Raw genomic sequence first — 521,676 nt, 5'->3', positions numbered from 1 at the left:
ACATTTTGTAGCCCGCACAAAAATAAATATAAATTCACAATAAACAATTGGGTTATTTTTATTTTACGAAACGCCGTTACAACTAAAGAATTTATAAAGCTGTGAGCACTCAACAATCCGCTTTCTATGCGCATATTCAATTTGAATTGATTAAAATTCGATTATTTCCAATAAAATACATGTAACACATGTAACACTTGCGTTATTTTTGGGATTTATGAGGCTATCGACGAGGTTGGGTAATTGTATTTATTTTTGTCTTTTTATGAAATTAAACATGCTGTGAAATCACTCATACGCAGCGTATGCGTAATACGAATAACTGCCTTTGCATAAATCAAAACTTCAAGGGCAGCAAGAACAGCGTGTTGCCAATTGTCGAACGACGAACAGGAATTCATTTGCATAAATATAAGTATTTATTAGCAAACCTATTGACATTCCGCTGCGCAGGCTTTGATGTTTTTTAAAAAGGCAACCAAGTTGGAATGTGTGGGCGGCGGGGGGCAAATATATAAATTCTGAGCGCAATTAACACGCAGATGGCAGTGCTTTCACTTTAGTCCACATTTGCTGGGGGTCTCTATGAAAATTCATATGGAAAACAAAAAAGAAATAATCATCAACGAAGGCGGAAACAAAGGGACAACAACCACAACAGCAGTAGCAGCATATTTTAGGCGACTCTGCAATGACATCAAAACACCAATTGCCAAATTGGCGGCTCATTAAATGCCACAGAAGTAAAAGTATTTGGATTCATTCCAGCTCATACACAAAACCCCGCCCTCAGCCTAAAACATTTGTCGCATTCCTCTGTGGGCTGTTTGTTGTGTGCTGTGGGCTTGGCTTACCCTCTGGCCCTACCATTATATTTCCGTTAGACGAATCAAACATATATCAAATTTATGAAGAATTAAAGAAATCGTCAATGAGCAACAACGACAGTAACAACAACGTGAGCTAGAGGCGACATTTCCATACCCTATAAACACTCAAAGCAGAAGCGGTGCTTGAGACTGTGTGTAAAATTAGAATTAGATAAGAATTTCTGTATAAGCAATAGATAGATTTTCATAGCAATTTCATTAGTTGGAAAATTGATGCTTCGAGTGCTTGCGATACGAATAGAGAGAGAGAGAGAGCGTTTTGCTGTAGACACTTGGCAAGTTTTTGGAAATAAATGCTGAGCATTAATTTAATATGTAAATATGCAGTGTGGGCGTATGATGAATTGATTACACAACATCAGATTCCTGACTGATAGTTAAGGGAAGGAATTATGGAAAATGTGAATGAAAATAAAAGAGTTTTATACGGCTTCCCCAAAATATGTTTTCGTTACGCTTCAAATGAGAGTTTAATGCCGGATTTAAATATTAAATATCAATCTGTCTTTTTTTGCACATTTTAAAAGTATATAAGTAATCTCTAAAAATGTGGCAACCCTTTTCAAAGGGCAAGCGAACTCTTTATTAAGCTGTAGTATTCCCATCAAAATGTTTTTATGTGGTACGCCTACAATGTGCATTTGATTGGCTTTACAACAAGTGGCCAGCCATCTGGTAATGCATCGTGTCAGCGTTAAAGATACGGCTACAATCAAGTTGTCCACTCGTATAGTATTCTAATTGAGTTGCAAGGCACGCACATCGATTGGTAGCTCAGCTCCGTTCGTTTTACGACACCATCGAACCGTAGAAGCCATAAAATAACTTTCAATTATGTGCGGCATGATATATTGTGAGTATAATGCGCCCAGAAGCGCATGATTAAGCCACGGAACAGACCGACACAACCATCCATAGGCGGAGTCGTGCCCATAAAGCCCACAGATGAACCCATAGACCCAATTAGGAATCCGTAGAACCCAATCGACGAGGCCAGTGTCAGACACAGGTGAAACTTGCGAGCAACTTGCGCTTTCCATGACTTTGACGTAAAAAGCGCAAAGCGCAATTGCCGCTAAATCTGGGAGCCAAAGCGAAACGAGCAATGAGACGCGCGTTCGCCGCATACGCAATTCAATTAACAAAGTACTGACGTATAAAAACCAAGCGTTGCCCGGCCGACATTTGCATAACCCATTGAGTCGCCAACGCTTGCGCACCGTGCACCAGCAACTGGGATTTAAATAAATCGACAATCGCCAAACACCTCACTCAGGAGAAAGTGCAAGGATGCAGTGCTACTTCTGGTTAACCGTCGCTTTGACGACGCTGGTCGCCGCTCATGGCGCACCCACCCAATCCCAGGTGGCCACTCAGTCGGCCACACAGCTGGCCTTGGACTTGTACAATGGCTGCCTCAAGGATCTGAGCATCTCGTGTGTGCGTCCCAAGGCGCTGCAATGGTTCAACGCCGCCATGCAGCAGCCCGAAGTGAAGCTCACAGAACGTTTGTCCATTGTGCGCACCTCGGAGACGGGCGCTTCTCGTTCCCTCAATGCCGAGCAGCAGATGTTCGACAACATTGATAACTACTTAGGCAGCCATGCTCTGAGGATTCAGGCACCTGAATACTTCCGTAGCTCCGAGGCGCGCTCATTGGTGCCCGATTTCCTTATGGAGAATCCCCTCACTCAGGGCGGCATTGTGCCACTTGCCCCAGCAAACGAAGGTGAGTAATGAATAAGAGTGTATCATTTGATTACAAATATTAATCTGTTTACCTTAACTTTAGCTCGTGGCATGATCCGCAAGGCTGTGCTGCCTTTCCTGCTCGGTCTGAAGTTGAAGACCACCGTCCTGATGCCATTGGCTCTTGGTTTGATCGCTCTCAAGACCTGGAAGGCAATGACTTTGGGTCTGCTCTCGCTGGTGCTCTCCGGTGCTCTGGTCATCTTCAAGATTGCCAAGCCCAAGATTGTCAACTACGAAGTGGTGCACTATCCCCATCATGTCGATCATGTGGTGCCACATCACATCGAACATGTTGTGCCCCATCACATTGAACACATTGTGCCACATCACATTGACCACCATCTGGAGCATCATTTGGACCATCATGTCGATCTGCCCGTGGAGCATATCGAGCACTTGGAAAACCCAGCGCCAGCTTGGGATCCTCATGCCTGGGCTCGTTCCTCTCAGGAGCCACAAGACGCTCAGGACATCGCTTATGCGGGTCAGAAGAGACGTTAAGTCAACGGACCCTGAAAGATCCCTAATCAAAATTGCAAAATTGATGAACATGCTGCGACTTTATTTATTTTGTTCTATTTTATAAGTAGTTGGTACGCGTGCAGTGCGTGTTTGTTTTATGTATTTATTATTTATTTATTTATTTATGAGAATTGTACAAAACAAAAAACTCAAAAAAAAACGTGAAAGCATAAGAAAAATGAAAGTATACCACAAATTAAAAAAAAAGAAAAATGGCAATATGTGTATTGAAGACCATCTCGACTTTTGTGTCGTTTCTGTAAATATTTATGCAATAAAAGTATGCTAAAGTCATTTGGCTAATTGAAGGTATTGCGAGCAAAGTTTTGGGTCTGAGAAATGGTGGAACGGAAAAAGGCAGAAGTCATTTGCAAATGTAACAAGCTCCTAATTAGGGTTCTTTGGCAACTTGCTAATGCACTGATTAGCCTTGACCTCACGCTCTCTTAAGGACCTCTGTGTTAAGTTGGCCATAAGAAGCTCTGAGTTGCAAACTGTAAATTACAGCAAGCTTGGGCTCCACGCACCCCAAACAGACAGCTGATTTTATGCAGGTTTTGTTTGTTTACGTACTTTGATGGTAGCATAAAAAACTCCAGAGCAAAAGCTGAAATAAATTTCGAACATTTTATTAAATTAAAGAGTTCTTTAATTAATCTCAATTAATTTATAAAAGACCACAAAAGAGAAGTCTCCCAAAAATCAACCCGAAAACTCACAAACCACAACACTTCTGCACTGTGAAAGTGGCATGAAATCAATTTGATTGTTTTTTATTTGGTCCGGTGCTGAAAACCTTTTTCGCGGTGTCTCTTGCGCTTTTTCAATATCAATGTCCATGGCAACTTTGTAGCCACCCCGTTCGGCCAATTGGGAAAGTTTCCACCGCTGACAACTGCCACGTGCAACAATGCAAAATGGCGCTGGCGCCAATAATAAAACTGCACAGTGACAACAATGACAGCAGGCAACATGGCCAGCACTTCATTGATATTTAACGGCATGCACTTGGCATGATGCGATATCGATGCCGATGTCGATGTCGATACCGTTGGCGTTTCTACGCAACAATTTTAAAATGTTAAAAAAAAAAAATACAAAACTTTTCCAATTTCATTGGCAAAGCTGGTGTGGCAAATGCGGTTGGGGGCTTCAACAAACCCATCAAATGCGCCCGGAATCGCAAATGAAGCGCCAATGTGTGTGGAGAAACTTTGCTTTTATTCGTCTCAAAAAAAAGTGTTAACAAAAAATAACCACTCTGATATCAATTGAATTTTCGAGGCAAGCCAAAAGCGTAATCAATATACGAAATTCATAATTCACATGTTGCATGGCGGATATTTCGAAATTCAGCTCATGTTTTTCGCCACATCGAGCAGAGACAAGGTTGGAGGCGGTGGTTGGCGATGGTGGCCAAAGGGAAGCTTCCGTTTCACTTTCGCTTTCGGTGCAGAAGGAAAAAACACTTTCTATACCATTTGCATGACAATGGCGTCGCGAATGTTGCTCAATTTGGCAGCTGTGCAATTTCGATTTATTTTCTTCTTATTTATTGATATCAATATTAATTATGATTTTGCAGTTTTCTTTACTAATTGCTTGTGCAACTTGACGTGTGATGGTTGTATAAAATTTTGCGTTGCGATTGCTTAATGACTAGTTGGCAGAAATCATTGAACGGATTATGAGCTGTTAAAGTGTTGCCTATATTTTGGGTTGCCTGCAACCTAAAAGCAGCTTACAAGGAACGCTAATTTAAATGTCTTGTACTCTCTCTCTTTGCATTTGCACATCATTTTCTTATACAGGTACTCAAATGCTTATGTTTTCGAGGTAAAACATTGACTTAGATGTCATTAGAGGGCATTCAAATGGGAATACGTATACATATATAAGTAGCTTGGGGCTTTTGAAATTGTAGAAGGGAAATGCATTTGAGAGCTAAATAAGTTCCCTAATGAAACGCAACACACACAAACACATTACGGCAAATCAACTCGGATGGCCAGACGAAGCCGGCACGCGTTTGAAATAAAACCGCATTAAGTATACGACACGTGGTAACTAGGCACGCACACGCGCTACGCCAAATGCCGCTAAGCGCCGTATGCCAACAGCCAACAGCAAGAGCTACAAAAGCCAGTCAATAAGCAACAACAATGCATTCACTGCCAATGCTGAGCTGCCTCTTTATTTTTTCGTTGTCTGCTTCATTTATGTCTTCTTCCGCCATTTTTTTACTTTATTTTCTTTTGGCATTTCTTTTGCGTCGCGTACAACACCCGAACCGAGGCCCGGCATGTAAGCCGAGCGGCATTCGCGGCACTCGCGACGCACTCGCGACTGCTGCAGACGCTAAAACATTGAGAAGTATAAAAATCGTGAACAATAGAAAAACAATTATTAAACTCAATTGTGCCAGCATTGAGGCGAGTTGTGTGCAGTCCAGTCCAAAGTAAAAACACAAGACACAAAACAAAAATGGCCAAACTGCTCCTTCTGGTTGTTGTGGGTGTTGCAGCCCTTGCATTGGCACATGGCGCCTCAACGCCTCAGCAGCAACAGCAGCTTCAACGCTTGATTGCCGAGGAGCAGAACAAGTGCGCCAGCGGCCAAGATTCGATGGCGTGCATCAAAGAGCGTGCCATGCGCTTTGTGGACAATGTGCTGAGCAAAGATAGCTACACGGTAAGAGCCAATAGCAAAGCTATTCTAAATAGTTGATCTTACTAACTGCTCTTTCATAGCTTTCCAACTTGGAGGTGCACTCAAATGGCCAGCAGGTTGCTCCCGTTAGCGAGGCACGCGCCAACAGCGCTGATGGTTTCCTCGATGCCATCGAGAACTACATGAAGGGACACGATGTTAGCGTTAACTTGCCCGTGGCCGATGCCAAGATCACCGTCTCGGCACGCAATCTGGCCAACGACGAGATGAGCTTGAATCTGCAATTGAACAATGACGATGGTGCCGAGACCGAAGCCAGGGGTAAGAAGGGCAACATCTTCAAGAAGGGTGGGTTTCTTGCAAGTCACTTCTATCACACACACATATTTAACTCAACATTTGCACCTCATAACAAAAACAGGAAAGAAGAACCGTCTCCGCAAGTTGGCCATGCCCATTCTGGTGCTCATTCTGCTGAAATCGATCACCGTCATCCCCATGGCCATCGGTATTCTGAAGATTAAGGCATTCAATGCTCTCGCTTTGGGCTTCTTCTCCTTCATTGTCTCGGTTGGTTTGGCCATTTTCCAATTGTGCAAAAAGGTAAGCACAATTTGATTATTAAAACGCATCTTTCTATTGTTTTTAGGCATTCGCGGGATGTGGTAATAGATAGGAGGGCGTTAGTGAGTTGCATGAGTTGAATGAGTTGAAATGAGGGCGACGGGTAAAAATAGAAACAAAATCAAATCAATTCCTTTTAATTACAAACACACGTATGTATTCAGTCCCAGAGGTCGGTCGCTGGGTAAGTCGAGTTAAAACCCTGCGTCCAACAAACAAATACTCTCCCAACAACACTCACCTCCCCGCCAACAACAACCACCACCAACCGCTGCCATTCAATTATATAATATTCCACAGAAAAATAACATTCACAATTTAATCCTCTTCAACTTTTTCTTTCCCTGCCCACAGATTGCCCATGATCATCATCACACCGCACACATCACCGCCCATGGACCATGGGACGGTCGCAGCTTCGGCGCTGTTCCCGTTGTGCCCGTTGTGGAGCAACCCCAGCAATCGGCCCAGAACTTGGCCTATCAGGCCTACGCCTAAATGTCCTAACAAAAACAACATTCGAGAGCAAAGCACAAAATGATTTGTTAATTGTTAAAAGATTTTTGTGACTTTGTGCACCTTTTTTAATGGAGCATCCCAAATGGCGGACAACAATTGACAAACAAAACAACAAAAATGAAAATGAGAGCGAGGCTGTCCTGCATTCTTTTAGACCCTATTTATAATAACTTATTATTTATTATTTATTGAAAAAGAAAACAAAAAAAAACACAATGCATAGAAAACAAAATCAAATAAAATGAAATGCAAAGAATACACAAATCAATTTGCATAATGAAAGCCTTTTAAATAATAATTAAGTCAATTAATTAATGTTATTCACCAGAATTCATTAATACTACTCATATACTTAGACAACGTCGCTCTGCACACCTGACTTTACGTGAGTCGATTTCCTGGCATACGCGTCGTATAATTAACTTTGCCTTATGAAAAAAAAAACATGGCAGCCAGCAGCACAACAGCAACAACACTGTACGGCAATTGGATGCCATTGGATAGACTTACTTAATGGTGGGGAAGAGAGAACATTTTCACTAGGGCCTAAAATATTTATAAGCCATCACTTGGCCGTCCTAATTAGCCAAAATTTAAGCGCCTCAAATTCTTTAGCTGGCAATCTAATTAATTATTCCAGTCAAATGCGAAACAACCGAGTCTGGGCCCCACGCTTTGGCCACTCGATTAAAATGATGAACTGTGTACAATTTTAATTTTGAAGCTTCTGGTTTTCACTTGCGCGAAAGTTTCAACGATACGATACCCACGCGGTTGTCACAGCCCAGCCGGAGAGTGAAAGTCTTTAAGCATTCTTATCGAGGGCGTGAACTACGAAATGAGGAGTTTATCTACTCTGCTTGCCAGCGACATGCACTGAACCTTAAGCAAAATGGCCAAGCACACAGTTTAAATAGCAAATCCCTAGATCCCTCCATACACAAACTTTAAATGTGCTCGAATACCTTAAATTCTGAGACGCATCTGACCGCATCTGAATTTCATTTAAAAGGCAATCAAACTGTGTCTTTAGACCATGGCCAACAACGCAGATGGTCAGTCCCTCAGTAAGTAAATACTTACTTAAATATTTGCTGCAAACGCATTCCACTGGCCAATAAGACATACATATTCCTTCTTCTCCACGTGCGGAAACAGCAATGTCTCCTAGAGAGTGGGGGCAGGCGTATCAAACTCGTGGATGACTGACTCGCTTTCATAACAATTTGGCATTCAGGAGGACGATGCAAAGACACGCAGACACACACACACATACACATACAAAAGCATCTGAAAATTTATTATATAGTATGTACATACAACATATGTTGTCGGTTTCGTTTTACTTATTTTTATTTTTCTCGTTTGTGTGTTGTTACATGGCGGGTTTTTATATTCGACATTTTTATTTTGGCACGATTGGAGCAAAGTGTGGCGCTTGTGAAATAAACATGAAGACGTTGAAAATTTCTTTTATTGGGTGATAACAGATCGTGTGACGCCAACAACGACTACGCCGACGACACCTGTTGCATTATTCACAGTAGCTGTATCCATATCAGTTAGGTAATCTATTCGGACTTGTTAACAATTATGCATTTGGCAACCATTTGTATGAAAATCACTTTATCCGTTTCGGCAACATGAAAAAGGATTGACACGTGTCATCGGATGACAATTAGTCCATTAATATAACTACGATTGCACCTAATGAATTTAAAGGATTTTCATGTCACATTTAAAATTTATTAAAGTGTAGAATTAGGAACATCTTTCTTTAAAATGTTTAATTGTTGTTAAAAATAAACAATATTAAAATGAAATGGTTTGCATCTTATAAATTTTAATTTAATTAGTATCTATGAAAGCATATTACGGAGACTAATAAAACATTCTACAACATTTGAATGTAGATGTCAATTACATTTTCATATTTATTATATAGAGTCAAATAAAATAATTACATTCCATGATGTTTGAATATATAAGAATTTAATTGAGCTTATCTACTGAACATATTAACTAATGATTTTAATGATTTAAAATGAAAGTATATTTTAAAAAGAATTGTATATACTTAATTTTAAGAAATATATTTTCTTTAATTAATTTCTTAAATGAAGTGTAGTATTGCAAAAATTAAAATTTTCTTTTAAAAGGTAGCTCTGGCGTCGAGGACTACGTTAAAATCATTATTTGGTGAAGCTTGAATTTCAGAGAAATCCTTTTTATAACCAGGCAGACACAAAAATATTTGTAAAGGCAAAAAATGTTGCTGGTAGTATGGTTTCAGCATGCTGATTTATAGCTCAACGGCTTTCGGTCTTCAAAGTGGATGATATGTAGTACATTAACTCTGCGGTTATTTATTATTAATGAAGGCATACGTAGCTTTCAGTAAATGAAATTCAGAAATGGAAGAGATGCCCTTTTAATGTGTAATAATTACTGCAACTTTAATAAATTGATGTTCTTTTCAACTACCCTTGCTCGATCTTTAGAGAAGGCTTTATAATTTACTTTAAAATATAACTTTCGCTTTTCGTTATTGTTCTCATTTGTAATATTTATAGTGCGCAGCTAACATATTTATATAATTGAATTCTCTCATTAGGTGACCTACTTAGGAAGTCGGCAAACTTCAGGCCTGGCATAACATTAGCAAAATCGTGTCGAACAAAATATATGTCACAAAATAACAGCAAAAATCTGTTTCGTAATCCAAATGAAACAAGGCAAATAATATTAAGTGAGTCCAGTGAGTGGAATTGAACCTAAGAGTTCCGCATACGAGTAGACAAAACAAATGGCCTAATCCAAAAGCAATGGCCAATACCAAAGCGTAGACAAGTTCCGTACTGATTTCTTGTATCGAAATTTGACACAATACGTTGAAAAATGTACGTGCCCTGGACCTGAGTCTCTGTCGTCTTGGTGTGTGCTGAGGGCAGTCTTGGTTTGCTTTCTTGTGTTCGCGTAAGAGATGAGGGGCTGCATACTAATTGGAAACAAAAGTTAAAGTTATTTTCATTCGGACGTCGAAGTGTCGATAATGCAACTCGCAACTCGCAGCTCGCAGCAAAAATCCAGGGACGGGGGTGCCGCCGATATGGAAAGCGAGAAAGCTTAAGCAGCGACAAGCGACAAAAGTTAGGGAGCCCGAGCAACCCAGATATCAAAACACCGACGCAAGAGTTCGTTTTTATTTTGTTGGTGAAAAACTTTGGACACTCTTTTCGTCACTCAATTCGTAGCTGTCCAAAACCAAATACAAAAACAAAAGCAACAACAAAAATGTGTGTGCGCTCCAAAACTTGGAATGCATTGGTCAGTGCCGCGTGGTGTCTCTTGGGAGTCTTGCGAGGAGCGGCAGTATAAAATCGTCGGTACTCGCACAATTGAACAACATTGTCGTCGCATCGACATCGCAGTGAACAACACTACGCGCTCTGAGTAGTGTCATCAATCAAGTGGATAGATCACAAATCAATAGCAGTATCAATATCAATATAAACATCAAAATGGCATTCCGTTTCACGTCCTTAATCGCGTTCGGTTGTTTGCTGCTGCTGTCAGCGTCGTCGGCTGTTCAGGGAGCTGCCATCGATAATGCGGTCACGCCCCGCATTCACAGCTCCGATGAGCTTATCTCAACCATTGTGGATAAGTGCTTCCATGCCAATGCCATGCATTGCCTCAAGGAGAAAGTGTTGACCTATCTGGACACCGTTGCCAATGTCGAGGAGGAGGTCAGCGGTCGTGCCTTCGATGATGATGTCATCGACAAGGTCATCGTCGATCGTCTCGCTCGTATTCTCCGCACCAACGAGGTGCGCGTCCAGCTGCCTGAGACATTCTTTGCCAGCTCCGTGATGACCTATCGCTCTGATCGCGGTTTCGACTTGGAGCTGCCCAAAGAGGAAGGTGTGTTCGCTAGTCACAAAAATATTATGGCAAATTTTTAGCACATCAATAAAATCATTTATTTGCAGGCCGTGCTGAGAAGAAGAACAAGGACAAACTCTTCCTGCCTCTGCTGCTGCTCATGAAGCTCAAGCTGAAGGTTGTCATGCCCATTCTGCTCGCTCTCGTCAGTCTGAAGGCCACCAAGGCTCTGATCTTGTCCAAGATTGCCATTAAGCTGGTGCTCGGCTTCCTCATCTACAACCTCATCCAGAAGTTGGGTGGCATGAAGATGAACATGGTCCCAATGCCAGCTCCCATGCCAGCTGCCGAATACGGTGTGCCCAGCACCACGGCCTCGTCGTACGATCCCAGCAGCTGGGAGCCAATGAGCGGTGGCCCATATGCCCGTTGGGACTCACAGAACTTGGCCTATAGCTCATACCACCCAAGCAGCTCATCCTCTTACACCTCCTCGTCCCCCTCGTCGAGCAGCTCGTCCAGCTACAGCTCCTCGTCTTAAGTCGGGACAACTTTCAAAATGCCGTTGTTAACGTATGTAAATACCAAGGAACTGAGTGTCGCCAGTCGACACTCGAAGTAAGCAGACCAAAATGGAACCGGAACATGCCTAGGCCATATATTTAGTTGTTAAGTTTAAGCTGCGCGACTTTTAGCCATTCTTCCTTCTCTTTCCACTCTGAGCTATTCTCTAACGACTTTTCTGCCTTAGCCTTCAATCTATTCGCATTTCTCCAGCTAACGCCTTTTTTTCTACAGAAATCGACCAAAAACAAAACAAAAGCTATTTAATTGAATTTATTTATTTAATTTATTAAAAATTGCACAAAAAATTTAAATTAAATTGAAATTAATAATAGTGTTTTCATTGCTACTCGTGCTGAACGTTCTCCAGTCCATTTAATAATAGTGCTGTTACACTTGACATAATCACGGTCAAAAGCTAAAAAGAATGCAAAGTGTCAAGCACTTGACTAAATACTCTACTAATTACAACAGGTTTTATATTCCACTAATTATATATAAAGTATTTTACTAACCGTTGTTGCCTAAATTATCTTCATTAATTATTCAAAACAAAACTTTCTAGCAAAAGTTGCTTTGAAAGATTCTTTAATAATCTTTACTTTAAACTTTCCACAACTTAACCCTTAACTAATTAATACTTTAACTAATTTTGTTTTGTACATCTTATCATTGATATTATCGAGCGACTCAGCACATTACAAATCGCAGTAAGTATTAATAAATTAAGTTGAGTGGGCGTGCTTTTGATTTGCATGTTGCCAACAAAGCGATAATTTCCTACACAATTTTTTATTTTACTTTGTTGTTTTTTTGTACCTAAACGAGCTACTAAGTGCCCGATGTCCGCCCCTAAGTCACGCAAAGTTCCGACGTACAAATTGAGCTGACACACGAAAAGTACTTTTTTACGGTATGCTAATTGAAATTAAAAAATAATAGTAATAAATGAGGGCTTAATGATGCAATGCTGCAGCGAGTGAAAGGGTAACAGCAGCAGTCTTCTAATCAACGCAAAACTTTTCAAGCCATGGCTTAAAAGCAACAGCCAACAGCTGTTTCAACAATGCAAACTGGCCACCAGACCTAGACCCAGACAGCCGGTTTTTCGTTTCTTTCTTTGTGGTCGAGTCTGGTTTAGTCTTGTCTGCGGAGAGCTGGGCTACTTAAGAGACTGTCAGAGCCAAGCGCTTGCCAGTTGGATGCTTAAATCGAAATGTGGATCAAGTGCATAAGTTTACTCGCCGTGTGCTTGTGCGTTGCAGCGCACTTGGATCATCAGGCGGAAACGGAAATATCCCGATTTCTGCGTCACTTGGATATTATACCTGATGTCTTAGAGACTGGACCTCAAGAGTTTCTCAACGTAAGCAGCAGCTCATCAGCTAGCTACGCATTGTGTAACTCTCTCCTCTCATCTCACGGATACCATTCTGTTTAGGTCACTTACAATGGCAACATTCCCGCCGATCGTGGCATCGAACTGCAGCCCATGCAAGTCCGAGATGTGCCCTCGGTCAAATGGACTGCCAACAAGGACACGTACTACACACTGCTGATGGTCGACCCCGATGTGCCCAGTCGCAAGGTGCCCAAGTTCAAGGAGTATCTGCACTGGCTGGTCGTCAATATACCCGGCAATCAGCTGCAGCTGGGCGATGAGCGAGCCGCCTATGTGGGTGCCATGCCTCTGCAGGACACTGGACTGCATCGCTACGTGCTGCTGTTATACAAACAGCCGGAGCACACCAAATTCGATGTGGCCAAGTTGGCGCAACAGAATGACGAAGGTCGCATCAAGTTTAGCACCAAGGAGTTTGCGGAACGTTACAAGTTGGGCAATCCGTTGGCCGGCAATTTCTTTACAAGCGTCTGGAGCACAGATGTGCCAGCTCTGCACAAGACCAAGCTTTAGGGCCGTGTTAAATAATTGGCATTTTGGGCAATCGCGAAAGGTGAATGGGCCGGTTTTTTCATTTTCGATTTTTTTGGCCCGTTGGATTGCCAAAGAAATGCATAAATTAAGCAACGATTCCGGCTTAATCGCCACACACAAAAAAAAGAAAAAACAAAGCTACACTGTAAGCAATTTTTGTACACTAAGTTAGCCTTTAGTTAAATGTCAAGCTTACTAAAAAAGTTTAATATCGGTTTACACAATTTTACCTTGCAATTTAATAATTCCAACTTATAGCTTCTAATCATGGCTGATCCGTCTGATCTCTTTGCCAAGCACAAGATTGTGCCAGATATTTTGGATGCGGCACCAAAGTCGCTGCTCAAGGTAGGCCCATCTTTAATGTTTAGCGGATTGCTTTTTATCTGCGTCTGCCTGGCTAGGTGACCTACTCCGGTGGCCAGGAGGTGAATGGAGGCAACGAGCTGACACCCACGCAGGTCAAGAATGTGCCACAACTTGAATGGGCAGCCGAGCAAGATGCGCTCTACACAATATTGCTAACGGATCCAGATGCGCCCAGTCGCAAGGAACCAAAGTTTCGTGAGTGGCATCATTGGCTGGTCGTCAACGTGCCCGGCACCCAAATCGATAAAGGCGACGTGTTGAGTGCCTATGTGGGCTCCGGGCCACCGCAGGGGAACTGGCCTCCATCGCTATGTGTTTCTGCTGTTCAAGCAGCCGCAAAAGTTGTCCTGCAACGAGCCGCGCATACCGAAGACGAGTGGGGATAAGCGTGGCAAGTTCAGCACCGCCAAGTTTGTGGCCAAGTACAAGCTGGGCAACTGTGTGGCTGGGAACTTCTTCCAGGCGCAATACGATGATTACGTGCCCAAATTGTATAAGCAGTTATCTGGCAAATAACATAATCTGGCCTAAAACATTTTGTATCAATTTCACGCTGTTCTTGTCGACAATTAAAAATGAAAAAATCTCGTGCATTGGAAAAACGTTGCAGTTGCAGCTGCTGTTGCGCATTTTCCCCACAGTTTCGATAGCTGACGAAGCGTAGTCGGTGTTTTTTTATAAAGCATAGCGTCATGGCAAACTGGTTTCAGTTGTGAACAGACCTCGCTAGAGAAAAGGTCTCTTTGTTTATCTTTCAAGTTATACCGAGTTACGTCAGCATCGCCTTTTCACCTCCAATTAATTGCTTAACAATGTGGTTTCCTTTGTTATTGTTGGTCAGCATCGGGGCTGCTGTGCAGTCGGATTCAGTCGAGGATGTCTTCAAGGCACACAACGTGGTGCCCGATGTGATTCCTGTAGCACCAAACCAGTTACTCAAGGTGAAAGCAACATTAAAAATTTAAAACTAAAACAATAAATAAACAACTCTCGGCTCAAAGGTCACCTACAACAATGGACTTGTGGCTGAGAACGGTGTGGAGCTGACGCCCACCCAGGTCAAAGACCAACCTGTTGTTGAATGGTCAGCCGATCCCACTGACTTCTATACACTAGTCATGACCGATCCCGATGCACCCAGTCGAGCTGACCCCAAGTTCCGTGAGTTCAAGCACTGGGTGCTCGTCAATATTGCTGGCAATGATGTGTCTACTGGTGAAGCATTGGCCGAGTATATTGGCTCTGGTCCACCGAAGGACACAGGACTGCATCGTTACGTTTTCCTGCTCTACAAGCAACCCGGCAAGCTGCAATTCGATGGAGCTCGTGTAAGCAACAGATCCCGACGTAATCGTCCCAAGTTCCATGTTGCCCGCTTTGCTGAGCATCACCAGCTAGGCAATCCCGTGGCTGGAACATTCTATCAGGCGCAGTATGATGACTATGTGCCAAAATTGCATCAACAATTGGCCGAGGAGAACTAAAGCTACTATTTAAATATTTTCATGAATTATAAAAACTTACAATTTGGTTTTATTTTGTTTTGAATGTATTATTTGGGATTCTATTCTATTTGCCGGCTGCAGTCGCCAGCGGATTGCGCAGAACCAGGATAACGGAATCGCCGCGCAGAAACATTTTCGAGATAAAGCGGTCCTTGTTGACGGGTTTCACCTTCTTCTTTCCCTTGCCGGTACGTGGTAGCTCCGTCCACATCTCCTTCACGTTCTCCAGCACCATGTTGCAATGGCGGTCGAAGGCTTTGACTCGCCCCAACAGCTTTTTGTTGTTGCGGCAGTTAATCAAAACTTGTGTGTTGTTTTTCACCGACTGTGTGAGCACCGACAGCGGTCCAGTGTTGAACTCCTCTTCCTCCTGGCGCGCCAATTCCTCTGGTGTCAATTCGGATTTAGGTTTTACAAGAGCCCTAAAATACGATGGAGCGGCATTAGAAAATGGAGGGCAATAATTGCAATTGGAGCATTATTAAAGAACTACTTACATATTGCTGTCGTTATGTATACAGTCTTCAATATAAATACAGGTATTATTTATATATAGGAAGGTTTTATTTATTATTTATTTATTTATTAGCCAAAAACGTTTGCGCCTCGCGGCTTTTTTCGCTTAGAGTTGTATTGGTTTGTTTGGAACGTGTTCACTTGAACCGCTCCACTTATTGAACTGCATTTCTGGAACTAGTTCAGTGCAATTTGAGCTGGACATTTTACTTTATTAACTTCTTAGTTTCTTAAACTTTCAAAAATTAAATTTAATTTCCTTTTTAGGTAATTTTTTACACCATTTTAAACTGCATCCCTTGTTTTAAACCAAATTAAATAACTGCTTTTTGAACCAGTTGCAAACTATCGCTAAAATCGCGACAACTATCGAACGCGAACGCAAATTTTGACTCGTTGCAGAAAGGCTGCGCAGTGTGACCATTAACGGCAAACCGATATTTAATTCAACAGTCGATTTAAGTAAATTTACTTTCTTGTTAAAATTTAATTTGCAAATACTGATGCTTTAGAACATAATTAGTTAGCTAATAAATAATTTATATAAATAACATGATATTCGGGCACAATTTCAAATATGGCCAATATCGATAGTGCCATCAATGTGTCAATCTCCCCATCTCTACCGCGTACCGCTTTGTGCACGAGATTTTGGGTTAAAGGAAAATAACAAAAATAAACAAACATCACGTGTGCATGGCTGATGCCAGTCCAGCCAAGAAAGCCAAGATGACCACAGACGTCGAAGCTGCTGCGCCTGCGGCTGCAGCTGCATCTGAAAACTGTGCTCACTGGGTGCATCGCAAGAAACGCTACTGCAAAATGTCTCCAAACAAGGGCAGTTTATTTTGTGGAGCACACGAGCCGCCCTCAGAGGAATGCCAGGAGAACTCGGATGCTGAACGCATTCCCTGCCCACTGGATCCCAAGCACACAGTCTTTAAGCGCAAACTCGCCAAACACTTGTCTATTTGCAATGCCAGAGATCAGGTTAGCACTGTTCCCTATATTGTGAAAAACATTAATGCTGGCGAGGAGTTGGAAGTAAGTAAGCAACAAGAACTGGACATCTATGAGAAGCTGAAGCTACATGAACTCGATGATGCAGAATTCTATGGCGTGATAGAGAAAGTTAAGAAGCTGTTTGACACTCATATCGCCGACAAAATCGACGAAATTCATCTACAGCATGCTTCACTTGAAGAGCCTCTTAGCCACGATGAGTATGGTCAGGAGACGCGCAAGCATCTGGTTCAAACCTCCGCCTTGCTTGGAATACTAGAAAATCATCAACAACTTATTAACAACACAAGCTACATTGAATTCGGCGCTGGAAAGGGACAACTTGCCTTTTATCTGGCCACAGCTTTGGATTCGCAGCAGCTGCTAAACTCGCAGGTGGTGCTCGTGGATCGTCTGTCGCTGCGCCACAAGAAGGACAACAAACTGAGCAATAAGCAGCTGGTGCAACGCATTCGTGCCGACATCGCTGATCTTCGGATGTCGCAACTGCCGGAGTTGCAACGCACTCAGCGCAATGTTGCGCTATCTAAGCATCTGTGTGGCGCTGCAACAGATCTGACACTGCGCTGCATACTCCAAGATGCTGCTTGCTCCACGGACTATATTCTGATTGCCTTGTGCTGCCATCATCGCTGCTCTTGGCGCTCCTACGTGGGCAAGACGTGGCTGCTGGACGCCGGCTTCACGCCTCGTGAGTTTGTCATCATCACCAAGATGGTAAGCTGGGCTGTCTGTGGCTCTGGATTAAGTCGCGAGCGTCGCAAGGCCATGGCGGAGGCTGAGGCGGATCCCCACAAGGAAGCACAGCCGGAGGTGTCGCAAAGATTGAGCCGCGAGGAACGCGAATTAATTGGCTATCAGTGCAAACGTGTGCTTGACTTTGGGCGTCTGGAGCACCTGAAAGCGAATGGATACGAAGCCTCACTGAAGTTCTATGTGCCACGCGATGTCACCTTAGAGAATGTAATTCTATTGGCAAGACGCGCCAAGTGCAATAAAAATGACAGTTGATTTAATATTGAATATTTGAATTTGTATTTCGTTAATTTATTTCATATTAATTTAACGCGATCGATAACATCATTGGAAATACCAATACTATAAGATTCTTGGTGAAACCCCAAGATAACAGCTGATAATCTGCATCACTCGGGAGTTTGTCTCTTAATTTACTCTTAGGTTTGTTTGGAGTTCTCTCAGTCTCTCTCTAAATAAGACAACACTTCAGCTGTAGCGAAAACATTCATTTGCGACCTATCTATGAAAAATATCAATCTATGAGCTTGTGGCTAGGTATCTTATATATTGACAATAACACTTTTCTAAATGTTTAACTTGCAGTAGTCGATAAGAGTCGATAAGGCGCGTTTGGCACAAAAAACTATAGAACGAGACATTTATAGACTCAAAATTCGAATGATGTATTCCTCCCTACCTCTACCCCTCATAACAATGACTTGCTCCTTCTCTTCCTCTTAATAATCGGGTCTAGCTGTTGACCAGGTATATATACAAAAGCTAAATGAGAGTGTGAACTTATGACGCAATCGAGTCAAAGAGCGTTCGCAAGAGCGTGACGATGGAAGCGTTATCAGAAGAATACCTCTTTAGATAATTATAGTCGATTACTCTTTCGCACGCACAAACTTTGTTTGCCCATTTATGGAAGTTTGTTTGGGACTCTTCGTGCATTGCCGAAACAATATAAAAGCAACAACCGGTCTCTTGGCTGTCGTTAGTTGGTGCTTTACACTTGGACACATTAAGAGTCGCTAAAATGGATCGTTGGCAGAATCGCGTTGCTGTTGTTACTGGTGCGAGTTCAGGCATTGGAGCAGCTTGCTGCAAAGATCTGGTGGTCAAGGGCATGATTGTGGTGGGTTTGGCGCGACGCGAACAACGTCTGCAGCAACTCAAGGATTCACTGCCCGCGAATCAAGCAGCTAGCTTCCATTTCCGCGCCTGTGATGTGAGCGTGGAGCAGCAAGTCATCGATGCCTTCAAGTGGGTGGATCAGACGCTAGGTGGTGCCGATGTGCTCATCAACAATGCGGGCATTGTGCGGCTGCCACACATCACGGATGCGGGCAACTCGGATGATCTGCGCGCCACACTGGACACCAATGTGCTCGCCGTGTCGTGGTGCACTCGTGAGGCATTTCAATCGCTGCAGCGTCGCAAGGTTAATGATGGCCATGTGATCATCATCAACAGTGTGGTGGGTCACAAAGTGCCCATGTATGGCCTGAGCATGTATGCGCCTTCTAAGTATGCTGTTACCGCTTTGACGGACGTGCTGCGCTGGGAGTTCCTCAAGAAGGGCACGAAGACCAAGATTACGGTAGGTCAACAGTATATGAGATTATATAGTATCTGAATTAGTATAAATAGGCGTCTGTCCGCATGAACACCTACATACATATGTACATTTCAGCTACTTACACTTGATAGCGACTATAGACATATATGTACATACATCCATATGTATGTACGTACATATATAAATGTATGTAGCTTAGCAGGCGTCTAAAGTATGTAATTTTATATGAATTAATACTATCAGCCAAAAAGTTTGCATTTCAACGAAATATGTAATTAGCACATATGTATCTAACATATCGCTTACCTTGCAGAGCATCAGTCCTGGTGGCGTTGATACGGAAATCCATGCGAACAATTCAATGGCTGGAGCGCCAATGCTGCGTGCTGAGGATTTGGCGGATGCGGTGACTTACTGCATCCAAACGCCGCCCCATGTACAAATTCATGAGCTCACTATCAAACCGGTGGGCGAGCAATTTTAAATAAATAACATAATAAATACATACAATTTTGCAAACACTTCTGAGTCTACTTTGTCTCTCTTTGTTTTGATTACGTTCGCTCGCACCCGCTCTAGCACTCACACTAGCTAAACACTAAACAGCTGATTGCGCTTCCAAGACAACTGTTCCAGTGTATACACTGAATATTGGTTTCCTGCCTCCCTCGAACAGGGCTGCGCATACACTGCGAACAGCTGTTTGTCGATTGTGTGAGTCAGTGTAGTTATAAAAACTTGAATTTCGCGTGATAAACATTTAGTTGCAAATCGTTTGTAAATGCACAATTTGTGCTGCGTAAAATGGCAAGTGAAATGGTGCATCGAATGAGGGTCATCAAATGCCCATCGGACGAGCAATCGCTGACGAACAAGGCGATTGTTAACAGCGCTGATTTCACCGAGGAAGTCAAGTTAGTTTTCCCTTTCCCTCCTCCCACAAATCTCTTTTTCGCTTGTTTCTGTGGGCGTCCCACAATTATGACTAATTATTGTGAATTTCATCAGATATGTGGACATTTCACCGGGTCCCGGACAGCATTACAAATTCGCGCTGGAGAAGATCTCGGATCTACCACGTAGCCATGTGGGCTTTTCGTTGGTGCAGCGCAAGTGGGCAACCTTGTCCATCAACCAGGAGATCCATGTGCGACCCTACCGCTTCGATGCCAGCGCTGACATTATCACACTAGTCTCCTTCGAGACGGATTTCCTGCAAAGGAAAACCATCACCCAGGAGCCTTACGACTCTGATGAAATGGCTAAGGAATTCATCATGCAATTTTCGGGTATGGCCTTGACAGTTGGACAAACCCTCGTCTTCCATTTCAAGGACAAAAAGCTCCTGGGACTCACTGTCAAGACCCTGGAAGCCATCGATCCGCGCACTGTGGGCGATGGCAAAGAGGCAAAGACACGTAATGTGCGCTTTGGACGCATTCTGGGCAATACTGTAGTGCAGTTCGAGAAGGCCGAGAACTCGGTGCTGAATCTCCAGGGACGCTTCACTTGATAGCAACTATAGACATATATACATACAAATGTACGTATGTAAATGTAACTTAGCAGGCGTCTAAAGTATGTAATTTTATATGAATTAATCAGCCAAAAAGGTTGCATTTAAACGAAATGATTAGCACATATCTAACATATCGCTTACCTTGCAGAGTATCAGTCCTGGTGGCGTTGATACGGAAATCCATGCGAACAATTCAATGGCTGGAGCGCCAATGCTGCGTGCTGAGGATTTGGCGGATGCGGTGACTTACTGCATCCAGACGCCGCCCCATGTACAAATTCATGAGCTCACTATGAAACCGGTGGGCGAGCAATTTTAAATGCACAAAAAATAAAAACCCACAACAATTTGGCAAAAAAAAAAAGAAATTGCGTTTACTTTGGCTCTTTGTTTTGATTACGTTCGCTCGCACTCGCTCTAGCACTCACTCACACTCGCTAAACACTAAACAGCTGATTGCGCTTCCAAGACAACTGTTCCAGTGTATACACTGAATATTGGTTTCTTGCCTCCCTCGAACAGGGCTGCGCAACCACTGCGAACAGCTGTTTGTCGATTGTGTGAGTCAGTGTATTTAGAAAAACTTGAATTTTGCGTGATAAACATTTAATTGCAATTTGTTTGTAAATACACAATTTGTGCTGCATAAAATGGCAAGTGAAATGGCGCATAAAATGAAGGCCATCAAATGCCCAACGGACGAACAATCGCTGACGAACAAGGCGATTGTTAACAGCGCTGATTTCACCGAGGAAGTCAAGTTAGTTTTCCCTTTCCCTCCTCCCACAAATCTCTTTTTCGCTTGTTTCTGTGGGCGTCCCACAATTATGACTAATTATTGTGAATTTCATCAGATATGTGGACATTTCACCGGGTCCCGGACAGCATTACATATTCGCGCTGGAGAAGATCTCGGATCTGCCACGTGGCCATGTGGGCTTTTCGCTGGTGCAGCGCAAGTGGGCAACCTTGTCCATCAACCAGGAGATCGATGTGCGACCCTACCGCTTCGATGCCAGCGCTGACATCATCACACTAGTCTCCTTCGAGACGGATTTCCTGCAAAAGAAAACCATTACCCAGGAGCCTTACGACTCTGATGAAATGGCCAAGGAATTCATCATGCAATTCTCGGGTATGGCCTTGACAGTTGGACAAACCCTAGTCTTCCATTTCAAGGACAAAAAGCTCCTGGGACTCGCTGTCAAGACCCTGGAAGCCATCGATCCGCGCACTGTGGGCGATGGCAAAGAGGCAAAGACACGTAATGTGCGCTTTGGACGCATTCTGGGCAATACTGTAGTGCAGTTTGAGAAGGCCGAAAACTCGGTGCTGAATCTCCAGGGACGCTCTAAGGGCAAGATTGTGAGGCAATCCATCATCAATCCCGACTGGGACTTTGGCAAGATGGGTATTGGTGGCCTGGACAACGAGTTCAATGCCATCTTTCGACGTGCCTTTGCCTCACGTGTCTTTCCTCCTGAGCTCGTTGAGCAATTGGGCATTAAGCACGTGAAAGGTATACTGCTCTATGGGCCTCCAGGAACGGGTAAAACTTTGATGGCGCGACAGATTGGCACGATGCTCAATGCACGAGAACCCAAGATTGTGAATGGTCCGCAAATTCTTGACAAATACGTTGGCGAATCGGAGGCCAATATCCGACGTCTATTCGCCGAGGCGGAGGAGGAAGAAAAGCGACTGGGACCTAATAGTGGACTGCACATCATTATCTTCGATGAGATCGATGCCATTTGCAAGGCACGTGGCTCAGTTGCAGGAAATAGTGGTGTTCACGATACGGTCGTTAATCAACTGCTTGCCAAGATCGACGGCGTGGAGCAGCTGAACAATATTTTAGTGATTGGTATGACAAATCGTCGGGACATGATTGATGAGGCGCTGCTGCGTCCCGGACGTCTTGAGGTGCAAATGGAGATCAGTCTGCCCAATGAGCAGGGACGTGTGCAGATCCTCAACATACACACGAAGCGCATGCGCGAGTTCAACAAGATTGCAGGCGATGTTGACAACACAGAGATTGCAGCGCGCACGAAGAATTTCAGCGGCGCTGAGCTTGAGGGTTTGGTGCGCGCTGCTCAATCGACGGCCATGAATCGTTTGATCAAGGCCGACGCCAAAGTGCATGTGGATCCCGAGGCCATGGAGAAGCTAAAAGTGACACGTTCTGATTTCATGCATGCGCTGGAGAACGACATCAAGCCCGCCTTTGGTGCAGCACAAGAGATGCTGGAGAATATGTTGGCGCGAGGCGTCATTAACTGGGGTCAACCCGTGACCAGTTTGCTTGAGGATGGTATGTTGTATGTGCAGCAAGCAAAGGCGTCAGAGAGCTCGGGACTCGTCTCCGTGCTCATCGAGGGTGCTCCCAATTCGGGCAAATCGGCGCTGGCCGCCAATCTGGCCAAGATGAGCGACTTTCCCTTTGTCAAGGTATGTTCGCCCGAAGACATGGTCGGCTTCACCGAATCCGCCAAGTGTCTGCACATACGCAAGATCTTCGATGACGCGTATCGGTCCACGCTCAGCTGCATCGTCGTAGACAATGTGGAGCGACTGCTCGACTATGGCCCCATTGGACCGCGTTACTCCAACCTCACGTTGCAAGCGTTGCTGGTGCTGCTCAAGAAACAACCACCTAAGGGTCGCAAGCTGCTTATCTTGTGCACTTCGAGTCGACGCGAGGTGCTCGATGAAATGGAAATGCTTTCGGCCTTTACATCCGTCCTCCATGTGTCCAATTTATCAAGTCCTGAGCATGTGCTGACCGTACTGGAGGATTCCAAGCTCTTTGGGCACGAGGAGCTGCAGAATATTGCCAGAAATATGGCAGGGAAGCGTGTGTGCATTGGCATTAAGAAGCTATTGGCGCTCATCGATATGGCTCGGCAATCGGAACCGAATTATCGTGTCACCAAGTTCCTCACGAAGATGGAGGAGGAGGGCGGCTTGGATATGGTGGCGAGAACGCAGTAGCTACCGCCTGTTCTGGAACTGCGAATGTCAGTTGTGGAGCTTGACGATGCTTTCTGAATGATGCAGAAAACCAAGCAGCAGGTCCAAAAGTGAAATGCACCATTGAATTAGCTCAAAAAGAAAAAGAACATAGATATATATAACTATATATAAATAATATTATACAAATGTTTAACCGACCAATTGAATCACGTTTATAGAGACACACTCACATTCCACACGAATCCCAGCGACGTCGACACCTCCTGAGCCTTGTCGAATGATTGTCAAAAGTGTTCTTGACATATATTCGTAACTATATTAGATAGAGACAAATAGTTACCACCTACATATAGATTTATATATCTATGTATAACCTTGTAGTTGTATTGATTTATCCGAAATGCCACTTACAATTTATATTCATGTGTATTTTTGTTGTGTATTAAATGTGTTCGAATTTGTAAGCACAAAACGCAAACGCAATTGTAACTGATTGTATTCAGTATCTATGGATATATAAATACCTCGCTTTTCAGTCAAATTGTGACGAAATTTTATAATTGTCTACTACTACAAAATATGCTAATGTTTTATATAGATGTTAAGTGTCTATTTTGACTACACTTTTGCGATTTGTATTTTTCCCCCAATGAACGATCTTTTTTGATAAAGCGCTGAAGTTCACACTAGCGCCATTTTGCATAGTTGCGGCTCATGTCGCAAACTAAATATGTCGCCGCACAAAAGTAGACTATAAAAAAAGTAGGAACAACGCACAAAGGCGCAAAAAAGAGGCGTGGCAAGTTCGAATTGTACTTTTCGAACTCGCAATTGTTAAAACATATTTTAAATGTAATTGATGTGCATTTGATAAATGTTTACAAGCAGAGAGTGAAAAAAAAAAAAAACAAAAAATTGCATACTTTTATGGGCAACGAATAGAAAAGAAAAGTGAAAATTAGCCAACGCATTTTTCTTTGAAATAAATAAAAGCAACTCAGAGTTTCAGAAAATTTAAATTTAAGGAAAAAACACTTTCCGTTCAAAGAATTATTTTTTGGAAAAATTAAATATGCAAAATTATGCAAATTAAATGTTTATAGAAATTTACAATATTTGGGCATATTATGTATGTTAAATGTTACACAAACAAAACTAATCAATTGAATATGATGACTATGCATTTTTGTGTATGTAACAAGAATATGTACATCAATAAATATGAATGAATAGAAACGCAGTTCTTTAGTTAAACTACTTTGTTACAGTTTAATGGGCTGGCGCCAATGGAGATCAGCAATGTGATCAGTCGTGGTATTCCCTATAATCAGAGCTCGACTTCGATCAGCTGTTGGAGACGCCGCGCCGTCATGGGGCGACAAGCAGACCCGCCAACTTGGCCACACACTGGACATATTCGAAATCCAGTTGGCAATCAGAGCAACCAGAGCCAGAGCTTAATAATTTTGTAATTTGAATAAATGATTTATAATGTAAACACTTTAACGTTAACGGCTAGCGCGCGTCTCACAATTCAACGTAACATGCATATAATATATATAGTAGAGTAGTAGATATTTATGTGCTGTAATTGATATATGGCGCTAATTGCGTCCGACACTCGTCTACTACATATGTATATATGTATGATATGTATATAGTATAGTGTAGTATAGTAACGTTTGTTGTCTTAGGAATCCTCCAGCTGCAAATCGAATGTCGTTTATTATTAACTAATTAAAACTGCATATTTCTTCAGATGCAAAATTGATTCGAGAGCAAAAGCTGAGCTTAAGCAACTGTAACATATCATTAATTAGTAGCAGCTGCCCTCTAATCTCTGGCGTCAGTCTTCGACACACACACACACACACCCAAAAAACGTATTTGAGGCACCCAACAAGTGGCAGGTCGCGTCATCGAAGCACCTCATGCCGTATGCAAATTTTCATGACGAAAGTCCACACAGTCGGACAAAAGTTCAGTGACCGGCTGCCCAAAAAAAAAAAAAAAAAAAAAGGTGTTGTGGAACGCAATGCGAGAAACGAGACCCAAAATGAAATTTTCATTCAGTCGCCTCTTTAAAAATAAAATGCGAAACTTTTACAAAAGTTAAAGTTGTGTGCATTTCTGCTGTTGTTAATCCCATGGTCAAGGCAGAGAAAGGGGTGGGAGGGTATGTAGTATATTGTTGTTGTTGTTGTTGTTGCTGCTGCTTCGTGGTCGCACTTGTCAGCAGCAGCAATAGCAGCAGCTAAAGGCAAAGGCAACAAACGGCAACAGCAAAGCCAAAACCAAAGCCAAAAGCCGCCCCACTCGCAGTCGCGCCCCTCGCAATGCTTTGAAACCGGCTGCGTTTATTGCTGTTTTTCTTGTTGTTGTTGTTGTTGTTTGTAACTTACTGTTGTTGTTGTTGCTGCTGTTACTCTTGTTGTTGTTGCTGCTGCTGTTGTTGTTGTTGTCAAAAGCGCAAACGCCGGCAGCAAAGGTTCGATTTCACTTTCGCACGCTGTCGCTGACGTCGAACGTTGCTGGCGCTCCAAAGGGGGTTGCTTGGGTGGGGGACGGAGGAGCAACAGGGGAGCAACTGTCATGTGTTCAGGTTTGTGATGCTGTTGTTGCTGTGGTTGTTTCTTTTGTTGCTCTTTCTCTCTCTCTCTCTCTCTCTGCTTTCTTCCACATGATCTGTGGCTCGCTCACCGGATCTACATGAAGAGTTTCCTCAGCTTAGCTTGAGCTTGGCTTTTCCACAACAAATCCGGAGAAATTTTGCACGCATTCTTGGGTTATAAATAACTATTTTTTTTTAAATTTATTTAAGCTTAACTGAAACATTGCAATTAAATATGTATTCATTAATTTTAGAAAAAAAAATTTTAAGTATCTTGTATTTCTTTAAATTAAATAGTTAAGAGCGTCAATAAATTAAAAATTATTAATTAAAATTAAGGAATATTTGTATTTTTTATTATTAAATATTAGTTACAGTATGAATATTCACAAGGATATGTGTAAATATACATTACTTTTAATTTTATATATTCAAGAAGCGGAGTTTAAGAATTCATTTCATTTATTTTGTTTATTTTTCATAGACAATTCTAAATATAACTTCTTTATGGTGCCGATTTGTATTATAGCTTACTTTATATGTACATTTTTAACATATGGTATATGTATGTTTAATTAAATTAGCTTGCATTTATTTTATTTAAAATTTATCCATTTCAGATAGATTTGTAAAATGTTGCTATAAAAACTTTTTGATCAAAACTAGCGATGCTTATGCTCAGATTTTCATGATGAAATTTCGTCAGCTACTTACATATCATATGTGTAGTATTATTATGCTATATGAATAAATGTAAATGTATGTACATATGTGACCATATGTATGTATTCGAATGTATGTAGGTATTAAGTACACAGCAAAGCAGACATCATGCAAAATCTTCCTGCATTACACAAACGCGGAAGATTTGTGTGCTTTAATACTTGTACTCGCACATTTCATGGATTTTCCAGTGCTGACTGCATTTTCATTTTCATGGCATTTTCATTGAGGTTTGCATGTGTTCAAATGTATATATGTGTGTGCATGTGTGTGTGTGTGGCATGCATGTGAAACTAACAGTTAAATTAGCAGTTTTTGTTTCATATGGCGCTTCACGGCACTGACTCTACAATTTTACTCTGTAGCTGAAACTTTTGGGGTTTTTTTTTTGTTTTGAAATGCCCTTTGCTCGAGAGGGTATTTGCGTTTTGTAATTAAGTATGTGACATATATCAAAATAAGTAGGAACGCTACAGTTGAGTCTGTTCGATTGTGAGATATCCGCTTCCCATTTTGAATGAAAGCTAAACAGTGCAGTAATAATTATAAAATATGCTAAACTAAATATACCGCCAATTTCTCTAATATACCATATATATATTATTATATACATATATAATGCTATATTGATGTGCATTCAAAATATACTTTGGAGTGCAAAATATACCAGATTGTCAGACAATGCAACAAAGACCCGAAGTAAGTAGGTGTTTTTTTTATAGAAAGAATTTCCTAAATATATTCTACAATTTTTATATGATCGCAACCAAACAACGTGATCTGATACATATTTGATCTGCGTGCAAAGATAACAAAAAAAATATATCTCTATATCTTTGAGATCTAGGTGTTCATATGGGTGGACAGACAGACTGACGGACAAACTATTTTGTCTCGGCTGTTGACTCTGATCAAAAATATATATACTATATATGGTCCGAAAAGTTTTAATATTCTTCTACCCTAAAAATGGCTTATTGCTGAAATTCAATTTTGTAAATATAATTTCATATTATGTAACCTATTTGACGAATCTCATTTTAAGGGTATTCAATTTTCGTCTACCGAAGTTCGGCTGTTCTTTCGTGTTATTTTTTGCAATTTATAATTAAGTTGCAATTTGGCATGCGGGCCAAGAAGCTGATGGCGCTCGATGCCTGGGCCCCAAAACTATTCGTGGTATGTCTGCAATTTTCTTGGAACTTGCATGCGTATTAGTCATCAGATTGTTATGGGAAAAGGCACAAATTAAATTTATGATTGCAATACGTTCAATTAAACTGCTTATAGAAAAAACATTATTAATAGATTAACCCTTGCATTTCCATGGCGATAACAAAAAATAAACAAAAACGAAACAAATTAATTTTCACTAAGTATTTATTTATTAAATGCAATTTTATTATCGCTTTTAAGTTTGTGCAAATATTTAAAATTGTCAAACGTGGGTTAAACATATTGCGGAACGACTTTAAAGATTACAAAAAAAAATATATTTAAGCTCAAGATTCTTACTTGGCCAAGACAAAAAAAAAAAAAGCGGTGCGGCATCTGCAATCCGTAGAAATGTTTGCCGCACGCGATCGAAACATTCGCATTCATATTCGTTCGTATTCGCATTCGCATTCGCATTTCGATTCATTGATACACTCCGCACATAAACGAATCAAAACACAAAAAAAAAAAAACCTGGACACAGTGCCAAATTAAATAATACGCGTTCCCCCCTGCTGCCTGCTTCTGTTCCTTGTTATTATCATATTGTATTCCACCCTTTTTTTGTGTGTAGTTTTTTTGCGTGATGTGCGTCGCTTTTTGTGTGTGTTTGTGCCATATTCTTAGGAATTCCTTTGGCACAAGATCCAATCCAGTCGCAAGATCAATCAATATGCCATCAGCTCTGTTTATCTCGCTCTCCCTCTCCCTCTCTATTATTACGTCTCGCTCTGTCGCCAATTAACTTATGGCCTCGTGTCGCGTAGTTCACTTTCATTTTGAATCCTCGACAGCTGTTTGGACAGCGGCACGTGCCTAGCTCAGGCTTTCTTCACTTTCCTGCGCTGTCGCTTCTCGAGTTACCTTGATGTTACCCCTTTCTGAAAAGGGTAGGCAACCACGCCTACAAGTCATTAGGGCGCACACTTGAACAAGGCGGATATTGATTTCGATTGCGCAGATCTGTCAGCGCGCAATTTGTCGTCACCGGATTCGATTTTCCTGGTGATGACTCCTGGACAACAACATCTGCGTTTCACTTTTCATCAAACTTATTAATTTGTTCGAACGTAATTAAAGCGAATTTGATATTTCCGGCTGCCTGTTATATGTACATATGTATATATAAATATATATTTATTTCTTTTGTTGGTCAACCATTTGGTTCAATGAACCCATCACAGAATCCTTGAACTTTGCGTCGCAGACGAAATAAATATTTGATACATATGTATCTCTTCTTCATATTTGGCAATAATCTATTTCAAACACAAAGACCAACGATGCGATCCAATGCGCCTGCCCTTTTTGGCGGCACCCTCACAAAATTATTGACCAGCGTTCCATCCAGCCAAAAGAAATGAAAGGCCAACAAAAATACTACAAAAAAAAAAAGGAAAAATAAAAGAAATATGTATAAAGAAAAAAATAAAACAGCAGTCAGTCCGATTTGAAGTTGTCTGTCTCCTTAAATGCTACCTAAATATTTCTGTTAGAAAGAAAAAGGACTTTTTTATGTTGTTGTTGTTGTTTTTTTTTTGTGGCTGCTGCTGCTGCTGCTGATGATGTTCCCCATCATCCACATAACATATTTCATTCTAATCAACGTGCTGCAAAACATATAATTCCATTTGATATTTTTGCCTGAACGCTTCGTTTTGCCCAGAAAATTGCATTTAAACGCTTATTATGCGCTTTTTATTTGCAACCCATACTTTTCTGCCCCAATGCTCATTCGCTCTCAGTCAGTCATGCAAAAATAGGTATATCATAAAATAAGTATATCATAATGATTATATACACACATATGGATATGTATGTCTACTGCCTCCATCTTGTGTGTTGTGGATGAGTCATCATTTGGTCTATGGCTTCCTGCTTTAAATGCTTTAATTAAATTAAATCGTAATATCGTTAGCAAATAAAATAAATTGTTTTCAATTACATAAATGACACGACAAGGCGCTGGTGGTTGACCTCTTTCAATGTGACATTCTTGCGGCTGACGCTGATTCTGTTGAACTTCAACGACAACAGCGAAGTCGCCGTCGACGACAACAGCAAAAGGGCAACACAACAACAACACAACAGTTGCCCAGATAATGGGACTTACATCGGTGCGAGTATAAGTTTATATATACATCAACTTATACCGGCTATGCGCCCGTTGCACTTAATCAAAAAATACGACAAAATCAAAAGTAAACAAAACTGCAACGCACAACTGACTTAATCGCAACAACAACAGCTACAACACAACAGCAACAACAACAACAAACAGAACATCGAGTGCAATGAACACATGAGCAGAAAACAAAACAGAATTGTAAATCCGATGCGTATATATGTCTGTATATAAAGTACATACTTATTTATCATATAAGCAATGCACTGCAAAATAGTTGCCAACAGCTGTAAATGTTTTTAAAATAAAACAGCATTAAGAAACAAGCGAAAAGAATACGTTTTCCGAATATATATGAAATTTATTTTATCAATAATTTAAACTGTTTTTAAAGGTAAAATAATTACCAATCACTATAGACATAAATAAAAGTTACATTATTTTTTAAACTATGTATTATTAAAATTAAAACTAATTAACGGTGATGATTTAAAGAAAAACAAAATACTAATCAGATTTGAAAAAAGTACGATTAAGAAATATACAAATATTTAAAACGTTCTGCTTTTTCTAATTATATGTTGAAATAATAAAAATCATTTTTAAAATAGATCATTGATAGAATATTTAAGACTTTTCAGCCTAGATTAAAATAAAGCAGCATTAAAAAACAAGCTTTCAATTCTATAATTTATAAATTATTTAAATTTAAACTTATTTTTTATGTAGGTCATTTGAATCAAATTTATAACAGTTAATTATCGATTTATGAGATAACAAGTTATTTATTTTATGTACTACCTAAAACTGAAACAAGCTTTTTAAAGTCTAAGTTCTTTAATTCAGCTGGGCTTTAAAATGTCCATCATATTGTATTAGCGTACACAGTTTTCTACGTAAAAATATTATTGCCTCTAATAATTCTTTAGAAATCGCCAAAGCAGCATTAGCATTAAGAATGCGGTTTCCAACTAAGATATGCATTTGATTGTGTTAAATCAAATATCTAAAAATAAATCTAATAATTTTCAAATTAACAATTCCATTAATATTGAACGCTTTCTCCCCGAATCTCTGGCAATATAGATCTCTTTTAAGGGGTGGGGGATCTGGGTGCTTCGTTCTGTCTGAGCTTTTGAGTTCTGAGTATTTATTAGGCAGATGCACAAACAACGCATTAGCATCATAAAATTTTAATTTTAAAACCAAATTAAGAATTAAATAATCGTCTGAAGCAGCAGCAGCAGCAGCGGCCCACAAAAATATCGACCGCCTGTTGTCACTGACTTTTTTCTTATTTTTCTTTTAAATATTTTTTTTTTTTTTTGTTAACTCGACTCATCTAATGCGAGTGGTTGACCTTGATGTATTGTTTAAAGTTTATTGTCCTTTCAATAGAACACGCTAAATACACACAGAGATACATTTAGCGCGCAAGTACATATTCGCACATATGCATATATGCATACGATACTATACTATACTATACTATATAGTATACATATCTCTCTCTCTACCATAAGCGTGCATATTTAATTTTATTTTTTTTTTATTTACTGCACTAAATATTGTGTGGCTGCGAACTAGTTTCGCCACAGATTCCCGAAGTTGAAACAAAGTGCATATAAAAAAATAAGTGTTTATATAGACTACTATATAGATCTGTATATACAGCTGATGCTGTGCTCCCAACTGCTGTTATCCCAGCATCTGCGTCAGCTGACGACAATTTCGTGTTGCTTCTGGAGCTGTTGTTGTTGCTGTTGTTGTTGCTGTTGTTGCTGACGTTGATTCGATTCGATCTGCATCTTTTGGGTGGTTTGCGCAGCTGTGTTGCTGCTGCTGCTGATGCTGTTGCTGCTGCTGTGGTTGCTGCTGTTGTGGTTATTGCTGTTGCTGCTGCTGCTGATGCTGTGGCGGGGGTGTTCAAGGAGGGGGGCATTATGCAAATTAAACAAGTTCGCGTTGCCAAAATAATAGCCGACGCAAAAAACACCGAATGCCCGCAGAATGCTGCTTTGATTATTTTTTGTTTTGTTTTTGCTTTTAATTATTTATTTGCAGCTATCTCCAATAATTTATTAATTACATAGATTTCGCTGTAGTTCGCCATTGTCTCAATACACTACTGCAAACATGTTTTATGTTTTCACAATAGCGAAGCGAAGCGAAGTGTTAAAAATGAGGGAGGGAGAGAGTTTTGTTTAGGCTGCCAGCTTTGATTAGCTAAATTGTTGTTAATTTGTTTGACTTTGAACTTGATTTAGAGCTTGTTTGGGTTCTACTAAAACGGCAATGCATAGTCGGCACCCATAAATCTAAGGAATGACTTCTATATAGCCAGTCTAGTAGTACTAAAAGCCAAAACAAATTGTATAAACTCCAAAAGTATGTGTGCTTCCCTCCCAAAAAACTTAAACTTAAGTAATACATCATAATAAACAATAACCTTGAGTACTCCTATGGAGATGATTGATTGGAGCTGAGGATGCTGAGAGTCAATAACTAAATATTTCTTTTCTTTTTTAGTATATATATTATTATCACTCTCTGTCTGTATCTGTGATACAGACTGTGACTGGCACAGTCTATCCCCCCATTGATAGCTCGAAGTGGCCCCTAAATAGAGCACTTCATGATCATGACTAAGGTCAGATTCATAAAAACCGCATAAACTAGACCCAATTTAGCTGGAAAAAAGTGCTACGAGTCAAATTGGTGCACGGGCAAATTTCGTAATTCGTTGAATGAAATTCGCCAAAAGAAATGATGAAATGGAAATGGAATCATTTGTCGCAACGTGTGTAACAACGAGGCCGTCTCTATGTGGTTTTGGGTGTCCAACGATCATTGTTGCAGTTGCAGTGGCAGCTGCAGTTGCAGTTGCTGTTTGCCTCGATGACAATTCGAGTGCAAGGCGCTTCCATTTTCAAGGGTTTGCCTTGTCTGGCGTCTCGCATTTGCAGTTTCGCATTGAACTTGAGCAGCTCGGGCGGGGCTGGAGTTAAGTAAGAATGGTGATGGGAAGAGGGAGCGGGAGCGGGAGCGGGTGAGGAGGGCGCGTGCAATCAGGTGCAGCCAATTGTTGCCGGATCTGTAGTAAATCAAGCGATGCCAATGATATCACGTGTTTATAATTAGAACGATGCATTTTCACTTTTCACCTGATCTATTTATCGAAGCTAAGATCCCAAACAACATCCGTCTAACCGGTCTCCGGTTGACAGCTGAAAATCGTGATATTTCGATGTTTACACTCAAGTAGAGTATCTTTTTTTCTTGTTTTGTTTTGTTTTGTTTTGTTTTTGCAAAAGCATTGGGGAATGGCGAGAGCCATCATGCTGCTATTGGTCTTTGGAACGCCCGTAAAGTGTCGTTGATTATGACCAACATTGCTTACATTGTAATCGCTGGCGACTCTTTAAAATATGCACCGATCGAAACTGTCCGAGCACTTCAATCGCAAGCAATCTAACATACATATAGTATGTGTATATATATAGAGACACATATTTACACTTTGTGGACTTCAATTTGTGCACTGACCACGGCGCAGCTTTAGCAGGTTGACCATGAGAACATGTTATTAAATTACTATAATAATGTATTAAGTATGTAAGAATGTTACAAATGTTAATATGTAGTAATAATTGTAATAGGTTCTTTGCTTTTACACATTGTGGTCGCTGCTACATAAATTACTCGGCCACTACTTAAAATCACTCGATCCGATCTCAACATCAATATGTGATCTTAACTTCCGCTCCGATTCATTACGCACTATATATCGAATGAGTAATATATATAGAAAAAAAATATGTAACAAAGCTCACCATTTGACATTTTCCAGTGCACCAATTCAACGTAAAAAGTGTGCGAAGATTGACGTACTGAGCAACAAGTACGTCATGTTGGAGCGATATCAATTGTAACTCTCGGAGTAATATTCACTTCAACCAAACCGAATCGAGATTACTTAGCAAGTAGCCTCAGGGGAGGGAGTTCCACTTACGTCAGTCTCTGGGGCTTGGCCTGCTACTAATTTACTTAAGAACAGGTCTCGCAGTCTCCCTCCCAAAATTAATAAGTGTGCCGAATTAACTTCGAATGTACGTACTGAGACACTGATCCAAGTACTTAATCCGTTGAAAGACAAAGTGAGTAAAAGTTTATTTTAGATGTGCATTTATTTATAGCAATACAATAATTTAGCACAATTAAAGTCTCTTTCTTGTGCAACACTTTACGATATATTCGAAATCTGTTGACATCCTTTTATGGCAAGTACCAAAACAAAACAAAACCAAAATAAAACAAATCGATATGATAATTATTATTTGATAATAATTTTATTTATTTTTTGTTGCCTACATACATATATACAATCGATGTGTTATGCAATAAGCTCGTTAATTTAAACAAATGCTTAGTTAATATGCTTTGTTATTCACTTGCACACAAACCGAGATGATTCCAGTTTTTTTCCCCGCATCTTCTTCATCGTCATTGTGACTACGTAGAAATATTCCCCCAAAAAAAAATCATATTCGTACTTATTTGAGGCATTCGCAACAAGTTAAACATGTAAATAAAATGTTATCATCAAGTTCACTCTATAAATTATACAATTTTTTTATAATTAATTGCTAGCCATTGGTTTTTGACATTAAGTATTTCAATTTATAGCCAGACAGGCCACAGACTTTAAGTTGCCGAATCAACGCCTCTTACATTCGCGTCAAGTACTTTGACTTTGATACACGTATCTAAATTAGCATTTGGCTTTTGTGGCTGATCTCTTGTTTATTTGCTTGCACAAATGTTTTACAAAAAGCACCCAGCGAGTGTGCAGCCTATGAAGATACTCTTTACTTTTGATAATTTATGAAAATTCTTTAAAAATAGAACAAAAAAGTATTTAGTAGAGTATATTAGAAATTTTGCATTAATTTGATTCTTTTTATATTAATTTTCAAGTTTTAAAAATTAACTTGAAAGAAATATGCTAAAATAAAAATGTTAATATTAAATTTAAATATTAAATTATTATATTAGAAATTTTATATGTTTTAAGTTTTATAAATTTTAACTTGAAAGAAATAATATTTGTATAAAATTGGTACACACATTTATTATAAAATCAACTTTAACTTCAACTTGGCACTTAAGTGATCTAATAAAAAAAAATGCATTCAATGAATGTTCATACCACATTCCTAAATAAAAGATTACAGTAAAACATTAATATTATTCTTACATCTAAAATATCCATATTATCATTCAATTAATTCATTTTTAAAATTTTATTATTGCATGATGAAATCTGTTGACTGGTTTTTGGGTCACCTGAGCATTGAAATCATTTAAAATCATTCGTATGAAATCATACTTTCTTTTAAATTTGATCTAGAAATTAAACATTAAACTAATATTACGTATACGTAAGCAGAATATGACTTTTTACCTTGAATTAACTATTATGGTAATTATAATATTAGCCAAACGTCAAGAATGCATTTTAAATTGTTCAACCGAAAGAAATCGTATTGAAATAAATACTTACTTTTAATGAAGAGTTCATATAACACAATTAGCTATGGCAAGCACGTATCACATCTACATGGCTGGAGGTTTAATATACCCGCTAATGGAGTGTGAAGGGGGTATGGCAATGTACATATGTTAACTACACATGTCTACGCTGTCAGAGGCGTTGTTTAATTTGCGTCAAGACTTTGGATATTTTCATTAAACATTTATAGGCAAATTATGTCAATTTAAAGGTAAACACAAACCCAAGTCAGATTCATTTAAAGCCAAGCGTGTCGGTGTCGTTCGTCGTACGAGTGCGAATCATTTTTTTTTTTACTGTTAACTCGTATGTTTGTCAGTTCGGAACCAAAGAATTTCTAGTATGAAACCTATGGCATATGGAGGGTAGTCTATATAAATTATAAGCGGAACAATGAAAGTAGTTTGTACAACTATTTAGCAACAAAATATTTATTGTTCTGAGAATAGTTTTTCGAAAAATACAAATTAGAATACTGGATTTGTAGACGTCATTAGCCAATTTCAAAATTCTATTCGAACTGCAGTTGCGCGTGCATTTCTTAATTATTGATTGCGTTACAATTACAATATTCAGCTAAGGAAGCTGTTAGCACTAATCGTAAATATTTATTATGCTGTTTGTGCTTTTGGCATCAGGTCTCAGCATGAGATCGACACAAGTTGGCCAAAAGGGCGTGTTAGCCACAAACTGCCAAAGTTATAAGCAATATTTTTTTTCTTTTTTTGATTTATTGCAATGACGCGTTAATCTTCGTAATGCTTCCTGTTCTTTTTACTGTGCGAATGTGTGTGTGACAAGCCCCAGTTGATCTCATTCATTTGATATTGAACTTGGTTCTGGGCCAAGTTCTGGGCCTGGCTGTGGCAACTCGCTCTTAAGTATTACATATTATGTGTACTTGTATTCTAATTGAACGATTATTTATTCATTTATTTATGTTGTCAGCGAGTTTCCAAGTTGTGGGCGTTTTGCGAGAGACATTGGCGCGCATTTTGTGCATTAAACGTGTTTTTAGCAATTTGTATGCAATATTTTTAGTAGTAGTAATAATCCAATAAAAAAGAATATATCTTATCTCTAAATGTGAAGCATGAGCTAATGCCGTGGTTTGTTATTATGCGAATAGAAAGTCATGGTCAAATGTCTTCTTTCTTCTTTTGTTTTTTCGTTTTTTTTGTTTTAGTTTATATTTATACCAACCAATTATGATGGCGTTTCAAGTCTTTAATGCGCTGCAATTGCCGAGTAATATATATTGGCTTATTGGCGTCGAAAATACTTGTTTATATCTTAAAATACGATAATGAAATTCATTTCGTTCTACTCGTAATCCATGCAACAAAGGAACACCTCTGTGAGTGGCAGCTTTGACCGAAGACGTCGCGGAGTTCGGAGCGAAGAGCGTGACTTAAAGTGAGAAAAAAAAAAAAAAAACGCAACACCAAAAATAAAACAAAAACAACAACAACAAAAACAATGTGTGTGTATATCAATTTAAATAAAAAAGAATTAATTAAATGCATTTCTGTTTAGCAACAAGCAGCAGGCGAGTTTAGTCGACTTTTGTTTTGACGTACATGCAAAAATGTTTATTTTGTTTGAAGACGTTCAGGTTTGCTTTTGCCTGTGTTGTTGGGGATAATTTCAATAATAAAATCGTATCATCTGCCAAATATTTAATTGAATTTCGCCTGCGTTAGTGTGCAAGTGTGCGTGTGTGTGTGTGTGCATAAACTTGATTGTGTTTGTGTGTGGATTTATCACTTGCTAATCTCAAGGTCGCCTCAGCTTCGTTGTGTGTCTTATTGTAATTGAAACGATCGTCTAGACAGGTTTAAACAGCAGATTTATTTCGGGGCTGTTAGTACACGTGGAATACTCTGGGACACACTTAAATGCATGTATGCATATTAATTTAGAAATGCATTCTTTTCGGGATTTTGTCTACGCTAATGACTTGCATATTTTTAAAAGCCAAATGATCGCAGCTTTCCATAGATACTCATAGAATTGGTGTCATAGAATTGGACTCTATCAATTTTAATTTCATGATAAAAGTTTACCATTACACACAGCAAACGTTGAAAAGAAGAACCCCGAAAAAAAACCTCGGCGAACACATGACACCTCAAAACCTTTTGAAGAAGTAGCTATGTGTAAATGTTTGTCTATGTCTGCACATACATTAAGTATATATATACTATCCCATATGGTTTATGTATACTACGATATATACATATGTGCCTGGGCTATGATACCATAATCCACGAATAAAACTAAAGAAACCACAGCAAACACAAAATACAACACACAAAAAAAGCTCACAAATAGTAGTTCAATGAACTGTTTTTTTTTTTTTGTGTATGTCTTCTATATGTTGCTATGCTGTTCGCTCTCTTCCTCTCTCTGTCCCTCTCTCTAGTACTCTGCCACTCTCAGTGGCTCTCTTTTACTCCCTTCGCACAATGTATATCACTCTCTGTCTGTCTCCCATCGCTCTCCGTTGTTGTTTCTATTTATGTTTATTTATTTTTTTTTTGTATTTTGTATTTGAATTCATTTTTGGTAGCTGCTTAGTTTGAGGTTTATTAATTTGAAATGCATCGAAAGCTTCGATTTCAGAGAAGACTTTGGGCCTAAAAATAGTAGTTTATGGATCGCTTGACTCTTCAAAATATCTTCGTATCTGTATCTACAAACTCTTAATCTGTTTTATTTATTTTGGTTTTTTGTCGAATTTTTATTTCTGTGTTGCCGTTGGGTTTGGTTTTAGATTTTGTCACGTAGCCAGAAGAGCCAGCAAAGACGATGAGTAGTTTTGAATGAATTTTGATAGCAGACTTGCAACTCATCTTCTTCACTCTGGAAGCTTTTTTGCTTTTCAGTTTTCACATGCCTCCAATCAAGTGTGAATAATGCCAATTTTGGGGGCAGCAATAAGCCAGGCATTTAGGCTTAATTGTTATGCTGATAGAGGCGCTAGATGGATTGGTTTCAGAGCTTCAGACCATAGTCTCACCTGACAGGTGTACAAACACACACACTCTGAGCTGACTCCGACACTCTGTGTGAGTGTGTTTGCGAGTGTGTGAGTGCCGGCTCACGTTTCATGCTTTTGTCTGGGGGTCTCCAAACTTTAGAGCTCTTTTTGGTTAAGTATTATGGTTTATTACAAATGATAACTAACAAGAAACCCGAAGTTTAAACACACTGAATATATATATATTCTTCTCTTTCTTTTATTATTACTGTTATTATTAATATTATTATTATTATTATTATTATTATTATTATTATTATTATTATTATTATTATTATTATTATTATTATTATTATTATTATTATTATTATTATTATTATTATTATTATTATTATTATTATTATTATTATTATTATTATTATTATTATTATTATTATTATCATTATTATTATTTTTTACATTTAACATTTCTAACACATTTCTTTATTCTCTCTATTTTGTTGTGTTCTACATTATTACTTCAATGTTTAAATTTTTGCTTCGTAAGTGATATTCTTAACTCGTATTTTTATATTTCTTATTAATTTTTTATCATATGCATAATTTTATTTTACAATTTTCATAATTATTTTGAATCTTATAATTTCCATACATTACAAACCAGTTTACAATTCTTATTAACCTCTTTTCGCTGCAGAGTATTACAATTATAATAATAATGTAGTAATAGTTTTTTAATTGAATTGTTGCAAAAAAATAAAAATATGCGAGCATTGTTTGTTATTTTTGTGCTTGTTTGGCTTTGTTGTCATTGTGGGCGTGTGTATAATTGATTGGTATTACACAATAATAATAATAATAATAAATATAAATATCTATGAGTCGATATCTCGAATACTCCAGGTACGAATTGAGGCTGCTCTGCTTACGCAACGCGATCAGCAGAAAAATATTGACAGGTGTAGGTATTTTTCTGTAACTCATTTTTGGCCAAAAGGCGTTTGCCACTGACGTCACTGATAGTGGCTACAATCTCTTTGGATGCCATACTCGTATTTGTATTTGGCCAACGAACATGGACTGGGTGCAATTTGTTCACTTGGACTTGGCCAACAAGCTTAAAGTCAGTGCCAAGTAATGAAAATTGCAACGTGTTTTGGCATTAGACGTGAAAGTGCGAGTTACACTCGAGACTCAAGACTCAAGACTCGAGAGACGTGGGCGCATAAGACTGTAAAGCGAACTCGAGAGGGGGCGGAGGGGGAGTGAATTCGAACTTCGAAGCCCACATAAAATGAACGTCAGTCACTTGGCTTTTTATGGCACGTAATTTGCAATTGCCAAGCCACAAGTGACCACCACAAATGTCCACTAGACCAAGAGACACACAAACAACAGACGGTGACAGCGACTGCTGGCAACTTTTCACTTTTCATTTTGCGCTTTTCCATCGCATAAAACTTCGATTGTTGTTGTTGTTGTTGTTATTGCCTCGATTGCATATTTTGGCCTGTTGGCCTATTAAGTCTTCTGTGGTTCTAATGTCTTGGCAATTGGCCAAATTGGAGGGGGGAAAAACCCAAACACTTTGCAACGACCCATTTAAGCTGCATATTGCGCATACGCCCTGTTGTGATTCAATGCGAGACGAGAAGACATTCCATCCAATAACTCTATTATGACTAATTCAGAGTTCGCCGGAATTGTAACGTACGTCACGTGAGTTTTGCCACAAAACTATGCGAATACAATACAAGAAAAAAATAAATAAGCAGCTGTCAAAAATGTAAGCAAATTTCTTGTTTATTTGCAAATTAGGAGAAACTTTTTTGTGGGGTGGAGAATATGAAGATGGAACTTCAACTTCAACTGAAACCGAAACTGAAACCCGAAGAGACTGTGCGAGAGTGAAACATACTACAAAAGGCACTTGTCTGGGTGAAATTTTCACTAGATATTCAAATGAACAACAAAAGCGCCAAAGACCAAAAAAAAACTTGGCTGCTGATGGCTGAACAAATAAAACAGTCGATACACAAAAAAACGGAAACCGTTAAACTCAAATAACAACAACTGTCGGTGGCAGGCGACGGCGGCAACAGCAGCGACAGCAGCAGCAGCAGCAGCAACAACAAAAGTTAGTTTTCAAATCGCTTTCAAATTGTACAAGTTGTTGCCTGCCTGCTTCTTGTTGTTGTTGCCTGTTGTTGTTGCTGCTCTTCGTCCCGCCGCCTTTGTTAATGAGGCGTGCTCCGTTGTTTTTCGTTTTTTTTTTCTTTGCCCCCCACTCGAAAGCGAAGATCAATGCGGCTATCGTTGGATTTTTGCTGCCCAGCCAAACTCGAGACCAACTTGTTGTTAGTGTTGTTGTTGTTGTTGTTGACTACCACTTTCGTTGTTACTGTTGTTGATTTTTGTAGCCACGCTCAAAAAGCTTTGAGCGATTTTTCATTGGAATAGAAAGTGAATTGAATTTGTTTTCAATGGAGCGCCAGTTGTTGTTGTTGTTGATGTTGTTGTTTCATTGCTCGAAAATTGGACCATGTCATTGACCTTTCTCTGCCCCAGAGCAGTGAGAGTGTTGTTTCTCAGTCTGTCTGTCTGTCTGTCTGTTTTTGTTTATTTTTGGTTATTTTCCTTTTGAGGGGAAAAGCGAATTAGAGAAGCTTTCGTGCTTTGTCGCTTTGCAACGAATAATGGATTTTTCTCGAATACTGCAAGTGAAAATAAATGACAAATATGTGACAAAGTGTTCGCAGTAAAAGTAAATATTTTATTATTTTTTTTTTTAATTTTTGTAGACACATTGAAATGTATGAAAATAAATAACAGAAAAATCGTAATAGTATAAAGAAAGTCATTAATTTATTAAAAACAAGTTACACATTTTATTTCGATATATAAAATTTCCACAAAATAACAAAAACATTTGTTTTGAATATTTTTCTAAACACTTAATTAAAAAAATTATATAAATTTGTCAAGTGAAGTGAATTATTTAATTAACTAGAAATCGTGCTCTAAAAAATTCAAATCGAATCCATTAAACAAGTAGCTTTATTTAATTAAAAGAAAACTCAGAAATAAAACCCCAAAAAAAAGTAAAAATTAATGCATTCTCAACGATCTCTTGCAGTAATCGCATAATCCTAAAATTTACTTGCTACCCAATTTTTTCTATAAATATTAAATACTCTATCCTTTTCTGGATAATGCCAGAATATTTTAGAAGATGTACTCGAATTTGCATTTCTTTCCAGTTGGTTAATTGGAGCAACACTCTACTCGATTCGACTCGATTTCTTTTACAAAATGTGTAAATTAAAACTTCCCACCAGCTCGTGCCAAAAAATTAAAAAAAGAGTAACAACAATAACTACAATAACTTCCAGTTAGTCGTGTTGAGTTTGTTCACCTTTCGCCTAATTATCAAAATACATAAACGAAACGTACCAGCAGCAGCAACAACAACAACAACCGTAGCAACAAAATCGAAGAGAAACAAAAACAAAAACAACATTGAGCTACAAGACGCGTGCAAAGGCAACGTCGACTGCGACGTCGCTGCGACGCAGACTCAGAGTCGACAACTTCAATGAAATCAATTTTACGATAATAATTTTTTGAAAGCACAGCAACAACAACAACAACAACTACAACTACGGCTTCGCATACGCACACACACACACACATACGTATGTACTGTGAAGCCCTGCCGTTTTATACACATTGAATCAGCGCCAGGCCCCAGTTCGGTACCGTTGGAAATGTCTTGCTTTTTCTTTTCTCAAAGTATATACTCACTCAGTCACACACACACACACTCACACATATACACGCACGTGTATATGAAATGTTGTATTTGTATTTTTTATTTTCGTTGTTATTGTCTTGCAAAAATGTAGGTCAAGTTATATGGTGAGTATCTCTCTTTCTCTCTCTCTCTCTCTCTCTCTCTCTCTCTGTGTGTGAGTGTGGGACGTTGGAAGTTGGTACACAACAAAGTTCCAGAGTCGGTCAGACAGTCAAGTCAGTTAGTCAGTTAGCCAGTTAGTCATTTAGTCAGTTGCAGCGCAGACTTTTCTAGTCGCTTCATCCCAGGCCAGGCCAACTTTCACTTAGAAAGTTCTGCTTGCGGTTATGCCCGTTGTTTATGTTGATTTTTTTTTTTTGGTTTCTGTTTTTTTTTTCGTTTTTTGCTTTGAGGGTGCCATAAATGACGAGTTAATATCACAAGTCAGTGGTTGTGTTTCAGCTTAACTGGGTCAATACGTGGGCCTGGGAAATGTTTTTCTGCCCGATCGCATCAGATAAACAAGTGATCAAACGCTCAAGCAAGCGATCAAGCAATCAACCGATCAAGCGATCAAACTCATCAAGTAATCACAATATGCATGTACTTCATGTGCTCGTATTAATTGCATTTTCAATGTAAAACGCGAGAGCTTTCCGTTAGACGGCGGGCGGCATCGCAGCCAACCTTGGCAAAACAGCTGCTTTTGCCACTTGCGCTCTCTTTCTCTCTCTCGCGCTCTCTCTGGCTGTCTGTCGATCACTCTCTTGGTTGTGGGGGGACGCTCTCAGTAGATTTCCCTGAACTTCATACAGAAAAGCTAACGCGTCTATTTATAGCGCTAGCTGCACGACACATCCGCGTCGTCGTCGTCGTCGTCATATTGCGCTTGAGCATGTGTGTGCATGTGTTTGTGTGTGAACTTCCTGTTACTGCAGCTTGATGAGAGCTTGCGGTGAGTGAGCTTTTGAACTGATGTTGTGCTCTCGCTCGCTCCGCTCTCAGAATGCAATTCTCAGTTGTTGTTATTGCGTTTGCGTTTGCTTTTGCTCTTGTTGTTCGTGTTGTTTTCGTTGTTGTTGTTGTTATTATTGACCTAATCACTTGTGGAGCACAAACGAACATTGAACTTTTACTTCCGCATGCAATTTAATGCACTCGTGTTGTTGTTGCTGCTCGTGTTCATATTCTATTGATCATTTTTGTTTGCCATTTTCGCCGGCAGCAGCAGCGGCGACCGCCCAGTGACATTAATTAATGCACACAGATTCATCAAATATGCGCTGCCCGTTTGAAAATTCATATTTTATGGCCCCAGCGGCAATTTGTCTGCGACGAGCCCTAGGACAACCTGTAACTCACTGAGCCACCACATCTCTCGCTCTTTCTCTCTATCTCTCTCACTCTCTCTTTCTCTGTCTCTCGCACTCTGTGTGTGTGCTGTGACGTGCCTGGAAAATTGTGTAATTAAATGCGACAATTTCATACGCCTCAGGGCGGCCAAGAAAAGAAAAAAAGCATCTTGAGGATTATGTTTTTTTTTTAAATATGTTTTTCTTTTAATATTATATTTGATGTGGTTGTTTTTTGTGTGGGTTTTGTAATATTTGTCATATATAAATAGCGTAATATACTTAAGTGCTACAAAATGTTTGTTTTTTGTTTTTTTTTCTTTTGTTTATGTAATAATTATTCGTTCTCATTCTCTCACAAATTAACATATATATAATAATAATAAAAAAAAAGCAAAACGATAAACACGTTGCGAAAAATTGAATTACATGTGTAAATGTTTAAAATTTTCGAAAGAAAGTTCTCAACAAAAAAAAGGAAGTTTTGCTTTAGTCAAAAAAATGATTGGCGCATAAATATGACACTAAATTTAATACTTTTCAAAACCGATAAAAATGTATATGTTGTATATAGTAAATAGATAGGATATCGCTGAACGGTTTCAATCTTGTGAACAATAATTCTTGAATTCAATTAATCATAATAGGTAATAATGATAGTAATAATAATAATAATAAATAATTTATGTAGTAGTCATAGGTTTTTAGGCATAGTAAAAAAAAACACTAAATACAAAAGTTTCAATCACGACAGTCAGCTGATTGATGGATTGAGGCCGCTCACTCTACTTTCTTCGACGCCGGCAGCTGGAAGTCTCCTCACGGCCACGCAGGCGCAACCAACGCGCGCCCCCAATCATGTCCAGAATTTATTTGGATAAGGCAAAGGCGGTGTGCTGTGTTGGTTGATGATTTGTTTTTCTCTTTTACCTAGTACTGTCCGGTAGGATCCAGTGCCAGCCTCTGCTTGTCGCGCGTGTCACGCGTGTCACGTGGACGACGATAGGTGCCCGTTGGATCGAGATCGAGCATGTTGATATATTTTTTGTTTTTGTGTTGTTGCTTCTTGAATTTGGTTAATGAATTTGGCTGCCTTTGTTGGCTGCTGTTGACTTTTGCTATACACTTGGTGGGTGGTGCCTTAGTAGGTGCCAGTGGGATCCAAAGCGAGCGACATTTTGAGACTTTTCTTGTTTCGAAGTATGACAAATTTTGTGAAATTTGATGAATAGAGCAACGATTGCTTGCTTAGTATTGGCCAGTGGGGTCCAGATAGGCTGCCATTGTGTGGGAATTAATTAAATGTGCTTAGGCTCCAGAGAAATGTTAAAACGTTGGGGTCTTTGGGTCTTTAGTATTGGCCAGTGGGATCCAGGTAGGCTGCCATTTGTATGCCGTGTAATTAGCCAAAAATACTTGAATGATTTCAGCACGATTTCAGCTGCTCCTTTGTTTTGTATTGTTTTAAATCAACTTTACGTTGTCATATATACTCTGTATAATATGTTGAACTTTATACTGGTTCTCTCTTGTCAGTGACGATGTCGATGTCGAGTCAGTGTTGTTGCTGTTGTTGTAAGTTCTTTTATTATCACCAGTTGTTATTGACTGATTATACAGCAGGGCGCGTGTGTTTGTATGTTTATATTTAGCTTTTTTTTTTGAGTGTGTAGTTGCTGCTGCTGCTGCTTGCTGCTTCTTGCTGCCGTTGTTGTCAATAGTTTTTTTTTTCTTTTGGAAGTTTTTCGAGTCACTGACACTTAAATTCCATTAAATACTTTTGTTGTACGAAACTTTATTGTTTATTAATTTAAGCGGCTGCTTGTCGGCCTGTCTATTGTTCTTAGTTTTGTTTGCGTTTTGCTTATGAGAAACCGAGCAAAATGAGATATTTTCTTCACGACGAAAAAAAAACTAAAAAGTTCACAAGTTTTTTTTTTTGTGTTTCTTCTTTTACATCAAAATTTTGTGTTTAGCGTTGAGAGTTCGCTGATATTTGTATTATTTTTTGACTTTGATCTGCACTGTGATCTTTACTCGTCGAACGTTGTCGATCTTGTGATTCAAGACATTGCCCATACGGCGTTATTTATATGGATCTGAATGTGCACAGAGGCGAGCGAGAGCGAGAGAGCGTCAAGAGAGCGACGCGCACATCGGAAGCTTGAGCTGCTGAGAGTGCATGGCTAGCGTGTGTGAGTGTGTTGGTGCAAAAGAGAACGATAGATGGCAGGTGTGTGTGTTGCTCTTAACAGTGTTGCTCTTGAAAATGGGAGAGCGAGTGCGAGAGCTTCAGTATTTTCATTCATGTGAACAGCGTTGGCTCTCGCTCGCTCTCTTTTCTGCTCGCTGGCCTAAAGGTGTGAGGGCATACACGCACACACACACGAGCGCAGGCCCAAACACATACACACACACACGAAGACACACGCACACATGTCCGCCTCCACCTGGGTTTCATTCAAGAAACAGCTGTTTTTTGTCAAACTGCGACACGATCGAGTGCCCTCGTTATGCCGCTGTCGCTGTCGGTAAGCGTGTGAGAGTGTGCGAGTGTGTTGTATGTGTGTGTGTGAGTGTGCGTATCCCAGGTCTCTAGTCAGGTAGAACCGTTCGCCTATTGGTGCATTGCGTTCTGATCCTGCGGCGAGGCTCCACCTACATTTTGTAAGCCGCAGCTAATTTTGATCTTTATCACTCGGCCTCGAATGACTTGGCTAAAAATTAATGCGTTTTCGTTTTGGTTTTGGTCAAGAACAAGTAGTCAAAGACAAATACGCAAATACACATGTTAAGCGTTTTTGTCGCCAATGCTAAACATAATGTCTTCATGTGGCATAAGTCCCAAATTAATGATCTTTTAGCTGACATCGCCCACTTTGCGTGACATTTGCAGTGGCCTAATCCGTCGCCAAAGACCGACAGAAGGAAGGCTTAAGCCAGACATCTCGTAAAAAAGGATAAACACACACATTTGCCATGAGTCAGCAGCAAAATTATCGACGGGTGCTTCCGCGAAATGCGATACACCAGCAGCCCAGCAACCAAAATGACAAAAAAAAAGAGTCGGCAAAAAAAATAACAAAGATATTGCAGAATTCTCATTTTATTTTCGACAGTTTCAACCCAAAAAAGAAAAGAATAAGAAAAGATAAAAAAGGATAAGTCAGCTGGCGCACAAGATTACAAGATATGCAATTTACGGCACAATAGGAAATATAAATCCTTTCGTTTTATTACAACGAAGCTGGAGTTGTCACCATCAAGATCATAAAGGGACTTCCGGCGACATCGGAGATCGGAGCTCGGAGCTCGCGTTGGGAGCGGCACGAGCTGGCAATCTGCAACCCTTTGGCACGAGTGCTCAACACACACCCTTTTGGTTGGCACGAGTTGGCTGCAGTCACCTTAAACTTCAGATGCGTGGATCTTTAAGGAGGCGTTGCCCCATCGACAGCCTGCAAGCTGTTAGATCGACGTTGGCTAATCGAATATCGGTGTGATCCGCAGCCTCCTTTGTCCGTTATTGTGTTTGTCCAGTGCCCCATTTGGATCTTCAGCTGATGTTGCCCCGGATATGCGGCAGCCGCGTTGCATTTGTGGCGCTTCCGTTTTGAATGCATTTCACTTTTCAAATGCCTTTCCTTTTCCTCTCGTTTTGTTTTTTAGCTATCAAATTCGTTATGCATCATTTCGGTTTTCCTTTTCGTTTTGCACCTTTTGTGGACACGTGCCACAGGCATAGGCAAAGGTAAAGGTAAAAAAAAATATATCTGAAAATGAATGTTGGCACAACTGCTGTCTATCAATTCCCCCCCTCCCTGACGCATTTGTATTGTAATTCGATCGAATTTGCTTTTGGGGTCCCCGCGAGCAGATTCACTTTTAACGGCGGCTGTATTTCGGAACTCTCTTATGCAATCTTTGCACAATTCCAGCAAACACCTTAAAAACCAAAAAACAAGAAGACGAAGAAGAAACCTACTGAAGTGATCTTGAGATTTTGGGTTTGAGCGACATTTCTCAGGGCAATTTGCAGAATGTGGGTCAATGTTTTGTTTTTAATTCTATTTCTGCATGCATAACAGTATTTTGTTTTTTTTTTCTTCTTTTTTTCGGTTTGTTTGTTTGTTTCTTGTAGTCGACTTTTTGCTTATGGCCAAGTTTAGTTGCTCTTGGACTTGGCCATGCAAATGCTGCAGTTTATCATCAAGATTTTTAACAGTTAGCTCTTTTTTTCTAAATGCAGAAACCCGTTGGAGATAAAACGTTAATGCAGCGTTGACAATTTAAGCGCTCATGCATTTGGCTTTTAACCAAGTTGCAAAGCGACTCTTTAACTATCTTCCCAATCAAAGTTGCCGCATTTAACTGTAAGTAAATGACCCAATTATGAGAAACTCGCTTTGGTGCATCGCACAAGAGTTATAAATTCTGTTGGAAATTCTTTTACTTAAATCTAATTCTCAACCGTTCATATCAGTCTATGCCTTTCTTTTGAAAGCTTAATAAGAAAAGAAATTTCAAAGAAATTTTAAGTTATATTTTCTTAGAATTTGATTAATGTTCATTTGACATGCTGGTATGGAAACGACTGCAATTAAAAATTCATTATAAATAACTTTTATTGGGTCAAAGCAAATTTATATATGGGTAATTCCATGGTGAAATTTGTGAAAATAACATAAACTGAAAATATTTTAAAAATAAGTGAATGTTATTCTTAAAGCTCTAGATAATCACTATATTTAGAGCTAAGATTGATCTGTTTTCCGATAAAATATATAATTTCGTTCACTTTTTGGTTTTGCGTACGAATTGGGTAATTTTTGCAATTATCACAACAGAAAACAAAACAGAAAGAAAATTCCAAAACGATTCTTAGCTCTAATTAAAATACTTATCTAGAGCTATAAAAATAAACTTTTCTTATTTTCAAAATTGTTTCAGTTTATGTTATTTTCAATGTAAAGAGTCTCGCACGGGACAAATTCCGCCATGGAATTACCCATATGTAAATTACTATATACCAAAGATTTACCCACAAAAAAAAACCCAATTGTTGTTTCAAAACAGATGTGAATCGATAATTTCCATGCCTACACAGGGAGATATAGATTGTAAATTTTAATTTAGTAACTTTTCGATCTTAACAACAAAAAATCTTGAAAGGAAACTTTTAGGTAGGAAAAATGTTAAATCAAGACTTTGTTATTTTATTATTTATTAAAAAACCTTGTTTTAAGATAGAAAAGTTCTCAAATTCAAGAAATTTGTTCTTGTTTCTTAAAACTTTTGTTGTGGAATGGTTCTAGGCTCAAAATTGGTTCGTACAATATATAAATTTGATCTGGGATTTTTCTTGATTTTCATGAAATTTGATTCATGATTTCAATAGAGTTGATTTTAGAATGTCCCTTGGAAATGTATTTCTTTAAATTTATTTGTGAATTGAATAAATTTCAATCTACAATAAGTTGTTAAATGGTTTTCACTTTTATATTACTTTGCTATTTCAATTTTGGTTTTATAAAGAAAATAAAACTGAAATAGATAAAATTCTAACTAGAATTTTAAATTCTACCATAATTATTTATAATAATTATTATACACTTAATTTTTCATAAGCTTATTTAGTTGCAATTAATGTATAATTTGAATACATTGAATAAACTTCTTCATACTTATAATAAAAAGAATGAGTTAAGATCACTTTATATTGTATATTGTAATCAGGGAATATTTCTAATTACTTTTAATAAATAAGTAATTGTGAAGTGAATAAATGACAATGCAAATAAGTCATGATCACAAAGATGAAATGCTCATAAGTATATATAATTTATAGAAGAAAGAAAAACTGTAAAACTTTTCTAATATAATATTTTTCGAAACTATCAATAGATGAAAGACAATTCAGCTTAAAATAAAATGAAGTTGCCTAAAGAGTATACGAATGAGTCAAGGCAACAAACAAAAGATAAACCTCATATCTTGATTCTTGGTAAATGTTTCTGAGTTGTGCGGGTCTGACTAACGATCAGCAGATGACGTTTGAAATCTGAGTGGTCGATGTGAGTTTGGCGATACACGTGCTCGCTAATTTCCCAAAGCCAAGTATAAATTACATTGTGAACTTTTACTCTAGATTTGCGAGTTAAGGAATTAAATCAAATAAAACGTGATAGCGCGCCTTGTTGTTGATGATGGAACTTTTCCTCGATTTCCACACCATAACATCAACTATCAAAAAAAAAAAAGCGACAGAAACTATCAGCAATCAGCAGCAATGGGACAGTGACAGTCTGAGAGCTGTGTGTAATGACAGCAGGCTGGCAAATATGTTAAATGGCCGACAATTGAATATGCTAAATCAATCAAAATCTCGAATTCCCTTCGTAACAGGCGCAACGCAAAGTTGACGCAAAATGCAAATCGGAGAGGAGAAAAGAAAAAAACAATTTTGATGCCGTTTTGTTTGTCACGCTTAGCGGCAATTGCCGAAAACTCAATGAAAGGAAATTAGATAAGCAGCGAATGCTTTGTGGGTGGACATAACTTGACTGTCAAGAAATCTAGATGCCGTTAATGACATCAATATGAAGCGCTTTGAATTGCGCGTAACAACAAACAAAATCTGCATATGGCCAAAGTACGAGATACGAGATACGAAGGCAGTCAATGATTGCGAATCCACCAGAGAGATCATTACACAGCGGTCAAACGGTCATTGGCCTGCTTCTGCCTCAGCCTCAGCCTCAGCTTTAGCTTCAGTTTGCGCATCGCGTCGAGCGTCTCTCAGTCATCACGTCGCGCGTATCTTTCAGCTACATGTAAGTGTAAGTATCTGTATCTGTCGAGCTGTATTTGTATCTGTTGCGAATGCTGCTTTTGCTGCTGCTGCTGCTGCTGCTCTGACTGTTGCTCACTGACTGGCACGTAAGCAGCAGAGGGCAGCAGCAACAGCAACAGCAGCAACAACAGCAGCCTCGGCATCTTTGAGCATGTGTTGGCGCAGCTTACGCAAAATTATTTATGAAAACAGCAACGACTTTGATTCTGCTATCAATCAAGTCTATGGAAATCGTTTTGGGATGCCACCGTCGTCGTCGTCGTCGTCGACGACGTCGTGAAAATTCCGCATCCATTTGCATATGCGACAAAGCAGTTTCGCCTCACTCCTCCTCCTCCTCCTCCTCATCTAATTATTTGTGCAGAGGAGCGAAATAGAACAGCAAAATAAATGGAGTTAGTGGAAGTCGTTGTTGCTGTTGCATTGCAAACTATGAACCTTGTCGACGAACTATTACAGCTTTTGTTATTGATTTCATCATTTGCCCAGTCAATGGCCATTAGATGAATGCAATGCACAAAAGAGAAAGATACGCACACGCTTGCATAGAATCTAATGCATAACAAACGCGCCGCGTCGCATTTTGCATAAACTCGAGTTGCATGGCGATCATGGCAAATTGCTAACAAATGACAAATCAATCTGTTGGCAATCAAAAACTGACTTCCCTGTGGAGCTAGCTCTCTTTGCAGCAGCAGCAGCAGCGGCAGCAGCATCGGCGATTTTCACCCAATAAGGAAGCAAAACAAGCAACAGCAACAACAACAACCAGAAACTGCAGCCAAGCAAAACAAAAAGAAAGAAAAAAAAGCCAGCAAAGTGAGACGAAGATTGAGACTAAGTAAGATTGCCACTGAGACTAAGTCAGCGACTGCGATTTAAAGAGTCAAGCGACTAGAGAACAGAGACTCAGAGACAAGCGACAAGAGACCACAGAAGACTGAGCTCTCTTTTTCTGTGGACTCTTCGGCTGCTGGCCCAGACCAGACCGGGCCAGACCAGTCAGTCAGCTAGCCAGCGAACTAGTTGGTGCTCTGGTGGAGGAGAAGCGGTAGCAGGAGGAGGAGGTGGAGAGAGGGGCACAAAACATTTCTTGCTTTGGAAGTAAAAATAACCTCAGCTAAGTTCACTGGGGCGAGGTTGAATGAACTCAACATGGAGCAATGTGTTTGTTGTTTGTTTGTTGGAGGGGGAAAATGCTAAAAAAAAAAAAAGAGGAGAAAAAAAATTGTAACATTTTGTTGCCGTGTGTCGCGTTGGTTGCAACTTGTTGCAGCTCGTGGGCAGAGCGGATATATCAATGAAGTGCCCTTTACTAATTCAATTCAGCTCGGGACTGCAAGTTTCCATTTCCATTTCCACATTTCGCCTCAATTAAAAGACATGCGCAAAAAAATTGTCGTGGCAGACGTTGCAACGTTGCGCGTTGAAACAAACAATTAACTTATCGCGAAAAAACTGTTTCCGGAAACTGTGCTGCCCACACACAAGATTTCGCTTACAGCGGGTGAGGGGGAGGCGTGAAGAGGGGCAGGCATATAATATGTTTGTTGACATCCAATTAGAGCGATTTCCTTCCTCATTAACAACGACAGACAGCAGACGAGACTCGCAGACGTTTTGAAATTTAACTCAAGCGTCAACAAAATTATAGGAAACACACACTCACATACACACACACTGGCACACACACACATACAGTGCAAAATCTGAGCTGCACGACAAACAATTAAAGCTGAGCTACTGCTGTGGACATTGTTTGTGATGGATGCATTTTCATAGACTTAGAGAGACATCATGCCATCATTTGAGTTAAAGCTTGGCGCACTAGACGCCAGCTCACACACACACACACTCACACTCTCTTTCTCTGTACACTCTTTTACAATTAGAGTACAATAAACTCAGTTGGCAACACAATAAATATAATCGCAGCGAGGCAGTCGTGGGGTTTTTGAACTTAGGGTCTTTGCCACGCTTGCCGCTTGTCTTTGACTTTGATTGTGCCACAGTCAAACATTTAGCGCAACGTTTAGCAGCAGCGGCAGCAGCAGCAGCCAAATGGCTTCATTCAGTGCAGAAAAGTGAAAGTTGCCTGTTCTAAAGGCAACACTCATGCTCTGGTTTTTTTGTGGCAAGTGGCAAGTGGCAAGTGCACCTGCTGGGCGCCTCAACGATGTTTATGTAATCACACATTGTATAGCAATAGCTGGTGTTTAGTATATAAGTGGCCAGCGATTAGAGTGCCGAGTATCATCGTGCTGCTGCTGTTGCTGTTGCTTGTGGCACATAATGTCAAATCTAAACATATGTATTACTTGCCACATATACACACTAGCAGCAAGAGCGAGAAGGAGAACGAGTGTCGACTCTCAACTCTCGACTCTCGAGTGCCGAGTGAATACCCCTGACTGTCTGTGGGGATTGTCCACAAAACGAAAAAAAAAAATATAAAAAATATAGCAAGTAGAATATAGGCGAAGCGAAGGGGGCAGCTAGACACATGTTGGGGCACATGCCACACACACACACACAGATACAGATATAAATACAGATACAGATACAGCTACAGACAGCAGGCTCGTTTGGCACGTAGAACAATGTTACACAACAACAACAACAACCCCCAGCTAATCCCCCAGACTTACCCCCTGTGCAGAATGGGGCAGAGAGTGTGTGTTGCTGTTGCTGTTGCCACACTGATGATGATGTTGATAATACGTGTAGGACATATAAAAGCTCTGCGACTTGCGCGCATATCCTGTGAACCTATTCGCATTTCATATACTTACATCATTGCGCTGGTGTTTGTTAGCTGCCCCTCATATGCTGCATGCTACCGCTGTGCTCGTGTGTGTGCGTATGTGTGTGTTGGGGGCAAGTGAGCGAGAGCGAGTGAGGCGACGGCACAAAAGAATTACATTTAAATACATTAAATTGTGTAAATAATATGCTACACATGTTGCCAGTTCATTAAATACATGCCACACATACACTCGAAGCGATACATGCCACACCCCCGGCCCAAGTGTATGTGCCATACACATATATGTGTATTTATTTGCCGTGTTTACATGTGCAACAACAACCTTGGTCCGCTCCTGTGGCGCTGTTCATTTGACCAGCGATTTATTTATAGTATTTGCTGCTTCTTTTTTTTTTGTTGTTTCGTTTGTTTCTCTTTTTTTTTTTGTTGTCCACTTTTTTGTCGTGTGTGCTTAGCCGGGGATTTGCTGCCACTCGTCTGCTGTTCGCCTGCTGGCGTATCCTTTAAATACAACTTGTGCGACATTTTTGTGTGGACACCCAGCAAGGATATGCGGCTCCGGGCGCCTTTGATCCTCTTAAGCTAATTAATTGGCAACGTTGAGACGCAGCGCAAACTCAACATCAAAGCCCCACTTAAGTGAGTTTGTAATCTTCAAAGCTCCAGAAATTCATATGTACCAGGATCTCAGCCAGCTGCAGCAGCACGTTGCATACTTTTAGGCGTGCTGAGGTGTCCTTCTGTTTTGTTTTTGTTTTTTTTTTTTATTTCATGTTTTTTCATATTTTAATTTAGTTTTGTTTCGCCCGCTTGAATTTCATTTAACGTTCGGGTCACAGAATCTGACGATTGGTCGCACATCAAGTCACCCCCAAAACGCATTATATTTGGTGTATGTGTGTGTGTGTTTGTGTGTGTGTTATGCTTATGGGTGTCATGCGCATAACTGAGCTGCCAGCGAGCACTGTGCTAATGCATACCAGAGCTTGCTCTGGCATTATGTTCGCCTGTTTACTTCTAATATTCAAATTCTCGGCACGCGCAAAATGATTAGAAATTTCTAACACGTGTGCTGAAAGAGAGTGTCTGTCTGTGTGTGTGTGTGTGTGGCAAGGTATTAGAATGTTTTAGGTGTGCTTTACCTTTTTGTGTGACAGGTGGAAAAACCTGCGGGAATTTGAGGCCACAAAAGCGCGCTATGCTTTTTGCTGATTGCCGGTTGAGCACAGGTAAATTATGCAATCCTTGCCATGTAGCACGGCAATGCCAACAGCGACAGGTGAGGCAATACCGTAAATACCTTTGAGAGAGAGAGAGCGCAAAGAGTGAGACAGACTGTCAGACAGACAGATGACTTAACTTGGCGCTCATAATGGATTTTTCATATATTACAACAAGGCGCACAGCATTTGTGTTGTTGCCTAACTAACTTTGCCCATCCCCCCGCAGCAGTGTAATATATATGAGGTTTTTATTTGCTATTATGGCGCCTAGTTCAACTACCCCCCACGCACACATGTGTGTGTTTACTGTTATAACTAAAACTATGAAACTATAGTGTTTCAAAACTAACAGTATTACCATACCAGCCTAACAGGTGCCCAGCTTGCGAGTAGAGCACGACAAACTATCTCTCTAGCTGCCCGGCAGACACACAAAATAGTTACGCTCTCTCTCTCCACATATGAAAAGGAAAGTGTCCTGCGCGCTTGGCACACAAAAACTACACATGTGAGGCAACTAAGATGCCCCAAGAAGTTGCAATAGAGAGAGAGAGAGAGAGAGAGAGAGAGAGAGAGAAACAGCTGCAAAGATGCTACCAGCTGTCTAAGCAAAACTTCCTCCCACACAAAAAATGTGAATACTTTTTTCTATAGCATACTTTTGTGCGAAAAAACTACCCCCCAAGCTGGAGTCGCATTTCAATGTGTGTGTGTGTGCGAGTGAAAGTAACCCTCGGCGTGTCAGAGAGTTGGGCGCATAGAATGTATCAATAGGCAACACAGCGGCAACACACATATTTTTGTGGTCAAAGAATTTTTGGAGCCAGCAGCGAAATACCGTCATTAGGCCAGCAGCCGAATGCAGACAGCCAACGCCGCATTCCGATGTGATGACGTGTTTGCTGGGCCACAAAAAAAAAGGCACAGACGATCCATTACAGCAACCAAAAAAAAGCAACTAAATAAATACAGGAAAAATGGGAAACTGGAGCCCAATGGCGCTCGACCCCATGGCAACATTCGCCAAGGCGAAAGTTTAGAACGCGCAAGGCATAGGCAAACAGTGGCTGCAGCAACACTTCGCACACATTTCGTTTCGCTATGGCAAACGTGTCCGGAAGTGAGCAAAGGAATTTACTTCCGGTTAAGCGGTTGCTGCCGCAGCTGATCGCCTGGTAAGTGAAAATGCAGCAGTTCCGCATGTGCGGCAAGTTTTTGGCGACACATTTCGAGTCAGCGCGCGATTGAGATTGAAGTTAACGGGCGTGGCCCGCCAACTATTGATCCGTTGCATGTGCGTCACGCGGCCACCAGCAACACATGCAACAGACGCAGCAGCACAACATAGCAACAAAGCAGGAAAAAAAAATTGCGCATACGCAGCGCATCGCATCTTAAACTGTGGAGTTAACGTAAAATTTTCAAAATGGCGCTTCTTAAAGTGCCAACTTGTGGCTTTAATCGAACAGGCTGCCAGCATCGCCCAGCCAACATTTATGTTTTATAGGTATAACAAGCAGCAACAAAAAATAAATAAAAAATCCGAGATAAAGGGGGTAAACAATGCAAGGTGCTTGGCCACAGTGTCGCCATACATATGACACTTTTGTTAAGTGATACTAAAAAAATACTTTCGAGCTGCTTCGAGCAGGCCAACAGCTTTGCTCGCAAGCAAAAGAAATCACACATGAAAACGAAAAAAAAATTGTACGAAAAAGTAAAGAAAAAGATAATAGCACATAGCATAGCAATAAAAAGTTTTGTCGAAAATGTGGCAATTGTCAGTGACTTTTATGGGCACATTTAGCACATCATTAAAACGTCAAGTCATCAATCTTCTTACACATTCGAACAGGCTCGCAGGGAAAGCGGCTCATGGGCGGCGGGCCGAAAAAACTGTTCCCACTAAAGGAAATACTCGCCGCCTTTGGCCTCATAGCACGAACACACACACACACATTCATTCCGGGAGCAGGCTAGAAGGCAAAATGCTGCCGGCTTTTGGCCTAAACAGCCATTAGAAAATTTCCATTTTCGTCACACGGTGTCAGGGAAACAGGCGATGCAAAAAAGTTCATGCGGGGCAAGCACTTCAGTTTCAGTTTGAGTTTGGCCGCCGCATTCCAATCTCAGTCTGTGGCATGCTTGGCGCCTGTGCCGCAGATATTTGCATTTGAAATGTTAGAAAAAGGAAATGCTCGCATTCGAGTGCGATGCTTAGAAATTGCTTAGAAATGCTCCCGCTGTCGTCTCTCTCTCGCTGTCATTGACGTGGGCCATAAATTTCAGAATTTAATGCGAAAACAGTCAACTTAGCGACGTCGATTCGCAGCAGGCGAACAGCAATCGGCAGGCCAGCGACAGGACTCGCTTGCTCGCTCGGAGAAAGGACATGCGCAGTGCAAACTTTATTGCGTTGGCGTTGCCAACATTAACTCGACACCCACGCTGAACATTCTCCTGCATTACTCGGGCCATTTGTCTTGACTGTCGGACCCGACTTACTGCCCAACTTTGGGTGCCTATTACCCCTACGATAATGATAAGAAATATTTCGATTCGCTCACGTGGCGCACACAACTACAATAGCACAAGGAACATTAGATACATATACATATCTCTATTTGTACCACATTTCCACTATGTGTATAAATTATCAATGTGAAGTTTGCGTAGCATTTTGCCGCCAAAAATTTGCAGTGCATCTCGGTTGCGTGGGCGTTGCGTGTCAACGTAGAAAAAGAAATGTTGTAGATTCTGCTACCAGGCGAACAGAAATCGTTAGTAAAGTGTCCTGTGAGATGGAAATTTACATATGTATATGCAAGGACTCCATCTGCGCAGCTGCAAAGAGAGATAGAGGGAAAGCCCTAGCTTTCTCTCAGCTGCACAAAGCGCAAACAGTGAGGCAAGAGTTGATAAATAAAAAGATATAAAGATATAATTTAGAAACTGATATTCGTATCATTTTTTTGTAATGTAGTGAATTGTAAATTGCTAAATTGGCTTTTTAATAATGCATATAATTTATTTCTAATACAATGAAAACATAGTTTTCGATTACTGCTTTATAAAATAAATTATAATTTAAAAGTTTCAATATTTCTTTCTATTCCTCGGTACAATTTTCTTAATTTTGACTTTAAACTTTGCTTGGATTTGATATAAATACATACATAATTTGATAGTCTTTTTCAACTGCACGTATTCTTTTTTAGTCCTGTCAAGTTCATAAAACTTTTTATTAAAAATATAGTCTTTAAAAACCTCAGCCTCATAGCTTGAACTATGCGTTAATAGTTCAGTCAATCGTGACAGACAGTTTTTATTTTTATATATTTACATAATAATATTTTTGAGTAATATGATTTTCGTGCTCTCTCTTCTTGCACCACTGTGCAGTTAATGTTGCTTGGTGGTAGTAAGGAACTTATTCCAGGAGCGACCCTCAGGCTGAGCTCCAACTTTGTAAAGCGTCGCGTCGCCTGTAATCTCGCTACACATTGTTGCACTGACTTTGCGTCCCTGCAAGCCTAATACCTTTTACAGGAATTTGTGCTACGAATACACCAAAGTTTACATGCCACGCACACATTCGACTGGGGGGTCGCAACCCTTACAACAGCACCCCAACGTGCTTAGCTAATATATGTTCATATATCTATGTATGTCTGGGTGTGTAAGAGTAGCATGTAAGTTGTAAGCACGTGCTCGCCTCGTATGTGGTGCACATTGTGCGCGTAATTGCTTTGACGCTGAGGAATGTGGCAGAGAAGCCACATGGCTTCCACGGTTCGCTGTGTGCCTAGTACAAGTTTGCATATTTCTAAATTCTAAGCGCATCTGTTGAGCAGCGAGCCACCTTCCAAGGGGTGCGAGCTAAAAACGAGAGTAAAAGACGCTGCAGACGACGCACCCTCAACATTTACGATGTTTAGCATAAGGGCAGAGAGAGAGCACGCTTGCAATGTGCGACTACAAAATACCCTGTAGTGGAAAATCTTACATAATCTATAAATGTGCTTCACTGCGCAGAACAAAACTACCCCACAATCGAAATGAACTCGCTGCTCTCTTGTTGCCGTGGCTCAAACCAATCATAAAAAAACGCAGCACAAAATCATTTCCTCACAATCTCATCGTAGACAATCGGCACCCCGAAAAGGATCTTTTCACTTTTTTTTTCCCTTCATTCTTTCTTCTATTTTTTATTCGCGGCTGCCACACTTCCTGGCCACAAGATGCTGCAATTTGAGGGTGCCCCTTACCATCTTTCACTTTCAATGAGAGACGCACAACAAAGGCAAAAAAAAAAAACCACAACAAAAAACACAATGAAATTGTTGAAAAAAATGTCTATAGAAAATGAATAAAAAAAACCTGAGAGGCTCATATTTTTTTTGTGTTTTGTGTTGTATGCAAAAGACACGAGAGGAGACGACAGCAACGTCGTCATCTGAGGGCGCCATGTGGCAGGAGCATTTGTTTTTTGTATTTTTTATGCCAAACGGATATGCGATATAGGCTTGGGCGTAACGAGGCAGCAATCTTTCGTATCGTTTTATTTTCATTTCTTTTTTTATATTCCATATCAAGTCAATGGCTTTTGTGGTCTACGCTTAGCACGCGTCCTAGACGCTGTGGCAGCTGTTGGCCAGCCGCATGCCCCGTGCCCCTTTTTGCATACACTCGTAGTCTGTGTTGCAGCTGCCAGGATGGATTTATCTGTGGCCCCACCTCCAACTGCAATAGAAGCAGCAGCTTCTGGCCAGGACAGAATTCAATCAGTTGTCCACTTGAATCGCAATTGATGTGTTCACCAGGTCAGTTGCCTACCTGCTTTTCACCTTTCGCACACACACTCACACACCTTTATAGCACAATTGAAATGTTAATTGTTGTCAACGCATTCGTCACACTTTTGCCTCGCTTGCTGGACAATGGCCAGGACATGGTCCGAGCAGGATCTGCCTGCCTCTGGCTGCGTTAATAATGCGATTTGCATTTCCCTTTCCCTTGTCCTTGGCCTGTGTCCTTGTTTAGCCTGCTGTTTGATTGAGTTGTGTCCATTATTCAGCTTAATCTGCACCTTTCCTTTGAGGTGAAAGGCATTTGCTGTGCCGGCTTAGTTCAATTTGCTGTGCATCTTCTTTGATTGACAGCCAAATGCCTCTGCAGGACAGAGGCCAGATTCTGGACAACTGCAAAGAATTGCTATCAAATTGCAGCCTTGCAGATAAATAACTAAATTGTTTATTTATTTTATTAAATGTAAGAATTTCAGACCAAAACTTGAATGTTTAAAGAAAATCTTATTATACTGAAGCATTAATAAAATAACATTCATATCATTTTTACCCATTTCATTTTTATCGCAGGAAAAATTAAAATTTAATTTATTTTCCTTCAAAATTAATAGGAAACAGGAAACTTATCATTATCATTCTTTTTATTCAATCCGAAACCATTAGAAAACACATTATTTTGATTTGATTTATTAACTTTTTTTATATTAAAATACAAACAAACACAAAGAAAACCGAGAACTAGACTTTTCTAACATTAAAAAGTAGAAAATATAAATTTTAAATGTAGTAGGCGGTACAAAATATATAAAAATAAAAATCTATTAAGCATAGAATTTAAAAATGCAAAAAAAGTTGTATGCCGAAACCCGGGGATTGAACCGGGGACCTTTAGATCTTCAGTCTAACGCTCTCCCAACTGAGCTATTTCGGCGCTATGTTCGACGTGGTTCTATATATCCACTAGAATTCAGCCCGTTGTAGTTGAGGCAGCTAAGTTGTGTGAGCTTATCTAATCGCCTGCATAAATACAAATAAAATAATTATAAATAGAATAGGTCGAGCGTGGACCACATGGGTTCCTCTGTTCCTCTGTTTCTCTGTCTCTCTGATAGATAGCAAGCAAACAATTGCGAGTGCACATGCAAAAGACTAAGCACACGATCATACCGTGTATACAATATATATAAATATATGTATATGTATCTAGTAAAAGTCGCGGCAGTTCAGTTCAGTGTTGGTCAGAAAAAATAAAAGACGCTTTGGTCTTAGCCTTAGTCTCAGTGTCAGGCTCAGTGTGCTGCCAAATCATGTTTGTTCCGCCATGATAGCACATGGCATCTAATGAACTGTTGGGGGGCGGGGAAGGCTGGCTGTGTGTTGTGCTGTGCTGTGCTGTGCTGTGGTTACACCAAGAGGTGGGGCGGCAAGCCGGTGGTGTTGTATGTGGTGTGTCGCACACACAGCTTTGCTGGGCAACAAATCAGCCAGCGACCAAACCAGAAATGTAGCTGAGACTGAGACTGAAGCTGAAGCTGAAGCTGAGACAGAGGCTAAGGCTTTAGCTTCAGTTCAGTTCAGTTCAGCTTCGGCTTCGTGTTGTCGTTGTAAAAATGTTTGCTTGCACGCTTTCCAATGGTTGCTGCTGTTGCTGCTGCTGCTGTTGTTGTTGCTGGTCGTGCTTTGAGGTCGTTGCCCTGCTGTGACGTCACCGGTTCAATGGCAAAATGTGACCCAGATTGTCTGAGCTGCACAACTAAGCTTCGGCTCGTAGCACCTTTCGTTGCTATGCTTGAGTGTGTGTCTGTGTGCGTTTGAGCTGGTGTGCTCTTCAGAACAAAGAGTAAGAGAGAGTTAAAGGAAAAGAGAATGCCAAGCTAAGAGTTGTTTGGCTTAGCTGCCTTGTAAGCTATGAACCTCCAGACTACAGTCTTTTGCCCTTGGCTGTAACCCTTTTGTGATATTTGGACAGCAACAATGCTTGCGCTCTCTCTCTCTCTCCGTCTCTCGTTGTCTTCTCTCTCCGCCTGCTTTCTGCGAAATGGGGCCACACGATTGTACAGCTCCCCCTTCCTACAAAAGCGGCAGCAGCAGCAACAGCAGCGACGTCGGCGTCGGCGGCTGTTCAATTGTTTTTGTGTTGCCGTGTCTGTGTAATTATCGGACAGCGTGCATGCCCATGCATGCCCTGTGTGTAGAGTGTGGAGACTGTGGAGACAGCGACAGGGGAGTCAGAGTCAGAGTCGGAGTTGGAGACAGAACCAAAGCCGGGCCCAGGCGGCAGTGTTGCGTGTAATTTGTTATTTTATTTTATTGTTATTATTACCGCATGCGACGTGCACTTTATTTTCATTACCAGTTTGGATTCTTTTCATGCATACTCACTCACACTTGCATAAACACCCAAGTGTAACTTTGTTGCAGTTGTGTGTAAGCGCATCTAATGCATGCATCGGTATCGCTTGATAGCGAGTAACTTTCCTGCTGGATATTGCACGTGTGAATGTGCCTGGGAATGGGGCTGGAATTGGAACTGGGAATGGGAATGGGAATGGGAATGGCAATGCGAGTGGAAGTGGGGAATGGGAATGAGCACCTTCAAGTCTAATTGGAAATGCATAAATGCAAATGATGATAACTATAAATAATAATCATATAAATATCCACGTTCAATCCAGTTCCCACTTTAAAATAAAACTTTTTAACGAATAGAAAATCCCCCTTTTAAACAATGAATCATTACTTGATAAATCGCGATTCAATTGCGAATAATCCAATATCAAAATTGTAGCTTGGAATTTCCTGCGTTTTAATCCCACAATATTTCCCGCAGTCGCCGCAAAAGAAACATTAAAGTCAACCAAGTGTCCAAATGTAAATTGAGTCTCATAATGTTCGCGACTTATAGTAAATGATGCGCGGCAATCTGAGCAATTTTCTGCAATTCATTAAAACGATTTTGATTCTGATTTGATATTGTTACTGAGCAGTTAATTGCGCTTTTAACGATCGAGCGCCGCTCTTTCAATTTACTGCTCTCTTCCCCCACTCACACACACAGACACACACACACTCGCAGTCGTATTAACTTGTAATATTCATGACACCAGGCGAACGAGAGAGCAAAACGTAAAGAGAAACTGTCGCTGTCGCCGGCAAGGAGCCTTAAATGCTTGCTGTGCTGAGTGGCGGCCACATACAAAATTAACAATATTTATATAAACAAGTTATAAACAATGTTTGTCTAAACAGTGACAAACACACACACACATATACATATATATACATGTAAGCATACGCACTTCCACTATAGCTGGGGAAACCAGTTCGCGGCTGGCGCTCAGTTTTGTTTGCTCCCACAAAGTCACATGGCTGGCGCTGGCTCCAAATGCATTACATGAACGTCGCTGTCGCTGTCACCGCTGACGTCGCAGTTGACGTCAGCAGCAACATCGCCATACTTCCGCATTATTGCAGCCTGTTGTGTTTGCTTACGCGCTCTCTCTCTCACTCTGTCTTGTGCTCTCGCGCAAACAGCTTGCGCTCTCTTCGTGTGTGTGTGAAGCTCGCTCTCTCGCTCTTTGAGTGTGGCTCTCTCGCACAGTCAGCTGATTTTGTTTTGCTTGAACTTTTGCCGGGTGCGCTTGGGCAGTCGTAATTGCACTCCCTCTCTGCCCACGTCCCTTGGGCCACTTACACACTTGAGTTGTTTGTTTTGTAGCTGAAATCCGTATCTTGAAACTCTTTACACATTAGCATGTCAGTCGACGTCGTAGCCTGCAACGCCGACGGCGACAGCGACGACGACGGCGACGGCAACGACGACCCTGCCCAATGTCAATCACAACTCTGGCCCTGGCCCGCAGAGCACGAGTTTTGTGGCTTACAAAGAAGCAGGCCAAAAAGCAGGAGGAACGTGTTTCCAAAGCCATTACAACAAGCTCTTCATTGTTGCTGTCTGCCCGAGTGTGTGTTTGAGTGTGTGTGTGTGTGTGTGTGAGCTTATGAGTGAGCTTTACTGCGGCAGCATTCTTGTTGCATGCCTTACACTGACAATGAAACCCAAATACATATAAATATAATACGCACACACAAGAAAGCCGCCAAAAAAAAACGAAAAGAAAAGCAAAGTACGCACATAGAATCGAAACGCATTAAATGTGTGTGCATGTATGAGTGTGTATATGTGTGTGTGCTTGGGGCCTGGCCTCCAACTAGCGACCGCAACTTGGTTACAGCAAGTTGGTATTGTGTCTGTTACACGCTGCATAAATATGTATGTATGTACATCACACACACACACACAATGACCACTCATATGGTTTTTTGTATTTTTTTTGGGAGGTGAATGGCCGCAACTGTCGTTGCCACTTTGGTAACACCGTGGCGCATTAAACGTAGCAGCCGCGGCGGCCAAAAGCCGAAAAAGCCAAAGAAGCCACAGCGTCGTCTCATCAGTTGAGGCTTTTTGGCAAAGGGTAAGACAAAGAGCGAGGCGAACACACTGGACAACGAGAGGGGGGAGTGGTGGGAGAAGGGGCAGCAGCTGAGCGGGGCTGGGCCAATGTTTAATTTACTTTGCATTTGTTTGGCCAAACTCCAGCAGAGCTCTTCTTTTTGTATTTTGGCTTATGATGATGACGCTCACCGGGAATGTCTAACTGACTGACTGACTGACTGAATGACTGAATGATGGACTGTTCTCTGCCTGGCTGACTGACTGACTGGAAGAGCGCAGAGTTAGACGGCACTGAAGAGACGTAACTCACGCGTTTTTATGGCCACACAAAAGTCGGGTTGCTGTTTTTAGGGTTTTTCTTTTGCTTCCCACACTCTGATTCCCACTGATCCTCGGCCAAAACTTATTGTGCGTGTGTGTTAATGTGTGTGTGTGTGTGTTGAATATCCAAAATGTATTGCCACACATACAAAGTATCTTGGCGTGTTTGATATGCAGTTGCATTGCCAAGAACCAATATTCAAATTGCAATAAATCACATTTACAATACAGCTCCAGAAAGTCTACACTTGCTTTGGAGAGATATTCAAGCTCAGCGATCTTTTAAGATTTATATGTAACTCAAAAATTAAAAGATGCAGAAAGGATATTTAAATTGTAATAAATCACTTTTGCAATACAACTCCAGACATTCTTTATTTACTTTAGAGAAGATCTTGAAAGATATAAAAACTCTCCTTAAAGCTTAAGAATTTCTACACTTTCTTCGAAGAAGATCTTTCATATCATTAGACAAGTTTCCAGATTTTTGGTTATTGCGATACTTAAAGATAGGGAAAGTATTTTGGAATATTCGAAAAGTATTTTTGTGATCTTTTTATATTATTTATTACATAAAATTGCATTGCCAAAAATATATATTTAAAATTGCCATAAATCAAAGACACAATATCAAAGAACCAGTAATGAAACTTTCCACTTTTTTCTACTACAGATTTTTCCACTCATTAATCAACTTTAGTCATTTATTTGTAACTGACAAATTGAAAGATACAAAAAGTATCTTTGTAGTCTGCTCTTATTATTAAAATGCAGTTGCTTGCCAAAAGAATATTTAAATTGCTATAAATCAAATTTCTTTTTCACTTCTTTTCCACTTTCTTCAGTGAAGACTTTTCGATTCTCAACCGAATTGATAGATTTTGCTGTAACCGAAAAAATTGAAGCTGCATAAAGTATCTTTGATATTGAATTGCAGTTTTACATTGCCCATTAATCAAAATTGTGAATACTAAGCAACAACAAAAGAATTTCTCCACTTTCTTTAAAGATTTCTACACTTACACAAAATTACTTGATCTTAGGAGGAGATATGTATCTGCTGGGCAGCAGAGTTACATTCCATCTCATTAGCCAACTTTACAGATTCATATGAATCGGACAAATTAAGATACACACATAGATACAGATACAGATACAAAGACAGAGACAGAGAGGCAGTAAGAGATACACTTACAGAGACACTCAGATACAGATACAAATGCAGAGATACAACAAATACTTATGTATGTATACAGAGCGTGTAAAGTAAAACTAATTTTGTTTTAATTTCTCCTTTCAACACATGTTCTCTGTTCGCGTGTAATTTTTAGCTCGCCTAGAGGTATTTGACCCTTTGGCTCACAGCTGATTTATGGGAATTCATACGTGTCCATGACTCTCCATCTCGCATCTCCAGCTCAACTACTGACTATATATCTGTTCTGTATGTCTGTATGTCTATTTGCCACTCCCGGGTTCTGACTTCTCAGTTCTGAGTTCTGAGTTCTGGACTCTGGATTTCGCTTCTGGCTTCCTCCACATTGCCAACAACCTGGAATCGGAGTTGAATGTACGTTTTGCGTGAAAGTTTGTAAGTTTCATGTTGGTTTTTTTTTTCGTTTTTCGTTTTTTTTTTGTGTGTGATTTGTGCTTATAGCCAAGCTCTCTAGCTCTCCTCTGTTTGTTTGTTGCTTTGTGGCCCACAGACCGAGCAGCGAGCAGCTGTCGAGCTACCGAGCTACCGAAATGCCAAATACCAAAAACCCAAAAATAAAAGAAAGAAAGACTGTTGGCCAGAAGCGCAGCCAGGCAGCCAGAGCTATTGAAGAAACCTAATTCATGACATGCTGACCATATTAATTTATCTTCTTTGTGCAAAATTTCGTGCATGATTTGGCCATTACCAACTTGAACCATAGCTCAAGCTATTGGTATATCACACTGTGATCAGTTGGCCATATCTTTTCTAAATGTGTGTGTGTCGTAGTTGAATGAACCCGCGCGATGCGTGAAATGTTTCAACTTTTGTTAACGAGATCATTGACACTTTAACGCGAAATGCAATAAGTTTGTTACCATGCCAAGCATTTTCCCCAGTTCCCAGTTCCCGATTCCCAGTTTCATTCTCGCTCTGATTCCCACTCCCATTCCCGAATCCGTATCCAATTCCAGCTACGCTTTTATTGGCATGATCGTGCACTTTTCGTTGATAACAAAATTCGTAGAAAGATAGAAAAAGAGTCATGTCGCAAAGAAGAAGAAGAAGAAGCTAGCGGGATGCCTCCATGTCTCCATGTCTCCATGTCTCTCCATCTGATCAAGATGGTCAGCTCTTTATCATATTACAGATGGGGTAATTGATGTACTGTGTTGAAATCATAACAATGTCACTGTACTCAAAGCTTGCTCTTCACTTTGTTGCACAAGAAAAGTGCGAAAGATGTGCAACAATTAATGGACATTTTTTCTGTACTAGAAGAATAATTTATTAAGAATAAGAATAATTTATCTTAAAAATAAAGTGTTAATAAATATAAAAATATGTATACTAAATTGATTTATTAGTTAAAGTCTAAATAAACTAAATCATCAAAGAATTTAAGATATAAATACGTCATTTATTTAATTTTATACAACCTCAAGGATAAAATATTTCCAATATTAAGAAATAATGGATGCAAAATTAAGCATTTAAATTTTTATGAGATTTTACATTTTGATAATACATTTCAATCTTTATATAAGACAATTTCATTAAAATAAATTAATTTAGAATTGATCAGACAAATAAAAAGAAATGCAGCCACAGTTTAAAAGATATTAGAGATGCATATGAGATAAAAATAATATTGAATATTTTAATAATAATTAATTTTATTAAAAGTAATTTTAAGATTCAAATAAAAGTAAAGTAAAAATGAATTTAAAGTCATAGAAAATGTTTAAAACATTAGAAATTTATTCAGAGCGATTTAACAATGTTAAATTTATACTTAAAATTACAAAAATTAACCAAAGTTATTTCAAGTTTACAACAAACATAAATAAATTAATAACCATCTATTTGTAGCTCTATATTATAAACGTTGTGTTATTAATAAAATTGTATGTCTATATTATTTTCTTATTTTATTATTATTATTTTATTAATAATTTCTTTCTTTATCTCTTATTTATTTATTGGCATTGATTATTGAATTCATAAAACGTGATTCACACATTGCATGATAGCAAATGTAAATTGAAATGTTTTAAACGCTCTCTTTTGTGGCATGTTAAAATATACTAAATTCCCTGCTTTAAGAACTTTATACGGATTGGCAAAGAAAAGCAAAGTTAAACGTTTATGTGTTTTATAGAGCATCATTTGAATAATTTTCACGTTCTTAAGACTCTCATAGAAAATTAGCATCAATAATGATATGGCAAAATGAAATAGCAAAACAAACATTTTAATCAGTTCTGTTGGGTTCAGTGACATCTTATCAAATGAGAAGTATGTATGATATATGGTATAGTATTGTGTATAGGAAAGATAGAGTAGCAAATCAGTCCAGAAAGAATTCTTCACAAGGAGCGAAAGAGAGAGCGTAATTACTTCATTATAATGGCGGCAAGAACTGAGTTGGAGACGGCGAGAGAAGATGTGAGTTGCTGCAGAAGAGTACAAAGTGAGTTAATGATAATGGTTTCAATTACTTGGAGGGGCGGCAACCGAAGAGGGGGAAGAACACATGTGGAAGCAAACAGAACAAACGAACGAACGAACGAACGGCCCACAACAAAAGAGTAAACAAACATTTTTTGACTTTTTAGTGGTGTAAAATATGCGGAAATGCATTTCTATGGTCTTACTCTCCACACACACACACACACATAAACAAACACACACACACACATACACACAAGTCATGGCAACTTCAGCCGGTAAACTTGCATGTGAACAGCTCTCTCTGTGTGTTTGTGTGAGTGTGGCCCGAAGATGACGATATTAATGTGGCTGCAGAGGTAATGATGATCATGATAATCACGTGAAAACCAAACCAAACCAAACCAAGCAAAGCTAAGGCAAGAAAGAGAGAGACAAACAAAGAGGGAGAGAGAGAGAGAGTAGAAGAGAGACCTGTTTGAAGGCATATAATAAGAACACATTGGCAATGCAATGCAGCTGCTGCACTGCAGCGGGTTGAAGGCGTGATGGGAGATGGGAGATGGGAGGGGAGAGGCACAAAAGTGGGTGCTGGCTGTTTGGTTGCCTGACTCTTGGCTGCAAGCAATGCAATTCAACCAAAATGGCAATAACAACAACAAAACTGGGCTAGGGCTGGATGAAGAGGGGGATGAGAGGCAGGCAGAAGGAGGAGGAGGGGCAGCAGCAGCAGGATGCATAAACGAGACGAGATGCTGACGATCAACCCATAGCCCAAGTAAATTACGACTGCAAGTCAACCAGTCAAGTTAGTCAAGACAACAACAAGTCGCTCTCGCTCTCGCTCGCGCTCTCTTGCTATCTCTGTCTTGCTGAGAAATGGCTAAGAAAGAAAGCAAGCAGCAGCAAGCAAGCAAGCAGCATCCTCCGCTGTGCTTTTCTTCTCTTTACGTTGCTTTTTTTTTGTTGTATTTACAAACGGGCGAAAGGTTCGTTGACCGTACAAATAGTGACCCACTAACATCTGCGAGGTACGTTCACCCTAGTGACGTATTACTTCCATGATCGAAACCGAAGCAACAGCGACAGCCGAAGCCAAAGCCGAAGCCGAAGCTTAGACAACGAAGCGAATGAAACCGAAGCGAACCTGGCTCGAAGCGCTTTGGGCCCGGCTCGATGGTCGATTTGTTGGTTTGTTGGTTTGAAGCGAACCAAAAACAAAAAGCTGTTACTGTTGCTGTTGCTGTCGCTGTTGCCGCCTAAGAGCGCGTCTCACTGTTAAAGAGTCGCCACTTGAGCGCGATGCGGAAATGTTGCATGTTACACATTTCCATGCAACACTCTGAGAGCAAGCGAGTGTGAATGTGTGTGTGTATGGTGTCTGTGTGTGTTTATTTGTCAATTTTTGCTATCTAAGCAGACATCTTTATCAGCGCCGTTTAGCAGCATATTTAAGCCCAAACAAGCAAACTCAGCTGGATCTTATCTGGTCAAGACCAAGACCAAGAGACCACACCTAACCTTTGGGCAGCCTTGGCAATCGGCAAAAAGATTTGCCGCCAGCTCAAGTTCAAATTCAGGCGAAAACCTGAAAAACACAAATGCCATGCCACATGCGGTGAAAGTAAAAATTCATATTTTTTTTTTCTCTGCCTTCGTTTCGGGCGCACAGCGGCACGTTGCAGTCGGCTGTTGCAAGCGCCTTCCTTACCACTTCATTAGAGGCCAAGGCAATGCCTGTATCTTTCTTTTATTTTCGTTTGCTGTTTTCCAAATAATTTTGCCACAAAATAAAAATGGAAAAAAAAAACATTTTCACAACATGCCGCATGCCGCACACAGAGGCAGAGGCATGATCATGAACATGACACAATATTATGGATTATGAGCCGATGTGTGTGTGTTGGTTGCAAGGAAAATTGGTGTGGCAAATACATGTTCATATCAGTTATCTCGTTTTTCGGTTCATAATTCACAGTTTATTTATGAGTTGTCAAGGCAAGAGACGCTCTTTGTCAAGTTCAAGGTGATTGCGACCTCGACTTCGACTGTGGCGCCTGGCGCTGCTGCGTTTAGATCACACTTTGATATTTATGAGTTTATGCAGAAAATTGTCTCGTCGCTGCCCACACACACACTAACACACACACACACAGGGAAAAGGGACTTTCACACGTTATGAATGGAAGGAAGGAAGAAAGAAGCAATTGCATGGAGGACATTCAATACTCACTGCAGCATCCTTGAACCTTGAATTGAGGGCAACGAGAGTGCCACACACACACACACACAATGTGGCACATAGTGTGGCATCTTCCGGCTGATTGGGCACATGAGAATTCGACTTGCTTGAATTTCGGCTAAGCTTGCAGGATTCTACCAAATTGGCTATCAAATAACTTTCCAGCAGCAGCTGCTGCTGTTGCTGTTGCTGCTGTTGTTGCTGCTGCTGCGGATTCACACGCTCGGCTTAGGAGGCGCATCCCGCATAGCCATTTGGTTGGCCATTTGAGGCGTTGCAGCCCAGCTTCAGCTTCAGCTTCCAAATTGGCCAACAATTTTTTGCCACTTTTTGCAAGTGGCAGCAGCAGCGGCAGCGACTGCTGCAATCATTGGATTAATTTTAATATGTCCATGGCTATAAAGCGTTCACATCGGACTCAATCTCTGAGAGGCTCGAGACTTGCTGCATCTATGATTATGGACTCACGGCAATCGACTCGACGTTGCACACACACACACACTACATACATACATAAATACATAGATATATAAATGTAGCAACGTTTGGTTGCCAGCTTGGCTGCGACTGTTGCTGCTTGCCACTGGAATTGCGACCTCTTTGGGAGCGTTTGTTGCTGCTGCTGCTGCTGATGTTGTTGTTGTTGTTGTTGTTGTTGGTGCTGCCATGTAGCTGGTTACGAAACCCCAAGAAAAACTTCCGCATTCATTTAAGATCATTTCTGTCGTTGGTGCTCCAAGTGTTGTTGTTATTGTTGCTGTTGTTGTTGCTGTTGCTGTTGCACCGGCAGCAGATTTGCAACAGTCCCCCCTCATTTGGTGTTGCCTGTGTGTGTTGTTTGCTATTATTAATGCCGCCGTCGCCGTCGCCACCGCCGTCTCGTTGTCTCGTCGTTGTTATTTTGTTTTGCTTTTGCAGTTGCGTTGTTGTTTTTGTTGTTGCTGCTGCTGCCATGCGAAGCGCGTCGCTGGTTTTGTAAATTTATGGATCAACGTTGCATACCGCACGACAAGGAGTCAAACAGCTCGCAGCTCACAGCTCTCAGCTCCCAACTGTGGCTGCCAACTCGTCTGCCAAGTGACAAGCTCCAAAAGTGACAAGGTGCTGCACAAGTCCACTGACAATTCAACTGATTCCACTCTGCGGGATCACAGATGTCCAGACGTGGGAGTATCGGACAATTGCGAGCAACTCAGCCATCAAAATTACTAGAAATAGTCTGTGTTTTTGTAATCTTATTTTAGTCGCAAACATGAAAGTCTCTCAACTTTTAATACCTATTCCAAATAAATCTCTTGTCTTAACTAATTTTTTAAACACAAAAATACAAGTTATATTCAATTTTATTTTATTATGTTAAAAATGCAAAAATTATCAATTATGTTATTAAAATGAAACGAACCATATAAAAGTTGAAAAATATGATCGCCAAGAATGTAAATTATTGAAAAGTTGATGTAGATTTAAAAAAAAATACACAAATAAAAAGAGTTTCTTATATTGAATGCTTTTAGGTGAAGAAATGTATATATATGGAAATTAAGAGTCAAGTAAATAATTAAATGCTTAGGAATTGTAGAAATTCAATAATTTTAAGAAAGCTGCAATTTTAACTTATGAATTTCAATCCAACAATTGATTCCCTCCATTCAAACTCTATTTTAACATACACCTTCAAATTTAAAGTAAACAAGTTTTACGATTGTTTTTTCTAATATTTCATTTCGTTATTATTATTTTAAATAATGGGTTATAAGAAATTTGAAAAATCGACTAATTCAATAGTTTAGTTGTAAAGATTCTTCGCCTATTCATTACAGTTCTCGTGTTTTGTTCTTCATATCCTCTAAAGATGAGAGAAGCTCCAACCCGAAGAGCAGTCGGAAGGCGAGAGCATTATCTTGGCATCTTAACAAATCGTTGGTCATCTGCTTGGAGCTGTGCTCCGACTAAACCAGTCCTGCCATAATCAGGTCATGCCTTGCCTTCTGGCTGCTTAACGGTTGCGGAAAGAACGTTTCCAGGCAACAAAAAACTAAACGAAAAAAAAACAAGAAGAGATGCAACTGTTTTGGACTGGTCCATCTTACCAATAAATTCACACTAATGGCTAAATAAAAAGAAAAGACAGCGAAAGAGGAAAATGTTTTACGTTTGCTCATCAATAATGAATACCGTTAGCTGCCGCATCGCATGCAACGCCATGGGGAGGCGTCTCCCCCTCTTTCTCTCGCTCTCTCTCTCTATCGCTCAGGCATCATGACCATATGCAACTGGTTGTCATTGTCAAATGTGGAGGCATGCGTCAATAAATTACCTAGAAGCGCACCCAAGACCAAGAAGAGCAACAGCAACAGCAACAAAAAAGTGCAACCACGGACGACGCGGACAATGGGAATGGGAATGGCCAATGGACGACTAAACTGGCAACAGGCAACGGACAACGCGCAACTGGCAACTTGCAACGCAACGGTACATTATGCAATCACGGCATGAATGAGACACTCTTGACCGAGTTTCCAAAGCCAGGCAATAACGGTAACGCTACGTAAGCGACAGCTGACAAGTGGCCAAGAAGAGAAGACGCCGCAACTGCGACTGCGACCGCGACTTTAACTAACGGGTTCTCAACGCTCTCTGGCAGAAAACGAAAGAACCGCCAACAGATTCAAGAACTTAAAATGCAGGGCAACTGCCACTTATGCAAAAAAAAAAGCAAAAAATGCATATAAAGAAAGAGAAAGAAAAGAAAATAAATGATTTATAGTACGAGAAAAGTAAATAGGGAAATTATGCTGTAGTAATTACCGACGTGATAGAAAATGCTTATAAGGTAGATGTATAAACGCTATATTATAACGCGTAAAACAGTACGATGTATACATAAATCATAAAATTAAAGTGTGTATCTGATGTCGTATACTTAATTTTTTTAAATACGGAAATTATGAATAAAACTTGCAACTACTAAAAGATAATGTTTAAGCTTGCGTCTGTTTTTCAACACTTCAAGAGAAATGAAGAATATTTTATAATGATAATTTGTAAAGGCGTATACTTAATATTTATATGTATACTTTCTTTAATCGTATATTGAACTCTTTTCGATAATGTACCTCTTTTTATTCAATTTTCCAGAGTTCCTTATCTGATAAGAAACTATATACACATTATTATTAGATAGTATGAGAGCTGAATATTCTGATTTATATAAAATTAGTGGGAAGCGTCCCAATTCAATGGGAAAAAATAGAAGAAGCATAGTCCCATAAAATTTGATTATTTATATATTGGATAACTTGACTAAAAAGTAATCGAAGTAATCAAAAATCATATTTCAATACAAGAGACATTAGTTTATTCACAGTGATATTAAGAACGTGATGCATACATTGGATAATTTGTGATAAAGTTGAATAAGTACAACCCGTGGACGGGGATTCTATAACTGGATCTAATCGATCAAATGGGTCTTGACCAAGGCAACAATAGGCGCTGCTGTCGGCATATCGGGCATCTCACCAGCACTGCCAGCGATATCCAGATGCGTATATCTGATGGGCTTGCGCGAGTCCAAGCCGTGCTTGTCCAGACCCGTGGCCTGGATCATAAATGCCGCAGGCACTTGATGACCACGTTGAGTGCGACCCGATGGCAAGTTGTTGCACTGCACAACGTCTTCGCCCAGCGCTTTGCCAGCATTGAAGTCGAAGTCGCATTGACGCAACACGGAAACCTCAAAGGGTTCGCCGTAGACTTGACCAGCTGCCTGCAGTTTGCGGGCATGATCCGCCTGGGCGGCCACGCTGTTGTCCACAATGATCGATTGGCCCTGGCCGGCGGAGATGAAGGCGTGTCCCGTCAGCGTGGCAATGCTGAAGATGTGGGGATTCTGAATGTCCTCCTCCACCACCAGCTCCTTCATGCGGCACAGCGCATCCGCCATGCACATGCGTCCCTCGGCATCCGTGTTGCCAACACGCACACGCACGCCAGCGCGTGAGGTGATGATCTCATCAGCCACATAGCACTCCTCGCCGACAGAGTTGCGCACTAGACAGAGGGCGCCAATAACGCGAATATCCTTGGGCTGCTGCTCGGCAACCACCTGCATGAAGCCAGCAACGGCAGCAGCACCGCATTTGTCGCGCGACATGCCAGCCATAACACCGCCAGCCTTGATGTCGGCGCCACCAGTGTCATAGGTGACACCCTTGCCCACCAGCATGAGGGTTTTGCGCGCCGGATTGGGTGGCGTGTACTCTAGATAGATGATGCGACCCTGATGACGCTCCACCTTGTTGGCCGCACGATTGACGGCGCCAAAGAGCGGATACTCGCGATTGATCTCGTTGACATCGTCGATCACCTTGATCTTCAGTTTATCGAACAGAGGTTTAACATAAGCTTCCACTCGGGGAGGCGCCATGCGCTCGGGATCTCCGACGCCAATGTCGCGGGCAATAAAGCGACCGGACTCCAACACCAAAGCTTCCTTGACGATGTCCTCGGCATTGGGGCTATCGATCATCAGCGAAAGCGAAGAGATACGTTGCTTCTTGTTGGGCACATCTTCGCGCAATTGAATCGGCTGTAAGGGAAGACAGGTTTTAGAGATTGATAGCTTCAATTAGATTCATTTACTTACCACATAGAGTTCCTCGAGTGCGCCCAGCACGGTGCAGAGCTCGGCGTGGCTGAAACGCTTGCTTTGTGGCACCAGCAGCATGGGAGATTTGAAACCGGACTGTAGATAATAAAGAGAGATCAGTTAAATAGTAAAGGAAAGTCTGTTATATCCATTCCCTACCTTAATCGCGCGCTCCAGCGATTGCTTAGCTGCCTTTTGATAGCAACGCACATCAGCGTAATCGGTTAATTCCGACACGGGAGCATAGATCACTGGCAGATTGAGGTGTGGCGACTTGAAGCAAGAGATAACTTTATCGAACTGCTTGTCGAAGCTGCGATGCTCCTCAAAGGTATCGGCCAGCTCTGGTGGCACACAGCGATCAATAACGCAGAGTACATCATGAGCACCAGATTGAGCGAGAATCTTGGACAACCTGACCGAGCAAGGCAGTAATCTAGAAATACAAAAAAAAATAGATTAAATTAATTTATAGGGTTTATAAGGTTGTAAGTACTTTTTCTTCTAACAAATCCTGTGTATTCCTCACATTAATTTTCTTTAAAGAATAATATTATATTATATATGTCTATTGATAATGTATTCTTTAAAAAGCCTAATATTTGTTCTCGTTTAAATTAATCTGATTAGATAGAAAATAAGTTGTCAATGCCTTTGATATTGTTCTAATAAAACGTTCTATTATTAAAAAAAATAATAATATTAAAATTTGTACAATTTTTTTTGAACAACTGACGCGGTTGGCAATTGTTAATTATTGAAATGCAGTTGGGTCACGCCTTGATTACCAGTTATTTTTATTGTTCCGTTTCTCAATCAGCTATTGTTTAAACGAATTCATGATACGCCCACCGACTATCTTATACTCTGCCCCTTGGCAACGCTTGTTGATAAGCGCGATTATCTAAAGTGCGGTAAATAACCTCGATTGTGATAAGCTTAAAGTAATGAAGTGCTAATAAAAGTTGTTAAACTTTCAGATATTTGAACAATCTTCATGCGCAAAGACATAAATAAAGGCAAATACTTATAAAAGGATTACAGTGGGAACAGTACTAGGTTATAAACTGTACGCAGTGATAATGAACGGAGTAAAGAAGAGTGAGAACAGAACTGGGGTGCTAAGTGTTCCCAATGATCTGTTCCCATCCGTGCAAATGCAAACTTACTTATCGAGTCGACTCATGTCGTTGGAGAGCTTCTTGATGAACACAAAGGCGAAAGGCAATCAGCAGGCGGAGAGAGCGAGAACTGCAGCGAACGGCAAACGAAGCGTCACTGATTCAAATTGGAATAGCACAATGGAGTGAGCGCACTGGAACTGGAAGCTGTAAATGGAATTGGAATTGAAATTCGCGATAAGGTGCTGCCGATTGTGGTATTTTTTTTATTTTGTTGTTGCTGTCTGTTTTAATCGCGATACGTCGCGACTCGCGACGGGGAACGTTGATGAATTTGTTGTGTTACGTTTGCGTTGCGCACAAGCCGCTTTTATAGCGCGAACTGCTTTTTGTTTATGCACACAAGTAGCAAACAAACAAGCTATGAATAATCGTGGGTATATGTTATAATTGAAATTGTAGCATGGGTGTGCACAACAACAACAACAACAACCCCAATAATATTGCAATCGACATCTACTCACGTTGCGCTAAACACTCGTCAATCGGATGGTTTTTCTCTTGCTAGTCACGTTCACCGCTTGTGCTGTGCTGAGTTCGAGCGGCGGCAAAAGGCGAAAGCAGCTGACTGTCCTAAAATGCCGGCCAGCTGTTTTAGTGGTAGCGTTGCCAATCATAAAAAATATACACTAATAAACAAGTTTCGGGTAAATAAGAAATCTTTTGAATTTTACTATTTTTATGTGAATTATGATTCAATTTAATTTTCAACGTATATTTGTTTATTTTTAACTCTCCCTGCAATGCATGCATGAATCATTTATTTATCAGCAGTAATTCTGCACCTACAGCACAACATTGTATCTAACAGAGACAAAGTGCTCAATATCTTGTATCTCTTGTTGGCGCTTCAACTTTGTACTTAACGAATAGAGCAGTCACATACAATTCATTATTTTTTTGTGTATCTGTTTTCGACTTTCAAATTTTGTATCTGATTTATGCAGCCCATTAAAAATGAGTTCAACACACTTTTATATCATTAATTGTAGCTGCCGGTAAATTTTCAGGGCTCCAATTTTCTATCTTTCGGATACATGGATAGATAAGATAATATTCAGTACCATTTTGCATTATTATAAAAAAACGAGCCCTTCGTCTTCAACAATTTATTCTCCATTGATATAGCTTTGTACATCCTTAATTAACTGCGGCAATTTATTGGCATCCAGTGCCACAAGCTTTCTATACGGCGTCATCACGGCATCGCCTTCCAGCCAATCGCCTGACATGCCAGAATCGCATTCGGAAGCCACCGAATACTCAAAACTAAATTTAGCACGCTCCGACAGCAGCTCGTCCTCGGCATTCGTATAATGATCCTCGGCTGGTTTGCCCTTTTTGGCTTCCTTGCGATACAATTTCACCAGCAACAACAACGTGCCAAAGTTAAACTTCATTTTCTTAGCCTTCGCTGCATCGATTTCCTGTTGCAGATTCTGCAAGAGCGGCACCGAGATCTGTGCTGGGATGTTGATGAATCGTTCGTTGATCAGCAGTCCAACATCACGCTGCTCGTTGTCCAGCAGCTCGCTCAGCTGTTGCTGCACTTGCTCTGTGGCATGCGCCTTGGAGCGTTCCAGCAAATAGGTGCGCAACTGTTTGATGCTCGGTTGATCCTTTTTAGCCGAAAGATTTAGCACTGATGTGATGCCAAAGATTGTGCCATCCTCGACCATGTTGTCGTCGTCTGTTTCGCTTTCGGCGCCATCATCCTCACACTGGCAAATCACGCTGCCAACATAGTTTTGAGCTGCCAACAACAAAAGAAGTTCAGTTGAAAGAAGTTGAATTTGAAATCATTATTTACCTATTAGTAAATCCGCCATCTGGTTGCAATTGATGTGTGCACGCAGGAAAAGTCGCTGTAGCAGCTGTGAGATGCCCTGGGAATCAGGATCAACTGGCGCACGTCCTTCGAAATCGATTTGCACCTCCTGTAAGCCGCATAGAATTAGTCAGAATTTAATCTACACTTTGTTTTGTTTACCTCGTTGCCTCTGTAGGCATCTGGATGCTGTTCGCCATCATCATCATCGTCACTCGAGCTGGAGTCTTCGTCATTTGGATCTACTTCCATAGTGTTCAGGTTCTTGCGCTTATTGGCCGACATTTTATAATTATTTAATAAAATTAATTCACCAAACAAACGCCGCTTGGCTGTATATAAAGCAAACAGCTGTTTGTGCAGCACACGTGTTGCATCGCGTTGCCAACCAAAAGAAAACAGGGCTGCTTTAATAGAACCATTGTTGGTATAAAAATACTGCAAAGTAATCGCAATGCCCTTTCAGTATTTTTTTAACGCAGCTATAGAAATGCCGTTACTTGTTTGCTGCGCATTGGAAATTTTAGGCAGAAGTCGGTTTTATTTTTACAATAAGCACAAATAAAAAGCTTTTCGAAATGTTAAATTTTATCGTTCGATGTTTATTTATTTTTTTTTTTTGTGAACATAAAGTTAAACATTAACAAAGAGTTGCGCGAGGGTTGATTCTATGTCTCTGTCTTCACCTCGGATTTGACATTCAAGAGTTCCTCATATTGCTCCTGTGTCAACAAACTTGCCTTAATGCCATCACAATTGTCTATCTTGGGCAGCAAGATGCCAAAGTAACCAGCTCCCTCGGCAACTCGTTCCAGCAGCTTGGGATCCGCTACGAGAGCTGTGTTCACCTCCACCAACTTGCCGCGTATGCAGCTGGGTATCTTGTAAGTATTCCCCGCATTTGTCTTGAGCAGCGCTAGCGTTGTCTCTGCTTGTAAAATCATTCCACCTTTTTTTGGCCTTGCCCTTAACTACATTTTGGCTACGATCTACGTTGCCTACATCGTAGCTAACCGATTCAATGCCCTCGGAGTATGCAGGATGTGAGGGAGCCAAGCAAACGAGGCAAATGCGATTGGAGTGGTAAAGCACTTGATAAGCGGCACCCCCTTTCATATAGTAATAACGTGTAAAAAAGCGATCCACCACGCTGGGATAGTTCTCGTCATAGTTATCAGTAATCGGTTTCACAAATTCACCACAGATCTTCTGCTCTTCGTGTTGAAAATAGTAGGGCTCTAAGGGATCCTCTTGCGCTGTGGTGGGCAACATTTGTGCATCTATTGTTGCCATTATTGTGCTTAGTTGGCTTCTTCTTGTAATAATTTCTCTTTATATCTGGACTGACGCTCTCGAGCCTTGGCACGATTCGCAGCTGAGCGAGCCACACGTTCCGCTTTTAAGCACTTTATGACTTGATCGTCGATTGAGTTACAAATGCCGATGAACTTGCCGAAACCGTGCTGCGAATGAAATCGAGAAAAATTGATAAATTATTCATATTCATTAAACTATTTGAATTACTTACATTGTCGTGGCAGGCTTTCAGTTCTTCAATTAGTTTGTTGCACTCCACGCTATGCAAATGAGCCGACAAATCGGTGTGCATCTTCAAAGCAAATAAATTATTTATTTACTTTTCGTTCCTCTTACGCAAATGTTTTTTTGTTGTGTGTTTATCGTTATCGATAAAAACGTCAGTCAGCTGTTCTGTACTTCAAACAAACACTATTTAACGTCAGAAATTATACCAAAAATATACCGCCTTCACATGGGATAAAATTTTTACAAAGATAGATTTTTTATTATTTTGAATTTTATTTTCTTTTTAAAATGTCTTTACCAATAGCATATCCAAGCCAATAATTATATAAAATATTATGGTTATATATAAAAATACAAAATGTGTATACCAAAAATGTTAACCAAAATATAAGGTGACCGTTGGCATTTGAATATAACGACAAATTGAAATATAAAACAATACACGATTTTTTTTGGTTTTTCTGTTTTTATTTACCCGCTCTCACAATTGATTTTACAAATGTTCTCAGTTTGTAAAGGATATTATACATATGATTATCAATTTCATTAACATATTTTATATCTCTCACATGCCTTTATATCATTGATGATTAATTAGATTAGAAAATTGGTTTAACGTCTTCACTGTTTACTTTTTAGCAAAAAAGTCTTATCAACTACGACATCGAAAATGGGGTTCCTCCAAAAAAATTGTAACTTGTGTTTGCTCAAATATTATTACAAAAAAAAAACTGCTGAACTCTCAAAATAGTGCGCTGTTGTAACAACTAGTGAAAAAAGATGGGAATTGCCGGAAGTAGCCAATATAAAAAAGAACTTATGTGAAATGAGGGGGAGGGGTTATGTTAGATATCGTCAATAGTTCGTTTTGAATTCAATTTGTCTCTGTGATCGTTAAGTGAAGTTATCTACTCTCAGTTATCTATAGTATAATAATAAAAGGTTGATTTACTCTTCAGAAAGGCTCAATGTTACCTCTCTTCTACTTTACTAAAGATGTTTCGTGTATGTGTGTTTATGCTCTCATTTGTGCATTAGTTTTCTCTCATAAAGCTCTCAGTTCGGTTATAAAGTATAATAAGTATTCAAAATAAAATTGCAGCTAAGATGAAAAAATAAAAAAGTAAAAGAATTGTGAATATATAGGCATTAGCGCTATATATCAAATAAGAAAACACTCTCCAAAATTAATTATCGCTCTCTCTCTCTCTTTCTATTTTGTCTTACGCTGTTGTTGTTGTTCTCTGTTTGTTTTGTTGCTGTTATTGTTTGTAGTTTGTTGTCATCATCGTCATTAAGTACGTTAACAATTTTTATTTGCTCTCATTTGTTTGGCTCTAGGTGGATGTGTCTCTCTCTCACTCTCTCCATAAAAATATGATGCAGTTAATTGTCCCTAGACGGTTAACGAAGCCGATGTCACATTCTATCTATCTCTCTTTAAAACAAACTAAATGGCAGGTTTCTCCTTAACGGAGCCAACACCTCATCTCGTCTTTTTCGGATCCGCATTTGCCTCGGCTGCCTCAGACTCGGCTTTCTCGGCCTGTGCCTCAATGGTGGCCAAAGCGGCATCGGACATTTTCTTGTATTTGCCCGCCAATTCGGGCAGCTCGTAAGCAATAGCCAAGTCCAGTTTGGTAATGGGACAGCCGCGGAAGTAGGTGCAAGTCTCGGTGAGTTTCTTGAACTCGTACAGCGGATTCAGACGGAAGAAGTCGCGATAGACCTCGGGATCGGGTAAATCGTAACGTGAGATGTTGGTCAGGGTCGAGAGACCCTCGTAGATGTGATAGTGTTGTGGATGATCGATGATGTCATCCGAGATGCGTTTCTTGTTGCCAAACAGCGTCTTGTGGTTATAGTAGGTGTTCAAATAGCAGTCAACCATCTTGGCATGATTACGCACACGCACCTGCAAGAAATAAGGACAAACATTAAGTATACGTAACCACATAAATAATAACAAAAGACTTACAGCAAAGCGACGAGCACTGGCAATCTTGTGCTCGATACGCTTATCGATGGCAGTACGTAAATCACGCAAGAACGCACGCTCCTGGGCCAAGAGCAGACGGGCTGGTGCTCCATCCTGATAGGGATGCGTCCACAACGAGGTGGTATACATAAGTGGCGGTTGCGCCGACGACATCAGCGGCGAGATGTTCCAAATGAGGGCGCCCTGCACACGCAACAGCTCTTCGGGCTTCACAGTGTCCGCCTTGTTAAGAATGATGCGCGTCTGATACTCGCGCCCCTTCAGCTGATCGAGTATGGCCTCGGTCTCTGGGCCGACATCCAACTTGGCTGGGTCGTAGACCAGAAAGATGATGTCGGCACGATCGATAAACCACTGGCAGGCATCGTTGAAGGGGAAGACGCGCGAGACTTGTTTGCGTACCTCAAGAATGCCGGGTATCTCAACAATGTTGACCTGAAAAATTCATGTATTGTACGTTTTTGTTGTAGTTATGCTGCTGCTGATGCTGCCGCTGCTTATTGCATTAATTTATTTCGCTATTGTCTTGCTATTTTCAACATTGCTTTCTTAATAACCAAAATACTATAAATTAATACGGGCAAATTGCCAGCTGAATTTTAGACAGATAAATATCATAAAAACAGTTTCCCAATCGAGCAAGCTGTCGACCTGACGAGCTGCCTTGCCAAAAGCTATTTAGGAGTCAAGTTAATGCACTTAATAACCGGGTACATATATTTATTTTTTATTTTTATGCGAAAATGAGGTCTTATAATCCCTAGACTTACCTTTTCGAGTATTTTGCTCTTAATTTTCAGGCCACGCAGACGTTCCTCAAGCCCCTGACCAAACTTCTGCAGACCCGCGAAGGTGTAATCAGCTGCCAGTTGAGTGCCATCCAAAACCTCGGTCTCATTGCCCCACATCAGTATGTTGAAGTATGCCGGAGATGGTTCCGCTCCTAAAAAAAGATCATTCCCCATATTATTTTTCTATTTTCATGTATTTACGCCTTCACTTACCGGTTCTCAACGAGTTGGGTGTGTATTCGTTGTCGGTCAAATAATTGAGAATGGACGACTTGCCACCAGACCATGGACCCATAAATAGAATCAAAGGTTTTGAGAAGATTTCGGGATCGCTAAAGTGGCGATTGCTCAAGTCACGGTATTTGTACAGCGTCTCCAGGGGTTTGACGGCATTCTCGTAGATCTTCTTGATATCGCGCAGAATAATCTCGGCCACATTATCGGTAGCCTTCTCACGAGCGTTGAACTCTTCATCCAACTGCAAAAGCTCAGAGATGTGTTGACGGCTACGACGGTTCTGGGGGATTTCTCCTTCCTAAAAATAAGAGAACACTTTCTTAAATTCCCTGAAGATAGTGTTAACGTTTCTCATACTTACCCAGAGCAGTTCGTCTTCAGGCTTGGTGTCATCTTCTTCAACTTCATCTTCAGCGGCAACTGCGGTTTCCGCTGGTTGAGGCTCTTCTTCAGCTACAGCTTCGTCTTCAGCTGAAGTTGCGGCTTCAACGGGCTCAGCAACCTGCTCTGCGCTTTCTTCGGCAGCCTTGGGCTCCTCCTCAGCAGCTTCCTCGACGGACTTGTCCTCTTCGACCTCCTTCTCAGCGGAATTCTCATCCTCAGCAACTGGTTCTGGCTCTTCTTTTACTTCCTCTTCTTTCTCTTCCTCCACACTGACGGCAGGCTCTGCTTCCGCTTCAACTTCAGGTTCAGCCTCAGCTTCAGCAGCGACTTCAGCCTCTACAGCTTCCTCCTCAGCGGGCTCTTCCTCAACGGGGAATTCTTCAGCGGGGCTAGCGGGTTCCTCAACATCCAAAATAGGAGCAGCATCAACTTCACGCTTGCTGCGCTTCTTTACTTCCTCCTCCTCGTCGTCTTCGCCGCTATCCTCGTGCGCGTTGGGAATGCCATCGCCATCCACGTCATTGTCGTGTTCATTCAAGATGCCATCACCGTCCATGTCCTCGTCCTTCTCGTTCTTCTTGTTGTCTCCATCGATGTCGTCATCCAAATGATTTGGCACGCCATCTCCGTCGATGTCGGCACTTTGAGGCTCCTCAGAGTTGGTTAAGCCATCGCCATCGACGTCACGGTCCTCATCATTGTGGACGCCATCGCCATCGATGTCGCTGTCCTCTGTAAACGATTATTTACGCAATAGAAAAGTAATTTTATGAAAATATTACGCATACGCACCATGATTCAAGGTACCATCTCCATCGATGTCTTCGTCCTCTGCAAGAAGCGCATTAGAAATCTGAAGAATTGCAGAACAAATAAACTTACCATGGTTTGCTTTGCCATCTCCATCCAGATCCTCATCCTTCTCGTTGGGCAAACCATCGCCATCCAAGTCGCCATCCTCTAAAGTTGGGGATAAATTGTAAATTTAGTTTATATTCCATTGATTTGGGACTGGGTTAGAAAGCGTGCGAGGTTAACTAACAAGGAGAGATTTAAGGAGACTGCACATACCGTGATTCACCGTACCGTCCCCATCGATATCTTCATCCTCTACATTAGTGGAACAAGCTTGTACAATTGCCAAATGCAATCCATAAGTTACTCACCATGATTTACGGTACCATCACCATCCAAATCATCGTCTTTCTCGTTCGGCAAACCATCACCATCCAAGTCGTTGTCCTCTATAAGATGCCCTCCGTTAATTGACTGTTAAGTGATAAGTTTTGAAACTTACCATGATTCAGAATACCATCGCCATCGAGGTCTTTATCCTTCTCGTTGGGAATACCATCGCCATCGATGTCCTCGTCATCCTCATTAGGAATACCATCGCCATCGATGTCATCATCCTCATCGTTGGGAATGCCATCACCATCGATGTCATCGTCCTTGTCATTCGGTATGCCATCGCCATCGATATCATCGTCCTTGTCATTAGGGATGCCATCGCCATCGATGTCGTCGTCATCCTCATTCGGTATGCCATCGCCATCTATGTCGTCATCCTTGTCATTGGGTATTCCGTCGCCATCAATGTCGTCGTCCTCATCATTTGGTATGCCATCGCCATCAATGTCGTCGTCCTCATCGTCTGGTATGCCGTCGCCGTCAATGTCGTTGGCGCTTTTCGCGTCCTCTGTGGAATCCACATCAGTAATTTCAACAGTTTCTTTTTTCATCAAGCCCACCATCATCGTCGTCATCATCATCCCTACTTGGCTGATCGGATTGTAATTCTCCAGAACCATCTTTACTCGTGACACCATCTGCAAATTAATATTCAGTTTCTAGATCGTAAAGATCCGTTTTATGGCCAGCGGTCTTACCTGTTTTCAGTTCATTTATAGCCTTCTCAATGTAGGGTCGACATTCTGATTCGCTTGGTCCGACCTCGGCATTGGCAAACCCAACTGCGATCCATGGAAAACAAGTTAAGTTTTATAAAAATTGTAAAAAAAAAAATGTACCAAATGAGCCTTGCTTGCACTTTCTGTTGAATTTTTAGAACGCCTCCGTGTTTGATGTCATTTCAGCGCCGAGGTCATTTAATCTTTTCAAACTTGACATTATTTATTGAATGTACGCGCGCACACATGGATACAAACAAAAAAAAAAAAACATTCATATTCATGCAGTGAAATATATTCGGCAATTTATGAATTTTATTTTTAAAAGATGAGAACTCAGCACACATTCTGCTAGTCTGTGTTTCTGTTTCTGCTTGTGCTAATGTGAATGGATGTATAATTTTGTTGGCCGCTCGCCCACTAAATCTTTCTTCGTTCTTTTTTTTTTGTGTGACTTTTTCCATCAGTATTTTTTTAGGACTAGCTGTTTAGTGACGTGAGTGCAAACATATACGCCCCACGAGTACTAGTTTCAAAGTATATGTATATATTGTTATATTGCTTTTTTTTTTTAATAATGTAAGGTCGTGGTTTATGAGTGACAGGCTCGTTTAAGGTCGTTCGCTAATTACTTTCGCCATTGCGGAGACAATTGTGACAGCTTCAAGGAAGCAGCAGCCGAAGAATATCTTTTAGGAAGAAGACATCTAACGCATGATGATACCAAATCCAATTAGGAAATTGATGAATATCTTCTGCTTACACAGATTGAATTGGATCTTAAGTGCGATTCACGATATGCCATGTAGCTGTCAACGGGTTATTCACATGATTTATTTCAAATACGCCAGTGAGTGGGAGGAAGGGATGCTATTTAAAATATTTCTAATTTCATTCCTTGCGATATTCTCGCATAAACACGAATTATTTATACAAACAAAATCAAAATCGTATCTGAGGCCTGGCTGCATATTGTGTTTATGTTGCATAGACTGCCCATCTATCTACTTATATTATAGTCGAGTAGTAGTCGTTGATCATTTGCGCCAATTTATCTTTTTTTTTTTTGCAATCTTTTGCAAGCCAAACAAATAGACCCGAGCGCAGAGAAACAGATACAGATACAAATACAGAGACGAATGTGAGATACAGATACAGATACTTGCTCAATACATAAAATAATTTAAAAAGTCTAAATTTAAAAATATTACAAACGATGACAACGAAGAGCGACCAAGCTGGCGATCGTTTTGCGGCGTTTTCAGCGAACAAATTTTGAAAGGCAACAACAACAACAACAACAACGACAACAACAAGAGAAAATTGACCAACAAACGCGATTGTGTGTGTATTTGCGTAGTTGTATTTGTATTTGTATTATCCAACGAGAATACTAAGCAACAACATTTTAGATAGAATTTTCAAAGTGTCGTCGCTGACGTTTGCACACAGATACAAACACACTCAAACACACACACACACACTCCTCACACACGTACGCACAGCTCAGCCAAATATTTTTAAATATATGCTTAGATATATACATATTTATTTTTTCACATTTTGTTGGCTTTTTTGTTATAAAAATTGCATAATGCCGAACGTACGCGATATGATCGGAATGGGGAATTGAGACAAGGGGCAGCTGTCACTATATCTGTATCTCTGTATTTCTATCTCTATCTGTATCTGTAACTATAGTCGATTATATAATAGGCCCTTGGGTAACACACACACTCACCATTATTGGAAACGGCGATTAACGTAAGTCCCAAGAGGAACCAAATTGTTAGCCGCCCCATAATAATCAAATCAACAAAGTATCCTTGAGTTTCCCAGTGTGGTTAGTACGTTAGCCACGTCATAAATTTTCCTTTTATTCTTTCGGTCTTTTCCGTAATTATGAATAATTAGGAAAATGTATGTATATAAATCACTTGCTCGTATTCCGCATATATTATCCACAATATATGCGCTCGTTTAAATGCACTGCGTGAAAGGTAAAAATTTAATGCTATAGATTATTCTTTTTGGCTTTAAAATATGCTGCATATATTAGCTCTATACTATATAATTATTATATATATAGATATGCATATATATAAAAATATATCAAAATTAGGCTCGTACAAATTTGTCACAATTTTTGTGGGTTTCGAATTTTGCACTTGTTCGTTTTGTTCACTTTGCAGCTCGTTTAATTAATTTTTTTTTTAATAATTTTAAAATAATTTATTCTGGTTCGCGTTTTATTTGAGTTTTGGGGTTTTTTTTTTTTAAATATTTTTGTTGTTGCTAGCCGTTTGCAAATTTAACCAACAATCGTCGGCTGGGTAATCCTTTGTGTCCCTTTCGACGATTGTCAGCTAAATAATTTGCTTATTTTTGGCTCGTCGTCTGTGCACGCCGTGTGCGATTCGTTTTTTGAACACAGCACAGCGAATTGTGCTATATCTATTTTCTGGTTTTCTAGTTTTTCTATGTTAAAAAGTCTGAAGCAAAAGCAGCAAAAAAAGAAATTCTACAATTCTGAAATGTTGCGTACACGAGTATACGAGACGATCTCTCCCGGTCCAAAACCAATTCGTAACTCAACATGCATATACCATGAATTTACCTTGTGACCGCGAAAATTATTTCATTTTGATATTTTTGTAGCAAAAATTTTTGTCAAAAGCACCACGCTGAGTACATTTTCATCTCATTTCTTTGCCGCTCTGAGCAAAGCGAAAGTATTGGGGAAAATTCATTTGAAAAGCCGGAGAAAGATTTTACCGCCAATTGTAGAGCGAAGAGAGCACGAGCAGCCAAAAAAAACATCGAAGAATTTAGTGCAGCTTTTTATGTCGACCCATTTACATAAATTTCATATTGGGATTTGTAATTCCTTGATATCTCTTAATAAAAATCTATACTCGCTTTTGATGTCCTCCAGTTTTCCAATTGCTTGCGTTTTGGAATATGGTTAATTTTAGATCAATTTTGCTCAATTTCAAAATAAAGCTGCAACAGCTCACTCAGCTCTTTGCTCAAGAGAAAAATAAACAAGATAGTGCAGCTGTATTAAAAAAGCCTTTAGTTGAATACCCTCAGTTAGATAAGACAAGTAAGAAATCTAAAGTCGAGTGTTCTCGACTGTGAGATACCCGTTACCTATTTTCAAGAATATCAAAACAGTATTATATTTAAACTATACTAAATTAATATACCAAAAATACTATAATATACTATACGCTTTATTTGGTATATCGGTATATTGATACATTCAAAATATACTATGGAGTACCATAGAGTAAAAAATATACCAGACTTTTAACCCAAACAACTAATAGTAGAAGAAGTTATTTATATAGAGTCCTATAGCTAAACCTACAATACCTTTCTACCATTTGTGTAGCGGGTATGAAAATATAAAAATTTAATAAAAACAAAAATCTCGTTATTCGTCATCCTTTTGAAATATGTTTATTGTGATCGGAGACGAATTATGACAAAGTTTGACCAATCGCCATACATAATTAGAGTATCCCTCTTGGCTAGGGTATAAATAGAAAAGAAAGCAGTCACATCCACACAAAATGTGTGAGCACATGCTGAGCTGTGCGATTTGTTTTATGTCACAAATGATTTAATTTGATTCTATCTCTGCTCGGCCAGCGTTTGAATTTGAATGTAAAATATGAAAATAAAATTTCATGTTGCATTTATCACCGTTCATTAGTATGCTTGATTGCACGAACAGCTGTTGCAAGTTGCGCTGCACAGTGCCTCCAAGGCAACCAGATGCCGCAGCACCGACAAGTGTAGAACGAATCTGCTAAGCTAAATATTATATATATTGCATAACCAAATCATATCATGGAACATCCTGATACCCAGCTGAAAGTCTAAGAGAATTTATTTTATTTGAATGGAACGCTTCGTTAAATGCAAATTTTATGTTATTTCAGTTTATGTAGTTTGTTTTTATTGCTTTCGTCTGGCAAACTAATATCATTTTCTTTATGATACTTTCGTGTTGATAAATTAAATTATGTACTTGGGAAAAGCTAAGACTATAAGCTATTACTCACGCTGATACCTAAAAATAGATGCCTTAACTTAAGACGTGTGTATTAAATTAGTTTTTAAATATTTGGAAATCATTTCGATTCAATATGTTTGTTTTCTTATTGCTGTTATTTCCCGTTTTCTAATGGGCCTCGTTTCCACGCTCTTTGTTCTTCATGCGAGTGCAATAGTATCGATCACTATTCTCGATCCAGTCACAAACATTTAGCACTGTGTGGAAGGCTGTGCCTTCTTTGCACTCGAATTCAACGGGTTTGTCATGCACGCAGCGGATGTACTATGGGCAGAAATGACGTGTAATTAAGCAAAACTATTTTGGTTGATGGATTTTAATTACCTTGCGACAATTGGGATGCGGCACATAGTCACGATTGGTGCAATCTATTTCGTTGATATCAAAGCCATCGCCATCTCCTGGTGTAACTGGTTGCTCGGGATCCAGGACTTCCTCGGGCTCCTCGGTGACCTTAGGTGCCACTGTAGTTGTCGTTGTTGTGGTTGAGGTCTTCTTCGGCTTCTTGGGTTTCTGTGGATTTTGTGGGGGAATTGTTAGCAAAATATTTTGTGAATTGTCAGCTTTATTTATGGACTCACCTTTGTTGGGGATTTCTTGGTCGTGCTGCTTACAGCTGGCAAAGGCGCTGATGTTGGCGTTGACGTTGGTTTTGGCTTTGGTTTCGGTTTGCGTGTCGTCGTCGTCTGCAACACGACTTCGCCCTCATCGGGATTCGGAGGCGTGGCGGGCGGCTTCGCCCAGTCGGGCTGTAAACGCAAAAAGCAAATTGCTCAATAGCATTTCGAGCAGCTCACTTGGCAACTTGCCCACTTACCCGCGGCGTTGTTTCACGCGTTGGCTCCGGCACCTCGTAGTCTCTCATATTGTTGTAGAGTATTTGCATTAGCCCGTTCTTTGGCCCGCACAAACCATGAAAATCATCCATATCAATGGCCCACGTCATGGCGCCCGCGTAGCCCTTCTCCTTGATGAAGTCCATTTTGATCTGCACCGACGCCTCGTTCTCGTAGCCCACCCACTGCGTATCCTTGTAGGTATAGGGCACCATGCCAGACTCATCCCATTCGACGGTCCAACCTTTTGATTTGTCCATTACCTCTGTGCATATCTCATAGTAGGCCAGGAAGCCACTGGCATTCGTATAAGGTCCTGGAGCACCGCCGCCCGCCTCTTTGTTTATGTAGGTGCCCATGTTATAGTTCTTGTTCGAGTTGCTCAGCGTATAAGTGCGTCCATAGAAGGGAATGCCAACTACCAGCTTGTTGGCTGGACAGCCCATCTCCTCCCACAGCGCCAGGCCATCGTTCTGCAAGAAAAAAGAAGGGAGAATGAGTAAGGTTGAGATTGCTGATATATGATGATATGATGATATGATATTCTAAAAGACCTTAAAAATCTATTCCTTAGGAAATATTTCAATCTTAAAAAATTTAAACAAGGTTTAAGTTTTCAATTGTCGTTTTTAGATTTAAAATATTTTGTTTTAAGATTAACAAATAAGATTCGTCTTTTATGTATATACTCTTAATTCAAGAGTGGAAAAGTTTTTAGCTTTCAATCTTTTTCCATCTTAACTTAAGAATTTTTTATCTTGACTTTGAATTTTTTATATTTACATATTTTCGCCTTCTAAAATGCATAATATATTCTTGAATTAAGAATGGCCAATCTATAAATATTCTAGTGTTTAGAAAATCATCCTCTGCTGATTGTTGATCTTCCTCTTCAAAAGCTGTTAATCTAGAATTACTCTATTTCTGATTTAAGAACCTGTCTTCTGGCTTTAATCTCGACTTTAATCTCGTCTTAACTTACCACGTTGAGTCGCTCGTAGGCATATTGATCGTGCTTGCGCTTATAAAGCGGACTATGCACATCCGCAAATCCTGCCCAGTTGCCTCTCAGATCATAGGTCATGGCATGAATGGCATCTAGTAGTCTATAAATAAATTGTTTAAATAAATAAAAAGTAAATGTAAATTTACATTTAACTTACTCGCACAACTCGGGCACATGGTAGCCCTCTTGCAATCGGAACTTGGCCACTGGCACCGCCATCGTAATCTCCCAGCCGCGTCCCCTCGCGATCGAAAGCGCGTCTCAATTCCTGCACGAAATACAAGAACTTATCCTTATCACCATAGCTGCCGCCGCGATCCGTGGCACCTGGATATTCCCAATCGAGATCGAAGCCATCGAAGTCGTATTTCTTCATGAAGTCGACAACGCTGCGTATGAAACTTTGTCGACGCTCACGCACCGCAGACATTTTGGAATACTTTGAACCGCCTTCCGCCCAGCCACCAACAGCAATTTGCAGCTTGAGATTAGGATGTGTTTGACGCAGTTGCGTAAACTTGCGGAAACCATCCTGATCCACATCGAGTTCGGGATCTATGACGAGAACATCCCAGTTCTTGTCATCCAAACCGATGAAGGAGTAAACCAAATGTGTGCACATATCCGCAGGCACATCCTCGAGATCATAACGTCCGATGCCAGGACGATAGACGGCCCAATTACTAAAATAGCAAACAATTCGCGCCGGTTGATCACTGGCGAGGATGAGGCTGGGCCCAAGGCAAGCCACGCCCAGCAGAAGGAGCAGCATATGATGATGCACTAGGAACAGAACAGAACAGAACAGAGAAGTGAACAAAGCATTGACAGTTGATAATAAAATGCGATCAGATTATCTCTGGAAGGTTACTACGTTGTTGTCTGTCGTTGTTGTTGTTGTTGTTACGACTTGTTTGTCAAGATTCACGCGACTCGCATACGTAAGTGTATTCGCATATCGTACTACTATAAAATGCGTACATGACGAAACCTTTGAATGCACTTGTCCGTTGTTGTCGGTAGTTTGATTTTGGGTGTGCTAAGGTTATGTGTCCATAATTCTGCCACACAACACAACGCGATTCGAATTGTCTTCGAGTTCATTCACCGTTTTTCTCGCTTAGATCGAGAGAGTGTCTCAATTAATATGCACGGCCAGGCTTACCCATTTCAGAATGCTTTTTTACTGGAGCTGGAGCTGGATAGAAGACGACGCGTTGACAATGTTACCCGACGCTCGTTTGGCGTCAAATGACAGCAAAAGTCTCGGCTAGCGTTGCTTTTATAGTGGGAGGCAGCTTGATGGCTTTGTGGGAGTCCGGTTCTTGGAGCGCGCCTTTGTTCCTGTCCAAAGTGCGTGAGAGACGAGACGAGACAAGCGAAGTGAAGCGAAGCGCTGGCGTTTGCAAAAAAAAAAGAATTTTTACTTTATTTTGTTTTTGGTTTTTGTTTTGATATTTGTCGTTGCTGCTGCTGCTGTTCTCAATTCCAGATCTCTCGACTTTCTTTCGTTACTTTTTTTTTGCCTTTCCCGTATCTGTATCTTATTCTCTTTATTTGCTCAGCTTTTGCTCAGCAGCTTACAAAAAAAGACGATGTTGTTTATGTACTAGAATAACCATCGTGCATAACCCGTTTAGAGTTACACTTCCGTTGCTCATCCTGGCATGAAAGTGCGTAAGACATCCCATCGCATGGGCAGAAAAGGGTTCGTTGGCCTCGCTTAATGGAAAGATAACTTCGAGTTGGACTTAATGTAACGCCTTTTAATGCACTTTATGAACATGAGGTTGGAACTTAGAACTAATCACTGCCAATACGTAAATCAATGCCAAGCGTGGAGTCCTCTGTTGTAGTCACAATAGGGATGCTGCTTGATGTTGATGGCGTTGGCTGTGTGGTTGCTTCTTCAGGCGGAGCTGGACTGCTGACATTTAGTAGTTCCTCTGAGCTTTGGCTACCATCTGGAAATAAAGAGACAAATTTATTGATGGTTTCTTAACATCTTACATATTAAAACCCTCCACTACCATTAGTAAGGTCATTAGGATAGGGTTGAAAGAAAGCTTGATCATCCGGGAATGGGCGATCCAGAAAGAATAAGTCAGGTGGTGGGGGTGGATAACCAAAGTTGTGCTGACCTTCACCATGCCAATGGCCAGGTCCGTGTCCATGTCCTGGACCATGACCATATCCTGGGCCAAATCCACGACCAGGTCCTGGACCAAAGCCATGTCCAGGTGGTGGTCCAAAGCCAGGTCCCGGTGGTGGACCAAAGCCAGGTCCTGGTCCATGACCGAACCCAGGATCATCTCTTCGCCCCGGTCCATGTCCATGCCAATGACCATGTCTTCTGTGTCCTCTGTGTCTGTGATTGCAATGGGGTTCCTCATCCCAGTCATCGTCATCGTGACGACGATGGCGTTTGACGAATGGTGCTAACACAGCCACTTGTGCTGGCGCTGATTCATCAGCGAATAAATCCACGCTAGTGTACGCGCTGCAAGCACAAAAGCATTCAATGGAATCCGCAGCTATAGATACACTTTAGATACTAACGCATTCTCGATGGCTGGTGCTGGAAGTGACAGCAACTCTTGCAGACTTATCACGACGAGGAGCGTCAACTGTTCGAGCGGAAAAAAACAGAAAAAGTTCGAAAGAAACGTTATCAACTGAGCAGCCAAAGAAAAAACTTACAATTATTCCGGTGCACGAGGCAGCCATGGTGAGTTAAGCGTTCTTTTTTTTATTTATTCCTAGTTTAAATTGAACTTCACTCTGCGAGCAGATGATGTCTACTGAAGCCAGCGACTCACTTGATTCTCCCTCAATTAATTCGACGACATCGCGATGGTTGGGTTTTTTGTCGATCTAGTAACTGCTTGAAGTTCACTCACAGTTTGAGTTGTTTATATGCGCATCAGCAGAAAGAGCAGCAGCAGCGGACAAAAACAACACTGAGTCGATAAGCCAATCAGGTTTAATGTTGTTTCAGGTTTTTGACATGTATCTGTATTATCTCTAGTACCTCTACATATGCACTCTGTATATATACATGTATTGCCGTTTAACAATCATTAACTAAATGATAATTAACTCAACTGGAAAAAGGGCGTCAAAAACGCGTCGAGACGCATTCACTCTCGTTCAGCTTCACTTTTTTAATTGCTGGCTAATTGTCGATGATGTCTTGGACCGTCAACGTCATATACATATATTTATTCTCGATTTCTGAATTTAATTTTATTCGCCATGGTCACGATTATGCTAATGCGATATCACAATTTGATAACGCAGCTTTAGAAAGTTATGGAATGCTCCACATTTTACGCAGCTCGTTTGCCACTCCCCCTCATCGAATGAAACGCCCACACACGCAACTTTTTGCGGTTTTATTTTATTTTTTGGCCCGTGTTTTGGGCTGTTTATGATGCCTCATGTGTCGTGTTTTATATTCATTCTCATTCTGCTCCGATTTGCTCGATGGATTTGTCGCTACGTTGTGCTTGCTACTCTTGTTGTTAATTTGATTTTGTTGCTGCTTTTGTTGTGAACTGGTTGACTGGCGCACGTATCACACGACGCCTGCCTTTTGTATTCATTTGTGATTCATGCAGCAGGGGGCGGCCGCCGTTGCTGTGTTCCTCTATTCTGAATAGACTCAACATTGATCTTGAATTTCGCTGCCAATTGACGCACAATGCGCATCACTAAGGTCCAGGTGGTCTTCCTGTTCCGCACTGCGGACTGTGGCGCTAACCTTCAGCTTTAATCAGGTGTAATAAATAACATAAAAAACGACAATTAAAATTCAGAGCTGGATTTGAATTTTCAACTATATTCTTTATTGATAACATTTATCTCGTCTTTTCGCAGTTTTCATTTTTGTTCAAACATTTTCAATATTATGTCATACAATATGTATAGTGTACGGTATGTATGTATGTATTTATGTATAGTATGTATTTCTATATATGTATGTATATGTATGTATTTATGCAATAAATATTTGTGTCTTATGTATTTTTTGCGATATTTGCGGATTGCAATTCATACTCTGATATAAGCTTGATATAACCATCGAACTAGCACATAAATTGACTTGGGCTGAACTAAGGGCAAACAAATTTGTAAGCATTTTACACATATTATAAGTATACATATAGCACCGCGAAACGTATAAATTATTTTGTGTGATATAATAAGTTTTGCACGTAATATTCTGTAATTATTAAATATGTACTATGTATTGAATCAATCGGAAATTATTTCATAAACTTAGCAATAAATAAAACTTAAAACTCGTAACAACTAAAAACTAATAACTTGACATTAACTTAAATTACATTTTGTACAATTTGCTTGCTTTTCTTTTTGTTTATATATATATATATATTGTGTGTGTATTGTGTTTATATATATATTTAACAGCTTATCGTTGTGTTGTGTTTACTTTATGCATATTTACGATATTCATTTTTTGTTGTTTGTATAATTTTAATTGTGATTTTCAATAACTTTAAAAGTTATACAGACATCAACTGTGAATTGCATAGTTAAGATCATTAATTTAGCATTGTTTAAAAACACTGATGAACATGTTGCGTAATTGTTTATAGTTCCTTCCATCCACTTCTCATTCATTAATTGCCTGGCTAATTGACCTACATTTAATTAATTGTGTATAAGTATGTATATTTATGTATTATGCTTTCATTTTCCATATAATATATGTCGATATATTTTTTGTTGAGTAATTTAAAATTAATATATGCATTTTCGTACTTCAGATTCTTTTCACTTCAATTATATTAAGTGTTCAATTTTTTTCATGTAATAGGTACATTTGAAATATTGCCAATGGCTGAAAATGCCTTCAGAGTGCGCCTCATAGAAATGCTGTTACTTGAGCTTGACTGATTTTTATTTTGGATGTTGTTGGATTCTAGTATATGATGTTAGATGATCCTAACTAACATTTGGTGCCCTTTGTTTGCTTGCTTTTGATTTGATGGCATTTTTCCTAAGCATAAAAATTGTATTCTATCAAATGCAATAATTGGCATAGAAATTGTTGTTTTGTTGATTTGTTGTTACTATGTTATTTTGTAGGTTTCTGTTCAAAACGGGAAAAATGCGCTACTCTTCAAAAGTCTGTTTGTAAAAGTCTTTAAAGTTATTGTTTTAGTTACCAAGACATAAGAATTGGCTCTCCCATCCATTCTGTTTAATTTATTAATATTTTTGTAGAACTTGCACAGGAACGTGTACACTTTAAACTATACAACAAGTAGGTATTGATGTCGAAGATTCGGATACATAACTGTATATATATATAGTATATAGAGCGATATGGGTGCTACTATACTAAGCGACGACAGTCAATAAACTGTTAGCTACACTTTAGGAGAACGTTGCATTAACATTTGATGTAATTTATCATCGTTTTTTCGAATTGATTTTTAACACGCTTATTGATATGTTGCATCTTTTACATAAATAGTATGTATATATTATGTGTGAATGTGAGTGTGTGTAAAAGAGTCATTGGGCGTATGTGTGTGTGAGTGTATATAATTTAGGCATATACGATTATGCATGCGTATGCATTAAGCATTAACAATTCTTTTTTTTCGCTCCTAAAAATTCGTTTTCTTTTAACTTTCAACAGTGTTTTGATAAGATTTCTTTTGAAATTGGTTTGTTGTTTCTCTTCAGTCGGTTAACAAATTGATATTTCGATTAAAATATTGTTTTAGCAAAGTTTTCTAGTTTGATTTCGAAGATAAATGCAGCTGTTATTGTGCTTGATTTTAATCGATTTTCATTTCGGAGTTCTATTGTAGATCGTAGTCTCGGTTGTCAGCTTAACTATAAAAATTATCGCGTTGTTGGTATAACGGCAGTGGATCGGTTGGTGATTCCGAACATCGTTCCTCATCGCTGCCCTGATTCGATTTGCCGTTGGCCGTCTTTGACATGGCTTTCTCTGTGGGTTAACATAAAAATATGAAAGGCATAATTAGTTTAAATTCTAGCAAAATGCAGGCCAAAACCTTCCCAAGCGTGCTGTAAAAGTTTGTAGAAAAAGTTTTATGGTAAACCTTGCTATACGAGTATGAGTTATTCATAAAAAATATATATTTATAAAAATATACATATACGAGTATATTTGTTTGTGTGTTGATTGTTATTGTTGTATTGTTTTATTGTTTATTTTCAGTGGTATTTGCTATTATTTCTGCTGTGTTGTTGAGCTTATACTTACTCGTCTTTTGAGCGATTCTGCGCATTTCGCGGACTGTTTTAGTTGAATTTACGCAGATTATTAGAAGTGCGTGAATTTTGTTAGACATTAAGCAGTGGCAAACTGATTACCAGAATGACTCCATTTAATTATGAATTACTTTAAATTCTTTCAAAATTACTGCTAACTGCCAATTTTACACTCAATGTCTTTGCGACATTCTCAATGCCAATGAAATTGCACTAGTTGGTGCTCAAAGATAGAATTCAGTGCCTCTATTTGTGTGGCAAGAATGTGTATGTGTGTGTGTTTTTGTGTGAAGGTGAGAGTGTGTGTGTCTGGAGTCTTATTGTGGTACTCAGGTGTAGCATTTATGTTATTAAGTTTTACAAGCGCGTGCGTGCTATTAGTTGTGGCCAATTCATAGCTAATAAACTAGGCAATATTCTTCATTTGCTTATATAATACGATTACTTATATGACAGCAAGCTACAAGTCGTAAGTATGAAATATATATATTTATATTAAATCGGAATGTGTACAAACCTTGACTTACGCATTTTGTATTTCTGTTGTTTAACTTGTGCTTGTTGTTGTTGTTGTAGATGTTCTTGTTGTTGTTGTTGTAGTAGTAGTTGTTGCAATTGCGTTGATGTTTTTGTTTTTTTTTTTCGTTTTAGTATTTTGTGATTGCATTGAACTGATTTTAGTGTGAGCTTAGCATGCGGTAATCTCAACGTCGCGTGAGTTCTTTCTGTGCTGTGGTTGTTGTTGTTGTAGTTATGTTGTTCTTGTTGTATGTTGTATGTACTTGTAGTTGCTCTTATTGTAGTGTATAGTTAAGTGTGTTGCATATGCATGTAAATCTTTTTTTAAATTACATAACATACTCGAACCGCGTCAACAAATTTTCGTGATTCAACTCAAGGTGAACAAATATAGTAGTAGAATGCAAATCATTAAAACACAAAGTGTAAAACAAAAACATAAACAACATGACAAGCTAAGATTGAGTTAGTTTTGACTAGTGGGGTTGCCTAAAAATATGCAAAAATAAAAATAAAATCATAAATATAAAATAATTACAAATAATATTATAGTATTTAGAACATATAAACATATAAAATATAACTAAAGTAATCAATCTTGGCAGCTGTACAATATTCATTTCATATTGCTGCTCATACAATACGCGGCGTATGCGCAATATGTTCAGTTAAAATCTTATTATTATGAAATATTCAAAAATCACATATTTATACATAATTATTATTATGTGGAAATGTGGAATGTGGAATGTGGAATGTACGTATGCATGATGGGGCTATGTGGGCTTTTGAGTGTTTATGAATGTCTTTTATGTGTAAGTGGGGAGTGTGGAACTGACTGATTGGAATCTGTTTTTATGTAACGTGTTAATGTGTGAATACGGAACGCCTCTGATGAACTCGCAATGAGATGACAATGATCGGGGGATATATAGAATTAAGGACGTAACACTTTTAGATTAGATGGTATGCATATATGATATGTATTCATTACTCGTCTAGAAAATTAGAAAAAGTTGAGAGAAGAAGTATAGATTAGAAGAGCAGCATAGAGACAGAGTTTCGAATGAGTGGGGGACAACATTTGGAATGTCTCGTTGAACATGATTCGATTACGCTATTTAAAATGCTTAGATGTAGGACAAAGACATACATGGATCAAATGTATTCAGGTGTTCATTATAGTAAAACAGAAAACGATTTGGAAGAGCTTATTAGTTAGAACAAATAAATAAAACACATTGAACGTAAATAGAACTTGCAAGCCATTGCAAACATCCGAATAAACTTGTACAAAACTAAATTTGCATTTTGGACATCGAATGGAACTCAACTCAAATACATATAAATGGTAGATACACACATAGAAATCATTTAAATAATTATTCACGTACCAGCAACTATTTTGCTGACTTGCATAACTTGCTGGGCCAAGATTTGATTGAGCTGCAGCAAATGCTCTCGTTGCTTCTTCTCGGCATTCAACTTGCTGGCTGGAATGGTTTCGTTCTCCTAGAATAGCAAGTAAATTATATAAATTAATATGTTTATTGACATTTTGGGCAATTGCATGCACTCACATTGCTGCTTATGGGTGCTTCAGCCAGCATCTTCTTGATGGATTCAACTTTCTCCTGGCGACGTTTCTTCTCCTCTGGCGACAGTTCAGGCGTCTATTTAAATTCGAGTTTAGATTAGTAGTCAAACATTGCTGTGCTATTTTTTTCACTTACTGTTTCTGGTATGTAACGCTCGGGTATAACAATTTTGTTGGGTGCCAATAGTAAATTGTCAATAGTATTCTCCGAGATCTTTTCTCCTTGACCAAGAGCCGAGCGCACCACATCGGGCGCATTGATGCGTGGACGCAACGCCACCTCCATGTCCAGATCATCGCGTGCACGCCAGTTTGTGTTCTGCAATCAAATAGTTTATTATTTCGACCATTTAATCAATATAAATAACTGCACTTACATTGCGATTCATGTCGTTTTCAGCCTGCACCTTCTCCATGGCCTTCTGGTTAACATTGTTGGGAGCTGTGTAGTGTCGTCGCTTCTCACGCGGCACAGCACGTCGATGCTTGTGCGGTGGCGGAACACGCTCTACAATCTTCTCGGTATCCTCGGATGCCGAACCAGCGGACATTTCGTTGATGATCTGCCGTGCTGCAACGCTCTGGAACACCGGCTCAGGGCTAATATCCGTGAGACTTTTGTTAAGACTCTGCATCGATTCGGTTTTGGTGCGCAGAGCAACGCGTGCGCTATCCCTGGCTGGATTTGCCTGCTGTTGCAGCTGTTTGGCGAAATAGGCATTGGCCAACGGATTCAGATTCTGCTGATGATGATGGCTGTGATGATGGCCATTGCTCTGCGGTGCTGGCGGCGGTGGCGCCTGATGCTCATAGTTGCTATTGCGATCGTAATCACTATTGCCACCATTATAATGCTGACCATTCTGCTTGCCATTCATGTGACGGCTGTGCCGCAGCTTTGGCGGTTCGTTGTAGCTACGCGGCAGCGACTTGGAGCGACTGTGATGTCCATTTGTCATGGGCTCCTCCACGCCATGCGCATATTGCTGTTGCTGCTGCTGTTGAGCATAGTGTTCTTCCTCCATAACCTGATCAAGATTTTGCGTGGAATTGCTCAAACCGCGTTCACTGCGATCGCGATGACGACGCTCCGATTCGCGCTTAACAATGCGGACCGTTTTAATCTCCTGTTTCTCCAGATTGCTGAGATTGGCAAAGGGATTGCTATCGAGAAAACCGTCGCTGTCCACGCCACTCATCTCCAAAGCATCGCTGCTGCCATTGTAGCGATTGTAATCACTCAACTTGGCAGCGCTGTTGGTGTCCACATAGAGAGGCGTCGATAGATTCAAAGTCGAGTCATTCAAATGCTGTTGACTGCCGCTATTCAGCATGTTGTTGGCATCCAGATCGGTCTCTGTCCAGCTGGTCGAGTTGCTGCGCTTCTTCAGGCTGCCATTCGAGGTGGCCGCAGTTGTCAATTCCTTGTTGCCAATTTCCTGATACAAACGCGTCGAATTCTCGGTCAATTGCCGCACCGCGGAGCTGAGTTCATGTCGCTGACGCTGCATATCGCCGACCAATGATTGAACGCGTTCCAGCTCCGACTGTAGCACGGCTGCCGTCTGATTGCCATTCACCTGGGAGGCATCGCCAGTGTTGTTTGCCTCGTTGTTACGTGATGCCTGCACCTTTTGGCGTAGGGTGAGCAACTCTTGCTCGAGTCGCGCATTGCCCGCCACGGTCTGCTCCAGTTTCTGTAAAGTCGAAACAATCAATAATCGGTTTAGATAATGTGTGTTCCACATGCTTTGTTGTGGCTTTTTCGGCACATGCAGCACCTGCAGCAGCAGTTTTGCAAATTTGATAGTTGATGGAACGTAGAAGCCTTTTGCATACGTTGAACGCTAAACATATACTCGAGAAGTAAGTTAGTGATTGGATGTTGATGTTGTTTTTTTTTAGTTACAAAAGCGACATGCGATAAGCTTAAAGCAGACAGAAAAAATCTGTCCACACACATACACATATGGCTAAGAATATATGCAAAAAAACTTCTACTAGGCACCTGAGCTACCTTTGAGTTCTCGGCCAGCAATTGATGCACACGCGACAGCTCTCGCTCCAGTATGTGCTGCTGCTTCTTGGCTGCCTCCAGCGCCATGGGCGTGGCATTGCTGTCATGTATGCGGGCCTTCAAGCCGCCCAAAGCACGCTCCAGATCCTCCTTGTCACGCTGCAGACTCTGCAGTATGCCAGACTCCTCCTGCAGTAGCTGATCCAGCTGATACAGCTCACGCACCTTAGCCTAAGTTTAAAGTGATTTAAGAAAATGTTCTTTATTGCTTTAGGAATGTGTGCTTACCTGCAACTCTGCCTGATTGGGACTCAGGCGATCCCATTGCTGTTGCTCCTCTTGCAGCATTTGACGCTCCTGCATGCGCTGATTGAACTCCATGCGATCCAAAGTCGCTGGCTGTGCTCGGCCATTGGCATCGTTTCGATACAGTGATCCAAGTTTAACCATGTTGTCAACCAGATTGACCAGCGGCTTGCTCTTCTCATACTGCCGCTCCAAGTCGAGCAAATGCTGCTTTAGATAATCCAGACGCTGAATGCTCTCGGCACGTGTCAAACCCTCGGCGCCACGCAGGCGATTCTAAATACAGCAGTAAAAATTCAAAATTGTTAATAAAATCAAGTCGAAATCAGGCATAATAAGCACATAAAGTTAATAAGTTTTAGTGACGCGACCAAACACCAATTTAAACAAGTTAATAACCAGCACCGAAGAGTACAGAATTATTTAACCACCTGCACAGTGTGTATATCGCTGCAGCATTGCTCGATGGCTCGGGCCGTGTGACTGCTCTGTCTTCGCAATTGTATCAGCAGCAGCACCAATTCCTCATGGGTGCGACTTAACAAATCGCCAGCGGATACATCCAGATTCTAGAGTATTTGTTTTGTTTGTTAAGTCAATCAATCACAGAACTTTTACTTTTCAATTTTGTGTGTGTCAATTTGCCCTAGAAAAAACTGCTTCAACTATATGCAACGTAACTTACCCGTATTTGGGAGCTGGTCTCTCGTTCAAGCATATCGATTTCAGCTCGACTGCCCGCACGTCGCATGCCAAACTGTAGTTGCTGTTGCTGTTGCAGGTGCTGTGGCGTCGATGTCGCCATGCCCATTGACTTGGCATAAAGGCCGCGATCTGTTAACATTGTGGCCTTTGCGTATTTGGTTCCTTGTGCATTGCCATAATAGGGATCATAATGGGCAAACGCTGATTCATGCTGATGTTGCTGCAGATGCAGTGCATCTGATGGATCCGGTTTGACAGTTAGATTGCCCTTTGGCAAATTGTTCACATTGCGCACCGATATCGAGGCTGCAAAAAAGTCGAAATAGTTTGAGATTTAAGTATGCAGATGCATATGAAAAATGCTGTGAGAGGACATGTAATTATAATGCGTGCGCGAAATAATTAGAAAAGCATTAAAACAAAATAGTTATAGCGCCCTTTTTTAGTCACATCTTCTTGCTCGTTGTACTGGCTCTTTTGATTTGTCAGAAAGTTGCACTACAGAGTGGAGAAAGCGTCTAAAGGGAGGGTTTCTGTTTATTTTTGCACTGTCTGCACTGCCCGCATAAGTATGCTACAGTTTTTTTTTGTAGTACGTCAACTATACAACAGTTATACAAATATGCATTATGTGAGCGAGTGAGTGTGTGTGTGTATAAGTGTAAGTGTGTGTGTGATATGGTGATAGATGAAATGTATGTGTATTTACAAGCGCATTAATAATTACATAAAAGTAGGATAAGTGAGTCGATATAGATATGTATGTATATAAACAAAAAAGTTGCTTACCATATTTAGTTTAACTAAACAAAACATCACAACAATTATGACAACAACAATAACAAGTAACAAACAAAAACAAGTAATAAACAATGCCATCTCTCTCATCTGTGGGTATTTCTGGGGTTTTTCTAGCTTTCACATATACATATAACTACAAAACAAAATTCAATTGCACAATTCAACAAAACATAAATAAATGAAAGAAAGCCAAATGCTGCATATTTCTGCGGGTTAATTGTGCGTATGTGTGCGTTGCTTTCTCTCTCTCTCTCTTTTTCTCTCTGTTGCTGTCTCTTACGGACGCTTCAGTTATTCCTTGTGTTTTGCATTTGGGCAACGGACACAATGGGATTATTATTCACATTGGCTTCATTGTTGCCATTCAGCTGTTGAATGATGGAGCGCACATTGCTGGTCAACGGCAGCATTGGACCACTAGATGCGGGCGTTCGCGTTGTGGTGGGCGTGGCGGTGGCGGGTGCGGTTGCAATTTCGGCATTATTATTGCTCTTCATAAGGCCACTCGACATGGCATCCCATTGCCGTATGTTTTCGCGATCCAGCTCGTTGGATTTATGCGATAAATTCGAGCCAGTTTCCTCGCGCAGTACTTCATACAGATCTGTCTCATTCTGCGTCTGCTGCAGCTGCACATAGACATCATGCTCATCGCTAGCTGGCGAGGGCAAAGGTGACGCGGTTGTTGTGACGCTGAGCCGTGGCTTTAGACAATCATTCACATAGGTCACATCACGACTGAGCTTCGTCTTGGTGGCATGACTACTCGGTGTGGTGACTGGAGCTGGTGTCGGAATTGGTGCGACGGCAGCAGCGACTGCAATGCGATCAAGATCGTCCAAGGAGCGTGCATGACGCTGTGAGACACGACGCAAACTCTCACGCCAGAGCGCATCCTCCTCCCAGAGCAGCTCTCCACCTAAAACTGAGAGTTGATTGGCGTTATTGCTAGCATTTGCATTGGCATTTGCGGTTGTCGCAGTTGTCGCTCTCTTGTCAACGTCACCAGCACCAACAACGTTTCCGTCTCCGTCTCCGTCTTCGTCATCGTCTTCGTTAACACCACGTCCATCCAACAGGCTACCACCGGTCAGTTTACTACCGATATTTGAATTTTTTTTAGTATTTGTAAGATATGAATGAGAATGGTTTAGTGAATGACTCTCATCGCCGGCCATCTCCATGGCATCGAATTGCCGATTGTTCAACTTCAACTGTTGTTGCTGCTGCTGTTGACCGACTTTCAAGTTTTTACTGCAGCTGTAGCTCAACTTCTCATTGTTGGCCTTCACGCTATACAGATTCTTGCTGTCAATGCTCTGATCCTTGTCCACCAACGCATCCATATTGAACTGCCGTCGATCAATGGGGTTGTGAATGTGCGCAATGTTCAAGCCATGTGCATGAATATCGCGTTGATTATTTAAAGGTGGCGCCGGTAACTCGGAGTAATAGTATGGAGCTGACTGTGTGGAAATGTTGCTGTTGTTTCGACTGTGCAACGGTGTGAGGCATGCAGCAGCGCCCTCTGTCACACTGCCCAGCTGCTGAATGGAGTCCGTGGAGGATAGAAAATGTATGTTGCCGTAGAAGTGCTGTTCGTCGCCGTCTGCATTACGGAATGTCTTTGGTGGCTTGATGAGATTGGTGAGTATATTGGCGCCAGCTGCGGCATTTGCATCGCTCAGCAGTTGCCTGGTGGGCGTGGCATGCGGATAGGGACGCAAATCGGCGCTGCCTTGCAGGTGACTGAGATAGGTGTCGAGCTCATGGCTGCTCAGTGTCTCCTCAAAGTGTTCGCTCATCGATTCAATCTCACTAATGGACTCCTGGGACAGCGGGCGACGTGAACGCTGTCGCTCCAACTCCGAGTCGGAGCGTTGACGAAACTCCACAGAATCGCTTTCGCTGCTGTCGCCGAATGCCGCCGCACGCATTGGCAGCGAATTGTTGCTAGGGCAACGCGCAGGCGATGGCAGCTGCTGCAGCTTGCGATACAGCTCCAGATCCGACGAGGTGCGTGACGAACTCTTATCCGTTTGGCAGCTGTAGTTCGAGTCAGACAATGTGCGTGCATGCTGCTGCTGTAGCAAGGCCAAACCAGGATTGCCAGCTGCAGTTGCGGCAGCCAACGCACGTCGGTGCTGCTGCTGCTCTGGAGTACCTCGCACCTTGGCGAAGTGATCGGGCAGCGACAGGCGGCTGCTCTTCAACGTGGTGCTGCTGGCTTCCATTTTGGGCAGATTGAGAGACGTGTTGCTGGCGTGCATTTTCGGCAATTGTTCGTACGATAAATGCACTTTGCTGCCGCTGCTATCGCGTCGCTTCACAGTATCATAGTGCTCTGAGGAGAAAATCTCCTCTGTCTTCAGCTCCTCCATGGGTGGCGGAGAGTCTGGTATTGGCGGCGGTGGCAAAATCTCGCTGTCCGAGCTCTCCGCATAGTTGTTCAGTGGCGTTGAGGCGCCCAGATAATATGACGCCGGTCGAAACGTATCCGACAGACTGAAACGTGTGCGGGAACGCAATCGCTTCGCCTCCAGTTGCTGTTTGCTGCTCTCATCGTCCGCATCGGAGCTGTCGCTTGCCAACGCGCTCTTGGTGGGCTTTAGAATGTCGGGCATATCCTTGCCTTGACGTTTCTTCGATTTTTTCTTCAGCGCCTCCGTTGCATTTTTTTTGCTCTTCTTGAGCGTGGAGCGTCCCGAGGAGCAGTGCGCCTCCTCGACAGCTGCAGCGGCGGCTGCCTTAACACCTGACAACTCCATGTAGACGGGCTCAGTGTTGTTTAACTTGATGTTGCTGATGCTGCTTGTGACTTGGCTGGAGATGCACATAATCTCGTAATTGCTGCGGTTATCATCATCATTCAGTCCCTTGGTCATTTCCACATAATGATTCTCTTCCTCCTCGGCGAAACTGGCCACAAGGCTCAGGCCTCCAGGTTGGCCTAGCTCCACTTTCTTGGGTGTCATGGGCAGGTAATGACTTTCGTCTAACTGCTGATCTGTGGGTGTTATGGGCTCATTTACATACAGCTGTTGAAGCTCCTTGTCGCTGGGCAAATTAGCATTCGCGCTGACATCTTCAGCTGTTTGCAGCCTCTTAACATCTTCGTTGCTGGCATCAACAGCGTCATCGTCATCGTCATCATCATCGTCCTGCGCCAAAGCCTCGTCAATGTCATCATCTGTGTACTCTTCACAGGCGGTACTCTCATCGTCTTCATCTTCATCATCATCTGCTGCATCATCTTTAGTTCCTTTGCTTTCTTCTATGCACTCGCCCAGTGCTGGCTTTGACTCTGCCGTGGGTGTCAAATCCTCCTCAGGCTGCTGCAACTGCTGATGATGCTGCTGCTGTTGCTGCTCTTTGTACAGTTTTAGTTGCATCAACATGGGCGTCTCCTCTGCATTGTTAATCGCCCCGCTGCCGCTTCCCTTTGCATACTCAATGTTCTCGTAGTTACTGCTGCTGCTGACCAGCTTGTTGCTGTAGACAGGCACATAGTTTGCATTCTGTGGTGACTTGGGTGCTTTTTTCTTGGGCAAAATTGGCACTGGCTGCTCACATTCATCCTCATCCTCATCGTCATCCTCATGCTCATCTTCATCCTCATTTCGGTTGCTTGTTGGCAATGGCAAATGCAGCTTTAGTTTCGGTTTCACCGAGCTGCCAGGCAGCTGCTTTGGCTGCACCTGAATAATGGGGGTTTTACTGGCCTCGTGCACTTTGAGTATTGGCTTTAACTGGAAATTGTGACTGCTTGGAATGGTCGTTATTGGAGTTGATGTTGCTGTTGCTATCTGCCCCATAGGGGGCAGAGGCGCCTCTTTAAGCTTTGGCGTTGATGTTGCGCTTACGCTGCTTAAACTTGAGCTAAGGCTTAAGTTCGATGCTGATATTGTTGTTGTTGCTATTGCTATTGTTGTCGCTGTTGTTGTTGTTATTGTTGTGCTTTGTGTGCTTGTTGCAGTTGTAGTTGTTGTTGACCTTCCTGCCGTCACACTTATGTTATCATCCACAGGCCCAGCAGCGCTCTGTGCGTCTTCTTTTTATTCAAACATTTACAAAATTTACAATGGTTTTTGGTTTTTGTGTTTTTGTTTAATTTGTGTGTAAGAAACCAAAAAAAAAACGTTTACACAAAAATGGAAAAGAAAGAAATGTAAAATATTTTTTGGTTGATTTTTTTTTTTGTGTGTTTAATTTTTATATGAATTAAAATCAATCAAATGGGTTTTGTTTTGTTTGTGATCAATTTTATTTTTTTTTTTAGCCCATGATTTTGAGGTTGAGTTTGGTGGTTTTAGTGCGAAATTTACAGCGGCTTTTAGTAGACGAAACACCAAGCACCCGTTTGCCATTGATTGAAATTTAAAGCAACTAAATAAACCAACTACTCAAAGAAATTACTTTCAACGTTTGAGAGAGAAAGAGACAGCGAATAGAGAACACACGCCAGATATATTTGATGTATTTAAAGTATACAAAAAAAACAAAACAAAAAGTATTTAAGCCAACAGAAAAGTTTTCGTATCTGCTGCCGCATTAGTTAATTGCAATTTTACTCTGTGCTCGGGACTTTTCCCCAAATGCGCCGTTGCATACTTTTAGGCATCGGCATTTTGGGATTTACGAGTATTTATTTACGAGTATACGAGAGAACATGAATTCTGTTTCACTTAATTGGCATTTACAAAATATTTGTGATAGGCCTGTTGCATTCTCGCAATCGCATTTAAATTTGCATTTGCATTTACATTCGCATTGTGTGTGTGCGCACGGCAGGAAGGTTATTGTTTTTATTATATTGTTTGTACACATACAATATTTATTGTTGTGCTGTGTTTCTTTTTTTGTGTATTTTAATTGCATTTATTATAAATTGCATTTTGCCTTTGTTTTCCTTGCATAATACAAATTAATACAAAAAATCAAATACAATTCAAAATAAAGACTACTACTACAGTTGATTTGATTAGTTAGTTTGCTGGCTAATTTAGGGAAAAAGTTGTGTTATTATGGATTGTGTTTGGTTAATATTGTTTAAAGTGTTACTTATACTAGAGCTTTGCAAGGTGTTTAGATGCATACTATATGCAGTCAGAAGCAAGCTCAACTACAGGACCAAAACTATTAAGACTAAAGTCAAATGAAGGCAGCTGACGGTCAAAGCTAAAGAGCTAACAGTACGAATAGAAAGTAGAGCACAACAAAGGCAAACTTGCAAACGAAAAAAGATACAGAGAGCGAAAGATAGTAGATATAGACAGAGGATAGCTCAAAAAGACTTTAAGCAAAGCAAAACAAAATGAGGAACATGAACTGAACTGGGCAGCCAGGCACTTACCCTCATCATCCGACGAGTAATTGTTGTACACGCCACCAGGACCGACATTTGCCTGTGTTTCCGATCTCGAACGCTGTATGCCCGAGCTGCTGGGACTCGCTGTGGCACCGCCAGCTGCACCACCGCCATTGGCCACCAGACCCGTCTTGCCCGCATGTGGCGCGTAGCGTGCTCCACTGGCCACAGCCGTTGAGGCGAGCAGAATGTTGGGGTTGCTGCCCAGCTTGGACATGGCCGACATATTGCTGCCGCCTTGCTGAATGCCCTTGCGTGTCAGTGGCGACTGTAACATGCGCTGCTTCCACTCGAGCAGTCGCTTCATCGACTCCTCCCGCTTTCGCTCACCATCCTGTGGATTGTTGTTGTTGTGCGGCGATGGGGCTGCCGATGTGGGCGACGTTGCCACCGAATTGGAGGCCGAATAGTCATCGTCGATGCCACCGCTACGCTTGGGCAGCCGTGCGCTGGCCGAGCGCAGAAATTGCTCGTTCTTGCTGATGATCTCTTGCGTGGACATCGAGGGCGGGAATATGGAACCCGGATGCACATTCAAAGGAGGCAAATCCTCATCCTGCTGCTGCTGTTGTTGATCTGGTTGTGCATGTGTTGAAACGGATCGTGCGGCAGCACCAGCGCCAGCACCCTGACTGGCCGAGCGACTCATGCGTGGCATGCTGCATGCAACGTTGCCCTGTGCAGCCTGTGCCTCGGCGAGAAGTTCCTGTCGCTTGTAAGCACGCTCATAGGGATTCTCGTAGCCAATGGTGTGCACAACACCGCTGCCAAATTCACCGCCCGTTGTGCGATAGCTGCCCGCCTGCTGTGGCTGTGCAGCTGCACCACCGCCTCCGCCGCTTTGCAAGTAAAGCGCACTCTTGCGCATCTTGTCCGCGTAGCTGGCCTCCGAGTAGTAGAAGCTATCGGGTGTGCGATTTATGTCGAGACTCGATTTGGGTCGCGGTGCACGGCCCGTTTCGTGCTTGCTGTGTGCAACGGCAGCGGCAGCTGCAGCCGCAGCGGCCTCGGCACGCGCCTCATACTCCAGAAAATCAGCGGAATGGGGACGCACAATGGCCGCAGCGGAGCGAGCACGCAAGTCCATGGTATTGATTAGTTGATCGGCAGGCGACGGCTGCAAAAGAAGAACAAGGGGTTACACAAGTCAGTTAAATTGGCATAAGGTGGTTGCAATTTAAACGAGGGCTAGTTACGACTCTAAATGGAATGCCACCAAAACGAGCGCGTTTTGCCAAGTGGCAAGCGGCAAGCGGCAGACACAGCTGCTATTGGGCCCAGGCACATAAATCATGCACGCGACTCATTTCCCGGCTGACCCACAAAACGAGGCTGCAACTTCTGCTCCTGACTCACACACACAGGCAAAAGGGTGAGCAGCCCATAAAGTTGCACTTTAGCGGCACTTGGCAGCTGGCTGTTAGGAGCGAGTGCAGCACACAAATGTCTGCAATTTAGCAACCCACTGACACACTAAAGTCTAATTAGTGGGCGCGGTGGCAAGTAGCAAGGACTCCCACAAATGTTGAAGAATGAAGCGAAGTGAAGCCAAGAAAAACGTAACAGTTTTCCCAGAAGACACGTAGTTGAAATTTCCAGTGCCTTGTTAACTAGAATGAGTTATTAATATTAAATTTGACAGCAACTCAAACTCTGAGTCTCTATATGTCCGCCACTCTTTTTTCAGTTTATGAACAAAATGAAAATTTTCTCGAAATTGGTGCTGCAGAAATGTGTTGCATCTAATTAGCTGCTAGATATCTGAGTGAGCTTATCAAAGCACACAAAAGCTGCTAACCAGCCTCATATATACGGCTGTTGGGCAAAAAGTTATGCTCACTTTAAGAGCTTGCTCTGTCTGCTTCTATTCAAAGTTCAAAGTTGATGTGAAAGGCTGGCCAGGCTTGTGGAGGTAAACTTTTCATCAGTCGGCTGACTTTTATGACTGACCATGTTCCAGTTTTTGCCTTTTATTAACGATGAACTACCCGGGAGACTCTTTCATCAGCAGACAAAGTGCAACTGAATGCATTTCCTATCCTTCCCCACCGCCCCACTTGGTTTACATTGCGTATGCATAATGCGGACTTACCTCCAGATGATTGGGTGTATAACGCTGTGGCATGGCTGGCACATGCTTGTTGCCATCGTAACTAGGCGGACTCAGTGGCCGCCTGTAACTAGCTGCCTCCTGCAGCAGCGCTTCGTGTGCCGACATTGGTGCTCCTGCTCCCCCCAGCTGTGACATATTGTAGATGTCCTCGTAGTCGGCAGCAGCTGCCGCCGCAGCAGCGGCAAACATGCGTTGCTTAGAGCGCCCATAGGCATCGGGCGTGCGACGTTCGGCCTGCAGTTGCTGCTGTGTGGGATAACCGGCGGCGCCGCCGCGTTGCATTAACTTGGCCATGTAAAGATCTCGCTCGCCATACAACTCCTCGACGGCACGTTGCTGCTGCAGACGCGCTATCTGCTCCTCCATGTCGAGATGCTGTTGCTGAAACTGTGCTTCGAGATGATCCAGCGAGTACTGCTGTTGTGCCTGCTGCAGCTGCAGCGCTGTGGACACGTGTCCTGTGCGTGTGTCGTAGATGGCGTGGTGCTGTTGCGGCTGCTGAGATCGTTGCTGCTGTTGCTGCTGCTGATACAACTGCTGCGTAGGTGACATGACGCCACCGCTGCGTCGACTAGGAGGCACTGGCTGCTGCTCGTTGTGCTCGGGCGATGGCGACGAGTAGCCGCCGTCATTGATGCGACGCGGCTTTGGCGGTGCATTGGCATAAAGTGGTTGTGCACCGCCTCCGCCGCCTCCATTGCCAGCTCCCGCATTATCCGAAGCTGGAGTCACTTGTCCCTTGCCAGGCTGCGATTGCAGCGTATGAATGCCCGAATCGGAATTCTCGCCACTGTGATTCAACGAGCTGTTCACACTCGGCTCCGATTCGCCGCCGCTGCTGGGCGCCTGCATAGTGCTGGCAGCGGAGAGCGCTCGCACCCATTGCATCATGGCATCGGCATTGTCGGCCGCTAGCCAATAGGTGCGCATATTCTGATGCTCACACTTGAAGGCAAACTTGCGATAGATCTTGTCCTCGGGCAAACAGGCGGATACGCGATATGAGGGTAGCAACACTGAGCCCAGCAGTTTCTCCTCCTCGGGTCCCTTGTAATAGTACAGACAGTACTCAGCGAGGACAAACCAACGTTTGCGCCACACCTTAAGGCCATCGGAGCCCTGTTTGTGCAGCCAACCCGAAAGGGTCACAGGCGTTGTGGGCGGTCGCTTTGTGATGGGCGATTTGAGCGCCTGAATGGAGCCAATGCTCTTCTTGCGATCGAGTGGCGCATGTGTAGGACTGCGCGTCGAGGCCGAGGACGATTCCTCGGAGCTGGGCGTAGGCTTGGGCTTGACAGCCGATATCTGCGTTTGACACGCCTGATTGACAACATGGCCGGGATGATTCTGCTGTATGTAGACGGTTCCATGTTCGCTGCCTGGTGTTTGCAGTTCAGCTTTTTGACGTTGCTGCTGCTGTTGTTGTAGTTGCTGCTGCAGCTGTTGCTGTTGCAGCTGCAGTTGCAATTGCTGTTGCTGCGCATAGATCTGCTCTTGGTAATGCTTGGGCATCTGTGGCTGCAGCTTCAAAGGTCCCGCAGCAGCCTGATATTGATTCGATAGATTCAACGTCGAAGGCGGCGCTCGCTGCTGCTGCTGCTGTTGTTGCTGCTGTTGTTGCTGCATTGTCATGGTGGACACCATGCTGGGACTCTGACTCATGTGGTAATGATTGGTTGGCGGATTCATCGCCTGTCGCATGGCGAAAGTGCGCTGTTGCTGTTGCGCCGCCTCATTCTGTGTGGCCATCTGTGCCTGCATCTTGGCCTGCTGCAGCTGTTGATACTGCGCCTGCAGCGCCGATATGGGATGCTGGCCCGCGATGGCGTTGCTCGCCTGCAGTCGCCCTGCAGCCGCCAAATAAGTTCGTTCCGTGGGCGATTGATAGAGCTGCTCCCCAGTGCCGCCACTGCTCGAGTATGACTGATGATACGGCGAACTATGCGAGCTGCTCGAGTTGCCTCCTCCGCCATGGCCATGCTTTAACAAGCCATGCTTTGCCTGCGGCTGCAGTTCGATAGGAGAGAGCGGACCACCGCCCGAGGATGAAGTGGCCGTGGGTGATTGTTGATAGAGCGCCTGCGGTGGTAGATGGTAACCGGCTGGCGAGTGTGTCGCCGTGCGATAATCAATAAGATTCGTTTGATAGGCCAGCGGCAATTTCTTTTGTTGCGCCGTTACTGCCTGTAATTGTTGCAGCTTCTTGGCGTCCATGGTGCCGGGCGTGAAGAGTGGTGGCGCCTCCAGCCTGTAAAAGAAAAGTAGAGAAATTAACACAAATCAGAGATTGAAGAAATAAATGGGTGTCAACTCAATTATCAAAGGTCGCCGAGCTTAATTCAATTGCGTGAGCAGTCAAAGGCGGTCAACGAGGCATTTTCAATTTGGTTGCCAGTGAATAGCACTAAATCCGCGGCAGCAAAACTGATTGGATGAGCTGGGCAGATGCACTGGCTCAGCTCGTAATTGACGCTAATTGATTGAGTGCAGTTCGGCGGGCAGTTTGGGGGGCAACAACTGCCTCGGATGACCTGCCCTGTGCCTCGACCAGCAAAAATTTGCATGTAAACTACGTATTTCGTAATTTGCAGAGTACGTTTTTTCTCTTTGGACTTTGAGTACTTACCAATCCCACAGCTGATAAATGCAGCCAAACATGTTTGCGTTGCGTTGCGTCGTGTTGTGTATTTACGTTAATCAATTTATAAATTAATTGGGCTTAGCAATAATTCAATTGCGCGAATTATACAATCTGATTCGCCTCACTTTTATTATTTTATTATTGCGAATTGCGAAAACTGAATTACGTTTTTCATTCTCATTTTCAATTTGAAATGCTGCTCGGTCGTCTCCTCTTTTTTCTTTCTTTTGCGTTATCGGCACAATTATTTTTCTTTTTTTTCTTGTATTTATTTTTGATATGTTTGGTTTATTCGTGCCATCGTCGAGAAAATGAAATCATTGCACTAGCTAGCTAGCCCAGTTGCACTGAAACTACGAAAACGATTTCTATTTTTATTGGGGACAAGCGCAGATTTATGTGCAATCTGTGAAAATCAACAGACAGCGGAGAGACAGAGAGACAGAAATTGATATACACATTATTTGTATTATTTTGAGAATATTTTATGCACTCAAATGTTACGCATTTCAATCAGCAAGGCAGAAATGTTTTTCGCATTACAATTCGAAATTTAAAATGCGCATCACATTATGAAAATGCATTTATAATTGCCGTCTAAAGCTTAATTGAACATTTGATCGCTTTTATCAATTTAAATATTTTGATAATTTTGCGAAGTTGTGGAACAACCAAAACAGACTTCATTGCAGGCCGCACCGCAATTAAATATGACGGCTTCAATGCACACAGGTGGAAATTCCATATGGTATACGTATAACATTCATATACATATATATATATGTATATATATGCTATATAGGAAGCGCAGCCACAGAGGCAAAATCGCAACCGCAGAGAGACAGAGAATCTGTCAGATGAGCCGGAGTTGATAACGAAGTCAACGGGTAAAATGCGTTTAATGCAATTGACCGCCGCTCTCCAATTATTTGACACAAATGAAATGAAAGCTGCAATTGCAAATGTATGTGTGTGCGAGTGTGGAATGCGAAATGTATTTCGCTCGAGTGCGTTTGCCAAATTAATTATGAATTGCACATAATTTATTTAATTCGAGTTAAAAATTTGCTGCATACTTTCAGGACCTGCAAACAGATAGGAATTATGCCCATCTATGCTATCTTTCTGATGGATACTCTAGCATGTATATATGTTTATTGGCACTTGAAAGAATGCCAGCAGCAGCGTAATAAAACGTCGACACAAATGTCGACGTTTGTGCATTAAAAGCAAAATCCTGTTGAAAATGTTACGCAATAAATAAACAATTGATCCGGCCATTTACAACGACAAGAAATGTGTCTGTGCGTGTGCCTACTGTAATTGTATCTGTGTGGGTGGCGAGCTTCTTCCTTGCGAGTGTGTGTGTGTGGGAGTTCTATGGTTGTCGACAAATGTTAAATCAATGCTTTAGCCACCTTCTGGTATGCCAATTTCATGCTACAATCAACACTATCCCCGTAGCCTAGCCTGGCCAAAGCAGGCAGCCAAGCAACCAGGCAGTCTGGCAATGCGATTTCTGGATTCATTTTATAATTGCCTTCAAGCCGGTCCACAATTTGTATGGCTTTCAATTAACGCCTCAGCCAGATGGCCTGAGAACTGAGAGCGTCACGACGTGGCCAACAGCAGCAAATAAAATATTGGCAACTGAGAACTACGAGGCGAATAGCAACACAGGCAAACACGGCAATAAAATCGATGGCGACTTAACAATAGTCGAGTCGAGTCGAGTCTCTGGTCAGGACTTGGCTGTCGTATTGTTGGGAAATGGAGTTATGGTCCTTTTTTCCCCCCTTTCAACAATCGTTCAGCTGCTTTTGTGTCTGATGGACGTTGCTAATTTGAGCATGAAATATGAACGCAAAAGTATTTTATATTCGCAAGCATGGAATGAATGTGAAGCGACGTATGCCAAAAGTTATGTGCATATAAATGTTAAACTGTATCCTCCCACACACACACACGCATACACACACACACACACAAATATAGATACTCTTGGAGAGCAATATGCGAGAATTATGCATCGAATGCGCATTCATAGCGTAATATGCTTATGTATTCAACGCATTACAATGCTGCTGCTGATTAGAGGTCAACTCCCCAAAATACTCGCAATGCATTTTGTATTTACATTCAACTCAACTCTGGCAGCACTAAAACCATTTACCATTCGGTTAGTTTGGCTATGAAATGCTAATGTTATGTGGTGCCGGAAGGATTGCTAGAGAGGTGGAGGAGGGAGACATTGCTAGCTATCTAAATTCGGAATTGATAATAACTGACAGCTCGGCAGCTCGATTGGCACTTGAATTGGAGCACAATGCAAACTCCTACGTGATTTATATTGCGCATACGCAATGTGAATTGTGCGTAGATTAGCTCGGCTATAAATAGAATCAATAGGCAAAAGGGATACACATATACGGGACTAAAAAGAGTGCTGTCAGCAGCAGCAGCATGTATGAAATGTCAACAAAAGTTAAGCCAAACAATTGAAATCATAGCCTACAACTTGGCGCTGTGTCACCTTTAAAATCGCTTTAATTACGACTCGACATGCAACAGCACAAAGTACTATATAAATGTAGATGGCACTTGTCGTGCATATGGTTACATGTTTGTCGCGCTGCCAATGCAATCAGAGACCACAATGACGTCATTACCATTGGCAGCAAGTGTCACTCACCAAAGTGGACACTAACGAGAGACCAAGAAAGCCACAGCCCAATGACCCACTCAACGAGAGGCATTTCACTTCAAACCCTGTTTGCCGTCGGCTCAAGTAGCCAACGGGCCCCAAACTGTCCTCCTCTTCGGCACAGTTCAACTTAATTAATATTGTGGAGGCCACGAAGAGTGAAAGAAGCAAGTAGTTGCAAGGCTCGATCTCTCTCTCTCTCTCTCTCTTGGCCGCACGTTAAGTGCAATTATAAATGCTCATCAAGCAGATTTCAAGTGGAAGTGAACGGCTACAAGCTCGGAAGAATAAAAGAATATATTGCGGTAATAATCTCAAAATATTAAAAATAAATATGCATGTAATCGGAATTTGAACTCCAGCACCACCGACCGTGTGGTTAAAAAAAAAGTTTGTACTTCGAGCGGGTTCGAACCCGGGCACCACAACATACGCGGCTTGCACTCTACCACCTGAGCTATCGCATTGAGAACCCTTATGCATACAGATGCTAATATAGACGAGCATGTATATACGTATACGCATACATACAATACATACATAGCAGGCGGTTTTGCTCATACAAAATATTTCTTTAACAAAATCCACAATTTTTATTTATAATTGTTGTAAATACGATTAAAAAAAAATTTTACCCCGAGCGGACTCGAACCCGAGTCCCCGCCCAGCAGTAATAAGCTTGCATTCTACCAATAGAGCTATCGCAGTGTCTCTGCATACATATACAAATATAGAGGCGAGCATGTATATACGTATACGCATACATACAAAAATACAGAAGCGTTTTTGCCCATACAAAACTATTTCTTTAATAACTTCTACAATTTTTATCTGATCGCAACAAATTTTCAGGAATCATAAATGCTATAGTTATTATTGTATATACCAAAATTCGAAACTAGCTTTACAATTACGCTTGTTATTCGATTTTTTGATTTGCGGGGGCGGAAGTGGGCGTGGCAAAATTTGAAACAAACTTGATCTGCGTGCAAACATAACAAATGCTGTCGAAAAAAATTATAGAGTCTCTGAATCTAGGTGTTCATACGGACAGACGGACAGACACACAGACGGACAGACGGACAGACGGACAGCTCTGGCTATATCGTCTCGGCTGTTGACTTTTACTGATCAAGAATATATATACTTTGTAGGGTCGGAGATGCCTCCTTCTACCTGTTACATACATTTCCTGCCGGCACAAAGTTATAATACCCTTCTACCCTATGGGTAGCTAAAATAAACTGAGCAACAAATTATTTGAAATACTTCACTGTATAGAGAATGCTAACAAAAACAAGAAAAATCAATACGAGCTGAGTGAAGGCAAAGCCCACAAATACTTTGAGACTCTGCTGAACTGGGATAGCTTTCAGAATGGTGACAAAGTTGCTGTGAAACACACACACACACAGTGACAGCAGGGAGTGAACAATAACAACTACAAAGTAGAGGCAGCTCTGCGAGTTGGCAGATAAAACCTTTTACTTTTTTTTGCTGCCATTTCTTAAGCGCCTCTGGGCTATTGGCACATGACCTTGCCTCGACTGCCTGAGACGCTGACAGACTGATACGACAGACGCTTTGATGAGTTGTCAACGTTGCGAATTGTATATGTATGGGTGTATGTGTGGGTGTCTTGGGTAGAGAGTTGCCCTTTGGGCCATAGCATCCTTATTGGGGCGAAAAGTGTTGCATAATATTTGCGCTGGCAAACGGCTAACAATTTACAAACGACACTCGGATTGTCGCACCACACAATTTGGCACGCCATTTGCTGCGACAATAAAATGAATTTGCTTAAAAAAAGAGTTTGAAGTACGCATAAAATAAATATAAATGTAAGCAATTCAATTTCAAGCAGTTTGATCAAACAATTCTGTTGGCTATAGTGCACCTGCAACTGGTCGTAAATTTGCAATTGCAAACAATTGAATGTAATTAAACGCATATCAATCAAATGCAAAATGTATGTAGATCAATATGTGTGTAATGAAAGTGGATGGCAATCTATTTGGTGTGGACAATCGATTATATTGCAATCGAGCCGAAAGTGCAACAAGAGCTTCTATGGCCCTTTCTCCTATCTCCTGCTCATTGTCGCATGCGAGTTTTGCATTGCAAATTTACCACGCACGCATAAATCAACTGGAACTGGGATTATTAATTGGCCACGCTCTCTCTTCCTCTTTGCCTTTCTCTTACACGCAAATCAGTTATGAAATTGGAAATGGATACACAAATTGGAAAGGACAGGAAAAACTAAGTTTCGGCCCTGAGCCAGTTCAGTGAATTGAAACTAAGCAATGTTGTGACATTTTTGACATGTTTTTTATTTGTATAATCTAAAAAGCATTATGGGGTTGTTAAATACTTTATTATGCCACCCCCACCAACAGCCCGCTTAACCTATTTGTCGAGATGTTGTATATTCAAATAACATTTTGCAGACTGACAACGCAGCTCACTCCAGCACTCTGGCAGCAATTCAAACTAACACACTTGATTTGGTCGACAGTGCACTTCAATTCGTAGACAGCATTTGCTGAGAGAAACGCCGAGTGTTTAGAGAGGTTAGAAAGGGGAGATGTTAGAGGGATACACAGGGTTCTCGAAAGCCTTGCTTTATAGCACTGACAGTTTTGGTATACAAAACAAAACATGAGGCCAACAACAAACATAAATATTCATTGTGAGATACAGAGCTCCAAAGAGAGAGAGAGAGAGAAAAAGAGAGGGAGCGAGCATAGAGAACACATCTAGGAGACTGGTGTGTGTTAGTATATGTGAGTGTGTGTGCGGGTGTGTTGTTGAGTGCATGCCAACTTCCGCCCAGAATGACACTTGATGATGAAGATTTTCTTGCTTTCACTTTTTTGCCATTGTGCTGGTCGCCGGCCTGATTGGCTGACGACTCAACAGAGTGCAATGGCTGGCTATATACATATAGTACGAATACCCGTATAGTATACATACAATTACACATCCTCTTCACTGGCATGAGAAATTGACAACCGGCAAAAGTGAACGTGGAACGAGTCAAGCAATTGCGACAGCTGCCAAGCCAACTAGGTGGCTATTAAGCATAGTCCTTACAGCCTTACACATTCAGCCAGGTGGTGATTATCGAGTACACACACAGACACACTCTAAAACATACACATACATTGACATAGCAATACACTTTTGCATATTGGCTGGTAAATTGAGTAAACAGGATGATGGCATAGTTCGGAAGAGGAAGCTGAATAAGTCATTGCAGCCATAGCAACTGCTGCGCTGACAAGATTACTCCTACATTATGGCAACAACAAGAGCAACAGCAACAACAACAACAGAAAAACAGCAACATCAGCAACAACTTTGATGACATTGCCCTGGAGCAAGATCTGGTTGCCGCCTAGGCACGCGCTAAAATTCGCTCGCATTCATTTGCAGCCGTCAAAAGTGAAAAATTCAAATCAAGGCACGGCAAGGACACGCGGCTTAGCTGCTGAATACACACACACAAATTCATACACACACACTCACACACCTACACATACATGAACAGCACACTCACAGTCACAAGCAGGCAGTCATGTGCCAGGACTTTATCACACAAACATGAGCGACGGCGGCTGTCATTCATGTTGCATACCAATTTAAATACTTTGCACGCACACTCGTGCCCCGTGTGTGTGAGAGAGGGATGCGAAGGAGGCAGAACTACCACCAGCAAACATTTCCCTTCTTTCCTCTACTTTCTGCCGTTACCCATTTCCGCTTTTGGCAGCACAAAAGCCACTCGGGTCTGGCTTGCGCCTGCAGGATGTATGCCATGTTTGTGCCTGACCCTCTCTGTGCCGCACCTCGCTTTTTAGTTCTCAGCTTGCTGCTCCCTTTTTCCGTCTCCCTCTCGCATCACGTGTATTGCATGTGGGGAACAAAGGCAAGCAAAAATATTTTCCTCTAATAGTTGTCGCTAAAGTTTACTGTGTGTGTTTTTGTATGTGTGTGTGTGTGTGCTTTTGTTTATGGTATATTTGTTTTGCCCTTCTCTGGACAGCTTGTCCGAAACTGAAGCGAGAGTCGAGCAAGAATTGAATTAAAACACTAAAAACGAACAATGGAATATAGATGAGTGAATAGCAGTGAATCCCTTTCACAGAATTCAGCTCTAAAAACTATCATAATTGAGTCTACATTTTTTGTTCTCTTTCTCTCTTTCTCTATCTCTGTTTTCCATAATTTGTAAAGTTTTGCACAAATAAGGTTTAAAGGATTTATTATTCGTGGCTTAAACAGCTTAAGTGTTGTTTTTTTTTTTCAACCCAAAATACTTTTTTCCAACCCAAAATACTAACTGCCAAGCTACTTTTGAAACCACCCACGTTTATCCAACATCTGCGATACATTGTTATTTTTATGTGCTATTTTGTTTTGTTCCATTTCTCTCCTTTTTTTTTGTATTTTTTTTCTTTGGCCATGTTGGGCGAATTCATTTGGCATTTGATATTTTTGTGCTCCTTTGTTGTACGATTGTAAATATATGTTTGCTTGTGCTTGCGAGTGTGTGTGTGTGTGTGTGTGTGTGTGTGTGTGTGTGTGTGTGTGTGTGTGTGTGTGTGTGTGTGTGTGTGTGGGCAAGGGATAGACTTTTAGCTTTTGCTCGGCATGTTGGCCATTACTTTTCTTCGAGAGAGAAATGCAAATTGTTATTGATTATGCAGCATATAAAACTAAACTACAAATGTACACAAGCACAAACTCATGCGATTTTGTAGATTTTCATAAATTCTAGCAGTTGCAATTTTGACCCAGAACCCTTTCCATCTAACCTTCATTTTGCTCTTGTTGGTATTATTGGCATTGGGAAATGTTTAGAAATTTGCTTAAACAAACTTAATAAAAGCTCCCAGACGACTCGAGAGTTGGAGAGAGGCGCAAAACTATTTTAATTTGCACGTCAGTTTTGGGCAACAAGGTGAAGTATTGCACATACGTCATGTTGGTCGGGGGCACTGGCTTTTTAATGCAGTAAATACCTACTAAAATGCACTTTGACTGCTTGACTTTCGGCTTAGAAGTTTTGTGCCAAAGTTAAAGTTAAAGTTGCAGTTAGAGTTGAAGTTGGAAGTTGCTGCTGAAAAAGCGCCAGCTGAAAACCTTTCATGCCGAGTTCGGCAAAACAGTTTTGCCTGCGGCTGCAAAACCCAAACAGTTCAACAGAAACTTTTACCCCCCGTCTCCACAACAACCACATATCGTATGTTACCAAAAGTCAGCAACAGCAGCAGCAGCAGCTCACATACTGAACAGCAAAACGTTGGCTACCGGCACGAGGGATACATAATGAGTTTCGTAATTATACGCCATGTCCTTTCGTCCGTTGCTTTAGCCTCCTTAGCGCTTGCAATTACCTGCAGAATCGAGTGTCTAACTTTTAATTGCTGATGCATGCGAAATAAATGCGAAGACAGCAACAAACCAAAGTCAGCAGAAAACCGCACACAAAATGCGTGTTCGAGGCGAGGACAGCGCGTCATCAAGAGTTCATTTCTCTGCACGATTGCTTGCTCGCATGTAATTCAGTTGCTGCACTCAAATCTAATTTTACATTTGGCCTGAAGAGCATAAGCATAATGCCAAATGCAAATGAGACGAGCTATGTTCGTGCACATAGAACTGGGCTACAGCTGCTGGCGCCTTTCTGACGACTGCTTAAAATTAGGCAAGGCCATTATGAAATTATGAAAATGTGAGATTGAAATGGAATTGAACATGACGTGAGACGGTAAAACATTTGAGCAATTACATTAAGCAGCGAAATCTCTGAAAATTGTGCAATCAGCCAAATGCTTGTGTGGTCTTTGCTTATCTACAGAATGTGCACCAGAAATGCCAGCAGTATTCTTTGGCATGCTTTTACCTTTTGATGAACCACTTTTGATGATAAATCGAATTTTGACACTTGACTGCCAATGTATAACACAAAAATCTATTATTGCACTCAATTGCTATTAGAAATGTTCAAAAGCTATTTATTAACACCTGAAGCTTTGTCAGTGTTGTTTTTTGTTTTCTATTGCACACAAGAATGTTAATTATATAACAGCATTTCACATGTTCAGGCCATTATACTAACCGATAAAATTACTTGATTAAAAGTTTTTGAAGCCTGTCAGGTGCCTTGAAACTTCTGCCAAGCACACAAGTTTGACACGCCATTGGAGTAAAATTACGTATACGTAATTATCAACATGTATTTATAATTAAATTCTAATGGATATCTTTGTTAGGTGTATTAAACGAAAATATTTAAAATGCAATACCTGAGAATGGCTCTTAATGCGAATTTAATGGAATGCTTGGATGTTGTGTCAGTCTAAGCAAAGTAAAGGGAAATGTGTGCAGCAAGGAAAATATACGAATGCAAGGGAATACGGGAAAAACTTAAGCCAGACTGTGTGTGTTGGCAGTTGTCGACTTGGCTTCTTGATATGCAAATGTGAATGTAGATTCAGTTTTGAATAACTTATTCATTAGACGTGATACACGTAAGAGTGTATATCAGTCTGTGTGTGTGTGTGTGTAAATAATGCGCTGCTAGGCATAATAAATTGCTTTAAAAGCGGCCAAAGATGGCGGCAACCAAAGAAAGAGGCAGACAGACAGACAAAGTTGGCAACAATTTAGTTTCTTCTTGTGGCAGTCAGTGTCCTTGTTGTGTGGCTGTTGTTACTTTTTCACATGCTGCTTTATGTTGTGTAGCCTCACACGGATACACACACACCCAGACATACACACACGTGTGCTGAAAGGAACTGAAACTCATGTGGTGGGCAATAAGCGAGACGCGCGAGTCGCAGACGAAAATAAACGCCAAGAGGACATAACGTTAGTAAAAGGAGAGCTGTAAAGAAGGCCAACACCTGAACTGATACACTTTTCTCAAAGGCAGCGAGTAGTTGAAAGGTGGGAGGTAGAGGAGGAGAAATGGGAGGCTCTACGTCAGATATGAGTTTTGGACGCTTTCACTCGCAACAGTCGCTAAACTTTTGTGTTGTGCGCCCGACGCGAACGTGGGCCAAGGGGGAATGTAGCATGTCGATGAGGATACGGACATGGACATGGACGTGAACGTTAACGTGGACGTGGACAGTGCTCGGCAATACGACGAAGTCAAGGCTCGCCTCGTTGGGGCTGGCACATAATAATTTACATAATATACGTGTGCGCAATCAGCACAACAACAACAACAAGAGGAGCAACAGCAATGAGCAAAACGATATCAACGATTCAGTGTAGCACACACACACACACACACACACACATACACAGAAATATTTTTGACTGGATATTTTCACTCTCGCACTGGGAACGTGCTTTCGTTTTTTTGTGGGTAGAGCTCTTCGAATCTTTGTCGCCCCGCTTTACATAACACACCGCACAACCAAAAATTTCTAATTCATTTTCGTTTTGCTTTTATTATTCGCGTTGTGTGCTGCGCAAAGTTGGAGATTCACGCAGCCCAAAACACACGACGACTGCGACTGCGACGGCGAATACAACGACGACGTCCCACGACCGCCCAACGCCCCAAACGCCCACGGTGTCTTATTCCTGTTATATTTCTGCCTTGTTTTTTTATTCTTAATTTGTTGAGTTGCCAACCAAACAATAGACGCACGCGTTGCCAACCGTCCGCTCGATGTTTTATGGGCAGCCGTTGCTGGCGAAATTCGTGAAGAGACTGCTGAAAATCCTACAGTTCGTATGTGAGCTCGGCACCACACACAGGACTCTTGGCTGGAGTAGGAGCCAAGTGAGCGAGTGAAAGCTTCTCGAGTGAAAGCTCGCTCTCTTTAGCTAAAAAGCTGCGCGGGTTGTCACAGCAGTTGCTGCTTACAACTAAAGCGTAGCATAAGCATTGAGTTGCACTCAAATTAAGTTGCTTGAGCGCAGGCTTCAACTTCAGCTGTGTGTGTGTGTGTAAGAGTGTTTATTTTGTGTTTATGCATTAAGGATAGAGCTTTTATTTCTAATTTGGCGCAGGCAGTTAGCAGCAAAAAACACCGGCAGCATGAAAAAACAGAGCTGCTAATGTTGATGTATTTGTTGTGACTGTAGGGCAAAGCTCAGTGCTGCAATCCAATTGATGGTTAGCTAATGAAAATGGCTTAAAGCATTACCGCCGCCGTTTTACCAGCAAAATATTGAATATTCGGCTTTAGGCGCTGCGTGCAAGGCCATAAAAATCTGTGTTAATATATGTTTATCTTACTCCCATATCTAAAACTCTATGTGGTGTTGTCTCTAATTAGCATCAGCACAACGCATGTGAGACCAATTATCTAAACTTAGCAGGCCAATAACTCAAGTCAACTTACCTTAGGGGCCAATACACAAACGTATGGTAATCAATGTGAGGCCAATAAATTTAGGCGCTGCTTCGCTGCTCCATTGTCGCAAACTGCAAAGAGACACGAACCGAGAGAGAGAGAAAGGGATTGATTAGTATGCAGTTCATATATATTGAGAATGGGGAGAAGTCAACTGAGAAATCGTGTAAGCGACGCGTATGTCAATTAAAAGCCTATAACAACAAACCAAACAACGCACACAACACAAGGCAACAAAACGCACAACATAACACGGATATGGGCAAAGAGCAAAGCAGAAATCAACTTGGGCTTCCAGTTCCAGAAATCGTTGCACGCAAATGCAAAACAAAAGCCAGAGGCATGTCAAAAAGGCGTGGCAAGCAAGCACAGCAAGCAAGCCAGCAAGCGGTGGCAGGCAATTTGGTCACACAAGTCACGTGCAACCGAGAAGGCAAAAACGACAAAACGCGTTTCAAATAGTGCCGCACAAGAAGTCGCAACACATTTAGTTTTTGAATTGGAGAAGGAAAAATGTTGCCTAGAAGTGCATTTCAAAAAGAGAAAAAGAGTCCAGAAACGCTTTAATATATAGTATTTCTATAGTTTAATAGCAATTAAGCAATTTGGTCAACTTATGATATTAGTGCAATTGTGGACAACAATTTTGCAATTGAAAGAGCTCTCTCACAGCTAATTAGCCCGGCAGGCCTCCAAGCCTCATCAAAGTGCAATTTACTTTTTCTGCAAGTGCATATGAATGTGTGTGTGAGTGTGCAATTGAAAACAATTAGCAAAGTGTGCAGGAGATTTAGAGCGGAATGTCATAGCCCTAATTGCCCAAGCACACACAATCACAACGAGGCGCAAATTTAATGCCGGAGACATGCAAAAATTACATCCTCAATTGCAATGGCAATAGAGCTTTGACTCTCTGTCTCTGAACTGTATAACGTATAGAGTTGTGCTCGTGTTAGTGGCAGTTGCTGCTGCGGTAGTTGCAATGCCACTGGCAGCGCACAAATTCAATAAACAAGGCGCTCGTGCGGGCCAGGACACTCTGTCTCTGTCCCCAATGGCTCTATTGCTCCCTGGACTGCTGTGTGTGTGTGCGTGTCCTGTGCATGCATCGAAGCATGCTGTCTCCAAGGGTTCGGCTGGCGGCGACAATGTTGTTGTTGTTGTTTTTGTTGTTGCTGCTGCTGCTGCTTCTGCCCTAAAACCAAAACAAAATCAATTGCAGACAACTCGGCTGCTGTCGCCTCTGCGCTCGAATGTAGGCAATATAAATTTGGCCAGCAGCTTGCACACACACACACATACGTATTGAGCCATTAGAGTTGCGGACAGTTCGGCAGCAGCTGCACCAACGACAGCAACAACTACAATAAGAACAGCAATAAATTCAATCGAATTCCACACACTCTGGCCACACATGCGTGTGGGTTAGGCCCATCAATTCACCAGCACCCCACAAATTGTGCGGTGCACTCAAGTGAAGCCGGCAACTGCCACCCAGTTGACCAGTTCTCTACTCCAATTCTCTTCTCTTCCGAGCTGTACACGCTCCATTGGCGCGCCACATTCACATTTGCCAGCGAACGCCAATTACAGCAGCTCTGCAAACTGTAGTTGAAGTTGGTCTCTTCCACGTGGCCACGTGGCGGTCGTTTAAAGGTGGCAATTGATTGTCGTTTGCTTTAATGAAGACAACCGCCAGTTCCGGCTGTCCAAGTGTGGCCACACATAACACACACCCGCACACCCCCAAACTGAGTCCTTTTGGGCCGGGTTAACTGAGTTCCTTGAACTCTTCGCACTTGTGAACACATGTCAATCCAGCAGCCTAATGCATAATTAAGTGCATAAAGCTGGAATCTCTATGTGTGCGAGTGGAGTGTGTGTGTGTGTGTGTGTGTGTGTGTGGGGATGATGCGCTGCACTTGAGTTTAACTATGCGTAAAACATGCTTCAGTGCCCCGTGCCCCTCCGCTTTAAGCACATACACGCACACAAAAGTCTGCATGCAAACAACTGACATACTTAAAGTTGCAGCTTCACTCGCAACTCTTCTTGGCGACTCATTTGAAGCGCTGGCAAATGCAAAAGTCACGTTCCGAATTGGCCAAACCGCAAACGTTTTCACATTTGACATTTTCCGTGCTGTGTCATCTGCTTCCCAACAAGAACAACATCAACATCAACAACAACCACAACAGCAACTCTATATAGCATTAAGCCGTTGGCGGTAAATAGTAAATTGTTCGATTTATGTTCACAAATTGCGCTTGACTTCCGTTCGTTTATTCGTTCGTTCGCTGTTGCTGTTGTTGTTGCCCCTCAGGCAACATTTACATTCAGCTTGTGCATCACACAACAATCACATTGTGGCTTCTTTCGATTGATTTGTCGCAAACTGCGGTTGCAAGATTTTTGTTTTCTATTCGCATCAATCAGAGGCAACATCATTTTCACATTATGCCACAACAAGCAAGCCGACGATGGAAAGGGAACTGTTGTTGTTGGGGTCTATAAAGTGGGTCAAAAGGTGATTTTACCCGCTAGACACTTTTTATTGTGTCTCCCTCTTTGGCAAATTGCCAACCGCATCAAGGTTTTTTCTTCTTCTCTTCTGTATTTGTGTGGCATTTAACCTAGACTGGCAGTTTTGTGAAAATGCCAAAGCAGAGTTTCCCATCAATTCCATTTGCTAAATTCGATTGCTTGCAATTTGCTGATGATGATACGATGCATCGCACATCACATCAACAACAGCAACACCAACTGCAACACCTTGAGAGAGTAGAAAAGCATAAATCATGACGTGCAGCTAAACTTGAACTTGATCTTGAAAATTTTGTTATTATGTAGTTCCATTTGCCCGGCCATGCATAGTCAGACTTTCCGCCCATTCTCTGTATGATTATATCATACATTTTCCTACGCATTTCCACTCCACTTAATGGCAAATTACGAATTACATATGTATCTGTGGCCACATGACTTTTCTCTGTGTTACGAGTGCTTTGTTTGGATACACTTGACTTTAAAAGAGATTGTTGACTAAACGGAATTCAAATTTTCAAATTAAGAAACTCGATTTATTATAGTTTGGTATCATTAATAATCAATGTTTAGTTGCGCATGCCAATTAAATTAAATTATATATTAAATATTGTAATGTACAATTTTGTATATAGTGTATTTAGCTGTCGGCTTGCCTATAAACAGCTTTGCTTTTTTGCTTTTCAGCGCTGTTAAACGTTCAACGCCTGTTCGCTGTTGCATGTCGCTTTGTTGTTGTTATCTGTGCTGCTGCCGCTTTGCTTTTGTTGTTGCATGTTTGAATGTTTGAATGTGCATATATATTTTAGTGTATATAGTATGCGAGACAAGAACACACAATTAGAGCGCTCAAAGCCGCGTAACACTCGCAAAATGCCGGCAGTTCCCTCGACTGCCAAATGAGCAGCTGTAGTTGCTGTTGTGTTTAGAATTTTTGCATTTACAATTAGGTTTTGCTTTTTTCGTGTTCTTTTTTTTTATTTAGAATTTAGCGAATGTGTCGCATGCTGTGCCAGTTCTCTCATTGCTTTCGATTTCAAATGCACTGACATTATTTATGGGGTGACAACATGGCGCATACGTAATGTGCGCACAAGCACGATCTTTGCTTTATTTTGCTGTACAGTGTTTGATCAATTTAGTTGCCTCTACTAGTTTTTTGTTTTCGAGTCTTGCACAATTTATTGGCTTTGCACCTGCAGCCAGTTTGCTGCGATCCGCTGATCGATTGTAGCGATTGCTTTGTGCACTTCGTGCAGCTGTAATGTCGCAATTTCATAGAGAGTCAGAGCGGGAGGAGGGAAAAGACTAGTCAACGCTAACAGTTTTTTTGTGTTTTCCTATGCAGGTCCGTTATTTCCATGCGCCACGCTTCATTAAGCAATTTCATGCTTGATCAGCACATTTCGCCGAAGCTTTGAATTACGTTAATGGAGACAACAAATGCGAGCGCAATAAATATATCTTGGTAATAAGTCAACAAAATTTTCGCAAGTAATCAGCAGTTTTCGTATTCAGCGCAGACACAATTTCTCCCCAAAACAAAAGCAAATCAAGTGCAAGCACGTCACCTAAAATCACGTTACAGTCAGATCTTAATTATAATTGAAGCTAACCAAATGTCAGCGTCAAATAATCAGTGGCAATCGCAACAAAATACACGAAACTAAAATGGAAAAAAAATCGAGGTATACGCGAACAACTGATACTCTATTTACTTGTCACAAAACAATGTAAAAATGCACTTTAAAAGCGAGAGTTTGAAGTATCTGAAGTTGCTGGCACTTTGTCATGCGATGCCGCCTGACACGGACTCCCACTTCAACACGAGATGCCGCGAGACAATAACAAGCGGCGCCTGCAAGAATTGGCGGCAATTTGCAACGAAATTGCCAGCTACAACAGCTACAACAGCAGCAACAACAACTTGGACAGCAGCTGGCTGACTGGGCATTTAGCAATCTAAGGCACATTGCTGTCAGCATTTTAAGGAGGGGGGAAGGTTCATTGCTTGCAACATGCGATGCGGCACACTTACTTATCAACACACATGCGCTGAAACTGTGCCAAGCTGATAAGCGACAAATATAAATTTGTTGCCCTTTCAATGTAGGGCAGCCCAGGCAGCGAGTTGACATGATCTGTCAATAGTTTCTATAATGTTGCAGCATCGAACGCGTTCAAATGACTGACAAAACACAAGCCAATGCAATAACATCAAATGCCACACAACAACTTCATTTAATAACATAAAGCGATTGCTGATGGGCAATGTGTGGCTGAGAGGTTACAAGTTCGGAAGAGACAAGGAGGGAGGAGGGTGACGAGCGACATTTCCGACCACAAAACAATTCCGGCAGACTCACCCGATGCGCCCCGCCCAGTTTTCAGTTATGTTTGCCCAGCGGAGCAATGAATCACAAACAGCGGCCCAAACCAACCACGACTGTTACATGGGGCAACTGCAACAAATCGATCAAACTTCAACAAAGTTGCAACGCATAGTTGCTATTCTAATATCGTATATAGAAATTGATAGTGGAGGGGGCCAGAGAGAGAAAGAGATAGAGAAAGAGTGTGGAGAGGAAAGCGACCGCACTGTGCACTATGCTGTCAATATTCATAAACTCAAATCCCATTTGGGGGGAAATGCAAACGAAACGAGACGAATTTTATTCGTGGCGCATTTGGTATAAATGCCGTTTACATATTGAAATGTCGAAATGAAAATCTGTGCAAATGGAAAGTCGCAGCGCACACACACTCAAGCAAAAGTGTGTGTGCTTGTGTGTTATGTGGCTTTATGGCATTCCCATGTGTGCTTAAGGGTTTTTGGCCTAAACTTGTTGTAAAAAAAAAACGACATAAGCAGCACAGAGAAAGAGAGGCTGTGTTGCAAGCTTTAAAGAGTTGCCCAAAAACGAGTTTTGTACTCGTTTTAAGGCCTCAAATCAATGCGGTAAAGTTGTTGGCTCTGATTCTCGCTGCTGCACAAATAATTGTGTATACATTTTTTTTTTTTTTTTGGTGACCCAATTTATGACAACGGGCAGTACAACAAAAGCAACAAATTACTGCGGCATGCCGCCACGCCTCAGCCCGCATTTAATGCCACGCCCGCAGTGCGTATTTGAGGCGTGTGTTTTTTTATTTTTCTTATTGATTTTGTCGCGGCTGCGACGCAAAGTCAAAGTTGCTTGGCTCTGCCTGGTCTGTGGTGCAACCACACAGAAAGTGCTCGTAGGTTGCGCTTGAGCAACTTTTGCCACACGTTAAAGTTTAGGTTTTTTTTTTTTTGCGTTTAGTTAAGCAAAGTGGCAACTGTAGGCCAATAACTTTCAAATGGCCCAAGTTTGAAAGTTTTGAGCAAGCGGCAATTCAATGTTTGCCAATTACCGCAGCGTATACACAATTCATGCGAACTGGTCACACTGGCACTGCACCGATTCAATTAAACTTTGGCTTCACGCTTTCGATCAAGCATACGACGCGTTGGCCCGCCAACTCGCAGTGAAAGTGGCAACGCAAAGTGACCACTGGCCAACCAGTTACAGGTAATTGTACTTGCAACTTGCAACTTGCAACCAGTTAGTGTGCACAGTGTCAAGTGCAATGCCAATTGTGGTCAGTGAACCGTCAACAACAAAGTAGAAGGCAATGTGCCTTTCAATTTCCAATTGGCTCAGGTGCATTCGATTGATTTTCACTCGCATCGCATTGCATTGCATCGCATCACTCGATTGACCTCCAAGTTCAACGGCACTTCAACGGCAACCTGAGACGCAGTGCAATGTTGCAATGTTGCTTCTATGAATTATATATAGATATGACCAGCACATGATGTTGATGGCAATTAATGCGAACATCCGCCTGCAAATTGAAATCGAAACCTTTTGGGGTGGTCGAGCGAATGCTGCTCTCATTTTCCCCCCAGCTCGCATCACTTCCCATCTCATCTCGTCTCGTCTCGTCTCGTCTTGTCTGATATGGTGTGGCCTGGTCTGGTGCATTAATCTGGCACAAGCACGAGCTGCAAGAACAATAGAGTGCAGACTGCAGTCGCGTTCGACCGGGACGTGAATGCCGCTGGCTGTTGCCGCTTAGTTGCATTCGCTGCCGCTGCAGCAGCAACAGCAACAAACAACAAGAGCAACTAGCAAAGACGCCTCACGCTTGGCCAACGCTGCGTGATGAAGTGGCCGTGTCTCTTGTTTGCTCGTTCTTTAGCTGTATACATACATATACCATACATATAAATTGCATTTACAGCATGTACAAAATTGGCACATTTTACTCTCGTTTCAACAAGTTGAGAGCGTAACGAAATGGAACGCACGCCCCGAGCACAGGAAATGATACAAAATAAAAATCAATATAATTCTATATTAATTGGTGCAATGTTAACTATCAGTTATCAGCTTTTTTTTTTATGCTCAATCGATGCTGTCGTGTTCTTCTCGCTATTCAAGTTGAGTAACGGCAAATACGTTGACTAAATCGCAGCTTAACCCAATTGTTGCTGGGCTATTTGGGACAGCATAATCAGCTTTTAGACCACAATAATCAGCAGCAGCCACTTGATGGCTGCGCACCTGATTGCGGAGATCTTAAGATCTTATCCATCAACATTGCCCTGAACTTTGAAAGGCTAAACAAAGAGTGTAACTCAATGTTTAGACAACACAACACAACTCGAGGGCCACGTATCAATGTTGATTTCCGCCCAACTGTTATTTTTATGACTTCTTTGAGACATTCCCACAGGGCTTACAAGCCGAACACTGACTTCAACTCAAACTTCGACTTGGACTCAGTTTTAGAGTCAGTTTGCTGCGTCACATGAAAAACAATGAAATGAAATGAAAGAAAACGGGTCAGTTTTGAATAATTTATAGCTAAAGCTGATGTTGGGTCCGGCATTTGTATGTGTTTGTGTTATATAGAAATGCTAATTTGAAAACGAAACTGAGACGCGATTTGTAAGGCGAATGAGCGATGTCAAAAGAAAGTTAATTAGGCGAACGTCTTCAGTCCTCAGCACTCGTCATTGCATGAGGCATTGTCTAGGAGGCAGCTGCAACATTGCCTGGGGCAATGTCAAGGGTTCGTCTTAGACTTTTAATTGGTAGCAGGTGAAGCAGATACTCGCAATGCTCGACTGCCTTTTCGTCCGATTCGAGACCAGGCGAGGCGAGGGCAGGCGAAGAGGGAAACAAATGCAAATACGATGTTGGTAATTGTGTGAATAAAAGTCAACAATTTGTGGCCGATGCTGTTGGCAGCACGCAAACAAATCTTGACAACAAGTTGCCCCTGTCTTTTCCCCCTTCCCCTTCTCTCTCTACCTCTCTCTCTAGTCTGTTGTCTTGCCCCTTCCGCGAGTGAGTTGTTGATGTTGTTTCGCTGCTGCGGCGGCAAATGAAAATGAATTCATTTCATAAAGTTGACGCCGCTGGGAAACCAGAAGAAATTAGCATAGTTTTTGCTTTAAAGGCCAACTTTGCTTCCTGTTCCAAGATTCGCAAAATATGTAAGTGAGGCACAGCACAGCACAGCACAGCACTCGGCTGGCTGGCATAGTTCATTAACTTGGCATAGTGCAATCTCCGCGCCAACTGAAAGTGAATTTCACTTTTTTTTCACTCGCGCAATTTGAAGTTCAACGAGCGCGCCATAAAAATGCAAAACCTCAACCCAACACAGCAGCAAACAGATTGGAGTGTAATGCATTTTTTGTGGGGCATACTAAGAAACCAGTTGAATAATAACCAAGTCAGCCATGTCTCTGCTCTTCACCCTCTGCGCTTCCTCTTCACTCTCTTCGGTCGTTTTTCGGCAGCAGGGAAATTGCAAATTACCGGCACATAACCTGCGGGTCCAAAATGCTCCAAAGGCCCTTTTCCCAGTTCGCAGTGATGTTGAAGGCATTAATTTAAATTTTTGTTAAAATACTTTCACTGCCTGTTTGCTGTTGACTCTCTGCGGGTATTCGATTGTAGTTCATAATTACAACAATAGCGCAAAAAAAAAGTTATTTATACGAAATATCGCCAGCTAACCAAACACTTTTTATAAACTAATTGAATAGATAAATAATATCTAATGGATGGCTATTGGAAATACAAATCTGATTTCATTTGGAGAAACTCTCGCGCTCACAACAATACTCGTCAAATTAGTAACAATTTCATTTGAAGCTATGCAACAACAATAATGTGCATTATGCGTACACACACACACACATTTTAAAAGGCAATAACAATCAAAGGCATAACAAAGAGTCAACGCCATGCCACGTAATTAAATGTAAAGACTGTGCCATTATAGCCTCTCTGCTCCCAATGCGCCTCGGCCCACAATAAAACTTTAACCAACAAAAAAAGCAATAAGTTGAGGTTCAACACAAAAAATATATATGGAGTCGAAACGCTTTTCGCAAGCAAACGTGCTGTCATTAAATTTAATAAGCACTTTTTAGGCCAAGCTTGGATTTTTCAAGCCCGCCCGAAGAAAAACTGGACAAAAACAAACACAAAAAAAAAAAATGACAACAAAAGCGACAAGCGAAGCGTTTTCAAAATGAAATGGTCTGGCAAAAATATGAAAACAAATACGAAAAAAAAAAATAATAACCCAAACGAAATACAATGAGAGAAGAAATAAAAGTAGTACTTGTAGCATTATTTTAAGTTCTTTTCCTGCTTTTCCTATCAACTACTTTTCTTCGAAAAGTAAATGAACTTTAAGCACGCCGCCGCCGCCATCTAACGGCTCATTTGACTCGCTCGGCTCTGGAGCCCAGACGTCGCCAAGGTGGCTTACTTTTGTCTATGTCGATGCGGCGATGGCTATTACGAAATGCTGTTACGCCAACATTACGTAGAATAGGCCCCGAAACCCGTTAAGGCAGCAGCAAATTGAGTTATTAACTACCTAAACTTGGTCCAAATGACTTAAAGCCCAGGCGCAAAACACAGCACACAAAACAAAATGCGCTTTTAAACGCAGTCTACTACATACAACAATTCCTTCCCTGGAGCTCTGCACAATTGGAGCACTGTTGACGGAAACGCTCATTACGGACCACACCGACGTAACTGCGACGCGGCGGGGCACAGTTGATGATGCCGGCGTCTTTGTGTGTGCACCAGATCTAGATCTGTGCAACTGCAACTGCAACTGCATTGAAATGCAGCTCACGATGCTTCTGGCACTTGGCATGGCCAAAAAGGTAAGCGCAGAAAAGCGCGTCCGTTTTATTGTCGTTGAATACAATAAAAAAATAATAATTATAAAACATGCAACAAACAAGGAAAACAGTTCTAGTCGACTAATATATACTCTCTAATTTGCTGCATCGCTTGAGATTAGATCTTTATTAATCAAAGTGGACTTAAAGATACTCTTTAAAGTCCAAAGACTTTAGCTGTCTAATTAAATCGCCACAATTTGCTGCATCGCTTAAGATTAGATCTTTAATTTGCCGTCAACGTTCGTCACGGTTGCCCTCTATTGAGGAACTACGTGTGTGTGTGTGTGTATGTGTGTGTGTGTATGTGTGTGTTTGTGTACTATACCCTCTTGAGTTTATAGCGTAGATCATAAAAAAAACAACGTATAATATCGCATTGCAGTGCAAAACTACAGAATTCAGAATTTTTTTCGCATTCAGTGCACATGAGTGCACATCAACATGCCCTATCCTCCACTTGCAACTCCAACTCCCACTTGCAACCCAGCCCAACTCCAATTGCAAACTCCTGCTACAGTTCTGGTTTCAACTTTAGCAAAACTCAATGCTGCCACTTGTCACGCTCCCTCCGCACTGCATCCACCTCTCTCGCTCTCTCTTTCTCTCTCTCTTTCTCTCTATATATATGTATATATGGCGTAGTATAGTATAGTTCCAGTCAGTGGGACATAGTGCACTTGATAGCCGGGAGCAGAGCAGCAAACTCGCCAACTGCGAACTCAATTATAAAACGGCAATGGGAAAACGCATAAAATACATTAAAACTGCACGTGGATAGGAAACGAAACGAGACGAAAAGAAACGAAATGAAAGGAATGGACTGGAAAATAAATGAAAGGAAAGGAAACGAAACGAAAGGAAAGCTATGGAAAGGTTTTGTGTTGCATTTTCATTTATCGTGTTTTTTTTTGCTAACCGCCGCACAATTTATTTAGTCTTCTCTCCTCGCATTTCTTTTGCATTTAAGCATTGTTTCAATATAAATGCTGGCAGAAGAAGCAGCCATAAATACTATGCGACTTATAAAGTATACGTAATGAAAAACTGTGCTGTGCTTAATGAAAGTTCACTTTGAAATGAATAGAGGGGCAAATGCAGCTGCGCTTGCGAAATGAAAGGTGCTGCCAAGCAACAAATACTGAAATGTATTGAAATGAATAAAAATATATATTCTGGCACTTGTTTGTCAAAGTTACCTTTGAGTTTATAATACGGCAAAGAGTCCATTAATTATAAACTAAGAACTAGAACTAAGAAAGAACAACTAAGAAAGATTTCAAGTAAAAAGGAAAATAGATAAAAGTATATCAAGAAAATTTAAGGTATAATTTAATTTTGATCATAAGTTAAGAATAATAAATCCAATCTAATGATTCTTTTTTATAGAATTGAAAGGAAAATGTATAAAAGTATACAATGCTTTTAAAATAAATATTTTACTACATCGTTGCCAAAGTTACCTGCTACGACTTTACAGATATAAGCGAAGAACTAAGAAAGATTATTCAGTTTTATGAATTGAGTTATAAATTCAAAATTTATATTCCAGTATTTTTCTTAGACAGCCTTAACTGTAGTCTTCAATATGACAACGAAAAATGGAAATATAAGCTGACAACTAAAGAAAGATTATTCAGTTTTATGAGAAGTCACAAAAAGTTGGTAAACAAATTAGGCGCAGCTGTCCCTCGAGACGTAATATTGTCGTGTCGCAGACACTTTAGACACCACCAAAATATGAATCCATCAATCCGCCCTTATTTGCAATTTCAATAGGCGAAATGCGAGAGAGCGAGTCCCGCGAGAAAGATAGAAAGAAAGAGAGAGAATACAGAACCAATTCGAATTGATCGACGCCGGCAGCTGGTGGAGAAGAGAGAGAGAGAAGACAGCAACAACATGAGCAAGCAATTTGAGGCACGCAGCACAGCGTGGGCACCCAACGGCGACGCTTGAATGATGCACCTGCTCAGCAGACAAAAAAATAAAAATAATAAAATACGATCCACAAAAAAAAAACAAAAAAGAGAACTACTATTTCAATAGCAGACGGAGTTCAAGAGCGTGGGCTGGGAAACAAATGGACTCGAGTGACCGGTAGGAGAAGTTTGCGTGATGCCGGAAATGCAATTGTCGCATTCGACTGCACGCCCACAAAATGACAACAACAACACGCCCTGGGTTCAACCAGCATGGCAACAGCCAAAACGTTGACATTTTCACGTAACAGTGTGTGCGTGTGTGTGGGTGCATTAATGAAAATTGTTTGAAAATCAATTTAACAGAGAAGTCAATGCCATTTTATCTTTGCGCGACACTTTAACGAAATGGAAATTTGAGTTCTTCCCATTTGCTGGCGGCGGGAAGGAAACAATGCGCGTGTGGCTCTCAAATGTTGCACATTGTTTATAATTTGTTGGTGGCTTGTGCCAGTCGCAGTTGCAGTGCAACAACATGTGGCACTTAAATGGGCATGCCACGGGTCTTCAGCAACAACAAAAGCGGCAACAACAACAACGACAGCTGTCAGTCTTATGTTGCGGCCAAACATGTTTAACGAGTACTGAATGCATCGAGTCCCATGTGCGCCTGTTAATTCTCGAAAAATGCGACTTACTCTCGTGTGGTTCTCGCTGTTGGCATTTGAAACGCAACATTTGCCAGGTAAATATTATTTTTATTATTTTGTTGTTGTTTTCGTTGTTTGAAAATGCACACATGCAAAGCGCATGGAATTTGTGAAAATTGCAACATGAAAAACTTGAAAAACCGGCAACGACTTTAAGCCAATGGGAAACGACGACAACGATGGCAAAACAGCAAAAGGCAACTGCAAATGGCCCAAGTGGCAAACTGGCTAAGAGACATTAACAATTCACACATTTGTGGCAACATAATTTCAGTTAGCAGCCAAGAGGGGTCAGAGGGAGGCAGATGTAAATGCAATTGGCAAAAAACTTTGTCGAGTTGTCTATGTGTCTGTGGCGCAAAGGGAGAGAATGAGATACAAATGTGGTATATGAAAATGCAACTCTAGGCAACTCGCCAGAGAGTCTGTGCCAACAATTGTACGCAATTACGAAAAGCCGAATCGGGCAACAAAAACCGTTGCCACAATTGTGGCAACATTCATAATGCATAATGCCAACAACAACAACAATATAGTTTTGCATAGCTATCGCATAGCAATCATTCGGCTTTTGTCTAGCTGAACTCAATCGATTTTCTCAAGATAGAAAATTCTCAAAGAATTTCCATTTCGAAATTCCTGTCAATGCTGTGTTTAAATAAAATCCACTGTCAATGTTTCGTTGGCCGTAGCATTCAGCGTAGCTCAGCACTGTAAAAAGTGTACAAAAATTCCGAAAAAGAAACTAATCAGAAAACAATCAAAAGGCGAGATTTTTGAACCAAATTGCAGTAAGTGTGACGTCAACAACAACAAGGAATGCCTGAAACAAAAATCGAATACAATCAATAACATTAATTATCTGAAATTAAGCTAGTGCCATGTCTGAATTGCAAGCTTCGCTGCTGCTTAAGCGCCAACTTGCCGAATTGCAACGCAATCCCGTCGAGGGCTTCTCCGCAGGCCTTATCAGCGACGAGGACATCTTCAAGTGGGAAGTGGTCATCATTGGGCCACCGGATACACTCTATGAATGCGGCTGCTTCAAGGCCCATTTGATCTTTCCCAAAGAGTATCCATTGCGTCCGCCACGCATGAAATTCGTCACCGAAATCTGGCATCCAAATATCGAAAAGAATGGCGACGTGTGCATCTCGATTCTGCACGAACCGGGCGACGATAAGTGGGGATATGAGAAAGCCGAGGAGCGTTGGCTGCCCGTGCACACCGTGGAAACCATTTTGTTGTCGGTCATCTCTATGCTGACCGATCCCAATGATGAATCGGCGGCCAATGTGGATGCGGCCAAGGAATGGCGTGAGGATTATGCTGAGTTTAAGCGCAAAGTAGCACGTTGTGTGCGTCGCAGCCAGGAGGAAGTCTGAAGATTTTACAAACTCCCCACATGAATTAAACACAAATACTCAGCGGTCAACAATTCAAATAAAAAAATAAGTAAGCGTCTAACTTGCAAATCCCCTCGGATTGTCTGGAGAAGATTCTCGCAGCTGCCTTCGGCGAAAGTGTTAAACTTGTGGCTTTAATTAGCCAAGCAGCTGCTTGGCCGACACATGAAAAACCCGCTTCTCTAATTAGGCAAACATTGTCAGTCAACGCAGTATATGATTAGCCAGAATTTCTTTATGCCTGTGTGTCAATTCTGAGCCGACGCCTGTCAGCATTAATTGAACTTAATCGTTCCGAGAGTGAAGCGACTCGAGACTTGGGCGGCTGCCTCATCGCACTCGGTTGCCTGGCGATGGCGATAACGATGAGTATAGCCATAGCTTTGGCTATGTCTCTGGGTCAATCTTAAGCCGTGTGCTTAATAGGCTTAGACGCTTCGCTGACACACTTGCAAAGATTTGTGCTAACATTTTGCCTTGACTGTAAGCAGCGTTAGCCACTTGATGGCTGCTTTATTTACTTCTACTTCACATGCCAGCAACCAACAACAGCTAAGCAAAAACAAAATGTGTGACAACAACAATAAGTAAGCTGGGAGTCCAGGTGATTCGGGCACGGCACATGGCAGCCAAACGACTCTAAAATGTATTTGCTGAAAGCATTTTTGCGGTTAACTGAAACGGTTTTGTTGTTGTGCCTTTGTTGCCGTTGCTCTTGTTGTTGCTGCTGCCTTTGTTATTGTTTCTGTTCGTTATTGACAGCAGCAGCAACAAGTTTTGCATTTTGATTTTTGCACTGTTCCGGGCATTATGCGGTCATACCTTCACAACCACAACAAGTTCAAAAAAGCGCTGGTCACATTGGCACATTGTTTAGCCATGACTCAAAAACAAATGTACATATTAGATTGGCGATACAACGGACTTTATGGGTGTGTGACAAGACCGATCAAGAGAATGCCAGGCATAATATATTCATAAAAAAAAAATAACTCAAAGCCTCTAAAATTATGAATCAGCAGAAATATGTGAGTGATTTGGAAACTGGGTAAATAAGGCCATGCACCTACTTAAGAGTTACTCGAAGTCAACAACAACAGCAACAAATCAACTAAAAGAAACCAGTGAAAAATCAGCAAATCTTGGCGGCAGCAACTGTGGCAACAACAACACGAAAAAATATGTAAGTAGTAAAAAAAGTAAAAAACGAAAACGAAAAGCTGAAGAAAAGAGCACAAAAACCTGCTTGAAAGATGGAACGAAAGACGCTTAAATCGTCGATGCTCCAATGATGTTGCTGCTGCTGCTGCTGCGGCTGCTGCTGAGGTTCTTCATCACAGCAAAACTCACTCAGCCAGTAGAAATTGAATTGATGTTGCTGCTGCGATTGCTGTTGCTGCCACTACAGTTGCTGTTGTTGTTGTTGCTGGTGGTGGACAGGCAGAAACCGGCTCTGATCGTGTCTTGTCTTGTCTGTGGCTACCAAACGCACAAGCGTAAGCTGACTCCGCTTGCTGTGACTCTGACTCTGACTACTCGGCTACTCAGGAGGCTGGGTGTGGAGCCAAGACTTGAGCTAGGGCTGAGGCTGAGGCTGTGGCGAGGCCACAGAGAATGGCGTTTATAAATAGCATTCAATATAGTAAAAAAAAAATCTCTCAACTGCAGTCAGTTAGTTACTTAGTTACCAGAACCTCTCTCACTCTCTTTATCTGCCTCGAAGGGTCATCACAGGTAGCGACGTGCAGGTCATATTCATTAGCCGAGGGTGGAAAATCCCTCATCTTAGCGGCATCTAAACAGTTCAACTGCTGTTGATGCCGAGGAAATTTCGAAGAAAAGGGCGCCGCCAGTTTTGTACTTACCTACGTTACAAGTACAACTCCAATAGACCGCAGCACTGCAAGTGTGTGCGTACGTGCGTGTGTATGTGTGTATTCGTTAAGTAAATTCCAATATGCGCTGGGGCTGTGGTGTATCTTACAGATACATTGGCTCAGATACTGGTTTCTGATTTCGTAAAGAGTTAGTCTTAGCTTTTTTTGCTGTAACACTCGAGGCGAGAGTGAGACAAACAAAAACGATCGTGTTGGGAGAAAACCGCGTCGACAGTCGACAGTGAAATGTCGCTATTGGCCTGGCCTCCAATCCTGGCCTGGTCGTTGCTCCTTCGAGATGCGAGCTGCGCGAGATGAGTAATCCAAGATGTGTTGATGAAGTGTGGTATCCGTTTTAAGTTCGCGTAGTTGGCGTTTGGTTAACACTTTTTTTTTTAATTTTCCACAGAATCTTGTCGTTTCACAAAGTTGTTTATCTTGTCTAATACTTTGTACTTGTTAACAACATTTACACGCTTGATGATTTTGTCAGACATTAAAATTCACAAAAAAAGAACAACCAAATCGAAGAAACTACCTGACTCGACCGCCGCGTCATAAAACCAAACGCAAACACTGACGTTGCTTCTCGCTTCTCGCTTCTTTTTTGTTGTTGTTGCTGTTGTTATTGCTATGTACGTATGCATGTATGTGTATGTATCTAAAAACACGCTACGTTTCGTTCTCTACGCGCTCACGTTCGTATTCGTTTCGACCGCTGACTCTCCACACACGTCCACCTGCGATGCCGTCTCAAAGTAAACTAAACCCAACTACGTTGAAAACAAGTTTCTGAATCCGCAGTCGATGCCGCTGTCGCCGCCGGCGTCGCTGCCTCAGTCGCTGTTGCTGTTGCTGCTGCCGGCGCATACAAAGGCAGCCACAAACAGTCAAGCAACATAACAAGTCGATGCGAGATAAATGCACGCAGACACATGCACACTGCGCTAGCCAAATGCCAGGGGCGGATTACCCTCAAGTGGGCCCAAGTGAGTAATTATGTTTGCTAGCAACAGAACCTAGACATTTACGTTAGGATTTCTTGTGAAGTTATACAAAGTTTTTGATTTAATATTCATTAAAATAATCTTATAATTTATGTATGTTATTTATGGTTGAGAAGTTCATTGGGAATTAAGCAATTTTTTGGACTGTACATTTTTTAAAAGCGGGTTTAATTTTTAATTTTAAATTATGATAATATTATTTATTTGAAATCTTTTAGATTTTTATTGCTATTTATTACTAACCGTGTGTAAATTTCATTTGCTTTTTAGGGATGCATTTTTTTAATAAACTTACTTCACACTTATTCTTCAAGCAATGCGCGCCTGTTTGGAGTTGCATCAACAATGTTGCTGGCGTCGCTCGCTGTTGCTGACGCTTGTTGTTGCCGGCTTTTTGGCTGCGATGCTTTTGTGTCGCGCTGGTCGTTGGCACTGCAGCACACCCACGCCTCCCCCTCTATCAAAGAGCATCGCAGGGTAGTTTATCAGTACAAACAAACATACTACAGATACAGATATATGCATGTATCTTCCACCACTTCGACGTCCGTTTCGTATTTACATTTTACGATATGTACAATGCAATGCCTGGCGCTAAATATTTGATGATGCTGCGGGGAAGAGCAATACATATGTAGATAGAGAGACAGTTGAATTGACAAACAGACAGCTAAATAGAAAGACTGCTAGTCTGGCAGTCTTAGCTTTTCCGCTTTTCATTTGCCCATTTGCGAGTTCAAAATGGCTGATGCTTCGGCCAAGTTTGCAGACATTTTGCCATTTAGCATTTAGAATTTACCATTTATCATTTGGTCATATTTGTCTGCAATTCAATGGTTGCCTTTATCAGTTATCCGCTGTTGTCGTTGTCGTTGCTTTTGCTGCTTCAGCTGCTGCCTCATTTGCACTTGAAAAACCGTCTTGGCCTCAAGTCTGTTTATTTGCCGGTACACTCGTATTTGCACTGACTGTTTGCTGTTGCTTTTGCTGCTGCTGATAATGCAGCTGACATCCCTTATCTTATCTAAGCAGACGTCATCGTTGTCAGATAGCAATGTCAACGCCTACAATTCGCCGCCCAACGCATACCAATGAGATGTTGTTGTAGCTGTCGATGTTGTTGCCGTTGCTGTTGATGCATATGTCTCTGCATTTCCATTTGCATTTTCAACAATTGTCAATTGTTGAGGACGCACTGCAGCAACGCCTGCCCTGCCATGGAATTTGCATGTGCTCACATGTGAGAAGACGAGTGCGATACGAGTTGTTGTTACATTTGTCTGCACTACGACAAGCTCACTTTGATGCCATCAGCAAAGGCAACACCCCTCCATCCCACTCTCACGTCCCAATCCCAACCACTCCCCCAACAAGCTAAAAAAGTTGGCAAAGTTTATGTACGTCTGGCTTTTGTTTGTGTATGTGTTTCTTTATTTTTTTTTTGCTGTGTAAAATTTGCATAAAACTTAGTTTTTTTCGTTTCTCGTACTTGAAGTTCTCATTCTTGAAGCTGCCTGGTCAACGACTTTATGCACAATCTGCACTTGGACCACTCAACCAACCTCTAGCGATGTCAGCGTAAAAGTCATTACAATTTTGGAGAATCTGTCGCGCTCTTGTTGAGGTCCTGCACCTGCAACCAGTCACCCAAACAACCATAAGAAGCTGCTGCATATTCATTTCGCAAAAGTTTACAAAGCTTATGCTAATGCAAATGATTTCGTTGGTAGCCTCTAATGGTTTCTCGGCCAACTGAACTTTAATTCAATGTTAATAGTTCAACTTGTGTGAAGTGCAGTTCTCGACTTCGACTGTTAAAAAGTCTTTCAAGATGTGCAAGGGGGGGGAAACTAAACTCACTTAACACAGTATAAAAATAACTGTGTTTAGATGAAACACCTCTCGAAGGAGCTACATCGAAGCCCTTCCGGCTTCCGACTCACTTCACTGCACACTCGCCACATGTTTACTTAAGACTTAAGACTCACACTCAGAACAGCATCCGAATTAAAGATTTACGACTTGGAAATACCCTTCAGTTTGTAAACAAATTCAACAATTGAACGCCTTAATTATAGAAAAAATCAGTATTGTAGTAAATAAATATCAAGTTCAAATATCAGAAAAAAAACATGAATACAACCGAAAAATCTAAAAATGTGCTTATGGTGTGCACGGGTACCTAACGCTTACTTTAAATTAGGTTAATTGAATTTAATATGAAAGTGAAACTCACCCGCAGATAACATTAGTCGATCGCCGATAGCAGAGGCGGTTTTAAGAGATGTCATCTCTAAAGCGGGACTCCAAGAGGAGTGGCAAGTGGACAGCGCTGCTATTGAAGGTTGGCATTTGGGCGAGAAGCCCGATCCGAGGGCATTAAGTGTGTTGGGCCATCACAAAATTAAGTATAATGACTGCGCTCGTCGCCTGGACATCGATGATTTCGAAAAGTTTGACTACATACTCGGAATGGATCCAAGTAATATGGCCTCATTGAGGCTGTTGAAGCCGCATTATTCCAACTCAAAATTGCTTTTGCTGAGTGACTTTCTCTTTGGCTTCAAGACAAACAACCGATGCATTGAAGATCCCTACTATGTAAATAAATTACACAACGACTTAAAATCCAATAAATTACAATATTTTTTTGCAGGAAATTGGTGAGGACTCTTTCGAAAAGATTTACGAGCAATGTCATTTTGCGTGTTCCAACTTTTTGAAACAAGCGCGCCACAATCAAATTATTATTTAGCTGTAGTCGTTCCGCACTATTGAAGGGTTAACGCCAGCTGATAAACGGCGCTGCCAACTTGTTGTGTGCGTGTTAGTGTTGAAAAGCGGCATTGTGCGGCAATTGAAGAAGAAGACAATCAACAAAATAAAATTAAGCGTATAAATTGTGTTAATTTTAAAATGTCAAAGAAAATATTAATGATTTGTCTTGGTAATAAATTGCATTCTCACCGTGTAAAAACAAGTCTTGATTTGGGTTTTCTTCTTAGGCAACATTTGCCGCTCGCCTATTGCCGAAGTTGTGATGGTCGATGTCGTAGCCAAGGCGAAGGTCAACGATGTCGTTGTGGACAGCGCCGCCATCGGTTCGTGGCATGTGGGAAATCGAGCTGATCCTCGAGCTTTGAGCACACTGCAGAAGCATGGACTGAAAAGCACGCATATTGTGCGTCAAATAAAGAAGCAGGACTTCGATGAGTTCGATTACATCTTCGGCATGGATGAGGAAAACATGAGCGAGCTGCGGCGACTGGCGCCCAAAGGTTCGAAGGCGGAGTTGCTCATGCTGGGTGACTTTGGCTTGCCCAAGGAGAAGCGTATTATCGAGGATCCCTATTATGTAAGTCTAATATAGGCAAAATTGCTAGCCAACTGTTTGAAAGCTATTTCTCTTGCAGCAAAGAGGCGCTGAGGGATTCGAAGTGGCTTATCAGCAGTGTGTTGTGGCCTGTCAAGCATTCCTACAGCAGCGACTGCAAAAATAGTTAAACAATATAGTTAACTCTTTGTAGTAAATTGATTACAATAATAAAAACTGTTATTAACATGAGCATGTTAACTGGTTTTTACCCGAATGTAAAGTACATACATGATAATATATAGTATATAATGCACATGTATTCATCGCAGTATCTATGAAAATATTCTTTCGTGGTGAAATTCTGTTAGTGTGCAAAAATCGTTCTGGGAAATAGATTAATTCAATTGTTTGTCGACCATGAAAGTATTATTTGTGTGCTTAGGTAATTATAGAATCTTTTAATTACATTTATTATATAAAAAACATTAAATTAATAGGAAACACTTGTCGCTCACCCATGGCTGAAGCGATTTTAAGGCATCTCATAAATAAAATGCAATTACAAGATTGGCAAACAGATAGCGCTGGATTGAGAGATTGGAATGTTGGCTATGAAGCGCAGGGACGCGCTCAACACCTGTTGCAGCAACATGGTCTAAAGACAAAACATCTCAGCCGCATAGTAAATATTATAATATTGAATAACGCCCATATTAAATGTGTTAACTTACAGATAACCGTGCAGGACTTCTATGAACATGATTATATATTTGGCATGGATGAGAACAATATATTGGAGTTGGAGCAAATGGCCGAAAAGCTGCAACCACAGCCAAAATGTCGTATTATGCTTTTGGGCAGCTTTATCGGTCGCAAGGAAGATGAAATCATCGAGGATCCCTATTTTGTAATTATTAAAAAAAAAAATATTTCAAGAATTTATAATTTTATTAATACCATTTTTGCAGAGCCGTGGAATGGGAAGCTTCCATGCAGCGTATGCCCAGATCCTGGAAAGTTGTCAGAACTTTGTGCAGCAACATCGCAGTTTAAATTAAACAATTAACTTATATTTGTTAATGAAAAAACAAAAATTTTATTGTATGATTAATTAAACACTTCGTATCTGTTAAAATGGCGCCATGTTATTGTAACAGAGTCAGCTGTTCCTTTTGCCGATAACAGCGAAAAATCGATTAGTGCTTTAAATACTAAATCTAATCGAAATCAGCACCTTTTCTTTTTCACCATCGCAGGCAGTGTGACCAGTATAACAAACAATGACAGTAATCGGTAATAGTAACCGCTATTTTTAAATTCAAATTTCCGGTTGGGAAAACTCATATGAATTAGGTGTAAGTAAATATTTATTTGGAGCATTAGTAATACCATAGTACATAAACATATAGCACAATTAGCACGAAGAGTAAATGTATGAGAAATAACTCGATGGCCAGTGTCAGCAGTGCTAAAGGATTAACAGGCGAGTATGTAATTAACGAGAACATTTTGCAGCACTGGCACGTAAAACTACCCCCGCCGTTGAGGAATTAACGCTCTACTCCTGCACAGTAAAAGTCAGCTGCTTGTTGCGGTTGCTCTCGAAACGATTCGGTGTGTGCATGCTTAGCATGGCAGTGATGCCCAGACTGAGGATGCCTAGTAGAAAGAATGTGACCATCAATCCGGCCAAAATGGGAGCCGTAATGAAGCCAACACAATCGTAGACATCACCGAACTTCTTAGCCCCATTTAGCCAAGGCTGCACTTGATAGTTCTTGAGGATGAGTTGAATCTGAGTATCATTCGTGTTGGGGTTGGTGAACACCAAATGCTCCGAAGAGCAACGGAACGAGAATCCTATTGGCGCGGAGGGCAGTGTGTAATCATTGCCTCTAGCTGGGAGCACACCCTTGGCATCACGGCTATCCACCTCCACGTTGCGCAGATGCCACGTGCCACGCAGCAGCGAAAACTTGAAGCGCAACGTATACTTCTCGCTGTTGTACATGAAGGTAATGCTTAGACGACCATATCCCTTCATACGCTGGTCATCGAAAGTAATCAGTTTGTTGTGCTCCGCCAGCAGCAATGTTTCGTTGCCCAAATGCAACTCCGGGGGTCCACTCAAGCTAAGTGCCGCGTTGCCTTCGGCTACGTAAATATAGGTGGTTGCCGTCTCTGCGGGAGTTGAGGGTGTTGTATTTGCATTTGACTCCTCCTCTTTGGGTTCTTCTTTGGCCTCACGTTTGGCCAGGAAGTGTGCCTCCTCCTCGCGATTGGCTAGAATGCCCAATACTTCGCCATGTCCATAAATGGACAGAGCATCATTGAAACCCCTTATTAATTCACCATCATCCTCCTCTTGGTTGCCCGTTAGGTTTATGACCTGCGATGAGAGTTGAATGCGTGAGAGAGGGAGAGAGAGTGGGGGGTATTAATTTTTTCGAATTTGTGTATACACACCTCGATGTTGGCATTTAAGCTGTAGGGCTCTGCGGCCAGATTGCGTTGCGGCAAATATGTCCAGGCGTTGTTCTTCACCAAATTCTGGAACTTGGGATATTTGGTGCCCTCCAGACGACTCGTAGTGTTGCGCACAAAAATTATAATGGCCTTGGCATCTTTGAATAATTGCGTCAGCGGCTGCTCCTTGGTTGTGGCATCGACTAATGCTTGGGGTTGCAAGTCGAACAATTTTTCATGACCCCAAAAGAGATACGGACCGCTTATGGATGCGCTGCAGCTGATTACCAGACTCACAAAAAACCCTACTGCAATTAAGTGCATTATTTATGCGCTATACTTTTAAGTTCTTTAATTTGTAATTGTTAAGGAAGTGCCAAAGGTTGCACCGCACTCGAAACTATTTGACAAAATGATCCAAGAGAAAAATCAATGGCCTAGGGGCGAGTAATGCGCATGCTCACTCTGAAATTTTAATACCAATTTTGAGGTGTTGGTGGTGGGCTCTTATGCTGAGGTGAATTGACGCAGTTCAATGTGCGTGGTGAATTGGGGTATTAAAAATACACTTATTAATATAGTCGCACTGAACTGGACAGATTTATTTATGCCACAATATAGAAACGTATCAAAACAATCTGCACTGATCTTGCTTGTCACATCGTTAAACGACTTTAGCACTTGCAGAACTAAAAATCTTTTATTTCAATTATCAACACGATTACGAGAAACGTTTTCTATTAATAGCTGTGCTATCTCTCTGGAATTTTTGATTTGAATTGTGTTATACATTTCGTGTTATAAAAACATAAACCAAATATTTATTCAGAGTTTGTAGTTATATTAAGTAATTTACATATATAATTTTATATACAAGTACAAGAGTATTTATGGAATAAGATCATTTATGATATATTACAGGAAAACGGTACAAAATAAACCAATGACTGTCACAGTTAATACATAAGACTTTGGCTGGCTTGGGGCTAGACTACTTGAAAAACTACCCTTGAAGATCTTGGTACCTGAGAATGTAAAGATCTATAGTAATATATCAGATGATATACGTTTAATCACTTTACTTACGCTTTTCATTGGTATCTCTCACACCGCAAGTGCGATATGATATGGTTGCCTTGCGTTTAGTGTTCACATAGCCGGGTATGTAGAGACTTGGCGCATCGAGGCGACCAGCTGCTATTAGGCGCGACATGTCCAATTCCAGACGATGGGCAATGGGTCCCTTGAAGTGAACAATCATCTGAATGCAGGCACCGCCATGCAACTCTTTGGTCTTACGCGCATCCACGTCCAACATCCATTCCGGAATGCCCATCACAGAACGCAGCTCCTCCAGAAATTGTGCACTGCAAAGCAGAAACAAAATCTATTCAAGTATGCCCATTAAGAATGCAAACTGGAAGACCTACACAACAAAACGTGGCGGTTTTTGCAAATTGATGTACTTGATCACATTGTGATCGGGTTCAATGTTGGCGCAAGCGAAGCGTTCATGCGAATGCTCTGGTCCAAAGATAACGATGGAGCGACCAATAGCTCCAACGGGTGCCTCCAGTGGAAAGTTGGAATCTGTGAGCACAATACGTTCGCCACCCAGATCTGTAAGCATTTTAACATTAATTTCAAGGTGAAAATAAAGAATTTAATCAGCTTACTTATTGTGCCCAAACGTGCTCCCACATCGCCAACATAGCATCGCAGTGGATTATCCGGTCCACATTCCTGTTCATACAAGTCCAACTAAAAGCAGAAGAAATGATTAGTTACATTTTTAGCTAAAAACTATTTGCAACTTACATTCAAGGGATCAGCGAGCTGAGTGTAATATGGATTCCAGACATAGCCTCCAGCTACGCAGCGGGTAACTGTAGGCTTGACAGCGGCATCCACTCCAACGGGATTCACAAAGATTTGCCAGTTGTGGTTGCGCGTTGAGTTGCGATCATTCTTGCCTGGATGACGTAGCTTCACCTCAATGACTGTCTCGGACTGGCTGCCATCGTTGTGGATCAACTGCGTCATCTTGATGTAGCCATAGGCATAACCAGTCGGATGATGAAACGAAGCAATGCCACGCAATTCTCGCGCTTCACTTGGACTATAGCCTCGCTCCAAAGTGCTGCAATTAGATAAGATATAATAATCAGCTTGTCCCGAAAGATGTTTTTACCGATTTATTACCTGCAAGCCCAGCGTGCATTTTTCTGCTGTTTTTTGATAATAAGCGAACGCCCAATGATGCTGCTGTAGCCAAAGAGTGGCAGGTTCGTGTCATTGTAGGCATCCTCATACTGAGTCAATCCATTTAGACGTCCGAATTTGCCACTCAGATCGCCCATTTCATACTGATCGCTGGTGCCTTGCTTTGGCGGAGGAGCAGACTTGGGATTAACGTCAAAGGGATTCCAAGTGCCGTACAAAGTGGACGCTTCGCAGGGAAATGCTAAGTTCGCCTCCACTGGTGTCTAAATTAATATGATATGAGTATTTTAAACCAATTTCTATGCAATCGTCTTACCATATGTATCTGATACGCTCCATTGTCTTGCAGTCCTTTTAACTGCACTTCAATGTTGCTGATGTCGTACTCTGATTGTTGTGTAATCTCCATCTTGCCACCGACTGTCAACTCATCGCCATTGGCATACCAATCCTTGGCAACCACCTTTCGACGATAATGACCAATTAAGCTGGAACATGCCAAACGTTCGCCCCTCGCCTTGGGACCATTGTCATCGTAGATGACCAAGGACTTGCCCAGTATGCTATGGGCACCAGACAAGGGCAGATTGCCATCGCTAAACATGCGACGACTCAACTGTCTGGCCTGGCGAATGCCACCAGCTATAGTCAGCTTGCCCAGACGTGTATCGAGGGCACCCAGGCGACACATGGCCGGTAATTGTGGCTGACAAAAGTCATCGACGCTGCGATTTCCCCAGTCTACCTTGTACGGATTGAAAACGTTTCCAGCCGATATGCAACGCTGCTGCCAGTCGTAGAAATCCTTGCCTGGTGGATTGCTGTGAATGGCCCAGCGATGATCAAAGGTACTATTCTGCGTGGAGCCATCAGCTTGGATTAGATACTCGAAGAGCACCGTGGTGTCCTGCCAGGGTTGCTCAGCGGCCTGTCGAAAGATGACGCGACCCACAACTGGATAGCGGAAGAGCACCTGCAACGCATGACACATAATTAGGAATGCTTTTTTTTTTTTTAAAAAACATTATGTTGTACCTGTGCTGTGAACATGGGCTGCTGAGATACGCCATTGCGTTGATATTGATTCAATGTGGAGCAGCCCCAAATGTTCATCGTTATATTTTGCGGTTCAGTGCGATTGTAGGTGTAGATGACTAAACTGCGATGGGCGATGCTGTGACGACCACGCAGCGGCAGATAAAGGTCCCAGTAGAGACCACTCAGCTCCGAGCTGGTGCCAGGCAGCACATACTGATGAAAGTACTGTTTGTTGCGACCCTGCAGCTTCCCACTGAGGTCACCCAATGCGTATTGCTCCTGGGTGCCATACCCAGGTGGTGGCACATGTTGCTGCTCCGTCTCTCGAGGATTGTGTAGTTCCCCTGTAGTCTGGCAGTAATCCGATTGCCCAATGCGTTGTGGCGTTGGCGGCAGACTGTGAATGCGAAAGGCAGCAACATCCTCGGCAAACTTGCGACTCACTTGGTGAGCAGCAGGTGTGGAAAGGGTGAAGTTGAGGAAAGTGGGATCAAACTTGGAGCGTTGTGTGAAGGTAACCTCGCCTTTAACGCCGCCCGAATTGATGAACGATCTGCAAGCAAAAAATATGAAATAAACTGATTTAACTTGACATCAAACTGTATCTCACTTGTAGCTCAATGCTTGGACATGTCTTATCTGTGTGCAGGCCAAATAATTATCAGGATGTTGGTTATCATACAGCACCAAATAGAGCGTGCGATGTGGAATGGTGAGATCTGAGGGCAACAGCGCCAGCTTTGTGTCCCGGAAAACACTTCTTTGCGGCTTGCGAAGCGCATTCTTGGCCACACCAATGCGACCCAGTCGCGTATCCAAGTCACCGATGCCTTGACCGGGTCCACCGCCCTGCGGATCGAAGACCAGCTGCAGGAAGTTGCAGTTATCCTCACTGCGATGATGATCGTGCTTGAAAATGTCCGTTACAAATATTTTCCAATGGTGCTGCGTAAACTGCTGATTATCTACGGGTTGCTCCTGAATGTGAAACAGATCGGAGTAGATCAACGTATCTCCAGCGGCGCCATCCATGGGTGCCAGCCAACGGAAGTGCACAGAGCCCGCAATTGGAGTATTGAAACGTGCCTCTGCCATGTGCTCCATGGAGTTTTGTACTGTGGTTATTGTAGCACAAATGCGAGCATTTGAATTCATCTCGGTGAGCACCAACGACTTTCCCCAGATGCCACGATCACCAATTAGTTGCATGCGATGTTGCCACGTCGACGTCTCATTGCCTGGCAACACCAAATACTCAAGCTCCTCGTCAAAGCTGAGCACTTGACTGCCCAGTCTGTCCAGCTCACAGCGCTCATCGGGATCGGTGTTTGTGTAATCTACTGGAAAACGACGTACTACCCAGCTCCACACTTGATCCGGATACTGCAACGTGGCCTCCAAATTCGATTGGATCTCCACCAGATTTTGCTCGCTCTGTCTGAAGGTGATCTCGCCATGCAGACCGTGTTGCGAGATATACGCGATCAGATGTTGAGCATCAGCTGTTTACGAAAGAGAGAAATAAAGCAATAGAGCCATGAAGCTTTGATGACTCAAAGAGTGTGGTGAATATCGAGATGGTAGATTCACTTTCGCCTTCGCTTACGTGCAGCATAATGAAAGTAAATGTGAATTTACATACAATATCATTTCATGTTGGCAGTGGGAACTTCAAGGTAATTGTACCATACTCTTCCGCATCCAATACTTACTGCAGCCACTTTGTATTGCAATTCCACAGGCCAAAAAGACGCACAAAAGCGTTTGATGGCCAAACAAAAGTTGACTGCCATGACTCATGCTCCAAGACTGTTTGTTTTCTTCCGTTCCCGTTTCCCAAAAGTTCTTTTGTTCCCAGACGATTACAAAATAGTAGTTACAGCTACGTGATGTAGTTTCATATTCCGCTGCGCATGCGTGCACTCGACGAGAAATTCAACAGAAAACTGGTTGAACGAAGGTCCAACAAGACAGAAACAACTTAAACCATTCCGCGAACTGAGGTGAATTTGATTGTTGTGGCTCAGCTGAGGTTTTGTTTTGATTCGCTTAACCGCCAACCGGCTCTACTCCCAGCCGACGTTACTCTCCAACAGTGGAAATTGGATACAATGATCACATTAATATTTCATTCAAGTGGACGTTGTTTTACCAATTGAGATTCTTATACAGTCGAAATCGTTTTAAAATCAGGAAACCAGGTTACTATTTGTAGTTGTCACTATCTGTTGACGATGATCAATAGGCAATGTTGTTCCTTTCAAACCCAAATAATAACATATTGAATTTTCATAGTTATTCTAAATTACCGTTAAAAACGCTTTGCCCGACCCAATCAAACAATCATGCATCCTTTTTTCTAGACGACTTATGCTTTATTCCATCAAAGTCATCAACATCATCATCATCATTGTTATATAAAAACAGTTCTTCATTTCGTATCTTATTTTTTTTTTGTGTTATAATATTTCTGACCGGGTTAAAAAAAAGATTTTTTTTATACTGAAGTAAAGATTTCGCATTTAACAACTTGTTGCATATTGAATTTGGTGTTTAGTAATTGTTCTTTTCTTTCATTTGTTGTTGTTGTTGTTGATGTTATTAGTACATAAGTAAAGTGTAAAGTGGTGGTACTGCCTTTTAAGAAATAAGGGCAAGTACTCTTGTTTGTGTATTGTATCAAAACTACTAGATATGCTTCTCTCTTCTCAATATTCCCTTTTCTTTCCTTCCTTTCCTTTTGTTTTATTTTCTCTGGTACTGATGCACCCACAATGATTCTCCCCTCGCGGGGGAGATTGTTCGCTCTTGAAACTCAGGATCATATAACGATAGTCGCTATATGCATTGTACAATGGTATTGAATCGAATTAGGTGTCAAGTCCGCCCGTTAACTTGACCCTTATATCATAATCATAGCGATTTGGATCGTTTCGATTTGGCGAAAGGCCGCCTCCTTTGTTAGGAAATCATAAACGTGAACTTTTCAAAAAAATAAAATCAACTTTACTATAACTTTTCGATACTTTTGAACGCATAAACTAGAAACAATTTTTTGTTAAAACGCTGATAGTTCATAAGCAGAAAAATTGATGATTGGTTAAAAATTATGTAAATTCGCATAAAACAATTTGAGTGAATGAACTTTATGTTTATATGGTTGTCATTTAGGCTAACTCTCAATAACTTTGTATTTTGATATATGTATTTATATATTTGTTATATATTGAAATTGTTTAACGAACGATAGAGATAGATAAATAGTCATAAATAATATAATATATTAGTTTTGTAGATATTCTCTGTATTTAGATAGATATTTTTATTTGTATATATTTAGCTCTCAGATGAAATTACTCTAACGAAATTGTATGTCTCTCTCTCCTTAACCTCTGAAAAAAAAAGTAACTAACAAATGTGGGCCAAGGCCTAGTCTATGTATCTATTTATGTAGCTACCCACTGGGCGTGGCTGTGGTGTGATCACCACACCGCCTTTGATCTGCTCATCTTTCTCTGTGATTCTTCAACGAACAGCAATTAAAATAAACATATTAAATTTTCTTTTTGTTTTTTTTTTAGTTTTTTTTGTTGATTTTTCTTTCATAAGTGTTTTTAAATAAAATAGATTTCAAATATTTATAAATTTTACGTGTAAAATTTAATAATAAATCAACTAGAAAACTAGCTGTCAAGATGGCGCTTTGACATTTGGATTTAAAGTATCCCTAAAATGATACGTGGAACTTGGTACATGGTGTGTTGTTGTTGTTTGCTACCAAATTATCGTTGTTCTTGTTGAAGAAGTTAAGAGTATTTTCTTTGGTAATTTGTAGTGGTGGTGGTGTTGTGTTATGTTTTTTGGTTAACAAAAAGAGATTATATAAATATTTAAAATTTACATATGTAAAACGAGCATTTCTTTTAATTACGTTTATTATTTTTTTTGACGATTTTAAAAGTTTTTGGTTGTAATATGGATGCTGAGTTAGAGATAGGATGTGTACGGGGCTGCAGCTGCTTAGGCGGCTTCCTCTTCCTCCTCATCACCCTTGCCAGTGAGCATTTCAATCAGGGAGGCGGTATCGATTTGGTTCTTGTCATCAATGACCATCTGATCGAAGGCATCATCGACCTCCTTCATGGTGAATTTGTCACCGAAGCCCATGAGCATTTCGCGGAATTTATCACCATCGATGAGACCATCGTTATCGAATGTTTTGAAGGCAGCAATAACAACTTCGTCTTCATCGTTGGCACCAGAGGTGGCCATACGGTTGGCGAACAAGGTCAGCAATTGGGTGAAGTTAATTGGACCAGAGGCCTCGCCCAGCATGGAGTCCAACTCCTTGTCGTTGGCGATCTTGCCGACGGAATCGAAGGCAGCGCGCAAATCGTTCTTGCCAATAATACCGTCCTTGTCGGCATCCATAAGTTGGAAGGCCTGATTCACGCAGATTCACGCAGATTTAGAAAGAGAGAGAGAGAAAGAGACAGAGAGGTGGTTGGTGATTTGGTCGTTGACTTGTGCGAGAAATGAATTTTTGTCTTGGTCATATCGTGGCAAAGGCAATTGGCATAGGCATGGACACAGGACAGGGTGGATGGTTGAGGTGGATTTTGTGCTGTTTCGTAACATTTGTAACTTACTTCCTTGAATTCGGCAATCTGCTTCTGGGAGAAGACAGAGAACACCGAGGAGCCAGCACGCTTCGACTTCTTGGAGCCACGCGAGCCGCCCGACGCTCTCTTCGAACCAGTAGCAGAAGCTGGGGCAGGAGTGGCAGCTGGTGCGGGGGTTGCTGCCTCAGACACAGCCTCAGAAGCGGTTTCGGAAGTACCACCCTCTTCCTTGGTCTTCTTCTTCTTAACCTTCTTCTTCTCATCCGCCTACATGATCAAGGAGTAAAAGAAAATTAAATAAAAAAATTCGTTAATGAATTATTATTTCAGGAGATCTACGCATTATCTCTCAATACCATTGTGCAGTGAATTGACTTTCAAAATGATTTTGAAATTATTTTCAATGAAAATTATTCCAACGTATTACATGTCTAAAAATATTTTCAACGCGTATTACGTAAGCTTCTCTAGTCTCGTATATGCATCTCGCTCTAGCTATCAGGTTACGTTAGCGACGCGTAAAATTCCTGTGTTTCGACCGATCCATTTATAGAATTACACACATGTGTGGATCGTGAGCATTTCGGAATGAAAACATTTCACACAATTACTTGAGATTTAAAAATAGTTTCGGTTGAGATCAATTATTGAACTAGGTATATGTTAAGTATTTCGATATGCTCGTTATATGTCTATGTATATCCATATTCAATTGGCACAATAATCCACATACAGGTGAGCTAATTGAGATTAGCACACAGTAATATTAATGATTCACTTCATCTTGACTTTAATAATTGAATTGATTGATTGAGATGGCAAAAACTATATAATTCACTGCACAATTGAAACGCGAGTCCTTTTTGACGTAAGACGTAGCAAGTAGTATAATGCATAAGTCCATGCATAGTTATTGGTTATAATGCTGATCTGTATATCCCGAGTCTCCTTACCATGGTGCTGAACTTTGTTGTGTTGTCTAATCGAGTCGAGCGGTCAGAGCACACTGAATCAATGGCTGATTTTATCGTCAAGACAATGATGTTTTAAGATCTTTTTCGCCTTTTCTTCTTCATTCGCTTTTCACATTGGATCGCACGAAATTTGCCATTCGGCATGCTTCGGCTCGCCGCTCGTTCGTCGCTCGGCTCGCATCCGCTGTATCTGCTGTATCTGTATCTGCAATATTCGTGCTGCCTTTTTTAGTATCTGCAAGGAGAGGTACGCCTAGGCGCCCGGTGGGGGTGCGGGTGGTGTGCTGTGCTGTGCTGGCCAGGCAGCCATAGCTCAGTTGGCTTAAATGTTTACTCATCGTGTGCCCCTCTAATCAAAATCTAAAATTAACGGCCACCCGAAAATGAGTGCTGTTGTTGTAGTTGTTAGGAAATGCGTATATGCATAAGTATGGTATATAAGTATGTATATATTTTGGTTTAGAAACTTATATATATGCACATCTCTGTGGTTAAATGTTGAAATTTATTTTGTGCTTTTCATGCGATATGAACCGAATTTTGTGCTTGTTCTATATACATTTTTTGAACTCATAGCAATAATACGAAAAACAAAAACATACGAATCTTTGCTTTTTTCTTGTTTTGTATTATTCATCTTTGCTCTTGAGGCGTCTTCAAAGGTGTCCTCTTGCTCTGAAATCACCTACATTTCCCTTGGTCACAAATACACATGAACAGACATATGTATGTGTATTTTCACAAATATCTATACCATATACTATAGACTTGGTCTGGTCGATTGCGTACGTATGTATAGCCCATAGGCTATACCATATAGTATACACGGCGAACATGTTCGTATTTTACCTTGCCTATTTTCAACGGCTGGCATTTTCTGTTTTAAAAATGTTTTGCATATTGTGCAATATAAAGAGAGCGAAGAATTCCAAAGCGGTATAGCGTATACAGATTTTGTGTCGCGTATATAACAACGATACCCGAGTTTTATGTTATTCACTAAAATACATTCATTCACTCACGTATGAGAATTTTCCATGTTCCATTGCATAACAATAAGAAATATGGATTATTTTACTTTTTAGAAAGTTAAATGAACTTTACGTATGTTTAGATACATGTTATGGCCTATATCTAGACTCATCAAATCAATTTCTTATGTTCCAACAAATTAAACTCATAAATATTTCTGTTAAATAATATTAGACAATCAAATCACATTCTTATTTGTTATTTATTATTTAGAAATATGCAAGAATATTTTTTTTTATTGATATTGCAGTTTCAAGTTACAAATTAATGATTAAAATGCCTCTAATCTTTATTTCTTAATAGTCTTCAAGTAAGAGATCTATTTTCTATTATTTACTTATATTGTATATTCAATATTTGAGGAAATTCTTATTAATAATTATGATGTGTGAAAAATTAAACATTTAGGCTTTGTTCCATAAAATTCACTCTTATCAAAAATAGTAAGCCCTCAATATTTCAGTGAGTTATTTATGTTAGAATATGTACACGACTTTTCCAAATTTTCTTTGTTATACAGTTACTTCTATTATTAAACCATTATCTACAGCTCATTTAATGAATATCGGAATATATTAATTTAATTTAATTTAATTTATTAAGCTCACCTCAGAATACTAAGAATGTAAATACTTATTAAAAAAAAATTGTTAATACTTAAAAAATTTTGTAAATGTATACCGGACGTGTTTAATTTCGTAAAAAATAGAGAATGTACAACTAATTTGCCAATTACCTTAAAAAATGAATTAATATCGTGTATTCGAATTTGTATTTGATCTGCGAATGCTTTTCACACATTATTTACATATTATTTATCCATTTTTCTAAATGACATTCAAATGGTATCTGTCCCAAAATGATTTGTGAAATCATCGAGTAGACATAATTGAAATTGAACTTTCTGTGCCTGTTCATGCTATTCAAATATTGAAAGTGATTTTAATCGAATTTTCAAAGCGTTTTAAAATTTGGCATGTAACCAGGCGACATTTTGGCCGCAGGCCAATCTAAAAAAGCCCACAACTGCATGATAATTTTTTGTGTTGTATTGCAATTTAAAAATAATGCACTATGCAACGGAAAACTTTTTGTCGATCAAGTACTCCCAAAGCCCTCCAAAAGTCATATCGTCGGAAACTATTACGCAAATCTGACACTATTGTAACCCAACCAAGTATAATAAACACCCAATAAATAGGCCATACGCAATTGCAACAATTAGATAAATGCCTTCCTTTTACAAGTAGCATATACATTTATTTTTAATTTCAATAACAATATAAACAATATTACAGCTACATAATATGAACGAATGTGGTAAAGAAAACACAGCCTACGCATAGCATTTGTTTATCTGTAGATAGTCTAAATATAAGAGCCAAATCATTTTCAACGCATACAACTCTAAAAACATATATATATTTGATATTATATACATATATAAAACTGATCTTATATACAGCAAGTTATGGTACATAAACGTACATACATGGAAGAATTTCATTTGTTTTTTTTTTTCTCTCTTTCAATAACATATTCTAGTCAGATAGATACGCTATGTTAGCTTATTAGTCGCCATAGACGTCATTGGGAAGCAACTGTATTAAGCATAGGCATTAAATGCTGTGCTAGAAATTCACATCTACATCTACAGAAACATCCCACGACGAGAGCGCTTTTAACACATTCCTCTTTAACAATTTACTCAGTTTAGCAGGCCTCCGATTGCCTTGGGCTTATGCCTTGGCGGCGCGATATCCAAAAATAGATGTGCCAACGCGCACTATAGTACTGCCCATTTCGATCTGTAAGCAGAATATCATGAATAATGCTCAACTAAATGCTAGCTCCGCACAACGATCAGACGTACCGCTCTGTCATAGTCGTTGGACATTCCCATTGAGACTGCAACTTCTTCGCCAGACAGATTGTTGGCCTGACAAATGGTGCTGTGCACCTTCATCAGTGAGATAAAGTCTGGATTGGGTCCCTTACTATAATCAAAACCATAGGCTCCAATGGTCATTACGCCTACAGCCTGTAGATTTTTCAGATTTGTCCTGATGTATTGGTATAGTGATGGGGCTGCTTCAGCATCAATTCCACTCTTCACTGCAGAGATTAAAAACAACTAGATAATGCATGCTGTCAATAAGATACAAGTAGAATGCTTACCATCCTCTTGACTGGTGTTGATCTGTATGAGAACACGCAATGGCTCCTTAGCCTCTGGCTGTAATTTGGACCAGGCGGCATCGAGACTGTTAGCCAACTTCTCGCTGTCAACAGTTTGTATCATGTGAAGATTGGGCAGTTTAAGCACCTGTAAGCAAACAAAGGTGTTGTCGTCGCATATAATCTAATCAAGTAACAGACTAGACATCTTATCACCTACTTTGTTGATTTTGTTACTCTGCAAGTGTCCAATCAAATGCCACTTGATTTCCGGGCATTGAGCTAAAATATCAGGATGCTGACTCTTCTCCACTAATTCCTGAACGTAATTCTCCCCAAAGTGGCGTTGTCCCGCATTGTAGGCTTCGATAATGCATTCAGCCGGCTTTGTTTTACTAACAGCTAGTAAAAGTGGCTTTGGTCCGTTGATTTCCTGATAAGAGATTAGAAATTTCGGCACGTGTGAAGTGCAATTTACCCAGATGAGAGAGAGTCCTCACTTCGTCTTACTTTTGGGCGTTTCTGTAGCGACAACTCCATTTGATTCAGCACATGTTGAAGTCCGGCTTTTATATCGAATTCGGCCATTGTGCGACGAAGCATTAAATTTATATTGTTTTCAATTTATGTACATATGTTTATAGCAATCTTGCAATTACAACTTTCTGTACAATCGATAAGCTATCGTTGAGGGTGTACAAATTTACCAACACTGTAACTCTTAGTAATAATCTAGTATTTTTGTTCTAAATAAAAAAAAATACTATGTGCTGTTCAAAGCCCGCATCGTTTGAATATTTCAAATTTGTCAGAATTGAAGAAAAATGTTTTCGTCGCAGCAACACATGGCTGTAAAACATAAATCAGTTTCCTCAATCGAGTCTCACAGACAATGGCTGATGTTTTAAAGTGCAGCGGCGACGCAGTTAAGGCTGCTGTCGAGTACTTACAAGCCATCAAAATTGTTGAAATTCGACAGACCCTCGAGTTATTGGGAGTGCAACATATTGAGGTCATAGCTGCACTGTTACTTTTTGTAATGCTGCAGTTTACAAAATTCACCGCTGTTCTTTTGCTAGCTTGTTCGATAGCTTACGGTATATTCTATATGGTAAGTTCGATATTCTTATAATATTTGGTATCTTTTTTAATTGGCGCCTTTCTTTAGTGGGATACTTGGTTTCCGGAAATTAAGGAAAATTCTTCGGCAACTACACAAAATGCTGACTATGGCTATTTATATGGCGCTCCTTTTTGGGGTAGTTATGGTCCTAGCTATGGCCCTGGCAATCTCAGTCGAAATAGTATTAGCAGTGGCATTAACTCCAATTATGACAATACCTACGTTGCCGCGCTTGCCGCCTCCAATCGAGATGCCCGGACATCCGCATTATTCCCACCGTTCTCAAACAGCGAGATCGCAGAAACGCTGCCAGGTTCGTTAATGCGATTTATGCAAATTGAGATCTTTGGGGAACGAATACACTAATATGTGTTGTATTTAATTTTTGTTATTTTAGGAGATCACATGTACGATACGGAAGAGAAGCGTATCAACCTAAGTCCTTATTTCGTGCCGCGGCCAGATCCATTTAACCAAAAGAAGCAAAACCCTTCAGGTACCAACACTCCAGTTGGACAACGGCATTCGACTACTGAACCTCGACCACAGCGTAGACTTCCTGCTCAAACATCTGAAGAAAACCGACATAATCGACGTGATCCTTTGGCTTTTCGCAGACTGATTGCCAATGACTATAGAATGTATAGGCCATCAACGTCTGCGGATGCCCAACAGTATTACAGTTATTCACTTCCTGTTCCGGAGGAGAGAGCAAGACGGTTGCCAGGCTTTTTTGACGACTACAAAATGAAGTATCGCCGCAGTAATGATAAGAGAGCTTCAACTCAACGAAATGCTAGCCATGCAAATGAACAACCTTGGAACCGGCAAAATGGGAGAAGCGTGTCCCGAGATAATTTATTGCATAGATCACGGAATATTCAAGAAGGTTTTCCAAATCACTATGGTTCTCCTCAAGGCCGGTCGAATGCTGGAAATCACTATAATCCGGACAGCTCAAGGAAGAAAGTGCGAAAGTAAATCCAAATATCATATTGGCAAGCTTATATAAAAATACTACAGATTTCTTTTGGTAAGCAATTGAAATTAATCATATATTTAAGCCAGTGTCATTGTGAATGTGGAACTCCAATAACATAATATCGGGGCTGGAAATTATAATTAGAATTAACTTAAAAAAAACCTTTACAATTTAAATACGGACGCCAAACAAAATGTAAAATATAAATTCAAAGTTAATAAAAGTGTATGTATTGAGGAGGCAAATTTAAAATTCTTAAAAAGTATTTGCGGAGCCATTAAAAATTGGAAAATGCATTTGTACAATTATAATTTTAATATTTATTTAGTTTAGGAAATTAAAATCTGAACCCCTTCGACTACAGCAATATTAAAGTTTTCAGTTTGTAAAAGAACAAAGGTATATTTTAACAAAGATACATTGCAATTTGCATGGAATGAAAATACTATATCTAAGTTTGGTATATTTGTGTTTAGCTAGTCTGGTCACACTACACACAATTTGTTTATATTTGTTGTAAGTAAGTAATAAATGTCAAATTTACAGCTGACCCAAGAAAAACTGTAAGTACTTCAACCAAAGTAGATAATGCACTCATACGAAGATCATAACATCACTCATATGCGTCTTACACAGCGATGCATTGCGCTCTGAGTACAGACCACGTAGGCCGTGTGCGCTTCTCAAATATCCCAGACCGAAGACAAAGCCCGAGTATCAGAGTCTATATCCCTGGATAATACTGGATGAAACGGATCCACACTTTGTGTTCTGCGCTGTCTGCGAGTGTCGACTGAGTGCCAAACGATCCGATCTTGGGAAGCACGAGGGCAGCATCAAGCACTCGGAGAATGCACAGCGCAAATCACTATCCTTGAGCAATGAGGTAAAGGCTGAAGGGGCAAATGGAGTGAAGTGGGAGTTCAACGATGATGAAGATGGTATTGTGCCATCGTTGGGCTTTGGCACCGATGTTGCTGATATGTGCAAGACTGAAGAAGACGAAGTGGAGGCCGAAGCAGATGCTGAAGAAGATGAAGCTGACGCCGATGCTGAAGTAGATGATGATGATGACGGCGAAGTCGATGGTGATGCTGACCTTAATTCAGAATATGAACCACAAACTAAACGACGTGTCTCCGAAACAGACTCGCAGAATTCCGGCATGTTGGAATATTTGCCACTGCAGGTGACAATCAATGAACTACCTCACGTCCAGCTAACGCCAGCAGCTCAGCTCTCCGCACATTGTCAACAACAACCGATGACCTCAACGCCACAACCCTGTCGCATTACTATTAAAAAGGTAACGGCACCGACATTGTCCAGTACGACAACGAACAGCTGCCAAACGCAGCAGCAGGAAATCACCTCAAAGGCAACCATAACACCCATTTCCAGTGGCTGTTACACGCCCACAGTTCGTCAGCCGCAGCTGCAATCCTATGCTAGCCGACAACTGCAGTCATATCAATTACAGCACATCGCCGCACGCGACTCCCTTGATCTCTTCTTCGACAGCATTTGCGCCACGGTGAAGACACTGCCGCCAAAGCTGGCAACCGAAGGTAAAATCCGTGTAATGCAGCTGATCGGTGAGCTGGAACTGCGCGCCATCAATGAGCGCGAAGCGGTGCCAACAGTGAATCCGATCGGCACGCCACCAGATGCTTCAGCCTCCACGGGAACTGCAGATGCGCCAGGAAGTAGTCAGCAGAATGCAACGGTGGCATCGACAACCAAATGATCGGTGTGAATGCTTAGTCCCTGGAACCAGTTCAAACCATACTCTTATCATTAGCGAAAAAGATTCGTGTGCACTGCATACTGTTATATGATTGTTAATAGCATACTTCTATACATATATATATCGTATATCTAGTATACACATATAGTATTAGGCTTCATTCACAACCGTCAGCAGCACAGTTGTAATTTTGACCACGCGGGTGCGAAGGTAAATACTGTTATCACCCTTTGCTGCAGCAGCTGTTATCGGTCAAAGATTGATTAAGTAAAACAGAAAAAAATACCATTCAATTATTAATTAATTAAAATTTATCATTAAAAAAGTCTGACAAAATCAACAATTATATATTTACTAGTGTACTTAAGATTAGGCAATGTTTAATTTAAGCCTTTAGAATAGGGGCTTGCAGTCCATCATGGCCTTGGCGCAATAATGCGGGAATTGTAAGCCCTGCAGAAGAATTTCGGCTACGTTCTGTGCGGGTGAACATAAAAAAAAATCGTGATTAGGTTCGTTGTGTATTATGGTATGTGTACATATACATAAGTATATTGTATGAAGGATGTTCTTTTTTTTTTGTTGGTTTTTTTTTATCATAAGACTAGTTGGCTTAGTTGGCGAGTCGATGATGTGCAAATACGTTATGAGTAATGGTTGAAAAATCTAGGCATAATGATAAGCGTTCGCACTCAGCAACTACTATAAAAATATGATGTCATCGGGTGATTTTATTTCACGCCACCCACACTTACCGCCAGTCCGGGAACGCAGACAACAATTGCATAGATGACGATGTAGAAGAAAGCGCAGAAGAATGCAACCGCAAAGGAAACAATCCAGAAGACCAGCAGCCAGAAGATGAACCACAGTGGATTACCCATGTTAATCAGCAAAAGCGGTTATTTTTATTACAACTGAAAGATAAGAAATTAAACTTTAAAGAATGTTGCAAATCGTTTTTTTATGCGGGCTTTCCATTCGGAATGTTTTGACTGCATAAAAAACGCATAGTGAAGCACAGACGAAATTCATTTGAAATTAATTTCACTTTTGGCTTTGAAAATGCATGACAAATAATGTAAAGACCTATTTGGAGTTGTTTTTGTCGACTGTGACCATAAGCATGTGTTGATATGGCGATCTACACGAATGTATGTCACTCGAGGTAAAGTTGTATTCAAGCTAATTTTCAAGTTAACAGATGATATACTGTATTTACTCTTCGTCTAATTTGCCTATAATTCTGTCGCGACGAAATTTATGGAATACACATTTAATTCATTTTCGTAAGTTAGAGGTACTTTAACCCTTTTAATAATATTTTTTGTGTTATGAGCTCACAATGTTATGCAAATTAAAATATTTTTTAAATATAATTGGGCGTGCCTGCATTTCAAGTTTGTGTCATCGTAAACAAATTGTGTGAGTATGTATGTAAACAAAACATTTGGAATTTTAGTTTTAGTGTATGCTAGAAATGCAGGTGTATATTACTGATTGCATCAATAACTTTAACAAATTCGATGCGTCGGTATGCATGCAACTTATAAATAAATACATTTTAACGAGCGCCTACGCCAAGTAATTTGGCCAAACAAGAACAGCACACAGCCAGAATAACAACGCACAACAAGTAGTAAAAACAGAAGACCCACCTTAAAGTGCAGGTAGATCGGCGCAGCGACGTTCGAGTGGGACGAGCAGTAAGCAGCAACTAAACAAAACTGGCGCAACAAGTTATATGAGAGTTCACACAAGGTTGCCGGCCGTCGCATTGAGCAGCTTTCGCCAGCCGAAAAGTATGCTACACAATTTGCAGATTTTGATCTGCTGAAAGCTTTTGTTATCTGATGGATGAATAGACCAAAATGCGTACGAAGCGTTGTATGTACATGTGTTTGCTGTCATGCCCACAAAGCCATTTCAGATAAGAATAATTTGATTAAAACATAATTAATTGAATTGAAAAAATGAATGAAACTTGATTATTGTGAATTTGTGGAATTTTTGTTATATATAAAAGCGATATGAAAACCCAAGTCATACCCTGGGTGCTGCTTATCCTGATACTTTTTTAATATCACTTGATATTGTAATTTGATTTTTGAATAGTCCGTTACGTCATCGTCTTGGCAATTTAAACGCTATTGATCGAAAGATAAAATTTGCTAGCCGTTATACTAAGAATGTTGCCTTGGAATAGTTTCAAAAGTAATTACAGCTTTTTATCAGATAAAAGCTGCCGATTGTTAAAAGCTGCATAAGCAATGCATTACAGTGTTGTCAACCTGTTTCGTTTGCGGATAGAAATATTTTTTGTATTAAAAGACAAATTTAAAAATTTTCCCTTTTAAGCCCGTTTGCATGGTAAATAGTCCAAATTGAGTTTATGGTACAGTTCAAATAAGTTATCTCTAGCCTATAAATATTGATTGTCGATAAGCACAATAACAATATTTTTTTAATTGTGTTCTTTAATTTATGCCAGTATTTAATTAACGGAATAACGAGCTTGATACTACAAAATTAATTTGTTATTGTGTACCGAACAGTTATATATTGCTAAAATTTGTAAATTTGAAATGTGAGAAACAAAATGAAACCTGTTCTTTTCGCATTCTTAATGCTCATCTCTCCTCTATAAGTGTAGAAACGTTAACAACACTGATGCATCCAACACGCGCATTTAAAAACGATATTTGTATATAACAAAAGTTATACACAGCAATCCCGTAAGCTTTTACACACAGCTGAAGGCAAAAGCTCTGCGTGGCCGCCGAATGTTTTTATACGGGTTGCTTGGACAACATTTAACATTTTTTGTTGTATGACACGGACAGCGACGACGCTTCTCGCCACTGCTGCAGCTGTTGTTTTGGACCATTTCGTCATTCTGTCGTGAGTCGTCGTCCTCGTCTTTTGTTGTGTGCGGCATTTTTGTGAGGACTTTGCTAGCGGTTTGTTGATTCGATACTAGATAGATTTTTTGCTCTAAAATCCTCCTATCCGTGTATAATGCCCAATAGTTCCAGTTACTATCTGTAGTAAATATGCATTATTGGCGTGTTAATAAGTGCTATTAAACACAGCAACAGCTGATAATCATATCACAAAATTGTGTTGCCTAAATCAGCGGCATAAAAACAGCTGCCAGCTAAGGTGTTTGTTTGTGTTGGAAAACGCTTTGTGTGATTGTGTGTGTATATGTGTGTTACATATGTTTGTGCATATGCGTGTGTTTGTAATAAAACCGGACAACGTGCGATCGATTTTTAAGGGCCTTACAGTGGTACCAAATTTTTAGTCTTGGAATTACTTATGTACTCGAAAATACTAGATTTCGGTTTCTAATCGAATCTCTATATTTATTTCAATCCATATTTTATTTATTTATGTATGTGTCTGTGTGTATACATTGTCGAAAAAGTTTCATTAACATTTACTAAAGCTTCAATAAAAAGAAATGTTTCTGAGTGGGGTTATCAGCTCCTTCCGCCATCGAACGCAAAATGCTTGACAAATAAATAAACAAACGGCCACTAGAGATAATGAAATTTGGCTAGGCCCGAAAGCAGCCAGAGCAAGAGAGAGCAATAAGAACAACAAGAATATTAATATGGACAACAACAAGAACAGCAAAAGCCGCAAAATTTAAGGGGCAAAAGAGAACGTGGCGACAGCTACCAAAAGTTGCCAACAAAAACAAACAACAAACACAAAAAGAGAGCATGCAAAAAAAGCTTCTTGGCCATAATACTACTACTACTATTACAGCAGTAAAGGCTCAGAGCTGGTAGAGACCGAATCCGAAACAGAAACGACGCAGCGACTTGACGTATAACAGTTTTTGAGAGCAACGAGAGACAAGAACAGTTTTCATAGCAACGCCACCGACTCGACGCTTCTAATAAGCATGAACGATGATGATGACCACTCGCAGCCACAGCGCACATTGGTTAAATGTTAGCTATAAAATAACAACAAATGATTACTTAAAGAAATTAATTCGAATATTATTCTTTAAACATAAAAAGTGGGTTTTACAGTTAGAATCTGTTATTAATATTTTAATTTTATATCTATGTATTGTTTTGAATTAGCCTAGTTATAACAGATAAATAAGCATATCATTAAAAGCCACTGCGGTCACTGTGCGGTTTGCTGCCTGAGCTTAAAGTCCCGCGCGAGAGAGAAAAGCCGAGCGAAGAGAGAAAATCCGAGTGCAGGTCGTAATCCGTATGTTTTGTAGCACAGTTTAAAGTACGCATTGCGATGGTTTTTCATTTTAGTTTAGCTAGAGACATCGTCGTGTAACGAACAGAAGCTCTGCGAGCAACTGCACCTCATCGGCGTATCGACGGCAGAATACAGTGCGCAAAAAATAAATTAAAACAAATATACAACAATATTAAAATAAAGAAACAGTACACAAATTCAATTTCCAAACAAGTGTATTTCTGTAACTTTACGAGAAATACTCTCACTCTCCCACATCCCCAACTCTCCATACAAATTCTCTCTCCACACTCATACCAACATACAAACACACACACACACACACACACTCAATCACATACTCACATATGTCGCATATGGCATATAAAGACTAAACTATATTTAGTTAGTGTTTTTGTGTGCGTTTGATTCTTAAGTTTTACATTATTGTGGCAAATATTGTGGCTGAAAAATATTGAAGAAAATCCCTGTGTACTAATAATAGAAAATTCCAAATTTATCTAATTCCATCTGCAATAACAAATTTCAAAACGGAAATAGTAAACGAAAACAGTGTGATGTAGAAGAAATCATCGAATCTGAGTTTGTACCAAACGCACAAAGCTCAAGGTAAGTAAATACAGAGAAAGCAAAATATATGCGTACTGTGGCTGTTGCTGTTGTTCCTAACAAGTGGGCTGGATGCCAGTTATGAAACATCAATTTACGGCTTAAACCCCGTTATTATGTTGCCGATTTTTTGCATTTAACGATTTTTGATGAGTTCCTTGATCCGTAAAGTCTTTAGCAATTTGGAGCGCACACAGAGACACACAGGAACACGCATACTAGTATATATTATATATATGTATATGTATAAACGATGCGCTGCCTTCGAAAAGAACAGGGGAAAGTGTGATACAAATTCATAATTTGGCTGTTTATGTACACATTGGCAATATGTATGTATATGTAAGGCACACACAGATACATACATGTACTACGGGAGTCTGCGAGTATTGGTGGTTTATCGAGTGGCGACGGCGACGGCGACGACGACGGCTGCCTCAATGTCTGCCAGCTTGAGCTACCTGTCTAAAAGCGAAAAGCGAGAAAAAAGTAGCAACAGCGAAAGCGAAATGTAGGATACCTACAGGCAGACACACACAGATATTTTCTTCTTTCATTTATTTATTTATTTTTTGTCGTTTCGTCTTTTTTTTTCCTTTTTTTTTGGCACGTAGGCTCCATAACTTCCGCTCGGTCGGCTCACGCGCACACCTGTACTCACACTCATCTAAGCATACCTCAGCATCACATTGTACATATGTGAGGAACATTTAAAATTCTGATGAAAAGACACTTTTTTATTCGGTATACACTTTTTTTTGCTTGGGCTCTTCTCCGTTTTCCTTTTATTTTGTTCCCCATTTACTGTTATCGCGATTACGTTACATACTCTTGTGTTTGTACTTTTAGTTAGCCTGCATAAATTGTAAATTGTAAATTTGGTGTTTAGGCTTTCTCACACACATTTCGTTTAAATTCAACTGTCGATTTATCACACTTAACCCCCAACAACAACAACAACAACAACAACAATAGCAACAACGATAATAAAAAACCAGCACTAACACATCATTGTCATCATATCATCACTATGATGATCTCGCTGATTACAGAACACTGATTAGTTGCCGAGACTCATGCGATTGCGTGTGCGATTCCATTCTACACTATTTTGTTCTATTTTGTAGTGGTCTCTGTCTGCAAAACAAAACTATGATTACTCGTTTGTTCCGCACTGAACTGTCCATTCACATAGTTCAGTGTTCTGCGGTCCCAGCTGCAATTAGGGGCCTATCTACATTGTATGGCCACAGTCACAGATGCAAACATCTGACCAGCTAATACCATGTGGTAATCCATTTTGTTGGTTTTACGATAGCATCTTTCATATGTATGGTGGACTGCATTTTAGATTGAGATTTATGTGGATTTATGTGGTGCACACATAAACATTTTTTTTAGTTTTTTTTTTCAAATGGAAATACGTTTTTCTTCTGTTTTTGGATTTATAAATTTTTGCATCTCTTTTAATTGCGGGTAATTCCATTACATTCGGAACAGTTGGAGAGATTAAGAATTAAAATATTTAATCTGCAACGAATTTCAACTCTTTTTAAAGCCTGTTTCGCAGAGTAAAGAGTGAAAAATAAAATGAGGATTCTCTTGGGGTTCACAAGAAAAGAGAAATGTTTTTTATTTTTTGTTTATCCCCTGAGTGAGAATTGGGATGATCCAATCACAGATGATATGATTGTCATTCATATCTGGAATTGGACTGCAGTTGACTTCCGCTTAGCATCGCATGAGAGCTGTTCAAAGGCATTTTGCAGCATGCCACACAATTGCATACACAATGCAACGTTCATTTGCACACAATAACCATTTGTTGCACATCCCTCCCAATCAATCCCCATCCAGCCATAGAAATGCGTGCGGGACGACAGCAGACAAATCATTTTTGCTCATTCCAAAGCGCACAAATTAAGCGGAGCGGAGATTGCTTCAGGTCCGGGGTCTGATTTGTTCGTATTGTTGAGACTTTTGCCGTGTCATGTCATCAGTTGCACTTCCAACTAAGTCTGTACTCTCTCTCTTTATCTACGTACATATTATATATACATATATATGTATATGGATATCATATCACAGTAAGCAACCCATCACCCCTAATGTGGCACATGCAACTGCATATATGTACGTACATAGATTTGTGTCTACGTCCAAGCTGCCAGATTTAATTGAATCAATGTTTATAATATTAACTTACAAAGGAGAACTTTACCGTGGGAGCTATGGCTTTAAAAATAAAATAAGCAAATGCCAAAGTCTCGCCCTCCCCCTTCAGCTTCTGTCTTGGACTCTGAGCCTCAGTCTATTTTTCCCCCCTTTATTATTTTTTTCAATGTTGAGAGCCACAAAAAGCGGAGCACAAATCACACAAAATAAAGAGCACAAAGGCACAAAGCTTAAAGCGTGAAACACTTGAGAATTGTTTTGCACTTTTATTTTTGTTTGCTTTTTCCCTTTTTCTTTTCTTTCGTTGTTGTTGTTGTTGCTTTCTTTCATTTCTTTTATTTTTTTTTTGTATTTCTTCGACGAAAAATTTAGGAAAAATATTTTGCGCTTGCTCGACTCAACGGGATTTCGTTGGCTCAAATATTATATTTTTCTTTCGCTGAGCGTCCCCTTTGGGCCACGGAGCACTTTGAGTTTGAGTTTGTGTGTGTGTGAGTGTGATGTGGATTTGTCCTTTTGCTTGGCGTGTTCTGAAATCGAGCAACACATAAAATTCATATTTGGCAAGAAGCACATAAAAAATATGCAAATAAAATGTCATTAAACAATGAAAAGGACAAACGAGCAGGCGAACCAAATAAAAAAAAAAAAAAACAATACTTAAACTCAACACAATACCCTAAGTTAAATACAGTGCGAGTATTCACATTCAATTATATTAAAGATTAACAAAGAATCTATTTATAATCCGTAGCTAAAGAATGTTTGCACAACAAACACAGGGTATTGCAAAAAACGAATCATTCGATGGTTGGCGCAGCATTAAAACGCAATTTTATTGCATGTCCTTGGGGGGGTATTGGAACGGCGTTGCCATCATTGTCTTAAGGACAACAATGACGGCAGGCGACGACAGCCCGACAACGCAGCAAACATAGAACCATCGAGGCAGAACTAAAAGGGCAAAGAAAAAAAGAGAACTACTGTTGTTTAGCATTAGTTTTATGTTGTATTTTTTTCTTCTTTTTGCTGTTCTCTTTTATATGTCTCTGCACTGGCTACTTTTATTGTTTCTCAGTTTGTTTTCCCTGCGGCCATTGCCTGGCGATAATAATACGATTTGTTGTCTACTGCAGGCTCATTAGATTTTATTGGTTTCTCTATTGAAATACAGTTGCAGTTTATATGCTTAGTTTCTGTTGGGGCGAGGTTTTTAAACAAGAGAATTAAAGCAATTACGTTGTAGAAACAGGAATTTAAGTTAAAGTTAAATATTGAATATTATTTGATTCATTTCTACTATTTTCAGAGAGAACTCCTACACGAAATATTCGCGTTTTTTACATATAGATAATCACTTGCAGATACATATGAGAAACACTACATGTGGGATATACATACATACATATGTATGTATATACTCGCAAGCTGTGTTGGGAATAAAAATGCCTGCTTGGGCATAAAAAGTAGCCAAGGGTAAAATAAAAGCCAGCACCAAATGCCGCATGTGGCAGTCAAAAGGAGGAAAACCTGAAGTTCTGTTGCGGCTTTGGGAATACGCGTCGTATGCGCGATTCTGTTAGGTTTTCCACGAAAATCGGGCTCTTGTTGTTATCATTTCTGTTGTTATTTTGACTTTAAGTCGAGCATAGATTAAAGCTCAGCTGATTTACTTACTTGACGGCGGCATTAACGTGTTTAATAATCCATATTGTAACTTCAGCGAAGCTTAACAGATTTAATTGGGTTGCAACTGCAGGAGACACTTAATATTCCCGATGTTAACACAGATATTTATTGCTGCGTATAATTTATTAATTAATAAATCATTTTGTTTACTTTTGCCAGTTCGCCGTTTTTTGCTGTTTATTCTGTGGCGTAATTACGTAAATTTGACTAATTGACAAGCGTCAAATAAATATAAATAATAGAGACATAATTGTAATTATCGTTTCAAATAAAAAAAGAAACAATAACAACAACAGCGAAAGCGAAAACATAGGAGAGGAACATGAGGATTGTAATTGCAGCAGATGCCAATTAAATTTCCATTTAAAAACCCACGCGCCTTTTTTGTCTTTGTGGCCATAATCTGCCTGCCAGTTCCAACGTTTCGTTCCGCTGCAAAATTCAATTGAATAAGTCAGGCAAATGCACACGAGCGAAAGAGTCATCGAGTTGTCGAGTCAACGAGTCGATGAGTAGATGAGTAGACGCCCAGTTTTGCAGTTGCAAAACTTCCAGTTGGCAGCTCCCTGTGCAGAGTGCGACCCTTAATGTACTGATTATCGTAATAGACAGCCCAATTAAAACTCTTACGCTGCTCTGAACATAATTATGCCATAACATCATTATCAGCGTTCTCATCATCATTATTGTTGTTTTAGAGGCGAATCATTGATGCGTGATGTTGATAGTGCATTATTATTCATAACCAAGTCAAATAACTCAAACTGCCGGAACTTAATATACAATTTGTGGCTATGCATGTGGCATATGGCGTGTGGCGTGTGGCACGTGGCGTATGCTTGATACGGTTTGCCAAAAAGCCCGATGCTGATATTTCGAGTAATTAGTCTCAAATGGTGCCTGAAGAACAAACGATGACATTTTCCACGTCCTTTGTGTGTGTTGATTTTATGGCCTGGAAGCAACATCTCATCTTTGCTATATTATAGTATACCATATAGTACAGCTTCCGCATGCACATTACAGATTTGATTCGCCATTTGCTTATGCTGTGACGTCACGAGTTGGGTCACGCTTTTGGCTCCTTTGTATGGCTGCCCTTTGGCAGCTGCTTTCATTTCTTGCGTCATTTCATATGAAAGCAGCTTTCACATTTGACATTTCACAGAATCACAGGCAGAAGCAGCAGCAGCAGCAGAAGAATACATCGTCCCCGATGGCGACACTTAATAATCGTCTTGATGGCCTGGGCATAAAACAAAAGCACAACTGTAACAAAAACAAATTCGAATTGGTCAACTTGGCGTATACGTTATTTAGTTGTTGCTTATCGAAGTTTATGAAATTTATATTGAGTCCATTGCCAAAGTTTTCAAGAGTACTTGTTTATGCCACTCTAAAATTTAAAATTTTCAGCCTTAATGCAATTCATTTATCGTTGTTAAATGCCCGCAATGCATCATATTGCATCCATTCATTACTCATTCATCATATATTTGATGCACTTGAATGCCATAAAAGCAGCAACGTCATTTATTTTTCGAGTCAAGAGTTTGGCGCACGTTTTAGGGTCGTGCGTCGCTTATGTACGTGCCTCGTTGGTCGTGCCAGCGCATTTACTTAATAAAAAGTTGGGCAGACGTACCATATTCGCCCTCTGGCAGGTGGCTGGTAGCTGGTGGCTGGTGGTTGGTGGCAGGTGCCAGGCGCCGGGAATCAAGAGTCAGTCAGGAGTGCCAGGCGGGGGACGGAGTGCAAAGCGTCGCAGTCAAAAATGGCGGCTGCTGTTGGCAGTTGACTTGTTCACATTTATTTGATTATTGATTTTCACTGGTAGCGTTCTCGGCGATGGCTTTAAGTGCAACACCGGCAACGGCTTTGGAACTGCCACCTCCCTGAGTAACTCGAGACCCGAGTAAGTCACACATACACACACACAGTCGCATATACACAAAGAGAAGTGGGCACGTGGGCGTTGCGAAGCCGCTCGAGATTCGCATATGTCTTCGACTCGGCAGCTAGAAACGGTGATATCATCAAGGTCAGTTCCACAAATGAGCCAAAAGCAAATGGTGGGCAAAAAGCGAAAGCAAAAACAGAAAAAATAAAAACCAAAAGCCTGAATACCCCTACTCACACACATAGGTCGCACTAAATTGAGCGTCTCAGCGTTAACGAGCGCCAACGGCGCCGGCAGTGGCGTCGAGCCACTAAAGTCGTGGCCGGACGTAGCCACGCGGCACTTGTTTAATGATGGGTCACATCTCCCTCTCCTCCACGGCTTTCTCCTCTTCCTCCTTCCTTGTCGCCGTGTCCACATCTGCCACATGCGGCGCGACGGTGTCGAGCAATAAACGGCAAGCGCCAAGCAAATTCCTCTGGTTGCTGCCCTCTGCCCCAGCGTTTACCCTGCTGTTGTTTTGTGTTGCTGCCTGTGTATTTGCATCCTGAAAAATAATCCAGCACACTCTCGGTACGTTAAGCGCTTAACTCGCTCAGATCGTATCATTTCGAAATTGTCTATATACTTGAGTAAATCTAACTAAAACATTGAGCAAGAAGATTAACTTGTTAGCAAAGCTTAAATAGCTGCAATGTCGATTTGCAGTGTGTTGGACATATTTCGCAAAGTTTTTGATTTAATTTGAAATTGCGCAATAAATCAATTTTTTGCCGACAGGCTATTTCATTTTCCAAATGTCAAACACACATTTTTATACCCTGTGCACAGTAGGCGAATGAGAAACAGTATGCTAGTCTGGTAAACACAGTTGAATAGGATGAACAAACGATATTTTATACAGGATATGTTGGCAAGCTGGCAAACCTCTTTTCGTTGTTCTTGGTTTTCTTTTGTGTGTGCTTTATTTTATGAGCCGCTCAAAGCGAATAGAAACATTTGTTTCGTGTGCTCGTTTCGATTTGTGCCACGCCTGCGTATTTATTTTATAGTCCGCCTGGCGCCAGGCATTTGGCTAATGGCTGCAACTTGTGCCACTGCCTTAAAAGGTCAACTGCAATCCCACCAACCACCAAAGGCAGTCGACGCGAGCAACGACAGCCTGCGATTCAATCAGTTTGCTTGAGATAAGATGAAAGCACTTAGAGTAAACATCGGGAGATGGAAAGGGGAAGGGGAATGGGAAGCGAGATGAGTGAGAGATGTCTGTTAGATAGTTACACAACAAATCACTTAAAAGTAAACAAAAGACACAATCGTCAGACAGTGATTGGTGCAGCGGCGGATGGCAATCAATTATTTTTAGAATTGCTTAAACGCTCAGCGTTGGCCAAAAGTAAACGATGTCCCTGGAAAATTGTATCAAAATTATAAGCAAGTCTAACAGGCATCTGTATCTTTTTTGAGACACACTTTATCGATAGAGCCACTGCCCCCTGCCTCCACCCAACTGCTGGTGAGGCAAACCCTCTTCAACTCATCAATTAAAACTATAGACTTTTATACCAGCTGGGACAACACACTGGCAGAACGTGAACTTCAGTAAACGAAAACACAAACACAAACACGGGCATCCTATTTTCCATTCCCATTCCCATTCCCTTTCCCACTCCCACCTTCCTTACCTCACATTCACTTTTCGCTAACCCAATTGTTTTCGTTGCCGTCGCCGTATTCGCCGCCTCGTTTACCCTTTGACTTTCAGAGTTCGTTGCTAGCTGTTGTGTATCTTTTTCGGCAGGTGAAATTCGCAAAACTCTGAAAACGAAAGCAAACAAAACAAACAAATAGGAGGACAGGTGGAATGGGGTCAGCGAGCAGCCCAACCTTTATTCAGGTGACCTTTGTACACAGCCAAGCTGACACCCATCATTCGCCACCCCCCCTCCCGAAAACCGCGCCAATATTTCACCTGTGCACCAGCGTCCTTGTCATCATCATCACCATCGTCAGCCTATTCGCCTTCCCTCCAAATGCGCTCTTGCAAACTTTGAAAATTATAATTTAATTTGAATGTCATTAAAATTTGTGCGGCTTGCCTTCCTCCGCACCCCGCGCTTAACAATCTGCCAATTCCCAAACTCTATACTATTCTCACCCTCGTTGCGGAATAAAAACTAGCATTCTAAATTAATGTGATTTGATACATGGACGCCTAAATAAGATGATTTGAATTCCCAGTTTCTTATGAATTCCCAAGCAAAGTGCTGCTTAGTCTATCCGGAATTATGACATTTAATGTAATCAAGAGTTTTGCTGGCATAGCAAAAACTGTGGGCACATAAATTGTATGTGCCATAAAAATTAAATAAAATAAACCAAACTTAATTTCAAAGTGACGCAGCGTTCTATATTTTATACTCAACTCAACCTCCTCCCCTAAGCGGCCAGCATAAAAAATGCGCATTTTTATGAAAATAAAAAAAAGAGAAAAGTTTTTGTGAAACTGCCAAGTGGAAGAGCTGGGAAACAGCAAACGACGCAGAAAAACTGCTGCGACCGCAAGAAATTAAGGAAATATTCACTTAGACACTACGCCTTATCTATAGGTGGCAGTCGCTTTGCAACTAAAAGCACTGAGAGGCTTTAGAAAAAGGAAAACTTTCTGAGATGGGCAACAATTTTCACTGTCTTGAGACCCGCATGGAAAACTGCTGTTGTCAACTTTTCTTTCTGGAAAAGAACTGCAGCTGAAATGCAAATACAACTTCTTAAGTAGAATTTGTTTATAACTTTAAGTAAATGGTTTGTATAAAAATTACACGCAACATTTTAATGCAGTTGCTAAATAAATAATACACAAACAAAGAAATTATTATTGTAATGAAATTCTAGTGTGCTTTTCAAATAAGGAATGTCCGAATGTAATTAATTTCAAGATGGTATTCTGCAACGTCTTTTGTTGAAAATTGAGCTAAATTGGCTCAAAGAAATGCAGTAGGAGCCGCATTAGGGCGACTTAATGCCATTTTAATTGTACTGCAAAATAACATTTAAATTAGTGCGGCTCGGCGCCAGGAAGTACTAGACAGTGGCAAGGAGCCAGTGGTGGCAAGTGGAGTTATTATGCCCAACAAGTGAGGACGAAGACGGGGAGGAGAACTACCACGACAGGCAGTAAGAATATAAGGGCTAATGGGCCGTCATCATGCAAGGCAGTCTGCTCTGAATCGTGTCCTCCGGTTGCATTTGTAACAAAAGCGCCAGAGTACGTCAAGGACAAGGCATGGGGAACTAATAAAAAAAAAAAAACATATACATATATATATATACAGTATGTTTTTGGCTACTTGGATAATGCGGCTTGCCACGAAATGGCAACCCCCAAAAAAATGCAGCTTCTGGGACAATTATTCTCGTGACTTGTGGCAGGAAATTGAAGTGTTTAGCTATTGTAAAATACAAGCATTAACATAAATCATTAATTTCCCAGCTTGTATTTCTCTTACGTTAATGCATTTAAAAAAATGGGTTTCCTTGAGTTTTTGTTTTGTTACTTTGATGTTTATGGATGTAGCAGTTTGCTGTAATTGACAACTCAAGAGACTCTAAAGCTAAAATGTAAGAAAATATGAGTATGAAAATACATATATTTAACGATGTTGCTGCCTGGCAAAGGAAACAAGGATAGAAACAGCCGCCTTAGAAAACGATACTCAGCACTTGAGTGCAGTAGTGAGTGGCCCCGATATGAACGTAAACCTGTGTGTATATGTGTGTGCGAGTGGTTAGATGAGCGATGTGAGATGTGGGCTGAGTGGGTTAGGCACTCAAAACTTTGAATACAAACTCAGACCGAGAACGAGGCAGCCTCCAATTTTCTTTGCTTTTCACTATTGCATTTCTGCTCGAGTGGTAAACATGTACCCACAGACACACACACACACACACACTCGTATACTCGCATCTAGAAGCGCAAACACACCTAAATATTGTAGCATACAAACGGGGGCAACCGACAAGCACCCAAGTCAAGTCAACATGCACTTGTGAAACGGCAACAGCAACAGCAAAACAGAAAAAAGTAAAAATTAAGCTGACTAGCGAGGCATACAACAGCAGCAGCAGCTGTGGCAACTGGGGAAACTAAGACAAATAACTTAATGCCTTTTCTATTTGCAGTTCAAACAATAGCGTGGCAGCGGGGCCAAGCGGAGGTAGCGCACAGGAGACGCAACAAAAGTGCAACAGCTGCACAAAACTGGAAACTAAAAACTGAAACAAAAGCCCAAAAGTCAAAGTAAACCCAGACAGGCAAACACAAAAACGAAAGACAGAGAGAAAGAGAGAGAGAGAGAACGTGCGAAAAGGAGAGAGTGAGTGAGCGATAGAGAGAAAGCAGAGATAGAGAGACAGAAAAGCTGCTAGCGTGGAGTGCTGGAAGAATGTGTAGTGCAGAGTCCACACGGCAGCTTAAAGTGGCAACAACAGCAGCAGCAGCAGCAGCAACAGCAGTAGCAGTGGCAGCAACAAACACAACCGGATAATAAGCATAAGGGGCCAAGAACAACAGCGACAGCGACAGTAACACTAACAACGAAATCAGCAGCGACTGCAACGAGTGTGACAAGTATTTGCGGTAGGCTGCAGGGTGCGGAGCGCAGGCCGATCCGACGAACTAAAGCCGCCAAGGGAAAAAAGCAATAATCACAAAAAACCACAAATCCGAAACCAAATCCAAAGCCAAAAAGAGAAAAACTAAAGTGAAGTCTACAGCACAGAAACAGCAGCAGAATCAAAGCCAAGCGGCTAGTGGCAAGTTGCAAGTGCCAAGTGGAGAGTGACAAGTGGCAAGTGCAACTGTGTGAGTGACGTCACACGCCGCTAAGTAGGACACTCGGGCGGCAAAACGTAAATTTCGTTATTTTGTTGGCAGCACTCGCATCCTCCGCAGTCGCATTCGCATTCGCACTCGCATTTGCATTCACATCCGCGCAATGGTCTCTCGGTTGAGCCTGCAGTCGCTCGCCGCGGCGCTCTTCGTGCTGTCGCTACGACTGAGCTGCGTGTGCGGCGTCATTGATCGCCTGGTGGTGCAAACAACCTCCGGGCCGGTGCGCGGTCGCTCGGTGACGGTACAGGGCCGCGAAGTGCATGTCTACACGGGAATACCATACGCCAAACCGCCCGTCGAGGATTTGCGCTTTCGCAAGCCGGTTCCGGCGGAGCCCTGGCATGGCGTTTTGGATGCCACCCGCTTGTCGGCGACCTGCGTTCAGGAGCGGTAAGTGGCGCGTGCAAATGGGTGGGGGCTGGGTGGCTGGGATTGCAGCTTTGCAGATGTAGTTGACCTAGAATTCAGACCGGCCCCGGACCGGATATGGTAGCTGTTGACCTAACTGTTGCTAGTGACGTCATCGCGAACATCCATGCAGCATTTACGCGAGTAAAATGCCGGTCAACTGCAAATTGATAAGCCAATTTATATAACAGGCCAAACATATTGCGTATAAATTATAATTTGTATTCAAATCAATTTAAAGCGCTAAGACCGAAAAGCAATAGGATTGAAAGTTAATACTATAGCATCATCATACGCATTGTGTTTATGCATTTTATTTCTTAAAATATTTTATATTCAAATCTATAGAAACACTCAGTACAAATAACTGCAAAACATAAATACATAGTTTTTTAGATAAAATGATCAATATTGTTCCTATTTCGTATACGCAATTTACGATTCGTTATGCAAAGCTTTACCATCCAAATTTTTGTACTATACTTTTGGGGGTATTATTTTATTGATTGAAATAATGAAATTAACCTTTCATCATTTTCTTTATTGTGTGTCGTATTAATATTTAATGATAGAATAATTTTATACTATTTTAAAATTACAAAATTCTGAATGTACATTGCGTATACGCATCTTGATTTCTACTTTGCTATACATAATTTTGAAGCCTACTAATGGAAACATAATAACTTGCGGAAATTAATTCCTAAAGTTTTCAGTTAATTGTTGAAAATTATTTCTTTCGCTTTATTGGTACTAATTTATAAGCACTCCATAAATTCTGTTATGCGTATTTTAACTCAGTTAATAAGTCTGTCAATAAAATAATTTCAACACTGTTCAGAAAGCTCTTGCGAAACTGTATTTCGTTTGGTCGATATTTTCGGAATGAATGCATAAACGAGTGGCAAAATAAATAAAGGTTCGCCATTATTTAAATAGTTAAGAATTTGTTCAGAGTTGCTTAAGTTTTACTTTTAACTTGAATCTTTGATTGTTATTGGACGGTGTCAGAATTCTCACGGACCAATCGTTAAAAGCAGCTTAAACTTTGTCCGAACACAAAGTCCAATAATATTGTAAAAATATCTAATTTGCCAGAGACCACACAAAGATATCATTGTCTATATTATGTGTATGTGTGTGTGTGTCAGTGTTGTATAACGGAAATTAGACAAATATAGAGATAGAAACAGAGGAGAATCGCCTTTTCCGGTTGGTTATAAATTACTTTTATGCGAAGTGGTAAAGTTAATTTCAATTGACACGAAACCAAACACACCTACATAATGGAACAATCGGACATGCGTAAATGTGTGTGTACGTGTGAGAGTGTGTATAGTATCAAACACACATACAAATATACATATATTGAGCCATAGAAATGCGTAACTACAAGTTTCGTTGTTTGTACGAATTGTATATCGATTCGAGGGATTCAACATTTATAGGGCAAATGAACTAAGAGTAGTAGTGTGGACTGTGTAGGTGGATAGACTGGAGACGGCACATACAGATGTACACACTCGCATACATACATGTCTGTGTGTATGTTTATGTGCTTGTGTGTCCTCGAAAAATGGCACAGCGAAAGCAAAACAGGCAAATCAGAGGAGAGCAAATAAAAATAAATAACACAGCTGGTTACTTTGTCGTAATTGGCACGACCCGCAATGCTTCTAGGTCTCTGACTGTCTGAACGGGGGCATAGGAAAAAGCAGTTGATTTTGGGAGGAGAGGGAAGAATGAATAGTCTTCTATTTGCATGCGAGAGAAAGATGGCGCAACTAAATAATTTCGCTTCTCCCGCAATAGTTATGAATACTTTCCGGGCTTCTCTGGCGAAGAGATCTGGAATCCCAATACCAATGTATCCGAGGACTGCCTGTATATAAATGTGTGGGCGCCAGCGAAGGCGCGACTGCGTCATGGACGTGGTACCAATGGAGGCGAGGTAGGTTTTTCAATTTTTCCAAAATACTTTGAATAATCACTTATTTACAGCATTCGGGCAAGCAGGCAGACACTGAGCATCTGATACACAATGGCAATCCACAAAATACGACCAATGGACTGCCGATTCTGATCTGGATCTATGGCGGAGGCTTTATGACTGGCTCAGCGACACTGGACATCTACAATGCAGACATTATGTCTGCTGTGGGCAATGTGATCGTTGCCTCCTTTCAATATCGTGTTGGTGCATTTGGTTTTCTGCACTTGGCGCCAGAAATGCCTGCTGAGTTTGCCGAGGAAGCGCCTGGTAATGTTGGCTTGTGGGATCAGGCATTGGCCATTCGCTGGCTAAAGGATAATGCACATGCATTTGGCGGCAATCCTGAGTGGATGACATTGTTTGGCGAGTCAGCCGGCTCGAGTTCGGTTAATGCACAACTCATGTCACCTGTGACGCGGGGCGTGGTGAAACGCGGAATGATGCAGTCGGGCACAATGAATGCTCCCTGGAGTCACATGACATCGGCCAAGGCTGTGGAGATTGGCAAGTCGTTGATCAACGACTGTAACTGTAATGCATCCATGCTGAAGGTGAGCTGAAATTGCACTCATCTTAAGATCTCTTAGACAACAGTTTTTCCCTTTTTTGTGTAGACAAATCCCTCACATGTTATGAGCTGCATGCGTGCCGTGGATGCCAAGACCATTTCAGTGCAACAATGGAACTCCTACTCAGGCATACTCAGCTTCCCCTCAGCACCGACCATTGATGGCGCCTTTTTGCCAGCCGATCCCATGACACTGATGAAGACGGCAGATCTAAAGGATTATGACATCCTGATGGGAAACGTGAGAGATGAGGGTAAGTGTATTTATATTGTATATTTCCAAGAACCAAAGTACAGAGAACGCTCGTCTAGCATCCCTGTAGATTAATTAAAGTCGTTTCAAGGAGAGTGAGATGCATTGCGTTGGTTTAGATGCTGGTTAATTTTTCATTATATTCGTGCTGGGGACATCAACTTTATCAAACTTAATTCAAGCTGTTGTCCAGTGTTTTTTCATTCTTTGCCATTTCCCTTGTCTTCTTTGGCCTAACAATAGTCAGTCAGGCAGGCAGCTCAACTCTAGCCTCATTCCCTGCTGCAGTCCTCGTCCATTTTATCCATTGTTGCAGTTTTATTTTTGGCATCGCCTCCAACCAACGCTGACGTCAGCAGTGTGCCAAATTTTACAGTGGAAACTGTGCTTGGCCAAAATGTAGCTGCAGCCATGAGAGCATGCTTCATGTTGTTTGTTCTGTTAGTGGCATGCCCCTTTTGCCCTGCCACACCTCCTTTCCTCTCGCCATTGCCATTGCGCCCAGCCTCCACTTTAACTACTCGTACTGTCAGCTTTGTTGCAGCTTTTGCTGTTTGGCTGTTGTGCTGCTGCTGCTGCATCCATTTGTGATTTTATTACTTTTTACTCATGCTGTAGCAAACTACGAATACATTTTTCTCTTTTTTTGTTGTTGTCTTCTTGTTGTTGTATTATACTTGGGAAAAGCATTTCATTGTTGTCGTTTTATGGGAGCTCTCTTGAAGTGGGCGTGGTCGGGCTACTGACGCTTACCAGCTTACTCGGATGCCTTTCAAATTTGACTGAGCATAATGCACTCGACTACTATATATATATTTGTGGCCGTTGGTCTCCGACTCGAGCGCTTATTTTAATGCTTTATTACCCAAACTCATAGCTTGCTATACATACGTACTATACGTATATTTGTGACCCACACACACACATACATTTTAGTTTATTGTTGTAACTGGGAGACTTACAAAAAATGCACTTTGTATAATGGCCTGGGCTTTGTGGCTTTGCCAGTTACTGTGCAACTTTTGCACAAATCACTGCACAGTTTTGAATTTTTGTCAACGCACTCGCATAGAGTTCATGCCGGACACGTTCAGACAAATGGTTAGCAGACCGCAAAAAAAGGAGCAAATGTCAGGCGACTTCTTGGCACTCAGCTGTTTAGGGCGACATCATAAATTATTTAAATATGTGCCTGTGTGTGTGTGTGTGTCTGAAATGAAAATAGATGAACGTGGCGGGGTATTTGCAGCCACTAAATAATATGTGTGACACACACGTGCTGCATAGGACATTCACACAGCGAAAGGAAAGAGTAATAATTCGCTTTTTAATTCATTTGAAAACTTGTTGGCTCCTACTCCATATTCAAGCAGCTCCATTGTTATACAAAGTTTGACTTACGATTATTTATTTTGTGCTAGCCAAAACTTTTTCAATGGACTGCGCTACGTTGTGTAATGTCAGATGGATATTTGTTGGAGAAATTGCAGCGTGCATTCATTCATGTTGTATAACCATCTCATTAGGTTTTAAATGCGTCGCTGTAGATTAGTGTCCGCACAGTCATTAGAAAGTGTTTGCGAAACTTGCATACAAATTCCATTTCAATATTCAATTGAAAAGTATGCTACACTTCTTTGCTTTGGCGCCTCTGTAAGTTGATGATGATGATGATGCTGCTGCCTCAACCGCTTTGCTTGCGGCGGCTGCAGCGTTTCCCATAATTTATCGCCTCAACGTATGTGTGTGTGTGTGTGTGTGGTAACGATAATGCTAACGCTTTGTGTGCATTGTGTTCGCGCTATTCGTGCCATGCCGCGCGCCACTTAAAAAAATTTCCGTTCGTTTCGCTTTCTCCGTTTTTCGCGAGCTGTGCGTTTGTAAACGGCAGCTGTGTAACTGTATGTGTGTGTGTGTGTGTGTGTGTGTGTGTGATGTTGGTTGTGGGTTTTGTTTTCGTATAACAGATTCTCGTGCGCTTTGTGTGCTTTTTCTTTGCCTCGCTTCGCTTTCATTTTTCTTGTTGCCATTGCCATTGCTGCTTCGTCATTTCCAGGCGGCAGGCACCGAAACACACACACTCACACGCACACTTACACACACACACACACACACACACACACACAGTGGCACTGACACAGGCTCGGGGCACTGGCAGCTCTACAGACACGTGCGCATTTCTGCTCACTTTCACTCATTGCTTGCAGCTGCTGCCTTTTCTCTTTTTTTCTTGCTCTTTTTCTCTCTCCTCTACTGTCCTGTTTGGTCTCTCTCTCACTCGCTCTTACTCTCGCCCTCTTTCTCTCTCTCTATGGCCTGGCGTTGTTTTTGTTATTGCTGCAGATTACAGCCAGTGGCGTTGCTGCTGCTAGTACTCTCTACTGCTGCTGCTGCTGCTGCTGCCGCTACTCTTAGTCAAGGTGTGCGTGCCCACAAGGCGACCACAACGATGGCGACGGACCGCATATAACTGTTTCTGTATTTGCGTGCGTGTGCCTGTGTGTGTGTGTGAGTTCAAGGTCATCTAGCATTTGAAACAACACAATAGATTACAATGCGCCGCGCACATGAAAACATCTTAATTTTGTTGTTGATTCGCTGTCGGCTTGAAATTTTCGAAAGCGCTTCTTTAAAGACATGCATGACTTTAATCCAAGCCAAGCAGCAAGTCGCAAATATTACGCATACGACTCATATGTCCTAGACTTGTTATTAACGCCTCTTTACTTACTCAATTCGTAGCGTGAATTTTATTAATTTTTAATGTTTCAAGTCATATTGCATAGAATCGTAATTGTTGCCACTGAAAAGTGCTGTTGATTATTATAATAAATTTGGGACAACTGTGTTTATTCACATGCCACACCACATCTAGTAGTTCAATAATTATAGAGTCGCTTTATTATTTAATAACTATATTACTGCATTGCCATTGAAATTGCTTTAGAAGTCTCACATTACTGATAATCAGCGATTTGCATCAATTAGATAACAATTTGCGATTTAAGGCAAATTGCTTTAAACTGCGGAAATTCAAATTCGAAAAGCAATTTCATGTTTGTGTGGAATGTAACATAATTTGCGCTTGCTTTTCATATTCTAATTTAATGTGTGAACTCAGTTACTGTGCCGCATCTTTCTTGGAAATCTTGAGGCTTTAATAGAATTAAATCAAACATCATCAAATTGGCTACAGTCAAAACCTGATGGCTGAAGGGGCGCCACATCTTCTCCTGCCATCTTTTCCACCCACACATAAGCACTCAAGCATACACTCACACACACACATCTCTTATTGGCAGTTGGCGTTGTTGCTGTTGCTGTTGTCGTTGCCTCATAGACAGCAATTATGGCTCGTTAGTGTGTTCGTATTTGAAGTGTGCAAGAGACAATGCCAACAGCAACAACAACAACAACAATAACAAGTACAAGTACAACAGCAGCAACAACAAAACAATAACATCGGACGACAACAACAAGTGCCATAAAAATTAAGTTAATAAAAGGCAACGAGACGCTTTGTTCTTGCCCTCGTTGTCGTTGCTGTTGATTTTGTTTATTCTATTTCACCCTTTGGCCACATTTCACCCACTCGCATTGTTGTTCTTGTTGTTGTTGTCATTGTTTTGGTTAATGCAGCGCTTTGTGTCCTTGGCACGGCTCGTTGATTGTTCGCCAGGATCTCATATTGGTAATTGTTTTTGAATTTGTCCACACGCTGTACACCGTACTCTGTACTCTGTACTCTCTACTCTGTATTCCGACATGTATGATAAAGCACTTTATTTTATACCGACTTAATTGAATATATCGTTATTTGTTGTGTTTGCTTTACAGGCACCTACTTCTTGCTGTACGATTTCATCGATTACTTTGATAAGGACGATGCGACCGCATTGCCACGTGACAAGTATCTGGAAATTATGAATAACATCTTTGGCAAGGCAACGCAGGCGGAACGTGAAGCCATTATTTTCCAGGTAAATCGCATTGCGTAAGCACAGCACACAAACTGCAGTTGCCTCTGCAACGGGCACTTACCCAAGTCAATTGCAACCAAAGTGCGTCAGCAGTTTGTAGTTGTCAACCGCAGCAGAAACAGCAACAGCAACGGCAACGGTAACCGCAAAGGTGCCTTGCCACATGCTGCACTGATTTCTCGAAATCCTTTCTGCGCAATCGAGTTAAATGGGACGTTGATTTGATAAGTTTACAGTTCGAAAACTAGATTATCGCCTGAGGTGTTATTTTATTTGCTGGCTAAATGAAGCTTAGTATTCAATAAAGTCAAGGCCATTTAAGCACTAAGCACGGCAAATTCGAAATAATATGTATTCATCACTTTAATTGAATATTCTTTATTTTTTTGCAGTACACCAGTTGGGAGGGCAATCCTGGATATCAAAACCAGCAGCAAATTGGACGTGCTGTAGGCGATCATTTCTTTACCTGCCCCACCAATGAGTACGCACAGGCGCTGGCCGAGCGAGGTGCCTCGGTGCATTACTATTACTTTACACACGTGAGTAGTGGGTGTCTTTAAATGGGAAAATGGGCATGGCATTGCGGCACAGCCTTCTGCTGGCAATTCATTAAATATTTCACAGTCTTTGACACGTAAGACGGCGTTGGAGCGCGTTGTCCAATCGAAATGCGGTCAAATGGGGCGCCATAGGCAACAAAATAAAAAAAAGAAAAGAAAACAAGAGTTCACACACATGCAGCAAAATGAATCGGGGAGGGAAAAAAATAAAAGTAAACGCAGCTAGGTGCAATTTGTTTGTCATTAAAATTGCACACAAGGCTAATGGCGAGTCGAGCCTAAGTGGCTACCTGCAACAGTAACGACAGCAACAGCAGCAACAGCAACAACAGCAACAACTGCAACTGCTGCAACAGCAGCAGCAGCAAAAGCGAAAGCAACGTAAAATGTCAACATTGCGTTGTGCATTATTAATGTCTACCGGTTGGTTTGGGATCCCTTAGTCTCGGTAAAAGGTGGAAAAAATATAAACTTCATGCGGAGTGAATGTAAATATCACGCGCTGATTTTTAACTGGGATTTAATGGTGCCAATAACCAAAAGGAATATGTGATAAAACTTCGATAGAGAGAAACTTAATTACTATAACTGGAAATGTTGTTAAATATTTAAAAAGTTTAACTCAATGGAAAACTCAAATCGGAAATACCAAAATAAATAGAAACTTTACTAATACATATTAAAGTAAATTTAGTTTTATAGTTAGAAGTTTAGTTATTCAAAAATTTATGAATTTATATTTTCTCCAAAGCTTTCAATTATCTATAAACTTAAATTTCTAATTTCATTATTTCTTTCGAATATATATATTTCTATTGTGAACTTCAAGTTAAAAGTCCTCATTTTGTCCGGAAATTAATTGTTATTATTTACTTATCAGATTGTCCAAACTATAGATTAGGTCCTCTAAGTAAAATTTACATTCTCGTCGATAGGCAAGAGGTCAAGTAGCTGCCACCTTGCTGTTAATGAACTTGACATTTCTTTTGTTTGTATTGATGGTAAAAGAGTTACAAGCTTTTGATAGCTGCTCGCAATCAATATGATTACACCTTAGAATGTGACACCTAGCTAGTAGCTTACATAGTTGTAGGCGACGCGTCGCTGTCTTCGGGTTGACAAACAATAACAGTGCCTATGCCCCGACAACCTTGGCCGCCATAATTATGGTAACAAAAAGTTTCGCTCAATACACACCCATAAACACACTCACACACTGACACACACACACACACAGTCGCACAAGGACAACGCCAATTAAAGTACACGCACTGCCTACTGCCGGGCAGTCTGTCTTGTCCAGTCCAGTCCTGTTCTGTTTTATTGTGTGCCTGGGTTTGGGTTTTGGACCTGTGCCCGGGACTCAGCCACAGCCACAGCGACAGCCACAAACACGGACACAGACATGGACACGGACACAAACGCATACAAACGACCACAGCTAAAGCAGCTGTCGTCGTTACAGGGGCACGAACCGAGAGCCGTGTCCGGCTGGAAACGTGGTGGGAGTGTAGTGAAGAGAGGAAGGCTGGAGGAGGGTTTGGGAATGCGGGGCTAGTGATTGAGAGAGCGGGGCGGTTGCCTAATGAAACTTCAATTTACGAGGTCACGGCCTGTACGGCCTGCACGTGTGGGGCATAATTTGACTCAGTTATTTGGTTAAAGGACTGCGGCTGCTGCAGTCCTAATGATTAACAAATAGGAATGCGCAGTATTAAGCATACGCCGTGTGCTCCTATTGATTTTCTCACAGCGACAATGCGTAAATCTTAATAAGTAATTACAAATGACAGACGATATTGAGTCGTTGTATTAGAATACTACATTTGTATATGTATACGATAATACGAGAGTGCTTACGGCAAATTGGAGTTTTGGAAAAATCAATAATACGCATACGTCGTGTGGTGCGGCGTGTCTTGAGGCCAATGTTAATAAAGAACTTGCACTGCCTGTGCTTGTTAAGTCATTTAAGGCTGATGAGTTGTTTTTTGTTGTGGTTGTTTTCATTTGATAGAGCACACGGCATGAGCAAAGTGCGTGTGAAAAGTTAACGTTCGACCGTTGTGGCCTGCTTGGTCGTTGCATTGTTCATATCAAATCGCCTGTTAATAATCAAGTCGCCCCGATGGCAGTGGCAATCGAAGTGCCAGTTGGTTGTGGTGGTTGTGGCAAGTGGCTGTGGCAGTGGCAGTGGCAGTAGCGGTAGCAAGTAGCTGTGGCAAGTGGCAAGTAGCACTGGCCGTGGCAGTAAATAGCTGCCAACAACTGGGGCCCGAAATGAAAAGCAAATAAAATTAGTTTTAATTACAGCCTTCAAGTTGCTGCAACAAAACTCGTAACTCATTTCGCCCATAAACGGGCTACTGATGATGGCAAAGGCAACAGCGACGACAAGGCGGTGGCCATAGCGACCTTTGGCCACGCGCCTCACAGAGCATCACAAATGGGGTCGCCAGCTGGTAGAGTGCTTGCTGCCAGATTGTCTATTTCCATGGCTGCCACTGGCGACGCCCTCTTGACAGCTCCTGCTGACTATTGCAGCAACGTGCAACGTGCTTGGCACTTAAATAAGTTTTGATACTCCATTCAACGCGGCGGCAATGGCATTTCTCATTATTGCCAATTCCGTGTCCTGTTGCCTGCCATTGGCCTGCCAGGACCTCGCTCTTAGCCTAACTGCGACTTCAACTACGACTCGAACTCGAAGACCGAGTTCAAGTCCTGTGCTTAAATCAAAAACAGCAAAAGCAAAAAAAAAAATAATAGAATTTCTTTTCTCTCCGACTGCCATGCACAATTCTTCATTATTTGCCATCAAGCTTCGAGTACTCGTGTTTGTGTAGTCCAGAACACAGCACCAACAAAAGCAAAAGCAAAAGCAATGGAGCATATATTTTCAGGAGCTTGACAGCCACAGAAGGGAACACAAGGGACAGAGGAAGCGAGAACAACATTATCCCTGGCATATACTGACTGCAATTCATTAAGTGACTTGGCCAATTGGCTGCCACGTTGCAGTTGCTTTCAACTGGTAAATTGCTTAAGTGGACAGCTGCTTACAACGAACAGTGTGCTTCATAGAAATGCAAAATATCAGAAAATGTTGCTGCTAAAAATATGCTGTTTAATTCAAAGTTAGATATTCGTACTGACATAATATAGAAAATTGTTTGTTTTTTTTAACAAAAAGTTCAAATTAAATAAACTATTTAATTGTGAGTGCTCACTGTAACATTGAGCTGACCATCACTATGCATTCCCGTTGACCAAATAGCTGTGGCTTACTCCCGTTGTTGCTGTGGCTTTTGTGGTTGCTGCGTTGTGGTTGTGGTTAATGAAGGAATTATGTGAGTTGTCATTGTCCGTTGGTCATTTCGACGCCAAAACGTATGAGGATAATAGCCAAACCAAATGTTTTAATGTCCTTGTGGAGATATCTCAGCCAAGGGAGATTCAGGTTCTATTTAGAATTGTTATACAATTTGAAGTAGACATTCGAATACTATTATTCGTGTGGAGGTGCCACCATATGCCAGTTGCCGAGTTTTACAAGCAACCAAACATTTGTTATTTATTCATTTCATGTGAGTGTGTGAGTGTGTATATATTTTTTTTTTTGGCGCCACGCGACATGCTGCGACAATATTTACAATTTGCCGAGCGCGCGCGAGCGAGCGAAATCAAATAAATAAATAAAAAGGGTGGATGTTTATCTGCATAATTTCTGGCTAAGTTTACGACAATATCGTCCTGGCGGACTGACAAGCCGTGGTCTTGCTCCTCTCTCCCATATATATATGGTATATATGTATCTCTTATAACATCCCTCTCTCTCTCTCTTTGTTTCTCTCTCGTTTCTTTATAGCGCACCAGCACATCGCTGTGGGGTGAGTGGATGGGCGTGCTGCATGGCGATGAGATTGAGTACTTCTTTGGGCAGCCGTTGAACACATCTCTGCAATATCGACCTGTGGAGCGTGAGCTGGGCAAGCGTATGCTCAACTCAGTCATTGAGTTTGCCAAGACGGGGTAAGTGTAGTAGTGACAACAAAAGAGCTTTCGCTGCTGGCTTTCCAGCACTTAAAGCTTTAAGCTCAGTGCCATAAAATAGCGAGTTCCACAACCCATTTTGCTATAAACCGAGAAATAATGCGAGCTTTCGTTTCGAACTTACAGCAATCCCGCTCTAGATGGCGAGGAATGGCCCAATTTTTCGAAGGAGGATCCTGTGTATTATATTTTCAGCACGGACGATAAGATTGAGAAACTGGCACGCGGTCCTTTGGCTGCGCGTTGCTCCTTCTGGAACGATTATTTACCGAAAGTCAGAAGTTGGGCAGGTGAGTTGTGCTTCACCAATAAAGAGTGTTGAATGTCATTCAAAAATGTACTTGTATTTATTGTGTTTACGTCTGTGTATATAATGTAATATATTCTACAAATGCTTTAAGTATATTCTCGGTGGTATGGGGCATTCTACTTTTGCTTCCTTTTGGTACGCGACTATAGCATACAATTAACACAAAGGCAATACATATTTTGCTTATATGTATATTTTTACGACACGCGTCTATAGCTGTTGTCTGGACTGAGAATGCCGCACCCTAACACCATGTTTTCTAATCTGAACTTGATCTTGCCATACCCTGCAATACGTATAGCAGGTGTCCCATAATGTTATTGTGTAAATTAGAATATTTTTGAACACATTAAAGCATAGCTCCATCTTTACCTTATTCAAAAGTCGAAGTAGTAAGCTTATCATTTGTAGAGAGATAAAAAAAATTCGAATAATCATTACAAATTAGTCAAGAGAAGCGAACGAAAGAAATAATCCAACGTAGAGTACAATATTGTCCGATCATACTCAGTTCGAAGTGACATTTACTGCTTATTTTCGATTTGAGCTGGCTTCTCGTGTCAATTAACATGACAATTCGTAAGTTCGATACAGAACATTAAGGCGCAACGCGCTCCATTTGCCAGGTAGATTGATTGGGTGTCGCGGTATTACAGTTATGTTACTTGTGTATGGGAATATAAGTGGCTTTCGGCAGTGGTTAGTGGGAAGGATGAGTCATTTGGCAATTTTTATTCCGGTGAAAGATTTTTTTTATAGTTTTGCTTTTAATTTATTGCATTTATGCGTAGCAACGTTCGCAATTTTATTTATTGCCATGTCAGTATTTTAAAATGTGCTCATCAATCAGTGAAATGAGTTTCAGGTTCGAGATGTGAGCTACGAGTTGTGAGTTGCGCGTTACGAGTTTCAAGCTTCAAGCTTTAAGCATCGTGTTTCGCACTGTGCCAAGACGTGAACGGTCAGCGTTGACTAACTGACTAAGTGACAGCCAGCGGACGAGTGACCGAAAAAGAAATTTAAATATAGCGGCCAGATAGCATGCATATGCATGGGGCTGACAATGATAAATCAACAAGAGTCCGACTATATAAAGCACATAGAGAGATACAGGCTCAGAGCTATAGATACAGATACGAATGATACTTAAGATATTTAGTATATGCATTAGTTATGGTGGGCGTCATCCGATTGTAAAAGTTTTTAAGCTGCTCCATTAAGATGCGTAGACAAGTTTATGGTGTCAAGTGAAAGATGAGTCTAAGTCTCAGTCACAGTCGCAGTCGCAGTCATTACTAAATCCATCGTATACATATATGTAGTAGTTGTTGTCGCTGTAGTTGGTTGTGGAATCGATGTGGTCGCGCCAAGATGTCTGGTATATTCGTTGGTTCATTTCAACTGATACAAAAGAGAATTAGTGTTTCACAAATTAATAAAATTTAATTTATGCTAATTTCTTGTGTTGTGTGTATTATGTTGTTTTTTTTTTCGTTTCTTTCTTCGTTTTTTAACTTTTTGTTGACTCCTTAGCGCTTATTTTGTGGCTTGTTTGATTTTACATAAAAGCGAGCGATCGATCCAGCGATCGAGTATGCAAATTTCATCTGGCGAATTCGACTCCCCTCTGAGCAAATGGGATGGGTTAGCAGCAATTGGTTTGCTGCCTGGTTAAGGCCAGCTGCCTATTGAATATGCTGATGATCAATGGATTGTACTGTGCCAAGTTGTAACTCTTGGGTATCCAGCATCGTTGAAGTAAAAGCTGCTCGGGCCATGGTAAATGGTGACGTTGGTCGGCAGAGCTCTTACTCCTCATGTGGTTGGTGTTGGTTACCGGTTCTTTTGGTTAATTAATTAATTTGCATTTTGATATGTAGCGGTTGATTCTTTGTTGCCAAAGCGCTTGCCAACACGCGCCTCATTTACTATAATGACCATTTAAAATTTCACCAAAAACGTCAGCGCTATTTGTGCTAATCCATTAAACGAGAACTGGTCCCGCGCGATTCCTGAGCGTCCTGAGCGCTCTGTGAACGCACCAGACTAGCTGGCACCGCGTATAATCAGATTATCATTATCGCAGCCATTTCGAGTGACAAGCCAGGGTATATGACTGGGTACAGAAACCGAAACAGCAACAGATACAAATGTGAATAAAAGCACAGATACAGATACAACTGACAAAGAGCAGGGGGACTCGAGGAGGAGTTCGGCGAGTGTCATGTCATAATTCACGCGCACGCGTGAATGCCCAACACCCGACACCCGGCTCCCGGCACCCGATGTCCGATGCCCAGCGAAGTGTTGCCATACGAAAAGTATCTTTTGTTGCTTTGTATCGTTTGCATTTGTATAAAGTTAGCTATTATACTGACTCGTTGGCCGGCTGGTCGCTTGGCCTTTTCTCTTTGATTTGCTACGCTGCGCTTAAGCGCGAGCTGCGGTTTCGTTTTGTTGATTTGCGCTGCTTTTAGCGACACGTGTTTCAAATGTTCACTTTGTTTGATTTTTGATTATTTTCGGTGTATAGTATGTGTATACTCGTATGGGCTGTGCCAATTTATTTCTTGATTATCTGCGCATATAATCTACGATTTGGTCAGCCTTTTAAATTCAAATTAGCAAGCATTAAATGCACGCGACAAGCTTAACCCCACCTCCACTCCACCGCCTGATGTTAAGGTGTTCGCATACAAATTAATATACAATGTAGATACAACAAGATACATAGATACTCGTAGCCATATTTCAAATTTATGGTGCTAAACCGTTGAAAATTGATTTTGATTTCGTTACATATTAAACAAAACTGTTTTGTATTTCGTATTTCGTATTTCTGTATTTCTTTTTGCATATTTAATTTATATTTTAAGACCAGCACATGCACTTTAAATTAAAAATAACACACTCGAAATGAAATATAATTAAGTTGTTAAACGTAGAGCTTAGTGTGAGGCGGTACTGAACTTCAATGAGAGAAAGATGCCGGCCGGCTTTAGATTGGTCTTTGGTCGCGTATAAAATAACTAGTTTGTTATCTTAATATATAAACAGCACGCTAAGTTGGCCGACGGGTTTGTTGTCTATATATTTTGAGGGCAATCTGTGTGTTCTTTTATGCCAACTGAAATTCGATCACTTGGCAGGGCAAGTCTCTTCTTGTGTGCCAGTTGAAAGTTAATGTTATTGACGAACGAGTTTCAAAAATGAATTAGCAAATCGGTTATAAATTTTGTATCTGTACTAAATGAATATATGCGATAACCAGAAAGAAATACAAGTAAAATAACGCAAGCCAGACAAATTGCTAGGATTTTTAGTTAAGGTAAGTTCGCGTGAAATTCGTTTAAGTTATTCCCATTTTGTTTTCAATGCACCAAAAACCGCACCAAAGCTACAATTAAAATGCTTTCAATTAATTATTATTTGACTATTAATGATTATTTTGATTGCTTCTGTTCTGTTTAAACAGATTTAGGCATAACGATGAGGAAGTATAATATAATTTTTATTTTGCTTATAAAGTAGTTGCAGGCCTTAAGGAGTAGCATGCAAATTGAGCCGAGTTGGCAACAACTTTTTCTTTCAGAAACGCCACATAGTCAAAGCAGCTCATTATCAATCAATTCAAATCATTTCCCCAGAACTGCTAGTTAAAATCCATTTTGCTAATCAATAGATATCTCTCAATTATTTACAGGTTCGGACTGCAATGGTGATTCGGGTAGTGCTTCCATATCTCCCAGAGTGCAGCTATTGGGACTTGGACTTGTGATCTACATGTGCGCCGCGCTAAGGATCAGAGGAGTTTTCTAAAAGAAAATGTCTGGCAGTTTAAGCACAGCACATTAACAAGGCACTCAGCACACCCTATAATGTAAAAGCGCAAAAAGAGAAACCCCTATATTATAATATTTAGATTGTCAAGTGGAAAATTGTCGTATGTAAAACGTAGCAAACAGAAATTGTGCAAAGCCATTAAAGTTTTTGAGAATTTGAGCCAAACTTTTTGTATTTTGGCCACAGCTGAACATTTGTAAATGAATTTAGTGTTGCATGCATCCGCACAAAAGGCAGTACGAGTAGGATATTGTAGTTGTATTTGGTTAGACTTAAAACTTGCATCGAGAGGACAGTAAGTAGCAAGTAAGTAGGCAGCAGGACGTGAATATGATGATACTCATGATGATGACTCTGAATCCTTGCACGCGGCTTGCTACACATATCAAAGAGAAATTTTTGCTGACTTTGGCGGCATCTCAATGTACACCGGAAGGTATCCAGTGTACTTGTTTTATTTACACACAACCACACATGCAAAACCTATAGCCACACCCACGAACACATACATACATTAGCCACAACAAAATGACACTTTTGTAGAACGCCGCAAATTTGTTTCATTTGTATGAAATTGGCCAACAAACCAGGCCCAATAAAAATAAAAAAACGAAATCAATCAACAGAAATGATAATGATTTTGATAAAACGTTAATGTTTGTCATGCCAGCAGAGGGCATTCAAAATTTTAAATCTCGCTCAGACAACAATTTAAAAACGTACTGCTCCCATTGCAAGTAGTATTTTGCCAGCTGGCATGGGTCCAAGTCTATATCCAGACTGCCCTCCCATATTTTGGAAGTCGAGTTTAATGATTTTGATTTTAAAGAACCCTTATGAAACTTGGCCAGATTGCATTGGTTTCATATTTATGTTGGGATATTCATCATTTGGAATACACAAACAAACAAATAAAAAATTGGTTAAAACGATGCTTTATTTTTTGCTCGCACAAGAAATTTTAACCACAATGTTCTTATGACAAACAAGCGAAAATTTGGTAAACACAAAACAAATTGTATTGTTGAAAGCATGTGACAGTTTTATTGAGCACAGCCCAAGAAAAAATTACAAATTTTATAACGAATAAGGTCCGAGAACTTGTAACTTGTAGAATCGGTCAGAAACAGAAGTTTGTAGAAAACCTAATGAAACATTTAAATGGCAAAACATATCAGTATATATTATATAAACATATATATACAATAAAAGTAATACATCTATATATAGTATATAGTATATATATGTACATGTATTATTGTATTTGTACTAAACGTTTTACAAATTGGCTTAGTGACAACAAAAAAAAAAAAAAGACGAAAATAACTAAAAGTTTTATACACATAGCAAATTGGAACCAGAAAAAACATAAATATAAAAATTAAGAATAAAAAAAACACAGAAACCAAAATGATAAAAAAGTGCTGTATATTAAAGTTTGGTATGTCTATATCTATAAATAAATATTCGAAATATATAAATGAAATGGAAATCATAAAATTAAATGAAATAATAAATATGTATAATCAAATAATTGTCAAACTGAAATAAATACATTTAGTTCCGTGTACGTATGAAGCGGATTAATTGAGAGCAACTCGTAATTAGAATCATAATTTTAAGAGCATATCAGTACTCAAATGTACTCTCAAATCCAACAACTACTCGTATGCATTGATGGCGAACATTTTCGGAATTAATGATCGCAAGCAACACTGATATAAACTAAGTTATTTTTATTAACAATTATTGTAATGAAACACTCATTATTATAACACCCACACAGTCAACAAACAACACACACACAGATATTGATAAAGGTAAAAGTATTGGACTTATAAAGAACAAACGACGAACAATTAATTCATACATCAATAAGAGGAACAGTAACTGTTTCTCACATTTACGAGAACATAACATTAACATAATTAATAACTATTTGCGCAACAAATGAAAATGAATAAGTAAATCAATTACGATTAAATATTTTATTGTTTTAATTGTAAGTACATATGTATGTAATGTGGTCAAGCCTATTTGAGCGATGTTCGCTTTTAACTGTAGCAACTAGGGAAAATTCAATGTGAAGTCTAAACAACAAATTATAAACAAGTACTAATACTAATACTAATACTAATGCTAAACAAAAATAAATATATAATACTAATGCTAATACTGATACTACTACCTAGGACTCTAATAACAATATAATAACTATACTAGGTTGGCTTAACAATGGAAATGCTGGCACTACAAAAATGGACATTTCTCTGGTAATGTCTGTTGGAGCTATGTTAATGCTCTTGTCGAACCAACCTGCCAAAAGCTGGACTCACATTTAGTATAAGCTTGCAAAACTATTCTGTTATCTTCTGACACTACTAGAACACCAAAGATAAGCAACGATAGAAAAGCTCACTTATGAACTCCATGAAGAATATTTATTAATACAAAAATTCATTAATAGTTATCGTAAGTAATTCAAACATTGCCCTACAAAAATCTATGATTATACACATTGACAAGATTTAGACAAGCTATATCATATTGAGGGGAGCGCATACTCGTATTTAACAAAAAATTAATTAATGGCAAAAACCGTAATAAGAACTCATTCCTAATTTATAAATTATCAATCGATTCAATTACTTTTTAAAAACGTTTTGATGAAAATGTAAAACTTAAACAATTTTTAAGTATATGTGAACATTTATATTTTTATACCATGCAAGGCAAGCCGCAATGATGACAACTGCATAAAAATACTTATATAAAAACAAAAACAAATCAAGTGTATAACATTAACATTTTTTACTGCGTATTGAGAAAAATGTATGGCAAGAGTTAAATATATACAAACTAACTTGTTGACTCAAAAAATATTAGCTTTAAACGATTAAAGAAGGTCCCATTTCTCCTCCTGTTCAAGATCATTCATCACCTCATCACTCCCTCAACTCCTTTTCCCTTAGAACATTTATCACGATAATTCACAATCTTTGCTAAATATTTCAATATTAATTAATGCAAGACTTGCGTTTCAATGGTATTCACTCCAAGCTAAGTGATCTTGTCGAGGGTTCTCTGGATTTGGAAAATCTTTTGTACTAAGTGAATGTTGAATTTTAAGTCACACTCCAAGCTCTTACTTTATAATAAAGGCCAATGAATTGGTAAACCTCCAATACCAAGGACTTGGCATTGCTGGCAGTGTGGGCTTGGTCTACATTCATAAGGCACATAGATTTTAGGTATATGAAATTAAGGAATTTACTGTGTATTTACGCCTTTTGCCTTTTGAAATATAAGTAAAGAATTTTAATGCGAGTATTTTACTATTAACATACATATCTATGCAATTTATTTTTGTGTCTTCTATATACATATTTATTTTTGAACATTTATTTTCTTAAGTTTTAACATTTTCATTGATTCCCCCCTTCTGAGAAATATATTTTGTCATTTTGCATGGTTTTCGGCTCAAGCCAAAGAATTGACAATATAATATTTCGCCTTAGAAGCAAAAGAGATAACGAAAGAGAGACAAATTCCAAGTGTTATGCTTATAGATCTAAATTTTTATATACACACACATACATACATATATGCACACTCATTCGATTGCATCTTATTTGGTAAACTGAAAGCAGAAACATATAAATAAATAAATACTTACACACGAATACGAATACAAACACAAACACATAATATGATTTAGAAGAATTCGATTTTCTGTTGCCGTTCTTCCAAGCATCTAAAAAAAAAAACAACAGTTCATAGAGAAGAGCACTCCAAATATCCACAGTGTGCTTTTGATATTGTAGTCTGCTATTTGTAAAAGAATTTATATATACAGTATAGTGCTAATAGATACTTATACATACTTACATATGATAATTATGCAAATAATCGAAATATGCTGTTTACATTCCGAAACTCCACGACACTTCATAGAAACTAATTACTCGTGTACACCACCACCCCCAATCTCCCTTAAGCGAGTTCCGACTTGAATTAGTTAAGCAGTTAAGCGAATCTATAGGAAACTTAATAAAAAAAAACCAATTAAAGTATAAATCAGTATTTAGGTTGTTAAAGATTTTAGGTTCTCCTTTTGTGTAATACGAATATCACACAAATACAAATACAAATACAATGTTAATTTTTCAGTTCGTTGTGTATTAAGAAACGTTACTAATTATATCAGCTACGACATCTGATAATAATAAAATCGCAGTTCTAGATGGTAGACGACAAGTGTACAATGAATGTTAAATGTTGATTGCGATCAATGCAGAATTACTCATAAAAAAATGTTTTTGAAATAAAAAATAATTAAAATAAAATAAATGATTGAAAATACCACACAAAATACCACACAATGTTAAAAGCCAAGCACAGGAATGCATTTGAAGTTTAAACATACAAAATACTTATAACAGAACAATACTGCATACCTACATATATATGATTCACATATAACACGAGTAATATTTACCATAAAGTACTAAGATCAATAAGTTTAAAGATACATCTCAAAGTATAAAAATGAATAATGATAATTGAAAAGCCACAAAAAAAAAAAAAAAGAAAAACAAAGGATTACTTAAAGTATGAAAACGTATGTTTGGTCAAGTTTGAGCACGGTTTTTTTAAAAGTGTAAAAATCAAATACATATCAATATATGGCCTATTATTTATTTAGTTTTATTACAATTATTATTATTGAGAATTGTGAAAATGATTGAAAACTAAGAAATCGATTAATAATAATACTTAGCTGCAAATTTAAGGCTCTGATTTATGACTTTTTAAGTAGGCAATTTGTAAAAATAAAGCAACTAATTGGAGACACAACAATTCAAATGTACGAATAACTGTAACATTTGACAGTCTGTTAACAATTGCGTTGATAAACAGTAAACAAAATATAACAAAATCCAAAAAAAAAAAAACAAAAACAAATTGTGGTTAAATATGTGTTCTTACTTGTTAGTGGTAATAAAAGCCAAAACAAAACAAAAGTAAACAAAAACAATGAGAATAAAAAAAGTATATTAATAATCTTTAATGCAAAAAATAACTATGTTGTGTCAACATTCACGACTTAAAAACTGTAGCTTTTAATCATGCCAAGCATTTCGATATGATTTTTAATTATATTATGCAATTATTTTCGAGTCTACTCTTGGGTTTCATCGGTCCAACAAACTAACAAGCAAACAAACAAACAATTAATCTTGCATTGAAGTTAGCTTCTTTTGCCAGTAGTTGCCACTGAAAAGATAATAACAAAAGTATTTATTTCTATATCTATTGCAATGCACTTAAACATTTACGTGGATGAACCCCTCTCTAAAGTCACCATAAAAACAAATAAGCAACAAAAAAGAACTATGAAATATGAACGATAATCTTCACAAAAAAAAAGAAAAAACCAATCAACTTAAATTTTAGATAAAAATCAAACGAATAAATTAGAAGAATTACATACTTACATAGTATACATATATATGTACACATCTACAGATATTATATATGGCAGCTCCAATATAGTTTCGAGTATCTTTTGTGAGGCGCTTTAGTGTTCAGCAAAATTGTATTTGTAAGTTAAGAACGTTATGAAATGCATTTGTTTATGTGTCTATAGTCGAACGATGAAATTATAATTATAATTATTATTGTCGCAGAGATTACTTTAAATTTAATGGGAATAACAAAGACATACTTATTATATACAGGCACACTACCACTCAAACACAAATACACACACACAGAGATACACTCAAGAAAATAAGCATAATAAATGTGTTAAGGTATAAACAATGTATACACAAATTACACACATAAATACATATAGAAAATTATGTCATGAGCATACAAAAAGTAGGGATCATTTTACTGAATATATTCATATATACATATATACTATATATATATACATATATATGTACTATATGTAATCTAAAATAAATTAAAACAAAACACAAGCTCTGAAAAAAACGAAAAAATAGTAAAGACACAAAATAAACCAATCATGAAAAATTGCTAAATTAAATACGATTTGCTATAATTCAAGGAATAAATCAACAAAACAAAAAGAAAGAGAACTACCAAGAAAACTGTAAACAATTAAAAGTAAATTTAAAAAATGAACAAAATCTAAGTGAAATTATATTATACGAAATATATTGTATATCGAAAACAAGATGAATATAAGTCAAATAAAACTTATGTATCATGTATTAAACAAAACAATTGATGTCTCATTCCAATACGTCTCGTTAAAAATCTATTTATCGATTCCATATGCGCCGTCAGCAGATCTTCATATTACTTTGTAACATAAAGCTTGAATTTTTAGGTTCATTCAGTATTCTATTCGAGTCGATGGTAGCTGCTCATTTGAATGGTATGCAATATGCAATAATGCAGTATTCATTAATTACTCATAATTCTCGAACTCACCGCCTTACAGGAAGCTCTCTCAGGCCAGACGACTGACAGGTTGAATAGCTTAGTTTATTGGCTGCTAATTACAAAACACTGCAACTTTACATGAAATCAATAAATGCTGAAATGATAAACACCAAATAAAATCGTTTATTTATGGCTGACTTAGGAGCATTTGTGAATCGTTGAATATTTCATTTAATATGCACATTAATTTATGTGTATTCAGCTTCCGTATGCGCGGACTGCATTCACGAACTCGTAAGCCCCAATTAATCAAGAGACTTTAAAATGAAAAGCCGCATTTAAGCAGCTACATCAGGTATCCTTTTGTCTGGCGGCAATTCAAAGTCAACCAGGACATTTGTCAATTTGTCTCTTTTGGCCAAGTGCGGACTTTTACAGTTTGCAATTTTGTTAGTCGTAATACTCGTAAAACCTGGAAAGGCTTTGCGCAAAGTTAAAGTCGTGCGATGGGTTAATAGATGCATTTTCATTAGGGGTGGTTGTATGGTGGCTCTGTGAATGTAAATGTAAATTACTTGGGATTGCAGTCGTCGGCATTGCTGGTTGACTGGTTGGTTGAGTGGTTGGCTTTCGTTTTATTTTAGCACATAAAAGAGCTTAATCCCGGGCATATCTAATAAAGTTTATATTCTATCTTCTCTCTCTTTTGCAGCATTTGCGCAGCAAATAACCCACGTGGCCGCATCGGCGTTTGTTTATCTGAAAACCTGGCTCATCAGCGGCTAAATGAAGCGAAGCGTCACCTGCAAGCCTCATAATAATAATTTTCAACTAAAGTAAAGTGCACATTAAGTGTCCATAGAACACTTCCAAAGCAAACAAAACACTTCCAAGCTAAGCAACACAAAGTCTGAATTCGAGAATAGTAGGTAACTTGAGCAGTTCGAACCTGAGATACAAACTGGTACCTTGACAGGATGTGGCCAATTGCCAATTAAATTGGCAAGGACAATAAACAGCAGGGCTATAGGCTATATATAGGCTATAATATCTGGATAATTGCGACATTCAATGTGCTAAGTATGCTAAGCAGTATAATCGAATTTAAGAACGCGGACTCGTATTCTTGGGTCGACTTGAGTCTGATTGAGTTGAGAGCAGAGTGCTGGACACCCTCACAACAAGAAACGAATCATACCTTAAAACAAAAACTAAATACATAATTAAACGAATTAAACACTATGTGGCTCACAGTAATACATTATATAACATAACTATATATTCTTCATTAAAGCAATAATTCTCATCAAGATTAACAGCAATTTGTGGAATTAATGAACAGAAATGACCAAAATTGTAGAATTTCCGTTTCTAGCCATTCCCACTCTCTTTTAATTGAATCTAAAGTTAATCTGACGATCAAATAAGTTTGGTTTTGATGTATTTACACGCGAAAGGCTGCACAAGAGTAGCCTTCAACTTGACACATGAATAATTTAAGCTGTTTAAAGACCAAGCAAATCGAATCGATAAGCCATAGTCGGAGTCACAGTCATAGCCATAGACTGAGACAGAGTCATTGCTAAGCACCGTTCTGTGCTCTCATGTCCATTGACCCAACATTGAAAAAAAATATATATAAATAAAATGACAGCCAGACAAACCGTCAGCAGTCTCATAATATCGCGATGCAGAAAACTTTTAGCCAAATCAAATAAAAAACAAAAAAAAACCGAAATCTGAAATAAAAATAATAAAGATAAAAACTCGCAGTCGGGGTAGGAGCTAAATCTTATTTTTATTTACTTAGACAAATGAGCCAGCATTCGGCGTTCGATGTTCGCTGTTCACTGTTCGACGGAGACAACCAGTCACCAGTTGTCGTATTTCTTCGGATCGGATTCGCATTAAAAAAAAAAAGCAGCCACTTCTATACTAGAACCTGTTTCCAATTATTGTTTCTTATTTGTGCTTGTTTTTGCATTTTAGTCAAAGCTTTCGCTCCCTCTCAGTCACATCCATTTGCCATTGACTGCTGACTGTCGCTTTTGGGTTGCAACTGGGTCTGGGCTACGACTCTGGCAGTGGGTTTCAGTTTGGGGTTTGAGTTTGGGTTTTGAGTTTTGAGGCTGGCATTAAATCTGGGAGACTGTTTAATATTTAAATGCCAACTTTTTTGTTCGTTCCCTGGTATTGGTGATTTTTTGAAGTTTTTAGTATCAATTAACATATTGGATATGACCAGGTGATGTTTTATGGCAGCAACCGCACAGTGGTGCCAAGCTGCCAAGTGAGACCGGCTACTTCAACCAGTGCCACAGTGAGGTGTCAAATGTGCCACGCTACAGAGAATCAGCGCTTAACTCTTACTTAACTCTTACTCAATTAGCAGTCGCAACTGAGGGCTAAATTACGTCTTTTCTAGCGAATAATAAATCGAAATATCTTTATTTAAGATTCCACTTATGGTCGTACTAATGCTTTCGATTTATGAATGAGCAACAATTTGATTGCCAGCAGATAGATTGTCAACACGAATATAATGAGTAATTTGATAATTTTATTCTGTGGCTAAACCCAAACACAATTCTCTCGCTTGTGTAAATAACTATTAGAAAGGCATTCGAGATTCGCAAGAAATTGACAATAGTTTGGGCGCAAATTGTCAATAAAAATTTAATAATATTTTGCGTAAATATTGTGTTGTTATTACGAACGACGTGTGTTGACTGATGCTATCTTTGAGAAAACGAAGTTCAATGGAATTGTTTTGTCTGATCGCGCAATGACGTCGGGCCACGCCAAGCTGTGTGGTGTCTCCCCCACGCGTCGTCATATATTTGTTTCTGGGTCAATATTAACGTTATTAGGCTCTATTTTGAGGTGACTATATGGGGCTGTGGGTCTAACCAAATACAGAGCAGAATTATAGAGCTCGATTCATTGCCAAGTTCGTTGGCACTTTGACTAAGGTCACGAATACGATGAATATTGGGCCAACAAATCGATCTTGGCCATGCAGCTACAGATTATGCCCCAGGGTCGATCTTTTGTCATTTTCGGGTGTTGACAAAAATCGTTTGTTGCCCCTTCAAGTTGGCTTTGCCCGGCCCTGTAGATAAATGTGACATGAATCACATTAATGACATTGCTTTAGATAATACCACTTAATGAATTCTATTTACAGTTTAAAATGTCATTTCGTTTTCTTTTGTGAACTGCTCCATTTTTCAAAAGGACTATAATTTATTTTAACATTTTTATCGAGACAGCAAAATCTGTCAATTTTTATTATTACTGACAATAACAAAATTTTTGTTAATCCTTTTTTTAGCGGACTCTAAAATTTGTTTTGGCTAACTAAATTAATTTAGTATGATTACTCACACTCGCAGAAACTTCTTGGCGTCATTTCGATGTATGCATCACTCTAGGCAATGCTATCCGATTTTGAACTCCAGAAAGAATTATTATGATGTGCTCAATGTGCCCATAAATAGCAGCATTGCGGAAATCAAACAAGCCTACATAAAGCTATCGAAAAAAGTACCATCCCGATGGTAATAGTTCGACAAGGAATTCAGGGGAGTTTGTTAAAGTCTGCGAGGCTTATAAAGTGCTCTACAAGCGCGCTTCGCGTCAGAGTTACGATGATCGCTTAAGATCGCAATTTTATATGGTCCCACCCATGGATGTAAGCTTTACTAGCAAGAATGTGCACAACTCTTGGAAGAAGTATCAGGCATCTATGCGGAGCAAGCAGTTTGGACGCAATCTCCCCAATTTTCATGGATCTAGCATCTTTCAGAAAAAGTTACGGGCAATCAAGAATAATTCTTCAATATCAGTAATTCCACGAATAGTGCCTGACAACCTAGGGGGAGATGCTCAAGATGTTCGCATCTCGTATCCCTTTAATAGTTCGGATTATAAGTGGAATTTGAAATTTATTTATTATTTGACGGGATTTAGCATAATTGGGACACTTCTTGTTACTAATTGCATGAGAAAACGTAAACGTCACTCAGGAATTCTTTCTTATAACGCTTTTGTTGAGATGTAATCTATGTGTGCATGTAAATTATGAAATCTGCGCAAAATTCGAAATTTAATTTTATCTATTTTATGACTATTGATACACGACACCATAAGGACGATTGCCTATAAAAATCATAAATGTTGACGAATTGAAACGCCTTTTATTTGGCATTGGGACTGTTCGCTCTTGCTGAGATGGCACAACAATGGATTAACAGGTTTCGGTTTCTGAGACAACTTGTAGTTCAGTTCATTTCGGTTCACAGCGGCAGCTATTAAATAAAAAAAAGCAACAACTATGAAATTTAGCACAATTTGTCTTGGCGTTGCCCTTATCAACTATGATAATAAGTTTGTCACGAGATTTATGAAACATTTTAAAAACTTTTTGCGAGAGTTTGCAGTGGTCTGTGGAATATTTTCTGCAGACTAAATATACTATGTGCAATTAGGAAACAGATCATTTCAGTTGATAGTTATAATAACTAGAATTTTATTTCCATATCTCTCTTCTTAAGTTAATTACAATTAAAAATTATTAGCGCGCAGTGTAGCATCCCTAAAGTGAACTCTACTAATAAAAAGCAGCAAGCGTATGTAGTCTTCGGCGTATAGTTGTTAGGACTTATTTTCCATATTATGATTTCATATCTATATAATGCGATCGGATCGTTTCTGCTGGAACTTCCGCGGAGATTAGACGAAGCGTGACCTTTCACAGAAGCTTGTAAGTATGTGTATGTGTGTATCCAACGAACAATCAGTTAGATGGAAGCGTAGAGATAATAAATAGATATATATTTAGCTTAAATAGTATGTTGTGTTATTATCATGATATTAAATGGATCGCACAGTGGCAGCCGCTATTTCAAACGGACAGTTTCAAGGCGAGCAACTCCCAAGCGTGTCGGCTATCAATAGATGTTTTGGCCCCTCTTTGAGAAGAAGCTGCCGACCAGGTTCGTCAGAGACCCCAGACCACCAGCGGTCAGTGGAGACCGTTAGTCAGGCGGCAATAATAGTTTGTTAATTTGTGTATTTTATGTATGTATTTAGTATTATTATTTTGTTAGATGTTGTTTACGAGTATTTTGCTAGTATTATTTGTTTGTCTTTTCCGGCTGACAGCAGTTGATAAATTACGCGTAATGTTTGCTTTGATTAAGTTGTTAAGCCTGTTGCACGAATACCAGTTCGTTTCTGGAATGCCACACCAAGGCAGGCTGTTCAAATACGTAGATACACAGATACAGCGATACAGATGATTCAGTTGATACAGATATAGCAATATTGCGAATCCCAAATGCCACATAAATCAATATTTCTCATCGAATTGAATGTCTCTGATCTCGCATTGGCACATGCGCAGCGGTGCGGCGCGATAAAGAGCGTTGAAATTATGTTCTGTCGCCTGTCGCACCACTAAATAAATACATACTGTGAACTCAGCCATAATGAAGCCTACTACATGTATATAATCGTATAAAAACTCAACCAAAATCAGCACGTCGAGGCGTAAAAAACGAAGCAGAAATAACCACAAATACAACAGCAACAAGACGACAACAAAATACATGAAACATGAAAAAATGGCTCAAAATTTATTGAACGCTGACGGCTTTTTAATGAAAATCACTGGCTACCAAAAGTGAATTAATGAAGGTGTGTGCGTGTGAATATGCGAATGTGTGCTTGTGTGTGCACATGTGTCGACGATGTACAAGTTCTCTGTCGATTCGATATTGATATTGTTTTTCGGTTTTTGATTCTTGGTTTCTGTGCCGGCAGAAGTTCAAAAACAGCAAATCGAAGACAAACACAGTCACAGCTCTCATATCTGGCAAATCAATATGCTAACTATACATCGGTTTTGTCCGGTGTGTGAGGATGCGTGTGTTTGTGCACATGTCATGCGCGCAGATTGATCAGCATATGTTATGAATTAATTTAGCATAAGAATCAAAACGTTTCTCTAATGAAAATTGCTTTGCTTTATGGCCGTTTTATTCATTCATCGATTCAAACATGTTCGACATGGCTTATTTGACTATTTTGATATTTTGTCATTTTGTTTGTATTTTGTTTTCTTAGCGCTGAGCTCTTCTTTCCATATTTAATCTCTCTAAACACTTGGCAAGTGTGAGGCAGCCCAGTTAAATTCGATTTTTATTGCACAGGCTTGGCTATTTATAACAGCGTATTCATTTCGATTCCATATTAATATTCAATATATGTGCTCCTACCCTACATGCAGACAGTTTTGGATTCCAATTGAGATTCGGAAACAGACTCAGACTCAGATTCAGATTCAACTGTCTCAATTTGTTAATGGGAAACTCTCACGCGCTATACAACGGCAACAACTTCATCATAAGCGCAAACTGTATGACATTTTAATTATGTTGCTGTCAAATTGTTGTTGCGATGGCAGCGGCTGCGACGCAGACTGAGGCAGCGACTGCGACTGCGACTGTGACTGCGACGAGTTTCAATTGTAATTAATAATATTTAATAACAGTCGTTGGCATCGCTGCCGTCAAGTGCAAAGATTGAAATGTTATGGAAATGTTTTGTCATCGCATGAAATGGAGATGAGTCGCAGTCCCATTGGCTTCGTATTCGCATTGTAAACTGTGACTGACAGTTAACGTGATTACTTAAGTGACTGCTAGATTATATTTATTTGATATACTGTATTATACAGACAGGCCCTCTAAACTTTATTTATGATTTGAGACTATAAATTAAATATTTGAAAAGTTCGGGTTTCCTTCAGCTTTTGGGGATCTCCCAAAATGAATATTCTCAAGTATGTTAGTCATTCAACTACATGCTAAAGTTTTTTATTTACACTCTGTGGATGCTGTGCTGCTCATCTCTGAAATGAAAACAAGCAGCTTAAGTGGGTGGGTCAGCTGTGTGCATTTGTTGGAAGATTGATGGCGCCGGAAGCGCATTGGCAGCGAAGCAGCGAGGATGCGATGTCGCTTTGAGTGACACTGATGTGGCCACTTGCAGTGCCCACGCCCGGCAAACGGCCAACACCCTCGCCTATAGATCAACTGGCAGTGCAATGCAATCATTGATAAATGACAATATTATAGTTCCGCAAACCGAAGTGCGCAAATATTTTTCACTTATGAACTGTCTGATTAGAGAAATTATTAGCGGGCGACCCTGATGCTTAGTTATTGTAACAACAAATGGAAATGTTGTGTTCTTCTTGACCTTAAAGATACTTATAAATAAAATATTTCAGTACGAATGAAAACTGGGGCTTGACTTGGTTTGAAAACTGAGTCAGTTAGCAGGAATTGTGTGTAAAATATGTTTTCACTGAAACTGGGTCGGATGAGTCATTTGACATTATGCAGACAATTTCCGTAACTTTCAGAAACATCGATTATAAATGGATGTGGAATATGAGTATCTTGACAGGATTGTGTTGTAAACAAGTTTTTGCAGTGTTGCTTCCGTTACTTAAGACACATGTAGCAACTAAACCGAACAAACGAATATGCGAATGAATGAATGAATGCCAGAGTGTTGAGTGAATATTGGTGGGTGGCAACTGAATACGACATGAACAGCAACAGCACGCGTAGCTCAACAAAGACATTAAATTGAGTCATAAAACAGAACAAAGCAAACAACAAAAGCAACAGCAACAGTAACGATAACAGGCAGATGCCGAGTTAAATGAGGTGCTGTTATTTTATTTTGTTTTCTTGGTTTTTTGCTTGCTTAACATGCGAAAAAATGTACGCACTCTACACACTCAGATACTCAGTTGCAGATACGGACGCAACTATAGATACAAATGTAGCCGCAGATAGTGAAGACACAGACACAAATGCAAAAAAACACTCAGAATCGAATGGCATCGAATGATGTCTTGGGGTGGGAGCGGTAATGTTGACGGCGGCCACATACACAACATAGTGCTTGGTCAGTTGAGACCGGACAGGCGCCGGCAACGAAGGCCAATAATGTTTGTTTAAATTTCAGTTTGCGATTGTGTGAGTGTCGAACACATATTGCTTAAGCGCAAATAAAACGTAATGAAGTGGATGGTTAAGTAGGAAATGTAAACTAGCATTCAAAAACAACAAGAAGCAACAGCCAAAACAACTTGCAAAAATAAAAACAGCGAAAAACCCAACGAACGAATGAACAGCAACAGCAGCAACAACAATACCGACAACTAAATGTACTAAACTCATCGTACAATATGTTGTGTGTGCGATGTGAGGCAAAAGAACAGTCAACGCTCATACATATGTTCATTTCATATTTTTGTAAAGCATAATTTTTAATATTTATGTAGTTTTTATGAAATAAAATAAATCAGCAGTGCAGCTGAGACGTCATTGGGTGCAACTCCAGCTTCATCTCCGTCTACAATGCGTTGCCCCTTGACTTGAGGGTCTCTCGCTCGCTGATCACAATCCAAACGTCATGTGTGGCATTCGCGTTGTAAGGACTCTCAGTCAAACCAGTTGCTTGTTGCCAGTGGCCAAGAAGATCTGCCTCTGGGTCTGGGTCTGAGCCTGACTCTGAGTCTGGGTTTGGGTATCGCTCTGTATTTTGTGCTCTGGAAGCGCATTGCCGGCGCAATCGTTTGTACTTGTTAATGGCTTTGTACGCGTAATTATTTTGGCAAGAAGCCGTGTCGCGTTCGCGTCCCGATCACAGCCCGGTGCGAAAATAAGCAAAGCGGAAACGCGAACCTGGTCCAATTTTACGAGTACTCGTATCTGTATTTTGTACCAACGAATATGTGTACCGCTTGTTGTAGTACAACTCACTATATAGCCTGTGGCCACTTTATCTGCTGGCTCGCTGGTGAAAGGCTCAATTGGGATTTGTTCTGGCGCGTTCAAGTTTTCATTATTCATTATTCGTTTTTTTGTTTTTTTTTTTGTTTTATATTTAATTGGGTGTTTTTATTGGCTTTTAATGATACGCGAAATGATCGAAGCTCCTGGCCGCAGGCCATACGCATACGCTGTGCCCCTTTAAGTTTTCTCAGCGCTACCCAATGCCACGCCCCATATCCAGGCAGGCACAAGTGATTGTTGCCCAAACTAGGCAGCTGCAGTGTCTTGATCAATATGAAGTTCAATCAATGTCTTTGCCTTGCAATTATCAAAGAACACAATCATTTCCAGCCCGCGGGCAGCAGCAGCAGGAACAGCAACAGCGACAGCATCATAATATTATAATATACTCGTATGCAGTTTCATTAATTAATTTAATTTATTTTATAACACAATGGAGATTTTAAAGTCAATTTGGCAAACTAGCTTTCACTAGCTGTAAAATTGTTAAACTGTCATCTCAAGCTGGCAACATTACTTAGCAACATTTTATGTTAACAGAATGTTGCGGAATTTAACATAAACCAAATGTTATGCTCATTTTTCGACGACAGCTTACACATATCTAAACTCTATGCCAAATAAAAGATTAATGAGGAGGGTTCATATACATAATCTTAGACAATTGACTTGTCAATGATTTTGGCGTTCACAAAAAATATTCGAGAGGAGTGGTAAAAGTACTGACTAACGTAACGCTTCAGCAGAATTTTGCCAGCCAGCTGATTGCCGGCTCTGCGAACTGCGAGCTGCGTGCTCACCAACTCACCTGCTCACCTGCTCGCTCTCACCTGAGTGCCGGCGACAGGTTGATCAGCAGCTTCTTTGCGGCGACTGTGTGGCTCTGTTATCGGCTACTGCCGCTGCTGTCGCTGCCGCTGCCACCGTCTCTGCCACTGCCACTGCCGCGGCTGTTGGCGTTGGTATTGGTATTGGTGGCGATGTTGCTGCTGGTTCTCGTATATAAGCGAACGCGTCAACCAGCGTCCAATCAAACAGACGACGCCTTCAAGTCTAGCTGCACGCACGAGAGTGGAGTTGGAGTCGTCGGCAAATTTCGTGGCGTTTTTTTCGGTTTTTGGACATTATTTTTGAAAGCCTCTTCCGCAACCCTCAAAACTGGTGATTCGCTTTAAGCCATCTCAAATTGTGGCAAACAAAATTTCAATTCTATTTAAATTACATCAAAAAGTGTCTGAATTAAAATATAAAGCTGTCGTTTATGAAAAGCTTATATTTCAACAAATAATAAGTGTTTAACAAAGTGAAAAGTTTAACACAAAAGTGATAATAAAAAATTATTAATTGCTAACAAAAATTAAAAATAATAATCAACATGACGATGCAGCAAAGTGTATTACTTCCTCTGGCCATCATGCTTATCTCCTGTGGAGTGGCATTCGCATGCCATGGAAAACTAATCGGTAAGTTCCTCGAAATGCACTCAACACTCACTTGACCAGCCCCAATTTGAGCTCATTTCCAACGCGACCATCAATTTGTATTCCAAATGGAAGATTTGGGGCATTAAAAAAAATAAAATAAAATATACACTGCCTACATGGCATGCATAAATAGTTCGCCACCAATTAAAGCATTTTATTTTGCAATTCGGCTGATTCTTCTTTTTGTAGGTTTTGCATTTGTTTTCGGTTAATTTCAGACACGTTTTTGTCATTTGTTTTATGAATGAAATGAAATAAAGTGCGCGATGTTTATGAGTTGTTCGTCTGTAGAATTTTAGCAAATATTTGCCTATACAATGTTTTGTTTAGTTAGTGTTTAGCGAAAGTCACAGCAAAATGCTTATGAGCACCACACACGGCGTCTGTAACTGCGAGGTGTGCCCGAGAACTTTGCCAAAAATATACCCAAATTCAAATTCAACGTATTCCTGCTTAGCAACTTGGCATATTAACTGACTTCAAAGCAGCTCATTACATAAATTGTATAATTAATTATTAAGAGGGAAGCAGCGAACTAAAGATTCACGAAAACCGGTTCAGATTTCCAGTTTATATAATATTTTAAATATAACGAAAACTAAATATGTATACTATATATAAGCACCCGTTTTCGGTCAAACGACAAGCTTCCAGGTAATCTAAGGCCAATCAACTCAAAAAAAATAAAAACAAAAACGAGCCTTTCGCAATCAAATATTTGATATAATAATATCATTACCAATTTGCCAAGCATTTAATTAACAAAACAAGTGTATTACAATTAAAAATCACAACAAAACAAGTGTGAAATATTCACTAAATGCTTATAGGGGCTCATTGAACTGACCTCACTGCGAAGGTAAGATCTTAATCCAATAAATGTACAATAATTGGAATCAAATGAATTGGAGGCGATAGATCACAGATCGCAAAACGCTTGAAAAATTATAATAGCATTTAATTTGATAGCTTTGAGGCTATCGCGGGGCGTGTGCCCCGCTAAGTGGATCAACGAAATGGCCAAAACGATTGCTAAGCAATTTTTTAACGCTTTTTGTGTTCTGCACACGTTGGCGCCGAATTTTGTTTTTTCTAACTGACGCAAAATTCCTGTTGTTTTGCTTAAATTGGTAATAATAAAAAGAGTTTTATAGTGCGCGTGTGCGTTTTGATTAATGATTGCTTTTACGCTTGACCGTCAATATATAAAATCCCATGTGTGTGTGTTGGGCGAATAATTTTTAAAGCAATTCCAAACAATGGCACACACGAGCAGCATAATTCCGCGAAATCGATTTCAATAATAATGGCAAATATACAGTAGAAGTTTTGCTGACAAAATCATACTCAAAGAGCGGGACCCCCATTAGTAATATTTAGCTAGCTACTGGCCGAACATCAGTTTGTGGTCGAATCGTTTTGCTGCGGCATCAATCAAAAGCTTGCCGTGCTAATAATGTAATTAAATATGTAGATGCGCAGGCAACACAACAGCAACAACAACTACTTGAACAACGAACAACACTGGGTGAAAATCAGCAAATGATAAATGAAACAAAACATGCTGCGGCCAACATAAAGCATAACTATGAGAATTAACTCGAGCTAACTGCGTCAGACGGTCTTCTTTTTATGTTCACTCTTTCTGCTTTGTATTTTTTTTGTTTTACTTTTGCTCGCAGACGCTACGTGTTGCAGGTTATAACTTGTAGCAACTTCCCGTTGCAGCTCTCGCATTGATTCAAGGTGAAGTCAACGCCTGGCTCGAGCTGCAGTTAAGCACTTGTTAACATATTGTTGGCATTTGGCTGCACTCAGTCTGGTCGATCGCTCAGAAGCCCAGAGACAGTATTGCAGCTAGCAAGTTTGTTGCTTAAGTCTTTCGTTTTGTATGTCGGACGCAGAGTGCAAAAGTTGTTGGAAGCTGTTGACGTTGCGTTGTCAACATTATCTTGATCGCCAACATTTGATCACTTCGGCTTTTATTGGCTGAGCTCGGACACAGCTCTGCTAAGAATATGTAAATCGGCCGTGTTGCGGAAACTGATCGACAGCTTTATGCGCAATTTGTCAGAGAAGGTAGTTCGCAAATTTGCATAGCGCCCCCCAATGCAGTGTGTGATTGATGCATATTGACTTAAACAAACTGATAGCCTTACGGCTGGCAGGCTGGCAGTCAGGCAGGCGCATGAGATGTCCGGTGCGTTGATTTACCTACCGGTTTGCCTCAATGCTGCAAACCGATATTTATGTAAATGTACTCGCATGTATGTATATACATATGTGCGACGAGTAGCATAACACTAACACGTCTTTAATTTGACAGCTGCGGTTGAGTTTAAAGCTCGACGGGTTCTGCAAAAGCCGCTCGCTACTCGCTGCTCACTGCTATTTTTAGTCACCGCACTAACCTTGACAAAACACACTCACTAAGTTTTTTAAGCCGCAGCAAACACGATCGGTCGGTGCTATTTCGGCAGCCCGATCTATTGACATCTAGACCCATATTTGTGCGAACACCATTAAAGCGTAGCTGTAAATTTATTTACTTTTTACTCGTTCACTGATCGCGTCAAGTTGTCTGACTGCGTTGACGTCGATTGGAACTCTGCTTCTCTCAATTTCTGTTCCGCAGTCTACGTCGATGCACTTGACCGGCAGAAGCAATGCCATGGCCGAAGCTGGCGTAGACAGTGAATAGTCCAGAAACGACGACCGCACCCGATTTAAATGCTCTCACGTCTTTGCAGTGCAATCAGCGCCCATCGGTTCAGCTATTATTATAATTATTAAAAATTATTAAGCGCGCGTAATTATTTAAATGAAATGCGGCAGCATAAAGCCGCCACGCCCAGCCAGTGCAGAGCACAACAGAGCTCTGTGCAAGGACCAACGTCACAACGTGGCAGATTCATGATTTTCCCAACTGCCTTTTCATATATGTTACGAAGCTCACGTACACAGGCCGATGGATCGACTAATTAACACCCTGCGGCAGATTCGTATACTGTTTTATATGCACCGTGATAAGTTAACAATTGTGCGATTCGATAATAAATTAAAGATTAACCGAAAACATGAACTCCTCGTGCTCGCAAGAGGCTGAAAAGCTATCGACAGTATTGCTTGCTTTTTAGTGTTGTGGCCAAACCTATTTATCTCACTAAGTTGTTGCTGACACACTTCACACTTCACGGCAAAAGTCATGAGTCAGTGTCAGGCGCCGATACCAAAAATAACAAAAATAATCAAAAACCGAAAAAAAAACTCTCAACAATAAAAAACAAAGAATTAGCTAATGGACAAATGTTGGTTTTTAATTGACGCCTTTGAGCAGCACGCGCCGCTTTGAATTTGAATGTTTATTGATTTCTTACTTTTATTTCTGTTTTCAAATTATTTTTTGTATTTCTATTCTTTTTTTTCTGCTTTTGTTTTCACCTTAATTCGTGTTCTATTTGGCCAAACCGGTTGACATTTAAGTGAAGAAAGTAAAGTAAATTATAAAGCTATAATTTAAGACTAGTATTTGCAATGCTTTATATAAGTAAGATGTAATATATGCCTACACGTGCACTTATATAAAAGCTTTAAAAACAAAAACTAAAAATGTTAATTTTGATAATTCGTTAAAATCCACTAAAATTTCTTTAAATATAAATCAAGCAGACTTGAATGAAATTTCGACAAACTTTAAAACACACAAAAAACCGGCTTTGTTTTTGAGAGTTTGAAGTCCCGCCAGAAAGCATCATTAAGCTTAGTCGACACACAAGACACGCATAAAAAACCACAAAAAAAAAAAAAACTTAATATTTTAAGCATTTCGATTTTGTTACAGCCAAAAATAGAAATGATAGCATGTCCCCAAATCTCATCTACATATTCTAATATATTTTATGCTAATTTCGACCTAATCATTTCAGCATCGGGCATCAGTACGGAGGAGAGATCAATCATCTTGCAGGAACACAATCGCCTGAGGCAACTTGTGGCCACCGGACGCTATCCGGGCCAACCGGGAGCCGAGAATATGCGCGAAATCGTCTGGGATGACGAGCTGGCTGCCCGTGCGCAGCAATGGGCCGACAATTGTCAGTTCCGACACGATCCGCATCGCACAATAAGTAAGTTACTATATACATAAGTAGTGTCATTACCTTTTGGTGAAGATTATGCATGAACTTCCTGGCTTAAGACTCCCCGCATAGCGCATGATATGCCGACAAATACGACTCCCGGCACTTTGGGCTGAGGTTTGCATGTGTTAGTTTAAGTTATTGGTAACGTACTCCCCTTCCTTCATTATCCTTCATTCTTTTCACAATGCTATAAAACACTAATACTAACCAACTTGCCTCCCCTCAACACATTTATGTAAGAAACTTTTACATACACACCTTTTTCCCTTAAAAAGTATACTCATCTTTTGACTCTCCTTAACTAGATCGCTTTACTATGGGTCAAAATCTGGCCATTATTTGGAGCACTGCACCGTTGGATGCCGATGATGGTGATTTTCCCTCTCGCATTCAAAACTGGTTCAACGAGGTGCAAAAGTATTCATTCGGCGACGCCTGGTCACCCAAGACTGGTCACTACTCGCAGCTCGTTTGGGGTGAGACGAGTCTGGTCGGTTGCGGCTTTGCCGAGTACAAAGATAACATCAAATACAACAAGCTCTACGTGTGCAACTATGGACCTGGGTAAGCACACACACTAATTCCACGTTGCTAACGTATTAAACTAACGTGTTTTGTTACTATTACAGTGGCAACGTTGTCGGCTATAATCCCTACGAGGTTGGAAAGCCATCGTGCTCCACCTATGGCATGAAACCATCGTCCAGGTATCAGGGACTCTGCGCTGCACCCGGTGCATCTCCAGCAGTGGCAAATAGCGTCTACGGCGGCAATACTTTTGAAACGTATGAGTACAGCTACAACTCAGCTACAACGCTTAATAGCAACAGCAACCAGAACAATAACAACAACAAGCCGACTAACAACATTAACAAGAGCAACATCAACAACAACCGAAACTACAATAATCCCAACACCCAATTTGCATACTCCTCCCCCAAATTCCCTACACAGGCAGCGGCACCATCAGCATCAGCGACGTCGTCCGGTGGCAGCTCCTTTGGCACTAAGACACGCGGCGGTAGCCAGGCCTATACAACGGAGATTAGTCAACAGCATTCCGGCAAGTACAAGCACAAGCTTGAGGCATATCGGCCCAGTGCTGCAGAATTTGAGAAGTCCGTACAGAAGCATACAATACTACGCACCTATATAGAGCAGAATCCGAATGAGCAGCCAGCGGTAGTGCCGGAGCAGCAAGCAGCCGGACCGGAAGCGTCCAGCACCCCGAAACCAAGTCGTGGCTGGAGCCTATTGTCTTGGCGCGGCTAAGAATGTCCCCCACACATTATGTCATGCCCCATTTTGCCGCAGAATGTATTAGCTCACCCAAGCCCAGTAATAACTACTATGTAGTATCATTAGAACCATCTTCGATTCTGAGTTTCAAACTACCATCTAACATATACTTCTTGTACGTATTCGTATACCTCCCTGGTACCTCATGCAAAGACCAGACAACATATCTATCTCTCTAGCGCATACTCGTATATAGCGAATAATAAATAGCGTTTTATTTAAAACATTCAAACATAATGAAATTGCCATATGAAGTAACATACATACCATCTTAGTGCTACGATACTTGCTTATTTTGGAATTTTATATTTAAAATTATTTATATTGTATTATTGAAACCATCAAATGGAACATTAATTGCTATATATTTTAGCTACTTTTTCGCATGATTCACACTGCCACTCAGCTCGAATCATTAGAATATGCATCATCTCAAATCAAATCACTTCCGAATATTTGTATCAAATGTTTGTACCAAAAAATTACAAATCTAAATTTCCATTAATAAGCGCCTAATATCAACTACTTATTGTGTTATAGTATTGTGTTCAAAATAAATAAAACAGCAAGATGATATATTATATGAAAACACTGAAAAGTCTTTTAATATCACTTTGATTATTGCGGGTCTTCAACATTCTAGTATGAAGATAGACTTCAACTGACAATAAATTGGCAAAAAAGCTTTTGAATTGAAATAATAAACATCGTGAAGCAAAGACATAGCCTCACTCATATATATGTGCTTAGGGATAATAGTGGGTTTTATTTATGAATCCAGCTTTCTTAAACTGTACATAGACGGTAGAAAAATTTAATAAGTGAATGCAGCTGAAGAACTCTTGGAATTAAATATTCGCTGATTGTTTAATTGCGTCGCTTTGAAAGCTTTGAACTAAGTGCTTAATAATAAACATAGTGAAGAGTGTCACATTCAAACATAACTACATATATCCAGGTGTGCGAGCAGTAGGATCACAATGGGCTTTAAGTATTAATCTACATCTTTCGGATAGACATTAAGTAAACTTTCGCCTATGATAAAATATTATCTATTTGCCTTCATTTGAATGTCAAAAGAATTCTATTTTGGTAGTAAGACAAAAAATATGATAAGAAATTAAATTATAAAGTTTTGTTATCGAAGATTTCATACTCTTCCCATTTGGTTAAAAAAAGCAGTGTTATCAAAGTTGCTTTTAATAACATCATCAAAGTATAATACCCTTAACAAGAGTATTTTTGTTATTTTTACTGCAAGTATGATAAGGGTACGCTAAAAAACCTAATGAATGGTTATCTATACAGATGGTATTAGAAGAAAGTGTAACTACCACATGGTCAATATAATAATCTTTTGATTTTTATCACGCATATGAAGCATAAAAGCGCTTGGTCTGAGATGTTTTGGCTGTAGTCATTCAAAAAATCTAAATTCAGTATGATCGCTGCACCTTTACGCTCGCCAACTTCGCCGACGGAAGACAAGGAGCTCCCTTATAACATCACTGGCAAGGGATATGGCAAGAATGGCGTTAAGCTGCTCCATGTAACACGCGATGGGGCTTATCATAGCGTGCAGGAGTTTGACATTATAGTGCATATTAAACTTAGTGGTAATAAGGAGTACACTGAGGGTGAGAACTCAGCAATTATTGACAGCGATGTCCTGAAAAATATTATGTGTGTGGTTGGAAAGAAACAAGGCATTGAAGGTCCCGAAAAGTTTGCTTTGCTGGTCGCCAGGAAAATTCTTGAGAAATACGCGCACGTTGTCGAAATCTCATTGAACGTTGAAACTTACCCTTGGCGACGCATTAGCCAAGATAAAGTCAAACCAGATGGTTCTACAACCAATTATCAACACAATCATGCATTCATGTTCACCTCAACTGTGCAGCGTTACTGCGAAGTAATTGTGAGACGTCAAGGTAAGATAATGCCTTAAAAATTTACGATGCTAAGGATTCAAAGGGAAATTATATTTTCAATTTTTAGATGCAAAACCAACTGTAATAAGTGGATTCAAAGGTCTGCGCCTTTTGAAGACCGCTAAATCAACGTTTATGCATTTTATTCAGGATGAATATACCACAACTCCTTATCTTCATGATCGTTTGTTGTCCACCATTGCGGAAGGTGCTTGGGAGTACTCTGATTTTGAGAATGTTGACTTCACAAAGGACTGGGAGTCTGTGACAGATACTGTGGTTAAGACTTTTTGTGGCGATCCCATTGATGGCACCGTATCAACCTCAACACAACGAGCCTCTTATCTGTCAATTAAGCAGGTTCTTGATGATCTTCCCCATATTGCTGTTATGTCTATAACTCTGCCAAATAAGCCCTATATTCCTTTCGATATGAAGCCCTTCCAGAAATTGGTGCCTGGAGAAAATAACGAAATTTTCATTCCTATCGATAAGCCATATAGCATCGTTTACACTCAGTTGTCACGTAAGGATCTTAAAAGTCATTATTGATGAGTGTATAAAATGTTAATAAAATTTTGTATAAATGTATAAAATATTAGCATAAAGTGTGGCAATAAAAATAAAAGAAACTTGAATATTCAATTTAAAGATTTCATCAATATTTCAAAAACTTGAATTGACGCTTTCCCAACTTTAGACGTATATGAGAAAAACTTAATTTTTCATGGTGTAAACTTTGAACTGTTAGCCTTAAGAGAGCAATACTCTATTCATTTGTACTGCGCATGAGTGAGAGTTAGTATTTAAGCACTTGGTCTGGGCGTCTGCTGAATACCTGCTGAATATTCTGGAGAGCAACTGAGAGAGTGAAACTGATAACAGCTTCATAGACAGTTGGAAATATGCTTTATATTCAGTAAACGCAATAATGAAGTTACGTTCCTGGAGCAATTAATGCGGATGTATACTCGAAATACGATAATAATAACGACACTCAAACAAATACATTGCACAATAGTGCGCAAGATGTTTATATAGTACGAATATGCAGCATAATTGTTAATGGAATTAGTCAATTGACTAAATTGCTGAATTAATCTTATGGCCACAAGTAAAGGACACCTTGAACACCTTGCACCTGTTCAAGGTCGTTGAGCTATGCAAATAGAGTTAAGTGCGCGAAAGCATGGAAAATGTTGTTAGTGACTGACAACGTCCTTTGAGAGTGCCATATATACTTAGGAAGCTTAAACTGAGCTCACTTTCAGTTTCCCTTCACAATGGAATCTTTATAAATCGTACTCAAAAGGGCAATTCGTACAGTGATTGGACCCACACCTTATCTAAATACTTTTTTGCCAGCATTGTTCTTGTTATAATTGTACAGTTTATCTGCTTGTAAGCTGTCCCCGTTGTAACAGTCCTATGACATTCTTACATATCGCATTCATAAATGGCTATAAATTTTGGTTACATCCACAAACAGACTCTCACACAATGGGTGTCAATTTCATGTTTGACACGAAATTAAGATAGCAGAGCAATTCTGTCAACTGCTGTATCGGTATCATACAATCACATGACAGCTATAAAACATATAAAGGGGTAAGTCATGCCATAATGTTTTATAATGTTGTTGTATTTACCCAAACAACTCACACTGTACACACACACACACACACACACTCAAAAAGCAAACTCATGCCAGAGCAGAGTGGACCAAGACCGAACATTGGTGGGCAGAATGTAACTTTCGTAGACCACACTGAACGCACTTCATCATCTTGAGCACTCACAGAGGCTGGCAGCGTGAAATTAACTGCCAGAGTCCTTCTTGGCAGGACAACTTTTATTTATATATCGCCATGGTCATACATTAAATTATGACGCGCACTGCAGCCCGACAAAGTGTCGTTTACTGTCACACCAAGATGTTGAGGCCGAGGCTGATGCTGATTCTGATTCTTATTCTTATCTGGACACAGCTCCATCCTTGTCCATTCACTCGCTGCGCTGTGCAGTCATGGGAAAATGTGAAATCCTTTCCTTTCTTTTAATACAAATGTCAATTTGCTGCAGTTGTCACTGGAAAGTTGCAATATTTGAGCTTGCGTGAATGACTCCAGCTTACTCCACAGAAAGAAAAATAAAATTAAATGGCCCTGTTTAATTAAGCATCTTCAAATATGTCTTAAGTTGCCAAGTTGACTCGCTCGAAATACCATGCACAAAGGATTGTTAATCCTTTGGCTTCCATTAACGGGGATTTATAAATAGCAACGAATTAATTCAATTTCTTTTAATTAAAAACCTAAGGGATTATACTATCCTACCTCTTTTTTATTGTAAGTATTGTCTTTAAAAATAATAATAATACTTTGCTTGCAATTATCGATATTTAAATTAAAATATGATTAAAAGAATATTAATACATCTTATTTGCTAGCAAAGTGTTGCATAAATTTAGGAGGCTTTATTAAAAACATTGCGAACTTTTTGGCTGTACAGTTAACAACTAAATGATAAAGAATATCTATCTTATCGTAACGATTGTGAATTGCATCATTTTCTTGGAAAGAATTACTTTTAACAGTTTTTGTTTACGTACTGTAAAGCGAAACGATGATGCAAACTATTAATCAAATAAATTCTAGATCCCCGAGTGTGGCGTTGTCTTGTACTAAAAGATTTCTTTAAAAATTAAACTAACTTTAAATAAACTACGTCTTAAAATGTCTCAAGTACTCGAACCTTAGCACTGACTATCTAAATTATTTTATTCTAAAATGTCAATTAAGGTGGATCACTCTTGTACTCATCTGCAAGATACCACGAGTGTTAACTAATTAACAAGATGCCAAATGACGGTATTAAATGTGTCTATTCTGTTTTTATTTACCCTGGTTCATACGCAATAAACTAAAGCTACAATAACTACGGAATAATTATCTTAAGAGATTGCATTCGTAGAAAGTTGTGTCACCTCAAGGTCGAAAAAATAATTGGCGTGTACGACGCTTTAAGGGGCGTAACTCTGATTATCACAATAGTGGAAAGTGCAAAATAATCCATAAAAGCAGTTGGTTAGTTCGCTTTGCAATAGTCATCGAGTAATATCCAAATCAGAATGTTTGCAACACCTCTGCGTCAGCCTGCGAGCAGACAAGTGCAATCCTCGCCAGCTTCTCAATTTTACGAGATCACCGATAAAGGGTATGGCAAGGATGCAGTTAAGCTGATGCACGTCAGCCGTAAGGGTGCTGTGCATTCCATCCAAGAGTGCGAAGTGGGCACCCATCTTAAACTCTACACCAACAAAGACTTTCTTCAAGGTGACAACATTGATATTGTAGCCACCGATTCGCAGAAGAACACAGTCTATTTGTTGGCTAAGAAATATGGTTTTGAAAGTCCTGAGAAGTTTGCCCTAATCCTTGCAAAGCATTTTCTGAACAAATATTCGCATGTCGAGGAAGCGCATGTACATATTGAAGCCTATCCATGGAAACGAATTCGCGAGGAGTATGGCGATAGCTATCTGCTACATAACCACGCCTTTCTTTTTACGCCCACTGCGACGCATTTCTGCGACGTAATTGTGAAACGTCAAGGTAAGTAAATGACAATAGAGATATAATTCGTGAACTCTGGCTGAGTTATTCTATGTTTTTAGATCCCAAGCAAACTGTTATCAGTGGAATCAAAGGCCTACGTGTTCTGAAAACAACTCAATCGTCGTTTGTCAATTTCGTTGACGATGAATATCGCACTCTGGCCGATCAACATGATCGCATCTTCAGCACTGTTGTGGAATGCACTTGGGAGTATTCAGATATTGAGAATCTTAATTTCATCAATTCCTGGGAGTCAGTCAAAGACATTGTGCTTAAGAACTTTGCCGGAGATCCAAAAGTGGGCATCCCCTCGCCCTCAGTGCAGCACACTCTCTACCTCACTGAGAAACAGGTTCTGGATACTCTGCCTCAAGTGGCAGTTATCTCCATGAGTTTGCCTAATAAGCACTACTTTAATTTTGATACGAAACCATTCCAACAGTTAGTTCCCGGCGATAATGATGAGGTGTTCATTCCTACCGATAAACCGCATGGCACAATCTATGCTAAGCTATCACGCAAGGATCTGAAAAGTCGTCTTTAAGTAGACCAACAAATTTTAGTTTCTTTTTAAAATTTTAAATAACTTTACATGCATATTATATATAACCAAATTTAGAAAAAACTATAAATGATTTAATGCATCCATCAATGATATTTTTTAAAAATGTTTTCAAATGTTCATCTTTGCTTTATTGGTAAATGCCATCGACTTCGTTTCAAATTTTATTTTGCTTTCCTGTGTAGATTTATGTGTGGTCTCTGGTCTATTTGGCAATTATTCTAGATGTGAATGCGATGTACTCAGGGAAATCATAAACGCCTCCCAATCTACATATTCACAATGCAAAACGAATGAATAAAACGAATAAAAAGCATGAAAATGAAACAATATAAATATATTTTTTATATCTGCCCACATATCGTATGTACATACATATATGCGTGAATACTTGTGCAGAGATAAAGAAAAAGTATATATTGAAAAAGTTTTTCAATTTCAGTGAAGCTTTTATTTTGCATGCAAAGATATCGCACAGACACCCCGAGAACTCTCGGCCCCAAAATTCTCCGCCCTCCACAGAATAGCAGTCAATGCATGCAGCAACCAAAACTATTTTGTTCCTAAAGAGAGAAATCCTCACACACACAAAATTAGAAAAACGAAGCCCGACAACAGAACGCAAATTGTAAGCAATAAGCGAAAATGAAATGAAAAATCATGAATGGCCACAAGCGACGCGTCGAGGGAAAAACGAGATAAGGGGGGAGGAATTGGAAGCGGGTTACCAGTGAAATCAAACCAAAAAAGCATTTGCGAATATTATTGGTGCGATAGCTTGGGCTGCGAATGCAACCAGAATCAAAGTTATGCATGCTCTGTGCTGTTGGCCGTGAAATGGAAAGCGAAGGGCAACATAAGCTGAAAATTACCAAAACCAAGCGCAGTTCAACTATAGAATAACCACGCAAATCTCCCTTCCCTGCTCTTCTGCATAGAAATCGAAATAACCAGAGAGAGTTGAGCAGGCGAAGCGTGTTATGGAGTTTTTCAGTTAACTCTTTTGTATTTATTTACAACGCTTTTTAGTGTTTCGTTGAAGCTCTATACTAGATATATAACATACTACACTGAATAATCTATTTTCACTTTTAAAATGATGATATTCAACAGAATTTAAATTTCAATGAAAAATGTAATTTGTCTATTTACGCTATGATAATATTAGTCATTGTAATTCCCTGAATACAAACAGAAAAAGAATTACTAAAGTGTGAAATAAAGCAGTTGCCGTCAAAATGCAAACAATTAAGTCTACTTATCTAAGTTGGCATGATGACGAAATGATTGAAATGATAAATAACAATAAAATCAAATCTTGAGACAACCCTATCTTTATGATGAGTACTAAATTAATTAACTTCCTTAATGCCGCTTATATTTCTATAAAATTTAATGAGATGGCAAACACAGGCAGCCGTCTTCCGTTTCAAGTTTATTTGGCATATCAGCCTTTGAACAAAGATGCGTTTTCAGTAAAATTCATATTTATGACAAACAGTAGTATATTTTCGTCAACATTTGCTATTACATCCTTCAGTTTCGAAACCTAATATGTTTGCAAGTTTTATAAATGCTATGTCTATTAAATTTAATCTTAGATAAACGTACCATTTTATTTAGTTATACTCCAAAATAAAGCCAGTGTGGTTTTTAAGGGTTAATATCCACCGTGCACCAAAAATCATAAAAAAAATGCAAATTCAAAACACACATATTTCAATCTTGCATATAATCAGACATAAAACTAAAGTGAAAAGCCAAAGAAAATAAGAACTCAAAAAAAAAAATAACTTCATCAGTCAGAAAATTGCAAAATAATCTAACAGTTTCCCAGGGAAACTGGTAAACGAATGGGCGACCACCTGACCCTCCAACCCAGAACAAGTTTCGTTTGACTTGATTGTGCAAAATGTTTTGAAGGTCTGTTTTCAATGTGAAATTCATCATATTTACATAATTTTTGGCCAGGAAGTGTTGGCCAATCAGTAAGCCAATCAACACTATTATTGTGTCTAATGAAAGCTCAACCACAGAGATTGTATCTATGTATAAGTTGGTCGGCTGTTCTATCTTCTCCATGGGTTCCATCACATGCATTCACAATCCATCATCAACAATCCCAGCACGTAAACGTATTTGTCGGTGTTAATCAGTGGGAAGAGAATTTTCGCATGAGCACTGGACACAATTTAGAATCAAACATTATAAAACCGAATGCGACACAAGTTTATCTTAAACATTGCTCAATAATATTTTCAAGAATTGTCGAAAACAATTTAATTATGCTAGTGTGTTAGGCTACATTGTTTTGCTTTTAGTCAGGCACATTCACAAATTTGTACATACACCTTAAAATATGGAGTCAATATTGATGTTGCGGATTGTGTGGGTTGAATAAGTAATTCTAAATAGAATTATTTGCTATCCTTACGAATTTTCAAACATGGGTTTATTGATGGTAATAAGGCGACAAATTTGTTAAATATAAACTTAGTCACAACTTATTGACTCGCCTATTCCAAGTCATTAAACAACAGCATTACTGTTAGGAATTCTCCTAATTACTAACTGTGGTATATGGCCTAATTACTTCGCCAGTTGTGTTTATCTGGATATTACTTTTAATTATGTGGCTGTATTTGTAATGCTCTTGCTCTTGTTGCTCGCCTCCAGCCAGTTGTAATTCCAATGCAATTATTGCAAATATTCAAATTGTTACAAACTTGTTGAATATTAAATAATTTCATTTCATTTGTGAAGCATCTGATACTATAGTTTTCATAGAGTGGCTTTCGTTGTTGGTGTGATTTACCAGCCGCAAGTCTGCTGCGGATGTTGCCCCAAATGCTTCAACAATATGCAACACTTTAGCTCCAAGCTCTACTAAACTTTTGTGGTCCTCCGTCCGTCCGTGTGTTATTGTGTGTGTGTGTGTGTTTGAGCGAACAATTGGCAAAATGGCGCAAGTGTGCTTGTCATTCCTCTTCTTCTTTTGCTATTTGTTGTTATTGCTCTTATTGCAGAATGTGCAGTGGCGTAATTAATTTGAAACGGCGCCAACATCGGATGCGAATGCCTCTCTCCCATATGCTAATTGTGCTCATCCGCATCCACATCCGCATCCGGAGAATTCAGAAATTTTCCGTTACCATTGATGGACTTGTCAGTTGAAAAATAAAAATAATTTACATCGTACAACAATATTCATTTCAATACCAAAAGCAACTTTATTGCTTTTAATATTTGCATTATTTCTCAATTTGTTGTGCAAATTTTTATATTGCAACCATTTCGTGCAGCTGGCACACGAACACACGAACAAGCTTCACATATACAGGCACATACAGTCACTCACACACATATTCTTACATACAAAAGACAACTCCCCAGAGCAATTGTTGTCACTTTGAACAGCAGCTGCTTAAAATTCAATAAATGAAAAAACGAGTGCGCATGCAAATTGCGCCTAATAAAAGCCTTATTTAGGTATACAGCATGCTGTCGAAATTATTTATGCTAAGTATTTTCATATATCGAAGCTATATGTATTAGTTTTAAGAGTTGCCCATTGGCAAAATCTTTTGAAGTACTTTCCATTTCATAATAGTCAAATGCTGAATATATTATATATAGACAAATCTCGAATCCTTCTCTTCTTAAAGCATTTCTAGCGGGTTGATTTTTTCTTTTGTGACTCACGTAATGCTGTATACAGTATTTATATGCATTAGTTGATTTATCATTCAGGTCGCGTTTAGTACATCAACATTTACAGCTACAATAAGACAAAAGACTCACGAATGTCAATGTTACACACATGCGTAGACATTTACTCTGTGTGTGTGTGAGTGTTGTGCCTTGTCAATTGTCACTTTTGTTGGCCGACTTTAAAATGTATTTTTTATAAGATTGCGGAACTTACTGCAAAGAAGAGGGTCTTGGGCACCCAGCTGAGAGGGACTTGAAAGTGATGCCCATTTGGGGAGCTACTGATGGCTTTTTGCTCTAATGCTTCGCACTAATGAAAAAGTTTTTATTGCCACCGCACACATGCGTGAACTTTCAAATTCAGAATGCAGAATAAGATGCCAACTATGTATAGGGGCAGGACCTGGAACCAGTCGCATAATAAATGAACTGCTAAGAGGCGTGCCCAAGGCACAGATGCCTCTGGAGATTGATGACATTCAGCCGAACGAAGCAGCCGACCGAGGCTTTCACATCTAATTAAAAACACAAGGGCTTCAAATCAAGCAGCTCCACCGCCCACTACATACATACTACTTATGTATAGCAAATAGAGGAGCACTATAGCAGACCCAGAGGAACCACAAACGACTCACATTACTCATACGTTATAAACACATTAAAGCAGCTGGCAACTTACGAGTAAAATCTAAACAATAATTACACATGCGACCCGCATACAGCCGGCAACCTCAGTGCAGCTTTACCGTTGTCTGACATATGTTTAGACGATAGCTCCCTGGAGAGGCCAACTCGGAGTTCAAGTCCGTCCAAAGCCGACGCCAACGACGCGTCAGTGATGCCAACACCGACGCCAACGCCGCATTGAAGCTGAAGCTGATGCCGAGGATGGCCATAAACGTAAGTGAATTAACCATTCAACTAACATTATGGCCATTAAATCATTTTTGCAAGCACCGCATGCGATGGGCTAGCAAAGTGAAAGGCAACCCCAGAAAACACCAGGAAATCGTTGAGAGCCGAGCCCTGTGTTGCCGCATTTTTTGGGGCGTGTTGTAAGCGAACATCACACATTCACTTTGGGGCGCAACCACACAAAAAGAAGAGAACTTGTGAACTAATTTGTTGCGCCTACCCCTCCACACATACAGCTGGCCAACCCATCCCCAAAATGCCAAGCGTGCGTGTGTTTTGCAATTGAAGCTCAACTACAAAGTGTATGTGAAGGGGAGCGCGGCCTACTAAAAAAAAATGTGTTTACAGCGTTGCAATTAATGGCGCTGCACACGCAATGTACCCCGCTGGCTTGCCAACACCTCACTCGGGGTGTGGCATCACTTGCCAGCATAAAAAAAACTCAAAGGCAACAACAGGAATTAGATGCATCAGAAACTTCAGGGGGAATCTCAAAGGTTATCCGCAAACTGCGGCGTTAAAAAGGCGTGAAACGTTTGGTTTATATCAAGCCATGTCAGACAAAATCAATTTATGTGCACGCATTGCTCATTTGAAGGAATTTAGTGAACGCCGTGTGGCACCCTGCGATGGTAATTTATTAAAACAGCAACAAATATAAAAATATATACTGGAAGATACTGAACTCATTAAAATTATTAAAATAATTAAAACTAAAATTTGTATAATTGACAGCTTTGGAAATTAAGACATGATTAACTCAAACAAATTTTTAAAAATCAGTTGACAAAATATAGAAGATTGTAAAAGCAAATTGTCTGCTAAATTAAAAGTAATTCGTATTATTCACAGCTCAATATACAGACTCCAGCGGGGAGTCAATATAAGTCATTCGTCTGGGTTCTATGTGCTGTTCTTATCTTTATGGCGAACATGGTCGTATATTTATATTGCGTAAGGTGAGGAGAAATAAATTCTTAACGAGCAGCGAGCGAGCAACAAAATGAGCCGTAAAGCAATCAATTTGCCATGTGTTTTCATCTACTCATCTTGGAAAATATACTTGAAAATGCAAATGTATACGAAATCATACAATCTGGGCACATCAGCATCAGCATCGCAGACAAGTACAGGTACAGGTAGATGTTAGGGGTTGAGAGGCTGACGGGTATCTCAACAGATTTATATTTGCATTTTACATTTTTACATTTTCAGAATTTTACAACTGAATTGTGCGTGCAAAAAATGAATGCAAACAATTATCAAGCAGCTCGTATGTTGCCTTTAATAAATATGATATGTAATTGTAAATATTTGCTGGAGCGCACGTATGACAAAATAAATACGCAACCAAAGCACTGCCATAATTCGAGTAAATAAATAATACAATATCTCACACCCACACATACACAAGAAACGTGCTGCTGTCAACGTTTGTAATTTTTAATAACAACTTTAATAATTTATGACCAAAACTTTTGGGTGCAATCAACGATTACTACAAGCAGAGACAAGAAAGACTGAAATCGACTTTCGAATTCAGATACTTACCCCAAAATCCTTTTTCCCTTTGAATGATATTCAGATGTCAGCTAAAACACTCTCAATTTGAACTGTGAATTGATGTGTTGAGCTTTTGCTTTACAGGTCACTGTACTTATAGCAGGGTCATTATACCCGCTACCCATAGGGTTGCCGGCAGGAAATGTATGTAACAGGTAGAAGGAGGCATCTCCGACCCTATAAAGTATATATATTCTTGATCAGCGTCAACAGCCGAGACGATCTAGCCATGTCCGTCTGTCCGTCTGTGTGTCTGTCCGTCTGTCCGTCTGTCCGTCTGTCCGTATGAAACACTGGATCTCAGAGACTATAAGAGATAGAGCTATAATTTTTTTCGACAGCATTTGTTATGTTTGCACGCAGATCAAGTTTGTTTCAAATTTTGCCACGCCCACTTCCGCCCCCGCAAATCAAAAAAATCTAATAACAAGCGTAATTGTAAAGCTAGAATTACGAATTTTGGTATATGCAATAATAACTATAGCATTTATGATTGCTGAAAATTTGGTTGCGATCAGATAAAAATTGTAGAAGTTATTAAAGAAATAGTTTTGTATGGGCAAAAACGCTTTCTATGGATGTGTTGTATGTATGCGTATACGTATATACATGCTCGCCTCTATATTTGTATATGTATGCAAGAGACACTGCGATAGCTATATTGGTAGAGTGCAAGCTTATTACTGCTGTGGTAGTCGGGGGACTCGGGTTCGAGTCCGCTCGGGGTACAAATTTTTTTTTTAATCGTATTTACAACAATTATAAATACAAATTGTGGATTTTGTTAAAGAAATATTTTGTATGAGCAAAACCGCCTGCTATGTATGTATTGTATGTATGCGTATACGTATGCTCGTCTATATTATCATCTGTATGCATAAGGGTACTTAAGCAATGCGATAGCTCAGGTGGTAGAGTGCAAGCCGCGTATGTTGTGGTGCCCGGGTTCGAACCCGCTCGAAGTACAAACTTTTTTTTTTTAACCATGCTTTTATTCAAAATGGGTAGCGGGTATTTCACAGTCGAGCACACTCGACTGTAGCTTTCTTACTTGTTTTGTCTGTACGCAACCCCGAATGAAATTTATAAACAGAGAAAAACATGCAAAGAGGGATGTGTAAAAATATTTTGCCCCAGGCGAGACTGAAAATTGTCTGAAATTAGTTTGAAGGGTGCATAAAATTATGGAAATGTGTAAAGCAAAGGCATATTATTAGACGTTGGGAGGGCTTGAGCATATGTTAACTATAAGTAGATTCAGCATATGTTTAGAGAAAACTTAATTGATTGCATTAGATTTTAATATGAAGATATTGCTTTTAAATTGAAACGCCGTTAGCGTCGACAGTCACAAGCATTCACACACATACTTAAGTCGCTTACATTAATTTACTCTATATTGGCTTGTTGGCATATTAGTTATTCCACATGCAGCTAATTTGAAGTCTCGCAAACTTGACTAATATACTTGACCTAACAAATCATCCATACACAAGGGTAAAGGATCACATTCAGCTAAAGTTCTTGGCCAAGAAACTTGTTAGTATGTTTACTGAGGGACTGCGACTGGAAACTGTCATGTTGTTCAGTTCGTTGGCAAACAATGCGTATACGTATTAAGCCAAAAGCAGAACAGTTAACTAATTCGACCTAGTTGGCCAAGTCAAGCCAAAGCCAGTTGGCATAAACAAACATATGTATGTATTTCAACCTCTGGGCTCTGCATTCTACTAACTGAGGACCATTTTAGATGCCGTTCATTTGTTAATGTGTGTGCTTTAGGCCAGTAAGGTGGAGCCTCTTTTGTTGCCTCTAATTAAAAGCCACATGAGTACATATACAAACGAGTATGCTGTTGGTAAGATGACTTACAATTTAACACTGTCACGCATCGTTTCGTGTGGGGCTTCAACCTTTTGGGCCAAAAGGTAATGCTAATCACGGAGGGTTCAGGCATTCGTTTAACGACTGCGCTGCGGTGACATGGTGAGCACGCCCATCCAAGACTTACAATTAGACTAATGAACGCCGCATCAGAGCTGCGTAATTTGATGGCCAATTCTCATTTGAACCACGTCTGGCAAAGATATGCAAGCAGAGAGAGTCAGTCAGACTATGAGTCAGACAAGGGGAATTCCTTTGAGCGCGCTGTTTTGTTTGTTCTGTTTGTTTTATCGTTGCATTTGCCTTTTGCCAATTAAAATAAATTATAATCCAATTTAGCCAGAAAAAGGCAACGCCATACACTGGCGCTCTTTTTAGAGAAGTTTACACAATTACGCGCAGATTTATAATGTTTTTAGGCAATGACAACGACAACGGCACAAACATCAGCAATAATAATATCAAGAAGAAAATCTGCGATTTGCAGCGTGCCAGACACGAATAAGTTAGTCCCGGAGCTTCGTTGCCTCTGGAGAACAAAAATGTGTAATGTAAAATACAAAAATAATGAAATGTGTTCAACCATCGATGGATTCGAGAAGGCTAGAAACAACTCCGTCGGTATGTCTTCCTTTTTTGTACGGTGCTGCATTTGACGTTCTGTTCCTTTTATTTTTTTGGTTTTTGAATCTTTTTATGCTGAGTTTTTCGCTTTTATCGCCGCTAAAGTAGACTCGTTAAAAACATTTTTTACTTATTGAAATCGACAGGGAGGCTGAACGACAACGACGACCACTTTGATGGATTAAAAGTTAAATGGCTCTTGTAGACGCCCTGGGGAATTTCACTGGCCAGACAATGAGCCAGACATTGGCCGCACGATTTAAATGCCAACAAACCGAAAAAAGTTGACCCAAAAAATTTGTGTGAACTGCACGATAATCATTAAAGCACGTTAGCGTATCAAAAGCTAAAACACCTTGAAACAAGTGCTAAGAGGTATTTCAAAATTGGAATTGTTCTCGACGAGAGAGCAAGGTATTTAAAATTTATAGCTTTAAGCAAATTGAAATTTCAAACACATTAAAGACAAAGCCAAGTGCAACAAGGTGTTTAAAAAGCTAAGTCCAGCATGGATTATTTATAAGGATTTACTTACTATCTGTGTTCAACCTTGTTGCCTGCGGGGTATCAGTCTGACTGTCTGGCATTACATTACGGCCATTGACAGAATGATCGGCGTCGTTTATGTATGCTGGAAATGGCAGAAATGGTTTTGCTTCTTGTTCAATGGGCATGTTAAGCTTAACGAGTGCATTGTGTGGATGTATGTTGAGTGTGAATATGTGGGAGCAGCCCTTGGCTATTGGCTGGCAGTTTTAATTGGATAATGCAGAGCATTGAGTGACAGCTAATTGCTGCGCTTAAAGTTGCACCATTTGGCTGGCCCGCATAACGTATACGCTCTGTGGGCAATGGCATGTGACTTTTGGCCTCCTTGTAATTAGCAGCATTGGCAATTGAAGTTGCAAACTTTTGGTTTGCTGCCAGTCACAGATGCTGTAGGATCACATTGTCTGCCTCGCTCACTATTTATAAATTTAATGGCTCGCCTTTTTTAAAGCTTAATGCAATCGTGGCTGACAGTAAAGTTTGAGTGCTGTCAACGCCAGGCAAAGTCTCCGATGTGGCAAAAACTTTTGCGGTGATAAGCGTCAAGTTGCACTGACTTCGTTCGACTCCATCCGTGTGGCCTCTTCGGGGCTTTTGCCCTATCCTGTCCTTTTTCATCCTGTCTGCCGGCGCATAAAAGTGTGCAACACATTTTTTTTTGTTAGCTTCCGCATTTTAGCCAACTTGTTACTCAACTAGTACTTACAAGGATGTGACTCGTCGTCGTCGGCGTCGTCATCGTCGTTCGGCTCCATTCTGTTGCATTTTGCATCTGTTTTTGTCGTCATATCAGTTTACGTCTGAATAGACACGTTATCTATACACAATATGGCTTTAAGTGAGCCCTGCCTGCCGCTGCACAGAGGTGTTGGCTCCCAGTAGATTCTAGAGCCAAGAGCCAAGGGCTCTGAATATTCCAGGTTGCATGTTTTGAATGATATACCATACTCAGCCGCAACTCGTTAGCTTTGCCAGACAAATACGTATACGAATACGACGAAAATACATATTCGTATAAGTGTAGAAGTGTGGCGAAAATATGCAGATGTGTGCTGTGTTATGTATTGTGGTACAGCTCTTTTGTATTTTCTTGTCGAGACGTGCATTGTGTGTCGACATAATCCATTGCACTGTGCATCCCCCCATAGAGCTCTAGGTCTCGCTGCAAGCCTCGTTTTTTGCTCTTTCAACTTACAAGTTTTGCTCGTTCGTCTTTTGCCTGCAATTACCAAGCTCAAAGTTTATGGACTCTTGCGGCTGCTCGTTAGCCACATTTGTTTTATGCACGTGCACAATTCCATGTGCAAATTAATCAAGCCAAGTAAATCGAAAATTAAAGCACTTAGCACCTGCAAACGCAAACGTCAAGCAATTGAATTTTCCGTACAATAAACAATCAGCAAAATTGTATCGTGTAACTTGTACGCAACCGAAGCAAATGCCATTTATTACAAATCAAATGACAGCTTCGATAGTCTACTTGATCCTCACACTTATTGGTCTTGCAAGTCTGATGCAAAATGCAAGTTTCATTGGGCACTTTGTTTCTGGAAGGAGCTCCAGTAAATATCGACAGACATAAATAATTCATGCTTGATAAATTAAACAATATACTGAGCAGACATTAGTTATGCATAACGTATACATCGTGTGCGCCCAACTATAACACCCACATACACAGAGCCGCAGCAACAGCTTCAGCGACAACTACAACTACAGCTGGAGCAACAGTAGCGAGCGACAATTGCAACGCCTGCGAAGCCCAAAGCCCGGAAACGGAAATGTGCATAGTGCATGCTATTTGCACAAATGTGACAGAGTCTGGGATGTGCAAACCATTGAAGGGGGATGTTAAATAGAGGGTGCGGATGTAACAGCTGAAACATTGTGAATATATTACGACTATTAAAATTCTTCGCAATTTTTGTAAAGTAAACTTTTTCTGTTCATTGAAATATTAAAGAAAAGATATGTCCACTTAAACAAAATGTTGAACCTAGTACTTAAAATTAAGTTATTTAATAGGGTAAAACCTTGTTTACACACAAATTTATACAGAAACATGATGGCATCTAATTATACTTTTAACAGCACCTAAACTAACCCAGACAATAGCTCATCAGTGGTAAGTACCCGAGGCGTCTGCCCTGGAGGTTGCTTGCCGCAATGCAAACACAACTGTAATTATGTAATGCATAAAGGCAACATTTACCGTTGCAATGCCGTTGCAGGCACAACTTGCCTCCGTCACATCCCTCCTCGTCTGCTTGTCCGTCCGGTGTGTGCAGACTCAAATGGCGACAGATACTGTAATTGAAATGGAAATTACTGCAGCCAGCAAGACGAAATGCTGCATTATTGCATGGGTAACAGAATGTGGGAAGACGGCTATTGATAGTTTCGGTGTCAAATTCTACAAAGCATACATAACGGAAACTGTAATTACGTATACGCTATGCTAGTGCATAACTTAAGCAAATAGCTGTCAAAGCTCTGCAATTCGGCAGTTAAAAATTACCAAACATGCAAGTACTCGTGCTCACTTTCTACTTCTACACGAATCGTACTCCATTTCACTTGCGGCAAGCAATTTACTTGCTCTTTGTTGTGCAACCTGCGGAAGATTTTAATGACGTTGCAACGACTGCTGCCGACTGCTTCTTCATGCGCTAACTTTTCTTCATCACAGCTTAATATTCACATTTCCTGCTTAGAATTTAAACCGTAATTAGATATTTATGTTGAAAAAAGCCAAATCTCTGCCTTCAAGCGTACGTTCACACAAAATGAATTAATTACCTCGATGATTGCTCTTTTCAATGCCTTGAAGCCACATTCTAAGAAATACCAAATGTAAGGCAGCTCGGATAAACTCATTGAGCACAAAAATTTTATATTATTGAAGTAGATTGAAAATCTTGCTTGCCATTTGTTAAGCTTGATCGGGATTTAAATAGCAATTAACTTAAATGCTATTTAAAAGTCGCCAGCACAAGCAAGGAAAGCAAAGTTATCAGCATGTTTGGTTATATATTTTTTTTTAAAGGCTGAGAATGCAATATGGCCATAAGACAGCGAGCGTATATATACACCATCACACACAATGGTTACGTAGCTTTTAAGCTGCAATAATAAAACAGCTTCACGGGATGTTTCCTCGCGTCTGCACGTAGCTCTGCTCGCTGACTTCCAACAGTTCGTAATAAGGATTTTATGGAATTCTTTTAATTAATGATAAATATTGAACGGCCAGAACCCAATGGGAAATCCTTTTTAATGCACCAAGTTGATTGAACTGTCGACGGAGATGCGTGCTTAAATGATTGCTTATTGCTTATCAGCAATAAACAGCAAATATCAATTGATCTATTAAAACTGCGAATTAACCAGTCTTCAAGTATTTTCTTTCTCATAGATGCATAGTTTATTACACAGTTTTACAAGCTGCTTTCTCAAATCAAGACTACATAACTTTCACAAAGTTATACGAAAATATAATATTTACCAAATCAACTTTTTAGTATTGCAACATATTGTTTCAGCTGGTCAGCTAAGCTTGAATTCCTCACTGTAACCTACTGTGTTCCTGTGTTTGGTTATGCAAAACTCAAACTTTCTTGTTATTCCAATGAACAACTTTGAAATGGCCTTCACCGGCTACTTTACTAGTTACTAGTCAAAAACATACTGACAGAAAAAAACAGTAAATTAAAATTTACTAATATAAACAAAGACCTTTATTGTCGACGATTTTCGCAATTCTTAAAAAGTCTCCGATTAATATACACATGTAATCATTGGAGGTCAAATGTTATTAAGTGTACAACTAAGCGAGTTAACTCACATTTAATATGATCCATTAAGCTACAATTTTGAAGAAATATATAGATATACATACATATCGATATATAGATAGATATACAGAAATCTAATGATCTATTGTGAAATACGCAACATATATGCGCATACGATAACCATTAGTAAAACGCAGAGTAATTCAGACCATTCCAATAAGCTTTTGAAGTTCATAAGACGCGGAAAATTGCGTCGCATGGAATAAACAATTAACGAAAGAACTCTATGTGATCCCGAGGACCTTTCATTCTCGTGTAAGGTAAACCAGTTGGGGAACTGCCGCTTCTTCAGGTACATTCCAGTTGGCCGTGGCACTCCGCCTGGTTGGGCAATAACGGGATCAGGGGAAGGATGGGGTCCCTCGCTCAGAAATGGGACAATATCTTCATGAAGAATTAATCGAAGTCCACAGTGCGGACATTGAGGACAACGGCGACCGGCTAGGTTCGGCCACAAACAAGTCCAGCAATACAAGTGACCACAAATCGTTATAACTCCGCCACGAACATGATCATTACATGCATTACACAGAAATCGAGAAAATATGTGCCTCATGAGCTTTGATCTCACAGTAGAGTTTTCCATACACAACGACATTATATTAGTTCCGGAAGTTTCTCAAGATTGATCTACAGTAAAAAAATGTTATGTTTAACAAACATTTGTCAGTAACTTCCACAAATTGAAATATATTTTGTAGGAATTGTAAATAGGTGTTTGCTTCTGAAAGTACGTTATCATCTTAATTTATAGAAAAATATTAGACTCTTAATGATATTTGATGTTGAGGTTACTCGATTCAAATTTGTTATAGCGATTTTTTTCTTTTATGCTTTTATATCGACTTCAAAGTCTGCTCATTATGATTTCCTGGCAATTATCTGCATATAAAACAGAAATTTATAACGGCTGCCATTGATTGACATTTTCCTGATTGATGGCTGCAACAGATGGCATTATATTCAACTTTGTTGCAATTGTGCAGAGACTAGCTGTTAAACTTTGTGGGGGTTCCCAGACCATACTTGTATTTATGCCTGACACTTGGCGTACTGCCAGAGGCAATTAGACAAGAGCTGTGGCAGCCGCCTGTTTCAGGGTTCGCGCTAGCTCGTAAATTCCAACCTACACACTGGCACTTGACAGTCTCAAAGTCTGGCGAAAACGCGAAAAATCAGAACCGGACATGAACACAGACAGTGTCTGACATATGGCAGCATAATTTATGCGTACAATGAACCAGTGCAATACGATGACGGCCACAGATTCATTTTGCATTCTGATCTGACGCTGCAGTTGACCTTTTGTTGCATCCATTCAAATTTACGCGTTGCGGCTGCCAATTGTATGGGCGTATATATAGTGGAAATGCGTATAATCATATGTATATGCTAGTGTGTGTGTGTGTGTGTATACATTGTCCTTGACAGGATTGAGTGCACATTGAATTGCCCTGGTTGTGGCATTGGGCAATCGGCAGCCTTAACGATCCATGACACGTCACTTAATTGACCCATAATTCGTGCTCTTTTTACATAATTAAAATAAATATAAGGCCAAGCCAACCAGCGAAGCGATGTAATCATACAGCATTCATATCGATGAGCATACATTCCATTTTAATTACGAATTGAATAACCAATTCAGTAAAATGCAGAATTTCATGAAAATTACAAACTATTTCAACCATCTGTGAATTATTTACTCGATTATGTTAATGTGCATAAAGTGTGAAAATTAAAATCTTTCAAAACGATTGAAGCAACTCAATAGACTCGACTTGCATGCATTCGCCAAACTGCTGTCCATTCACATTAAATAAAATTTAATATGTGCATGTTTCTTTCACACATTCGAATTTAATTTCATTTATATTTTGTGTAAATATTACATTTATGTGATATATTATAACGTGTTAATGCCTGAAGCGTAATTAAAAGTATTATCTCTGCACTGTAATGTTTAACACGTGATTTTTAAACTTGTCGCAATTGTAACTGGTTGAGCTTTAAGAGTTGCGTGACTGGCAGCAGCGGTCAGTGCCAGTTATTGGCTTCATTTGGCATTTGACAGTTGGCATTTGGCTGGCTCTATGGGCAAGCCGAGCAGTTCAGTGGTGATTGTGGTTCATGTGGATCATTGGATTGTTGTAGACGACTGACTTTATACTAACCAGTTTGGCAGTTTGCCTCGTTATTTGCATACAAATAACAGTTGACTCGTAATACACTGCGTATACGCAATAAACGCGTTAAGCGCACTAAAGTAACACAAAACAACAACAATGGCAATAACAAGGACAACAACCGCATGCGCTGGTCATTAAATGCAACAATAAATTCTGTTCAACGTCCATGAGTCCGTAGGTCTCTGGTTCTTTGGTTCCCCGGGCTCCGGGCTCCAGCTTTGACTCTCTGTCTCCGGCTCCGATTTCCTATCCGAATCGACTGTCATGGCATGCCCGAAATTTAATTAGTTGGCATTTAACATTAAACATTTTGCAGCTGATGTCATTGTTGTTGTGTTTCCGCCCATTGCTGACGCAGCCATTGCCATTGCTTTGGGTTTTTTTTAATGCTCTTACGGCGAGCACTTTTGCATTCCTGTTAAAGATGTCTTTTCTAGGAGACTGACAAGTAACTTGCAAGGGTATTAACTCTTCGACATTTGGTAGCTAGAACGCTTTGTTTTATTTTTTTGTTTTTCAGTTAATTAAACGCACGCAAACATTTCGTCGTTCTAAATTATACGCAATTAAATTTGAAATTACTTTCGAGTGAGTTTTCAGTGTTGTTTTTGGCAACGGCGCGGCAATAATTTAACTGGAAATTTTACTGTAAGCCCCGCTGCTGCCAAGTGTCACTTTTGATGGGGCGCCTTTCCTTCAGCGTCATTCGAGCATTCTCTGAATTGGTGAACTCACAACTTCAGAGCTTTGGCATGCCTTTAACTTTTATGCTTGGCAAGTTTCGAGCCGTCTTTAAGGAGTATGTTGCCTTAACTTTGTTTGTCTGGCGCTGAAAATTGCACTGTCTACCAATTTCATTATGCAAAATGCAAGACACATATACACTGAGCACAGTCGCTGTCTCATGTCTACTGTAAGGAGTCGGCGAACTTGCCTGAAGACTGACTAAGGGGACTTTCATGCTACGCCGAATACATGTCATTTCTTTCTTTTTATCATCTGCAAGTGGATACACACACAGGTGTGGAGTCAGTACGTCATTGTCTGTGCCATAAGTACAATATTTATATTATTGCGGAGACGCGGTATGGCGCCTGACAACACATTGCAGCGACACAGAATGTTTGGCGCACCAAAGAAAATAAACTTTATGCAATGAAATCACAACACTAAAAGTTAAGAGAAAAACGCATCTGGTACACTCGACTATTTAATAACGAAGACAACTATTCTATGTTTTCGCGACGACGTGCTTGTTCCTTTTGCTTCTGAACGGTGATTATACAAAGATATATAAAAACAACTACCAGTAGTACGATCGTGAATGTGGTCAAAATAATCGTGAGGAGTCGACAAGTCATACCAAAGTTGGTGTGAATATCAGCAAGGTTAATGCTATCATCCACTTCGGCGAAATACTGATCTATAATAGTCAGAACAAGCACAGCAATGTGTGTTATTATCATGATCAAAAGCATAGCTAAAAACTAAGTTCGATATTAGTTAGAGAAATATAATCAACCAGTGATAGCACCTACCACAATGCGTATGTGCTGCCTTGGTTCTGAGAAGTTCGAGTGATATAACCAAGTACTCAGAGCATATATGACACAAATGTATGCTGTGCTCGCGCTTGCCGACTGTTGAGCCAGCTGATAGTAGCTCGTTGTTGTGGGTACAATATTGCCAAATGATGCTGCATTCACTATGCAAATTAACTATAAGGTACATTCCATTAGTCGACCAACACAGATAGCACAGTTAAAGATACAACATACCGCAATCACAAGCAGGAGAATGGCCACAAATTCCTTCTTTGACAACATCGCAAAGCCCTATGATAGAATACCTACAATTTAGCTTATAGTTACAAATACATGTTAAAAGATAAATTTAAAATTTATTGAATATGATTCAATATTTGATTTAATTTGCATAATTTGACTTAAAGTTCAATGAAAGTTATTTATTATTCGAAATTGATCAGGATTAGTCACTTTCCATTTGTCAATTGCTGCTAAATTTTTCGCTTATATAATTTTAATGGTAGCACAGATCGTGAAGTCATCGTATCAAGCCTTCTGTCTGCCATCATTCAACGTAAATTGAAATTTCTTTTATAAGCCTGACGTCCTTCGATTGGGCTTTGATGGCACTTATCTAACAGCACCAGGCTCGCGTTTTGGAGCGCAGCTTCCAACCATATCAAGAGCATGCCGGCAGGCAGTCAGAAGCCGACAACCGACAGCCGGCAGCCGGCGCTAATTCATCAACAGTAAAGGCAATTTAGATACTCATCTAACCGGATATCGACAGGCAAGCAGGCAGGCAGACAGCAGCCATAAAGACAGACAGAGAGACTGACAACAGGCAACCGACGCCAAGTAAGCAGAAACCGATACCCTTGTTCTACTCAACATATATAGTAGTAGTGCTCTCTCGTCTCTCCGTCTAGTTTGCGGCTGTGAGATTCGCGCCGCTGGTCGTCCTGCAGACAGAGTTCCATAAAATATTGATAGACGTGAAGTTGGCAGCGCATATTCGCTTCCTGTTCGTGTCTGCCGCAGCCATAAATAATTTGCTGTAAATGCAATCGTGGGGCTATATGGGGCGTAACTGGGCAGTAATGTTGGAAAGTGGAAAGTGGAAAGCAGTTGGAGGCAGGTAGGTATACATACATACATATATGACGGTATTGTGGCTATTGAGAATGGGAGAGGGGACAAAGCAGCGTGATGCTAATGGCAAGGCGGCACGGTGCGAAAGTGTTTTATATGAATTATTCGCTGCGAGCCAATTTGGAGCCACGTTTACGAGCACAATTGAAACCCAACACTGTTTGCCATCGTCGAGGCCATCGAACGGCATCAGGCATCAGGCATCGGGCATCATTGCCACCATGGAATGTGGCGCTCCTCTTTGCTGTCGAAATGTTGTAATTTGTTATGTCTGTAACTGTTGCCAGTGTGCATGTCCTTTGTAAGTGTAGGTGGGTGGGTGTGTGTGTGTGTTTGTGTTTGTATGTGCAAGCATGTCTTCTCTGTGGTGCTTTTTAATAGCCACTCCGCTCGCTTGACTCACCGACTGCTGTTGCTTATTGTTGCTGTTATTGTATTGGTGCTGCCCGTTGCCTTTATCGGCCTCTCGTGTTCCTTTCATCGTCCCCGTCCCCGCCTGTCCTTCTACCGCGCATGGTAATGTGTATTTAATGACGCCATATCATGTACAAACTGGCACATAATGCTTGCAACAACTGGGCCTTCTCTGGTGCCCGCTGTCGTCAATGGCCAAGAGCAGACGCCCGCTTCAGGGCCCGGTCCACCAAAAAACCATCGCCTAATGTCCAACATAACCCGGCAGCTCGACAGCTTCACTTTGCTGGTGCCAATAAAGCAACCAAGTGCGCCTGTTGGAACACATTCAAATTTTTTAATATATTTTAAAGTGATGCCATGAAGCACAATGCGCCTTAATGGTTCTCCAGCCCTTCAGAAGAGCTCAATGAGTTTTGGACACATTTACAAAGCACCCAGTACATCTTAGCACATCAATTTAGCTGTAGTTCTAGTCTATCAGTTGTCTTCTGATCCCTGCAATCTGATCATCTAGTTTGGTAACATATATTTTCTTTTTAGGGATTATAATCTCTATACCTCATTTCTAAGTTCAACAATTTATCTACACATTCGTAATCAGATTCCATTTACTGAAAACCCGAATCGCGGAATAAAATGTTTTTGCTAGTCTTGAACTACACTCAACCAGATATCTTAAATAATAGTTAAAGCGGCAAGGCAGCATCATATAAACTAGCTAGTTGCACAACTGATTGCCCCGGGCTAGGAGCTTCACTTAAGATTCGACTTTGCGTGGTCGCTTAAGCAGATTGAAACAATCTCCGGTGCGGGTAAAAGCTTCAGTCGCAGTAGACGCAGTCTCCGTACCACAACAATGGCTATGAGAAAATGCTTTTTCCTTAAACTCTGATGCTTCTCCCACTCATTGAATTGTGTCAGCCCCAACTCCTGTGACTGTCAGCTGGGTAATTTATAATGAAGTTGCCTTATTGACAGTGGCAGGCGGGTGACTCAAGGAAGTTAAAGTCAAATTGGGGGCCACTTCCGCTGCATTGATTTTAGCTGTCATGCATGCAGCTTGGCTGACAATCGGCATAAATTATGGACACCACCAGCAAGAGCAAAATTCAACTATAGAAAGCAATAAACACACATAGCTGGTGTGACTCGCGGGTAACTGCATAAATTGAAAATTACCTAGCGTCTGTTGGATATTGCCAGCAACTCAGAGAAAGCAAATAACAATCAAAATCACTTTCGACCCCAAGACAATTTATTCTCGTATATGAAACACCATTAGAAGCAGTGAAGTTGCTTGTAGAGGGGAGGAGGAAGAAATCACAACTATGAGGCCTTAATCGCTAGGGCCAGCCACATCGTCAGATCGTCAGATGTTTTGATTTATTGCTATTTTATTTGCGCATATCCTTATTTGCCTTGTCTCGACTTATACGCCCTGGCCAACCAACTGTCAGCTTCGACTGCCTAAGGCTATTTTATTGTTCGATAAGTTATCAGCGGTCGAGCAAACAAGCAACCCAGAAAAGCAAACTCTGTGGCTAAGATATTCTCTTGACTGTCGGCGCTCTGTGGCAGACGATATCATAATTTTACTCGCTCTCTTTGCTTGGAGGACAAGCTGTGTTTATATTTTTGTCCTGGTTGCCATCCTGTCAGTATGCCGTGCAACGCATAAATCTAAATTAAATGCCTTTTGAGCGGTAGCAAAAAAAAAAAAAAAAAAACGAAGCAAACCAAAAAGAAGTAAAACCTTCAGCACGATGTCACTTCAGAAAAAGGACTTGGACGCGGCCCCAGACTCGGACGTGAAATGGGCCTCCTGTTCAGTGGCCAGCTAGCGCAAATAAATATTAATCATTGTGTAATAATTTTCTGCTGTCAGCTAAATTTAAGCAAAGTATTCATAATCCACAAGTGAAAACCACTTTTGACAAATCGTTTTGCGAGAACCAAGCTTCTTATTTATCGTGTATTTATTTGCGCCAACTTTGCTGGCAGCTCAAATACTTTTGCAAGTTGCCAACTCTATATCACAAATGCGTATTTGTATATTCCTACTTTCGTTTCGTTTTTTTTTATTTTAATTTTATTTTTTCTTATTCTTTTTTCCTGCTGTAAATCAGTATTATCTGTGGAGGTGCAAGGGTGCTAAGCAAATGGGATTGCAATAATGAAAATGTAACAAGAGGCGATGCCTTCACACGTCGTCCCAACATCTCCTTCCGCTTTGTCCGCTGTCCCTCATCATCAGGCAGAAGAAGGCATCACCCGGAGGCAAGTTTTAACTCGTTGGGTCAAAACGAAAATGTTGCTTATGCATGGGTCTGGCGCGTGTGTCGAGGACGAAGGGTCTACAGCTTGGCATTGTCCTTCTTGTGTATGTTAGCTGTTGGCATTCGATGCACGTAACGCATTGTTTGAATTTCATGGTGACTTTATGAGTTTTGTAATCAGGTTTGTGAGTAAACACACAAATGTAAACATATACACACTTATACTCTTAGATACTCACACACACTCTCAATTGGTTGCTGGGTTAACCTGCACATTAATATTCCACAGCTTGTGCCCCCATGTGGGCGTATTGACAAGCGTTGCGCTTGTTAATGCTAATGAAGGCTGGTGGCCAATGAAATATTGACGCTTTAAACTTGGCCATTTTTGGTGGCCACGAAGATGCGTGGTCTGAAGTTGCAGCCAGCAGCAGCATCCACTTTAAATGTCTGGGTACCACCTGGTACACCAGGTGGAAATATTTTATTGCATACTCTTAGGCGCAGACACTGCCAGGGAGCGCTAGAAAAGAAGGTATAACAAAAAACTGCTCAACAATGTGATTTATTTGTGTGCAGCACTTAAAACTAGACACACAATAGACGCCACGCCCACTGGGCGTTAGACGTTCTGTCTGTCTGTCTGTAAATTGAGCGCCTTTGTTTACAGGCATTCTGGAGCAGCTCCAAGGCTTAGTCAGCAGACGAGATGGCAAACAAGCAACAAAGGCTGCTTGCCACTCAGGTTGGTCAGAAATTAACTAAGCAACAGTGTTGCCTAAAAGCACCACAATATGATGCAGCCACCCATAACCAACCCACCCACCCTTAGACCTCGTCCACAGTGCAAATAGCTAAAGCAGTCCTTGGTCCTTTGCATGTCCAGACCCATGTCGTGCGGCTATCGGTGAGCATCCATCGGCTGCCTGTTCAAAAGCATTAAATAAATATTTGCTGTGCTCTGCAGGAATTTTTCAACATATCGTAAAACGCATAAAGCACAACAATGCCGGTTGTGTACCACTCAAACACACCCACAAAACATAGTATATTGTGAGCCAGAAAAATATTCTAAATATCATATCATCAGCATTTTTCGATAGAGTCGCTTGTTTATTGAGGGCGCAAGTGAGCGGCTCTGGGGGTTGACTTCAGTGGACAGTTCAGTGTTTACCATTTATTTTTGATTTGGGTATTTAAGGTGCGGATAGACACTAATGTTTCTGTGCGGGCAAACGTGCGTAAAGACTGCCCATCCCTGGGATGAGGGATAAATTCACCACACTGTTGACAGCTTAAGTGGCATTTGGCTGCTCGAGCATTACTAACTCCAATATCTAATATCTTTTAAAAGCAAACATTCGGTAGAAGCATGAAAATGAGTTGCTAAATGTTCATTAATTCAATTTTAATTTATTGCGGAAAAAATAAGATAACAATTTCATTTCAACAAGTTTATTTGACGGCTAATCGCATATTCTATATTTGATGTTAAGCGTTAGCACTTTACTTTCTATTTAATAGAGTGATAATTTAATTTAGCAGCCACTTTTCGCACAATACAATCAAGAAAAGATAGAATTATTATTATTTTTTATGGGTTTCGCGGATTTAAAACAAATATTTTTGTATCTCTAAGGTATTGACTGTCGATGCTATGTTTGTACGTGACCGGAAAGCCTCTTTTAATTTATCGATAATTTAGTTATTTGTACAACATATCTAATCAATACACACTCTATTATAAACACAGGACCCAGACACTCAATCAGCTACACACGCACTCTTATGCAGCTGGGCTAACAATAACAAAATGTGCAACGCGTGCTCAACATTTGAATTCAAAATAATTAACTCACATGCTAATTAGTTGTATTATCAATACCGAACATTTGTGTGCCAGCTATTTATTGACATTAGCTGGTGAGGCGCATTTTGTTTATGCCCCAATGGGCTTAAATAATATGGCTATAAAATCATTTAGGAACATGCGTGAGTGCTATGGGCTTTACGGTCAAACTAATTTTAGACGTGGACTATTTTAAAATGCGAAAAGCAGACAACATGATAATATAATAGGAATTTATATTATTATGGCCTCTTTAAAATCTTGTCTAGATTAAAAATAGTTTTGGTTAAATTAACCCCTTAACTATTCTTATCTATGTTGTCAGAATATTTCAGGTAAGCATCATTTTATCGTACGTAAATATCCATTTGAATAAGTAGTACAAACTTAGCATAAATGTGAGTAGCGGCCGGAAATATTCCATCACTCATCACACTCTAGCAATATCAGCAAGTACGTGGCAAGTGTAATTTAAGACTTCAACATAAATCTTGTTGCAAAGCAGCAACAGCGACTGCACACAGGCAATTTTTCAGAGACGAAAAAAAGTTTCAAGTGTCCTTTCGCATCTCTGAGGCTGCCTTGGCATGTGTTGAATAAATTTATTGTTGTGCATTATGTTGACTAGATCGTAACTCTTCTATATGCGCATATAAAAATTTCTATTATGAATATAAAATACATTGCATTTAACCATGGCAACGCCATTGCACTTGTGCCTCCTTAATAGATAGCCTACAACGAGTAAATGATGACTCGAGTACTCGCATAAATGCTAAATGGCCGCGACTGGTGTTGTAATTATGAATATTAATTGGAGTGTAAGCTACTGCGACCACGCCCTATCAACCTTTGAGAGGGTGCCAATCCAAGAGTCGTCGTTTAGCAAACAAACGCATAACTAATGGCGTAAAAACAGAGTCTATGAATAAATCACAGCAGATTAAGTCCCAAATTATGCGAAAAAGGATAAGAGCTCCAAATTGGCAGTCTCTTTTTGGCATATCCTAAACAAATATAGGCATAAACAAATCCCAAAAGCATCTACAGTGTTTGATATACTGAAAAGTATACTGTTCATACACGAATGTCGAAAATTTGACAAGTTTACACAATCTGGTGATGAGCAACAGATTTTATCGCAATCACTTCTACACAGTATCTATTTGTCGAGCAACCGTACCTCTTCAGTAATTTTATCGTATGTCGAACATTTTGATTTTCAAGTAATTATTTGCAATACGAGCATAAAACTTTGCTATTTTTGTGACTGAGAGCACTTGAAACTTGATGCATCAAGTGCCTCATGTCGTATGCGTAATTTTTCATTTCCCCAACAAGTCAGCTGTAGCTATTCATCTCTTTTCGTTGTATATGTCGTCTGTCATGTTTCACATGCTGAACTCGTATATGCATAAGTGTTTTTTACGCTTTGCTGATGTTTAGTTCTTAGTCGACTTTGCAAATATATTTGAAATTTATGCAAAATTTAATTGCTCTGGAAATTTATTACATTTTGCTCTACTTAGAAAATGTAGTAGCGTTTTAAAAATAAAAATTAGTTTAGTTCAATTAAGTTAACAAGAAGATATACTTAAACGATAAATCATTTTAAATTCTTTATATATTAACTATAATCATAACGTTATACTACTTATATTAGGCAAAAATATATGTTAAGAACTTTTGAAAATTATTTTATTAATATAATTGTTAAATTCTGTGACCAAAGCTAAATCATTTATTTGATATGCATTGATTTTCTTACATCACCACCATCAGCCATTCTAAACCATTTTATAGTCGTAAAATCCAGCACTTCGGTAATTTACGAGCCAACACAAGTGACTTAGAACCAAATCGAATTTTGATTTTATTTGTATATCTTTATTAATTTTTATTAGTCTCTTTGGATACTAAAACAAAAAGCGTAATATGCCAATGAAATTATATTTGTACTTGAACTAAATGAAATTTCATTTTAAATAAAAAATTTTATTAGCTCAAATGAAATGTAAATTTTTATTGGCGATTGAAAAATAAAATATTTTGAGTTAACTAAAGTGCTCTTTGTTTAATATTAATATTATTCATAAGATGGTCAATATTGCTCAGACGATAAGGATTCCGGAAACAATGTGATCCTTGGCTCTAACAATTTCTTATTAGGTTGCGAGGACTGAAATTTTTATGCATTTGGTGTCATTTTTATGGGCGTGGTTACACATGGACATGTTTTATGCATGCCTTATATTTTATGTGCATCAATTTCTGCTTTATTGGCAAAATAAGAAATTGTTTTTTACATTTTTGGCAAAGGAAGTCATAAATAAGCAAGAACTGACACTGACTGGACAATCAAGCCCGCGTCTTCTTGCTCCATTGTCCAATCTGGTTCCTGTTGTTTTTGTTCGCCTTGTTGTATCGCAGTATTGCTGACTTCAATGCGGGGCGTGCCCATTTGTGCTGCATCTGCGGCAATTTTGCCCCATTTAGCCTCTTGCCCCAACCAATTCACCCGCATTCTGAGCAAATCAAGTTATTACGCCCAATTCCAAGCCCAGAAAACAGTCTTGGATAAATTTTTTGCGTGTGCATGTGTGAGTGTGTGTGTTTGAGTGTGGGTCACATATGGTGCGCATAAATAGTTTCAGCATTTTCTATTTTCCATTGACTTTGTCGCGCCATCCATGAGGCGGGACTACAAAGTTTCTTTATGCGCTTTCCATGAACATTTCGTGGCAGGTTTATGTATTTAATGGACTTTTCACAACTTTCTTTTTTTCTTCCTCTTTTTTTCTTCATGTTGCTGTTGCGCTAAGTTTCTTTTCTTCATGTGCGATTGCATGGACGACACACAGAAGAGGCAACAACAATGATGATGACGACGTCGCATTATGTCCATTGGCAAAGTTTTGTGACGCCAGCATTTATAACCGCTCCAGCGTCCATTTTGATTATTAGCAGGCCAGCAGCCCACATGAGATGGCAGGGCGGGAAAATGAATTCACATGCATTTGGGCAAACAGTGACGCATTTTATTATTCAATTATTTTTGCAGACATCAGAATCCAACTCATTTGATCGGGGACAACATTAAATGGCTCCAATGTTGGCGACAAAATAGCTATAAATAGTGCAGGGCAATTTCATCTCTTTGTCATCCCTCAATGAGTTTTAATAAGTTCTTTTTGTAAATTAAACAGGCTCCAAGCACTGGCACTCATAGCCTTGACATTTTTGTAAGCCAAAGTTCACCCGTGCTGAACTTTGGAAGGCAAGCAAATTTTTTTGTTGAAAAGCATATTGTATGCTTCTTTTCATTTCAAAGACAAGCAAATGTTAAAGGTTAGGCAAACGTGGTCTTATTTAACCAGGTGTAACCTCCACATGTGTGGAAAAAGTAAGCAAAGTCATAAGGTAAAATTTGTATACGATTAAATTGTAATACAACCGGAAGAATGAGATAAATTTAGTAAAAGTGCACTTTAAGCTCATAAACTACGTATGCATCATAAGTCAAACAGGGCGTATGAGAAACAAGTATCAAAAATTAATAACGTAGCTGTGGAAATTTTACACGGACAGTGGATTCTTCTTTATGAAAAAGGCATTGGGCGTGGCACTGCATAAATCTTACGCATTCCGCTAGACAAACACTGCATAAAGTAGGCAGTCAGACAGTAAAGCACAAGCTTTCATGCTCCTCCTGTTGACTCGTATTGCCAAGGATAAAGTGTATCGAGGGGCTGCTTGTCAGACACTTTGACTTCCCGCCCTTTGTCTGGCAGCTGTAATAAAGTGTTGTCATGCATTCCGTGCAAACAGGATCTCATATTTACTGCAACAGCTATACCAACAACACGGTCTCGTCTCGTTTGTAGAGAAACTGCTGCAAAAGCAGATTACGATGCTTCGAGCAAGTTGAAAAAATAATGTAATAAAAGTGCATAACTTCATTTTAGGTTTAATACATAAATTTGAAAGATAACATAAAACAGGTATGAATAAGATTAGAGTACATCAATAATAAGGTAATATTGCATGAATATTAATCATGACTATCTTAAATAGTTTCAAATAAGCGAATTGATTTTAAAATCAATTTACCACACTTAAAACAATTCAAATTATTCTAAAATCATTGCATATATTACCTTTAAGCAAAGCTGCTGTAGAAAATACGAAAATAATATGTGGAGATACTTTGACAAGCTGCCACATTAAATACTAGATGTACTGCAGGATATTTCAATATTCAGTGTTTGGCAGGCATCACACCAAGCACATTCAAAAACACAGACAGTCAAACAATGAAGCCTATTTCGGTGCCATTAAATTTGTATGCTCAAACGAAGGCAAAGTAATTTCGTGCGGCTGTTGCTGGTGTTGCCATTGCAGCTGCGGCTGTGGTTGCTGTTTGTTATGCTGCACTTGCCAGCAGCAGCAGCAGACTTAACATCCGTCTCGTCACTTCCTGTCTGTCGCCAATTTGATTTGTTATTGTTTACGAGCTGACTGAAAAGCGACCAAATGGCACTCTTCTTCTACTATCTACGAGACTGTTGATAAACATTTTGCTGCGCTTAATTGCAACAATTGTCCGCAGAAATTTTGACTTGTAGAATCACTCAACAAATAGATGTCCGTCGTCTCAGTGATCTAACTGTCCAGCCGATTGATCTGCAATAGATTGGCTTAAATGAAATACTTTTCTCATTTCTTTTGCATGCTATTTAATGTAGAGAAAAGAACTGTATCAACAGTTGAGTGAACATCGGTGGCAATTCAAATCGAATGAGAAATTGATGAGCTAGGCGAATGACAGTCAGGATACGCCCCATCTCTGCCCATTTATCCACCGCCAGTTCTTCGACTGGCTAGCTTCATCAACATCAGCAACAACATCAGCTTCGCCATCATCATCATCATCAGCGGCAACAACATTATCGTCATCATCATCATCTTTGCATAATGAACACGCGGCGAACTGTGTTCGATAAATTGTCGAAATTCGTTTTGACTAAAAGTCAATAAAAGTCCACTTAAGGCTTCATTGTTGCCCGCTGCCATCGCTGTCCATGTCGCTTCGGGGGGTTGCTCCAAGCTGTCCACTGTTGCTGTTGCTCTTCTTGTGTTTGCTGCTGTGCATAAAAATTGTTTTTTAATGCGCGCACATCAATAGTCAAGCCAAATAGTCCGCAGCAAATTTAACTACCAACATTTTGTTGCTCACTTTTCGCGCCGTTTCGCCTTTTAACATTAAAAAACGGAACAACAACAAATGGCGCCGATAAGGAAGGCAGCTTTAGTACTCCGGTGGCAATGCAAAGGTCAACCTCGAGGGTGGTTTTTGGACATTCTCTAACCAGCAAAATATACAATGGAGTGCTTTCAACTTTGCCATTTAAATAGTTTCCAATTATGAAAGGGCGGGTATTTTTTCCGTTGCCTTTGCTTTGTTTTGTTTTGTTTTGTGTGCTTCTAATCCTTTCTCGGCGCTTTAAAAATAGCCTCTTGCAGCCTTATGGCAGTCTTCTTTTAGACATGTTTAACAATAAATAACGTTTGGCTTTGACTGAAGCTCATTAGCCATGTGTACTTCTCCTGTACCTTAAACGGGCTAATGCGACTTTAACAACAAGTTTTCGGCAGCACAAAGTTTACCACAACGGGGCAAAGAGGGGAGAAAACGTCGCATGCGGATGAGTGGCAGCGGAGAAGCCCGTGTGTGGCTAATTAGAACACATTTCTTCAATTTAACCTCGACAATGGTGAGGGCAACCGGAGCTGACAAAGGAGCAGCAGTGCCAACAGCCAGTTGGGGCTCAGTTCGATTTAATGAAAGAGATTATGTTGGCGGGATGGGAAAAGGGGGAAGGTGAAAGACGGTGGTGGATTTTTGGGGAGTGCATGAGAATGTGAATGAGGGATGTTGGCAAACAATATGCGCATTTCTGTTAAATCATTTCCAATGAAAACGCTTAAAACTTTTCGCATGAATGTTATTGTTGTTCCCACTTCCAGTTGCTCTTGTTGTTGCTGTTGGATTTAACAAATATTTATGCTAATAAAAGTGCCAACAGTTTGGCTTAGTAACAGTCGAACTTTGCAGCTCTTGTTGTTGTGGCTGTTGTCGCTGAGCCACGTGTGTGGCAGAAACTTTACGTGTAGTATGTATGGGACCTGGAGGGCCTGGAGTTTCAACTACCGTCAAAAGCTTAACGACCACTTAGAGCACCACATTGCTGAGGTCGGTGATTATGCAATTTTAGTGGAGTTTATTGTGTATACGAAGGGAATAACGTGGGCATGAGATCCACTCCACTATTTTAATCAGACCCTCTTTTTTATATTTCTTATCACACTATCGAAATACATTTAAAATATAATATCTAAAAATAACAGCAACATTCAAACTAAATTTAAATATAATTCTATAACTTTACCATAAGACAATATTTAATTTTAAATGAAATCGCATTAATCGAAAGTGCCAAACGAAATTAAGCTGCCAGACTGTATAAGTATTTTCCGTGTCCGATTACATTAAATGTATTCTAACACACCACCAAGATATGCATGTTCGAATGCTTCAAAATCTTGCTCTTTACTTAGTCCAATTAGAAGTGCTGCAAAAATACTCAAACCAACAACATCACATCACAGACCCACAGAGAACCATAGCCAAGCGAACCGAATTTGACTTTATTAAATTAACGTTTCATGTTCGTTTAATGAACAAAGTAAAGATGAAAATAATGATGCAGTTAGTTAGCCTAGGAGGAAATGAGGAAGGGCGGGCGAAGTAAACGTGTCGCTTACACGACGAGCACACGAAAACAAAAGACGTCAAAGCGAAAAATGCCGCAAGATGTTGCCGCATTTTGTTGCTGGCAACGCGTTGCTGCGGCTTTTTTGCGTAACAAGCCACTCTAATGACAATATTGGCACTTACAACAATAACAACAGCAGCCACAGCAGCGACAATGAACGTGGCACTGCCGAGCGGTGGTCTGGGCAACAACAACAACAACAACAATAATAATTTTTGTGGTTATTACCAAGATTACAACGGCAACAGCAATGGCAACTTTTACCCCACACACACACACAAACTCACACACAAATAAACGCACACACTCAAGGCATGTCGCAGGACAGTTTACTCTCGAAACCAGCTTCTCACTCACACAACCACATACAGACTCGTCATCACACGTGTACACACGAATAAGTGTGCATGAGTGTGTATGTCTGGTTGTGTGTGAGTGCGAAAGTGTGTGTAGAAACATTTATAGTCTGCCTTAGAATTGGCGACGCTTAGCAGACTGAGGGACGAGGCAAGGACAACGATGAGAATTCAAGTTGAAGGCGGCGCAATGTTTTCATTTTTAATGAAAGCACGTAAAATGCGAAAAATTCTAGAGCAAGAGAGAGAGAGAAGAAGAGAGAAAAACGAGAGAGTGGGAACAACAACCATACACACATGTTGTGGCAGACATTCATAGATTTGGTTTAATTATAATTCTAGACGCGTTTATCACATCAACAACAATACAACACACAAAACTCTCTCACTCTCTACGTGCTTATAAACATACATTTTTGTCGGAATTCAACAGCGCACTTGTACTTGAAATATTACATAGTCACACACTCACACACGCACATACACACGCGCGCGCCCATATTCATATAGAGCCTCAGCACAGACAATTCGCTATTATGTCTGGGTACCCACAAAATGCGTTTTTCATCAGCTAAGCCAAAAGAGACAAAAAAGAAAAACTAAAAAACAAACACACAATTTCACATACTCGCAAAGGCAGAACAACAATATTTTGTGGAAAATTTTGAATATTCTTTAGGCAAAAATGGACGCATTGTCATGCTACAACACAGACAACATTTAATCTCTACCCTATAAAAGGTCAATTCACTATTATCTTTCAATTAGTTTTCTGAAGAGTAGAATTCATTTCGTAAATAAATAAAATTACCCACAGAATATTCTTTATTTTTTTAAACTTTGATTATAAACTAAATAACTAAATTTTGGACTATGTCAGGGTATTTTGTTTTCTTGCTAACAATATTCGGTTATGCTATAGTGCATCCCAGGATATCTACACGCCTGTCATATATTTTTTCAAACTCAAACCGCATTATTCTGATTTATTTTTGCAGTTTTGTTGTCATCTCTTTGCCATCTTTCTCAAGTTGTTCATGTTATGGCTTTACTTAGTCCTTTGTTCATTTCAAATATTTATGTTTTTGCTTGACAACAATTTTCCTACCTTCTTTCTTTTAGTTACACAGGCTCTTTGAATTCTTTATGATGTAATTTCTCAGTGCGATCAAAAGCATTCCTCAACAACAATTGCACAAACGGCAAACTTAAAAGTTTCATTTTGAAATGACAATACTTAGTTTAGTTAACGAAGCAACTAAATTAAGTATGAAAGGTGAATACCTAAAAAAAATCAATTAACTATCTCAGATTTAATTTGAATTTAATTTTTACAAAAAAAAAAAAAAAACATATATTCATTTTCAGTATATTTAACAATATTCGTTTCAGTTATGTCGAGAAATCACAGCAATATTCTCGCCTGAGCATTAAGCTATTTCCAAGCTAATCAGCTTATGTGCTTTCAAAACTTTTAATGTATGGAAAAAATAATATGTTTTTGTTGTTTTTTTTTTCAAACGTATTGTATTGCTGCCATGCTTGTGGAATATTATAAATGTGGCATATGCAACATGAAACACTAATCCTAATTAAGCTCACTATGAGGCTTATGCCAGCTGTGATTTAACTCACACCGCTTACTGACTTACTATATTTAGATACATATCGTTGTTTTACGTTTACGTATAAATTGATATGTGGAACTGTTGAGCTGGCTAATGATAAGCACTTAACTTTCTCTGAGCAATCACACACATCATGGTCAGCACCTTTGTCCCTCCTTGTCACGCCACGTCAAGAGGTTAATACAGTCAAAGAAGAAGAAGTTATGCAGACAAACATCAGAGGAAGAAAAGTGGTTAAGGCTACGAATAACTACAAATAGAATTGAAATGCTAAATATGTATGTGGGGTCTTATGCAACGAAAGAAATGTGTCAGCATAGAAAATAATATTTATTTGATGTTTCCGTTATCATCGAGAATAACAACAACAACGCACTGACTGACATCAGTATCCGCCTGGCAAACATTTGTGCAAGTCTGGAGTAGCAAACTAGAGCCGAAGTGCACACTGACGAAGGGCTCAGAAATGGTGGAATAGTTGAAGTTGCTGGCCAAGTGGCTGAGCAACAGACGGATTGGGGCGGAGTCAAAGTTGGACTGCACTTCAGAGGAAATGCTTAGGCATGCAATAATCTAATGTGTAAATATGAACGGTAAATGGCTGTGGCAGTCGTTGTGGCTATGGCGAATGGAGGCGTGGCGCACACAACATGTTACATGCCACTAAAATCTAAATAAGTAAAATGGAAACGGAGATGAAAAGATTTCACTTCTGCTTGGAGTTTCTTTGCTAGCTTTTATTGCTTCAATTGCTTCATCACATGCACATGTGTGGAAGGCGGTGGACGAGGCGCAGGCGGAGGCAGAGGGCAGGCAAGTCGCCAACAATTGGGACTCTGACTAGTCCCAGACGAAGGCACGTGCACTTGAGAACGCCAAATGCGCCAAATGCGACGGCGACAGCTACATGAGATGCCGACGTCGCCCACAATGACGCCAATGCCAACTCCAAAAAGTCGATAATAATAGGTTGAAATTCAGTAAAAAGAATGAGAGAAAAATACAAACTACGCAGACAAATTCGTTTGAAAAGGGTAAAGGAATGTAATAATACTTAAAAAGTTGAAATTCGACTAAGGCGAGGCATGCCAAAACAACAACAACAACAACAACGATGATGACGGATATAAGTACAATGCGTGAGGCTCAGACATAGGCAGAGTTGGAACCACTAGTCGTATGAGTTATATGCGAAGTTCAACGATCATTGTATGTGTGTGTTTTGCCTTTCCTGCGCCTTTGCATTCACTTTGCCTGACTCTTAGTGCTTGCTGCTTGACTTCTAAGTGGTATTTACTCATCCCCCTCTCTCTCTCTATCTCGTACCCTTCGATTCACCACATCTTACATATGCTGGAAGTGTTGTGTTGCAGTCTGTGCTCGGCTTCGATTTGTCATTTTGCTGCCACGACAAGGCGACTGTCATGGCAGGAAGCAAGTAAAAGGAAAAAAAAGACAACTTCAATTCTTTGCATACTTTTGTGTGCCGAATTTGAATTCAATTTCTGACGCTGAAAGGTTTTTAATCTTGTTATCTGGCGACTGTTTTGCCCCTTCGTTAAACTCCTTCCATTGAGCCTTGAGCTCAATTTGAGCCGTTTGCAGGCTCTTCTCATTGTTATTGTTGTTGTTGGCGTATCTGTCATCGTAGCTGGTTGTTGGCCCAGAACAACCCTCGTTATATTTTGGCCAGTTGATTAGCTTAACCATTTTCTGGTATTATGCTATGCGTTATGCGTTGTGACAGCCAGTTTTGTTATTCAAATAATGCGAGTTGAAAAGCCATATCCGCTCTTCAAATTCATTTCAGATATTGCATTAATAACCCTCCTTCGAGTATGACACTTTAACAGCATTAAGGCAGTGAATATTTATGAGAGCCATGATATATCTCATCTCATGCGATATCAACTAGCTCTAGGCAACCAATACAATTGTGGCTATGTCGAGATACTCATGCGTTAAAAATGATTTGGTCTGCTATTCGTTTGGTCGCCGCTTGCATTTGGTAAGAGGATTAAAATGGCCAATGGCCAGATTTCCATGTAGTGTCAAGCGGATAGTACTATACGCGTTTTTAGATTGTTAATTGATTTTTGAACAATGCACGAAACTTGTGATTCTTGTCATGTTGTACATGATATAACGAAGCACAATTTCGCCATGAATTTCGGTGCATTTTTTACGTTTCTGCGTTACACCGCTAAAAAAAAAACACAACACAAAAAAAATAAGGAAAGTGAAAGTAAACGCATGGGTGAAGAATTTTCACTGAAATTCTTTTCGCAACGATGAAATAAAAAAAAATACTCGCGTTGTATGCTGTTAGTCTGTGCACGCATTTTGCAAATTTACCACAAAGCGGCCCGTCCCTGGCTTCAGATTCAGCTGCGGCATGGCGTGGCATCGGCATTGGCACCAGCTTCGGTGTAGATTATAAAAGTAAACCTACGGCCACGTAGCAGAGGGATATAAAGCGTAAACTCACGCACACATTGCGAACAATAATAAAAAAAACGAGCGAACGAGAGAGAGTGAACAGAACGCCAGCAGCGGCCACGTAACGCCCAAAAATCACACGCCCGCCCAAAAAAAAAAATAAAAGAAGCGAGCCAAAGAAAAACACATTAAAAATGGCAAACAAAATGGCAGACATATTTTTCTCAACCGAAAAGGTGAATACAAATAAATGCTGCATACTTCTCGGCGCGCTCTGCCAAAAACTCACATTTGTTTAGTGCTTAATGCTTTGCATGCGAAGCAGGTGCTACATAACTTATCAGATCGCCTTGCCCTGCAGAAGAACAACCGAAATGAAACTGATTTATATACTGAAAGTGCCATTGAAAAATGTTTAAGCTACTTACGATTCCCTCTTATTGTTGGTTTACCCATGGCAGAGGATATTATGTTGCTATAATTCTGTCACGAAATAACAATAACATGAATTCGCCAATGATCGAATCGAAATCGTATGAAATATGAAAGGGTATGTTCTTTTCGATCACAGTTATTTTGATATTCGTTTGCTTAACAATGCATTTTCATCAGGTGGAGGTTAAAATCAATTAAAGATAGTATTTATTATTGTTTTAAATTTTTGTTTTTCTTCAATATTTTCAGCATCAAATTCTGCATTGCATAGCCATGAAAGTACCTGGCACTTACCTCACTTTTCCGACTCTCAATTTGTTCGGCACAAACAAACAAATTTTTCGAGCTGCAATTTCATTTGGCATCAATTTAATAAATAAGCCTGCGAGGGCAAATAAAAAGCAGACGCTGATGGCGCCGTCGTAATTTTGGTTTATAGTCGCGGATCTGTTAATGCGCTGACTACCGGTCGCCAGTGCAGTGAATACTTCCACCGTCTCTCTGCACCTCTCGTCCTCGTTCCGTAAATGATGCACATAAATAAAAATCACTGAGGCTTGAATTTTGCATACACTTTTTTTATTCAGCGAGAAAAAGCGCGTGAAAATTGCCCGTGTATAAATAATGGGCGCCAATGGTCATGCCCATGTCTACGCCCACCACCATCAGAATCAGCAACGGCATCGGGAGCATCACTCGATGCAGCTTCTGCTGCATTATAGTATTTACTGTTGCAATTTGCTAAAGTTATTTATGGCATTGTGAATGCCACCACTTTATTGGTTTTGTGTTAACATTTTCCACCAAGAGTTGTCAAGTTATTTTCTCCTTATATTTATTTCATTTTACGTTTCTTATTTTTGCACTCGAACAACAATAGTTTGCGCACTCGAGGCTCCATTATCGTGCAACTATGTATCTTAAAGTCGAAAATAGTTTATCAACTTAAAAGCTGTATAGTTCCACTCAAGCTAACTTCACAAGTGGTGTCTCGGCTCAGTCGCAGATACCACACAAAGACAAAAGTTTCTTTTGTACCGCATGACGCAAATCACCAGAAATTTCTGCCTCCCTGCGATCTGCCAAATTCAACATGAGAAACCGCATTTTGCCTCTAATAAATCCAGACAAAACCAGCCTTTTGGCAAAAGTAAATTTATAGCTTGGCTTCTTGGTTTCCTTCCCATTCCCGATTTTTTTTTCAGTGATTTGCTCAGCCTTATAATTCATAGTTTAATTGGCCAAGTCACTGGAGAAGGCGATGAGAAGCCTGTAACGGCAGTTTTATTTATGTCGCCTTAAATGTAAAATATTTGGCACAAAATCAAAAGACGCGACGCTGCTAAATCATACTTGCGTGAGAAATTTATGTGCTCGGGGAAACGCCCACAAAAGTTGCAACAAACAAAACGGCTGCAAACTTGGCAGCCATTTGGCTAATTATTGGCCAAAGTTAAGACTCACACACACACACAGACAATCCACGCTAAGACCAATAGTAGTAACCAGCATTAGCATTTGCTATACCAGTAGTCGTTTAATCCCTGGAAACAATCAGCTCTATGCTTGTTGCTGTCAGATGATGCTGAATCTGAAGCTGACGCTGAGCAGAGGATTCAAACAGAGTCAGTCAGTCCCCTGGCAGGCGTGCATAAATAGCAGCTGGACCAATTAGTCGACTTGGGAATGCCTGGACAACCCTCATCAGGGCTTAAATGAAAAACGTCCACAAAGTGTTTCGTAAGCCGCTTCAAGCAAGTGGAGTTAGGTCTACTGGGCGTAACCAAATCAACGGTGAGTATAGTGCAGACAGTATCTGGAACAGGGCAATCATTTCCTTTGTAGTAATTCACATGTTTTTTACGTGTGACAACTGAAAAGTTCATCCAAAGAACATATGTGTGTCACAGTTGGCTTAAGTCAAATAGAAGCGCACACTATATACCCTGGAAAGCAAATCATTTGTTTGGCTGACTTTTGAGTTATTACAAGCTTAGCATCTGAGATTAAAACTTGGTAAACTAAGAAATAATAAACTCTCTGATTTACTTAAATTTTAATTTTATAAAATCTGCCATCTACACAGATGGTGATTGTATGTAAGTGTGTGCCTCCAAGTGGGCCAGATTTGAGGAGTAGCAGCACTTCAAAGATATCCTTGGTGTTTTTGTTTTGATTTCCCCAAACGACAGGCTGAAGACAGTGAACTGTTTTGTCACACATACGAGTCAAGCTCTACACACGAAAGTCAGCAAAGTTTTTGCCCAAGTGTTTTTCTTTCCGTCTTCACAAACGTCTGCAGCACCTCTCACAACCTCTCGGCATAGAACTCCTCCCAGTGCTTATCACACGTCAAAGGCGCTTTTTGTCTTTGCCGAAATCGGCTTCAATTTAAGCTCTGCCATGGCTGTTGCTGCGTGTAAAAAGTTCTGTTATATAAACATTGTGTGATTGTTAGAAAAACATGTGCCGCCGGCATACACAAACACTTGCACACTCTCACACACGCACACACACTGTTACCGCTCACATGCAAAATGGAGACAAAGACAAACTCATCAAACAACGCCATCATCTGCATATGCGATTGTCCTCATCGTCATCGTCATTCTTTATGATGAAAAATCACATATTTTTTCTGCACATTTCGCTTCTGTATCGCTCTGTGTCTCTATGCTTATGTGCGCGTATGTAAACGTAGAGGATGTGTGGGAATAAAGTCGCTTTTATAGTCCCAAGATTAGGTTAATCCTTTCGCTGTTTGCCATTGCTAACTGACGTCCTTTGTTCTAATGATGGAAATGCGCCGAGCATGCGTTAAAGAGCGTGTGAAAAGCCTGGCTATAACTCTTTCGCCAACTTAGGGCTGCGTGTTGGCCTAATGAAAGCAGTTACAGTTTATTGTACACGCACACATCCATACGTACTTACATACAAAAACTGACACGGACAGAAAAAGCAAAAGCAAAAGCAGCTACAGCAGCAGCAGCAGCCGCAACAGCGACAGTGACAGCTAAGCAATACATACGCACGAATACATCCACAGAGATATCCTTAATGAACTCGTCGTTGGAGAATACAAAAAAAAAACATCGCGCAACTTGATAATCATTTTGAGGCATCCTTAGTCCTGGTGTCAACTTCAAATCCAGCGCATCTTGTGAAGCGACTTTCATACACCACCATTCAACCGAATGTCTCTCCCCCGCCGTGCAACAAAGTTCAGCATAATTTACGATGTATTAAGCGATTTTAAACATAAAGTTCCTTTTGTTGCTACTTTTTTGCAACGTCCTTAGACAGGCACATAAAAAGGTGTGGCATATACATAAGAGAATACCCAGCACCCTACTCACAACACCTCCAGACCCAAGCAAATGCTTGCTTTTTTGAGGACGCATGCAGTTGACATGTGCGTTGAGGTTGATTAAATTAATGAAATAAATTATGAGCTGCTTTTAAATTGAGTGTGCGCCATCTTGAAATTAATAAAGTGGCTGTAGGCAGTGGCCATGGCAGCCGTTCAACCTCTTCACTTACTTCTACACCATTTTTTGACCTGTTCACTTTTAAAAATTTTAATTACAAGGAGCCATTTCTAATATCATAAATATGTAAAAGCATTTAATTATCCTTAATAGTTGGATACGAAAAGTTGAGTATTTTAATTCGATTCTCTATATTTAGCATTAGAATATAATTAAGTTTGTGTTTATTATGAGATTAATGTATTCAATTATAATAAAGTTAACAGGTCTCTCACAGTCAAAACTTTGCTGTTACTCTTCTTACGTGTTTAATTTAAACAAAATAAATAAAGCATTTAAGCCAACGACGATAAGCAGATGACAGGTGACAGGCGAGAGGTGACGCCGTTTGGCCTCTGACGTGTTTGCAATGGCTTTGCGAATGCTCAAACTTATGCACGCACTTCAATAGATCTGCATTTTATTACGCATACGCAACGGTGTGCAGTAAAGATAAGCATATATCTTATTATCCAGTTAGCTTTTTTGACATTGCTGTCTGCAGACACATCTCGCATAAGGTTTCTGTTTGTGTTTGCTACCCAAAGCCGTAAAGATGAATTTCGAATGAAATTCTATTTGGGTTTCATCTTGTTAATGTCATCGTTGTCTACATCATTGCCAACGCAAAAAGATACGTATTAATACAAGTTCGTTTCTGGGTTTTTTGAGGCACACATTTCAGCACAGTTGCTGTCAGTCTCTCAAGAAATGCAATAAAAGCACAATATGCGACTGCATCCCATTTACAGAGCATGTCGTAAGTCTAATGCAATGGATTTCAATAGGACAACAATGCCGCCTGCTTACTCACTGCTCACTACTCACTGATGTCCAGTGCTGTCCTGTGTATGTGCTGGACTGTGAGAAGTGACCAAAACTGAGAAATTTCCAACACTGTGCTGCAGTTGTGAGGACTTGCTGGGGCTTAGGGCACACGAACATGTCGAGAAATGGGTGCAATGCAATACAATTGCTGCTACAACAACTGCCAACTGCAACGGCAATTGCAGCACAATAACAACAATGCCAGTTGCATCAACAAAAGCCACCAAATTAGCAGACACACACACACACACACAGGCACTTACACACAACAGGAAAAGGACTGCACAGTGGCCTCCTTAACAATGGACCAGCACAAATTGCCAGCCATAGGGTGAAACATGAGGTGGCAACGAGAACAAGAGACATACACGGAGAGAGAGATAGAGAAGTGACTTTTGCTACCTGACAGTATGGACGGAACGGAGAGGTGTGTGTCGGTTGCAGTCTGACATATCCTGATGCATTTCATAAGGCGCCTTCATAGCATTTACCAAAATGCCCAAGTCAAGAGATTCTGAATAGAAATTAGTGTGTTTCATTCAAGTGATCTCTACGTGTTTGGACTGTTAATCGTTTCCCAACACTCTGTTATCTCACCTTGCACTCAAATGCACAGATTTGCAATTTCAAAACTACGAAGAGTTGTGTACGACTTTATTTATTCTCCAATTGTTTGACATTGATATTAAACACAAAGTTGGCTGAGAGAGTTACAATAAAATTTCAATTAGTTATTCTCCCTATGTTAAGTAACAATTACTAGAAGCAGCAGCATCAAAATTAAAGCAGTAACTAAATTATATGCTAGAAATCATCGTCGTCGTCATCATCATCGATGATGGCCACACGACGCCGCTTGGCTGGTTCTGAGCTGGCTGGCTTTTTGCGTGCCAGAAAGTTGATATCCTCATCGTCTGTATCTGCCTCATCCCGTTGGCCATCTTGCTCATTGTCACTGCGTGGGCGTTTGTTTGCCTTGTTGGGGGGCATGGCGCCAGCATCATCGTTGTCGCTATCCGAGTCAATTACATTAGCACGACGTGTGCGCTGCAAGGACGACGACGACGACAACGACGATGTCTTGATTGTGTTATTTGCCTGCAATATGGCATTCTCTTTGTCATGATCCGACAGCACCACCGATTCTTTTTCTCTCTGTTCCTGCTCCTTTTCCTCTTCCTCCTCCAGCTCTAGTAATCGTGCCCGATAGTCTTCCGAGTTGAAGTTGAATGCATCATCGTCCTCCTCATCCTCGGCAGCGGCAGCATCAGACTCAGCTCTGGCAGACTCACTCAAAACCATATCGCTCAATTGGATTTTAGTGGCGCGTTTAGCTTTCAATTGTTCAAATAAATCATCCGTATTGGGCTTGCCAGGCCGTTCCTGCTCCTCCTCCGGTTCCGGTTCATCCTCACTGGACTCATCAGGCCGCCGCTTCTTGCGTGCCAATTTGCGGGCTATTTCATTTACTTCCTCGTCATCGTCCGAGTCCTTTTGTTGTTGCTTAGCCTTAGTCTTGCGCTGACGTTTTCCCTTGTCCTTGCTGACGCTGGCTTTAGAAAGTGGCTCGCGATGTTCCACCTCATCATCGCTTTTGCTATACATGATGCTTTCCAGTTTACGCTGCTGTTCAGCCGTTATATTGCCGGTTGATGCCTGCTTTCGCTGCCTGCTGCACTTGTCCAGATAATCTTCCTCCTCTTCGTCCTCTTCATCGGTGTTGCCAACCGGCGACGGCTCTTCCTCCTCTTCGCTTTCATTGTCTTCTTCGACTTCCTCTCCACCTACGATTTTGGCGCGTAGCTTCAAATCCGCCGCATTCAGATAGATTGGAATACGCCAATAATTTTCCATGCCTACAATGGGCGGCTGCAAGCCCAATGCAACGAGCATCTTTTGGAACTCACTCTGTTCCATGGCCTCCTTTTGCACTTCCTGCAGCGGCAAAAGCGGCACGCCATCCTCATCTTCGGCAGCCTCTTCAATGTCCTCGCTGGCTTCCTCTAGGCTCTCCTTTAACCAGTCAATGGCCAGTTGATACTTTTCCATATCCACCTGTGATATTAAGGCACGTACTGTGCCTATATCCAGAGGAGTGCGCACGATCTGGCGTGGCTTGGCTTTGGCAGCTTTTTTTGGTTTAGAAACTGCATTCTCGAACATCGGTTCTTCCATATAATCTTCACCACCGCTTTCGTTATCGCTCTGCGGTTGATTTTTGGACTTTCCCTTGCTCTTTTTCTCCTTGACAGGCATAATCTCGGATTTGTCTGCTATCAAATGAATTTGCAGCATGCGCTTGATGATCTGTTGCTTATTGCGACGCTCTCCGAACTCCGCCACAATGCGCTGCAGACAGTCTGAGAGGGGAAACAAACACATTGTATTGATTAATCAATTTGCATAAATATTTGCAAAACTTCTACTAGACAACAATTGGCAATGTTTGTATTGAATAGCAAAGAACTGGCATGAAAGCAACTACTCACCTGGCTCCAAACGATGCTGATCGTATAAGCTGCTTAGCTCCTCGTCCTCTTCCGGCTGCCAAAGGTTTTTTGCCGCCCAGCGCGGCTTTGGTGGAGCGCTTCGTTGGCGCCTTGAAGTGTATGTCCATGTCCTTCAGCTTCTTCAGTATGCCGCGTCGTGTGCGTGTCTTGTCTACCAAATTGTCCAGAATCCAATCAATCACATCTGAAAGAGCACACACAATTGAGTTGCAGTTGTTGCTTGGTTTTCCTTTTTCCGTATTTCGTTCGTTTTTGTTGGTGTTGCTGTTGCCGTTGCTGGTTGTTCCCTCTGATTGCTTTCATTCATTTAGCGTAAATTGGGTTTTAATTTACAGTCGAGAGGGACAGTGTTTCGTTGGTTGGTCAGTTCAGTTTGAGTATTTGTCATAGTTACCCTTATCGGTTTCTGGATTCCGCTGATTCTCTTCGAAAAGGAAACGCAACTCCACCTCTTGTTCCTCGGTCCAGGCGCCTTTCGTGCCGCTGCAAAACAATAAACAGAACACAGAGCTAAAGCTGAGTAAGTTCCTCTAGGCAGCCAGGCCGACTGGCTATCATCATTTATCAACTTGGTGGAGGTCCCCAAACTAGCAACTAAACGACAGGCGCAGACAGGGCAGCCAACGGCTCAGTCAATCATGTGCCCATTGTGCTGATGGCCCTTTAACCCCAAAGTGACAGAGACCATCACCCTCGTCTCCTCTGTCTCTCTCTCTGTGGTGTGTCTGGCCTGTGTGTGTTCCCCGTTACTTACGTTTCGTAGACATCACAATAGCCAGTCTCCAGCTCATTCGCCTCCCGGATGCCTTTGTAAAATAATAACTCTGCATAGATTTTTGGATTAGTTGGTGCTACTTCGACAAATTTGCGCAGCACATAGATGCCCAAACGACGCAACTCCTCCTGATGGGTGTCACGTTCAACGCTGAAGACTTGTTGAAAGATGCGAAACAGCTTGGCCTGTTGGTTGAGGTTGGACGATGAGTTTAGTGGGGAACGAAGAAAATGCCACTTCATATATTCATATTCAAATGAAAAGTGCCGACAAAGACACAGCTCGAGCCACAAGTCGAGTGGTCTGGGTTCTTTAGCTATCCTGACTGCCATCCTGTGGTTGCCGCCTGCGGTTCGCCTGGCTTCTGCCAAAGCAAGATATCATTTGCAGTCGGCAAAACTTTATAAATGCCCGCCCCTCTACGGTCTCCCGCTCCTCTCTATGGCACTGTCGCCGCCGCCGTCAATCCCCCCCCCAGGACTGTCCACTTTTGTGCCCTGTCGGTTTTGTGTATCGTTGTCCTTGCTGCTGGCTGTCGTCCGTATTTGGAATTTAATTTATCCTATGATTGCGCAGACCCATTAGTGGTTTTGACTTTGCATATGATGCTACTTTTGTTTTGCTTGGGGTAACTAACTCACTCTATCCCTTTTTATCCCTACCGTCCAATCTCTTTCTTTCTCTCTCTCTCCATCACATTCTCTGCTTTCATTTCCCTTTCCCCGCCGTTTGTTTGCATCTTTTGATGGACACTGGACATGAGGAGCAATGCCCATCTGTGACTGAGCTGCAGACACTGAGCCGGTTTAGATGGCTCCGATATGATACGAGCATGTGGATGTCAGACTGAGAGACAGACGAACTGACTGGCTGTCTGGCAGACATGGTTAGTGGATACATTGGAGTCTACTCGCATGTCTGCTGCGCTGTTTAGTGCACAGAATGCGCCATTTTTGGTTACTTAAGTGATCAGCTGTAGTATAGAGGCCCCAAACAAATTTAAGCCAAAGTTACTAAGCGATGGCGATGACGATGACGATGTGGAACGAAGGGGAGAAGGCAGGCCGCAGCAGCCTGGCGCTGAATGTGATTTATGAACTCTGCTCAAAGAAAAGTTTAATTGCCAGCCGTGAAAAGCAGCGGCAACAGCAGCAGCAAACGCAAACACAAAAGCGGCGCATAAAATATATCTAAGCGAAAAGTGAAAGCCACATTAAGGAAGCACATTTGAAGATACTCTAACCGACATTTCAAAAAAAAAGAAAGATAAAGTTGTAGAGCTAAGAAAGAGTAAAAATTAAGATCACAGTGCAATAGCAATTTAACACGCTTTAAATGGTGTTTCGAGAAATTTAATTGCATTATATTTAGAGTTCAGCTCATAAGCTTATTGATATATTTGAACTACCCTATACCCTATGTTGCGAGCAACACAAGCGGGCATATTTGAATGCCCGCCGCCCCTCGAATCCGTCCTTCAGCAGCAGCAGTTAAAAAGTAAAACCCAAACAACTCTGCGGCTCAAGGCAACGCGTAAAAGGCTTAAAAAGTTCAAATTCCAGCTGACAGCAGAAGGACTAAAAATGGGACAAAGCAACTTAGAATGAGAGGGAGAGCAGTCATTGCGTAGCGAGCTCGTTGAGAAATATAAAGAACGCGCAGTAAATATCGTTTGTGGTTGCCACAAATAGAAAAAATAAAAAAAGGTTCGCTTAATTTGTACAAATTACCATAAAAATGAAACCAGCGAGAACAGAAAAAAAATTGGGCGCCTTTGGTGTGGAGACATACACAAGGAGCAGGAGACGCTGGGAAGGCTAAGTCGCAGTGTACTTTTTGCATTTGACGCTGATTTATGTGCTCCTAGTGCGGCACGGACACAGGTCCCGACAAAACAGAATTAAAAACAGCAGGCAAGCAACCAGCCGGATTGGCAGCAATGGAGTCGGAGCAAAACAGCAGCGAAATCATTTCGCTGTCACATTAAGAGGTCAAGGGGCAGGAGTTGGGGGATGTTGGTACTCACCTGATAGAGCATGCCGGGGCAGCTCAACCCGTAGGCAATGCGATGCAGGATGGTAACAGCCGCTTTTAGCGCCTTTGTCGGTATCTGCGTCCAGTCAGTCAGCACCAGAGTGCAGGCCCGCACAATTTTTGGATGCAGCAATCTGTGGGGTTGAATTTAATCATGCTCGTAATTCAGTGTAGGTTGTCGGGGAAAGGCAATGGCAATGGCACACAATTATGGTAAGAACTCCAATTAAATTATGCAAAATTTAACTAATTATGATTTAAGCGTTTATCCGGTACGGCGACATATACAAAGCAAGAGAGAGAGAGAAAGAGAGAGAGAGAGCTACACACAGAGGGTGAAAAGTTTTAGAAACATTTCAAAACAGCCAGCAAAATAGCAGCACAATTAAAATAAAACCCGCAACGCAAACTTGACGCCATTTTAATATAATTGTTGTAGCACTGACTCTCGCTCATGTTGTTATTGTTGTTGTTGTTATTCTTGTCGCTGTGGCCATTTAAAATAAAATTCCCCTTGTCCCCGCACTCGGCTCTGCGACATTCGACAGCTGTAGCTGTAGCTGTAACTGGGAGCGCCAAGTTCGTGGCCATAAAACTTTTGGCACAAGTAATTTCTGACGCTAATCCTTAATTAGTAGCCGGGAGCTGTTACGTTGACGTTGGCGTTGGCGTTGCCACTTGGTTCGCTTTTTGGTTGCCTTTCAATTAAAATTACAATTACAATTACAATTTTCAACACAACCATCAATGCAAACCGCCAACAAATGCCCATAGAACTTTTCCAAATAACAGGCAATAAAATGTGGCCAAAAAACGAACAAACAAACCAACTTAATACTCAAATGGCCTTTAGACTCTCTCTCTCTCTCTCTCTCAGCCTATCTCTCGCTCATTTTGTATCTCTTTCTCTGTCTCTCTCAGGGCTAATTTACCTGCGAGCAAAATCCTCAAATTTAAACGTTTTCTCTGTCAGTCCATTATCTGTTTAGAAAATGAGAAACGGAAGGGTGAAAGGAAACAGGCAAATGCCATTAGTTCACAAACGTTTTCCCTCTTTTTTTTGTATTTTGTGTTCGGCTTCAATACTTGCCTCGCTCTTCGTACTCCTCATTGGCCTCATCCTCATCACCATCCTGGTCATCATTCGCGTTGTCATCTGCAATCGGCTCGTCAGCGGCATCAACTGCAAAATAAATCAAAATAAAATTAATTAATTACGGACATTTTTTTGTAAAGGGCTTAACTTAAAGGTCGACTGCCTACATAATAATAGGATTGTTCTAAAATTAAATTATACTAAAAAAAGATAATGAAATTGTCATTTCTAAGCAACTCATTTGTTCGTCTGTCATTTCTAATTTCGTGGAACTAAAGGTATATTAAGATAGTACTAGTTAATGGTGCATATGTCCTTTGTGCACTCACTGAATTCACCACTGTAAAGTGAATCATCATTGAGTGCAACCTCCGCTCGAAATGAATTTGTTTTGAATGAGTGCAGCGAGTGCAGCACAACAAGCGCTTGGCAAATGGCCATTAACAATAATTACGATTGCAGCAATGCACAAACAAGTGCACTTCAGCTACAGTTCACAGTCACACACACACACACACACACACACACACACAGACAGTTAGTCAAGAGCACACTTCAGTGAAATAGAATGAAAGCATCAAATAGGGACGTTGCGGGTCAAGGCATGCGGCAAAAGAGACTGAACTAAACACTGCAACAATGCAACACAAATCGCATGCCAACTGACGCGGATGGATGCCAAAGGATGTGCTATTGCAGCAGCAACAGCTCTTCCAGTTCTGCAACTTTGGCTGCACCTGAAGTTTACCCAAAACGGCAACAAAGCCAAAAAATGGCAACGAGTTGCAACTTCATTATGCAGTTGCAGCTTGCAACGAGCAGCAGAGCCAAGTTATCTGCTGCTGCGTGTGTCGCTTTATTAACATCTTGAATGGGCGGCGAAACCGAGGACAACAAGCTGATATTTGGGTATGGGGACAGGTTGTTGTTGTTCTCTGTCTCTTTGTTAGCAGCGCTGTGCCCCATCATTAAAATACAATTTTCTGTGTCAGGTTCAAGCTGCAGCACCAAACACACAGTAGAGACACTCAGACAGACACAAGGATAAGAACGTGAGAAAGAGAGAGGGAAATGGAGACACACGGTGTGACAACGAACATGACTACAGGACTAAAGCGATGTTTGCGAATGTCCTTTTTGGGGGGCAGCTTTCGGTGCCTTGCAGCCTGCATTTGTTAGGAGGCGCCCAACAGGATACGGGAACAACACGGCCATTAAACATGAACCTCGTTACGGCGTCAATGTTGCCTGTGCTCATGCACAGGGCCCTTTTGCTCTTGTTCTTGTTGTCGTTGTCGTTGACGTTGTTTAGCTTTTGTATGCGCCCTGCACTTTCTGGCCACACTTAATGACTTTTGGGCACACATACAAACACACGCACCTGCCTGACCTTGTCTATGTGAATATGTGTGTGTGTGTGATGCTCTTGTATCCTGTGCCAAACGTGCTCCTTGTTGAGTTTGCGGTCTGCAGCAGACAATCGCCCACTCCGACGATTATAACTATTTTTCGGCAGCAATTAATTTGAAGTTTAACACGCATCGCTGGCCCAAGAGACGACACAACACCAACAGGAGACGCACAAGCGAAACATTATTACATAATGTGGTCTACTGCCACAGGCAGCTGCCAAGGACAAAACCCAGCAGCAAAGTCAACGCCGCTTAGCTGCATATTCACCATCCAGCAGCAGGTAGAGGAGCTGCCTCCCCGTCAACAGTGGAAGTGCAGGAGATTGTCCTGATTGTCTACGCAGAGCAGACGATGCCGAGCGGCTGCTTAAGCAACTGTGGCCAAGACATAATCCTGGCGCACCACATGCGTACGAGTAAACAGTTTCAAGGACTCGCAAATGCAAACAGGTGATGACAACGACAGACAAACGCTATAAACAAAATAATAACAAAGCGAAAGCAGCAGCAAACAACACAAAGAGCAACAAACTCACTCACGAAATGTGAGAGCAAACCCAAGAGAGAAACGCTTTGAATGCGCAGAAGCGAAAAAACATTTTCGAAATTCGATTTCGAAGTCGTACAAGTCGCTTAAAAAGCATGTCCTGGCAGCATGCTAAGCTCAGTCTAGTGCTGAATTTATAGACGCAAGGACACGCGAGCTGTGAACAAAAAGTGACTAACCAAGTGATCCTAGTGCCAAGTCGTGTATGTGACTGTGACTGTGTGCGTGTTTGTGTGTGAAAATAGTATCAAAGCAAAACGCAACTGCCGCTGGGCAATTAAAAGGACAATCTCTGGCCAAAACGTAAATGAAAACTAAAGTCAAATATCTGGTCAGACTCATCACAACCACAACCGACACCATGTATTCTGTTGAAGCTGTTGTTCACTCTGTGCGCATTGTTGTCGTCGTTCTCCTATGCCGCTCTTTGGCCTGTGGCCCAATGCGTGCCAAGCAAACGTCAAACTTTTTGGCAGACATCAAGGCGTCAATGGTGGCAGCTACTTACATGCTGTGACTTTTGTTGTTATTGCCAACACAGCATCCAAAGCGTCCAATGGAGGCTATGTGGACTCAGCTGGCGCTATTTTCGTTTAGTCATTCATATTTATGTAGCATACTTTTGCGGGCTGCTAGTTTTTTAGCTTCTGGCACAAACATTCGTATTTTTAGTTAGCTGCGTGCTTCATTTCCTTTCTTTCGCTCCTCGCACAAACACACTCATACACACGTAGCTGCTGTGCGTGTGTGTTTTGTGTGAAAATAAATATGTAAGAGCGACAGGCTTTGCTTTCAAAAACCTGCTCATTTCCTGTGCACGTCAGCCACGCACAGACGGACAACAGCCACCCACACACTCTCACTCACACATACCCACACAATGACACTCACAAACAGATGCGCCCACGAGCAGCTGTTGAGGTTGCCCTGATGCTGAAAATTCCACTTTAACTTCAACTTGCATTTAATTTCAGTGCTGGTAAATTTAAAATAAACAGTGAATCGTCAAACCAAAAACAAAAACATAAGAAGCCGAAAACACAAAACAAAAAGCAACCAAAAAATAGAATCAAAACAAAACAAAACGCAAAAAAAGAATAACGAAAGCAAAAACAAAAAATACGAAAACGAAATTTAAACGTCTGCATATTAATCAGTGCTGCCTTCGCGACACGTCCTTACGACGACAGCGTAGGTTTGCAGCTTCCAGCTACGAGGTACAACGAGCATCAAAACAGAACCCCACAGCAGCAGAGCAGAGGACAACTTATCACTAAGGATTTAGAGGCGCCTCTCGCAAAGCCGCTTAGACGTCAGGGACGACGACGACGTCGACGACGAGTGGCCAGAGGCAAACGTTAATCAACGGTCACAGGACTGGACGCAAAGTGCGCTTCTGTCTAGTTGTCTTTCGTGGGCTTCTCTCGCACTCGCTCAACATCAACAAAAACAAGAACAACAACCAGTAGCAAGGAAACGTCGCCTCATTTGGCCACTGCGGATTATGTTAATTAGGTAATTTTTGCTTTGATTACTCGTACCTTGAACACGACACAAGCGAAACCAACCAATCCCCGCTCCTTCTCTTTCAACCACTCATCCAAATTTCAATCTCACTACAAAGGCAGCGACAGTTTTGCCCCACTCGCAGTCCGACCGTCCACGTCGCTTACATATTTATGAAATTTTCATGTAAATCTCGCTAATTCATGCACATTTTGCTGCTGTTGCTCCCTTTGCAACGAGTCCTGTGTTCTGACTGCCTGCTTGTTTTTCTCATTTTTTTAAATTTTCTTTTTCCCTAATTGCAAGATAATTTTGAGTTTGCATTGCCCAACCAAATTATTTTCACATCCAACTAAAAAAGTATAATTAAAAATGGAATTCTCAAAAAGTTGACGCGTAAATTAGAAAAGTTGTCAAATGTTTTTTAAATTATGCATTTCATGTTTACCTTGTCGATAAACTTTTGGCCAATGTAAACTCTAAACACATTGTGTATAATAAGCAATTGCAAACATAAAACAAAATTTGCAAATCAAAATGTGTTGCATCAATTAGCTTTTAACATTTTCCTCCTAGCAACAATTGAACAGAACACAATTGCAATATGGTGCTTTGGTAGACATTTACGAATTATTGCCAAGCGAATTCACTTTCAATTAATATCGAAGATTATCCTTTACATTAGACAGTTCAAATTCCTGAAAATCACAACGATTTTCATACTGATGAAATTATTATTTTGATTTATTCAATAAACCCGTTTTGACACTTGAAAACAATAATAACATCAAATAGTTCACCTGACAATCAATAAATAATTTACTTGAAACGTCTCGAAAGACCAAAGGCTGGGAAATATACAACTTGATTAATTAAAGCACACAAACACATCCGTACAAACTGAACAAAAGTCCACAAAACTAATACAAAACTAATGCGAATGCGAAGGCGAATGCACAACGAACTTGTGGAAATTGTAGATGCAGCAACTGAAATGCAAACAGGCAGCTGCTGTAGGCACTGAAAACTTTCTGCAACCTGCTTCCTGATAATTTAATTATAAAGTCATGAGCTTCACTAGAGAATTGGGAAGGTCGATCAATGGGTAGGATGAAAAAAGGTGGAAAATTTAAAACGAAATTAGATAGTATTCAAAAGTAAATTATGACCAGACACGAAATATATTTTCTCAATTAAGTTATTAAATTTTGAGTAAATTTCTCGTTTGCATATTTTAGAATTTTTCGAACTTGCGATTATTTGAAAGAACTTATTGTATAACCCTCGCATACAGCTCACATCATGTTGGCACAAATCTTTAAAACTTTTGTGCAGCTGCTGCTCGGCATCAGCAGGACCGCATTAGTTGTTGTTTTATCGTTGCTCCCATACAGTCGCTCGTTCGCTCTCTCTGTTTTAGCCAGTTTATGATTTTCAATTTAATTTTATTGATTTTTGCCTTGTTTGTGCGTTTGCGTATGAAATTCATACACTCGAATTCAAATACAAACACAAATTCAAAAACAAACAACGACAAATTTAGTATTATACATGCAAAGCTTTGCTATTTTTGTATGAAAGAATGAAATACTTTGAGGCATTTTATTTATTAATGGAACGCTGAAACCGTAGCTCAGATTGCAAAGTACATAAAATAGAAGTAAGTAGATTAAGCCACGCTAATTTGACTTTTATCTGTGTGGCCCATAAAAACACGCAGGTGGTGGTGGCACTCGAAAAGTTATAAAGTCCAAGCATTGAAGCAATTAATGCTGCCACAACGTCTAATTAGACGGCGTCAAAAGTGATGCCAGATGGCAGATAACGCACACACCCACCGCACGCGCACAAGACACACACACACCTCAACCCATACCCATTTCTCGGCATGTTGTAGCTGGCTCAATTAGACATGCTAAGGCGTTGGGCAAGTACCTCTCAAGCAGCAGCAGCAGCAAAAGCGACCGCAACACGGCGTATGAGTTATGCGGTAGCAGCAGTCAACCCTCGACTTCTCACTCCTCACAGCACTCCGAGGCAGGTAGTGCAAACAAAGCACAGTGTAGCAACAGTCTAGTGGAGGTCTTTGGGGTTGTCCCGCCACTTGAGTTTCATTGTTTACGGTTTGCCTGCTCTCTCCTGCAATCTGAGCGTCGAGTTATATGCACATAACAATCAAAATCGTTAGCTGCTACCCATTTTGATAATGGACCGAAGGCAGAGGGAGGGCGGAGTTGTGGCCAACATGCGAGTATGTGGCAGTTAGTTGAGCAAGTGAACAACAACACACTGTGGCAGGTAGCATATAATCAAATATTTTTGTATGTAGAGAGCCAATTCAAAGCCCAGAGGGGAGCAGACAAGCGAAACTTCAACCGAACGAGATACACTACTATGAGACTATGAGGCATATTAGCTTGTTGTTTTATTCTGTAAATAACAGATTTTTTGGAAATTTTATGATATTCTAAAAAGGCCATAACAAATTCTCTTAATTATTTAACTTATTTACAATGTATCTATAATTGTTAGTGTAGAAGAAATTCGGCAGGGAATAGCTTACGATTTGTATTCTGGCTTTTTATATTTGGCAGCAACCACACTTTCTTTTAAACTTGGCCAAGAGGGAAGAAGAGCAAGGTTGGGGTTAGCGCCTGCAATTTGCATATTTATGAAGAAGCTCAAGCTGCAAGACAAGCGACATCGCTTTAAGCTGCTTCAAATTGAAAAACGCGTTCAGGGAAAAAGATACAAATGCAAATGGCTATGTGGCAAGACAGACTGCTTGCCACTAAACCAAGAGGGGAGATTGTGGAGAGCGTACTTTATGTAAGCGCAACAATAATCTGTGCTGATTTACGATTTACAGGCGCGAAATAGACAAGCAGCAAAGGGAAGGCTGAAGAGTCAGACAGAGATGCTTGCTCCGTTTAAGCAGACAATTTGCGTACGCAATTTGCAGTTCATGGGCGGCACACGCCCTTACCCCGCCCCGCCCCTTGTGACATGCCACTGAACAACATTTTGGCAAATGCGAAAAAGCAAGCAAAAAAACAATAAAACAAAAAATATTACACAGATTTTGATCGCTGGTTTTTAGCTGCCTTTTTGAACATTTTTAAAAGCACTTCAAATGCAAATAGCAAGTCGGATGGAAGGGAAAATGGCAGCAGCATCCGCTCTGCAGCCCCCATCCATTTCTTTGTTATTTTTGCTTTTGTTTCAACACAATATTTGATGAAATATGCAAAGCCAGCAAAAATATGCCACATTCGTTGAACAAATAGCAGCACAGCATAAATAGAGTTCTGCTCACCATAAACTGGCAAATTTGTCTACAATTCGAGTTATTAAAACAGGACAAAAAATGTAACTTGTAAAATAATTTGCAAAAATATTTTAATTGACTGCAATTTATAGATTGGATTCTGAATGAAAGTAAATAGATTTAAGTTAGTTGAAATATTTGTTAAAAAGTGCTTATAGTATTCAACTATTCGCAAATGTAAGAAACTCGAAACTCCAAAACTGGGTTTCGTTACACTTTTCACTTTCTACTCTCCCCAAACACTCGAGCAGCCCGTGACTTAAAATAATTGTATGTGGCAGGCATACTTATGTGTATGGAGGCTAGGTACAATGCAAATGGCATACAATAAAAAGGGAACCAGGACACACGCCGGCAAATCTTACGTTAATGCCTAATCCCTGACATTAAAGTGTTGCGCCAACAAAGTGATTTGTTGTAGACAAAGCGACCGCACTATGAGCTGCCTGGCTTCGGTGTTGCTGTCGTTGCTCTGGCAGCTGCCGCTGTGCGCCACAATGGCAACGAGGCATTGCAAATAATCTTTGCAGTAAATACGTAACAACGCCAACAACAAAAACGGCGAAGAAGAAAAGAAACGGCGTAGAATGTGTCTGGGGATCATTATTTGCGCAAGTGGGAAACAAAACGTAGGCAAAAAGGCCCCGAACCAAATGTCGCACATGACTGCGGCGAATGTGCGCGCATGTGTGTGTGAGTGCATGTGTGTGTGCGCCCCAGTGTGCGTATGTGTGCGTGCCGGCGTGTATTTGAATGTGTAATTTAAGCATTAGAGATGCGAAAAACCTTAACTCAGTCGAAGTAACCAGCAGAAGCAGCAGCAGGAAGCCGGCACATGCCAAGGCACCCACACAAACACACACACACACATATACATGCAGACACAGACACGAAAATTGAATAAATTATGCGTGTCATCACATGCCGACAACTGGCTGGGGAGAACGATGGAGCAAGGGAGCGAGAGAGGGCGTTCGCATTGGGGGATGCAGCGGGGAGGCAAAGTCCTTGCCTTATCCATTCAATGGCGTAGCTCGGCAATTTGTGCCCGTCTACAAAGCAGCAAACGACGACGACAACAACATTCAGAGGCATTTAATTAAGCATTTTGTATTCATCGGAAATGTCATAAAAATGGCGGCGTTTGGCAACAGCCGCGATGCGAATTTGTGGCGCTTGCGGCACCATAGCAAATGCACATATGCTGCATAAGCATCTACATGTATGACACCAAACACATACATATGTACAACAGCATACAGCATATTATATAAAAGACCGGAATAGTCAGCTGCAATGCGGCAGATGCACAGTGATTCCAGCACAAATAAAATAAGTTATCAGACAGCTTTAAGCGAATGAAACTACGAACTATTGATAATTCTTTTATTAACAGTTTTATAGAATTTTAATTAAAATTTCTTTTAAAATACCTTTTAAAAGTAATTCGCAATTATAACCTAATGATTCTCAGTGTACTATAATGCTGCATTGAAAGTATCAACTCGCATATTTTACACAAGGGAATACTGAATAAAATATCAAGTATACGTAGAATTTGTACACATAAAATTGGTTGCAAAACAATGTTTAATTTTGCTACTAAGCTTGCACCATAAATTCATAAATAATTAAAATTGGGCTTAAATTACACGTTGCGATGTCAAGCCTAAAATTTCGAAAATGCCGTTCGCAACCATTTTGCGTTGATAAAACATAAATTGATAATTTATTTATGTTCCGGTGGTAGTTGTTGTGGCTGTGGCAGGCGTCTGTGGCATGGCTGCTTCTTAAGGCAAAGTCACGTATCTTGGCGACCCGTAAAGAGAAATAGTGAAAATATGCAAAGTAGTTGAGAGCTGCGAGGGCGTCTCTGACGTATCCCATTTCAAGGTTCAGTTTGTACACACAAAAAATAAAAAAACAGCAGCAGCAAAAAAGCAAAATAAAAGGCGAGCCAAATGCCAATCCTTGAAAGTGGCAAACAATAAGCGCTCAAGCGATCCTTGCCACTAAACAAAGTTTTCGGTCGCCTTACAACTACATTGGTAAATACTCCTCCATACATACAAACACATACATGTGCATAGCCACAAACACAACTATTTATTTGTTTATCAAGTTATCCTTGAAAATATTTAGCAGCCACTCAGCTGCGTTGCGTTGCGTATACGCATAGTTAACCTGCCATCATGACGGCGACACCTACGGGGCACCTATGCGACAACCCGCTCGAGGGTCTCTGCCATTTGTGTGCGTCGATGCTGGTGTGTGTGTGTGTGTGTGTGTGGGTGTATATGAAAGTTTTCAGCTAACCCGTACTTTAACATCGATTTTTTATCCTTCTTTTCTTTCATTTTGAGCTTCTAGCTAGCTTGCAGCTGCCTTGAAGCTACTTATGTTTATGTTCACGCTTCGGCGTTGGCTTTTAGTGCCACACACACACACGCACACCTATACACAGACTGAGATGTGCAGTCGTCGAACTACCAGCAGCATCATCATTTCGTATTCAACGTAGCATTAAGGTCAGGATATCTGGGATTTATAAGTTTTGTCAGCAGTTTCGCTTTCACATCCTTTGCCCACTTATTTATGCAGGCCGAAAGTGTTCCGAAGGGCACCTCGAGCTCGAGCTGGGTTTGCACTTTGGCACATCATAACTAGCAGCTGCTTAGGCAAGCATTTATGTATTATTTAAATCGAAATTAAATGCCAAGTTCAGCAGAGCAGATTGAAACTATGAGAGTGGGAAATGAATTTAATACGTACATCACAATCCGCCGCCACTTGAAATATTTCGCATTTTGTTGCACGATCCACGCATAACTTTATTGCCTGTTGTACAAACTGTTTTCTCGGCTCCCATTGTTGGCTAACAAAAGTTGTGTGCCACGCCCACTCACAAATGGCTCACGCCTGCCTGCACTTTCGACACTTTTGCGCCTCACGGTCAAATGGTTATGGCTTATAATGAAAGCCGAACCGAGCCAAGCTAAAGAAAGCACCAGGAACAATGAGCGCTGAAAATCAAGAAAAACATGCAACATCAGGAGGCGGAGGAGGGACGACTGTGGCAGCTGTGTATAGGCAAGTCCAGGCATGCGGCACAACAAATTAAAAACTTGGACGCCTTTTTCTTTTGCCAACAAAATGTTTTCCCATTAAAAAAATGAAAAATTGCGCAATAAGTAATAAAAGTATGCAGAGCACCGAGCAGCTAACTATGTATTCTTAGCTTGCAAATTCCAAGTATTTCTTAAGCGCATCTTTAAGATACTTAAATAAAATTACTCTGTCAAGGTATATTTTATCGCGCGAGTACAATTACTACAGATCATTGTGAGATTTTTCCCATTATAATAATGCTCTTTAACGATTTATAGCGTTGCCCGGCTATAAGATGGACACTGATAAGTTACCAGACAAGACCGGATTAGTTTTAAGACAAATCAATAGTGAATGGCACGAAGCTATAAATTGACAATTGTTGTCGGCCGTCTGAAATCTGGATCTTAAGTTATAAGAAGCTTAGGACCAAATCACATTGGGTTTGCAACGTCTCTATGTTATATGGGCTAATTGCCAGGCCAATCATCAGGAGGCAAACAGAGAACAGACAACAGACAACAGAGAACAGACAACAGAGAACACACAAAAGCAGAAATTACCAACATATATCATGATGCTAATGCTTAAAGTGAACCCTTGCCGTTTTGCTTTGCGTGTTGAACTTGTGATTTCCGCCACATTAATTTCAATTTCACAAAAAGACGCCCAAAAAGCGAGGCACACCAAGCCCAGGTTCGAGTGCGGGCCAGTTGAGGACACGGCGCATTTGGTAAATGCCTTAATGGCCTAATTTTTGTTTTCAGGCGAGAGGCAAAGGAGCCCAACACAACAAAAAATACGACAGTTATGCGTGTAATATTTTTTTCCTTTTTGTATTTTTTTTTTCCGTTGTGGGCTGAGTTGGAAATTATCATTGAAACTGCGTCTGGCAGCCAGAATGGGCAGGCAATTTTAAGGGTTCAGCGACGTCGCTTGTGGGCCATGAAATGATGTCGTAAATATTTAAAGTTTGTTGTCTGCCTAAAGGCAGCTAGCTGCTCCTTGCCTCTTGCCATTCGCCATTTGCCAGCAGCCTGCCTTGCTTCTGTTTCCTGTCCCGCTGCTGTGCAATAATTTTGTACTCGAAAAATGAAGCGTAATGTGCGTTAATGTTAATGACGCGTATTACTGACAAGTGCCTTGCCTGATAAAAGACCACTTGAAAGTCGAAGCAGATGCGCTAATTGTCAGATACGATTCAACTTTTTTGGGGACCCGCAAAAGTTCCTTGTCATATCGATTGCAAAACTTGTTAGCAAACTGTCGATGAAAACTCTGTCTGGGGATCAACAAGCGACCGCCAGCAAAACGACAAATTAAAGGACACCGAAACAGCCACACTTTGTAAACTAGCCGAAGCAGAAGGAGCAACGGCAGCTGAAAAGAAAACCAAACATAAAGCGCAATGCCGTTGACAACCACAATCAAAATAACAAACCAACACTGCAAGTTTTTGGGGTCTCTGAGAAGGCAGCTAAGGGCAACAGAAAAATGTATTCATATTCGATACTGCATAAGTTTATGATATGGGGAATATGTAGTACAGCATTCTGATAAGTTGGATTGAGAATATTAAGTATACGTTTACTATTTAGCAGCAAAATTCTTCAACATAAGATATTCCCTTTTATGCTGTTTACAGGGTATTTCATGCTCTGCATTCGAAATGTCTTTGCTTGTTTTGTTTAAACGTTTTTGATTGTTTTCTGTTGCAAGGCACGTAAACAGAGAACAATGGCCCAAAGCAACAGAGCAACCAAGTCAATGGTATACACCCGCACACAATCACACATCGTCGCATTGAAAAGTACTTTTAGTTTGCTTTTTTACGGTTTTTTATTCAACTCAATATTTTCCGTTGGCGCAACGTTTGCAATAGGAAACCACTTGAAGTGCGCAGCGTAGCTAGCGAATTATTGATTTTGCACTAGTTCCAGATTTTCGGTGTCAGAGATTTGCACGACACAGCGAGGCAACTTTAACTGACAGCTTTAACTGCTTGGCAACTCTCAGTCCCGCCATCTTAGTCTCTCTCTTTATCTCTGTCTCTACCTCTCTGCTTATTTATTTGGCCAGGCTAAGGTTTCAAGTTACGTTATATGTATCTGGCACTGACAATTTGGAGCACATAATGCTAGTTGTCCTGCCGTTTGTCATACATGTGTGATGTGGGTGTGGATGTGGATGCGAGTGTCGCAGCAGCGTGTGCGTTTGTATGTCCATGTTTCTGTGTACATAATCTGGCTATCAGTTTGCCCAGAATACCACAGACCATCACCCTCATATGTCAAGCAGACACGTATCTCAGATTTAATGGCCAGGCAAAGGCAATTTGGCAAATTATTAGAAAATCATTGTGCCACTTTATGGCCTCAGCAAAAAAACCAACAAAAAAATATAGAATATGAGTGCCCATAACAGACACTAGTTGGTTTGGCCAGTGCCCACACCCATCTGCCGCCCCCCTGCGTAGCCATCAGTCTACTGCTGGTAGCTGAGTGGTCAAGCTGTCAAAATCATTAACCGAAATGCAATTTGCTATTGGCTGACCGAAACAGTAATACGAGTATCTCACAGACCCAAATTGAAGGCAAGTGGCATGTGAGGCGAGACGATGCAGAGGCTACAAACGAACAATATCAGATGAAAATTGTGGCCCAGATAGCCAAGAGATGAAATTAATAAGGCCTAATGCATATAGACTGGCTAAGTGGTTTGGTAAATGGTTGGCCAACAATTTATGCACATTTATTGAAAAACTTTTTCAATTTCATAAAAAGCTTTTGCGCAACTAAACCATAACCACACTGAGGTCGGCGACGTCAAGGGGTTAAAACTGTGAGTAAGACAATAAAAATGACTGCTACCCCAAGCAGTCAGTTAGATAGAGACAGACTCACATACGCAGAGCGAATGATGGACAAGAAGAAGAAGTAGAACCAAGCAAAGCGACCGTCAACATTTTTATTAAAATATCTTTGTGTGGCATCCTCTGTTGTGCTCAAGGCCCCAGTCGAGAAACAACAGCTTCGAGCAACCAAAATTGGGCTACCAAAATAAAGCCAAAGACGAAGCCAACCAGAAAACCCAACACACACACACACACATATACAGACAAAAAACAAGACGGCAAAAATACACACATGAGCCTCTGTGGCTGTTTCCCAAGGCCTTGAGCGATTTTTCACTACACAATTTAACAAATAAAAGCAAAAAAGAAAAATCATACAACATGAAAATCTACACATAAATAAAACAATAAAAGACACACTCACACACGCTTACAGCACCAACGAGAAAAAAAAAACAAAAACAGAAACTGAAGAAAAAGAATAGAACGAAACAACAATAAAGACGAACAAGTTTATTACGAATTTTAGTTATGTGTTTTTGGTTGCCTGCCTTGCCGGGCATCAGACAGTGAGCATGGAGCTGTCTTTAGCCGCAGGGCATTAATAAAGACAACAACGTAGCATCGAGATATGGGCATAAGTCATAAGCACAAGTTCTCCCTAAAAATACTTTCGCCTTAGCTTCGCAAATTGTCCGAGTATGTGAAATATGTGAACGATTTGTGAATGTATTTTGATGCATGCATCCAAATGCTTTCAAGTTATTCAAATTCATCGATTACAAAATAGATGTTCCGTCTCTGGAATTTGTGAATTTGATAGGCGACAAAAAATGTTAGCTGTATTGAATTACATGAAACGGAGACAAAATAAACCGAGGAATTCATTTCAGATATGTATAGAAAGTCGTAAATAAATACGTATATGTGAAATCGTTTCACCATCCGCATTCTCGTATAGCCCTCAACATCCATTTGACAGTCGAAAGCTCGAAAAAGAAACTTTAATTTGAAAACTTTTACGCGCTCGGCACAACAAAAAAAAGTGCCGCCATCAATGGTTGAAAGCGACAAAGGCATGCTGGCAAATTGTTCACAAAGTGTTGGACATATCGCTTAAAGATTTCAGCACAGTTTAAGAGCCACAAAAAAAATACATGCTCGCACACGTCCTGGCAATGTTGACATTGACACAGATGCTGAAGGATCCCAATGCTGCATTGCCTGGCTGCATGACTGCCTGCATTGAATGCATGTCAGCTGCAGCAACAGCGGGCGGCAGACTCAATAAAACTTGCACAAAGCGGAAGTTTATTAAAACAGCAGTCTTGGGAAAAAAGAAAGTGCACAAGGCCCGTGCATGACAACTAAAACGAGCAAGGCCAACCAATGAACAATTCACAGATACCTTTCAGGCAGTTGTAAAGCTAAAAGAGCAGTTGAATATACCCAACTTAAATGTATGCAGAGCATCAAAATGCAGGAAACGCAGTAAAGCAAAACATGCCGGTCACACAGAGCTAAGCTAACTGAGTAAAAAGCCAGCAGTCAGTGCATTTTTACATGAGACCCGACACATACAGACAAACACTTACACTGCACACATATATGAAATACAACTACATATAAAAGGGAGCAATGCTGCTGCATAATGTATACGCCAGGAGGGCAGAGATACAATTTTGTATTTTGTTGCGCAATTGAGCGCGCAACTGAAGCAAGAAACTGCGCAAAAGTATCTCAAGGAACTGGCAAGACACAGAATTGCACACCAGGCACTCAATGGAATGCAATTGGGTGACAACGTTGTCCTTGCCATCAAATGGCATTTGCATTTTGTCTCACAATGCAAGTGCACTGATAAAGCCATGCCAGATCGGGTTGGCTTCAGTTTCTATACGGAGCGAAGCTTAGCAGCGCTCGGATGGGATCGCTACCTAAAATTCTATTCAAAAAAAAAGCGAAAAACTACTTTGATGTATGGCAAGCTGGTTGCTGGGTGCCAGCAAAATCCAATTTCAACAACGAACCCAGCAGTACACAATGGATTTTATTTAAGCAAGCTCTTTGCAAAAGCAACTGAATAGCCGCTGCTACAGCGCTAGCTTTCTGCTAGATATATTTGCATTGGACAAAAGGATGCACTTTAAAGGAGCAACAGCAGCAGCAGCATCAGCTATTTGCTTTGTCCTGTGCATTTGATTAACTGAGAAAACGGAAGAGGGCAAAGAGATTGCTATAAATATTCAATATGCTTGGGGTGGCAAATTCCGGGTAACAACCCTCGCTAATGTTCAATCATAAAATACAGTCAGCTCGGGCACGTCGCAAAATATGGCACAGCAATTCGCAAATTATATTCAAGCTGGCATTAAATAAACTGACAAACGCAGGAACCCTCCGAAAAAAAACAATATATATACTATATATACAACAAGCAGCTCAAGAAGCTCTGACTGATGATTGAAGGGGGAGCAGAGTAGACTCGAGATGGAGCTGCTTCAATCTTGGTAACGACAGCGACTGTCAGATGTTCCCGGCCATATTGTTGTTGCTGTTGATATTGCTGTTATTTGTTGTTGGTTTTGTGTATTTTTTTTTAAATCGACTTTCATGTCAACTGACTTGTGTACAACATCTATCTGCCTGCAAAGCGATGGGGCAGTTGACGGCGGATACAAGGGGTGTGGCAATGTGGCACACATTTTACTGTTGCGTAAGCAAACGACAAGTGAAATGAAATGCCAACTTCTTGATAACATTTGTCAATAAATTTAATATAAACCAGCGATGCCTATAAATTTGTTTACTCATGCTCATGCGAGTAAAGCGTGTTCGAGGAGCTAAAACATTTATGTCTCTGACTTGCATAAACTCGTAGTGCCGAAGTGCCAATTCCCTAACTCATCTTTATTTATACTCATTACTAGTATTGTTTGCATGTGCAATCATTTGATGCTAAATATTTGCACACATATTTTGCGCTTTAATACACACAATTTCATCGTATCACTTTAAATTTGATTGCGGCCCTATCAAAATCCCCAGATAAAACTTGTGTACCCATTGTTGGTTGGCAAATTGGCAACTTTGACTTTAAGTAGACATTGACAAATTAATTTTGAGAGAAAAAACGTATAGCATCGCATTTGAGGGTCATTACATTACATGGCCAAACAAGGAGTAAATCAAATTTGCGTCGTTTTTGGGTTGACAGTTTGTTTGTTGTAGAGAGTGGCTTTACTGTCATACTGTCATAATGTCGCTTGTTTGCAGCGGAAATGAAATGACCCAGTTAAATGATTTATAGCACACACACACACATATACACATATGCTGGGGTGTATAACCCAGGCTTAGTGGCAAATGGCTGACACCACGCGGTCAAAAAAGGTGGCTCATGGCATGTGGCATGTGGCAAGTGGCATTTGGCTTGGTTATGACTCTGCCCGGACTCACACCGTATCACGGCATGCTGTTTAAGCATGCTCAAATTATAATTTCATTAGCTGCAATCAGCATAAAAATAACACTTAAGGAAAAGTGCCAAAGCACTTTCAAGTCGTAAAGCTGAAGCTCAAATTAAAAAACACGACCAAAAAAATACTTATGTATAAAAGTATGGGGGAAAAACAAAATGCTGGCTAAAGCGTAGAGTCGAACAAAGCGAATGCTGAGCAAATTATTACGAAGTTTACCTTTTCACAGTTTCCTTTGCACTTTTATTTTTGCATTTAAGTAGCAACAGTAACAACAACAACAATAAGCTCAACCTGAACAATATCCTAACAAGCGTAATTACAAATTTTTTCACGTTTTATTACAGATTTTAAGCACGCGACGCTGCGATGCCAGGGGAACAATTGACGTTGTAATGTGACAACAGTTGACTGCAGCAACAACAACGAGAGCAACAACATCGTCCTCTACTATAATCAGAGCAACAATAACAGGTGAAGCGATGCACGCTTTTTTAATTGACATTTACTCGAGTCGAACAACGTTGTACAGCAATTAGCTGACTGCCTGATAAAAGTTGAAAGAGGCGAAAAGAGACGAAAGTAAAAAGCGAAAAGCGTAAAACAATTGCTAACGACAAATTAAAAAAAAAAAAAAAAACAACAACAACAAAAACTCAAAACAACAATTGAAAAGGTGATGGCCAAGTTGATATTTAATTAAATATTCAGCATTTTTAGATGCGACGCTGGAAAGTAGGCAACGCTTCCAACCTATCGCGTTCGCTCTCTCTCTCTTAAAGCCGAGCCAAAAACAATGGCCGCCATTGCGGAAACAATGGCAACGCAAACGTTAAAGCTGTCAAACTGTTGACAGTTGTCACATGGTCGACCAGAGAAGCGCACGTGACGCAAAAATCGTGCCAGGAAAGGGCAACTGGTGAACGTGAGTGAATGAGTGAATGAATGAATAAATGGCAGGCAAATGAATGAAACGGCCAAACGTTCGCCATATTCAAAAATTGAGGCAACAGCGGCAAACGACCAACACGCTAAACATCTGCACGTACAACGCATAAATTTTAAGTGAAATTAAAGGCAGTTGCTTCCCAAAAAAAAAATCCAAAAAAGAAAACACCAAAAAAAGTTATAGACAATCATTGCCAACCAGGCATAAAGTCAGCCGAGGCACTAAAAAAACACAAAAACAAAAACATGAAGCATGCGCGCAACTGTGATCTGCCATCCACGGCCATTATTGGAATATTGCTGTTGTCTATTTCAACCGTGGGTGGCACGCACTCAGTGTCCTTGACAAATGCCGCGGCCGAAGAACAGGAGCTGCAACTATCGCTGCATCGACATCTGAGTTTTAAGAGCGTGCAACGCATGCTGCGCGATGAAAACGAGCCCGCCAATTATAAAAGCGAACTGCGTTACTATCAGAAACGGGAGACGCAAACACAACATGAACTCCACAAGCGTGAGATCAGCGTGTCCACAGCATTGCTCAATCTCACGGCTCAAGGTCTGACAGCCTACGACAGTCAGAAGAACTATCAAGGACAGTTTGAACTCGTCACCCACATGGATCTGAGCAATAATAAATTAAGCAGCCTGAAACTGGATAACTTTGTGCAACTGAAACAGCTGGATGTGAGCAACAATTCACTGACAACGCTGCCTGGTACTGGCTCAATGCTAGTCACTTTGGATCTCGCGTGCAATCGCTTGGGACAGCTTTCGGCCAGCTACTTCGCCCAACGAATGCCACAACTCAAACATCTCAATCTGGCGCACAACCAACTGGGAAATATATCGCGACAGGCATTCTACAATTTAAACAGCCTCGAAACGCTGTTGCTGAGTCACAACAACATCACGGACATCGACTATGAAACATTTCTGGCATTGCCAAATCTACAACACTTGGATTTATCACATAATCAACTTAGTGGCTCGGCCATAAGAGCTCTACAGGGTATTCCCGATCTTGTGAGTCTCTCGATTGCACAGAATCCACAAGTGGGCACGGCCATGCAGGAGTTTGTCGCCTCGTGGAGTCTCAAGGAGCTGGACGCTAGTGGCACAGGACTCTGTCAAGTGCCAGCTGCATTGGCGCAATCTGTGCGCACGCTCAAATTATCGCACAACTGGCTCAAGGTGAGTGGCTAGCATATATTTATATAAAGATGCGTCACAGCGTACAAGGAAGAGCATGTATCTAAAATTATATGACGTACATTCCACAATCAATAAATTAGCGAATCCTTGAAGCGTATGCCGATTGCTCCTCTCTCTTTGTTGCCCGCTGTTCCTCTGTCTGTTTGTGCGAACCCAATGAACCGCAATTTTGACGCTTTTGCCGGCAATTAACGGCACATTCGTGGCAGGCTGTGTAACCGAGGCCCGACTCGCACTTTTTCGCTGCCTTTCTGCCTGCTGCCTAAGGGGCATTGGGGCTTTCCCTGTTCCCAGGCTCCCCTTGCTGCCATTAATTAGCATCTGTTTTGCGGCCCGTGGGTCGTGGGTCGTTCCTGCGTGCTTAAGTGCTCCTCTCTGTCTGCTACGATGTTTGAAGCTTGTGCCCCACGCAAAAATCTCACCCAGGCGTATGATTTACACTTTGTTATTTTTAAATTTGCGCCGCCATTTTGTTGCCTCCCGGCTGCTGGCAGCAACGCGCACTTCCGGCTCCGACATGCAGATGGTTATGGTTAGAGAGAGTGAGTGAGTGAATGAGTGAGTGAGGAAGGCAACTTTGTCGCCGAGCTTTAAATAATTTTTTATGTTCCGCAAATGCCAGCAGGGGAATTCATTACGTGAATAGGAAATTGTATCTACAAGTATTATTGATTAATACATACTGCATTATAATTTGAATGTTGAATAATGTACGCACAAAAAAATTCGCATTTGATAAAATAATTAATGTGCCATGAAATCACATTGAAATTGCATTAATAGATAATTGTTTATGTTATTTTGTAACCTGCCATTGACATTAGTAGATATCTTTAAAAAAAAAATATAGTATATAGAGCAAATTCAGCGGAAATTAAAAATGATAGAAGTTTCAAAAACTGATGTGCAATTAACAAAACAATTTAAAAAAATGCAATAATCAAATTCCATAAGCTTTAAATGAACAAACTGTTGAAAGTAAATAAATAGCCTTTTTATTTATTTTCAAGTAGACATCAACATGTCATATTGCAAGCGCATTTCTTAATTTAGCTCATAAATAAACAAATCTTTGTTTGTCTGTTTACATTTTGTGAAGCATCGCTTAATTCGCTGCATTGTGACTGAATACCACGAGCAGTTAGATAGCTCTCAGCCAGCCACTTAGCCAGTGCTAGACCATAATTAAAATCACAATGCGGCCACCATAAACACACACACAATGGAACATTTAAGTGCACTTTACACTTTTCACAAATGCTCAGGAAACAAAAGCAAAACAAAAGGCGCTTCAAGTCTTAATAAGTAAAGAGTGTTTGTTTAAACGAGGAGAACAGACAGACAGACAGCAGTCAGACATTTAGAAAGGCAGAAAAAGAGGCGATTAGCGTGTCCAGCCAAAGTAAAAGCATTCTGAGCTGCAGCAAAATAACAACAACAAATACGAGTAGTATAGTGGTAAACAGATTTATGAAAGCGAGCAGCGAACAAACGATTGTGTTGAGGGGCTTCGCTGGGGGTATTAACTAAGCTTAAATGGCTTTAAGTACATATAGAACAACAAATGCGGCCCATAAATTGTTGCTGCTGCCGCCATTGCTGCCACCGTTGCTGTTTGTCGATTATGGCAAATGCCATAAAAGGTGCAAAAATGCCGTTCATAAGCTGTTCAGGGCAAAAGACAAAAGCGCGCCTGACGCTGGGCATTAATAAAATAAGGATAATTGGCATAAGCATAATCACGTTTAAGCCAGCAGCCAACGAGCAGCTGAGACAGGCTAAGACTGCGACAGCCTAACTAGTTGCAATGTCTGCTTCGAAGCCAGCAGCACACCAAGGATCCCTTTGTTATCCGACAGCAGGCATTTTAATTTGTCTGCGATTCCTTGTCGCCGCTTCTGTTGGTCGCTGCTGCCTCGGTTGCCGTTATGCCTTTATCGGCAGTCAACACGCAGCCTTTTCATGGCAAATTATGGCGTTTAGAGGCAACCGACTTCGTCTTGTACAGTCAACGCTTCCTGTCTGTCTGGAGCAACAACGCTCGAAGGCAGCGACTGCCTGTCTGGATGACTGGATGTCTGGATGACTGCTTGCCTGACTGACTGACTCCTTGGCTGGCTTCGTGCCTGACGCTTGTTTCATTTAATGAGTCGCGTCTATGTTTACTTTTGGCCCTAGACGAGCAATGCCCCAGGCAACGACAACGGCAAAGGCAACGGCAACGGCAACTACCAAAAGGAGCAAGCAAGCGTCCAACTAACCAGCCTTTGAAGTAATTATAACGGCTGATTCACATTAATTTTTAAACAACGTCAGCAAGTCACTCTCTTCTCGCACTAATCAAATTTCCATGGACCAACTTATACTTGTAACCAGCCAGCAGACAGAGTGCGCTGAATCACAAACTTTTTTTCTTTGTTGTAGCTGATGATATATTGTGTATTTGATTTACGGTTCACAATGTCAAATCGCTTGTCTGCATCTTTGTTTTATTGCTCAATTTACAACGCTTTCTTTTTGCATTTACAGGCTATTAACTGCGGTGATCTAGACAGCTATCCTTTGCTGCAGTATTTGGATCTATCTTACTCGCAAATTGCCCAAGTGGAGGACGATGCGCTCGGTCGCCTGGAGCTGCTTGAAATACTCTTTCTCGATCACAACAGTTTGATGCGTGTGCCCAGTACTTTGCCCACTTCACTGGAGCATCTGTTTATGCAACACAATCACATTATGGAACTGCAGCCACAGGCATTCGCCGCACTCAGCAATTTAAAAAACCCTCGATTTGTCGGGAAATCGTTTACTATATTTGCCAGCGCTGCCGTTGCCCAAGCTACTCACACTTAATTTGCAATCGTCGGGCATTGAAAGCGTTAGTCAGTCGATTGTGCATACCCTGCCGCAGTTGCGGGATCTTTTGCTGGAGGATAATCCCATTAGGTGCAGCGATCTGCTGGGCATTGCCGAGTGGGCGAGTCCGTGTCGTAGCCCCGATATGGGTCAATCACCGGGTCGCATCGATTTGAAGAGTCGTTTCGTGCAATCGCAGAACTTTTATGAGCCCTTCAGCAGTCAATGTGGACGAGAGGAAACGAAAGACAACGTGCAGCAAGATGAATGGACTAAATCTATGCCGCCCACTTGCGGCCTGGCAGCAACAGCAGCAGCAACAACAACAGCACCATCAACTATGCTCAAAGTGCACAAGTCAAAGGCAGCAGCAACAGCAACAACAACCATGGCAACACTAACAAGTGCAATGCAATCAAGCGGCAACAACATTGCGCTAGTAACCGCAAAAACTTTAGGGCCAGTTGAAACAACTTCGTTAGTGAAACTGCAGCGCCAACAAATGCCTGGCATGCCAACTGCAATAACAACAACAACAACAGCAACAATAACAACCACAGCTCTTAGTCAAACAGCAACAGCCAGTGGCATGCCAAGTTTGGTGGCAGCAGCAGCAACTCTTGCTGCCAATCGCACAAACATTTTGGCAGCACAACCAGCAGCAGCAGTCAGTTCACTGCCGCCAGCGTCGAGTCGAGCAGACGTTGTAAATTCAACTGTAGCAACAACAACAACACCGCCAAAAAGACTCGCCATGCCAACTCACATTAGCGATGTTGCTGCGGTTGCCACAACAGCAACACAAGGCAATGTGCCACAAACAATTTCGACGCTTATAACTGCCAACGAAGAAAATCAAAAGCTGTCTAATAATACAGCAAACAGTTTATTAATACTGACGACATCGACAATCGGAACGCCCAGCGAGACATCCGGTCAAGAGGTGGCATCATCGACGTCGATTCCGAAGGCACAGTCACAGCCACAGCTGCAACATAAGCATGCCACATTGCAGTTGCACATTAAAAACCGTCATCTAATTGGTACGCCCTTGCTGATGCACAAGGGCGATAACCTGCTCGTGGATGCCGAGCAGTTGCTGCTGCCCGGTACGGCAACAGTGGCGGATGCGGAAACATTGGATACCAGCCAGCAGCGACAGGAAGCGACTGATAAGAGACAGCCGGATGTAATAAAGGGCGACACAAAGGCTACATCGCTGGAGACGACGACAGAGAAGACAGCAGCATCAACAGCAGCATCAGCAACAACAGCAACAACCGAATCAGCAGCAACAGCAACAGAAACATCTACAACAGCAGCCAAAACGCACAAGAAAAATAATCCCTCGCTAAGCATCAAAAAGATGACCTACAGCACAAAGCACGCAACAACTATGAAAACAGCAGCAACAGCAACGACAACAATGCGAGCAGTGACAACAACAAGTAGCGAACACCAACAGCATCAACACAGCAGCGTGAATACGCCAAATGCTGTGAAACAAGAGCTCAGCACATTCGCCCAACTGAAGGCCTTTGTGGATCTCAAGACGGAAGCCTCGAAGTCAGCACATCTGCTGGACACACGCCAGGAAACACAACAAACCCTGCCTGGCAGTCATCCGGGTCTTATGCTCTTGCTGGCATGCGTCCTGGTCATTGTCCTGTTGGCGGGCCTGGCGCATGTTTATCGCTGTGAGCTTCCGTGGCAACGCAGCGGACGCGCAGGACAGACACGACCGCATCATCAGCGGCAGTTCAATGAGACCGATGATGTACACAGCTTTCTGCACTATCAGGGATCAAGCAATGCGGATCCAGCACGTCTACAAGCCTGGCATCACAGCACTAGACGCGAAGCACCCTACAGCTCGCCTCTACACAATCTGCAAGCCCGCGAATTGCAGCGCGAACAGCAGAAGCTGCAATTCTACAGTGCCTCCCTAGCTGACAGCTCCATTGGCAGTGGAAGTGGCAGTGGCAGCGCCTGCTCCTCGGGCAGCAGTCGCTCGAGTTTGCACTCGCCCAGCAACGAGGATAGCTACTACATTGAGATGGCACCCAGCAGTCCCAATGCGGCGGCCAATTCGCTGTCCAGTCTGCCCATGGAGCTGCTGAGTGGCAGTCGTAGCACCGGCAATGTGGCAGCCACAGAATTGAGAGGTGGTGGCGCCGCATTGACATCGGCAACGACGCTCAGATCGGTGAGCAGCAAACTGATGGCGCCCAGTTCGCGTCGGTTGGGCATCTGGTGACAAACCGTCTTCGGACAGCGACAATACGCACCCTTCCAGTAATTCAATGGCAAATAGAAATCATTATTCTTAGTTTTAAGCAAGAATGAGAGACAAGTCCCAACTGCCCTCTGCCAGCTGCCACTTGCCAGCTGCCAACTGTCAGTGTCCGAATGGCCGAAAGTGAGTCATAAAGCTAAAAACAGCAGCAACAATCTAAATAAGGGACTACTTGCACCCACATAGATATATTATATATATAAATATATTTATATATTTGTGTATGTGTATGTACACAGTCTAGCTTGATTTATGGCTCTGCGTGGCCGCACACGTGGCAGGCCTCTTAGCGTCTAGGTTAGCAGCAACAATTTGTCATAAAGTTGCGTTACGTATACGCCAAGTAGTCAAGCAGCCGAATAGCCACCGTGTCCGCCTACCGTCTCCCGCCTCCATCGCAACCACAACGCCAATCGACGGCAACTTTTTATGGGCCATCGAGCACTCTGAGCAGCGAAAGCCCACTGCCCTTCAATTTGATGTCCATCTTGTGGTCGTATTTGGGTCAGTTTACTTGAGGCCAACGCCGTGCGTTGTCTATGTGTATGTGTGTGTGTGTGTGTGGGCCAGTTAAGTACGTGTATGTGTGTGTGTGAGTATATAAGTGCCTGTCCGTTGGCCAAGATTAAGTGCTTTGATAGTCGTGCATATAAAAATGAAATATCGATAAAGTATTAAATAACAATTTAGTTTATGACAAGGCTCCAGCTATCAATGCGCATTATAAGTTCTCAGCAACAGACGCTGAGCAATGCAGATTTAAAGAGAATATATTGTATATCCATATAAATAATAACTCAATTTGTTATGGACGTAACTTGTAACTTGTTCCGCATGATTACAACATATGTATACTTGATTGAGCTTCGAATAGCATGTCCCAGTTTAATTATAGTTTTGCAATTTCAGCTATTGCAGCCACTTCCACTTCCACTTGCACTTCAGCAATCCTTTTTCGTTGCAAAAGCCAATAGTTGTAATTACATATAAAATTCCACACATGTGGCAGAAAGTAGGGCAAGTAATTTCCGAGTTAATCTAATTGAAGCACAAAGCATATTTGTAAAGTGAACACAACACAGCTTACTTCCACTTGAAATAAAAACTTCAAATAGAAATTCGCTCTCAAGCAGGCGGCAACTCTTTCCCTAAAGACGTTAAAACTTTTAGTGTCCGTGTCGATCTTAACCCACTTGCCCAGTTTCCTATAAGAGAAGTGACTTGCCTTCAATTGCAATCTAATTAAAATTTCGACTTTGCCTCCGGCTGAAGAAGGACACTCAGTGAAAAACCCTTCAGGATATTTTCATTTTTATTTTCACCCATTGTCGTTGTTGTTGGTGTTGCTTTGTCGCTTCTTGTATCGACACCCTTCGGAACTAAGGGAATTGCTTTATTTCCTCATTCTGCACCCCATTTTCAAGCTGTATTTAGCACTTACCGAACAACTGAACCAAAACACGCCCACGCTCCGCCTCCCACTTAACCTCATTTTATAAATTGACCAAGACAGCATATGGTGTAAATCCCGCCAAATGGGCAGACATCTAATCCGCTACGGCAAATGTGAAATGTTGTAAAACTATTTGAAGATATGTGAAAAATGCCAATGCCAATGTCTGGCCCCTGATCTAACAGGACAACAACAACAACAGCAGCAGCAGCAACAGCAGCAGCAACAGCAACAGCAACAACGACAAGCAAAGCTGCTAAGGCCAACATCAAAATAATGTGCCAGCAAATCAAATTACAAGACACGCGGCCCCATTGCCGCACAGCTTTATCTTCAAGAGGGTGAAGTGTGTGGGATGCCGTCTGAAATGGTGATAGGAAGGGGGGGTTGAGGGCAGTACAAATACAAAACACAACAATTACATTAAGACACGATAAAAAGTTGTGCAACAATCTTGCGAGCCACAGCAAACCAACTAAAGGACCAAGGACCACAGTCATTGCACAGTTTTTCAACTTTTTTGTGGCTTTGTAATTGGAATACAAGAACAAGGCGCGTGCACACGAGCAACAGGAAGATAGATAAAGCTGCAAAAGAGAACGAGAGTGTGAGAAAAAGAGGTGGGGAGGGGTGAGGAAACAAAGAGAGAGAACGAAACGAAAGAGAAAGAATACTTCTAACAACAGGCGTTCAAGCGTTCGTCTTAAGCAATTCAGAAGGATTTATTTTCGGCCACAAAAGCGAAATGCCGAGCAAAGCGGGCTAACAACAATTAAAGTAATGCTGACCAACAATCTAGGCCCGATTGGGTGGGATTACCACCGACAGTCGGACCGTCTAACCGTCCGACCGACCGTCGTCCATCCGAACCAGAGAAGTGCCATAGACGCACAAAATCTTAATTAAGGAAGTTCCAAGTGGGCAAGTGTCAGACTATGCGGCACTTGGAGGGTTGAGGCTGCCTTTTTATACTCATTTTGCCAGCACAGCACAAAACTGGACTACAATGGCTCTACAATAGACCCAGGCAACAAGCCAACGCACACAACCCACGTGTCCAGTGCTCGGGCATTGTCAAATTTAATGAAGGTTTTCATGCTTATGACATGCGCAGCTGGCCAAGATTTAGTAACTTTTTTAAGATGACTCCCACCAGCACCAGCAGCAGTAGCAGCAGCAGCAAAGGCCTTCCTAAAATTCCGACAACAAACTCTCAATGAGTTAATTCGATATTTGACACTTTTGGGTCACATTCCCCGTACGGAATTTTAGTGCCTCTTTCTCTCTCACACTCTCTGTACTGTGGAGAACAGTTAATAAAGTTTTGTTGAGTCCGGCGTAATTATTTGCCTGCTAAATGGCTTTTAGACGACATTTCTGGGCCATAAATGGGGGCGATTCACCAAGTTATGTGAAAATAAGTTGCTTTTTCCTGGCCGCTGGCCATTGGCCATTTATATAGTCGACATTTGGCATTTGGCAGTTGGTTGTTCGCAGCTCTCAGTTGGCAGCTAACTGTGGCTAGATCGTAAATAAAGGCACATAATTGGACATTGCCAAAATGTAAAACAATATCCATTGAAGCCAACAATAATTAAACTTAATTGTGTTGTACATTTTAAATTCCGAATGTAAAAATGAGATCACGAATATTATATAATGAATACATGGCGAATAGTTTATACAAACTGCAATTTCAAATATTCTGTGTTGAATAAATATTAAGATAGAAAACAATAAATAAAACGCAAAAGCAAATATTGGCATTTCATTTTGCGCATTTTACCAACTTGTAAATGCCACAAACGCAACAACACCAACAGCAACAACAGCAAAACTAACAACAACCGTAACATCAGCAGCAACTAATTGCCAAATATTGAAAAAAAGACAAAGAATAAAATAATATTAAAAAAGAAAAAAAAATACTTAAAAAAATACAGAAAACCAAAAATGAACAAATTGTAGCATAATGCAGAGAATATAAATATTTAAAACAAAACAAAAACTATTTATATTTACAGTTTGAATATTTACTTATTCAGTTTAGACAAACAACTCCCAAAATTGACATAGACATACGAATAGATCCAACACAAAAAGCATTTGCCAAAGTAATAATACTAATTTCTGTGTGTATTTTGTAAATAAGTAGATTATTTAATCTAATTATAGAGATTTGTGTAGTAGCTCCTCGAAATTGAATCGTTTGCTAGACATTTGCTAATACTAGTGCAGCCAACATCTTGGCACAAGGCGTTAAATATAAATATGAAGTAAATATAAAAAATTGAAGACGATATTAAAAGTAAATAATAAATATTATATGTATTATGTATATAGCTTATAAGTAATAATAGAAAGACGAGAGAAAGCGCAGAGAAGCCAAATTTTATGAGAACTTCTCAAATCGAACATTTTAATGGCATCCACAAAAAAATGCGAAATAAAAACTGGAAATTATTTAATTACAAAAAACACAAAACTGCGTAATTATTTCAATGAAACCCATTAAAAAAGCAACACAAGGATTGTTATTTTTTAATTAGTTGAATGCAAAATAACAATAAATAAACTGCTGAGCCGGATATAATACAATACTTAAAATTTATCGCACGCATATCAAATGTGTTTACCAATTTTTTTTAAATCCCCATTCAATCAGCCACATCAATGGAAAAACATTTCGAATACACAAATTGTATAACCAGTGTATGGTAAGGTTAAATGCGTATCTACCAGTTAGATATCGGTGCAATGACCAGCTGAAAACATTCACTTCACTTTCCTGGAATTGGGTCACTAAGTTCTTTTGACTTGACTACTTTAAGAACCAATCGGCAATTCGCATTAATAATGAAGATCTGACCAGCTGCACATGACAATAAAAATAAACGTTAAATTAGTGACGCATGCGACAGTTAAAAGGAAACCGACATTATACCAATAAGAGACCAAACTCTCTTCTACATACACACACACTCTCTTGGTTATGTCAAATAACCCGACTAAACAAAACAGCGAACAATTTTATTTCAAATCCAATTATTTCACATCGAACTGCAATCAGATGATTGTGTCCAGCAACAGGAAGAGCACATATGCTGCGTATGTATGTGTGTGAGAGAGTATTTGTGTGCGTGTGTGTAAATTGCTGCTCTCAACAAACGACGCTCTGAAAATTGCCGACAAAATGAAAGTCAATTGGCTTTTCTTTTTTTCTGCTTTCGCCCTTTCTCGCAGCCTTATTGTTTTTTCCTCATGGAAGGAACAAAAGTCGCCGCCACATTGATGGGCCACACACACACATCTAGAAAGAAATTTGTATGGATCCATACATATGTGTGCGACATTGTGTGTGTGTGCGTCAGTGTGACAGAGATGAAATATTCAATATTGCAACAAGATGAACGCGGCATTCAATAACATTAAAATTCCCATCCGTTTACGGGCCGGTGGAGGCCAACAAATGTCAACCGAAATGTGCGCAACTGCTGCCAATAAAAAGGTTAATGACAAAAAAAATATATAATAATACAAATAAACATAACGAAATTTGTTGCCTTTGAGAGCAGATGACAGCCACGTGTTGACAGTTCAATAAGAAGCTCTTATGATTATGGAATGAATACTACATGGGGAAGACTCAAAGAAATAAAGTTTTATTAGAGTTGACCAAATAAGATAATATTAACATTTCTTAGTAGTTTCAAAATTGATGATTTAATATGCCGAAATATATGCAACTTAATAAGATGGGAAGAATTGTTTTAACTCGTTTCGAATTTAAGTTGCCTGGGGTAATGCCTGAGCAACAATTGAAATGTTAATTTTTTATTCAATTAACTGCCAGAACGTATCAAAGAGAAATTAAAAATTAACACATGAGCACACACGCACGCACACACACAGATGGATGTCTGAGTGATGTGCAAAAACTTTGTCTAATTGATTTGGAAGCAGCAGCGGTGCAGTGCAGACAAATGGCGTTCCATTAGCGTCAGACAAGTTGAGGCAGAACAAAAAATGGAAAGAGCGCAAGTCAAACTTACGTAATTTTTGTTGTTGTGTATTTCTGTTTATTTTTTTTTTTCGTATAAATATGCAAACAATTTTTGTGGCTGTTTGGGCCTGGGCTGATTCCGATGTGCAAAGAGTGCTCCACACACATATACACACACACGCTCAACTTTAAATTGCATTCATATTTAATGCAGCACCAGCAGCGACGCCAAAAGCGCGGCAGCATTACGTATACGCAATGTAGTGCTCCATTGGGACACATTGCTTAATTTCTCTGCAACTCAAATGTATGGGGACAAAGCGGGCGGTTGCAGGAGCAACCATGTGTGACACTCTCACACAGACACATATAAATATTCGCTGGTGTATGTGTGTATACATAAAAGCAAATGTCAAATGTGAAGAGCAGCAAACAGCAAAAGGAAGAAAAAAATCGCATAATGTATACGGCATTTTTGCTACATTTGCGTGCAGAGGGAGTAGCAACAAAAAAAAAACGAGCATTTGGGTGGCCAAAGGGCGACTTGGGGGGTGGTAACGATTTCATTTCATGGTTTTGCACTCGTTATGACTTTTGCCCCCTCGCCTTATGCTCTGCTTGCTTTTTATTGTCGCTCAGTTGCGATTGCGATGGTGCGTCCCCAAAGTGTGCATCGTTTTATGTTTACTAGAGGTAGAAATCGACTCCTCCCCGTCCACCCTTCACCGTTCCCTACGCCCCTCTATGCAACCGTACTACTTCTTGACAAATTTCATTTAAACATCGTCCACCCACGAAACACGACATCGGGTTCCCAAGCGCTGCAAGTTTTGTTTTTCAATTTAAACTTTAAATTTCACATGCTTTTTTATAACATTATATTCGGAATGTCGCAGCCGCCAGCTGTGACCGGGCCACCTCTCAAGAGAAAGGTGTTTTCCAAATCGTGCAGGTGAGCCTTGAGAATTCATTTTCAATTTCTTGCCGACACACATAAAGTTAAAGTCAAAATTGTTTTGCGCAAATTGCTACATAGACCAACTAGACAAAGAGAACCAATTAAAAAACTTGCTGAGCAATCGGCACATTAATATGACACAAGCGAGCTGTGATTTGCTTTGATTAAAATATCACAAGTTGAGCTAATGACAAAACAAGAGCTAACCCAATCATCATAAATAAATTGAAGCTATTAAACAAGATGTGAGCGAGAGAAAGAGGAGGAGGAGGAGCAATAAAACTGCAGAAGGGATAAGCCAAACGAAAGGCAAATCAGTGACAAGCCAGCAACATCGCCAGCGCCATTGCCTGTGTCAGTTCGTGTCACCTAATTGAGTAAGTATCCTTAGCCGGACCCAGCAAATGGGGTCCTTGTCTGCTTCACACACACACACACACACACGCAGCACACATATGAGGGTAAGTGGCTTTAGCGCATCCTAACTCAGGCAGCTGGAGCAGCAGCAGCAGCAGCAACAGCAGTGGCAACAGTAGAAGTTGTGGCCATGTCAAGTTGCAAATGTACTGTGTGTGTCGTGTGACTCTGTTCTGTGGATATTTTATTTCATTTTATTGTATTTTATTCGTTTTTTCAACAACACGCGCACTTCTTTCTGTTGTTCTTGGTGAGCTTTGCTGTGTGTGTGTGTGCTTTTGTTTTTATTTGTGTTCATAACATAAACTTTGTATTTTTATGCGAGCAGGCAAAAGCAACAAGAGGAAAAGGACGTGGGAAATGCTGGCTGACTGGCTGGCTGGCTCTCTGACTGGCAGGACAACCAGGAGACCAAGTTGTTTGTGCTGGGAAATCAGTTAAGAACTTGGCGCACAGACTTGGCTCCAAACATACAAAGATATATACAAATACGTATGTATATATGCGCATACATATCTTCAACGCTGTCCCCGTTAACACTCTGCACTTTTTGTTGTTTTACCACTTGAGTGGATTTTTGTGTTATTTCTGTGCGCTTCTCTCTCATTGCTGATTTGACTTGGGCGCAGACGGTGCTACATGCGGCATGAGGCATGAGGCATGCGGCCGGAGCATCATCATTTATTATGCGCGCCACAAATCGAAATCAGCAAAGCGACTTGATTAAGATTTAACTAAGCGTGCTCATTCACACACACACACACACGGTGCGTCGTGTCTCTTTGCCTCACACCCAGACACGTATGTGTGCATATTTAATATTAAATTAAATTGAAATTGAAATTCAAAGTGAAATTGAAACAATACACAGAATACAATAGGCACGCGCCATAAATTATTTTATATGTCAGCTCAATTTTTGTTGCTTGTCTTGCGACCAACAGCACAATGCAAAAACAAAAACAATCAAATAAAAACGAGAATGAAACAAACAACACACAACAACAAATACAAAAAAAAAACAAAAAAACGTTAATTAAACGAAAACCACAGGCCACATGCAACATGCAGTTTGTGGTTCCTGGTAATTAATAAAATCCGCAGCAACGAAATTCAACGAGGACACAGACTGATCCAAAAGCCACTTTGGGGACCATTTCATGTTAGGGAATTAGCATTAACATTTAATATTCGCATTAATACCCTCTGTCAAATATGTAGCTATAAAAAGGTAAGTCGCATTTAAATTTTCAGATTCATTCTGTTTAACTATTGTCACATATGCGCAAAGGATAAACATTTTCAACCATTTAAATTCTTTTGAAAATTTTACCGCTGCATAACTTTTTTATTTCAACTTAGGCAATGAAAAATGAATAAAGTTAAACTGCTTCAATAAATAGTGTAGGGAATACTCTAGGGGTAGGGTAGGGTATAAAATAGTCGCATTAGGCTGTTTTTTCCTTTTTTGTTTTTTTTCTTTTCCTGCTCTGGCTTTGTTTTTTTGTGTGACGCATACGTATATTGCACATTGTTATAGCCAGACCACTGTCAACTGGCCATCAATCTATTGACTGTGTGGGGAGAAGGCGTTAAGCTGGCCAGCAAATCCCATGGTTACTGTTAGAATGAGGCGCGGTTTTTGTCTGGGGGCTTAACGAGCTCGACGCTTAAAATGATGACACAGACACAAAAGGGTTGAAACGCTTTGAGCAAATCGGGTTCTCTTTTATCTGGACGCCAGGACGAACGCCAGGACGTTGCGTCAGTCGCTTCAAGGCATAGACAGAAGCAGTCTAAACAATCGAAGGGATATTCACTTTTTTTAGATGGGACTTTACCAAACTATAACTACAACTGTTTGAATTACAGTTTAAAGCAGAATATATATTCAAAAACTACATTCGATTTAATTCAATAGCTTAAAAATAGGTGCAACTTTGGTTCAGCAAACAAAATCATAAATTACGCTCAAAAAACTAAGATTTTCCATAAGTTGCTGGAAACTTGTAAACTTTTGCCTTTGTCAAGGTCTTTTGAACTCTCAATCCCTCCATGTCTTATCTCCATATATCTATCGTATATGTACCGTATATATTCTCTTCTACACACACACACATTTCATAAGCGTCGTGTGCTCGTAATTCATAAAAAGACTGTCAAGCGTAGATATGTTTTAAAAGGCTTGTCAGAAACTTTTGCTAAAATCGTTGCAGGTGAGCAGCTGCAGAAAATATGCACAGAAGAACGGCGGCAACTGCATTGACAGCGATAAGTTATATAGAATACAAACACAAATATGTACACACTTATAGTATAGATGTCTGTGTACAGGATATAAGCTGCATATCGTGAGAGTGTCGTGTGAAGCTGCAAGAGCTGCATAAAAATAAAATCGCTTGAAAATTGAAAAGTCATGTCAGCAGCGTTAGCACAGGAAGTAAACGGAAAATATATATACACCCATACATATATACAGACTATATATCGAAGGGCCGAAGAAGGAAATGGACAGTAAATTGTAAATGCCGCTAGACTTTTCATTCAATCGAACGAAGCGACAATGCAAACAACAAATTTTACATGCCAATGCACTTGGCAGAGCAACGAAACAAACAAAATAAAAACAAAAAAAAACAATTACGAGTTTAATATATATTCATTTGGCAGAGCAAAGTCAATTCGCTGTTGCCGCTTTTGACTACTGAATTACAAAGCAGAGCAATGGGGCGGGGCGGGGCGGAGAGCAGTTGGCCAGTCGTCCTGTAGTCCTGTGATGCCATTTTTTACTTTTAATGAAGCGCAAGAATTTCTGCTGGATAATTTGTTAAGCGCAGGACAGCCAAAAGGCAAAAAGCCAAAGGAGCCAGCAAAACAGAGAAAAAAAGAAGCGAACTTAGACAGCATCAGACGCAGTGCAACAAGGACTCACTCACACACACACAAGTAAGTTTATAGCGATGAAAGTTACGCTATAATTTGGCTTATTTCGGCCAGCAAAATTTATAGAGTCGAGATGCAAAATAGAGCGCTAGAATTAGCTCAGAAGCACAGCTGGATATCAAAAGCAAAAGAGGCAAAAGGGAAAGAGAAAGGGACACTGCAAGATAAATGACACGCAAATGCCAAGTGGCAGATTTTCATTTTTAATTAAAAGAACAGTCAGACCACGTCGCTTGCTTGCTCGCTTCCTTGATACTAACATAGATGCGGCCAGGGTGACCTTTGATAATGCGCGTGCAATAAACCATAATTAAGAACGAGAAGAACACCGAATACACACTCACCTGTTGTAATGTTGTGCACGAAAATCTCACGCAAAAGCAGCAATTCATCTTCAGGTGCAGCGGTAATTGAACCAAATACATCGTCCTCTGGCCAGACTTCTCTGCAAAGATTATAAAATGTGATTAACTAGTGAAAACTTTGCCAGGGGATAAATACTCTTCAAATTAAAAATGATAACCAACATAATAATAAATCAATTTAAACACCTAGAGAATAATATTTTTCGCATAATTGTATTATGGCTTCCACAATCATTTATGCTTTTGTCTTCATCTCACTCAGGTGAAATTTAATGCGGAATTAAAATCAAATTTGTTCTTTTTGTGACATGACAGAGAGCGAGAGAAAACTTATTTAGATTGATTGAGCGAACGGTTGCTAAAGCATTTCATATTCGCACAATTTTGCAAAGTGGTTGAGAGAAGAAGTCAACTTTTAGCAATGGCCTATAATGGTACCTGCATCACAACAACCGCCACGTCATGAGCAACAATAACAACACAAAGAACAACAACAACAGGAACAACAACAATGGAAATAGCACTGTTAAAGCAACAATAACAAGATTCCATGTCATGCTGCAAAATCCGGACGCAGCACATGCAACAAGCGAAGCTTTTAGCTTTCACAAAATGAAATTGATGCGTTTAAAATTGCGTTAAAATTTCTCGTGTTGCTCAACACAGCAACAACAACAACACACACACACACATTTATGCTTGCTTCCAAAAGTCTCACCCCCAACCAACAGCAATAGAGAAGCCGTGTTGCATTTCTGGTTTCATTTTTGGTGCAGCACACAAATAATCCTTGCGTGCTGTTCATGTTGCAAATTGTGTGTGTGTGTGTGTGTGTATGTGTGTGTGCGTTAGTTTTTGTGTGATGCGTGCGCCAGTTGCAGGCTTTTGCGCCACTGCCGTTGCTGTTGCTGCTGTTAATTTAATATTTGAAAGCAGCTTAATATGCAACTCACACGCATACACAGATAGAAAGTGTGTGTCTGAGCGAGAACTCATAAAAGAGAAAGAGACGGAGAAGAGATATAGATGTACAGAGTAAAAGAGAAGTAAATATCAACTGGCGAAAACGCTTGCAATGCTGCGACTCTCTCTCTGGCTGGCCATATCAGTGGATGCCACACAGCGAGTTGCAGTAGCAGCTTTGGGCCATTTCGTTTAGTTGCCGTTGTGTGTGTTGTGGTGCGATAGTGCAACTTATGTTTTTCGCTGTCAAGCGCCAATAAATTGACAGACATGCCACGTTCCATGCCACACACACACACACACACACACAACAGACACCTCGCACACGAATGAGGGCAACAGTTGAAAACAGTTTTAGATTTTTGCATGGCAAATTGTGAATCCTGTTTCGCGCAGAAGGAGCACAAGTTATGTCATCCTGCGGCCCGTTTGGGTGCCTCTCATTAGTCCGTTGCCAAGGCTAATGCCAGTCGCAGTACCTCGTAATTACAATTGCATATGCCACCGATGCTGGCTGGCTGGTTGATCTGTGCCCTGCAACATGTTCATTCAAAACTTATATAACATATTTAATGCGCAACTCTAGCGCTTTTTCCCTATTTACCAGTTGACCCCACGATGCAATTAGTGGTTTCTGTGTGTGCTCGCAGAGCCTCAACCAAATATTGGTTAATTATATACCAGCAACAATCTAATATACACTGCTCACAAAGCGCATTTGACAACTGACAACTGAAATATGTGTTTTACAGAACTAACCCAATTATCGTTTGGCAACACAATAAATACTGATAATTTCCACCTAAACTATTCATCTATAACCAATTGTTTTCATTTTTTGCGATTGGTAACGGATAAATTGGTTAAACATGATCTACAAGTCAGCTTAACAGCTTTAAATGCAAAGTAGTCAGTGGCAACAGTGCAACATCTCTAAATAAGCACAGCGACAGAGACACAGAGAAAGCAGACTCTGGCTAAAATAAGCTTAGTTAAGAGTCTGCTGGGCAACTGTAATGCGAAGAGATTGCAAATGGAGGCTGAAGGGAGACTAAAAGTTGCAGCTAAAATGAAGTTTGAATAAACATTTTTCGCATTTACTTCACTTAAAAGTTTTTCAAGCTGACATTTTTGTGCGCTCTGCTCGAGCTCGGCGCTCGACGATGCCATTAAGCCGGTGGCGGGAAAGCAAAAACCAAAACGTTTTCAGTTTTCCATCTCTCTCCACGACGGTTGTCCCTTATTTTTTTATGTGTATTTTTTGTGCTCTTCACGTTGTTAATAAAATGAAAAAACATAATAGTGTGACTTGGCAAGTATTTAAAAATGCTGGAATGCACACACGCACACACTCACACACATATTTATTTAACATTTGGAGTCTGGTTGGAAGGCACTTACATGCCAGGCCAGACACATATGTATGCAAAGTATACTCGTATGTACATGTTTATTTGTGTGTAAGTATAACTTTAGTTTATTTTCAATATTTTTGTTTACCCCAAAAATGCTCAGTGGCAACAAAAAATAACATACAGAATACATACAGCATATACATAACTCTCCAGACGCAGAGTGCAAGGCAACAGGGCGCAAAAAGTTGCAGACAAAAGGCAGATGAAGTGCGAGTGGGCGAAGGATGTATGCTGGGAGGGGGATAGGGAAAGGGCAAAGGATGAAGAAATAGCCTTGCAGTAGGGTCTATGCACATCGTATTTTAATTTATTAGCACAAAAAGCGTCTAGACCTTTTTAAGCTGTTACTGCAGCAACAGTAACAACTGCTACTGCTGCCATCTACATATATTTTAATGCAACAAATTTCGTTGGCAACAATTAAAATGCACATAAATTTAAATGAAGATACACAATGGACAAAAAATTGCGTATACGCCATGTACTCAGAAGAAGACAACCCCAACTACTTTGCAATCAATACAATCTTGAAATATATATTTTCTTACAATTGTCAATTGTCAATGATTGTTAAGGCACATCTGCGACATTATTCAGTGAATGTGAATGTAACAATCTAATTGATTGTCAATAAGCCAAGAGCAGCGTTCCCAGAAGCAGCGCATCTTCACTGTAGTGGCGTTATCAGCTCAGGTAGAAAATTTTAATGATGTTTATAAATAAATGGCTTGGAAATATTTAAGCCCCATTGCTATCTGAATGATGCGACAGCCTTTGACAGCGTTCAACATCTGTTTGGCAAACACCTTGCTTGCTCTCCTGCTCGCCTGCCTTCTTGCCTGGCTTGTTTAAATGTTGACGCGCAAGAAGGTAAATTATTTTCACGCAATTTTCCAGCACAAACAATAAACATGGGGCTTTACATAATTGAGCTGGCAATTGAATTGAAACGCAGACGCCTTGAACTGAATCGTGCGCCCCACTAAAGCCAGTGACAGAGTTGATTGCGTTGCAGAGCCTGGGCACATAATGAGCAGCAACAGCAGGAGCTGGTGCAGAAGTTCCAGTGGCCGCGCAAAGGACGACACAGAATTCCGTGCCCAGCCATTATCTGTAGTTACCACAGCACCTGCCAACGCGACGACCACCGGCGACGGGGATGCGGGCGTGCGCTGCCTTAACAATAAATAAAAACTATTTAATTTAAGGACCACACAGAGCCACAGAGCCACAGAGCCAGAGCTGCTCTCCAGCCAAGGACAGTCTGTGTGCCAGAAAATCGCTGAGCAAAATATGAAATATAAACAGTAAACGTGAAAAGAGATAAAAAAAAAGGAGAAAGAACAAAAGAGAGAAAAATGGTAAAGTGCAGCACAATAGTGGAGTGTTTTCGCCTTGCAGATACCCTCGAGTTTTATCCATCAATTTAATACCATTGTGAGCTAAAGGATTTCGACATATGCATTCCTTATGTATCCCTATATCCCTCTCATGCATTGCAATACACACAGGGTATTAAAGCAACACACAACAAGGAGAACAAGAGCAACGCAACGTCTGCATCGTTCTCTCGTACTCCACTTTTTTACCTGGGTTAATTTATTATGCGAATTGCTTTTATACATTTTCTGTGCTGCCAACAATGGGGCGAAGAAAGACCTGACCCGCAGCCAGCAACAGTCAATGTCAAGTTATTAAAAGAAGGATTTTCAAAAGGATTACTGCAGCAAGTTGTTGCTCAATTTGAAAAATTTTCCTCAAAGCCAGGGCCAATACACAATTGCAAGGCTAACTTACCTGGCAGATCGCAGCAAGGCAATTCCATGCTCCAACTTTCCGGTACGTAGGAATTTATTTATGCGCATCATACAATCCTCGCTGAAAGCACACAAATTTTAAGAAATTCACAATAGGCACATTGAATATTATTTATAGAAATAGACGTCTCACCGTTGATCATCAATGGACTTCTCCGAAGCAGCATCAAATGGCAAAGGTTGTTCATGTTCCGGCAATTGCAATTCTGTTGCCAAGAGCATGCTTACCTCTGAAGCCATTTCGGCCCATTTGCTTGAAAGCTCTTCCTGGAATTTAAAATAAGCAGATTTTTAAATTAAAGAGATGTTTACATTTGCCTTTTCAAAGACATTCGCACATGCAAATATGAAAAAAGCAGCCAAATAAAAAATAAAATCAGCTTGGCTAACATCGTTGGGTAAACATGAAACATTTTATTATTGATCAGAAAAAATGATTGAACAATGTAAAAGTCATATGCGTAATGTTTGAAAAAGATTTAAATGCAAACCAAAATGTTCAATTTGATTTTATTCTTTATAAAAATTGCACGAATAATTGTTCATTTAGTGAATGATTTTCCCACTCCCGCTGCAGTTGCACTTGTATTTGCATGTTCGTCCTTATCGGCCTTGTTAACAATGCATATTTTAATTGCGCGTCTATCGATTGCAAGGACATTGGCATATTTTCATGTTTAATACCACATATTTTAATATGAATGCCGACAAAAAAACATTATTTTCAATACCCTGGGAATCGTCAAAGACTGGCATTAGCCAGCTGCAAAATTAATAAATAGTTCTTATTAAATATGAAAATAGAATTTATGATTTTAATTACTTAACTATGAGATTTAGCTGGGAGTTACGATTGTCATGTTAAAGCTTTAGAGAGCTAAACAGGATATAGTCTGGACGAATATACCATACTGAAACACAAAAATTTCTGCATATTTTGAGCTATTGTATTTGGCATTTTTTCCGCTAATATGTTAACAGATTTTATGAAAAGCCGGCCAGACAAAAACATTTTTTCTGCCTGTTTTTAAATTTGCTGTTTACATTTACAATATTGTTGGCACTTTAACAAATGCCAAGTACTTGAATTCACAAATGAATTGTTCAAAAATTAACGTACACACACAATTGGGAGTTGATGGGCCGAAAAAAAAGGATCGTGATGAAGCTGACAACAATTGCAACAAAGCACAAAGATGGCAGCGGCTGTGCAAATAAATATGTCAAAAATTAGCACAGTTGAAGGCTTGCAGTCAACAAAAAAAGTAAAACAAAATGTGGACATGTCCGTTCGGACCACACGGCCAACATTCAGTGGCCATGGGGCCCAAAATGGCGGCCACAGAACTGCACTATGCAACGGCAGCTGCTGCGGTATGCTGAGGGTTTGAGGTGAACAATTGGCGAAGTGTTGGCGTTTGGCCGGAAATCACGCTTGGCGGTGCAACCAACGCAGCCCAAGTGTTCAACCAAAAAGAGAAAAACTATTTTTAAAAATGTCAGAATAACAAGAAATGAAATAAAATGTACCAAACTTTAATATTAAAATAAAATCAAAAGATTTTTAGTAATGTCATGATAAACTGAACCATAAATTACAATTTAATTGCCCTTTAAACATATCTTCAACACATGGTGGATAGAGCCAGGTAAAGTCCCCAAACACAGAAAACTGTACTTTAGGAGATGAATGTAAATCAGATTGGTAGCTGTAATAAATAGTCATACTAAACTGCACATAAATAAGTATAGAAACGAGTAAATAAATGAAACCACCGACTTCCATATCGCAGCGATGAACTTTATTTTATTTTTAACCATACTTTCAGTCAATTAAATTTCACGATCAAACCTATAAATCTTTGGCTGCTGCTGGGCAATATAGACGACAATTGTTTTTTGACCCAACCGCTGGCGCTTTTGGCTATTTGTTTTAAATTTTATTGCCAATTTAGAGAATATTTTATGGCGCACACAGCGGGTGGCAGCGGACACCAAATAGCGAATGGCGCGACCAGTGGCCAACACCCGCAGCCCAAATGATGTCACTTAATGCAGCAATTTATTTATAAGCATTAAAAAATTTTCAATTTAATTTTCTGTTGACTCACCTCCGTTGGCTGTGGCGGCTTCGACTTGGACGCCGGAGGTTGCTTCTTGCGTTTGCCACCGCCAGTTCGACGCTTGTCCTGTACGACAACTGCATCCTGACAGAAGCGTTCCATCATTTTAATAAAAACATTTGCCGTTTCCACAACATCCCGTAGAAAGACTCTGTGTGTGTGAGAGAGAGGAAGCGAGGAAGAGGAAGAGTTAGTAAATAAAATTATTCCATATGCATGCAGTAATTAAATTCTTTATTGCTGAAATTGAATGAAAACGCTGCAAAATATGACCACACATGATGAAAATTCAATTAAATATTGCAAATGGTTTATTATTATTTTTACAGCCTTTCACACTGCTCCCCCAATAATACGTTTAATTCTATTCCCCAGTTCATTAAATCAAAAATGTGTACATTTATTTATCTATGACTCTCGCAGACGACACTATGTGGTTGCCAATAATTAAATACAATACGTTATTAGTAGCTCTCTTGTTCTATTTCAAGCAGTCAAGCGTTGTTAAATTTAAAGTGATATATCAAATATGTGACTCTTTATTGCAACCTTTTCTATTAATAACTAGTTGACAGCATTGTTTTTAAACTCTCGATATATTTAGAAGTTCCAGGGTTATATTTATAATAAAGTTGCAGAGAGTAAAAAGGCTGCTTCCAAATTTATTGAAACTCATCGAGCACATTAAAAAGGCAAAACAAACGAACAAAGTTTGCCAGTGGCACCGCCCCGAAGCTATCGGCCTTTGGCGAACATTTTTGGGATGAGTTAACTAGCCCAACTCAATTCAAAATACGTCGTTGACTGATGATGTGGCCTCTTGTTCTTGCCCCCTCCTTCTGAAAATGTCGATGCCTTTACCGTTGATGCTGATGCCGTTGCCGTTGCCATTGACGTTGTGGATGACGATGACGCCTCCAATTAGCAAATTAGCCTTAAAAGGGAAAATGGCAAAAAAGCATTCCAACAGCAAACTGCCAAAATCAGCTGCCGCGTAGCCAAAAAGCTGGCGCAACTTCCGCATTGTTTTTAACCAAAAACCAAATCAAGAATGAGAAAAAATGGCGGATAAAAAAGGCAACGTCATTGTGTACGTCAATTTGTTAAAATGATTGATTGCTGTTTGAATAATGAAAATCGCGCGCGTCTTAGAAAAGGACAATGCAAACAAGGCCATACAAAATTTACGTATAAATGATAGACAACAGAATGCCCTTTGACCTCTTCAATAGAAACCAAAACATTTCAAAATTGTGAACATGGCATTGCAAATATGCAAATGATGGAATAAATAACAGAAGATATCTGCCGAAAATTTGTGTACTTTTGTCTTTTTGCCATACCACAAAATTTAACAAGCATTTTAACAACTCAGATGAACCAAACGCAGTAACCTGCTGGGTATTGAAATTGCCAAATTGCCAAACGTCAAGAAATTATCGTATAAATTCGCTGAATGGACGCCTATTGTTGAAATTCTCGATGTACATGATGCAGCTATATTTGCATATGTGTGTGTGTATAAAAGTGTGTGAGTGTGAATATGTGCGTGTGCGTGAGCAACTGAATGCGCCTATGTGTCAAGTCCTGAAGCGCGCACTCTAATTGTCAGACCTGATCGCAGTTGTACTACTCGCCAAAAATATATTAAGAAAGATATTGTCAACCAGTCTCAAGCTCAACTTAAAGATACGCTGTAATCCCAGGGCTGTAATTCATATTCTTTATAATCAGAATACACTATTTGCTTATTTAACCCATGTTACCTTAAGATTAAATAGTATTCGATGAGCATTGATACCTTGATTATCCCTTTAATGCAGGGTATGGAAAACTCTTTTGAAAAAACTTTAGAAAGTGCTGTGAATGGAAATACAATTCCGAAAAGGGGTCCCAATCGATGCGACAGCTTCCGAAATTTATGCAAATTCATTGTGAATTTAAGCAGGCCCCACTAGAAGCTGTCGGAATTTTCGGAAATGCGGTCAATGTGCCGCCAGTGCCAAGGGGAAATGCATCTGTAATGAAAATGGTTGTCAGCATAGACACACCTCCACCACAACTGCAAACAGAATGCACTTTGCACAAAGGTAAAAACAAATCGAATGCAGCGAGGCAAGTTGAAATGCAGCCGAATTGCAGTCTCAGTTAAAGAAATATGTGCACAAAAGTGTTGGATATCTTTAAATAATTGAATAGATTTCATAGCATACTTATTTGCGCATTTCAGCAACTGTTAACTGCTCTAACTGCAATTTGGCGATAAACCCAAAAGGCTAGACTGATAATGCGGTTGGCTCATCAAAGCCATCCATCCATTTGCGTGTGCTGCCTGTCTGATAATAATAACTCAACTGCAATGCAAATCATTCGCAGCTATTTCTGCACTTGCCACAACACAGCCAGTCGCTGTGGTCGCCACAAGTGGCAAGTGAAGCGAAAAAACAGCCACTACACAATGTGCAGCACTTGTCTGTCGCGTTGGGTGCACACTGATTTCAGGTTTGCAACAAAATGCAAAATGCAAATGCAAACTATTCCATCAGCAAATTTTGTAGTGGCTCTCAACAACTTTTGCATTCTCGAATCAATCCACATGATTAAACGCCTATTAATCAAGTTGAAAGTAAATTTCATATTTTGCATATTTAATATGTACAGTTGAAGTAAATTTAATATTAATTTTCTCACATTTGACGGCACCTGACTAACTGTGCCCAAGCTGTCGAGTGATGAGGTTGAACGATGAGAGGGGGGAAGGGGAATGGGGGCCAACTCCTGGTGTTTACTGACCGCAACGCTAAGCAACCGCAGTGCAGAATGCGGGTGCAACACTTGGCAGTGAGGGTGCTGGGCTGTGTTGTGTTGTAAGCATAGCCCAGGTAATGGTTGCATAACAAATTGCATGCCACAAACCATTTTACAAGCGCCAGCAGAGCAATGTTGCCTACATACTACGGTAATACACATCGTTGCAACGATGCGACAATGCCATTTGAGCCACATCCACACACACACACACATACACCTCAACCCCAGCAGAAAGCCACAGTTAAGGGCCACTCAAACTCATGTGTTGCCAAATGGGACAAAGATAAATCGTTAATAAATTATTTATAATTAATTTGTATGTGCGCGGTTTGTTGCTTGCCACTCATTGTTGCCACTGCTGTTGTTGCCGCTGCTGCTGCTGCTGATACTGGCCATGGTTGATTTGATATTCGCGTTTACGTTGATTAAATGGACAATAGCAACAACAATGACAACGCCGTTGAGCAGCATTCAGAATTAATTAGAAGACTTGGGTGTGGCCTGGGGAGGATTGTGGGTTGAGGCTTGCTCCTACTCCTTCTCCTGCTCCAGCTCCTTCAGCTGCTGCTGCTCCCAGTTTGAGCGCATGTTGAATAAATGATAAAATGTAATTGCGCCGAGTCTTGGGGCAAATGTTGAGCGAGTGATGCTCGTCGCCATAAGACGTTTATAATGAAAATATTATTAATTATGACAGCAACACAACGATACAACAACAACAACAGCAGCAACAACAGTAACAACAATCACTGGCCTCTCACAATGATGAGTGATGGGCGCTGATTGCAGCCCCCCGCGGGCAACAATCTGCAACCCAAACCCAAACCGAAACCCAACCCGATGCTGGAGGCTGGATGGAGACTGTAAATGTGCCCAGGCTCATAAATAATTCATGCGAACGCCGAAAGGCTTCAATCTCTCAAGTGCTCAAATTTTGATTGCAGTTCAAAAGGCAACGGCACTTAGTTACTTTATCGCTAATTGCAAAGATTAATTGAAAGCAATGTCTATGCAGGTTTCGTATAATTTCCCAGTTAATATTTAATCGATCGATCTGATTTTTGCCAGCAATATTATCGCTTCAATAGCTCGCCAATTGCATTACAGCAACAACTGTCATGAGTTTGCCAAATAGTTGAACACCCTACAAAATTACAAGCTACAAAATGGCACCCTACAGAAACTACTCCATATAAAGGTACACCATATAAAAGTACACCCTATAAAAGTACACCCTATAAAAATGCACCCTACAGAAGGATTACACAATAGTATTCTGTACATCTAAAGAGGATAACTTGCAGTCGTGCAACTGCAACACGTCTACCAAATGCAGTTGCATTTGCTTTATTGCCGCATGCTGTCAATTTCATGTTTGCGCGTTAAATTAATTTAGTCAGTGCTTTGAAAATTCCGAATGCATTCCCATCCGCCTAATGTCTATCTATATCTGTGTCCATCTCTTCATTCAGCAGACTGACACGTTGATAGTTGAACCCACATTGATGTGTGTGGTGTTTGCCAACACGCACTGTGGGTCAGCACAAGAACTAAAGGATGCAATAGATAAATGTAACGAACTCGCTACAAAGCGTAAATGAAAAAGGAGACTCGAGAAGATATTTGTAGCTAACAATTTACGTATTTAAATTTACTTGAAAATAATACTGATTTCCCCATGGTACATGTTCTGTTTGCCACCGATGGATGTGACACAAAAACACACTTTCCGACCCTCATTGCAGGTACCAGAAGCAAAAGCAGATGCAGATGGAGATGGAGCGATGGCATCCACACCATGTTGCATCAGTTTGTTTGACAGATAAATTTGTGCATCCGTTTAGAAATATTCAAGTGAGTTTAGCTTTTCATGCCTGGCATGAGAGCTAAAAAAAAATTGCAATTATCTAAATGGATTTCGATCGAATGCTGCTGCAAGGCGAAATGAGGAAAGCAAACAGAAAGGGAAAGAGTATCCGAAAACTTTTTAAATGGCAATTGAAAGCGCATGCACGTCGACTACAGTCCTCAAAGCTTGCCACACACCTATGCTGCAGTAGCAGTTAAGCTGCAGCTGAGTTATTCTCTTCTGGAGCAGTGCTTAACTAACTGAGAGGGTAACTAGGAATAACTGGGGAAGTAACTAACTGTGTGTAAGTGGGTAAGTGCTGTGTTGTTAATGAGTCTGAAAGCACTGCTGCATGCCAACAGTGTAAGTAGCTATGTAAATCAGTTAAAGGCCACCACAATGTCGGCGCCTCGTCTCCGCCCCGACAGTTTGGCAACATGGCAATTAGAATGCAGCTGGCAAGGTGCAACACCCCAAAACTACAGTCGATGCTCGACATGCGCTGGCTCTCAACGAGCGTTGTCCTTACTCCTCATTCCTATTCCCCTTTCCCGTGTGTGTTTGTGTGTGTGTTAGTTACCAAATGCTATAATTTTAATGCCAGAGCACGCGTGCCGCACATGCTTGTAAAATCAATTAAAGTTTTCGCCGACTCCCCTGTTCGCTGCAATCTGCACTCTGCTCTCCGGTTGCTTCTTCTCTTCCAAATTCAAAGCGCAACTAGTTCATTTAACATTGGCGCTGCACTCACACCCACAGACAGACACATACGCACACACAGACAGCTGTGCAAATAGCCAAACAAACAAGTCTTAAGACAAAAGCATGCCGTCAAGACAAACAATGCCTGATTGTCGATTGGGGCCAGAGGTTTTTGGCCGGACAGGAGCTTAGAATTCAGATGAATATCTGTGTATGCGCGTGTGTGCGTTGCTGGGTCTTGAAGCAACTCCATTGGTAATCCTATTAAGCGATAGTCAGCGAGTGTGTTTGCCTTGCTTATTTGTGGCCATCAAGCGAACTCAAGCCACACTCACACACACACAAACACACACAGCGTATTCGTTGCTTGCCCCATGCCCTATGTCGGGGGCAAACCCAGGCATGCAGCGTGTGGCATGTGATGCCTGGCCAACGGCATGCTGTCTAAGTTATTTTCAATATGATATCGTTTGTTGGCAGAGATAGAGATAGTAATGTGGTTTAGGTGTTAACTGGGCGTTTGAACTCACTTTGTGCTGTGGGCCTCATTGTAGTTCATTAACAAATGCAGTATTGTCTCTCGATACTCCAGCACATAGCAGACATTGTTCAATAACATATCAAAGAGGCCACGCGCGTTGTCATCATCCTTCAGCTTCTGCAGTCCCAGCAAGCTCTGCAGCAATTCGCGGAATGTCTTTAATTAAAAAATGGATAAGGATTAACTGGGATTCCCCTTCTCGACTGCTGAATGTGTGAATTGCATTTGAATTAGTAGATATTAATATAGTAATTTATATAATTAAGTTGCCGTAATGGAAGAAAATCTATTTCTTGACAGCAACTTTTGTTTAATCCCCGAAAAATTTCATTTTATTAATAGCGCTTAAGCTAATTATATATTGATTATATCAACGTGATTTAATTAAATTAATATTTTTACTTTCAGTGTCAAATTTTATATTATTTATTTGAATTTGAAAATGAAAGTTCATTTTTGGCCAATTAAAATAAATGAAAAGCTGTCGTATTCATTTTATTGTGATGGCTATCGGACAATTAATATTTAATTGAGAGATTTTATTTCAAAGCGTGAAATTGATATTACTTTTTTTAGCTTAACACTAAAGTGCACTGTCCATAATACAGGGCCTTGATATTTTAAATAGTCCGCATTATAGATATAATATATAATTTAAGAGTATTTCGAACTGACTTATCGGAGTGCTTGACTTGAAACAAAGCGCTGCCACAGCATGTGAAGTTGGCTTAAGCTCAGTCTTAATTCAAGGATAACGTTGAGCTCCAGCAAAGTGCACCCAAAAGTGCACTTACAGTGCCAAACCAAACAACAACAAGTAAACGCACAAGCACACACACACACTTACACACACTCACACACTCGCACACGCACAAATACACCGTTTGCTTAAGCTTAGATGGCCCCAATGCATTTACTTACCAGAAGAGCCACATGCAGGCGCTTGGCCCAGAGACGCGCCTGTTTCTTGTCGCTCTGAATCATGTCCATGTCATGCTGCATGCGCGTCAGAACCCAGTGGAAACATTGCACGCTTAGTGACTCGCTGTAAAAGGATACGTTAGAGAAGTGGAAACATTTAAGCACGAATTTAATCTAAAATACAAGCACATGCTTATATAGTATAAAGTATAAAGAGTATACGAATGGCGAATTAAACTAAAGTGTGCGCTGCAAAGCGGGAGAACAGGTAAGCAGCTTGCCAGTTGCCAGTTGCAAGTTGCTTGTTGCAAGTTGCTGGCTTTGCTTGGCAAGTTTGGTGGAAAGAGAGAGAGAGAGCTGCCTGTTGAAGCACAGTGAAAAACTCATTAACAAAATTAATTTTTAAGTAGCGCTACAAATGAGTGGCAGCCTAAGTTGCCACTGCCGCTGCCGCCCGTTCCACCTGCAGTACAGTGGGCGTGGCCAAACCACACGTTTGTTTGGTTTATGCCAAGCTGTTGTTGCATTTGTAGAACTTGCTGCTGCTGCATTTGCCTGGCAAGTTGGCAAAATTAGCAACGCGACGTCTGCTGCTTTGGCGGTCATTAAAGTTTCTGCAATTGCTGCAAAGGAGATCGGGGGGCCAAACATTTGAAAAGGCATTAAAATCAAATTAATTACAATTTGCGCGACAGCAGCAGAAGCAGAAGAGCAGCAACAGCACCAAATCAACTGAACTCAAATAAATAAATTATAAAATCAATAAAATTATAAACGAGCAAACACTGAAACGTTCCCGGAAACAGGTGCGCAATTAGTGCAATCTCCACATTTAGATCTAAAACCAATAAATGTTTGATGTGTATAAATTACAAGCATAAATCGAAAAGACTCATTTAGCTTGTGGAGCTGATTAACATCAAATAAGTATTATAAACTTTCAATTTAATTGCACTGCAAAATTAGTATAATAAAATGTAGTTTATGGCTAGTAAAATTCTTTTACTTAATTACTTGGAATACATTTTGCCAAAAATTAAATACAAAAATTATCCAATTATAAAACTTTGCCAGAGGTAGAAATCATTTTACGCAAATGCCACACATAGTTTCGACTCTGCCACATGATCGTTTGATGGTCAATGCCTCTCTTGAATTCATTTGCAGCAAACGGAGCAACAGAAAAACACCTAAACCAAACTGAAAACTTAATTTCACTTTTCTATTTTCTATTTTTTTTCATCTCTGCAGTCCTTTTTTTGTTGGTTTGAGTGTTGTGCAGAAGTTTGCCGTCTTTTTACGGTCATACATTATTGCAATAGCATGCTTTATATAGTGCAAAATCAGTAGAAAATGGCAGACGATAAAGAAAGAAAGTTCCGAAGCAGGCGGGCAGCGGCAAATTGCATTTGCGGAAATAAACAGAAACTTTCATGACCGGCAAGTACTATATAGTATATAGTTAGTATATATAGGCGAATATCTCTCTCTATGTATATACTATGCTATATCTATGTGGCTTGAGAGTGCGACAAAAAGACATGATAAAAAAGACAGTGAGAAAAGCATGGCTAAAATGAAAAACAGCAGCAGCGGCAACGGCAACGGCAGTAGCTGCAAGCCAGAAACTTTGAATAGTGCGGGTGCTTTTTCTTTCTTCCTTTTTTTTTTGGGCGGTTTGAGTAGAAAGTGGAATTGAAGAAATGGACTGCGGGGTGTGTGTGTGTGTATGTGTGTGTGGGGGGGTTCTGACTGTGAAAACTTTGCAGCAACGGAATGACAACATTTTTGCAAAGCTTCATTGTTGTCATTCAGAAACTAATTTGAAAGTAACCAAAACAATTTTAAAGAAATTTCCCACCACACAGCAAAACGAAAAGCGAGCAAGTTTGGAGCTCAGAAGCAGGGGGAAATGCGGTTGTGAAGGATGTCGGAAAAGGGAGAGACTGAGAGAGAGAACGGCTAGATGACAGCAAAATTTTATTAACAGCATGCTGTATAACAATAAAATAGAGCACAACAATGGAAGGGCTCGACGAGTGACCAGCGAAATGTTCAAATTGCCGAGTTGACAACTGGACTTGGAATACTGCACCAGATTCGTTAGTCATTGGGAAGGAAAACAAGGGGTTCAAGTTGTGGTGGTTGTCCAAAAAAAAAAAAAAATAAGAAACCAAACACCCACGCAATTGTCAAGTGACGTAGGTCAACGATTGGCGTCATGACTTTGATTTGTGCTGTGCATGTGTTTGTTATGTCACCCCAATGAAACGTTAATGCAATAAAACTGAAGACACTGTCTCCAAAATCAGAGTTTGGATGCGGATTGTTTTTGGCTTTCGTGTCACGAGTCAATAAACCGTGTTATTGTCGAACAGAACTTTTCATTATGTATTACTCTCATTTTGTGGAAGTCTCACGCATTCATCTCGATGACAAAACAAAGCACAGCAAAAAAAGAAAAGCAAAAGAATACACAAATTGTATTGTGGCCAAGCAATTTCAGGCAAATGGGAATTGAGAGGACACCCAGTTTATTTACAAAATGCACACACAGTTTTCAGTTCTTTGCCTTTCTCTTTGTTATGACGCTCAACAAACACACACACACACACACACACACAAAAAGGTCATGCGACTTTGAAATAGAAACCGTCTAAGCATTTTTGCCAGTGGTTTAGCTCGCGATTCATCTCTGGAATTTCTTGGTAGCACTTTGAATCAGAGAATGTTTTCAATGTTCTGCTTATCGGTTCGGTTCAACTCGATTTAAACTTGGCCAAAAGTTCGCAAGCATTTTTGATTACAAATTGCAAAATTGAGTTGAACCAAAATAAATAAAGAAAAATTGCGAATAGTGAGGCAACTACTGTAGTAAAGTAATTTGATTAAAAGCTGCCCGTGGGAGCTGTGCTAAAAGATTTGCATATTTGCTGACCCAGCGTTGAGCGTGTTGGATCAGCTCCAAGTTGACCAGCAGGTTATGGCTTTTCATTAGCCATGGGGACGAGACGAGTGTGCTCGTTCATCAACGTCATTTTGTATCAAGCACAGATCTCTCTCTCTCTCTCTCTCTCTCTCTCTCTCTCTCTCTCATTCTCGATATTGCTATCCTTGTCAGTAGTTTGGGTTATGGGCATTATCAAAACCATTGGCAATTAATTTGAACGCTTTAGTCAACCACAGAGCTCAGCTCAGTTCAGCTCAGCTTAGATACTTGCAGGCAAAGCGATGGCAATTGACATTGGTAAATGCAAGTCAGACACACACACTGACACTATATATAAGAGTGCATAGCATATCCCCACACGCCTCTTGGCAACGTCAACTTACCTGACTAGCTGCAATTGTAGACCACTCAAACGATTGAACTCCATGAAAAATCGTATGGCCCACAATAGATAGGAGTCATCGTGACTCGACGAGCCAGCGTTGCGTTCCAGCACACGCCGCACCTGCCGCACGAGCGTGTTGTAAGCGGAGCGCAGCACCTCAATGCAATATTCGCGCAGGCACAATCTGCAATGGAGACATGGATGAAAAATGGTTATACCACAATAATATTGATTGAAAGCCAGCCCCTACACGCACACATACATATGTATGTATATATGTAGGGGTTGAGAGTATATATAACAAATGAGGCCGTTGCAACAGCGTTTGCCAGCGTTTTATGCAATAAATTTGCACAGGCCAATTTATTTGAGTAAAGCGCTCGAAAAGATGCAGCGAGTAGCTCTTCAGATTCCGATCCATTCGTCTGTTGGCAACAATCTCTGCTGCATCTTTTTGCAACAGCCCAAACAAATCCATACAAATCCAACGCATCGCTGCCGACATAGATTAATTTATGCCCCAAGACAAGAGGCAAAAAAGAAAAAAAAAATGAAAAAGAAGGCCGCTTGTCGACTTATTGCCAACTCGCATCGTGCAATTCTTGTTGAATGGCAACAAATTGTTGTACGAGCATGTTGAGGGCCGACACGTGACATTGATGAACTTTGGCTGCTGTTTCGAATGTAGAGGAGAAGAGGAGACACTATGCATGTTTATCTGCTCCCACTAGTTTGGCATTTTTTGGCCCAAATATATTGGCCATCTTTTGCGGATTGCAGTTTACGTTTTCGGTTTTTCGTTTTTTTTTTTTTTTTTTTTTCATTTTGTCCGCCTATTGATAGGACGTTAGGCGAGCGACTTGTCTAATCACAGTCCACAGGCCGGCAATTTATGGCTGCCAACAGATTTGGTTTGGCCATAAACCAGCAAACAGGGCAGAGCAGACCAAAAGTCAGTTGGACTAACAAGCAAAAATGTTGCCCCACATCGGCACATCGGCAAAATGCTTGCACATTTTTGCAACGCCAGCTCTAGAGGCTTGCCTCGAATGGTGTTGCTAGTGGCGCCACCAAGATTACGTTGCCACTGCTGCAATTTTATCTTTACTTGGGAGTTTATGGTCACTGGACTACGAATCGCAACAACAACTAGCAATTGTGAAAGCTGCCACAAGTCGACACTCGAATGCTCTCTCTTAAGTTTACTTTTGAATGTCTGCAAATAAAATGCGATAGCTGGGAAATGTGTGAAAACAACTCCGCGAATGAAGTGTGTTTGCTGCAAATGCATTTTGCTAACCCAAGCAGCTCGAACAGCATCCTGGCAAACGTTGGCGCGTATCCTTTAAGTAGTTTGTTGGTTAGCAGAAAAATCATAAAATAGCTGCACCTGGTGGCCATTAGGGAGCATTGCGGAGCACTGCGCGACAGGAAACACAGGCGGCAAGACGTTGGCCAAGGCGCCCGGCGCCCATCGCCTTGTTTCTCCTTTGCCCCCTTTTGCCTGTTATCGCCTTGGCCCACTCAGCCAAGAAAGCCAGAGCAATATCGTTTTGGGGGAGCATGGATTGAGACGGGTAAAAAAAGGAAATGCCTTCATTTATTATTGAATATTATTTTATACGCTCGCTCGACTCGTTCGACTGCAGCGTAAAATCGAAAATCAATGACCGGAATGTGGCCTGGCAGCCGAACCATAACAATTCCGATGCTAATGGCAGCAGCCTCACACAATAGACGGGCGGTGGCCAAAGTGCAGGAAGTTTCTCTAGACAAATGGATACAACAGGCACCAAAGCAATCTCAATCCCAATGCGCTTTATTTCTCTGCTCAAGCTATTACTGTATTTATGTGCCGAGCATGTAATTGTGTGGCTTACCTTACGGTAAATGCGCTACGACGTGTCACCTGTGCCTGCTCCTTGATGTGACGATGCGAACGCTTCTGTGCCTGCTTCTCCCGATCGAAGTCCATAGCGGACACACGCTGCAATGCCTGATGACAGATGATGTCTCGATCCGACACAGATTTCATATTTCGCATAACGTAGGTGCCGCCAAAGCGAGAATGGCGACCGGAGGGAGGACGAGCCTGGCGACGAGCGTGCTCCCTACGACGTGCTGCTAGCAGCTCCTGCTGATCACGTTGCTTCTCGCTCAGACTGCGCTGCAGTGAAGCATCCGCCAGGGATTCAGCATTCTGTGTAGAGAAAAAAAGAAGAGTAATTAATTAAAGGTGAAAATTATAATAATCTGCAGTGTGCAATTAGAATAAAAAACAAATCGAGTGTGTTCGAATTGAGATACCCGCTACCTTTTTTGAATAATATCAAAAGAGTGTGGTAATATTCTTAAAATACACCAAATTAAAATATGTGTCAAAAATTCAAAAATATATCAAAGACTTTATTTAGTATATTATAATAAACCCTTTGTAAATAGGCGTTTTTTAGAAGTGGGTGTGGCCAAAACTTTAAAGCAAACTTAATCTGTGTGCAAAAATAACAAATGCTGTCTGATATCTCTATATTTTTCACAACAATGTGACATATTCTTAATGTACCAATAAATAATGCAACTTAACGTCTGTTGTGCATTTAAATAAAGCTTTTTAAAAACAAATCATTTGTATAATATTTTTGTTCAAAGCAGCTTAACAATTGTTGTTGTGCATTTAGCTGCAACTTTTCATTAAATAAAATTCGTTGTGCAATATATTTGTTGAGAAAGTTATTTCCACAATTTAACAGCTGTTCGCAACAGAATTATTTTATATAAAATAAGAGATTCTAAAACCTCAATATGCAATCCATTTAAGTTAAAGCATAAATCAACTGAATTTTTGTGTTCCGATGTGAATGTATGTGAAATTATTTATTATTTTTATACTTGTATTATTAATTATACTTATTCCTTTACCTGTTCACGATATAGCAGACAAATGATTTCCAGTCCATGCAAATGAAATTGTGCCTCATCCGGCGAGGAAACAATGAACAAGACCAGATCGAGAATGCCAGTTTGATGGAGTGCCCAAATCACCTGATCGTGCAGACTGGCATCGTTGTCAGCTCGACACTCGGCCTCCGGATTGGCAGGCACTTGAAGAACATTGCGCACCAGGACGAGAATACGTTCAATCAGTAGATTCTGCTCCTCGCTGCGTATGGCAAAAGCCTGAAAGTATAATGAAAGGGAGATGGGTGAGCAAGGAGGAGACAACATTAAAAGTCAAAATAATAAAATGTCTTGCGGCAAAATCCCAGTGTAAAAATCTTAGCGCCAAATCCCGCGAGTCAAGTTAAAATAATCAAATGAAATTAAATTAAATTAAATTGCAAATTTATGTAGCTCGACTGTAAAACGGAAGCCCAAGACCGAAAGCAAGCAGATGAGCAGCTGGCAGTTGGCAGCAAGCGATTCCACCACAACAAAGTCAAGATGAAATCAATTTGTGTGTCCTGGTGCTGGGCGACGAGGAGTCGTAGAGTGAGCGAGGCCCTGGGAACGAGGAGCAGTTACTGCTGTCGGCTTACAAATAAATACAACTAAGGCGGCTTTTGTGCCTACAAGCCAGCTGTGACTCGGGCTCCTCTGGTGGACATGGACACCATCCCCCCTTCCTCCACTTCCAACAACACACGCCTCAACCAGCTCTCGAGCCAAAAAGCCGTTCCAGCGTTCCTCATTCAAAGGCAAAGTTAATAATGACTTCCGCTTTTGGTTACCCTACGCAACAACAACAATGTGGGTGGGTGAGCGGCCCCCAAAAAGCTTTCCTCCACCCCGCTCTGGCTGTCCACTTGGCTGCTCGCCGCGCATACATCAAAGCGTGTAAGTCGGAGCCACGCAAATAAGGAAGTAAAGCATAAAAAGTCAGCAAGCAAGCGAGTAAGCAACCAACAGCCGCCGGCAGAAGGCAGACGACAGACGGTAGACGGCAAAACCGGGAAGCCGGGTCCGGGAAGCATCAATGGCTCCAATCCTCCCACACATTCATTATCAACAACAACAACAACAACAACAGCACTGAAGAGACAGCATCCATATAGAAATTCGCTAGCATTTAAGCCAAAAAAAAAAAAAAAAAATGGGTATAAAAAAGCGTTAGCTAAAAAATGAAAATCTAAAGAAATCCTCTGGCGACTCTTTGCTGGCAGCAGCAGCACCATGAAAATCCTTTGGAATTGCTCCCCGGAGTGTTATGAATGTCGATTCAATCGGCTTTAAATGAATTTATTTCGCTTTGCGAGAGAACTTTTTTCTTGCCTCTGTATGCGTGTGTGAATGAGTGAGTGTAAGTGAGACTGTGTGCGTATATGTTGGTATGTGTGCTATGATTATATAGTATCAACATCATTTGCGACGCAACTAGAGTTTCTCTATTGAATGCCAATAATTGCCAATGAAAGTTGATAAACACACTGAACTAAGAATACGTAACATTATGTGTTCTGATTAAGTGCTAGCTAGCAATTGAAAACGCTTGATACGTTAAATTGGTTATATAATGGAGTAAAAAATCTATGCTTTAATTTATTGTTTTCATATTATATTAAATATTTAAAATATGAAATGTTAATTAACTTAAAATATCGATTTCTACATATTTTGAAACCCCAAAGAATTATACTTTCGCTTTGTTATCAATTTAAATTATTTTATATTATTATTGAAATGAAAAAAATAAGAGTTAAATAAACAGAATTTTCTAACTTTGGAATCCCTAATTCCAGTAATAGTATGAGTAAAAGAATATAGCATGAACAAAGCCATAATATCTGTCGATTGCTTTCGAAAAAGTACTACGCCAAAAAAATGAGTCAATTATAAGGGACGAGTAAGTTGAAAGATTTTCCGTTTCTTATTCCTTATGCATATCCAAAAGCAAAAGACTACAGACTTCGTCATTCCCTTAATCCCAGCCACTGGCAAGTATGGGAGAACTTCTCCTTGGTTTTTTATTTTGGTATTCATTTCTTTCAGTCACAATTTAGCAATTGAAAACATTTCATTCTCAGACAGTCACCCACACAAAATGTTACAAATTGTACCCGGCATTATTCTCGTTGTTGCTGTTTTCTTTCATATTTTTCCTGCCTTTCTCTATTTTTGTTGTGGTTTTTGGCCACACCATATCCTCGCTCTTCCCCCATACGGAAAACTCCCACTTGATTTTGCTATGTGACATTGCTGGGCATGTTGACGACGCCTAGGAAAACCACAGATTTCCTTGGTGGGGGGCAACAACGTGTTTGATTTCAAGGTGCCTTCTGGCACTTTCCATTTCTTCTATATTTTCTACTTTTTTTTTTTGTGCTGGTGTTGTTGTTGTTGTTGTTATCCTCCCGCATTCGACGGGTGTTTATTAAATCGACTTGTTGCGGTTTTTCTTGCTGGCTGCTGGAAAGCTAAAAAGTTTCTAGCGTCGATTTGATTTCGTGTGATTTTTACAAAATTAAATTTTTAGCATTTCGCATTTCCGACACGTTTGTCGGACGCTAAAGAATGCAACGACATCAAAGAGTTTCAGATGCGGAATTTGAAACTCGCCCCTTTTCTTTTTTTTTGTGATTTTGCTCTTCTCGGATTAACCAAAAGATTAAGGAGGGAAAATAGAAAATTTGAAAGCTGCTCGGCCAAAAGATGAAACGCAGATAGTAAATGAAGTTCAAATTAGTTATGAAGCGCACAAAAAACAGATACGAATAAAATCAGCAAAAAAAAAAAACCAACGATGGAGCAACAGCAAGGACCAAGGCTGATGCGAAAACTAAGGGACAAAACAAAGGCGATGGCGAAGGGAAATGTGGAAAAGCAGTTTACCAAAAACTTGACTGCTGGCAGCTGGCACGAGAGCCATTAAAAGTTTTACGCGGCCGCTGCCACATTAATACTTGTGTAAGGGCTATAAAGATTACAAACAAAGCAACAACAAGAAAAGCCAAAAAAAAAATAGTTGTGCAAATGCCAGGCCGATAATTGCCTTGGCTTATAGTTGAGTCCGAGCATTAAACAGCTCCAATTAACTGCATTTTCTAGTGTATTTAAACCGCAAGTCGAAAATATAAAAATATTTGGAAGTCTGCCCCGGTCGGCCATCTAAGTCGCGTGGGAGGAGTGCAAATTGACCATATACAAATAAAAGATGATGACCAAGACCATGGCACGTTGCCACAGCGATGGATTCAGCAAGTACATCACAGTTGGAGCATTTGCATGCTCCACCATCAGTTCAGCCGCCAGCGGCTTCAGGCGCGGCATCAGCTGCGGCGGACGCTTGCAAATTGCACCCAGATACATTGAATCCGCCGGTGGAGCTATAAAGCTAGCAATCATGGAGTTGCCACGATGAGAACCAATCGGCTGACAACTTCTGAAGCAAGGCATAGACGCCCTCTTCACGGCAATCATTGTGTGCTTGCTAACGCATGACAAGCAATACGGGCACTTTGAACGGCTGCCCTTAGTGTCCATCCAATTCATGATGCACAGGCCACAGAACATGTGACCACAGAAGCCCACCAAAGGCTCGCGAGCGATATTCATGCAGATCACGCATGTGTACACATTGAGAGTGGACAACACCTCAGGATTAATTTGAATGTCGATTGTTCTACGGCGATTCGTAGCCAACGTTGAAATTCTCGGCTGTTGCTCTTCGTTCTCATCGTGACTATCGTCGTCGGATTGGTTTGCGTACATTTCGTATTATGAATTTTTACAAGTATATAATATATGTATTAAAGTCCAGAAGACTTAACAAAATTGTTTCCCAACTGTTCAGTTAAACATCTTTGCTTGTACTTACAATTTCCAGCGCCTGCTTTAGTTTCTCAAACAATGCTGTCCAGATTTTATCCCTTGTGAAGGCTGCTTTATAACCCTGCAGTATGTCGATCAGCTCCATGAATACCTTACGACCATGATTATCATTGGGCGGTCCATCGCGATACAGCAACAGCGTTGGATTCGTCAATATGACCAGCAGGCGAATAAGTAAATCTGATAGTTCCTCATGTTGCACATAGTCGGGCAGCATGTAAACCAAATCGGTTTGCAGCACCTTGGCGCGTCCTAAGTGTCGACGATACTCATGATTGTCCAGATCACGGCGCAGGATCCAAATGAGATGCTATAAATGAAACGGTTTCAATTAGAAACATTTTTTTGGCTTTTCAGTCTACACTCTCACCTTCAATCCCTCGGCAGCATCGGGCTCTGCTTGGTAACGACTTCCATCGCTGACGCCAAGTGCGGCGCAAGTGGCATCGATGTCTGCCAACAGCACAGACATGTTGCACCAACAGAGAAGATCACGAAATTACACAATTCTAATTAATTACTTAAATTCAAACGAAATTGCAATTGTTTATTTCACTAAGCACATCAAACACACAATTGGCAGAATTCGCGCGCAAAACAAAACTCAAAACAGCTGTTCGATCGATGACGGCTGCTGCTGTCGATAGACGCTGCTGTTGATATCGATAGTTGCTCGCAATTGCGTTACGCACGTTCAGTGGTTTGTGTCTCGACTAATTTAAAATGGCGCGTAATTTAAAACGACTTTCTTGATTTGAAAAATTACAACCCAGTAAAATAGTTTTAACAGTAATAGAATATTAATGTTTAATATTTAGTATTTGTATTCTACTAACATCAGAATTTAGAGTGCTGCAAGTTTTAGGAAAAATTTCATTTTTAGAAACGAGTGGAAACACTTTAGAATATTTGAGGGCAATTGACTCTTCTGCACATTCGAATTCGATTCAATTTAAAATTATTTGCTAGCAAAGCCGCACACACACGCCCTCACACAGAGATGTGCTACTGCTCAAGGGTCCCTTGTTGGGAGTTTGAGTTCGTATTGAATGTCAATTTGCAGGTTCTGCATATGAAGTGCGAGCTGAATATTTGCAAATAGGTGCCAAACAAATGGGAAATTTAAATCTTTGCAAGGCATTGAAGCTTCAAATTACTAAAGCTTGGCTATTACCAACTGAGTTATGCAATGTGTAAGTAGATATTGCAATGCAGCGTCAACTAATCATCAGACTTCGATTTAAAGCCAGAGAAAAATGCAAGATTAAAAGCAAATAGGTTTTGTGCTTGCATATTTATCTTCTATATGTATATGAGCAAATACTAGAGAACGTTGTGCAAACGTTTGGTCGCAAAAACCTGCCCAGCAGACACTTCAATTCACAAGTTGCTGGATTTAGTTTCCAACTCCAGCTCCAGCTCCAGTTTCATCAAGGACCACACGTGCAACGTGCCCGACAAGCCCTGCAGCATAGAAGAGAGTCTCTCTTTCTCTCTAGCTTCTGTCATTCCCTAAAGAAGTTGAATTTAATTAACTAAGTAAATGCTCAGACATGAGTCTCATTCCGCTTCCATTGCTGGCGCTGCTACTGCTGCTTCTGCTTCAGCTTCAGCTTCTGCTGCTTATCAGCATCTTCAGCACAGTTTTGATGAACTCCGGACGAATAACAAGGACAACATCAACAAAACGCTGAGCAACTTGTACGCTTAGTGACCAAGTAAGTAAGCCAAAGCGAAGCCAAGACCAAGTCTAAGTCCAAGTTTTGATGTCTGCATCTCTTTGCAAAGCGCCTTCGGCTTTCAGCTATCATCTCTCCATCTATCCATCTCTCATATCAAACCATCAGTTTCGACCAGCACCACCCATAAACCATCACCCATCAACATCATCATCGCCCAACACCCAGCGCCCAACACGCAATGTCCTGTCGTCAGCCCTCCTGTGGATTGGGCCCAAAAAGGACCGCCTGTCGAGCAGCTTGGCGCTATGCAAACCTGATTATAATGTGTCAAATCCATTATGCGCTTGCTGTCAGGATTTTAGGCGCAAAACATCGTCCAGTGTATTTTGCTGCACAACTTTAAGACAACTTTCGGCCAAAGTCTTTTGGTCAGACAAAGTTAATTATAATTTTATGTGTAAGCAAAACTACGTGCCCTAGGCTCAATTAAGACAGTCACCATTTTATAGGGTTTCCACTGCCAATTAGTTTACTCATCCTTATGGTTGCGTTCGTTCTTCAAGAATTTGCCATTCAAGTGGAAATCGAATGGATATTCATCTCGATGCTCCCACTCGTCGGGTAATGCTGGATGATCTGGATACAGCCAAAAGCAGCAATACATTTCCGTTTTATTACCACTCGACTCGGGCTCGGGTAAGCTTCTCGGGTGAATCAGCGTTTGTCGTGTTCGTCCCACTGTGCGGCCAAGCTTCACAGGTCCAGGCAGTCGTGAGTATTGCGTAGAGCGAGTTGTGATTTCAATTGCATAATTTAAATCATCAATTGACTGCTGGGAGTTTTTAATCCCTTTGGCTGCGCAAAGCACAAATGCTGCAACAGCAAATAATTGGCTTAAATGCATACAGCAAAAAAAAGCTAATTCGCTTACCTAACAATATTGTCAGCCTCTTCATGCTGCTGCTGACACAAAACTGATTGCAAATACAATTGCGTTTTAACTAGAACTAATCACGTGTTTCGCTCTCTTAATGTCAATTATTTAACCTTACCTTAAGGCAATTAGTTTGGCATATACTCGATATTTGTCGTCTTGCTAAAAAGCTGAAGGCAATTTCCACATATTTAATGTGTCATAAATGCGAGATATGCTAAAAATACTGCAACATCAAATTATCAGATGTTTAGATATTCATAATTCACTCTTATTATTTTCAATTATATAAAGTTTAGATTCTAAACCTTAAAGTAATAAGTATGACTTTGCTCAACCTCGTTGAGCTTATATGGGCAATGTTTATATTTAATTTTTCAGAAAATCCGATTTTATTCTGTTTCAATAGTCACATTGAATTTTAATATTATTCTTATTAGTATAATTTATTCTTTATTAATTTTATTATTACAATAAACTCTTTTAGTTCTCGAATATTAACCCATACGTATACTTGATTTTTATTAGCCACTTTGTGTCATAATAAAAAATTACATATTTAATTCTGTCAAATAAATGCGAGTCAAACCAAAAATTCTGTAACACCAAATTATGGCCAAATGTTTACATATTCCTATTTTTTTGTCGGATTTTTTCGCTGTTTGTCAAGCAGTTAACCCGGTTAACCGCTGGCCCTGAATGCGTCAAATACATTTTTTAGGTGAAAAGCAAAGGCGAAAGGCAATGAAAGCGTTCCAAAGCACAGCTGTTTGGTAAACAAAATGGCGCAACTGCAAAGGCAACAGCACCTAAAAGCGTAATCCGCCAGCAACAACAACAGCAACAACGACAACAACGAGAAGAAGAGAACAACTGACGTCTGTCAGCTGCTGTCATGCAACGGCGTAGAAACGCATTTGTTGGCTTTTCAGCTTGCGGCCGCCATTTTGTCAACATGGCGGCGGCCGCTCTCCATTGTTTGTTGGGAGCCTTCATCTTGCATTCTGATTGCGTGGCTTAATTGCACAGTGGTCGCGACTAGTTACAACGTCTGTGCCAGATTTTGCGATGCCAAGAGAAAAGTGAAAGCCTCGCACTTCTGTTTTTCTTTTTTTTTCTTCTTTTTTCGCTTTGTTTTTGGCCCGCATGCAAGCGAAAATGGAAGCGACGGAGAAAACAAACGGAAGCCAAAAAGGGGCAGACCGCACAATGCATAGAGCTTGACTTTGTGCGGCCCGAAGACCTTAAAAAAAAAACAAGCAAAGGCACAAAACAATTTTAGAACAAATAAAACTCACACCTGAGACTATGCGATGGGTCAGCTCTAGTGTGTTATGTGGGTCTCGAAGCAGCTGCTCGCAAAATGAATCGTTGTAAATCAATTTGTACAAATTGTGAGAAACAAGAACAATTACACGGTATGCTGAGGCGTAACGCTTTAAACAGAAAGACTTTAAGATACTCTATAAACTAAGAGAGAACTTCAAAATCTTATTCTTAGAATTTTATTTTCATTTCTTTTGTTATAGAAACTTTAGTGTATTTCTAAATATATCTATTGATTATAGGGTATTTCGAGAAAGAGATGAAAGCGAAATCAAAGGCAAGCAACAGGGTCAGTGCTAACAAGAAAGCAATTCAAGCAAAAACTCAACCCCACACGCTACACTACATGTTGCCTTTTTACCCCCCAATCGCTTTCTTTGCCCAGCATCGAGTTCGACTTCGCCTAGCTGCGCCCTTCTTCTGAAACAAATCAAAGAGAAATTGCAAACGACAAGTTAATCTTACTTCAAGCATAACCGGAAGCCATTTTATGACCCAATGGACAATGTACAATGTACAATAGCAGCCACCACTCCCCACACCACTCTCCCTCCCTCCCTTCATCATCCCCCCGCTGCAGCTTCCACTTCCTGATCCAATGGCATTCACTTGGCAGCTGCTTACGCGTATTTACAAAATAAATAAAAAAAAAAGGAGAAGGAAACGCGGACATTGGTGCATCCGCATCCGCAACCGCATTTAAGATCACAATCGCACAAAGTACAACTTAAATAAAGGAATTTATGCGCCACATTTGGGCTGCTGTTGGCGCTGCTGTGGCCGCCTTTGCTGTTTTGTTGCACGATGAATTAAGGTTCAATAAAAAGTCGAAGTGAATACGAAATTCGCAAAGGAAAAGTTTCGCAGCTGGAATATGTCGACAGCTTCTTCGAGCAGCCTTTGGCCTTTGTCTTTGTTGCTTCAGTATTTTTATTTTTTTCTGCTTACTTTTGTGTATTTTTGTGCCTGCGTTTTTCATGATGTTTGCACATTTGCTCCTTATTGTTGTTGTTGCTGTTGCTGCTGCTTTTGCTGTTTCTGTCGCTATTGTTGTCGTTGTTGCTGTGCTTGTCGATTTTGAGTTACAAAGCCAAAATCTCGGCAAACGCGAAGGAGCAAGAGAAACCAGAGAAATCGGCTACGAAAACAGAAATACCTTTTGCATGCTTCATTGACGTTGCCTTTCTGCTGAGTGAACATCAAATGGGATTTGTCGGCCAACGGGGGCCATGGCCGGACATATGCTCTTCCCTCTTCTACTCATCGTTGTTGTTGTTATTGTTTCGTAACAGTTCAATGGTGTGTTAAGCACACCCACACACCCACACATCCACACACACACACTCGCATACACAGAGTTTATGTGGCAACATCCAATAACATCGAACATCGTTTTAGTGCCTGAGATATGTGTGAACTTTTCTCTGACCAGACATCATTGCAGCTTCCCAGGATTGAGGACTGAGGACTGAGGACTGAGGACCAAGGACTGCACTTATCCAAATTAAGATTGTGTGGAGATTGCCGAGCGCAGAAACCAGCGCAAACATCAAACATTTGACTTGTGCTCGCTTTGAGCCGAAGATTGCTTCAAAGACGGATTACAGCTACACTTTGAAATACATAATAATCATTTCAGTTTCTCCGATTCATTGAGAAATAACCTACATTGGGTAATGGCAACTCTTCTTACGCCATAAAAATCGATTTCAATTCAAGATTGATTTAACAAAGTTGTTTAAATACCTGCGCTTTAAATGCGTTAATACACATCTCAGCGACAATTTTGTGTGAACTTTACGCATAAAGTTCAGCTGAATGGAATGAAATGTTTTTGCACTTCACAGATACATATTGACTTGTATCTGGTTCCTGGCACGTGTATCCTTGCAAAGATTTCTGTGTATGTCTATATGTGTGTGTGTGTGTTTCCTATTTGCCTGCCATTTATTTGTATATTTATTTTATGTTTTTTGAGCGTCTGCCTGGTCGCATAACTCAAAGTGCTTGAGCATACGATGCCGTGCAGATAATGATGCTAAAAGTGTCGCCTGCTTGGGGAAATCAAGGTAAACCAATGCCACACACACACACACAAACACATACACACCCTTAGCATGTGTGTGAGCAGAAAAATAACATATCGAAAAATGATTTTCATTTGAGCAAGCAAATGTGGTGGGGCAAAAAAAGGCAAAATAAGCGTCAGCGAAATCTGTTTCAATAGCTTTTGGCCTGATAGCGATGCGTTTTGCAGCTGGAAAGGGAAGTCATAAAATCGCGAGAAAGCATCACAACATAAAGCACAGCAGAGCACAACAACAATAAGAGCTGAGAAACGCTGGCGGCAGCTATACTCGTAATGATGTAAAATATATCGTTGAGATTTAGTCGAGTTGCGACTCAAAACCGAAAACCAAAAAACCGAAAACCCCTCGCCAAAAAAAGAAAAAACAAGACAAGGTCTGTGCGTGTGCTGATAAAGCGCTGAACAGAAAGTAAAAAGAAAAAAAATGAAAAGTGTTGGATGTTTGTGTTTGTGTATGTGTGTGTGTGTGTGGTATACACTTCAAAGTCAAGCAAACAACAAAACAAATGCATAAAGTATCGAATTTGCTTAGCGTACTCACGCCTCTACTCCGCACTCACTTCTCGCTGAATATTATTCAATTTACTGTAATAGCCGCGCTTAAGTTTGTCCTGGTGCACATGGCGTATGCGCAACGTTGAGTGACTTGCCTTGCCTTGCGTTGCCTTGCCACACTTAATGGCTGAAGTGTATTGATGATGTCGACGCTGCTTTCCAGTTACCCCAATCTCGTCGCCGCCCAATCCCGTCGCTTAGCTCCCTCGTCACCAGCGTCACATCGCATCACAAATCTGAATCGCCGCATTTGAACTTCAATGACGCGCAATTTTATGCGTAAATCTTTTACATAAATTTTGCAAAACGTTTACGTCTGCACGAAAGGATTTGCCAGGCAAATCGGCAGGAGAAGGAGTGAAGCTTGCTAGCTTTGCTCGCTTGGCTTTTAAGACACTTTGAAGCCCCCAATGAACGGCAGAAAGTGAAGTGCGTAAAAAACGTTAATACGAGCTTTGCCTCAGCCCTTCCACCCCCCCTTTTTATGACATTTACTGCTACAATTTAGCGCAAAAGCCAAATGCGAAAAGCACAAAACACACTTTGCCTTTTTATGCAGATCAATGCGAATTCAATAAAAATGCTCGAATATTTTCTTAATGCATCATAAATCTGCTGCGTTTCATCGTTTGATGAGCCATAAATCAAAATCAATTCGATGCTTTGCATTACGTTACGTTGCGACAAACAAAGAACTGTAAAAAGATATTCAAATTTCAAAGTTGATAACTACGAAAAGTATTTATTGCCTCTCGCCATGTCAATTGCCAAATTATTGAGGTGAAACTTTCGATTTTATTGGATTCTTTTAATCTGCAAATACCTTAAATCGGAAAATCCATAAACATGTTAACCGTTTTGCTGCTGTGACAGCTTTAATTTGGGGCGCTCACAAATCGCATTCTTCTATTCTATTTTCTATTCCAATTACCATTAGAAATAAAAATCAAACAAGCTGAGAAAAACAAAATTTATTAAGTGATAAATTTGGGACATTGCGCAAATGTCAGGAAAGGTCAATTGAAAAGTGAAAGCTCAAGAAAAGGATGCTAAGCGCCTTTTGGCACCCACACACCGGCAAACACACACACACACACACTCACACTCGTACTCAATCAGCGTCCGTTGTCAGGCGAAAGCAAATGTCCGTCGTCATCCTTTGTCAATTCCGTCCGCCCTCCCGTTTCCGTCCGTCCTAGTTCTCCGGCTCTCTATTTTTCTAAGTTGGCCAAACGAAAAAGGCGCACAAAACAAAAGCCGCTCAGAACAAATTACCAGAGTTGTCTTTTCTACAACTTTGCGGCTCTTTCCTTGGCTGCTGCCTGCCTCATCTTGTCTTTTACTACTTTTTACTACTCGCATTTGCCAATTGCACTTTTCAACTGGCCCCATTTCGTATCGTTTCGTTTCGTTTCGACCATGGCCAAGCACAGTGAGATGCCAGTCAGTGACCATCCTTCGGGCACTTTAATATAACCGTTAGTTTTCTATTCCAACAGCGCGGCACTCCCTTGAGTAAAATGTGTGTACAGCTGCGTACAATGAGCTTGGGACTTGGCCAGGACACACAGCACACACACACATAGAAAGAGGGGTTGGGAGTGTGAGGAACTTTGTTGCAAGCAATGGAGTTTTGTTGCCAACTATTTGCCCACTTAAACATTTATGTAATAGGCTTGAAATTTCCATTTGCCAACCGCAAAAACTACACAAATGTGGACCAAGAGGGAAACTTGCAGACTCGTCTGTCTAGCTGCAGGGTGTTGCACCTGCAACAGACAATCTATCTGACTGCAATGTGCAAGCTGCACGCATTAAATATTTAAATCGGTTACTATTTCCGTGTCCAGTTTAGCTCTCAATTTAAGCCGGTATTTAGACCTGACTGCAGTATCAGCACATTAAATGATTTAACTATTGATTTATTGCTGAAGTAGATTTAATTGAAGAATATTAGGTTTATGTAATAAAGCTCACCTTAAAGATTATTCTGTATCATAGGATATTTAATTGAAAACAAAGTTATCCAAATAGTGTGACCATTAAATTATAAGGACAACGATTATAAGCATAAATCGGACGAAAAAAATCGATAATTGCAATGAAAGAAATGATATCGAGAAATGGATGACGACGGAAAAAGATCGATAATTGCAATGAAAGAAATTATTTCGATAAAATGAGAGTAGGAAAGAAAGGAGTAATGAAATATGATGACCATTAATTTATAAGGAAAACGATTATAAGCACAATATCCAGCGAACGAAAAATTTCGATAATTTCAATGAAAGAAATGATTTCTATAAAAGGTGGAGTAAAAAAGAAAACAAAAATGAAACGAACATTTAATTTTGTTATTATATTTTTGTTTTCCAATGTCGAAACCTTACACTGACTATAAACTCAGCATACCCTATGGCAAAGTATATTTAATGCACCTTTTTGCTCTATATCCAGGATAAGTTGATCGTATTTAATTTAAGTAGCATACTTTTCAGGGCAGCCACAGCTATTTAGAATGCGTTCGCTGTCTCTGAGTGGGGCAAGAATTTTAAATTAATATCATTTGCACTTGCACTTGACTGCTGCGTTTAAGTTGAAATTGGGTTTTTTGCATTTCAGCAACGTACTCGAACGATGGCGAAACTTTCATTATTAAAGTGCATCTCGGTTTCTTTCTGCTACTCCTGCTGCTTCTGCTGTCCGGCAAAGGCCAGAAGGCCAAAAAGCCGCAGAGGAGCAATGGAGCAATGGAAATAGTCGAGCAGTTGAGCAGTTGTTAAGCTCAAGCACAAACTCCCACATCAGTTATACGTTTTTTCCCCATTTTTTTGGTTTTTACTTTTTGTTCATTTATAATATGACTTCTTTTGCCTTTTGGCGCTCCGGCCGTGTCGAGTTGAGTTGAGTCGAGTCGAGTTGAGTCTGCGTGGCAGCCTGAAAAGTTGCGGTTTGGTTGCACTTAAATTATTGCATTAAGGCAAAGTCCTTGAGCAGTGGCATCAGCAACGGCAACGGCAACGGCAACAACAACAACAACGGAAACAGCTGCACATAGAGCCATGTTTTAGGGGGCATTGCAATTAAATAATTTGCGGTTCTGTGTGTAGTCGAGGCGTAAAACTTTTCGAATGCTTCGAGAAATAAGTTAGCCATAAGTCAAAGTAAGAGAGGCGCATAAAATACTGCATCAAGTGCTATTGTAGTAAACGTGTGCCAGCATACGTGACGCTCTCTCGGCTATCCGAAGATATTGGCTCTCTTTATCTTTTCTCTCAATGCACATTTCTATGTTATACATAATTAAGCTCAGTCTTGATCGAGCAGGAATAAATCGGACGCTAAGCTGTAATTCGTATTTAATATTACGTGTGTGTATAACTACCACAATTTCAGTGGGATCGGCTAAAAAAAATGAACACGTCTACATTTGAGAAATACACTACGACACAATTAAAGAAGTGGCTAACAGCGCTATGTTTGCCCGCGGGGCAACAAGGCAGAATTAATAAAACAGAATTGGGGCAAGAATTTTAAATAATATCATTTGCACTTGCACTTGATTGCTCGCGTTTAAGTTGAAATTCAGGAAGCAACGTTTTGGCATTTCAGCAACGTACTCGAACGATGGCGAAACTTTCATTATTCAAAAGTGCATTACGTTTAGTCAAAGAGGAATTGCGAAATTCTCAGAACAACGCAGCTTCTGTCTACAACAGAAATAGACAACAACAACAACGGCGCCACACAGTTTTGCGCGCAGCTGCACAGCGTTCGGCGCCAGAAGTCGCGAATTTGGGCGACAACAACAACAACAACGACAGCAACGGGATCGACACAAACAACAACGGCGCCACACACTTACTCGATTTGTGCACAGCTGCACAAAGTGCGGCGCCAGAAGTCGCAAATTTGGCGGCAGCAACGGCAACAACAACAACATCAGTAGTTCTCTATGTCAGGTTATGGGAGCACTGGAAATGTAACGGACAGTACTGTAGAAGAAAAGAATGAACTAAAGTTGAGCAGTTGTTAAGCTCGGAAAATAGCACGTATTTGGGTAAAAACTCAAAAGCCAGCCATCAGTTATACGCTTCGTATGCTATTAGCCATTTTGCTCAGCACTGGCTTCATGCAAATTTCGCTTGCGTTTTACTTTGTGATCAACTGATAATAACATTCACTGTTACGACGAAAGTTTGAGCAACGACATATGAGCGTTTTGCAATGTACTTCGAGGAGAAGATCGCCTTATCACAATCCATTACACTGGACAACGATGAGCTTTTGGAACACATTATCGAAGGTATACCGGAGCTGAACTTACGCAACCAGGCGCGCATTCAGAGATTTGGAGATCCGAGCAGATGTTGACATATGTCTTCCGAAATACGTCGAGTAAGATGACAAGTGATGCCACAACTGTAGGAACATAGATTATTAGGCAGCAACTGTTAGGAACACAGATTGTTGGGCAACAACTGTTAGGGACATCAACTGTTAGGGACATCAACTGTCAGGCAACAACTGTTAGGAACATAGATTATTAGGCAAAGTCTGTTAGGAGCACAGACTGTTAACGATAACAGAACGAATAACGAAAACAAACTGTTAGGAAATATTTATGCTAAACCGCAACTGTTACGAGATTGTTATGCTAAATCACAAATTAGAAGATGAATTTATTAAGGGCGATAGATTAAATGAAAAAAAAACTTTTATGGAATTATTAGAAGAAAATAATTAAGAACAACAAAGATTTATCAAATTAGTAAACTCAGCTACTTCCATACATGGAAGAAACTTTTCAATGATTTAATCAGGCAAGAATTAAATAATAAGTGTGTTTTACTGTACAAAATAGTAGTAAATGTAGCAAATAAGATTTATTTATATTTAACATAAGACTAAAATAATTCTTTGTAAAGTCAAGATGATCTAGTTCGCAGGATGGCCGAGTTGTAGTAGGAGCCTACACACACATATATATTAACGTGAGCCATAAGTCAAATGTAGAGTCAGAGGCAGCATAAAATACTGCGTATTGTTTCATTACGTGTGTGTATAACTACCACACTATTCAAAATGCTGGATTGGTGAGTTGGTGAAATGACCATTGGGCAGCCTTTGTTTGTGGTAATTGAAAAAGCACAATTAGCCCCAGCCTAAAGAGGTCAACCCCACTTTTATCTGCCGTAGTCCTAGATAGCATATCTCTAAAAAGCCTACTTGGTCAGCACACAAATGGCAGGCAATAAATCAATGACACTCACACAAACATAGCCCAGATACCGCACAGTGCAGGACATGAACATTTACATGGACATCGACATGGACATGGACGTGGACACTGGCCAAAGGCGTAAACTGTTTGTTTTGTTGTTGACCAAAATGCCGGTCAAAAACAAACAACATTAAATAAATATCCAAAGTGTGCGTACAAAATCAACACAATTTCTAAGCTCTCATTTTGCATCTCATCCGGAACTGTAAACATACTGCTTGGTGTTTATTAAATCGTTTGAATTGCAATAAATTCGCATAGCAGCATTGCCTAAATTTTCAACATTTGAAACCAATAACCGTTACAAAAATAATTTAATATTTATCATCCTTGTAGCATTGCCAACATAGTTCAGATTTAGCGCCATCTGTGTGTCGTTTTGCTAATGCTGCCACATCATTGAAAAAATGTCCTTCTTTCAAAGAAGTTGGCAGTCCTACAATGTTTGCAATAAAAGCTCTTTAAGCTTTTTGACTGAATGTTGCCACATCCGCCAAATAAGTATTTTTGCAATATCTGGCAGGGCTGCGTCATTCATATTAAATGTGTGACCCGCGAAAACAAAAAATTTGAAAATTTATTATAAATATCCCTTAAGTTTTATTGCTAATTGCTAAATAAAAATCGCATTTTTATTGTTCACCCACATAATAATTTGTTTATTCAAATTAGAAAAATTTACGATTACAATTAATTATACATGTACAATTATTTATTTTTGTTGACTTATGAAGATCATCATCATATCAGATATCTATGTAAATGGAGAACGAACCCTGCCTTATATACAATTTATCGCATATTCAGCATCGATATCAACATCCTTCCTTATCTTCATCGTCGCCATCGTATTTATAAGCAACCGATGCAAAATATGCGATTATTATGAACGAGCCTAGCATACCATACATACATATGTACATAAATGTAGTGTATGTTGTATGAACAGTGTACATCTAGTGCTTAGAACTAAACTTTTCCGTATATATATAATTTGTATCTTGAAATTGTTTTGTATTTTGTGTGTGTTTTTTGCATATGCAAATTGTTAACAATGATTATTTTTGCAATTATTTTCTTATCTTTTCATTTTTCAAACAAATAATGATGTCGAATAATAGTAATAATAATATTAGATAATAAATAGGTGTGCGATTTGAGTTGTACAGAAAATTGAGACAGTGGCTCAGCCACACTAATGAAATGACAAAACTCAGAGAGATTCAACTGCACACAAGACGTGTTAGATCAATAATATTGCAACAACATTACGTTTTAGAAATAACAGAGCGTATATCGAACAATGCTGCTAATGCACAAAATCGTTGGGTATATAATGCTGTGGCTCCACGATCACACTCGTGTAATGGGGCGTGGCTGCCACTGCAACAGCAGCCGCATTCACATTCTTAAAGCTCTCGGCAAAGTCGCTGACAACACGTTGTTGCTGCTGTTGCTGTTGTTGTTGTTGCTGCTGCTGCGGATGCATTGCATATTGTTGCTGTTGCTGATATTGCTGCTGCTGCTGTTGAGGCTGCTGTTGCTGCAATCGATGTTGCAGATGCTGTTGCTCCATCAGATGTTGTTGCTGCTGCTGCTGTTGATGCTGGTGTTGCTGATGTTGCTGCTGTTGCTGCGAACTATTGTCCGAGAAGTAGCTCAACTCGAAGTTGTGACTCAGATCGCTATACGTGGTCTGCGATGGCGACGTTCCATTCACAATAGACGCATTGCCCGTGGACAGCTGACGATCGCTCTCCGAGCTGCTCGAACAACTGTTCGAGTTGGCCGAAAACGGACGTATCATCGACGTGGCCACATCCACCGTGGCATCGTAATCGTAGTAATAGTGATTGTTGTTGTTGTTATTGTTGTTGTTGTAGTAGAGCGTGCCCGTTGTGGTATCGGGATATTGCATTTCCGTCGAGTAAACACCCGACGAGGAGGCCGATGCACTTGATCCGCCGCCAGCGCTGGATGCAGTGCCTCCGCCCGCACTGCTGCTCGAACTCACCACCAGATCGTTGAGCGGCGGATAAAGCTGTGTGTAGTTGAGGCTGTCGTGATCCATGCTGGCCGCTTGCTGCTGATGCAGATGCTGCTGATGATGCCACACGCCAGGATTGCTGTTGTTGTTATTGTTGTTGTTGGGCACCGGCGTAACTGCATTCGGTGGCTGCGGCTGCACCGACAGCGGCAACTCGGGCTCAAAGTAAGGATCCAGCTTGGGACTAACACTTAAGGCCGGCGTGCTAGAGGCGGGCAACTGTTGCTGTTGCGGCTGCTGTTGTGGCACGCATGTGGCAGCCGCCGCAGCAGCAGCAGCAGATGCCGAAGCAGCAGCAGCAGCAACGGCCGCTGCTTGGGCAGCAGGTGAGATGGGTTCACGTTTGACGACGCCCGTTTGAATCTCGTTGAGGACCAAGTCTTTAACCTCTCGTTCGCTGAGCACATAGTTGACGCTGACGATGAAAACCTCGCGAGAGCTACGCGAATTGTGCACCAGCGTGGCATAGGATTGCACCCAGACCCAGCCGCCGCCTTTGGTGAGGAAGCGATAATATTTGGTGGTAACTTGTCCTTTGTACAGCACTGCAATAAAGTAGAAACAAAAGGAAAAGCTTAGTGCACGCTTTGGTGTTTTTATTGTCGGTTTGTTTTCTTACGGATTTGATGGGAGCAGCGCATGGCGACAATGTCCGCGGCATGGATGTACTGATAAAGCGTCTTCTCGATGAGGTCCTGTGGCTCGTAGCCGGTTAGCTGCGATACGCTGCAAGTAAACAACAACACAAAAAAACATAAGAGTGAGCGCAAGTTTTCAGGGCTATTTTTGTGTACACAACTGAGGCAGCATTTTTATTTATTTAAACAATGAGCAGGACATTCGGTGTTTGGTCCGTTTACTTTTGTCAACTTCAATTCAATTATGCAGCAACAACAGCATGCTAAGCAAGTGCGAGTGAGAGAGGGAAAGCATATGCTACTGCAAAAAAAGGGCTGTTTCCCACTTTGGGGTTGCTTTACACCGAGTAGTGAGTGTGAACGAGACGGCAGATGGAATCCGCGTCATGGCAACATCATGAGGGTAATTGAGTGACAATAATGTCAGACAAAGTAGTCTGTGGGTCGGAGGGGGGAGCTTCTGCTAGAAGCTGCTGCTGGTGCGACAGGCACTTAAAGGCAACCTCCTCCTCTCCCTGCTGCCCACCACCACCACCCCATTGTTTTTTTTGGAGCAGCGCACATACAAAAGCAAAATCAAGCTCAAGAGGGAAATGATTTGTTTTCCTTTTTGTCATAGAGCCTGTCCCCCGTCTCTTTCGCATTGTATTCTTTTTTATTATCTTTTGGGGGATGTTACTGAATTCTTTTCTTTTTTCTTTCTGTGTGTGTTTTTTAACATGCTCTTGGAATAGATTCCTTTTTTTTCTTGCTTCTGTTGCGGCCCGTTTAAATATTTGTCTAGTGTTTGATTCGGTTTTGGGCAGAGAAAACTGAGCCTTTTTTTTATGGCCTGGTCCCCCAAGTACATAGTGTTAAATTTGGCCACAGAGAGAGAAGTGACAGTGACGACTGCTCAATTTTTTTTTTCTTAAAGCAATTCTTAAAATGTTGCAAAAAGTATTAAAACAAATGTTTCTTAAATGTATCATATATGATGAAAATACTTTCTTTGTGAGATCGGTTTAAATTTTCTTGGTAGAAATATCATAGCATCACAAAAGTTTAAGCTTAAGAAATTTTTTTGAAATTTTGCTGAATTTTTTTTAAGAAAATTGAAAAAAGTCGTGATATTTTTAAGAAATTTTGAGAAATTCTTTGTAAATAATTCAAAATAGTCAAAAAATGTTGTGCAAATTTTTAAATGAAATTATTTAATCATTGGATTCTAGCGCTTTCCCTATATATAGATTTCATTAACTTTTTAAAGGAATTGCTTTTTTAAAAATCTCTTCATATTCAAACTTATTAACAAAGAAAGAAGAACTTGTAGAATATGTGTCCCTAACTTTCAACTGAAAAATATGATATTCTTAACTTACCGTGCGTCAAAGAAGATCAGCTTCATATCGAGCTTGGCACGGAACATGAACATGTTCTGATGAAGTTTGATTTCCGTGATGGCAGATGAAGGCAGCGAGTGACCGACGGCAACCAGGCCGAGATTCTGTATCAGACTGCCCTGACCATCGCCGCAGTCTGGATAAATGCGCGCTTTCAAATAGCCAGAGCAATGTATCACCTAAGGAAATTGATGAGAAATTAGCAAACTGACAACTGAGTATTTACAATAGATAACTCACCTTAAAGCCAGAGGTTGTGAGGCCAGCATTGCGCTTGGCTAACACACATTTCATGCGCAGGAAGAACGTCTTCTCGATCTCGATCGTGTGCGATCCACGATCATGGCCATATGCCGACGGATGCTGCACGCCATTCGGACTGCCAATGGGCGTGTGCGTCTGGGCAAGCTACAGAATGGATACTTATAAGTCAGATATAAGCAGAATTAATTTATATATCAAACTCACTGGATGCTGATGCATGTGCGGGTGCAGTGATAGAATGGCATTCATTTCATCCTGATCGTAGCTGTGAATATACTCGAATATGGAATTCCCTGTCAGCTCGACCTGTGCAATGAGAGAAGAAACAAATTAATGCCAAGTCTGCTGTTGCTGCTTCCACTCGGAAAGTGCCAATTAGTGTGCTTCGGTCCTTTTGGCGCCTTTTGACGCCAACGCTGCTGCTGCTCCTTGACTTGCAAATGCAAGAGGCAAGTGGCAAGTGGCGCGTCGCACCGCACACAGAAAGGACATTCACAATTTATGCGCATAAATTTTGAAACTCACCTGACTGAGTCCCAAATGCACCGAGGCCGTCTCTGAGATGTACATGATTTTGCCATCCGGCGCCACCACGAAGATGAAGCCGTCCAGTGTCTGCAGCAAATGTGAGCCCAACTCCTTGATGGTTGCGCCACGCTGCATGGCCGGCGATGAGCCCCAAGCTTCGCCCAATCCTGCAACGAAAATGTTCAATTAGTCAACTTCGATTTTCCCATAACAATTAACCAAGCGAAATCAGCGGCAAGCGAGTAAATCACACGCCCACTTGGCCAAATGCTGACGTCTAAATATTATTCCCAATTAAAGTCATCAGCGCCGTAGGTGGCCCATTCTCTGTTGAAATCCTCACGTCCTCACGCCCTCTCACTCATTGCATTCTCATGAACACTTGCCCCATGTTGCACAGACACACACACACATACACACGCAACACACGCAAAAACTTCCCGTTGTTGTTTGTTGCCTATTATTAAAATAATTATTTCAATAAAGCCAGCAAAAGAAAAGCACAAAACGCTTCGCACAATGCCACAGCCAAAGAGCTATACAACGACTGCCGCCCTTCCCCTTCTCCCTTCCTCCCCCTGGCTCTGGCTGTGTTGTGCAACCCTCGTTGTCAGCATAAAATCTCTCACACACAACCACACAGAAAGAGAGAGAGTTGTGCCTCCCACAGCCACCCACTGGCAAAATCCACTTCCAGTCTTGTCTCTCGCTCGCTGCTCTCGCTGCTTTTTGAGTGAAACAACAGGCCGCCATTGTGTTTTCCTGAATGCCCCCTCTTCCCCGCTACCCGCTACCCTTCTTGCAGGTTGTTTATTGTCTGCCCTGTTGTTCGAGTGGTTTTTCCTTTAGCATATGCTTTAAGCAAACATCGCCTTTTAAACTTGAAAGTTTTGGTCGTGTTGTTTATGCTAGAAAATCGTTGTCGTTGTCGGTGTCGTTAAAATAGAAAATAACAAAGGCACACACTCGCTGGCAGCAGTATCCTGCTGTGTCCTGCGCGGATATGTGCCACCGTAATGAGCGTGTCGGCCGCGTGGCTGTCAAAGATTCCGCATCATTTGACATAGCCGCACGTAATTCACACGCCACATGAAAAGCAAATGCAAAGGCAAAAGCAAAAGCCAAAGGCAACGACAAATTGAGCGACATTTAATTGAACTAATTGGCAAACGAAATTGCAGAAACGTGGAACAAAGTGTTAAGGACTCTCTCGACAAAAGCAATCAAAGCAATATAATAAACAATTGCCAGGAATGTGAGATGTCAAAATATGGAGAAATCAAATTTATATTTGAGGTGCTTTCAGTTAAAACTGTCTTCAGACTTGAATTAAGTTTCTCTCAGTGCACTTACCATCGGGAAAGACTTGGCGCATTTTCAAATAGGATGTGGTCAAACGGATGACGGATGCCTTGTCCAGTTGTGACGTAATCGCCGCTGGCAACGGCAATAATTTGGCCAATTCACAGAATTCGGTGTTTTCCTTTTCACGACGCGTGCGTGCAGCATTTTTGCTTTTCTCCTTCATGGCACACGTTTTAGCTATATCTGCAAAAATCAAAGAGAATACATCGTGGTTAGTCCAGAGTTAACAACGAGCTATTTCCCACTGCTCCAATTACGAGTAGGCACACCGAACCAACCATGTAATCTGCTCTCATAGCAATCCTTGCGCACTTTGCGTTGATTTGTCATTTCGATTTAAAGTAGAAAATAATTCCCAAAAATGTTAAAAATTTGTTATTTTACTATTTGCAGCTTAGGTGTGTTGCACTTGTGCTCATATCCTGACGATCACCTGTCTGCGACTGAGCACACAACGTCCACAGCACACAGTTTTAACACATTTCTCCGCAGTCCAGAGATCTACCTGAGTTGCCTCTGTCGTCTGCGATTGGCCAGCACCACAGACTCCAGCAACTACCTGTGGCAAGGCTCAGACCAATTGACTTTTCGCAATGTTACTAATTTGCCCTGATCCTCAATATTCGTCGACGGAGTGCAACAGGTTGACACAAAATAACCGCAGGAGTTTTTGACTTTTGCACATAATATACTCAGACCTCAGCCATACAATCTCCTTAAATTCTTTATGTACTGTAATGTATGTGTATGTGTTAAGGTCGGAGCGAATTTGCCGTCATTGATAAAATAGTTCTCTTTTTGGTCGAACGTGATTTTGGCGCAGTTTTGTGCCGGATTTAGCTCCTGCTGATTTTTTGGCCAACTCCAGGGAACTAACCAACAGACATAGATACTTGAATGGAATGCGTTTAACTTGACTATTTAGAATTCGCACGTAATTACAAGTTTATTGACATAGGTCACGTAGCAAGAAAGTAGCTTAGGTGCGCCATGATTTGGCAAGTCTCGCGCTGACTAGACATGAATGAAAAACACAAGCATGACACATGATAAACAACATCGATTTATGGCTAAATAAATCTATATCAACGCAAAAGTATCTCGAAAGTATCTTTAATGGCTGCACCAAATGGCAGACCAAAAATGGCACATTTGTCAAAAGTTGTGCTCCGAACTGGGACAGGGAAGGAATGGAAAGGGAGGAAGGGAAGGGAAATTGCAGGCATCCGCCACGCACACGAGGTACAAACAGGACAGGAGCAACAGATTTGCTAAATGATCATAATCCTAAAGAGCATCCGCCGCTAATCCGCAACTCAAATGTGACAACATGCGCGTCTGAAGTGCCGCCGAGGTCGTTCATATCCGGCGCTGCTCGCGTTCCTTCTGCTGTCGTTGTTGTTGCTGTAACTGCTTTGTTGTTGTTGTGTTCTGTTGAGCGGAACTCTCTGCGGCATATTCAGATTTGACCAGCCACATTGTCATTAGAAAGAAAGCAAAGGGAAAGTCAATACTACGATTATTGTATTGCTCGCTAATGATAGTTTATGACACTCTAAGTGGGTCAAAATGGCACACGATATAGCGAATCCATATACTACAATCATAAATTGGAATCGCATAATTTGTTCGGCAACGGAAACAACACAAGTTCCGATTGGACAGAAAAGAGCCAAGTCAGGGTATTAAATTGAGGACTACATAAACATTCCGATTGTCTCTGCTTAAACTTAAAGTTTTTTCAACTTTAGTAATAAGTATTTGTATGTTAATATCATCTAGTAGCAATACATAATATTTATTACATTATATTTGAAACAATTTAAAGCAATGCAAGCCATTAAATTGAAGGCTACAGAACAAACTGGATGATCAACTTAAACTTTAATTTTTTATTATTTTCTTAAAGATAATCCAGCAATAATTTTTATAAACTACTAGTTAGAACACATTTCTTAATCTAATAATTTTCTGAGCAAAAATAACATAAGAAAACAAATTGGAAGACAAGAAAGAAAATGCAAAGTCAGGCCTTTAAATTGAGAGCTTCAATTAAAGCTCGTTGCTTTGCATATTTGAAAACATTCTGTACTTTATTTAAATATGAATTTTTGTGTGAGACATATTTAAAAAACTCTGAAGTTCTTAGTTAAAGAAATACTTTAAATAATATAAGGGAATGTCAGGCAGCATTAGGAGTTCGAAAAACAAGTTAATTTCTCTGAATCAACTTATTTTAATTCGATTTTGTTGATAGTCTGACTAAACTCGGCTGAAAATTGTATACGTATTTTAATAATAATATAAAACATTGTAAGGCAACACTTCACGTAAAGAGTAAAGCGTAAAGTTAATGTGAGACTCAAGTTGCCACGACTCTGTGTGTAGCATGCCACGTTTGCTTTACGACTACTAAGCGATATTATGCGACTCTTCTAGGAAAGAGCATTAAAATAACAAGACTCCGGTTCTGGCTGCTTGGCCATAACTTGACCTTAATCTTGTTAAAGGCAGGCAGCAAAAAACCAAAACAAATAGAAAACTTTAAAAATAAATTCAGAAAAATATTCACACTGAACTTGAAATTGAACGGAAAGAGATAGCTACAAACAGAGAGAGCGAGAGAGAGAGAGAGAGTGAGCGGGTTGTATATAGAGGAAGTGAATGGGCTATGGATATTATTATTGAGTAGGAGTTGCCCAAAATGTTGACAGGTAAGATTCATTCGATTCCCACGCTGCAAACGCAAAAAAAAGCAGAATGAAGTTGTGGAAGCCATAAAGTAATTAAAGGCACATTGGACGCTCGTTGCGCCTCCGCTGGGCGGCTGCTGTTGCCGCTGCTTCTGCAGCTAATGTTGTTGCTGTTGCTGTTGCAATGTTGCAGCTAATGTGGGTGTTGCGGCTACGCGCTGCATGCGGCGACTGACACGGCGCACTTTCATATAGGGACAGGTATACTAAGAGACTGTCCATACTGTCCATTCACAAATATGCTAAAACTGGAGAGGTTCTCACGCTAACGTCTAGCTATCGGGGAATTCCACTGGACCAATTGATAAACAAGCGGGAAAAACACGAAGCACATGTAACGTTTCGCTTGGCCCGTAGGAAGTGTGAGAAAAACACGAAGGACTCTTTCGCTCTTTCTCTCTCTTTAAGGTACAATCCAACAGCAGATTCCCACACACACATCTTCTGGCCAAGAACCTGGTCGAGGATTTCTGCGCTGTCGCTATCAGGTGACAGGCGGCAGTGGAAAATTCAACATACGTTTTAAATGTGCACAACATATGACAATGCCATAACGATAACGATAAGACATAACCAGCCTGTGCCTGTTTTCTCTCTCCTCTCCTCTCCTCTACTTTACTTGTTTGCTCCCGTCAAATTCAACCGTCCCCTCCTCTCCCATCCACCCGCAACGCAACGCACTCTTTTTGTGTTTTTCCAACGCACATGAAGTTTTATCTTGAAACAACAGCCAACGACGACGCAGACGACGGCGACAATGATGATGCGGATGCGAATGCGGATGCGGATGCTGATGATGGGCAACCCCTCGCGATTCGGGGGCGCAAAATTTTAATGCTCAGGCGGCGCTTAATTTTCGGATTATAACCCGTAAAGTAAACAGGCAACGCAATGTCCTTAGCCAGCCTGCAGCCTGTAGCAGCAACAACAACCGGCTGCACATTAACCCAATTTCAATATGCTTTTTGATTTGTTTGCCCGCCACTTTAACATTATCAAACAACGGTTTATGCACCCGAGAGGGGTGGTGGGGCGTGGAGAGGCGAGGAGAGGCGTGCCATGATATGGTGTGGCATTTGCCACATTTGTGGGGTGTGTGCCTTTTAATTGCCAGCAATAACAAGTAACGTTGGCCATAACAATCACAATCGTCAACACTAACAACAACAACAACATTTGCTTTAAGCTCGCCCAAAAAAAATCCAAAATCCCAAATCCAAATCCGCTAATTGCGTCGAGTTTCTGTTGTTGTTTCGGGTTACGGCATTTTGGTTGCCTTTTGCAATCGCTACAATTAGCCCCCCAAATGGTTGCCAAGAACTGCGTATTGATTAGCATAATTAGCATAAATCTCCATAAATCTATATATTCGCAATTTTAGGGGTTCGGTTTTATTTACCAGACTTTCGACGCTGCTCATTTGCAGATAGCCCGAAATTTGTTAAGAGAACATTTTTGAAAACACAAAATTTACAATTATTGTATTGCTGCCCTAAACTTTTTAATGTATTCTTTGTAAAATTAATAATAATATATACGAGTAATTATACAAAATAGAATACATTATTTGAATGCTGGCATAAACTTTTTAATGTGTTTGTAGTTGTTGGTAAAATTAATAATAACAAACATCACTGCATTTCAATTGTTAATTATAATATTGGAAATAATCGTATAAACGTTATCTCTTTTGTAAACAAATTTCTCGATTGTTGAACATTAAGGATAATCTATCAATTTCTACGCTTTAAAATAAAATAATAAAATAATTAAAAGGGAAATCAAAGCACAAAAACTATATAATATTAAGTAATAATAAATATTTTTGCTTAATTATGGAGCATAAGATGAAGTAAAATATTTAGTTAATTTTTATATTCTTTATGTAACGAACATTGTTTATACTCAGAGAAAAAAGTTATAAAATCAAGATGAAATACTTGAGTTAGACCGACGCCATGACTAAATTAAGCCCAGAAAATAAATTCATCAATTTAAAAAATCAATCAAAAATGTAACTCATTAGAATTCATAAAAAAAATAATTCAACAAAATATGAATTCATTAAAATTCAAAATACTTTTTGCATTTAATAAACTAAATTTGTCAATCGCAATCAATCCCTCTCACATTTTGTCCCATTTTGTAGAATTAGAGATACAGTATTTCATATTACTAAATGCAGAAGCTTAAAAATATTTTCCTATTTTTGGCATTTTATTTACAGAATGGCATTAAAAGCCTGAGCCTGCATTTGTTGCAGTAAACAATGCAATGGGGTTTTTATAATTTCGAACAACAATAACAACAACAAAATGGCTTAATGCGTGTGTATATTTCGATAGAATGGGTAAACGAAATAGCATAAATAGCTTAAATGTTAACACAGCAAATACTGTGTGTGTGAATTTATGTAAATAAATGTGTACAATATAAAATGGTCAAGCTAAAATCATTGAGTATGAATTGTGTTATATGATTGAGGCCGAGTGTCAACAGAGAGTGAATTAAAGTGTCTCGATAGTGGAGAAGTGAAAATAAACAATACGCAAAAAAGCTAGCAGAAATAATCATAATGATAATCAGGCAGCAGCAGCAACAGCAGCAGCAGTAGAAACATCATAATCGTTATTGTGCATTACAATATTTTTCGAAAATAATTATGCATGTGTTTTATTTGTGTTTGTTAAACAAATATGTAGCGCTCAAATACACACAAAGCGCGCTGAGGCGTTCAAAATGCGAAAGTAAACTTTCAAATGAAATAAAAAACAACAACAAACTACTATGTGTGTATGTGAGTGTGTGTGTACATACAATAACAATGGCAATGGCAATGGGCAACAACAAATACGGCAGCACAACGAAATGTGTACCACGGCAGAGCAGTGGCAACAGCAGCCAGCTATAAATACGGAAAATCTCGAAAATATCACGTAAAATCGATCAACAATACAAACTTGCAACCAAATGGCCACTGGGCCCCCCAATAGAGTGCCAGACCAGTTCTTATTCCACATTCTCAGCCTCAGCCTCAGTCTCAGTCCCAGTTCCTCCGTTTTCCCTCTTTTCCTCTCAGTCGAACTCTGGGAGTTCTAGTCTCGGCAACTCAAACAAGTCAAAAGTGCGGCGTAGGGTCAAATCGATAACCATAATTTTATAGCATTGGCCTATACACACAAGCTGCTGTATTGCCCATCTTTTCTCTCTTTTTTTTTTGTTGCAGCAGAGAGAGAGAGAGAGAGAGAGAGGTGTCTTAACCGACCTCACCTACGCGTAAATACCCAAACACCTCCATTATCCATTATCACTTACAGCGCGGTGCACACAATGATGCCGAGCATTGGTTCTCTTATTGTTGTTATTATTGATGTTGTAGCTGTTACCGTTGTTGTTGTTGTTGTTGTTGTTTCTACTCCTGCTGCTGTTGTCAGTACGTGATGTTCCCTATAAATTTGAATTTGATTTTGAATTTGCTCTAAAACGGCAGCAATAGCAACAGCAACAGAAACAACAATGGACATTTGTACTGACTACTGCGCTGATGGCGGACACTGGACAAATACGAGAAATACAACGACGACTACAACTCTGGGGGAGGGGAGGGAGAGTAAACAGGTAAAGGTAAATAAACGAGCAGACAACTGACGACAGACCGACAACATCAAATGTAAATATGCCACATATTGAGAGGTAAATATCACAAGAAGCTTAAAACCTACAGCTTCACATAGTTCAACAGATATTAAGACCTGAGCTATCATGAGAATTTGTTGTAAATCATTGAATTATAATTGCTAAAAATATAAAATTTAAACTGATTCTGACAGAGAAGTAAGGAAGCATTTCTATAATATAAAACAATTTTCTTTACTTATTTTAATGATCGTATATAATAATTTTAATGGTTCACTTACATCTTTAATTTGAAGTAAATTGAAGTAATTTATGTTCATAAAAATGTTACAGTTTCAATTTTCTCATTTCTGTTAAGATGACAAAAATTTGTTATTTAAAAAGTCGAAATATTCAATTAGATAATAAATTAAAGAAATGAAACACTTACATCATTTTATAAAAGAAATATTTCAAATTTGTTTTATTATTATTATAGTTTGGAACATATTGAACTATTTTTGACAGATTAAGTTATAGAATTTTTACGAATATTAAAGTGTGATTACTTTTATTAATTTGCCAAAGAATTTCATTTAAAACGTCTCGCGTTTTCATTACCTACTCACATATCTGAAGCATTATTTGACGTTAAATGTTTTATTACAGAAATAAATTGCTAATTATTCTGTAATCGATTTTTGGCATTCAAATGAATTGCAAATTATTCTGTAATTATTGCGCTTTATAATTTATGATATTGGCAACTGCCACAGCCGCAGTTGCATCAGTAAATGTGCAACTAAAGGCATGGCAACAACAACTGCAACAACAAAAAACAAGAACAATAGCAACTCGAACTCAGTCGTCGAATGAAACAAAAATATGGTTGAGAAAAAATCAATACAAAGTCACGTTTTAGAGAAAATCACGTTTCATTAGATACCTACACCTATATACTATATGTGGTAGTATGCTATATATATGCGCTTACATATATACCCTACACATGCATTCACACACTCACACATACACAGATCAACACAATCACACAGCTGGATATATGGAATGAAAATTCCATTGTTGCTACAGTTTAGTTTTATGTAAGCGAAAACTATTTCAAATTTCAAATAAAAATAAAAAGTCATCATGGCATTGTTGTTTAAATTGCTCTCGAATTCAGCAGCGGCCATTTTGAATGTCTCTATTTCGATTGTTCTTACTATGCATACATACATATACATATATATAAGTTCATATACATATGCATGCGTTTCCGTTTTGTATATATCTCACGCTTACCTTGAAATTTACGACAATTTTCACTTTAATATCAAGGTTGACATTTTCTTTTTGAAGGGAGATCTATATATAGAAGACACCGCGACTGCGGTGTAACATTCTTTGGGGTTTCAAGGGGATGTTTTGTTGCTCCCCCCATTCGTAAGCCCCTTAAAATGCTTGACAATTTGTTTGATTTTCAAAATGGTGTTGACAACTTGAAGATATTTTGGTCTTAAGTAACCGATTAGAAGCGCTTTTCATGGGGTTGCCGAACTGCAGTTAAACTGAATGGAACATCATTAAAATGAATATAAAATGATTTATCTAAACACTGCGTTTCTCGCTTGTGGTATAATAGATCGCAGTTCTTAAATTCCTGTCACATTCTAAGCCTAATGTCTATCACGAAACAATATTGAGTGAAAATATTGTAAAATACTGTAAAATATTATAATAATATTGTTCATTTCCATGTAAATATATTTTTAAAAATTATGTTGAATAATGCGCTGGGAGAATATAACTTTATGCATCAAAGTAAATTTATTAAGAACAAGAAAATAGAAATAGGAAAACTAAACATTTTTTCAAAATTTTGTAATCATTAAAAATTATTTAAGAAGCAAGTTAATAAAGTAAAATAAAATCGCTAATAATTAAAAAATTTAATAATATATGGTTGAATAATAATAATAATTAAATTAAGTAAGAAGTGATGTACGAAGCAAACTAAGAACAAAATTAAATAGAATGTGGATATTCAAAATTTTGTAGTTAAAAAAAGCTAAATAATCATCGATAAACTAACTTTTTAAAGTGTTGTAATCATCAATAATAAAATAAAATATGCAAGTTAAAGCTGTTTTTGTTGAATTATAGAAAGAAAAAATAATTAAGCTAACTAACTAAAGAAAATGTATTTAGCAGCTCATTGAATCGTATTGAGTTTATGGAGAACAACAATATTACAGCATTAAGCGGATTTGATCACAAGAAGTCAAACACTAACACAAACGTGCAACATTAATGGCCAAACTCACACACACACACACACACATCCATACTATGCACACATTCAGACGCATTCACAGTGACTCAAGCCCCCAGACAAATCTCAGCTTGTACATCAAAAATTTACGAGACAAAAGGAAAAAGCATAAATCCTAGCAGACCAGAAATACAACAACGAGCACAGGAAGCAGCATAACAGCCGCACCAACAAAAGCAACAACAACAGCAACAAGCACCATAAACTATACAAAACGACAAACAAATCAAAAAGTAAAAAAGAGGAAAAGAAGAAAAAAAGAAAATGGTGTCTCAGCCAGGTAACATTAGAAAGATATTAGGGCCGACGCACGGTTCATTCACCGACCATTGCAATACGGCTGCGCCGCCGTCGCTGCTGCTGCTGCCGTTGCTGTTGCTGCTGTAACAAGGAGAAGAACAACAAAAAAAAACTGGTTTTCAAATACAAACACTCACACACACACATACGTACACATGCCACCCTCAGTCAAACGAGCAGAGAAACAACAACAGCAACGCGCACAATGAGTGCAAGCGAGAGCGGGAGAGAGAGAGCAAAGCATTACACAAATACGAGTACAACTGGCAACAACATCTCATTGGCTGTCTCGGCGCGCTTAATACCCCACGAACATACAAACAACGCACACACACACACGCACACACAAATACAGACGCGCGCGCGGACTGGAACGACAAACTGGAACTGGAACTGCCATTGCTGTGTGTGTGAGTGCGTGCGTGTTTCTGTGTGTTTGTGTATTGTATCTCGCGGGCCTGTCTGTGTATTTATATCGCGCCTGCTTCCATCTCCTTCTCCTTCTCCACCTATTCCGACACCGCTCCGCCCACACACACAGACGCATAATTGTTGTGTGTACGTCTGGCAACGCCTTAATAATTGTTATTTGAGTTTCATTTTGTTGCTGCTGCCGCTGTGTGTGTTTGTGTGTGTATTTTACACTCCATTAGCGAGCATTTGAGGCAAGCGAGTGTTAAGCTTTCTCTTTCAGCCCTTTTGGGCAAAAAGATTGTCAGCCTGCTGACGAAGTTGTTGATTTTTGGGGCACCAGCGTGTCTGTGTGCGTGTGTGTTGGTGGGTTGGCATATGCATGTGTTTTTGGGGGCGTGTGAATGAATGCGGGGAAGCTTTTCCGCTTCTCAAAATTCAATGTCAGTTCTGGCACTTTCACGTGCGTATGTATTGGTATGTTACATACATATATGTGTTTGTGTATGTACTTGAATGTCTCTTTCTATTTACTTGGCCGCCATTTTATATTTGCAATACAATTTCATGCACTCATAAAACTTTTATTAAGTCCTGACATTTTTAACTGATTTTCGACCATAAAAATGTAAATAAATTTCAGCTCACAAATATTGTAACAGAGTTAACGAGCAATGTGTCAATAAAATAAAATCAAGGATTTAATTTGATTAAATTATGTATGCATGGCTTTTGTAAACGTCTTTCAAATGTCAAATAATGTCATAACACATTCAACCCAAAAATTGCACGTTTTCAAGTTAATATGCTGACCTTCAAGGTCACGCGTAGTTTGTCGATGTCCTTGCGCTGAGCGTTGCATTAAATTATATGCGACTGTACGTGTATCCTTTGCTCCATTTCTTGCGCATTAAAATTGTAATTCAATATTCACGAGCACAGTAAAAAAAAACTAAACCACTTTGCAAATTCAGCGTCAAGAATTCAACAAAAGCAAAATAACAGGAACAACAAAAAGAACAACACAAAAACGGTCGCCGTTAACTGGCTCAACGACAGGCGCATGTCCAGACCGAGTGTCGAGAAGAAGAAGAAGCAGAAGAACAACAATAACAACAACTACTGCATAGTGAAGCCACAGCAGAGACTCGTGCCCACCACGTCTGGGGCCAGACAAAACAAATCATTTTCGGGGGGGACACTTCTGCATGCAAACAAAATATTAAAAAAAAAATAATAATAATGTGTATCCCGAGACACTGTGCAAACAAACAGTAGCTGCAGCTGCAGAATGCATTTGTTTTTCGAATTTTTCATTTTTTGTATTTTGATTTTAGTCACTGATTCGTTTACTTTTTGGATCCATCTCACAAGCAAGAAACTTGGGCTGCAGGCTGCATTGCTCGCGGAGCAAAGAAAAAACAAAGTAAGTAAACCGTTAACTACAAATTCTGTTAAAATGTCGCGCGCGCGCACTCAAAGCTCAAAGCTGCCCCACTGGCAATGCACTGGTCACTGGTCACTGGGCGCTGCAGTGCGATGACTCTGAACTCGAACCCCTCGATATTCTCTGCTCTACACACTAATAAAACAACAAAAACAAAAAAAACTATAGTAAGCGACGCTGCTGCTCAGCTTAACTGAGCTTAAGCGCTCACACACTGAGCTTAACGGAGCTGAGCTTTAGCTCATTTGCAGCTACTGCGCTGCATTTGCTTTGCTTTGCTTTGCTCTGCTTTTGATTGGCTTGCCAACGTTTTGGTTTTCAATGTCGCCAACTTTACGGGCAATGTCACATGTGCTTAAATGCTACGATGCGGGAAAGAGTCTGGGGGGTGGGGAGGGAGGCGCTTCGAAAAGTAAATAAACAAAACTTTCGGCGTCGACCGTGACTTGTGCGCAGCTTGCAAAAAAAGCTGCTGGCATTTCTCTGGAAACTGCTGCGCTTTCTTCGACTTTCTTTCTTTCTTAGTGCTGATCTCGACAGAACAGAAGGCGAAACCACCAAAGTTATTCAAGATGTTGCGATTTGACCCCTGACAAAACATTGAATGCTTAGATCAGCAAAAAACTAAAGTATTATTTCGATTTACTTTTTTTGTACACTTTGTACTTCAGTCCCATGTGCTATCGTGTTCATTCATTGATCCGACTTAGGGCCGATCACGCGTACATATGTTTTGCCACCTGTCGCTGAGGCAAATCCCAGTCCCGTGTGTGGCACGTGTTTTCGATATGTGCAAAGCTTTTGTTTTCTTTTCTTTACTTATTTGTTGCTGTTGCTTTTTTCTTATCATTGTTGTTGCCGATGATTTTCGCTTTACTATACTGTAAATACATATATTTTTTTCGGGCTACTGTTTCTCTTTGGATCTTACAAATATTATGGCTCAGTTTTTATTATTATTGCTCTTGTTGTAGTTGTCGATGAGCTAATCGCTTATGACGTTCAACATTTTTTGCACGCGCTGCAAAATTTGTTGCTCAGCTGTGGTTGATTTGTTTTTGTTTTTGTTGTTGTTGTTGTTGTTCTTGTTGTCATGCCGCAACATTTACAGCTGCTGTTGTTGCTGTCATCGCTGTTATTGTTGCTTATCAACACATAACGTGCAAAAATGTAAAATATGCTATATTCCAACTAATTGATAACAGATTCAGTCTGAATCATCATGGCGCCGCTCAATTAAGCATCATTTGATAAACTCTTGAATGGCCAAATGATTCTACGAGATCTTAAAGGCTTTTCGTTAGCTACTGAAAGCCTATGATATCCAAGAATTTATTGAGATACATTTTTTCTAATTCAAAATTTTCATTATACATTTCACAATTTGTTATTTAATTCACAATCTGTGGCAAAAGTTGACATTTAAAAATAATAATAAAAGACGAAAAGCAAATAAAATTCAAGATTTTATTCATTTTAATTACAAAATGATATTGATGAATTGTTAAGCTTATAGCTTAAGACTTTACTCTTAAGACATAAATTCCAATAGGTAAATTTGTGTTTTTAACTCGTAATTTCATATATCCATGTCGATAGTAAATAAATAATACATATATACAAAACTAATGAAATCCCAGAATTTATGTAACATTTATTTACAATGAGTTCTTATTAAATTGTATTATTTACTTAATAATGGACTCAAAATATATTTATTAAATTTACATTTGATTACTTGAAAGTAATATTTACTTCTTTTGCACACTTGCTTAGTGTCAGCTTAGTTAAAACTAAGATGAAGATTTAAAATTCAATTAAAATTGATTTAAATTAAAAAAATATTCAATCTCATTTAATTTCTTTAAAGATCTAAATTCAGAAAGTAAGTAAAATCTTGTATTTTTTTTTTTGGCATATCATTGCTATTGAAAATGTTCATATCACATTGTGAACATATTTTAAGGAGATCAAAACCAAATACGCATAATTTTCCCATGCCTACATGATGGACCATAGATCCATATCTGAAGGCGTTCGATCACACACATCATCATCATAATGCATAAGAATCCCATGTTTTTCACACAAAAATCTTTAACCCTTGTTTTGTAAACACACGTAAAGTAGAGAGTGAAAAAACTTACAAGTTCTAGTCGCCGTCGAGAGATGCAGATACAAAAGTGAGGCAAGAATATGAAACGTGGATGCGGGCGCTGTTATCCGATAGCGGAATAGAAGGATACACACAAAGGACATAGCCAGGAGCTGCATTCAATGTCTTTCACTTTAATTTTTTGTGTTGCGTTGCGTTGCTTTTGCGTTGCTCACTTGGAAACAAAGTTGCGGCTCTCTTAGCAGCACTTTTCTTCCAGTTGCAAAGATCGAACAAATTCGATATCGGTGCGATGTACGTGATCCAAACAATGGACACAACAGGACACCAACAAAAACAAAAAAAAAAAAAACAACTAAGGACAACAGCAAGCCTTAAAATGTGTGCCACAAACACATTCGAATCGTGTTAGCGCATAAATTAAGTCATAAACAATTTTGTTGTTTATACATATATTGCAATTAGGTTTGACTATATAAAAATATATATTTAGAATATGTTTCAAGTATTCAAACATGTTTATTGAACTGTTGCGCCGGCTGCTTAGCATGCTTCGATGACTTCACGGCTTAGGCGGAAGCTGATGTTTTTCCACAACCGGAAAAACCCTCGTGGAGCAGGCGACAACCGATTGGATTTGTGGCAGACATTGCGACGGCTGTGCGGCTCAATTACACTCGCGATTGAGCGTAAAATTGTAATGCCTGATTTGATTTCACGTGACAAGGCGACACACACACACACACACACACCCAATCACATACACATCACACATACTTGTACAGTGAGAGAAGTGCAACTCCTTCGAGAGTCGCGACGCGTCTTCTGACGCTCGTTTTCCAATTGGACACAGCCGCTAATTTGCTTGGCGCGCGACACCTTCGCCTTCATTCCACCCGCCCTCCTCCTTCGACCGCCTGCCTTCCTGCCTTCGAGTGTCCGTCATGGTCACTTCAGACCGCTGGACAACACATCTCCTCAGGTTGACGACGCCGTCGATCGTCACATGTTTGTTTGCTGCTTTCGGTCGGCTCTCTTTTTGCCTTCCTGGAAGGCATTATAGTAAATTTCTCGCATATGTATCTTGCAAGCTTCGACAGCGACTGGAACTGAGTTTTTTGTGTCTTCTCTCTCCCCAGATTATTAGTTATTATTTTCTTTTTTTTTGCGTGTTGTCATAAATGCAAATTAGCTATGCGCAATTTGCATATTCAACATTAAATACACATAGCATAAATAATTTTGTAAGATTTAGTTGTACACAACACACAATACGTATACGCATTCGTATTTTGTACACATTTGCATAATTGCGATCTGTGTAGAACGTAAATTACTTAAGCAACGTAACTTTAAGCCGACCCAACACATATTCTAATAATGCATTAAGTACGTTTGAAATACAGATTTCTACTATACCACAAGACAAAGTATTCCTAAAGACATTTAGTATTTACTTGAAGAAGTTGATTTTGTGTTTACAAAATAAGTTATAAAAGACTTGTTGAGCTAATTGTGAAAATTGAAAACATCAATGGTTAAGTAAATCTTAAATACTAAATAAAAATTCAAACTTTCGAAGGCAAACTTAGCTCTATGTTTTATAGCTTTAAATATCCTGAATATTTTGTAGAATAAAAAAAGTTTAATTGTTTGTATAATTATATAGTGAAGATCACTTTCATTATTTAAAGTAAAGGTTTGATACTAAATAAAAATGTCAACGACCACAAAGGCAAATTATAGCACTATCATTTAAAGCTTTAAGTATATCCTGAATACTAAATAATAATGCAAACTTTCAAAACAAACTTAGCACTATCATTTAAAGCTTTAAATATCCTGAATATAGACTTTCAATAATTGTTTGTATTATTACATAGTGAAGATCACTTTCATTATTTAATAAAAGTTACTGTTTAAACAATCTCAAACTCTCTTTTGATTTTAAATGTCAACGACATCAAAACATTCATAGCATATTAAACAGTTTAACATTTTTAAATTTGTAATTAATATGTCCAACTTTTTTAAAGTGTCGTTGGCTTCATATATATATAAAACATATATTCCAATATGCATATGTATGTGTGTTTATTCTTTTATGAGGCTACCAACGGTTTCCGTAGAAAATTAGCCTGATGACCGACATGGTCCATGCAGCCAGCGACTGAGTTTTGAGTCTTGGGTCGCAGTTTCAGTTGGTGTCGGACTTGAAGTTGGAGTCTTGACTGCAATTCGATTTGCTGTTTTTCCCTTTTCGTTATTATAAAACGGTTTGTTGTTGTTTTTTAATATTTGCATTTGGCAGTCGGGCGTTACGCTTTATGGACCTTTTTTCGGGGGTAGGACGATGCTTTTAATTTTTTTTCATTTTTGTGTTTTATTGTTGCTAAACAATAATTTCTGATTCTTGGTCTTTTACGGCGTCGTCACCAAACGCCAACGCTGCTGCCAGAGAATCATATTACAATACTACGACTCTGTGACAAGCATTGGAGACCCTCCAGAACTCCAGAACAGCGCTGATGACGACGATGTCAATGGGCTCGAGGGTTCTTTGTGTTCGCAGCATGATTACAAATGTTTTTCAACTATTTTCTTTTTTTTCTCATTTTGTTTATTGTTGTTCGCTCCTGCGATCGCCTACAACTTTTCGCATTGAATTTCACTTGTAATGTGTTGGGTTGCTGCAAGTGTTGCCTGGTTAAACTGAAGGTTGCCTTCAATGAGGTTCTAAGCAGCTATCGCTGAGGGTTTCGTATTAAGTTCATTACCGTCGGCAAAATGATATTGAAGTGAACTTTGAATTGCAAAATAAATATGTGCTTCTTTCATATGCACTTAATTTGCTGTATATTTATCAGGATTGTAAAGTATACCTGAATTTTAAGAAACCCATAAAATCTTTATAGACCTGTCTACAAATTTCAGACTACTTATTAGTTTTGTATGCTCAGATTGCAATAAGTCAGTAAGTAGTAATCGATTCATATAGGAAAGTTAACTCACCTTTGGCAGCTATCCGTTTTGCCGCTGGTTATTTTATAAAATGGCCGCCGTCGTTAATCCCAAAAAAAGCTCTCCGAACGAATAGTCAGCGCGAGCAAACGCTATATGTTTTTTAATTGGACGGCCAAAGAATGTTAATTGTTGCTAAAACATTTCCCCTAGTTATTTTAGCAAAATGAATATTTCAATGTGCTGCGGCCGAGCGACTTTTTATGTTAGCGCAAATTATCGAAAAATAATACGACTTTTTTATGTGTGCGCCACTTGGTTATTTGATTTTACGGCACTTGAACAATTGCTGACTGACATCTTTTGTTACATGCGAGAATAATAGTTTTGCATATTGTACAATTATAATATACAGCTACATCTATATACATAAATATGTATTTTCTTATGTAGTCGTATATAGTATATTTGTTAAACACTTCACTAGAGACGAGAGCCGTCAGGATGTTGGGCAACGATGATGATGACGACAACAACGACGGCAACGGCAACGACAACGGGCAACGATAACGACAACGGGCGCTTGAGCGCAGCTGAACCAGCGAGCAGGCGGCGAACGAATGAGTGACTACTCAAATGGACCGAGAGCTCAGCTGCAGTAACCTGGGGGGAGACAGCAGCAACAGCAACAGCAGCAGCAGCAACGACAGCAGCAGCAGCAGCAGCGCAGGCAGCAGGCGATGCCAAAAGTGTGTGGAGGCGCAACGAGTGCGCACACGCATACAATCACACAGATAGCAAGCACAAACACACACACACACACACACACACACACAGTTTAACGAGCTGTATTTATGTAAAAACAACTGTTTGCCTGAGGGTGTTGGAAATTGGTGGTGGCTGAGCACATGCAGCATTCCAGTGGCTGTGCGTGTGTGTGTGTGTGTGCGTCTGTATGCGTGTGTACGTGTATTAATGAATGAAACGCCAATGCCGCCAGCCGTCCTTCTCCTCCTCCTCCTCTTCATCCTGCTGTCTAGAACGAAACACTTATTGCTCACGTTTGCCTGTCGCACGTGAGCAATATAGTCCAGCAACCAACAACCGTCTACACACACAAGCTTCTTATAGTGGTGTGAGTAAAAGTGTGTGTGAGACATGCAGTGTTTTGATTGGAAGTGCGTAAATTGAGACACGCTGCGCATGCGCAGGAAAGGGAAAGCACTACATGCTAGTCGTAAGCAGTTTTATTAACAACAAAGCATTCACAAAGATTTTCCTAGCGCAAAACTTAAGAATTGAGAAGCAATCACTCAAAAAGATTCCACACTATTTCTGCCATTTATATTAAAAAAATAAATGTGTTTATATTTAAGCACTTTATTAAAATTATCAAAGGCGCAACTTTAAAAGTGCGCTACCTAACGTGCTTACACAGTTTTTGTATGTAGGCAGAGAAAAGATACTAAAAATGTTTATTTTCAAGATTAGGATCGTTGCGGAAATCCCATTTAACCGTCTGATAAAATAGAATACTTCAATATCTAAACAATAGCTTCGAGATTAAATTCATTTCTTGTTATTTTTTTGTAGTGAAGTCCTTTAAAAGTTTGGTATTTTCTTTTTTAAATATTGTATTGATAAGACTCACGGTAATGACACTTACAACCAAAAAAAACAAACTGTAAGTTAATTAATAATTCAGAATTATATACAGCTCAAGCATTCGGCTTCAATGCATCCGTGTCAAGTCCTCCACAATTTTAATAACATCCTCCACATCGGCACCTTTGCGCTCGCCATTTAACGTCAACTAAAAGTACATAAGAATAATTAATATTGAAACATAATTATAATTTGGGCAGACATACCTCAAGGCCCAAAACAGCTTCGCGCATCTTTTCACGTCCCAAATCCAAAAAGCTTTCAATTAAATCACCATCAATGAAGCCCTCGCTGGGCTCCACCTTCGTATTAATTTGGTAATTACGATAGTAGGTATGGTCAATTTTACCCACTGACTTAATAATCTTCTTCAGGCGCTCTTCCAAGCCATGCAGAAAATCGTAGAAATCTTGCGGGATCTGGGTGACAATGCCAATGGCTCCATTGCAGGTGCCATAGAGAACACAACCATTAATAGGTGTTGTACGCTCTCCGACATTCTGCATGACCAAGGAGCCATGTCGAAATACGTTAATAGTATCGCCTAGATGGAAACGCGCCAGCTCTGGCAATAATTGACGTTCCTCATCTGTCGTGGCAGCACTATAATCAAAAACTCATTAGAAAAATGATTTCATTGCAAATCATTTGCAGCAACTTACCTATCTTTCTGACACACGAATAGATTGTCGTGCGTCTCGCAACCAAGGAACGTGTCATCGTCGAGAATCTCCACGGCACGCATCCACTTCGGCTCACAGTCTCGAGCAATCTCCACGAAAATGCCCTCCATCTGCTTGTGTTGCAGCAGTGTGATCGAACGCATTAAATCGCCGACAAGAATGAAATCACCCTTGGCCTTTAAGAACAATGCTGCAATCATATTCTGTATGTTGCACTCCATCCGTAACTCCTTCTCATTGGTCCACTCGTAAAGGCGCACGAAACTGCCAATGCCCGCCAAAACTTTGCCATTGAACTCCACAAGCGCATAGCAAGTGCCATCCACTTTCGTTTCGGCCACTTGGGTCAGCTTGTTGTCGTTGTAATGGAAAATGATGATACGACCCACTTTTGGTTCTGGTTCATCGGGAAAAACTAAGGAGGTGGCTACCACATAATAGGTATTCGGATCATCACCCAATTTGGCCGACATCAATGATGAAATCGTCTCTGGCGGCAAAAACTGATGCGAATGCAACACTTCGAACGTATTCTGATCAATTATAAGCAAATTGTGAACATCAATCTCTTGTCCAACTTCAGCATTAGTTGTCGTGGAATTGCCACCGCCCGGCCGTGGTAATATATTTGAACTGAATGTTATATTCTGAGCTTGGGTAGATGCACTGTTGCGCAATGGTTTCGCCCCACCACGTCCATGCACATCAATGCGCAGCGTGGATACGGCAAATGTCTGTGATGCCTCCTGATAGGCAATGCGACGAGGGCCCTCGCCCAGCGGCACAGTGCGGATGTGCAGCTTTTGAATCTCATCAATGGTTCCCAGTATAACAGAGTTTTTGGTGGCCAATGCCAAGCTATCCGGATATGCCTGGGCATTCAAAGAGCACATGTGATTTACTTCCTTCAGATTAACGTTTGAGAAAACGAGCTTATGATTAGACGAGTAAATGACTGTTGGACGATCCGAACAGGCAAACACGTTGGTTGTGGCAAACGAACGAAACGTGCGCAATGTTGTTGGCTGTGTTCCCAGCGTCACCTTCTTCTTCTCTGTCAGCTGGCCCGTAGCCTTGTCCAAAATAAAATAATACATCGAACCATCGCCCAAGGCGCACAGCAAATAATGTATATCCTCAAAGGTGGTCATCAATATAGAGCGAGGAATTATTTCTGGAATTACATTCATTAACCAATTATAAATCTATTTGAATTATAGTATATTTCAATAATTACCGCCACTAAGCTTTTCTGTGTAGATTGTTTCCAAATCGGGCAGCGATAGAATCACTGCTGAAATGTCTGTCCAAAGGCCTACGGCAACCAGATCCGATTTGTTATGCTTCTCATCCAAAGGCGTTACATCTAGGCAAGCCACCTCGTATGGCAAAGTCTTGCGACACTTTTCCACCAGACTGCCATCCTCAATGCAGATATAGAATATCTCACGGGCAGACGCAACAACCAGCTGCGTAGCATTACAACTAACCACACCAATGGAGCGATCGCCTTCGGGTTTCCATTCACCAACCAGCGCTTTAGAGGCACTCTTAACCAAACGCACACTCTCAGCAGTCACTTGAATGAGCTGCAAAACAAATGATGCATTAGTCAAATAGATTTTGCTATCTGAAAAATATGTATTTACCTGATCATAATCTACATTGGCACACAGAAACGACTGTAGATCACTGGCAAAGCCGGGAATATCAGTTTCCTCCACTTCCTCGCCCGACAGCGTTAAAATACGCGTGTGTCCTACAAAAGCCAAGACCAGCGTGTTCTCATAGACGCTGTCATCGATGCCCACTTTGAGCGACCACATGCCCTTGATGCCGGGCAAATCAATGCAAGCATGCTCCTGTATGCCAATCCCAATGCGAATAATGCGCAATGATCCATCCTTGAAGCTGCCCGAGCACGTGATAATCTGACCCTGTCCCTGACGATCCAAATCCACCACAGCAATGTCTAGTATGGGTGCCAAATTGGTGAAGTTCTCCACGGGAATGACATAGGAACCATCTATAGCATCTGAGCTTAAGCGCACCAACTGCGAATCACCATGACGACTGCCAATGTAGAGGAATCCATTGTCCAAATAAGTAATGCACTCCGGTATTGAAATCTCGCCTAATTGCTCCACTTTAATATCCTTGACGGTAATGCTTTTACCCGAATCTGTGGTTCCCAAGAACAACATATATAGCTGCCCGTCCATATTGCCGAGCAAATAACGCAATCCCTTGCTGTCCACACGAGCATAGCAATTAATGGTGCTCTGGCGAAAAGTGAGCGGAGCAACGGCATGATAATTGCTGCCATCGTGATACACAATTGACTCGCGTCCGATGACAATAACGCCACCAATGGGCGACGGCACTGGTATTAGCATGGTAGCCTCAGTCTCCACGTTGTCCTGCTTCCAGGCCATCTTAATGAACTCCTTGTCCCGCAAATTAATTTCATGCGACTTCACGTGGCGTCCATCGTTGTCCTTGTGTATGACAATCACAGTGGGATTGAGGCAGCCATGCAAAAACTCTGCATCGTAGACTGTCAGTTCATCCATGCTGCAAAAGAAGAAATAAATACATCTAAAAGGGAACTGCAATAAATGGAGCACATGTCATAGAACTAACCGCAAATTGGTTGCCTTCAGTTCGCTAGCATCTTTGTCCAGTGGGATGATTGTAAATAATCCCTGGTACAGACACATGCCAATAACACGTGCCTTTGGATCAATGGCTGCAATGAAACCGCCCTCAGATAGGATGCCAACGGAATCCGATACATTGCCGTTGGCCTTGGTCACAACGGTTATGCTGTCGCCAACCATGCGTGCCTCGAGGATCATCACATTGAAGCGACGCGTCAGAATGAATAGTAAATCCTTATTGCTATCCGGTGGTCGAAAGTGCTTCATAACCGTAATTTTGCCATTTATGTTGATTTCCTTGAGAGGACGTAAACCCTCAGGTGTAACCAAATCAATTTGCACCTGATTGTTGCGTGCAATCACCAAATTCAAGTCTGTTGGCGATGTGAAATTGCCTGCCAACAGAAAGCAATAAATTTCAATATGCAATAAAGTAAAAAATTAAATGCCGGCCCAAAATGCAGTTGCTAAGCATATTTTGCAAGCCGGCCATGCTGTAGGTATTTTTCTTCTTTTTAACTTACCCGTCAGACAAGCGACAACCGCAGTCGGCTTTTGTGCGGTCACCACATAATGATGCGACATTTTTTTGTTTGTCACAATGCGTTGCAAAAATTAGATTTAAAAACACACGGACACACTCGTTTTATTTTTATTTGCAAGCTATATTCAATAATAAATTTAACTTTGCAGAGCGAACGAACGAGCGAGCTAGCTAGCTGCAACAAAAACGCGCTAAATAAAACACTCATTTATTACATTTCTGTTGGTCTGGCATCGCCGCTCAGAAAACAAACAGCGTTGCATTCGATTCAAGAGCCTGTGCTGCAAAAGTATCAAATGTCTTGCGTTACGCAACACTAATATATTAATGGCGACCGGACGACTAGCTGAACCCTACATACGTGTTTGATATTATAGAAAAAATCATTTTTATATTTGATTTACACTGTAAAGAACACAAGTTTATTGTACAATAAATTTCTCAATATACGCTGCAGACATTTAAGTGTTTTTCGTTGCCGCAAAGTGTGTCGTAAAAGTGCCTAAAACTGCCGTCGTTGGTCTTCAAAAGAGAACATGGCGAGGCTAACTAAAGTCTATAATACTGAAGATGATGATTCTAGTTATGTAGGCAGAAGGCATTTGCCTTTGGTAGCAGGCGATAAGCTAATGGTAAGTTTCACAGATAAACGAAAAACATGCATTTTCATGGTTAAGGGGTATGCGCATACGACCTGACTGTGAGAAATGTAATAAAAGTCTTAAAAAATATGACCCCCTTCAACCCACATACTCTTGTATGCGTTGTGAGTGTGTGCTTGCGTGCGTCTGTGTGTGTGCACATTGTCAAACTTTCATAACACGTACGCGTGCATCTGTGTGTGCTATGTTCGAAGTACATATACACAATCATACATATATATGTATGTATGCTCATACTTGCACACATAAATATGTATATATGCTAGATTCGTTGTCGGCTGCGCCCAGAAATGTAATTGGGCTTTTTAATTAAGACTTTAGCCAAAAGATTTACCTCAAACTTCCTCTGCACCTGTCGTCGCATCTCTCTTCCCCTGCATCTAGCTTTGTGTCGCCATGTTGCTCAAGTGGCAACATCAAAAGTGAAAAACAACAACATAAACAGGTTTCAAGTGCACTTTTCTTTCTCTTTGTAAATGTTTCCCTCTCTCCATCTCTATATTTTTGCAAGCACTGTTTTTAAACTGATCTTAAATTTTTAAATCTTCAGATGCTAATGGACCTGAACAGCAAAGGACTTGTCATCGATAGCCCACAAATACGAGGCCGTGAACTGGAGGAATTCTCACGTAAATTCAACCTGCTCACAGAGACGGAACGCAAGCAATCCCTCGAGATCGATAGCAGCAGTTTTATCTCGGTGCTTAATCAGTGCGTTCAATGCGTTGGTTGTCGCCGACGTGTGGAACGTTTATTTTACCAGCTAACTGAATCCGGACATCGAACACTTGATCCTCTAGAGCTCCGATCCAGCTGTACACTGGGCATTACGGAGGAGAAGCTGAAAACGCCGCAAGCGCTGGGCACATTGCTCTATCGACATCACGAGGTGCTCAACAATCTGCTGGACAATAAGCTGCGAAATAAGACGCGCTGTGTGCTGCACTCGCTGGACACGTTCAGAGCGAAACCGTTCTCAGAGACGTGGCGCGAAGTGTGGTCGGCGATGAGCCGCAATTGCCGCACCGAGGTGACCATCATTGAGACCAAGGAACTGCACGAAGTGCTCGACAAGTATCTGAAGAAGCACAAGTTTTGTGCCGGCTGTCGAACAAAGGTAACTGATCTTGATTAAATTTGCAATACTTTTGACTAATTTATTTAACTTCTTGCAGATTGAGCGTGCCTATAAAATACTCATTGGCGAGGTATCCACCAAGGAGAAAGGCTATGCGGCGCAGCTATATGCGCACATACGGAAATGTGTGCCTGACGAGCACATCCATGTCAGCATGAACAAAATTGAGTTCCTTGATGCGTTGATTAAACGCGCCGAGCCTGAGGTAAATGGCAGCTATTCAAAACTTCGCGAACGCCATGCCAAAACGCTGGAGATCGCTCAGGAGGAGGTGCTTACGTGTGTGGGCATGATTATGTATGAACGGCTGCGTCGCATTTATGTCAGCTTACGCGAGGAGGAGCGTGCCTGCCAAGTGCTGGCCGCTGTTGGTGTGCATGCGCTCTGTCGCAGCTTTCATGAACGTGTCGAGCAGAAGCAGGGAATTAGCAACCTGGAACTGTTGTATCAGGAGATCAGTCGTGCCGAGAAGGCCAAGGAGCTGAAGCGTGAGCAGAAGAAGCTGAAAAAGAAGAAGAAGAAGGATGAGAAAAAGAACATGCATCGTCATCTGTGCGACAACAACAACGATGATAATAATGCGATCGACGCTGCCGAATCGGATGATGATGACGAGGAGGAGGAAGAGGAGGCGTTGGAGGCTGAGGTTGAAGCGGATGCTGATACAGTAGACGATGGCATTGTTATTGTGTGTGCCGCCGATACCGATGTGGACCTTGAAGTCAAGCCGACAACATCAACGCCAACGCCAAGTGACAAACCAACGAAATCGAAATCAAAATCGAAATCGAAGAAGCAACCGAAGAAGAAGAAACAAAAATCTGCAAGCAACAATTCTAATAATAAGAATCCCGACAAGTTGTGCACTTACGACGTGGACCTGGATATCGCAGCAAGTAGGAGTAGTTGCCACGACTTGTCCAAGGCTGGCAAGTGTAACGACTGTTTGGCACCCATGCCCAACTGTCCCTGCGAGCAGGATGTGCGTGATTCGGGCTATGGCAGCGATCCACCAACATCGCATGCCAATTCTCGAATTTCCAGCGCCATCTCGTCGCCGGAGGGTTCGGAAGTATCGTGCTCGGATGGTCTATGCAATCACGATGGGCTGCTACTGGATGAGGAGCAAAGCGTGGCAGATGTTGCGGCACGCAACAGCTACGTGTCAGATTTGCTCTACGGTCAGCAGATGCAAATGGACCACAAGTTCTCATTGCTGCAGATGTGGGTAAGTAATCAGAAATCTATACTGTGAAGACTATGAATCACATGTAATAACATTTTTTCTACTTTCATACAGGACGACTTTGACGACTACGATAAAGACGACGAAAACTGTTGTTACATTCCCCAAGAGGTGGTGCTGGCTTATCAATACCAGCGCGAGCAAGTGCAGCGTCAGCGCGAACAGCTGCGTGCCACATTACGCCAAAACTTTGAGCGCTTGTGTTTGCAGCGTGGCGTTCATGTCGCGACCACCGCAAATGCCACCGCCACCTCGACTGGCCATTAATTTTTGCATTAAAAAACCGTTGTAGTTATTCAGTCGCGCGTTTGCGGTTTCAAAGAATCCACGCGCATGCATTCAAAATACATACATATAATTTTTTTGGTTTTTGAAATAAATGAAGTATAAAGTTATGCTTATTAATAATGTTACATTATCTCATTTCGTTTTAGTTAGTTTCTTAGCTATTGCGACATTCTTCATGGAATGGTTCAAGTGTGCGCAAATCTCGCCACGTTGGTGGCAATCCATTGGCTATGTATTTGCTGCAACGCTTGCATGGCTCTAGGAATAGCTTGATGTGACTGTTCAGCCAAGTCACATAGCTCTTCACCGCCAGATCGGGCAACGTGGGTGAGAAGAAATGAAGCATCGCAGAGTGCGCATGCTCCTGCACCTTGCGGAAGACCTCATAACGCGACTCGGCCCAGAGATCTTCGTGGTCCAGCTGCTCGTCGTAACCCTTGATGGTCACCCACTCAATGAGGACGCCCTTGAAGACAATGGCCGCTTTGAGAACGTTGCTGATAGTGACCATGGCAACTGCATTGGAGCCAAATGGTCGGAATACTTTATAGAACGTATGCGGCGGATGATTGATTTCGCTTAATAGTTTTTCAATGTGGCTGAAAGAAAGGAATATGGTTTGTTATTATTATATATATAAAATAAAACCAATTTGGATTTAAGCAATTACTCTGGGTCATTGTTAAAGGAGGAGAAGGGCAATCTTTGTCGCTTTTGTGAGCAATAGTTGTAAGAGCGACGCAGAGTGTTTTGATTGAGGTTATTAAAGGCGAGAAAGCTGTGATCGTGCACTTTATCAATCCATTTATAGCTGTTCACAAGCTGCGGATAAAGCGCTTGACGATCCTGAGATGTCTCCTGGGCTAGGAACGTTGTATTGCCCAAATGATAGGCTGTTGGGGGCACCTGTAAGCCATTTATCAGCTGCTCCACTTCCCTACAAATATATTGAACCCATTATTAATGTTAAGGATGCCTTAATCTAATATATAAACATTACCGCAACTGCGAATTAATTGCTCCAAATCGGTCTTGAAAATCATGGACAAACTTGTTGCGACTTTCATCGACGCCTTCGCCGTCAGTGCCGTCGGCCAGATGCTCAAAGCATTGTCTGACATTGGCACGAAGATTTTTGACCGCCGTTAATGTTAAATTCAATTTATCCATTTGTTTCTGCAACCGGTTGTTTTTCCTTGCAAAAATTGTTTATATGCCAATCAAGAAAAAACAGTGAGGCAGTCAAGTTTGAAAAAAAAATACATTGTGCTTAGAAAAATATACTATAAGCTGATATGGCTTAGTACGTTTCTTAACAATATGACGCATGATTGGTCTACTGTATTTTTAAGTACCTTAAGTTAATCTAGTGCCTAATTTATTTAAACGTTTTTTTTTCGTTACTAATCAATCAGATGTTTATAAATTTTATTTTAAATATTACATATTTTATTACAGCTCTCTGCAAAATAGTTGGCAACGCTAAATAGATAGAAAGCATATCGAGTTGATTGAGTATTTAATAGCATTCGCAGCACGGCCACACTGCAATCATTCAATTCATTAGAAATATTGTATTTGTGTCGCTCTCACATTGGTTTTGTTTAATTAAGCCGTAAATAATGGGCAACAAATCGTCACTCTTCCTGCGGCACGAAGAAATTGCCCAAATTCAGAATGAAACCGGCTGTAAGTAGTAACGAACACTAGTGAAAAGCAACAAATAATAGATGGGTGTAGTAAAATTAAGAGCCGTAACCTTGAGGCAAGATTCAATCCATAATTGTCGAAAATTGTTCACAACAAATACGCAGTTGCTAAAAGCATTTCCATTAACAAATCTCATTTAATAATGATTTCGCACACACGTGCCAAGTGTAGATAAATCTAATAATAGCTTGTTCAACTCATTGCAAATACCTTGGCCATTATTATTACCAGACAGGGCCAATATGAATCTTAAAGGTTGTTTTCCGAAAGTTGCAAAGTATGATTTGCATAATGCTGGAAATGTGCAATGTTCCAATATATTGACAAATGCATTTATGACGTCATTGCTTTCATGGCTGTCCAGGGCAAAGTTTGCTGATCGTTTGATGTTCTGCCGTTTTATCAGGTGTCCGAACTGCGTGTAATTATGCGTGATAAGACGTTGTATCCAACAACTGCTGTTTTGATAATGGCTGCAAAATATTCTGTTATCACTGCGGGTTTTATTCCTGATAATTGATAGTGTCTAACTCGTTTTTACCTTCTTTTTATATAGTTACTCCCAATCAAATTGAACGTTTGTACTCACGGTTCACATCTCTGGATCGCAACGACTGTGGAACACTCTCTCGTGAGGATTTGATGCGCATTCCGGAGTTGGCCATCAATCCACTATGTGAACGCATTGTCCACTCTTTCTTTGCCGAGAGCACTGATGATCGTGTTAATTTCCGGCAATTTATGAATGTCTTGGCACATTTTAGACCGTTGCGGGACAACAAGCAAAGCAAACTAAATAGTCGCGAGGAGAAGTTGAAGTTTGCCTTTAAAATGTATGATCTGGACGATGATGGTGTGATTAGCCGCGATGAGTTGCTATCCATTCTGCATATGATGGTAGGCGCTAACATTAGCCAGGATCAGTTGGTTAGCATTGCGGAGCGAACCATTTTGGAAGCGGATCTTTGCTGTCAGGGCAAGATATCGTTTGAGGACTTTTGCAAGGCTTTGGAGCGCACCGATGTGGATCAAAAGATGTCCATTAGGTTCCTTAATTAAGCACAAATGTTTAAATAACAAAAAAGATATAAAACTCTTTAGTCACTGTGTACCAAATAGTTTAGTGAAAATAATGTGAAAGAGAAGATTCGATGGCATTAACGTGTATAATTTGTAGTTTATTATTGAACTTGTATACACAACTATATTATATAGATTGTATGCAGATATTTTATTGTTGCCTTGCATAGTTTTTATATATTGTATTTAATTGCCGCTTGCTTTCATTCCGTTCTTAACCAAGAGAAATTCTTGCATTTTGTCAAATATTTATTTTTGCTCTTTTTATTTGATTAGTTGCATTAAATAAAAACAAACATTGTAAATACCGATGTATGAATGTAGTTTATTGTATTTGCAGGCGATCAATTGGAATCTATATAGATGGTTAATGTGTTGTATATATGTATGTAACTAGAAGTATGTAATTTTTTTGTCGTTTGCCATTGCCAAGTTTTTAACTTTGGCTTTTCAAAAATTGCTAATTTATGTGGTCGAAGAGACAGCCAGTTTCTTGAGATGCTCCATGAACAGCTGCAGCGAAACATCATCCGTGAGCACCGGAGCACCGCCATCCTGTTGGAAAGAGATCGGTAAAGCGTTAGCTGAGGGAGTGGGAAGCATTCAAACATAAGGGAAATCGCATGTGGCAGAGCCCGACACCAAGAGCAATAAGTGTAGAAGAAAAGCAAAGTAAACCCAAAAGCAAAAATATAAAGTTTTACTACCGTCGTCTGCCCAATGGGCGGCTGCAACAATAACAACAACGATAAGAACGAACGGGCAACGAATACGAGAACACAATGAGAAAAGTATACGAAAAAAAAACAAGAGTACAAAAAACATAAGTCGCTGAAAACATGACGAGCAGTTTGCTGTTCGATTGTGCACCCACCTGACCATACGCATACATATTGTTGTGCGTCTGCGAGGGATTGACCTTGGATAGCAGGAAACGCGCCTGCGATCCACCGTGCTCGGTGTCGATGTAACGTGGCATGGGGAAACGTGTCTGTAAAATTTCCTGGGCGTCGTCGACGGGCGCTTGGAGCAGTTGCTTAAAGTTCTCATATTCGGGCATGTCTTGATACTTGAGGGCACGCCATTGGGCAATGGTTTCGCCATGATAGATGAGTATCTGGAAGAAGGTGTCCATCAGCAATATGCGGTCCGCTTGAATTGATGCCGTATCCAGGAGAACGGGCTCGGGTGGACCGTTGAACGAATAGCTGTAAAGTATGGGCTGAATCATGATCAGAGATTGGGTGAGGTCCTCGCGCATCAGCATGTGTCGATAGAATGTGGTCTCGTCGGGCGAATTGTTGAAGACCTGCAGGAACTGCGAGCGGCGCAAGTGATACATGAATTGCGGAAACAGACTAAAGTTTTGCGACAGCCGAAAACTGTTAGGATCATCCTTGGAATACTCGCCGAACTTCTGGCACTGTTTAAGGGCAAGATTTTGAGTAAAGTTGTAGATATAAATAGATAGTTGGGAAGTATCTTACCAAGCGAATCAGCTGACGATCCACCCAGCGCAAGATGTCGGGTCCCTCGTCCGTCTCGGCACGATAGACAACCATGCGCGCCATGAGCACAGCAGCCGCCTCCTGATCAAAACCAGCGCTGATGTGGTGCACATTCGACGTGGCATCCGCCCAACTGCGTAATGAAGGCATAAAGAAATTAAACGCATTAATAGACAAGTTAAAAATATACAGACGAGAGTGAGGGGCTCTGAAATATACACTAACATTCACAGTTAACACTAATTATGAGCATAAAGATACTTATTGGAATCGAAGATACTTTCTCTTTTAACCCCATGGATATCGGTTAAAGATACATTCACAAAATAAGATACTTACTTTCTGGCTAGCGTTGTGACGCGAATGCGCCGCTGACCGCTTGGATGCTGATACTGCGTGATGAACTGTATACAACCGCGTCCGCCTTGCGGTATTGGGGCCGCATGCTGATTGACCACCTCAAAGAAGTAGGCCACCGTTGAACTTGGATTCAGGGTGCACAGCTTCCATTGCACCGTATTGCCCATGCCGATCTCCACATCCGACACCGACGGGCTCTTCACATTCAGCGACACACACGAGCCGATGCCACCCGAGATCTTCAGCTCGCGCGAGCACTTCACCTCCAGCGTGGCATTGAAAGCCATCTTCAGATCGTTGCGACTGTCGCGCGCAAATACGCGCTGGAATGTCTGCTTAAACAGCGACGAATTAAATGAATCACCCATGACCATATGACCACCCGTCGAATTGCACAACTGCTTCATCTCCATCAGACCCGTCTGATCTAAGGCACACGAGTATATGTCGATGCTGTGACCATTGGTGGCAGCACGTAACGCCAATGCATCATAATGCTTGATGGCCTTCTTCATGAACTTGACGTTGTCCTTGTGTATGTCGTGATGCGAGCGTATGGGATGCTTGAGCTCATCGTCGACCACTTGGCCGGGGCCCTGGGAGCAAGGACCACCGACAAAGGTCATAATGCGACCACCCGTATTTGGGTATGTGCACTCCAGCAGGCCCACGGCTATCGAGAGCGCAGCGCCCGTGGAGCGCAGATAGCGCTTGCCCTGCGGCACCGGCCAAGGATCGCGTTGCAGCTCACTGAGCAGATCACCCAGTGCAGTATCACACTGGCTGATCGGCTGCAGGAAGCGATGCGCTGGCGGCACATGTTGTGCTCCGCCAACTGCCACGCCCTGCTGGGCATTGGGCGGCATTTGACCTGGCTGCTGATGTGGTGTGGGCACTGCGCCACGGCCAATGCCCAGCATATCTTGCACTTGCTTTGCACTCAAATCTTTTGTGCCACGAAACACATAACTCTTGGAACAGCCGTCAGTGCCCAGCTCATGCACCTGTATCATTTTACCAAAGGTAATCAGACCGACCAAAGCATTGGGTGGCAACAGACTGAGTGACATTTGCAGCGAATCCTTTAGAGCATCCAGTTCTTCCTCATCCATGCAAGTGTCCACCAGGAATATAAAGACAGGTGGCATCGTTGGTGCCCTGGTAATTGTATATTCGATGGTGCTAAACCCAGGAATCAACTCGGCTGGTTGATGCTGCTCTGATATGGCAGCATATTGTGGTGGAAACTATGTGGAATATGATGAATCATAATGAAAGTTCAAAAGATCATTATTTTCAGCACTTACGGGATTGCGTTGAAAGCAAAAATTGCAGACCCAGAGTTTCGCACGGTAGTCCACCTGACACAATGGGTTGAGGATGGCCCGACAATTGCTGCGGGTACACAGCACAGGCTCATATTGTATTGGTGGCAAGTCGGGGCGTTCTTTGAGTGGCTGATAGAGACACGCAAGTGGCACAACTAAGCGACTGGCATCGATGCGACTGGAGGGCCACACATTCCAAGTGAGTCGCACACCGTCCCGATCCTCATTTTGTTGGATGAACTCCTCGTAGGTAGTCATCGTTGGCAATTGCAATTAATTGAACTGCGCGTATATTAGAGCTTAAAATTAATGCAACTCAAGCGCAACTCTTATTGGGAAAAATCGTTTAGCCAGGCCACGTCACGGATTTGACAGTTGGTTTCGTAGCAAACAGCTTCTCAAGGCATACAAGCCGTTTGGCATGCCAACACAAAACAAAAGAAAAATATTTTTGAGTTTCTTTGTAAAATACAAGTGTGATCAACATATTTAATGTACAATCGGCACATAAAAACTTTTACGTGATAATAGTTTTATGTATTTTGAGTGTTTAATAAATAAAAAATTCAAAAGACAAGCAAAATTTGAGGCGAGTGGTTAAGTCTGTTCGCAAATGCAGCCCTGATGCAGCTGTTTGCTCGTCGTCGCCGTTGCATGTGTATGTGTGTGTATTTTTTTAGAGTTGTTTCTAAGATGGCGACGAAAAAAACGCGTCTTATGTGAATGCAAATGCTGCAATCATAACAACTTTAATTTTATGCCAATAAATGTGCGCTAATTTGACACAAAACTATTGAAAAACAGTGCTGAATAAGTGCAGATTATTTTACATGTGAAATTTGGTGCGAAAGTTTTGTGAAAATGGCCACAAATATGTATCGAGTCGGAGGTGAGAAAATTTTTTTTCCATACTCGCTTTTCTATCATCTTTCGTTATCGGCGCCGTCTCACTGTTTCGCCTGCCTGCTCGTTTTGTGTGCGTGTGTATGTGTGCGCGTGTGTGTTCATGTTTGTGAATGTATGTGTGTATGGGACTCCAAAAGTAATGAAATAATGAAAGTGCATTAAAATTATCAAAACTACACACAAAATATTAATGTAAATCGTACGATACGTTTAATGCTTGTTATCATCGAATGAGATGATATAGTAATATGTATTTTAATGCGCCCTTTATTTTTGGCAAACAATTCGTTTTGCCGACACTCGAGAGTTTTAACAACGTAGACGATTTTTTTAACAGCGCCACAGCGCGAGAAGCGGCAATGGAACATCAAGTCGACCGGTTCGAGGAGTGAAAAGAGAGTGAAGAGTGTGGAGTGAATTTCGGAGGGGGGGTTATGTGTATGCCAACCAAATTGTCGCAGCTGCAGCAAGTGTTTTTGTACAATGCTCTCATATATGTTTCTCCGATAAGCATTAAGCACTGATGATGTGCTTTATATGCGTGTATCTGTGTAGGGTTGGGGATAGTGATGAAACGGAATTGCATTGGCAAAGTTCGCCACCGATCAACGTGTGTATGTGTGTGTGTGTGAGTGCTGCGTGTGTTTTTATATGTGTGTGAGTTTGTGTAATTGAAAGTAGATTTCGTTACTTTTTGAGTGTTTTTTTTTATTTATTATTTATTTTTTGACCCATCGTGTTTTCTTATGCTAATGACTTTGCACTTTTGGCGCAGAATCTTTATACAAGCACTCATCTTATTGCAGTTGGCAATTTGAATTAACCAACCAAGCGATGACGTTATTTTGTTGTCTTCACCTGCATCATGCTTCTTCTTTTCTGCTGTTAAATGTAAATGAACTGAAAATGCGAATACCTAATAAAAACAATCAAAATAAATAATAAAAAATTACGTATGTATAAATTACAACGTTTTTTACGATGATATTTTCTTTCTGATTGTGAACGCGTTGCCTTCAGAATTTTTTGGACTTCATCAGCGCTTTTGTTAGTCATTTTTAATAGCCACACACAAACATAAACTCACACATGTATACTCATACAAATACAAACAAATGCCGTCGCAGGCGACACTTTCTTTTTCATCTCTTTTTGTTGTTTTACAAAAACACATCAACCAAAAATGCAAAAGATACATTTTCCTGCCTTTTATTTTATGCCTGCCTTGAGTTGCCGCTTGATCGCTGCTCTTTTTTCTTCTTTTTTCCTTTTCTTTTGTGTCGTTGTTTTCTTTCCTCCTCTCTTCTATCGGCTTTCGTTGTTGCCGTGGTCAAAACCCAAGCAACGGTTTCTGCGACAGGTTCCGCATCGTCGCAGTCGGCGCGCTCTGCTCGCGTTCAGCAGCCCCCTTCCCCTTGTTTTCCTCGTCTCTTGATGCTACTGCCTCGCCTCGATGGATGGATGGATGCCCACATTTGTATTTAATTGACCAACGCGCATACTTTTCATTGTACTGTGGCCGTAATTAAGCGGCGTGTCCACCACAAGCAGCGTAGCAAAGAAATGCTGTGATTTTACACAAATCACAAAAGCATAAACGGTGACTACTCCATAATTATTGAAAATAGTCGAGTATCTAATAAGATTATCGCATCCTGTTGCCCTATTGAAACTAGCTAATTAGCGTTTTTTGCACTCTTAAAAGTTATCGAATATCTTAATCTTCAATCTGCGATTATTCTATCTTAGAAATTCGTGAGTTAGCGTAGTCACAAGAAACCTCAATTTTACTCATCTCTAATAGTCTGATGCCTGCATACATGTGTGTAAGCGTGTATGTTGTGTGCGAATGCTCGTACGCGTTCGTGTGCTTGTGCTTATGCTGGTGTTGGTGTGCGTTGCTTCGAATGGATGCGTTTGCTTCCATTTCGCTTTGATAATGAATGATTTGTAGCATGGTGTGATGTGAAGGGCGAGGTGAGGGGGCCTGCAATTATTCATCCACTGCAGTAGCAGCACTTCATATTTCAACCGTAATTGTTACTCAATAATGCAACACTCGTTTTATTTTGTTGACTACTTCCAGACTACGTGTACGTGGAGACAGCGCCGAATAGTCCCTTCCTGATACGTCGCATCGAGGAGTTGAATAAAAACCAAACAGGCAATGTGGAAGCAAAGGTCATGTGTTTCTACCGGCGTCGAGATCTGCCCAACCCGCTCGTACAGCTGGCGGATAAGCATCAACGTAAGTAAATTTACTGAAAAAAAAAAAATAGAAGAAAAAAACTAGAAAACAACAAATTCCTCCCAATTTCAAAACGTATGTGTAAGTTTTGTATATTTATAAGTATTTATTTTGTTATCCGAGAGCTAAGTGAGGTTATGTTATGAATAGTACTTGTCGCGACCGTCGAATAAGAGTCGTAAGCCAAAGCCAAAAGCGCCCCCTACAGATCCTGAGCACATTTTCACCACAAAAACCAAAGCTCAGTCGTCGAAGGCGCACGGTGGGAGGTGAAGTACACCACACCCCAAACCCCACCACACCGAAACCAAAACCGAAGCTGCTTCTGCCCCCACCACCCTTAGCATATGCCTGTGTGCAATGTGTCAAAGCATGGCCCACCCAACAAACACACACACACACCCACTTAGCAGCAGTAGCAAAAAACAACAGCAACAACAATAATAAAAGCCGACATCAAGAGCAACAAGAACCGCAATGACAACAACTGTAAAGCATACAGCCAAAGCAAAGAGTAAACGGAATCCGAGCATCCGTAGCTACAAAAACAACAAGACAAACAACACGAAGCACATAAGCATAATATGTGTTGAGCTGCACTGTACTTCGATGTTGCTGTTGTAGTTGTTGCTGTTGTTACCGTTTTTGGTTGCTGCTGCTGCCCGACAGGCGGCGCCAGCCTCAATGTGGGAATACTAGGCAGCACTAGGTAGATAGGTAAGTAGGTAGACTGAATGTCTACCTCTGTGCTCTGAGCTCCAACTCCTACTGCTGCTACACTCACATTTGTGTGAAAATTTTCATGAGGCAGCCCTGTTGTTGGTTGTGCTGCAGAAACAGCATCGGAAGGAGCCGCGCTTTGCATTCTCCATTCATGTATACATACACACAGAGAGACAAGGGGGAGTCCGCCCAACAACTAGCAGTCATCAGCTCAGCATGGACAGACCAGACCATTTCGCTGTATCTTCATCCCAAAAAGCATACACACACAACCCCCCCAATCGGTGGGGTTGGTTGGTTTTGGTTGGCTTGTGCCACTCGAATTCGATACGTGACCCAACGAAAATGCGTTTTTCCAACGCGTCCTCCCCTTCCACCTCCCCTGGCCCTCTTTTCCCGGGGCACATATAGCGTCGACAATACCCATTAACGGTGGAGCCCTTCATCACATGCCTCACCCCAGCTACCCCCAAGCTACATTTTTTTTAAGCTTGACAGCTTGCTCCTTTACTTTTTTTGAGAGCTGCAAATTCTTTCGGCGTGCGCTGCCTGTTTGCAGCCTAGCTGCTAATCATTCATTTAAAAATTAGCACACACCAAACTACACCACAAATAATATTATATTCAAGCGTGTCAAGAAGTGAGAAAAAAACGACAAAAAGAGACAAACAAAAAACTCAAAGCTGTACACTGGCCACGACAACACGAAAAAAAGCTGAAATACGCGTGGCTAAGCAAGGGAATGGGAAACGGGAGCAAAGACAGACAGTGGCAGCCAACAAAACGCACACGCCTCCATCTCTATCTGCCAACCCCTGCAAGCCGACCGCGCACTTACCAGACTGTATGTTTCCTATCTATGGCCACCAAACAGTTGCCCACCCCAACCCCCATGACTCCCCCTTGACTAGGTTATGCTGTGATGCCGCCTCGGCTGCTGTTGCTTCTTCTTCATGTTCTTTAGCTATAGTATATAGTATAGTATAGTACACCTACGCTCTTGTAAATTCAGCAATGCACCCACAACCTTGTGTAGAAGAAAAAGATAGGGTGGGGTGGGTAGGGTTGGGTAGCGTTAGGTCTCTGCGACGAACTCCTTAAGAAGACAGCCACCACCACTCACCCCACCCCGGATATACATAGACTAAACCACCCGTTACCATCCCTTCATGATGCCTTGTGTGGGCTGGCGCGCGGGTATTAAAAATAAATTCAAAAAGTTTTGTATTTATTTTGTTGGGCTTTCGTTTGGTGGGCAAACGCGACATCTTTTAGTGAAATTACTTTTTGTACTTAACCTCACTTGAAACTCCGCGCTGCCAACTTGTTTGCAGTTTTGTAGTCAAAAGTACTATAAATGAAGCTTCGCCCTTTCGCTTGCTTGTTAACACATTCTCTCACTCATATTAACATTGTAAATATTATTAAATATATATATATGCATATGTATGTTTGTAAAATCAACATTTCCCAACAAAAAATCACCTCTCACTACAACACTCACTGAAATACCTACCTTCGATGATGATGCAGTGGCAACCGCTGAGGATTCACCGCTGGCAACTAAACTGAAGAAAACCTGGCTTCGAACACCCGTGGGAGAGGAGCAGGCGGCGCAAGCTGTGCTCGATCCTTCAATAGGTACAAATTCTCTCTCTGGCAAAGCAGTTATTACTAAAATCAATATATCATTCATTTTTATGTTGAACGTAGCTAAACAATTTCTTTTGAGAATGCACTTTCGTTGCAACATCTTATTTCTCTCCTTATTTTTGTCATATGGTGAATATTTATGTATAGTAGTCACTTCTTATTTATTTATTGCTATTATAATAGAGCAAGTTTGGTACTGACCTGGGCAATGTTCATGAACTAAGCATACAAAATGTCACTTATAACTTATTATTGCTTAAAGTATTCTATTTAGAACTGAATATTAAAATGTATGCGAATTGCTTTTTTTTTATATATGGAATTCGTTTGTAGTAAATTTTGCCGAGTTCATGAACTAATTTGATGATGTTAGTACCAACCTGTAATGTAGTCTAGTTATCAACGTCAAATTTGGTCTTGCAATGGTTGATTGTTTCTAAACTTAGCCCTTATAATTTTAGTGCTCGTATGTAGCATGTCTAAAGCAATAGAAATGCACTTATTCATAAATACATGAATTGATTTGTTTCCAGCTGCACTCGAAGAGGAACGCACCAGCCCAACGCAAGCATCAGCCAGCGCCACTACAGGCAATTCCAGCACCAATAACACTAACAATAATAGCGTAGCAAGCGGCGGTGCTGCTGGTGGCGATGGGGAAAAGAGCGAAGCGCTAACCAGCAAACAGCGATACCAGATCAAGCATCGAGAATTATTTTTATCGCGACAAGTTGAGACGATACCCGCCACACAGATCCGAGGGAAGTGCTCCGTCACGCTACTCAACGAGACGGAGTCATTACAAAGTTATCTCAATAAAGACGTGAGTTGTGTAGTGTCATAGCAATTGAGATTTAATTTTCCCGTATATTATATGTGTTTAATTCACTATAATTTTTATTTTTATTTTTTGAATTGCAGGACACATTCTTTTATTGTTTGGTCTTCGATCCGAATCAAAAAACATTGCTCGCTGACAAGGGTGAGATACGTGTCGGCAGTCGCTATCAGTGTGATATACCCGCCAAGCTAAAAGACACCGCCACAGATGAACGCAAGCTTGAGGAGCTCGAATCATTGGTGTGGACGCCAGAGCACAGTTTGACCGATCGTAAGATCGACCAGTTTCTCGTTGTCTCACGTTCCATCGGCACCTTTGCCCGCGCCCTTGATTGCAGCAGTTCGGTGAAGCAACCTTCGTTGCACATGTCTGCAGCAGCCGCCAGTCGAGACATAACCCTGGTAAGCAATCGACATTATCTATTAGCATTATCATCATCTTGCTAATTATATGACGTTTCTTTGATTTCAGTTTCACGCTATGGACATTCTGCACAAGCACGAATATTCAATTGAGGAGGCCATGTCTTCACTAGTTCCTTCCACTGGGCCAGTACTCTGTCGCGATGAAATCGAAGATTGGAGCGCATCAGAAGCAAATCTCTTTGAGGAAGCGCTCGATAAATATGGCAAGGACTTCAATGACATACGACAAGATTTCGTAAGTAAACTACCCTTATTGACCACATGAATTTTGAATGATAAAGCCTTACTTGTTTTCGCTTAACAGCTGCCATGGAAAACGCTAAAACAGATCATTGAATATTACTATATGTGGAAGACCACCGATCGATATGTGCAGCAGAAACGCGTCAAGGCTGTCGAGGCGGAACTCAAGCTCAAACAGGTTTACATACCCCAATATAATAATAATGGTAAAGGCAATGGTGCCAACGTGAAGGCGGGAAGCGGCGGTGGCCAAGGTGGTATCTATAATGGCACTACTAATGGTGGCGCAGACTTGTCCAACAATGGCAAACCGTGTGAATCATGCGGGACAACAAAATCATCACAGGTACTGCGACTCATTGATTTTGATAAACCATATATATTTATGTAATTTCTTTCTTTTAATTACAGTGGAACTCCTTTAGCAATGGCCACTTGGCGTGTCGTCTATGCCAAACATGTTGGGACTATTGGCGAAAGTATGGAAGTATGAAATCGGCACACAAAGGTGATGCCAACGATGGGGAGGCTAAGAAAAAAACAGCTATCACTGCAACACCAGCAGCAGCGTTAGCATCGACAGGCGCCACAACCGTGGTAGATCTTAACGATGATGAAAAAGTCAGTGATCTAAGTAATCGTCAATTGCACAGGTACTACAATTAATTGATTAAACAAAGAGTTATATTAATAATTTTTTTATGCAGGTGTTCTATTGTGAACTGTGGCAAGGAGTTTAAGCTAAAGACGCATCTGGCACGTCATTATGCGCAAGCGCACGGCATTGCCATTAGCTCCGGCTCGCCACGACCAATAATGAAGACGCGTACTGCCTTCTACTTGCACACAAATCCAATGACGCGTGTAGCTCGCATTGTTTGTCGAAGCATTGTTAAACCGAAGAAGGCGGCGCGACAAAGTGCATATGCAATCAATGCGCTGTTGGTCAAGCAGGAATGTAAGCATTAACTCTTCATATTTAATTTATCCATTATTTCATTGAGTTACTTTTGCAGTTACGAATCGTATTAGTGGCAAATCGCAAGCGGAAATCAAAAAGATGCTTTTGCTCAAGCCCAAGGATCGTGGCAGTGTCACAAAAAATTGCAAACCGTTTGGGTGCACCTGGCAGTGGTCCTCACGAATGGTTGGTGCTAACGCCCAAGGATAAAATGCCGCAGCCTGTTGTTGTTTCATTCCCAAAGCCGCCCAAAGCTCCAGACGGCAGCTTAGTCTACGAACGAGTACCCAACAAAACACCAGATGTTGTCGCAGTGCCTGTTGCGGCTGACAACAAAGAACTATCCATAATTCCAGCGCAAGCAACGTCTACGATACGCAAGCGTGCCCACGAGGAACAACAACTTAATGGTACCGAAGGTATGTGTAGTTTCGTTTTCTACTGGAGCCGGTAACTAATTTGGCTGTGTCTACATTATAGTAACCATTGTGCCCAGCGGACCACCTGCCAAACGCCCAAACAAGGATCCAATGCCCTCGCACTGCCCCAGTCCGGAACAATTTGCTGCAATGATGGCGGCATCAGGACAGCCGCTCTCGAGACATCACGTAAGTTTCGTTTACTATAACTGTTAAATTTTCAAGATGCTGACTGGTTTTTTCATTTGATACAGCTTAACGGAAAACAAAAGATCGCGCAAATGGCACGCGGTGGCAACGGACGCAAGCAGGTCATTAGTTGGATGGATGCACCGGACGATGTTTACTTTAGAGCCACAGATGTACACAAGTAAGTTACACTTAGATAACTGAGTTTGAAAGTTTACACATTAACGCTTGTGTTTGTTGCAGAAAAACACGAAAAATACTCTCAGCTGTGGACCTGCGTCGTGCGGCGCGCAAACCATGGCGCTCACTGCCCATCAAGTCAATGGCCCCTGAGCCGAGCAGCAAACCTATTGAATCACAAATCGTTATACTGGACTGACCGTCGACGGCCGAAACATCAGCGAAAATAAGCGCAGCAGCAGCGGCAAAGTTGCTGTCATATTCAGCCAACAGATTCGAACAGCATCAGCAGCATCCGCCATTTCCATATACAATGGATGCATTGCTAAACTAGTGACCCAGATTCTGTCTTTTAGTGGCTTGCCATGTACATACAAACATAAATAAACCCCGCATGCATACGTACACACATACAGATCCACAAAACATACTTACATACATACATCTAGTGTAGGCAAGAGTTACTGCATCACTATATGACGTTGGTACCCCATTTTCACTAAAACAGTAATCCAACCACTGACAACAAGAAAAAAACTTTACTAGCGCTTAAATAGATGTCTTAAAAAAAAAAAACAAATAGTAAGATAATAAGTGTTAAGATCTAAAGCAATAGTAACACACACCGCAAAACAAATCAAATATTTATTCATATTTTACATAATTTTACAATTTTTAAAATCTCAGTATACCGTACACAAAAACATAACTACACTGCGACATTGGACATGTATGAAACTCAAGGAATAAATTCATTGATTCTATATTAGATTACGTGTAGGCATTTTTAATAATATCGTTCCCTGCATTGTCCAATTTTTATTTCTTACGTATATATGTAAAATATTTTAACGTCCTTTTTAAATTTGTAATTTCTGCAGTTCGCCTTCAGGTACCAAAAAAAATTTTAATTTTGTTAATCTAATGTTTGTTGCATGCTAGCTAAAACCAGATACGTAAATTTGAAAATCAAAGGCCTCCATAATTTTGAAATATTTTTCACTCAAAATTTGATGATGCAAATAACAGAAGAAAGATATTTTAAAATTGATTTAATGCTTTAAGTATCAAAACAAATGGAAATCTAACCTTGTTATTAAATGTGACGTGCAAGATTATTTAAAAAAATTAATTATACGCTGTAACTAAAACAACAAAACGGGAAAACAACCACAAATTGTACAGTAAATGGGATAAAGTTTATAACTTCGAATACAATTTATTTTCATAATTTATATACAAATTTCAAATTAATACTTTAAAAGCGATACACAATAAACATATGACAGACAGAGACACATACACAAGTATAGCATATTATTTAAGCCTATAAATGCATTAATAAGGAAATAAACCACATAATATACATTTATTAATGTATTGAGCATAATATAACATAATAATATAACATTTACGATTTGGCAAATGACAAGTAAAACCCAAGAGTAGATCAGCATTGAGAACCCAAATGAAAACAAAAGTAAAATACAACAAATAATAAAATCAGCAACAAAAACATTTATAAATAATGATTATAAAGAAATTCTAATTGTAAGCCAATCTATGTATTTTTAACTTTACAATTTAAGTAATTTTGTAAAATAAAAAATTCTTTAAATTAAAAAGGATAAGCGAGAAACACAAAAAAGGGAAAGAAACCAGCTAATGATGTCAGAAAAACGACCACAACACACAATATGTTTGTTTAGAAATACAAAATCAAGAGTGTATGCATGCTGCATATAGTAAAAAGTAAACCGAAAGTCAAGCAACAGAAGCAAATCAAACAGAGCTATATACATTATTATATATACATACCTATATATAAATATATATATATATACAGATATACAGTATAACAGTATCAAATCTGCGCATTGCACGATACAATACGCATATAAATTTTTTACAATGCAGGAAGCAAGAACGCTGGTAGTTTGGCGGGGAGGGAGGGACAAGAAACCGAAAAGTTTTCCAAATAAAGTTTTAAAACTAAAAATTTTCCTACAAAAATATATTCATATATTCAACAATTTATTCACACATAATGACAATCACTTTACAAATCTTTCTTCAAATTAACGTAGTTCTATTCCGCGAAACTGGCAATGCAAAGGGAGGCATTTGTGCCACCAAATCCAAAGGAATTCTTTAGAGCAATTCGTCGAGATTGGTCCTCTGGCCAATTGCATGTTTTTGTCACAACATTGGCGTCCACGTCCAAATTCTCAACATGAATCGATGGTGGCAATTTATTTTCGGCACAAGCATGTACCACAAATAGAGCTTCTAGATTACCCGACGAACCCAGTAGATGACCATGAGCACCCTTTGTGGAGGATACGAAAACGTTGGTCTTGTGTTCTCCAAAGACACGACTAATTGCATGAGCTTCAATCCTATCTCCAGTCGGTGTTGATGTGGCATGTGCATTAACATAGCGAATATCCTCTGGTTTTACACAAGCATCGGCAATAGCGCGACGCATGGCCAGCGTGGCACCAGCTCCATCCTCGCTGGGCGAGGTGATGTGATGAGCATCGCCGGAAAGTCCATAGCCCAGCAGCTCGGCCAATATGGGAGCTCCACGAAAACGTGCGTGCTCCAGCTCTTCCAGCACCAACACAGCGGACCCCTCACCCATCACAAAACCATCGCGTGCCTTATCAAAAGGTCGCGAGGCCACGGCAGGGTTATCATTGAACGCCGTGCTCAGTGCGCGTAACCTACAAAAGCCAGCAATCGATAGGGGGTCTATGCACGCCTCTCCACTGCCAGCAAGCATCAGGTCCGCGTCGCCGTTGCGTATAAAGCGCATAGCATCACCAATGGCATGGGCACCGGTTGCGCAAGCCGTTGACACGGAATGGTTGGGTCCTCGCAGACCATGTCGCATGCTAATATGACCACACGCCATGTTCGGCAGTAATCTTGGCACAAAATATGGACTGACACGATTATATCCACGCTGTAGCTGCTGGAATGCCCCATACACTTCGGACAAATCAAACATGCCCATGCCGACGCACACTCCGAAACGTTCACGCTGCTCTTCGCTCAACTCCTTGGGTTGCAGCCGTGCTGCGGCCAGTGCTTCGTCCGCTGCAATGACCGCGAATTGTGTGGCAGGGCTCATGAGTTTAAGATCACTTTTCGTCAGATGTTTGTCGATTTCTAAGCGTTCTCTTGGTATTTGTGCGGCAACTTGGCATGGCAGTCCCTTGAATTCAGCTCCTAGCCGGGAAATTGCCGATTCCCCTGCCAGTAGGCGTTGCCACGATTCGGCTGCATTATTGGCCAGTGGAGTGACGGCTCCGCTACCAGTGATGACCACTCGCCGGCGAGTGGCTTGTGTGGATGCTCTGCGAATTTGTGTTAATAAGCGCATGTTGTAACGACAAACGTAACAGAAAATTTATGCAGACAATAACAGAAATCAGCTGATGGCCAATGTGGCGTTGCCAGACATTCATAACTTGCCACATGCTAGAGATGAGTGCGTGTCGTGTTTTTATCTGATATGCTATCTCAAAGATAAGAAAGCTTAATTTTTTAAAACAAGAAGATACTTATTCATAAACAGAAGAAGTAATGGAGAGTGGGAAAATATATGTAACTTTTCAATTACTTACATTACTTTTAAGTGTACAATAAATATTCTTACAAAAATTATTATTTTTTTTGCCGATTTGCGATTTAACTTTCATTATTTTGTGAATAATTGTCTATGCATTATTGTATTTATGTTATCATCTTGTTGACCATTAGTCTTATATGCCCAATCAGAGTTTTTGAATGCGAGCTCAAAGAAAGATGATAAAAACCACTTTCTCTTTGCTTGCTTTAAGAGCGATATAGATATTTGCATAATGTAATTCTCCTGGTATCTCCTGGCACGAAGTATGTATAGTTGTATCTTATGTTTTATCAATTTATAAGTTCGTATACGGGTTTTTGTTTTTATTTAGCTCTACAAGAGTCAATGAAGAGAGCCGCAAACAATTGATCATACGAGTATGTACACATGTATTTGTATTTGTTTTGCTACTGAATTAAATGCTTGCTCAAAACCGGGCGATAACAAACACTTAAAAGCAAATTCTCATTCCTATGCGACGCAGTATCTCGCTTTGCTTTGAGCAATAACAACGTGCTAAAGAGAATCGATAATGTCGGACAAAAGTAAGACTTAATTATTTTACATATACACAGATGTGATCAAAGGTAAATGCCAAAAATAGTAAACTCTACTGATAAATGAATATGTATATGTATTTGCAGCCTGTTGCCATGGTCCCGGTTACGCAACTCCACTTGATGCTATGAAAAATGGACCCCGAGAGACTCTACTCTATACGGTGACGATTCAACCTAATTTGGAAGAAGAGCACGGCGATTATCTGTCTACCATTGATGTGGACCCTTCTAGCCCCACATATTGTCAGGTAAGTAAATATATTTTTCACTCAAAAACGTTCTGTAAATTAAATGGTGCATCTATTTTAGATTGTTCATCGCACCTTTACCAATCGCAAGGGAAACGAGTTGCACCACTCCGGTTGGAATGCTTGCTCCAGCTGTTATGTTGTGGATAAGAACGCCAAATCGGTGCCAAAGAGAAATCGCCTAGTGTTGCCGGCAATCAATTCAGATTTCATTTACGTACTTGACGTGGCAACAGATCCACGAAAGCCCGAGATCGTGAAGGAGATAAATGGCGACGTCTTGAAGAGTCACAATGTGACTGCTCCGCACACAACTCATTGCTTAGCCAATGGAAACATCATGATATCTGTACTGGGTGATGCCGAGGGATATGCCAAGGGCGATTTTATTCTCTTTGACTCTGAATTTAACTGTGTTGGAACATGGACCAAGGGGGAGAAGGTGGCGCCTTGTGGTTATGATTTTTGGTACCAGCCCTATTATGATGTTATGGTCTCAACCGAATGGGGAGCTCCCAACAAGTTTCGACGGTTTGTATTCAATCACTTTGAATTATACATATTTTAATCTCGGAAATTACAGTGGTTGGAAACCTGAAGATGCGAAGGATCTATCCCAATATGGATGCAGACTTAACTTCTATAAATGGTCAACTCAAACACTATATCAGACCGTTGATTTGGGTCACGATGGCTTCACACCATTGGAGGTTCGTTTCCTGCACGATCCTAAACGTCCCGATGGATATGTTGGATGTGCCTTGAATGCCAAGGTGTTTTACTTTAAAAAGAGATCTGACTCGGATGAGTTTGATGTGAAAAAAGTTATAGATATACCACAAAAGCTTGTTGATACTGGAAGTGGCACTGCAACGGAAATGGGTGGCATGATTTCGGATATTATTATTTCTCTGGATGATAGATTCCTTTATGTAAACTGTTGGCGTCATGGTGACGTTCGGCAATACGATATAACCGATCCAGAGAATCCTAAACTCACTGGCCAATTGTTTTTGGGAGGTGCCATTTGCAGTGATCTGCCCAACGTTGTTGTTAAAGAGGATAAAGAATTGACTGTAGGTTGAGTTAAGAATCAAGTTATATAATATTATATAATGTACCATGTTATATATATATTTATATGTATATATTCTTACAGGAAAGACCAGCTCCTCGCTATATCAAGGGTCGTCGTTTGGAAGGTGGCCCGCAAATGATGCAGCTTTCCCTGGATGGCAAGCGTTTGTATGTCTCATCTTCACTTTATTCACCCTGGGATAAGCAGGTCAGCAACCTTTTTAGAAGAATTATTTCATTCCACTAAGTTGATAGATGTTTTGCTTATAGTTTTATCCCGATATGGTGTCGAGGGGTGGACATGTGGTTCTCATTGATGTCGATGTGGATAACGGCGGCATGACATTGAATGAAGATTTCTTGGTGGACTTTGGCAAGGAGCCATATGGACCTAGTCTGCCACATGAAATGCGATATCCAGGTGGAGATTGCACCTCTGACATTTGGCTGGTCAATGAATCTTAATTGGCGCTGTATTTGAAACGATTGCAACATAAAAATAAAAGTTTTTATTTCCCTTTTATAAATACCATTTCACACAACACAATTTTAATTTAAAATAAGAATGGTCTCTCTGGAAGTTTGCTGAATATGTCCATTATTTCTTCAGTGGAAAGCGACAGCATATTGGATATACGTAAATCGCTAAACGAAAAGATTATCATTACTTTAATCATACATAATAATCTTTGTCATTGACTTACTTGAATTCACATGTGTTTCCAATAAAAGACATTGCCAATTTGCTGACCTTTGCTCTTTGGAAGATATTGATGTGTGTCAAATATGCCAGATTTGGTGGTATTAGCAATTTGGCCCACGGTATGCATTGGAGACCAGATCGAAGTTGACTTTTAGATGCATCCGTGGCACAAAACTCTTTCCACAGCACTTGGGTGGCAACAACCACAGCGAACGACATAAGGGTTAAGGGTATTTGCTTGACAAACCAGAAGGCACCGCCACTTAAAAATGCTGCAAGTAAATTTGTGTGTTTTACATCCATGTGGTCTATTAGCAAACATTGTAGAACCTAAACGAAAACATTTTTAAAATTATATTTTTATAGCTTGCAATTTGTGTTGATGAGCTCACCTTATAGATGCCCATATAACTGACCAAAAAACGTGTAGATTTCAAATTGATCTTTCCCATTTTTCTGTTTACCACAGCACTGAATAAATCCATACCCAAACCAAAGCCCAGATAGGCGCGTAATTCTAGTAGACCATCCTTCATACGCTGCTCGATGGATCGCTTATGGTAATCTTGCGGTAATTGTTTTGGCCTAATGAACCAGAAATCCGAGTATCCATGTGCTTGTTGTCCACGCAGCACGATGATCGAGCACAACATGAACACAAAAGTGCGAGATAGATGGGAATGTACGACTCCCAAGTTCAGTTGCCTCAAAATAGTCTCCAGTGACTGTAATCAGTTTATAATAAGTAAGATCCCTTTTTTTAAATAATTTAGGTAAGATACCCTTTTAAGTAATTTCCACTTACTGCATGCACAATGCCGGTGCAAAGAAATTGCACCACTTTTGGTGACGCCAACCAGATGAGTTGCGTTCCCAATAAGTTAGAAATAAATGGTGTAAACGCCCAAACAAACCGTCCATTCAGCTGTCTAAAGATGCAAACTAAATAGTAGGTTGTTGCATTAATTATGGCCCCTAAACACGAAGTTTCTAGATAGTTTCGCACTGCGAACCACACGCGCTTCCTATTCAATTTGTTGTATTGCATAAGCAACGGAATCTGCCGAAGATTTTTAATAATATTAAGATACAAAGGTTATTTTAAATTACTTGCCAATAATAAAGGAAAATAATATTTGCAACTGGACACATGATTACGATAAATATTCCAGATGTAAGCCTCCGTACAGGTTTGATGGGGCAGGGAGTGAATAACGCCTGCACAATGCTTACGACATAAGGGCAACTCAAAAAGCTTGCTACTCGCAACCATTTTCGTTTTCAGATTTTCAAACTGCTGATTCAAGTTCTGCAACCAACACTGAACTGAGAGCCGATCCCAGACTAAAACCGATCTGAACATCTGCTTGGACACTGTCAGGTTCAAGTTGGGGGTTAAAACGCCAATTATAAAGCAGTTTTCGAATACACATATATATTTTTTTATGGCGGGTATCTATTACTGAAGGTTTAAGTACTTAAGCATAACTAGCTCGTTTTCTTTTCTTTTATTACTGACAAATAAATAGTATAAAAGTTATTGCTAAAGATAAACAAATTTCTTGCTATTAAATAAACAATATATCTAGTTATTAATATTTTTTTAAGTCATTAATTTTTTATGTTGCTTACAAATATTGTTAAATTATTAAGATTTTTGGAGCTTTGGGGTTTTTTTTATTAAATAGAAAAACACTTTAACATAATAAATATTAATTAGTTTTAAAGAATTCAAAAGATCACAAGAATTATCTGCACAAAATGGATAGATTTTCTGCAAGCGGTTTCTAATGTTGCTGCCACTGCAAAGAAGAAAATGTAAATTATAGATCTGAAAAGTTTAATTAGGAAACTTACTAGTTGGCTGTAGTGCTATCTATAATGATGTCGCCTAGGCCGCTGATTTTCTTAGGATAGAAAACGTATATATGGATAATATAGGCCAGCCCAAATGGAAAGATCACATCGGTAATGCCAAGGCGATTTCTTTTGTCACTCTTGTACTTGCCCCCAATAGTTCGACCAGTCTCAAGCATAACTGAAAATAGTGAGCTTGGGAAAGCACAGGGAGCTGATGCCTCCGACAAATGCAGCCAATACTCGCAGCTGTGTTTCGTTAATAGCTCGTTGTCCTCGCAATTAGCAAAGAATGCTCTTCGAATTGTACATTAAAGCAAGTAATTAAGTAAATATTATCATGATTATCTGCCCACTTTTTATGCAACCGAGCAATGCCTTAAAACTGTCCAGTGCCAAGCCAATGAGCAAATACTTTCGCATTCCCTGCAGTATATACAATCCCAAATTGGAGGCATCAGTTTGTGGCACAGCCCCCTGGGGTTAGAAACTAGAAGCCATTGTCCCACCCACATCTTCATTCTATTCACCTTGGGATAAGCAGATGAGCACACCTCTTAGAAGGTTCATTTAATTTCACTAAGTCTCGTGTTTCTATAGTGTTATTCCGATATGGTATTCTCTGCGGCATGACATTGAATAAGGACTTGGTGGACTTTGGCAAGAGGCCATATAGACCTAGTCTGACTTTTGGCTGTACAATGAATCTTAATTTGCTGTGCATTTCATACAATTCCAACATAAAATTAAAAGTGTTTTATTTCCCCTTTAAATTGCCAGTTCACACAACCCACTTTAAATTTAAAATAAGAATGGCCTCTCTGGAAGTTTGCTGAATATGTCCAATATTTCTTCAATGGAAAGCGACAGCAGATTGGATATACGTAAAGCGCTAAACGAAAAAATTATAATTACTTTATACATAATTATCTTTATTATTGACTTACTTGAATTCACATGTGTTCTCGATAAAAGACATTGCCAACTTGCTGATCTTTGCTCTTTGGAAGACATTGATGTGTGTCAAATATGCCAGATTTGGTGGTATTAACAATTTGGCCCACGGTATGCATTGGAGACCAGATCGAAGTTGACTTTTAGATGCATCCGTGGCACAAAACTCTTTCCACAGCACTTGGGTGGCAACAACCACAGCGAACGACATAAGGGTTAAGGGTATTTGCTTGACAAACCAGAAGGCACCGCCACTTAAAAATGCTGCAAGTAAATTTGTGTGTTTTACATCCATGTGGTCTATTAGCAAACATTGTAGAACCTAAACGAAAACATTTTTAAATTATATTTTTATAGCTTGCAATTTGTGTTGATGAGCTCACCTTATAGATGCCCATATAACTGACCAAAAAACGTGTAGATTTCAAATTGATCTTTCCCATTTTTCTGTTTACCACAGCACTGAATAAATCCATACCCAAACCAAAGCCCAGATAGGCGCGTAATTCTAGTAGACCATCCTTCATACGCTGCTCGATGGATCGCTTATGGTAATCTTGCGGTAATTGTTTTGGCCTAATGAACCAGAAATCCGAGTATCCATGTGCTTGTTGTCCACGCAGCACGATGATCGAGCACAACATGAACACAAAAGTGCGAGATAGATGGGAATGTACGACTCCCAAGTTCAGTTGCCTCAAAATAGTCTCCAGTGACTGTAATCAGTTTATAATAAGTAAGATCCCTTTTTTAAATAATTTAGGTAAGATACCCTTTTAAGTAATTTCCACTTACTGCATGCACAATGCCGGTGCAAAGAAATTGCACCACTTTTGGTGACGCCAACCAGATGAGTTGCGTTCCCAATAAGTTAGAAATAAATGGTGTAAACGCCCAAACAAACCGTCCATTCAGCTGTCTAAAGATGCACATGAAATAGTAGGTTGTGGCATTTATCATCGCCCCTAAACACGAAGTTTCAAGATAGTTTCTCACTGCGAACCACACGCGTTTCCTATTCAATTTGTTGCATTGCATAAGCAACGGAATCTGCCGAAGATTTTAATTGAAAGTACAAAGGCGATTTTAAGTAACTCACCAACAATAAAGGAAAATAATATTTGCAACTGGACACATGATTGCGATAAATATTCCAGATGTAAGCCTCCGTACAGGTCTGATGGGGAAGGGAGTGGACAACTCCTGCACAATGCATACGACATAAGGGCAACTCAAAAATTTTGCTGTGCGCAACCATTTTCGTTTTCAGTTTTTAAAATTGCTGATTCAAGTTCCGCAATCAACACTGAACTGAGATCCGAACCCAGACTAAAATCGAAACGAACCGCTTCTTGGACACTGTCAGGTTCAAGTTGTAGGTTAAAACGCCACTTATTATGCAGTTTTCAAAACAAACTCACATATGCATTCTTCATGTCGAGTATCTATTACTGAAGGTTTAAGTATTTTAGCATAACTAGCTCGTTTTCTTTTATTGTTTAAAAATGAATAACGAATAAGTTATTGCAATAGAAAAAATGTTCTTGCTAATAACAATCAATAGTTGTAGTTATTAATATGATTGTAAATTATTATTTTTTTTTTATTTTGCTGAAATGCAATGTATTGTTAAATTATTAAGATTTTTTGAGCATGGGTTCTTTTGTAATAAGAAAGACACTTAATATAATAACCTTTAATTAGTTCAAAAAAATAATGTTCCTAAGAATTCTCTGCAAAAAATGGATAGATTTTCTGCAAGCGGTTTCTAATGTTGCTGCCACTGCAAAGAAAAAAATATAAATTATAGATCTGAAAAGTTTAATTAGGAAACTTACTAGTTGGCTGTAGTGCTATCTATAATGATGTCGCCTAGGCCGCTGATTTTCTTAGGATAGAAAACGTATATATGGATAATATAGGCCAGCCCAAATGGAAAGATCACATCGGTAATGCCAAGGCGATTTCTTTTGTCACTCTTGTACTTGCCCCCAATAGTTCGACCAGTCTCAAGCAGAGCATAACTGAGAATAGTGAGCTTGGGAAAGCACAGGGAGCTGATGCCTCCGACAAATGCAGCCAATACTCGCAGCTGTGTTTCGTTAATAGCTCGTTGTCCTCGCAATTAGCAAAGAATGCTCTTCGAATTGTACATTAAAGCAAGTAATTAAGTAAATATTATCATGATTATCTGCCCACTTTTTATGCAACCGAGCAATGCCTTAAAACTGTCCAGTGCCAAGCCAATGAGCAAATACTTTCGCATTCCCTGCAGTATATACAATCCCAAATTGGAGGCATCAGTTTGTGGCACAGCCCCTGGGGTTAGAAACTAGAAGCCATTGTCCCACCCACATCTTCATTCTATTCACCTTGGGATAAGCAGATGAGCACACCTCTTAGAAGGTTCATTTAATTTCACTAAGTCTCGTGTTTCTATAGTGTTATTCCGATATGGTATTCTCTGCGGCATGACATTGAATAAGGACTTGGTGGACTTTGGCAAGAGGCCATATAGACCTAGTCTGACTTTTGGCTGTACAATGAATCTTAATTTGCTGTGCATTTCATACAATTCCAACATAAAATTAAAAGTGTTTTATTTCCCCCTTTAAATTGCCAGTTCACACAACCCACTTTAAATTTAAAATAAGAATGGCCTCTCTGGAAGTTTGCTGAATATGTCCAATATTTCTTCAATGGAAAGCGACAGCAGATTGGATATACGTAAAGCGCTAAACGAAAAAATTATAATTACTTTATACATAATTATCTTTATTATTGACTTACTTGAATTCACATGTGTTCTCGATAAAAGACATTGCCAACTTGCTGATCTTTGCTCTTTGGAAGACATTGATGTGTGTCAAATATGCCAGATTTGGTGGTATTAACAATTTGGCCCACGGTATGCATTGGAGACCAGATCGAAGTTGACTTTTAGATGCATCCGTGGCACAAAACTCTTTCCACAGCACTTGGGTTGCAACAACCACAGCGAACGACATAAGGGTTAAGGGTATTTGCTTTATAAACCAAAAGGCACCGCCACTTAAAAATGCTGCAAGTAAATTTGTTTGATTTACATCCATGTGGTCTATTAGCAAACATTGTAGAACCTAAACGAAAACATTTTTAAATTATATTTTTATAGCTTGCAATTTGTGTTGATGAGCTCACCTTATAGATGCCCATATAACTGACCAAAAAACGTGTAGATTTCAAATTGATCTTTCCCATTTTTCTGTTTACCACAGCACTGAATAAATCCATACCCAAACCAAAGCCCAGATAGGCGCGTAATTCTAGTAGACCATCCTTCATACGCTGCTCGATGGATCGCTTATGGTAATCTTGCGGTAATTGTTTTGGCCTAATGAACCAGAAATCCGAGTATCCATGTGCTTGTTGTCCACGCAGCACGATGATCGAGCACAACATGAACACCAAAGTGCGAGATAGATGGGAATGTACGACTCCCAAGTTCAGTTGCCTCAAAATAGACTCCAGTGACTGTAATCATGGTTATAGTAAGTAAGATGTCCTTTTAACTTTTAAGTAATTTCCACTTACTGCATGCAAAATGCCGGTGCAATAAAATTGCACCACTTTTGGTGACGCTAACCAGATGAGTTGCGTTCCCAATAAGTTAGAAATAAATGGTGTAAACGCCCAAACAAACCGTCCATTCAGCTGTCTAAAGATGCACATGAAATAGTAGGTTGTGGCATTTATCATCGCCCCTAAACACGAAGTTTCAAGATAGTTTCTCACTGCGAACCACACGCGTTTCCTATTCAATTTGTTGCATTGCATAAGCAACGGAATCTGCCGAAGATTTTAATTGAAAGTACAAAGGCGATTTTAAGTAACTCACCAACAATAAAGGAAAATAATATTTGCAACTGGACACATGATTGCGATAAATATTCCAGATGTAAGCCTCCGTACAGGTCTGATGGGGAAGGGAGTGGACAACTCCTGCACAATGCATACGACATAAGGGCAACTCAAAAATTTTGCTGTGCGCAACCATTTTCGTTTTCAGTTTTTAAAATTGCTGATTCAAGTTCCGCAATCAACACTGAACTGAGATCCGAACCCAGACTAAAATCGAAACGAACCGCTTCTTGGACACTGTCAGGTTCAAGTTGTAGGTTAAAACGCCACTTATTATGCAGTTTTCAAAACAAACTCACATATGCATTCTTCATGTCGAGTATCTATTACTGAAGGTTTAAGTATTTTAGCATAACTAGCTCGTTTTCTTTTATTGTTTAAAAATGAATAACGAATAAGTTATTGCAATAGAAAAAATGTTCTTGCTAATAACAATCAATAGTTGTAGTTATTAATATGATTGTAAATTATTATTTTTTTTTTATTTTGCTGAAATGCAATGTATTGTTAAATTATTAAGATTTTTTGAGCATGGGTTCTTTTGTAATAAGAAAGACACTTAATATAATAACCTTTAATTAGTTCAAAAAAAATAATGTTCCTAAGAATTCTCTGCAAAAAATGGATAGATTTTCTGCAAGCGGTTTCTAATGTTGCTGCCACTGCAAAGAAAAAAATATAAATTATAGATCTGAAAAGTTTAATTAGGAAACTTACTAGTTGGCTGTTGTGCTATCTATAATGATGCCGCCTAAGCCGCTGATTTTCTTAGGATAGAAAACGTATGTATGGATAAGATAGGCCAGCGCAAATGGAAAGATCACATCGGTAATGCCAAGGCGATTTCTTTTGTCACTCTTGTACTTGCCCCCAATAGTTCGACCAGTCTCAAGCAGAGCATAACTGAGAATAGTGAGCTTGGGAAAGCACAGGTAGCTGATGCCTCCGACAAATGCAGCCAGTACTCGCAGCTGCGTTTCGTTAATAGCTCGTTGTCCTCGCAGATAGCAAAGTATACTCTTCAAATTGTACAGTAAAGTAAGTAATTAAGTAAAGATTGTTATGATTTACCCGATAGATGCCCGCATAGCAGCCAAGCCAAGCCATAGATTCCAAACGAAACTGTCTTAACTGCCAATGCCCGCTTTTGATGCAACCGAGCAACGCCTTAAAACTGTCCAATGCAAAGCCAATGAGCAAATACTTGCGCATTCCCCTGCAGTATATACAATCCCAAATTGGAGGCATCACTTGGTGGCACAGCCTCTGGGGTTAGAAACCAGAAGCCATTGTGCCAGCGACGCTCCTTACCCAACAGAACGACGGCGCTGCAGACCATAAAGACCAAAGTTTGCAGTGTCAGCGAGGAAGCTAACAGTTTCGTCACAAAATTTCCACGTTGCAGCAAAAAACTTTCTATTAACTAAGACAAAAATGAGCATAAATAACATTATTATGAAAAAACTTTAATTACTTACGGACTGAAATATTCCCGTGTGCTCCACATTTTTAACACGCTTCGGTAAATAGGCGGTCAAGAGGCCACCCAAGACGGAAGGTGCAAACACTAACGTGGAGTAGCGAAACTCACCTAGGAAATTACTGGCAAGATATAAGACGACTTTTAGATAAATCTGGTACGGTGCCTAAACTGCCTCTTTAGCATCGATAAGATTAGTACGTGCTGCGCAATTTTGCTTAGTTTTATTAAAAAATAAACATTTTAAATCGTTTAAAGATAGCTGCAACTGAAGTCAAAGTACTCGAGTCCATTGACTATTGTTTCTGTATTCTTAAGTGTCGCACAAAAAATGAGCATTCGAAAGATATTGTATCTTTTGCCTTAATTAAGCAACTCATATAACGCATTATACAAATGTGAGTATGCTAATGATATCTGCACTTCTCAGATATTGTATCTTTTGCACAACATAGCAGATACTTTCATTGCTTTTTTTATGTTTCTACATACCGCATCATGCAAATGAATGTAGCTATGAGGTAGCCATTCAACACTCCACCAGACACCAATTGGGTGAAGTACCAGGACGCGTCTTGGAGCAAATCCTCATGGAATCCACGCAACTTGCGACTCACCAGATGCAGGAGTGCCATTGGAAGATAATACTTCATATTCGAAAAGACAAAATGGAAAAGATTCTGCAGCATAGCTCGCCGACAGCTGTGCGGATGAACCAGGTCATTGCAGCTGCATTTGCTGACGTGCTCCACAAAGTATTTGCTTAGACCGCCCATCAAAATAGCACTAGATACTTTCGGGCGACTGTTTGGTGAAAAACTGTGGAGCAAACAACGAATTGCTAATTTATAATTTACATTTATTCTCAAATGCCAAATACATATTCAATTGCATTAATTATTTGTTCAATAATGTGAGGAGACTTTTAGTTTCAGTCACTTAATCAACTTCCTCGACGGTGGGTCCGCCGCTGCTGTTGGATTGCTTGCCCTTTGGCGTCTGGCCAGCGCCATGCAGCTTGGACATGATGGGACCACAGATACGCTGGCACTCTTTCATGTGATGTTCGTATTCGTCCTTCTCGGCCAGCGTATTACTGTCCAACCACGAGCTCTCCTTGGCGCAAGTGTCACGCACCTTGGAACGATCGGCGTCGCTAAGAGCACCGGCTGGTGCTTCCTCGACAGCCTGCTTGCAGCCATAGATGTAACCCTCAAGAGTATTGCGCGCAACCACTCGCTCGCGTTGCTGCTCATCCTCATCCTTGTACTTCTCTGCCTCGGACAACATGCGATCAATCTCCGCCTTGGACAGACGTCCTTTATCGTTGGTGATGGTAATCTTTTCCGACTTGCCAGTGCTGCTATCCTTGGCGCTGACATTCAAAATGCCATCGGCATTCAGATCAAAGGTAACATCGATCTTGGGCACACCGCGTGGGGCTGGCGGAATGCCAGTTAAATTGAAAGTGCCCAGCAGATTGTTGTCCTTGGTCATGGCACGTTCGCCTTCGTACACTTGAATGGTGACCGCATTCTGATTGTCGCTGTACGTTGTGAACGTTTGCTGCTGCTTGCAGGGAATGCGAGAGTTGCGCTCCACCAGCTTGGTCATAACACCACCTGCAGTCTCGATACCCAACGACAATGGTGCCACATCGACCAGCAACAGATCCTGAATCTGGGAGCTGCCTACGCCAGTGAGGATAGCGGCCTGAACAGCTGCTCCATACGCCACCGCTTCATCGGGATTGATGGACAAGTTGAGTTGCTTGCCGCCAAAGAAGTCCTGCAGCAGACGCTGTATCTTAGGTATGCGCGTGGAGCCACCAACCAGAACCACATCGTGTATGGCCTTCTTCTCCATCTTGGCATCATTCAGAGCACGCTCCACCGGCTGCAGCGTTGACCGGAACAGATCCATGTTTAGCTCCTCGAAGCGAGCACGGGAAATCTTCGAATAGAAATCGATGCCTTCGTGTAGCGCATCAATTTCTAACGATGCCTCCGTGCTGGAAGAGAGTGTACGCTTGGCCCGTTCACAGGCTGTGCGGAGTCGACGCAGAGCACGAACATTGGTTGTAATGTTGCTCTTGTGCTTGCGCTTGAACTCCTCTACAAAATGATTGACAAGACGATTGTCAAAGTCCTCGCCACCCAGATGTGTATCGCCGGCTGTGGCCTTCACCTCGAACAGCGAGCCCTCGTCAATGGTGAGTATGGACACATCAAAGGTGCCGCCACCCAAATCGAAGATCAACACATTGCGCTCGCCTTTCAGATTCTTGTCCAGGCCGTAGGCCAAAGCAGCTGCTGTCGGCTCATTGATAATGCGCAGCACATTTAGGCCAGCAATGGAACCGGCATCTTTGGTTGCCTGACGCTGCGAGTCATTGAAATAAGCTGGCACTGTGATGACGGCATCCTTCACCTTGGCCCCCAAATAAACTTCAGCGATCTCGCGCATTTTGGTCAGCACCATGGAGCTGACCTCTTCGGGAGCAAAACGTTTCGATTCCCCCTTGAACTCGACCTCAATTTTGGGCTTGCCACCATCGTTGATGACCTTGAAAGGCCAGTGCTTGAGATCCTCCTGTATCTTCTGGTCATCGTACTTGCGGCCAATTAAACGTTTCGCATCGAAAACCGTGTTCTTGGCATTCATCGCCACCTGCACAAGAGATGGTACATAAATATGTGAATAAGTGAATGAACAAAAATTCTATATTTAGATACCCAAATGGGTGGGGTGTTCCCATAAATATTCTGATGATGCTCATGATGATGCATGCGCCTAACTATAAATATGGCTATATAGTCCAATTAAGAGCGAGACGTATGCGATTATTTTTGTATATCCATTTGCGTTTGTATGCTCTTATTTGGTAATTACAACTACTACATTTGGAGTAGCATGTAATCCCCGATTGCTGACTCACCTGATTCTTCGCGGCGTCGCCAATCAGACGCTCAGTTTCGTTGAAGGCAACATATGATGGAGTTGTGCGATTGCCCTGATCGTTGGCTATGATCTCCACTTTGTTGTTCTGCCAGACACCCACACAGGAATATGTTGTGCCCAGATCGATGCCAATAGCCGGTGTTTTACCCATGTTGACGATGTTTGCCTTTATAATCCAACGGATATATCCACTTGCTGCTGATGTAGCTGCTTCTAGAGTCGATGCCAAACTAAACAGATCGCGCACACGACACTGTGATTTTATTGCTGCAACTTGCCTTGCACAGCTTTTGGCCAATTCTATAAAACAAGTCGACTGTATATTTTTATTTGATCGTATTTTTCACACGCCGACAATTTTGATTTTTGTTTTCGTATTTTTTTGGAGATTCTCGAGTTTGTTTCTAGAAAGTTTTGTTGTTGCTGACGTTTGGCGCATTGAGAAATTTAATTTGGCCAGAAATTGATGATGACTTGATTTGGCTGATAAAAATAGAAACGGCGTTCAAACAAATATATCCTTGGAATGTGTTATAATTGAACTTTAATTGTATACTGTATAAGTAAAGATTATGAGCTCAATTAGTGATTTATCGACTAGATTTATCATAGAACAATATCGAACTAATTGAGGTCTTCGTAAAGGACATAATACATAGACTTAGTAAGACTCAAATACTTCATAAAAGTTAATGACGTAGAATTAACTTAAAAATACAAAATCAACGTTTGCCCTTCTTCTTCTTTTTTTGCCCATCTGGCCAGGGAAAACCTCGAGATTTTAAGACATCCTGCAAGCATACTACTTAAATTCGCATTCATGAAAAATTTATTTTAACGTACTTGCACATTGTGACACACATAGTAAGCATTCTCCATGGCTGCATCATTGAAAATATCACATCCTATAGATTTTCCGACACCGCCTTTTTTCTTGCTTCCTCCCCCGCCGGCATCCTTTTTTTTCTTATCTTCTCCCTCACCACTGCCAGCATTGCTGGATGTAGAATCCTTGCTGTTACGTTTCTTTTTACTCTTGGGGGCCATTAATATTTCAAATTGTCACTAATTCAATTGCAATGCTGCCATATCGATTAAACTGCCTACCTGCAAACAATCGCTGCCTGGCAACGCTCTCCCATCTCCTTCCGAGTAGAAATGTAAAAAGTATCATTTGAACAAGTATTGTACTGTTGCACGCCCGCGCAGCTGGATAACACCTGTTTGTAACAGTTATTTTAAACAGGTTTAAATGTTCATAAAACGACAAATGCGGAAATGTTAAGTTGGCTAACATTTATCCAATTTCAAATACTGTTCTTGGCTTTAGAAATGCACGCGCAAAGTGGTAAGCAAACAAAGATAATACTTGAACTTGAATAGGAATTGTTATTGCATTTATTTTGCAGCACTCGATACTCTTGAGATAGTCAATTACCAAACAACCAAATACACACTTGCGGAGCATTGGGCACAAGAGGAGGCAAATGAAGATAATGATGCCAAACTTGAGGAAAGTCTACTGAAATTCGGCAATGGTGATGAAGAGCCGTCCAATAGCAGAAAGCAAACACTGTTTGAGGGCGCGTTCTGCAGACGCAGCTTCGATGGACGTAGCGGCTATTGCATCTTAGCGTATCAGTGTCTGCACGTCATACGGGAATATCGTGTGCACGGCACTCGCATTGATATCTGCACGCATCGCAACAACTTGCCGGTCATTTGTTGCCCACTGGCTGACAAGCATGTCGAAGCGCAGCGCATTAGTGCCACAAGTGAGTAAAGGTCAGTAACTTAACGTGAACAATGTTAATGCCGACATTTAATTTAGAATGCCAGGAGTACAATAGTGCAGCGAGAAGTTTGCGCCTTAGTGATACGAATCGCATCTTTTCCGGCAAACAATGCGTTCCCAGCGTTCCATTGATTGTAGGCGGAACTGTGACGCATCAGGCGCTATTTCCCCACATGACGGCTCTCGGTTGGACTCAGGCTGATAACGACATCAAATGGGGCTGCGGCGGCACACTGATCAGTGAACTTTATGTGCTAACGGCGGCACATTGCGCAACATCGGGTAGGTGAGTTGCAACGCCTTGTAAAATTGTCAACTATATGTATCACTTTGTCATGTTCACAGTAAACCACCGGACATGGTGCGTCTGGGCGCACAACAATTGAACGTCACCAGTCCTTGGCAACAGGACATTAAAATTCTCATCATCATACTGCATCCAAAATATCGGTCATCATCCTACTACCATGACATAGCACTACTTAAGCTTACCAAACGTGTCAAGTTGTCGGAGCGAGTGCGTCCCGCATGTCTGTGGCAAGTGCCGGATCTGCACATTAAACTGGTGGTGGCCACGGGTTGGGGACGCACCGAGTTCCTGGGTGCTAAGTCGAATGCTTTGCGTCAGGTGAATTTAGATATGATTAAGCAGCAGCGTTGCAAGCAAATCTATCGCAAGGAACGACGTCTCCCAAATGGTATCATTGATTCTCAGTTCTGTGCTGGATATTTGTCCGGTGGTAAGGACACGTGTCAGGGCGACTCTGGCGGCCCGTTGCATGCGGTGTTGCCCGAGAACAACTGTGTGGCATTCGTCGTGGGGATAACATCGTTTGGAAAATTCTGTGCGGCGCCAAATGCGCCAGGTGTTTACACCAAGCTGTACTCGTATTTGGATTGGGTTGAGAAGATTGTATTTAAAAAGCATTAACATCTAGCGTACAACAACTGGGATCTGACCTCGCATTGATAATGTCTAATAATAAGCGATTTCTACTGTACAAGTAAGTATTTTGTGAAACAAATAACATATTCTTGAAACTAGCATAAGCATATTCCTATGGCACAATATTCCATGGTGTGTAGGTGCCCGCTTCTGGCATCTTAAGCTGCAAATATTAAAAGTACTTAGTTAGAGCATTTATGATCATCTAAATACACTTACCATTTTGGTGAATTTATCCTGACAAGCCATGCGTATGCGTGCGGAGGTTGCAGGAGCCTCCAGTTCATAGTGTGCGCTTAAATTCTGCTCCGTTCGAGCTGCTGCAATTGCCTCCTTGATAGCAAAGAATACGGAGCAACCAATGAAAAGCGGAGGTTCACCAACAGCCTGACAAGTAAAACAAAGATGAATTATATAGATTTAAGACTATTTTACTTAATTGCTGTACTTACCTTTGAGGAGTAAACCGCGCGTGGGTTTGGCGCATTGGTCAGCAGACTGACATTAAATTCGCCGGGTATATCGGCAAATCCGGGCAGCTTATACATGCCAGGACCGCGGGAGTAAAGCATGCCTTGAGGCGAATACATCAGTTCTTCCAGTGTGAACAGTCCATAGCCCTGCATAAAGGCGCCCTCAATCTGACCAATATCAATGGCTGGATTAATGCTGGAGCCAATATCCATTACAATATCAGTGCTAATCACTTGATGGTCACCAGTCAAGCAGTCAATTTCCACAACTGAGATACCCACGCCATTCGTAAAGTAATTGTAGGTGCGTGCGTTTGGATTTGTCTCTGGATGATAGCCAATATTGGGAATGGCATAGAAACCAGTTGCTGAGAGGCTGACACGATCGAAATACGCCTTGTTGATCCACTCCTTCCAGGTGCCCGTTGGCAACGCCTCCTTTATGAGAACCAATCGTTTGTTGATCTTCTCACAAGCATCCAACACCGCCATGCCATTCAAATCGGATCCCACACTGGCAGCTGTTGGTGACGTATTTGGTACTTTATCTGTGGCTGTCTCGGAGATGTGTATCAGCTCAATGGGAATGCCCAAAGCACGAGCCGCACACTGAATCATTTTGGTGTTCAAGCCTTGTCCGATTTCAACGCCTCCGTGGGACAACAACACCGAACCATCACCATAGATATTAATCAAAGCACCCGCTTGATTCAAATGCATCACACCGAATGCGACTCCAAACTTGGTGGGCACCAAAGCGATGCCACGCTTGCGCCAGCGATGCTCTGCATTGAATCGCTGAATCTCTTCGTGCTTCTGTTGATAATGCGACTGCTTAATACAATCCTGGAAGCAACGTTCAATGGGAAAACGTTCCAGCTGCTGATTGTAGTGCGTGTAGTCGCCGGTTTTATAGAAATTCAAACGCATCACATCCAAAACATCTCTTCCCACAACACGGGCCACATCTCGAATGATGTGTTCACCAGCAAACATGCCCTGAGGACCGCCAAAGCCACGGAAGGCGGTATTTGAGGGCAGATTCGTTTTGCACACCCAGCCACCAACGCGCACATTAGGAATACGATAGCAGTTCTCAAAGTGGCACATGGCACGCTCCAGAACCTAATATAAAGGCAAGGAAATTAATAAAAGGCTGCTATAATTAAGACATAAACTATTACCGAAAAGGATAAATCCATGGACCACCCCGCATTGTTGTAGCATTCAATATCGCAGGCAGTGATGAGACCCTCGTTGCTGAATCCCACTTTGTACTTGAAAAGGAAGGGATGACGGGTACCAGTGATCAGCATGTCTTCATCACGATCGAGCATGCAGCGCACTGGACGACGCAGCCGATAAGCAGCCAGAGCCACAGGTAAAGCTACCGAGATGCCACGCGACTCCTTTCCACCAAAACCACCGCCAAGTCGCTTGGCACGGCACACAATGCGATGCGCAGGCACAGAGATCACATGCGACACCAATTTTTGCACTTCGGACGGATGCTGTGTGGAGCAAAATAGCTCCAGCTCATCGCTATCGCGAGGTACAGCGACCGCTGCGTGGGTCTCCAGATAGAAATGCTCCTGGCCACCCATACGACAACTGCCCTCGTACACGTGATCCGCCTCCTCAAGCGCCTTTTCGACATCACCCTTGTTAATGTAACGTGGATAGTCGGGAAAGTAGGATTTGTGCTCAATGGCCTGTTCGATGGTGACAATAACTGGTGTACGCTCCTCGTACTCCACGCGCACCAAGCGAGCAGCGCGTTGAGCCAACGTCTGATTGTCCGCAGCAATGGCACCAATAATCTGTCCAATGCAATGCACTTCGCCAGCATCAAAGACGTGCTCGTCGTGAAACACTGGACCAACCTCGTTCTCATGCTCTGTGATGTCCTTGGCACTGAAGAAGTAGTGTACGCCCTCCAAAGCTAGTGCCTCGCTGGCATCCACCTTAGTCAGCTTGGCTTTTGCCTTGGTGCTGAGCACAAAGCCCAAGTAGAGCTCGCCATCCATGCGTGGAATGTCATCGGTGTAAATGGCCTCGCCAGTTGCCTGTTTCAGTGCAGCAGCATGGACTTTTGGCTTACCAACTGGATCGTAGCTCGGCTGATCGCTGGACACTCGCTCGAACAGTTGAGCGCTGCGTAGTGCAGGCGTATGGAATCCATCGGCACCACTGATTTCATCCTTGGGCACCGCATTGGGTGGCATAATGCCAGCGTCGCACAATTTGCGGCTAATGGACAAATAAGATTTGAAGAACAAGCTGACCACTAAGGCGCGTCGATAGGCAATCATACCACCGGGTGCCGAGGCAGCCAATGGCAACTCCTCACACAAACTTTCCATACACGCTCGACGAGCTCTTGATTCCAGCGCTGCCCAACCATTAGCTCCGAGGATTTGGGTGCCAGCACAGTTGTGGGTGCCATGCCACCAAAGGCCATATGGATGCGCTGCACCACATTCGAACCCGGCTCAAAATGCACATTAATGGCAGCATTGACGATGGCAATGTCATCGTCACGTCGACGTGCCTGCTTAAAGGCTACAAAATGCTGATCGGGCGTCGTCTTCTGAAAGTGTATGCCCAATAGTATCTCTTCTGGTTTGAGCACATTACGGCGATAACCCGTAAAGAAGCCACTGCCCATGTGAACCGAGCGTCGGCCACCATCAAGACTGGCCACTTCCCAATCTGGCTCCCGCTGCAGTTAGCACCGGGTTCATGTCGGAGATGGGACTGCCAGTCATAATATTGCCACCAAGACAGGCCACATTCCTAATCTGTTTGCCAGCAAAGTAGTGCAGCATGTCCACTGTACACTGGAAGAAGCGGGTCTGCTCCTCGGGCAGCTCCTCGATACGTCGACGCAAATAGGCATCAATCTCCATCAGACTCACAGCGGCTCCAAAGTAAATGCTCTCATCGGTTTCACGCAGCTCCAGCAATTCGGGCACTTTGATGGGATTGATGAGCACGGGATAGAGAAAGTGCTTAAACTTCACCTCCACGCCCACCTCGGTGTTGCCCACAATCAGTTTGGCAGCCGGATATTGAGACTTCAGCTGTAACAGTTCCTGCAGCTTCGTTGGTCGATACCAAGACACGCGGTCCGAATGAAAATTGAGACTTTCCTCATCATAGGATTTATTCAGTTGCAATTCCGGAGGAAAGATGGGTTCCTGGCTAGGATCAAAGGGCTGAAACTCGCTGCGTTCAAAGAGTTTGTCATCAGTTTCAGCTTCGTTTCCAGCTCCACAACCATTGCCATTCACGCGACAACACTTGTCACCCATGCCGCAAGCGAATTCCTTGGTGAACGTCTTGTAGCCCTCCAGGATAGGACGATAACCGGTGCAGCGACACAAATTCCCTTGAAATGCCACCTCCAGATCACGCATCGATGGTTGTGCTGCATTCCGCAGCAAGGCATACATGGACATCACTATGCCTGGGGTGCAGAAGCCACACTGCGAACCGTGTGCTTTGGCTAGACGTTCCTGCGCCGGATGCAGTCGCGTCCTTGTGCTTCCAATGCCCTCCACCGTGGTCACGGCGCAACCATGCATGGCACATACTGGGGTTAGACAAGCATTAACTGCCAAATGCTTAATCTTATTTCTGTCACGATCTAAGCGAGAGATCATCACCGTGCATGCACCGCAGCCTCCCTCGCCACAGCCCAATTTGGTACCACATAAACGTAGTTTGTCTCGCAGGTAGGTAAGCAGTGTATATTCCGGATCGGGTTTGTCATCAGTCACCTGCAAGTCACAATTTAAGCAATTAGAAGACAAAATAAATTATTTAGAAGATTAAATCTTCTCACTCTCCCAGATAGATTGCTTCAATGAAAGGTCAAAACCATGTTTAAACATATTTAGAAAAATTGTGGGAAAACTTTGTTAAGCATATTGTAATGAACTAAAAATTATTCAGAACTCCTAAAATTCCAACATCTCTAAAATCTCTTTGTAGTTGAGCGCAGTAATCAAAAAAATAAAACATATGTATCTCATTTTGCTGTGTACGACAACGATAGATCCTAATCCCGAACAGAGTCTGCGTGTACAGTAATTTCGAATATTTTCGTATAGTTTATTGCCAGAGTTGTAATTTATTTGTTACATTCATCTTAGTTGCGATCATGAAAATACAGACTCAATAAAATATCCAAGTAAATTGCAATAATATTCTCTAAAGCCGCAAACCGGGTAAAAAGACATATTTATGTACATATGTATGTATGTTAAGAGATAAACTAACATTTGATCGATCTTTTCAGAACTCTACTACTGCTACACTCGACTGCTAGATCTGTAAAAAACTACTTATATAAAGTTTTATGATGTCTGTCTGTGTTTTTTTTATCGGGTCACATATTTATTGACTAATTAATGAAACTCTCTGAGAGGGTATAATAAAAACAGTTATTTGGTTGCGTTTTTTTGGACTAGTTTTCCATCCCTGGCTATGTAACCCGTTATCTGCTATTATCGGAGGCGGTACTAGCAAAAACAAGACTACTTGATTGCAATTCTGTTTACTTGATTATTATAGTTCCACACAAGCACACACATACATATGTATGTAAATAAAAAAGATTGGGCGTATGCGTTTTAGTAAGGCTCGTTCACCATGCATCAACAACATTGTAAACAAATACCTAAATATAAAAGAAAAGTTATTTTTATTTTATTGAGTAAAGTATAAAGTAGATACTATAGATATAACTCTTTGGAGAGAATTACTCTCTTTATTCTTTTTATCTTGAAAGAAATGATAATAAATTGTAGTTATTATCTAAATATTATTCATTATCTTTATGATTGCATGAAGTGTGAGGAATTGCAGTAGTTCACAAACATATGTATTTAAAATGCAAATAAACCAGATTATACTATGGACTTTAGACAATCCCGTCAAATAAATAAATAAAAGACTTTCCCTGTTTGTAAACCTAACATAAAGTTCTTAGTCAAAACAAACTTATACAGTTCTTTATCATCATCATTATCTTTATTATCACTGAAACACACGCAATAGCAGCGGTAGTTATCAGAGCATTATGAAAATAGTTGATGTTTTGCGACGTAGCCCCCCCAGTAACAATGACCCAATATTGTGGGTCAATTGTTATCAGCACCAGAAGCGCAATTAATTTATTCTGAATAGCGTGAGCTTTGCTCAATTGAACGAGAATCGAGAGTTTATTGCTGCCATTTACAAAAAGTAGTCTGGGAGACAAATATATGTTAACTGCAGTAGTTTGTATATACACTATTATATTGATCAAATGCAGTCGAGTTGATAGTGAATATGTAGCACATGTAAAAGAAAATTTAACATCCATCAGAATTGTAAGAGTTTTATTTAAATTTATAAACATTCCTTTCGTTTGATATTCGGAGAAGCCCGGGGGGAAACTCGCTTTTTTTACTGTTACTTTTTCTAAGACAAAAGCGTACACTTGCGGCCGGTTTAATGCCCCTAATAAAATGTGAAGTCAAAGATTTTATTTTATTTTGTTCCAGCTTTGTTTCACATCTTATTAACGTTCTCTTTTTTTTAAATTAGTTTCACCAACTTATTTATAACTTTTTGTGTTATGTCACAACCACGTGAAAAATGTAATTTCTTTTTGATTCTAAAAAAGATCTCACTGAAAGATCTCACTGCAACTAATTGATCCCTGACTTAACGCACGCCTATGGATTGCAGTTAGTGTTTTGAATCGTTTGAAATTCACTTCTCCAAAAACGGGTTTACCTTTTTCCCATTCACAAAGAATACTAAAACTGATGAAGCCGCTTCGGTTTTCGACATCTCCCGTTGATATTTAAAATTGTTTACTTTTAAATTAAAATATTTTTCGTATTTGTTAAGTGCGTTGACAGCGATACTTAAAGGCTAAAATTAAATCAAATAACGAACTGCCTCGGCACTATGCGCATTCGTAAATACAACCGCCACGTTCAAGTCACGAAATCGTTCTGACGCGAGTACGAAACATTTCTGAGATTAGAGCCCTTGCTGTAGTATGTAGGTATATTGAAACGAGTCTTCTGTGCCTCAAGGCAGTTCATTGATATTGAGTGCACAATATATACGAACTCGTATAACAAAGTCGTACGATTATCAGTTAAATAAATGCAGTTAAATTAAAAATAATTAGACAAATAAATTATTATCAAATGCAGTAGTCGTTAACAGCTTTTCTTATCTGACCAATAAAGTTTAGTAATTTTTTAAACTTTGACAAATATATTTTTTTTTAATTCTTAAATGTATATTTGTATATAACTTTTATGTATATATTGTTTGCTTATTAATACTTGACAAAGTATTTCAACTACAAATAAAAATGTGTCAATTTAAACTTAAATCTGAATCAAGATAAAGCTGCTTACTTTATCTTTAGAATCAGCTCCAATCCAGTTCATATAAATTTATATAAACCAGGACAGAGCCTTAAGTGGCATACTTAAGTGTACTAGGTATACGTTGGATATTTACATCACAAATAAACAGCTACGTTGCATTCGTAACATGTATACATGAAGGGCTTGGTCAGTGCTACGCCGTTTTAAGATCCAATTCACGTTCTACCTCTGTACCTTCATACTGAGCCTGACGTCGCATTGCCTCTCTCAGTTGTTGTTGCTCAAAGCGGCGTAATGACCATTGATATCTGTAAACAATCACAAAATAGCATGTAATAGTGCCAAATGAAAACAGTTTATTACCCAAAACTAACCTGCAGGCCATCCAATATACAATTGTACCACAAAAGAAGCTCCCAAATCCAACGTGGGTTGCTAAATGTGGCCGGGAAGTGCCCAAGAATGTCAACACTCCGATGCCCATTCCTCCGCTGATGCCATAAAGAAAACTGTTACGAAAGCATGGAATCTGAGAAACATCGCGACCAAATATGAAGAAAGTCTGCGGGACATTGAAACACAATTGAATTAATTCCACAAGCACAACAAAATCTACAACAATTACCTTGTTAGGATCCTCTGCTTCATCCGCCATGGTTTTAATAAATCAAACTAATTTAAATTGGCCGAGTAGTAAATTTACCCAACGCGGTGAGGAAAACAGCTGTTTATCAACAATGTTGCCCTACCACTTAAAAGAATTAAAAAATATTCGTGTATATCGACAAGTTTATCGTGTAGGTTATAAAATTGACGTTATTTGATTTAAGAATAGTATTTTAACATAACAAAAAAACAGTCTTATGATTACAAATATTTTTGTTATACAGAACATTTTTGTATCATCTGCGAATCCACACAAATACATTTTCTTTCGGGAATACCATCAATGAATTCCAGTAAGATTATTATTTTGCTGCACTTTTTCCCATGCAATTGAACAACACTGGTTGACGCTAGCAAGAACAAGAGAAAGCTCTATCTCAGTTTGCCACAATCACAATTTCATTCTTTAGTTTTTTGGGTTTGATTTAAACAAAAACAAAATATAAAACCAACGGAAAAACACTAACAAAACACTATACCCTATAGCTAAAAGTTTGTAATGTCAATTAAAAGTCTGTGAGTCCGCAGTGCACACACAAAATTAAGACTTTCAGGTAAGCCTGCTACAATTATTATGGTATGTATTACGATACATATGTATGCATGTGTGCGTGTGTAAGTTTGTGTATGCGCATATGAAGCACTTGTGTAAGTAGCTGACGAAAGCAAAACATATTTATATTGTGGGTGAATACTGATAACTATCTGAATACTTGCGCGAATAATTGCTTATGATTTATTGAATATTGTGCTCATTTGTGAACATACCTGTCATTGATTTTATAATCAAGAGCTATGTACACGTACGCAGAATACATCTTTGAAATTTTAAGTTCGTGATAGGAGGAGGTAGACTTGAATTATCTATTGGTACCGCTAATCACTCTCTCGCTCTCTCTTTCCCTCATTAATTTGGTATTGTTTTACCTTACAGTTATTCTCAGAACACGGAGCTCGCTCGAACTGATGTCAGCCCGACGTACAGTCACATAATACATACATACGACACCCTCTTATGTATGTAAATACGTACAACCAAATAAAACCGAATTTCAACCCGTAACCGATTCTTCCAAAATAGCAGCTGTGCACACACAAAACGCACACATACAAACAACACGTATACCAAATTACCATCTCCATCTGCAGTATAAAACATAGTAAGAAAATACGTAACATCCACCGATAGTGCACAATAGTAATGGATTTATCAGCTTCATCCTCGAATAATTCGTTGTTGCAAACACCTGATCCGAAGAACAAATCATCCTTTATTGGCGACGGTACATTATATGACAGTGCATTGGATCATCAACTATCCACAACGGCCTTTAAATCGTGTAACGGTAAGCATAAAAAATTATTAACAATCAGCCAGCCGTGCGGCTTTATTCGACAGCTTTAGCTTAAGCAATCTATAGCTATAAAATCCCAAAATTAGAATAACTATATCGTAAGGATAATAAAATGTCTAAACATCAACCCGATGCTACAAATATTGTTAAGCATCCAACAGATATGGATAAACTAGACAAGCTAAAAAGTCAGCACGCTCGACACGTGAATCATTTAAACACACTAAAGATGCAAATCGCTGCACTTCGTATTGAGACCGATCATTTGGAGCAATATCAAAAAAAATTCCAAGAGCAGATTCTAGCCAAAAGACAATTTCAAAAGGATCTAAAGTCTTTACTCTTAGAATCTTCCAAGAAGGCGCTTAATGAACAAAATTTGCAGTCATTTCCACGAAAATTCCTAACGCATATCTTTGCTGTGTTTATTGGTGATCATAAATTTATGAAAAGCTGTTTTCAAACTGATACCCTTTTCGAAATGGAAGTACAGGAATTATTTATGAAGGAATATCAATCACAGAAACATAACCACAAAGCAAAAATTGACCAAAAGCTGGAACGCACGCGAAAGCATCTTGCGGAAAAATATGAAGCCAAGTTGGATGACCTGGAAGAAAAACATAAATCCAATTTGGTGATCTTAAAGCAGAAATGTTACGAATTGCTTCAACAGTTCTTAGAAAATAACTGCAAGGATGAGAATCATATATCATACTTGAACGAGCTGAAAGCTTTGTATTTGCAAAAAAACTCAGCACCTATAATTTTTTGTTATTTTATAATTTTTATGTTTAGTAAATGCATTTCAATCTTTATTATTATATTCATATCTTTTTCCTAATTTATACAGAAAGCCTCATCGCTGATATGAATCAGAGCTCAGAACATTCAAAATTCGCACAAAAAAATGTCAGATGCCGAGGATTATTCGAATGGCAACGGCAGCGAAACTGATGCATCTCTTAATTCCTATGCTCCTCTAGCACAAACAAATAATACAGCAGCGATTAACGCCAGCATGTTGTTGATACAATCCGAGAGCACTGATACGAATACCTCGCAGGAGGAAGTGGACCCAAAGTCTCAGCTGGCCAACAAGACAATATTTAAGACCGATAATCCCAATTTGTCAATTATAGAAATTAACGAAAACTCTATTAAAGTGGAGGACCTGGAGAAAAAGGTTGTACTGATCGAAAGTCTCTCAAGTGAAGATAACGACGAGGCAGTCGAAAAAGTTAAGAATATACTCAGAAAATCACCCAATAAAGCTGTGGATAATACTGTGGATAAACGTCGACGCAAGGCAGAATCACTTCTGCAAACTAGCAAGCAAAAACTGGATATATCTATAGCCGAAGCATCCGCAGCAGCCGATGGTGGCAACGAGACAAATTTGCAGCTAGCGGAGACCGCAACAGTTAGCGATCACCCACAAACCAAACGCGAGATTGTCATCTATGATACTCTGGAGGAATTTGATCAAAATTTGCCATCGACTGTTACACTATTGAATACCCCGTTTGGCAGCAAAGTCTACCTTGTGGGCACGGCACACTTCAGTGAGGAATCACAAGATGATGTGTCTTTTGTAAGTGGAAATATTAATATTATAAAAATAGTAGAGTATTTACTAATCACTACCCTTTTAAATATATAGGTCATTCGCAATGTCCGTCCAGATGTGGTCATGGTTGAGCTATGTCCATCGCGTGTACACATATTGAAACTTGATGAGAAAACATTGCTGGAAGAGGCAAAGAACATCAACATACCCAAGGTAACTACGAACACATATTTATTAATCTCGAAACAATATTCATATCAAGTATTTGCATTATAGATACGCGGCATAATTCAGACTCATGGCTACATCAATGGCATCTTCTTCATTTTGCTATTACAAATGAGTGCTCAGATTGCCAAGGACCTGGGCATGGCACCTGGTGGTGAATTTCGACGCGCCTTCGAGGAAATACACAAGTTGCCGGGCTGTATTCTGCATCTCGGTGATCGTCCAATACGCATCACACTATATCGGGCTCTGCGCGCTTTATCCTTGTGGCAGACCATGAAGTTGGTCTGGCGTTTGACATTCACGGATAGCATTAGCATCGAGGAGGTGGAGGAATGCAAGCAGCGTGACTTGTTGGAGAAACTTATGCAAGAAATGGCCGGCGAATTTCCTGCGTTCTCCGATGTGTTTGTGCGTGAACGTGATCTATATTTGTGTCATTCTCTGCAACTGGCAGCTCTGCCGCAAGCTGCACCTGGCGCCCATCAGGTCCGTCCCGTACGTGTTGTTGGCGTTGTAGGCATTGGTCATGCCAACGGCATTGCAAAAATGTGGGGCGAAGTAGATCCCGAAAAGATTCCAGCCATACTCGAAATACCACAAGCGAGCCTTGGCCAACGGGTCTGCAAGAACACCTTCAAGTACGGTCTCATTGGTCTCGGTCTTTTTGGCGTCTTTCGTATTATGAGACCACGGCTGACGCGATTCTTTTAAGTTGATCGTGGACCATGTTTTCAATGTTGTTGATTTTATTCTCGTTTTTAAGTAAAACGCCCACACAATTCGGTGGGTATTGACATATTATAAGTATTGTACGAACTTGATGCTTTTGATAAAACCTGTTTACACACAACACACAAGTGTACAAAAAAACAAGATACAAAACAAAAAAAGAAAAAGAAAAGACATTTCAACATATTCCTGGTTTTAAAAACCCAATACAATACTACTGAAAAGTACAGACATACAAATATACATTTAGATACTTGGGTCTCGACTCATATTCTATTGCATACGGACTTGATTAATATTGCTGTCCTGTCCCTGCATAGTTGTTAGAACTGACACTACATTTATACACAATCACACACAGATCCCTGCAAATAATTAGTCATGTGTTTTGACCAGTTAGTTAGGCGCCCGTATTGTATGCACATGGTTTCGCGACAAGCTTAATTCTAGCTCAAAAATAACTTCAATTGTTACTTGTATAGTGTATAACTTTAGCATAACTCTAAATGTGAATGTGCCCCGTGCAGCAGATCCAATACTTTATCTTCAACTCGACTCTCATGTATGTAACTGTTGTTCATTCCGTAGAAAACAAAACTAAAATTTAGATAGTATCGTTTAAAATTAAGTGAAAACGTGATGGACCTTCGACATTGGAAGAATGGCCGTGTGTTAAATGTTACATATTATATTGAGGAATTTTACAATAAAAAAAAAAAACAAAAACAAAAAAGAAACCTACCTACACAATACTTTATTAAAAGATTTTAATTGTTTAACGCAAAAACTGTATTACAAATACAAGCAAATTGTCTTGACGCTGTGTAGTTTGTGCTAATTTAGAACTGGTGTTATGTAGCATTTAAAATAGTATTCCACCCGAAAGAAACCTTTGTGTATAACTGACTCAAATAAAAGTTTACATACCTAAAAATACGATTTTTTTCACTGGAAATGTTGGGAAACGGCTTTTCAATTGGACTCAAACACAAAATTTCACGGGAACCCCTTGTCAAGCACCTAATTTATATTACACAAAGATATACACTGCGTTTGTTTTTTATTATGTACTTTAAACGTATCTTAAGCACTAAACGTCTCTCTTGTGTGTTGTTTTTGTATGCCATAAATTTTGTTTTTTTTTCTTTTCTTTTTTAGTTAAAATTTTCCAACATTTCGTGTTTTTGTTTTGTTTTTGCGCTTATATGTAGGTAACATATTTTTATTTTCTCTTACAATTTGCTGCAATACAAATAAAAGTCTTAAATTGTAACTGTAAAATTCTAAATAGTTACAAATTAAATTCTAAATACATACGTAGTTAATTTTGAGGCGTGTTGTGTGTGTGTGTTTTTGTTTTGGGGTTCTCATTAGATTTTTTTGTTTTGTTTTTAGGGTTGGTAATGCAAATATGTATCGTATTTTAAATTATAACTTAGAAACTTGGAAAAAATCAAATCAAAGGCTGGTGCGCATGAATCTGGCATACAGGGGCCAGGCACAGGCACAGACAGACAGATAGATGTGGTGGACAGATACAGATACAGAAAAGATACAGATGCAGATGATGTGATTGTAGATTGGTTTTACAACAAATATAAGATCACGTTTGTATGTCTGGCTATGCGAAATGCACAGGTATTAACTTAAGATTCAGTATATGTAGATCTGACTTTCTGACTGCCTGCCTCTTGTCTGTCATCCGCGTGAAGTTCCATAATGTCACTGTCCGTTGCCACACCAGTTTCGCCTCCTCCAGCAACGACGCAGCAAGCCTACGGCGTCTCCGTTGACTCGACCTTTACTTCGGATTTAATGCTCGATGACAGATGATTATTAGGGTCTGGCGCACTCAGGTGCTAAAAACAAGATGTCAAACGATTAGCACAAATTCAAAAGAATTCACCATTCACGATTATATAGTTTGTATTAAATAAGAATATAAAGATATATATTTAAATGTATCTAGGATAAATATATAATATGTAGTATGTATTCATAAAGCATATATATAGTATTGTATAGTTCTGTTAGTAAAAACCCTAGCCTAGGCAAACAACAACTAATGACCAATATAAAAGAACAAGAACAAGTGGCAAACAACATCAACATCAACATGAACAACAATAACAACAAGCTAGACCACACACATACACACGCACACACACAGATGACTACCACATGAAACTAGCAGGTACGAACGACTTGGACACACATTGCGCACACACAAAACACAACACTGGTAACTTGTGTACCTACCGATTGGCTACTCACAATTCCAAGCGGCAATCCACCAACTTGCGGCGACAAATGTGGCACCGTTGGCACAGCAGCGTTCGGCGGAACCGGCGACGGCAGGAGCGCGGCAGCTGCCGCGGCCACAGCAGCAGCAGCTGCAGCCACGGAGTTAGCGCCAGCGGAGGGCGGAGGCGGTGCCAAGGCAGAACTGCTGCTGCCGCCAAGATTTGTTGTACTGTGGGGACCATCATGCGGTGTGGTGCTGTGTGCCCGATGATGCAGTGCGCCTGTATAATAGCCGCCATTTAATCCTGTTTTGTATTTCGATTTTTGTATTGGTATTTTATATTTAGGTATGTTAATAATATGTTGCTGTATTTCTTGTTTGATTGTTTTTCTTATTCCATTACTTTTTTTAAGGAGGGGATATAATGTGAGGAAGTTATAGAATAGTTCTTGATTGGTGGTGGCTGCGTGTGGTCTAAAAAGTGGCTAGTGGCGGACGAATAGGAAACACAAACTGTCATTTGATGGCAATCTGGTTTTTAAGAATTTATGATGCGATGAGTTCAGAACAGGCGCCTACAACTGTAGAATTTCCATGGTCCCAGGTCCCACAGTAACAATAGTTTCGTAATATGATTGTTGCGTTCCTTATAGCTAAAATATAATAGGCTATCATCTATGCAAATCGATTCCGGTGGCCGACGACGGTCATAAATTACTGACTTTCTATAAGGGGAATGCAAAATTGTACTCTATTTATAAATCTATTTATTTATTCATCATTTCGTTTTCGTTTATTAAATATTACGCTTGCTCTGCTCTGCACTCAATGATTCCATCATCCCAAAGGAAAAAATGAAAATTTATATACAACAAAAAAAAAAAATTTAAAATAAATAAGATTTGATTTCAACAATTTTGCAACGAAGCGCCACACAAAAGCAACAATAATTGGTGTTCATTAAAGATTTGGTTTTATTTGATAATTTTGTTGTTTTCATTTTACTGCATTTTTGTTTTCTGGAAAGGTTCGGTTCATTAGTTGGTTGACTTTGAAATTAACTTGCTCTGGTTTCTTCAATAGTTTTTAATTTTATTTAGCTTTCACAGTTATTAAAAATATTTTTATACATTACAAAATAACAGTATTTTATTTTTTTGTCTCTTTACTTTTACGCTTATGCTTATTAATTTCCTCTTTTTTTCTGTTTAACTTTATTTTGCTCATTTGTTGTTGCAGCTCGCTATATGCTCGTAGGATCTTGTGTGTATGTGTGTGTGTGGATGCATGTTGTGTTGTTGTTATGTGTTTTGGGATTTCTGAGTGTTTTTTATGCTCCATAATATATATAAATATATATATGTAAATGTATATTTATGCGGGTGTATGTATGTGTTTGTTTGTTTGTTTCTATGCCTATGTGTTGTTTTGTGCTTGAAATTTCATAAATTTTGTTTTCAAAACAAAACAAAATATATATTGAAAAAAAAAACTTGATGACTTTTATTTAGTTTTATTTAAGGAATATGTTTTGAGTTTTGCTGATATTGGTCTTGAGCGAAAATTAATAAAGAATAAATGTGAAAAACTTGGCGTCAATTGCATTAATTGTTTAATTATTAACATAAATTGCAAAAATTTTACAAAATTATACTTTTGCGCCTTTGTTTGTTTCGTTATTTTTTTTCTCTTTTTCTTATGTTGTTTCTGTAAATATTCTTAAATTTTTTACGCTAACAATTCTTAAATGTACCGACTACTCGGTTGATCATAATGTGCTGTTTTTTGTTTTTATATTTTTACTTTTTTCTTATCTTCTGGTTTGTTTAACTGCCTTTATCATTAAAGTTAATCTAAGTGTTTTAATAGCAATTATTTTGTTTTTGTTTGTTTTGTGTTTTAATATAATTTCTGTTATATATTTTAAATTTACATAGACTATGTATTAATTTTACTCTCTTTTCTTTATTATTATTATTATTTATAGATGTGGTTCTACTTCTCGCGCCGTGTTGTCATTACTTCTTCTCAGAGTATAATTGTGTGTAGTTAATTATATTGTGGTCTCAGAATGTTACGATCTTTACGCAAGGCGAAAATAAACTTGGATGATGAGATCATTATGCATTATAGAGCAGTGGTAATCGAGCAACATAAATAATGAATCGCATAATTTAACACATTTTGTCATTTCATCAGTTTTAGTTTTTTTGTTTATGTTGTTTGGCATATTTGAAAGAAAGTCAGTAATTTATGGCGCTGAATCAATCGGTTCTTAAAAATAATACTTTGCGTTTGCTCACTACAGCTTTAGAGGCATTGGAAGCTACAGAGGTCTATAAAACTTTGTGCTTGGTTAGTACTATTACAATTACACATTTTACGGTATTGTACCACGTATCAATATAGTAGCATTCATCAAAATGTTTTCATATATTTTAAATATTTTGTATTGACTGAGAGTTAAATAGTTGTTGTTCATGTTTGTAAAGTAGGTTATATTAATCATGTGTGAGGCAGGGTCTCAAAACAATTAACAACAAGAACAATCCATCAAATTGTTTACTTTCACCTTTTGCTGTAAATAATTATGAATTATACATATATATGTTAACACATATACATACATATCTACATACGCATATATATATATTATTGTACATTACACAAAACGAAATTATAGTTTTACTCTAACTACAAACGCTGACAAGTTGGGGAGCCTGGGCCAGGAATTTTGGAGGACAATCAATTTGTAAGTACTTTTGCACTTGCGGTTGCATTAAATCCTAATCGAACCTATTTGGAATACACAGAGTTAATGTTTTAACAATCATTTTTCAATTAGTTTTGGAGGTGCTACTTGTTTTGCTTCAGACCCAACTAAGTCTAGAATAAACCGCAATACTTTCACTATTTTTCTTTTGTTGTTTGTAAACCCATACACATATGCAACAACGGATTTGTTAGTGCTAAGTCGATTCAGTTGTTAAGCGTTTGCAGTTATAAAGCTTACTATGCATGATTTTGATTTGTATATGTATGTATAATCATTTATAACTTTTGACCCAACATCGGTCGCGCTCTAAACCTCTCCTCATCGTCATCAAACATTCACTTTGCCATGTTTGAAGTGCGATCCAAAAAAGTCACTTCCAAATAATATATATATTTATAGAGCTTAATCTGTTTAACTTATATATCAACTTTTATAGCACGCATTCTTTAAAATCTTCATCGAACGCGATTCTCTCTATCTCTCTCATTTTATATATGTATTTATATGTTGTATGTGTGTGCTTGCAAATGAATCAGAAGAATTATAGAAGTATGTTTTGTCGCTGCATAAATGTGTGTGTTGTTGTGTTAATATGTATGTGTATGTGTATTTGTTTGCTTGTGATTGTTTGTGTGTATATATATATATGGTGTGTGTGTGTGTATAAACGATTTCTGATTTCTGTTACTGTTTGTGGTTTTTTGTTATGTTGTTTGTAACGCTCTCTCCCCTGGCATCTGTTTCAGCCTCCCACTACTTTTCTTGATTTGATATCATTTGTAGTTTACCTTCGGGATAAACAGCCGCCGCAACACCGCCGGCCGCAGCTGTGGGCGGCGTGCGCATGAAGTACTCCTTGTTAACGCAATTCCTCAGCACTTCTGGAATATTGCCGACAATCGCTCGTCGTATTTCGGTGGCTGCCATTTCGCGCAGCTCCGTTGCGGATGCATCGCTGAAGAAGGCGGCATGTGGTGTGCAAATCAGATTTGGAGCATCTTTCAGTGCACCCTGAAATATGAAAATAGAATTTCGTTTAGTATGAAACATGCCAAGCGTGGTTGCGGCTTCATCTCAGATTGCGTAAAAGGTTTCGTTTTACAACAATCTCTTACTTGAAATACATTGTATGGTTCATTCTCGTGCACATCCAATGCGGCTGCTCTTATCCGTCCCTGTTTCAGTGCCAACGCCAAAGTCTCGTCATCAACCAGACCGCCGCGGGCGGTGTTCACCAGAAATGCTCCAGGTCGCATCTAAAATGCACATTAACTATCATTAATATTTGAACAGATTGGATAATTTCGCATTTGCGATTTTACCTGTTTAATTGTGAATTCATTGATTAAATGATGATTGTGCTCGTTAAGTGTGCAATGCAGTGAGACGCAGTCGGACTGAAAGAGCAGATCCTGCAGGGTATAGACGCGTGTGAGGCCGAGCGATTTGTCAATGCCATCGGGTAGGTAGGGATCGTAGAATATAACATTGAAGCCGAATGCTTTTGCCCTCAACGCCACAGCGCTACCAATGCGACCCAATCCAACTAATCCTAAGGTATCGCCACGAATACGTGCGCAGCCCTAAAAACAAAATAGTTTATAAATTATTACATATTTTTGTTGGTCAGAATAAAGATTACGACTTACATGCGCCGCCTCTCGCACTTGCTCAGGGCCGGTAAACTTCTTGCCCTCTCGCACCATATTCGCCAGCCAATAGGTGCGCCGATATAGGTTCAAAATCAAGCACATTGTTGTGTCTGCCACCTCCTCGACACCATAGCCGGGGACGTTGCACACTGCAATTCCCAACTCGCCAGCGGCTTTAACATCGATGTTATCTGTGCCGCTGCCAATGCGTACAATGATGCGTAAAGCTTTAAATTTTTCAAGATCTTCCTTAGTCAAGATGATAGTGTGCCACATCAATGCGCCAACTGCTTCATTCAGCACCTGCAAAACGCAAAACAGAACACATAAATAAATCAAATGGAGTTAAAAGCTGTCAGTCATTTGTGTCGACTTACCTTCTCGTGTATTTCGGATGTGCTCTGTGCATCGCAGAAGGCCACTGTAGCCACATCCTTCAGTATGGGCATCTCGATCGAACAGTCGCGTCCATCCAGCAGGGCAACCAATGGTCGCGCCTGCAGTGGGCCATTGGCAAAGTTGGTTTTAACGTCCATGCGCGAACGCTTGGGCATCATTAGATTTTTATCCATGTTCCTTTTGTTTGTTGTTTGTCTGTTTATAGTTTGTTGATTGATTGCGGTTCCTTGCGGCTGCTTTTAAAGATACAAATTACTGCACCGTGGTTTTTTCTGCTGTTTTCTGGCTTCTTCCTTGTGTTGTTTTGTTAATCAGAAATTAATCTTCGTTAGTGTTTAACGTTTCCTTTCCTTCTTGTATTTTGTTTTGTTTTGGTTGTTTCTTTGTTACGTGTTGCAGTTACTTTAATTTCAATCAACAGAAACAAAACCTTTTCAAGATGACGATTCACACATTTCAATCATTTTTGGCGCTTCATATTGAAATCGAAAAAGAGAATCCTACAACAAAAAAAAAGAAAACAAAAAACATATTAGTATGTCATAAAATAATGCATAATATAAACCAGTGTCACATTATTACAACTTGCAAATTTAATGGAAAACATGAAATTTGATGTCAAAGTACAAACAAGTACAATAAAAAAAGAAAAAAAAAACGGCTTCGACAAGAGCAACACGAATCGCTTACGAATCACTAACAAATCGCGCCAATGTCAGCACAAAATTCACCGATGACAAGTTTCGTTTGGATTTCGCAATCATCAGCGATAAAGATACTTTTTGATTGCACTACGCTACCGCCCGCCCAATCCCGCTCAACTCTCTTTTCTCTTCCACAATCACAGTCATACACACAGATTGCGCAGCTGGCTGGAATGGAATGGTCTGGAGAACTTTGGGATGGGGTGCGAGAACATGGAAATTTAACGCTTCACAGTTTGTGAGCGTTTATACATATATGTATGTACATATGTATAAGTGTGTGTATTTGTGGCATTCTGTCGGTCGGTGTATGAAAGACATTTCTTGTTACTATTGTCACATTAACAAGACCATGATACGAATATGGCATTGCCCCCATCATTCTACGCGTTCCATTGGCCGTCTTATCAACATCGTTTGCCGTTGATTAGACGGACGTTAGACGGACACCAAGACAACAGCAAGTCAGCAAGTAACAGGCCCCAGCTGTACTGTAGCTAATTTTGGATTAGTTAACGTGTTCACACGCGTATCTTATCAACAGTCAACAGTTAACAGTCGAGAACAGAATAGAACAACGTTTCCATATCTGGAGCACCAGCGAATGATAAGAGAATACACTGATTACTGAAAATTGGAACACCTCGCCACACAAGAACTGAATGAAATAAAAGAGATACGGAAAATCTTCAATATTTAAAATGCATTCGACATTAATGAATTTTTTTGGCGGAACAGAACAAATATTTTTATACACAGAATCGCAAATTGGGCTAAGGCAATTATCTACAACACCCGACGACACACAATACAGAGAAACAGCATTGATAAGCGACTCACACAACGCAACACAACACACACATCATGTGAATTTACTTTTCTGTCTATCGCGACAACGACAACTACAACGACGACTACAAAAGAGACACATAGCCACATCAGTTGTGTGTCACGTATAAGGCGGCAACTCAACTGAACTGACTACTACAATAATAATAATTATAATCATATTAATAGCAAATGCCAAATGGAAGCAAGCTGAGAAAATAGACTTGCACAGATGCTCAGAGCAGATAATAATGACAGCAAATGGCTAACACAAAAATATGTGCGACGCAATTATGACATCCACATGCCGTAGTCGCTAGAGCCTCGTCACCTTGTTTCCCGGTCCGATTAACCAACGATTGTTATTTTTAAAAACAATTCCTTAATGCATGAGACATATTGTGTGATTATTTTTGATTTTGTGTCTGATTTTTAGCAGTCCACAACATATCGATGGCACGCAATAAACAATATTTATTAACTATTGGTGTGGCAACAGTTTAGAGTTCAGTGAAAGGAAGCCACAGCAAACTGCAGAACACACACTCACACACACGTTTTTGAAAGCGCGCCAAAAACCAGTTTTCCAACCGATCCAGGACAGCAGTAACTACACAGTCAGCTACAACAACAACTACCACTTGAGTTGAGTTCAGTTTCAATTTATCCACAGGATGCAGCAACGTGTTCAACGCTCCCACGCAGCAAACAGCGCGCGCTCTTTTTCTTTTTGTGATTGAGAAAGTTGCGATGAAAAAAACCTGTTGATGTTGCTGCTCTTTCTTTTTTTTTGCGTATTCAAAGAATTGATTTCGATTGATGCTAACATATACACAATAAATGCATGTTGTAGTCGTAGCAGTGGTTGTTCATCAGAACCATCACAAAGTAAATCATATAGGAAATGATACATACAATAAATCACAACTAGCGCCGCCAGAGCGATGAGTGTACAGTAAATCTTGGCCGCGTATCTAACAGATACATTTCACTGCTTGACTTTTGTTAGTGTTACTGTTGTTGTTGCTACCTGAACAACACCGACTGCCGATTGCCGCTGTTGCCGCCGGCTATCTAACAGCAGCAAAAGTTAAAACTAAGAACACAACACACAGCACACAAGCCGAGCAGCAACGATGGCGAATGGCAGGCAGCAATCGTGTTGTAGTTGTTGTTTTTTTATGGAGCTATAGCTATAGCCAAACCAAGCCAACCAAGAGTGATTCCAAGCCAGCAAACCGGTTTATCAACCCGACAACGTCAACGACGCACGATAACAGCGCCAGAGCAGCAGACAGCAAAAGTACAATTTTAATGTACACACACATACAATACATACATATTTACAATTGTGTGCGAGTATGTATTTTTTCTGCTTTTTGCCACAATTTCTTAGGCAGGAAAAACTCATGTTGGCTTAAATTGTTTGTTGGCTTAATGCCACAATAACGAAAACGAAGCAATGGCTCGAGCCGACTGTCGATGCATGTGTGTGTGAGTGTGTGTGAAACACGTTTAAAATACACACACATACGTATTTACAAGTCATGCGCATTTGTACACTCCAAACACACATACACAGACTTCGATACGTGTGCTTGTTTGTGTAAGTCTTGGGGCAGGCAAAAAAGTTTTAAAGCGCTGATGCTGATGACGCCATTGCAGTAGTCAACAGTCATTGGCGACTAAGAGAAAGAGAAAGGGGAAAGAGAGTATCGAAAAGGGAGAGAGTGAGATAGAGCGACATATGACTGCTTTCCGCTACAATATTTAGTGATCGGGGGTCATCTTGAGGGGGTCCGAAAGAGGAACGAATCAAACGCACAAGTTAATGGCTACAGCACTTACTGTAATCAATGACCATGTTTATTTCCATACAGCCTTAAAAAAAATAAATAAACAATACAATTACAGGTGTCCATTTTAAAAGACAAGTCAAAGATCTTATTTGTGTATATACTATTTCCCTCAATACTGTTATGTTAAGTTACAGAAAGTAAACCCAAAAATAAAATTAAAATAATTACTATTATCAGACTACGATTTTATGGCTTCCACTTTATCTAATGAGTACTGTACCCAAGTAATCTACATCTGGTTTGCGAATGCTAATAATATGTGACTGACTGACTCTGTATATCTTGTTGATTTCTTAATGTGCTCCTCTTACACTCTTTCGTTGATTCTCATTAGTCTGTCTCGCTCGTTCTTGCTAGTAGCAAGTTGCTACCTCTCTCGCTCAACTTGTTTTGACTTTGAATTAACGGACTCGCAGCTCCATGACGTCGCATTTGGCGCGCTTTTTCCTCTGCCGCTTTCTCGCCCGCTTATTTGCATTAAAGCCGGCAAATAAAAGAGAAAAAAGTTGATGTTGCTGTTGCCGAGGATCGCTTTCAGTAAAGCTTTTTTTATTATTATTTTTTTGTGCGTTTTGTGCATAAGTTTTGTGTTTTATTTTGATTTTTCTATTTTTTGCCAGAGCGTGCCGTGCATATACTAAGTACTTCATGTATATTGAATGACGCAAATTGAAATATCAAAAAAAAAAAAAAAAAAAAAAAAATAAAGAAACTGCAAGCATTGCAAGTCACTCGATGGGGCAACAACAAAAACACTTTATATTGGCTCTCGCACGTTGCCAGCTGCTAAATTGTTGTTGCTGTTGTTGCGAAAACCATTTGGCACAACAATCCAATTGTGTTCTGCGAGTATTGTGGCTTGATTTATCTACTTTTATTTCAATCGATGGATGATACAAAGCAGCACCAGCCGCGGCAGCCAGCGAGCCACCAAATTTTCCCTAAATATATATTATAGTGGATATATGTATGTATCTAAAATAAATCGATGTATGTTTGGTTTGGTTTGGTTTGTATTTACGTTTGAAATTTGCTTTCATAAGACTTTAAATTTAAACGCACAGCGTCTATTTTAGTTTGCCTGTTGTTTTCGCTTTGAAAGTGTGAAATTCCTGTCGCAGGTGTTGTGCAGCAATTGTTTCTCTATTCTATTCTAGGTATTCTTTTGCTTGGCAGCCAGCAACAAACAAATAAAAACAGACTAAAGTAAATATAGCAAACTCATAATATTGATGATAAGAGACTATTTGATGAGCTGTGTGAACTCGAGTTTCAAGATTCGTCTATTGCGATTTGCGCGTTAAGTGCATTCTACACATTGATAGCAAATATCTAGCTTATTATAAAGATACTGCACAATAAACTATTGTTTTTTTTTTTTGTGAGCAAAAGGAAAATTTTCAAGTGGATTTTTCGCATTTAAAACGAATACAAACAACAACAAAGCCAATTTGACTTGGGCTTGCCAACAACAACAGCCCAATCCCCATATCTCTATCAAAATGTATACACAACAGACAGATATAGACTTTCGTATGTATGTATGTATAAATATACACTATAGCGCATACACATCGTGATAGACAGAAAAAGGAAAAAGAAAAATCCATAACAATGCAAATATGCGAAATAGACATAAACTCAATCGAGGGGGTGGTAGAAAAAAAAATACGAAAAAAGAAAATATGATTACACAGCGCAGACACAAGTGTAGTATGAGTGTATGTGAGTATCTGCTCTGCTCTGATGGGTACAACAGAGGGCGCCACAACGAGAGCGACGAACGAACGACAGAAAAACATGACAACAAGAGAAAAAATGTTGTAATAAAACTTGAAACAAGCGCCAATTTCATTGGGCTGCAAGCAAGGGTAAGGGTAAGGTTAGAGGGGAGGAGTAAAGGGAATGGGGAGCACTCAGTAATGGGTTCTGCCAACCGTCTCGCTCGCTCTCTCTCGCCACCTAGCTGTGTAAGTGAAATATTTATGGACATTGACAGCAGCAAGTTTATAAAAACTCTTTTTTTTTACGTGTGCGAACATTTGTATTTATTTATTTATGTATGCATAAATTGCACAACTACCATGAACACTCATGCCAACGGAACTTCTCTCTATTCCTTTTCCCCCTTAACCCCTTGACCATGCTTCAAGCTTCAGCTCGGACTCTGTGCACAATTTTTCTGTTTTTTTTCAATCAATATGCAGGCGGCATCTGGACAATAAGAGTGAGAAAAGTAAGTAGGAAGCGAAGCGAGCATGTTGCATGCTATTTATAGGACTCTCCAAACGAGAACATTCAAAAGGGGAACAACAACTAAACTTTAATGAGCATTCATATTCGCTTCAAACAGCTTTAACGACGATTTGCTCTTTAAAGCGATTGAAACTTTCTTCTCTCTCCCACACATACAACGCACTCAAGAGTTGCGCCGAACTTTCAAGTATGGAAATTTTACAAAAAAAAAAAAGAATAAAAAAGGCGACTTCAAAGAGTACCAGAGATACACTTTCACCCTTTAAAGGACTTAAACGGCAACAGAAATGTTGTTGAAATATGTCATTCGCCTGTTGTTGGAGTGTTGAAGAAAAAAAGGCAGACGACAGGCTCGGCTTTTGCTGCTATCGCTTGCTCGCTCGTACACACTCGTTCTTAGCCTGTATTCTGTTCACTCCAACACAAATTGTGGCGGCGGCAAAATAACAACGATGAGCAGCAGCGACTGTGGCGGTAGCATGTTGCCAAAGTAGGGGAAAGGGACGGATTTAAGAGACACAGGGGCGTTGCGCAGTGAACCTTGCGTGTAAATTGTCACTCGGCAAAATTTAAAAAAAAAAGAAGAAATACACACATATGACCATTAAAGAGATATAAGTTTGTGTTGAACGCGCGTAGTATAGGAAATAAAATTATTGCACAATTTTATTTATGTTTTGCGTATTGGCAACAACAAATGTATTGTGTATATATATATGTATGCATGTGTGTAGTCACCGCTGCTCTCTATCTCGCTCACACACACTCGCTGCTACTCCCAAAAATATACACACTCATACATACAGATACAGCAGATATATATAAGCGAGCAAGCGCATGTAAATCGGCTTTAAAAATTCATACGAAATTCTGCACGTTTAAATTTTTTCTTTTGCTTTTTCTTGTACACGTTTATCGCGCACGCACTCACACATGCACACGAGCGTACACATACACATACAGCTTGCTTGGTTGGTCGAAAACAAAAAGAAGAAGCAATACTTTTATTCATATTTCGAGATTGGGAGAAAACATTAAAAACCCGCACAAAATGCCATTTATTTCATTATAGATTTTTACTGCAGTATTAGCAGCAAGTGCACTAGTTTTTCATTTTTCATATTTTATATGTATTTTCATTTTCGTTTTTCCTTTGTGGCGGCGGCGGCGACGGTGGCGGCCGCAGCACTCGCGTTTTTTTTGCGATTTTATAATTGCACTATTTCACGTGCTAAACACATTGCCACATACACAATTCATAGATCAACACCAGCGGGATAGGTTTGTGCGTAATTTGCATGCATTTTTCATAAATTCGGTGTACTTTTTCTATATTTTTCATAAATTTTTTACCAGCAACGCGTCCAAATTCCACTTTCGACTCGCAGCTTTCAAAATGGCGGAATACGAATACGGCAATTTTTAGTTTTAGTACAGCAATGACGCGATGCTACTCAATGCGCCGCGATGCTACTCATTTGCCGCGTATTACTAATATAACAGGAAATTCTATATGTACAATAGAATTGTTGATGAAAAACACACACCTGGGAATATTACGTACTGTATTTTGTACGATATATTTCAAATGACACTATTAACTATTAAATTTTTCTTCTCATCCACTTGCACACAAAATATTCTTTCATATGCTTCTTCTTAGCATTCGAGCAACCATTCCCATGTTTACGCTCCCACGCAGTCACAATACAACGCAATGCTCAATGACTAAACGTAGATAATAGTTTAAGATTCCACTTAAATAGAATGTTTGTCTTACGTTTAAACCAGATATTTGATTAAATAATAGACTTTTAACAAATAGTACTTAATTAGTAAATTAATGCCGAAAAACAACAAAAACGCGCAAAACCTTAGTGCGACTTGCGCTGGGATTCAGCGTGACCACGAATTTAATTTTAAATATACTTTTGGGTGTCCACAAATATACCAAAATATACCGCTTCGAGACAGCTCTGGTATCGATAACGAGTACTACTGAAAATCATGGCATAGAATACAAAAATGCATTTTGCTTTTCTATTCAATGTGACCATGATTATTTTTACTTAATGAAATTTATCTGTAATTGTTAGCCATGCGATTACAATCTAACTCAGGAGTTTACGAATAAAGCCATTACTTTTAGCAGTATTTTTAAACCCGTTAGCTCCACTTAAAAGATTCAAATTATATCTGGATGCAAAAACATCGATACGCCACAAAATTCAAAATCATCGATAGTGTCATCGATGTTTCTCCACTTGAACACCCTGATTGCATTCGTATTCGTCACTTTTGCATTAAGAAAGAGAGGCACAAAGAGTGCAGATGTTAAAACGTAAAGTTTGTCTTATTTGTATTTAAAAGTCAAATTAATTTAGCGCACATAGCAACAGAATCAATATGTCGGCCAGGAGAGCATCGCACGCAGGAAGCTGGTACACAGATTCAGGTAACGTCATTGTTTAAAGCGGCGGTGTGTTTGACCTTTCTTTGGGGGCATAACGTACAATAAGATAGAGAAAAAAGTCGAATAAGAATCGACAAAAGAATTTTAAATTCCCGTTTTAAATAAAACTATTAATATGAATGATAGACCTATTAAATTGCAATCTTCCTTTTTGTTGTAATAAAACAGAATAAAATACATTACTTTTAACATGTCACCAAAATTCTTAGAAATTTGTTTTTGGCTTGTCGCCAACCGCATAGCGAATTTCTTGCATGCGATTAAATGCAATCTCATTGGCCCAACAAAGACGCTGCTCCAATTCGCTGCTGCGTTTGCGCTGTTGTTTTAGCGAGTCCAAACCGTGTTCCAGTTGCGCGCACGCTTGGAAGAAGCTGCTCAATTCCGGGATGTCGCCAAACTCGCCGGGATGCCGACGAAAATCATCACTGACGTCCGTTGTAATTTTATCTAAGCGATTTTGCAAATAATTCTCTTCAAATGACTTCTTTAATTGTGATGTGGTAATCTTGTTTAGATCATTGTTGTTGCTTAAATGCAAATCACGTATACGGGACTTAAGACTGCTAAAATTGATATTCTCTAGTTTTTCGCCAATGCTTTGAAATAGCTTATAGCTCTCCCCCAATTCCAATTGCATTCGCTTGATGTCCTCATCCATAGTCTTAGCACTTTGCGATTCCATAAAATCAACTGCTAGGCTGCGATCCAAGTTTGAGAGTCGTGAAGACAGCACTGAAGCTGCTGAATGGACACTTGATGTGGACACTTGATCATTGGATGAAGATTTTGGTTGTTGGCCATCCGTTAATCGTTCAGTTGATGGTTTCATGGTAATCGATTTGCCACCCATAGACTGACGATATGTTTGCGGACGTTGAAATACCCCAGAATGTTTTGATTTATTCTTTTTTGTTTGCTTCGTGCGATTCTGTTGCTCTAAGCTAGACAATGGCGAAGGTTTCATAATCATGTCGTAGGAAATCTTACGTTCTGGATCATTGCTGGCACTGGAAGCACAGAAAATATGTAAAGTCCTTACAGTAGTTAGTTACACTGAGACCTACTCACTTTTCAGCCAGAATCGCAGTCAGTTCACTGCGTATGCGACTTAGTAATTCATCGCTTTGTTTCTCTTTGTTGTCCATTTTTTATGAATTACTAAAATTAATTAAAAATTTTTAAATATAATACAATATTACAAGATTTATGTATGTATGGCTTAGTCTTATTTCAACTGATATGTGAGTTAGCTTTGAAAAAATTGTTTATCTGTTGCTAGACAACGACTTGCCTGACAACTGTGTTTTTTTTTTGTGATTTGCGATTTAATTTCAACTTGAAAATACTATTTTTGCCTCCTTTATTACATTTCATACTTACATTTTTCATAATTTAATCTTAATATTTTATTATATTTTAAACCTATATTACATTTTTATGAAATAAAATATTACATACCTTGTTATTTAAATTGGGGCAAATAAACTAAATTACTACAATTACTACAATTGATTTTATGTGAATTTGTTTAGTTTCAAATTAAATTATAAATGTTAGCAACCACATTTCCTTTAGTTACCAATTTGAATTAACTAGTTACTCCAATCCCTCCTCCGTGATTCCCAATTGTTAAAGTCTTTGTTAACTCAACATATTTAGTGGGTCCAATTTCTATAAAGTAAATTTAAGCTTAAAACAAATCTAAGCACTGCACTGTAGTATGTTAGTTAGTTAGTTAATGTTTATCATTTATTTTCCAGGCTCGGATCTCTCGAGGCAATTGGATCGCTGGTTAAGTGCAGCAGATCTTTCCCATGGACCAGCGCGTGCTATTATTGCACCGTAAGTATATAGCAATTTTTTAATAATACTACTACTATTATTCCCATTTACTGATAAACAAACCTAGACATGCCGGTTATGCCTATTGCGGTGCCTGTGGTGCTTTTGCCTATCGCCAAGTGAGCCCAGTTGTTGTGTAAGTGGAATGATAGCAAGATCACCATGAACACTACTGAGCTGATGTCTCGTTTCTTGCTTTCTGCAGCAAACGCATTTTCATCTTGGGTCCATCCCATCATGTCCGGCTTCGTGGTTGTGCGCTTTCAGTGGCGAAAAAGTATAAGACACCTTTGTATGATCTCAAAATTGATAACGAAGGTAAATTGTGTCTTGTAAACTTGGCAATTATAATATTTTTCAATCAATCCATCAATTGCAGTCAACGCAGAGCTGGAGAAGACGGGTCAATTCTCTTGGATGGACATGAAAACAGACGAGGATGAGCACTCCATTGAAATGCATTTGCCTTACATAGCTAAAGTTATGGAAGAGTACGTTTTACTATTTAATGATGGTAGTAATTATTGTAATAATTTTGTTTACGTTTGTGCTTTACAGCTTTAAGGATCAATTCACCATTGTGCCTATATTAGTGGGCTCACTGAATCCCGACCAGGAGGCCCAATACGGCAGCTTGTTGGCCCCCTACTTTATGGATCCAACGAACCTCTTTGTGATATCTTCCGATTTTTGCCACTGGGGTCAACGTTTCAGCTACACTTACTACGATCGCTCCTGCGGACCGATTCACAAGTGCATCGAGCAGTTAGATAAGCAGGGCATGGACATCATTGAGACGCTTAGTCCCAGTGCATTTACCGAGTATTTGCGTAAATATAATAATACGATATGCGGTCGTCATCCCATTGGCGTCATGTTGGGCGCTGTTAAAGCTCTGCAGGATCAGGGCTTTAAAAACATGAGCTTTAAATTTCTCAAGTATGCACAGAGCAGCCAGTGCATCGACATGGAGGATTCCAGCGTTAGCTATGCCTCTGGATCACTTATATTTGAGAATTAAACTATGAAGTATTTTTCTACTATGCATAAAGTGATGTTTCGTGTTGAATTTAAGATAAAACTCCACACTTATGTACTATGATAATCATCCAATTTTTTTAGCAACCAATTGAAAATGAATAAAGTCGATTCGAGTTCCATTTAATTTAATTCGCTTTTATTTATTTTTTTTCGCTTATTGAAACATCGAAATTGACCTCTAAGCCATTGTGTGGTATTTGTTTTTTCCTTTTTCGCCTTATCAATGAAATGTTTGCGTTATGCGGCCATCACTGGCCCGTGGATGTATATGAAGGATGTGTGAAGTGAAGCAACAGTTGTCATGGTCATGGCTGTAGTCACGACATTACCACCAAGTAGCACCAACGCCACCAGCCGCCGTTGCATCAGCCACGGCAGCGTCTCCTCCGGTGGCACCAGAAGCTGCAGACCCATTCAAACGTGAGCACTGCTCCGCATCGATCTGCAAAGCGCTCATGTTCTGAACGAATGCCTCGAGTGCCACACTCTCATCCGGACTGTACGGAGAGGTGCGTTGGCTATGCGGACTGCGGCGTAAAAATTCATTCAGATCACTGGCCACGCTTGCTGGCTTCGAAACCGCAGCTGCTGCTCCAGACTCAAAGTCATAGCCAAAGGGATCGGATGCCGCTGGCGATGGTTGCGGTAATCGTGGCAGCATGCTGCCTTGCACAAAAAGGTGGGTGGAATCTGAAGGAAATTAATGGCGTTATAAATTAATTGAACAACATTATATTGGTATTTCAAATATTACCACTGCCGTAATCGGCGGTCACATTGTCGCAGTAGCTGGCACCGGAGCTGACGCTGCCTTGCGACGGTTGTTGCTGCTGCTGTTGCTCGTAGGCATTTGTTGGGGCGCATGCGCGACTGCCAAACACAGTTGTTATCTCCACATGGTGTGGCGATGGCGATGTGTTGTTGCGCGCAAAGTTGGACTCCGATATGTTGTGTATGGAGACCTGCAGGCGAGAAAAACAAATTTCAATAAGCTAATCTATAAAAATGATCGAATTTCAATGCCGATGCCAATAAATGTCATCTTGTCATCTTCAATCGAATCTAAATAATCGATTTTTTCTTTAGTGTCATAGCTTAATAGCGATTTTAAAAACTATACGCAAAATTATCGTCTAGTTGTCTCCGCCCCATATTAAGCATATCAATCAACGTGAAAAATTGCATTTCATTTAAGAATAGAACGCAAAATAAGCAGATGACAATTTATCTAATGACAATTGATAGTTGTGGCTTCGACAAACATTCGTTCGACTCGGCCACAATGACTCCATGCAGACGTCACGAACCTCGTTGTTGAGATGTTGGCCCGGTATCAAATTCTTGAGGAACGCCGCGTCATCGTAACGTATGACACCAGTATTGGGGATGCCCTCAAGGTAGGAATTGAAACCAGTGATGGTTGGCGGCGGTGAATCGTCGCCACAATTGTGATGCATGTGGCAATCACCAGGAACGCTCACGCTAACGCCACCACCGCTGCCAGGTCCAGAGCTGCCAGCTCCAGCTGCGCCAACCGCCGAGGGAAAGACCTCAAAGCCATTGTAGTAGCTCGACTGCTGGTATTTCTCCTGCAGTGATGAGCCCGCTGCATTGCCAACAAATTCAGGCGGTGCTTGGCCAAAGCTTGACCATTGGCTCGACGACGACACTGACGACGACGAGTGGCTGTCTTTGGTCTTTTGTTTCAGCTCACTGCCGATGGCCGATAAACATTTCTGTGTATGCTTGGGACGTGCAATGACAGCGGCATCGCCAACCAGTCGACCAGGGCTGCCCAGCGATACGTTTGTGCAGCTAATACTGATATTATTGTGCGTGTCCACAACACTGCCGCCGGCACTGCCACCGCTACTGCAGCTGCCGCTCCCGCCGCTGGATGATCCACTTGAGAAATATGAGAAATTAGTGGGTGCCGTAGCAGCCGGCCCGCCGACAGGGCCAGAGGAGCCGCTGCCGGGAGCAACAACCATTTGTGGTGGCGGCGACGACTGCTTCTGCTGTGTGGCCCGAGCCGCCTCGGCCACCGCCTCCTGGGGCGTATAGTAGTTGACATTGCTGCCAAACTGACGATAACCGCCCATGGCCAGGCCATTGGTCACCGCCTGATGCAACGCCGGATTGCGTATGGTGAACATGCCGTTCTCATTTTTAATAATCGCGGCTGGTTGATCCATGGGCATCGGTGCCGCAATGGGCAGAGCACCACCATAAGTGCGTGCTGCAAATAAAGAGAGATTAATTGGTTTAGTGGCAATGATAATCGTAGACCTTACTTGGTGGCATAGGATTCGGATTGGACAGCATGCTGCCGGCGACGGGACCATTGTTCATCCCCTGATGAAACATGGGATTGCGCAGCGTAATGATATTACCGCCAGCACTTGCCTCCATTATGGGCGCCGCGGATATTTGGCTCTGCTGTTGCTGTTTATTGTCTTGAGCGACTCCAGCACGCTGCTTGTTCGGCAGACTGGCGACTGAACCAACAGTCGAACTACTGCTGCCAGATTTGCCACGATTGCGGCGTCGTCGTCGCGACGACTTGCCACTAGCGCTTGCTGCAGCTGCGGCGGCTGCCACGTTGTTGTTGGTTGCCATCGCAACCGGCTGTTGGCAGTGACGATTGCTGACTGGCGGATTTGCTTCCAACATAATGACACCAGTGCTGGGATCTATGCCGCCATTACCCGTAGCATAGTAGTTGCTCATGACGTGTGCGGCAGACTGCTGCAGTAGATGCTGTGTCGGCTGGAGCTGTTGCTCGGTCAGTGGCTTTGAAAGCTTGCGTATGGATTCACTCTTCTGCCGCAGTTGCTCGCTCTTAGCCGGATCGACCTTGGTCAGCGTGATGCCGGGTGGCAGTGACAGATGCTCAACTTGTACGCCGCGATTCAATTGATCCATAATGCTGCAATTGGGCTGCAGCTGCTGTTGATGATGCTTGGATGCAGAGCTGTTGCTACCAATGCGTAGCTGCTGCATCTGGGGAACCAGTGTGCTGGCATAGCTGGCAGCGTGCGGTGGCTGCTGCGGTGGTATGGCAACTTCGTTGGGATTGAAATAGCCCATATTGTGGGGTATACCCGAGAGATCCTCTGTAAATATTGAGATTTAGAATTGCTGCACAATTAAATAGAGTTGCTTTTGCTTACCCTGCTTCTGACCACGATGTCCGCGTTTACCACGCTGCGAACGCTTCGATGGCTGCGCACTGCTGTCCGATGTGTTCAAAGAGCCGTTGCTAGTGCTGTTGACATGCAACTGGTGTTGCTGCTGCTGCTGCCCACCGTTTGTTGGTTTAGAGCTGCGACCACTGCCACGACCACCACGTGTTGTTGGCTGCTGCTGCGATGTACGATTACTACCAGTCACTTGACTGCTCTGCGCCTGCGTCTGTAGCTGCTGCTGTCCTAGGCCCGACTTGGCTTTGCGTATGCTGGCATTCGACTCGGACACTCTTTGTGGTTGTTGGCTCTTGGACTGGGTCGACTGCTGTTGTTGGGCTGCGGATTTGCGCTGGTTGCTGGCATTGGCTGCTGTCGATTTGTTGGTCTGTTGCTGCTGCTGTTGTTGGGTTTGTGACTTTGACGGCGCATCGTTTTTGGCTTTCTTAACGTTAGACGCTACAGCAGTGGCAGCAGAGGCTGCTGGCTTCTGTTTGGCACTCGGTACAACTGGCGCAGGCTTAGGCGCCACAGCTGTCTTCGGCTGTGGCTTAATCGAGGCAGAAGCTACTGGAACTGGTGGTTGCTCTGAATCGCTTTCAGATTCCCACTCACCGTCCGAGGAGTCTTGCACATGCAAAGATTTGAACGGATTGTTGTCCAACTGGCCTTGGTCCAGTCGCGGCTTTAAACGTTTCTGTCTTTTTTCGGGCAGTGGCTCAGCTGGTTGCGGCTTTGGCTCCGGCTCGACTTTGGGCAACACTTTTGGCAACTGCACTTCCACAACACTTTTATGCGCATTCTTCGACTTCTTATTTGACGTCGCCGTCGTTGCCTTGGGCTTTATGCTGCATACGGAGTTCTCACGCGTATTCACAGCACTGCTTTGCGGCGTTTGCGACTTAGAGCTGCTACTGCCAGAGCTGGAACTGGAGGCAACCGCAGCAGCCGCCGCTGCCTTCTTTTGTTGCTTCTTGCTCTTGGCCAGGCTGGCCTTCATTTCAAGTTCAGCAGCAGCAGCAGCGGCAGCAGCTGCAGCCGCCGCTGCTGCCGCTCGTTTAGCCTCCTTTTTCTTAGCCTTGGCGCTCTTCTCGGGCACGGCGGCAATAACAGGCGCTGCTGTAACTGGTGCAACACTTTTTGCATGAGCCTGAGCCGATTCCACGATGTGACCGTTGACAAACGTGTAAAGCAACTTGTCCTCATCGGGGGAGCTGCCTTTGGCCACCACAGTCACCTGCTGATCGCCACCAGCGTGTGGCAACTGCACACGTCGTATGGTCACAATACGCTTGGATGGATCAGCGGTTGTGGCATTGGTGGCCATGGCATCGATCACATCACGGGGCATTTGTTGATGCTGCTGCTGCAGGGGCGGAGCGTAGCACACGGGTGTGTGCGGTGCTCCCAGATGAGGGGGAAAATAAGCCGCAGAGTTAATGTAGTTCGGTATCGGCGCTGTTACAGTTACAGTGGCAGTTTGTTGATGATGTTGCGACGGTACCGGTGCCGATAGCTGTGGTGGTAATGATGGCTCTGGTGCCGTCACTCGACTGCCACCATTTAAAATCTCTTCGAGCTCAGCCAGTTTAGCCAACTGTTGCTCCTTGGTGGGCAGATAGGAGAATTTAAATTCGCTGTTTGCCTGCTTAACTGTGGCAATAAGTTCCAGAATGAGTATCTCAACTTTACCCTTAGCACGCTGCAGATTTTTAATGTTCGCTTCCAGTTCGCCAACGCGTTTCTTTTCGCGCTTGCGGCCGCCAGCAGCCATTAAAGTTTTCATTTCGTATTTGTCAATGAACTCCTTGAAATAAATATCAAGAAATTGACTGCGCAAATCTTCTAGCTCTTTGATGCGTTTCTCCTCCTCTTTGCGCTGCTTTTGTTTTGCTTTCTTCGCCGCTTTCTTGGGATTCGATGTTTGTGGCTGTTGGGGTTTGCCTTCGATGAAGTTGAGTGTCTCATTGATCCAACGCTTTTGATCCTGTTCACGCGTATAGCTGCCCAGAAATTCAGCAAAGTGTTGCATCATCATCTCCTCTTTGCTGTAGTTACTGAGATCCGCTGCCAAACTGCCGTTGCCACCTGCTGCTGCTGCTGCAGCTGTGGCATCCGTGTGCATCTGTATGCTCTTGCAGAGACTGTCTAAACATAAAAGACTATTATCGCCATCCTCAATGTTCTCGCCAATCTCGTTGAGCGCCGCTGCAGCAGCTGCTGCAGCAGCCGCCGCGGCTGCCGCTGGCATTTTACGTGCAGCTGCTTGCACCTGTGCAGATGCAACCATTTTTAAGGTAGGAGGTTGCTGCTGCTGAGGAGCCACGGGCTCTGGCTTTTTGGATGGCGCCGACACATTCGCCGCTATTGCTGTCGCTGGTTGAGCCTTGGGCACCACTTGAGCCTTAGTTGCATCCTCCTGGCCGTTTTTGCTCTGCGACAATTTTTTGCGCAGTCGATCACGTGTCTCGTTGAAGCGTGCATGATTGCACTCCTTTTTGACGCGCTTCTTCGAGTGATTTTCCTTGCAGGTCTCGCCCATATCCGCGTAGTCTGCACAACCTATTGAAAGGAAAATTTAATACTGCACAAATAAATTTCTTTAAGATGTACTTACATTTGCGCATCTTTTCTTTGCTTTTCTTCGAGTTATTCGCATCGTTGCAGCCAGCTCCAGTTTGCGTTGTCTCATTGACTTTGGCCTTGTTGGCCGCCATGTGGGATGCGCTATCTGGTTTACTTCGCTTTCTGCATTGGTAGTATAAATTGAACTGATTGACTGGTTTAAAACTTATTTTATGGTTCACTTACATCATTTGCGAATCGTGCAACATCATTAAATGATCAACTCCAAATTGCATCTTCTCGATATTTGCGTCGCCCAACGTGAAACTGTTGACAAGAAACACAAAGCGAATTTTTTTTTAGTTTGGTTATGACAAAAGTCTGCGGGAGTTTTAATCGAATTCTTTAATATATCGCTCATCACTAATTGAAAGTGAAGGCACTAACGGGTTAATGCGATATATTGAACAAAGAAGTATTGCAAACAGTCAACTTACTCATCGGTAATCTTAAAAGGCGAATATCTGTAATGAAATAAATATAAATTAAAAAATATTAAAATAAAAAATTATATTTTATATACAGACCCAATGACCTGGGCGAGAAATTGTTCAAAGCGACCGTCATCCTTATCGCCAACAACGCTGTTGGGGCGTAAACGCAAATCGCCCTTGAGCAGCTCCAGGTGCTTAAAGTCCGTGGCCGTCGAGTTGAACTTGACAAAGAAATTGGCATAGATGGACAGCACAAAGGTCCAGTAGGTCTTATAGACATAGTGCTGATTCTTAAGCTCCTGCAGTTCGGCGGGACTGGGTGCCAGCTTGCGATTGAAAAACATTAGCGATGGCAACGTGGAGCGCAGTTCCTCACGCGAAAACGACAGTGGTTGAAAGCAGCGCAGCAAGTGTTTCGTCAGCGGCGGTGACAATTCATTGGCTAGGATTTTACGCGCCAGCTGGCAAGCTGAGACTCGACAGTTTTCCCCGCAAAAGAACTGCGGCTCAATGCTGTCAAAGCGATAGCGTTTCCGTGTGGTCAGATGCTGAAACACGGCCCATGCTATGTGATATGTGGTGCGTAGCGCCGTGTCCATCTCCTGGCGTCGCAGCGACATACTGCTGCTGCTGATGCTATTCGGTTCATCCGCTGCTATCTGCTGCTGATCGCCACTACGACGCTGCTGTGCGGCTGCCGCAGCGGCAGCGGCTGCGCTTGTGCTAGCAGCAGCAGACGCCGCATTGTGTCGGGCCTCGTCGTTGGTGCAGGTGCTTAGAATTTTTGATTTCATCAACTTGGCATCTTTCTCGACAATCCCGAGTGTTGTGCACTTGGCACAATGGCCGGCTTGTCGCGGCAACAGAGGTGTCCCAGCAATGGAGCAAGTGATGCATTTGCAGTTCCTAGCATAAGCAAAAAACATTTAAATAACTATGTACATTTAGAGCTTATTGTTAATGCACTTACTCATTATGGTGTTCCAGCATTGCATTGCACTTCTTGCAGAGATCCTCGTGCACAAGTTTGTTGGGCGGATCGTAGAAACCGTCGGGCCACTTAAGCTTGGTGAATGCCATAATATTCTTCCAAGCCAGCTGACGATCAACGATGCGTTGGAAATCAATAAACTCATCATCACTAATGTCTGGCAGCGAAAACGAAGTGGCATCCATGACGACCTTATCGAATATGTTATACACATCGAGCAGGCCCATGCGACGATCATGCTCCGTGGGCGACAAGTTGAACTTGTTTAGCTCCATCCAGATGTCCGTCCAGCGGCGCTCAATGGAGTGCATATGCTCATCAAAGAGCATGTAACGCTTAATCAACGCCGTCGTCTGTGAGGTGCCATCGCCCTCCTTCAGCGAGAGGATGCATGCGAGCATTGTGTCGCCCAGCGGATTGAACACATGTTGCTGAAATAGACGCTGGCACAATAGCACCCAGGAGAGTTTGAATTTGCGCAGAAAATCATTCTCGAACGCGAACAGGCTAAGCGATATCTTTTGTGAAATGCAGTTCAGATCGGAGTAGCCGTCCAGTAAATCTGTATTTAAATGTAAAGCATAACATAACATACAAATTAATGCCTTCGAATTGTAACACATCTTACGAATAAAGTAGTTAATAATGAAAAAGGAATGATTGTTTTGTTTGTGACATGCAAGCAAGATTCAGAAACCAAACACTACAGTAAAAATGGCATAAGATGTTAAATGACATGTGTAACGTGGCATTAAGACAAAGATTTCCATCACCATCTAAGATTGTGCCTTAATTACAATATTGAATATTTGAATTTGAACTATTAAGTGTAGTATAACGTATTAAGTAACTAAAGATATTTTCATTACTTTGATGAATTTACACTACTATTACAATACAATTACAATTACAATACTAAATTATTAAAAATATGATGTGCTATAGACTATTGTTGTTGTTATTAACATGCAATTTAGATATCCATAACAAACTTAAATTTTTGATGCGTAATTTACAAAATTTAAATATAATTTATTGCTATATTTCATTAATATCAGCTACTTTAACGTACATGTGAGCATCTTTTCGGCGGAAATCTTCTCGTTCTCCTGCACATTTTGAGCAATTTCGATCATGCCCTCTGAAAATGCCTTGACAATGCACTCAACATTATAGGCGAGTATTTGTAGCAGCAGCATCGGATTGTTTGCCATCAGACTACAATTAAATGTATAGTTAGTAGAATGAAAATAATAATCTACGTCTGATGTTGGTGACAACTTACATGGCACTAAATAGCACTAATATCATATTATCAGAGATCGCAGTATCATCAATAAAATCAAGATATTCGGCATTTTTATCGTACAGGAAACCGCTTGTAATCCAATAGATTTGTTTATTTGATTCGAGTAGTTTCTCAAATTTGTTGTAGGCAGCATCGTTTCTAATGAAATATAATATTTATTTGTGCAATTCAAAAAAAATAAATAAGTGAACTTACTTTAACATGGGACTGTATGCCTTGATGAGCACATCGAGCAGCATGACGACCATGTGAGCAGCCTTGAATTGATCCATCATAATGGCCATGATGGTTTCGCGATATTCGAGACATTCCTTGCAGGAACAAAACGTAAAGAACTCCTCCTTACGGTGCTTCACAAATATCAAGGCAAGATTCTGGAAATACAGCTGCATTAGGATTAGGTTTCAGCAAGACAAGATTTCGAAACGCTGGGAACACACACCGTAATTGCACGCAACTGTCCGACGCCACCGCGCAGCGGAATCTTTGGATCCTCCGAAAATAAGCGCATATTCTCAATCGCCATCTGAAAAGGGTTTTAATAAATAAGGATTTGTCCAAATTGTTATCTACTTTAAACTTACCAAATACGAACGGGTCTCATCGTTGGCATCCTTGCTCGGTGGCTTACATTCATGCAACAGCTTGTCGCTCAGCTCCATCTCGATGACATTGTCCTCGCGCAGACTCCACTGCATTAGCGACACCACATCCTTGTAGATGACATCCGATTTGGGTGCCGGCGCATAAGGATCGAAGGGTGGCAAAGCGAGTATCGTATGCAGTGTGTTGATGATGTTGCCCTCCGGAAAATTGAGGCGCTCCAGCAGCTGGCATGTTGCTGGTGGTGGTGTTGGTGTTAGACTATGTTTGCTATTCGATTGTTGTTGCTGTTTCGATGAGGACGAGGAGCAGTTTAGTGGCAACGGTTTGTTGGCGCTAAGCGCTTCTCGCATTGCCGCCAGCGCATCACATTTCAGCGGCATATTGTCGCCACAAATGCGCGGCGTGGCCGCATCAATGGACATTTTCATGCTGACATGATAGCAAGAGGCGGCATCCAGTTCACCGTTGACAACAGCCTCGGCAGCAACTTGGGAATCGATGCTAACGCTGCCGCTCCCACTTCCGCTGCTGCTGCTTCTGCTCTTGGCCTTGGCTCCTTTGGATTTGGAACTGGCGGCAGCGTCGGCGTCGTCGTTGCTACTGCAGCAATTCATGCAAGTTGCGGCGGCAGCGTCTGTCACCTGTAACGTGGTCGAAACGGGCATTGTTTTGATATACGCCAATGCCTTTTCCACTTGTTCAGCCATCTTATTTCATTTGATTTTACTCTTTATATATGTTAATTTCTTTATTTTCTTTTTTTATGGTTACACACACTACGACGAACCCGCAACGTCGATTATTTGGCAAAAACGCAGCCTGGGCATTGCGTTCGCTAATATCATTGGCGTAACAACAAATTTGAGTTTGCGCGACGCATTATTATACAAATACAAATCACAGATGCACTTCCGTGTGGTGGAGACACTTTCACTCGTCTCGTCGTCTACTCCAACAACCCAATCAACCAACCGACCGTCGTTTTCGTTGCTGGCGAGTCTCTCTCTGGCTATGTGTGTGTGTGTGAAAGTTTATGTGTGTGCTGAGTCGAAGAAGTCTCTCACATACAGTAAATGGGGGAAAAAGAACGCAACGCGTTTTTTTCTTCCCAAACGCGCGCGCCGTCAACGAGTCGAGCGCGGATTTTTATAATCAACAATTTCTTTCAGTTTACCTTTAGCGTTGCTTTCTAGCCTAATTTGACTGCTCTGCAGCGATGTATATATGTTTATAAAACAAGTGAATTGTTTGGGGGTTTTTGTCGTTTTTGTTTCGCTCGTCGTCCGTTCGGTGCAATTGCAATTTTCTGCCGTGCCTATGTGTGTGTACGTGAGCGTCAGCGTGACCGCAACTTTCAATTGAAAATATACTAATTTGTTTTGGAAATATATCGATAATTCGTAACACTATTCTAGTGATGAGGAATTTCATAAAGTTGTATGGCGCGGAAGTGGAACGTTTAGAAGACGATTGTTTTTATTGTTTGATTTGCATTATTTTTTAGCTAAATACGACTTCAAGCAATGTGATTTAATTGTAAAAACATATCAAAATGTATTTCGTCTTAATTTTATGCCTAATTTGCACTTACAATTAGTAATTGCAGGTTAACCACTCAAGTGTGATTTGTTTCAAATATAAATAATATTATTATTGTACATTTTTACATATTAACAGAGCGAAAACATAATTGATTGCGTGTTGTTTTGAAAGCAACCAATTAATCGATGATGTGCCAGTATTTTTTGAAACTTATCTATAGACTTGCTAGCAAAATTCGTACCCAACTTTTAAAGTGTTCGATGCCAGTACTTAAGCTTTGTTTTCGCATTGCACGAAAAATGATATTTGTTTTCAGTTAAAAATGTGCAGCTAACCTAGTTTTATCAGTTTACTCATCTGAATAAGAACGCAAATTGCACTATTTGTATTATCAAAGCAAAGCCTGAAAGTATGCAGTCACAATTGTGGTCCATTATTGTACCACAATAGTTTTTTTCCGGTACATTACTAATGTACCACTCTGTTTAAATGGCCTGTGTTATCTCCAGTCTTAAATCGAATAATTTAAAATAATTTTTTGAAATTAAAATTATTTATTTGTTTATGGTTAACAGACGAAACGTTCAATTTCTGCACATTAATCTCCAGTTGATGAGTTTAACGAGTTGCAAGAGTATGTTGTGATGAGTATATTGGCTATTATTAATTTGAGTTGCAATTCATTAACTCTTTTATTGCACGATCTAACTAGTTAAGCAAACATCATACTGCTATACTTGTAAATATAGCTACTTACTTATGTAGAGACAGTAAGAAACAGAAACAGGTTTCCGGTTTTGCGTGAGCAAATCTCACGTAAATCGCTCTTATCAATTGCTGTTGATGCTCTGAGCTCGGTGAGTGTTTTTTTTTAGAATTGTACAGTACTAAGCGCTACTTTTTTCTAAGGCTAGCTCAGTCATCATTTAGTCGTGGACACGGAAAGCTGAAAGCTCCTATTTTAGTTAAAAACCGAATAAAATTATGGCGAAATCGTTATTTCTGCTCTGCTTACATGTCTTGATCTTGATCGACATGATTCAGGGCGACGGCATGATTGAGGTCTTTAAATGGAAACAAATGGATTATTACAATCGCGGGGATAAGCGCCTTCATCGAATGCCTGATCCATCAGGTATAATCAGCGAGTTATAGCACCCGTCTCTATCACCAACAATAATATTCTGACGCGTAATCTCAACTTTTATATTATTATTTTTATTTCGTTTTTTCCAAATAGCACCAGTTGTGTTCCCAGGTCGTTATGGCCGTGAAAACCATTTTCGTGGAAAACGTGATGTGCTCACTTCACGCGACACACCTGCTGGAATCATGTCACGGAGTAATATGGCCGCAACCGAGAATGTAGGTCCATATGTGGCCTACAATAATGTGCCCATGGGTGTAACCCACTTTAGAGGTCGCCTATTCGTCACCATGCCGCGCAGGCGGGTGGGAATACCATCGACCTTGAATTTCATTGATATGCGAAGCGATGGCAAACAGCGCAGTCCCAAGCTTCGCGCCTATCCGGACTTCGAGTTGAACCAGTTTAATGCAAGCGAAACAAATTTGGTCTCTGTCTATCGCACCACAGTGGATGCGTGCCAAAGATTGTGGTTCATTGACACTGGCATGTTGGAGTATCCAAGTAGGTTAAAAAATATCTTAATGAAATTGGCTTTAAATTTTTGTACTTGATCTCTACAGACAATCGTCAGCAAATCAGACGGCCAAGCATTTGGATTGTTGACCTTGCAACTGATCGTGTGCGTAAGCGGTACGACATCCCCGAGAGCATTGTGGAAACGGGACGTGGTCTGGCCAGCTTAACTATTGATGTCGGCGACAGGCATCAATGCCAAAAGGCTTATGCTTATATACCTGATCTGGTCAACAGTCGTCTGTATGTGTACAGCTTGGAGGAGGATCATATGTGGGTCTTTCAACACAACTATTTCAACTTTGATCCATTGGCTGGAGATTTGCATATCGGTGGTCAGACATTTCGTTGGGATGATGGTATCTTTTCCACCACGCTCGGACCGAAACAGAGCGACGGCAGTCATGATGTTTACTTCCATGCCATGGCCAGCAACAACGAGTTCGTAGTCTCTAATCGAGTGCTGCAAAAAGAGTCGAATGCAGCGCGTTCGGATCATGGCAACGATTTCCGTGTGTTGGGCAGTCGAGGTGTGAATAAACAGTGTACAATGCACGATTACGATCCGCGGACCGGCGTCGTGTTCTATGCTGAGATTCAGACAAATGGCGTTGGTTGCTGGAAGTCCAGCCAGCCCTTCTCGGCAGCTAGCCACGGCATTGTTGCTTCCGATCCTCAGAATATGATCTATCCCAGTGATCTAACGGTCAGTTATAATCAAATATATTTCCGATTAGCAATTTTAACTATGTTTAATCTATTTGCAGATCGATGAGGATGGCGTTATTTGGGTAATGTCAAACTCAATGCCCATTTTCATTTATTCGCAGCTGGATCCGAACGCATATAATTTCCGCATCTGGAAGCAGGATGTTTACGAGGCCAAACACAACACGGTCTGCGAGTAGGGATTTATGTATATGAAATTGTTTTAATGGAGTTTACATAATGACGTTATATGTGTATGTTTTAATAATGTAATATAATAATATATGTATATGGAAAATATTAACACAAAATTATATGTATATTTAAAACAAATCAAAAAGCATTTACAAATGTACCTTTTTTAAAAATTGCCTAAAATTTGAGTACTCAGTTTATCACATCTTCAAGTTACATAGATGTTTTTTTGTCTTTTTCACATGAAAACAAATAAAAAACACAAATACAGAAACAAAATCAGAGGCACTCTAATATTGCATAAGGATACTAAGTTGCACAGGTTTATAATACGTGTGTGTGTGTGTGTATATATGTATATTCAATTTAATTTACGAATAAAATATATGTTTGTTTGAGAATCGAGAATACTATAAAAAGATTATAAACATTTGATTCCGTTTTTTTTTCTTTTGTAAATTTTCATAATTTCCTTTCTATCATAATATATTCGAACAATTTTGACGTGTATATATGTATCTTCTCAAAGTGACTGCTCTACACCGTTATATCTCTATATAACTAGTTATATAAAATTTGCAAAAATATATATATGTTTTGTTCGCTTCCATACGCTTTTTGCGCTCCGCTTCATTTGCTCGAAGCTTTCTCTCTCTTTTTCTATCTGTCTATAAGTATTTAGTATATGATTACTACATATGTATGTATAAAAGATGACTATATAGCTTTCTGTCGCTTAAGTAAACATGCAATTTGACTTGAAATTGGAATGGTTATCTGGCCCAGTGTTATACAAAAATATACACGTATAACATAGTATAACAGTTTTGAGTTTCCCTACGAAGCTATATGTATATATATGTCTATATATATTTTTTAGGTCTATATAAAATAAAAGCGACCACTTTTGAAGTGAGGCGTCTACTGTACTAGATAATCCTTGTAGCCGCGCAACGATTTCAACTGCTTTTTCAATTTGGTTATCAAATCCGACGGTTGCACCAATATCGATATATCCCTGCCTACCGAATTCAGGCGATCACGTATCTCTAAATCCTTGAAAAACAAATTTAGCGGTCGTCCATTAATTTCTGTGAGTATCCAAAATGTCAACGAAGTACCATCACATGACTGCGTCTGAAATAATTCAAAACAAATAATTAACTACAATCATCAATATGCGAATTTTGAATGCATTCGTCATACTTTAGGCGGCAGTCCATGCCGAGCAGCCAAGCTGTTGGGTACCACGTCAACAATGGTTGAGGTATTGCCATCGCGTATGAGTCCTAAGCATTGACCCTCCCGATCTCTTCGTATTGCATACGCACGACCAAAGGGGATGCGACGGAGCAGCACTTCGACCTGAAACGACAACACACAAATAAATATTAATTAATGACATCACTTGAGCAGAGACCGTAGCAATTATAAAGTGTATGCCTACAAATTCTTAAATGGAATCAATCAATCAATTAAAAATTGTTTAGTAGCATTCACATTTCAATTTATAGTATAAGTATTGCTGAATACATTCAATTCAATATCTAACAAATTAAAAAGGCAATTTATAATTCATATTTTGGAGCATGATTGATGCCATCAATTACAATATACATATACTCACAAATAGCGTGTTTGTATTGCGTATAATTTTATTAGCCTCTGCGGCTGTGCTGATGCTAACTCCCGCTATGGAGAGCAGCTGATCGCCAATGTGCAGCGCGTTATATAGAACTGGATGTTCCTTTTGCTTCCATCCTGCAATCCAGACACCGCCGAACGCATCTACCCAAGCAATCGAGCCAACGCAATCCTTGCGCCGCAAATTTAATCGTACGCCACCAGGATGCATAATCTCGCGACGCAATTGCATAACTTGTTGCTCGCGTAGCGTCAATCGTTTGTTGCCGCTGTTGCTGCTGGTCGCTTGGGATGCTGCCACTACCTGTGGTGGTGATTGTATTCGAAAGGCACTCGATGCTGTATTGCGACCCGGCACAAACTCATTGTTGTTGGCGCCGCGCTGACTATTCGTTTGCGTTGATGCGGTTACTGTGGCGCCTCGCTGCAACGGCGCTTGTGCATCCGATGTGGATGAGCTGCGCCTGCGCTGCTCAATACTCTCCACTGCGGAGCTAGCGGCAACGTTGCTACTCTGTCCGGAGCTTGCACCATTCGAACCGGATGTGTGTGGAACAGTCTGTTCGATGTTATTGTTGGCATTGGCGCTAGCGCTGGCCGTCTTATGCACAGTCTTTGTTTTGAGTGGTGTGTTTAGCATCTTTAAATAGTGAAAATCTCGTCGACTCGGCCGGGTGCTAATGACTAGCTCGGTCAAGCCACGAGTTAGTTGAGGCATAGTACGTCCATTGTTTGGCGTTTGAGATGGAATCACAATGCCGCGACGTGGCAAAGCTGGACTTCCGTTAACGGGTGTCGGCGTGTTCTCCACGTTTACTATTGCATGGGCATGGCTGCTGCTGGGTTGTTCCTCTCGTATAGCTGTAGGACTGCTGTTGCTGCTTCTGACGGGTATGCTCGACGATAGGAATACCTTCTCGTAGTGGACATTGCCACTGATGACATTCGAGTCGTTTGTCTGCTCATTGTTAATGCGTATGTTGGTGATGCCAGAGCTATTGGCGCTGAGTATAATCTTCTTGCCGACCTTTGGAGTCTGTGGTTTATTATTGGCACTCGGTTGGACACTAGCGCTGGCTGTGGGATAACATGTGCCATAGACAGCCACAGTGGTTGCCGCTGGCGCTGTTGCCCTCGCCTCACCATCGGCTAGCACCTGAACAGTTGTTGTATTGGACGCAGTTTGAGTGGTTGTCGCATTGGAAACATTGGGTTTTAATGGTATTGTATAGGGATTGCAGCTGCTGCCATTGCTGACACTGCTGCTACTGCTGGGTTGGCTCAGCACCTGTATCGTATTTGAATTGACGACGGAATTGGACGGAATGATTTGTACGTTACTCTTGTAATCGTTTTGTAGTTTTTGCTGCGACTGCAACGAAGTTTTCGTTTTGGTCTTTGAATTAATCTCAGGAAAACGAAAAATATCCGCAACAATTTTATTCTTGGGCGGCAATTCGGGCGGTTGCATTATCTCGGCATTCGTATTGGAAACTTGTATAATTGTTATATTATTGTCTGCCGTCTCTTCTACGGCAGTTGAGTTAGTGGCAGCCTGTTGAATTTTCGGCTGTGGTGATTTCCGTAGTGGCCTCTTTGTTTTATCAGCAGCACCTGCTGACATGGAACGTGAAGTTTGTGGTCTAGAGAAAAGAAATGGGAGATTCAATATAATTCATTAGTATGCCATGAAAATAAATGTCATAACACATAAAACATTTAACTGTAAATCTAAGCAGGATCGCAATATTAAAGTATGCTATCGGACTACGAACTGGATAAATTGTTTGTCAAACAGATTTCTAGTGTGACGAGAATTGTCAAGAATCTTCCTGAAAATGACGCCGTATTATCAGCATGCACGCGATGGTTTCAAATCTTACAAAAGGCCAAGAAAGAGGAAAAGTTTGAGCGCAATTACATATTGCTGATGTTGCATAGACAACTCAACGATAGCGACACACTCGGTTTTCCCTTTAATGATGAGCGGCAGAAAGAACTACAAACTGTGTATGAAATCACTCTTAAACCGCCGGATAGTGACGATAATGATGATGACATTCAAGCCAGTTCTTCTAGCAGCAATTGTCGCTGCATCGCATGCACACATAGTAAGGGCCATCAGAATGAAGATCAGTATCAGCGATTGAGTCGACTTAATGACACATTGGGCAAAGAGTTGCAAGTGCTTCAGTCCAAGTTGAATATTTTGACAGAGCGCCGTAAGCTTTGCTTGGCAAAAATTGATGATATGCAGAAAGCGAATCGAATGTTTCAAAAGGACATCGACAATATGAAGAAAATTTTCTTAAGCACACCCGTTACTGCACTTAAGAAACTAACGTTGGAAGAGAGTCCACAATACTTTTCGCTCATGTTTAAAGTTCTCTGTCAAAGTGCACAGGACAGTGAAAAATTTCGCCAATTGGACGAGCGTCTTGAACAGGTACTGCGTGAGCACATAAATCACAGATCACGGGAGGCCGTATGGCAAGAAATCACTAAGGAATACGATGCATTGCGTGCCGAATTTGACAGACGCTACAAAAAGATTATTGAAGATCAAGAGGCTACACAATTCCAGGAACTGTCTTTTTATGGCAAGAAGTGTTTAATGATCTTGAAGACTCTTTTCATCGACAGTTTCAATGGCGACAAACTGTTGAAGAGCAATGTGATTGCATATTTGGATAAACAATACGAGACATTGCATAGGAAATAACTATAAATGCAGTAAAGTTGTAGTTTACCTGGGGATGAGACGCTCGCATTGTAACATTTGTTCGAAATTCATGATTTGATCTGCAATAAAAATAAAGGCATTTTAGTTAGGTGTCTCACATAAACATTAAGTTAACTCGCATATTTATTGCATGCAATATTAAAAAAACGATTTTCTTCGAAGCAATAATTTTCGTAAATACGTAGTCAATTATTTTATAAAAAAAGATCAGCTATCGAATTCAAAAATTAAATACTGAAACGTTTTATATAGTTGTTATAATAAAAGCAGCAATAATAATTATATATCCAAATTTACAAATATATTTACTTTTAATGTATTGAATACATCTTTGGTTTTTTTTAAATAAATAGGCAAATAAATAACTTACCAGCTGATATGCGCTGAGCAGAAGCAGCAGCAACATCGACTCGCACTCCATTTCGCAGTATGGGCGACAGAAACTCATCGTCCGACAGAATGTTATCTGAGGCAGTCACGTTTTGTGGCTCTGCGCCAGCTGTTGCACTGACTTCCTCGTCCAGCTCCTCGACGGCAGTTGGCGTTAGACTTTCGCTTATTTGTTCGCTGTATGTGCTAATGGGATCTGACAGCATATTTAACAAATGCTGAGTTAATGTATTAGACATGGCTGTGGTTGGAGGTGTTACTGTTGTTGTTGTTGTGGCGACGGCTTCAATGACTTGCGCCGCAACGGACGAGGGAGCACTTGAAGTAGTTGTAGTACTCGCTGCTGCTGTTCTGGACGTGTTGTTGTCGTGCTGCTGTTGCTGCTGTTGATGCTGATGAGCCGGAATACGCTCTACGCCGGGCACAATGGCCGCGGGAACTGGCGGAGGTGCGGGCAACGGTGATGTGGGATCGCGCGTTGGCAGCAAGGGAGCGCGCACTTCAGGTAACTTTGTGTAGAGGTTTTCACGTGGTGAAAGAATCTTCATTTCACGCAGCTTGGAACGCAACGTTTCCACCCATTCTTGCATAATCTCCCTGTTGATCAACAATCAATTAAAATCGCAACTAGCAAAGGAGCTTGCTCAACTTACCATGACACCGCATGAAAGCGCAACACTTCATTGCTGAGCGTTACAACAAACTCGAACTCATGCGAATTGGGAATGAGGGCGTGTGATATATGCAGCGTATCCCGCAGCGAAACCGCCCATTCAGGCATGTGTGCGGCCGCTTGACGTGGTTCCGCGTAACCTTCGAGTAGGGCATCGGTGTCGTCATGCACACAGAATACCACCCAACTGCACTCAGATTTCTACAACAAAAAATTGAAATATACATTTCGATTGCTTCACTTTCTACTACATTTTTTGGGGTGGGGTTGCAATCAAATAGCTAAATAGCTCACCTTTGGGCCAACGGTTAATTTCTTGCCATCGGCCGTCAGTCTTTTCAGCCATGTATTTTTATGAATTTCCCGAAACTGTGCCGCGTTGCTGCTGCTGCTCGACGATGCGTTGATTGCAGGTGCATTCGGATTTGCAGGTGTTGGCGTTGTTGTTGCTGCTGCAGTTGTTGTGTTTGCAGCTGGCATTGCTGCAGCAGCCGCAGCCATTGCAGCACTCCGTCTATCCGATATTGTTTGCTAGTCACTCTCGTTTTATTGCACTTATTTATTTAATATACAATTCACATTTCGCACGATTTTATTGCAACATTTTCCGCACCGTTTCTTTTGACAACAAAAAATTCAGCCAGAAATTGGCGACGACGCCATGTTTGCTAACATCAATTCCAATCGACTAATTTATCTCTCGATATTTATCGCTGAAACATTGTAGGCATTACCGCCAAACAAGTATGAGGTAAAGCGAACTATCGATAACAAAATGTTACTGAATTCAATATGAACAACAGCTGTTATTTTGTGTTTTATTTGCTTAACAATGCGAATTAATACAACCAATTTAAATGCATATGCAGTCTTATCGTTTATTACAAATTGATCTAATTTTAACGATAAGTTAATTAACATCTAATTAACAAAACAATTCCGCTTCCTCATTTGTACCATCCATCAAACACTCTCGTTGTGATCTGTTAATCTATTAAAATAAAAATACGCTTGTTTATACTATAATACTTCTTTTTATTGGGATTTTAAAAATATTTTTTCGTATTTTTTTGATTGGTTTTTTATCTTTATATCACACAACGTAAATAAGATCTTTTTAATGCTGTCTTAAATATCTATAACTAACCAAAAGCTATCTTTATATTTTTCTACATCCGAAAACAGAAGTAAATTTAATTTGTGTATTCTGGGTACTTGCGCGGTGGCAAATAAACGAAATGAAAAATTAATTTTGACTTAAACTATAAACAAAATGGTATTGCAGCTTTTAAATTTAACATTAGATATACAAATACATATATTTGTCGTATATATGTAAGCATCTCGTATAAAGAGTTATTACAGATTATTACATAGTATATTAATTAATTTAGTTAATATATGTTTTGTTACTTATTTACAACTGCAAATTACAAGTAGACGAGTCAAAAAGAAAAGTAGTCAAATTTAGTTAAATGGTAAACAGAACGTATAACGAGTTAACAAACACTCAATGGGGAAACAAAAGTAGACAAATATTGGTACTTAAAGTGAGTTTAGGTCGTGGGCAGGTGGATGTTAACTAATTACAATTAAAGTCTTTGAATTGAATTTCAACGTTCACGATATCAGTTGCTTTTCTAACACAATTGAGTCTTGTAGTTATTACATATTCGCTTTTGACTGGAAATTTATGATTAATAGGAGCGCTAAATAGAATTTTCAATGCACAATTAATCGTAATCGTGTGTAAAGTCATCAGTTTTTGTTTTTTGTACGTTAATACGAAAGTTTTCACTAGCTTTAGCACGGCACGTCTGTATCCAGATAGCAAAAAATTTGTCTTGTTAAACGAGATATTTGATACGCGTAATTTAAGTTAAGGTATTTTCTTCGTTTCATTTCTTTTCTTTTTTTGTATTGATTTAAATTTTTTTTATAATTTTTTTTTTGTTTATGGTATTCGTTTGCATTTCGGTTGAGTTGGTTAATGTAATCTTAACGTGTGTTGTGTCTGTGCGCGTTTTTGAAATTTTGTTTTATAGTATTTTTTTTTATGTTTTTTTTTTTACACTGTTGCCTGGTTGAATGTGGACTATTTTGCGAGACATGGGCGAGAGTGAGGAATATATGATGTATAGAAACGTTTATCGAGTTATTGCTATGTGAATTTGAATTGCCGTAGCGCTTCAGACATCCTAACTGAAACACTGTTGTGTGAGGTTCGATTTGTTCAGACTGTTTTGTGGCCGGGCTTACGAGGCTATAAACTCTATTTGATGGCAAAGTGGTACAAATTCATCGGCCATGGGATTAAGAACAGATTTCTCAACATTACATTGGGTTTTAGGCAGTGCAGATAGTGCCGTGTTCTGTTCTTCCGTTCTATAATGAAATTTAAATGTTTTACAATTTGGAATTTATAAGTTTTTGTTGGACTTACTTGGCTTTTTCCCACTCATTTATTTGCTCTTCCAACTCATCCTCGATCATTGCTTCAAAGCACTCTTGCATTATTTCTTCCTCTTCTAATCGTTGCAGTTCCTGTTTGGTATAAATAATATTTATTAAGGGAAGATCATATTAAGTTGTAAATTTTCGGCTTACGTTCTTATCGAACTCTTCCTCATTCTCCATCCACATATATTCTGAAAAATCGGGTTCATCATCGAAGTCAGAAAGCGATTCGTCGTCGTCCACCACATAAACTATTTGATCCGTCCAGTCAACAGATGGCACTTTTAATAACATGATAGTGCTGTAAGAAAGCGGTGAAAATAAATAATTTATATAGAAATATGGAAGTTATTATAAGATATTTCTATTAACAAAATGGTCCGCTTGCGATATTAAGAAGTATTTCGGATCAAGGCGATCAATCAGACTACATATGTACATATATTGTTGATCAAGAATATGCACATTTTATGGGGTCGAATATGCCTCCCTGTGCTTGTTACATACGTTTACTTTACATAGTGCGTAGCAGGTATAATGAGGTGTAAAAGTATATGTATGTAAATTGGTATACAGTGAAAATGCCTATGTACGTGTAGCTTGTTTATCTGCCGGCAAAAAAGCTGCTAGTTGCGTCGTTCTTAAAGAAACCGGTTTGACACCATTGCCAATTGTTGTATTTTTTTTTTAATAAATACAATTCAAAAACGAAAACCGCAAAACAAAAGAGTTGCGAACACCTACATACATAAAAAGTTATATACAAAGCATGTACATATGTATGTATGTTAAACTGTTTATATAAATAAACGAAAATTTTCTCTTTTATTTTTGCGCAATCTTTTGTTTATTGTACATTTTTATACGAATCAAGTCTATTTTTTGCACCGCGGCGCAAATTGAAAAACAGAATGACTAAGCTCAAAGTACAAGAGCAAAAGAGAAGAGCATAAACACGCATACAAGCGTATAGTTAAGCATTTTTGCATAAGTGTGTGTACGCAGACAAGAAAAACGAAAAACAAAAAAATAGTCAATTGTTTATAAACAAGTCGTATACACACACAAACGTATACATATGTTTGATAATCAGTATAAAGGAATTATTAAATCGGACACTTGTCTACATTAAGTATGTGTATAAATGTTATACGATGTTATATTCACATATGTATGTAGTGTGTGTGTATTTGTATCAGAAATTTCTGTTTTTATGGTACCGTTATCACCTGTTTGGTACGTGAAAAAATTGAAACTAATTTGACGATGACGTCGACGACTTTTGTATTTATGCAAAACGCAATAAGCCAACGAATATATATGTAGATCGCCTCGGACATGAATATTGTGGACGTTGTTTGGTTCATGGGCGTCGACAATTGTTTTTAGCCCCATCAAACAAATGGCGCTCTATCTGTATGTGTATAAGTGCAGGCGAGCTTGTATGTATGTCGTGTACGTGCTTCGCAACACACACACAAAAATCTTGCTCTTGCTACAGTTGCCATATTGCGAAAAATTAAAATGTATTTGCTCTGTGAACTCAACAGATGTACAAAAGTATTCACATAAATTTACAAATATATTTACATATGGATATGTACGTATACGTATGCGCACATATATACATATGTGATTAAATGAACCTCCCTCAACCCAACAGCAACAATTACAACAACACCGCGCACTCAAGGTAACAAGTGTTTCGAAAAAGCTTGAAAAACATTCGACAAAAAAGAATAAATACACTCAAGTTGCGTGTGTTTTATTGCGTCGCCAATCGAAAAATCTGGTTGTCAACACTTTGCACGTAGCTCAACAAAAACGAACAAAATTAATCCACAGGGCCAAGCGCAGATCTCTGGATCGAAACTTGCCCCTTGATTACAGAGGCGTCAAGCAACAACGCTTCATTTATTGATTTGTCAAGAAGCTTTTCACGGAAATGCTTGAATGTCAGACCAGAAAATAATAAATAAGCTACAAACAAAATGAGGAAACGCTTTGTACTTCCGCCTTTCTTTCCTCTTGTGAACCGTGAGAGCAAGCAAAAACTTAACAAATAAACATAATTTTAGCAACAACAAACGAATGTTTGTTTGCTAGTCGCGGGGCAGTTTATTGCACTTGGAACTGTTTTTCTGTCGTACTCACTTTGAAAATTAGCTTGATGCGCTGCAAAAATTGAAGTCTATTGTTCTGGATTGCTTATATTCCACTGAGAATTTTGTATTTGCAAACGTATTAAAGGGGCAAAAAAAACACTGACAATTTATGTTTGCATCCAGATAGAAAACACGAAAATTTTTCTATTGCGAAACCAATTCAAATGCTGTGGTGCGGAAACACGTCCATTAACGTCAAGCAAACGAATCGAAAATGATTTATAAATAACAAAAAACTGACAAACACAGCGTGACCGCATCTTAAAATTCAAAATATATTATTTTATTTTGACAAAATTATATTCCGCTGGTTACACTTTATTTAGGCGTGGGGGAATTTGTTTAAGGCATCGATATAATTCCAACAGAAAGATAAACAACCAATGCGGTCTGGACAATCGATAAACTTGCTTGCGTGTGTTTAAAAATTATTTATCGTAAGTGAGCGCGCTTTACGAATTCAAAAAAAAAAACTAAATTGCCAATTAGGGAACTGTATTAACTGTTTAAAGCTTTTCGACCAAAACGTAAAGTCGGTTAAATTTAATTTTGTTTTAAAATTAATTTTGTACATATTCTATGCAAATAGTAATAATTTGTAAATAATTATCATGACACATTAAAGAACAATTTACGATCCAAATAAATATTTATTGATTTCTAAGTAATTTTCGATTCAATTAAACTTAAAACAATATACACTTACAAACAGATAATTTAATATATAATAATTTAACTTTAACTTTTAACTTGCACTTACAATAAAAGAGACTGAATAAATGAAACATAAATTTACAAATACATGATTCTATTTAACAGGTATTTGATGGCTTTCTGTTAGAACTGCTAATATCTGATGACTTTGTGACTTGTTGACATCGAGGATCCCATTCCTGAAGTTTTGAACTACTAAACAGCCCAAAAACAATCATGGCAAGAGCATTAAAGAATATATAAGTTAATAAAACCCAGTTCCATTCTGATTTTATGCCCTGCACAAATTACACAGATAAAAATATTTAGTTTTTTATCTTGTGGTCAAACTGTTCTAACTTACGGAATGCACCAAAGCAGCAACGAGATGCGGAGTTGCAAATCCAGAGATATGCGCCAAACAGTTGGCTAGGCCCGAAATAAGTCCGGCGAACGATGGTGCAAAATACAATAAAGTCGGCCAATAACCGCCACTAAAGGCCAGATCTGTAGTGAGACCCACTAGGAAATACATTAGCAAGACAAGTGTCTTCTGTTTGCAACTGGCTAGAATGATGACAACTATTAAACAGATAGTAGCACAGCAACCTGCAAAAGAAGTAAAGTGAATTAAAAATATTTATGTTTTTTCTGAATTTTCTGTGCTTACATGTGGCATATAAAAGTCGGCGCAAAAAGCCGAGTTGTGAAACAAATCGCCCCTCGAAATAGGAGCAGCTAAAGACGCATAAAAGCTTAGAGAAAAAACTGCCAAGAAATGGAGCCGATGCAAGAAAACCAATCTGCAATAAAGTACTAAGAATTTGCATAAAAATATTAGATTATGAAATTACCTCCTTCATATTGAACTGCATGGCTTCACTCATAAAACGCGGTACATTCAGCGAAAGCAAAAGAAATCCATAATTGTGAAAGACATGGGTAAAGACAAAAGCATAAACCGGCGCTGAGGTCAACAATGATCTCCAAGGTGTACTAAAATGCTGCAAATACTGTTAAGCAAGTTTATACAAAATAACACCTGCTCACCTGTGGCGCTTGGGCACAGCCTGTGGGCTGTAAATAAGTCCGCTCTGCTTCCGTTACACGTGGGTGATCGTCTAAGCTATTATATATGAACCAATTGCAAATAATACCGTATAAAAGTGTAATGCCACCCAGCACAAAGAATGGCACTTTCCAGCCAAAGTCACTCAAATAATTGGCCAGTGGATAGATGCAAATAGAGCCCACGATCATGCCGCTATAGGCAAAGGAAAGCATCCAAGTGCGTTCCGTGGGATGAGCCCAAGTGACAAACAACTGATACAAAGGCGGTGCTCCGCAGCCCTAAGATTATGCAAAACAGTTTATAATTTTCTCACTTTACTGCTTCACTTACGCCAAATATTCCAGCCAACACCAAAGTTATGACTGCCGCGATGTAACTGAATGGTGCAATAAATGGCAGCAATAAGAAGGCCAAAGCTTGCAATGCTAACGAACTAATGAAGAGTAGCTTGCCACCAAATCGATCCGCCAAGTGTCCAGCCAAGGGTAATGCTATCACATAGCCATAGTAAAATGTGCCCGGAAATGTCAGCTCCTGATTACGCGTCCATTCTAGATCACCCGTCTAAGAGTAAAATGCTGTCTATATTGAACATTAATCACTATCATAAATATGGATGTTAACACCCACTTGCTGAGCGACATCAAGTCGGGCAGATGGCTCAAACACTTCATTGCCACAATTTGACATTGCTGTCAGATTATTAAATTGATATTCCGGTGAATAGAGGAGTGCATCTTCCGGACGTGCCTTGACCATACGCAAGATGACCAGACCCAGCATATTCCTCAAAGCCATTTGCAGAATGTTGGACAAAAAGGCGCATATTGTGTAGGTGAGTCGAACCGAGCCCCACAAACCACATTCTGAGCTGTCTGATGTTGTTGCTGAAGTTGCCTGAGAAGCGCCTGTTTTCAGGCTCGACAAATGGGGCACGTTCCATGAATTCCGAACCATTGGATTGAAAGTAAGTTGAAACTACTACGGCGATAAGTTTTTGTACCGATTCGTGCTTCTGTCTAAATTGAACTGACTGACGTATGGACGGCTCAAATGTTAAGCGCAAAACTATTTTACAATTTGTCACGACTCCGCGGTTGGTTTATCAAAGCAAAAAGCTTTCGATGCGCTGCTTATCTACTCGAACATTTTACCGTATAACCGAATTTGGGAACAACAACAGATTTTTAAATATGCGAAATAGTTGAGAAAGGGAACTTGAGATGAGAGCATTGCTAAACATTATCAGCTGATTAGGTTTGTGTTCTCTTATTTTTTTTGTAATACCATGTAATCAAAATCTTTTGTCAAGGGGTAATATAAGTTCTTCTCAAATAAGTTAAAGAATGTAAAGAAATTTCATAGAAAATAGTTTTATACATCTGTAATTCTGTAATTTTGCAATTAATTTAATTTAAAAGAAAATTCTAATATAAAATATATTTCTTCTTGTCCTTCAAGTTTTCATATTCTATGCTATAAAAACAAATTGTTAAAACTTATTTATTTATATCTTACATATTATTTCTTCTATTTTTTAATTCTTTAATTTCTTTTATTTCCTAAAATGCTAATTTTAAATTTTAATTTTAAATACTTTTGCTGAAATCTGAGTTTCATCTCATTAGCGTATTCGTGCTTCGCACTTAGCGAACAGCGAAAAGTATTTACATGATGTACTTGGATTAGCTCAAATGTCAAGCACATTTTACTGGCACTTTGCCAATCATAATTAGTCAGTGCCGAGCTTAATTACAGGTTAGTTGGACAGGTCAAGAGGTCCGCAATCCACATGGAAAATGTCTTCACACTGCATTTAATCCGACAAGCCCACAAACATTCCACAAATTTCTCATTTTACTTTCATTTAGTATTTAATGTGAAGCTACACCCTGCAAAATAAATCGTGAATCAGACTACGTATATACTATAATGCAAATTCAAGTAGCTACGATAAGTATACTAGTTTAGTTGTTGCAATTTGTTTTTTTCAATTTCACACTATATATCGTTTAACTAATTAAAGATTCTGAAGCCTTGAGCCAAACGCTTTTTCGCATTACGATTTATGAGCCACTAATTTCGTTGCACGCCAAGCAGGCCAAGCGGGCGAAGCGGGGTGGGTGGTGCTAGAACATGAGCCAATCTCACTTGCTGACCGGCTAAAGCGGCTAACAATGCAATTGGCTTTCACCTTAGCTGGGCTTGTGACCGCGTTTATATTGCAACGTACATGTGGTATGGACTATATGTATATATTGTTATCTGTTTTGCTGCATCGCTAATAGGGACATGATGTTGTACTGCGGGGCGATAGATTCTATTTTTGCTTTGGCTCGCTTTGTTGGTCATGTTCGTTGGTGTTTTTTTGCTGCTTGCCTTCTGCTGTCTGCTGTCTGATGTTATTGTTGTGTAGTAGTTGCACTATATTTCGATTAAAATTTTGAATTTTTTATAATGGTGGGGGTTGTGCACTGAACCCGTGAGCACAGGACATGAATGGGGGAATGAAAGGGTGGCAATCTCCATACTCCATGCTTGGAAACACACGTGTGTAAAAAATGGTTGACTGTGTGTAGTATATAAGTATTTACTGACTTTTTGATTGATTTTTTGTTTAGACAACGCATATGTCCTTCTATTATGGCCTATTTGTAACCATTGTTGTCGTTCTTGTGCTCACTCCCTCTAACTATAATACACTCCATGTGGTGTTGGTGCATTTGAAAACCGCATATGCTAGTATCTGAAGTTCTCCTGGGTGTTGTTGCACTGTTTGCATTCGCATAGCGAAGCCAGCATGTTGCCAGTTGTGTCGCGTGTTTTGGCCCAACTAAAGTGCTTGAACACTTTGTGTCTTTGGCCTAAAAATAGCATAGCTGGCTCGCATGGGAACTGGCATTTGCCCAGCGAAAAATGATGTTTGTTGGGAAATGCCGAAACAAATGTGCCAGCCTAGCTTATAATAATATTTGAACCGAAAATGAATGAAAAATTTAACGCACACACACAAAATACTTCCTTCGACTGTTTGTCGTAGAACATGCGCCCAATTTAATGGTCGCCTTGAGACCAGGTTATAAAAATATTTTTATACATCGTGTCCTTCGTGCGGGTTCTCAACTGCATCTGTCGCATTCTGCCACGTGTCGTAACAATATTTATAGTCGAAGCAAATCATTAAATATGCGAAAACTCTCATATGAGACTAGCACTGCCCTATTCCAAAGATTAAATCGTTGCCTTAGGGAACATTTCTTAGAAGGCATTTGATATCAGTTTCCATCAGAATGCAGTTAGAGCTGTTCCTGCTTAAGGTCAGACTTCTAGCACAACACTACACCTTAAACTGCTGCTGAGTTTATTTATGAATTTTTTATTTTTTATTCAATTTTCATTTAGTTTAGTTTTGCTTTAAGTTTTAAACATGAAACTGCTGCTTGGTTTTACTATTTATTTAATTGTATTTTTATAGTTTATCTAAATTTTAGATGCTAGACTTGACACTACTGCTTAGCTTATTTATCATTTCGACTTTATTTATTTGACTTGTTTTTAAAATCCCAATCTTGAAACTGGGGCTTCGTTAGGAATTTATTTAATTTTTTATTTGGTTTACTTATATTTTAAGCCCCACATTTGACACGACTGCTTAGTTAATTTAATTTATTTAGTTTCACTTGAGTTTTAAAATCTAAAATTTGAAACTGCGATATACCTTAAGTGTTTTTACATTTTCATTTAATTTATCGAATTTTTAAATTTAAAATAAATATATTTACATGTTGGTGGAATGGACCAATTATAAAATGTTTGGTGTGCTTAATAAATATGTATATGGATTAGGGTTTTAAATGGGTTGAAAAAGTCGCTATTTTTTTTTTTAAATGTATAGGTCTCTTAAGATTAATTTTAATTATAAAAGTAAACTAAACCGTCTATATTTCACATTTGTATAGGGCCTAAGAAAGTGTAGTTGAATTGCCTTATTATGCAAAGCTTCTATAATTTCTTTATTCTCGCCCTAACAAATTCTATTTCGCGCTATAATGGTCGCATACAAATAATACATTACGGACCCACACACACACACACACACACGCATATATAATACCTACTGACATATATACAGTACACAACCGAGACGTTGACTTTGCTGCTGGCTGGCCAGCAAAATTAGCCAAGACTGGGCAGACGGGTGTATAACTTGTATGACTTGGCACTACGAGTGCGAACATTGTAGTGTAGTGGGTAGTGAGTGTATAGTGTAATAATGTGGCCAACACAGACGACTCCATTTCGTGCTCGCTCTCTGGTTCTGCCACTTTCGGCATTTTCACTTCATGCCTTCCTTGCGTTCTTGTTTTTCGGATTTGTTGCATAGTTTTGTTACATTTTCTGGGGCCATCGAGACTTAACCAAACACTGCTTCGACTACTAGAGTACATGTGTAAGTTGGTTGTCCTTTCGACTGGCCACTTGACCCAATTATTCCCACACTGTTCGATTTTACATGTTTTAATAGTCCGTGAGTTCCTTGTGTTGTCTTACGTTGTATCGAAATCTGTTTTTAATATGCAATCAATTTACTATATTTATAGTAAAATCAATTAGTCTACTTTTAGGCTTCTCTTCAATCCTTAATTGTGTTTGGAAATCATTTAGTTTGCATGCAACTTGATTTCAAGTTGGGTTTTCATGATTCTCAAATTACTACTTGCAACGGCAATTTGATGCGCCACTTTCACTCACACACATCGCATACTCAGGTATTTCCATACAAGCTGAAAAAGGGAAGAAAAAATTGTTGCTTTTTACCGCAAACATTTTGAATCGCAGCCGAAGAAAGTAAGAGAGGCATTCGTGAGTCCGTTTTATTCTTTCTATTCGCTTTTCTCTCTCGCTCTTACTCTCTCCGTCTATTATTTTCCGCTCTCAGGTGTGCCACATGGGGCGACCAAAAGGCAAAGGTTCAAACAGTCGTGCTGGCGAGCTTAATACGAAAGGATCAAACACAATTTCCGTGCGGAAGAAATACTGCTCATAATAAAACGACTTGCGCGCAAAAGTATGCAACGATATTTTTAGTGACAAGAAATTTAATCAAATCTTACTGAAATTATCTCGTGTGTTAAGTGAAAATGTTTGAATAAAGAACTTGACGTTCTTTGAATTAAATATCAATATCAATGCAATAGCAAGAGAAAAAGGAAATTATCGTAAACGTTTCGTTAAGGGCATTATAAGAAAAAAAAAAAGAAACACAATAGCCCCAATTTCGTTTCGAAATAAGTTTTCGGTGCCTGTCAGCCGACGCGTCGCTATTGTTAATAATTACAAGTTTTTGGAAAATTTAATGAGTATTGATTGAATAAAAAAAATATGTCGTAAGTGGAATAAAAGTGTGTGCTACAATATAAAAAGGGTCGTGGAGGTCATTATACGCGGACCGCCGTTGCTCAGCGCATTCCAATTCATTATATCCACCAAAACACCAAAAGCACTATTTCTGCCCCACATACATATATGTGAAAATGTGTCTGTGTGTGTGTATGTGTGCATGACACGGATACATGCGACCAATATACATATGAACATAATCTCACACCCACATACATACACACACACACACCATTAATAAGAGGTCATTTAGTACACAATAAATGTAACTTTGTTTATAATAATCAGGCATGTTCCCAATTCCCATTTCTCCCTCCTTACGAATCAATTTCACAGCTGGTTCTATAACTTGTCTAAGAATTTAGTAAGAGTACCATGAGAATGCTCTTTACATTTTATTAAGATTGTCAGTTTACTAACTGCGGAATTTCAACGATATTATTTTTCGGAACACCACTGAATACAATACACTTGTAATGTTAAGTTAAATGTCGGTGAAAAGTTATAATAAATTTGTTTTACAAAATGCTGTAAGAGCATTGAAGAGTTCTAAGAAATACGCACTGCGGCATGAAATTGTCAGCTGACCGTGAACTACTTAAGACTGCATGTGGGAGGAAGGCCATCTGTTAACCAAATTATTCGAGTTGAATTTTTCATTTTTTTTTGTTTTTGTGAATTCATTAACACACAAATTGCATTAAAATAGTTATCTGCGTTGTTGTGCCTTGCAATACGGTGAAGATTGTGTGGATGGGATGGTAGTTATGTATGTTAGTTGCTTAGATGGCAGGACTTTCCTTGCTTGCACCTGTCGTTGGTATTTCCACCTTCATCGCGTGCGTGTCAAAGCCTTTTTACAGCCACAAAATGTCTTTTCACGTTATGTCTGAAGCAGCAAAGACACCAAACAGGCCACAAAAGTGGTGACTTGTGAGGCAACTAACTCGATGATAGTGGAGAAAATAGGCGCAGTCTAGCAAGAGAAAGGAAGTACAAATGGTCTAAATTACTATACATATATTAACAAGCAGTTTGAAATATAAATTGTAGTTTAGAAAAGATTTTAGGGTGTTGTGAATGCTTTGGCAATAGAATTAAAATTTCGAAATTATAAATATTAAATTCTTTTGTATGTTTTGATGTAAGTTGAAAATTTAAAATTTTTCCGAGGTCGTTAATGTGTCACTAATTTCCTATTAATGTTAATGCTACTCAACGTTAGAGTAAAAGTATGTTGTCAAGGATCAGTTAATCAATTAGCGGAGCAATTATGACTTCAGTTCGTGACACTTCACATGCGCACACTCACGCAGACACACGCACACATTCACACACATTCACCTATATAATTACATACATACGTTGATACATTCCGACTATCATATGTTCTGGTTTTGTTGGTCCCCACACTCTTGTGCTATTTCCGTCTGCACTATTTTGTTTACTTAAGAATAACACATGGAATTATAAATAATGAATAACAGTTATCAATGGAGCTTAATGGGAAATTTATTATCAAGGACATTCGATAGGTGTATGCATGTAACATATTAATATATACATTTATACACATATTTATCATTTGCATTGGAATATCGATTTTGGGTTTCTCTTAATTTGTCAACCAGACAAATAGACGTACAGCTGCCACAAAAATCAGCCTCAGTTTAATACTATATGTTATACTAAAGTCTCTTTTTAGTCATCGGTAGCCATTAGACTGAACACTTGGGAAAATTGGCGTTAACATTGTTGTTGGGATCGAAAAAATTATAAAATGTTTAGTGTGTTCAATAAATATAAGAACCAGGTGTCCATAGCCAGGTGTCAGATATTGATAAGGTAGCTATTTTTTTTTGTAGTCGCCCTCTTACTGATTAAGACGAATTCGTCAGATTGTGACATTAGTGAAATGTTAAACATGAGTAATTATCATTTAATTTAGCGCGTTGGCAACAAATACACGATTATCACAAAATTAAAGCCGAACTTAATGCCGACTAGAGCAATGCTGATTAACTTGACGAGACGTACCATCATCGTAAATTGCTCAATTGGCATATGGCCAAAAGTGCTAAAAACCAAATCGATGTACATTTCTGTACATTTTGGTACTTCCGATAAGATTAGCGTAATCAAACACTTAATTGAGCTGCTACTACCGACCACAGCAGAAATGGGCTTTCCATGTTGGGAAAGTTTAGTTCTAGTAGCGATTTGGTTGTGGCCCGACGTGCAATTTCATTTCAAATTAATTCGTCAACTGTGCAAATAATGGAAAAACTGAAACTTATTGTAACACTCGGTATCCTGTGCGCCTTGCTTAATCCACAAGGTACATACATACATATATACTACTATATAAACAAGCAATTTGGAAAGCCCAAACAGTTTTGACTCCCATCTTTCTCGCTTCACCCAAAAAAAAACTTCCAAAGTATTCAAATCATTGTGGGCAATGGCCGGTAATTGAATTAAAGTCGTCGTTCAGTGCAAAAACAATGAGTGTGAGGCGCCCATTCAAAGGGCAGCCCAATTGGAATACAAATAATAAAAGGAAACAACAAAAGAAAAAAGAAACAAAACCAAATGGAGCAAGAACAAAATAAAAAAAAGAAAACAATAACAGTGACCAAGTCAGTCATAATATTAAACAACAAAAGTAATTAATGCAAACGCAATCAAGGTCAAGTGCTGTGCCCTATTGACCCAAGCACCCACTCCTTCGAAGGCCTAACGCTATTCGGCTTGAGAAATTGTTTTGCAGGCCACGGAAAATGGAAATTAAAGTGCCAAAGTGACGAGCGAATTTTAGCGTTCTTGTTTTTCATGAAAAGCTGTTTTGTATGCGGCTTATTTTTCCCCACACCCTCCGTTTGTTGGCATTGTTGTTATTTGTCCTTTGGCTTTGGCTTGCAACAACCGGAAGTTGTTGGCGTATACGTAATACATATTTGCAGGCTGGCTTGCGTGCTGGAAACCGTAACAGCCGCAAAATGCTGCCAACATTAAAGCTGAAAGTCGGATTTTTAATCAGTTAATTAACAGTTGGGCAACGACGATGAGGTTGCGAAGGCCTTAGGCGGGTCGACGGAAATAAGTAATTGATAAAATCCCATCTTGTTCCGAAGCGTTTCAACTTTAAAAAATCTATGGCATACTTTTTGGCGTTGCAAATAATTAAAGCAAGTTTTTTATTTTAAAGAATTTAAGGAAACTATTTGGCTGTATAAATCAAGATTAGTGTGTATAAAGCATTAAATAAATTTAGAGTATTACTCTCATCTATAATTAGTGTACGAGTAATAAATCAATTGGCTGTTGAATTAAACGAACTTTTGACAGAAAGGTCCGTTTTATTAAACACAGCCACAAACTGTTTTGCTCGTCCCTTTCAATTGAACTCAACTTCTTGAGTTATGAATGGAAAAAGGGGAAATCGTGGAGTACATTTCATTTACGCCTGATTATTATGAATAATGTAACCCTTTTTGACCCAAATTGTTAAGAAATCAATAATTATCTATACCGTGTAAAATAATTTGATTCGTCTGACCTTTGGCAATGCAATTATATTTCACTTCATTAAATTATTGAAGGCAAAACTTTGTCAGATAAATATAAATTATTTTGGTCGATATGACCGATGGCGTCAAGACATGCATCGTAGAGGCAACAAAATGAAAGAACAATCTTAAAATAGGATAAGTGCTAATTGTGTCTTTATTTATTTTAGGAGACGGCGGTGCATTGGCTGTGATTTGGCCATGTGAAAGTGACACAGACTGCACAGCTGATGGCTCCAGCTGTGGCACTGAAACCAGTCAATGTGAATGCTCCAGCTTTGATACGGTCTTCTCCGAGAATTACACACAATGCTTGACGAGCTCGCAGATTGGTGACGCATGCCAAGACTCTGTTCAATGCAATCTTATGCCAACAGGAGCCAGTTGTAAAACCGGGGTCTGCGATTGCGCCGATGGCCAAACCTATCTGCGAGGCAAATGTAGGCCACTGAACGGACTCAACGAGCCCTGCGAGACGGTATAATATATGGTATATAATATATCTTCGATTGAATTTAACTAAGTTAAACGCATAATTTAGGACTTGGACTGCTTCTTTGGCTACGATCGAGCATCCGTCAGCTGCCAGGAGAGCGTTTGTGCTTGTGCAAATGGCTATTATCACAGATATGGAAACATATGTCGGCGCAAATCAATGGGTAAGCTAAGCACATTAATTCCTAAGTGGTTTTGATTTATTGTTTTATCTTAAACACAGAAAAGAACGATGCGTGCGTCGTTGATGCGGACTGTGATGCACTGGGCGCCAGTGCCACCTGCGTGGGATTAGTGTGCACGGTTGCCGATGAGTCGAGCACTAGCACCACAGTAAGCACCACAGCGGGCACCTCAACTGGCACCACAGCAGACACCACAGCGGACACCACGCCAGGGATTACAGAGACCACTACAGCGGGCAGTACTCAAGAGACTACAGCGGGCACTACTCTAGCAACTACAGCGGGCACTACACCCGAGACTACAGCGGATACTACTCAGTGGACTTCACCCATTACTGATTCCACCGTCTTTGCAATCCTGCCCACCAACTCGGCGCTCGCAAGAAAACAGTTTGCCAAGGCATTTGTGCACAGTTCGCCAAAGCACAAGGATGCCGCTGCTCAGGCCACTTTATCACTGCTCCATGACAGTGACAGTGAGCTGCTGTTAACCCCTCGACGATCACGTGAAATTGCCGTGCAGACAAGCATCGAGAAGTACGAGCTTAAAGAGTTGGGACCCAGTGTTAAGAATGTGGCAACCGCAACGACAAACACTGCGACCAGCAGTCGGCGAACATCCACAAATACCCAGAATAATCGCAGACGTTTGCCGGCCATCTTTAGATACGATAATGAAGATATTAAAACGTATTCCACCCTGGGATCGAGCCGCGATGACGACGATGCTGATGACAAGAAATGTAAGTAGCATTTTCCATTTATTTTATGACTAACTAACTAACCAATTGACAATTGATTGTTTTGTCAAAAAAAACCAACAACAAAGATTGGAATAATTTTTTAATTTAAAACAATTTGCTGATAGCATTATCACAAATTTCATTCAACTAATGATTAGCTTGTTCTACAATTGCAAATGCTAGATAGATCGCGTCTAATCTCTTATAATAATAATAGTACTAATATTAGAATTTGCATTGAATTATCAGCAATTAATATAGGCAATCTTAATCTCTAAAGGGAAACTGCACTTTGTAAACTTACAACAGAGATTAATTAGAGGTTAAAAGAAGTTTATTTTAATTATCAAGCAATATAATTTGCAGTATCTCACCATTCGAGAATTATAGTTTAGTTTTTCTCGCCCACCGGCTTAATGATCAGCTCATGAATCTGCACTTTTGGCGGCGTCTGAATGCAGTAGCTGATGGCGTCGGCCACATCCTCGGAACGCAGCATGGGGAATTCATCCAGATTAGGAATAAGACTCTTGTCAATAATTTCAGTATCAACACCGCCAGGGCTGATGCTCTGCATAAACAATGAATCTTTAGATAAATGTCAGAAAAGTTGTAAGCAATGCGTACCGTAATCTTGATGTTGGTGCCCTTGCTCAGAAACTCTTGGCGCAGCACTTCGGTCATGGCGGTGACCGCATGCTTTGAGGGCGGATACATGTTTAGGCTAAAGCCAGTAAATTGTGGAATCTTGTGACCAGCTATGCTGTTAACAATCACCACATGACCATCATTAACCTTACGTCGTTCCATTGAGAGGAAGGCCTGGCGAGTGCACCACGCAACGCCCATCACATTAGTGTTGAGTGTGTCGCGCAGATCAGCGCTATTGCCCTCCTTGATGATGGGTGAAAAACGCACAATGCCCGCATTGTTGACCAACACATCGGCACCACCGAGTGTCTGATCCACCCAGGCGAAAGTATCGATCACCTGCTGTTCGTCGCTCACATCGCACTTGCGGTAATGGAAGCGAGCTGCCTGATCCGCTGGTAGCTCAGACTTCAGCTCTTGCAAACGATTCTCACGACGCGCGAGGCCCACAACAATCATGCCCTTGGCCACCAAATCTTTGCAGACGGCGGCGCCAATTCCAGAGCTAGAGCCAGTCACAACAGCCACACGATTCAACCAACGATTCATTCTTATAAAATATACTAATATGCTCTTGTCGCTTGCAATCGAATAACTGCTTTAAATACTCTGATGTGACGCTACTTTTATAGCTCTTGTAAAGCTCTGAAAGCTCTCCATACATGTGGTTATCTAAAATAACTGCATCATGCTGATATTACTATAAACAGCTGTTTAGCAACCATGAAGAGAGAGAGCCGGCAAATTTATCAGATTTGTATTGATAACAATGAATTTGATTCAAATTTCCAAAGAGAAGCGAAGAGAGTATTTCGTAGCAATTTCATCACAACAAATAGTATTGAGTAAGGCACGATGTTAAAAAAAGGTGTGAGTTCTTCATAAGTAAACATTTCAGCTAACCAAAGAATTGGGCAAGGTGCTGACTTAGGTCAAGAATCGTTCAATTCCTGCATTCTACAATAATTAATTTATTTTATACAAATTCCCAGACTTTGAGTCATACCAAAAGGGATGTTGGGAAAACTTTGATGCATATTAATAATAAATGGATTATTATGCACAAATAATTTATAATTATTTGATTAAAGTTAAATATATTTTTCTTATTTGTCTGACTGAAATTATTTTGGATGAGCAATTACTACTATTCATAAATTTACATGACGCATTAGTTAATTAGTCTTATATATTTTGTTTATTAGACCATCTTATATTCACAATTTTATATTTCAGATGGCGGTAGTTGCACAGATAATGGCAAGTCCTGCACAGGTTTGCCTCACTCGATCTGCACCAACAAAATCTGTCTATGCCGTCAGGGATATTATGCGCGGAATGGCAAATGCTTTGCAGGTAAAACGTGTTTAAAGAGTTAAAATAATATTATATTGACCATATTACCTTTATTGCAAGAACTGGGTGAGATAGCGGAGAGCAGCGATGAATGCGAATATGAGTTCGATCAGTTGTCCAAGACTTGTATATGCCAAAGGAATTATTTCTACGAACGCGACTTGCGCAACTGCAGAAAACGTGAGTGACAAAAAATACCATATATACATTTTTGAAACTATTTAAATGTATATTTTCTCTTGCAGCCATTCAGTATCATTTGTCGTGCACATCGAACAGCCAATGCAGTCCCTTCGGTGCCTCCTATTGCCATCCAACGATACCCAGACGCTGCACCTGCGAGGAGTATGCACAATATAATGAGATCACTCAGCTCTGCGAGTACAAGGATGGTCTTGGGGCAGAGTGTGAGTCCAACGATGGTTGTCTTGTGGATCATTCCATTTGCTCAAATCGCTTCTGTGTGTGCCAGGATAACTATTTCGCAAAGGACGAAGCTTGTGTAGCAGGTTAGTTGTGAGCTTGTCGAACTAAATGGTTATATTTAAATATATTTTTAATTTTTTTTACAGGTATTGGCGCCGACTGCTCAGAGGATGACGAATGCATTGCCGATAATACAGCTTGTCTGGAGCGCAGCAATAGCACTTCGGAGCAGGCTCGCTCCTGTCAATGTCGTAAGGGTTATGTGCACTTCAAGGATGAGTGTCTTAAGGAAGGTTTGTAAAATGAATATTTCGCAATTTGTAATTATTACATGAAAGTAATTCCTTTAGCTGAGGAGCTGGACGATGACTGCGTCGAGGATGAGCAATGTAAGCCGCTGCTCGCCAGTTGCAACGCTAATGGCAAATGCGGCTGCACGGACGAGCAGCACGAGAAGAACGGAATCTGCGAGACGAAGCGCCGTAAGTTGTCTTCAATTGGATCTTTTCAGTAAGTGATACTTAAATTATTGTTTTTCCTACACAGTATTGAGCGAACCGTGCAATAAGGCCACAGAGTGTTTTGTTGAAAAGGATCCTGAGAATGTGGAATGCCGCAATTCCGTCTGTCAGTGCAAGTTTGGTTTCCAGGCCAGCACTGATCAGAAGCAATGCATTCGTGTATTGCCCAACAAAAAAAGTAAATACATTAAACATCAAAATTATCAAATAGTAATCTAACTAACTGTTAATATTTTTCGTATTTTAACAGATTCTTCCGGTAGGCCCAGCGCTCTAAAAATAATCACGTTCGTATTGATAGGCTCCGCTTTTCTAATTACCAGCGCCGCCATTAAGCAGGCGTACTACTAATTGGAAAATAAAGATTCCCTTATAAACCATTCCCAATTCCAAAAGTTTAATAATATTTAACACAAGAGCTAAACTAATCTAATATTTAATTGTTAAGCATTGTGAAAAAATAGAAAAACTCCCTGTGCATAGAATACTATATACATATAGAATATAGTCTATTGATGCCATACACCTTGGGATTATTGATTTGTAGTTCAAGTTTTCTGAGGTGCATGCAGTATTACCCAAATGACGCTTGAGCCAAGTGGCGTCCCATAATCTAAATCTATTTATAATACTTAGTAAATATATTAAGTTAATATTTAGAATTTTAAAGCAATAATTGTTGATGATGATAAGTTGCAAGAGTCGTAGGTAATCGCTTATATCAATAACTATTCTTAAAGCAAGAACCTTACAAAGTATGATTAAACTATTATGTCTAAGCTAATTCAAACGGTTTAAAGGCAAATTGTAATATATACTCGTACGCTAATAAATTAAGACTAAAATGCAGTTGTGTTTTAAATTCAAGGATACTTAAGTTCCACATTATTACAGAAACAGAAACAACTATTTTTTTAAAAAGTGTTTATTATCAATTATTTATTACATATCGTGCTTAATGTGTTCTCTCCTTCAGTTGCACCCAGAAATCGGGTGGTGTAATTATTAAACCATTGTTATTCTTGGACAGATCGGGCAGCGAATCACCTGGCGCCAGAGTGTAGTCGAAATTCTGCAGCATGGCTGCTGTCATAAGGAATAACATATTCCTTGCGAATGTCTCTCCAGCGCAAAGGCGTTTGCCAGCTCCAAAGGGGAGGGACACATCCAACTTAAGGCACAATTTGCCAGCATTATCTAGAAAACGCTCCGGTCTGAAATTCTCAGGATCTGTCCAGATACGCTTGTCCAAGTGATAGGCATACAAGCTGGGTATTATAATTGTGCCCTGTGGAATGTACATTAATATTATAAACGATCGAAGTTGAAAGTAAATTAAACTTACTCTGGGTATTGTGTAGCCAAGCAGCTGTGTGTCGACTAAAGCCTTATGGGGAATATCTGATGGCACAAGGGTCTCAATGCGAAGATTCTCTCGAATTACGGCCTCTGTATAAGGCATATTCTTGCGATCCTCGAGCGTTGGTAGGCGACCACAGCCAACTACCTCGTCGATCTCACGTTGTATGCGCTTGGCAACTTCGGGATAAAGTAGAAAGTATTGCACCATCAACGACAGCTGCACACCGATGGCAGTAAAGGCCGGGAATGAGAAGTCTATCAGGCCCATGATGAACTGTTCGCGATTGAAGCCCAACTCTTGAGGTGGACACTTGTTCATCTCGTTAATGTACATGTCGACAAAGTTGCGTTCGCAACTCTGATCGTAAGTCGCCAAATAACGATCTACAAATTCGGAGAAATATGCATGAACAAATTGGTTGGACTGCATTAATTTCCTATATCCACTCGATTCTGGCCAAATGTATCGTATCCACGGCATGATGCTGAGCAATCTGCCATAATCGTCGGATGCACGTTGAAACTGCAATCCCATTTGAACCAGTTGCACTAACTTGGCCATATCCGCTCGTGAGTGTCGCTCGTTGTAGACAATGTGAAAGTGGCAGTTGGCCGAGAACGGATTGAAAAACAATGGCAATTGTACGCGATAGCCACCAGGTTTAACTAGATGATGTTCGTGTGGATAGCGAGGTCCACATCGAATCAGATCCAGCATATCGGAGATCTCTTCTTTGATGATCAGCTCCAGTTCTTCAAAACGGCGTCCAAATCCGAATTCTCTGAGATAACGCAGGATAAAACGCCGCTGTTCCTTCCAGAGTACGCCTTCCTGGAAGAATATGCCTAAAAAAGTTCCATAAAATACTTTATGATCTATAAAACACTTGTGTAGCGAATAAGTACGCTGAAATCGTATCGCTTCTTATCAACAATCTGAGACTAATCGTTTCGAAAAAAGCGAAAGTAATGTGTCGATAAACCAGCAAACAGTGCAATCAATCATTTGACAGATTTCAATTTGGCTGTAAAAATATATATTATCACTGAACCAAGATATGATAGCAAACCTCGAACGCTTTCGCCAGGATCGCGAATTTGACCCACAAATAAGGCAGGTCGGCCATCAAAGGCCTGGTTATTCAATATTTCGCGAACGCCTTCAGCATTGTGAATAACGGCTACAGGATATTTGCCAACATGTAGTCCAATAATATCCGATTTGTACCATTTGCTTAATGTTAACGCTGCCTTGTGCAGATATTTGTAATTGATAAGCAACAGAAATAGATAGCTTCCAAAGCCAGGTATACGCGGAGGACCTGACAGAAAAAATTGAAAATAATTTATATTACCCTTTCACTTTAAATTTTAAAATTTACCGGGTGGAAATCCTTTGGGACGATCAGTGGCATATTTGTAGGATAAATATAGAAATGCGATTGCACATATTGCTAGAAGAAATACGGTTAGCATTTTCGACGCGTTACAATTGAAGCTTCGGCATATACTGATCTTTGCGATTTGTGGATTGACCGATTTTCTGGCACACACTGTGCGATAGCAATTGTCGCTTTCACTATCTGCATGCTATATATGGCAAAATAAAGAATTATAAATACAAATTAACGAACGTCTAGAGTTCGAAATACTTGACATAAATGTAAACAACATTAACGTATAGTATAGAATTGTTAAGGACCGGAAAAGTCAATTTTAATTACTATGTTTTCATTATACATTGCTAACCTATACTTAAAAATAGATTTCTTTTTGTCTAGAAATCAATCAAACATTATTACATCTGTCTAGAACAAGTTAGAACTATATACTTTGCACTTTCGTTAGATTAGTAATATAAAACAATACGGGAAATAAAATATGTCAATCATCTCTGAGACTGCGGCGAGGTTAAATCTATCTCAACTATCGATGAGGCTGTAACATTGAGGTTTCTTTGGGGTCCGCTATCTGGATTCCCAACTTGTAGTAGCTGGTTCCACTTATCAGCATAAAGGCTATTGCATTGAATGCGATTCCCCAGCATGCTTAAGCCCTTTAAATCGCTGGTGGACACATCGAAGGGTAACCATTGATCTCCGGTGCCTGAAACAGTGACCCCTTTGATCTTGGTAGGCAATTCGCTAGTATTCATTAATATGTTGGTGGCATCGCATAATACTCGTACACTGCAAGCAAGGAGTGTTGTTTGTAAATATTCCATCTATATAATGATAGTAGTGATAGGTAAACTTACCATCCCCTGTACTGATTGTGTTCTTTTCTCACCTCCGCCAAACGCTCTCGCATAGCATCATTGCGTTGCTTGGCCGCCGTCACTTGTTCTTGTACGGCTTCGATTAGCGCCTCGCACGCTTCCAGATCTTTGCGTCGTTTGAGTGTTTTTGCGTTAACCTTTTCATATGCACGCTTCTGTTGCTCAAGTGTTTCCTTAACTGACGCTATTATAGGTGGAAAGATTTATTTATTTTGATATCATACATAACACACAGAGGTCGCACACACACATACCAACATTGTTGTTTACTTTTGCTGTTTGTTTGACATGCGCATTCTTTTGTTCACCCGCTCGCATTTCATTCTTCAGCATCGTCATGAGACGTTTATTAATATCAAATTGCTGTTGAGCCATTGTTTTTCGTTCGTTGAATCAAATTCAATTTAAAATAAGCGCTTCGGATGCTTGCATTCCAGCTATACCATGGGAGAGACGCTTCCACTAATGTAGTGCTGCCAGATTATCAATTACTGTGAGTGTTAGAGATGAGAGTCGTTTGCTTAAATTTAATAATATTTTTATCATGTTGTCAATAATTAAATCACTTAAATTTAATTTTTTTAACAATAAATAAATAATTTTATTGTTGCTTATTTAAAATATTTTAAAATATTCACTATTAATTATTTGCAGCAGCGTTGCCAGATATTTGTAGTACTGTCAGTAATTTGTAATCGGTATAAAAAACAATCGATATTTTTCCGTATCGATATTTAAGTCATACCTATTACATTGATAGCCGGCAAAAATTGCAAGTGTGAAAAATTTGCAAAGATTTGTGGACGTGCTAGCTTTGTTGCTCTGTGGTTTTTAAAAGTTAATGCGTTTGTTGCACAGCACAAAGGCAATAAGCGCTATATTAAATCGCAGCTACAGCAATAGCTTTCCTGCTAGAAAGGTAAGTAAATAAAGTTTGAATTTAAAGAAATATTCGCAAAAAACGCCGGTGATGGGGGCGGTATCTTTTTTCATTTTTTTTTGCGAACAAAGCGAAAGCGCTCGTCATTAAGTTGCTAAAAATAAATAAGACATTTGCATAAACAATCTGCGTTGCTGTCTAAAGCCCCATTGAGTGCACAAATATATGTAAATACTTTATGTATATGTAGCATTTACCGTTTGTTGTTGACAAAATGGAGAATAAATCTTGAACCCCTTTTGCCCTCTCAGGCTGTTAGCCACTTGTTGGTCTCGTTTTGACCACAAGGTCAGGACGCTTCGCCTTTGCGAAGTCAATGCGCTGCGCGGCTGTTTGATGACGTCGCTGCTCGTTCGTCTTATCAATCTGTGTTATATTCGCCAGCTGAAAGACCCCCCACCCCGCATTAGTATTAAGCATATTCCGTTTAATTGCCGGGTCGCAATTGCAGACAGTAATAATAAATGGGATTAAAGATTAGACTATGAGATTTTGTTGTGACTAATATTCCGATTCAATATTAAAAATTGTCAGTTTATGTTTTTTACATGTGACAGAAAACTTGGAAGTCACATAATACTAAATATTATTTTTTTTGTAGTTTATTTTTTTTGTAATTTACTAAACAACTGTTTCGAATGATTAGAACGGGAGTGAAATCAGTAATTCCAATCAAACTGTGTCATGTGCACAAGTTTACGGTACAAAGTCAGCGTTTTGCGCCAACCTGGAGTATCATAAATTCAAGCAAATCAACGATTAAGGTACTCCACATAATTTATGATCCTTTCGATTCCAATACGAATTAGCAGAGAGTCAATACAATTCAGTATTTATTTTGTTCTTTTGCAGATGGCCACGGAAATTAAATTCAATGAATCGCTAACGCGTAGCGATCCGCAGCTGCAGCCCGTGTTGATCATTGGCCAGCTGCGTCATCTTAATCTGCTGAAGTTTGGCCATTTGGCCAGCAAACTGGAGCCCCGTGTCACCGAGGAGACATTCAAAAGTGCCATTGCCTGCTTGCATCCGGCACCAACGGACAAATGCTCGTTGTATCTGGATGTGGCCACCGTTGCCGCCTTGCCATTGAAGGCATCCCGACATAATACCGCATCGCGTGCACACTCGATTACGCGTCTGGTAAAGAATCATGTGCTTAATGTCAACGAGGAGAACGTCGTTTTAGTCTGCGAGCGCGAGAACATCTTTGCCAGTGCCTGTGCTGTGGTCCGTGCCTTTCCTCTTTATTCCCGTAAAACGGGCAGCGGGAGCGGGAACAAGACGCCCAATGCCGGTGGAGATGCTGATGCCACTCGCTCAGTGATAAATGTGGAGTTTGTGGTCATTGATAAGGATGGTTGCATCGAGGAGAAACCACTGACTCAGGATGAGCTCAACTGTCTGCAGGAGTCAGAGCGTAGCATACGTTTGGCGGCACGCATTGTCGACACGCCGTGCAACGAGATGAATGTAGACCATTTCATTGAGAATGTGCGCGAATTTGGCAAAGAGTTGTCTTTGGAGCCGCAGATCATACGTGGCGAGGAGCTGAAGGAGCGTGGATTCGGTGGCATCTATGGTGTAGGTAAGGCGGCAGCTGTGCCACCAGCTCTCGTTGTGCTCTCCCATGAGCCGAAAGGTGCCCAGGAGACCATTGCGCTGGTAGGCAAGGGCATTGTCTACGATACTGGTGGCCTCAGCATCAAGGGTAAAACTGCCATGCCAGGAATGAAGCGGGATTGCGGTGGAGCTGCTGCTATATTGGGTGCCTTCTATACGGCTGTCAAGTGCGGGTTCAAGGATAATTTGCACGCTGTCTTTTGCTTGGCTGAGAATTCTGTGGGACCAAATGCCACGCGGTAAGTTGTCATTTCACTAATTAAATATATGTCAAGTAATACATTATTTTTACTTCTTTCACAGTCCTGATGATATTCACACGCTGTACTCTGGTCGCACTGTGGAAATCAATAATACGGATGCTGAGGGGCGTTTGGTTCTGGCTGATGGTGTTTGTTTTGCCAACAAGGATCTGAAGGCGAACATTATTTTGGATATGGCCACGTTGACTGGTGCTCAAGTGAGTTAAGATTATTATTTTGCCTAATAATTTTAGTAAATTCAGTTAATATGATTATTATTACGGATTAGTTGCAAATAATTGAACTCTCATATTCGCTTTATGCAAATTCTAATAACGAGCAAAGAACGATTAATTTAAATACATTGCATATAAATGCATATTTTGCAATATATCATAATTTATGAGGTATCCAATTTTCATTAAGACAGCCAAAAGGAGCTCAGCATATTATTTTAGGACAGTTTATGTTAAGAATAAACAACAATATTTGTTATAGTTTCATATTGCAGTTAATTGCATAATTTTGTATTTAGAAGCAGAGTGTCCAATTATCGATGTTATAAAGTTATTTTCAGATTCAAAAATTCGAATTACATTTTTCATTGTAAAATTATTTGCGTGCAATTATTTGCCACATATTTTTAACAACTACATAAATTCGAATTATTTGCAAGTGTAGGAAAATGCTTGTTGCATTATTGCTGTTGCAATAGATTTTAAAGCAAATAATTTATACATTCCGCATGCTGAAATGCAACTAATTAAGACCTTCGACTTGTTGAGGCGTTAAAGAAACTCATTTTCTTAATGTGCCCTGGCTTCTAAACAAAACTTGCCATGGCAAATGTTGAAAGTAGTTGGCTTTGGCTGTTTCTATTCCTGACGAATTGTGCACATTTTAGCCCCGCCGTACTGGGATGCATTTTTCTTGCGTTCCGTAAATGCAAAATTTATGCCACGCTTTATAAAAGTCACGAGGTTAATTGGCAAAAATAAATTGCAAATTTGGTTTTTTGGCGGCAACTTGGAGTTGCAGCAGCAGCAGTAGCAGCAGCCAACATCAACATCACCACCGCTTTTGCCACCGCGCGTCTCGTGTGCAAAAGAGGCAACAACAAAAGGCAATGAAGCAAACCCGTTTTGCGGTTGCTGCTGGTTTTTGGTTGGGGGCTGAAACTGAATCAGAGGGCATTGAGCAAGGTTGCGGAGATGCTTGCCAATGCAGAAGAAGCAAAGGAGTAGGATGGGGAGGGGGTGGAAGAGGGAGAAGGGAGAAGGGGAGGCATTGCTGCGATGGCGCACAATTACCATAAATCTTGGATGCAATTTGCTTAAAATATGATGCCAATTTGCGTTATTTGTGGTTCGATGGGAAATAAATCGAAACTGGCCTGGACAGGACAGAACAGGACAAGGACAGGATGCGACAGCGTAATCGACTGGGACGAAACCTAGAGCACTTATAACAAAAAAGTCAACTAAAAATTTGGTAGGCAAACAAATACAGTTTTTTTTGTGCGTTTCGTTTTCGCCGAAATTGTTTAGAATTTGTTTTGACGCTTGTTGTGTTTAATTTCATTAAACACGCGCACACAAGTACACTCACACACACTTTTGCACACACCCCTGCGGATATACAAATTGCTGTACACTTCTGCAACATGCAATAATATTAATTGCCAACATTGGCGCAACTGCGACTGCAACAACGAGAACAATAACAACAACAATAAGTAACAAAACTAACAATGTTTAAAGTGCCAGACTAACAAATACCCTATATGAATATTTAGTTTGGTGCACTTCAACTGTGAAAGTTAGTTAACAATAAATAAAAAGAAAAAATAGTTTTCGATATTTCCTTTTAATACTGCAAGTAGTCACCTTGAATTTGGAATTTTATCTAGGGTATTTTATAACAACCAACAAAACAGCAGCCAACACTTTGGTGCTTTTACATTTTATGTTGCTGCTGCTTGTTATGCCGAATGTTGTTGTTGTTGCTGTTGCTGTTGTTGAGTGTATGTGTGTTTGTGTGTTCCTTTCATTTGTCCAGCTGTAGTTGAACACGCGCCATGCAGTCAGTGCTTGGCTAGTCCTCGCTCTCGTCCTGGTCGTAGTCCTGATGCTGTTGCAGTTGTTGTTGCTGTTGCTGTTTCTGTTCGGGGTTCGGTGTTGCTTGTGCTAAATAACCTTGCACCTTTTTATTGCTGTTGGCGTCGGAAACTTGCAATTTTCGGTGGCAAGCATGCATCGCCGCTTGGCTGCGCCCTGCTGCAACTTTCTGATGTGTAACACACACTGCTCCCTTCAGCTTCATCCGGACGGAGGCAACTTAACATTGTTAGTAGCATTCTTGCTGTAGTGTGGCGTTTTATTGTTAGAATTTTCGCCGTTGAATATTGCATGTTTTCAATCGCTTGAAATGGCCTCCCATTAAAGGCATATCATTCTCCGTTGTTTCGTTTTACTCACTTTCAGTTATTCTCTTACTCGTCTTTTCAGGGTATAGCAACAGGCAAATATCATGGTGCCATATTGACAAACTCGGAGCCATGGGAGGCAAAGGCATTGCAAGCCGGACGCAAATCCGGCGATTTATTGGCGCCCATTATTTATAGTCCCGAATTGCATTTCTCGGAATTTGCATCGGCCGTCGCTGATATGAAAAACTCTGTAGCGGTAAGTACCCAAAAGCAAAGCAAAAAACCAAAAAAAAACAAAAAAAAACGAAAACCATACCATAAAAGAAGCAGTTGACAACAAAACCAACCTTCTGCCCACACACACGCACACACACACATTGAACAATTCGCCCATACATACACTTACATCCATATTCACGCACACTCTCACACGTCTCTGTCAAAGTAGAAAAAGTCGATTTTTATGCGGAATTATTCTTTTTTTCTGAGTTTGAGTTGGCAAAAAATTGTGGCAGTTGATTGGAAACTAACAGTAGACTGAGAAATATCAGCCTAAATGCGCTTTTAAATTCTCTTCACTTTTTCTTGTTTCTTTTTTGGTTTGAAAATTGAAATCTATTTCCTACATTAATCTACTTCTATTTTATTTTTGTCTACAAACTTGTAATCAGTGCCATCTATAGCAATAAAAGACTCGTAATAAAAAGGAAAATTTATCAATCTAAATCTATTAATTTTCGCCTATTAAACCGTTTTGTCTCACACTTTTATATCTTTATAAATTCCGTTCGAAATCGTACTAAATTTTATCGGATAACTTCCATCACACCTTGAAAACAATCTTTACTTGAATATTTCGTTGATGCTTTAAGTGCAGTTATTATTTATAATTTTGCCCTGCGAAAATCAATAGAAATTTAAAGCCACGCTGGAGCTTAAGTGCTAAATAACTTGCAACGAAATATGGTTGATCAATAATGGACATCGCTGCAGACTCATTCATAACACACACACACACATACGTACATATGTATGCTTATACCCAAAATTCCGAAACACAGACAGTAATAGTAAAGCCAAAATAAAGTAACGTGTGTGTGTGTGTGTTGGGGTTTTTGCAAATATGTTACACAGATTTTTAATTAACTTTATCAGGGGGGTCAACTCAATATTTGGTTTTCTTTTTGCCGCCGCAATGTTGCGAAAAATGATGGACGTCATGTTCGGTTTAAAGATTGATTAGTATTACTGTGATTTACTATACCCACGTTGCACACACACACAGAGAGATATGGAGAAGTGTACACACACGTGGACTTGGGGCACATGGCTCTCTCAGCTCACATGTATCAAAAACTTTGGCTTTCAATCTACGTTGGCAGCCATTGGATAAAAGTAATGTTACAGGATCGGGGTTATGGAAGTGGTTTGCTGTTGCTATTGCTGTGGTGTGGTGCGGTGCGGTCCGGTCCGATGCGTAGCGTGGCGCCTCAAGCTACACCACAACAGCAACCAAATCGAGTTACCTTATTGTACATCTAAAACGCTTCGGATCAATGGTCATTCATCATTGTCACGCCATGGGCCATGGGCGACTGTCGCCTGCTGACTGCCGCCTGCCGCCTGCTGACTGCTGCATGACTGGGGATGCGTTGGTGTCAGAAGAGGTCAAGTGGCATGGCAGCATTGGCAGCTTGGCCACCTGCCATTACCTGCAGCACAATCGTACTCCCTCTCCCTATCTCTCTCTTTCTCTTTCAAAACTTGCCACTTGACTTGCCTCTCGCATTCTCTCGCTCTCTTGGCTGTTGGCTGTTTGATTTTTCGACCACTTTGATGGTCGTTGTTTTTGTCTCCGTTGACAAAAAACAAGTCCCTGTTGTGGCCCAGCCACGCCCCCCGCACCGACTGCATTTGATGTGACATCAGCGCTGCGCCGCGCACTTTGTCAATGTGCCTGTGATAAAGTGTTTTTAACTCAAAATGCATTCAACGTTAAATGCGAAAAAGGTGAAGCGATAGCAGACCCTCCAAAAAAATCTGTGTGCCAAGCATGCTCGATTCCTGCATACCCTTTACTATCACATATAAAGTCGATTATGCTTTACATCAGCTGCTTGCTTAGTGCAGAGTATACATAATGGAGCTGCGCTGCGCCACGAGTTTCGTTTAAATTACATGACTTTTTGCTAGTTGCCCACTAAATGGACGGATTATGAGTGTTGGTTTGGTGGCTCTTTGTGCAGCTGCTTTTGTTTTACTACGCCCTCCTCTAAAACAGTCGCTGGTTCATTTTGACGAGGTTCTGAATGGTTTTTTGGTTGTGTTTCGCTATTAGCTAGGCTTTCATTGCAATTTGGCACTGAACTAGGGGTTAACTTTTGGAATTGGCAAGTAATTAGCATTTGGAAAAGGTTCGCGTCGAAAGTAGAAATCAAATTCAAAGGGAATGTGTTCGGGGTTGTTTTGAATTTGATTGTAATAAGCCAAGAATATCCACAACGAATTTAGTTTCCAATTTAAAACCAGACACGGATTATATTTATTTCGCAAAACGAGCTAAACATAGAAAACATAGAAAACGAAAGCGAAATAAAATTCAAATTGTTTCTCAATTTTGAGCAGCTTCAAAGCGAGAGAAGAACATTGCTGTCTCCGTCGTCATCGTCGTTGTCGTCGTCGTCGAGTAAGTTACTCAAATTTTATGACTGTGAAATTTTACCATTGTTGGTAATTGATTTTTATGTTAAATCGTAAAATGCTGCTGGCAGCGCTCAGGCCAGAGAGCATGAATTTTAGATAAACCCATGGAGCATGCGGAGCAGCCAGCAACGTGTTGCAATGTCTTTTGTGCGGCTTATGCGGCGTATGCGTAATTGCTTTCTTTCACTTTTGTTGTTGTTCGGTTTTGTTTTTGTTGTTCTTGTTTGAATAGCAGTTGGTAAATTTTTATTAAGCGGCAACATTTTAAATTCAATTGTATGGCGACTTTTTACGCTTTTTAATGAATTAAATTGAACTTTTTATGCGCAAAAGTTTGTTTTTATGCTCGTGTATTTTTATTTTTACGCAGCGACCTCAAGGCGCCAAATATGGCCTTTGTGTTATGCTTTTGTGTGTTTGTTTGCGCTCTTGATTAAATAATGCCAACAGTTTATAAATAATGCCTCAGCTTAGTGATACAGTGGTTTAAATGCAGATTTTAAGTCCCATTCCGCCCAAGCTCTGGCCAGCCCCAGACCTGGCTGGTAAGTCACGTAATTTGCGCAATGGCCGCGATTTCCGTTGCCTACTTACGGGGGCGGCAACTACGACAACTGCGGCAACAACTCCTGCAACTCCGGCGACTTTGTTAACACAAATCTTTCCGCTTGTTATGTGTTGGTTTCCGTTCAACTTTTGCACGTCTCTTAGGCAAAGCGCACAACAACAATAACAAAAAAATACAAAAAAAAAGAGGAAGGGAACAAGGAAAACAAGCAACAAAACTCAGCCACTCGCTCACATTGAATGTTCCTAATATTTTCCTTTTGCTCTTTTGCCTTCCTCCTACACGACTCGGCTCGTCTCGGCTCCCGGGTAAAAAGTTTTTAAAGCGCTGCGACATCAGGGGAAAATTGAATAAAAAACGGTTGTCGCTTTCAGCGTGCTCAGGCATCTATTCCACAGACAGTTTCTTTAGCCAGTCAGAAGGCAACTGTCTGTGCAAATCCTTGCGACAGCGACAGCTACGGCAACGTCTTCTCACGCCTTCCGCCCATTCAATGAATGTGTAATTGATACCGAAACCAGTCAAAGGCATTCTCAATACATTGATGCCTTCAAGGCCTCCTCAATGCGTCAAGCGTCCGCTAAACGGGGTACGTATCGTGGCAGAGAGAGAGGCAGAGAGAGAGAGAGAGAGAGAGCGTGGATGGTGTGGCAAGTATTACGCCTGTCATTGATGTAAGCTTCCTTGAGCATCGTGTTCTGCTTAAGTGTTTGTCGCTGCCTTTAAAGACCCAAGCAGTTAGACCCATCAGCTGGATAAACAGCAAGTTAATCGCTTGCAGTTTATGTTCTCGATTGCATCGATTTATCATATGAATTCTAACAGTTCACATTTTTTGTTAAATATTTCTTTATTGTATGTTTTACGAGTTATGGATGGAACTACATTAATAGTTGATTTGTGGTAGATATTTGAACAATGATATTAAATCAGTTGTAGTACATATTGAATTCTATTTTGTTAATAATAAATGTGAAAATAGAAGTTTGCTTTAAATTTATAGTGTGATGTTGACTTTTCAATTTACTATGAACATTCGATTTAAAGAAGATGCTGCAGATTTGTTTGGACTATTATATTCAATCAGGAACTGATAAATGTAAATAATAATTGTGAACACAGATGTACTATCAAATAAAAATTGTTGAAAACACTACATTCTATTAAGAACTGATAAATGTGATGATACAAATTGTGAAGCCACAATATTAAATATACATTGATAAAATTGGCAATCCAATTAAATTGGATAAGATGTTGCAGAATATGTTTAGCACAATATTCAGTTCACAACTGATAATAACTGCTAGAAAGGAAGTTTGTTCCAAGTATATAAGTCTGTAATATTTGATAAAGATCTCCTAAATGTTGATAGTAATATAAAAGTTAAAAAGATACGTCAAATTTGTTGTAAGCGCGATATGCAATCAAGAGCTGATAAATGGTAAAACGCTTATGTATTCCGGACAAGTTTCTGATTATAGGCAGACGCATACGCGTCGGCTACTTAATGACAGCTTAAATGTATAGGCAACGTAGTGCGATAATTTTGACTGCTAATTAAAATGCACGTTAATCGTAAATGGGATGCGGATGGCATCGCATCAAAAATTGCCATCGATTCCCTCGTATGTGACACACGTGGCAGCGACGGGACGAGTTGGTTTGGGTTGGGTCTAGGTTTTGGGTTTTCGGGGGCTTGGGGTTTGGGGTTTGGGCTTGGGGTTTGGGTCTGGTCACGTAGCTAACCGCAATTAGTCGGCGACCCCATTGCCAAACTTGATATGTGGCGATGTGTGCACAGCTCCTCGCCTATTTACAAAAGGTTCACACAATCAATGCGTCGCGCAATGCAATCAATGCTAATGACATTATGTTGACAAATGTTTGCCATTATTGATGAAAGCGCGTAGGCTCGCACTCTCTCTCTCTCTCTCTCCCTCTCTCTCACTGTGCGCCAGAGTCGGTTGAATGAGCTGATTCAAACTGATTCGAGTCCATTCGTTAAATTCCCCCTCTCCCGTTTTTATCCGGAATTGTGTAAAGCGAACTAACCCAAAACGATTGTAATGAACAAATTGTTTTAACATTTAATTAGAAACTGCTTTTCGTTTAAAAAGCAAATTTAATAAAATTGTTTGATGTGTTTCGTAAAACTCTTTGATGTGAACCTTTCGATTAGACAATGCGTAAATAACAAAGTTAACATGTCTTTGGAATTTAATTGAAAATTGCTTGTTAATATGCAAAATGTCAGTTTCACTTTGGAAAGCAAATATGCAAGCACACATTTCACAATTGAATGCGATTAGTTAGCAAGTTCTTTGTCAATAGAAGTTTGTCAGTAAATAAATCTCAACTTTCAAGTTGCGCTTCACAACAAAAGCAAAAAAACACAGACTCGTATTTTCTAAGCGGTAAAACCGCCAAAAGCAGTTGAAACATCACGTGAAGAACATTTTACAGGAACAGCAACAACTACAGAAATATGTGAATAGAAATCTTTACTTTACGCTGCTGCAATGGACTACTAACTTCCGCTGCACGATGAAAGACTTTTCATGTTCTCCATATGTGTGGGTGTTGGTGTGGATGTGTGCATGAATGTGCATATGAGTGAGCGTGTGTGTGTGTGCGTTTGTGTTGGGGAAATAATTTTCATTTTGGGCATATCGCGTTGTCATGCAATTTTCCTTTGCAAAGCACTGGGTGTCCTGTCCGCTGCTGTTGTCGACATATTCCAGTTGTGCTGATCTTATAGTGACTAATGGGTATATTAACTGCAGCGCTGAAGTTGTAAATTTCGATTCACACTAAAAAATATTTTGTACATTATTTAGTTTATTTTATTGATTAGCGAAAGGAATTGAAATTATTTAAATTAAATTTATTTTGAACTTTTCTACTTTGTTCAGTTGAACGGAAATGTATTAACAGTTTGTCAAACAGGGTATCATTTCGTCGATTACTCTTTTCCAGCTTCTTAACACTTGCTTTTTATATTTGGGCAACGCTCGGCATACGTTCCTTAACATATTACATACGTGTGAGGCTGCATATACATTGGCTTCTTACACATGCATGTAGCTGCCACTGTGCACAGTGGGTCTCATAGCGTAAAGTCGGAGGAACTTCTTCGCCTTATCATATAAGGGTATTAAATTTAGATTCGAGGCAATAAGTGTGCAATGTTAGTTGGTAAAATATCAGTTGCTCCCCATTGTATTGCGGCACTTTATGTTTTCCCATTTAAGCTGTGTAATTTCCGTTCAAGTTAGCAGAGCGACAGCTTCCGTTTCTGGGTAGCTGCCATTGCAAGGCTTATAATTTAGGCATTAGCACATTTATATAAGTATTTATCTATGTACATATGTATGCATGTGTGAGCATGTGTTCGCTCGCCATGTACACATGGAAGATGCCTCCTGGTTGCGCTGTGCTGCGCTGCAGGATGCTTTTTAATAAAACGTCGTGTTGTTGGTTGTGTTGTACTTGTTGCATTTACCATTTCACCATTCGCCATTCAACATTTTCATTTTCTTGCTTATTTTCATTGTTATTGTTTTTCGGCTTTTACTTTTGGGCTATCTAACTTTATATTCGCCATTTTGCTTTTGCAGGATCGCCAAAATGCTCAGGCTTCTTGCGCTGGACTCTTTGTGGCCGCTCATCTGGGTTTTGATTATCCAGGGGTCTGGATGCATGTTGATATGGCAACGCCCGTCCATTGTGTAAGTAATTACACTCCCCAATCGACACACACACACACACACACATTTAACTGCCATTGTTGTTGTTTATCTGTTGCAGGGCGAACGTGCCACAGGCTATGGTGTCGCATTGCTGCTCACCCTGTTTGGCAGCCGCACAAACTGCGCCCTGTTGCAGTCGATTGCACCCACTGATGAGGAGCCGCCATCGAAGCGTATGTGCCGCGATTAGCGTCTAACGGTCGCTGCGTTCAAGCATTTCAATCAAGTTTACACACACAAACACACATACAAACACACAAACATACGTATCCAGACTGCAATTATATACGATATGGTAGACAGCAGATATGTGAAAACACATGCATGCGACATGCTGAAATAAATGCCAATTAAATTAAGTAGTTGTCAGGCAATAAAAAGAATTAAATAAACGGCTTGCCTTGGCTCAACTTCAATATTTCACATGCGAGTTGCTCCTCCTGGTGTTACTGCTGCTGTTCAATTAGACAACTGCTGTGCGAATACGAGTGCGCAGGTTAAGTGGATTCATCGTCATCATCATCATCATCAAGCTGATGTGGCTGCTGTCGACAGCAACAACAACAGCAACAACAATGCGAATAACAACAATAGATGCAACGGCGGTGGCAACGTCAACAACAGCATCAACAACAGCTAACAATACAAATTAAATTGCAACATCACCGTGCCACGTCTTTGTTGCCTACTTTTGTGAAGAGTCCCGCGGGCTTGTTCGCCCTCGGCATCAGCGTGTGTGTGAGAGAGACAGCGACTGGGAGCCACGCCTCTGCCCCATTTGTCTTCGCCTGCACTTGCCGCCTTTTACGCTGCTATTTGCTAAATTTCATTTGGACGCGCGCGCATTTCGCCTTTCAATTTGCCTGTCCTTCCTATGCCCTTTTAAATTGTCGAAAAGGTATTCCGGTCTTTGCTGTGAAATGTCTAAATGTACGATTTACAGGGTATGCTTGTAGCTGTGCTCATCGCAACAATGCATACTCCATACTTGGTTTTTATTATTTCATTTGCTTTCGGGTCTGCGCTCTGGCGCTTTTATTGTTTAATTAGCTTGAAATAAGTTTATTTTCAGTTGGAAGTGGTGTAAACAACGCGCAAGGTGAGTTGTACGTGAAAGTGCAGGTGATTTGTTAAAAACCTTGAAATGCATCGCAGGTAATGTGCCATTGTGTAAAGCCATAGATTTCAAATGGAAATGGAATGGCTTCTCCAACTAAGTATATGCGAGTGTGTGTTTACCTCTCGCTCTCTCTCTTCTGAGCTCTGTGTGTGCTGTCTGTCAAAGGCTATTGATTTGCTACTGGTAAATATACTTAGAGTTAGTTGCCGTAGCAACGAGTGCTACGAACAATGCTGAAGTGGATTAGACGAGGGAATGAGTAATTCGTTGAACCTGTGCAGCATAACATTAGTCAAGTAAATAAGCTGATTGTACTGAAATAATAATAGATTTGCGCCATCACTTGTCTCATCACTTCATTCACATTAAGACAATTAATGCGGATATAGAATACAATATATGGAAACCAAGTTGGAGTTTGGATGTACAACTCTTTAGAAATCAAAATTAGGCAAGATTGCTTAAAGAATAATCAGAATCAATCTATTAATTAAATTCAATGAGAAAATATAGAAACCTAGCTCGATTTTAAATGACAATACAATTTGGCTATTAATTGAACTTAAATTTCAACTATTTTGTATACAGAATAATGATTGGTCAATCGAAGAATCCTGACGAAAATGGAATATAATCTATATTAGACTAAAGTTGACTCTTTAGAGTAGTACACTCTACAGTCGAGAACATAAGACATGCATAGTTGGTTTTAAATTTGTCTCCACTTTAAAATGGCATCTAATTGAGCATGCTTCCAATGAGTTTGTATTTAGAATAATAATAATTGTTTACAATTCTATCATAGAATATAAATCTGTTTTCTATTAAATTTGTGATATTTTAAGTTTTTTTTTGTCATGTTGCATGTATAATTTATTATTAACAACAGGCACAAATTAAACATTCATGGGAAAGACTCGCAGTGTTGTTTGGCACTAAATGTATCCCAAACTTCAATTCAAAAACATAGCTGGAAACACATTTCAAGCGCTGTTTATTTATTTTGCTCGGTGTCCGTGTAATATGGTGTTGTTATTGTTGCTGACATTGTTGTGGCTTATTTGCATGGCGTATTTAAATTGATTTTGTTTGGTTTTTAACAGCTGCTTTGTGGAAGCTGAGCTGCAGCAGTTTTGTGCGTTGTGTGTTATCACTCATGCGCCACGTTGGCCGCATCAACTGACCCCAGCACATGCGTTTGCATCGAAGCGTGCTGAACCTTAAACGGCTTACAATGTCTTCTCAAGGCGATTGGTGCCAGTGGCCAGCAGCCAGCAGCCAGTTGCTGGTAGCTGGGTGTCCAGTGGCAATTGGCCATAAATATCTTCACACTGCGCAGAGCATCTCTCTCCAAGGACCATCGTCTATCGTCCATTGCCTGGCTCCCCTATGCAGCAGTTGACTTTTGTCGCATTGGCGCTTGGCCCCAACGGCGTTGACTGAAGTTTATATTCGGTTTGGTATTTTTTCTTTTTTGTTGTTGTCGTTTTCTATTTTACCGCTTTCACACAACTCAATTTGGAGTCCACTGTGCACAGTGCGTGTGCCTGTTTTGTCGTCTGAGGTGGCGGGGGGAGACAGAAAGGCAGAAAAAACAATAACAATGACAATGACAATATTAGAATTTGTTGCCCTCGATGCGAGGAGAGGAGCCTTTGTGGTCATTTTCATTGTTTTCCTTATGTTGCGTTGTTATTGCTTCAAAAGCTTAACCCCAGCACGGCATTTAAGCTGCTGCACAAGTTGTGCTCGGTCGGTATGCTTGGCATGCTTTGGTCTACGACAAATTCCGCACAAAATAAATTATTCTTTTTTTCGCACCTCAAGTGACAAAGATCCTGCTCCTGGCCATGTTTTCTGTCGGCTTGAATGCTTGGATTTGCCTGCTTGCTTGCTTGCAACTTCTTGAATAATGTACAACTTTGCTCAACTCTCAGCTGTTGATTTCGATTCCCAAGTTGACTGTATGAAAAATAGATAATAATTTCGGCACGCAAAAGTATGAAGGCAACAAAACAAATTGTCAATTTATAAAGTGAAAGTTTCTTGGCTTCAATACACAGCAGCAGCAACAGCAGTAACTCTAATAGCAACAGTAGAGTCAGTGTCAGCTAATGGATGCCAAAAGTTTAATAAATAAAAAATTAGCTGAATTATGTTGCCTACTTTGTGGCGCAGCAAAAAACCTATTGCGAAGCCATAGCATAACTTAAGTCGCGCGGACAGCTCTCAGTGGACCAATAGCTGTCATAAACAAGTAAAATAACTTTAATCATGACTGATTGACTGCCAGATACCCTAGGCTAATACAAAACTTTTCTTAATTTCAACTAGAAATCAACATTTCTGATTTCATTTGCAGCGTTAAAAAATTATGAGTTGTTCTTTCTTGCATTGAAGCGACTGCTTTATACCCTTTAATACCTTTGGCTTGCCATTTGATTTTGATCCCGATTATACCAAAAAGGCACAGGCAAATATGACAGTGATGGAATGAGGGCGTGGCCTTGGGGTTGGTCTGTCACAAAGCCACAAAACAGCAGCAGCAGCAGCGGCAGCAGTAGCGAGTGCGAGAGCGGTCGGTGTAGGCCACAGGGCAATAGCTTAAAATTAGCTATAAGCAAAATTACTGTAAAATGGTTTAAATGAGTGTAAAAGCAAAATATAATAAGCCCAAAAAAGCAGCGACTAATAAAAAAGGGCAGCATGGAGCAGCAGAGAGCGGCACGACCAAAAATAAAAAACAATGCGATGGATGTGGAGGGGCGGCGGGTGGCCGCACCTCCCGCGGGGGCAAGCTGTTAAATGAAGAATAAAGCAACAACAACAACAACGACAAAGTACAGCAAGTAATGTGTCTATGTGTGTGTGTGTGTGTGTGTGCGATGGGAAACATATTTTATGAGCTGCTGTTGTTGCTGTCGTTGCTTCTGTTGCCTCTCAAACGCAGCTGATAATAAAACTTTCCTCTCGGTTGGCTACAGCCCGCTGGGAGCGTAATCGAGGCTGTTACATCTATGCTATGGAGTGCACACAGATACATACAAGCATCTGCTCTGTATGGGTTTGTGTGTGTGTGTCTGTTTTAAGCGAATCATGATTCGCTGTCGGTGAGAATATGCTTGTTTAAAATAAATATATCTATAGAAATACATATATCAAAAAGCATAAAGCTGTCTCTGATTAAACAAGGCAACACAAATGCAATATTTATTTATGCAATAGAAGTTGTTAGCAAATCGAGAGCTCTTTTAAATATTTATGCATAATAAGCTATTGTATTTTTGCGAAATAAATCCGCCAACTTTGCATTCTAGAATTGAATTGAGAGACCCAAAAATTCAAAAAAATAATTTAAATAATACTTTAGAATTCAATTCTTAAATGCAAAGCATGAATTAATAAAAAAAAAAATAAATAATTTATGCAGATACAAATATTAAATAAATAAATATTCTGTGCAGTAAATAAATATTTTGAATACATACATAAATACATTGAATATTTCTTTTCTAGATTAAAAAGTTCGCAATCCCTTTTTTTGTGTTCACTCTCAGACTAAATTTTAACATTGTTTTTTAGATAGATTATCTTAACCATGTCGTGCAACAGCTGCTGTCAATTTTGCTTCAACAAGATGATCTCAAAAGCCATCGTTTGTTTTAGAACAGCAACTAGACAGAATTATTGGCAAACTACAAAATGGCCTTTATCATTATTCTGATTATTATTTTTATTGTTGCTTTTGCCATGGCTGTTGTCGTATGACTTGTCAGATAATGACATCAACTTATGTTGCAGACCAAAATGCGATGTTGCAAGTATCTTCTATTATTTTATTTATTCTTTTTTTTCGCTTTTTTGTGAATTGCTTTGCAAACTGTCATGAGATGTAGTACGACACGAGTAGGAGGGGAAAAAAGCGCTTGAAGGCGATGGAAAAAAGGGTCATGCAAAAGGGATTGACTAGGACATGAACATATTCAAATTGCTTTTGGGCAGCTAATAAAAAGCTTGTAATCAAATGGGGCGGACCAGGGCGGCGTTTGCCCGACTTCGGTTGGTCAAAAACTTTTCCTTAACAAAGTCACAAAACTTGGACATGTTCGCTTAAAAATAAAGCAAAAAAAAAGGAGATGAAGTAAAAAAATAAAATATTTCTTCTTGGATATGCATGAGCAGCATGCAGCTTATGCATACAGCCTGTGCCAAGACTTTTACTGCCAGTTAGAAATTTCTCATTTTGTTTTTTTTTTGTGTTGTCGTTTTTTGTGCTTTTTGTATTTGATGCTCACTGCCGCTTGCACTTATCCAAGTGGAGAGCAAAAAGTAACTAAGCAAAACACTCGTTGCAGCTACTTAACTTAAAGCTAATTTAAGAGACTGCACATCTATCCTTGTGTATGTGAGTGAGTGTGTGTGTGTGTGTGTGTGAGCTTTGAGTGCGTATCTTCAGAAGGAAAAGGACTACCTGTCCCAAGCATCCTGTAAGCTGATGCTGTTGCTGTTTCGCATCATCAATGAAAATGCTCGTGAATAATGCAAGCCTAAGAAAATAAGCTGCACTCAAGTGCTCTTTTTACTCCTGCCAACAGCAAAGTTGCAGTTGGAGTTGCAGTTGCCATTGCCATTTCCATCCCATGCCATCTGTAACATCGCCATTTGCCATTCGCCATTGTAGTTGTAGTTTTTGTTGTCATTTCGCCTATTTATCCCTGATAAGAGTTGGCATATACATGGTATATAAGTGCATACAATTTTAAATTGTAATTTTGTTTATTTCAGAAATAATTTCTTAAATATTGAACAAGAAAAAAAACTACAATCGAGTGTGCTCTACTGTGAGTTACTCAATATGCATTTTAAATCAAGTATTCGAAAAATTGACCGAAAAAATATTAAAATATACGGAGTACAAAATATACCACATTGTCAGCCAAAGCATATCAAACCCTAATGCAGTTTTTGCCATACAAAAGTATTTGTTAAATAATCTAAAATTTTTGTCTGATGGCTTCGAAATTGTCAGAAATTATAAGCACTGAAGTTATTATTATTATTTTGTTTCTCTAGTTTTCAAGGCACGCTTGCTATTTAGCTATATCGTCTTGGCCGTTGACGCTAATCATAAATATATACACTATACTTTATGGAAGCATAAATTTATAATACTCTTCTACCCAACGGGTAGGGATATAAAAACGAAGTAAGTACTTGAGGACATATTGTAAAAATTTATAATAAACAATAAAAATATAATAATTCTGAGAGTCCCATTCCTTAACTACTGATATTATTCAACTTTACGTTCAAGAAAAACAAGATAAAAGCGAGCAAATTGTGCACATGTAAAGTAAAAAAAAAAAATAAATGAATTACGTACTTAAAATACAAAATAACAAGAACTTTATTATTATTTACGCTGACGTAGTTTTATGAGATTTTAATAAAATCAGCGCTCAATCCTTTTTTAACTTCGGCCACAATTTTAACGAAGGAAAAATGAAAAGCCAAGAATTAAGCAAAGTGATTAACGCTGCGAAAAGAGCAAAAATGCATCAAGCTGTAAATAAACAAAAAAGCAAACACAAAAAATAAATGACAGCGGTTAAAAGACACAAGCCGAAAAAAAAGAATACAACCAAATGAAAATGAAAACTTTAAATTGATATGAACAGGACTTAAGGTAAAGCGACACACACACACACACATTGCACGCACAACACGTTGAAAGGGAGCTAAAAAATTGCAAGGCAAAATTAAAACTGAAAATCGTTGCTGGCATTGCAAAAGTAAAAGCAAAAGTTGCACAAGGCGCACCGTGAAAACTTGATACGTAACGTAATATACACATACACACCCGCACACACACTCACATACACTCTCCGTATTTGGGTGTAGAGCCCTCTTGAAAAAGTAGGCGTTACACGGTCGAAAAACTTGGCTTACGTTGAACTTTAGCCTATAGAGTTTTGGCCGCGTTTACCTTGGCCATAAACTTGCCCGGCGACTTGCTGGCAATTAGTGCACCTTTCACGATGCTTGTATAACGCAGTCTGAGTATGTATCTCTGTGTGTGTGTGTGTGTGTGTGGGCGTGGCCGTTTAATTCATTTTCACTAGACCTCAGCTCCGTTCCGTTCCTCCCCTCAAACTGTCGCTTTTGCACACAATTTCTCATTCAGAAGTTTTGTGTACCGCGCGCGCGCTTGCAGCAAGTTTGTAATTCTTAGTCTGTTAACAAAGTTCATAAATACTTGGGGGAAGTAAGTTGGTTTCCCCTGCAACATCCACGTCAACATCAACAGCAGTGGCAATGGCAACGATAACAGCGCCCGCTTTTCTACTTGACTTTTTTTCAGCATTCGCCTTCATTTTAATTGCGTTCGTATTTGTGTTTTGACAATCGTTGATGGAAAATCTTGCTAATAATTGTTAGATTTGGTTTATGTTGATACATGTTCTTGAATTGTCTAACTATTGCATATAAACATAGCATTTCCAGACTAAAATACTGCAAAAATGACTGCATCCTGTTTTTTTTGTGTTAACAACAAGAATGAGGAAAGAGCATAACAAGGTGAAACTCAAATTTCTGGCTTAAAAATTGTGATGTCTCGGCACAAAAACAAATAAAAATAGTTAAGGATGGACTTAACACGACTTTAATATACCCTATGCAGTGATTAATTTGAAACAAGTAATTTTAAGTGAAAGATAAATTAAATTGAGTTTATATGATTTGATTCAATTTAGTTCATATTATAGTGACATTTAGTTATTATACCCTTATTTACAAAAACTATCAATAATCATCAGAATATAGCAAAGCTTCTTTACTTTACTTTCTACTCTCTTTTAACTACTTTGAAGTCTAATTTCTATTATTATTGTTCGATTGTATTGAATTTTTAAAGCTATGTTGCGTATACGACTCGATGGACAGAGATTAACTGTTGTTTCAAGCATTGCCCTGCATGGTCAATAGCTACTGTAGCACTTGATTTCTTTTTGTATTCAATTTACGAGCTGTGCATCGTTAGAGCGCTTGAGGCATTCCATTTGAGGCACGTTATCTGGTATGTGGCATGATGGTAGATCAATGCGGCACAGGTAAATGAGAGAGAGAGAGAGAGACTGAAGGAAGGGGAGGTGGATGGAGCAAAGGGGCAGCACTTCAAAAAGTAATTGTTTGCGATTTGGAGAGTGTGGCGTGTGTCAGCATCAGAAGTTGCTGCAGCACATCGAAAGTCGTCTGGATGCGGATGTGGACGAGGATGTGGATATGGATGTGGATGTGGCTGTGACTGTGGATGCAGTCTGCTTGGCTGGCAGTGCTCTTGAGACATTTGAGTGGCCGCTCGGGTGCCTGAGCCACTAGCAGATGCAACAACAGCTGAAGCAGCAAAGGCAACTCAGTTAAAGCTGTCCTGATGATGCCCGAGGCTGATGCGGGCAGTAGTCTATCTTTCTCTCACTCTCTCACCCTCTCTGTTTGCATATAACTTTCGCTGTCTCTCTCTGACTTTCTCTGTCTCTCTGTGTTCGCCACGAGGCAAAGGGCAATGAGTTTATTTGCAGTCGAAATATGTCCCTAGACAGCAACAATAGCAATTAGTTCATTGTCAATAGTTTGCTTGCTGAAAATTTCATTCTGACAAGGACAATTGCAGCCCGAGAATCAAATTGGGAGTTGGGGCTGGCATGGGAATGCAGGAGTGGGGAGCAAAGAGCGGGGGCAACAAATTTAACTAAATTGTAATCGGAATATGCGCATACAAATGGCATTAGCTTGAAATGCAAATTACTTTACGGCATGGCAGTTGAAATTGCGCAACGAAGCAGCAGCAAAAGGACGAGCTGCAAACGCCATTGACATCGTCAGCGATGGCGACGAGACGAGACGAGATGGGAAACGGGAAACAGGAGACGAGAGCAAGGACATTCTGCCTCTCGGCATTGTTGCAGTCAAATTGCAAGCGATTAAGTGAAGTAAGCTAATTAATTTTGCATTGTGTGCCATACGAAACAGTATCTAAGTGCTGACTCTGGTTGCCTTTGCTGATTGGCACATACACACACAAACGTAAACACACACATACACACATGTAGACCAGGCATTGTGTGTGTGTGTGTACTTTGCAAGTGAGTGTCCTCGGCGCGTCGTCTGTTTGCTTTACATTAATTGAGTTGGCAAAAGTATCCATAATTTCGAAGCGGCTGTCGCGGCTTTTGGCCATTATTGGAAACGAGGCCAGCGCTGGAGCCAGAGTTTGGTATTGTTCTTTCATAGGCTTTTGCCCGCTGGCTGCAGGCGTCGCGTTAATAATGTCGTTAAAGATCTTGCCTTTCAATCCGACGGGGCTCTTAATGCTTTTACTTACTTTACGCGACTCTTTTTCTCTCTCTCTCTCTCTGTCTCTCTGTTGGTCGCCCTGACATCGATTTTAAGGGTTTCGAAATGCACTTATGTGCGTTCCAAAGAGATTGGAATATTCCTTTTAATGCAACTGCCATTTCAGCTTTCGGTTTAATTATATATTTACTTATTTGTAAATTGCATTATATTCTCGACGTAGTTTAACATTTGCTTATTGTTCATGATGATATTTGTACTGATTGCTGAACTCTTGGTTTACGCTTTAATAATTACAATAAACTTTATAAATGAACACAATTATTAATTGGATGTTTACTAGTTGCAAGTTGACATTTAACACTTCAATTAATAATTTGTGATTGTAATTTTAATGATTAAATACCTCAGCAATGAATTGATGTAATTCCTTTTGTAGTAAAGATGGCTTTTGTCATTTGCAACACAATTTTGTAGAGTACATTTCATAACGCATTCATTTCTCGAGGAATTTTGCATACTTAATCAATAGCTGATATGAAAATTATGAGCAGCAGTTCAATCCATGGTAATATTCATATTTGTTGATGTTTGTTTTTGCTGTAATAAATGAAAAACAACAGAATGCTCCATATATGACAAGTGCGTAGTCAAGCATGGATATTTGGCCTGGCATTGGGACTACGACAACTAGGATTGGGATTGGAATTGAGCTGGTTTTTGAGGAGAAATGGATAGGAGAGGGGACGGAGACGGGGTCGCGCCCAAGACGACAAATTGAGCGAATGGATGACAATTTCGATTTGTGTCGTAAAAAGTGCAGTAAATGCGCTGCAAGATGCAAAAAACATCAAGCAAATGCCATAGCATCAGTTGGGATGGGCAATTGGAGCATAGCTAACTTCCCTCAAAAAAAAAAAAGAGAAAAAGAAAAGCAAGCAGTCATGGCATCCAAGGGAAACTTACAGAGAGAAAGGGAACAAGGGCGAGGAAAGACATCCATGTGCATAGATTTCTTGTATATACAAAGCATAAAAATTTTTGTAAAGTTTTGTTTTCATTTTATCTGCCATGTTTATTTATTTTTATTTGCTGCTCGTTGCCGCTGGTCGTCCTGTATCCCATCTCTCTCTGGTGTGCTTACGTCCTGGCCGCCTCCTCTCCCGTTATCCTCTGCTGCTCTGCTGTTTTAGTATTTCACTATCTTCAGCTATTTCTTATAGAATGTTTTTTATTTATTTTTTTTTTTTTGTTTTTGGTAGTTTTTGTTTGCCTTTGCTAGCGTCTCTCTTCACATTATGCTGCTTGCCCTTTTTGTTGGGTGTACACCGAGCAAATGAAAAATAAGCTTTCAAAACATTTTGTGCCATTTAAAGAACAACATTTTTGTTTTGTTTTTGTTTTTCTTATATTACAACTTGGTCTCCAAACTGCTGGACATTGTTGTAGTTCTTGGGTTCTCTTGTTCTGCTTGATATGTGTGTGAGTGTGTGTGTGTTTGAATGTGAAAATCGTTTGTTGTGTGTCCAATTTGATTTTTATACATTCTTTTTTTGTTGCTGTTGTTGCTGTTGCTTCTGCTGTCCAGTGTCATAGAAGAAATGAGTTTTTCTTTCCAGTTGATGTGTTTAATGGCGTTTGCTTTTACAACTTTCCTTTTGGTATCCTTTGAGCCACACATTTATGCTAATTTTTATGTGTCAACCAAATAGCTGCTAGCTGCTGAGCTCCTTGCCTCCTGCTGCTTAACAAAAATAAAGAAATGGTGGTCCTGCATAATGCGAAGAAGCTGAATCATCTTAACGTGCTGAAGATAACAGCAGCAGCATGAGCGGCATCAGCAGCTGCTGCTGTAGCTTTTAGTGTAATTAAAAGTGCAGTCTGCAAATCTGTGTTGCATGCAACGTTGTGTGGTTTAGTTGATGGCCTTTTTACTTATCCCTTAAAGCGCCGCACGCAGCTGACGACGATCCGTAAGAAACGAGAAAACGAGAGAGTAGAAGAAGAATCGTGCGAAAAGAGGCAGCAAAGTGAAAATGATTTAATTTGCCGCATTTTGCAATTAACTGTGAGTCCTTGAAATCGTACGCAGCAAACACTAATTGCATTTTTTCACGCCATTTTTGTCAGTGATAAAGGAATTTGCCAGGGCTGCAAATGAATCTCTACAATGGCAGCAGAGCTGAACCGACTAAAGCTGGCAGCAAAACTTAATTAAGCCAACGCCAACTACGCCTACGGATGGGAGGAGAGGAAAAGGCATAGCTGGCTATGGCAGCATCTTTAATAAAGCGTTGCGAATGCGCCAAGCCAAGTTGGCCGCAGGTAATGAAAATCCTGATGACAATTTTTAGTTGTTGCAATGAAAACATTTCAATTGCGGTTGCCAGGCGTCGACGCCTGGCGTTGTCCTTGCGGAAGTCGTTGCGCCTGATTGCCTGCCCGGGTCCGGCAAAGTCCAAAACAACAACATTGATAAGGAGTTGTAGAAGAAGAAGAAGCAGCAGGGCAACGATAATAACAACAGTTGCAGCTGCAACTGCTACAAGCAAAAACGGATGAAGTCAATTCAAGTAAATGCTTTTCTGCTTTTCTCTACTCCACTTCACTTCCCTTTCATTTTCCTGCTTCACTCTCTCTTTCTCTCTATATTGTCATCTTTTTTTTTCATGCCTCCTCTTTCTTTCTCATATATTCGCAACCATTGCAATTGTCATTATTGTTGCTACTGCTGCTGATGCTGCTTTGCTTGCTCATTGTTGTAATTGCAACGCATTCTACGTTGGTTGCAGCAGCTTTGTGTGGCCGCTGCTTGTGGCAGGTGACGCCATCGCGTTGCCACTGACAATCATCAGCATTTCCTGCCACCGGACCAGACACCGTAATGTACTTATGTTACCTCCAAGGCATTGCTCGGCAATTAAAAATTGCCTCAATTTAATTACTTTAATCTGACACATCTTTCAGATTTCTCTCGCTTCAAATTGAACGAGCTGTTATTAAAGTCCAATGATGTAGTAATAAATGTTTTGATGGAGTCAATAGAACTAAATTAATGTTGTTTAAGTTTCAGTTTCAGTTCATTTTCATTATTTTTATTTACAAGACTACAAAACCATAAAATTTGTATAAAATTAAATAAATTAAGGGAAAATTTACTTATTAATATTTAATTAAAAAAGAAATACATTAACAAAAACAACTTCAAAAAATAATAAATTCAAATTAATTTTTTATTGATATATTAATTTTCTGTGTAAGCGCTGAAGAAGTCGGTAATTTAAACTAAATAAGTTAATTTATTAATGATTTTTTTGAAAATAAATTAATTTTAATAATCTGTTTACTTTTTATTATGAATAAAAGCAAGTGAATTATTTGAAATATATTTTTTGTGTAAACGATTAAGGATTATGTGAGAAATTAAGATTAAATAAGAAAAATGTATCAACAAAATTGTATGTAAATAAATAAGTTTAAATTATAGATTTATTGATTTTGTATAACTAAAAAATGCGAATAAATATTTAAATAATCGCTTCTTTTATTTACAGAAAATTACACCAGAGTCAAGATGCGCTTTGCTTCTTCGTTTTTTGAAATTGAAGCACTTTTGAGACTGTTTGCTCTGTGGATCGCGTTGGGGATTCAACGTTAGTTATCCTTACTTGCACACATCGCCTGTCAATGCTTCATTAGCTGTACTCGGCTAAAAAATGTGCTGCCAAAGCAGAATGTATGCAATCTCAGCATCTTGGCCCATTGCTTCAGGGCACAATTTTTCTTGCTCTCGGTGTCGGTCTCGGTATCGGTCTCGGTCTGCATGGGATGTTTGTTTGTTGGCTGCGTTGGTTGGTGCGTTAGTTTTGCTATGTGAAACTTGAATAAATAATGCCAATCTATCTTTGAGAGCAAACGGGCATCATGTGCTATGCGTGTGGCGTTGCCCTTAAAGCTGAACTGAATTTAGATTTTTAATTTTTTCAGCAGGAAGATTTTATTGTGTCTTTGATGTCATCAAGCATATTTGCATAGCGAGCATTATGTGCGTATTAAAAATAAAAAAACAATAAAAGGAGTCACGTTGCGAAGAAGTGTGAAAATGCTCATAAAATTCTCGTAACTAGAGCACAAACAAGAGAAGAGAAGGAAAAGGAGATAGAATGTTGGTATGGACCACGGTCATTGCAAATTAATGGCCTTCAAAGTGGTTAAGGAGAGGCAGCAGAAGCAGCAGCAGCAGAAAACGGAAGTAGAGCGCTAAGGGGTTCATTGAGCCCACAAAGAGCAGCAAATTTTATGAGTTTCCACGGTAAAATAAGAAATTTTGCACAAAATAATATTACGCCAGGACGAAGGAGCTGCAAGCAAGACAAGGGCAGACAGTGTGCAGACTTCAGACAGAGTGCGGAATACCGAGCTGCTGTCGAGATGCTGCTGCTGCTGCTGCTGCTGTTGATGCCGTTTTCCGTGTTGCCATTAAGTGCAAAAGGATTTTCATTCTTATGCGCATCCTGTGCATAATACAGTCGCATTGGCACACGCAAAACTCATTGGTATTGTGTGTGTGTGTGTGAGTATGTGCTCTTCATCTTTCTCTCTTTCTTGCTCCGTATAAGAGTGTGTGTGTATGTGCGTGCTTTGTAAGGATATGCCAATTTATTGCACACACGAGTGCATTAGAGTGCTGGCCTCGTCTTTCGTTCTCTCTCTATCTTTCTCTGTCTCTTTCTTATCCTTTCTGTTTGGGAAAGTTTTTGTGTTCATTTGGCGATTGTGACTGCTGCATGTCTGGCAGAAATTACTTAATCCTTGCGGTTTCTGGAGCAGCAAGTGCAGCAATCCCGCTCGCTCTCTCGCTCGGTCTCTATCTCCTTCGCCTCCTTTTTATGCCCAACTGGCACACATTAAAGCAATTGTAATTGGCATTTGTTGCTGTTGTTGTTGTTATTGTTGTTATGTAAGCAGCACTCGAAATTATTTGCCCACTCGCAGTTAAACCCTTTAAGCTGGACCAGAGCCCAGCTGTCCACATTGTCTGCATCAAATAGCCTTCGGCTCTCTCTCGCACGCTAGCAAACGCTCAACGATAGACGGCTGGGGTCCACAGGCCAGAGGCCATGTTGTTGGCGGGGTGATTGAGAGTGGTGAGAGGGTGTGCGGTGTGTGTGCCGGCAAACTGCCAACTGGCCGACTTACCGTTGCGTCGTCTTTAAATATTTGCGCCGACCAATGGTCGGGCATTGCTGCCGCAGCCGTTTTTATTACCCCAGGAGAGACGCGCTGAATCCTTTCAACAGCATGCGTCCTGTTTCCTGTTCGCGCTGCATTCCACCTCGGCTGCCTTGCCACACTGCTGCTGAGTTGCATTCACGTCGCAGATTACAAATAAATTATCGCTTAATAGTCTTTTTACTGGGCTAGCTATTTTCTGCACTTCTTGTTGGTCGTCGACTTCGCCTTCGTCTGCTGCAGCTGCTTCTTCTTCGCTCCCTGGGGCTAGCTTGCCGCCAGCTTTGATCCTTCATTTTTATATGAGTCTGTCGATGCACTTGATGCTGGTTTTTCCCACTAGTTGGCAGCGAGCAGTTGTGCAAATAATCTTTAAGCACTTTTAATATATAATTGCAGAAATCGAAATCTCTGAGTCAAGAATGAAATCAATATTGAATTGCAAAAGAGTTGCTCTGCTTTCTCTAGTATTTAAAACAAATATTAATATTAGAAAGAAATTGTAATACTTAAAACAAATAATAAATATTAATTTGGTTATTTGTGTTGTAAATTCACCTATTTTGAAATTTTTATTTCTACCATTTTTGATCCTTATTTTGCTCAGTGGCTTTATTCTGTTTAGCTGCGAACAGTTGTGCAAATAATTCGTTAGAATTTTTCATATATTATTGCAGAACTTGAAAGAAGGTGATGAAATTAATTTTGAAAAGGCAAATTCAAGTTTTTTTTTTTATTAATATTGTTAATTTCATTAAGTTTTGTTTGCACATCTGCTTTAGAATTACTTATTGATCATTCTTCTTTAGTATTTTTTCAGCTTAAACTTTTATCTTATTGCAACCCATTGTGGCAACGTTGCAATTTCAAAGCCGCTTGGTCTTATGCTGAGCTTCAGTCATTGAAGTGCAAAACGCGCTTAGTAATAATAAAGCAATATATTGGAAATTGAGTGCGTTGCCTGTCTATAGAGACTAAGCAGATGGTCAGTTGTGAAAGCTTTAAAGGAAACATTAAAAATGAAAATTTAAATACAATTTCAACCGCGTGGGCAGACGCAGACGCAGACACACCGTGTCAGGGGCTCAAGTCCTTGAAATGCAAACAAAAATCAATCTCGGGCTGTCAAGGGCTGTAATTGATATGCAATCGGAGTGTTTGGGGTTTGTGTGGCCAACTGGGGTGTGGAGTGAATTTATTCCGATGCGGTCACAAGAGGCGGCTACCAACTTTGGGCTGGGGCCATTAACACATGCCTCAACACACAGCGACACAGCAATAACACATACACTGTCGAATCGTTGCTGCGCGTTGCGCGTATTTTTTGCAGCCACAAACTTGCGTATGCAAAAAGGAATTGCAATTGAATTCATTGAATTCGATTTAAAATCGAAATGAAAACGAGATGGACGCATAGATGGACGAGGCCTCGGATGCTGATGCTCGACTAACGGATACCCGTTGGTGTCTTTACTCTCTGCTCATGGTGTGGCATGCAACCCTTTTTCCGTTTGCGTTTTTTTTTTCTGTTTAAATGCGAATGGCATATTTAACAGCACTTTTTGCGGTTGCGCTGCCTTGTGGCCAAAAGGGGCGCATGCCAATGCAACGATATTGACTGGGAGGGAAGTGAAACTAACGCCATGCTTGCATATTTATTGGTGACTTTTAATTGTATTGCATACTTACAGGCTATTTACACAGTTTGGCTTTTCGCGACTTAAGTTACAATATATATTATGTATATCGAGTGACATGCATATCCTGCATATCAGCTGTAGTTTTTAATTCTTTTGTAAGTTGTAGTTGTTGTTGTTTTGTGTGTTTGTAAATTCTCACGTGCATTTCAGTTTGCTTAAAGCTAGAAAATGTATACAAACGAAAATCTAAAACAGAAAAGCATAAAGACAAACAAAAACCAAAAGCCCTAATGGCTGGTTGCAATCGCTGACGTCGCCGCCGTCGCTGCTGTCATTCCGGATGCCATTTTGTAGCGTGTCAACTTCCGTCCGCCATATTGAAATGTCAGTGGCAACAAGAGCCATTGTGTGCTGATGGCGGCTGCCGTTGCGGTTGCCGCTGCCAGCAGCAACTGAGCGCCGATCAGAGCGACACCTGCAGCAGCTGCAGCTGTAACGAGATAGATACAGCAAAGAGCGAGTGAGAGAGGGAAAAGCGCATTTTTATTTATTTGTATTGCAAATTGTCCAAATATGCGACCGCTGTCAGTGCATTGCGATAGGCATTTTATTTGTATTTATTTTTTTTTTATTTTTAATTAGCAGCAACCACAGCGTGCAACATGGCTGTAATTGCGGTCGAGTGCACTCTCACCTGACTTGAATGATTTCTGGTTCTTCAGATCGATATCATCACGAAAGACCAGCGCCTGCAGACTCGTCTCGCGGGTTAATAGTGGATAACTCTCGATCTCGGCCACACAACGCAGATCCAACCCTAGTCGCATTGGAGAAGCAAGTTTTTGCTGCTGCTGTCGCTGCTGATGGAAACGCGGATCGTTGGCATAAAAGTTCAACTGCGATATGATGCGTCGCAGATTGTAATCGTGTGCTGCAATTGTGGTCTCCACAATGGGCTGCAGATCCGCAAGAGATGCCTAGTACAAGTCATAGCATCTTAGAAGGTACAAATGTAAACAAATTAGTTATTATTTCTCACCTTCACGCCATTTATATACCAGGTGATTGTGGTCAAGAGGCTGGAGAAGTCAGTGCTGCAATTGACCTGGACGAAATCATCGAAGCGGTACATGGAGTGAAAGCTGCTGATGAGTGGATTGTTTTGAGGCAACGCTGGAATTTAAGCAAAGATAAACATACTTTATAACTTTCGATTTAAGAATGTTTTCAATCTATTTGATATTCTGTGACTGCACATTAATTGATAAAGAACGCACGTAAAAGACTCTAAAAGATGCAGAAACTGTTCAGAGCATGCGTATCCTGTGTGTATGCTTCCGTGACATTTCTCTGGCTAATATTAAATGTGCATTAAACATGCAAATTGTGCACCTTGTAGCTGTTGCTGTTGTTGTTGTTGTTGCTGTTGCCTCTGCAGCGTCTGTTGCCCGTGTTGTGTGCTTGTATGAACCCAGCGCATTCCTTGCTCTGTTGCTGTTTCTGTTGTTTATTTTACAACTTCTCTATTTGCTTTTGATAAATTTTTAAAAATATTTCAGCAACAGCAACAGCAGCGGCAACGGCAACGGCAGCGGCAGCAAGCCCCCATGTACGCAACGTATCTACAAGATATTTATTTTATATCAGCGGAAAAATAGATGATCATAAAACACATGCAGAGAGTGAGACAGAGAGTGAGAGAGCGAGCGCAGGACATGCTGAAGCATCCTGCTGTGTGTGCGAGTGTATGTGCGAGTGTGTGTGTGGGCAAAAGTAAAAGCGAAAATAAAAAAGAAGAAAAACGAGCACACATACATATGTACATACATCGATGCAGAGAACAAGGCATGGAATGGAAAAGGAGGAAGGGAGGTAGGGACAGAGACGAAGAAGACACGAGGCACTCGGCAGCGGAGCTTTTCATTTTAGCGATATCCTTTTTAAGCATAAAGTGCTGCCGTAAATCACAGAGGCGCACACCAATACACCCACACACATACAGACAGACACACAGCATACACTTATACACACTCATACACTCGCACACCCGCAGACTCGAGGCAAGCAAGCGCGATTCCTGTTCGCTATTTTAGCGTCCTTGTTGTTGCCCAGCTCTCGCATACTGTGCGTCTGTATGAGTGTGTGCTTGTGTGTGTCTGTTCGTATGTGGCTAGGGATGCGAATCACATGCATCTCTTGGTTACATTTTATGAAAACGTTCAGCTTTAGCTGGGTTGCTCGCTTGCCGATTCTTTCGCGAATACATCCTGCTGGCGGACTGCTTATCCTGCCTGCCTTCTGCCTTCTGCCTGCTGCTTGCCTTGCCTGGCTGACTGTGCGTGTTTGCTGGCCGCTCAACGATGCACCAGCTACTTTGGCCCGCAGTCAGAGCCACATACACACAAATGTATATACGACAACATGCATATATGCAAACGATGCTGCTGCTGTTGCATGTTTCTTGCCGTTTCTTCCCATGTTGTTTACCATTAAAATATCACGGAAATTACACATTTTACTCGGTTTATGCTGTGCAGCACCGCAGCGGGGATTGCCAATGGATAGCGGCAAAATATTTGCATTACACACACACACACAAGCATACAGAGTATCTTTGGTGCAGTTTAATTTAAGACAAACAATTGAAATTATATAACATTACTTATACGCCCTGTGGGCGTGTTGGTGTATGTGTATGTGTGTGTGTTTGTGTGACTTACCCTCGACACTCATGTTGGCGGAGCGTGCGGTTAGCTTAAAGTGTGGCGCATCGCCGGACACTTCGCACCTGTAGACGCCCGATGATTTGACGCCCAATAAATTAAGCTCCACACGACACGAGGATTCATTGCATTCGTTGCTATCATCGATCAATTGCACTCCCTGCACCGGGAACTTTCGGAAAACGGTCTGCATTAGCGGCGCATATCTGTTCAACGGAGGTGGAACGTGGATGGTGGGATGGCGGATAAAGGATGAACAAATAGAGAAGAAGAGTTGTAGTCGTTGTAGTAGTAGTAGTAGTAGTAGTAGTAGAAAAAGGGTTAAGCATTGGTTTCCTTTGAGCGATGGCTAAATGGCCCGCAAATTGCGCCAGCTTTCATTTAGTGTCCTTTTTTTTTGTGTTGCTTTTTTGGAAAATGGTCAGCTGATAATCGGCCCCATAGGCTGGGGGGCTCTAAAAGCTTTTTCAAGCCATAAACGAATCGAGGCCAGGAAATGGAGATTTTCAGACAAGTGGCTTACATGCACTCAACCTCTGCTGACTTCACTCTGCGTTCGTATTTGTGTGTGTGTGTGTCTGTCTCTGTGATATGTCTGTGCTGAGCTCACTTGGGAGATTTCTTCAATTTGTTTTGTATTGTAGATTGTTGCTCATTAATCCCTCAAATACACATTGTATTGATGTGTATAAAAATCTACAACAAAAGTGTTCAAGTGGAAAAACTTGTCCCACAACGTAAAAAAAGAAAGCTCCAGCCACATAAATAAACAAGACCCCCATTATGGCTGGCAAATGATTGACTTTAAAATACCTTCTAAAGACTGCAAATAGAATGGGAAATTACTGCTCTTGACTGATACACAATATCAGCATACATTACGTACGCATTTAATTCACAGGGTATAAATGGCTACCCGAACAAAAAAACGTTGCCTACTTTTGTGGGCTGCTGTAGTGTTGATAAGTCGCTTTGTGCGCTACTTGTTAATAGCTGTTAGCCAGCCGTTTGTTGCTTGTCTTGGACCAAACGAGGCTTGGGCGGGGGCGTTGAGTACGAATTATTTGCGGCTTAGGCGGCGGCTGCTTTTGCTGCTCCTGCTGCTGCGGCAGCAAATCAACAAATTTGATAAGCAATATAAACGGCAGCTTGGCTGGCTCTCTCTCTTTCTTGTGTGTGTGAATGCGGCTCGTTACAAGGGATTTTGTGGCATCTATTATAGTCTTCTGGCTATGTGTGTGTGTGTGTGTTTTTTTTTGTGGCATTTAATGCCTCTTTTTCACTAGCCAGCATTAAGTTTTCTTATATTTGATGTGCAAAGCCTTGCAACAATTCACATTGTTGTAGATAAAACAACGATTTCTTTGGCATTTTATGGCAAAGACATTTCAAAATAATTCGATTTTAATTTATTTTACTAAATGAGGGATTATGCATTTGTTTTTTTCGTTTGCTGTTTTAAGTGGAGCTTGTAAAGTCTATCACTTTAAGAGTTTACTTCTGATCAGCTTAAAGTTCTGTTTAAATTTGTTTTGCATTTTCGAAATTGCAATTGGCTTTCAGTTGGCTTTCACGTGCTCTTGCTGTCTAATTAAAACTTGCACTAACTACACAAGCATACTCTGCCCTCTACTGACAGTTGTAGAGTCTCAGTTCTCTGTCTGACTTTTCGCACAGGGGTTGTAGCCAAACTCTTGAATGAGTGCGAGAGTGTGCGAATGTGTGTGTATGTGTGTGTGTGTGTGTGCAGTTCACCTAAGCGTCGCTGCTCATTCTCATTTTTTAATTAAGCAAAACGCGAAGCAGTCACTTGAGATTTTTCATTAAGTTGAAGCTTATTGCAGTGCAAATACTCGCATACTCGCAATGCATATGCCTCGCAACTTGTTAATGAAAATAATACGTATACGTAATGTTTTGCTTAAGTGATGATGACGAAGTCCATCGAGAGAGGGAGAGTCTGAGAGATTCACACATGAAGTGGTCGACTCTGTGGTCAAATGATCATTTAATAATCATTCAGAAGTTACCCATTTCTGAGCATGGTCATAACCAAATTACGGCTTTTTGGGCAATTAGTTGAACCTTTTGTTGTTGCTGCTGCTGCTGTTGTCGCCATGCCTGTCAACCGGCTGTCATCTGGGCTGCCTAACAACTGTGTGCCATAAATATTAAATGCCGCTTAGCAATCAAGTTTGAAATACGAGTCAGTCAGCAAGTGAGTATGTAAGTGAATGATGATGATGCGAGTGTGTGATGGCTGTAACAGAGCCGTAAAAGCAAACCCGTAGAACAAATCACCACACACACATACACACAAGCAGAGAGTGTTTTATACGAGTGTATGGAAGGACATTTAAATTAATTTACCGTAGCATAAACGAGAACCAACGCAAATTAATTTATTTAATAATTAATTAGGCAAGAAAGTCGCCTGACAATGAACATATTTATGTGCGGCAAATACGACCATGTGTGTGTGTATGTGTGTTCTGTGCTGGGCAACGACTGTTTATGACTACGGTGTGTTGAGAGTGAGAAAGAGAGAGAGAGAGAGAGAGAGAGAGGCCCCGGTTCCGGCGTACAAATTTCGTTGCATTTGACAGCTGCGCAACCTCGCGCAGCCTCGCAGCAAAAATAACAAAATAAATATCATAAATTATAAACGCAAACAAAAATAGAGAGAGAGAGAGAGAGAGAGAGAGAGAGGGGAGAGTTCAAATACACCCACAGCATTTGCTATGTGGGCGAGTACTTACCTAAAAAACTCGCTGTCGTTTTTGTACCACTTAACCGAATTTAACGTGTGACCACTTATGTCATAGCTGCAGGATAATGTCACGTTATCGCGAAAATCAACAATTTGTGGCACATTGATGTCAGTCACAAGTAGACACTGACTGCGTCGCATGGCTGCAGAAAGAGATAGAGAGAGAGAGAGAGGTGAAGTGAGCGTAAAGTTAGCTTCGGGTTTTGCTCGATAAAAAATGCCGTCAGATAAAAATGATTGAAAATGTCATAAAAAATGTTGTTGCACACAACAACATATGAAAACAATGCAAATGTTTTTTGTGTATAGTATTTTCACAGATTTAAATTTGTGTGCATGCGTATTATGCAATTCACTGGCCGGAGCAGAAAATCCTATGTTATTGTAAAATGATTAATTCGTTAGATAAACATATGTTATGTGGACTCGAAGTATTTATAACAATAAATACTACGTATAGGAATGCTCATTGCAGCTGTTCAAACAGGTGAATGAGATGGAGTAGGAGATTGTCAGTTGATTAAATAAGCTTGAATTTGGTATTTAATTATTCTAAATAATGTGCTGAAATAAATGGAATAGTTATAGAATTGAAATTGAGCAAAAATTCAATGTATTTCTATCATTTTAAAGCTAAATAACCCAACCACTCTTAAACCTTTTATGTAATTATTCCCTACATAAGTAAGTTAAAGTTGAAGCTAAAGCACATAAATACGAGAAGACCGACGACAAATTAACATAAATGGAATTAAAGAAACTGCGAGAAATAAGCGAGAGAAGAAGGGACAAATGAAATGGGACGCTGAGACAATTTGCAGCACAAAAACTGACGCACAACTCTTAATTGAATGAACTTGTAAAAATGCTGAACATCTAAATGACACAGCAACAACTTCAGTTGCTAAACGTTTTCCCCAACAACAACAACAATAACGACAACAACACGAGAAAAACCGCGCGTGGGTTTTTTCAAATTTGCAGAACGTTTTTAAGTGCAAGCAGACAGACGAAATGGAAAAGGAAATGCCAGAAAAAAGTGGTTAATATCATTAGCTGCATTTGCGTTTTTTTTTCTTGCTGCTGCTGTTGCTGCTGCTGAAGTGGGCCAACTGTTTATTGCACTAAATGCCAAATGCGTCGCTTGCAGTGTCTGCTTGTCTGTTTTTGTTGGTTTGTTGTGCGAAAGTTGTGTGAAATTTCCATAATCTTGGCCATGTCGTTGCAGTTGGCAAAATCGGAGTGCCGTGCAACATGATAAGCAACAATTTAAGGCAAGCTTTCGAAAGTGAACAGCGAATGCAGCAAGGAACGAAGACGACAAGTTGCGAGATGTTGTCTGCATAATTTTTGCTGCTCTACTCTAGCGCGTGGTCGTCGTCGTCGTCGAGTCTTTGTTGGCGTTGCAAATGGCATTAGACAGCAACAGCAGCGGCAGCAACAAGCAGCACTCACTGAATTTAATTTGTTGCACTTTACAGTTGAAATAACTTGAGGTGTGTGGCAGGCGAGAAAAGTTCGTTCGTTCGTTTGTTGGTTTTGCTTTTGTGGTAAAAAACATGGAAAATTTGCAACAAATATTCCGCAAAATTAATGCATTGCCAAAGACTGTGTGATGATTACCTTGTGGCAGCATATGCAAATAGCTCTCGCGACAGATTGTAGACTGTAGAAATCGGAGCTTTTGTTTTCAGCCTGCGGCATTGTCAATGACAGCAACAGCAACATCAGCAGAAGCATCAAAAGCAACAACAAAAAATTGCAAACTTGTTTAAAGTTTCAATAGATAAACAAACAAAAGTGCCTGGCAGGCAAAACGAGGCGAGGCAAAGCTCCTCTCTTTCCCCTCGAGACAAGTCTTGCATCTTGCACACACAGAGAGCGCATTGCCTGAGTCTGAGTTTGAGTTTGACATGAGTCTTTTCAAGCATGTCAAAGCTGCCGACTAGCAGTTACATAGAACAACAAACATTCTCTCCGACAACAACAACACTAACAACAACAATGACAATGGCAAACACATTTGCAAATGGCAGCGGCAACCGCAGCTTAATGACAGCCTCAGAGCATAGAGCACAGACAAAAAGGCAAACACAGAGCTGGAGAAAGTGAGGATGGGGGAACAAAGCATTGGGAAAAGTTCACCTGCACAGCAAAAGGCATGACAGCTGTATCTGTGACCAAGCAGCAAACTGAATGTCTATCTGTGTGGGTGTTTCTGTCTGTGTCGGTGTATATGTAAATAATAAAAATAAGTACATAAAATACACAGCAGCAGCAGCAGCAGTAGCAGAGGCAACTTTTTTGCACGGCAATCAACGCACTTGAGCAAAAGTTTCTGCCTAACAACGAGCAAAGAACGACGACAACTCCAATGCCAATTCAAGACATCAATTTGGTTTGTCTGTCTGTGTGTAGGTATTACTTACTTATAAGTACGCCTACTTGTCTGATGCTTTGTCTGTTTGCTGCTTGTCTGAGATTGTTGCACAGCTGTTCGCTTGTGGTTAACAAGGTTGAAAGTTGCACGCAGTTGCCGTGAAAATGCCTAAAGAAAGTCAAGAGGCACTTTCTGTTTTCTGTTGTTTTTTTTGGACGATTTTTTGTGCTTCTCATTTTTGTGCTTAAGTCAGGCAGCCTAGTTTCTGGTCTTGACTGGATAATGCAAATTGTCTGGCCTGAAACTTACTTTGGCCTCTGATTCAGCATCGTTGCTGCCGCTGCAGCTTAGGCCAATTTAAATCTGGCTAGAAACATTCGCCGCTTACTGCTTACTGCTTACGATAAACGCCAGAGCAGACAAATCTGCTGAGGCCGAAGACGAAGAATAAAGAAATGCCAAGCATCTATAATTTGCATATAAATGCGACAACGCTTCCAGCTTCCAGTCCAAGCGGGCGGCAGTTTGTTTTCCTTTGCGTTGCTTTGATTTGCTTTAGTTTCGTTTATTTTTTTTTGTGCCGTTTTGTCGGTTTTCTCTGGGTTCAACTTGTGGCAGGCGAACACAAATAAAGATGCTAATCTCAGTAAAGCGTAGTTGCGCACCAACAACAAAAAAATTGAGCAGCTAAATGGCTCACACACAAAAAAAAAGGAAAAATAAAATAAAATAAAGAACGCAGAAAAAAAAATAGAAAAATAAAATAAATAGATGATGCTGCTGCTGTTCTTGTCTGGCAAAACTATGCGACGAGCGATGCTCGAACTGATGCTGAGATTCCTTAGCTGCTGATGCTATTGTTGTTTTTAGTTTGAATCCCATTTGGTATGCTGCAGCCCAGCCATAACAACAACTATGCAAAACATCGAAGTTTAAACTTGATTTTCCACATTGGCTGCGGCTTCTCGGCTGACGGCTGGCGTCTGGCGGCTTTGACTTTGGCTTTGGCTTAGTTGCATGCCACTTCTTTTTTGCGCCCCGCCCCTTTTAAACTGATGCGCAGTGTCTTCACATTAGTGTCAGTTTTGGCCACATGACAGCAGCAGGCAGCAGCAGGGAGCAGCAGACTTTCAGACGGTTGACAGTTGAACTCATCTGAAACTTAAACAAGCCACCCAAGCAGCCATATGTTTCGGCTACGGCAAGTAGGTGGAGTACATCATTTACTCTGCCACCCAAATCGCACACTTAATAAAATTGAAGACACTTGTAAAATAGGCAATTTGTTTAAATAAACTTTATGGCACTCGAAGCAAACGTTTCTGAGTGCCACACTGTCAGTCCGTCCATTCCCGTCCCGTCAGGCACTTGTAGCCAAATATTTATACTCTTGGCATGTCCTTGCCAGTAACTGTTGTCGCCTTCATCTTCATCTTCGTCTCGGTCTCAGTCTTGGGTTCGGTCTCAGCGTTCATATACTGTTTGCAGTAAATTTTAAAAGCGTCTATAAATTTTAGAAAAGTGCAAATAAAATATAGCGCAAGTTTTTATGCCTGTTGTGTGGGGTAAATCCTTTAAGGCGTACTCCAAAATGAAATTGTCACATTTATGTTTGCTTTATGTAAATTTTCATGCTTTTCCTTTTGACTTTTCTCCAAGAGATTCCGCCTCTCTTTTGTCAGACTCTGTTTAAATAATGTCAAAGAAGTTTATGCTGAAAAATTCTTTCTCAAACAATGTGTGAAAAATTAAGCAACATTTGTATGCCATAAAATTAATGTATAATACAAAAATAAACAGCCTAAAAAAAAAATGGAAATCTTTATCTGCCAAACCTGTTTCTGTTTCTTATTGAGCTTTGCAAGGATTAAAGAGAAGGCTGCCAAAGGATTGATAAATACAAGTATGAAGCAATCAATTTGTGCAAAATGTCTAAAAATAACTGTAAAACTATAGTACAAATATTTTATTATTTATTTTCTGTTGTGCAATCTTGAAATGGATTTTCATATTTGATTGTCTTCGTTTGTCAAATGGCACTTGAAAAGAAATAGATTTAAATGTTCAGTTGCTTCTGGTGCTGCTTGTCCTCTTACACTGTACTCATTTATATTTTCTCTTTTATTCTTGCTTTGCTTTCGTTTGCTGTCAGCTTCGTTATTCGTTGTAGAAGCTGAAAAATTGCACTTGGAAAGTGAAAGATGTTGGGGAAAACAGCAAGTGACACACACCGAAGTGCAATACGAAATCCAATTACTAATGCATTTTGCCCCAGTTGTCCTTAAATAGAATCCATTTTCATTTGCTTTAAACAAAAATTCAAAATAATTTTTGATAATTTCACTAAATATAAATAAATAAATATATGTATAATGTAATATCTACTCTCATGAAACGCTATTATTATGATTTCAATGTTACGATTTGAGTTTCGCATTTGTTGGCACTTATTGCTGTGGTTGGGCAATAATTGAAAGTGTATTTAAAAAACAATTTAGTGGCTCGAAATTTGCATAAATTTATGCGGTTTCTCTGTTAGCCATATTTACACACGCACACAGGCACCCAAACAAAAGGCAACAAACACATTTATTGCTATGCTAATTTTGAGTTTTGGGTCAGGACAGGACAGAACAGGACAAGGGGCAAGGCAACAACAAAAGCCAAGTGCACAAAAGCGCAAAGCGGAAACGGAAATGCCTAAATGACTTTTCATGGTGTCGCCGATGAACGGGGCACAGACTGAAGTCGGGGCCTCGACTTTTCTGTCCCCTTCGCTAACCCCTTTTCTCTCTGTCCCCTGTGTGGAGCGGGTGTTGTTGAGGCAACCGCAAAGTTGCCCACGTCGTCGACTTTGTCGTAAAAAGGTTGGCCAGCTTAAAGGGATTAAAAGCAAAAGGCAATAAAATGAAAAGTTTCAAATATTTTTATTATTATTGTTGGCCTCCCAGTTCCCAGTCCCAGCCAAAAGTGCTAGACTTTAAAGCCGTCTCCACAAACACACACACACAGACTTACTTACCCAACAGCATGTGGATGCCTAGCTGCAGCAACCAACGGGCATAATCCATGGTAGTGTGTCCTTACTCCTTAAAGCGTCTTGTTGCGCCGCCGCTTCCTGCCACCTAAGCCAACACTCTCACAAACTTTGGCTCTGGCATATTTTCGAGCGTGTCTATGCAAACGTTGAACATATTATTTTTGCACTACTCGTATATAGGCTCTTAGATTTATGCATATAGTTTCGCTGTCGACCAATGTCATTGACATGCTATTGGGACCCATGTGCGAATTGGCCAAATACTGGTAAGTGACGAGTCCTTGTTTCGAATAATACGTTATCCGCCGTCAACGATATTTTTTTTCCCTACTGTGTTTTAAGGTTATTAAATTTGAAAACTTTTTTGGCGTCAAAGTCTGGCGTCCAGTGCAACACACACCCACACACAAACTCTACACATCTATCTCATTCGCACACCCTCTTGTCTATTGCCTCGCTTGTGTCCGACTTTTAAAAAAGTTTCTCTTTGACTTTTTTATATCCTGCTAGCCAGTAATCGAGAGGTATATAACACATGCTTCGTTCAAGTAACTTTTAGTGAGTAATATTGAAATACTTAACTGATACTTTCGATCATTTTGTTGAGTAGTTGTAAATATTTTAATTAGGACTATAAATAAGGCTTCATGTTATTATTATAACTCGTTATTTATTAATATTGCATTCTCAAAACAAATTATAAAAAAAATTATTTTATGCAATTAATTGTTTTCTAATTATTAGACACTTTCAGTTATAGGGTATTTTTGAGTTCATTCCCTAAATTGGATTTCGTCTGCCTTTATTAAAGTTTTTTCTGTGTTTCTATATTTTCTGGCGGCCAGTGCATTTGTTTATTGTCATTGTCAGCGTTATTTAAACGTTGACAGTTTTGGACAAAAAAAAAGTAGAAAAAAACACAAAAAAATTGGTGTGGTAAAAATGAAAATGTAGCAGCCGGCAACTTTGTTGGCTCTGTTGTCCAGAGCTCAGGCGATTGTACATCTGCCAACTTCCATGGCCACGACTAGTTGCCGCTACCGCTGTCCAATGTTTCCCTATTGCACCCTCCCCCTGGCTATAGCGACAGCATCACAATGTGAGGCACAACGAAGCCTGTGGCGCTACGGGCTTTGTGGCATAAAGTCCTTTAATGCTCTAATCAAATTGTGGCTTCTTTTTGCGCTGACTTGCCGTCAACTTTAACTTGTTGTTATCGCTGTTGTTGTTCATATTGTTGTGGCTGTTGCTGTTCTTCTCGTTGTTGTTGTTGGCGTCTTTGTTGCTTTTGCTGTCGTCATTGTTTTGCTTTCATTGACGCGTTTATTAAAATTGCCGTAGCAAAGTTTCACAGCGGCAGAGCATTTTATTTTTAATAAGTGAGAGCAGTTTGAGCTGCTCTCTTACTTACTTAATTTTGTTTGCTGTCTACTAAAAATATTTGCCGAGGAATTTCCCCTGCCCGTTTATGTTCTTGTTTGTGGTTAGGCTAATTAAATTTTCAACGTTGCTTGGGTTAAAAATAAGCTGCTATAAACTCTTTTTGGAGCAAACAAATTAAGCACAACATAATTGCTGTAGAAAATTGATATTGATTATTTGCGGATGTGAGCTGATAAAATTAGATACTATTATCAACTAGCAGTTATTGATCTGGCAAGTAACTCGAGCACATGCAGCAAAGCACATTTGCATTGTCTCCTATCATTTAATGAATCCTAGGCGAATAAACATTTGTATTGTCTCTTGTATTTGCATTTGGCAATAAACAAACAATTCGACTCGGGCAACTCGGGCAATCTTAAATTGTCTATGCACACAATGCACAATTCAATTTGCTTTATTTTGAGTGCTCTCTCTTTCTCTCTCTCGCTATCTTTATCTATCTATCTCCCTTCTGAGCTGTCAATTAAGAAGATGTTGTTGCAAAAGAAGAAGCAGCGAAACCATTGACAGCCTGAGTGCAGTTTATTGAGCACACATTACGTATACGCAATGCTGGCTGCCAAATAGTAAGATTATATGGAACGAATAAATACGAAGCATAAAGTAGACACACAAACACCTCAATCTAAGTTAATTACTTAATGGCAATGTAATGCACTGGCATATAAATAATTAACAAACATTTCATTGACTGGCACTGACAACACACACACACGCACACACACAAAGACTCACTCACACACATATACATATTCGTCAGCATGCACAGACATGTTGACTCTCAAATCTACATTGAGCGCGTGGCACACTTTTGTTGCTGCCCTTTGAAATATTTATTTAGCATTCCTATGCAACAGTCTATATATTTTTGTTGTGATTGTTCTAGCTGCCTTTGCCAATTTTTTGTGTGTTTGTTATTTTTTTGTTTTTTATTTTCTGTTCTCTCTGGCAGCATTTGCATAAATGCATAATTTTACATTCAACGTTGTGTGTACATACACTCGCCTATATGTGTATTTTTAAATCGTTTGTATTTTTATTTATTTGCCATTTGGTGGCCTGACGCGTTTTAGTCGCGTCGCTTTTGTGTCGCAGCCTCCCGCCCGCACCGTACGCACGCACTATGTCACACAAAAGTTGGCGTCTAACTGACAAGCCATCGCCATCGCCACTGCCACTGCCAGCGTCGTCGTCGGCTGCTCTGGCTGGGAGTTGCAAGTCCATGTCCTGGATTCCGTCGTGCTGTTTCGTATTGCGCTCAAAGAGCTCAGTTTCATCGGCAACTCTTTGATTGCCGGCAACACTCTGATGCTGTGACTCAGCAGCTGATGCTGATGCTGCTGCCGCCGCAGCTCTGTCATCGTGTTCGTTTTCCGTTCGGCTCTCTTCGTGCCTCGCTCGTGCTTTTGAGCGAGACGAAGAGAACGTTGTCTACTTTTGGGCGCGCCTTGTTACTGTTTTGTGCTCTTGTAAAGAGATGCTGTGCAGTGCTCTGAGTATTTGTCGCTTTGTAGCGCTGTTAGTAAACATTGCTGTTAGATTAACAGCAAGTGGAGACTTTTTACAGTGACTTTACAGACATTTGGCTTGCTGTTTCCTACTTGATTTGACGGAAAGTCTGGTATATTTTGTAATCAGTGGTATATATTTTAAATGTTGTACTATATCAACATTTTAATATATCTATTAAATTTTATATTAAAACATATTTTAATTAATGTAGATTGCGAATTTTGAGTGTTTCTTTTTGTTCCAAATGGCTATATATAATATTTCAAATACAAAGGCATGAATTTAGTGAAAATTACTTAATTTTATAATAGCCCACAGACAAAATCTAATTTTGGCTTAATCAGTTTCTTTTTTTGTATTTTAAATCGACAATAATTGATCAGTTCGTGTTCGCTTTGAAGTCTTTAGTCTTCTTTTATGTCATGTTTGGTTGACTGTTGTTGTTTGCATTACATTTTCAGCATTGGAATAAACTGCAACATCAACTGGCAGCCGCTGTGGCAAAGGCCTTGTGCACCCAAGTATGCAATTGCAAAATCCTAAGGCATTCTCTGTCATTGTTGTTGTTGTTGGAGATGTTGTTGTGGGTGTTGTAGCTGTTGCTGTTGGTGGTAAAATCCTATTAGCCACATGCCTGTCTTCTTGTGCACTTCAGACAGCCCGGGCAACCAAATACACGAAATGCAATGCAACAAGCGGAAATGTATTTTTCGGCTGAGGCTGCAGGAAAAGATATTCAACTGCCAAGCCGCTTATCAAAAATAAAACGAAAATCCAACAAAAAACAAGTGGAGGAAAAACAATGATGGAATAAAAAAAAGTTAGTTCGCTGTTCGTACCGATTTCATTTATTGCGCCTGGCACACAAACTAAACAAACGTGCACAGCAAATCGCAACTAGTTACATATATACAAATATACTATAATTAGAGTAGCTTATCAAGTCACTCACAGAGATGTAGATGGACTGAACTGGCAACAATGGACATTGGACAATGGAACGTATCTCCGGTCAGTTTTATCTGACCTCTTGCACTTGACAGCGAAGCTGATTTCAATGCTTTTGTTTGCGGCTTCTTCTGGCGAGTTACCGACGCACTTGCAACAACAATGCATTCGTTTTACTATTTCGCTAGACGACAAGAAAAAGTCGATGAGCTTGAGCAGCTCGGTTGATTTCTACGATGTAAACGGGAAATTAATTAAGAGCTCAACTCGATTCTCTAAAAATAATGTAGATCCAGTTTGATTCGGTTATAGTTCTAGCAATTGCAAAGCACGAAAGGCGTTGTGAAATAGCTTGCTTGAAGTGTTCTTCAGGCATTCTTATGCTTGGTATCAGGCAAATAAATCAGCATATTCAAATAAAAACAAGTAAGAAAGATACATTCGAGTGTGCTCGACTGTGAGATACCCGCTATCCACTTTGAATAAAATCAAAATATTGTGGTATTTTTTCAAAATATACTAAATTGATTTGACACAAAAATACCAAAAATATACTAAAATGTATTTTTGGTATATTGATATGGTACTACATGGTACTACATTATATACTATAGAGTGCAAAACATACCAGATTGTCAGCCAAAGAAACTACAACACGTAGTAAGTGAGCGATTTTGACCATAAAAAAGTATTTCTTTAATGACTTCGACAATTTTTATCTGATGGCAACCAAATTTTCAGAAATCACGAAGATTATAATCATTATTGTATATGGCAAAGCTCTAGTTTTAAAATTACGCTTGTTATTCGATTTTTGTCAATTTGCGAAGGCGGAATTGGGCGTAGCAAAAACTTGATCTGCGTGCAAACATAACAAATGCTGTCGAATAATTATAGCTCTAGCTCTTATAGTCTCTGAGATCTAGGTGTTCATACGAACAGACGGACAGACAGACAAACGGATAGACGTACATGGTTAGATCGTCTCGGCTGTTGACGCTGATCAAGAATTAAATACTTTTTTGGGGTCAAAGATGCCTCCTTCTACCTGTTACATACATTTCCTGCCGACACAAAGTTATAATACCCTTCTACCCTATGGGTAGCGGGTATAAAAAAACAACAAATGTACGATTGTTTTGAAGTGAATAGTCTGGCAATCTGATAATCGTTTGAGGAATACCAATAAGATATGCGTAGTCAGCTATTTAAAGAGTGCGAGACAGATCGCGGAAAACAGATAATCGCGCAATTAGTTCTTGCTTTGATTACATAATCATAAAAGCATATCAACATGATGACGATCGTTGTAATGAGAGAGCGGAAGCTACTCAAGAATTCGTCCACTTTAATTAAAAGCTTTGCTGATGACATCGATCGCGCCTGCTCTGGTAGTATTATGAAATAAGCTTTAACAGCTAGACGCTCGTTGACTACTTAATGCTCTCTTGTGATATCTCTCTCTCTCTTGATAACTGGAAAACACTCAAAATAAAACGTAAACAGAGAAACAGAGAGAAACAGTTCTATCAGCATGACGCTTCAATTTATGGCGACGCTTCAAACATTTGAGCTTTCAGCCGGCTGAGTATAAAAGCAGCGTCACCAATGAGAGTAACCTTCAGTTCATTAAATGTTTGAGCACAGCGCAATTTAAGCAATTCAAGTTCATTTACAATGGATCGCTGGTTGAATCGTGTGGCTGTCGTGACGGGTTCCAGTTCTGGAATTGGCGCTGCTGTCTGCAAAGATTTGGTGGCCAAGGGCATGATTGTTGTAGGTCTGGCACGACGTGAGAATCGTTTGGAGGAACTGAAGTCTGAACTGCCAGTAGATCAGGCAGCTCGCTTCCATTTCCGCAAATGCGATGTGAGCGACGAACAGCAGGTGATCGATACTTTCGCCTGGGTGGATCAGACACTGGGTGGTGCCGATGTGTTGGTCAACAATGCAGGCAAACTGGCATACGTAACCATTCTTCAGGAGGGAAATAGCGAAGGTCTTCGTTCCACGCTGGACACCAATGTGCTGGGCGTGACTTGGTGCACGCGCCAAGCCTTCCAGTCAATGGAACGTCGCAAGATCAACGACGGTCATATTGTGATTGTGAATAGTATTGCCGGTCATGCGGTGCCTAATATCGGTGTTAGTCTGAATATGTATGCGCCTTCAAAGTATGCCATCACTGCATTGACTGAGGTGCTGCGACAAGAGCTGCAAGCCAAGGGAACTGCAATTAAGATCACTGTAAGTCACTTTACATTTATGATTGTACACAATTAAATTGTTAATTTAATTCTTTTGATTTGCCATACAGAGTATTAGCCCTGGCGCCGTCGATACGGAAATCTTTAACAAGGAATTGCTTCCAGACACTTTTGATTTTCCCATGTTGCGTTCCGAAGATATCGCCGACGCTATCTCATATTGTATTTCAACACCGCCAAATGTGCAAATTCACGAGCTGATCATAAAGCCTATTGGGGAGAAGGATTAAAATTATCCAGAAAGTTCTTTCGTTATATTAATGATTGAGCTCGAATTTATGTTATGCTTCATTTATGATTGAACTGTATGTTATGTAACCCAATTTTTATTGGTGCAAAATTGCTATGATTAAATTAAATGCCATATTTATCCTAAAAATTTGATTTAGGAAAGCTCATAATTTGATTTGATTTCTTTTTTCATCTTTATAGTGTAATGCAATGTTGACAATTTTATGTATTTATGTTTTTTCACTACAAATAATTGTCTAGATATTTATAAGAGACGACCACTGTGCTACGGAAATAAAAACAGATATTGGTTTGCAGATAATTTAAAATACTTCTTTTTGAAATTCACAGCAGATTGTACTTAATGTAAGGGAATTAAATTTAATAATTATAGCATAAAAATATATATTCAATTAAATGCTTGATTGCGGCTTGTCTGCAAACCGGATTATGAGAGAGAGGATTGTAAAAGAATAAATGCTGGCAAATGATTGAGCACTTATGCACAGAGACACACACATGTACAAAAAGCTTTTCCCTTTTGTATATACATATGTATATGTATATACATATACACACATTTGGTGTACTTGAGTATTAGCTAGTTCTTTTCTTGAACTTTGCAACTATTTAAAAATTGATTAAAATGTGGATAAGAATGTCAATGTTATGTGCCATGAACTGCAAATAAATAACCGCAAGTATTGCACTTCTGTACATACAAAAGTTCTCATTGTATGTGTGTGTGTGTCTCTGTGTTTGTGTGTTGTCTGCAACGCTTTTGCGACAAAGTTTCTGGCAAGCTGCAAATGCGACACGTGAGTTTTGCTGCAGCCGGTGCATGACTGAAGCAACTAATGGCACACACACAAACACAAATACTAAGAGGCCATTCACACACACACACAGGGACACGACACGTGTTTTGACTACAACAAATATGCTAAAAATGTTATGCCAAAAGCCAGCCAGCAGCAAACACGAAGAACAGTTGGGTTTTTGCATTTTACAGCGAGCGCGCCCAAAACGCCGCGAAGCTGCTAAACTTGGCACCGTTTGTTACCATTTGCGAGAATGTGCGCAAGTATTTTAAAAATGTATTTTTTAGCATGGCAGCTTTACATTTTGGGACACGTCGAACGTGCAAGCGAAGTCAACTCATGCCCAACTATGGCCAAAAACTTGCTAAGCGTTTGGCTTGCCAGCGCGAAATAAGTATGCTATGTATAGTTTTTTTTTTGCTGTTTGGTTTTTTTTTTTAGCATATCCCGCATATGTGCGCGGGTGCCACATTGTCTCCCAGCGGGTTAATGGAGTTACAGCAGAGCAGCTACTAAGCTCGTGTTGCTGCAGTTAGTGTCTTTGCTCAGCATGGCGAACGCGAACCCCAGACCCAAACCTCAACTGAACAGAGGAGCAGCTGAGATGCGCAGATAAACTTCAAAATGTGATCCCGCTTAAAATCGCATTTTCATTGCGTTTTTCGACTTTTGGCATTCGCTTATTTCGTTGATTTTATGAACTGCCGTTGCCGCCGCTTAACCTTTTTTTTTTGTTGTTGTTGGCGCTGCGGCTCATTATGCAGACGAGAGACGGAGCCAGAGCCAGATCTAGAGCCAGAGTCGCAGAGTGGGCCAAAAGTCGCGGCCAGTACACTTGGCACACGGCCCCAGACGGCCTAGAAGTTGTTGGCCGTTTGTAACATTTTGCCTTGTGCAGGCAAATGCTCGTAAATAAGCATGGCAACAACAGCGGCAGCCTCCTCAACAGTCTTCTCAACTGCAATGCAATGGCAGCCGAGCGCCCGAAAGTATGTAACGAAAAATGCGGCCGGCCAGCGAGAAACATGGGCGAGTTTATTAAAAATTTTGAGCGCACCCTACGCGGCGCTCAGCCTTCTTCTATGTAGTTTTATTTTATTGTTGTTTTCGCTGTTCTCATCGCTTGTGTTTTGTTTTGTTGCCGACTGATGTTTTCCTTTGACTGCTTTATTTTTATATATACTA

The 521,676-nt window shown here is 40.3% G+C and overlaps 75 protein-coding genes, 3 long non-coding RNA genes and 1 other non-coding gene across 131 annotated transcripts; 36 read left to right on the top strand and 43 right to left on the bottom strand.

Annotated features, from left to right (window-relative positions):
* Nucleotides 1-2,042: 2,042 nt before the first annotated feature.
* On the top strand, nucleotides 2,043-3,466 carry LOC133837752 (uncharacterized). The gene is made up of 2 exons (XM_062268611.1): nucleotides 2,043-2,619; nucleotides 2,683-3,466. Exons 1-2 carry the CDS (start codon nucleotides 2,181-2,183, stop codon nucleotides 3,141-3,143), a joined length of 900 nt encoding a protein of 299 aa, XP_062124595.1. The 5' UTR covers nucleotides 2,043-2,180; the 3' UTR covers nucleotides 3,144-3,466.
* Nucleotides 3,467-5,070: 1,604 nt separating this feature from the next.
* Nucleotides 5,071-7,231, top strand: LOC133837229 (uncharacterized). 3 transcript variants are annotated; one of them, XR_009893784.1, is made up of 5 exons: nucleotides 5,071-5,855; nucleotides 5,915-6,182; nucleotides 6,256-6,404; nucleotides 6,484-6,642; nucleotides 6,813-6,951. XR_009893784.1 is itself a non-coding variant. In XM_062267906.1 (4 exons), exons 1-4 carry the CDS (start codon nucleotides 5,649-5,651, stop codon nucleotides 6,954-6,956), a joined length of 774 nt encoding a protein of 257 aa, XP_062123890.1. In that variant the 5' UTR covers nucleotides 5,077-5,648; the 3' UTR covers nucleotides 6,957-7,231. The 3 variants fall into 3 exon arrangements, 2 of the variants coding, with proteins under 2 accessions (XP_062123890.1, XP_062123889.1); XM_062267906.1 differs by lacking the exon at nucleotides 6,484-6,642 and having other exon boundaries at nucleotides 5,077-5,855; nucleotides 5,915-6,155; nucleotides 6,256-6,437; nucleotides 6,813-7,231; XM_062267905.1 differs by lacking the exon at nucleotides 6,484-6,642 and having other exon boundaries at nucleotides 5,078-5,855; nucleotides 6,256-6,437; nucleotides 6,813-7,231.
* A 3,139-nt stretch (nucleotides 7,232-10,370) lies between these two features.
* Nucleotides 10,371-11,730, top strand: LOC133839522 (uncharacterized). Its single transcript, XM_062271120.1, has 2 exons — nucleotides 10,371-10,901; nucleotides 10,970-11,730. Exons 1-2 carry the CDS (start codon nucleotides 10,499-10,501, stop codon nucleotides 11,401-11,403), a joined length of 837 nt encoding a protein of 278 aa, XP_062127104.1. The 5' UTR covers nucleotides 10,371-10,498; the 3' UTR covers nucleotides 11,404-11,730.
* An 886-nt stretch (nucleotides 11,731-12,616) lies between these two features.
* On the top strand, nucleotides 12,617-13,601 carry LOC133839524 (protein D2). The gene is made up of 2 exons (XM_062271122.1): nucleotides 12,617-12,792; nucleotides 12,868-13,601. Exons 1-2 carry the CDS (start codon nucleotides 12,643-12,645, stop codon nucleotides 13,339-13,341), a joined length of 624 nt encoding a protein of 207 aa, XP_062127106.1. The 5' UTR covers nucleotides 12,617-12,642; the 3' UTR covers nucleotides 13,342-13,601.
* Nucleotides 13,571-14,389, top strand: LOC133839527 (protein D2). The gene is given in 3 exon segments (XM_062271126.1): nucleotides 13,571-13,710; nucleotides 13,767-14,021; nucleotides 14,023-14,389. Coding segments are annotated over 3 exon segments (561 nt in total). The 5' UTR covers nucleotides 13,571-13,629; the 3' UTR covers nucleotides 14,248-14,389.
* A 20-nt stretch (nucleotides 14,390-14,409) lies between these two features.
* On the top strand, nucleotides 14,410-15,817 carry LOC133839526 (protein D2). Its single transcript, XM_062271125.1, has 2 exons — nucleotides 14,410-14,672; nucleotides 14,733-15,817. The coding sequence occupies exons 1-2, from the start codon at nucleotides 14,544-14,546 to the stop codon at nucleotides 15,213-15,215; spliced, it is 612 nt and encodes a 203-aa protein (XP_062127109.1). The 5' UTR covers nucleotides 14,410-14,543; the 3' UTR covers nucleotides 15,216-15,817.
* On the bottom strand, nucleotides 15,232-15,895 carry LOC133839528 (probable small nuclear ribonucleoprotein Sm D2). The gene is made up of 2 exons (XM_062271127.1): nucleotides 15,734-15,895; nucleotides 15,232-15,658 (listed from the first exon to the last, which is right to left on the bottom strand). Coding segments are annotated over exons 1-2 (360 nt in total). The 5' UTR covers nucleotides 15,736-15,895; the 3' UTR covers nucleotides 15,232-15,300.
* Nucleotides 15,896-16,336: 441 nt separating this feature from the next.
* LOC133839521 (tRNA:m(4)X modification enzyme TRM13 homolog) lies at nucleotides 16,337-17,806 on the top strand. The gene has a single exon (XM_062271119.1). It carries the CDS (start codon nucleotides 16,449-16,451, stop codon nucleotides 17,784-17,786), a length of 1,338 nt encoding a protein of 445 aa, XP_062127103.1. The 5' UTR covers nucleotides 16,337-16,448; the 3' UTR covers nucleotides 17,787-17,806.
* A 453-nt stretch (nucleotides 17,807-18,259) lies between these two features.
* Nucleotides 18,260-19,587, top strand: LOC133839523 (farnesol dehydrogenase-like). Its single transcript, XM_062271121.1, has 2 exons — nucleotides 18,260-19,116; nucleotides 19,409-19,587. The coding sequence occupies exons 1-2, from the start codon at nucleotides 18,553-18,555 to the stop codon at nucleotides 19,577-19,579; spliced, it is 735 nt and encodes a 244-aa protein (XP_062127105.1). The 5' UTR covers nucleotides 18,260-18,552; the 3' UTR covers nucleotides 19,580-19,587.
* A 204-nt stretch (nucleotides 19,588-19,791) lies between these two features.
* Nucleotides 19,792-20,951, top strand: LOC133839525 (vesicle-fusing ATPase 2-like). 2 transcript variants are annotated; one of them, XR_009894101.1, is made up of 3 exons: nucleotides 19,792-20,009; nucleotides 20,104-20,673; nucleotides 20,763-20,951. XR_009894101.1 is itself a non-coding variant. In XM_062271124.1 (3 exons), exons 1-2 carry the CDS (start codon nucleotides 19,900-19,902, stop codon nucleotides 20,606-20,608), a joined length of 615 nt encoding a protein of 204 aa, XP_062127108.1. In that variant the 5' UTR covers nucleotides 19,792-19,899; the 3' UTR covers nucleotides 20,609-20,638; nucleotides 20,763-20,951. The 2 variants fall into 2 exon arrangements, 1 of the variants encoding a protein (XP_062127108.1); XM_062271124.1 differs by having other exon boundaries at nucleotides 20,104-20,638.
* A 194-nt stretch (nucleotides 20,952-21,145) lies between these two features.
* Nucleotides 21,146-24,446, top strand: LOC133839520 (vesicle-fusing ATPase 2). The gene is made up of 2 exons (XM_062271118.1): nucleotides 21,146-21,374; nucleotides 21,469-24,446. The coding sequence occupies exons 1-2, from the start codon at nucleotides 21,265-21,267 to the stop codon at nucleotides 23,609-23,611; spliced, it is 2,253 nt and encodes a 750-aa protein (XP_062127102.1). The 5' UTR covers nucleotides 21,146-21,264; the 3' UTR covers nucleotides 23,612-24,446.
* Nucleotides 24,447-36,064: 11,618 nt separating this feature from the next.
* On the top strand, nucleotides 36,065-37,360 carry LOC133838884 (uncharacterized). Its single transcript, XR_009894016.1, has 2 exons — nucleotides 36,065-36,179; nucleotides 37,026-37,360. It is a non-coding gene; the product is annotated as an uncharacterized LOC133838884 (long non-coding RNA).
* Nucleotides 37,361-44,891: 7,531 nt separating this feature from the next.
* LOC133837369 (peptide tarsal-less AA) lies at nucleotides 44,892-46,033 on the bottom strand. Its single transcript, XM_062268104.1, has one exon. It carries the CDS (start codon nucleotides 44,997-44,999, stop codon nucleotides 44,898-44,900), a length of 102 nt encoding a protein of 33 aa, XP_062124088.1. The 5' UTR covers nucleotides 45,000-46,033; the 3' UTR covers nucleotides 44,892-44,897.
* Nucleotides 46,034-60,475: 14,442 nt separating this feature from the next.
* Nucleotides 60,476-60,549, bottom strand: Trnaf-gaa (transfer RNA phenylalanine (anticodon GAA)). Its single transcript has one exon. It is a non-coding gene; the product is annotated as a tRNA-Phe (tRNA).
* Nucleotides 60,550-65,448: 4,899 nt separating this feature from the next.
* On the bottom strand, nucleotides 65,449-66,828 carry LOC133838174 (uncharacterized). The gene is made up of 2 exons (XM_062269170.1): nucleotides 66,472-66,828; nucleotides 65,449-65,947 (listed from the first exon to the last, which is right to left on the bottom strand). Exons 1-2 carry the CDS (start codon nucleotides 66,638-66,640, stop codon nucleotides 65,814-65,816), a joined length of 303 nt encoding a protein of 100 aa, XP_062125154.1. The 5' UTR covers nucleotides 66,641-66,828; the 3' UTR covers nucleotides 65,449-65,813.
* Nucleotides 66,829-73,621: 6,793 nt separating this feature from the next.
* On the bottom strand, nucleotides 73,622-76,766 carry LOC133837239 (putative aminopeptidase W07G4.4). Its single transcript, XM_062267920.1, has 5 exons — nucleotides 76,583-76,766; nucleotides 76,107-76,265; nucleotides 75,097-75,373; nucleotides 74,935-75,033; nucleotides 73,622-74,877 (listed from the first exon to the last, which is right to left on the bottom strand). The coding sequence occupies exons 2-5, from the start codon at nucleotides 76,121-76,123 to the stop codon at nucleotides 73,741-73,743; spliced, it is 1,530 nt and encodes a 509-aa protein (XP_062123904.1). The 5' UTR covers nucleotides 76,124-76,265; nucleotides 76,583-76,766; the 3' UTR covers nucleotides 73,622-73,740.
* A 433-nt stretch (nucleotides 76,767-77,199) lies between these two features.
* On the bottom strand, nucleotides 77,200-78,322 carry LOC133837241 (protein BCCIP homolog). The gene is made up of 3 exons (XM_062267925.1): nucleotides 78,109-78,322; nucleotides 77,929-78,055; nucleotides 77,200-77,871 (listed from the first exon to the last, which is right to left on the bottom strand). The coding sequence occupies exons 1-3, from the start codon at nucleotides 78,229-78,231 to the stop codon at nucleotides 77,228-77,230; spliced, it is 894 nt and encodes a 297-aa protein (XP_062123909.1). The 5' UTR covers nucleotides 78,232-78,322; the 3' UTR covers nucleotides 77,200-77,227.
* Nucleotides 78,323-78,527: 205 nt separating this feature from the next.
* LOC133837243 (protein Abitram) lies at nucleotides 78,528-79,239 on the bottom strand. The gene is given in 2 exon segments (XM_062267928.1): nucleotides 78,528-78,902; nucleotides 78,904-79,239. Coding segments are annotated over 2 exon segments (624 nt in total). The 3' UTR covers nucleotides 78,528-78,614.
* Nucleotides 79,240-79,247: 8 nt separating this feature from the next.
* LOC133837249 (COX assembly mitochondrial protein 2 homolog) lies at nucleotides 79,248-79,632 on the bottom strand. Its single transcript, XM_062267933.1, has 2 exons — nucleotides 79,475-79,632; nucleotides 79,248-79,409 (listed from the first exon to the last, which is right to left on the bottom strand). The coding sequence occupies exons 1-2, from the start codon at nucleotides 79,553-79,555 to the stop codon at nucleotides 79,248-79,250; spliced, it is 243 nt and encodes an 80-aa protein (XP_062123917.1). The 5' UTR covers nucleotides 79,556-79,632.
* Nucleotides 79,633-79,937: 305 nt separating this feature from the next.
* Nucleotides 79,938-87,437, bottom strand: LOC133836407 (uncharacterized). Of its 3 annotated transcripts, none has more exons than XM_062266883.1 (14): nucleotides 87,358-87,437; nucleotides 86,554-86,801; nucleotides 84,792-84,875; nucleotides 84,654-84,731; nucleotides 84,200-84,601; nucleotides 84,069-84,146; nucleotides 83,974-84,012; nucleotides 83,785-83,862; nucleotides 83,695-83,733; nucleotides 82,880-83,634; nucleotides 82,495-82,816; nucleotides 82,261-82,433; nucleotides 81,470-81,925; nucleotides 79,938-81,406 (listed from the first exon to the last, which is right to left on the bottom strand). In XM_062266883.1, exons 2-14 carry the CDS (start codon nucleotides 86,612-86,614, stop codon nucleotides 80,978-80,980), a joined length of 2,994 nt encoding a protein of 997 aa, XP_062122867.1. In that variant the 5' UTR covers nucleotides 86,615-86,801; nucleotides 87,358-87,437; the 3' UTR covers nucleotides 79,938-80,977. The 3 variants fall into 3 exon arrangements, with proteins under 3 accessions (XP_062122867.1, XP_062122868.1, XP_062122869.1); XM_062266884.1 differs by lacking the exon at nucleotides 87,358-87,437 and adding an exon at nucleotides 86,943-87,239; XM_062266885.1 differs by lacking the exon at nucleotides 83,974-84,012.
* A 1,309-nt stretch (nucleotides 87,438-88,746) lies between these two features.
* LOC133837238 (endochitinase) lies at nucleotides 88,747-92,014 on the bottom strand. The gene is given in 8 exon segments (XM_062267919.1): nucleotides 88,747-89,160; nucleotides 89,221-89,409; nucleotides 89,478-89,645; nucleotides 89,714-90,205; nucleotides 90,715-90,838; nucleotides 90,896-90,978; nucleotides 90,980-91,521; nucleotides 91,904-92,014. Coding segments are annotated over 8 exon segments (1,758 nt in total). The 5' UTR covers nucleotides 91,908-92,014; the 3' UTR covers nucleotides 88,747-89,004.
* A 469-nt stretch (nucleotides 92,015-92,483) lies between these two features.
* LOC133837242 (kininogen-1) lies at nucleotides 92,484-93,621 on the bottom strand. Of its 2 annotated transcripts, none has more exons than XM_062267926.1 (4): nucleotides 93,439-93,621; nucleotides 93,298-93,365; nucleotides 92,769-93,238; nucleotides 92,484-92,702 (listed from the first exon to the last, which is right to left on the bottom strand). In XM_062267926.1, exons 1-4 carry the CDS (start codon nucleotides 93,463-93,465, stop codon nucleotides 92,542-92,544), a joined length of 726 nt encoding a protein of 241 aa, XP_062123910.1. In that variant the 5' UTR covers nucleotides 93,466-93,621; the 3' UTR covers nucleotides 92,484-92,541. The 2 variants fall into 2 exon arrangements, with proteins under 2 accessions (XP_062123910.1, XP_062123911.1); XM_062267927.1 differs by having other exon boundaries at nucleotides 92,880-93,238; nucleotides 93,439-93,615.
* A 942-nt stretch (nucleotides 93,622-94,563) lies between these two features.
* Nucleotides 94,564-140,658, bottom strand: LOC133837235 (uncharacterized). Of its 9 annotated transcripts, none has more exons than XM_062267917.1 (12): nucleotides 113,070-113,437; nucleotides 110,423-112,691; nucleotides 108,316-109,447; nucleotides 103,292-107,013; nucleotides 102,142-102,477; nucleotides 101,439-101,732; nucleotides 101,151-101,381; nucleotides 99,511-100,830; nucleotides 99,270-99,452; nucleotides 99,117-99,209; nucleotides 98,931-99,048; nucleotides 94,564-96,730 (listed from the first exon to the last, which is right to left on the bottom strand). In XM_062267917.1, the coding sequence occupies exons 1-12, from the start codon at nucleotides 113,099-113,101 to the stop codon at nucleotides 96,609-96,611; spliced, it is 9,852 nt and encodes a 3,283-aa protein (XP_062123901.1). In that variant the 5' UTR covers nucleotides 113,102-113,437; the 3' UTR covers nucleotides 94,564-96,608. The 9 variants fall into 9 exon arrangements, 7 of the variants coding, with proteins under 7 accessions (XP_062123901.1, XP_062123895.1, XP_062123896.1 ...); XM_062267911.1 differs by lacking the exon at nucleotides 103,292-107,013 and adding an exon at nucleotides 101,888-102,025 and having other exon boundaries at nucleotides 101,142-101,381; nucleotides 102,142-102,467; nucleotides 113,070-113,428; XM_062267912.1 differs by lacking the exon at nucleotides 103,292-107,013 and adding an exon at nucleotides 101,888-102,025 and having other exon boundaries at nucleotides 102,142-102,467; nucleotides 113,070-113,426.
* LOC133837245 (ubiquitin-conjugating enzyme E2 G1) lies at nucleotides 137,218-138,072 on the top strand. Its single transcript, XM_062267930.1, has 2 exons — nucleotides 137,218-137,388; nucleotides 137,471-138,072. The coding sequence occupies exon 2, from the start codon at nucleotides 137,479-137,481 to the stop codon at nucleotides 137,980-137,982; it is 504 nt and encodes a 167-aa protein (XP_062123914.1). The 5' UTR covers nucleotides 137,218-137,388; nucleotides 137,471-137,478; the 3' UTR covers nucleotides 137,983-138,072.
* Nucleotides 140,659-142,908: 2,250 nt separating the features above from the next.
* Nucleotides 142,909-143,685, top strand: LOC133837244 (low molecular weight phosphotyrosine protein phosphatase 2-like). The gene is made up of 3 exons (XM_062267929.1): nucleotides 142,909-143,065; nucleotides 143,130-143,488; nucleotides 143,544-143,685. Exons 1-3 carry the CDS (start codon nucleotides 143,020-143,022, stop codon nucleotides 143,640-143,642), a joined length of 504 nt encoding a protein of 167 aa, XP_062123913.1. The 5' UTR covers nucleotides 142,909-143,019; the 3' UTR covers nucleotides 143,643-143,685.
* Nucleotides 143,686-143,705: 20 nt separating this feature from the next.
* Nucleotides 143,706-144,452, top strand: LOC133837248 (low molecular weight phosphotyrosine protein phosphatase 1). Its single transcript, XM_062267932.1, has 3 exons — nucleotides 143,706-143,834; nucleotides 143,893-144,242; nucleotides 144,301-144,452. Exons 1-3 carry the CDS (start codon nucleotides 143,804-143,806, stop codon nucleotides 144,385-144,387), a joined length of 468 nt encoding a protein of 155 aa, XP_062123916.1. The 5' UTR covers nucleotides 143,706-143,803; the 3' UTR covers nucleotides 144,388-144,452.
* A 53-nt stretch (nucleotides 144,453-144,505) lies between these two features.
* Nucleotides 144,506-145,373, top strand: LOC133837247 (low molecular weight phosphotyrosine protein phosphatase 1). The gene is made up of 4 exons (XM_062267931.1): nucleotides 144,506-144,645; nucleotides 144,701-144,885; nucleotides 144,937-145,110; nucleotides 145,172-145,373. Exons 1-4 carry the CDS (start codon nucleotides 144,621-144,623, stop codon nucleotides 145,259-145,261), a joined length of 474 nt encoding a protein of 157 aa, XP_062123915.1. The 5' UTR covers nucleotides 144,506-144,620; the 3' UTR covers nucleotides 145,262-145,373.
* A 179-nt stretch (nucleotides 145,374-145,552) lies between these two features.
* Nucleotides 145,553-147,144, bottom strand: LOC133837240 (uncharacterized). 2 transcript variants are annotated; one of them, XM_062267924.1, is made up of 3 exons: nucleotides 146,670-147,144; nucleotides 145,774-146,592; nucleotides 145,553-145,720 (listed from the first exon to the last, which is right to left on the bottom strand). In XM_062267924.1, exons 1-3 carry the CDS (start codon nucleotides 146,991-146,993, stop codon nucleotides 145,583-145,585), a joined length of 1,281 nt encoding a protein of 426 aa, XP_062123908.1. In that variant the 5' UTR covers nucleotides 146,994-147,144; the 3' UTR covers nucleotides 145,553-145,582. The 2 variants fall into 2 exon arrangements, with proteins under 2 accessions (XP_062123908.1, XP_062123907.1); XM_062267923.1 differs by having other exon boundaries at nucleotides 145,553-146,592; nucleotides 146,670-147,120.
* A 340-nt stretch (nucleotides 147,145-147,484) lies between these two features.
* LOC133837237 (uncharacterized) lies at nucleotides 147,485-151,881 on the bottom strand. The gene is made up of 10 exons (XM_062267918.1): nucleotides 151,643-151,881; nucleotides 150,541-151,432; nucleotides 149,928-150,483; nucleotides 149,209-149,865; nucleotides 148,872-149,155; nucleotides 148,488-148,809; nucleotides 148,346-148,430; nucleotides 148,100-148,289; nucleotides 147,756-148,036; nucleotides 147,485-147,694 (listed from the first exon to the last, which is right to left on the bottom strand). Exons 1-10 carry the CDS (start codon nucleotides 151,728-151,730, stop codon nucleotides 147,585-147,587), a joined length of 3,465 nt encoding a protein of 1,154 aa, XP_062123902.1. The 5' UTR covers nucleotides 151,731-151,881; the 3' UTR covers nucleotides 147,485-147,584.
* A 402-nt stretch (nucleotides 151,882-152,283) lies between these two features.
* On the bottom strand, nucleotides 152,284-155,662 carry LOC133836615 (myosin regulatory light chain 2). The gene is made up of 3 exons (XM_062267201.1): nucleotides 155,506-155,662; nucleotides 154,580-154,819; nucleotides 152,284-154,373 (listed from the first exon to the last, which is right to left on the bottom strand). The coding sequence occupies exons 1-3, from the start codon at nucleotides 155,506-155,508 to the stop codon at nucleotides 153,951-153,953; spliced, it is 666 nt and encodes a 221-aa protein (XP_062123185.1). The 5' UTR covers nucleotides 155,509-155,662; the 3' UTR covers nucleotides 152,284-153,950.
* A 2,285-nt stretch (nucleotides 155,663-157,947) lies between these two features.
* On the bottom strand, nucleotides 157,948-159,404 carry LOC133839639 (pyridoxal phosphate homeostasis protein). Its single transcript, XM_062271269.1, has 5 exons — nucleotides 159,247-159,404; nucleotides 158,957-159,169; nucleotides 158,737-158,884; nucleotides 158,432-158,673; nucleotides 157,948-158,366 (listed from the first exon to the last, which is right to left on the bottom strand). Exons 1-5 carry the CDS (start codon nucleotides 159,337-159,339, stop codon nucleotides 158,298-158,300), a joined length of 765 nt encoding a protein of 254 aa, XP_062127253.1. The 5' UTR covers nucleotides 159,340-159,404; the 3' UTR covers nucleotides 157,948-158,297.
* Nucleotides 159,405-159,530: 126 nt separating this feature from the next.
* Nucleotides 159,531-161,080, top strand: LOC133839638 (uncharacterized). The gene is made up of 3 exons (XM_062271268.1): nucleotides 159,531-159,847; nucleotides 159,905-160,172; nucleotides 160,257-161,080. The coding sequence occupies exons 1-3, from the start codon at nucleotides 159,629-159,631 to the stop codon at nucleotides 160,838-160,840; spliced, it is 1,071 nt and encodes a 356-aa protein (XP_062127252.1). The 5' UTR covers nucleotides 159,531-159,628; the 3' UTR covers nucleotides 160,841-161,080.
* A 180-nt stretch (nucleotides 161,081-161,260) lies between these two features.
* On the top strand, nucleotides 161,261-162,931 carry LOC133837348 (protein suppressor of variegation 3-7). Of its 2 annotated transcripts, XM_062268076.1 has the most exons (3): nucleotides 161,261-161,404; nucleotides 161,478-161,929; nucleotides 161,990-162,931. In XM_062268076.1, the coding sequence occupies exons 1-3, from the start codon at nucleotides 161,373-161,375 to the stop codon at nucleotides 162,586-162,588; spliced, it is 1,083 nt and encodes a 360-aa protein (XP_062124060.1). In that variant the 5' UTR covers nucleotides 161,261-161,372; the 3' UTR covers nucleotides 162,589-162,931. The 2 variants fall into 2 exon arrangements, with proteins under 2 accessions (XP_062124060.1, XP_062124058.1); XM_062268074.1 differs by having other exon boundaries at nucleotides 161,478-162,931.
* LOC133837349 (uncharacterized) lies at nucleotides 162,872-163,480 on the bottom strand. The gene is made up of 2 exons (XM_062268077.1): nucleotides 163,344-163,480; nucleotides 162,872-163,065 (listed from the first exon to the last, which is right to left on the bottom strand). Exons 1-2 carry the CDS (start codon nucleotides 163,470-163,472, stop codon nucleotides 162,982-162,984), a joined length of 213 nt encoding a protein of 70 aa, XP_062124061.1. The 5' UTR covers nucleotides 163,473-163,480; the 3' UTR covers nucleotides 162,872-162,981.
* A 2,049-nt stretch (nucleotides 163,481-165,529) lies between these two features.
* On the top strand, nucleotides 165,530-201,294 carry LOC133835580 (acetylcholinesterase). Of its 4 annotated transcripts, none has more exons than XM_062265575.1 (11): nucleotides 165,530-165,548; nucleotides 167,368-167,436; nucleotides 177,383-178,484; nucleotides 180,315-180,453; nucleotides 180,504-181,046; nucleotides 181,110-181,317; nucleotides 185,154-185,296; nucleotides 185,689-185,838; nucleotides 189,728-189,891; nucleotides 190,039-190,202; nucleotides 193,926-199,030. In XM_062265575.1, exons 3-11 carry the CDS (start codon nucleotides 178,198-178,200, stop codon nucleotides 194,039-194,041), a joined length of 1,914 nt encoding a protein of 637 aa, XP_062121559.1. In that variant the 5' UTR covers nucleotides 165,530-165,548; nucleotides 167,368-167,436; nucleotides 177,383-178,197; the 3' UTR covers nucleotides 194,042-199,030. The 4 variants fall into 4 exon arrangements, with proteins under 4 accessions (XP_062121559.1, XP_062121558.1, XP_062121561.1 ...); XM_062265574.1 differs by lacking the exon at nucleotides 165,530-165,548 and adding an exon at nucleotides 166,872-166,961; XM_062265577.1 differs by lacking the exons at nucleotides 165,530-165,548; nucleotides 193,926-199,030 and adding an exon at nucleotides 201,198-201,294 and having other exon boundaries at nucleotides 166,882-167,436.
* On the bottom strand, nucleotides 197,503-224,811 carry LOC133835582 (uncharacterized). 6 transcript variants are annotated; one of them, XR_009893608.1, is made up of 4 exons: nucleotides 224,356-224,733; nucleotides 197,768-198,111; nucleotides 197,667-197,705; nucleotides 197,503-197,578 (listed from the first exon to the last, which is right to left on the bottom strand). It is a non-coding gene; the product is annotated as an uncharacterized LOC133835582 (long non-coding RNA). The 6 variants fall into 6 exon arrangements; XR_009893607.1 differs by having other exon boundaries at nucleotides 197,667-198,111; nucleotides 224,356-224,736; XR_009893606.1 differs by having other exon boundaries at nucleotides 197,503-197,705.
* LOC133835581 (chaperone protein DnaJ) lies at nucleotides 203,687-204,672 on the top strand. Its single transcript, XM_062265578.1, is given in 2 exon segments — nucleotides 203,687-204,025; nucleotides 204,027-204,672. Coding segments are annotated over 2 exon segments (687 nt in total). The 5' UTR covers nucleotides 203,687-203,860; the 3' UTR covers nucleotides 204,549-204,672.
* On the top strand, nucleotides 210,382-216,300 carry LOC133837147 (scoloptoxin SSD552). The gene is made up of 4 exons (XM_062267819.1): nucleotides 210,382-210,827; nucleotides 214,775-214,975; nucleotides 215,296-215,554; nucleotides 215,620-216,300. Exons 1-4 carry the CDS (start codon nucleotides 210,740-210,742, stop codon nucleotides 216,260-216,262), a joined length of 1,191 nt encoding a protein of 396 aa, XP_062123803.1. The 5' UTR covers nucleotides 210,382-210,739; the 3' UTR covers nucleotides 216,263-216,300.
* LOC133837148 (uricase-like) lies at nucleotides 217,390-218,847 on the top strand. Of its 2 annotated transcripts, XM_062267820.1 has the most exons (3): nucleotides 217,390-217,600; nucleotides 217,671-218,220; nucleotides 218,288-218,847. In XM_062267820.1, exons 2-3 carry the CDS (start codon nucleotides 217,731-217,733, stop codon nucleotides 218,770-218,772), a joined length of 975 nt encoding a protein of 324 aa, XP_062123804.1. In that variant the 5' UTR covers nucleotides 217,390-217,600; nucleotides 217,671-217,730; the 3' UTR covers nucleotides 218,773-218,847. The 2 variants fall into 2 exon arrangements, with proteins under 2 accessions (XP_062123804.1, XP_062123806.1); XM_062267822.1 differs by having other exon boundaries at nucleotides 217,390-218,220.
* LOC133836967 (uricase-like) lies at nucleotides 221,316-222,500 on the top strand. Its single transcript, XM_062267601.1, has 2 exons — nucleotides 221,316-221,834; nucleotides 221,897-222,500. The coding sequence occupies exons 1-2, from the start codon at nucleotides 221,351-221,353 to the stop codon at nucleotides 222,379-222,381; spliced, it is 969 nt and encodes a 322-aa protein (XP_062123585.1). The 5' UTR covers nucleotides 221,316-221,350; the 3' UTR covers nucleotides 222,382-222,500.
* An 11,094-nt stretch (nucleotides 224,812-235,905) lies between the features above and the next one.
* On the bottom strand, nucleotides 235,906-239,659 carry LOC133837765 (uncharacterized). Of its 3 annotated transcripts, none has more exons than XM_062268625.1 (3): nucleotides 239,467-239,659; nucleotides 239,227-239,406; nucleotides 235,906-236,129 (listed from the first exon to the last, which is right to left on the bottom strand). In XM_062268625.1, the coding sequence occupies exons 1-3, from the start codon at nucleotides 239,512-239,514 to the stop codon at nucleotides 236,097-236,099; spliced, it is 261 nt and encodes an 86-aa protein (XP_062124609.1). In that variant the 5' UTR covers nucleotides 239,515-239,659; the 3' UTR covers nucleotides 235,906-236,096. The 3 variants fall into 3 exon arrangements, 2 of the variants coding, with proteins under 2 accessions (XP_062124609.1, XP_062124608.1); XM_062268624.1 differs by lacking the exon at nucleotides 235,906-236,129 and adding an exon at nucleotides 238,881-239,175 and having other exon boundaries at nucleotides 239,467-239,656; XR_009893862.1 differs by lacking the exons at nucleotides 239,227-239,406; nucleotides 239,467-239,659 and adding an exon at nucleotides 236,161-236,519.
* Nucleotides 239,660-261,599: 21,940 nt separating this feature from the next.
* LOC133839641 (protein timeless homolog) lies at nucleotides 261,600-324,960 on the bottom strand. Its single transcript, XM_062271271.1, is given in 19 exon segments — nucleotides 261,600-263,317; nucleotides 263,447-263,516; nucleotides 263,518-263,651; nucleotides 263,862-263,950; nucleotides 264,222-264,427; nucleotides 266,269-266,410; nucleotides 267,209-267,257; nucleotides 267,367-267,459; nucleotides 301,037-301,137; nucleotides 305,233-305,313; nucleotides 305,386-305,519; nucleotides 307,364-307,526; nucleotides 313,268-313,434; nucleotides 314,200-314,323; nucleotides 317,533-317,718; nucleotides 319,415-319,734; nucleotides 320,454-320,711; nucleotides 324,346-324,669; nucleotides 324,730-324,960. Coding segments are annotated over 19 exon segments (4,299 nt in total). The 5' UTR covers nucleotides 324,832-324,960; the 3' UTR covers nucleotides 261,600-261,761.
* LOC133839637 (uncharacterized) lies at nucleotides 269,462-292,593 on the top strand. Its single transcript, XM_062271267.1, is given in 5 exon segments — nucleotides 269,462-269,534; nucleotides 270,306-270,846; nucleotides 283,954-285,748; nucleotides 288,299-288,544; nucleotides 288,546-292,593. Coding segments are annotated over 3 exon segments (3,570 nt in total). The 5' UTR covers nucleotides 269,462-269,534; nucleotides 270,306-270,846; nucleotides 283,954-284,800; the 3' UTR covers nucleotides 290,922-292,593.
* LOC133839643 (uncharacterized) lies at nucleotides 297,290-298,746 on the top strand. The gene is made up of 2 exons (XR_009894113.1): nucleotides 297,290-297,709; nucleotides 298,078-298,746. It is a non-coding gene; the product is annotated as an uncharacterized LOC133839643 (long non-coding RNA).
* Nucleotides 323,560-324,315, bottom strand: LOC133839640 (uncharacterized). The gene has a single exon (XM_062271270.1). It carries the CDS (start codon nucleotides 324,237-324,239, stop codon nucleotides 323,637-323,639), a length of 603 nt encoding a protein of 200 aa, XP_062127254.1. The 5' UTR covers nucleotides 324,240-324,315; the 3' UTR covers nucleotides 323,560-323,636.
* Nucleotides 324,961-326,370: 1,410 nt separating the features above from the next.
* On the bottom strand, nucleotides 326,371-327,073 carry LOC133838858 (uncharacterized). The gene is made up of 2 exons (XM_062270087.1): nucleotides 326,973-327,073; nucleotides 326,371-326,914 (listed from the first exon to the last, which is right to left on the bottom strand). Exons 1-2 carry the CDS (start codon nucleotides 326,995-326,997, stop codon nucleotides 326,571-326,573), a joined length of 369 nt encoding a protein of 122 aa, XP_062126071.1. The 5' UTR covers nucleotides 326,998-327,073; the 3' UTR covers nucleotides 326,371-326,570.
* A 10,173-nt stretch (nucleotides 327,074-337,246) lies between these two features.
* On the bottom strand, nucleotides 337,247-342,798 carry LOC133839584 (protein single-minded). The gene is made up of 8 exons (XM_062271200.1): nucleotides 342,732-342,798; nucleotides 342,442-342,636; nucleotides 341,086-341,255; nucleotides 340,765-340,866; nucleotides 340,537-340,704; nucleotides 340,276-340,475; nucleotides 338,896-339,002; nucleotides 337,247-338,821 (listed from the first exon to the last, which is right to left on the bottom strand). The coding sequence occupies exons 1-8, from the start codon at nucleotides 342,781-342,783 to the stop codon at nucleotides 337,539-337,541; spliced, it is 2,277 nt and encodes a 758-aa protein (XP_062127184.1). The 5' UTR covers nucleotides 342,784-342,798; the 3' UTR covers nucleotides 337,247-337,538.
* Nucleotides 342,799-359,750: 16,952 nt separating this feature from the next.
* On the bottom strand, nucleotides 359,751-364,130 carry LOC133839583 (DNA damage-binding protein 1). Its single transcript, XM_062271199.1, has 7 exons — nucleotides 363,921-364,130; nucleotides 363,380-363,791; nucleotides 362,386-363,310; nucleotides 361,974-362,325; nucleotides 360,716-361,910; nucleotides 360,260-360,656; nucleotides 359,751-360,201 (listed from the first exon to the last, which is right to left on the bottom strand). Exons 1-7 carry the CDS (start codon nucleotides 363,979-363,981, stop codon nucleotides 360,121-360,123), a joined length of 3,423 nt encoding a protein of 1,140 aa, XP_062127183.1. The 5' UTR covers nucleotides 363,982-364,130; the 3' UTR covers nucleotides 359,751-360,120.
* A 147-nt stretch (nucleotides 364,131-364,277) lies between these two features.
* LOC133839585 (gametogenetin-binding protein 2-like) lies at nucleotides 364,278-367,399 on the top strand. The gene is made up of 4 exons (XM_062271201.1): nucleotides 364,278-364,572; nucleotides 365,153-365,719; nucleotides 365,778-366,968; nucleotides 367,041-367,399. The coding sequence occupies exons 1-4, from the start codon at nucleotides 364,477-364,479 to the stop codon at nucleotides 367,251-367,253; spliced, it is 2,067 nt and encodes a 688-aa protein (XP_062127185.1). The 5' UTR covers nucleotides 364,278-364,476; the 3' UTR covers nucleotides 367,254-367,399.
* On the bottom strand, nucleotides 367,269-368,511 carry LOC133839586 (mediator of RNA polymerase II transcription subunit 27). Its single transcript, XM_062271202.1, has 3 exons — nucleotides 368,275-368,511; nucleotides 367,945-368,211; nucleotides 367,269-367,873 (listed from the first exon to the last, which is right to left on the bottom strand). Exons 1-3 carry the CDS (start codon nucleotides 368,442-368,444, stop codon nucleotides 367,429-367,431), a joined length of 882 nt encoding a protein of 293 aa, XP_062127186.1. The 5' UTR covers nucleotides 368,445-368,511; the 3' UTR covers nucleotides 367,269-367,428.
* Nucleotides 368,512-368,800: 289 nt separating this feature from the next.
* On the top strand, nucleotides 368,801-370,375 carry LOC133839301 (calcineurin B homologous protein 1). Its single transcript, XM_062270728.1, has 2 exons — nucleotides 368,801-368,963; nucleotides 369,541-370,375. The coding sequence occupies exons 1-2, from the start codon at nucleotides 368,897-368,899 to the stop codon at nucleotides 370,041-370,043; spliced, it is 570 nt and encodes a 189-aa protein (XP_062126712.1). The 5' UTR covers nucleotides 368,801-368,896; the 3' UTR covers nucleotides 370,044-370,375.
* LOC133839299 (protein transport protein Sec23A) lies at nucleotides 370,370-373,649 on the bottom strand. Of its 2 annotated transcripts, XM_062270725.1 has the most exons (6): nucleotides 373,240-373,649; nucleotides 371,912-373,179; nucleotides 371,552-371,705; nucleotides 370,939-371,487; nucleotides 370,772-370,792; nucleotides 370,370-370,619 (listed from the first exon to the last, which is right to left on the bottom strand). In XM_062270725.1, exons 1-6 carry the CDS (start codon nucleotides 373,516-373,518, stop codon nucleotides 370,530-370,532), a joined length of 2,361 nt encoding a protein of 786 aa, XP_062126709.1. In that variant the 5' UTR covers nucleotides 373,519-373,649; the 3' UTR covers nucleotides 370,370-370,529. The 2 variants fall into 2 exon arrangements, with proteins under 2 accessions (XP_062126709.1, XP_062126710.1); XM_062270726.1 differs by lacking the exon at nucleotides 370,772-370,792.
* Nucleotides 373,650-373,925: 276 nt separating this feature from the next.
* LOC133839298 (metastasis-associated protein MTA3) lies at nucleotides 373,926-382,628 on the top strand. The gene is given in 14 exon segments (XM_062270724.1): nucleotides 373,926-374,149; nucleotides 376,253-376,414; nucleotides 378,671-378,778; nucleotides 379,324-379,613; nucleotides 379,712-380,032; nucleotides 380,103-380,291; nucleotides 380,361-380,645; nucleotides 380,711-380,952; nucleotides 381,007-381,257; nucleotides 381,316-381,398; nucleotides 381,400-381,679; nucleotides 381,741-381,868; nucleotides 381,934-382,049; nucleotides 382,112-382,628. Coding segments are annotated over 14 exon segments (2,754 nt in total). The 5' UTR covers nucleotides 373,926-374,121; the 3' UTR covers nucleotides 382,383-382,628.
* Nucleotides 382,629-383,043: 415 nt separating this feature from the next.
* LOC133839300 (3-oxoacyl-[acyl-carrier-protein] synthase, mitochondrial) lies at nucleotides 383,044-385,490 on the bottom strand. Its single transcript, XM_062270727.1, has one exon. The coding sequence runs from the start codon at nucleotides 385,434-385,436 to the stop codon at nucleotides 384,138-384,140; it is 1,299 nt and encodes a 432-aa protein (XP_062126711.1). The 5' UTR covers nucleotides 385,437-385,490; the 3' UTR covers nucleotides 383,044-384,137.
* Nucleotides 385,491-386,077: 587 nt separating this feature from the next.
* Nucleotides 386,078-388,102, top strand: LOC133838429 (methanethiol oxidase). Its single transcript, XM_062269534.1, has 6 exons — nucleotides 386,078-386,230; nucleotides 386,330-386,493; nucleotides 386,555-387,024; nucleotides 387,077-387,569; nucleotides 387,653-387,778; nucleotides 387,841-388,102. The coding sequence occupies exons 1-6, from the start codon at nucleotides 386,218-386,220 to the stop codon at nucleotides 388,033-388,035; spliced, it is 1,461 nt and encodes a 486-aa protein (XP_062125518.1). The 5' UTR covers nucleotides 386,078-386,217; the 3' UTR covers nucleotides 388,036-388,102.
* LOC133838432 (uncharacterized) lies at nucleotides 388,066-395,349 on the bottom strand. Of its 5 annotated transcripts, none has more exons than XM_062269541.1 (5): nucleotides 392,184-392,571; nucleotides 389,079-389,333; nucleotides 388,666-388,998; nucleotides 388,275-388,603; nucleotides 388,066-388,215 (listed from the first exon to the last, which is right to left on the bottom strand). In XM_062269541.1, exons 1-5 carry the CDS (start codon nucleotides 392,340-392,342, stop codon nucleotides 388,125-388,127), a joined length of 1,167 nt encoding a protein of 388 aa, XP_062125525.1. In that variant the 5' UTR covers nucleotides 392,343-392,571; the 3' UTR covers nucleotides 388,066-388,124. The 5 variants fall into 5 exon arrangements, with proteins under 5 accessions (XP_062125525.1, XP_062125522.1, XP_062125523.1 ...); XM_062269538.1 differs by lacking the exon at nucleotides 392,184-392,571 and adding an exon at nucleotides 389,388-389,608; XM_062269539.1 differs by lacking the exons at nucleotides 388,066-388,215; nucleotides 388,275-388,603; nucleotides 388,666-388,998; nucleotides 389,079-389,333 and adding exons at nucleotides 390,902-391,022; nucleotides 391,078-391,406; nucleotides 391,468-391,800; nucleotides 391,880-392,134 and having other exon boundaries at nucleotides 392,184-392,444.
* A 171-nt stretch (nucleotides 395,350-395,520) lies between these two features.
* LOC133838437 (uncharacterized) lies at nucleotides 395,521-397,275 on the bottom strand. Its single transcript, XM_062269547.1, has 5 exons — nucleotides 396,957-397,275; nucleotides 396,463-396,586; nucleotides 396,056-396,407; nucleotides 395,702-396,003; nucleotides 395,521-395,646 (listed from the first exon to the last, which is right to left on the bottom strand). Exons 1-3 carry the CDS (start codon nucleotides 397,238-397,240, stop codon nucleotides 396,153-396,155), a joined length of 663 nt encoding a protein of 220 aa, XP_062125531.1. The 5' UTR covers nucleotides 397,241-397,275; the 3' UTR covers nucleotides 395,521-395,646; nucleotides 395,702-396,003; nucleotides 396,056-396,152.
* A 31-nt stretch (nucleotides 397,276-397,306) lies between these two features.
* LOC133838422 (heat shock 70 kDa protein cognate 2) lies at nucleotides 397,307-399,831 on the bottom strand. Its single transcript, XM_062269513.1, has 2 exons — nucleotides 399,403-399,831; nucleotides 397,307-399,134 (listed from the first exon to the last, which is right to left on the bottom strand). The coding sequence occupies exons 1-2, from the start codon at nucleotides 399,574-399,576 to the stop codon at nucleotides 397,404-397,406; spliced, it is 1,905 nt and encodes a 634-aa protein (XP_062125497.1). The 5' UTR covers nucleotides 399,577-399,831; the 3' UTR covers nucleotides 397,307-397,403.
* On the bottom strand, nucleotides 399,772-400,514 carry LOC133838442 (small lysine-rich protein 1). 3 transcript variants are annotated; one of them, XM_062269553.1, is made up of 3 exons: nucleotides 400,269-400,514; nucleotides 400,105-400,216; nucleotides 399,772-399,908 (listed from the first exon to the last, which is right to left on the bottom strand). In XM_062269553.1, exons 1-2 carry the CDS (start codon nucleotides 400,470-400,472, stop codon nucleotides 400,148-400,150), a joined length of 273 nt encoding a protein of 90 aa, XP_062125537.1. In that variant the 5' UTR covers nucleotides 400,473-400,514; the 3' UTR covers nucleotides 399,772-399,908; nucleotides 400,105-400,147. The 3 variants fall into 3 exon arrangements, with proteins under 3 accessions (XP_062125537.1, XP_062125538.1, XP_062125536.1); XM_062269554.1 differs by lacking the exon at nucleotides 400,105-400,216 and having other exon boundaries at nucleotides 399,792-399,908; XM_062269552.1 differs by lacking the exon at nucleotides 399,772-399,908 and having other exon boundaries at nucleotides 399,933-400,216.
* A 133-nt stretch (nucleotides 400,515-400,647) lies between these two features.
* LOC133838431 (serine protease snake) lies at nucleotides 400,648-402,807 on the top strand. Of its 2 annotated transcripts, none has more exons than XM_062269536.1 (4): nucleotides 400,648-400,773; nucleotides 400,835-401,200; nucleotides 401,257-401,506; nucleotides 401,566-402,807. In XM_062269536.1, exons 1-4 carry the CDS (start codon nucleotides 400,704-400,706, stop codon nucleotides 402,149-402,151), a joined length of 1,272 nt encoding a protein of 423 aa, XP_062125520.1. In that variant the 5' UTR covers nucleotides 400,648-400,703; the 3' UTR covers nucleotides 402,152-402,807. The 2 variants fall into 2 exon arrangements, with proteins under 2 accessions (XP_062125520.1, XP_062125521.1); XM_062269537.1 differs by having other exon boundaries at nucleotides 401,257-401,502; nucleotides 401,566-401,752.
* On the bottom strand, nucleotides 402,177-408,659 carry LOC133838418 (xanthine dehydrogenase). Its single transcript, XM_062269509.1, is given in 7 exon segments — nucleotides 402,177-402,329; nucleotides 402,386-402,553; nucleotides 402,619-403,764; nucleotides 403,824-405,001; nucleotides 405,004-405,346; nucleotides 405,348-406,421; nucleotides 408,427-408,659. Coding segments are annotated over 7 exon segments (4,017 nt in total). The 5' UTR covers nucleotides 408,484-408,659; the 3' UTR covers nucleotides 402,177-402,278.
* A 311-nt stretch (nucleotides 408,660-408,970) lies between these two features.
* LOC133838440 (cytochrome c oxidase assembly protein COX20, mitochondrial) lies at nucleotides 408,971-409,842 on the bottom strand. Its single transcript, XM_062269551.1, has 3 exons — nucleotides 409,666-409,842; nucleotides 409,415-409,602; nucleotides 408,971-409,348 (listed from the first exon to the last, which is right to left on the bottom strand). The coding sequence occupies exons 1-3, from the start codon at nucleotides 409,693-409,695 to the stop codon at nucleotides 409,234-409,236; spliced, it is 333 nt and encodes a 110-aa protein (XP_062125535.1). The 5' UTR covers nucleotides 409,696-409,842; the 3' UTR covers nucleotides 408,971-409,233.
* A 190-nt stretch (nucleotides 409,843-410,032) lies between these two features.
* LOC133838424 (traB domain-containing protein) lies at nucleotides 410,033-414,525 on the top strand. Its single transcript, XM_062269518.1, is given in 7 exon segments — nucleotides 410,033-410,260; nucleotides 410,641-410,723; nucleotides 410,791-411,052; nucleotides 411,915-411,945; nucleotides 411,947-412,655; nucleotides 412,725-412,844; nucleotides 412,908-414,525. Coding segments are annotated over 5 exon segments (1,671 nt in total). The 5' UTR covers nucleotides 410,033-410,260; nucleotides 410,641-410,723; nucleotides 410,791-410,907; the 3' UTR covers nucleotides 413,574-414,525.
* A 109-nt stretch (nucleotides 414,526-414,634) lies between these two features.
* Nucleotides 414,635-428,211, bottom strand: LOC133838427 (C-terminal-binding protein). Of its 12 annotated transcripts, none has more exons than XM_062269524.1 (8): nucleotides 428,091-428,211; nucleotides 420,642-421,163; nucleotides 420,262-420,567; nucleotides 419,935-420,195; nucleotides 419,728-419,868; nucleotides 419,401-419,623; nucleotides 415,851-416,140; nucleotides 414,635-415,450 (listed from the first exon to the last, which is right to left on the bottom strand). In XM_062269524.1, exons 2-8 carry the CDS (start codon nucleotides 420,834-420,836, stop codon nucleotides 415,367-415,369), a joined length of 1,500 nt encoding a protein of 499 aa, XP_062125508.1. In that variant the 5' UTR covers nucleotides 420,837-421,163; nucleotides 428,091-428,211; the 3' UTR covers nucleotides 414,635-415,366. The 12 variants fall into 12 exon arrangements, with proteins under 12 accessions (XP_062125508.1, XP_062125506.1, XP_062125510.1 ...); XM_062269522.1 differs by lacking the exon at nucleotides 428,091-428,211 and adding an exon at nucleotides 427,858-428,008; XM_062269526.1 differs by lacking the exon at nucleotides 428,091-428,211 and adding an exon at nucleotides 427,858-428,006 and having other exon boundaries at nucleotides 415,866-416,140.
* Nucleotides 428,212-428,604: 393 nt separating this feature from the next.
* LOC133838435 (protein MEMO1) lies at nucleotides 428,605-431,793 on the top strand. The gene is made up of 6 exons (XM_062269545.1): nucleotides 428,605-428,765; nucleotides 430,547-430,628; nucleotides 430,696-430,764; nucleotides 430,834-430,946; nucleotides 431,008-431,119; nucleotides 431,187-431,793. Exons 1-6 carry the CDS (start codon nucleotides 428,717-428,719, stop codon nucleotides 431,647-431,649), a joined length of 888 nt encoding a protein of 295 aa, XP_062125529.1. The 5' UTR covers nucleotides 428,605-428,716; the 3' UTR covers nucleotides 431,650-431,793.
* On the bottom strand, nucleotides 428,900-430,015 carry LOC133838436 (uncharacterized). The gene is made up of 2 exons (XM_062269546.1): nucleotides 429,855-430,015; nucleotides 428,900-429,793 (listed from the first exon to the last, which is right to left on the bottom strand). Exons 1-2 carry the CDS (start codon nucleotides 429,929-429,931, stop codon nucleotides 428,989-428,991), a joined length of 882 nt encoding a protein of 293 aa, XP_062125530.1. The 5' UTR covers nucleotides 429,932-430,015; the 3' UTR covers nucleotides 428,900-428,988.
* Nucleotides 431,794-431,877: 84 nt separating the features above from the next.
* LOC133838417 (uncharacterized) lies at nucleotides 431,878-442,144 on the bottom strand. Of its 4 annotated transcripts, none has more exons than XM_062269507.1 (16): nucleotides 441,994-442,144; nucleotides 440,798-441,505; nucleotides 440,656-440,739; nucleotides 440,409-440,599; nucleotides 440,190-440,351; nucleotides 439,977-440,122; nucleotides 438,884-439,466; nucleotides 438,007-438,819; nucleotides 437,917-437,943; nucleotides 437,666-437,746; nucleotides 437,472-437,602; nucleotides 434,843-437,416; nucleotides 433,964-434,785; nucleotides 432,977-433,908; nucleotides 432,424-432,631; nucleotides 431,878-432,359 (listed from the first exon to the last, which is right to left on the bottom strand). In XM_062269507.1, the coding sequence occupies exons 2-16, from the start codon at nucleotides 441,482-441,484 to the stop codon at nucleotides 431,995-431,997; spliced, it is 7,806 nt and encodes a 2,601-aa protein (XP_062125491.1). In that variant the 5' UTR covers nucleotides 441,485-441,505; nucleotides 441,994-442,144; the 3' UTR covers nucleotides 431,878-431,994. The 4 variants fall into 4 exon arrangements, with proteins under 4 accessions (XP_062125491.1, XP_062125492.1, XP_062125489.1 ...); XM_062269508.1 differs by having other exon boundaries at nucleotides 440,798-441,460; nucleotides 441,994-442,143; XM_062269505.1 differs by having other exon boundaries at nucleotides 440,798-442,144.
* Nucleotides 442,145-443,275: 1,131 nt separating this feature from the next.
* On the top strand, nucleotides 443,276-445,712 carry LOC133838430 (L-dopachrome tautomerase yellow-f2-like). The gene is made up of 4 exons (XM_062269535.1): nucleotides 443,276-443,496; nucleotides 443,602-444,012; nucleotides 444,072-444,730; nucleotides 444,792-445,712. Exons 1-4 carry the CDS (start codon nucleotides 443,346-443,348, stop codon nucleotides 444,930-444,932), a joined length of 1,362 nt encoding a protein of 453 aa, XP_062125519.1. The 5' UTR covers nucleotides 443,276-443,345; the 3' UTR covers nucleotides 444,933-445,712.
* LOC133838419 (mucin-2) lies at nucleotides 445,650-451,064 on the bottom strand. The gene is made up of 7 exons (XM_062269510.1): nucleotides 450,672-451,064; nucleotides 450,358-450,578; nucleotides 449,685-450,301; nucleotides 449,322-449,373; nucleotides 446,555-448,214; nucleotides 446,134-446,292; nucleotides 445,650-446,064 (listed from the first exon to the last, which is right to left on the bottom strand). Exons 1-7 carry the CDS (start codon nucleotides 450,876-450,878, stop codon nucleotides 445,849-445,851), a joined length of 3,132 nt encoding a protein of 1,043 aa, XP_062125494.1. The 5' UTR covers nucleotides 450,879-451,064; the 3' UTR covers nucleotides 445,650-445,848.
* On the top strand, nucleotides 448,256-449,588 carry LOC133838434 (uncharacterized). Its single transcript, XM_062269544.1, has one exon. It carries the CDS (start codon nucleotides 448,328-448,330, stop codon nucleotides 449,291-449,293), a length of 966 nt encoding a protein of 321 aa, XP_062125528.1. The 5' UTR covers nucleotides 448,256-448,327; the 3' UTR covers nucleotides 449,294-449,588.
* Nucleotides 451,065-452,067: 1,003 nt separating the features above from the next.
* LOC133838439 (polyadenylate-binding protein-interacting protein 2) lies at nucleotides 452,068-455,216 on the bottom strand. The gene is made up of 4 exons (XM_062269550.1): nucleotides 454,989-455,216; nucleotides 452,985-453,135; nucleotides 452,821-452,921; nucleotides 452,068-452,762 (listed from the first exon to the last, which is right to left on the bottom strand). Exons 2-4 carry the CDS (start codon nucleotides 453,126-453,128, stop codon nucleotides 452,633-452,635), a joined length of 375 nt encoding a protein of 124 aa, XP_062125534.1. The 5' UTR covers nucleotides 453,129-453,135; nucleotides 454,989-455,216; the 3' UTR covers nucleotides 452,068-452,632.
* Nucleotides 455,217-455,645: 429 nt separating this feature from the next.
* LOC133838425 (sialin) lies at nucleotides 455,646-457,721 on the bottom strand. The gene is made up of 7 exons (XM_062269519.1): nucleotides 457,395-457,721; nucleotides 457,095-457,328; nucleotides 456,743-457,042; nucleotides 456,547-456,696; nucleotides 456,363-456,495; nucleotides 456,057-456,301; nucleotides 455,646-455,991 (listed from the first exon to the last, which is right to left on the bottom strand). The coding sequence occupies exons 1-7, from the start codon at nucleotides 457,719-457,721 to the stop codon at nucleotides 455,812-455,814; spliced, it is 1,569 nt and encodes a 522-aa protein (XP_062125503.1). The 3' UTR covers nucleotides 455,646-455,811.
* Nucleotides 457,614-470,957, top strand: LOC133838421 (uncharacterized). Of its 2 annotated transcripts, none has more exons than XM_062269512.1 (11): nucleotides 457,614-457,731; nucleotides 465,904-466,211; nucleotides 466,275-466,392; nucleotides 466,452-467,156; nucleotides 469,044-469,163; nucleotides 469,224-469,343; nucleotides 469,409-469,672; nucleotides 469,736-469,882; nucleotides 469,940-470,071; nucleotides 470,136-470,288; nucleotides 470,361-470,957. In XM_062269512.1, exons 2-11 carry the CDS (start codon nucleotides 466,101-466,103, stop codon nucleotides 470,459-470,461), a joined length of 1,971 nt encoding a protein of 656 aa, XP_062125496.1. In that variant the 5' UTR covers nucleotides 457,614-457,731; nucleotides 465,904-466,100; the 3' UTR covers nucleotides 470,462-470,957. The 2 variants fall into 2 exon arrangements, with proteins under 2 accessions (XP_062125496.1, XP_062125495.1); XM_062269511.1 differs by lacking the exon at nucleotides 457,614-457,731 and adding an exon at nucleotides 464,367-464,502.
* Nucleotides 467,473-468,410, bottom strand: LOC133838487 (farnesol dehydrogenase-like). Its single transcript, XM_062269606.1, has 2 exons — nucleotides 467,784-468,410; nucleotides 467,473-467,727 (listed from the first exon to the last, which is right to left on the bottom strand). The coding sequence occupies exons 1-2, from the start codon at nucleotides 468,354-468,356 to the stop codon at nucleotides 467,548-467,550; spliced, it is 753 nt and encodes a 250-aa protein (XP_062125590.1). The 5' UTR covers nucleotides 468,357-468,410; the 3' UTR covers nucleotides 467,473-467,547.
* A 58-nt stretch (nucleotides 470,958-471,015) lies between the features above and the next one.
* On the bottom strand, nucleotides 471,016-473,007 carry LOC133838426 (probable cytochrome P450 304a1). The gene is made up of 4 exons (XM_062269520.1): nucleotides 472,855-473,007; nucleotides 472,543-472,794; nucleotides 471,456-472,318; nucleotides 471,016-471,398 (listed from the first exon to the last, which is right to left on the bottom strand). The coding sequence occupies exons 1-4, from the start codon at nucleotides 472,946-472,948 to the stop codon at nucleotides 471,066-471,068; spliced, it is 1,542 nt and encodes a 513-aa protein (XP_062125504.1). The 5' UTR covers nucleotides 472,949-473,007; the 3' UTR covers nucleotides 471,016-471,065.
* A 139-nt stretch (nucleotides 473,008-473,146) lies between these two features.
* LOC133838438 (kinetochore protein Spc25) lies at nucleotides 473,147-475,160 on the bottom strand. Of its 2 annotated transcripts, none has more exons than XM_062269548.1 (4): nucleotides 474,888-475,160; nucleotides 474,005-474,270; nucleotides 473,730-473,934; nucleotides 473,147-473,661 (listed from the first exon to the last, which is right to left on the bottom strand). In XM_062269548.1, exons 2-4 carry the CDS (start codon nucleotides 474,123-474,125, stop codon nucleotides 473,361-473,363), a joined length of 627 nt encoding a protein of 208 aa, XP_062125532.1. In that variant the 5' UTR covers nucleotides 474,126-474,270; nucleotides 474,888-475,160; the 3' UTR covers nucleotides 473,147-473,360. The 2 variants fall into 2 exon arrangements, with proteins under 2 accessions (XP_062125532.1, XP_062125533.1); XM_062269549.1 differs by having other exon boundaries at nucleotides 474,005-474,241.
* LOC133838423 (probable aminopeptidase NPEPL1) lies at nucleotides 474,507-486,427 on the top strand. 2 transcript variants are annotated; one of them, XM_062269517.1, is made up of 6 exons: nucleotides 474,507-474,669; nucleotides 475,543-476,552; nucleotides 476,617-476,773; nucleotides 479,063-479,239; nucleotides 485,875-485,985; nucleotides 486,065-486,427. In XM_062269517.1, exons 1-6 carry the CDS (start codon nucleotides 474,592-474,594, stop codon nucleotides 486,194-486,196), a joined length of 1,665 nt encoding a protein of 554 aa, XP_062125501.1. In that variant the 5' UTR covers nucleotides 474,507-474,591; the 3' UTR covers nucleotides 486,197-486,427. The 2 variants fall into 2 exon arrangements, with proteins under 2 accessions (XP_062125501.1, XP_062125498.1); XM_062269514.1 differs by lacking the exon at nucleotides 474,507-474,669 and adding an exon at nucleotides 475,290-475,454.
* Nucleotides 486,428-502,360: 15,933 nt separating this feature from the next.
* Nucleotides 502,361-515,871, bottom strand: LOC133838062 (uncharacterized). Its single transcript, XM_062269015.1, has 7 exons — nucleotides 515,714-515,871; nucleotides 513,249-513,596; nucleotides 507,836-507,989; nucleotides 505,074-505,282; nucleotides 503,393-503,526; nucleotides 503,048-503,330; nucleotides 502,361-502,843 (listed from the first exon to the last, which is right to left on the bottom strand). Exons 2-7 carry the CDS (start codon nucleotides 513,295-513,297, stop codon nucleotides 502,641-502,643), a joined length of 1,032 nt encoding a protein of 343 aa, XP_062124999.1. The 5' UTR covers nucleotides 513,298-513,596; nucleotides 515,714-515,871; the 3' UTR covers nucleotides 502,361-502,640.
* Nucleotides 515,872-518,791: 2,920 nt separating this feature from the next.
* LOC133838600 (farnesol dehydrogenase-like) lies at nucleotides 518,792-519,834 on the top strand. The gene is made up of 2 exons (XM_062269752.1): nucleotides 518,792-519,419; nucleotides 519,490-519,834. The coding sequence occupies exons 1-2, from the start codon at nucleotides 518,850-518,852 to the stop codon at nucleotides 519,667-519,669; spliced, it is 750 nt and encodes a 249-aa protein (XP_062125736.1). The 5' UTR covers nucleotides 518,792-518,849; the 3' UTR covers nucleotides 519,670-519,834.
* The last annotated feature ends 1,842 nt before the right edge of the window (nucleotides 519,835-521,676 follow it).

The sequence above is a fragment of the Drosophila sulfurigaster genome, chromosome 2R (assembly GCF_023558435.1).
Source record: "Drosophila sulfurigaster albostrigata strain 15112-1811.04 chromosome 2R, ASM2355843v2, whole genome shotgun sequence".
Classification (NCBI taxonomy): Eukaryota; Metazoa; Arthropoda; class Insecta; order Diptera; family Drosophilidae; genus Drosophila; species Drosophila sulfurigaster.
This window is presented reverse-complemented; position numbering and strand designations above follow the sequence as displayed.

What these genes read in the sequence shown, in the direction of transcription:
- LOC133837752 (XM_062268611.1), top strand. Translation starts at nt 2,181, where the DNA reads ATGCAGTGCTACTTCTGGTTAACCGTCGCTTTGACGACGCTGGTCGCC. An exon ending in ACTTGCCCCAGCAAACGAAG is followed by an intron (nt 2,620 to 2,682) that starts GTGAGTAATGAA and finishes CCTTAACTTTAG; the next exon opens with CTCGTGGCATGATCCGCAAG.
- LOC133837229 (XM_062267905.1), top strand. Translation starts at nt 5,649, where the DNA reads ATGGCCAAACTGCTCCTTCTGGTTGTTGTGGGTGTTGCAGCCCTTGCA. An exon ending in TGAGCAAAGATAGCTACACG is followed by an intron (nt 5,856 to 5,914) that starts GTAAGAGCCAAT and finishes GCTCTTTCATAG; the next exon opens with CTTTCCAACTTGGAGGTGCA. An exon ending in TTTTCCAATTGTGCAAAAAG is followed by an intron (nt 6,438 to 6,812) that starts GTAAGCACAATT and finishes CCCTGCCCACAG; the next exon opens with ATTGCCCATGATCATCATCA.
- LOC133839522 (XM_062271120.1), top strand. Translation starts at nt 10,499, where the DNA reads ATGGCATTCCGTTTCACGTCCTTAATCGCGTTCGGTTGTTTGCTGCTG. An exon ending in GGAGCTGCCCAAAGAGGAAG is followed by an intron (nt 10,902 to 10,969) that starts GTGTGTTCGCTA and finishes ATTTATTTGCAG; the next exon opens with GCCGTGCTGAGAAGAAGAAC.
- LOC133839524 (XM_062271122.1), top strand. Translation starts at nt 12,643, where the DNA reads ATGTGGATCAAGTGCATAAGTTTACTCGCCGTGTGCTTGTGCGTTGCA. An exon ending in GACCTCAAGAGTTTCTCAAC is followed by an intron (nt 12,793 to 12,867) that starts GTAAGCAGCAGC and finishes CATTCTGTTTAG; the next exon opens with GTCACTTACAATGGCAACAT.
- LOC133839526 (XM_062271125.1), top strand. Translation starts at nt 14,544, where the DNA reads ATGTGGTTTCCTTTGTTATTGTTGGTCAGCATCGGGGCTGCTGTGCAG. An exon ending in CACCAAACCAGTTACTCAAG is followed by an intron (nt 14,673 to 14,732) that starts GTGAAAGCAACA and finishes CTCGGCTCAAAG; the next exon opens with GTCACCTACAACAATGGACT.
- LOC133839521 (XM_062271119.1), top strand. Translation starts at nt 16,449, where the DNA reads ATGGCTGATGCCAGTCCAGCCAAGAAAGCCAAGATGACCACAGACGTC.
- LOC133839523 (XM_062271121.1), top strand. Translation starts at nt 18,553, where the DNA reads ATGGATCGTTGGCAGAATCGCGTTGCTGTTGTTACTGGTGCGAGTTCA. An exon ending in GCACGAAGACCAAGATTACG is followed by an intron (nt 19,117 to 19,408) that starts GTAGGTCAACAG and finishes CTTACCTTGCAG; the next exon opens with AGCATCAGTCCTGGTGGCGT.
- LOC133839525 (XM_062271124.1), top strand. Translation starts at nt 19,900, where the DNA reads ATGGCAAGTGAAATGGTGCATCGAATGAGGGTCATCAAATGCCCATCG. An exon ending in GATTTCACCGAGGAAGTCAA is followed by an intron (nt 20,010 to 20,103) that starts GTTAGTTTTCCC and finishes GAATTTCATCAG; the next exon opens with ATATGTGGACATTTCACCGG.
- LOC133839520 (XM_062271118.1), top strand. Translation starts at nt 21,265, where the DNA reads ATGGCAAGTGAAATGGCGCATAAAATGAAGGCCATCAAATGCCCAACG. An exon ending in GATTTCACCGAGGAAGTCAA is followed by an intron (nt 21,375 to 21,468) that starts GTTAGTTTTCCC and finishes GAATTTCATCAG; the next exon opens with ATATGTGGACATTTCACCGG.
- LOC133837369 (XM_062268104.1), bottom strand. Translation starts at nt 44,999, where the DNA reads ATGCTCGATCTCGATCCAACGGGCACCTATCGTCGTCCACGTGACACG.
- LOC133838174 (XM_062269170.1), bottom strand. Translation starts at nt 66,640, where the DNA reads ATGACTCTTTTTCTATCTTTCTACGAATTTTGTTATCAACGAAAAGTG. An exon ending in TGGGGAAAATGCTTGGCATG is followed by an intron (nt 65,948 to 66,471) that starts GTAACAAACTTA and finishes CTCCGATTCCAG; the next exon opens with GTTGTTGGCAATGTGGAGGA.
- LOC133837239 (XM_062267920.1), bottom strand. An exon ending in CGCTGGAGCGCGCGATTAAG is followed by an intron (nt 75,034 to 75,096) that starts GTAGGGAATGGA and finishes TATTATCTACAG; the next exon opens with TCCGGTTTCAAATCTCCCAT. An exon ending in CACTCGAGGAACTCTATGTG is followed by an intron (nt 74,878 to 74,934) that starts GTAAGTAAATGA and finishes CTTCCCTTACAG; the next exon opens with CCGATTCAATTGCGCGAAGA.
- LOC133837241 (XM_062267925.1), bottom strand. Translation starts at nt 78,231, where the DNA reads ATGTCGGCCAATAAGCGCAAGAACCTGAACACTATGGAAGTAGATCCA. An exon ending in ATGCCTACAGAGGCAACGAG is followed by an intron (nt 78,056 to 78,108) that starts GTAAACAAAACA and finishes TGCGGCTTACAG; the next exon opens with GAGGTGCAAATCGATTTCGA. An exon ending in GATGGCGGATTTACTAATAG is followed by an intron (nt 77,872 to 77,928) that starts GTAAATAATGAT and finishes TGTTGTTGGCAG; the next exon opens with CTCAAAACTATGTTGGCAGC.
- LOC133837249 (XM_062267933.1), bottom strand. Translation starts at nt 79,555, where the DNA reads ATGCACACCGATTTGTCGGCTCATTTGCATAGCGTGGAGTGCAACAAA. An exon ending in TGAAAGCCTGCCACGACAAT is followed by an intron (nt 79,410 to 79,474) that starts GTAAGTAATTCA and finishes TTTCATTCGCAG; the next exon opens with CACGGTTTCGGCAAGTTCAT.
- LOC133836407 (XM_062266883.1), bottom strand. Translation starts at nt 86,614, where the DNA reads ATGGGGCGGCTAACAATTTGGTTCCTCTTGGGACTTACGTTAATCGCC. An exon ending in TGATGGTACCGTAAATCATG is followed by an intron (nt 84,013 to 84,068) that starts GTGAGTAACTTA and finishes CCACTAATGTAG; the next exon opens with AGGATGAAGATATCGATGGG. An exon ending in AGAGCAAAATACTCGAAAAG is followed by an intron (nt 81,926 to 82,260) that starts GTAAGTCTAGGG and finishes TGAATTTTTCAG; the next exon opens with GTCAACATTGTTGAGATACC.
- LOC133837242 (XM_062267926.1), bottom strand. Translation starts at nt 93,465, where the DNA reads ATGGCTGCCTCGTGCACCGGAATAATT. An exon ending in GCACCAGCCATCGAGAATGC is followed by an intron (nt 93,239 to 93,297) that starts GTTAGTATCTAA and finishes TTGTGCTTGCAG; the next exon opens with CGCGTACACTAGCGTGGATT. An exon ending in TCCTAATGACCTTACTAATG is followed by an intron (nt 92,703 to 92,768) that starts GTAGTGGAGGGT and finishes CTTTATTTCCAG; the next exon opens with ATGGTAGCCAAAGCTCAGAG.
- LOC133837235 (XM_062267917.1), bottom strand. Translation starts at nt 113,101, where the DNA reads ATGTTTGGCTGCATTTATCAGCTGTGGGATTG. An exon ending in ATTTATCAGCTGTGGGATTG is followed by an intron (nt 112,692 to 113,069) that starts GTAAGTACTCAA and finishes TTTCTTTTACAG; the next exon opens with GCTGGAGGCGCCACCACTCT. An exon ending in AAAACGACATGAATCGCAAT is followed by an intron (nt 99,453 to 99,510) that starts GTAAGTGCAGTT and finishes ATTTGATTGCAG; the next exon opens with AACACAAACTGGCGTGCACG.
- LOC133837245 (XM_062267930.1), top strand. Translation starts at nt 137,479, where the DNA reads ATGTCTGAATTGCAAGCTTCGCTGCTGCTTAAGCGCCAACTTGCCGAA.
- LOC133837244 (XM_062267929.1), top strand. Translation starts at nt 143,020, where the DNA reads ATGAATACAACCGAAAAATCTAAAAATGTGCTTATGGTGTGCACGG. An exon ending in TGTGCTTATGGTGTGCACGG is followed by an intron (nt 143,066 to 143,129) that starts GTACCTAACGCT and finishes ACTCACCCGCAG; the next exon opens with ATAACATTAGTCGATCGCCG. An exon ending in GCATTGAAGATCCCTACTAT is followed by an intron (nt 143,489 to 143,543) that starts GTAAATAAATTA and finishes ATTTTTTTGCAG; the next exon opens with GAAATTGGTGAGGACTCTTT.
- LOC133837248 (XM_062267932.1), top strand. Translation starts at nt 143,804, where the DNA reads ATGTCAAAGAAAATATTAATGATTTGTCTTG. An exon ending in AATATTAATGATTTGTCTTG is followed by an intron (nt 143,835 to 143,892) that starts GTAATAAATTGC and finishes TTTTCTTCTTAG; the next exon opens with GCAACATTTGCCGCTCGCCT. An exon ending in TTATCGAGGATCCCTATTAT is followed by an intron (nt 144,243 to 144,300) that starts GTAAGTCTAATA and finishes TTTCTCTTGCAG; the next exon opens with CAAAGAGGCGCTGAGGGATT.
- LOC133837247 (XM_062267931.1), top strand. Translation starts at nt 144,621, where the DNA reads ATGAAAGTATTATTTGTGTGCTTAG. An exon ending in AGTATTATTTGTGTGCTTAG is followed by an intron (nt 144,646 to 144,700) that starts GTAATTATAGAA and finishes TTAAATTAATAG; the next exon opens with GAAACACTTGTCGCTCACCC. An exon ending in CAAAACATCTCAGCCGCATA is followed by an intron (nt 144,886 to 144,936) that starts GTAAATATTATA and finishes GTTAACTTACAG; the next exon opens with ATAACCGTGCAGGACTTCTA.
- LOC133837240 (XM_062267924.1), bottom strand. Translation starts at nt 146,993, where the DNA reads ATGCACTTAATTGCAGTAGGGTTTTTTGTGAGTCTGGTAATCAGCTGC. An exon ending in GCTTAAATGCCAACATCGAG is followed by an intron (nt 146,593 to 146,669) that starts GTGTGTATACAC and finishes CTCTCATCGCAG; the next exon opens with GTCATAAACCTAACGGGCAA. An exon ending in ACAAGCAGCTGACTTTTACT is followed by an intron (nt 145,721 to 145,773) that starts GTGCAGGAGTAG and finishes TTTACGTGCCAG; the next exon opens with TGCTGCAAAATGTTCTCGTT.
- LOC133837237 (XM_062267918.1), bottom strand. Translation starts at nt 151,730, where the DNA reads ATGAGTCATGGCAGTCAACTTTTGTTTGGCCATCAAACGCTTTTGTGC. An exon ending in AGCCCATGTTCACAGCACAG is followed by an intron (nt 149,866 to 149,927) that starts GTACAACATAAT and finishes CATGCGTTGCAG; the next exon opens with GTGCTCTTCCGCTATCCAGT. An exon ending in AAACCGCCACGTTTTGTTGT is followed by an intron (nt 148,037 to 148,099) that starts GTAGGTCTTCCA and finishes TCTGCTTTGCAG; the next exon opens with TGCACAATTTCTGGAGGAGC.
- LOC133836615 (XM_062267201.1), bottom strand. An exon ending in AGATTGCCGAATTCAAGGAA is followed by an intron (nt 154,374 to 154,579) that starts GTAAGTTACAAA and finishes TGCGTGAATCAG; the next exon opens with GCCTTCCAACTTATGGATGC.
- LOC133839639 (XM_062271269.1), bottom strand. Translation starts at nt 159,339, where the DNA reads ATGCTTCGTCGCACAATGGCCGAATTCGATATAAAAGCCGGACTTCAA. An exon ending in CGCTACAGAAACGCCCAAAA is followed by an intron (nt 159,170 to 159,246) that starts GTAAGACGAAGT and finishes ATCTCTTATCAG; the next exon opens with GAAATCAACGGACCAAAGCC. An exon ending in CAACACCAGTCAAGAGGATG is followed by an intron (nt 158,674 to 158,736) that starts GTAAGCATTCTA and finishes TAATCTCTGCAG; the next exon opens with TGAAGAGTGGAATTGATGCT.
- LOC133839638 (XM_062271268.1), top strand. Translation starts at nt 159,629, where the DNA reads ATGGCTGATGTTTTAAAGTGCAGCGGCGACGCAGTTAAGGCTGCTGTC. An exon ending in CTTACGGTATATTCTATATG is followed by an intron (nt 159,848 to 159,904) that starts GTAAGTTCGATA and finishes GCCTTTCTTTAG; the next exon opens with TGGGATACTTGGTTTCCGGA. An exon ending in GATCGCAGAAACGCTGCCAG is followed by an intron (nt 160,173 to 160,256) that starts GTTCGTTAATGC and finishes TTGTTATTTTAG; the next exon opens with GAGATCACATGTACGATACG.
- LOC133837348 (XM_062268074.1), top strand. Translation starts at nt 161,373, where the DNA reads ATGTCAAATTTACAGCTGACCCAAGAAAAACT. An exon ending in CAGCTGACCCAAGAAAAACT is followed by an intron (nt 161,405 to 161,477) that starts GTAAGTACTTCA and finishes CGTCTTACACAG; the next exon opens with CGATGCATTGCGCTCTGAGT.
- LOC133837349 (XM_062268077.1), bottom strand. Translation starts at nt 163,472, where the DNA reads ATGGGTAATCCACTGTGGTTCATCTTCTGGCTGCTGGTCTTCTGGATT. An exon ending in TCTGCGTTCCCGGACTGGCG is followed by an intron (nt 163,066 to 163,343) that starts GTAAGTGTGGGT and finishes TCACCCGCACAG; the next exon opens with AACGTAGCCGAAATTCTTCT.
- LOC133835580 (XM_062265575.1), top strand. Translation starts at nt 178,198, where the DNA reads ATGGTCTCTCGGTTGAGCCTGCAGTCGCTCGCCGCGGCGCTCTTCGTG. An exon ending in GTAATGCATCCATGCTGAAG is followed by an intron (nt 181,047 to 181,109) that starts GTGAGCTGAAAT and finishes TTTTTTGTGTAG; the next exon opens with ACAAATCCCTCACATGTTAT. An exon ending in GGGAAACGTGAGAGATGAGG is followed by an intron (nt 181,318 to 185,153) that starts GTAAGTGTATTT and finishes TTTGCTTTACAG; the next exon opens with GCACCTACTTCTTGCTGTAC.
- LOC133837147 (XM_062267819.1), top strand. Translation starts at nt 210,740, where the DNA reads ATGACGATGCAGCAAAGTGTATTACTTCCTCTGGCCATCATGCTTATC. An exon ending in ATGCCATGGAAAACTAATCG is followed by an intron (nt 210,828 to 214,774) that starts GTAAGTTCCTCG and finishes TAATCATTTCAG; the next exon opens with CATCGGGCATCAGTACGGAG. An exon ending in CGATCCGCATCGCACAATAA is followed by an intron (nt 214,976 to 215,295) that starts GTAAGTTACTAT and finishes CTCCTTAACTAG; the next exon opens with ATCGCTTTACTATGGGTCAA.
- LOC133837148 (XM_062267820.1), top strand. Translation starts at nt 217,731, where the DNA reads ATGATCGCTGCACCTTTACGCTCGCCAACTTCGCCGACGGAAGACAAG. An exon ending in AGTAATTGTGAGACGTCAAG is followed by an intron (nt 218,221 to 218,287) that starts GTAAGATAATGC and finishes TTCAATTTTTAG; the next exon opens with ATGCAAAACCAACTGTAATA.
- LOC133836967 (XM_062267601.1), top strand. Translation starts at nt 221,351, where the DNA reads ATGTTTGCAACACCTCTGCGTCAGCCTGCGAGCAGACAAGTGCAATCC. An exon ending in CGTAATTGTGAAACGTCAAG is followed by an intron (nt 221,835 to 221,896) that starts GTAAGTAAATGA and finishes CTATGTTTTTAG; the next exon opens with ATCCCAAGCAAACTGTTATC.
- LOC133837765 (XM_062268624.1), bottom strand. Translation starts at nt 239,514, where the DNA reads ATGTTGTCAAAGAAGGAATTTGTGGCCATTCTCCTGCTTGTGATTGCG. An exon ending in TTCTCCTGCTTGTGATTGCG is followed by an intron (nt 239,407 to 239,466) that starts GTATGTTGTATC and finishes TGTACCTTATAG; the next exon opens with TTAATTTGCATAGTGAATGC. An exon ending in GGCAGCACATACGCATTGTG is followed by an intron (nt 239,176 to 239,226) that starts GTAGGTGCTATC and finishes TATCGAACTTAG; the next exon opens with TTTTTAGCTATGCTTTTGAT.
- LOC133839640 (XM_062271270.1), bottom strand. Translation starts at nt 324,239, where the DNA reads ATGTACGCAAACCAATCCGACGACGATAGTCACGATGAGAACGAAGAG.
- LOC133838858 (XM_062270087.1), bottom strand. Translation starts at nt 326,997, where the DNA reads ATGAAGAGGCTGACAATATTGTTAG. An exon ending in GAGGCTGACAATATTGTTAG is followed by an intron (nt 326,915 to 326,972) that starts GTAAGCGAATTA and finishes TTGCTGTTGCAG; the next exon opens with CATTTGTGCTTTGCGCAGCC.
- LOC133839584 (XM_062271200.1), bottom strand. Translation starts at nt 342,783, where the DNA reads ATGACAAATCAACGCAAAGTGCGCAAGGATTGCTATGAGAGCAGATTA. An exon ending in CTATGAGAGCAGATTACATG is followed by an intron (nt 342,637 to 342,731) that starts GTTGGTTCGGTG and finishes TGATTTTTGCAG; the next exon opens with ATATAGCTAAAACGTGTGCC. An exon ending in CGCACATGCATCAGCATCCA is followed by an intron (nt 340,705 to 340,764) that starts GTGAGTTTGATA and finishes TCCATTCTGTAG; the next exon opens with CTTGCCCAGACGCACACGCC.
- LOC133839583 (XM_062271199.1), bottom strand. Translation starts at nt 363,981, where the DNA reads ATGTCGCATCATTATGTGGTGACCGCACAAAAGCCGACTGCGGTTGTC. An exon ending in CTGAAGGCAACCAATTTGCG is followed by an intron (nt 363,311 to 363,379) that starts GTTAGTTCTATG and finishes CTTCTTTTGCAG; the next exon opens with CATGGATGAACTGACAGTCT. An exon ending in AAGCTGTTTTGGGCCTTGAG is followed by an intron (nt 360,202 to 360,259) that starts GTATGTCTGCCC and finishes ATGTACTTTTAG; the next exon opens with TTGACGTTAAATGGCGAGCG.
- LOC133839585 (XM_062271201.1), top strand. Translation starts at nt 364,477, where the DNA reads ATGGCGAGGCTAACTAAAGTCTATAATACTGAAGATGATGATTCTAGT. An exon ending in TAGCAGGCGATAAGCTAATG is followed by an intron (nt 364,573 to 365,152) that starts GTAAGTTTCACA and finishes TTAAATCTTCAG; the next exon opens with ATGCTAATGGACCTGAACAG. An exon ending in GTGCCGGCTGTCGAACAAAG is followed by an intron (nt 365,720 to 365,777) that starts GTAACTGATCTT and finishes AACTTCTTGCAG; the next exon opens with ATTGAGCGTGCCTATAAAAT.
- LOC133839586 (XM_062271202.1), bottom strand. Translation starts at nt 368,444, where the DNA reads ATGGATAAATTGAATTTAACATTAACGGCGGTCAAAAATCTTCGTGCC. An exon ending in GCAATTAATTCGCAGTTGCG is followed by an intron (nt 368,212 to 368,274) that starts GTAATGTTTATA and finishes ATATATTTGTAG; the next exon opens with GGAAGTGGAGCAGCTGATAA. An exon ending in TCCTTTAACAATGACCCAGA is followed by an intron (nt 367,874 to 367,944) that starts GTAATTGCTTAA and finishes CCTTTCTTTCAG; the next exon opens with CCACATTGAAAAACTATTAA.
- LOC133839301 (XM_062270728.1), top strand. Translation starts at nt 368,897, where the DNA reads ATGGGCAACAAATCGTCACTCTTCCTGCGGCACGAAGAAATTGCCCAA. An exon ending in AATTCAGAATGAAACCGGCT is followed by an intron (nt 368,964 to 369,540) that starts GTAAGTAGTAAC and finishes CTTTTTATATAG; the next exon opens with TTACTCCCAATCAAATTGAA.
- LOC133839299 (XM_062270725.1), bottom strand. Translation starts at nt 373,518, where the DNA reads ATGACTACCTACGAGGAGTTCATCCAACAAAATGAGGATCGGGACGGT. An exon ending in ATCGTCAGCTGATTCGCTTG is followed by an intron (nt 371,488 to 371,551) that starts GTAAGATACTTC and finishes GCCCTTAAACAG; the next exon opens with TGCCAGAAGTTCGGCGAGTA. An exon ending in ATATGTATGCGTATGGTCAG is followed by an intron (nt 370,793 to 370,938) that starts GTGGGTGCACAA and finishes TTATTGTTGCAG; the next exon opens with CCGCCCATTGGGCAGACGAC.
- LOC133839300 (XM_062270727.1), bottom strand. Translation starts at nt 385,436, where the DNA reads ATGCGCTTATTAACACAAATTCGCAGAGCATCCACACAAGCCACTCGC.
- LOC133838429 (XM_062269534.1), top strand. An exon ending in CTAGCCCCACATATTGTCAG is followed by an intron (nt 386,494 to 386,554) that starts GTAAGTAAATAT and finishes CATCTATTTTAG; the next exon opens with ATTGTTCATCGCACCTTTAC. An exon ending in AAGAGGATAAAGAATTGACT is followed by an intron (nt 387,570 to 387,652) that starts GTAGGTTGAGTT and finishes ATATTCTTACAG; the next exon opens with GAAAGACCAGCTCCTCGCTA.
- LOC133838432 (XM_062269540.1), bottom strand. Translation starts at nt 395,120, where the DNA reads ATGGTTGCGCACAGCAAAATTTTTGAGTTGCCCTTATGTCGTATGCAT. An exon ending in GCACCGGCATTTTGCATGCA is followed by an intron (nt 394,598 to 394,657) that starts GTAAGTGGAAAT and finishes CCATGATTACAG; the next exon opens with TCACTGGAGTCTATTTTGAG. An exon ending in GAGAACACATGTGAATTCAA is followed by an intron (nt 393,820 to 393,874) that starts GTAAGTCAATAA and finishes TTTTTCGTTTAG; the next exon opens with CGCTTTACGTATATCCAATC.
- LOC133838437 (XM_062269547.1), bottom strand. Translation starts at nt 397,240, where the DNA reads ATGGGCGGTCTAAGCAAATACTTTGTGGAGCACGTCAGCAAATGCAGC. An exon ending in ACATTCATTTGCATGATGCG is followed by an intron (nt 396,587 to 396,956) that starts GTATGTAGAAAC and finishes ATATCTTGCCAG; the next exon opens with TAATTTCCTAGGTGAGTTTC. An exon ending in ACACGGGAATATTTCAGTCC is followed by an intron (nt 396,408 to 396,462) that starts GTAAGTAATTAA and finishes TTTTTGTCTTAG; the next exon opens with TTAATAGAAAGTTTTTTGCT.
- LOC133838422 (XM_062269513.1), bottom strand. Translation starts at nt 399,576, where the DNA reads ATGGGTAAAACACCGGCTATTGGCATCGATCTGGGCACAACATATTCC. An exon ending in GCGACGCCGCGAAGAATCAG is followed by an intron (nt 399,135 to 399,402) that starts GTGAGTCAGCAA and finishes TCTCTTGTGCAG; the next exon opens with GTGGCGATGAATGCCAAGAA.
- LOC133838442 (XM_062269553.1), bottom strand. Translation starts at nt 400,472, where the DNA reads ATGGCCCCCAAGAGTAAAAAGAAACGTAACAGCAAGGATTCTACATCC. An exon ending in ATGTGTGTCACAATGTGCAA is followed by an intron (nt 400,217 to 400,268) that starts GTACGTTAAAAT and finishes GTATGCTTGCAG; the next exon opens with GATGTCTTAAAATCTCGAGG.
- LOC133838431 (XM_062269536.1), top strand. Translation starts at nt 400,704, where the DNA reads ATGTTAAGTTGGCTAACATTTATCCAATTTCAAATACTGTTCTTGGCT. An exon ending in GCAGCGCATTAGTGCCACAA is followed by an intron (nt 401,201 to 401,256) that starts GTGAGTAAAGGT and finishes CATTTAATTTAG; the next exon opens with AATGCCAGGAGTACAATAGT. An exon ending in CATTGCGCAACATCGGGTAG is followed by an intron (nt 401,507 to 401,565) that starts GTGAGTTGCAAC and finishes TCATGTTCACAG; the next exon opens with TAAACCACCGGACATGGTGC.
- LOC133838440 (XM_062269551.1), bottom strand. Translation starts at nt 409,695, where the DNA reads ATGGCGGATGAAGCAGAGGATCCTAACAAG. An exon ending in AAGCAGAGGATCCTAACAAG is followed by an intron (nt 409,603 to 409,665) that starts GTAATTGTTGTA and finishes AATGTCCCGCAG; the next exon opens with ACTTTCTTCATATTTGGTCG. An exon ending in GTATATTGGATGGCCTGCAG is followed by an intron (nt 409,349 to 409,414) that starts GTTAGTTTTGGG and finishes GATTGTTTACAG; the next exon opens with ATATCAATGGTCATTACGCC.
- LOC133838427 (XM_062269524.1), bottom strand. Translation starts at nt 420,836, where the DNA reads ATGGATAAAAATCTAATGATGCCCAAGCGTTCGCGCATGGACGTTAAA. An exon ending in ATGAATTCACAATTAAACAG is followed by an intron (nt 419,869 to 419,934) that starts GTAAAATCGCAA and finishes TGTGCATTTTAG; the next exon opens with ATGCGACCTGGAGCATTTCT. An exon ending in GAATTGTGAGTAGCCAATCG is followed by an intron (nt 415,451 to 415,850) that starts GTAGGTACACAA and finishes TCTTGTTTTTAG; the next exon opens with CACCTGAGTGCGCCAGACCC.
- LOC133838435 (XM_062269545.1), top strand. Translation starts at nt 428,717, where the DNA reads ATGTCGGCCAGGAGAGCATCGCACGCAGGAAGCTGGTACACAGATTCA. An exon ending in AAGCTGGTACACAGATTCAG is followed by an intron (nt 428,766 to 430,546) that starts GTAACGTCATTG and finishes TTTATTTTCCAG; the next exon opens with GCTCGGATCTCTCGAGGCAA. An exon ending in TCTCAAAATTGATAACGAAG is followed by an intron (nt 430,947 to 431,007) that starts GTAAATTGTGTC and finishes CATCAATTGCAG; the next exon opens with TCAACGCAGAGCTGGAGAAG.
- LOC133838436 (XM_062269546.1), bottom strand. Translation starts at nt 429,931, where the DNA reads ATGGACAACAAAGAGAAACAAAGCGATGAATTACTAAGTCGCATACGC. An exon ending in ACTGCGATTCTGGCTGAAAA is followed by an intron (nt 429,794 to 429,854) that starts GTGAGTAGGTCT and finishes CTGTGCTTCCAG; the next exon opens with TGCCAGCAATGATCCAGAAC.
- LOC133838417 (XM_062269505.1), bottom strand. Translation starts at nt 441,526, where the DNA reads ATGGCTGAACAAGTGGAAAAGGCATTGGCGTATATCAAAACAATGCCC. An exon ending in GACAGTTGCGTGCAATTACG is followed by an intron (nt 440,600 to 440,655) that starts GTGTGTGTTCCC and finishes ATCCTAATGCAG; the next exon opens with CTGTATTTCCAGAATCTTGC. An exon ending in CGCCGAAAAGATGCTCACAT is followed by an intron (nt 439,467 to 439,976) that starts GTACGTTAAAGT and finishes ATTTAAATACAG; the next exon opens with ATTTACTGGACGGCTACTCC.
- LOC133838430 (XM_062269535.1), top strand. Translation starts at nt 443,346, where the DNA reads ATGGCGAAATCGTTATTTCTGCTCTGCTTACATGTCTTGATCTTGATC. An exon ending in TGGCATGTTGGAGTATCCAA is followed by an intron (nt 444,013 to 444,071) that starts GTAGGTTAAAAA and finishes TGATCTCTACAG; the next exon opens with ACAATCGTCAGCAAATCAGA. An exon ending in TCTATCCCAGTGATCTAACG is followed by an intron (nt 444,731 to 444,791) that starts GTCAGTTATAAT and finishes ATCTATTTGCAG; the next exon opens with ATCGATGAGGATGGCGTTAT.
- LOC133838434 (XM_062269544.1), top strand. Translation starts at nt 448,328, where the DNA reads ATGCTATCGGACTACGAACTGGATAAATTGTTTGTCAAACAGATTTCT.
- LOC133838419 (XM_062269510.1), bottom strand. Translation starts at nt 450,878, where the DNA reads ATGGCTGCGGCTGCTGCAGCAATGCCAGCTGCAAACACAACAACTGCA. An exon ending in AATTAACCGTTGGCCCAAAG is followed by an intron (nt 450,579 to 450,671) that starts GTGAGCTATTTA and finishes TTTTTGTTGTAG; the next exon opens with AAATCTGAGTGCAGTTGGGT. An exon ending in GGCATGGACTGCCGCCTAAA is followed by an intron (nt 446,065 to 446,133) that starts GTATGACGAATG and finishes GAATTATTTCAG; the next exon opens with ACGCAGTCATGTGATGGTAC.
- LOC133838439 (XM_062269550.1), bottom strand. Translation starts at nt 453,128, where the DNA reads ATGTTATTAAAAGTGCCATCTGTTGACTGGACGGATCAAATAGTTTAT. An exon ending in AGGAAGAGTTCGATAAGAAC is followed by an intron (nt 452,922 to 452,984) that starts GTAAGCCGAAAA and finishes TATACCAAACAG; the next exon opens with GAACTGCAACGATTAGAAGA. An exon ending in AATGAGTGGGAAAAAGCCAA is followed by an intron (nt 452,763 to 452,820) that starts GTAAGTCCAACA and finishes ATTTCATTATAG; the next exon opens with AACGGAAGAACAGAACACGG.
- LOC133838425 (XM_062269519.1), bottom strand. Translation starts at nt 457,721, where the DNA reads ATGGTTCGGAATTCATGGAACGTGCCCCATTTGTCGAGCCTGAAAACA. An exon ending in GACTTGATGTCGCTCAGCAA is followed by an intron (nt 457,329 to 457,394) that starts GTGGGTGTTAAC and finishes TTTTACTCTTAG; the next exon opens with ACGGGTGATCTAGAATGGAC. An exon ending in CCGACTTTTATATGCCACAT is followed by an intron (nt 456,302 to 456,362) that starts GTAAGCACAGAA and finishes CTTCTTTTGCAG; the next exon opens with GTTGCTGTGCTACTATCTGT.
- LOC133838421 (XM_062269511.1), top strand. Translation starts at nt 464,442, where the DNA reads ATGGAAAAACTGAAACTTATTGTAACACTCGGTATCCTGTGCGCCTTG. An exon ending in CTTGCGCAACTGCAGAAAAC is followed by an intron (nt 469,344 to 469,408) that starts GTGAGTGACAAA and finishes TTTCTCTTGCAG; the next exon opens with CCATTCAGTATCATTTGTCG. An exon ending in GGACGAAGCTTGTGTAGCAG is followed by an intron (nt 469,673 to 469,735) that starts GTTAGTTGTGAG and finishes TTTTTTTTACAG; the next exon opens with GTATTGGCGCCGACTGCTCA.
- LOC133838487 (XM_062269606.1), bottom strand. Translation starts at nt 468,356, where the DNA reads ATGAATCGTTGGTTGAATCGTGTGGCTGTTGTGACTGGCTCTAGCTCT. An exon ending in GCACCAACATCAAGATTACG is followed by an intron (nt 467,728 to 467,783) that starts GTACGCATTGCT and finishes TTGTTTATGCAG; the next exon opens with AGCATCAGCCCTGGCGGTGT.
- LOC133838426 (XM_062269520.1), bottom strand. Translation starts at nt 472,948, where the DNA reads ATGCTAACCGTATTTCTTCTAGCAATATGTGCAATCGCATTTCTATAT. An exon ending in TCCCAAAGGATTTCCACCCG is followed by an intron (nt 472,795 to 472,854) that starts GTAAATTTTAAA and finishes TTTTTCTGTCAG; the next exon opens with GTCCTCCGCGTATACCTGGC. An exon ending in TTGGCTACACAATACCCAGA is followed by an intron (nt 471,399 to 471,455) that starts GTAAGTTTAATT and finishes TACATTCCACAG; the next exon opens with GGCACAATTATAATACCCAG.
- LOC133838438 (XM_062269548.1), bottom strand. Translation starts at nt 474,125, where the DNA reads ATGGCTCAACAGCAATTTGATATTAATAAACGTCTCATGACGATGCTG. An exon ending in AAAAGTAAACAACAATGTTG is followed by an intron (nt 473,935 to 474,004) that starts GTATGTGTGTGT and finishes CACCTATAATAG; the next exon opens with CGTCAGTTAAGGAAACACTT. An exon ending in CACAATCAGTACAGGGGATG is followed by an intron (nt 473,662 to 473,729) that starts GTAAGTTTACCT and finishes CCTTGCTTGCAG; the next exon opens with TGTACGAGTATTATGCGATG.
- LOC133838423 (XM_062269514.1), top strand. Translation starts at nt 475,329, where the DNA reads ATGATTAGAACGGGAGTGAAATCAGTAATTCCAATCAAACTGTGTCAT. An exon ending in CCACGTTGACTGGTGCTCAA is followed by an intron (nt 476,774 to 479,062) that starts GTGAGTTAAGAT and finishes TCGTCTTTTCAG; the next exon opens with GGTATAGCAACAGGCAAATA. An exon ending in ATATGAAAAACTCTGTAGCG is followed by an intron (nt 479,240 to 485,874) that starts GTAAGTACCCAA and finishes TTGCTTTTGCAG; the next exon opens with GATCGCCAAAATGCTCAGGC.
- LOC133838062 (XM_062269015.1), bottom strand. Translation starts at nt 513,297, where the DNA reads ATGGATTATGCCCGTTGGTTGCTGCAGCTAGGCATCCACATGCTGTTG. An exon ending in GGTATATAAATGGCGTGAAG is followed by an intron (nt 503,331 to 503,392) that starts GTGAGAAATAAT and finishes GACTTGTACTAG; the next exon opens with GCATCTCTTGCGGATCTGCA. An exon ending in CCAGAAATCATTCAAGTCAG is followed by an intron (nt 502,844 to 503,047) that starts GTGAGAGTGCAC and finishes ATCTCGTTACAG; the next exon opens with CTGCAGCTGCTGCAGGTGTC.
- LOC133838600 (XM_062269752.1), top strand. Translation starts at nt 518,850, where the DNA reads ATGGATCGCTGGTTGAATCGTGTGGCTGTCGTGACGGGTTCCAGTTCT. An exon ending in GAACTGCAATTAAGATCACT is followed by an intron (nt 519,420 to 519,489) that starts GTAAGTCACTTT and finishes TTTGCCATACAG; the next exon opens with AGTATTAGCCCTGGCGCCGT.